The 572,040-nt window shown below is 35.0% G+C and overlaps 1 long non-coding RNA gene across 2 annotated transcripts; it reads left to right on the forward strand.

The window, feature by feature from the left end:
- Positions 1-738: 738 nt before the first annotated feature.
- On the forward strand, positions 739-366,220 carry LOC307195393. 2 transcript variants are annotated; one of them, XR_013830825.1, is made up of 4 exons: positions 739-1,472; positions 163,952-164,099; positions 221,430-221,503; positions 366,023-366,220. It is a non-coding gene; the product is annotated as an uncharacterized lncRNA (long non-coding RNA). The 2 variants fall into 2 exon arrangements; XR_013830826.1 differs by lacking the exon at positions 739-1,472 and having other exon boundaries at positions 163,860-164,099.
- Positions 366,221-572,040: the final 205,820 nt, after the last annotated feature.

Genomic DNA, 572,040 nt, shown 5'->3' on the forward strand with positions numbered 1-572,040 from the left:
AGGCATATACACTTTAAGAATTGTATATCTTCTTGGAGAATTAACTCCTTTATCATTATGTAATGTGCTTCTTTATCTCTGATAACTTTCCTACTTTGAAGTCTGCTCTGTCTGAAATTAATATAGCTAATCTTGCTTTCATTTGATTAGTGTTAGAATGGTACATTTCTCTGTACCTTCAATTTTTATCTGTGTGTTTTTATATTTAAAATGGGTTTCTTGTAGACAGCATACAATATGTTGATGCACTCTACAATCTCCGTTTTAATTGGTGCATTTAGACTGTAGATGTTCAAAATTATTACTGATATAATTGTATTAAAATCTAACATACTCATTAATGTTTGTTGGCCTTGTTCTTTATTTCTATATTTGTCATTCACTAGTTTTCTGCCTCCGGTGATTTTACTTGAGCATTTTATATGATTTCATTTTCTCTTCTTCATTAACGTATCAGTTATACTTTTCTTTTAGTGTTCACCCTAGAGTTTGCAATATACATCTACAGTTAATTCCAGTCCACTTTCCAATAATACCATATTACTTCACAGGTAGTATGAGTACCTTATAATGACAAAATAATGCTAATTTCTTCCTCCTGTGCCTTATAGCATTGCTATCACTCATTTAACTTATATATAACCATGCACAGGTGTGTGTATATATATAATTGAATACATGGTTGCTATTATTGTTTTGAACAAGCTGTTACCTTTTAGATCAATTAAGAATAAGAAATATTCTGGTGAGGTGTGGGGAGAGGGGAAGCGTTCTGCAGTCCTATGATTAAGTCTCTGTTTTTTAGTGAGCCTGTGCTTCTGGACTGTGAACTTTACAAGTATTTCTGTTTTTTTCTCCCCCTTTAAGTAGCACAGGTGGCTAGAGTAGGCTGGATTTGGCTATTTTTCCTTCCCCAGGTCAATTAGGCTCTGCTTAACTAGTTTCTCCTGAGGGCAGACCTTATTAAGAAGAACAGAGTGCTCTGGTTTATTTCAAAATTGTTCCTTTTCCCTTCCCAAGGACAGAAGCCAGAGAGGGTTTTTCTCCAATATTTACTGGGAATATCTGGTGGAGCTTCTGGGGGTAAATCTCACAATATTTTAGGGGGCCTGTATGACTGGATCCCCCAGGATTTTTTTTTTTTTTTTTGCCGTACGCGGGCCTCGCACTGCTGTGGCCTCTCCCATTGCGGAGCACAGGCCCCGGACGCGCAGGCTCCGTGGCCATGACTCACGGGCCCAGCCGCTCCGTGGCGCGCGGGATCCTCCCGGACGCCGGGGCACAAACCTGCATTCCCTGCATGGGCAGGCGGACTCTTAACTACTGCGCCACCAGGGAAGCCCACCCCCCAGGATTTTTTAACTCTCAGAGTTGTCCACGCTGGGTCTTCAGTAATTCTCCAGTTATAGTTCAGTATTTCCTGCCTCGATGCTGGTTCCTGCTGTGGTTTCTGCTAGCAAGTCTCTGCTCAGGTAAGTCATGATTCCCTGTATTTGCCTGACTCTCCAATCTTGGGGGCAGCAATTTGCCCTGTGTCTTCCCTTCTCTTAGGGATCCAAGGAAGGGTTGGTTTTTCAGTTTATTTAACTTTCTACTTCTTGTTAGGACTGAGGGGTGATTTCCAAGCTCCTTACATGCAAAACAGGAAACTGAAAGTTCCTTCTTTAAATTTTTTAATGATTTTGTGGGCTTCAAGAAATCGTTATATCATGTAGTCTTTTTTTTTCCTTCTAAACATTTTACAGCTTTATTTTTCATATTTAGGCCTAAAAATCCTAGAATTGAAATAATTTATAAAATTTAGAATTTATTTTTGTATGTAGCATGAGTTAAAGATCTACTTTTATTTTTATGTGTGTCCAAGTATACTAGAAAAAAATTACTAGATGATCCATTCTTGACCAATTGCTTTACAGTATCATCTCCATAACGTATCAGCATCCCATATAGGGGTTTATTCATGTTCTATTGCTTCGTCTATTGATCAAAAGTCTTTCAACCCCATGCTGAAATTATTACATTTCCATAATCAATATTAACATTTCATACAAAAGCCTCCAAACTTGCATAGTTTCTCAGGATTGCTTGAGTGTATTTTTGGCTCTTTCTCTTCATATTTTCCTATAATCACATGAAAAAATTCATCGAAAAAAATGTTGAATTCTTAGTAAATATTCAGTGAACTTGAATATTAATTTTAGATGAATTGATTCTTTTTTACGTTATCACTCCTTTTTATCTAAGAGCATAATATAAAATCTCCGTTCATTTAAAAATTTTGTGACTTAACTTTTAATACTTTCTAATAGTCCCTGTAATAATCTTCCATATATTGTGTTAGATTTTTTATGATGTAACCTGTATTGTTGCTACTGTTGAAGACATTATCTTTCAATTTTAAACACTTTTTCTGTTTTTGCTTGTATACGGAAGTAGATGTAATTGCTAGTATATTGACCACAGCTACAATTTAATTAATTGTGCACTCATTTTTTTCCCCAGTGATTTGTCTTAGATGTATATTTCAACAGTCTTACCACCTTAAATAATGGTCATTTGTTTCTTCTCAGTCCTTACACACTGCATTATTATCTTTTTCTTTCTTATTTTCTGTAATGTTAACTAGAAACACTGATAGTGGGCATTCTTGTCTTGTTTCTGATTTTCATCAGAATACTTTAAATGGTGCACAATTACAAATGGTACGTGACGTGGATGTTGTAGGTAAGATTCATCATATTGAGAAAGTTCCTTTCTTGCTAAAAGATTAAATCACGCACAGCTCTTGAATATTATAAAATATATTTTCAGTAGCTATTGAAATGATTGTACATATATGCGCATATACATTTATATATGCTTATTATATAATTTGAATTTATATAATTATATTGTCGAGATTTTTGAAGAGTCTCAAATTTTACCCTATTTGCCTATTACTGATTCAGAGATGATGGCAGAATACAGGATACCCTTGAGTCAGAGACAAAGGGCTTTCTCAAGGCAGAGCAGGCAGTATGAGCATCAGCATGTCTGTGCTGTTTCCCCCTTGCTCCCAAGCCCCACTCGGTGATGTGAGGGGCCCACAATCCTAAGAACACAGCGGGTTTGTGTCACAGTTTAGGAATATAGGGCAAGGGCTCAGCAATTTTTGATTAAGGAGCAGACATGGTAGCAAGCCAAAACAAGCCGATCCTTCTACCCCATAGAATGAGCAGTTACAAAGTAGTCAGGCTTCAGTTGCCTTGACCTCCTTATTTGCTTGTGTGACCAGCTACAGAAATTCTTCTTAACATATGTAAATTGAATATAATGATATAATATTGGATGTATTTTGCTAACGTATTGTTGAGGACTTTTGCAAAAATGTTAATCTATAAGATGGGCTTCTAATGTCCCTTATTAATACTCTTCTTGTATGGTGTAGATAATATAAATGAGCTTATTAGCCTCATAAAATGAAATGGGTTGGATTTTTCCTTTTCCTGTTTCCTAGAAGAATTTACAAAAAACTGGAATGTATTCTTTTTCAAAACTTTGATAGGAGTAATTAATTAGTTCTTTGGGAAAGATATATAACTGCTAATTAATCATCTACATGAGTTGTCTTTTTTCAGTAAATTTATTACATTCTAATATAGATCATTATAAATGATGTTTATTCAGAAATTTTCATCCTGTTCTTTGTTTTACAGTGTTATTATGAAGTATAGTATATATGTACAGGCATAGAAAGAGGATGAATTTAGAATGTAAGAAGTATTTTACAAATTTATAATACTTGGTTGGACCAGCCACTCTGACCAAAGTTTACATATTTTATCTGTCTTGTTTAGAGAATTATTAAGAGATTATTTCATGAGAGCTTTCATTCAACTGCTTTAGTAACAAAGCTTTACAGTTGGGCTTTATGAAGTTTGCATTTACTAGAAAATGGAAGAATAACATTCTTTTAATTTTGACATTCTACAAAGACCAGGAATGCTACTTGTGTAATGCTATCTTTGAGGGAATAAGCTATATGCAAAATTGTCCCTGAGTTTTCAGAGCTTCATTGGAGTATGCTCTAGTTTGTAACACATTGATCATATTGTGGGTTTATACACTGGCTTAACTGGGCATAGTCAAAATTTTTTAAATCTGAGGTTCATTTTATTCTTCTGGGGTTTGATAGAATGATTTAAGAACACTCCAGTGGAACACATAATGACCTATTATACTCATGTCCATTTTATGTAGATATTAACAATAGTAACTGCAACAGGACCTTGAAGTTAATTACAGAAATCAGAAAAACAATGAGATTACTAAGATAACTCTAGATAGTTACTGAAGTATTTTCCAAATTATTAAGTCTCTTAGAGTTCTAACCAATATAAGATGTATGGTAAACACTCCTGATGGTGGCCATCATGATGTTTGCTTCATAAGGTAAAAACTTTAGAAAGCTAGGGGTTTTATTTTCATCTGTTTACAGAGACATGAAAAAAAATACTTGGGGAGAGGAGACCATTATGGGAAGCTTGAGGATTACCCCAAGTTTGAGAATTGTCCCAATGATAAATAGATTGACTGAATTACCAACTGTATTGCCTCTTTGTAAGTTAGCTTTTCTTGTGAATGACTTCTAACCTAATTTTGTCTGTGGCCAAGAAGGTGGTTTATAATATATTTCCCTTTAAATTGCTGAGACTTGTTTGATTATCTAATACATGGTCAGGTTTTGAAATGTTCCATGTATACTAGTAGAGAATGTGTATTCTATAATTCTTGGGTATAATGATTATATGTACCCCCCAGAACAAACTATGAACTGTATGGTCCTAATCTACTACATTTTTTCTGATTTTTGTTAGTTTGATCTTGAATTACTGAAGAAATAAATGACAGATAACATGACTTTCTCTTTGAGGATATCTCACATTTTCCTCATATATTTGAAACTATACCTATATGTATTTATAATTTTCTATATCATATACAAGATAAATTGAGGTACATTTCCTCTATTTTCTTTTTTTTGTATATTATGTATAAGACAGGGAATATATTTCTTAAAATGTTGGAGTATAGAGTTTGCTACTTCTGTCTATTTAGTAGTATTTTCATTTGAGCTGTTTTTCTTCTTAGTCCAATTTTTTAAATTTAACTTTCCCCAAATTAATAAACTTCATCTAGATTATTAAATTAATTGGCATATTTTTTTTGCATTTTTTTCATTTTAAAATAATTCTTGTCAGAGATACCTCTTGACAATAATTCATTCATACTATATTTATTGAATCCCTAGCATATGAAAATAGCCTGTTCATGCCTTTATGAAACTTATATTCTATTGGTAATGATGGATGATGATAAAAATAGAGATTTAAACATACAACTTGTAATAATGATAAGTGGTTTTGAAAGCAATGTATGCAGGATAGTGGAAGAAAAGGAAATGCAAGAGAGAAGCATTTAGTGGTTTTGTTATTCAACAGAGGGTATTCGGAAAAGGCTCCTTAATAAGATATACTTGTCAAAAGCCTTCAGGAGGTGATGGAGGGAGCCATCCAATTATCTGGACAAAAACCCTACCTGGCTGGGAAGCACTAAGGGCAAAGGACTGAGGATGGGGAATTTTTGGTGAGTTAGTGGAACAGTAGGAGGGCAGTGCAGCTGAGTAATGAAGTTAATAAAAGGAGAGCAGTTGGAAGATGAGGTCAAAGAGACAGGGGCTTGAGGGCTGCTTAAACTATTGTAAGGCTCTCACTCAAAATAGTTCTGGAATGTATGATACATTTTGTTTTCTCTAGCTGTGCTGGTTTCCCAGCACAAATAATAACAAATTACTGTAATCTGGGTATCTTAAAATAACAAAGTCATTCTTTAATAGTTCAGGAGGCCAGAGTCTGAAATCAACATGTCAGCAGGTTGGTTCCTTCTGGAGGCTCTGAGGAAGAAACCATCCCAAGCTTCTCTTTTAGCTTTTGATGATTTCTGGACATTCTTAGTGTTTGTTCCTTGCCTCTTTCAGGTTCTGGTATCTCTAGGCACTCCTTGCTGTGTGGGAACAGAACTCCAATTTCTGCTTCCATCTTCAGATGAACTTCTTCCCTGTATGAGTCTCTGTGTGTCCTCTCCTCTTCTTACAAGGACACCAGTCACTGGATTCAGGGCCCATCCTAATTCAGTATGATCTCATTGCAAATAATTACCTCAGTAAGGACCCTATTTCCAAATAAGGTCACATTCTACATGAATTTAGAGGAGAGGGGACTATTCAACCCACGACACTAGCCAAAGATGAATCAAGTACAGTTTCCTTCCCAGAGTCCACTCCACTCTGCAGGAAACATCTACCATTGCTTGCTGTCAGCAGTATTTCAACCAGCACCCCCTGTATTGCTCTCTGCCTGGTCTGCCTTCAGGGAACTCCAGCCTTGTTATTCTCTGGAGGAGTTTCTAGCTGAAGGTCAAACACCAATCCAACCCCCACAAACTACAGCAGATACAGGTCTGATTCTTGTCATATTCTGCTCTTTAGTTTAATGGCGTTGGGGCTCAAAGATTCCTGTATCTCAGCCAGTATTCATCCAGGGAGGAGGGGCTGGTCTTCCCTCTTGTAAAGCATCTCAACTGTGTACATGGTAAGAAGCGAGGGGAGGGAATGCACAACATTCAGGCAGCTTTCTGCAAAGTAATTCTCTCTTCTGACTTTCTCTACCAATCGGCCTATCATATGCCTTTAGGTGAGCTGAGGGATGAGGTATAGTTTTCCAGTTCTCTCTTAGTAAATTTTCAGAGGACCTGGCAACTCTTAGAACGTTCTGATCACTTTATACCCTTTGTTTTAAGCTCATGGCCCTCAGCCAAAACTGAGACAACCGAAAAAGTTTTATTTAACATTCTGATACAGAAGAACTAGAAAAAGGAACAAAGATGAGTTCTTGTCCATTGTTGTTGTACATTCACCCAATTCAGGGATCTTCAAGTTTATGAGAGTAATGTATCCCCAATCCTAGTATAAAACAACAGCAACATAAATACAGAGTGGCACATTGGAATTCCAGGATTCATAAACATCAAAACCTTTTATTGTCCTCAGTTTAATTAATGGGGCCTGAAATGAACACAGATCACATTGTAAGCAGTAAGAATGTTATAATATAAATTAGAACAAATTATATTGGTTATGAACACGTAAAGCTGTGAATGTTTTTCCAGCTGTTGGAGAATAGCAGTAAGACCGTTTTAACCCATTTTAAAGATGGTGAATCAAAGAATTGCATACTTCCCCAAAGACCAACCTAAGTAAAAATGGATGATCAACTAATAATTGTAAATAACTTTAAACTTTTGTCCTAATCATAGGATTTATACAAATTAACTATCAAACGTTCTAAAATATATAAAAACACAAAGCAATTCTATCAGATAAGTTTTAACATTTAAGATTTTGTTATATATTGTCCCACATTCATATATATATTTTTATTAAGGAGAATGTTTCATAAGGTTACATTTTACATTGGTTTGTTTATACCATACATGCTGTTTGCAATCTATTTTCTTAACCTATATGCTTAGTCCCAGCATTTTCCTGTGTCATTATATGCTCTTCTGAAGCATTACTTTCTTTTTTTACTTTTTATTGTAGAAAATTCAAAAATACACAAAAATAGAATAATATAAGTAGCAACATCATTTGTACATGCATGTTTCATCTATTGTCTTCCCAGTATTTTTTATTTGTTTGTTCCTGGAGTGTTATAAAGCAAATTTTAAATATAATATCATTTTATCTGTAAACACTTCAGTGTACATTTCTAATAGTAAGAACTTTTTGAAAATATAACTTTGATAATATAATTGCACCTTACAAAGTTAACAGTAATCTCCTAATATTAATTAATACACAGTGTTTGCTATTTCCCCACTTGTCTCAAACATTTATTTTTATGATTGGCTTGTTCAAATAAGGATCTAAACGACTGGCACATTGAATTCGTTGGTATGTTTTATAAGTCAGTATAAACCTTTTGTGACTTTATGTTCCTTTATTTTATTTTATTTTATTTTTTTTGTAAATACAGTTTTATTGGAACACCCCTACCCCATTCATTTTCAAATTTTCTATCTCTACTTTTTTTTTAACATCTTTATTGGGATATAATTGCTTTACAATGGTGTGTTAGTTTCTGCTTTATAACAAAGTGAATCAGTTATACATATACATATGTTCCCATATCTCTTGCCTCTTGCGCCTCCCGCCCTCCCACCCTCCCTATCCCACCCCTCCAGGCGGTTACAAAGCACCGAGCCGATATCCCTGTGCCATGCGGCTACTTCCCACTAGCTATCCACCTTACGTTTGTTAGTGTGTATATGTCCATGACTCTCTCTCGCCCTGTCACAGCTCACCCTTCCCCCTCCCCATATCCTAAAGTCCGTTCTCCAGTAGGTCTGTGTCTTTATTCCTGTCTTACCCCTGGGTTCTTCATGACATTTTTTTTTCTTCTTAAATTCCATATATTTGTGTTAACATACGATATTTGTCTTTTTCTTTCTGACTTACTTCACTCTGTATGACAGACTCTAGGTCTATCCACCTCATTACAAATAGCTCAATTTCGTTTCTTTTTATGGCTGAGTAATATTCCATTGTATATGTGTGCCACATCTATTTATCCATTCATCCGATGATGGGCACTTAGGTTGTTTCCATCTCCGGGCTATTGTAAATAGAGCTGCAATGAACATTTTGGTACATGACTCTTTTTGAATTTTGGTTTTCTCAGGGTATATGCCCAGTAGTGGGATTGCTGGGTCATATGGTAGTTCTATTTGTAGTTTTTTAAGGAACCTCCATACTGTTCTCCATAGTGGCTGAACCAATTCACATTCCCACCAGCAGTGCAAGAATGTTCCCTTTTCTCCACACCCTCTCCAGCATTTATTGTTTCTAGATTTTTTGATGATGGCCATTCTGACTGGTGTGAGATGATATCTCATTGTAGTTTTGATTTGCATTTCTCTAATGATTAATGATGTTGAGCATTCTTTCATGTGTTTGTTGGCAGTCTGTATATCTTCTTTGGAGAAATGTCTATTTAGGTCTTCTGCCCATTTTTGGATTGGGTTGTTTGTTTTTTTGTTATTGAGCTGCATGAGCTGCTTGTAAATTCTGGAGATTAATCCTTTGTCGGTTGCTTCATTTGCAAATATTTTCTCCCATTCTGAGGGTTGTCTTTGGGTCTTGTTTATGGTTTCCTTTGCTGTGCAAAAGCTTTGAAGTTTCATTAGGTCCCATTTGTTTATTTTTGTTTTTATTTCCATTTTTCTAGGAGGTGGGTCAAAAAGGATCTTGCTGTGATTTATGTCATAGAGTGTTCTGCCTATGTTTTCCTCTAAGAGTTTGATAGTTTCTGGCCTTACATTTAGGTCTTTAATCCATTTTGAGCTTATTTTTGTGTATGGTGTTAGGAAGTGATCTAATCTCATACTTTTACATGTATCTGTCCAGCTTTCCCAGCACCACTTATTGAAGAGGCTGTCCTTTCTCCACTGTACATTCCTGCCACCTTTATCAAAGATAAGGTGACCATATGTGTGTGGGTTTATCTCTGGGCTTTCTATCCTGTTCCATTGATCTTTCTGTTTTTGTGCTAGTACCATACTGTCTTGATTACTGTAGCTTTGTAGTATAGTCTGAAGTCAGGGAGCCTGATTCCTCCAGCTCCATTTTTCGTTCTCAAGGTTGCTTTGGCTATTCGGGGTCTTTTGTGTTTCCACACAAATTGTGAAATTTTTTGTTCTAGTTCTGTGAAAAATGCCAGTGGTAGTTTGATAGGTATTGCATTGAATCTATAGATTGCTTGGGTAGTAGAGTCATTTTCACAATGTTGATTCTTCCAATCCAAGAACATGGTATATCTCTCCATCTATTTGTATCATCTTTAATTTCTTTCATCAGTGTCTTATAATTTTCTGCATACAGGTCTTTTGTCTCCTTAGGTAGGTTTAATGTTCCTTTATTTTTTCATCCTGTTTTTTTGTAGAAAAGTAAATAGATCTTTGGAGTGCAGAATTTTCCACATTCTGGATATGACCAATTTCATTCTTATGTTGTCATTTGGCATGCTTCTCTCCCTACTGCATTTCCTGTAAACTACTATTTAGATCTTCAGTTTTGATTAGATACAAGTTCAATTTTTTACTGACAAGAATAATTTTTATGCAGTGCTATGGTCTTCCTATTGTGTCACATGAGATGAAATACAGTGTCTATCTTAACTACAGTTATATCACTTCCAATGACTGCCTAGAATTTAAATAATTGTAATATACTTTCCTTTTTTTAAAAAAAAGAATCCCTTATTCTGGATATTTGGAATCCAAAATGTGCTTCATGGAATTTGATAAAGTTATAGTATAAACAACATCTTCTAACAATGATAATTTTCTTACAAAGACATACATTATAAACAGAAAACTCAACTGAGGAATTTTGTAAGGCTTGTCTTCCTTTAGTAATTTCTCTACTCCTGGTCACATCCAATTTAAAATACAGAAAAATCTAGGATTTGGCTCCAATCCCCTGAATTAATGTCTGCATGGGAGGTGTAATATAACCTGGGAGTAACTCAAATATTGGCATTTATTATTGCTCAATTAAACTTTCAAACAAGTGTGTGGTCATATATACTAAGGAGGAGTTGTGATTTAGAATACAGTTAAATAATCATTAAATACTTAACAAAATCTACAGTTATGAATGCCTGCCTATAAATGATATTGAGGAGTTTCCTAATTATACTAGATTCTTCAGTATTTGCTGTTGAGAACTCTCTTCTGTATATGGTACAGATCCAGGGCAGAGTTGGTTGGTACCTCTATGCTACCTAGCCCTCAGTGGCTAAGAAAGCCTCACAATAACTACTAACATTTCACCTTAAGATTATCTCCTAACCCTGACTTGGAAATAAATGACAGGTCCTTGTTCTGAAAGCATGTTCAGACTGTTGCTTTCCAATTCCATGGGATGTTATTAATTTTTCTAATAAGCAATAAAATAGTTCAACAACAAGTGCCATGTGTGTAAGACCAAAGAGTACAATGTACGTGGGTCAGTGTTTTGGTCATATTCTTTTCTGTGTAAGCTGTGGACCTCCAAATCAAACGGTAGCTGAGCGGCAGATTCCTATGTCCGCAAGACTAACACTCTCTCAGTCTCTCATTCTTTTCTGCTTCTCTTATCTCTCTCGTTCCTTCTTTTCTCTGAAAATCAGCTTCAGTCTTTCAGATTAAGTCAATCTGTAACTATGACCTTTATCAGTTTGCTGATTGCTTTATCATAAGACAGTGATGGACTCTGATTCAAATGTAAAATTTTACCAGGCAAGAAGGAAGGAAGGAAGGAAATCTGGCAAATATGTGTTGGTTTAATTTTTGACAGAGGTGTCAAGGAAATGCAATAGAAAAGAACAATATTTTACAATAAATGGTGCTGAAATAACTAGACACCATATACCAAAAAAAAAAAAAGCAAACCTCAAACTACACACTCAGATAATTATACATAAATTAACTCAAAATGAACCATAGACTTAAAGATAACATGTAAAATTATAAAAATAGTAGAAGAAAGCATGGGAGAAAATCTTTGTAACCCTGGGTTAGATAAAGGCTTATTGGATGCAATACTAAAAGCCCAATATGTAAAGTGATAAATTGGATTTCATTAAAATTAAAAACTTCTGCTGTTTGAAAGATATAAAAATGAAAAGATAAGCTGCAGACTGGGAGAAAATATTTGCAAGTCATATATCTCAGAGAGGACTTGTATGCAGATTATATAGAGAACTCTCAAAACTCAATAATTGTAAAACAACCAATAAAAAAACTGAGCAAAAGATTTGAACAGACATTTCACCAAAAAAGATATATATTGATGGCAAATATGTGGCTGAAAGGAAGCTCAACTTCATTAGTTATTAGAGAAAGGCAAAATACAATGAGATACCACTGTTTACCTATTAAATTGGCTTAAAGCAAACAGACTGACAATTTCCAGCATCGTTAAAGATGTCCAAAGTGAAGTCTCTGATATACTCTTCATTATGTAATCTAAAAGAGTAATCAACTTTTCTCCTTCTTAATTTCCACATCTGTAAAATCTGGCTGTTAATACCTACCTAGTCTATGTATCCTATTGGGCTGCTGTGAGAAACAAATGCAAAACATGTAGGAAACATTTTGTAAAATACTAAGTACTTTACTAATGTAAGAGATATTGCAGTAGTATAACTTCAGTGAGGTTGATAGGAAAGATTCAAAACATAAATGCTGAAAGCATAATGATAATCCATTGGTATATGAGGGATATTTATATCATTTATTATACAGAATTCTTGAAAGATACTAAAGAACCATCATTATCAAGTAAACGTGGCAATGATCTTAATGCTAGCAATTGCTTTTTGATCATAAAATTATTGGCCCAGAATATCAAAAAAATGTTAGTAGCCAATTTAATGGTATGAATATTATATGTGTATAAACCATCTCTATGTGATATTCAAGGCAAATTGAGATATTAATCAATTATTTCAATGCTTGCCTTCAAAATAGCCTCATATTTAATAAAAATATTCATTATACAAATATATTTTCCTCTTCTTTGCTTCTGTATCTGATCAGTTACTATAAAGCAAACTGATAATACATTGAGCTGTACTGTTCTGCAAAGAAAAGATGAAAAGAAATAAAATGACGACTCCCAATCTAAAGAAAAAACTAAAATGTCAACAGTCCCTTGGTGACAGTTTTAAATGAATCTTTAAAAGAAGCTTATTTTGGAAAGCCTTCTGGTCACCTCCAATTACTATGGTTGCCTTAGTTGTGACAGCTGGTGTATAATCTTTGATTACGCTGTCATTAAAATGTCTTTTATACCTTTTTTTAATGCCATCAACACACCATTTGCTTTTCAAATCACACCCTAAAGTGGGTGGATCATGGGCACTGAGGTATCTATGAAGTTTCTAAGCCTCTTTCACACTTTTAGGAGCTGGTAAATTCAGACACAATGTGGGAATCTGATGCTGCTCCAGCTCTGACATACTAAACTTATCCTAGAATTTTTTTTAACATCAACTCACATTTTTAATATTTCTTTTTCTACTCTCTACCTCAACAGGAAAAACAGAAGTATTAATTTTATTAGAGTTCATCAATGTACCTTGTTGAAAATGGTAATAATGAGGTCAGGACAGAGGTGCAGCCACCAAGCACATCCATTACAGCTTCACAGGGAAAAACCACAATAGTTTCATAGCCTTAGACCACATCTTTAACCCAGTGAGCAGGCATGAAAATTTGCATCAGTGAAGCAGAGGAGCATGCAGATTCATCTCTGGTATGTGCAGGAAACTTAATGAGGAATCAGAGTGTCTTTTTTTTTTTTTTTTTTTTTTTTACCCTTTTCCCAATCATATGGTTTAAAAAATGAATTCAGGTATCTTCATTGAGTCCCAGTTTCTTTGAGAGTAAAATGAGGATAATAACTGCTCTTTTTACTTCTCGGAGTTGTTTGGATACACATATTGACACCATATAATAATCTGGAAAGCTCTAACATAATACATCCCTTGTGGTAGTGGTACCTCTACAAGTAAGCTAATCAGAACAGGTGTCCAGTTCCTAGTGGCTCAGCAACCTGGGTGCCACAGAAAGAGGACTGGCCAGGTCAGCTGAGGCAGTTCTGTGTCTGCTCGTGTCTTCAATTGCTCAGCCAGGCAGGAATCCACTTCAAATTTTCATTAGAAAGTAAAAGTTTTTTTAAAAAATCAGTTTTCAAAAACATTTTGAAAAAAGGATATTTACTATGATTCCATTTTTTCATTGGAGAGATTTTTAAATAGTTCGAAAGATAAAATAAAAAATTTAAGCATCTTAGTAAATTGTTTTCAATAAGAGATCTTTAGATACTTAATAGACTGAAATGTTGATAGAAATGGGGTTACAGAAGTTGCTATAAGATTTCAAGAAGCATGAAAGAAATATATTTAAAAGCTATAGTATCTTGCATTTTAATTATTTATGTTTTGCTTTTTGCTGTATAAACAGTGGTTTTCTAGTGCTGATTAAAATATCTGATTGGCAATGTCTTGGAATAATGCAAACCAAATAAACCTAAAAGTAATTGGATATATTAAGTTAGGAGATTAAAAAGTTTTAAATCATGAGTTTCATGTGAGAAATGTAATATGAGTTCTTTAATTGGAAAAAGGCTAGTAATCTCAATTTTAAACCTTAAGACAATTATCCATGAAGTGTGTTACAATTACATTATTTGAAATGAACCATCTATTTACTATATTATTTACTGCGTTTCTTAGTTTAAGCTCAGATTTCACTGAAGATTTCTAGGCTCTTTTTTGAGTATGGGAAACTTTCCAATCATCAAATGCTTATTGCTTTTAAGGTACATCCTTGTCAATATCTCTGCTATTTCACACTATATTTCCTCCACGGCTCATCATAAAGCACTTCTCCAGTTCCAGTGATTTACTCCTGGTGAATTTCTAAAATTGCATCATGAATTCCTTCATAGAGACTTCACTCTCTGTTAAACCCACACTGATTTTCCATGAAAAGTGCATTTGGAATTGGAATTTTCCCATCATTATATATAGTAAAGTCTCACGTAAAATATTGAAGTTCTGAACTAGTTCCCTTCTTACATATTAGATATTTAGAGGGCTTGTGATTATGAATGCAGCCTTTGCTTAAGTATATATTGGTTCTGAAATAGGTTCTCCTTTTTAACCATATTCCAAATAATAAAACCTATGTGAATTATTCATAATAAAGGGAGATGATTTTTTGGTGATATGTTAAAAATCATTCCAGAAAAGAATGAATTCTGAAAATCCTGCCATCTGTTACCAATTAAATTCAAAATTTGTAAATGACTGTTAAGTAGACAATGTAGTAAGTATAAAAAATGAGAATTATGATTGCTTTTAGGGAGTTTATTCTCTCTTTAGTAGAATAATTTAAGTATCTGCATAACTACTAATCAATATCCGATAAATGACTGAATAGAGACATTGGGAGACCCACGATGGATTTGGGATGATAGCACTCCTTGAAACTTTCTTAATTTCCAAAAAGAGTTTCCCTCAATGCTGTGGGATCTAAATGTTAAGAAATAGTGTTATAGAACAGGGACCTAATTTTAGCCACATTTATTGGTGTTTTGAACAGGGCTGTATTGTGTAGGTCTGTATTATTGATTGAGGGCAAGATAATTGTAACTTAAGGAATGGATATAGTATAAGCATTAGAGGGTTTTTCAAAAAGCATAAATCTTAATGTGTAAAATCATAAATAAGTTATTGACTGACCAAAGCAGTGTTTGGAAAACCAGCCAGATCCCAGGGTTGCTGGAAGGACCATTCACCATCCGTTTGAGGATCTGGAGGTCTGAATGTGATGACAAGTATATAGTCATGCAAGCAAAGGAGTAATGGCCCTTTCTCCTTGAGTTTGTGAAGCCTTGACCATTTTATAGTTATAAAGACTTGCAGATTACCTGTTTGGGGGCATGTGATGAGTCAGCACATATTGAGAGGATCATGAAGGAAAATGAGAGAATGGTATAAATAATATAAAAATGTGGAAGGAAGGAAGAATGAGGACAAAAAATCCTGCCTCTTTGTGAAGCTGAATCTTTGAGAATAGCACAATCTCTGTCTCTTGCATGGATTTATCTACTCATGACCACTGTTGATGGATTGTAATACCTGAAGGAGTCTCTAACAGTTGAATGAGTGTGTGCGTTTTCTTTTGGAATCAACAGATGCTCAAAATGGTATTATGAGTCTGCCACTTGTTATATTGTTTCTTTCTGACTATATCAATGTAACTCTTTTAAAACTTTGCTCAGCAATTATCTAATCCAGAAAGATAATGTTATGTTAAGGGCCACTCCTCTTTGCTACTAATGCACATTCAATTACAGCACTTACTAAATTCTGTTGATTAAACCCTGGCTTAAAATTTTGGTGGCGAATGTGCACAAGTACTTTTCTGCTTAGCATAGGCAGACAATCACATATCTTTCTCTCACCCCTGAATTCTCAGTGTCCTTTTCTGTCCACTATCCAGACGTTGATCTGTCTAAAGCCTTCTATTCCCGTTTGACTATTCTTCCATGCTCTCAGTTTCCTGACAATGAGAAAGACCCAATTTAACCTGAGCTTTAATGACCAATAATGAGAGTTAATATATTACTCTCACTCATAGACATGTGCATTTAAACATATGTTTAAATAAGTCCTTCCTTAAGGACATTGTATCTCTAAATTTTAAACTGTACCCCACTCACAGGTTGATTTGAAAAGAGTTTTTGAGTAGAGTATAACTCTTGATTCATCTCAAAACATGTTTATTGTTCATCTATATATAATCTCAGCCCTCAATAAATATGATAGTTTGGTTTTGAAAACACAGTCCTCCCAGAATCAGCTAAGCACTTGTCTTGAACATCAACTACATTCTTACCCATATATCAAGTGGTATGTGACTACTAGCCTTTTTCTTTACAATAACCATGCTATTATTTTGCCCAATATTTCTAATCGTATTACCTAAACCTGCTGGACTGCTTTCCTTATCTAAACTATCTAGGTCATTGATAGGAAACTGAGAATTCAGTTTGAAGATGAAGGAAATATTGAGAGTTAGAATTAAAGATGGGGGAAATATTTTACCGTTTAAGCATATTTCTGTAAAGCCTTGATTGTGAGATAATTCTTAATAAAGCTCCCATATCTCATTGTGGTTTTGATTTTCATTTCCTTGATAATTAGAGACGTTGAGCATCTTTTCATGTACCTGTTGACCATCTGTAGGTCTTCTTTTGAATAATGTCTCTTTGAATAATGACGCTTCAAAAAGCGTCAGGTACCACAATGTTCATTGCAGCTCTATTTACAATAGCCAGGACATGGAAGCATCCAAAGTGTCCATTGTCAGAGGAGTGGATAAAGAAGATGTGGCACATATATACAATGGAATATTACCAGCCATAAGAAGAAATGAAATTGAGTTATTTGTAGAGAGGTGGATGGACCTAGAGTCTCTCATACAGAGTGAAGTAAGTCAGAAAGAGGAAATGAAATACCATATGCTAACACATATATATGGAATCAAAAAAAAAATGGTTCTGAAAAACCTAGGGGCAGGACAGGAATAAAGACGCAGACATAGATAATTGACTTGAGGACACGGGGAGGGGGTAGGGTAAGCTGGGACGAAGTGAGAAAGTGGCACGGACATATATCCACTACCAAACGTAAAATAGATAACTAGTGGGAAGCAGCCACATAGGACAGGGAGATCAGCTCGGTGCTATGTGTCCTTCTAGAGGGGTGGGTTACGAAGGATGGTAGGGAGATGCAAAAGGGAGGCAATATGGGGATATATGTATATGTATAGCTGATTCACTTTGTTATAAAGCAAAAACTAACACACCATTGTAAAGCAATTATACTCCAATAAAGATGTTAAAAAATAAATAAGAATTAAAAAATAAAGTAATTATTGATATAAATGTACTTATTGCAATATTTTTCCATGTTTTCCTGGTATTTTTGTAGTTCTTTGTTCATTTCTTCTTTTTGTTTTTCATTTTGTGGTTTGATGGTTTTGTTTTGTAGCATACTGGAGTTTATTTTTGTGTGTGAATCTGTTGTATGTTTTTGATTTTTGGTTATCATGGGGCTTATGTGATCCACAACTATATGTACTTGCTTTAAACTGATAGTCATTCAAGTCCAATCACACTTTAAAAGACCTATTTGTTTTCTACTCCTCTCCTCAAAGTTTTGTGATTTTGATGCCCTATTTTTCATCATCATACTTCTCCTTTTACTGTTTCTTGTAGTTATACTTGCTTTTACAATTATTTTTTAATCTACATACTGGTTTATTTAAGTGATTGTCAATCCTTACTTTAAATTTACCTTTCCTATTGGGCTTTTCCCTTTTTTGTAGCTTCTTCTTTTTCATTTCAAGAAGACCCTCCAATATTTCTTTTAGGGCAAGCCTAGTATTGCTAATTCATTTAGTTTCTGCTTGTCTGAGAAATTCTTTATCTCTCCTTTTGTAAATGATAATCTTGCTGGGTAGAGTGTCCTAGGTTGCAGGGGTTGAAAGTGTTTCCTCTCAGGGCTTTGAGTATATCCTTCCACTCCCTCCTGGCCTGCAAATTTTTTGTACAGAAGTCAGCTGATAGCCTTAGTGAGCTTTCCTTGTAAATGACTCTTTAGTTTTCTCTTGCTGCTTTTAGAATCCTCTCTTTAGGGCTTCCCTGGTGGCACAGTGGTTGAGAGTCCGCCTGCCGATGCAGGGGACATGGATTCATGCCCCGGTCCGGGAAGATCCCACATGCTGTGGAGTGGCTGGGCCCGTGAGCCATGGCCGCTGAGCCTGCGTGTCCAGAGCCTGTGCTCCGCAGCGGGAGAAGCCACAACAGTGAGAGTCCCACGTACTGCAAAAAAAAAAAAAAAAATTCTCTTTTTAACTTTGCCATTGTAATTATGATATGTCTTGATGTGAGTCTATTTGAGTTTATCTTATTTGAGACTTTCTGTGGTTCCTGTACCTGTATATATTTTCTTCTTTAGGTTTGAGAACTTTCCTGTCATAATTTCTTCAAATACATTTTCGATACCCTTCTCTCTCTCTTCTCCTTCTGGAACTCCTATCGTGTAGGTTTGCATGTTTTATTTTATCTCATAGGTCTTGTATATTGTTTTTATTTTTTTTCTTATTTGTCTCTTTGTCTGCTGTTCTGATTGGGTGATTTCCTTTGTTCTGTCTTCCAGATCCCTCCCAGGGGTGGAAGTCTCAACTTTATGCCTTTTTTCTGTTCAACCCGGTCACATGGAAATCTTTCTTGTGGCTTTGGTTGTATAGGAATTCTTCTGCCAGTTTCTAGTTAGTTTTCCATTTGAATTGTTTCACATGAAGATGTATTTTTGATGTGTCTGTTGGGGGAGGTGAGCTCCATGTCTTCCTACTCCACCATCTTGTTTGGACCTCTGAAAAAAATACGTTTTAAGAGTAAGTTTATTTCAGCATCCCTCAGTATTTTCCTATTTTTTTCTGTGTCTTCTGCCTCTTATGTTGCTTCTTAATGACATAAATTTCATATTAAAGTGCATATGTGTATATATGAATCTCTATGTGTGTGCATGTACATATATGAATATATATGATATCTATCTCTATGATATTTGTAGATATGATATATGATACCTATCTTTATGAAATAGATTAATGATAGATATTCATCCAGATTGCTGAATAGCCTTGAGATTAAGGTTGATGGCACATGGCTAAGAAGAAAGTAATTAAATTCTAATACTCTGTGTTCTAAGAGGGCTCAGATCTTGGTGTAAGATGATGCTCAAGAGAAACCAGATGGTGTTTTCTGTATTTATCTTCAGGAGACTCTAGAGAAAGTGAAAGTTCTGAGAGAAACATTCTAGGTGGCTAAGTTTAGGGTGTATTTTCTCTCAGGAGAGCTTGGTTGGTTCCTTAAGGCAAGGGATTATATTTTAATAGAGGGACTAGTACCTGACCCTGGTCTGGAGGTGTCTAAAGCAATCAGGTATACAGGAATAGCCCACTCTTAAGGATTCAAAGGACCAAATTCTGTGTGCCTAGGAATGAGAAGATAGAGTTTCCCCCTTACCCGTTCAAACTTAGAAGTTGGAAATAGGCCTGGAATGGCCTCTTTCATAGCATGGTTGGTGTCACTATTGAGCTGAGGGAGCATGTCAGCCTCTCAGTCTTACACACAATACCACATGAATTGTCAATAGGACTGAGTGAGACATAGCTTAGCTTGTGGAGGTCCCCCATGAGGAAAGGACTTTGTTGACATGTCTAAGCATGCCTACAAGAAACGTCTGTACTTCCTTCTTGATTCTGCTCTATAACCTCATCAACATCTTCATTCTATGACCTCAGGTTGCTTTAGATAAATTGACTAGTGAATAAATAATTCAGAATAAAATATTCCAACATGATTTCCACCAATAAAAATCCCTGTTATCTGAGGAATATGGGAATTGAAGGCAGTATAGCAGGAGGAAGAGGGAACTAAACTGATTATTTTTACAACATTGATTGTGTGGCAAGCAGTACACTCAGTACCCTACATGTAATACATCACTTAATCTCTACAACAACCCTGTGAAATAATAAAATTCATTAGATGAGAAAAGTGATTTTCAGAGCACAGAACTAATTTTGTCTAAGATCACACAAAGAAGTATTGGCAGAATCAGAAACAACCCTAGGTCTGTCCTCCTCAGGAGTTGAAATGCTTTTTGTTATGACAGCTTCAGTAAGGAGAACTTTTTCATCAGGGGACCTTTTTATACCTTACATTTTAAGTTTTCTTCTCCACTCATTTATAAAATGATCATTGCTTTTAAAACCTATTCTCATGGTATCTATGTATCCCTAAATTAAAAATGCATATATTCAAAAGATTTTAAAATTTTGATCATGTACTACCTTAACAAGTTTAGATGTATACATTCTCAATATATCTGTGTTTATTTATAAAATTTTTAAATAATATTTTTAATATGAGGTAAACATGTCATATAGTATTATGTACAGTTGACCCTTGAACAACATGGGGTGTTAGGAATGCTGACGTCCTGTGCAGTGGAAAATCCATGTATAACTTTACAGTTGGTGCTCTGTATCTGTGGTTTTGCATTCCTGTATTCAACCAACTGTGCATTAGCATAGTACTATATTATGTGTTTATTGAAAAAAATCCAAATACAAGTGGATGAGTACAGTTCAAGTCCATATTGTTCAAGGGTCAGCTGTACTTTATAAGTATTAACTCATTTATCACATCACCCATGAGGGTACTATTTTTATCCTTATTTTAAAGATAAGGCACAGAGAAGTAATTTTGCCAAAGTGCCTTATTTAGTAGATGATGAAGATGGGATTTGGAGCAAAGTTTTCAGCTTCCAGAGGCACACCCTTAATCACTTTGATACATTATTGCTTCTATATGTCCTTCTAAGATAATGGTATGAATTACACAATTGCATTGAGTTGCATGAATATTATACAATGTACACAAAAATAGAAATTAAAAACTGATGAAATACAAACAAATATGAAACTATGTTCTGTTATGTCTTCTAAGCTTGAAAGGATCATCTTTTGCAGCCCAGTTTGGAAAATACTGACTTATTTTCTAGAATTTTTTTTTTTTTTTTTTTTTGCGGTAAGCGGGCCTGTCACTGTTGTGGCGTCTCCGGTTGTGGAGCACAGGCTCCAGACGCGCAGGTTCAGCGGCCATGGCTCACGGGCCCAGCCGCTCCGCGGCATATGGGATCTTCCCGGACCGGGGCACGAACCCGTGTTCCCTGCATCGGCAGGCGAACTCTCAACCACTGCGCCACCAGGGAAGCCCTGTTTTCTAGAAATTTGATCTCATCTTGACTTTAACAATTGCAATGCTGCCTTTAGTTATATTTTGGGAAGAGGGTTTTATTACTTTACAAAACAAGCTAGGGAGAGAGAGGAGTTTTATTCCCTCAAAAGGTTTTGTTGACTAGACCCTGAAGATCATCTTTGGAATAAGAAAGAAAAGAACATATGGAAATTAGTAGCAAACTATCAAAAGAATTGATATTTCAGAAGCAGTAAGCAGAGTTTAAAAACCATCTGTTTATTTATTGAATATGTCTGTATAATAAACATGCTTTGTAGGAGATCAGTTGGGTTAGCAGGAATGGTTTTATCTCCGTTGTCTGACTGATTAGACCAAGAATCCTCTCCTTCTGAAGAAGTGCTTTCCTATCAGACACAGAAACTTAAAAAAGGAAAAGCACTAATTAAATATTTATCTACATTAAATGCATAAGATTTAGCATTATAGAAACAGAAAAGATTGTTTCAATTAGTTTAATGAAATTCATACTCTAATAGGAATTTTTATATAACAAACTACTAGATTTCTGCTATTTGTCCAATTTTCGCTTTTGGCAAAAACATGAGTTTTAGCTTCATTGCACATTTCCCTCCGAGTTTTCCCAGCCATAAGTAGACAGGTAATTCGTATGTCTCAGTGGGGGTGTTTCGGAGCATGTTTCATGCATGATTTGAGAGAGAGAGGCAAATGAGATAACCAGGAGAGATCCCAGGAGCTAACTTTTCCTAGGCAGAAGCTCCATTTAAAAAGCATAACATCGTAATAAAAATTAAAAATTCACAAAGTGCATAGAAGCGATGTTTGTGGTTACAGGAAAAGAGACTGAACTTAATCACTCTTTTCCCTAAGAATTCTGTTATTTATTGCAGATAGGACAGGGACTTATTTTGGTGGTGGAATTTAGCTAGTAGGCAAATGTCAACATGGAATTGCCAATTTCAGCCATCAACCTCAGTCTCAATATCCTTCATCTTTAAAACAGTTTCAATGAAAGTTGCTAATAAACAGAAGGGAGACTATTCAATTCCAAATACTTTAACTTGATATATTAAAAATATTTAAAATTTACTCTTCAAAACTTGAGAACATGTCATACTACTCTATCCTTAGAAAAATCACTTTAATATAGCTTACTTTATAATCATTTCACGTTTTCTAAAAATAAGGGTTATTCCATGGAGAGACCATTCTATATAATTTGTGCATTTTCTAGTATTTATTTTTTTAATGAATTTGGAATTTCAGTCTGCCCAACACATTTTCACATATACTTAAGCCCACAAAGCTTAACATTAGAATATATTTTCTCTGGAAGTTCTCAGATGTTATCTCCTATAAAAGAGAGACATACTAAGAAAAACAGTTTTTTAAAAGATGTTTTAAATTCAATATATATTATGAATAGTAGATCTACTTTCTTAAGAGAGTACAGAATCTACCCTACCCAATTAAATACATCCCCATGCTAACTGTTTGTATGGCCAAACAGAACTAGATATTCATATTCTCTAGATAAATGACATATCTTATCAGCAGCAAAATAATGCTAAAGCCAAGATCCCCAAACTTATTGTTTTTTCCATACTTTGAATTGTGAGTTACAACAATTATACTCAATTCGGAAAGATGAACTCTACAAACTATTCAACAGTACCAAGTGTTTACTTCACCCAGCCATTGATAACATATAAATGAGAAAACATGAATTAGAACTTGATCTGATCCTAGGCCTGGATGACAGACAAGGCAACATTTTATCTAAAAATGTTTTTACTTAGAATTCCCAGGGATGAAGTATTATACTTCCAAAATGTAAAAGCAACTCTAAAATAATGGGTAGATAGATATGGATCTAAAGCAACTCTAAAATATGGATAGATAGATAGAAAAAAATATATATATATAATACATAATCTAAATTCTAAATATTGCTTAGGACCTCTTCTATAGACGATTTTAAGAAGAAAATATTTCAAGGATTGGATCCTCTTTTTCAAATAAGGCACATTCTCTTTGACTCTGTTCCATATGTTATTTTGCAAATGCTATTTGTATATTGAAGTATTCAAAATTGAAAAATCCTAATTGGCTTATTTTAAAGAGTACATTGTCAATTCTTAATACTGTGACATTACACTAGTAGCGCCTTGGGTAGTACAAAAGCCCTCCTTTTTGCATGCCTGGTTGTGTTTCAAAAATGTCTTACATACCTTTGAATTTACTTTATTCTCTTTACAGAAATTTAATGCATTGTTAATATAAAAATTCAACAAATTATATGTTCCATTTAGATAACAAATATTATATATCCAATAAGTGAGATACAGTTTTTAAAATCACTGGAATAATTTAGGAATGCCATGTTGCCTCATCAAATAACTGTACCTTAGTGGAATTACATTTATAGCATGGCACGTTTATAATAGGACCTGCTCCTATTTCACTATTGTTATATCTTTTTTCAGATATTATCACTTTACCCTTTTCTTACTTTACATTTTATCTTTCTTCTGTCAGACTAGAAGAAAAGAGATAAAATAATACTCGTAAACAAAGCTCCTGTCTATATAAACAATTTAAATTACCCAATCGGCATGTCAACATTATTCCTGAGGCCTAATTTTGTGTCGTCCTTGGAAAGAAGTGCTGCATGGGACAATAGTACCTTCTCTAAGCCTTACTGCTAGAACCATCCCAAACACAGGATCTCAGAAGAGCCCCATCTGTGAGTCCAAGGGCTTCTGGGGGCATCTGGATGACTCCACAGAGTGAGTAGGGAGTGGTAGAGACTCACAGGGCACCCTGAAGTGTACCAGTTAGAACACAGTATGTTCTGCTCTTACAGTGTTATCTATCCTGACAGCTCCAGGACGTCCAAAAGAAACAAAGAAAGTTTTGGAGAAAGCACATCTGAGCACCGGAAACCCAGTGAAGCCAGGGGCCTGGAACAGAGGCATGGCTTGCTATGTTAAAAAGCAATATTCCTATGAAAACCCTCCTGTCTTTTTTTATCAGAATATTTTAATAACCTCCTTTATTCATAATATAGTTGAGTGACTAAATCACAAGTACGTAGTTCTCTAACTTTTCTCCTTTTTCATCCTTGTAATTAATACTCAACAGTTTTTACTTTAACTTAAGTTTTAGCTCTGAACTCAGGTCAAAGTGGTTTTTCCCCTAAAGCACTTAAATATAATGTGAACAGATAGAAACTGGGCAATTTTAAACATAGTTAAAAAGACTTTCTTATAACTTTCCTGCTTTAATTAACCTTACGTATTCCTCTCCTTTGAAAAATATTCCATGATTTTCATTGATGATTTAAGAATTCAAGTGTTACAGGAATCATTTTAGCCAAAATTATGAAGTAATAATTATTAAAGTATTGAGTACAATACATGACCAACAAATACACGAGGAGTTTGAATATGAAATGAATTTTATTTTCATTGCATTATGTTCTCTTTTAATAACCCATCACCTTTATCAATTAATTAATTTACTCATTCAGCAAACATTACTGAGTGCTTCTTACGTGCAACACACTAATCTAGATCTGGATAAACATTACATAATATAACAGAAAAAAAGATCCTTCACATTCACTTCCCTTTTTTAAAAAAATTTTTAATATAATTTTATTTTTTTTATACAGCATGTTCTTATTAGTTATCCATTTTATACATATTAGTGTATATATGTCAATCCCAATCTCCCAGGTCATCCCACCACCACCGCCCGCCCCCACCGCTCTCCCACCTTGGTGTCCATACATTTGTTATCTACATCTGTGTCTCAAATTCTGTCCTGCAAACCAGTTCATCTGTACCATTTTTCTAGGTTCCACATGTATGCGTTAATATACGATATTTGTTTTTCTCTTTCTGACTTACTTCACTCTGTATGACAGTCTCTAGATACATCCACGTCTCTACAAATGACTCAATTTCGTTCCTTTTTATGGCTGAGTACTGTTGCATCGTATACATGTATCACAACTTCTTTATACATTCATCTGTCGATGGGCATTTAGGCTGCTTCCATGACCTGGCTATTGTAAATAGTGCTGCAATGAATATTTGGGTGCATGTGTCTTTTTGAATTATGGTTTTCTGAGGGTATATGCCCAGTAGTGGGATTGCTGGGTCATATGGTAATTCTATTTTTAGTTTTTTAAGGAACCTCCATACTGTTCTCCATAGTGGCTTTATCAACTTACATTCCCACCAACAGTGCAAGAGGGTTCCGTTTTCTCCACCCCCTCTCCAGCATTAATTGTTTGTAGATTTTCTGATGATGCCCATTCTAACTGATGTGAGGTGATACCTCATTGTAGTTTTGATTTGAATTTCTCTAATGATTAGTGATGCTGAGCATTCTTTCATGTTTTTGTTGGCAATCTGTATATCTTCTTTGGAGAAATGTCTATTTAGGTCTTCTGCCCATTTTTGGATTGGGTTGTTTGTTTTTTTGATATTGAGCTGCATGAGCTGCTTGTAAATTTTGGAGATTAATCCTTTGTCATTTGCTTCATTTGCAAATATTTTCTCCCATTCTGAGGGTTGTCTTTTTTGTTTTGTTTATGGTTTCCTTTGCTGTGCAAAAGCTTTTAAGTTTTATTAGGTCCCATTTTTTTAATTTTTGTTTTTATTTCCATTACTCTAGGAGGTGGATCCAAAAAGATCCTGCTGTGATTATGTCAAAGAGTGTTCTTCCTATGTTTTCCTCTAAGAGTTTTATACTGTCTGGTCTTACATTTAGGTCTCTAATCCATTTTGATTTTATTTTTGTGTATGGTGTTAGGGAGTGCTGTAATTTCATTCTTTGACATGTAGCTGTCCAGTTTTCCTAGTGCCACTTACTGAAGAGGCCGTCTTTTCTCCATTGTATATTCTTGCCTCCTTTAACAAAGATAAGGTAACCATATGTGCGTGGGTTCATCTCTGGGATTTCTATCCTGTTCCATTGACCTATCTTTCTGTTTTTGTGCCAGTACCACATTGTATTGATTACTGTAACTTTGTAGTATAGTCTGAAGTCAGGGAATCTGATTCCTCCAGCTCCATTCTTTTCCCTCAAGACTGCTTTGGCTATTCGGGGTCTTTTGTGTCTTCATACAAATTTTAAGAATTTTTGTTCTAGTTCTGTAAAAAACGCCATTGGTAATTTGATAGGGATTGCATTGAATCTATAGATTGCTTTGGGTAGTATAGTCATTTTCACAATATTGATTCTTCTAATCCAAGAATATGGTATATCTCTGCATGTTTGGATGAGCTTTAATTTCTTTCATCAGTGTCTTATAGTTTTCTGCATACAGGTCTTTTGTCTCCCTAGGTAGGTTTATTCCTAGGTATTTTATTCTTTTTGTTGCATTGGTAAATGGGAGTGTTTTCTTAATTTCACTTTTAGATTTTTCATCATTAGTGTATAGGCATGAAAGAGATTTCTGTGCATTAATTTTGTATCCTGCAACTTTACCAAATTCATTGATTAGCTCTAGTAGTTTTCTGTTGGCATCTTTGGGATTCTCTATGTATAGTATCATGTCATCTGCAAACAGTGACAGTTTTACTTCTTCTTTTCCAATTTGTATTCTTTTATTTCTTTTTCTTCTCTGATTGCTGTGGCTAGGACTTCCAAAACTATGTTGAATAATAGTGGTGAGAGTGGACCTCCTTCTCTTGTTCCTGATGTTAGAGGAAATGCTTTCAGCTTTTCACCATTGAGAATGATGTTTCCTGTGGGTTTATCATATGTGGCCTTTATTATGTTGAGGTAGGTTCCCTCTGTGCCCACTTTCTGGAGAGTTTTTATCCTGAATGTTGAATTTCGTCAAAAGCTTTTTCTGCATCTATTGAGATGATCATACGGTTTTATTCTTCAGTTTGTTAATATGGTGTATCACATTGACTGATTTGCATATATTGAAGAATCCTTGCATCACTGAGATAAATCCCACTTGATCATGATGTATAATCCTTTTAATGTGTTGTTGGATTCTGTTTGCTAGTATTTTGTTGAGGATTTTTACAACTATATTCATCAGTGATATTGGTCTGTAATTTTCTATTTTTGTAGATCTTTGTCTGGTTTTGGTATCAGGGTGATGGTGCCTCATAGTATGAGTTTGGGATTGTTCCTTCCTCTGCAATTTTTGGAAGAGTTTGAGAAGAATGGGTGTTAGTTCTCTAAATGTTTGATAGAATTCACCTGTGAAGCCATCTGTTTCTGGACTTTTGTTTGTTGGAAGATTTTAAATCATAGTTTCAATTTCATTACTTGTGATTGGTCTGTTCATTTTTTCTATTTATTTCTGGTTCAGTCTTGGATGTTTATACCTTTGTAAGAATTTGTCCATTTCTACCAGGTTGTCCAATTTTTTGGCATAGAGTTGCTTGTAGTAGACTCTTAGGATGTTTTGTATTTCTGCGATGTCTGTTGTAACTTTTCCTTTTTCATTTCATATTTTATTGATACGATTCCTCTCCCTCTTTTTCTTGATGAGTTTGGCTAATGGTTTATCAATTTTGTTTATCTTCTCAAAGTACCAGCTTTCAGTTTTATTGATCTTTGCTATTGTTTTCTTTGTTTCTATTTCATTTATTTCTGTTCTCATCTTTATGATTTCTTTCCTTCTGCTAACTGTGGGTTTTGTTAGTTCTTTCTCTAGTTCCTTTAGGTGTAAGGTTAGGTTGTTTATTTGAGATTTTTTTGTTTCTTGAGGTAGGATTGTATTGCTATGAACTTCCCTCTTAGAACTGGTTTTGCTGCATCTCATACGTTTTGGATCATCTTGTTTTTATTGTCATTTGTCTCTAGGTTTCTTCAGTGATCTCTTGGTTATTTAGTAACATATTGAGTAGCCTCCATGTGTTTGTGTTTTTTACGTTTTTTTCCCTGTAATTGATTTCTAATCTCATAGCATTGTGGTCAGAAAAGATGCTTGATATGATTTCAGTTTTCTTAAATTTACTGCGGCTTGATTTGTGACACAAGATTTGATCTATCCTGGAGAATGTTCTGTGTGCACTTGAGAAGAGAGTGTAATTGCTGATTTTCGATGGAATGTCCTATAAATATCAGTTAAATCTATCTGGTCTATTGTGTCATTTAAAGCTTGTGTTTCCTTATTAATTTTCTGCTTGGATGATCTGTCCATTGGTGTAAGTGAGTTGTTAAATTCCCCCATTATTATTGTGTTACTGTTGACTTCCTCTTTTACAGCTGTTAGCATTTGCCTTATGTATTGAGGTGCTCCTGTTTTGGGTGCATATACATTTATAATTGTATCTTCTTCTTGGATTGATCCCTTGATCATTATTAGTGTCCTTCCTTGTATCTTGTAACATTCTTTATTTTAAAGTCTATTTTATCTGATACGAGTATCGCTACTCCAGCTTTCTTTTGATTTCCATTTGCATGGAATATCTTTCTCCATCCCCTCACTTTCAGTCTGTATGTGTCTCTATGTCTGAAGTGGGTCTCCTGTATACAGCATATATATGTGTCTTGCTTTTGTATGCATTCAGCGAGCCTGTGTCTTTTGGTTGGAGCATTGAATACATTCATGTTTAAGGTAATTATCAATATGTATGTTCCCATTTCCATTTTCTTAATTGTTTTGGGTTTGTCTTTGTAGGTCCTTTTCTTCTCATTTGTTTCCCACTTAGAGAAGTTCCTTTAGTTTGTTGTAGAGCTGGTTTGGTGGCGTTGAATTCTCTTAGCTTTCGCTTGTCTGTAAAGCTTTTGATTTGTCCATCGAATGTGAGTCAGATCCTTGCTGGGTAGAGTAATCTTGGTTGTAGGTTCTTCCCTTTCATCACTTTAAGTATGTCATGCCACTCCCTTCTGACTTGTAGAGTTTCTGCTTAGAAATCAGCCGTTAACCTTATAGGAATTCCCTTGTATTTCATTTGTCGTTTTTCCCTTGCTGCTTTTGATAATTTTTCTTTGTCTTTAATTTTGGCCAATTTGATTGCTATGCGTCTCGGCATGTTTCTCCTTGGGTTTATCCCATATGGGACTCTCTGCGCCTCCTGGACTTGGGTGGCTATTTCCTTTCCCATGTTAGGGAAATTTTCGACTATAATCTCTTCGAATATTTTCTCAGGTCCTTTCTCTCTCTCTTCTCTTTCTGCGACCCATATAATGCAAATGTTTTTGCCTTTAATGTTGTCCCAGAGGTCTCTAAGGTGTATTCATTTCTTTTCATTCTTTTTTCTTTATTCTGTTCCGCAGCAGTGAATTCCACCATTTTGTTTTCCAGTGCACTTATCTGTTCTTCTGCCTCAGTTATTCTGCTATTGATTCCTTCTAGTGTATTTTTCATTTCAGTTACTGTATTGTTCATCTCTGTTTGTTTGTTCTTTTTTTTTTTTTTTTTTTTTGTGGTACGCAGACCTCTCATTGTTGTGGCCTCTCCCGTTGCGGAGCCCAGGCTCCGGACGCACAGGCTCTGCAGCCATGGATCACGGGCGCAGCTGCTCCGCGGCATGTGGGATCTTCCCGGACCGGGGCACGAACCCATGTCCCCTGCATTGGCAGGCGGACTCTCAACCACTGTGCCACCAGGGAAGCCCTGTTTGTTTGTTCTTTACTTCTTCTAGGTCTTTGTTAAACATTTCTTGCATCTTCTTGATCTTTGCCTCCATTCTTTTTCCGAGGTTCTGGATCATCTTCACTATCATTTTTATGAATTCTTTTTCTGGAAGATTGCCTATCTCCACGTCATTTAGCTGTTTTTCTGGGGTTTTATCTTGTTCCTTCATCTCGTACATAGCCCTCTGCCTTTTCATCTTGTTTATCTTTCTGTGAATGTGGATTTTGTTCCACAGGCTGCAGGATTGTAGTTCTTGCTTCTGCTGTCTGCCCTCTGGTGGATGAGGCTATCTTAGAGGCTTGTGCCTGTTCCCTGATGGGAGGGACTGATGGTGGGTAGAGCTAGCTGTTGCTCTGGTAGGCAGAGCTCAGTAAAACTTTAATCCACTTGTCTGCTGATGGGTGGGGCTGGGTCCCTCCCTGTTGGTTGTTTGGCCTGAGGCAACCTAGCATTGGAGCCTACCCAGGCTCTTTGGTGGGGCTAATGGCGGACTCTGGGAGGGCTCACTCCAAGGAGTACTTCCAAGAACTTCTACTTCCAGTACCCTTGTCCTCATGGTGAGAAACAGCCACTCCCTGCCTCTGCAGGAGACCCTCCAACACTAGCAGGCAGGTCTGGTTCAGTCTCCTATGGGGTCACTGCTCCTTCCCCTGGGTCCTGATTCACACACTACTTTGTGTGTGCCCTCCAATAGTGGAGTCTCTGTTTCCCCCAGTCCTGTCGAAGTCCTGCAATCAAATCCGGCTAGACTTCAAAGTCTGATTCTCTAGGAGTTCCTCCTCCCGTTGCCAGACCCCCAGGTTGGGAAGCCTGACGTGGGGCTCAGAACCTTCACTCCAGTGGATGGACTTCTGTGGTATGAGTGTTCTCCAGTTTGTGAGTCACCCACCCAGCAGTTATGGGATTTGATTTTATTGTGATTGAGCCCATCCTACCATCTCATTTTGGCTTCTCCTTTGTCTTTGGATGTGGCGATCTTTTTTGGTGAGTTCCAGTGTCTTCCTGTCGATGATGGTTCAGCAGTTAGTTGTGATTCTGGTGCTCTCACAAGAGGGAGTCCATTCACTTTCATGAAGACTACTTTGGCCTCCCTCACCCACACCCAAAGGCCTCTGAACCACTAACCAAGGGCAAGTTTGCTTCCTACATTGAACTCCATATATGCCTCCTCCCATCTGTATAGGCCTCATTGCTGTCTGCTTTCTTTCCTTGTCTTAAAGCTTACCTATCCTGGAAAACCTCTGGTCTGGTATTGTTTGTTTGTTTGGTTGGTTGGTTTTTTTTGGTCTAGTATGTTAATGACCCACCTTTCTAGCACCATATATTCATTTCAACCTCACTCTACTAGAAATACCTCCACTGCAGTTGTGGCTTAATCTTGAGGAGTGGTGCCTGTCACGCTGTACTGTACAGTTCAATTATGAGAGAGGGCAATGTAACAGAAAACTACTGAGGAGATGGTTCTGTTCTTCAGAGGCCTTATAGTTGCACTCATATATTATCTAACTCTGTCTGAAGGCTAAGGTCTGTCTTTCCTGGGTCACTGATACTTTAGGAAGAAACAGGTCAGTTTTCTACATTTGCATTCTGTTGCCATTTCCCCCCTATATTTCAGATCAATAATTTACATTATAATAAACATTTTAAGTGTTCAGAAAATAAATTTTTATGAAGGTGTATATCCAAGTAGCCATCACCATAATCAAGATCTAAAACAGGTACCTCCCCCCAAAATGTTCTCTTGTGTCATTTACAAGACAATCTTCTTGCAAGATTTTGACCTATGCAACCTCTGATTTTTTTTTTTGGTCATCATTTATCTTTTCTAGAGTTTTATAAAAATAGAATCACCTGATATGTACTCTTGTATGACTGGCTTCTTTCACTAAGCATGTTTTTGAGATTCATTCCTATTATATCTATTAATAGTATGTTCCTTTGTATCACTGAGTAGTATTGCATTTTACAGATATATTTCAATGTATGTATCGTTTCACCTATTGATGAACATTTGGGTTAGTTCCAGTTTGGGGTTATCAAAATAAAGCTGCCGGTGTCATTCCTATTTAAGTTTCTGTTTGGATATATAGTTTAATTTCTCTTGGCAAACATCTAAGAATGGAGCTGCTAGGCAGTATATAATCAGTGTATATCTAAATAATTAAGATATACACTGTTAAATTGCCTTTCAAAGTACTTGTACATTTTGCCTTCCCAAAAGAAGTGTGTAAGAGTTCCACTTTGCTCCATTTTCAGACCATCAATTTATATTGCAAATATTTATTCATTTTAGTCGTTCTAACTTCAATGTAGTATCTCACTATAGTTTTAATTTTTATTTCCTTGATAACTTAAGTTTTTTAAACTCATCTTGTGTTTATTGACCACACAAATCTCTTTTCATGAAGTTTCTGTTCAAATCTTTGGTCCATTTTTTATTGGATTTCTTGATTTCTTACTATTGATGTGTATACTCATTCTAAATATAAGTCCATTGTCAGATATATGCATTATAAATGTATTCCCCCAGTCTGTATCTGTCTTTCCATTTTTAATGGACTAATTTTAAACCAGAAGATAATTTATTTTTTTGAAAAAAATGGTTGTGTGTTTTGTGTACTATGTAACAAATCCTTGCCTGATCAAAGTTTGCAAATACATCCTCCTGTGTTTTTGTAGCAGTTATAACATTTTAGCTTTTAAGTAAAGTCTGGGGTACCTTTCAAATTAATTATTGCTATGAGGTGAGGTAGTAGTAAAGTTCAGTTTTTCCCCCAATTGGATATAATTTAATGTTTTCTGCACCATTTGTTCAAAAGACTATCCTTCCCTACTTAATTTCCTCAGCACCTTGTCAAAAACTGATTGAGTATATATGTGTGGGTATGAGTATGGATTCTTTATTCTGTACCATCGATCTACATGTCTACATGCATGTCTGCATCCTGATCACTGCAGCTCTATAAAAAGTCTTGAAATCAAGAGGTACAGGTCCACCAAACATTTGTATCTTTCTTTGCATTTTCATATAAATTCCAGAGCCAGCTTGTTACTTTTTACCAGGGTGGGAAGGTTTTTAATTAATTTAATATATTGTAGTTGATACAGGGACTTTCCTGGGTTTCTAGGTCAGTTTTTTAAATGTATGTCTTACAAGGAATTTGTCTATTTCACTAACACTTCAAATACATCAGTTCCATTGGCATAAAATTGTCTACACTATTCATTTATGTCTGAGGCTTCTCTGATGATGGTCCCTCTTTCATTCCTGACATTGGGAAATAGTATTTTCTCTTTTTAAATCAATCCATTTATTTTTTATCTTATTTATTTTATATTTAGTTTAAAATTTTTATTTTATTAACCTTTTCTGTCAAGCTGATAGAGATTTACTGAAATTTTCTGGGAAGCTGATTTTGGTCTAATTATTTTTATCCAGTGTTTGCAAGTTTTCTATTTAATTGATTTCTGTTCTTGTAATTGTTATCTGCTTACTTCTTCTTGAGTTTGAATTGCTCTTTTATTTCTACCTTCTAAAGTTGGAAAGTTAGATAATTGATTTGAGATATTTTTTCTTTTCTAATATAAGCTTTTAAATGGACTAATTTTACTCTGCAGACTGCTTTTGTTGCAGCTAAAAATGTTTGATATTTTTCTTTCATTTTTGGTCATTTTGAATATTTTTCAATGTATTTTGTGATTTTATTATTCAAGCTTATGTTGTTTTATTTCCAAACACTTGGAAATTTGGGTGTTTTCCTATTGATTTTTAATTTCATTTCACAGTAGGGATGTTACAGATTTGATATGACACACTTTTACATTTATAAAGACTTGTATTATGAACCAGCAAATGGTCAGTCTTGGTGAATGTGCATGTGAAAAGAATGCATGTTTTGTAGTTATTTGTTGGGTTGCTCTAAATGTTGCCTAGGTCAATTCAGTTGATAACATTATATCTTCTATATCTCTACTAATTTCCTATTTACTAATTTCCTATTAATTAATGATAGTGTAATACTGAAATTTCCAACTGTAATTATAAAGTGGTCTCTTCCTCTTTTCACCTCTGTCAATTTTTTCATGGACTTTGAAACTCTGGTATTGGATGAATACTCATTTTGTATTTGTATATTATTATTATTGCTTAGTTTGTCCCTTTATCATTATGAATTTTCCCTATTTATACCTGATGCTATACGTTGTTCTGAAATCTAATTGCTCTCACTTTAATACAGTCACTAGATTTTTAAATAATTTCTCATTGTATGCTATGTATTTTCCATTATTTTATCTTTTCTATGTATTTATATTTAAATTGAATATATATAATATATATTTCCCCCTTGCTCTTTTTTCCAGTTTTATTATCTCTACCTATTTATTGGAATGTTTATATCATTTATATTTATTGTTGTTACCAGTGAAATGAGCTTTAGATATAATAATTTGCTATATGATTTTTGATTGAATTTTTCATTTGTTCTTCTAGCTTTTTGTCCTCAGTAATTTCTTTTTGATTAATAATATTTAGCATTCAAATTTCTCTTCAGTGTTGGCTTACTAGCTATCTCTCTTTTTTCCTTTTTTTTTTCTTTATGTTAACTCTGGAGTATTGATATGTACTTTTAAGTATCACAATCTACCATAAAATGATATTACATTCTTTCACATTATATGTAAATTTTTATAACAGTATGCTTCCATTTCTTTCCTCCTTTCTTTTGTTTTATTACTATACACAATTTTCTTCTACATGTTATAAAATCTGCAATAGTCAAATGGCCTTTTAAGAAATTAAAAAGTAATACAAATGTTAATATTGCCTACATATTTATTATTTCTTGTGCTTTGTCTTCCTTTGTATTAATGCAATTTTTAAGTTATATCATTTTCTTTTGTCTTAATGATTTCTCTTTATATTTAATTCAATATAAAAATATGAGTGATACGTAAACTTTGCTTTTTCCCTGCAGAAGTCTTCATTTTACTTTAATTTCAAAAGATATTTTCTCTGAATATAGAAATCCAAATTGAGATTTTTTTTTTTTAATTAGTACTGGAAGGACACTATTTCTTTGTTTTCTGGCTAACATAGTATTTGATAAGATGTGTGTGATTTCCTAATGTTTCTGTAAGTAATGTATCTTTTTTCCTGAGATATTTTTATTTTTATCACTGTTTCAATAATTTATGTTGTTTATTAGAATTATTTACTTTATGTTAATACTTATTGGGTTACATTGAGTTTCTTGGATATATGAGTTTAGAGTTTACTTCACATTTTGCAAGTTTTATGTTATTTATTTCTTCACATATTTTTTTCTGACACCTCTTTATTCTAACATCCCAATTCCTTTATGCTAAGTTGTTTAGTGTATTACCATAAACCAGTGAGAATTTATTCTTTTGTTATTTTTTTTCTTAACTATATTTTTGGATAGTATATATTACTGAGATTTTAGGTTCACCAATATCTTATTCTGCAGTGTCTAGTTTAAATGAATCCTAGCTACGAATTTTTCCATATTTATTTTTTCTCTTTTTATACTTTTGTTTTCATATCTTTCATTTCTCACCATTCTAATCTTTTCTAGTAAATCATTGATCATATTAAGCTTATTCACAAGAGCTTCTTAACATAATTTTCCATCTTTGTTATTTCCAAATCTAAACTGAATTTCCTCCTCTTCTGTTTCAATTTTTTTTTCATATTTTGTAATTTTTGTTTGGATACTGAACATAGTAATTTTATAATGTTGAGTGTTGAATTTTTGTATTAGTTTAAAGAACGTTGGGCTTTGATCTGCTCATAGTTAAAAAGTTACTTGCAATTTGTTTTGATATCTTGAAGGTTTTTTTTGTTTGTATTTGTTTTAGTTTTAGTTTACATAAGACTGTGTATAATACTTATACCTTTGTACAAGTTTAGCCCTAATGCTGAGACACAAACCTTCTAAGGTCTCTACTGAAAGCTCCATGTGTTCAAAGATATTTTTCCACCCTGGCAGGTGAAAATTTAAATGATTTCCAGGTCTGTGGGTTCAGATGATTATTATTTCTCCAAAAATTTATCTGTGACCAGTATTGTCAATCTCTACCCTATTTGTGTGCTGATAGTTATTGATTGTTATTATCAAAGATTAATAGTAAATCTCTACAGATTTCTGGGCCCTCTTATTGAATTGGAAGGTCTCTCTTCCTGTGCTGTGATCTGGAAATTTCCCCAGGAGAAAATCTGGAGCAAATGTATGACATACATCATTTGCTTCTCTTCTTTCAAGGATCACAGTTCTGTGATTTCTCTTATTCATGTCTACAAATTTTCATTTCACATGTTTTGGCCTACTTTTCTAAAAGTATGTAGTAGGAGGATAGGTCTTGAAACTTATTCCTTGATGACTAGAAATAGTAGATGATAATCATTCTACTTTATGGCTGTAAGTTTTCCCTTTGTAAGGTGAAAAGATGGAGGTCATATATGTCCTGGATTGAACAAAAATGATAGGTCATAGTAATTAGTTTAAAATAAGATAGGTTATTCCATTGACAGTAGATGAATGATTTGGCTGCACACACACACACACACACACACACACACATTCTATTTTCTACAAAGGTATTCTGCCTACAGTCTCAGTGTTTTCATCAAAAAGGATGACAATGTTTCAAATGTTCCCTTGGCAGTCAGAATGTGGCCATTTGCAAACAATCTGCAGTAACCCATAAGTGATTTGGAACTTATCAGTAATATCACAAATTCATAGCTTTGCTGTGCTGTGTAGAAAAAGCTTTCATCTGTTCACTACTAATTTACTATAATGTGCTTCTCTATCCTGCAAATCACTAGAGGTAATGACCTGAGTTATGGTTCTATAGCACTACATCATAATGAATCAGAAAATGCTCCAGGAGATGTATACGTAGGACACACTTCACCCATTGCTAAAATGATACTTCCTTTGAACTGAGGTATCACAACTATTTCCGGTTGTTATGTGACAGAAGCCTAAAACGCCGTTTTGAAACCAAACATTGCACTGCATCTTGATAAAATTCACCAAATCACAATTCAACTGGAAAAGAAATATTGATGACATCAATATAATAAGCCATATATCCCTGATGTATAAAATATACTCTGCTGTTGGCAGAGGTTTGTGGAGAAGTGATGTTAATCTTTTTTTTTTTTTTTTTTTTCCCCGGTACGCGGGCCTCTCACTGCTGTGGCCTCTCCCATTGCGGAGCACAGGCTCCACATGCACAGGCCCAGCGGCCATGGCTCACGGGCCCAGCCGCTCTGCGGCATGTGGGATCTTCCCGGACCGGGGCACGAACCCGTGTCCCCTGCATCGTTAGGCGGACTCTCAACCACTGCGCCACCAGGGCAGCCCCAGTGGTGTTAATCTTAAAGACTCCAGACAATTTTAGTACCCTGGAACTTTTAAGTTAGATATGCATACAGTGTCCAAAGAGCCTAATATGACCCTTGAATGGGCAATGTTAACTTATCGTTTTCTCCTGAGCATGCTTTGAATTAATAGAACAGAATCTCCATCCACTTCAAGGAAAGATGGAAAAAAAACTTTGGTCCCTAAGTAGCCACAGGGCAACTTGGAATTTCTCAAGTTAAATATGGCCATGTCATTTCTACCATTAATCATTCTCAAACTGTTAATTTAAATAATACTTGACACACCCTATCTTAGAAATCCTATACTGTGTTTAACATTAGCTCACACAATGTTTTTGGTAAAAAAAGCAACTGGCAAATAATATAGAATGACCATGTCTTGTCTGCATTGAAATTGCAGAGGTCTAAAACAAGCAGATTAAATCAGGAGAAAAGACACTGGGAGCCCTGCTAGAATATAGTGTTTCCCTCACTTGCCAAACACCTAACTGCAAAATTCACCATTCATCTTTAAGACTTGCCATTTGATGTGTGCCTAGCGTTTGACATACTATAGATTTTCATCAATTCTAACCATGGGGGAGGGGCTTTAACTTCCACAGGTGAAATGGATAAAGAACAAACTAGGATGAACACAGAAAATATAAGGAAAAGGACCACAACTCAGTTGAAAATGATTTCCACATGAGCTCTATTCAGTTTTTTTTCTTAATTCCTTAAAGAGATTCAGCTTTATTCCCTAGTCAGTCTTCTCCTTTATAATAACAGGTATTCAAATGTTTTATGATTTGACAGCTTGCATATAAAAAAAGAACCAGTGTTGGTTTTCATTTACTTTAACTTTTCGCATTACAAAGGACCGCATTAATGCCGCCTTTGTAAATGAAAGTAGACCCCATTGCTTCCCACAATGGATCTTGCTGAAATACTATTGCATGAGTTATGTAGATCAGCTGATTTCAGCATTATGGAAAAGGCAATTTAGAGTTACATCCTATATAAGTAGAAATATATAGAAACACTAGACAAAAGAGCCAGTTATAGCATGACTATATGCCTTGATAACATTCAGATGTCTGCAGCCATTTGTACTTCTATTGCTGGGACCCCTAACTTGAGTGGTCTGCAACAGTGCAAATTTTAGCTCACCCATAAACACTTACTGCAAAAATATTCTACTGAAGCAAGTGGCCCTCCTATTACAATTCTTTCCATTTCATTGAGATCTTCCAAATAATGGTACAACAAAATTCCTGGAAACAGTGCAATGTTCACAGGAACTGAGTACTCCTATAGAGGAAAGGAATGACAAGGAAATAATTGGAAAGACAAGCCCCCAGTTTTTCCTAGCCCCTCCCACACATTCACTCTCTTATTTTCTTTGCTCCATATGTCCAGAGTATGTTGAATAGTATCTGAAACATGCAATTGAGATTATCATGGAAAAAGACACAAATAAATTAGAGAATAGATTTCTCTGGGACAAATTCATTACTTTCCCTAAGCTCCTATTTTACAAGACTTTTGCTTTGCTTCCCCCCTCTTTTTGGAAAAATTAAAATAAAATCTGAATTTTTTCTTCACCATTTATATACTATTACTTGACATAGTATCTCAACAGGACACTTTGGGAATCAACAGAGGCCACTTGATTGGCTATAGCCAGGGAAAAGTTAAAATGAGAAATAACAGACATTTCTCCCTTCTGTACTTTGGCAAGGTAGAGTCATATTTGAGTGACAGAGCTCACTGACAGTCTAAAAACCATGCAATTTATGACTATTTAGAAAGCCCAAAAACTCTCGAGAACTGAATTCATGTTCTTTCTTAAGTTAGTAACTAAAGATTATATCAACTCTATCAACTGCCTTCTTAAATATCACCTGTTGGGCCAATACATCCTTAAGTCACATATTTTCAATGTCTATATTTTAAAAGAGTGCCATAAAACAGGATTTTATATTTGCATTTGGTTGTGGGAGGTAGGGAGTGAGGGATAGGTGGTAATATCAAATCAGTATATATGTATTTAAGTCTAATTTATTGTCATAGAATTAGAGAAGTTTTGCCACAACTTGTCTTTTCCACTCTTCTTTAGTAAACTTGCTGAAGTAACCCAAAGTAGTTTCAAAGAAATAGGATCCTGGGGAGTGAAATCAGGCATAGGAGAGTCTTGAAGCATGATCCCATATACCCTTCTGTGTTTGGATTTGGAGTGAGATGACAAAGGACCCCCACGAATAGATACACTGGTCTGATTGGCTTCTCCGTATCCATCTTTACTTCGTCTTTCAAAGCAAGTTTATTGAGACCAAGGCGCATTTTTATCTCCCTAATTTCTGTAAATACTACCTGGCACCTAGTAGGCAATCAATATATGTTTTTAATAAATGAATTAACAAAGCAATTACCTGCCCTGCCTTCAAAGGTTTTATGTATATTTTATGCTATCCTGGGATCAGTGAGTTCTGTCATTTATATTTCAGTTATAGGTGTAGGGGAAGAATCTATGTTCTTATTTTACCTCAAGCCAGACCTGCTCTTGCCTGGGAAGATATATAGGGGATCTGGAATTCATATATATATGTCCTTAAAGTGTCCTATTAAGAGCACCTGATTTTCCTGCTACATCTGCTACCTGGTGCTGATGGATGTTAACCACAATTACTGTGGTGATTATTTCACAACATATACAAATATTAAATCATTATGTTGTACACCTGAAACTAATATAATGTTTTATTTCAATTATGCCTCAGCCAAAAAAATTACTTGGAAAAAATCAATTTGATTTGAAGCTAAATTCTAGGTCTTGTATCTGACCCAAGCCATCAAGGTCTTAAGAACATTCCACTGTACCCTATGCTCAGTGTATTCTCTGCAATATATCACCTGATAGTATACAGCTAAGCAGAAAACAAACACCAAAAATGTCTCTGTAGTACTATACTTTGCTAGATGTTAATAAAGATAGATTTCAGAAACGGAGACGCCACATTAAACTATGACTGGAAATTCACTTTTCCTATATTTACTGCTGATGATTAATGAAAATCATAAAAACCAGGAGACCGTGTTTTCTAAATATTAATGATTTCATGTCTAAATATGTTATGGAATGCTATGAAAATATTAGTAGGTGATGAATATAATTTGACCAGGATGAAGCTTACAAATAGAATTATCGTAAACATGGGTACATCCAGGAAAAAAAAAAAAAAGGCAGTGTGACCATCTTGGGCCAATGCACTAGATGAAATGTGTTACTGAATGAAGTTGAGTAGCTGCTTCTTGGGAACTCCAGCACTGAGCAACCTATTTTTCAACCTAGGGTTCCATTCAGTCCCTTATCTGCTCTTTTCATTGGTTATCTTCTCCAAATGTGTGCACAAGGCTATCTCTACCAATAGATTATAAATTTCTAGTGTACAATGACCAAAGTCTTATTTATCTTTGTATCTTCTAATGTACTTGAAGAATATAGATTACATAGTAGTTGCTGTATAAATGTTAGTCATATAATTCTAAAAGATGACACATAATAGATATATATCATATTTAGGTCTTTCCCAGCAGAGGGAGACAGAATATGGATGTCCTGTTAAGCCTTTTATCCCTAAGGAATTAGGGTTTTGTTTATTTTTACTTCTGTGTCTCCTGAGATTATTGCTACTTTCTTGACTAATGACCACATCAAGTCAATACTTCCTGGCCATATTTTTCAGAAGATTGATGAGTCAATCTTGGGCAAGATTGCCAAAGCATCAATTTACCATAAAATTGGCCATTTCCCCAATTTAAACAATGCAGCAGATTAAAGCAGCTTGAGCACAGCAATGAAAATATTAAGCCATTGGAATGCAAATGCAGACACAGCCTGAGGCTGCTTGATTCACAGGAACATAATTACATTTAAGCAATGTAAAGAAATCTTTCCCCTTAAGGGAAGATCTGTTCCTGCCCAGAAATAGTTGTGTCCTCCTGTCTAAAGCATACTAATATGGCATCTCGCTAACAGGCTTTTATTTTACTGCCTCTAGATGGATATATTTGGCTAAAACATACAGGGCTTTGAGTCTGTTTTCTACTTTAAGATTAGGTCACACTAAATATTCTGATGTACTGTTGTTTTAGTTCAACAGTCACCTTCAACCAGATTCGTGTGGAATCTGGTTTCATTCTCAGGTCAAACACCAGCATTATCACACATGCAATCATGAAGATAACAGGCATAAGGAATCACTTCTTTAAGTCACTTAATTGAACTAAATCAACTATCCACTAATAAGTAATCAAACATAAAATTTAGAAAAACAATTCTACAATTTTAATGAGGAAATCTGATCTATTGTATAGACAAGGCCTTTGCATGTTTCAGCTTCATTCCATTACTTTGCTTAGGTCAGAGTAATAAAAGCACAGGTTTGTACAATTACAAATAGAACTGAACCTGTCTAGACAGCTAGCTCAGAATGTTCAGGGAAAAAAATCTTGTTCCACCTTAGAAAAATCCTTTGATGCCTGACTAATACAGACATTTCACATGAAGGAGAAAAAAAAACAACAAAACACAAGTAATTGCTAACATAAATGTGCTGAGACATATAAACATATTTCTGTGTGACTATAAGAATTTTTATTTCCCACGTATTCAAATCTCATCATATTCTATAGACATCCAAGAGGAATAACATTAACTTCTATCTAAGAATAAATCAATAGTTTAATCATTTTGATAATTATGTATACTACTTATGAAACTTATAAAAGGTATTTTAAAATAATACAATAGAAATGGTTGAAAATTAGGATATCCTATAAAGTTGAATTTTTTGGGCAACTGAGAAAAATTACATATTTATAAATATTACACTTTTAAAATTATAGTTATAAATAAATTAAAAAGCATTTATACAAAAGTAATAGAAACTCAGTTAATATTAATCAAGGACTCACTTTATTTCTGGGTCATCATTATGAACAAACATGGCCTTTGTGTATATGCCGATGTGGACCAAGGAAGAAATTAGCATACATCTTGTATTATGACATATTCTATAAATTACATTTAAAATAAATTCACAAGCACAGTTTATTTGCCATTTGTCCTCACTTATTAAACAATGGGCCTTCTAAATCCCTAATCTTTCTAGATGCTAACATGTCAGGTAGTGGATTTGATACTAGGTTTATTACAAATAACATGTGAGAGAAAATTCAATTAAGAAAACAAAAACAGATTTTTCTAAGAACCTACTATGAGGAAAGCAACTTGATAAATTCTGCGTGGTGTTTCAAAGCTGCGGAAGCTGCTTTCACTCCATATCCTGGGCCTGTGCTGTCTGAATAGGGTAGCAAGAAGTATAGGTCACATTTTCCACCCTTTGGAAGCTTACACTCAAGGTAAAACTAATAGGCACTAAATAGTTGAAGAATAATAAAGGAGATTATATATATATATATATATATATATATATATATATGTATGTATATATAAAAGGGAAAGTGTTCTAATTAAGTGGATTTTTCTTATTTCTGTTTCAGTCTGAAACCGTGTCATTGCCAATGTAAAATGGAAAACTGGCAATAACAGCATCCATTTACATGAGAAATTACCCAAATGCCCCCGCACATACTGCCTTCCGTGCACAATACAAAGTGGTTCCATTTTCAGTAGAACATATGCTAAATGTTTCAGCTCAACGATGATTTAGGCAAAACGGAAAAGATTTTTTAAACATTTATTTTACACTTTACAGGATTCATTTAGACTGGCAGATGTTCCAAAACCCAAAGAAAAGTAACTTAACTAGCTAGTGGAAAAGACAAGGTTTGAGGAGAAGGCAAGAGAAAGAAAACAAACAAACCAACCCTCACCTTGTAACATTTAGTATCAGAAAACATATAAATGAGTCAATAAGTAATAAATAAATAAATAAAATTCCAGGAGAAATCTAATAGTTAAAATACTGAAGGGATTCCAAATTCTTTCAGGTACCTGCAGCAAATGATGTATTGATCTTGCTGTTAAATTGCACAGCTGTAACCAACACATTAGACATGGAAGATAAAAGTGATGACTAAAAGTACCTTATTTCATCTGTCACACCTGAGGCACTGCCTTCTTCAGACTTTTAGTGTATTTGCACAGAAAATCAATTAGGTAAAGAGCTAAACAAATGAAGGGAGAATAAAAAAGTCCTCATTCACCAAGTGTCAGGGATGTCAACAAGCCCAGGAGCCTTTAGTAAACTATATGATATCTCCAAATAAACCATGACAGCTTTTTCTGAACTTTTAAAAGTCAGCGGTTATCTATCACGGATTCCTCTAAGCCTATTTTGGAAAGTCCTCAGCCATTAAACAGCACATGATAACTCTAAATTGCTTATGGACAAAAAATGAGTCATCTGGGACATATACAACAGAAGTATTTTGTTTCAGGTTAAATTTTAATACATATACATCTCTTAAACAATAAAATATTCTGTGTCCAAAAAAAGATCCCAGTGTAGTTGCTACCCTAAAAGATTCTTAAAATGATTATATCATGAATCTTCAGATAAAGATCATTGTTACTTAAAATTTGTACGGCCTCTTCTGTGCTCCCGTATCCCAAATCTGCCACCTAGATGACTAATTTCTTAGCCATATAAATAATAAATTTTTATCACAATAGTCAAATGGCTCTTCTTTAAATAGACAAAGCATTGAGCATAGGCTCAACCTCAGGGATTTTAAGTACCATGATATATTAATCTTTCATTAAGGAACTTGATTTTTCCCACAGAGAAAATCAAGCTACCTCTTGAAAGGGATCTCATAAAGCAACAAAGGGAAAGTATGGAAGCCACAGTTGGACACTGAGATTGTTTTATGGTCAATGCTTACCTCTTTTCCTGCAACTTCCCTGAATTATAAAACTATTTTTTTTATATCTCTATTTCTTACACGACTAATACATACCACCTCACCAATATTCAGGTCACTGACTCTTCATCTCATTTAACCACAACTGTTAATCTAGCATCTCTTCTTTTCTTCCATCCCTTATCCATCTTTCCCACAAAACACTTCATAGCTCAGTATACAGACCTCCACGTGCTCCAGCTCTGCCCTGGTCAAATTCTCATAACCTCTTGCACTCACTTGTACCCTCTGCCTTCTCATATTAAGCATTGATGTCCAGATATCAGGACGTTTCCCATGAAGATTCAGTTCTCCCACTTCTCTTCCTACTGGTTAGCTTCTCATTGCCCAGGCCCAATACCAGTCAGTAACTCTATATCCTGCTTCCTCCACTGAGATTCAAATCAACAGATATTCATTGAAGGTGTACTATGTTTCAGGCCCTGTCCTCCCACTTTGTATGTGTAAAAGCATACATAATTTAGTCATTTCAACCTCAAATCAATCTTGTGACCTCTTGGTTCATTATTACAGATGACAAAACAAATTTAGGGAAGATTAGAAACTTGCCAAAGCTAGTAACTCTATCTAGTCATAGCAACACTCACTGAAGACTTGCTCTTTGTTACCTCCTCCTAGGAAAACCTTTAGCTTTCTCTCTTTGTATATAATTGTTTATCAAGAGCAGCCCTTTGCCATCTTGGATTATTATAATGCCCTGAGAAGAAGAAATAGAAGTTCATCTCTAATATTTCCAGTATGCCACCAGGAAGAGCTAATAAGTGGTGGAAATGTGGGAGATGAGGGAGGGTGGTAGCGGACCTTTGGAGATTGAGTGTGTGTGTATATGGATACACACACCTACATACATACACACATGCATATACCTATGTGAGAAAGAGACGTGGAGGAAAACAGAAACATGAGATTAAAGAGGAAAACAACAGGAGAGGCCTCATGTGTGTGGCATATCTTCAAAATTAGCTTTGGTTGGTGTTCCAGAAATAAACACAAAAGAAAGTGGGTATTTATAGGATATAAGGGTCAAAAAGCAAATCTCACTGACTTCACAATTTCTCTGAGATACAATGCTATTTATAATAATATTTTATATATGAAATTGCTACTTTCAATACAGAAAACACAAATTAGAATTCAATCTTTTTATCAATGGATATCATGTGAATTCAGATATACTGTGTAAACCCAAATTTTCCAAGGTCAATATAAATTTTCCCTTGGTATCCACAGGGGTATTGGTTCTAGGATACCTTGCAGATTCCAAAATCCAAGAATGCTCAAGTCCCTTATATAAAATAGCAAAGTACATTTGTTCCTCTGTATCTACAGATGCTGAACCTGCATATATGGAGGGCCAACTGTATTGGGAAATATCTACTTTAAAATATACCGTTGAGGAAACTCTGAGAGTTCCTTTAATAAGAATTGAATCTTTTGAAATGTGACGTGCACATTCTGCTTGGAGGACACCTAATGAATATTCAGTTATATAATAAGGCAGTTAGTGATATTTGCATAACGTATGCAAGATTTTATAGACTCATATTGCAAGCATGAATAACAAGCTTCTATGATTTTGGTACCTATATTTTTTGACTATCAATTGCTTGATTCAAAATTATATCATATACTCAATAACATAGTATATAGTGCATATAGTATATATAGAGAGATTTTCAAAATTCTACAATTGATCATGTCTATTGTAAACCATCGTAATAGAATATGAGAACTTTTGTTGTTGTTGTTAATGGTAGTACATGCATAGCTCTGAACCTGGGCTGCTCAAAAAAGTTCAAAGATTTCTGGACAATTTGTAGCCAACAAAATATCCTATAGTTTTGTATACTATCTCATGGCTATGCCATCTAAGATGGCGCATAGTTGAGTACGTCATAAATGCACGTCTTGGTTTTATCATTTTAGCACTTGCTGTCAGTTTCAGATTTTCCAGTCTCCCAGCTGCTAAATGCAAACAAACATCTTAATCAATCCCCTGAAAGTGAGCAATTATTCTGAAATTGATAATACATGATCGCCATGGATATTTTATAGTTTGACAAGCCAATTTAGAACAGCTCTAGGGGTCCCAGAGGTTTAAAAGTCCAGCTTTCACCAGGATGACTTTCACCAGGATGACCAGGATGGCTTAGTACATTAAGAGTACAGAGTGACTTTCTGAGTGACTTCAGATATTAGGAAAGAGGCCTGAGTGATGACTGAAAGTCTCTTCATCAATATCATTTTTTTCTGTAAGTTAATATCATAAGTTAATGTCTCCAAATGGCTCTTTTGAAATGAAACTCTATTAGCTGAGAAGATAGTACATTGTTCCATTAGCCTGTGAGAAGGAATTACTTAGCAAGATTCTCAGGGAATGAACACTAATAAATAAATTTTGGTAAAATTTATTTGATAAACTGAATGTCAGAAAAAATCTGAGCATGGACCTTTGCCCAGCCAGATAGGCAGAGGTGGGTCACCCACAAAACTAGCAGAAGGGCACATTTGAGGAAGCAGAGATAAAGATAAGGTCATGCCAAAGACAATTTTTCCCCAGAGTTTAATGGGGCTCTATAGGGGGAATTGTAAGAGTATTTTTTATGGTTCCAGAGTGTATGGATTCACTCTCCTCTGCTTCTACCTCCTCTTCTGAGAAATAGAAATAGTAATAGAAACTGAATCATTATAGATAATTCATTGAGAAAACATAACGTAAAGCATTTAGAACTTTACAATATTAACTTTTCTAAAATGTAGAGATGCATTAATATTGCAGCAAAATGTCTCGGCACCTTCTCCATTTTACATTTAAAAAGTACTATTACCTTTATGAATTAATCATATTCCAAAAAGCCAATGCCCTGAAAAAAATTTGTTTTGTACAGTGTTTTATTTTCTGCAGCATGATCAAGGGTGCTTGATTTTTGTTTTTTCTGTAACCTAGTGAAATGTCTGAAGCTTTCCTTTCTAGTGTTAGAGAATGAATTTCAAACCAATTATAAGCAGCTGTCCTCAATTTTCATTCCTAGCAAATGAACATATTTTTAAAGGCTATTACAGGGTATTTTTCACACTTCTCCTAGATGATAAATTCTTCAGGCACTTCTCATTGCCAGGAAAAGGACGCTCTTGTTGCTGTTCCAATAAAGTGAGCATACACAAGAGTCTCTGGGAGACTGATGATCTCACGCACAGTTTCATTTGTCAGCTCCCTGTAGGTCTATGAGCTTGTCTTCAAGGAGACTTCACCTGCGTGAGGATTTCAGGATTAGGTTTTTCTATGTAATTTCCCTCTCTAATAATGGGATTCTGTGGGCACTTTCTCAATTATTTCTACTTCCTAGGGTCAGGCTACAGAGGTAAATGTAGAGATTTGCCCACTTAATTCCCTGTGGATCAAGATGAAAATACCCACTTTCATTCTTACTTTTTATTTATTAAACTTCTGTACAGCTGGTATTTCCTCCAGTTCACAGGCTAATGTGGAGGCTTAACTTTTCTTTCTCTCTTTTCCGTCTCTTAAGTTTCTTCCTTTCTTCCTTCCTTCCCTCCCTCCCTTTCTCTTTCCTTCCTTTCCTGTAGTCAGCAAATAGGGATTAATGTTTCAGTTCCAGCATGTTTTCCCTTCCTTTTGAGAAATAGCTCTGCCTTATTGTGTATTTAAAGACCCAGAGAATCATGCAGAAATAAATCCATGCACAAACGAAGTAAATTCTCAATTAACTACAATAAAATTAGCTGAACATGAAACAACTCCCCCTTTTGCCACCAACCTCAAAAATTTCAATATACATGTTAAAGACCCTCTTAAGAACATAGTGCCACATTTATTTGAACTCCAATATTTTGATTATTGTTGTCCCAATTTAACTTTCACGTTAGTAATCAGCCACTTTGATACTTCCTTCTTTAAATCTAATCTCTAACCAAATATTTTATTGATATGGTGAATTAGATTTTTTCAATTTTCAAAAGTTGGACAACTTGCATTACCAGGACATGACCATGATATATTATTTTTTATGTATATTGATGACTTTCATTTTCTAATATACTTGAGAACTTCGTGTGTACATGATGAATATTGAGCCACCATTTTATTTTATTTCCTTTCTCTCCCTCTCTCATTTTTTCTTTCTGCTTCACTATAACAATGACCTAGTAACATTAGTTGAGAAGTATAGGATCTTCTTGAAAGCATCTGTGCCTAAAGTTTTACTGGAAGGGTTTAACTGTGAATTCAATTTATTCAATGGATAGTGCAATTTAGATTACCAATTTCATGATTAAATTTTGGTAGTTTAGTTTTTCAAGGAATTTCCTAAGTGGTAGAATTTATTATTAAAATGTTCACAGTATTCTTTTAATAAGTTTTTAATATCATCGGGATCTTTAGGGATGTCTTATGGTATTTGTAATTTGGTATTCTCTATTTTTTCATAGTCTGGCCAAATTTTTGTCTTTTTATTTTTATAGTTAGTCAGCTTTCAGTGTTCTTAATACTTCGTTTTATTTTACAGTTTAATTGATTTATTTCTGATTTTATCTGAGTTACATCTTTCTATTTAATTTGAGTTCAATTTCCTCTTCTTTTTGTAGTTTCTTAAAATGAATACTTAGATCATTGATTTGAGACCTTATTTCTTTTTTAATATGAGCAATGAATGCTATACATTTCTCTGTTAACTGCTTTAGCTCTCTCTTTCAAATTTTGATATGTTTTGATTTTCATTCAATTCAAAATATTTCTAATTTACTCTAACCTTTATATTTTATCCATCAGTTATAGAAGTATGTTATGTAGTTTTTAAATATTAGTGCATTTGTGATACATTTTTGTTATTTATCCCTTGTTTACATCGTAATTAAGGAACTTATTTCATATGTTTTTTTCTTTTTCTTTTTTAAAATGTGTTGAGGTTTGCTTTGTGGCCCCAAATATCTTTGTGAATACTTTCTTTGTGAATTCTATCTTTGTGACTATTCCATGTGCCCTTGAAAAAAAATAAGTATTTTATTACTCTAGGGTAATGTACTCTGTAATTGTAAATTAGATCAAGTTGATTGACAGTGTGATTTAGGTCTAATTTTCCTTAAACTTTTCTAATGATTACTAAGAGAGAAATATTTAAGCCTTCAAATATAATTGTAATTTTGTCCATTCCTTTCTTCTATTAGTTTTTGCTAGCACTTCCATTTGATGCTTATGTTCTCGCTTTACTAAAATTCCCATCTGTGCATGCATGTTGTATAATGTTTCCCCTAGATCTTTTTTTTTACATATTTATAGTAGTTATTTTAAATACTCTATCTGAGATTTATAGCATCTGTGTTATCTCTGACTCTAATAATTGTTTTGTCTTTTCTTAATGGGGTGCTTTTCTCTTGATTTTTATGTATTCCATAATTTTTAATTGAATGCCATAAATATTTTATAGAATAGAAATGTCTGAAGAAAGTAGTATTTAAATTTGGTAATGGGCCCCACTCTTTCAAGAAGTTGGTTTGTGTGTGGAGGGTCTAAATTCATCAAGCCAATATTTGACCTGAGTTTGGGTTTTGTCGTTGTATAACTACATGAAGTATACCATAGGCTTCACTGTTTTCTAGTCTGTGTCTAGGTGGGAGCTGGGTTGCCAGAAGGTTTTACTCAGTGTTAGAGTTCCACTTTCAAATTTCTGTCCTACAAATCTGTGTCCCATATGGTGTCCCTCTCCAAACTCTTGCCCTTTCTTCAACGTTAAATTGCTATTGTTTGTTCTCAGTGTTTTTTATCCTCTTGGTGGAGATAGAGGTGTGCCGTGTTTTCTTAGCTAAACCTCAGTCTTAGGATAGCCCTGTGTTCCTGACCCATGAGGCTGTTAACAGAGACAGAAACACACATCAGAACAACAGCCTACCTCAGTTCTTCATTATTTCTCTGAATTCCTGTTCCATTCTATTCTTAACCTTTGTACATACATCTTGCTTTCTTAACTCAAGTTAAATCATGTTATGCCTCTGCTCAAAAGTAGCCAGGGGTTCCCTGTCATGCTCAAAGTAAAACTGAAAGTCTTTAGTAGCCTACAAAGTGCTTCATATTCTGGCATCCCGTTAAGTCTCTGACTGCTTCTTATATTATTTTCTGCCATGCCTCATTGATCACCTTATTGTTCCTGGAACATGTTAGGCACATGCCCACCAGAGATCCTTTTTGCTGGCTGTGTCCTTTGCGTGGAATGATCTTCCTTAAGATATCTTCATGCTTAACTCCTAAGTCCTTTGAATCTGGACTCAAATATCCCCTTTCCAATGAGGTCTATTCTGACTTCAGTTAGCACTGAAATCTCTCTCCTCTCATCTGACCTCACAATTTCCCATTGCCTTACATTACCTTATTTACTTTTCTCTTAGTATTTATTTCTTCTGACACATGGGCAAGAATCCTTTACTAGTTTATTCACTTACATTGCCCAAAGACCTGTAATAGTGCCTGATACAAAGCATGGACTGTCTAAATAGGCACTGAATGAGTGGTTGCATTAATAAATAAAAAGATAAGTGGCAGAAAAACTAAAACAAAACAAACATATTAACAAAACCAAGAAGCAAACCCAGGCTATCAGCAGAGGCATTTAGTAAGCAGAAGGCTAAGAAATTTTGATTAAATTGAGAAAACTAAAACGACTAATTCAGAGAAAGCAGATATAGTGCAAAGAAACAAACACTCTGAATCAGATGATGGACATTTAGATTCAGTTCTGTATTACCTTCTGGTGTGACGTTCAGAATTTCCTATAATTACCCAGTGTCTCACATAATATCGTGTCATGAGATAACCAAGTTCCTTCTGTTTTTAGGGCCACCACATTGCACTATCCTAGGGAATTATATCTTATTGGTAAATAGTTTTTCCTTATATCACATTGGTTCTACCTGAGATTTTTTTCCCAGAAACTTTACCTGAGGAAACACTATTTCAAATAGAGAGACTGCAACTTTCCAGCACAATTCTACTTTATTTCTTCTGCATATCTTTAAAAGATCTTTCCAACTTTACTCTTACAGAAAAAATCAATAGGGGAGAAATAATTTGAATGCTTACTATATAATGAAGAATTAGATCACGTTTAAAATGCTTCAGATACAGGCATTTTCTATTAGACAAATCAATCTCTTTCTTGAGTAAAATCTTACTATCAGTTTTTCTCTTTCAAACATGGCATATTTTGATTCTCAATTTATCAGAAACATCCCAAATGGCTCAACAATTCTCAACTTAAGGATGCAGTTGAGCATTTTATGATTGTCTGCCTGTTGTGAACTCTGAAAAATAAACAAAAGTTTGACAAAATAAAGAGGAGAATCAGAGGTTAAAACAATGTGCTTTGTTCTGTTTTTAAATGTTCTCAGATAAATCATGTATCATTTTGTTTTTATTTCAACAAGTGTCTATATGGCTTACCCTGAGAAATAGTTTGTGCCAGAAGTAGTTTATGTTCAGGAAGCACACAGTATGCTAAAAGATTAAGGATTAATGAAGTCTGGCTGAGCAGGATATCTAATTATGAATTTGATATTTAAAAGCTGTGTTACAATTTACATATCACATAATGTATGTTTGCTCTCTTTCAGGAATAAAATATATCATCCTTTAAACAGACAGTTTTCAGAGATCTTCTTTGTATGTATCCACAAAGACAGGAAAGGAATATGTTTATATAACTAAATGTGTATTAGGAAAAGTCAATGAAATACTAATTCTAATCAATTATCAATTCTAATTTACAACTATCTCTATACTTATAAATAAGAATGACTACTATTGATATATGAAAAATGAAGAAGAAAATAGTAATATTCATTTAGCAAATGATAGTAATGATCAATAATAATATTTATTTCTCCAGACATTATTATTTTGACAAATCCATAGTTGCTACACTGTTCTAATTAAATTAAAAACAAAGAAAATAGCTATTGAACTCCTTAATAGGTATAGAAAGGTTCCACAGAGGAATTTCTTACTATCACAAATATGAGCTTTAACCCTTTCATTTCAAATGTATTCCTTAATATTCAAATCGTATTCTAAACCAAAAGGCTATCTATAAGACGAATCTTGGTTATCAGTAATATTTTAAAATTTTTGGCTAGCAGTAACCATTAAAAGTCCATGAAAACGAAAAATTAACTCCCCAATCATTTCAGGTCAATCATTATTTTACTGTCTTTTTCAAATGTATCTTTTTGCCCACCTTAGCAAGCTCATGAATCTGAAGATAATTGAATCTGTAATAATTCAGGATCTGCAATGCCTCAGGCTCATCATCTTAAGCATCAATTCTCATTGCATAGGGATGGAGATGGAATTATAGAGGGAGTATAGGATATTGGCTTTGGTCCCTACTGACCCAAAGATTGGGCCTAAAAATATATATTTTCAAATAAATCTTTAAGAACCAATTATTAATTTATTATTTACCACATATCCCAAGTGTAAAAAATAAGGGGTAAACAGTTGGGTTATTTGAAGGTCTGATCAATCATGTTTAAATTCCCCTTTACTACATTTTCCTTCTCTTTTGGATGCTTGGCCTTGTATGTATCTAAACAGTATTTCTTTTAAATATTAGGAAATTCAATGTTGTATTTTCAAAGGAACCACCAGTTTTGTCTTTACTGACTGAGAAGTCAAAAGGTTAAGTTGTTATTAGGTATGCCTCAAAGCTAAATTTACCACAATATGTAGATTGGTCACTGATAACACATATTGATTTGTTAATTGTATGGAGTTTTTAGCTGACTGTTTAAAAAATGTATTTTTAGCAATTTCAAGTCCAACATCATTTTCTAAATAAAATCACAAAGAAGGAATCTTTCTTGGTACTAAATAAATATTAATATGGGATTAATATTTCTAATTTCAGGGAAGTTAGTGTAGACAGACTCTCCCCTGTCTCTCCCACTGAATGCAACTATAAATCCTGGGCACAGTGCTTGGAGCAGCTTTCTAAGAACTCTGAATATAAATAGCAGGTGGATTGAAGAAGAGACCAGAATTCAAAGTTCCACCAATCTGGTGCAGGTTTTACCACCTTCCTCCACTACTGCCTGCTTGAACTCAGAGGCAGATTGAAATACATTGTGTATACCAGGTATGGACTGAAAGAGATCTTATAGAAGCCCTCTCCTTCTGTACCAAAGAGGATGAAAGAGAAATGTTATGGGTCAGATAAAGTGGTAGAAATACTGTCATTATTATTGTTTTTTTATTGATTTCCTTTCACTCCCAGACAAGCTACCAGGCAATACCACCACAGTGGTGGCAGCTAGGTGGACATGAGCAGTTGGTGACATCTAAAACTCTATGGATGATAAACATATCTCAATACCTCAGAAATCTGACTAGAAGTCAGGGAAAGAAGGCAAGTAGGAAGAAAGGAAATAAGTAGAGTTCAGAGAGAAGAGTTTCAGTTCATAGAGTTGTATATGAATGCCTAAGCTCACCTCCAAGATACACATCTGGTAATCTGACCCTGAACAGCATACCACAGACTTAGAGAATCTGCTATAGAGTAGGTCCCTGTCCAAGTCCCACATTGGTCACTAAGATGTTATATATATATATATAAGACATATGTGAATAGCACTGCCAAGGCTTTGAGAATTGAACTGACATTGGAGCCACAGTCCAGAAAACATGTATTGAAATTTGTGAAAATAAAACTGAAATCTGTGAAAATAGAAAATATCTATTTCAATGAACCTAACTAGGCGAAATGCCTGTTCACACATCATTCTCCTTAAGATTTAAACAACATTTAATCTCATTATATCAATATATATTTAAAATATCAAAATGTCTAGGATATAATCCAAAATTACTTGGCATAAGAAGAACCTAAAAAATCTGAATTCTCAAAGGAAAATACAAAAATATATACCAACCCTGAAATGATAATAGATGTTGTAATTATCAAGAATTTAAAGCAGATATTATAAACATGCTTCCGTAAGTAAGGGTAACCCCTCTTGAAATAAATTGAAAAATAAAAAACTCAGCAAGTAATAAAAAGATAATAAAAAGAAAAAGCAAATACAAATATTATAACTGAAAAATAAAGTAACAAAAATTTAAATGGGCTCTGTAGCAGAATAGGGATGCCAGAGGGAACTGTCTGTGAATTTGAAAATAGAAGAATATAGTTAGGTAACTCAGTAGAGACACAGAAAGGTGTAATCAGAGGTTTCTCTGACAAGATCTTATTTGAGAAGGGACCTAAAGGAAGTAAGAAAGTAAATGATTGCTTTTTTATAGAGGGAAAGTATTTCAGGATGAGACATGGGCTTCGGGTGTGGACTTGGTCGGCATGCTTAAAGACCTGCAAGGCAGCCATTATGACCAGGGCAGAGTGAACCATGGTGTGTACTTTGTACACAAAGAGAGAGCAGAGGTGGGAGGTAAGCCAGACCTTGAAGAGAATTGTAGGACACAGTAAGTGTTTTAGCTTTTATTATGAGAGTAAAGATATTGAGCCACTCTGACTTTAGGAATAACCTGATTTACATTTGAATGGATAAAACAGTTTGCTGCGGAGTTTAGATTAAGGTGAATTGAGACATGAAGGGAAGCAGGAGACTAGTGAGAAAGCTATTGAAATGGTTCAGGGAAAACATGATGGTACCTGGACTAGAAGTTAGCACTAGAGGTGATGAGATTGAGTCTAGGGATAGGAGGATTTTTTTTTTTTAAGAAGAAAATTGTAAACATTTTTTATGCCCTTGGAAGAGTGAATAAAGTGGAGTAAAGTAAAATAAACATATTATATTGAATATGAAAATTAATTTCCAGAACAGAATTGTGCCTGAAACACAAAATAGGGTTCCCATAGAGGACTGGATAATTACCACACTCAAAGATCATTAAAACATAGCCCTGTCCCTTTTCTCTTTCTCTCTATGGACATTCATACATTCTAAGAGCTTTTGAACAGGTTGAGCTTCCACCTCTAAGTTTCTTTCTCATTGTTTTCACCTGAAAATTAAAAATACAATATAAAATTAAAGAAACTTATTTTATGTAACCCTTAGAGAGGTAGTAAGGAAATAAATTTGACAATTTTTATGAAACATATATATGTGTGTGTATATTACATAGATATTTATACAATATATTCATATATATAATTATATACTGCTAGATGTATAGATAAATATATGAATGCATGTACTATATATATATTACATATTCAATTTTATACACACACACACACACACACACGCACACACAGCATTAAGAGTTGGAAAAAGATATTATTTATTCAATAGTCTCTCTTCTCTTTTCAATCTTCCTACCTTTGCAGTCAGAGGAATCATATCCTCCTTGCTCATTTTCTGTTGGATTGCTTTGTTTTTTTTTAAGATTTCTGTATAGGATCTTTTCCTCTGCCTCTTCTTTTTCCTCCTCCTCCCCCTTCTCCTCCTCCCATCCATTGACCTGATTTTCATCAAATTAATTATTTTTTAAATAAAATTAATGAGAGGACTCATTCTTAAACCTTCAACTTCTACCTCATGCTTCTAAATCTAAATCTCTAGTCTTGATCAGTCACTCTTTTTCCTAACTGGAATTTTCATATAAGTATCAGACAGTCTCCTCAGTGTGTTCCATTGGGCTAGTGGCTCACAATCCATTCCTCAGGCTTTGTACACAAATTATATTTTCCTTGCAGCCCGAATACTAGATAGTTTTGACCATCAAGAGGTTCTAGTAGGAGATTAGAGGATGAGGAAATAGATGCTAGAGTACCTCCCACTTCCTGCTTCAGGGGTATCTGTGGAAGTGGCCCTTTCTCTTCCATAACTGCATCAATCTCCAGGTAGGCCTACCCTTCATGGGTATAGATGCAGTGAATGATGCCTGCTCTTGACTCTGGTAACTCATCTGTTTTCCTTGTACTTCCAGCCACAGGAGTGGTAGAGACTTCTTGTTATTACTAAATTCTGCATTGCCACACTCCCATTTTGACTTTTCAGTTCTTCTAACACCTTAGAAGGTATCTGTATTATCCATGTCACCTACCTTTCCCACTATTATAAATGATATCATGGTTATCATGACCCCAGCTTAAAACACAGAGATCACCATGCATATCGGTTCTAATTCCACTGTGAGAGGATCTGAAGTACAGGTACATATTACACAGTGATGGTTCAGGCAATCAGGAATTTATAATCTAGTTCAATTTACGTAAATTACATTTAATATATCTAAATACCCTGCAATATGACTAGCAAAGTCCCATTTTACTGATGTCTACATCAGCTCTGAGAGGCTAAACAACCATTCTAAGATCAGACAACAAGTAGGTTGAGAAGTTGGTACATAAAATGATGTATTTCTAGCTCATATCATGTTATTTACAACATAGTCAAATGAATGAAACCAATTAATGAATAACATTCACCATAAGCCATATTCTTTTCATAAAGACACTTGATACCCAGATACAGCACTGGCATCTAAAATGACTCATTATCATCTTAGAAATCTTTCAGGCTCTTTAACTTTTTGAACAAATATATATTTGTATTTGACCAAATATAAATGTATATATATGGAGAGAAAGAGAGTAAAAAATATATATATATAGAGAGAGTATAGAGAGATTAAAAACTAGCAATAATCTCTAGCACTTTGATATCTTCTCCCCTCATCCCCTGCCAAAGGAAGCAATACAAGTAATACCAATTCCAAAAGCAGATTTATAAATTCATTATTAGATTTTAAAAAATATATTTTATATATTGTTTCCAAAATATATTCAGGAAATAATTCTTCCATTAAATACCAACAGGCCTTCTTGACAAAAAGGAACTACATTTATATACAATTACATAAATATTGCAAAATTTGGTGCTTGAAATTCAGAATAACTGTTAATATACTAAAAGTTTAAGAATTCATAAAGAACTATGTTTGTTTTTATTAAACCTTGAATTGCAATAATATCTCTGAGAGTTTGATATATAAGCACACACACACATGCAGTCACACATGTTATAAGGTGTATAAAACATTCAACTTAAGCATAGGAAAAGATGTTAGTCTCTCTATACATAATAGAACTGTGTCCTCACATGTAGTATTTTATTAAAATTTCCTCAGTCATGCTCTTAATTTTTGACAGAATCAGAATTGGAACACAAGTCTAAGAATGTTCAGTTCATTGCTGACCAAGTCAGCTATGGTTAGCAGAAAGAGCATAATATTTCAGGTTATACAATTCAAGTTTGTGCTTTGCCTTCACAGCTTACTAAATGAGCCAAAGATTTCTCATCTCTAAGATGAGGTTAATGGTAATAATATATGTCCTAATTACTTCACAATGTTAGTATTGTGAAGATCAAACAAGGAAATGCCTCTAAAAGCATTTTAAAATCAACCTTGTACCATCATTTAATTAGATTGGAAAGACAATATCATAAAAATCAGATCATTTAATGATCAACAGTTCATATTTAATATGATAAATTCAGATTTCCTTTTCAAAATACAATAGAAAGTGCCAAAAATTAACTGAAATTTAGGCAAATTTGTTTTAAATTTAAATGTTTTAAGTGTTTTGTTTGTCTGAGACTCATTTACGCTTGGATTAACTGAATATTTGTACAAGTTCTTTGCAATTCAAAGACGTAAAAACATAAAATATTTGTATTAGATTAAAATGCAAGAATTTAAAAAATACTTTATTACTTTCAAAAATATAAAAATACATAACTTCCAATTATAGCTATTTGACAGTTCTGGTAAACTATTATTTTTTGTTACTTTAATGACCAATTTGAGTTTAATTCCTGATATATCCTATCGATTGTGTCAAACTCAGTCCTCAGAAGATCCAGAAAGGCCATTTTAACTGTAAAGTAGTTGATTCTGGAGTTTCACGTAGATATGGCCTGGGAATATTAAGTTTCTCATCCACTGGAACCATTTTAGATATACCAATAGGACAATGTCATTTCATGATTCATTCAACTCTCAGTTAACCTTGGAAATGGGAAATGGCAGAATCCGGATGAATGAAATTCTCAAATAACCCCTAATCTTACTGCAGTCATTAATGTTCACATCCTTGACTAATTTCTGGCCAAAGGTTCCAGGAAATAAGCAAATGACAGATTTTAAATTCACCCCACACTTGTTTTCTTTCCTACTACCCATGAGATGCAGGTGATAATGAGCAGAGAGAAATGATGAAAATTTAGGAAGCCAAATGGAAGAGAAGACCAAGAAAAATAGTCAACTCAATTGTGTAGAAAGGTGGAATGTTTCATTTTCACATCAATTGTGGACTATTTTACTCAAATATGATTTCAAAAACATTTTTAGTAAACACTGTACATATTCTCATTCTATCAAAGGATAATTTAGGAAATGTTGAAGGCAAAACTATGTGGTGAAAATATTCCTACACATTAGACCAAATCTAAATACATTAGTACACTAAAGAGCATAAGAATAAATTTCCTGATGGGTTGATAAAAGGGATTTTTTTTTAGGTGACCTCTGATTTTGCCCTGACCAAAATTCTATTTTAACCTATGTGCAAAGTACTTTGTTGAACATTCTGGGAAATTTAGGATATTTAAATATGGTTCCTAATCTCAAGAAACTTGAAAAGTAATTGAATTGCCTGTATTCACAAGGAAGATGGTAAAAAATCTTCTCTAAACAAAAACATGAGCAAAGAGAAAATATTATTTATACATATTTACACCTGCGGTGGGAGAACTTGATAGAAGTTCATACTTTATCTGAGTTTAGAAGCATAAATATGATATTTATAGGTGGATATTAAGGTAAAAGGCATTCAAAATAAGAACGAGAAAATCAGGTAGTTATGAGAAGACATGGTTTATACCTAGGTGATAAATAGCAGTCACATGCCACTATTTGATTTTTCATCTTACATGGAGATCAGTAATTTTAAAATATATTTGTATGGTCTATAATGTAGCCTTGTAAGCCTCATAATGATTTAAAATGGGAGTCTCTTTATCACCACATCTACTCAGTTATCAGAATCTGCTGCCTCCCTGCCTTATACTATAGATGAACTATTCTCGTTTTCTCTCTTCCATCGCTGATTTTTCCATTTATCAATAATATTTACTGTCTGTATTTAGCAGTGAAGTATCACAAACTGATTCTCTTAAAACAACAGAAATTTATTCTGTAACAATTCTGGAGGCTAGAAGTCTGACATCAAGGTAGCAGCAGGACCGTGCTCTCTCTGAAGACACTAGGGGAGGAATCATTCCTTCCCTTTTCTAGCTTCTGGTGGTTTCCAGCAATCCTTGGCATTCTTGGCTTGTAGATCTGTCACTTCAATTTTTGTCTCCATCTTCACATGGTCTTCTCCCCCATTTATATCTGTGTAGAAATTTTCTTCTTCTTTTAAGGACAGCAGGTGTTAGATTAGGACTCATTTTATCTTAACTTGATTATATTCGCAAAGACTCTATTTGGCAAATAATGTCACATTCACAGGTTCTGGATGGACATGAATGGGGGATGCTTTTCAACACAGTACACTGTCTCATTACATCATCATGAAAAGATGATGCTGTATCTCTCCTGTTAAAAAGTGTGCTCTAAACCCCATTTCCTCACCAGCCGCTAATTTATCTTGTTTTATTTGCAAAAACCTCTTTAAATACATTGTTTATATTTGCAGTCTCCAATTTGTCTCTCCCTGTTGTCTCTTGTATTTGTCTCTTATATTTACTCCTTTTGTTTAATTGGAGAATAATTTCTTTACAATGTTGTGTTAGTTTCTGCTGTACAAGGAAGCGAATCAGCTCCCTCTTTGACCTCCCTCCCACCCCCACCCCCACCATCCCACCCATCTAGGTCATCACAGAGCACCAAGCTGAGCTCCCCGTTACTCTTAATTATATCCACCTCAATATCTCCTTTTCAGATCATGAATGACTGGCATGTGGCTAGTTTCAATGGTCAATATTCTGTCTTTATTTATTTGACCTGTGATGGCATTTAACCTTGATAAACTTTCTTTACTTGGCTTCCAGGACACTACCACATTTTGATTTTCCTCAAATCACATGGTATGCTTCTTCCCAATTTTCTGTTTGTTTGCCCGATCTCTCAGCCTGTTGGTAGTGAGTCCTGATGCTCAGACTTAGGTCTTCTTCTCTGGTGATTTCTCAGGGCTTTAAATACTATCTATGAGTTAGTGATCCCTACATATTTATTTTCAGTCAATATTTTTTTTATGACCTACAAACTCCTATATCCACTGCCTGCTTCACATCTGTACTTGCAAGTCTATTTCATATCTCAAATCGCCATGACTTAAATAGAATTCTACTGACCCTGTTAAAAACCATCTCCACTGGCAGCCTTCTGCATCTCATTTTAGAGCAAATCCATCCTCCCGGTTGTTCATGTCTAAAAACTTGAAGTTAAGTAAGACCCTTTCTTTCTCTATTTGCCTACATTCATTCCATCAGATAATCAAAATTAATATGGAATCTGGTCACCTTTCACCTCTCGCATGTATCATTGCTTTTGCCTCTTAGCTGGTCTACATGATTCTTCCCTTGTTCACTTGCAATCACTTATCAACACAACTGTGGGACTGATCCACAATCAGCTCATATCATACTGTTCCAAAACTTACCATGACTCCATACCTCACTAAGTAAACACCAAAGTCAGGTAATGACCTCTACGCCTGTGAGATCCTGATTCTCAACGTCTTTCTGACCTCATTTCCTAATTCCTCTTCCTCTCACTCAGTTACAACTATGTTGGATTCCCTGCTGATTCTTGAACATGCCAAGCATGCTCCCATTGTAGAGTCTCTGTGTTCTGTCTAGTCTGCCCTTCCCCAAAATTTCTCAATTGATAACTCTCTCACGTTCTTCAAATATTTGTACAAATGTTACTTTCTCAATGAGTCAGTTCTAGACTAATTTTTCTATTACTTATCCTACCACATATATTGTATCATCTCAATGATCAATTGACTCTTCCATTTTTCTTTACCTTTTCTTATATATGGCACACACATATATACATACACACATATATATATATATACATATTCATATATATTATACTTGTCACCTTTGGAAATACTATACATTTACTTCCTTATGTGTGTCATCTGTGGGCAGAAATTTTGTTTGTATTGTTCATTAATGCATCACAAACACCTAACCAAGGGACTGGCACACATTTACTGTATAAAAAAATAAACTAGTTTTAATGGGGAAATGGAACACAATTCCTCTTCTATCATATGTTACGGGCTCTAGTTTGTCTGTGTTCTTCTTGCAGGATGATTCCCGGAACTCATAACTACGACATTTAATGTTTATTATATGCGTATAGTGTGCCAAGTCCCATGCTAAGCCATTTACTGGCATGATATAATACTATCACACAAAACCTCCTCTTTAGAAACAGCTAGTTGTATTAGTCCTAGCTTGCAGCTGGAGAAAGTAATGAAAAGATAAATATGACACCCAAGGTCACACCCGGCAATGAAAGAGCTGTTAACTATTAAAGAACATTATTCTCCCTCCTAATACACTACTCTGAATGTAGACTTCTATTATGTGTGGCCAAAACGATGAATGCACATGGATGCCAGTTTTTAAAGAAAATATACACATTTTAGATGAATAAATCATGGGAAGTTATTATCATTTATATTTTCTCTATGATATTTTGTACTTATTTTTGTTTGTTTATTAGGAAACATTGTGTAAAAGATGTTGATAAACTAATAATCACAGACTTACCTTGAAATATGACAAGACTTTAAATTTCTAAGGAATCTATTATATGCCTAAATATAGTCAAATATTTTTCATAAGAGACTTAAAAATATCTTCACATAAGATAAAGACAAAATAAATCTTGTACATCATAAAATTAATCTTAAAGTATATTCTAAATAATAGTTGTTTTCAAATCTTTCGTTTAACAGTAGAGTTAATACAACAACTCTGCAGATCTGGTAAAGCCAATCTTTTTGCAGCATGAGGCTACTTAAATCATTACCGAATAATAGTTTTAAAGTGGCACAGACATCTTAATCAGGAGTCTATTTCAATATGAATAGACTATTTTTAAAGTTATTTTCTGTAAATGCAAACAATCTTATTTTTGTGGATTCCACTTATTCAGAAGCTCACTGAAATTGGGTGCCTGTCTCTTTTCCCATTCTACAAGGACATAGAAAGCACACCCTTGTGTTACCTTCTGTTCTGAGCTACTTTTTAACCTTTCAATTTCAAATTGATGTTTTACTCTTAAGTTTGTGACATTAAATAAACCACACAATGCATCAGTTATTTTTCAAATGATTATAGTAAAATGAGTGGAAAATATGAGTGATTAGATAAACTTACTGTATTTCTAATGCAATTGATAAGATAAACAAAAGGCTAAATTGGTATTTCTAGTTCTACACAGTTATAAGGCATTTCCAAAGAAATTTTAAAAACCTCATTATATTAAGTTGAATTTTATATTATTTATATACTGGAATATTATCACACATTTAACCTACTAGCTCCTTTGGCTGTTTGGTTTCTAGAAAGAGAGCTCAACTGTTGCCAAAGATATCCTAATTCTCATTCTGCCGTTTTTGACGGTTTTCTCATTGGGAAAAATATCTTTCTGAATCTGTGTCTCTGTGGATTAAATGAATCTATTAAATTGGGGATTGACAAGCTATGGCTCGTGGCCTATTTTTGTAAATAAAGTTTTATTAGAAACAGCTGAATCCATTTATGTATTGTCTATGGCTGCTTTCATACTTTAATGGCAGACTTAGATAGTTAGGGCAGGACCATCTGGCTTGACAAGCTTAAAATAGTTACCATCTGACCCTTTATAAAAACTGTTTGCAAACCTCTGGTCTAGATGGTATCTATGATTGCTCTAAATTTTAAATCTGTACAATTCTATGGTTCTTTTTGTTTGATCAGTACTGCCAAAAACTAATTACTTGCTATACATTAGACTCATGGGTGATTAGTTGGTATACTGAAAGGTATAATGAACCACTCCTGTCCTCAACAGTATTTTAAATGTCTTACAATCTCACTTGAGGAATACAAGATACATATCAATATGTAACTGGAAATACTAGGTAGCATCTGCTAAGAAAGTGTTGTAAAGGCATGGGTATTAAGAAAATTCAGCATTGAAGTAATCACGGAGAAGGAAGCCTCTCAGGGAAAACTTTTAAGCAAAAGTGGAAACTGAACTGAGTTGAGATGAAAGAAAATGAATATATTGAATATCTACTATATATCACAGTTGTTGAAATAGGCACTTAGGTGTATTATCTTCTTTAATCACCTAATCCTGTGTGGTAGTTATTAATATCCTCATTTTACACACAGTGAACTAGTGTTCACATAGCTACTACGTGATGGAGTTTGGATTTCACTCCAAGTCTACCTGTAACTTTCACATATGCACACACATGCTCACACACACATATGAGACTCTGTACCCAAACACTCCTAAAACTCTCCTTGGTTCCATGATAACATGATAACATGATAACTCAAATTCTTAGAGTTAGCCAAGCTAGAATCTTTTTTTGTTTTTTCCCCCTGCGGTACGCAGGTCTCTCACTGTTGTGGCCTCTCCCGTTGCGGAGCACAGGCTCCGGACGCGCAGGCTCAGCGGCCATGGCTCACGTGCCCAGCCGCTCCGCGGCCTGTGGGATCTTCCCGGACCGGGGCACGAACCCGTGTCCCCTCCATTGGCAGGCGGACTCTCAACCACTGTGCCACCAGGGAAGCCCCAAGCTAGAATCTTGAATAAAGTTTTTATGTCTATTGTAATCATCAAGGCATATGTTAAAAAGGGCCTGAACTAAGAAAAGTATGAGTGTAATGTGTCTCTATATGTGCATGTTTGTATATATGTAAAATTATATATTGTATATATTATATTTATACATATATTCATACATTCACACACTTTGCCCTATTGTTATTATTAAAATGTTTCTAAGTATTATTTAACAAGGCTACAGTTTATGCAGAGAAAGAAATGGAGTCAAAGTAGTCAAAAAATAAAATACCCAAAATGAAATCAAAATAAGAGAGCACCCCAGAAAATTTCTATAGAAGAGATGTAATTTCCTTTCTTTTTTTTAACTTTTTAATTCTAAGACAGGTGTGTAAAAATCAGCATTGCTAATTTCTTGTCACATGATTTGTCTAAAACTGCTCTATATTTTTCTCAAGGAAAATTCAGTAACTGGAACCAGGATGACTATAAAGCTAGTAATTATTTCATATCTAAGCATGCCATCAAATGTAATTTCTAGTGTTGTTATGTGTAGTCATTATTCCCAGTGACAGAATAAAATGCAGAGGAATGGGATGATAATCCCCATTAATACAATGAAGAAACACACAGGTGGAAAGGCTTCTTCACAAAGGCATTATGAGAACTAAATTACATTGTAAATAGAAAATGTTTTGAAAATGTAGCATATAAAACCATCAACATCATCTCTTGAGTGCAGAAAAATAAAAGAATATTGCTTCCTAGAATCTGAAATTGCTCTTAAAGAAAATAAACAGAGAAAGTAACATAGAGACTGGGAAGCTTATAATGTTTATTCAAAATCTCCAACTGGCTAACCTAAATATTTTCTATATGGTTTTGATAAACTTCTGCTTAAAATCTAGGTTTCAATTTTGTTACTATAAAGAAATAAAGATGATAACTGTAACCCAACCACATCCAAAGATTTAGCTTAAAAATCTACTATGATGATTGATGTACATGGAATCTTTGATTAATAAAAATGTTTTTAAGGATGCAGTATAGCACAGTAATTGAAACATATCTAAATGAGGTTCCCGGAAGAAATTATCTATACTAGTATAATTTTCAATGTAATATTTTCTTTATTGTCCAAATAATCATCAAATTAATTAATCCTGAGAATATAATATTTCACTGTTTGAAAGTACTATATATTTCCTCATTTAATCCTGTCATGTAATTATTATAATCATTATTACCATATATTGAACACTCCACATGCCAGCCTTGCTGAATTACTGACAGATATTATCTCAATCAATAATTGCCACAGCCTAATGAAGTGTTATAATTATTATTCAGCTATTTTTTTTAAAACAAATGTGTGAAAATTATTTTCACAGTTTGGGAGGAGGTTTTTACTTATGTCAATGGAGTAAACTTCTGTAAATTATAAATTGTAAAAAATTATAAACTCTAAATAATATAGTAGAAAAATATCTGAAGGCACTAAAGTGTGACCTAAAACCAGCAGACCCTGGGGAAGAATCAACATTAGGAAGAAGGCAATAGCTCTGAGTTTCCCATTTTAATCAGTTTTTGCCTAATGAAAGTCTCCAGCCAGCAGTCGTGACAGGCAGCTACAACTTAGATAGAACTGGTGATCTTAATGGCTTTAGGAATTAGGGAACAGATAGCAGGGATATCACAGCAGCTGGAATGTGAGGAGTGAAACTGTACAAAGGAGAAAGCCATAGAGAGGCGGCCCCAAATTCTGCATGTTTCCTTTTCCCAACTCTCTAGCTGATCTCTGTTCTGTGAATGCATGGGACAGACTCTAAGCAGGCTAACTATAGATACTGAGGTCAGTGGCTGCACCCTACATGTGAGAGTTTGGAGTTTGAGTTCAGCCAAGGTAATGGTCTGCTAAAGCAAACAAGCAAGGAAAATCTTAATACTACTCAGAGAAATATAACAGGACCCAGAATCTACACAATGTATCATTTAGTTTCCAGGATATATGATAAAATCTCTAGAAGACATACATATAAAAAGAGAAAAACAAGACAACATGATCCATACTCATCACAAAAGGAAATTAATGAACAAGTCTAAAATAACCCATATATTGTAATAGACAGATTAAGATCTCTATAAAATATATAATCTATGAAAAAGAGCACCCCAAAGGCACCAGTCAAAATTTTGGAATGGAAAAATACAGTATGTGAAATTAACATTTTACTGGATGTTCTAGGGAATTTTCCAGATTCACGTAATTATGAATTGCCATAGCTAATATACAAACTAAGTTTGATTCCGGAGTCAATGCTCTTAATTACAACTTCATGCTATTTCCCAATAAAGTATATGCTATTATACTCTATAATTCACATGTGGAAACTGAGACTTGATAAATGAAACAATATGCTAGATGATAAAGATAGAGTAATAAACACGATAGAAATGCCCAGTAGAGCCTACAATCCAGTGAGAGAAATAGATGCTGCACAGATGCCATCAAAGATTTTTTCATTACAATTGTGTTAACTGCAATTATAAAATACATCATAGGAAATTAAATTGTAAAACAAGGTGACCTAAATTTGAGAGGATAGAAAAGCTGTATAAATGACACCTGCTGCTTCTCTGTATTTAGTTAAAAACTACTTCTCTAAAATATGATTAATCTTTAAAAACTCAAGTGTAATTTTGTCCTGTCTGATGAATGGATATTTAATTTCTCCGTTCTTGAGGAAAAGATTTATCTTTGTTGCAGTAGTGTGTTCAGTTGTATCCTGCCAGGTTAACAACATGTAAAGCACAATAATCTAAAAGAGGTTATCTGTAGAAAACAGAAAACCATAAAAGAGATTGTAATGACTTTGAAGTGCCATGATTACAAAAGTAATAGTTTGGGTCATAACATTTCTAAGAATAATATCGCTATTAGGTAGAGATACCTACTGTACTGGCCTATCTTCTCTCAGTGTACACTTCACTGTATAAAGCAGACATAGACTAGTGAATTATTCACTAAAAGACAGTAAACATGAATATTATACTGAAGGATTAAATATGCTTTTACACCTCTCTAATCCAACCACACTCTGTAGCATCTAAATTGACTCCAAGATATCGTTTGGTCACTGACAGTAGTCGAATCCATTGATCTGGAACACCTCTATCCATGCAACTTTTTATTAGTCACCCTAATTTATTGTAATTGACATGAAAATAGAGTTGGGTATTTTTTTTTTAACATCTTTATTGGGGTATAATTGCTTTACAATGGTGTGTTAGTTTCTGCTTTATAACAAAGTGAATCAGTCATACATAAACATATGTTCCCATATGTCTTCCCTCTTGCGTCTCCCTCCCTCCCACCCTCTCTATCCCACCCCTCCAGGCTGTCACAAAGCACCGAGCCAATATCCCTGTGCCATGCGGCTGCTTCCCACTAGCTATCTACCTTACTACGTTTGTTAGTGTGTATATGTCCATGACACTCTCTCGCCCTGTCACAGCTCACCCTTCCCCCTCCCCATAACCTCAAGTCCGTTCTCTAGGAGGTCTGCGTCTTTATTCCAGCCTTACCCCTAGGTTCTTCATGACATTTTTTTTCTTAAATTCCATATATATGTGTTAGCATATGGTATTTGTCTTTTTCTTTCTGACTTCACTCTGTATGACAGACTCTAGGTCTATCCACCTCATTACAAATAGCTCAATTTCGTTTCTTTTTATGGCTGAGTAATATTCCATTGTATATATGTGCCACATCTTCTTTATCCATTTATCCGATGATGGGCACTTAGGTTGTTTCCATCTCCGGGCTATTGTAAATAGAGCTGCAATGAACATTTTGGTACATGACTCTTTTTGAATTTTGGTTTTCTCAGGGTATATGCCCAGTAGTGGGATTGCTGGGTCATATGGTAGTTCTATTTGTAGTTTTTTAAGGAACCTCCATACTGTTCTCCATAGTGGCTGAACCAATTCACATTCCCACCAGCAGTGCAAGAATGTTCCCTTTTCTCCACACCCTCTCCAGCATTTATTGTTTCTAGATTTTTTGATGATGGCCATTCTGACTGGTGTGAGATGATATCTCATTGTAGTTTTGATTTGCATTTCTCTAATGATTAATGATGTTGAGCATTCTTTCATGTGTTTGTTGGCAGTCTGTATATCTTCTTTGGAGAAATGTCTATTTAGGTCTTCTGCCCATTTTTGGATTGGGTTGTTTGTTTTTTTGTTATTGAGCTGCATGAGCTGCTTGTAAATTTTGGAGATTAATCCTTTGTCGGTTGCTTCATTTGCAAATATTTTCTCCCATTCTGAGGGTTGTCTTTGGGTCTTGTTTATGGTTTCCTTTGCTGTGCAAAAGCTTTGAAGTTTCATTAGGTCCCATTTGTTTATTTTTGTTTTTATTTCCATTACTCTAGGAGGTGGGTCAGAAAGGATCTTGCTGTGATTTATGTCATAGAGTGTTCTGCCTATGTTTTCCTCTAAGAGTTTGATAGTTTCTGGCCTTACATTTAGGTCTTTAATCCATTTTGAGCTTATTTTTGTATATGGTGTTAGGGAGTGATCTAATCTCATACTTTTACATGTACCTGTCCAGTTTTCCCAGCACCACTTATTGAAGAGGCTGTCCTTTCTCTACTGTACATTCCTGCCACCTTTATCAAAGATAAGGTGCCCATATGTGCATGGGTTTATCTCTGGGCTTTCTATCCTGTTCCATTGATCTATCTTTCTGTTTTTGTGCCAGTACCATACCGTCTTGATAACTGTAGCTTTGTAGTATAGTCTGAAGTCAGGGAGCCTGATTCCTCCAGTTCCTTCTTTCGTTCTCAAGATTGCTTTGGCTATTCGGGGTCTTTTGTGTTTCCATACAAATTGTGAAATTTTTTGTTCTAGTTCTGTGAAAAATGCCAGTGGTAGTTTGATAGGGATTGCATTGAATCTATAGATTGCTTTGGGTAGTAGAGTCATTTTCACAATGTTGATTCTTCCAATCCAAGAACATGGTATATCTCTCCATCTATTTGTATCATCTTTAATTTCTTTCATCAGTGTCTTATAATTTTCTGCATACAGGTCTTTTGTCTCCTTAGGTAGGTTTATTCCTAGATATTTTATTCTTTTTGTTGCAAATGGGAGTGTTTTCTTGATTTCACTTTCAGATTTTTCATCATTAGTATATAGGAATGCCAGAGATTTCTGTGCATTAATTTTGTATCCTGCCACTTTACCAAATTCATTGATTAGCTCTAGTAGTTTTCTGGTAGCATCTTTAGCGTTCTCTATGTATAGGATCATGTCATCTGCAAACAGTGACAGCTTTACTTCTTCTTTTCCGATTTGGATTCCTTTTATTTCCTTTTCTTCTCTGATTGCTGTGGCTAAAACTTCCAAAACTATGTTGAATAAGAGTGGTGAGAGTGGGCAACCTTGTCTTGTTCCTGATCTTAGTGGAAATGCTTTCAGTTTTTCACCATTGAGAATGATGTTTGCTGTGGGCTTGTCATATATGGCCTTTATTATGTTGAGGAAAGTTCCCTCTATGCCTACTTTCTGGAGGGTTTTTATCATAAATGGGTGTTGAATTTTGTCAATAGCTTTCTCTGCATCTATTGAGATGATCATATGGTTTTTCCCCTTCAATTTGTTAATATGGTGTATCACATTGATAGATTTGCGTATATTGAAGAATCCTTGCATTCCTGGAATAAACCCCACTTGATCATGGTGTATGATCCTTTTAATGTGCTGTTGGATTCTGTTTGCTAGTATTTTGTTGAGGATTTTTGCATCTATGTTCATCAGTGATATTGGCCTGTAGTTTTCTTTGTTTGTGACTAGAGTTGGGTATTTATTCTCTTTTTTTTTAATGTCCTAGGGTACAAATACTTTTTCACAAAGTTACAGTGAGACTCTCAAATAAAAATTCTGTTGTCATTTGAAACAGCCCTTATTATAAGAATATAAAGTACCAATGAGAATTTTTAGGGAATCACAATCCACAAAAACAATCAACTCACATACACCTCACTTTGTACATTTTTTCCTATTTTTGTTTGCTAAGCTTTCCACTTTGCCAAGGTTTTTAATGAGTGTGGAAGTAGCTGGGAATTTCTGTCTTCCAGCAAATAAACATCTCTGTTCACTGTCAATAAATATTCTATAGTCAGTGATTTAAGCTGCGTCTCTTCATTTTCTTTCTTGCAGGAAATCAAAAAAAGTCTTCTGCCCAAAATATTCTCTACTAGAGATCCCCACATCACATCAAAAACAAGGCAGAGGAACGGGTGGGTAGTGACAGATAACCGTAAATTTTTGCAGCTATCATGGACATCTAATTCTGCTTATATACCATTACTGCTTTCCTTCTGGAAGGTGCTACTAGCCCTGTTCTACATTGCATATATGGATTTAGACCTTTTTAAACTTATGTACTCTTTTTTTATTTATTGTTTTTTTGCATTTTATTTTATTTTTTATACAGCAGGTTCTTATTAGTTATCCATTTTATACATATTAGTGTATATATGTCAATCCCAATCCCCCAGTTCATCACACCACCCCACCCCCTGCCACTTTCCCCAATTGATGTCCATACATTTGTTCTCTACATCTGTGTCTCAATATCTGTCCTGCAAACCAGTTCATCTGTACCATTTTTCTAGGTTCCACATATATGCATTAATATACGATATTTGTTTTTCTCTTTCTGACTTCACTCTGTACGACAGTCTCTAGATCCACCCATGTCTCTACAATGACTCAATTTCTTTCCTTTTTATGGCTGAGTAATATTCCATCGTATATATGTACCGTATCTTCTTTATCCATTCGTCTATTAATGGGCATTTAGGTTGCTTCCATGTCCAGACTATTGTAAATAGTGCTGCAATGAATATTGGGGTGCATGTGTCTTTTTTTTTTTTTAAGAAGATGTTGGGGGTAGGAGTTTTATTAATTTATTTATTTTTGCTGTGTTGGGTCTTCGTTTCTGTGTGAGGGCTTTCTCTAGTTGTGGCAAGCGGGGGCCACTCTTCATCGCGGTGCGCAGGCCTCTCTTGTTGCAGAGCACAGGCTCCAGACGCACAGGCTCAGTAGTTGTGGCTCATGGGCCTAGTTGCTCCGCAGCATGTGGGATCCTCCCAGACCAAGGCTCGAACCTGTGTCCCCTGCATTAGCAGGCAGATTCTCAACTACTGTGCCACCAGGGAAGCCCGCATGTGTCTTTTTGAATTGTAGTTTCTGAGGGTATATGCCCAGTAGTGGGATTGCTGGTTCATATGGTAATTCTATTTTTAGTTTTTTAAGGAACCTCCATACTGTTCTCCATAGTGGCTGCATCAACTTACATATACACCAACAGTGCGAGAGGGTTCTGTTTTCTCCACACCCTCTCAAGCATTTATTGTTTATAGATTTTCTGATGATGCCCATTCTAACTAGTATGAGGTGATACCTCATTGTAGTTTTGATTTGCATTTCTCTAATAATTAGTGATGTTGAGCAGCTTTTCACGTGCTTCTTGGCCATCTGTATGTCTTCTTTGGAGAAATGTCTGTTTAGGTCTTCTGCCCATTTTTGGATTGGGTTGTTTGTTCTTTTAATATTGAGCTGCATGAGCTATTTATATATTTTGGAGATTAATCCTTTGTCTGTTGATTCGTTAACAGATATTTTCTCCCATTCTGAGGGTTGTCTTTTCATCTTGTTTGTAGTTTCTTTTGCTGTGCAAAAGCTTTTAAGTTTCATTAGGTCCCATTTTAAAATTTTTGTTTTTATTTCCATTACTCTAGGAGGTGGATCCAAAAAGATCTTGCTGTGATTTATGTCAGAGTGTTCTTCCTATGTTTTCCTCTAAGTGTTTTACAGTGTCTGGTATTACATTTAGGTCTCCAGTCCCTTTTGAGTTTATTTTTTATTTATTTATTTTTTTTGCGGTACGCGGGCCTCTTACTGTTGTGGCCTCTCCCGTTGCGGAGCACAGGCTCTGGACACACAGGCTCAGCGGCCATGGCTCACGGGCCCAGCCGCTCCGCGGCATGTGGGATCTTCCAGACCGGGGCACGAACCCATGTCCCCTACATCGGCAGGCAGACTCTCAACCACTGTGCCATCAAGGAAGCCCCCCATTTTGAGTATATTTTTCCATATAGTGTTAGGGAGTGTTTTAATTTCATTCTTTTGCATGTAGCTGTCCAGTTTTCCCAACACCACTTATAAAGAGACTGTCTGTTCTCCACTCCTTGCCTCCTTTGTCATAGATTAGTTGACCATAGGTGCGTGGATTTATCTCTGGGCTTTCTATCATGTTCCATTGATCTATTTCTGTTTTTGTGCCAGTACCATATTGTCTTGATTACTGTAGTTTTGTAGTATAGTCTGAAGTCAGGGAGTCTGATTCCTCCAGCTCCGTTTTTTTCCCTCAAGACTGCTTTGGCTATTCGGGATCTTTTGTGTCTCCATACAAATTTTAAGATTTTTTGTTCTAGTTCTGTAAAAAACACTGTTGGTAATTTGATAGGGATTGTATTGAATCTGTAGATTGCTTTGGGTAGTATAGTCATTTTCATAATATTGATTCTTCCAATCCAAGAACATGGTATATCTCTCCATCTGTTGGTATCATCTTTAATTTCTTTCATCAGTGTCTTATAGTTTTCTGCATAGAGATCTTTTGTCTCCCTAGGTAGGTTTATTCCTAGGTATTTTATTGTTTTTCTTTCAATGGTATATGGGAGTGTTTCCTTAATTTCTCTTTCAGATTTTTCATCATTAGTGTATAGGAATGAAAGAGATTTCTGTGCATTAATTTTGTATCCTGCAACTTAACCAAATTCATTGATTAGCTCTAGTAGTTTTCTGTTGGCATCTTTAAGATTCTCTATGTATAGTATTATGTCATCTGCAAACAGTGACAGTTTTACTTCTTCTTTTCTAATTTGTATTCTTTGTATTTCTTTTTCTTCTCTGATTGCTGTGGTTAGGACTTACAAAACTATGTTGAATAACGGTGGTGAGAGTGGACATCCTTTTCTTGTTCCTGATGTTAGAGGAAATGCTTTCAGGTTTTCACCTTTGAGAATGATGTTTGCTGTGGGTTTGTCATATATGGCCTTTATTATGTTGAGGAAGGTTCTCTCTATGCCCACTTTCTGGAGAGTTTTTATCATAAATCGGTGTTGAATTTTGTCAAAAGCTTTTTCTGCATCTGTTGAGATGATTATATGTTTTTTCTTCCTCAGTTTGTTAATATGGTGTATCACATTGATTGATTTGCATATATTGAAGAATCCTTGCATCCCTGGGGTAAATCCCACTTGATCATGGTATATGATCCTTTTAATGTGTTGTTGGATTCTGTTTGCTAGTAGTTTGTTGAGGATTTCTGCATCTATATTCATCAGTGATATTGGTCTTTAATTTTCTTTTTTTGTAGCATCTTTGTCTGGTTTTGGTATCAGGGTGATGGTACCTCATAGAATGAGTTTGGAAGTGTTCCTTCCTGTGCAGTTTTTTGGAAGAGTTTGAGAAGAATGGGTGTTAGCTCTTCTCTAAATGTTTGATAGAATTCACCTTGAAGCCCTCTGGTCTTGGACTTTTATTTCTTGGAAGATTTTTAATCACAGTTTCAATTTCATTACTTGTGATTGGTCTGTTCATATTTTCTATTTCTTCTTGGTTCAGTCTTGGAAGGTTATACCTTTGTAAGAATTTGTCCATTTCTTCCAGGTTGTCCAATTTATTGGCATAGAGTTGCTTGTTGTAGTCTCTTAGGATGCTTTGTATTTCTGCGGTGTCTGTTGTAACTTCTCCTTTTTCATTTCTAATTTTATTGATTTGAGTCCTCTCCCTCTTTTTCTTGATGAGTCTGGCTAATGGTTTATCAATTTTGTTTATCTTCTCAAAGAACCAGCTTTTATTTTTGTTGATCTTTGCTATTGTTTTCTTTGTTTCTGTTGCATTTATTTCTGCTCTGATCTTTATGATTTCTTTTTTTTTCTACTAACTTTGGGTTTGCTTGTTCTTCTTTCTCTAGTTCCTTTAGGTGTAAGGTTAGATTGTTTATTTGAGATATTTCTTGTTTCTTGAGGTAGGATTGTATTGCTATAAACTTCCCTCTTAGAACTGCTTTTGCTGCATCCCATAGGTTTTGGATTATCGTGTTTTCATTGTCATTTGTCTCTTGCTGTTTCCTGATTTCCTCTTTTCTTTCTTTGTGATCTCTTGGTTATTTAGTAACATATTGTTTAGCCTCCATGTGTTTGTGTTTTTTACTTTTTTTTCCCCTGTAATTGATTTCAAATCTCATAGCATTGTGGTCAGAAAAGATGCTTGATATGATTTCAATTTTCTTAAATTTACTGAGGCTTGATTTGTGACCCCAGATGTGGTCTATCCTGAAGAATGTTCCATGTGCACTTGATGAGAAAGTGTAATCTGCTGTTTTTGGATAGAATGTCCTATAAATATCAATTAAATCTATCTGGTCTATTGTGTCATTTAAAGCTTGTGTTTCCTTATTAATTTTCTGTTTGGATGATCTGTCCATTGGTGTAAGTGAGTTGTTAAATTCCTCCACTATTATTGTGTTACTGTTGACTTCCTCTTCTACAGCTGTTAGCAGTTGCCTTATGTATTGAGGTGCTCCTGTTTTGGGTGCATATACATTTATAATTGTATCTTCTTCTTGGATTGATCCCTTGATCATTACGTAGTGTCCTTTCTTTTCTCTTGTAAGATTCTTTATTTAAAGTCTATTTTATCTGATATGAGTATTGCTACTCTAGCTTTCTTTTGATTTCAATTTGCATGGAATATCTTTTTCCATCCCCTCACTTTCAGTCTGTATATGTCCCTATGTCTGAAGTGGGTCTACTGTATACAGCATATATATATGTCTTGCTTTTGTATGCATTCAGCGAGCCTGTGTCTTTTGGTTGGAGCATTTAATCCATTCACTTTTAAGGTAATTATCAATATGTATGTTCCTATTACCATTTTCTGAATTGTTTTTGTAGGTCCTTTTCTCCTCTTGTGTTTCCCACTTAGAGAAGTTCCTTTAGCATTTGTTATAGAGCTGGTCTGGTGGTGCTGAATTGTCTTAGCTTTTGCTTGTCTGTAAAGCTTTTGATTTCTCCATTGAATCTGAATGAGATCCTTGCTGGGTAGAGTAATTTTGGTTGTAGGTCCTTCCCTTTCATCACTTTAAATATGTCATGCCACTCCCTCCTTGATTGTAGAGTTTCTCCTGAGAAATCAGCTGTTAACCTTATGGGAGTTCCCTTGTATGTTATTTGTCATTTTTCCCTTGCTGCTTTCAATAAATGTCTTTGTCTTTAATTTTTGCCAGTTTGATTACTATGTGTCTCGGCATGTTTCTCCTTAGGTTTATCCTGTATGGGACTCTCTGCGCTTCCTGGACTTGGGTGGCTATTTCCTTTCCCATGTTTGGGAAGTTTTTTACTCTAATCTCTTCAGATATTTTCTCAGGTCCTTTCTCTCTGTCTTCTTGTTCTGGGACCCCTATAATGCGAATACTGTTGCTTTTAATGTTGTCCCAGAGGTGTCTTAGGCTGTCTTCATTTCTTTTCATTCTTTTTTCTTTATTCTGTTCTGCAGCAGTGAATTCCACCATTCTGTCTTCCAGGTCACTTATCCGTTCTTCTACCTCAGTTATTCTGCTATTGATTCCTTCTAGTGTATTTTTCGTTTCAGTTATTGTATTGTTCATTTCTGTTTTCTTTTTCTTTACTTCTTCTAGGTCTTTTTTATACATTTCTTGCATCATCTTGATCTTTGCCTCCATTCTTTTTCCGAGGCCCTGGATCACCTTCACTATCATTATTCTGAATTCTTTTTCTGGAAGATTGCCTATCTCCCCTTCATTTAGTTGTTTTCCTGGGGTTTTATCTTGTTCCTTCATGTGGTACATAGCCCTCTGCCTTTTTATCTTGTCTGTCTTTCTGTGAATGTGGTTTTTGCTCCACAGGCTGCAGGATTGTAGTTCTTGCTTCTTCTCTCTGCCCTCTCATGGTGAGGCTATCTCTAAACTCATGTAATCTTATGTACCCAAGTTGTTTTCCAAACTTTTTAGAACTTCACCATAAACAGTAAATATTTATGAAAAATTCCTTTGAATTTGACCTGCAAGAAACATATAGTTGCTTATCATCTAAGATACAATAGTGCTGATTTGACTAACAATTTTTTTAAGTTGTATATTTAAGAAATAGTTAAGACTACTATGTGCCAGGCACTGTTCTAGTGTGATTTATGAATAGTATATCAATGAGTCATATTGTTTCCATTAAATTATATCAATCCTGAGTCATTGCAAGCTGTCATGGTATCTATAATAATAGATTTAATACAATTGAATGAAACATAAAACTTTTGACATTTGCCTCCTTCCTGTTGACAGTGTGATTTTTCTTTAACAGTTATTTAGTAGGATGAAAGCAAAGGGGACAGGTGCACTTGGTTGTCAGTAGTTCTCTGGTATTGTCAGTTATTTCAAAGGATCCATTCTTGACTTATTATATTGATGACAGTAATGCAAAACCTCTGGCAATGCCAAAAGAGAACAAAAGTGCCAACGCTGTTTTCACATTTTCTAATTCTAAAAGAAATGTGGTGAACGTCTTGGACACCGGAAGAAAAAATCTGTCAACTCCCTCACCAGCAGCTGTCACCTATAGTTAATCTTTTTATTTCTATTTGTGTATTCCCTCTCACACCACCCTATCTCCCACACACTATGTCACCATCTTCCACCACATTTTCTTGCATCCAGTCGACCTCTCTAAACATGGTCCTGCCATCATTTTCAGTAAGTCAGGCACCACTAAGTCAGTGATGGAAATGTTGTTTGAAAATAAAGTTAAATATTTCATAACTGAGGTAACACTATTTGGCCACCTCTTCTATACACCTAATTTTTTTTTTTTTTTGGTGGAGGTACAATAGATATGGGATTCACTGAATTTTCTAGTAACTAGGAAAAATATGTCTAATTTTGAGTGAAGTACACATAGAGAAATAAAGGTAATATGGACTTTTTTGTTGCTTTTGCTTCACAGAACGCATGCCTAATGGGAAACAACAGAGAACTTAAAGAATCAATCAACTTAAAGATTAATAGTCAACAGTGTGGTCAGTGTGGTGAAGTGTGTGAACAGTTCTGTGCATATTTGGGTCACCTCTCCTTCCATAAAAATTACACTTTTGTTCCAACTTGCTGTTAAATAAGGTCATATGACATTATGACCAATTCATTGTAAGGACACAAGCATTAGTCTAGACTGAAGCATTTGTCTTTTTGAGTAGCCAGGGTCTCAGGGTTAATTTAGTTACCGTAACATAACCTAGCCTATTTTGACTAATACTACAGGTCACGAGTAGCTGAAGAGTTCATTTGTCTCCCATCTCTCCCTTATCTGCCTCCCTTAATGAGACTTTTAATGATTAACTGTTGCTTCATAAGTATTCTGGATATCCAGTTGTGTCTGGTTACTAAAAGAGCCCTAAACCTTACTATTATGTACATTACGCAATGGATTTGGCTTCCTTCACAGCTGGGTTAGCAGAAGAGACATATTACAGGGAATTTTATTCAGGTTTGCCCTAGCCCTTTGCCATCAGCCAGAGATCCACAATCATAACTGAAGAAGTTTCTCTGGAGGAAGTGCTAGAGCCTGCTGCCAGGGAACAGCACTGTCTGATGTGACAAAAGAAGCAGAAGAAACAGAGGACCAATGTCAAACCCTCAGGACCCAAACTTCTTCCACATTATGATCAGAGAATAAAATATAACCACAGATTGGAGAGAACACTAGTAGAAACAGAATTGTTTTCTGAAGACAATATTAAATGTTCCTCTTTCCTTAGAAAGGAAGTAAATAAAGTGAATTTGGATGGATTCCCAGATTGCACATCTGCCTGTCTAAATTACACCTGAGAACTAGCAACCAGACAGATGGAAGTGAGGAGGATTAGGGAACAGTCTTCTTTCAATTTTATGTGCCTATAATCACAGTGGCTTACACCCTTCACAACAAAGGGTCTTCAGGGGGCAGACAGTCTTGTAAATACAGACTGTAACACCTGTGTGTCAAACAAGTGGATACAGGCGCAGTAGCTGATTCCCTAGAGAAACAAGAAAAACTTTGCTGAGTTAGGTACATGCATATCATTCTAGCTCTCACTGCCTCCTTCTCTAAATAAGTCATTAACTATAACGTAGAAAAATAATATTGCATAAATTGTTGGTGTTATTGAACTTGATTGCTCTTTGCTACATTGAGGAGGGTAGTCTGTCATATTCCATTCTATGTCTTTTCTTGATCTGTTTCCCCTTTCCTCCTCAACCATCTCAGACTTCTTTCTTCATTATAAGATTTACTGAATGGGATGGAAATATTGTAGGCATGTTTAATGGTCAAAATGTATTTCCTTCCTTTTTAAAAATCTTCAGTAACATTTAATGGATTTGGTGAGTTGAGTAGATAACATTTTTTAATAATATTAATACTGTGGAACCTTTGAAAATGGAACTGAAATAACTAACAAATTTTCTTCCTTCTAAACAGGACAGCTACAATTGTAAAAGGGTTCACATTTAAATGAAAAAGAACATGACTGTACATAATGACAAGTAGTTTTTGTGGGGGTTCTTTTAGAGAATTTCAGTGTAATGCAGTATGCATTAATTAATGATTAAGAAATAGATTTCTACCAAAACAGGGGAGATTAAATATCTAGATGTGTTAGTGGAATTTTAGTAAAGTATGAAATGTCTCATCACTGCAATGGATCAACAGCTTAAAACTGAGCTAGAGCAGGATCAACAGGAGGTAAGACTGACAGTGAATTACCTGACAATGTAAAATGATCTGCCAGCTTTGAGTCTGGTACTGGATAATTGTTCCACTTAATCACATACTGTGGTGTTGGTTAGCACTAATGGACCTTATGCATCCAGTTTATTAGCTGAGATTCTTTTTTCTCCCTCTACAGGGTCAATAGCAATATTTGTAAAATATACTGGAAATGTAAAGTGCAATTGGATCTGACATGAACAAACAAATAGTGTTCTGATTAATTATGACCATGAAATCTACCTTAAAAATAGGGAATGGTGTTTCATGATTTTCTATAAATTATAGAATATTCTGCAGTGATCATTTTAAATTTGATCTAACACATCTCTTAGTCACATAAGATTTACTTGTCTCGAACAAAACTTAAAAAATAAGCAATTTATGTTTTTGCATCATATTATACTTTTTAACACAAAATAAAATTCTCAAGTAAATGATTAAAGTTAGGCTAACGACTTAGGTCTTTTGATCAGTACGGTTACAGATAACTTATTTATCTAAATTTATGACACAGCAAAGCCGTTTCACCATCATTTTGAAAGAGTCTGTATGAATCAGACAGGCCAGGGAAGCTTTTGCAATTTACAACAGCTCATTTAAATGTCAAGACTGTGAGGAGAAGACATGAAAGAACCAATCTCATCATTCTCACTTATTGCATATTTGTTAAATCTGATTGAATTAAACAAAGTAAAAGCACAGCAGATCATATCGACAAGTTTCTTAGAAATTGTAGTACACAAAAGTCATGTTTATATATAACAGTATGTGTGCAATGTTCATCTTAATGGGACTCACTAAAAGTAGCTGAATCATACACACACACACACACTCACACACACACCAACACTCATACACACACACACTGATCTCACTTTGAATATGTAACCACAGGTTTTAAGCGTCCTCTACACTTTTGGCTAAGATAGAAAATCAGAAAAAAAAAATTAAAAATCAACAAAATATATTAAATCACAGTTTCCAAGACATCAAATTTGAGGCAATGAAGGACATTGATCCTCGATCCTTGAAACACAGGAAACAAGTAAGTTGCACCCAATTATCACCTAAGTTTATTGCCTTGAGAGAGTTTCCAGGCTATAAAGAATGGAGGGAAAACATAAGCAGGAAAACATAATTAAAAAAAATTAATTTCCAAGCTTGAGGTTTCTCAGCTGCACAAATACACTACTTCAGTTTGTGTCTACTGTCCTGCTGAGCTCACCTCCGCATTGCACATGTAGGGCTGGGATGGCAAAAGGAACTGAAGCTCTTCCTGCATGCTTCATGAGTAATAACCATTAGTAATAACGTTCTTTATCTCTGACCCGGGGGTATCTTGCCTTCTGTCAACATGTGTAAGATGGTGGCTGACTAACTTGTTAGTTCACAAGTAGGGTAAAATCCTAGGCCCCTCACATTTTTTGACAAAAATACAGACAGAAAATAGAATTTTTAGAAAAAGGACAGAATATCAGATACTTTAGATAAAACTCTAAAAGTACAATTCGTAAAAGAACAAATTGATAATTTGGGATTCATCACAATGAAAACTTTTGCGCTTCATAAAACACTCTTAAGAGAATGCAAAGACAACCTATGTACTGGGAGAAAAATATTTGCAAATTATATATCTGATAAATTACTTGAATCTAGAATATATTCAAAAAATAATAAAATAATCAATCTAGTTCTTTTTAAAAAACAAGCAAATTATTTGAGCAGACATTTTACCCATGGAGACATACAGAGGATAAATATTCACATGAAAAGATGCTAAACATCATTAGCCATTAGGAAAATGCAGATTACATCACAATGAGATATAACTACAGCCTGTTGGAATGATACAATTTAAAAGACTGACTACATAAAGTGTTGGTTAGGATGTAGAGGAAGTGGAAGTCTATATACTGATAGTGAAAAATGTAAAATTATACAACCACTTTGGAAAACATACACCTAACATATGACCCAGCCATTCCACTCCTAGGTATTTACCAAAGAAAAAATATAACATGTGTTCATGCAAAGACTTGTACATGATATTCATAGCAGCTTTATTTGTAATAGCCAGACTGGAAAGAACCCAAATGCCCATCAACAGGTAAAGGGGTAGACAAATTGTGGCCAGCTTGTATAATGGATAAATAAAATAGAATGAACTATTGTTACAGAAATAAAAAGTATTAAATTATTCACATATGCTATAACATGAATGGATCTCAAAATAATTATGATGAAAGACAGCAGATCAAAAAAATGAAAAGCACATACTGTATGATTCTATTAAAAAAAATTCTAGAATTAGTGACAGAAAGATCAATACATGTCTGGGGATATAGTTTAAAAAAAGGTAAAGCCTCACACCTTCAAAACAGGAAAATCCTAGCCAGATAGTTCTCCCTACCAACATCAGATAGATTAAATGACTCCAGAAATACGCCATCACATTTTGGCAATTTAAAGTTTCCAGGATAAGAGTCAATTACATAAGCAATCAACTTAGAGTCTACCGTTAGAGAGAGGAAACTGTGGATTCAGTATTCCCAGTCAGATTTAAAAAAAAAAATTTTATTGAAGTATACTTGATTTACAATGATGTGTTTAATTTCTGCTATACAGCAAAGTGACTCAGTTATACATATACACATACTCTTTTCATATTCTTTTCCATTGTGGTTTATCACAGGATATTGAATATAGTTCCCTGCGCTGTACAGTAGGACCTTGTTGTTTATCCATCCTATATATACTAGTTTGCATCTGCTAACCTCAGGACTGGGAGTTTGGGATTAGCAGATGTAAACCAGTCAGATTTTTGGAGTCTTCCTGTTAAATGTGAATGCAAGGTCATAGTTTATGAGACATTCATGGAAAATATAAAAAAGGAAAATAGAACCCAAAGAGCAAAACAAAAACAAAATGGTCCCAGAGTTATGCAACCATCAACATTGTCTAATATTAAAACATTTCCAGTACCAAAAAATGAACCTACTATCCACTAGAAGTCACTTCTTATCCCTTCCCAATAGCCCTAGGCATACATTGGTCTACTTTCTCTTTCCATGTAGTTGCCTATTCTAGATATTTCATGTAAATGAAATAATATAATATGCCTTCTTTTGTGGCATTATGCTGGCATTTTTCACTTATAAAGTTTTAGAGGTTCATCCATATAGTAATTATCAGTACTTTTTTATTTTTGAATAATATTCTATTTTAATAATACACAGTGTTTTGTTTGTCCATTAATCTTTCAGTAAACATTTGGGTTCTTTCCACTCTTTGGCTCTTACAAGTAATACTACTTTAAATATTTATGTACAGGTTTTATATATACATTTGTTTTAATTTCTTTTGGATAGATATGGAGGGTTGGACCTGCTGGCTCATATGGTAATTCTATTTTTAACATTTGCCAAACTATTTTATAGGGTGACTGTATGATTTTACATTTCCACAAGAGAATAAAGGAGAAGAAATGTTATTATACCATCTTCTATAATTATGCACATAATTACCTCTTCCTGTATTATATTTATGTAGATTAGAATTACTGTTTGGGGTCACTTCCTTTCAGCCAGGAAACTTCCTTTAGTATTTCTTGTAAGACAGGTCTGCTCACAAAAATTCTCAGGTTTCATTCATCTAGAAATGTCCTTATTTACTCCATTTTTGAAGGAGAGTTCTGCTGCAAAGAAGACACTTGTATAATATAATTTTTTTCCTTTGAGAACTTTGAATATGTCATCCACTCCTTACTGGGCTCCATATTTTCTGATGAGAAATTATAAGAAATAACTTCTAATCTTATTGTGGCTCCTTTTTTTGGTTTTTTATTTTTTTCTTGTTTCTTCCAAGGTAGTCGCTTTTTCTTGGCTTTCAACAATTTAATTGTAGTGTGTCTGTATATGGATACTTTTTATCTTGCTTGGTGTTTTTTCACCTTCTTGGATGTACATTACTATTTTGGGGAGAATTTGAGAGGTTTTCAGCCATTATTTCTTTAGTTTTTCTTCCCCATTCTCTCTCTCTTCTCTTTCTGGTATTACCATTAAGAATAATCGATGCATTAGTGGTGTCCCATGTTTCTCTGAGGCTTTGTTCAATTCTCTTTTTTGGATTGTATAAACTTTATTGATTTATCTTCAAGATTATTGAATATTCCCTCTGCCAGCTTACATCTGTTGAGTCGTAGGCTGAAATTTTCATCTCATTTATTGTACTTTTTAAATCCAGATTTTCCATTTGTTTTTCAATTATTTCTACATCTTTATTGATAGTCTCTATTTGATGAGACTTGCTGTTAACTTATTTTATTTATTTTCTATTTTTTGAAAATGGATATTTATTTTTTAATAAATTTATGTATTTTATTTATTTAATTTTGGCTGCATTGGGTCTTCATTGCTGTGCCTGGGCTTTCTCTAGTTGCAGCGAGTGGGAGCTACTCTTCATTGTGGTGCGCCGGCTTCTCATTGTGGTGGCTTCTCTTATTGCGGTGCATGGGCTCTAGGCTCGTGGGCTTCAGTAGCTGTGTCACACAGGCTCAGTGGTTGTGGCTAGTGGGCTCTAGAGCGCAGGCTCAGTAGTTGTGGTGCATGGGGTTTAGTTGTTCTGTGGCTTGTGGGATCTTCCCGGATCAGGTTTTGAACCCGTGTCTGTTGCATCGGCAGGTGGATTCTTAACCACTGCGCCACCAGGGAAGCCCTCTGTTAACTATTTTAAAATAGTTTCTCATGATTCTATGATCACGCATAATAACTGCTTTGAAATCTGTGTCTGCTAAGTTGAACATCTGAACCCCTCAAAGGCATTTTCTATTGCCTGATTTTCCTGGGTATGGGTGACACTTTCCTTCCTTTGCATGTCACATAATATTTTGTTGAAAACTGAATATTTTATATAATATATTGTCACAACTCTGGACTCTTATTTCTTGTTCCTCAGGGCTTATTGTTATTGCTCTTTTTGTTCATTTGTATGTTTGCTCAGTGAATCTGCTGCTCTGATTCTGTGAAATCCATGTCTCCTATGGTGTACAGCTTCTGATGCCCATGCTCAATTTATTTTCCTTTTTTTTTTTTTAAACTTAAAGTCTTAGTATTCACCCCTATGTCAGCATGTATTAATGGTCAACCACTGATCTTTCAGAGGGTGTGCTAGTTCACCCTTTCCCGTTGGATTGGTGTATGACTTGGGAATTGATTTCAAATTTCTTGAAGTTTACAAGTCTGTCTCACATTCACCCAGGGATTTGGATGTACTGTCCTCATGAGCTCCTAAGATAGTACATCAATTTAGGAGACACAATATGCAACTTTAGGAATCTAAATTGATTTCTTTATACCATCCTTGCCTGAACACAGCTTAGAAATATTCTCATATGAGTGAAATATTTTTAACTTAGTTTGTACAGCAATAATATAGAGAATGTAGAATAATTTACTCTCACACAATTTTATAAAGTAAATTTACTATAAAATCGCATTAATTTTCAAATTGACATTCTATGCCAGATAAATCCCTTTCGGGAATTAATCCATAGAAATGCACACATGAAAAAACGATTCCTCATATTATCCTTTTATAACTATACCCACTTTCCTCATACCCCAATCCCATCTAAAATCCTAGAACCACTAATCATTCTTCATTTCTATTATTTTGTCACTTGACAGTTTTATAAATAGACAGTTTTATAAATAGAATGATATAGTACGTAGCCTTTTCTGATTGTCTTGTTTTTATTCAAAAATAATTCTTTGGAGATTCTTCTAGGTTCTTATGTGTATCAATACTTTACTCCTTTTTATTGCTGAGTAGTGTTGCATGGTATGAAAGTACTACCATTAGTTTATTTACCTCATGAAGAACATTTGGGTTGTCTCATGTTTAAGCTGTGTTGAATAAAACTTCTCTAGATATTTATCTACAGGATATTGTATCAACACAACTTTTCATTTTTCTCAGATAAATGCTCAGGAATACAGTTGCTGGATTTCATGGTGATTGAATGTTTAGTTTTCAGTAACTTCCACACTGTTTTCCAAAGTGGCATTACCATTAGCAGCATTTGATTTTGTCACTTTTTTTTTTTTTCTTTTTAGCTATTCAGGTGGGTGTGTGGTGGTATATCAGTGTGGTTTAATTTTGCATTTTTCTAACGATTAAAGATGTTGAACATCTTTTCATGTGCTTATTAGCCTCTATATATCCTCTTCCGTGAAATATTTGTTCATCTCTCTTTTTCTGTTTTCTAATTTGATGGGATTTTTTCTTTGTTTTGTTTTTATGGTTGTGTTTTGAGAGTCCTTTAAATATTCTAGATACAAGTCATTTTTCAGATTGTGGTTTAAAAATATTTTCGCCTAGAATGTAGTTATCTTTTCCTCCCTTTAATAAGATCCTTCACAGAACAAATGTTTTTAATTTTTGTAAAGTCCAGTTTATCATTTTTCATTTTAGAGATTGTGCTTTCTCTGTCAAATCTAAATATGCTTTATCTATTCCTATATCCCCCCAAATTTCTACTATGTCTCTCTCTAAAAATTTTCTAATTTTACATTTTATCTTTATGTTTGTGATTCACTTTGAGTTAATTTTTGTATATTTTATGTAAAAGATTCTATAGAATTGGTGTTAATTCTTAAAGTATGTTAGAATTTGTCAGTGAAATCATCTGGGATTGGCAGTTTTGGGGGGGGAGTTTTAAAATTATGAATTCAATTTCCTTGAGAGTTAAAAGGCTATTAAATTCTCTATTTCCTATCATGCGAATTGTAGTAGTTTATGGTTTTGAGGAATTGGTTCATTTGATCTAAGTTTTCAAATTAAGATTTGTATAGTTATTCATAATATCATCTTGTTATCATTTTAGATCTTTCAGGTCTGTAGAGATATCCCCTACTTAATCTATAATACTGGTAATTTGTATCTTCTCTTTTATTTTTGTTGTCAGTATTGCTAGGGTTTTGCCAGTTTTATTGATCTTTTCAATCTGTGTTCAGAAAAAAAAGCAGTGAAATTTAAAATAAAATAATCTTTATATATGAATATGAATGTAAACATATTTGTATAACCTATATATGTACATACACATACACGTATAATATTTTAGAATGTATTTTCTATAATTGCAGGAGAGGAATAAAAAGTGAATTTGAAGTTCAAATATAGATATGCCTATCTTTTGGCAAGATTTCATTGATTTACAATTTGGATAAATCTGATCTATCTAGACTGCAATTTTATTTTTATGTCATTATAATGAAAGCAGAATGTTCCTATCTCAAAGGTTTTATTCTCAGTGAAGCTATCCCTGATCATTGTATTTAAAATTGCATTTCCATAGTCATATATTCCCCCAGCTCCCTGCTATTTCCATTGCATATAACACAATTAACCTAATATTTTACTTATTTATTTTTGTTATTATCTGTCTCTCCTGACTAGAGGGTAACCTCCATGAAATAGGGTTATGCAAATTCAGTGAATAAATACTTAACAGCAACATTTGACAGCATCATTTGCAAACAGATAGTTTCATGTGACTATTTTCTAGACTGCAAATTACGGTTAAAAACACCTATATTTGGTAATATTATATTAGAATTTATTTTCTCATTTTATTTTATAATACGTATCTTTTTCTATAATTATAATTGAAGGGCCCCTTATTTAGTACACTTAATGTGACTAAGCTCTGATTTAAACAAAAGGTGATATCTAGTACTTTAAAGACATATTTCAGAAGGAGCTAAAATAACTTCTATGCTACCCTTTTACCTTCTTATTTTACTACTTATCTCCTCAGCAGCCTGTTCATTACCATGATGATATGTAAACAGATTTCCAATTTCAAGCTACATTTACCTTAAGAACATTAGAGTCATACTTTCAATGGCCTCATAAATAAAAAGTTCAAATTCATATTTATTTTCTTCAAAACTATGCTCATAATTTTCCCTACCAATTATCCCTTCTATTATACTTCATATTATTGAGATATCATTCAGTTGGCTATTTCATAAATATGGTGGTCATTTTGGATCACTCTATTTTCCTTTTTATCAATGTACACTTGCTACCAAATACATAATGAATTTATTCTCAAATATCTCTTTTCTCCATTTCCATTGCATGAGATTTCTGTTGCTCATTAGGTCAGTTTTGGGTTGCAGTTCAATAGAAGTTTAAATAATAAATATGTACTTGAGATTTTTAGACTATGTTCCCTAAATGTCCTTCTTTCTTATTCTTCCTGATTTCATTAAACAACTACAAGTACGGAGACATGCTCAAAGAAACAAATTTCTTTTTTTTTGGCCCATCACCCTTAACAAACCTTACATGGGTCATCCTAGCTTTAGTTATCTGTGTTAGAGACACCTATATTGTCTGCATTTATCTTTTTGACCTGTATTCAGGAATTTCTTTTTACTATATCTGCAAATCTGTGACTCTAATAGCATTTCAGGCATGACTCTGAAATAGTTTGAGTGAACAAAGGCAATAGAGTAATGCCAGTTTTCTAGGCATGTTGCTTGAGTGCTGTGTATGTGATAATAAGAAATAATGAGTAGTTCAATATACCCTACACTGTTTGATATTTACCTATCTGGTATTTCGATGTGCTTCTGTTTCCCAAAGGACTGTATATAATAATTAGACTTGTGATGAAGCACATATTCCTAAGTGACTATTCTGATTCTTATAAAGGGTAGAGCTAGAAACTGTTCTGATAAAAAAAATATTAAATATGATATTAATGGCCTAAAGTTGTATACTTCCCTTGAGAGTCCTACTTTTAATAACCTCCAGTATCATAGATAAAACTGAGGCAGTAATCATTACTGAAATGGATTTTCTGGCAGAATTAGATATCACCTCCAAGAATCCATAATCATTTGAAGCTAACAGGGTGATTAAATGACCTCCTTTTCATTTTGCCTCATGTTGAGTTGCTTTTTAATCTTGATTTAGAGTCACACTGCTAGAAACAAAGATAAACTGAGGACTTAGAACATTAGGGCAGCAACGTGAGGCCTTTTTTTATAAAGGTTAAAGGCTTATTTCCTTCAATCAAGGCATTTCTAGCCAATCAATTTCCTTTCCTATTTCTAAAGGAAAAACTGAACACTCTAGGTGCAGACTGTATAAATACCACCACCTAAGGCTGCTTCTTCTTTTTAAAGATCTGCACCATTAGCTTTGCTATGGCAGGTGCTGTATGTTTTTTTTTTTAATTTAATAATTTACCATGCCAGTGATTCTGGGAGATATCTTTGTATTGACTGGTAATGTTGTCCTTAATTCTTTTCATCTGTGTAGTTTATCCCTCCCATCTATTTATAGTTCAAAAAAGAACTGCTTCAAGTAGGCAGGAAGATAATTCTGCCAGCCAAATATTTTCTATCACATGTAGGAAATGCTGTCAGTTACCAAGTAGAGTTTGACATTTGCATTGTCAACTACTATATAAACAACTATATTAACCAAAGGGTTATTTAATACATATTCTAATAATATACACATGGAAATGAAAATTGTTAGTGTGTTCACATGTAAGAAATAAGTAAAATTTGAAAAATATAAAATTGTGAAATTCCATAAAATTCAAAGCAAAAATTGTTTGATCTCTTATCCAAAGGAAAGTAGACAGATAGATATAGTGGGCACATATGTGCACATCCCCACATGTATATAAGGGAAAAACAGGAGACAGGGAGAGGGATAAAAATAAAGATAAAATATGTTTATTAGATCTTTAGGCAGGATATAATAATATATTATTATTAACCTGATATCCTTACTTTTCTGATCTGAATATAGTGAGTTTTTATTTACAGCTACTGCTATCTTAAGCTTTGCTTTCTTCATAGATCAAACATGCTTTATTTCTTTAAAATATATATTTCATGTTTGAAATAATAAATATAAATTAATAAGATTATAACATAACAAGTTAGATACTAACAATTATCATTCATTTTCTCTGCAAAAGTTTTCAAATATAAAATCTAATTAATAATGAACTAATAAGCCTCACTTCCAAAGAGTTTTCAAAGAATTATCTGATAACAAGGAGATCATTTCAGATGTTGGACCTGGATACCATGAGCTTTAAAAGGTTTTGCTACTGCCATGATAGCCATTTAGGGAAAAATACTAGTCTCTCTAAAAAAAATAGGTTTTTTCTGAAGGGACAAAATGACAGAGTAGGAAGATCCTGGGCTTGTCTCCTTCCATAGACACACCAAAACTATAACTACATATAGAGCAACTATCTGTGAGGACAACCTGAAGATCAGCAGAAAAGATTTTCCACAACTAAGGATATAAAGAACAAGCCACACTGAGATAGGTAGGAGTTGCAAAGACATGGTCTGGCCAGGCCTCACACCCTGGTGCAGCAACCCAGAGGTGGGAGGGATATCACAGCTGTGGGGTCCTTGCTGAGGATCAAGGGATCCAAACTCCACATTGGACTCCCCAGTCTGGGAGACCTACACCAGAACGATGAGTCACAGTAAAGTCTGGCTTTGAAAATGGGCTGGGCTTATGTGGAGGAGAGCCAGAGGGCTGTAGGAAACTGACACTCTGCTTTTAAAGAGTGTGCACAAAAAATCACTCACTCTGAGTCCCAGCACAGAGTGCTCACAACTACCAAGGACGGGCCTTACACCCAGCCACATATGGGGCAGCCCCACACACTAGTTCACCAGCAGCAGTTGAGGACCAGATGCAAAAGGAGAGCTCATGCAAATCACATGGTACACTCTTGGAGTACCTGACTCTGCTGACCAAAGGTAACCATGATACTGGGTCCCACAGGACCCTTTCTACATAAAGCTACTCCTTCTAGATGAGAAGTAGCTGATCTACCCAATACATAGAAATAGATGCAGAGAGCTAGGCAAAATAAGGAGACAAAGGAATATGTTCCAAATGAAAAAATAAGTCAGGGCTTCCCTGGTGGCGCAGTGGTTGAGAGTCCGCCTGCTGATGCAGGGGACACGGGTTCGTGCCCCGGTCCGGGAAGATCCCACATGCCGTGGAGCAGCTGGGCCTGTGAGCCATGGCCGCTGGGCCTGCGCATCCGGAGCCTGTGCTCCACAAGGGGAGAGGCCACAAGAGTGAGAGGACTGTGTACCGCCAAAAAAAAAAAAAAGTCAGAACATCAGAAAAAGAACTAAACAAAGTGGAGAGAGGCAATCTACCACATAAAGAATTCAGAGTAATGATTATAAAACGACTAACCAAACAAAGGAGAAGAATGGAGAAACACAGTGAGAACTTAAAGAGATGGAAAATATAACAAAGAACCAATCAAATAATATCCAAAATATATAAACAGCTTATATAACTCAACAGCCAAAAAAACAATTAAAAAAATTGGTAGAAGACCTAAACAGACATTTTTCCAAGGAAGATATACATATGGTCAAAAGGAACATGGAAAAATGCTTAACATCACTAATCATCAGAGAAAGGCAAATCAAAACCACAATGAGATGTGACCTCACAGCTGTCAGAATTGTTGTCATCAAAAAGCTTACAAATACCAAATGTTGGCAAGGATGTGGAGAAAAAGGAACCCTAGTACACTGTTGGTGGGAATGTAAATTGGTATAGCCACTATGAAAACAGAATGGAGGTTCCTCAAAGAAACTAAAAAGAGAACTACTATATGATCCAACAGTTCCACCACTGGAGATATATATATATATATAGATAGATAGATAGATATAGATACAGATATAGATATATAGATAGATATATAGATAGATGTACAGTAAGACCCCTATATATGAACAAGTTCCATTCCGAGAGTGCATTTGTAAATCCAGTTTGTCCATAAGTCCAACAAAGTCAGCCTAGGTACCCAACTAACACAATCAGCTACATAGTACTGTACTGTAATAGGTTTATAATACTTTTCACACAAATAATACATAAAGAACAAACACAAAAAATAAAGAAAACATTTTTAATCTTACAGTACAATGCCTTGAAAAGTACAGTAATACAGTACAACAGCTGACATTCAGGGACTGGCATCAAGTGAACAGGTGAGAAGAGTTACTGACAGGAGGAGGGAGAGGAGGTGGGAGATGGTAGAGCTGAAGGATCATCAGCAATAGGAGATGGAGGGCAAGGTGCAATTTCACTCACACCTGACACTGATGGCACAGGTTCTGGTTCCTTGCTGGATTCAGTTCTATCTGCCCTCTTGAAAAAACGATCCAGTGATGTCTGGGTAGTAGCTCTTTTTTTCTCGTCATAGATGACATGGTAGCACTGGATTGTATTCTGAATGGCCACTGCAGCCTCCGTGTACTGTTCTACATTTGGGTCCTGTGTCTCAAATAAAGAAAATCCCTTTGCCATTTCCTGCATTGTGAATCTCTTCGGTTCTTCAGTTACTTCTTCATCCTCTTGTCTCTCTTCATCCCTTCTCTGGGCCTCCAATTCCATCAGGTTTTCATTAGTAAGCACCTAGTGTAGCACAGCAAGGAGTTCAATGAAGTCGTCCTCTTGCAGCTCCAGCTTCTCACTGACAGTCACTAAGTTGTAAAGACCTCTTTGGACTCCTCATCCACCTTCTCAAATCCACGAAAATTGTGAACAAACTGTGGGCAAAAGTTCTTTCAAACCCCATTTATGGCGAATCATTATTGCTTGGAGCTTCTTAGCAGTACCAGCTACATCACTGCTGCTTTTATGCTTGCTTCTTGACATCTTGGGCTTGAAATAAAGATACTGTACTACTGTACTCTATACAGTACTGTACAGTAAAGTACACAAAAGCACAACCACTTGCAGAGGATTCACACACATGACAATGTATGCCAGACGTGAACTAACTTACGTGACTGGACATGCGAATGCGCATTCATATCTTTGAAAATTTGCAACTTGAAGGTTCGTATGTAGGGGATTTACTGTATATGAAGAAAATGAAAATACTAATTCAAAAATCTACATGACTCCAAAGTTCATAGCAGCATTATTTATAATAGCCAAGATGTGGAAGCAACTTTAGTATACATCAACAGATGAATAGACAAAGAACTTGTGGTATGTACATAGTGGAGAATTACTCAGCCATAAAGAAGAATGAAATTCTGCCATTGGCAACAACATTGAAGGACCTAGAGGGTACTATGTTTAGTGAAATAAGTCAGACAGAGAAACACAAATGCTGTGTTATCACTTATGTGTGAATATAAAAAATTTTAAAAATGAATGAATATAACAACACAGAAACAGACTCACAGATGTAGAAAACAAATGAGTGGTTACCAATAGGGAGAGAGAGGACAGGGGGGCAAGATATAGGTAGGGGATTAAGAGGTGCAAACTACTATGTATAAAATAAATATTTTACAAGGATATATTGTATGGCACAGGGAAATATAGCCATTATTTTATAATAACATTAAATGGAGTGTACTCTATATAATTATTGAATCACTGTGTGTACACCTGAAACTAACATAATATTGTAAATCAACTATACTTGAATTTTAAAAAATTCTAGATTAAAAAAGGACCAGAGCTGAAGAATACAATACCTGAAATGAAAGTTACACCAGAGGAAATCAACAGCAGATTAAAGGATGCAGAAGAACAGATAAGTAGTGTGGAAAGCAGTGTGGTAGAAATCATCCAGTTGGAATGACAGAAAGAAAACAGAATTTTAAAAAAATGAGGATAGTTTAAGGGACCGCTTGGAAAACATCAAGCATGCTAACATTTACAGTATAAAGTTCCCAGGAAAGATGGGAGAGAGAAAGAACAGAAAATCTATTTGAAGGAATGATTGCTGAAAATTTTTCTAACAAGGTGAAGGAAATGGAAATCCAAGTTCAGGGAGCACAGAGTCCCAAACAAAATGAACCCAAAGAGATCCACACCAACACAATATAATTAACATGTCAAAATTTAAAGATAAAGAAAGACTATTAAACGCAACAAGAGGAAAACAACTAGTTACATGTAGGGGAGCCTCCATAAGATTACAGGCTGACTTTTCAGCAGAAACTTGAAAGGCATGACATATTTAAAGTACTAAAAGGAAATTACTTACAACCAAGAATACCCTGCCCTACAAGATTATCATTCATAACTGAAAGAGAGGTAAAGAGTTTCTGAGAAAAGCAAAAGCTAAAGGAGTTTATCACAACTCAAGCAACCTTACAAAAAATGTTAAAGGGACTTATTTAAACAGAAAATACCTTAATTAGAAATATATAAATTATGAGAGGAGAAGTCTCATTAGTAGAGGCAAACATACAGTAAAGGTAGTAGATAAACCACTTACATAGCTATCCATAGTATGAAGGTTAAAAGACAAAAGTAGTAAAATCATCTATATCTAAAATAATTAATGGATACACAAAATTTTAAAATGTAAAATATGACATCAAAAAAAATGGGTGGAGGAGAGTAAAAATATAGTGCTTTTAGAATATGCTCAAATACAAGTGATCATAAACTTAAAACAGACTGCTATATACATAGGTTTTTATATAAAAACCTCTTGGTAATCACAAACCAAAAACATAATAGATAAACAAAGAGTAAAGACAGAAGTACATACATAACACTAAAGAAAGACATAAAATTACAAGGGAAGAGAGCAAGAGTAGAAAAAAGGAAGAAAAAGGAACTGTGAAAACAACCAGAATACAATTAACAAAATGACTATAAGGACATACCTATCAATAATTACTTTAAATGTAAATGGGCTAAACACTCCAATCAAAAGACAGTGTGGCTGAATGGATTAAAAAAAAAAAAAAGAACACCAATACATATGCTGTCTACTTGAGACTCACTTCAGACCTAAAGGCACACAGAGATTGAAAGTGAACAGGTGGAAAAAGATATTTCATGCAAATGGACATGGAAAGAAAGTTGGGGTAGCAATAATTATGTCAGATAAAATAGTCTTTAAAACAAAAACTATACCAAGATACAAAGGGCACTGCATAATGAAAAAGGATCAATCCAACAACAAGATATAACACTTGTAAATATATATGTATCCAACATAGGAGCAGCTAAATACATAAAGTAAATGACATAAAGGGAGAAATTGACAGTAATATAATAATAGTAGGGGACTGTAACACCCACTTGCATTAATAAATAGATAATCCAGATGGAAAATTAATAAGGAAAATTTGCCTTAAATGACACATGAGACCAGTTAGACTTAATGGATATACACAGCACTTTCCATCCAAAAACAGCAGAATACACATTCTTTTCAAGTGTATGTGGAATACTCACCAAGATAGAGCATATATTAGGGCACAAAACAAGTCTCAGTAAATTTAAGAAGTTTGAAATCATATCAAACATATTTTTCAACCATAGTGATATGAGACTAGAAATCAACAATAAGAAAAAAACTGAGAAAAACACAAACACATGAAGTCTAAACATCATGCTATTAAACAACCAATGGGTCATTAAAAAACTCAAAGAGGAAATTAAAAAACTAAACCTTGAGGCAAATAAAAAAGGGAAATACAATGATCCAAAATCTGTGTAACACACCAAAAGCAGTTCGAAGAGGGAAGTTTATAGAGAGAGAAGCCTACCTCAGGAAGCAAGAAAAATCTCAAAAAAAAAAAAAAAATTATTCTTACACCTAAAGGGACTAGAGAAAGGGAAGAACAAGGAAAACCCAAAGTTAGTAAAAGGAAAGAAATAATAAAGATAAGAACAGAAATAAATGTAATAGAGACAAAAAATAGAAAAGATCAGTGGAAATAAAAGCTAGTTCATTGAAAAGATAAATAAAATTGATAAACCTTTAGCCAGATTCATCAAGAAAAAATGAGGGCCCAAATAAATAAAATAAGAAATGAAAGAGGAGAAGTTATAATAGACACCACAGAAATATAAAGGATAGGGGCTTCCCTGATGGCGCAGTCGTTGAGAGTCCACCTGCTGATGCAGGGGACACGGGTTTGTGCCCTGGTCTGGGAAGATTCCACATGCCGTGGAGCTGCTAGGCCCGTGAGCCATGGCTGCTGAGCCTGCGCGTCTGGAGCCTGTGCTCCGCAACGGGAGAGGCCACAACAGTGAGAGGCCCGCGTACCGCAAAAAAAAGAAAAAAGGAAAAAAAAGAAATACAAAGAATAATAAGAGACTACTATGAACAATTATATGAAAAAATTGGATAGCCCAGAAAAAATGGATAAATTCCTAGAAACATACAATCTTCCAACACTAAGGAAGAAATAGAAAAGCTGAACAGATCAATTACTAGTATTGAAACTAAATCAATGATAATAATAATAAAACCCCCAACAAAGTCCAGGAACATATGGCTTCACATCTGAATTCTATGAAACATTTAAAGAGAACTTAATACCTTTCCTTTTCAAACTTTTAAAAAATTGAAGAGAAAGGAATACTTCCAAAGTCATTATAGAAGGCCAGCATTATCCTGATACCAAGACCAAAGACACTACAATAAAAGACAATTACAGGGCAACATCTCATATAAACAAAGATGCAAAAATCCTCAATCAAATATTAGCAAATCAAATTCAGCAAGATATTAAAATGATCATACATAATCCTGTGGGATTTATCCCAGGAATGTAGTGATGGTTCAATATTCACAAATTAATCAACATGATACAACACATTAACAAAATGAAGAATAAAAATCATATGATTATCTCAATGGATGCAAGAAAAAGAAAAGCTTTTGACAAAATTCTGCATCTATTTATGATAAAAAGTCTCATTGAAGAGGGTATAGAGGAAACACACCTCAACAGATTAAAGGCTATATATGACAAATTCACTGCTAACATACTTAATGGTGAAAATCTGAAAGTATTTCCTCTAAGATCAGGAACGAGACAAGGATACCTACTCTTGCCACTTTTATTTAACATGATGTGGGAAGTCCTAGCCACAGCAATCAAATGTAAATCACAGCAATCAAATTTAAAACTGTTTGCAGATGGCATGATACTATACATGGAAAATCCTAAAGATGCCATCAAAAAACAAATAGATCTCATTAATGAATTCAGTAAAGTTGCAGGATACAAAATTAACATACAGAAATCTGTTTAGTTTCTATACACTAGAAAGGAACTATCAGAAAGAAAAATTAAGAAAACAAACCCACTTACAATTGCATCAAAATAATAAAATACCTAGGGATAAATCTAACTAAGGAGGTAAAAGACTTGAACTTGGAAAACTATAAGATGTAGATGAAAGAAATTTAAGAAAACACAAACAAGTGTAAAGATATACTATGCTCATGGATTGGACGAATGAATATTGTTAAAATATCCATACTATTCCAATCAATTGGGGCTTCCCTGGTGGCGCAGTGGTTGAGAGTCCGCCTGCTGATGCAGGGGACACAGGTTCGTGCCCTGGTCCGGGAAGATCCCACATGCCGTGGAGCAGCTGGGCCCGTGGGCCATGGCCGCTGGACCTGAGTGTCCAGAGCCTGTGTTCTGTGGTGGGAGAGGCCACAGCAGTGAGAGGCCTGCGTACCTCAAAAAAAAAAAAAAAAGCCATGGCATTTTTCACAGAAATAAAACAAATAATCCTAAAATGTGTATGGAACCACAAAACACCCCAAATAGATAAAGCAATCTTTAGAAAGGAGAACAAATCTGGAGGTATCATGCTTCCTGATTTCAAATAATACCACAAAGCTATAGTAATCAAAGCAGTATGGTACTGGCACAAAAACAGACACATAGAACAATGGAACAGAGTAGAGAGCCTAGAAATAAACCCACACATATATGGTCAACTAATTTATGCCAAAGGAGGCAAGAATATACAATGGGGAAAAGAGAACCTCTTCAATGGATGGTGTTGAAAAAACTGAACAGCTACATGCAAAAGAAGGGAACTAGACTCCAAATGGATTAAAGATTTAAATGGAAGTCCTGAAACCATAAAATTTCTAGAAGAGAACATGCTCTTTGACATTGATGTTAATGATATTTTTCATGGTTTGTCTCCTCAGTTAAGAGCAACAATATCAAAAATAAACAAATAGGACTACCTCAAACTAAAAAACTTTTGGACTTTGAAAAAAGAATCAACAAAATGAAAAGGCATCCTGCTAAATGTGAAAAGATATTTGCAAATGATATATCTCATAAAGGGTTAATATAAAAATATATAAAGAACACTTGCAACTCAATATTTTAAAAATCTGATGAAAGAAAGGGCTAAGGACCTGAACAGATGTTTTTCCAAAGAAGATATACAGATGGCCAACAGGCCCATGAAAAGATGCTCAACATCCCTAATCATGAGGAAAATGCAAATCAAAACCAGAATGAGATATTACCTTGTATCTATAAGAATGACTATCATCAGAAAGACAACAAATGAAAAGTGTTGGCAAGGATGTGGATCAAAGGGAACCCTTGTGCACTGCTGGTGGAAATGTCAGTTGATATAGCCACTATGGAAAACACTATGGAGGGTCCTCAAAAAGTTAACAATAGAACTACCATATAACTCAGCAATTCTGCTTCTGGCTATTTACCTGAAGAAAACAAAAACAGTAATTCAAAAAGATATATGGATACCTATGTTCATTGCAGCATGATTTATAATAGCCAATATCTGGCAGCAATCTAAGTGTCCATCCATGGATGAATGGATAGAGAAGATGCAGTATATATGCAATAAGATATAACTGACCCATAAAAAGAATGAAATCTGTCCATTTGTGAAAACATGGATGCAACTAGAGGCTGTTAGGCTAAGTGAAATATGTCAGAGAATGACAGATACCATATGATTTCGTTTATATGTGGAATCTATAAAACAAAAACATGAACAAACAAAACAAGAGAAACAGCTCAGATTCAGAGAACAAACAGGTAGTTGTCAGAGGTGAAGTTGGTAGTGGATGGCTGGGCAAAACAGATGAAGGAGATTGAGGTACAAACTTCGAGTGATAAATGTTACCAGGATTGTATGTATGCTATAAAGAACATAGTCAATAATTATGTAATAACTTTGCATGGTAATACATTTGCATGGTAACTAGAGTTACCCTGGTGATCATTTTGTAATGTATTTGAACACCAAGTCACTATGTTGTACAAACACCTGAAACTAACATAGTATTGCGTGCCAACCATATTTCAATTTTAAAAAGTAATAATAAGGAAACAGATTTTTAAAAATATTGTTCTATCATTATATATTGTTCTATTGTTCCTCTTCATGTGATTTCATTTAATTTTAGACAATGGACATTTAGAAATAGAAATATTCATCTGATAATTAACAAAATTCCATTTATTTTCACATCCATTCACAAATCATTAATACTGCGCAATTTTGATAATAACAGAGAGGTACTCTATACTTCTTAGAATACCTTATCAAGAGATACATGATGTGATGCCTGATCATATCTGTTTTTGTTAGGTTAATTTTGATCACTGTGTCTAGATGCTCTCAGTTTGATCCATCCGTATAAAACTCATTGTCATTCTTTCACCCAAGTGCTTTAGCTGCCATTGATAATGATTGTCTACTTCCATTGTTTCTTTAGAGGTGGAAAAGTGTAGGTATTTTACTTCTATCACATCTTCCTCATTCATTATCTGGAATTCTTGACACTATTCTAGGTATCATGAAGTGTAATTCACATGGGAAATGCAAAATAAATATTTGAATTGTTCTCATATTTACCAATTATTTAGAATAATAATTACTTCCCAAGCATGTAATAAATGTGACAAACATATATTTTAATATAACTATTAATCCAACAATATTAGCATATTTGTTGTGTTTCAGTCTACTGCAGTTATTGTTTTTGATGCTCATATTGTCCCATCTTTGACTGAAGGTGTCTATTAAAGTTTTGTTTTGTTTATTATAATCCCCTTAGTCTTTATAGCTTCCATGATTTTTATATAATAAGATGTTCCATGCTCCTCCTGTACATATTCTACTCCCAATCTGGAGTTAGCTATTTCTCCAAGGAGCTTTGATTCTTTCTAATGAACTGTTATTAAAGATCACAATCTGGGCACTAGAGTTTGTCATTACTGTTGAGTTGTTCACTGTTTCTAGATTTTTCAGTGGACACAGCTAGGAACAGACATGAATGTGTGTGTATTTTTTCCCACCATGGCTGACTGCAGGCTACTAAAGTGGTGTCACTAAAAGCAGAGTTGAGAAATGATGCATTGTCCCACAATAGTATATAATATTTTCACTGTACAGATACAATATATGTAAATGACCTCAAGATCATAGATGTTAGAAAAATGAAGTAAAATAATTAGGAAGCGAAGAGATGAGTTTTTAGTATTTCTTACCTTCATTTTAAATACATTTAATTGTATGGTTATATAATTTAATTTTTAATGACGGCTGTATTTCACACTGAGCTCACGAAATTATTGAAAATACAACAACAGGCCCCTACAAGGGGTTATGATCTGGCTCAAGCACACCACTGTTTTATGTGTACATTAAAAAATGAGACCATTGAGGACATTTGAGTACTACTTTTGATTTTTTGATATTTGGTAATTATTTTAAACCTTTTATAAGTGTAACAGTGATATTTTAGGTAGTGTTTAAAAAAAGAGGCATTGTCTTTAGAGATACACACTGAAATTTTATATGTTTATAGATATTGGTGATTATGAGTCATGTGTATATGGGGACTCACAATACTATTTGGACTAATTTCATTTACTCAAAAAGTTTTCAATAAAAAGTGAAAAATATATTAATTTTCCAAACTCCAGAGATACAAAAAAAAGTACAAAATGAGGTCACCATCCTCAAGAGTCTTATTATACTGGTATAATTTTTAAGCCTGTAAATATTTGTTATACTTTTGATAAAAAGTTTTAAATGTGCTGTGATTGTAAAGGGTGGTGAATTTGGCGGATGATAAATGGAGATAAGAACATTTCACACAATAATCCTTATATGCAGAAAATGGAGTTTTGAAAATATATGACATATTGGAGAATAGTAAAGGAACAGTTTAACTTATTGTTTCTTGCAGATTATATCTTTTTTGAAAATAAGTTTTCATTACATTATCAGTTAGTATAATTTTTCATTTTATTTAATTGCTATATGTCAAGTTTAAATTTTGGCCTTTATTGTTAAACTTATCAAGTACTTTTATTTGAAACAGATTGTTATCTTAAAAGTGGATGGGATAAATCAGCTGTCATTGTACAAAAAGCTAGCTATTGAAATGGCTTTCTGTGAATTAAATTATTTAAAGCCCCAGTTGAGATGTAAGGTATGTGTTTCAATAATAGAAATGAACTTATAGATCCTATTATTGGGTTACTGACTGAGGAATATTTTAGTCTTGCTGTCCAAAGGATCTTCAATCATGCTGCTAAGAGCATTTCATAATTTGAGCATAAAGTCTAATTTAACAAAAGGATAAGACCTAAAAAAGTCCATAATGAGGTATAGTCTAAAACATTATTAGAACCATCTATAGATACTAATCAAAGTATAGGACTCTAGGGATTCTTGTCCAAATGAGAATATAAGGGTAGGTATAATTTGAAAATGTTCCTCTGGTAATTGTAATAAACTTTCCCCATATTACACTTTGAATTCTTTGAGGACCATAGAACCAATGTAAGTAAAAGAGGCACATCCAAAAGTATTAAAATATTTTGGGGAAGCTACAGGTAATGAAACATGTTCCAACTTTTGATACTTTTTAAATAAAAACTTATGATATTAGGGGAGTAGAAAAAATAAGGCAAGGATAATTAAAGAGACAAAAAAATCAGTATTATGTACTAAATAGGAAAGAAAAATATGGAAGGGAGTCCAGGAAAAGGAAAAAAGAGAAACCAGAAGGAACAACATTAGGACCAGAGGAAGAGTAATAGTCATAGCCATGGAAGTAGTCACCCTCCTTCCACTACTTTTTGTATTTATCTTTATCATTCTTTTGTCATTTGCTCTTAAAAATTAGGTTTATTCTAGATCTTATACCTAATACCTTTTAAAAAACAAATAATTCTATGAGATTTATAATGAAAACCAGTTTTCTTACGTATCACTGTTTCCCCAGCTTTGGTTTCTGATTTACTGAAGCAATGAGTTTATAGTATTTTTCTTAAAAATAAAATGTTTTTCTTCTATTTCTTGATTTTCCACCCTATTCAGGCCAAGCTGAGACATGTAGTGTACTGTGATTATATTTCCTCATTAACGTTTGCTTGCCTAGTTTTCTTCATATGGAACAATAACTTGTCCTCCAACTCATTGGAAGTGTAAATTGACATTCATCTTCCAGCAACCCTCCAACGTTCTGCTCCTGCCAGGGTTTGCTTTTCTCCAGGCTTGGCTGTAATCCTAGAGTCTCCCTTTGTCAGTATCCTGAGGATTCTTTTCATCTTTTCTCTTTGTTGGATAACAGTTTCTTTCCTTTACTTTCTCCTTTTTCTATGACCATGTTATTCTTCATCTTGATGAGAAAGATTCTATATAAGAGAAAGTTTCAGGATGTTGTGTATCTGAAATTGTCTTTAGTCTACTTTCTATCTGAATCTTAATTTACCTGTACATAAAATTTTTAGGTAAAAAAGATTTTTCCTCAGATTTTTCAAGGTATTTCTCAACTGTTCTCTACCTTCTAATCCTGATATTGTTAAAAATCCAATATCATTATAATTCTTGAGTTTTTATACATGGCCTTTTAGTGTTCTTTCAGCATGTTGTTGAGAGTGTTTTTTTTTATCCCTAGAGTTCTAAAATTTCATAATGCTATATCTTCATGGGGGCATTTTAGACTTCCTTTTCCCAGTCAATCAGTAAGCCCTTTCAATCTGGACATTTCAGTCTTCCTATCTTATAAATCTTTACTGACTAATTTCCTTCACAAGGAAAGACATTCTTTATCTTTGCCACCCCTACTACTCTAAAGGATGACAGCTTGACTGCTGGGATTGATCCTCAAATATTCTTGGAAGGCAGCAATGTTCACTGCTGTACCACCAATGCTGCTTATCCTCCAATATTCTTTCTTCTCTTTTCTTGGCTGCTTTTGTGATTTCTTTCTTTCTATGATGTTTTTTAGGTCTTACCTTCAAAATTTTATATTTAATTTTAATGTCTCTCTCTAGATATATAGATGGATAGCTAGCTAGCTAGCTAGATCTCTGTCTATGTCTATCTCCATCTCTATCTATATGGGCTGAGAGAGAGAGGAAAAGAGAGAAGACTAGGCTTCAACATGCAATAGTTTGTGTTTTTGCTTCTCCACCTCTGTTGGTCTTTGAGGACTTAGGCCTAGTGTCAGTATAATGGGATTTCAAGGAAGAGTGAATGCAAAGACACATATTCAACCTATCATTTTTCAACAAAGGTCACTCTCATATTTAGTAATTTCTAATCCATTATCCTTATCCATATTGCTACTCAAGACCACTGTTATACTCTCTCATTCTGCTTTTCTTACTGTGTATCCCTTTCACTTCTCATCTTTCATTTTACTGACTCTTATTTTTACTGTGACATATGTTATACATACAAAATTTTTAAATATGTACAATTTAAATAAAATGGATAAGCACCCTCCACAATAATAAATAGAATGCTTGCAAGTACTGTAAAACCTATTGTGCTGCCTCCCAAAATATCCCATTCTCTCTTCTCCCCAGAAGTTACCACTATTATAATTGTGCGTTTATACTCCTTTGCTAAAAATAAAACATTTAGTTCAATCTGTTTTTTATATGAATGAAATAATAATAGGTGTGTTCTTTTGTGACTCGATCCGCTCACTCACTATAATGTTTTTGAGATCTACTCAAGCTGTTGCATTTAGTTAAATTTTATTCAATATTTGTTGCTGAAAGTATTCTATTTTATGTACACTCCACAATTTAGTAATTCATTACTAGATTATTATTACTAGATTGATGGATACTTGTATTTCCAGATTTTTACTATTATGTAAAATATAACTATAAATATTTCTTTTTGTGTCTCTGGCTGTTATATTCAAGAATTTTGATAGATTATATACAAATAGGTAAATAAGAATATGTGAAGCTTCTTGCATTTAGAGAAATGGCTGATGATAAGATCATGTGAATTTTCAAGTTAATAGGTAATTACAAACTTAACAAGGTAGTTGCAGCAACTTGCACCTTCATCAGCTGTATGACATTACATTGATCAACCTTTTCCAGAAAATTTGATATTAATAGAAGTATACTGATGGCATTGACGCTTGGGGTCTGAGGTTTTTGCAAACTCTGTAAAACTCATTAATGGCGTGGTAGGTTGGGAAGAACAGAGGTCTAGCCTTTATCTCTTATTCCGCATGCCTGATGTTGGGCTCTGCAGAACCTCCCTAGTGAAAGCCAGTTTTGTACATGCTCATTTGCCAGACTTTCTGATTTCACTTCTATTTTCACATGAGCAGAAATTTAAACTATTTTTCTTAGCTATTTATTTAGCGTGTAATTCTTCACTCTAGACGGTCTTTCAGAATATTGTCTGCTATACTGTGAGAAGTAGAAATTCACTGCTTTGTGTTTTAAATAGGATCAGGAAACAAAACAAATGATTCTGGCAAAAGAAGCCATTGGAATTGAAGTTTTCATTTTTTTCCCCGTTCTTTTTTTATTGGTTGTTGTATTATCCAGGCTTACAGTAAAACTAATAAAACAACAATAATAAAAGAGTTTTATCAAATTTTAAATATGCACATCCTTAAGCTTTCTGTGCCTCATTTTCTTTGTCTGTATATGGATGTAGTAATATTATTAACCTTGTAAGATTTTAGAAAAGTGCCTACTACTATTTTTAACTGTTACTGAATCCATCATATGCTAGGATGAAAAGCATAGAAATTGAAATATATGATAACAAATGTCTAAAAGCAGCTATTGAGAAAACTCTCTTGCTCTCTCGACCTCTCCCTCTCACAGTCACTGTTCTTATAAACACACACACAACACACACACACATACACACACACACACACACAACACACACAGTAGAAATGTTTTAGAATTCATGGAAAAGGAAACTGAATTTCATAAATAAATCTTGAAAATGGTATAAAATAACAGCAAAAATATGTGGCAGTGTTGGAATATATTTAAAGAATTAAATTCCTGTATAGCTGATCAACATTTGCAGAGGTTAAAAGGACGCATCCCTCAGAATTAGAAAATAAGAGATTACATTTGGAATACACAAGCTGAGATGTAGCCAAGCACTGGGTTTTAAACAAAACAAAACAAAACCTTAACACCTTTAGAAGATTCTTATAATGGAAGTCTTTATACTAATGCTTATTCTTAATTCTAGCCTTGCTCTTTAAATGTTAACTGGACAATTCATCATTCAAAAGCCTATTGAGTGCCTACTATGTGTCCAGCGTGAGAGCAGCAGAAGCAGGCACCTCTGACATTTTGATTGTTTGATCTGATTTTCTGTCACCTGTCTTTCAGTCTCCCCCAGAGAGAGAAAACCTGGAAGTAGCAGGCTCTATCCCCTCAGGGAAATCTTAATGAGACCTAGCAGTTCAGACTGACAACCTAAAATCAGACCTGATTTTTACTGCATTTCTTTTAGAATGAGCATTGGTCTTTTCTTGCTAAGTCCTTTATCTTTAGTCATTTCATTTTTATATGTTTTTACTTGAAAAAATTAATGAAAACTTTGATTTTCTCAGATGAACTATTGTAGTACATCCTGACCTCAATTAATAATACAAACAAAACTGTTACCTCTCAAACTGAAATCCAAACTTAAAATTTTCTGTCTTCTTCACCATTGAAATACTAATAGGGAAAAATCTAAAATAATTTGCATACTTGTATTTACAAGTATTCTTTCAGTTTTCATTCTTCAATTCCTTCAGACTTAAACTTACAATTTATAAAACTGGTTTTTAATGTACTTTTCCTTTAATTGAATTTTTCCTCAAGTCATCTGATTTTGCTTAATTTATCTGGTCTAATGATAAATTCTTCATTCTTATATATTTGTGCTGCTAGGTTACTTTTCTTTCTTCGATATTATTAATGTTTTTCAATTTATCATTACCTTGCCCATATGGTTTTGAGAATCAAGCTAGAATTCAGATCAGGTATTGCAATTGGAAACCACAAAATAAAAATCTCTTTACTTATAGTTGAGCCCAAAGTAGATATCCAGGTCTAAGTTCTGAGATTTCAAGCTTTGTGTTCAAGGATACAAAGGAAGATTACCAGATTGAATGACTCTAGAAGGTTGGGGTGGGGATCTACATTTTAGAAACAATATGGGTGGCTAATCATCCCCTATACTTTCTTGGCAAGGAAAGATCTAGATTTTGTACTACCTGAAGCCTATAAAATTTGAGGCTCTTTAGAAAAAGAAAAATATATTAGTCATATAAAAATTTGGGGCCCCTTTCAAGGCCTTGGAAGGGCACCACGCTAATTAGAGACCCCAAAGCTTAAGCTTTATTGGATTAGTGACCACCTCTGCTCTCGGATGACATTTCTAATGAGGGTGATTTTAGATAGATTATATTGTGTATGTGTTTAACATTGCCTAATAAAAGCACTTGATAAGAAAGCTATCTCAGTACTAAAACACATCGTGTTCTGAGACTTCTGAGAATTGTTCCAAAACCACAGATTATGGTGAGCACCTGCATTGTATTAAATTTACAGGTGATAAAATTGGAATATTTCGTTGTGTGGGACTAGGGAAAATTTCGTTGTGTGGGACTAGGGAATATTTCGTTGTGTGGGACTAGGGAATATTTCGTTGTGTGGGACTAGGGAAAATTTCGTTGTGTGGGACTAGGGAATATTTCGTTGTGTGGGACTAGGGAAAATTTCGTTGTGTGGGACTAGGGAATATTTCATTGTTTGGGACTAGGGAATATTTCGTTGTGTGGGACTAGGGAATATTTTGTTGTGTGAGCTAGGAGAAATGAGATAAGAAATGGAAAGTAGGATTGTTAATGGTAAGACGAGATAGTGAATGTGATGCTCAGAGAAGAAACACCGTAGAAAAATAATGGTGGTTTCATATAAAATGTGTAAATAAATTCAGAAACTATTTAATACATAAAAATAACATTTGTATAAGGGAGGCAAAAACTTCCAAGTGCAAAAAATAGTAGCAAAAGTACTGTCATTTTCAAACATAATAATAATATGTTAAATGGCTTAGATTTAATGAGAAATTATTCATTTTATTATCAGATGAATGTCTTAAGGGAAAGCTGAAGAATATTTTTCTATAGGTCTCTTCTTTGGCCTATATTTGACCTGCTCCTTTTTTAAAAAATTCAAATGTCACATTTTTTCACCCTTAGAAATGACAGATTCATCTTTTAATGGCTTAATCCGAGGGTTAGTAATTCTACATAGAAGCATAAGTCCATGATGATAGAAAAAAATCAAGAAAAAAGAGATTTGTAAAAAAGAAATAATTGGTATTATAGAAGTTATTCAAAAAAGTGTGTGTATATCTAAGGACCAAATAATTCTGTACCATGTCATGCAGTGAAGTGAAGTAACAGTATTATAAAAATGATTATGCTTCTTGAGATAACATTTACCTGATTGTAAACTGGCTTGAATATTATATTATCATTAGAAAAGCACTTTAAATTAAAATATGTAAGAACTAGTCTTGGGAATAGACTGGTTGGGAATTTTAAAGTGTCAAGTCAAAATAAGAAATTATTATGTATTTATACGAAAGTTTTAAAAAATCATGCCTAAGTCAAATAACAGATGTATCACGACAACAGATGGAAAATTTATTTCACCAATTGAATACCAAGAGGCCACAAGCAACCACTTGGAAAAGCAGGGTACACTGATCTGATTCAACAACTAAATTATTTGTTGTATATAATAGAATGGGGAACATTTCTTTATGGTGGAAATTAAGAAAAAAGAGACAAAAATAAAATATTGTAATGAAATAATTAAAATTGATTCATAAAACCAAATTGTTAAAAAGCTACCAGAAATTTAGCAGTTTCTACCTATTTATTCTATTTACCCATTTTAGATTACTTTGCTAGAAGTAGTGAATGTTTATATGTGCTATTGTTTACTTAGTATAGCTATCATAAATACAAGTATAAAAATATGTAAGTAATAGTTTATAACTAGGCTGATCACTAATGAATACAGTTATATAAATTTAGATGGATGCTGTGGGACTATTTGCCCATGTTTTAGGTCCAAATATCAGTAAATGGAATATTTCTTTTGCTTTTGAACCTCATGTTAAAGCGACAAAAGGAGATATGAGGAAATTGTGAAATATTTTTAATTATTATACTAGTATAAAATACAAATATGTCAAAATTTACCCCAAAGAGATTATTTTAAATGTCTAGTTTGTTGCAGTAGTTATATATTTCTTTAAAGTAGCATCCTATCACCTCTCAAAAAAAAAAAAGGGAAAAAACAGCTTTGAAAAACGTACTATTCTGATTAAAATTTTAATATAGCTATAAAAGTTTAGAGTAATACTTGATTAGCAGCAATCCAGTTTGGGATAGGCAGTACGGATAGGAAGCCTGATGTTGAATTGCACAAACACTCTAGTCCCAATTTTGTTACAAGTGGGCACCCAAGGGAGTTACTGCCCTTGAAAGACTTCTGTTTCTTTTCTGCAACATGTCAATGGCCTGTATGGTCTTATTTGATGTCTATTTTATGATCTGTGTGTCATTTTTATTCCTATAATGTTACAGTTTAGTATAATGGAAATACAACAGTAATGAAAAAGCAATAAAAAGTAGTATCAGGAGTCAAAAGAATACCAAGGATTTAGTAGGATGCTACCGGAACAAAAGCCCTGAAATATCAGAGATAATATTCCTGATACATTGCAGGTGACCTGAGGTACTTTGAACACAGATCTCTTTGAGTAAAGACTCTACAAAGTAATAAACAGGAAGATTTGAGTCCTTTCAAATCCTTCCAGAAACAAGAAATTAAAAAGTACAAATAAAGGAATATAAGTTAGGTAAGGATTTACTTTTTAAATGTCACTTTCCAGAATGTGTTCTGTAAGCTCCTTGTTCAGTCAGGTCCCTTCTCTCTCTCACTACACACACACACACACACACACGCGCGCGCGCACACACACACACACACACACACACACAGCTATTGCCAGAATTGCCTGCTTTCCTAGTGACAGCCTATTCTCTGTGGAATTTGTTTGCATTTTGACGTGTGCCAATCAGCCCTCATTTTCAAAGGAATCAAGTGACAGCTTCTTCCTATAGTGATAATTCAGGTTATAGATATGATTTGATTTTTCAGCTATATAAGCTATGATGATAATATATAATAATTGAAGCCCAATAAATTTCTTAAAGAATAATTGAGCAACAAGATCAAACAACTTATCTACAAAATAATTATGCAGTGTAAACTCAGTGTATGTGTGTGTGTATGTGTGTGTGTATATATATATATATATATACACACACACACATATATATAATATATATACATTCATACACGTAGACACACATTCACATCAACAAAGTAACTATACATTTTAGTATTTACTCTTGCAAAGTTTATTATGAAATCCCGTATTTGATGAATAGAATGGAGGAGGAACCCAAACAGGATTTTTTTAAAGTATATATTTTATGCTAACCTTTGGAAAATAATGACTAAAAATAATAAATTAACAAAAAAAGTTACTGAAAGAGATATCTCTGATAGGGATGTTCATATTCAGTGGATAAGTGGTAAAATTTAAGTTACAGAACTGTAAAGAGAAGATTAATTCAGAAGACAGGAAATAAAGGTGTTCTTGTTTCTTCCCACTTGAGTCATAATTTCTCATTGGGGCCAAATTATCAGGGGGTAATTCTTTGCACTAACTGGGAACAGAATTTGATGATTGTCATTGCGGTGGCGGGGGGACGGGGGGGAGCAGGTAAATAAAGGAAAAAAGCAAGAGGGGGCAATTTTACTTTACCCAAATTATTTAGAACACAATTATAGTAGAGAGAATACACAGGGCTCTACCTAGAAAAAGTGAAAATATTTATACAGGTATTTTTTAAATACCAGAATAGACTGCAAATCTCTGTAGAAAGCCAATGATAGAGACTTCTCATTAACATTGAATTTTGAGCAATTGAAGGAACAGATCTTGAGAAATTCCCACAGATATTAATAATAAAATGAGCCTAGGGTAAGGAACCATCTATGCGTGCATAGGTAGAAAAGAATATCAAAAGGGATTAGCAAAGAAGAAAAGAAAAACAATGAATCTGAGCACAGACCATTACTTTGTCACCTCTTGTTATTGACTTTTGCAGTTCTTTAATGAGTAGGGAATTGGAAATCATTATTGATACACGTATTGCTTATTGGATTAAGTGTATTATTTACTAATAGTTTCAGTAAATTTTACAGTAAAATGTATGGAGTTCTCTTTTAATAGTGAGTGCATCCTTCTTCTTAATTGTTTGTTTTGTCTTGGTCAAGATAAAAGCAGACCTTGACAGCTGGGAGCTATTCTGGAACTATCAGCTCCATGGGCTTAATTTTGCTGACTTAGTCCTGACGCTTATAGCTGATGGACATAAACCATTTCACAGAACACCAGCATCAGATAAGGCCACTCTGTGACTGTGATTGATCAAGATAAAAATAAGACCACTCTGCAATCATGTTTGAGCAAAACAGAAACAAGAACATTGTCTAAACCACAATATACCAAGCATCTCCCTATCCTAGAATCCTATGAATGACTGGTGTATCTGTATACACACTTCTGCTTCTTCTTGACCAGATAGAATCCAAAACAAAGCCTTTTTTCCTTGGCTCCACCCCTAAAAAACCTAACATGAACTTAAATCCTAGAAGTCCTTTCTAACACCCCCATCCCCCTTAGTGTGAGGTCTCCATGTGTGATGCAATAAACCAAATTTGAGTACAGATACATTCCTACTGGTATTTAGCTAGAGGGCATTGACCTACATCGTAAAGGTAAAGTCATTAAAAGTTTTCACTCCTCAACTTGATGTCATAGATAGATGTCTGGATTGGGAATATTTTACCTCTTCATTATAGTCAAGAGTCTGGTCCTAGTGGTTTATCTAGTTGTTCTACACATTATATCTACTAATTCATGGACACACAAGCTGTGGTGATAATATGCAGATATTTGCAACTTGTTCAACACCTACTATCCTTATATATGAATGTATACTCATCCAAGTAAAGCTTTCCTATGTTCTTGGAGAGATCATAATCACTGATTTTTTTGTAAAAAGCTTCCAAAAGAAATTTGAGGCTTTTGAAGAGAAATGAAACAAATATCAATAAGTTCTGATGCAATACATTTTTCTTTTTGCCTCAAAATGGCTCAATAGTAGAACTGATAGAGCCTGTGTATGATTCCTACCCATGTGTTTTAATGACTTATTTATGGTAATTATTTTAAAAGCCCATGCAGAGATTTTGAAACACTGTGACTTGTATTTTTCCACCCACTTATCAGGTTATTTTTTGATTTCATAAATTATTTACAATTTCACTTTTGTAAAGTTCAGAGTAGAAGTGAAGCATAGCAAAAATACAACCTGGCTTCACAGTTAGGGGCATGTAACCTGGATTAAGACTGCCTGGGTTTGAATGACTCATCTACCATGAGCAATAAATGTAACCTCGTCAAAGCTATTTTTCATCTTTGTGCCTTAATTCCTTTTCAATATGAAGATAATTATAGTATCTACCTTTTATGGTTTCTTTGAAAATTAAATGAGTTAATATGTGTAAAGCTATAGAACAGTGCTAGCACACAGCAGGTACTGAATTAATATTGTTAAATATTTATAGAAAGCCGAAAGTTCCCTTTGACCACCAGTGCCAATCACAATATGCTTAGAATTATATATTTATTTAGTATATTTCTGAACTATACCATGTGTTTACACATATTAATGTGTATAGGATATATTACTGTAAAAAACTGAAGGACATCATACTGTTGTTATATACTTTTAGTCAGGTTTATTGAAAGCATAATTTATACACAGTAAATTTAATCTGTATGCAGCGTGAAGTATAGATCAAGGTTCATTTTTGTTTTGCATATGAATATTTAATTGTTTCTATACTTTTTGTTAAAAAAACCAAACAACTATCCTCTTTCCATTGAAATGCTTTGCTCCTTTGTCACAATTGGCCATACTTCTGTAAATCGTTCACTAGACTGTTTATTCTAATCAACAGGTAGATAAATTTTCCTATAACCGTAGTGTCTTAATTGCTATAACTAAATGCTAAGTCTTAAAATCAGGTGGGGTGAACACTGTAATATTGTTCTTTTTCAATTTTTTAAAATTAGGCTAACTCATATAACTTTTAAAATCATCTTGTCAATATCTACAGAAATTCTTCCTGGGAGATGAATGAATGAATGAATTTTAATTAATTTTCTTCTTTTCTAATGTACTTTTTTTAGTGTTTGATTTTTTTATTGAAGTATAGTGATTTACAATGTTGTGTTTATTTCTGCTGTACAGCAAAGTGATTTATATATATACTTTTTTTCATGTATTCTTTTCCATTATGGTTTATCACAGGATACTGAATATAGTTCTCTCTGCTATACAGTAGGATCTTGTTGTTTATCCATTCCATATATAACACCTTATATCTGCTCACCCCAACCTCCCACTCTTACTTCTAATGTAAGTATTGAATGCCACTGCTTTTCTGAACCCACAAGTGAAATTGCATTAAATCTAAAGATTAGTTAGTGGAAAACTGACATCTAAAAATTTTGGGTTTCCAATTCATAAAGACTGTGTCTCCAATTAAAAAAAAAAAATTAAATTTTATTTCCTTAGTAGTTGTAGTTTTCCACGTATATATCCTAGAAATGTTTTGTTAGTATTATGCCTAAATATTTTATTTGTTAAGGTATTATAAATTGTATTATTTAAAAATTTTAGTTTCAAATGTCTATTGGTAATATATAAAGTATAATCGTTACTTATATGGTGACCTTAATCTTTCAACCTTGACAAGTTCACTTTTTAGTTCTAGGATCTGTTTTTTAGAATCCTTGGGATTTTCTATGTAGACAATCATGTCCTCTATGAATAGGGACAGTTATATATTTCTTCCTTTTCAATCTTTACCTTTTTAAAATGATCTTTTAAAAATGTCTTGCTTTAATGCACTGGTTAAGACTCACAGTAAGATATTAAATAGGTATGATGTTGGGAATTCCCTGGCTGTCCAGTGGTTAGGACTCTGCACTTCCATTGCAGGGGGCATGGGTTTGATCCCTGGTCAGGGAACTAAGATCCCACAAGCCATGCAGTGCAGCCAATAAATAAATAAATAAATAGGTACTGTAAGAATTGATATCCTTGCCTTACTCCTAAGCTAAGGTGAGAAGCATTCAATCTTTTACCATTAAGTATGATGTTAGCCTTAGTTTTTTGTTTGTTTTATAAGAATGGATGTATAATTTTGTCAGTCTTTTTTTTGCCTCAATTCCTATAATCACATATTTACCCTTTTTTGTTTTTTTTTTACTAATATGGTGGATTACATTAATTCCTTTTTGAATGTTGAAACAGCCTGGCATTACTCTGATAACCCATATTTTTGGTCATGCATCATTCTTTTTGTATTTTGCTGGATTTAGTTTGCTATCATTTTGTTGAAAATTTTTTATCTGTGTTCATAAAGGATATTACTCTGCAATTTTCTTTAATACTCTGCCTTATCTTTTTCTGGTTTTAGTATTAAGGTAATGCTGGCCTCAAATAATAAGTGAGAAATATTTCCTTCATTTCTATTTTTTGTAAGAGATTATGTAGAATTCATATTACTTCTTTCTTAAACGTTTTATAAAATTCTTGAGAGTAACCATGCAGGCAGACTTTTAGAAGGTGAAATATAAATTCAGTTCCTTTAATAGAAAATAATATTCTGGCTATATATTTCATGTTGATGAACGTTGGTTATTTGTGTTTCATATAAATTTTGAATTGTATCTGTGTTGGTGAACTGACTTGCATAGACTTGTTTACAGTATCCATTTATTATTATTTTCACGGCTCTCATGCCTAAAAGTCAGTAATGACTTATTCCTAATAGTGGTCATTTTGTATTTTCTCTCTTTTTTTTTTTTTTGCGGTACGCGGGCCTCTCACTGTTGTGGCCTCTCCGGTTGTGGAGCACAGGCTCCGGACGCGCAGGCTCAGCGGCCATGGCTCACGGGCCCAGCCGCTCCGCGGCATGTGGGATCTTCCCGGACCGGGACACGAACCCATGTCCCCTGCATCGGCAGGCGGACTCTCAACCACTACGCCACCAGGGAAGCCCGAATTTTCTCTTTTATTCTTGTCAGTTTTACTAGAGTTTTATGGATTTTTTTGATCTTTTCAAAGACATATCTTTTGATATTGTTGATTTTTGCAGGTTTTTTTTCTGTTTCATTTCATTCATTTCTGCTCCTATGTTTCTTATTTTAATAATTCTAATTGATTTTAATTTATTTTGCCCTATTTCTACTGTTTTCTTTAAAAGGGTAATGTAGGTGATTGATTTGAGATTTTGCTTCTTTTCTAATATAAATACTGAATGCAATAAATTTTCCTATTAGCATTGTTGTACCTGATCCCATAATCTTTAACATACTGTATTTGTATTTTTATTTGCATTTACTTCAAATTGTTTTCTCTTTTCCTTGTGACTTCAAATTTGACCCATAAATTTCTTGCTATTTTATCCAATCTAACAATCTCTTCTTATATTTGGGGTGCTTAAACTATTTACATGGTTTAATTTGAATTTCCTCTATTGATAGTTGCTTTGCTTTTAATCCATCTATTCTTTTTTACTTTATTCCTATTTTCCTGCCAATTGTTGAGGATTTTTATTTTCTAAAATAACATAAAATATATGGGCTTGTTTATCTTCACTGTTAGCTTATTAGTTAGAACTCAATTTAGTGTTTACTTAAAAGTTTAATATATTTCTTGAATTTATAAGACTCTGCCTTCATATATTATTATACTACTTCATGTTCAGTGTCAGAAGCTTTCTATTTCTCACCTCCCATACAGTTTTCATACATTATTCTGTATATATTATAATCCCAAAAACACATTGTTGCTATTTTTGTTTTAGGAACTCGGTTATTCTTTAAAGAAATTTTTAAAATGTATTTTACATTTATCCTCATTTTTCACATTTATGTTTCCTTTATTTATTGTACTTATTAGTTGGATGGATCAAAATTCACACTTTATATCATACTCCTTCCTTCAGTATTTCTTATAGGGCAGTTCTGCTGAAGATGCATCCTCTAGCTTTTGTTCACCTGAAATGTTTTTATTTGGCTTCAGTTTTGAAATATATTTTCATTGGATATAAAATTTGGGGTTGTCAGTTATTTTTAAAGAATTTTTAATGTTTCACTCCATTATCCTCTGGTTTTCACTTGCATTTTCTTTTTAACAGAAGACTGTCCTAATTTGTGTACTTTGTATTTTTTTCTCAGATTTCAATATTTTCTCTTTATTGTTGGTGTCAGCAGTTTGACTAAGATTGACTAAGTGTATGTGTATGTTTGTGTGTTTACACCATTATCTCTTTAAATATTTCTTCTGCCCTCTCCCTCACTCCTTTTCTACTGAGACTTCAATTATACATATGTAGGGACACTTAATATTGCCCCATAGCTCTCAGGTGCTGTGTTCTGAATCATTTTAAATCACTTTCTTTTTTTGTATCTCAATTTGGACAATTTCTCTTGATTACAATTCCTTTTTCTGTTGTGTCCAGGCAGTTGAAAATACTATCAAAGGAATATTTGTATTTGAAAGATAAATATATACTATATATAATATACTATATATGTATATAATACCATTTCCATGCGACTCTTTCCTTTTTTCCATTTTTCTAGCAAAATTCTTCTTCTGTATTTTCATGTTGTACTTTTTTGAAGTAGCTCATTTAAAACATTTGTCATAGTCTTTAGAAAGTCCTTGTATGATAGTTCTAACAACTTGGTGATCTCTAGGCCTGGTTCTGTGAACCATGTCTTTTCCTGACAATTTGTTGTTTCTTCTTGATTTGATTTTTTTAGTGAATTATTTTTTTACTGAATAGTGGGCATTTTGTGATATAAAACATTAGAAACTGTGGTAAACAGAGTGATGCCTCTTCCTTTCTCAGGCTTTTGGTATGGAGATTAAATTCAGTCAATGGTTGAGCTGGTTTTGAATATTGTTATTATATAATTACCTCAACATACCACAAACTCAACTTCCTTTAGAGGCAGGATGCTACTAACCCATTCTTAATGTCTCACCCTCTGCTTCTGTAAGGCCTGTAGGCCTGCATCACAGTATTCTTCTTCCACATTCTTGTCCCTCCCCCAGCTGTAGATTGCTGTGAAGTTTCACTAAATAGGTGAATAGTATTGGGGACAGGGTAGTTTTCAATTTTCCTGGCATAGCTGCAGGCCTTGGGCCCCAAGACCAGAGCTTTCTTAGTGTCCCCATTCCTCCTTCTCATGGCAGCCAAGGTCTTCCTTATATCTGTGGAAGATCTTGGGTTGGAATGGAGTTTACATATGCTCTCAGGGTAGTAATCAAACTCTTTTATTAGTATAGCATCTTCAGCCCAAGATGTTCTACCTCTTCCCTAGTACTAAACCACTTGTTTTTTTCCTTCTCCAAGGTAGTACATAATCCTCTAGGCTCTTTTGTGGTACGCGGGCCTCTCACTGTTGTGGCCTCTCCCGTTGCGGAGCACAGGCTCCGGACGCGCAGGCTCAGCGGCCATGGCCCACGGGCCCAGCCACTCCGCGGCATGTGGCATCTTCCTGGACCAGGGCACGAACCCTCATCCCCTGCATCGGCAGGCGGACTCTCAACCACTGCGCCACCAGGGAGGCCCCCTCTAGGCTCTTTAATTGGGAGAGTTTCCTGCTACTTCTTTAGCAGCTGAAGAATGTATTTAATAAGAGAGTAGGGTCTGGAATATTGTGAGATTGTATGTACTGCTGTAGGGGCTTAATCAGTTTTCCTGTTCTGCCTCCAATATTTCTTGAGAACATCTGCTGTTGAGCCATGTTAACAAGCTAGTAAGAGTTGGAAGACAATTCCCTTTGTCTAGGAAACATGTTAGGGAGTCATTAATTATCTTTTGTCTTTCATAACTGCCTGTGAAGGCTTCTTCCAGAAGGAAAATGTCAGGGTGCTGTTCTCCCAAACCAGTGCAACTGTCTTAGACTCCCTGGCTGCTGGACCTTCTATCTTCCACCCTGGTTTGATCTATTAGAGACAGCATCCACTTGGGCCTACTCCACTTCATCCCTGTGGGACTTCAGGGGCAAGGAGAACTAGTGTGAACATGAGGCTTATTCTGCATCTTGAGCCACGAATAATAAAATCTGTCTCTGAACCAGGAGTCTTGTGTCTTCTGCCAGCATCCATGAAGCTATGGCAGGCTAAAAGTTTAGCTTGAAATTAGGGTAAAATCAGACCCTTCATTGTTCTTAACAGCAAAAACTTGTACCACCTTGTGTCTAGTTCTCTCAGGGATTGTGAACTCTCATAGCGGTCATTTAAGAAGTCATTCAAATTTTTAACTCCTTCTTACCCACTGATTTCTTCCCATGATCTGCTCAAAGTGAAGCAGTTTATAATACTGTTTCTCTTTGGAGTTACCTGTCACTCTTTGGAATTCAGTTCACCTGATAAAGTCAAGTAATTTTATGAATTTACAGATACTCTAGTTTTTCTCATTGTTGGATAACACTGCAATTCTCTTTTGGTTTAGTACATTCTAAGCTTGTACTCAAAATTTTGCTGTTTTTGTTGTTCAACAATTTGCCAATATGCCTTAAAATTTTTATTTAACACCAATTTATGTAGATCCACATCAGTCTTTTTAACTGTTTTAGTATGTCAAAGTATGAATCACACAGTATTTTCCCTAATGATGAGCACTTCATCTGTGTCTGATGATTCCTGATTCCAACTGGGTAGCCCTATTAGATCCCTTCTTGTGCATGTGTGCAAGTGTCTTTCTGAGTAGATATCAAGAGAGGGATTTCCATTAATGTGCTGGTACATGTTAAATGTTAATAGATGAAAATGTCCTATCTGGGGATTTATCAATTCCTTTCCATGCAGCAGAACAGAAGAGTATCAATTTTTCTGTACTTTCACTAATATTGATACTTAACACTATTAAACTTCTTAATTTTGGCAATATGATGAATGAAAAAGGTATTTTGTGTCTTTAATATGGGTTTTTCTAATAATAATGACATTGATCAACTTTTTTATATATTTATTTGTCACTTCTATCTCCCATTCTCAATTTCTGCTGTTGATTTGTTAAAATTATTAATTTTAAGTATTAATCCTTTTATGTGTATGCAGCAAATATTTTCTTCCTTTAGTCTACTTATATGTTAACTTTAATAACGATGCTTTGCTTATAGAAAAAGGTTTACTAATATTTTCCTTCATGACTTTTGTCTTGGTTAAATATGGCTTTCTTTCTTGAGGTTTAAAAGATATTCTCCTGTATTCTCTTCTGAAACTAGAGAAGTACACAGATGTGTTTACTAATTTTACAGTCAATATTATTGTCTTTTTTTTTAAGTTTAGATCCTTTTATTATGAGATTCTTTATTGTAGATGGTATTAATTTCTTCCAAATTGGAAGTCATTTTTATACGTAATATTTTTCCCAACACATGAATCCTTTGTAAATGCTGTTCTATTAATCTAATAATTTATTATTGATTACCTTGCTATTTTATTAGTACCTCCTATGTAATTTGATACATTATAGGGTAAGGTCTATTTCTTGTTCTGCTTTTTCAAATTTATCTTCACTCTTCTTTCATGTTAACTTTGCTGGATGAAATTGAAAGCTTGTTTGACAAGTTTTATAATCATTGTATTAGAATTTTAGTGGGATTAGATTATATTTATGAATTAGTTTGGAGTGTCTGGCATTTTTACACTGTTAACTCTCCCTGTCTTTATGTCAGTTTATATCATATATCATTTATTCATGTTTTTATTACATGTTTATGCAAAGTTTCAGTATTTTCTTCTGAAATGTCACAGATTCTTCTGAGATTTATTCCTAAGTACTTTGTAGTTTACAGTTGCAATTGATATTGAACTTCTTATTAATATATTCCTTAATTGGCCATGACTGAACTAGAAGAGGCAGTAAAACTTGGAGGTTCAATCCATGGGCTTCAGAGCCACACTGAAGCCTTGTTTTGTCACTTACTAGCTACATGACAGTGGAGAAACTAATTATAAATTTCCTCCTTTTTAAAGTGGAGATAATGATAGCATTTATTTTGAAAAGTTGTCAGATTTAAAAGTTAAAATAAAATGAGGTAATACATGTAAAGATCCTCTGATACTACTTGACATATTCAATGTAATCAATCAATGTTAGCCGATATTATGAGGACACAATTTTTATGGCTCTCATTTGATTCACCTGGATGTGTTAGGGGTACAACCATATCATCTAGAAATAATGAATTTTATTTCTTCCTTTCAACACTAATTCCATTTATTTATTTATTTACATTGGCTGCAACTTCCTGTACAAAGTTAATATCAGTGTGAGAACCAGAATCTAGTCTTTTTCTTATAAAAGTATTTCTAACATTTAGATATCATATATTATCTTTGCTATTTACTTTGACAGACACTTTCTCTGTGTAAGAAGGTTTGTCCTCTTTTTAGTTTACTATAATATTTAATTTAAATTTATATTTCTTTTTAAAACCTATTGAATTTAATTTATTGAATACATGTTTCGTGGTCTATTGGGATAATTGTGTTATGCCTTTTTCCTTTCCTCTATTTATAGAATAGGTGTCATTACATATAACATGTTTTTAAGTGTTAAACTATACCTGAACTTTTGAATAAACCCAATATGGTCAGGTTTCTACTTTTTAGTTCATATACTTATGATTTTGATATTATCTTTCTCAGTCTCTCTGCTTATGTACAAAATGGATCTAAAGGTCTATTTTCTGGTCTGTTTTCATTATAATGTCTTATTTAAGCTCATAAAGTAAAATGAACAAGTGAGATTATTCAATTTAAATTAGTATTCCTTGGTTTTTCCACTTAATATCATTTTTAAATTAGTCCATATTGATAATTTTAGAACTATATCATTCTTTTTATTGGCTCCCTAGTATTTATTGTGTGAATGTAAGGTTACTCAATCATTTATTCACTGATTTAAGACATGTCTATTGAGTACCTACATTATATTTAATATTCTCAGGGCCCATTCTATAACAGTGAACAAAACAAAATTTCTGATCTAATGGACCTGATACTTTTTGACTGAGACAAATAATAGACTACTTGATGAGTAAGTATGGAATTCCTGGCAGTGATACTTATTTCAGAAATAGTTTTAATAAGCAGAGCAATGGGATATAGGATGACAAAATGTGCTGTCTTAGGACAATCAAGCACAAACATAGCAGAGAGGTAACATTTGAACAGAAAAGTGAGCGAACATTAAAAATGACTAACTGGGCTTCCCTGGTGGCGCAGTGGTTGAGAGTCCGCCGGCCGATGCAGGGGGCACGAGTTCGTGCCCCGATCCGGGAAGATCCCACATGCCGCGGAGCGGCTGGGCCCGTGAGCCATGGCCACTGAGCCTGCGCGTCCGGAGCCTGTGCTCCGCAACAGGAGAGGCCACAACAATGAGAGGTACGTGTACCGCAAAAAAAAAAAAAAAAAAAAAAAAATATATATATATATATATGACTAACTATTCATATTTTCAGTTTTCTCCTGGTATATGTTTTCCCTACCACTTTCTAAGTTGGCATTATTTGGGATTTTATTCTATACCACTATATATTTTCTTTAATAAATATATATCTAATATTTATTTAGACTTAATAAGTGTGCTAACTTCTGCTTTTTCTATACAAACAACTTGCTTAGCTTATCATTTTCTCTTGATTACATGCTCATTTTAGTGGGATAAATTCTCTAATAATTTTTCATAGAAGATCTGAGGAAGTAAATTGTCTAATGCCATTTTTTGTTGTTGTTTAAAAGTATACTTGTATTGCCTTTTATATACTAAGGAAGCACTTGCTATAGAATCCTAGCAGTAATGTTGATTTCCTTAGAGATTTAAAAATATTATTCCATTTTATTGTTATTAACAATAGTAGTTGTAAGAGTTGTACTAGTAGAAGTAGTTTGTTTTGCCAATGGGAAATCTGAGATAAATCTCATTTTTATTGATTAGTAGATAATCTTAAATTTTTTCCCTCTCTGTTAAACCTTAACAATGCTTTTGGATAGTAACAGGTGTTATTTTATTCTTATTAATTTTTCTTACTCAGTGGGTCAGTCCTCACTGGGCACTTTAAATCTGTGTTCTTTTTTTTAACCCCTGTTTTTGGAAACTTTGTATGAATTCTTTGAAGATTACTTTCATCTATTTAGTCATTCATTTTGGAATTTCTTTTAAAAGGTGGAAGAAGCATTAGCTCTATATTCTACTTTAATTAACCTTTATTTCTTGCTCTCCTAATTCTTAGATAATACCTTATATCACAAGTATCCTCTTCAGCCATGTCTATGATTACCTTTTATGTTTTGTATTATTTATTTTAATTTGAGTGATCAAAAATTTAATTTCCATGTTATCTTTTGGAATTATGGTGTAAAACTCAAGTTTGTGTGTCCCATGCACGGTGAAGCTGAACAAACAAAACATTGGAGTTTGGAGCAGAGAAAGGTTTATTGCAAGGCCAAGCAAGGACAGTGGGTGAATTGTGCTCAAAAAGCCCAAACTCCGTGATGGGTTTCAGGGAAGAGTTTTTTAAGACAAATTGAGGGTAAGGGCTGCAGGGTGTGTGCTTCTCTTTTGATTGGTTGATGGTGAGGTAACAGGGTGGTGTTCCAGGAATCTCAGTCACAAGACTTCTGATTCCAACCAGCCTGGGGTTCACGTGCTTGTGCTCAGCTTGTAGTTACCATCAGCCACCTGGGTGGGGGCCTTAGTTCCTGTAGAAGAACTCAGAGATGTGTAGCAGGTTGTTATGTACATCCCTTCAGGAAGAACTAGGGGTCCTGTAACTCTGTTGTTCTAATCACTAACTGTATGAGTCTGCCCTTTGCAATTCAGGGAAGGCCTAGGAGGCTGAAGCCCTTTTCCTACAAAAAAGAAATGAGGGACATGGAAAGGCTTTTGCACCCAGGAGGGCCCTGCAGCGTCCTGCTCAGTTTCATTCCTTGTATGTATTCTGTACCTTAATGCATCTCCCTGAGGGTATTAAATATATTGCCCCTATATTCCTCTTTTTTTTGGTCAGTTATCACTACTACTTTTGTTATAAGTTATTTCTGTTTATTTATTGTCATATCTTTCCTTTGTGTGGTAGGTTCCCCTCAATTATTTATATAAATATATATACTTTTATATTATCTATATACATATATATTCACACATGTATATAGCCACTGTGTGTGTATGAGTGTACAATGTTTGTGCTTGTTTACTTGTTAGACTTTGCGAAGTCCGCTTGCACATTTGAATGTAAATGTTGGATTGGACAGGACTTGCTTCAGAAGTTAGAATGGTTGCTTGCATAAACAGAGACCAACTGAAGGACATCCAGCCTTTTTTTTTTTTTTTTTTTTTGTGGTACGCGGGCCTCTCACTGTTGTGGCCTCTCCCGTTGCGGAGCACAGGCTCCGGACACGCAGGCTCAGCAGCCACGGCTCACGGGCCCAGCTGCTCCACAGCATGTGGGATCCTCCCGGACCGGGGCACGAACCCGTGTCCCCTGCATCTGCAGGCGGACTCTCAACCACTATGCCACCAGGGAAGCTCAGAACATCCAATCTTGCTGGCTGGAATGTTTCCCTAACCAGCATTATGAATGTGAAAGCCACAGTTCCTACTGGTCCACCTGGTACCATCTTGTTACCACTAACAGTGAAGAGAAAAACACCACTGTTGCCACCTGTTCCAAGTGTGTGAAGCACGTTCGTAGATGAAGGCTCTTGCAGAGACCTCCATCCCTAGTGACCTAGATAGTGACCTCTTGGCACACTCCTGCCTTTCAGACCCCCACCTCCATGCATCACACTTCGAGTTACCTCACCCTCTCAAGTCATCTTTTCTGCTTATGGTTTTCTTCATGAATCCCATCCTGTCTGCTTGCCTGCTTTCAAAGGCTCTTCATGGTTTCTGATAGATAATCAGTACTTATTTTTATTTTCAAAATTGTGTTTATATATTTCTTTATTTGGTTTATTGAGTTCAATAATCTCTAAAATATTGCTAGAAAAGGGAAGCTACAACATGGGTGTGATTCTCAATCTTTGCCTGAAATAGCCTGACTTGTAACGTGGTCTTTGTGATACCTCAGGAATTATTGGTTATATATTTTTATAGAGATATTTAAATCTATTAATATTAAATCATAGAATTAGAGACTTTTATGAAGTAGAATGCTAAATGTATATTATTCTCCAAAAATATGGGCCTAATATGAAGGGACTTTATTGGATGAAGGCAGATTTTATAGCTACATTAATTAATTGATTTAATATGTCATTCATACTAAAAATATATTTATAGAGCAGCCCTTCAATGTGTAGTTAATTGCATTCAGTGGAATAAAAATTCATGGAGTGCCTATTTGTGCTGGCCTAATATAGTTTTATAAGAAGGATTTTATTTTCCCAAAAGGTTTTTGTGTAATAAATTCCATCTGTCAGTGGAAGAATTGCAACCAAGTAGCTACTTTAGAATTACATGTCATTATTGCTACATCAGAAGTATGCCAGGCAAAAATATATTGCTTTCTTTCTTTTTTTTTTTATTGGAGTATAGTTGCTTTACAATGTTGTGTTAGTTTCTGCTGTACAATGAGGTGAATCAGCTATATGTATACATATATCTCCTCCCTCCCACCCCTGATCCTGTCCATCTAGGTCATCACAGAGCACCAAGCTGAACTCCCTGTGTTATACAGCAGGTTCCCACTAGCTGTATATTTTACGCATGGCAGTGTATACATGTCAATCTAAATCTCCCAGTTCATCCCACTCCCCTCTTCACCCCCGTGTCCACAGGCCCATTCTCTACATCTGCGTCTCTATTCCTGTCCTGCAAATATGAACATCTGTACCATTTTTCTAGATTCCACATATATGCGTTAATATACAATGTTTGTTCTTCTTTTTCTGACTTACTTCACTCTATATGACAGACTCTAGGTCCATCCACATCTCTACAAATGACCCAATTTTGCTCCTTTTTATGGCTGAGTAATATTCCAGTGTATATATATATACCTCATGTCTTTTATCCATTCATCTGTTGATGGACATTTAGGTTGGTTCCCTGTCCTGGCTATTGTAAATAGTGCTGCAGTGAATATTGGGGTACATGTGTCTTTTCGAATTATGGTTTTCTCAGGGTATATACTCAGTAGTGGGATTGCTGGGTCATATGGTAGTTCTGTTTTTAGTTTTTTAAGGAACCTCCATACTGTTCTCCATAGTGGCTGTATCAATTTACATTCCCACCAGAAGTGCAAGAGGGTTCCCTTTTCTCCACAACCTCTCCAGCATTTATTGTTTGTAGATTTTTTGATGATGGCCATTTTGACCGGTGTGGGGTGATACCTCATTGTACTTTTGATTTGCATTTCTCTAATGATTAGTGATGCTGAGCATCCTTTCATGTGTTCGTTGGCAATCTGTATATCTTCTTTGGAGAAATGTCTATTTCAGTCTTCTGCCCATTTTTGGATTGGGTTGTTTTTTTGATATTGAGCTGCGTGGGCTGTTTGTATATTTTGGAGATGAATCCTTTGTCAGTTGCTTCATTTGCATTGCTTTCTTAATATCAGTGGAGGATATCACTACGTGCTAGGTGTGGACAAAATTTCTTTGTGGGCCATAAGATCTCTGTTGCAACAACTTAATTCTGCTGTTTTTCTCTAAGCCATGTGTATTGTCAGGCCACTCAGGGTGGCTGTTCTCTTGCTCTCCATACAATACTTGCTCAACCAATGCTTGCTTTACCTATACCCTACTCACATGGCTGACCTTCCTATAGCCTTGCCCCAGGCCCCAGCTAGTGATTTTTTGTATCAAAGGGGCTGTGAGGGGCGTGCCCCTCTGCTAGTTTCCCTGGTAACCAATGAGCGACCTGACCTCAATTCCCTGTATAACCACAATCTCCCCTTTCCCCTAGAAGCAAAGACTCCTGCCATCCACTGCACATGGTGCAGCATTGCTCCAGGACCTTGCTTCAGACATGTAAGCTCTCCCTATCCATTAAATATCCATTAAATCATTGATAGCTCTGTTGCTGACTTAGAGCTCTTTTTTCTGTCTTGAAGCTGGGCAAGTACAGGCCTTACAGGTCTTAGGGATGCAGCCCAACACCATGAATAACATATAAATGAGTAAACGTGTTATGTTACAATGAAACTTTAGTTACAAAGACAGACAGTGGGCAAGACTTGGCCTTCAGGACATAGTGTAACAACTCCAATGAGATAATATAAAAGCTTAAGGGATTTCAAGCTACTGTTAAACATAATTTTTGGAAAAAAAAAATTCCACTGCTTCTTCTCAACTCAGAATACTGTTTCAAATTCTTCAAGAGAAAATGATAATTTTTACCTTCATCAATTTAACGAAAAGATCATCACATTTAAAAAGGAATGTGTGTTAATAAATACAACTCCAGGGTAAAGAGTAATTCAGAATATTTTTAAGTTCATATATATTATTTTTCTCTAATGCTGCAAAGTTCCAGAAGATAAAAAAGGAAGCTCCAATCTCAAATTCCTTAACAAGATGAAAAATGACTCAAAACTACACACTTTGCTATAAATATGAAAATAAAATCTGTAGTGTATAAATTGTTATACAAAATTCCATAATATTATATGTTTAAACTAGAGCAAAGAAATGTATATTTGGTATTCATACACAAAATGAATTCTTCATTAAAGCTTTGGAAAATGCTTATGTAAAAACACTTAACCTATAGTGATACAAGACATATTAGATAAGATTAAAAGGCACTAAGGAATTACTTGCTTTTAGAAAAACATTTCGTGAGCCTTTAAAAATATCAATATTGTGGATTATTGCCATATCAGTAAACAAAGAATCTTGCGGCCATCAAGCCATCAGTCACTGCAGCTGCCCCCAACTGTGCACCCTGAGGAGATCAGGATGGAGAAAAGCAGGATAGTGGCCCTAGGGAGTTAAGGTGCATTCCAAAGGAGTGATTTCAATGAGTGCAGACTCTTACGTCTTCCTGTATATGGAAAAGTGAAAAATTCTTTAACTTGAGATGTCTGGTTTTCTTTAATTAACAGTAATCTTTTGATGTTGCAACTACCTGGTTTTTGTTGCAAAAACTCCTATATATCCTGGTTTCTCCTTTACCTTTTTGGAATAGTAGTACCTCAGAACCATCTGAAGGGCTCTCTTCCAAGCGTATGTCTTCAGAAAGTCCTCTGAATAAAACATAATTCTTAACTTTCAGGTTGTGCATTTTTTTTCAGTAGACAGTATATTCAGCTACAGCATCTTTCATTAATTAAGGTAGGTTTAATTTATAGTTTTTAAGATTATTATGTTATTTTCCCCAGGTTTCACCCCCTTGGTGGCAGATTTATTCTTTGTAAATGAGTCCTCTCAGTTGAATTACCACAACTTGCTTTCCTTTCCTCTGATAGTGCCCTAGGATGTCACGTATGTTTTCTTGATAGAGAATCAGTAGTGACACTTTCACTGCTTTACACCTTGCTCTTGCAGGCTGGTCATTGTCAATTCGGTTTGCAGGGCTGTATGCTCTCTGTATTGTCACCACTGACCTTAGCCATTATTATCTCTCTACTCCAGTGATCACTTTTGCACAGGAAGGTATATACTGGATTTTCCCTTCTCCAGATTCATTCCTCATCCTTCTCCGTCCTGATTTGTGCCCTGGGAGTTTGAGCTCTGTCCACTGCAACACCAGGGCTTTCTTGCTAGCTGGCTTTTAGTTAGGTTTAACCAATGGGAAAAACCAGAAGTTTGGAGATTGGGGTATAAGACAGGTCAGAAAGTTTCTTCTCTGCCTTCTATTTCTTTTAGCAGTGTGCTTCTTGCAGGACCACATCTCACCTGGCTGATCACTCCCATAGGCTTCCAGTTCTCACTGAGCACTAGCGGCACTGTTTCTTCCCTTTGTTCCTTCATTCCTAACAGCCAGGAAGGCTTGTTGCTCTAACTGGCTTCTAGTTGCCTCACCTTACATGTTTGCTCCTTTTTTGCTGCCCTTCACACACCTATAAGTCGTCCCTTCCTTACATCAATGAAAAATTAATCAGGCAATCTAAGAAAGAAATGGAAAATTTTATTCAAGTCAAATTTGAAGATTATAACCCAGGAAGAGCATCTCAGAAAGCTCTGAGAACTGTCCTGCCCATTAGAAGTCGAGGCACAGTTACATAAGTTTTTTGAGATGGGGAAGGTTTGGTTGATGCATAATGCAGATACACAATGCACAGTTTAGGGAGAGGAATCCAAAGGGCAGAGAAGAATCTTTTATGTTTAAATTTTTCTTGCCTTGCCATAAAATACGAATTGTATTTCACACTTAAAATCCCTTCATTTTAAATATCTGTAAACTCTCTTTCGTGTTGGACCCTGGTGTAAGGAGTAAGTTAATTTCCAAATTACTTTCTCTATTTGTATTATTTCTGCAGTTTTTTAACCATCCCAGATCTACAACTCATTTCCAGGAAATGAGGATAAAAATTTCTAAGATAAGCATGTATTTTTTAATTCAGTGATAAGGAATTAATGATAAAGTACAAGCATAAATAGATATCAGATGTGTGATGTTGTAATTTATAATGAGAAATACATATTTGGTCTTTATCCCCAGTTTTGGCACAGAGCTTATAATTTCCTAAGTGACAAGAGTAACCAAGGTATTTTTGTTATGTTAATGAGGTGACTTTGGGTCCCACCTAAGGATGGGGGCTGGTTGCCAGGAGAACAAAATCTTGTGATTAGAAGGCTGAAACTTTCAGTCCCACCCCCTGACCTCTGGAGAGGGGAGGGTGGCTGGAGATTGAGCTCAAACACAAACAACCAATGATTTAATCAATCATGCCTATGTAATAAAGCCTCCATAAACCCCCTATAAGACAGAGTTCAGAGAGCTTTCAGGTTGGTAAACACATGGATATTTGGGGAGAATGTGCACCTAGAAAGGACATGGAAGCTCTGCTCCCCTTCCTGTATACCTTGCTATATGCATCTCTTCATCTGGCGGTTCCTGAGTTGTATCCTTTTGTTACCGGAGAATAGATTCTTGCCTGTCACAGAAAGAATTAAGAGAGGAAACATGGAGGTCAGGAAAGCAAGGTGAGGATTTATTAAGTGATAGTACACTCTTAAGGGGAGAGTGGGCAGACTTAAGTGAGTAGCTGCCCTGAGATTCTTTAGTAACCTGGTTATATGGGGTGTAGAAATGAATGGGTGGGATATTCATTGAGAAGGGAGGGGCTTTGGGTGGTATTTCCTGATTTTCATCCCAGCTCCACCTTCCCAAGGGGAAGAGTGATTTTTGTCCTTATTTGGTCTTGATTAGAAATGTCATGGCATTGGTGCATGATGGGTACTTCCTATCTGAAAGCTAATTTAATTGTAATGAGGGCATAATGAGCAAAAGGTTACATTCCAGATATTCCTGCCTTTTCCCACCTTTCTTTGTCTTCCCAAGGACCCCTATTGTTTACAAGACGTATGGTTTCTTGCCACCTGCTCCTTGCCCCCCTTACTCTGCTCATATCTAGCTATCTGCCTGCTCTAATACTTTTACAATAAATTGGTAATCTAGTTTCCTGAGTTCTGTGAACTGCTCTAGCAAATTAATTAAATGCAAGGAGGGGATTGTGGAAACCTCTGATTTAAAGCCAGACTACAGGGCAATCAGGAGTACAGGTAACAACCTGGACTTCCCACTGGTGTGTGAAGGTGGGAGGGAGACAGTCTTCTAAGACTGCACCCATAACCTGTGGAATCTCATGCTATCTCCTTGTAAATGGGTATCAGAATTGAGTTGAATTCTTTGACACCCTACTGACATCTGAGAATTGCTTATTGGTGTGGGGGATCCCAACACCCCAAAAACCACACACACACCAACACTAAAATTGGGTACTAGAAGCCAAAAGATGATGTTTATGGAATGAGAAGTCTAGAGGATTACATGATTTAGATGATAATAATAATAATGATAATAATTATTATTATTTTCATATAGCAACTCCCCAAATATTTTTTTTCCTTTGTCACCATTCATTAACCAGTATTTTTATATTTAATCCTATGCAGTTTGATGCTCTTCTTAGGTTGAATTCCTCGGCCATCTTGCACTCCTCAGATGTTTGGATTTAGCTTTTATTTCTCCACCTTGAATTGTTCTGCCACATATTAAAAAACATATCGGTTGTAATAAATATACTAACAATTTATTATAGAATGATATGTTTGGACGTTTCAGAACAGATTATTGTTGGCACACCTAGAATTCTACAGCTGGTGAGCCACTTTCTTCAAAGTGATGAACAATTATGATATTATCACTAAACAATACCACACTATCCCACAACTCTGCATATATAACATTTTTGTTTTTAGCAAAATATCAAAGAAATTATTGAAACTTTAGGAGTCTTTCTACTTTAGTCTGTAATATTTGTTGAGTGTATTTTTATATAGATAAAAATATATACTACATATTATTGACTGAGAGCTTAAGGAAGTGTTTAGAACTCTTCATGTAAAATTTAGAGTTCTTCATCAAAGTAGAATATTACTTTTATTAAAAGTCACTGTTGTCATACTTGTGTTTCATTAAGTTCCTATCAAATGGAAATGTTTTTACACCAAGAGATTATGTTGTATGTAAAACCTAGAAGAAATCATTTATTTGTTGAATGATTTAGCAGTTTGTCAACATTATAATAGCTGAGTGCAACTTGAAAAACCCTGAAATAGATTGCATTGTTTTCTTTTTCCACAATTCTTTCATCACTCTCCATTTTTGCTATTATACAATATAAGTAAAATATACATTCTTACCCCTATAGAGAGGAAAATATTAGAAGCAGCCTCAGTGTACTTGCATGGTTTTTCTTGTCTACTTGTGTTTCTGCCATTCAGCATGATAAAAGCTTGCCTCCCGTAACTGCTTCTCCCAGAATGAGAAACACATGGCACTGTTCTGAAATAGACCTGCTGCCTTAAACAGAGCTGTCCATGCTAACTCACAGACTTGTGTAAAAGAAAAGTAAGTGCTACTTCTTAAAAGCCATTGGAATTTTGGGCTTGTTTGTTACACAGCAAGAGTCACAGCAATAGATGAATAGTACAAATCCATTAGCAGAGAAATAATCAAGGCAATTCTAAAGGATATAGACTGTTTTCATGATGGGAGGACAGAACCCTACATAGTTTTTCAAAACGCATATATTCATAAATTAGTTTATACCAGAAGCCATTAATTTCTACCATTTTCTCTGACAATAGAAAAGAAAAGAAAGATAAAATTGGGGTTCTTCTGGCCTTGGATAAAATGTGTGTTTGGTGTAATGGGAAAACAAATCTCTGCTGCTTATAATGCAATTTTGAAGGAGTTTCAAACAGTGCTGTTTGTCTCCAGGATTAGTTTAGTCAAATAGTAAAATTAGTTTAATAAAATGTTATCATATTTTGCTTGGTGTTTTTCTGTAAAGCCTTCTGTCTCCCTGTAATGAAGATTTGAGAATGTGCTGGGATTCAAGTGACAGCCACTATGCTACACTCAGATTGTCCTTAAAGTGACTAGAATTCTCTTACTGGGTTATTTCTTTGCTTTGAAATGATTAACAAGGAAAGCTGTTAGGGACATGAGCAAAATATTATATATATATATATATATATAGGAAAAAATATATATGTAACAGGAGGTCGTGGTAGCATCTGTCATGGGGCATTGGAACCAAGTGTGGTGAGAGTATGTGGAGTGGGAAGTGGCAGCAACTTGGTAAGGGTGCTGAAGCCTGAGCAGGTTGAAATTATCTCCAGTGTTTTAAGACATTATTCAGGGTTTTCTCTGCATAACAGCAGACCCTCTTAACACTTTGTAAAGGTTCAGGCAAAATATTATTTTTCTAATGGACTCATGCAGCTTTGTCATAATATTCCTTTTTTGTGTGTCAAACTGCTATTTGTTGTTACTATTGTTTTTTCCTTAGTAAAACCTGCCCAAATTGAAGAGTTTTGGGGGTTGGCACCAGCAACCTTTAAAAACAAACAAAAAAACAAAAAACAAATCAAAGAAAAACTCCACTAAGGTTTGATTTAAAGTTAATTTACAGAATCATTCTATGACTGCTTTTATTAGCAGAAATCGGCATAGAAAAAGACTCCATAATGATAAAACAATTTGTTATATTTCATTATAAATATATAAAAATAGACTTGCAAAGATATTTAAACAATTATACTGAGAAATTTATGTGCAGAACAGATAAATGGAGGCGATTTAAAAGAAAAGTGAAAGAAGGCATTTACTTTACATTCAAATTACTTATGAATGAAAAATCCTTTGCAGAACTTAATTGCAAATCTCAAATACTAAATCCATAATTCCTTGAAGATGACTATAATCTGAGAAAGCCGTTAGCATAACCAATCTAGATATTACTTCATTTTATTTCCACACCAATGGCTGTGGCAACAGTAGCCTCATGTGATGTTTGTGGGAAATGGGTAGCAAGGTCAGGAGCAATGCTTTTATCTCTTCTTCCCCCGGGGTTCCTTTACAGGGAGCTATGTCAATTATGGGGAATTTACTCTCAGGGAATACATTTTTCTTCCATACAAGCCCAGACCATCACCCACACCTACCCTTGTACTCTTGACTGCCTATGCTCTACTTATGCTCTTGGTACGTTCCCAGTGACTGCTGAAAATAATAGCTAACTGTGTCAGAATAGTGAATGAATGCTGTTAAAGAGAAAACCATAGCTTTATGTTATTTTGTTGACAAGTTTGTTATGCGCCTCAAGAAACACATACTTGTAATACAAAATAAGCTGAAAGCAAATGTTCCTCTGATATTTTATTTGACCCTTTGTCTTTTATCATTGCCTTCAGAGTTCTTTATAGTGTACTTCTTAAATTCATTTTTGCTTCTTCAGTTCTATTTTGCACTTGACTTGCCAGACCATTTGGATTTTGAAGTTTTTCTCATTTAGGGAATATTTTTTTTTTATTTCAGAAGAGTTTTTTTCCCTCTCCTATTAATATGTCTTTATCAATTAGAAATAGAAGAGTTTTATGCAAATTTCTGGCATATATTTTCTCCTTAAGGTATCATTAGATATTTTTAACCAGATTTTTATCCTTTTATTTCTCTTTGTGCCTACAGTTGGCGTAATTCCCTATTCTAAAACTGAGAAATAATGATTACCACTAAATTTATCTACAGTGAAGACATTGTGCTAACATTTTCTATCCAGGACCTCATTAAATCTTTGCAACACTCCATGAGGTAGGAATCATTAATAATGTCATTATGCAAATGGGAAACTGGAATTCTGAGAAGTCAGTAGCTTACCCAAGAGCCCCTAAAATGGCAGGACCCGAATTTGGACAGAGACTGTCTGATTCCAGAGCTTAAGCTTGGCACCATCTCACCAAGAATTTGCTAATGATTTTCTTTGACTTTTCACTTTTATCAGAAGTTCAAATTTAACTGTCCTGTGATTACTGTCTCATTGTAGGCTCCTGACAAATATCCCTAACATTTTTTTTCATAATCACCATGGATAAAAAACAATGTTTAAAAAAATATATAGAAACAGAATAGGAGATATGTAGATATAGATAGATATAAATATAGGTAGAACTGTATTGATATATATGATCTATCTGTATAGCTATAGCTATATGTGTATAGATATAGATTTATTTTATTTTAAGGAATTGGCTCACAAGATTATGGGGGCTGGCATGTCCAGAATCTATTGAACAGGATGACAGGCCAAAAACTCAGGTAAGAGTTACTGCTGTGGTCTTGAGGCATAATTTCTTCTTCAGGAAACCTCAGATTTTGCTCTTAGGCCTTCAGCTGACTTGATGAGGCCCACCCACATTATTGAGGGTAGTTCCCCTTACTTAAAGTCAATTTACTGTAGATGTTAATCACATCTATAAAATAGCTTTATTTTTATTTTTATTTTTTTTTTGTGGTACGCCTCTCCCGTTGCGGAGCACAGGCTCTGGACGCGCAGGCTCAGCGGCCATGGCTCACGGGCCCAGCCGCTCTGCGGCATGTGGGATCTTCCCAGACCGGGGCACAAACCCGTGTCCCCTGTATTGGCAGGCGGACTCTCAACCACTGCGCCACCAGGGAAGCCCTATAAAATACCTTTATAGTAATACTAGCTTAATGTCTGATTAGATAACTGGGTGCTACAGCCTAGTCAAGTTGACACCAAAAACTAACCTTCACCCTGCCTATGGTAGGAAGCTAGCATTTTTCATCAAATATTGTAATAACTCAAATGAATTTTGTAATTTACCAATCTACATGTGGAAAAAACAGAACTTACAATATAGTGTTGCTTCAAAGATTTGTAAATTTCCTAATTTCAATTTAAAATGTTGGATTAGTTGCTCAGTCCTGGTCAGAATACCAAACTCTATTTATGAATTTTAATTAGTTAAGTAAGGGATGTTGAATCACAGTGATTCTGAAGAACTTTCATTGTCAAGAAATTTATTTTTATCATTGCTGTTCATTTTAGCCTTGATACACAGCTATGTGTATCCACATCATCTGTCCCCATCATCACATTACCCCATCAGTTAAATTGTCTCCAAAATTTTCTGACAATATATTGCATTAAAGTCCTTGATATTTACTACCAAGGGCTATAATTACATGATCAATTTTTTTCTTTGTAGCATAATTATAGAGTATGTAGGTTGGCTTTCATTTTATGTACTTCCACATCTGTTGGGCACTCTCTTGCACTGTTTCTTGCTTTAAAGGAAACTTGCTGTCATGTTGTGAGCTATTCTGTCAAGAAACCCAAGTCACAAACAACTGAAGGTGACTCTTTATCCTTAATACTTTTCAAAATAAAAATATAGTACAACTAAACATTTATTGAGGGACTTCCTGGTGGTGCAGTGGTTAAGAATCTACCTGCCAATGCAGGGGACACGTGTTCTATCCCTAGTCTTGGCAGATCCCATATTCTGTGGAGCAACTAAGCCCGTGCGCCATACCTACTGAGCCTGCGCTCTAGAGCCTGCAAGCCACAACTACTGAGCCCACGTGCTGCAACTACTGAAGCCTGCACACCTAAGAGCCTGTGATCCACAACAAGAGAAGCCACTGCAATGAGAAGCCCACGTCCTGCAATGAAGGGTAGCCTCCACTCGCTGCAACTAGAGAAAGCCTGCACGCAGCAATGAAGACCCAACACAGCAAAATAAAAAAAAGAAAAAAAATTATTGACACTTTGAAAAAACTTGGACTATCTCTCACAAATATGCAGTACCACACATTTAAGATTAAGCACTGTAGCGGGTTGAATGGCAGTCCCCCCAAAAGTATGTCCATGTCCTGATCCTTGGAACCTGTAAACGTTACCTTATTAAGAAAAAGAATCTTTGCAGATGTAATTAAGTTATGGATCCAAAGATGAGGAGATCATCATGGATTATCCTGGTGTGTCTTAAATCCAATGACTAGTATTGCTATGTAAGTTAGATAGAGGGAGATTACAGGGACAGAAGATGAGGAGGCAACAGGACCATAGATGCAGAAATTGAAGTGATGCATTCATAAGCCCAAGAATGCTGGTGTAGCCACCAGAAGCTAGAAAAGGCAAAGAACTCGTTCTCCCCAAGAGGCCCCAGAGGGAGATACCCCTACTGGACTTTGGACTTCTAGCCTCCAAAACTGAGAGAATAGATTTCTCCCATTTCAGGCAACCCAGTCTGTGACAATTTGTGACAGACAAGAAACTGATACAAACACTGAGCTAAGATTTAGAAAGATTGTGTCTGAAAAAACAAACACAGTTCTTGAGTTTATAGTAACATGGTCTATGGGGAGGAGAAACAATAAACAAATCATTATAGATCATTAAGTACAGAATGACAAGTATGCCAAGTGCTGCCAAAGAGGAGTCATGGAGGTAATGGAAGATAGAATAAGAGGGCCTAATTGATCTGGGGGCCTCGGGAAGATTTACCTAAGAAAGTGATATTTAACCTGGGAAGGATCACTGAGTGTATGTAAATGAAGGGATGATATGTGGATAAAGAGCTCTAAGCAGAGAGAAATGCATATGTGAAAGCTGAAAGAAAATTTTAAAACACTGTTTAAAGAACTGGGAGAAGTTCACCATGGTTGGAGCAGGGAGAAAGTGGTGTAAGGTAAAATTACTAATGCTACATTATTCTTCCAAGACAATCGTGTAAATGCAAGACTCAGAGATATGTATACTGTAAACCCCTTAAAGGCTATGGAATAGTTGATACCTAGTATCTCTGACAATAAGATTTAAGATAAGTCTAAAATAGTACTGAATAAATACGTGTTTAAGAAGCAGAACCTTAGGTCTCCTCTTTCACTCTGAGAAATAGGTGACTGGTCTTCTCTCATCCCAGAAGAAAACTGGAGGAGAAAAATAAATCTCTAACTCTGGGACACTTGACACAGTTGAAGGTAGACTTCAACGAAGTTCTAAAATACGGAATCTGAAACATACAGCATCTTCCCATAGAACCAATATGCTCTAGGTAGGATACTGCAAGGAATTCCCTGCCTAAAATGGTGTTTCACTGAGACCCAGGGTGTGGATGGCTTCTTGGCTTCTTCGTTGGGTCTGTTCCCTGGAACCAGGATTGGAAGAGCGAGGGGGTGAGATATAGAACAATGTGTCTCTGTTTGTTCTCTTGCCTTGCGCCTGTCAAATGTTAATGGTGTGCCGGCTCAGTAAAGTGGTGCAAGGAGATTCCAGGATGACAATTGTTCACCAGATAAAAAGGGTTCAGATTGGAGCAGGTCTAGCAGAGATTTCATCAAGAAAGTAAAATTGGTAGGATACTTGACATTGGGAACATATAGAGGAGAGATTTACAAAGTCAGCTAAGAGTTTGGTGTTGAATTAGTGATAAGTACATAGAAAACTAAGGGAAGAAATTACAAGGCAATTATTTACAGCAAAGCAAACAAAATATTGTGCAAGAAAGCAAAAATAATCACAAACTTTATAGCATTGTTGAAGACTCGTCTTATCTGAGTATCGATTTAATAAAAAAAACTCTAAATAATGGTACCAATGTGTAGGATTTTGTGAATGTAAATACTTTGGGTGGTGGCTGTGAGCTTTCATTGTGTAAGGTGAATAGATGATGCCTCCCACTGAACAATCAACTCATAGAAGCACACACTGTTATTTAGAGAAAAGAAGGAAAATTAAGAAAAATAGCTAAATCAGTTGGAAGTAGTTATTTTTGGAAATCAGCAGTAGGTGAGGGGAGTGCGAAGAACTTACAGAACTCTTTAACTGAATATTTTTAACATTAAGTACATATAAGTTTGCTTATAATGAAAAACGTAATTAAAAGATGTGGGGGAAACGTTTTCATGCATAACTTTCCTAGAATCCATGAATTTGGAAAATTAAATCAATTTCAATCTCAAAGCGATGTAGATATTTTTCTAATATATTGTGCTTTACTGCAAAGATAATGTACTTGAACTACCATTCAGTCTTATACTTTATTAATTTTAAACTAAAAGTTTTGGGAAACTATTGAGTATGTTTACAGGGTACTGTGGACATTATGTGGGCATATTATTAAAACAAATCTTACTGATCTATTTAGTTATGTACGCTATGATTTCTTATTGTAAGCAATCTGAAAAAATTGATAATAATTTATAAAATATTTAGGGATTAACTATAGGCCATTGCCTAATGGAGGGTCAAGGTAGGATTGAGTAGGAATAAAACAAAATTTGATTCTATTACTATACTAGTAAAGTTATTTTTAATACTTGTTATAAGAACACTAAATAAAGTATTGTTTAGATAGAATATTCATAAATTGAGAAAAAGCTGTAAGAAAAAACATATGAACTGTCATAAGCACACTGATCAACTCAGGACAAATCTTTCTCTTTGATAACTAGCATATAGAATTATAAAAGCAATGTAAATGATAGAATGAATATATTCCACCAAAACAAATACAAGTTACAAAGGCAGAATTATATACTTAAAATTTATATTCCATCAATCTAAGATTAAATTTCTTTTACAAGCAAATAACATCACCAAGGGCCTAGTTATCATCTTTAAGTGGAATGGAGTATAAACACTATTTATCCAACTCAAAATAACATTATACAAGAGAACAACCCAAATAGAAAAAATATATAACTACAGACTGATTAAATAATGTTGAGAAAATGCATTTGCATTTTTAAGTGTGCATATCACAATATCTTTTACATATTGAGAGATTGAGAAGATTTTGAGACTATGGTCAGCTATATGTAATATTTATACTTATAATTAAGGAGTATTTATAATTTTATCCATGAAATATAATATGTCAACTATATATAATATGTTAATTAGAGGAAAAGAAACTTTTTTAAAGAACTGAGTTGTATTTTATTTGCTGCCAATGTTTTTGTTAAAATGTCATGATAAATACTAAATTGTTAAATGTATAGAGATAGATATTGTGAATAAGAAGATTTTAAAATATTTTAAATGAATATATTATGAAAAATATAACTTTCCATCAGGGTTAAATTTGTCTATGTTATGTAGATTTTAAACCTACAACATCCCACCTCCATCCTGCCCCACAGCAACAGGATTTTCTAGGTACACATTGAACTAGTTAGGACTAAATTCAATTATGAGCAAAAGAGTTCTCAAAAGTAGCAATGAAAACAAAATAGAAATTCATTTCTTTCTTTTGTATAAGTCAGATATAGAGAGTCTTTGAGTGTCAGCTGTCATGTGGAATCTAGGCTACCTCTGATTTTGTGCTAAATTATTCTTAGGGTATGCCTTCCATCTTTAAGGTTCAAGATGGGGTTTCGGTAACTTCATCCACATTCTAATCAACAGGATAGAGGGCAGGGTAAAAAAAGGGCAAAGAGCTCTCGAGTTCTTTTGTAAAGAAGATTGTCAGAAGTTTCCTTAGTCTTGTGCCACTGCTGCCTGAGAAAAAGGCTGGAGAATGTGGTATTTATTCTGGGACACTATCAACCGGATAAAAATCCTATTGCCATGCAAAGGCTCAAGCAGATATTGAAGGATATAATCTCTTGGATTAACTCTGCTACCTGGGTAATCACGTTTTGAAAAACCTGCAAAACACAATTAAACTTTCCTTGTTAATCCCATGAATTATTTACTTCATCAAACTTTTTGTTTTCAATTTACATGGAAGTTTAAGATTATGATTTATGTAATTTAAATATAAAATACTTTAAAATTTAGCCAAGTTTAGTGCCAAAATATTCATTGTGCAATAAGAATTGATACTTTAAAGGACACTCACAATCAAGAACAGAAGATGCCAAATTGACATTTAGTCATTTATAAAGATTTTTGTGTTGAATTATGATTTGGAATTTTATGTTATTTCTTTTTATTCTTTGTGCTAATGTGATAGGTATATTGGTCCATTTGCTAAGCAATTTTAAGGCATAATTCCTGGACACTTAACAATTGCCAACAATATATCAAGTAAGAACATTTTTCTTACTTCCTTTTTATTGTTTTCCTCTAATTTTTTTTTCCCAGCACAAATATATCAGAATTTGGGTGCTTGGGAATATAATTCCATATATAATCATTCCAAATTTTTGTGCAAATGGCCATGTAGCCATTAAACTATAAAACTTATTTTCTGGCCAGAAATATAAACAAGTAAACATCCTTGATACTTCTAGTGAAGACCTCAGGAGTCCATAGAATTTCACTCTAATCAACCTAAACTTGAGAAATATCTTATCATTTAAGTGAGTTGGTCAACTAAGAAAGTATAGGTCATAACTACCTTAAATGTTTTAATCTATTGAATTAGACTCACTATTATTTGGAAAACCTAGACACCATATGACTTTAACACAGCTGTCACTATGAGTTAGTTTAGAGCATTTATACTATATATTTTCTGAGGCACTTCCACTCAGTTTGCATACCAATCATCTAATTTTTAAATAAAAATGGATTAATACTTTCCTTAGGACATTAATATTTGGTCATGTTTTAAGTTATAAGCCAGATGATATAAAGAAAAACTGCATAACAGAAAAATTTTTATTGAGAGGCTATTGTAAATCAAGGGCTATTACTAAACTACTTATCTTTGTAATATTACCCTCTTTGTAAAAATACTTATGGTCCAGGGTACGACCTCAAAATTATATTCTTTATGTTACTTTAGATTTTTTTTAAAGCAGTCCCCCCACCCCCCAAGCAGGAATTATCCAGAGCTATCTTTCTGTGCTTCATGAATTGATGATAATGTGTTTTTATTTGAATTCCAATAGTGTAAATCTCCTAGAGGACTCAGACATGTGAAGACTATCATGAACTTAATTCTTGAAACCTTTTCCACCTATTTACATGATTCCATTACAACAAAACTCTTTAGGAAGCCCGTGAATGTGATTCAATCTCATCATAGTCATTTGCTCTGCTTACTTTATAACTAGTGCAGGGAGGTGGGGAGAGGCATATAGGGCCACACGGGGCCACCCCAGAGTTGCAGTTTAGAAGGGGTTGTACAGCTAGGGCTGTGGAAGGCAGGCACTGTAGTATCAAGAGGATTAGGTGTCCCCTAGTCCCCATGGGTGGTTGTTTGAATGTTTCTGCAGGCTGGCAAGGAACCAAAACTGGCCTGCACTTGCTTCTCTTCAGTTTGAGAAGTAGGTTGCTTGTTGAGGGGACCTTAAGTTGAGCCACAAGCCACAACTTGTGGCTAGGCCATCTGTGGCTCTCCTGGTTTCCCCTATTTGTCTAGTCAGCACATATATTGGCCCTTAATTTTAGGCCTTGCCTTACAAGAAATCAGTGTTGGCGTGGACTGTTTGAGAGAAAAGAATGCTGGACCATATCGAAGAAAGCCTACGTGTTAGTCCCAATTCTAATATAGATCAGCTGCATGACCTCAGAAAAGTAATCTCACTCTCTGAATTTGATTTTCTCAAGGAAAATAATTATTGACTTATGTCTCTCGTGGGTCCTTTTTCTAAAGGTTTATTTTGAGAGATTTTTTGTAGATCCACATGCACTTGTAAGGAGTAATACAGTGATAGCTCTGGTATACCTTACCCAGTTTCCTCCAGTGGTAATGTCTTGCAATACAATATAAATTTTGTACAACCAGGATATTGACATTTATGCAGTCAAGAATCAGGACATTTGATCATCACAGAGATCCCTTCTGTTGCTGTTTTATAGCCACACTGCTACTCCTCCACATTTCCTGTTCCTGAACCCTGACAACCATTAATCTGTTCTCCATTTCCATAATATTTTTGTAGCAAGAATATTTTATAAAATAAACCATACCGTATGTACACTTCTAGATTAATTTTTTTCACTCAGTGCAATTCCCTGGAGATTTATTCCGTATCAATAGTCCATTCCTTTATACTACAGAGTAGTCTTACAAAATATGTGTTGCCACAGTTTTTTTAACCATTTACACATTTGTTGGACATCTGGGTTAATTTCAGTTTCTGGCTATTTATGAATAAAGCTGCTATGAACATGTATGCGTAGATTTTGTGTGAACATAAAGTTCTTGTTTCTCTGAGATAAAAGCCCAATGATAGTTTATGAGAAACCGCCAGACTGTTTTCTGGAGTGGCTGTGACAGTTTACATGCACACCAGCAATATATGAGTAATCCAGTAACATTACATCATCGCCAGCATTTGATGTTTTCACTATTTTTTATTTTAACCATTCTGATATAGTAATATTGTGGTTTAAATTGGCATTTACCTGATGGTTAATGATGTTGATATTTTATTAATGTTCTTTTTATGTTCTTATTTGCCATCTGTATGACCTCTTCTGTGAAATGTGTGTTTATGTCTTTTGCCCATTTTCAAATTGGATTGATTTTGGGGTTATGGGTTGGCTTTTTGTTTTTTACTGTTGAATTCTGAGAGTTCATTATATATCCTACATATGAGTCCTTTGTCTGATATGCAGTTTCCAAAAATTTTCTCCCAGTCTAACTGGTTGTCTTTTCATCTTCTTAACAGGGTCTTTTGATGAGCAAAAGTTTTAAATTTTAATGAGGTTTGGTTTATCCATTTATTCTTCTAAGTATCATCATTTTGCTATCAGATTTAAGAACTCTTTCTCTAGCCCTAGATTCCAAATATTTTATCCTATGCTTTTTCTAAAAGTTTTACAACTTTTTTATTGAAGTATAGTTGATTTATAATATCGTCTCAGTTTCAGGTGTACAGCACAGTAATTCAGTTATATATATATATATATATATATATATATAGTCTACTTCAGATTCTCTTCCCTTATAGGTTACTACAAAATATTGAGTATAGCGTGATAGAGTAGGTCCCTGTGTGATACAGTAGGTCCTGTCAAGTTATCTATCTTATATATAGCAGTATGTGTCCGTTAATCCCAGCCTCCTAATTTATCCTTCCCCCTACCCCCATTCCCCCTTTGGTAGCCATAAGTTTACTTTCTATGTCTGTGAGTCTATTTCTGTTTTGGAAATAAGTTCATTTGTATCTTTCTTTCTTTTTTTTTTTTTTTTTTTTTTTAGATTCCACATATAAGTGATATCATATAATATTTGTCTTTCTCTGTCTGGCTCACTTCATTTAGTATGATAATCTCTAGGTCCATCCATGCTGCTGTAAATGGCATTAGTGCATTGTTTTCTATGGCTGAGTAATATTCCATTGTGTGTGTGCATGTATATATACCACATCTTCTTTATCCATTCATGTGTCAATGAACATTTAGGTTGCTTCCATGTCTTGGCTATTGTAAATAGTGCTGCACTGGGGTGCATGTGTCTTTTTGAATTATGGTTTTCTCCAGATACATGCCCAGGAGTGGGATTTCACAATCATATGGCAGCTCTATTTTTAGTTTTTTAAGGAACCTCCATACTGTTCTCCATAGTGACTATACCAAATTACATTCCCACCAACAGTGTAGGAGTGTTCAAAAGTTTTATATTATTATGTGTTATATTTAAGTTCATAAACATATTTTTGTATATATAATATGCATTACTTTAAGGCTCATATTTTTGTCCATAGATGCCCAGTTACTCCAGCACTATTTGTTGAAAAGGCTATCTTTCCTCCAATAATTGCTTTTGAACATTTGTCAAAATCAGTTGAATATATTTGTGAGGATCTATTTCTGGGTTCTTTGTTTTGTCCATCTGATCAATGTGTCTATCCCTCTTCTAATTCCATACTCTTGATCAGGGGTACCCAACCCCCAGGAAACTTCATCTGCCACTCCCCATCACTCCCATTACCGCCTGAACCCTCACCCCCAGTCCGTGGAAAAACTGTCTTCCACGAAACTGGTCACTGGTGCCAAAAATGTTGGGGACTACTGCTCTTGATTATCATAGCTGTATAGTAAGCCTTAACCATAGGTAGAGTGATATCCTCCAACTTATTTTTTTGGTGAAGATTTTTTAGCCTTTCTGTGGCTTCTGTGTTTTCTTATAATCTTATCTGTATCTACAAAAAATCATGCAGAAATCTTGATAAGAATTGCATTAACTCTATAGATAAATTTGGGGAAAATTGACACCTTTACTATGTTGAGTCTTTCGTTCCATGAACACAAGTATGTCTCCCCATTTACTTAGGTCTTTAATTTCTTTTATCAGCATATTTTAATTTTCTGGATACACACCCTGTACAAGCTTTCTTTGTTTTATGTACTTTATTTTATTTTGAATAAAAGTGATATTGTACTTAATTTGATTTCTACAGTTCATTTTTAGTATGTAGAAATGAGAATTGTTTTTACATATTGAACTTGTACCCTGAAATCTTGGTAAGCTCAAAGTCTGTTCGAGGAAGTTTTTGTATTTTAATAGATTCCTTGAGATTTTCTATTAATACATAGACAACCATGTCATCTGAAAATAGGGACAGTTTTATTTCTTCATTTCCAAACTGTATCCTTTTTTACCTCTTTTTTTTTTGACTTAATACAGTATCTAGAACTTTCATACTGTTTTGAATCAGTGTGGTGAGAGCTGGAATTCCCTAAGGTGATCCTAGGGAGAAAGTATTATCTTTCATTGTTAAGTATAATGTTAGCTATAGGTGTTTTATGGATGATTTTTATCAAGTTGATAAGGTTTCTTTATATTCCTAATTTGTTGAGAGTTTTTGTCATGATTAAATGTTGAATTTTATCCAGTGCTCTTCTGTATCAGTTAATATAATTATATGCTTTTTCTACTTTGGCCTGTTGATATGATGGATTACATTGATTAATTCTCAAATGGTGAACCTGATTAGCATACATGAAAAAATCCCACTGTAGAATTGTTAGAATTCTTCATGGTGTAGAATTCTTTTTATTCTTTGCTAGACTTGATTTGTTAATATTTTGATAAGAATTTTGGGATCTAAGTTCATGAGAGAATGAGAGATTTTGGTCTGTTCTCTTTCTTTTTTTCTTTTCTTATGTAATGGAAAAGAAAGTGTTCCTTTGTCTTCTATTTTCTGGAGAAGATTGTGTACAGTTGGTGTTAATTCTTCTTTAAATGTGTAGTAAAATTCAACAGTGAAGACTTGTAGGGCTAGAGATTTATTTCTAAATAAACAGAAACTGCTTATTTCTGAACAGTTTAATTAGAAATTCAATTTCTTTAAATGATTATAAGACTGGTATCAATTTTATCTTGGTTCGGTTTTGGTATTTTGCACTTTTTTGAGAAATCAGTTTCTTCCTTTTAAGTTACTGAATTTGTGACTATAAAGTTGTTTATAGGATTCTTTTATTATCCTTTGAGTAACTGAAGAATCTATAAAGACTTCCCCTGTTTCGTTTCTGATATTGGTAATTGTATCTTTTGTCTTTTAAGCTTTATCAATCTTGCTAGGGATTTATCAATTTCATTGATATTTTTGAAAAATAAGCATCTGCTTTATTGATCTTTATTTTTTTCCTATATCGATTTCATTGTTTTATGTTCTTATTTCATCAAGTACTTTTTTTCTTCTGCTTGGTTTAGCTTTATTTTGCTTTTTCTCTAGTTCTTAAAATAGAAACTTAGATTATTGATTTGTCACCTTTCTTCTTTCTGATAGAAGCATTTAATGCTATAAATTTCATTCTCTGCATTGTTTTAGGTGAATCTCATGTTTTGATGCATTGTGTTAATTTCATTTAATTCTATGTATTCTTTGTTTCCTTTGAGACTTCCTCTTTTGTTCATGAATTGTTTAGAAATGTGTTATTTAATTGCCAAATATTTTAAGTTTTCTATTTTTTTTATTAATTTCTAGTTTGATTCCGTTATGGCTGGAGAACATACTCTATATGATTTCAATTTATTTTAATTTTTTGAAAACTGTTTTATGACCCCAGATACAATCTATATTGATGAGTGTTCCATAGGCATTTATGTGCATTCTGCTTTTGTTGAGTGAAGAATTGCATATGTGACAATAGATCCCATTTGTTGACAGTTTTGTTCAGTTCTTCTGTATCTTTGCCAACTTTCTATTAATTCTATCAATTACTGCAAGTAGGGTGTTGAAGTTCTCAGCTATAACTGTAAATATCTCTATTTTATCATGTAACTCTATTCATTTTTATTTCATGTGTTTCAAAGGTCTGCTTTGTGATGTATATATGTTAATGATCACTTCGGAACTGTATTACTTTGCTAGGACTGCCATAATGAAATACCACAGACTGGCTGCTTTTAAACAACAAAAAAAATTTTCTCACTGTTCTGGAGGCTAGGTGTCCAAGATCAAACTGACAGCATTTTTGGTTTCTCCTGCGGCCTCTCTCCTTGGCTTGCAGATAGCTACCTTCTCACTGTGTCTTCACCTGGCTTTTCCTCTGTGCATTTGCATTCATAGTATCTCTTCTTCCTACAGGACACTTGTAATATTGGATTAAGGCCTCAGCCTCATTTAGCCTTAATTACCTCCTTAAAGGCCCCATCTTCCAACAGTCACATTGGGAGAAAAAGCTTCAACATAAGAATTTTGGTGTAGCACAATTCCATAAAACTTAGAGTATTGATCCTTTTATTGTTATGTAATGTCTTTCTTTATCTCTAGTAATTTTCTTTGCTCTGAGGTCTACTTTTTCTGATACTAAAATAGTCACTCTTACTTGTTTTTAAATTGATGTTGACATCATTCCCGGTGAATTTAAGGTTCTTCCTTCATTGCAAAAGACTTTGGAGACGAAGTGATAGGTAAGAATTAGATTTATTTAGAGAGCAGCACACTCCACAGGCAGAGTGTGGGCCATCTCAGAAGATGAGAGAGAGCTTGGGAGAAACACTCAACAGACAGAGTGTGGGCCTTCTCGTAAGGCAAGAGGCCTCAAAACATAGCATGGTTAATTTTTATGGGCTGGGTAATTTCATAGGCTAATGAGTGGGAGGATTATTCCAACTATTTCGAGGAAGGGGTGGGGATTTCCAGGAATTGGGCCACCGCCCACTTTTTGACCTTTTATGGTTGGCCTCAAAACTGTCATGGCACTGGTGGGTGTGTCATTTTGTGTGCTAATATATTACAATGAGCGTATAATGAGGCTCAAGGTCCATTGGAAGTCACATCTTCTTCCATCTTGGACCTAGTTGGTTCTCACTAGTTTTCGTCATGTACTATGGCTATGTCATCCTTTTAAAGGTTGTGCCCTGCCCCCTTCCCTCCTGTTTCAACATGATAGATCTTTTTCCATTCTTTTAGTTTCAGCCTACTTATGACATGTTTGAAGTGAATTTCTTACAGTGTATAGTTGGATCATGATTTTTTTTTAATCCACTCTACCAATCTCTGTCTTTTAATTAGCCTAGTTAGATTATTTATATTTAATGTAGTTTTTGGTATAGTAGTATATAAGTCTGTGGTTTTATTTGTTTACTGTCTATTTCCTCTGTTTCTCATTCCTCATTTTTCCTTTTCTTCCTTTCCTTTGAAGTACATGAACATTTTGTAGAATTCCAAACTTTGTAGTGGTTTTAAAAGTATCACTCTGCATATATTTAGTGGTTACTCTCTATAGTATAATATACATACCTAAATTATCACAATCAACTGTTATTGCCATTTAGCACTTCAAGTGAAATATTGAAACCTTTATTCTCTTTATGTCTGTTTCTCCCCATTTTCGCAATTTGTGTCATAATTATTTCCTCTGCAAACATTAAGCACCAAATAATTTTTGCCTCAACCATCTGATTTAAAAACTATGAGGAGAAAAAAAAGCCTATTATTTTTCCCTATTCTGTTTTGTTTTTTTTTTTACTTTTGAAATTCCAAAACTTCTCTTATCATTTTCTTTCTATTTGAAAAGGCTTCTTTAGTCATTCTTTAAGAATAAGTTGCTAGCAACAAATTATCTTAATGGTCCTTTGTCTGAGAATGGCTTTATTTCCCTTTTATTACTGAAGGATAGCTTTGCCAAATATAGAGCTTGAAGTTGGTAGTTCTTTTCTTTTGGAACTTAAAAAATATTGTGCCTCTTTTTTCTGGCTTTCATGGTTTCAAGTGGGAAATCCACTTTCATTTGAGTTGGTATTCCCCTAGAGGTAATGCATCATTTTTCTCCGACTGCCTTTAAGACATATCTCTTTATCTTTCATTTTCAGAAGTTTAATTATCATGAGTCATAAAGTGGATTTCTTTAGGTTTATCCTATATGGGTTTCACTCAGCTTCATGAATCTTTAAATTTATATTTTTCACCAAATTTAGGAAATTTCAGTGATTATTTGTTTGAATCCTTTTTTCAGGCCTATATTCTTTGTCCCTTGCCTTGGGATTCCAATATTACAAATGTTTAATATTTAGTTTTGTCCCTCACATCCCTGAAACTATGTTCAAGTTTGTTTGTTTGTTTGTTTTATCAGTCTAGATGCTATAGTTCAGATTGAATAAATTCCCCTTGATCTCTTCTCAAATTTACTGATTCTATCTTCTGTCATCTCCTCTTTATTATCAAGCTCATCTAGCAAGTTTTTTCTTCTGATTTTTTGTATTTTTCAGTTCTATAATTTCCTTGTGGTTCTTATTTATAACTTTATAACTTCCATTCCTCTGCTGACATTTTAATTGTTTTTTGTTTAAAGAGAATTTGTAATTCATTGTTGATATTTTAATGATGGCTATTTTGATATCTTTGTCAGATAACTTCAATATCTGCTTAACCTCTGTGTTGGCATCAGTGTGTTGTCATTTTTGGTTCGAGTTGTGATTTTCCTGGTCCTTGATATAATGAGTGATTGTTTTTACTGCCTCCTGGACATTTTAGAACTTATGCTAGGAGACTTGAATCTTTTAAAATCTTCTCTTTTAGCAGGCAGCCACCCTGTTTAGGTTTATCATGTAGGTCCTGGCCTATTTTTGCAGGCTGTAATTTCAATGGCAATTTGTTTTCTGAGCCCTCACAATACTGTTCTGGTCTGTTTTCTTCTTCTCATTCTGTGTGGGCTCTGGCTGATTGCTGGTTCCCTGTTGGTGTTGCTAGCAGAGGTGGAAAGTATCCCCAGGGCCCTTAGATGGGGGACACTGAACCCTTACAATGCAGAGACTCTCACCCAGTGCCATTAGACTTCCCTTTATATCTCTGGAGGTGGCATGGGAGGAGGGAAATACCTACCCAGACTGCCTCCTCCCACTGGATGGAGGGCTAAGAGATTCTTGGCTTAGGTTTCTTTTTGCCACTGGAGTTGAGGGTCAGGAATGTGCCTCTCCATCGCTGGGTAGAAGATGGAGAGACACCAGGCCTGTTGGCACTGCCCGTACAAGTGGAGGAGCCCACCTATTGCCAGTGGATGCAGGACATGAGTTGAGTGGGCCTGCCAGGTATATTACTGAGTGGGGCCCTAAGGCAGGGTGTGGGCTGATGCAGATCCTGCTGCTGCTGCTGCTGCTCCCCTGTCAGGGATGTAGGGTCAGGGAGCATAGGCAGATCTGGTTGCTGTGGCCACTAGATATGGGTCTTCCAGTTAGGTCCCTACTGGACTTCCCCGTTTCTGATTTCTTGGCCAAAAAGACCAGATTTTCATGTGGTTTAATTGTTGGGGTTTTGCGTGTGTTTTGTTTTATTGTATTTTTCTTGTTTGTTTGTTTTGTTTTGTTTCTATGATTGTTAGCAACTGGGGGTGGGAATTTTTTGTAGTACTCATCCAGGATATATAGGATATAACAAAGAAAGGCCAGAAAACTACCTGAGTGTTATATAGATCTTGACATCTCTAGCTACTCTAGCAGCTTCCTTTCACCTTACAGAATTCTTTTATGTTTGTGGAATTATTTCCAGGGTATGCATTCATATTTAGAGGAGATAAACCGAGACAAGTGAACCTAAGCCATTTTGTCCTAGTAACAGAAATCACAGGTTGTTTTCAACATTTAAAAAATACTGTTGCAAGCTCATTCTTTTGGTGATCAATTATGAACAAGACACAGTGTCTACTCTTGTTAGGATCAAACGATATGATAATGTAAAAGCAAATATTAAGGTGAAAAACAATTGAACTTGTATTAATATTGTTAGTATCACCATGGAATTAAACAAACATATTTACATTTTATAAAATAAAACACTAACTTCTAGTATCCATCACCCTTCACTGTAGGTATATTCATTAATATGGGCAGTGTATCATCTAGATTTTGTGATTTTTACATTGATACATAAAATTAATATTATCTCTTTTACATATATCTGTGAAAAAATTAAAATGTATCATAACTATTTTCTGATATAGCCTGTGATAGAGAACTGGTTTCAAATATATGTTCAAGTATTTTTTAAATGTTTTTTTATTTAGCTGTCAGAATATATTGCTTCTTTATAATTAGGTTGACTTGGCTTGCTTGTTTGTTGACATTCCATGTAATTTGTGGTATTTCCTACACAAAAGATTGCATTTTGGGTGCATTTTAATTTTCATTTTATGCTTCTTGCTTGTGGAAGATAATTTATCCTTGAATATATGATCTGCTAAATTCCAGGTTCTGTTTAAGACAAAATTTGATTTCTCTATTGATTTTATTTTAATATGTTTTCTTGATTAAATTTCCTATATAGTATTTTATTTTATTTTAATATTCTGGCCGAAATGGTTCCTATATGATCATCATCTTTGGTAATTTTATTTTCATTTTAGTTAAAATTAAAAACTAAAAAATATACATTCAGTTGGGATCCTGAGTAAAAGTCCATATAGATATATATGTATCCTTGAGGTTTAGTTACCTAAATAGTAGGGACTGACAGAAGCAACATTTTTATGTTTTCAGATACTATTAGTTATATTTAAACTTAACTAATAATCGTTAATAACTATATAAGAGACACTCTCATCATTCTAAAATTACCACCTTGGCAATCTGATTGAATAGATATTCATTACAATAGTTCACATAATTGTTGGACTATTGCAATAAAGAGACCCCAGAATACAATAGCTTTGCTAAGAGAAGTGACTTCTCTCTCATGGAACAGTCTACTCTACTGTGATCCGACCACCTATGGCAGTGTTCTTGGCTTGTGATACTAGATTGCTGTCCCATCCATGTTTCAGCTTGTGGGTAGGGAAAAAGAGAGGCGGGAAGTCCAGGACAAGGAATTTTCTAAGAAGCTGGTCAGATGTAAGTTTTATTTATTCCTTTCATATCATTTTGGTAATCACCTAATTGCATGGCCAGACCTTGCCATAAGGCAGCCTGGAGAATATAGCGACTGACTGGGCATTCATAGGCTAAGGAAAAATTGAGAATAGATATGGGAGACAAACTGCAACTTTCTACAATATCTTAAAATTTTACTCTAGGTTTCTCTTCAATAAACCGAAAACTTGACTATCTTATCTTAATAAACAGTAGGAGAAACACGGAGTATTCTGCTATTAATCTCAACAAATAACTCATTTTGTCATACTTGATTCTTTAAGGTAATCTTCAAAAGAATCTTCAAAAATCTTTAAAATTTTTAGGGTATCTTTAAAAAATACTTCCATGGGTGGTAAATAAATACATAAATAATATAGCATAGTTACTGTCTGCACAATGCCTTCTGTTTCTTTAAAGTTTTATAGTCTGAGGAGAGAATAAGTGTCCTTTGCTAAGACGGTGGAGGCCTGCTTAACTTCTAGTGAGTTTCTGTAAATTTTAATTTTCCTTTAAATGAAAGTTTGGGTGATTATAATTGCACAGCTATGTGATAAATCATTAATCAGACAACCAGTGAAAACGTAATAAGAGGACTTGGACCTCAGGAGTGTCCCCAGGCCTCTATGAACATGTGCAGATTCATTTGGCTATCCTAACTGCCACCAACCAAATGCTTACTTCACTACAATTGGAAACCAATTTGGAAACTTGCATACAAATATGAAAGCCAAATTTTCTTCTGAAAGAAATGTTTTCAACTGAAACAAATGCTTGGGTTGTTCACATGTGCCCAAACCAAATATTTTCTTGTAATAATAAATATGCTTCCAAGCCATCCATACTCTGCATCATTTGTTAACTAAACAGGACTTGATAATCCCATTCTACTTCATTTTGAAAAAATGATGAAATACCTACTGACAATGAAATGGTATACTTTGTTATGGAAACAATATCTGAGGAATAGAGCTTTCACAAACACTGTATCCTCTGCCTGGAATACTTAGCATAACCTCTGCTTAACTCCTATTATTTAATCAGTTTTCATCTCAATTATAACTTCTTCAAGAAAACCTTCCTTGTCTAAGATAAATCCCACAAACATTCTATATTTTTTCTTGTGGTTTTTGTTTAATATGTATATCTTCCACTACACTGTATGTGAAATAAGGGCAGCAACTCTGCGTGACATATAAAAGACAAGCAATTCTTGTTGGCTAAATAAATGGGGATATAATATCAAACTCACAGTTTGGATTTGAGAATTAAATGCATTATTGCATGTAAAATTCCCAGTGTCTAGCACATTAAAAGCAATTAATTTTTCCCTCCAATAAAATGTAAAGTCACAATTTTTCCACACTCATACATTCATGAAACTTAGAACAGTGTCTAAGATATATACATTTTCAGTAAGTAAATAATGAACTACTGAAAAAAAGAATAGCACCCAAAGAATACAAGCATCTTAAATTTATTTGTGGGCTTATGACAATTTGTAAATAAAATTTATATATATATATTTTTAATTAACTATCCTTGATTCATATAATAACTCCAGAGGGAATATGAAAACAAAGATAGGCAGATGAAGCTTGAGGTTGTTTAGGCTAGAAATGTTCAGATTGGAAGTACTATACATACTTCTAAAACTTATAGAGCCATTTGATGAGGGTCAGTCTTGAATCTATCATATTTCTATGTGATTTAATTAAGATTCACTTGCTTTGTGAAATATCTGGGATGAAAATGATGTGACTGGAATCAATTAAGAAAATCTCTAAACCTGAAAAAGATAACTAGAACATACCAATCCTTGATTGACATCACTCATTAGTACAGATAAATATGCTTAAAATAGCTTTTGATTTAGGGTGGAACATAATTATAAACACAATGAATTATAACAGTGTGTGCCACCAATAAAAATGATATTAAGAAAAAGAAAAATAATGAAAAAGAAAGAAGAGAGAGACAGAAAGAAAAAACTATATTACTGAAAATGCTGCAAAAAGTACCAAAAAACCCCCAAAACATTATAAAAATGCACAGGAGACTGTAAACTAAGGTCCATTCCTGGCATTCTGAGCTATGGTGGAGCTTTGCCCTGGCATGGTATTGGTGAAAAGGTGATGGTTTGGTAAGGGAAGCACAGTACTTAACTATATTTAACGTTGGTTGCTCACTTTCTTTACCACAGTAATGGATACTGAAGTCCTTTTTAGATAACTTCTTTCATAATGGAGGCAGGAGGAATGTGTATACTCTCCTGATGACAGTTGAAGAAAGGAAAGGCCCATGCTGAAATTCACCCTCTACCTGATGCCAAACACTACGAAGCTGGCTGTGCTTTGCTGTACAAGCATGTTGATGCATTTGTATGGCTTAAGCCACGGACTCAGTTTCAAAAATGTTTAGCAGAAATTTGCCTAGTTTTCAGAAAGGTGATTTGAGGCGCCAGTCAAAAATTTAAGCCAGTTTGAAAAGACAGCTCTCAAGTCACTTTTTAGATATCAAGGGATATAGGTTTTTCTTTTGTTTTGTTTTTATCTAAACAAATTTTTATTTCTTTTTTCTTATTTTCCATAGTGTACATGCTGCATGTATTATGTTAGTATTCCTTGTATTTCAAATATGGCTTCTTGATACTTGTCTCTTTAAGAAAAGCAAATATGTATCATATGTTTCTATAGAGGGTCTTTTTATCATAAGGTTTTTATAAATGGCTTACAAATTTTGTCCATATCCTGGATTATTCAATATTGAAACTGGTGTGTTTTTGTCAAGATCACTTATGTAGGAGAACATCCTCAAAAATTCAGATACCGATTTTTCAGTGATAAAAGATAGAGTCACAAGATTTAAACACTTAAAAAATTTTAGAGACAATTATATATACTCTGATTCATTCAGATAAGAATGTGCAACAGCTTATACATGCATATATGGAGTATGGAGCAAAGTTAAGATATACCAGTTTCAGGAATTAAAAGGAAAATAAGTGCTGGAAAATAATGTAACATATAGGGTAAATATATAAAGCTCTTACTATAAAATTCTTATTTGGTGACCAAAGTTTGGCCATACCTAAGTTCAGTGAGGCCTTAAAGCCAGAAATAAAGATTCAGAGCTAAGTTAAATATTGTCACAAGAGTTTCCCAGGTCCACACCATTAATTTAGGCATCATTTATTAAGGAAATAAATGTTTTTAAGCTTAGTGCTGAGACAAATTTTTTCATTAATCCTGATGAGAGAATAATGTATGATGTAGTGAATGCTGTATTTAAGAAAGTCTGAACTATTAATACCATGAATATATCATAATAGTTTCCTCTTACCATGTAACAGTAAAGTCCAGTGTCACAGTTTCAGTTCACATGTCAGGAAAAGAAGCCTAGAATGTACTCAAAATGTTGCCCAAATACAGAATGTAGTTAAAATGTTGTGCAATTACAAATGATCTCGTCTGATTAGAGTTATGACAGCCTAGTTAAAATGTCTTTAGTGAAAAATAATTTTATGACTATTTGTTATAGTTTTTCTTTTTATCATGGAGCATGAAAGACAATTGTTAAGTAATGAAAGATGCAAAAGATTATTTACATTCATATATTTATATATATAACATTTAATCATATAGTCTAATACCCATTATTAGCCAAGCTATATAAGAAATAAAATACGTATTTTTATTACTTTGAAATACCTTATGTGACTTTTTCCCATCCCATCTTATTTTCTTTAAGGAGGTAAATTATTTCCTGAATTTCATGTTTATCATTTCCCTGCTTTTATTTATTATTCTACTAAAGTTATTTTTACCCTTAATAAATTACTTTTCAGTTTGTCTTGTTTTCTAAATTTATATAAATTGCAACAAATGTATACATTTCTCTGCAATTTGTTTTTGGTGCCTTATATTTCATTCCTGAGCTTCAACCATGTTATTTATTATAGTTCTCATTTATTCATTTTTACTGATGTATGGACTTCCTTCATGCATCATCATTTATTTATGGATGTTACTGTTGATGGACAATTGTTTCCTATTTTTGGCTAAGACAAATAGCGCTGCCATGGACATTCTGCTACATGTCTCCAGGGACATTCTGCTATATGTCTCTAGGTACACATCTTTCTCTAGGGTGAATACCAAGGAAAGTATTTGCTGCGTCATCGACATCCTCAGCTTTATGAGATCATGACAATATTTTTTTTCTAAAGTGATTTTACTAATTTTAACTCACCAACAGGTTAACAACATTCCAGTTTTTCCATAGCTTTATCTTTACTTCCTATTGTCAAAACTTTAAAAAAATTTTCTTCAAAAGTCCTGAGTGAGAAATTGTATTTCATTGGTATTAAATTGTATTTCCCTGATTTTTAAATAGTTCTAGAATATCTGCATGTCCCTGGGTCACTTTTCATTTGATTATTCAGAACTTTTGACTATCTTTTGAATAGTCATTTTCTTTTATTCATCATAATTTGTGGGGAGAGCTGCTACATGTGTTACAAATATTCTTGCTGCTTCTACCTTGTCATTTTATTTTCTATTTGATATTTTGAACAATAGAAATTTTAAATATTAGTATTGTCAAATTAATCCCTACTTTACTTTTACTATTTGATTTTTAATAAGTTAGTTTCTACTGAGGTCACAATGTCTTCAATTATATTGTCTGCCAAAAGTTTAATTCTTTTTCCTTTTATAGTAAAGTTTTTTTTAATCCACATGGAAATTATTTTTGTGTATAGTATAAGATAAAACTCCAGCTTTACTTATATCCATATAAGTGAACATAACCAATCATACCAGCATCATTTATTTAAAAGTTTATCAGTTTATGAAGAACCAAAGCCAGCTTTGTGATAAATCAAAAATCCATGTATTTGTGGATTGTTTCTGGGTTTTCTAGTCTACTTCTTGATGTTTTCTTAGTTCATAAATCAATATCACTGTCCATTTACTGTAGGTCTATAATAATTTATAATATCTCATGAGGCAATTTCTCTTTCCTTATTCTTCACAGGACATTTTGGCATTTTTTCTCACATATATACTTTAGAGTCATCTGCATAAGATCCACAAAATAAACTGTAGGGATTTTGATGTAAAATGTGTCAAATCTATAAATCATTTCGGGGAGCATTGACATTTACATGTAATAGAATCTTTCCATCTATGAATCTAGTATATGTCTTAATTTATTAGTCTTCTTTAGTATCTTCTGATGAAACATTTTAACTTTTTTCATAAATAGCATGTTAATATTCTTCTAGGCACTTTATTTCTTATGTACCAAAAGTGGCATACTTTTAAAATTACTTTAACGGGTTTTTTGATTGTTGTTGCCAGTGTATAGAAATTCAACTAAGTTTTATATTAAGATTTTAGTACAACAAACTCAGTAGAATCTTTTGTTAGAAATCATGGCTTATTTGTATATTTTTGTTTTTTTCTATGTAGATAATTATGCCATCTGTGAATAATTACACCTCAACCTTTTGCATATAAATGAAAGGGCAAAACAAAAACTGACACCCTGTCTGCCACATTCAGCGCTATTAACCTTGCAACTACAGCAAATTAAAGTTTTTTTCTTAATGATAAAATAAAACACCCTAACTTCTAATATTCTATGCCCAAGAATGGATTTTTAAAAATAAAAAAAAAACTTGAGCATGCTGGTAAACCAATTGCATCACTAATTCTAAGACCTCCAATGCTAAACGTAGTCTAATTGTATTTACCATAATTTGTTTTACAATTTAATGATACATTTAGAATACTTGTACAATAAATATTTTGTGTGTTATGTTTTTCTTTCTTTTAGTCCCTTCAAAAACTGCTAATTTTAACAGAAGTCCTAAGATTAGAAAATAATAATATCATATACTATCTTGGTACTTTACATTTTTCAGAGAACATTTAAATCCATTATGTCAATTGATCACATGGATTCTACAAAATGAAGTATTATTGGATTATTTTACAGGGGAACAATTTAGTGAATTTTATTAAAAATAGAAAAGAAGGTTGTTGGAAGCCTATATCATATTTATTCCAGTATTACACTGTTAAATTATAACAGTGATATTTTTAAAGAATAAAGATGTTTTCCTAATGGAAAGGAACAGCAGCAAAAACATTTTTTTCTTCCTCATGCCCCATCTCACATTCTCTATGACTGAATAATTTCAGAAGTATTAGATGTTCCTTTAAAACAAACTTCTCTCCTAAATAAATATGGACTATATTGACCAATACTAAGTAGGAGGTAAGTTGACAAGAGGTACTTATTGTTGATCTAAATCCTCATAAACATATAACTACAACTATATTGGCCAATGCACAGTAGGAAATAAACTTTAAAAGACATACAGTGTTAATTCATTCATATTTCCTTACCTGCAACAAATAGTGATATTTAGGGACCACAGACCACAGTTAGAAAACGTGCAACTGAATGATTCACAGGGAGTTTGGCCTCATTACCTTAGCTTTTAAAACATATTTGTTTTTATATTGTTACTGAGCTAACTGCTGTGGGTCACTTTTTGTCTTTTACGTGGTTATCCATCCAGTGCCTACAGTATTTCCCTTGTAATAGCATTTTGTGAGTGCTCTTGAAAATCACTAACCTTGAATGCTGTGTGTGGCAAGTCTGCCAACTCCGTCAGACAGGGAGGGAGAGGAGAATTAAGATATTGCATTTTAGGCATGTGTATTAACTCACCATCTAACATGGAAAAAATAATGAGTGTAACCCTCACAATGGTGGAGTATAGGGAGCTTTTAAATAGGGAGTTTAATCTCTTTTAGAGCAAAGCCACACTCTCAGTTACCCTAGGTTTTTGGCAAGATTCCCAGAAGCTGCAGTCATTCATGAGCCACACACTCTGTTCTTAGGAAAACTGCATTGGGATCTTCACACAGTGCAAGCAATGGTCCCGTTTAGGACGTTTCATCTGTAAAAAAAATCCCCTCACACATGTATGTACACGTGCATGTTACTTAACTCAGCCACCACTGAAGAATGGAGCACTACTGAGATTTGAACCTGTAGTCTCAGGAAGTCCAAGGATCTCAAACCTTATGTGTCAACTATAAAACCATTCCCTCTGACTGATTATTCTGGAATTAAAGTGTAGTTTATGTTAAGCAAGCTTGGAAAATTCCCAAATCAAATAAGCTTGTTTAGAGAGGTTTGTTCTACTCTCTTTGCAAATGTTGAAGCCATAGCTTTATTCTCCCTTGGTCCTCTTTGACTTCTGTAATGTTTTCCATGCTCTCATTCACACTCAGCTACGTAATCTGAATACGATTTTTCTGTGAGATATCTTTATTGTGACTATAAAATATAATATACTACATAATATGCATTTATGTATTTAAATCATTGAGCTATGAAAATTACATGTATATTTCATTTTTGAAGCAAGGAACAATCTCTTTTACTACTTATTGTTTGTTTAACAGAATAGGACTTGAGATTATATCTTAACTGGATAAACTGAAATGGCTGGTGAGACCAATATGTATATCTTTTCCTTATGTGATATCCTTTGTGTCTATGTATATTTGATGTTTTACATTAATTGAAGTTGTCAATTTCAATAGTTACAGCTGCACTACGTTTTTGTTCATATACTCCATTTCGAAAAATCTAATTATAAATAAATTTCCTAATTTTTAAAATGCCCAGTAGGCATCCTAGATTCCTACTAGTAGATCAGCTTTTAGCTATATGCAATTTCCTAAATACATATATTGTAACTATCATTAAACACAAATGGCAAAATAGAATATAACATCTGCTACCACCACCACCAACAGCAAAAGACAATGTTTATTCTACCTCTTCATAGCATACAATTTTGCTAATAATTTAAATGAAAATAAACAGATTCATTTTAAGCTTTAGCCAAAAATATTTATAGCAATTAAGCTATTTAGTTATTGATGTTGTATAATCCTCAGACAGCATTAACTGGCAAACCCGAAGCTCTAGGTTTGCATCCAGAAAAGTCAGATACTCTAAAATACTGCTTCCTTTGAACACACACTGGTTGTTCTGTTAACCTCTTGCAAATATTTGTAGTATCTTTGTTAAAAGGCATTTTCTTTGCTATCATCATGTCAGATTTCCTCAGGTCATTACCCTCTCCTTGTCCTCAGGTCTCAATGTGTTTTTGCAAAACTGATTTCATTAATTCTAACATTTCTGTAATTTAAAATAAAAGTGGCATAGAGGGCAGGTGGTGTTCTCTTGTCACTTGATAAATGGAGAAACTGAGGTATTCAGAAGATTAAGGAGATGGCAGATGGTTTCACAGCAGGTAAAGGGTGGAGCGGAATCTCCTGCCTGTGGCGTTAAGTATTTGGTCTGTTCCCAGGCAATAACACATTTTGCTTTATTTTAAGAAAACAAAATGTAAATAAATTATAAGCAAAAATTTAGCAAGCTCTCATACCTGGTTTCTTTTTTCCTTATATTTTGTACATACATGTATTACTTGGCTGCATTTGCAACTCACATACTTAAACTGAAGATGGCTTGCTGTCTCCAGGATTTGTACATTTTTCTAAACATTTTGGACATTTTTGAAAATAACAAAACCTAGAGCCAAATTCTGTGTAGCCTGGTTCAGTTGTCCCCAGCAGGGTCAACTTGGTGTTTTCTGCTGTATTGATGATTGACTACAGGGCTATGAATTAGAACACATGGGTAGAGATAGAGGGTTTCTATTAAGACATCTCAATTTTTATGTAAATGCAGAAAGACTGTATAGAAATTAAAATATATATTCTATAAATATTCACCTATTTTAAAATATATTTATTTGCCTCATTAATATTTGCAACCAAGGAACAATAATAAAAATCAGTTAATTGGAAAATACAGAATGCTGTATATGTGCCAAAAACATGCTTCTATCAACAAATATTTTAATACCATGTAAGATCCTAAACATGATAATAAAAAATAATCTAGAATATAGTTCCTCCTGTCCAATTATACAGACCTTTGACACAATTTCTTTCAACAAAATGGTTAAGGAAATGTAAAAAAATCCAGTTCTTACTAATACTCTAATAATTCATCTATTTAAATTGTTAATTTAAGTGTCAAAATTGGAAATTTACACAAACAGAACTTCACAAGAAAACAGAATTGTCTTAATTTTAGTAAATAAAGACTAAGAAGGAGAAATCATCATTTAAGAGCAATCTTTCACTTTCTGGTTATTCTGTTGAGGTTTATAAATTGTAAGTTAAGACTTTCTCTAGCCACTATGTCGTCAAGATCACTTAAACAAGCAAATTAGATCTGTTTTGGAATTGACAAGTTCTTTTTAGCTTGTCTCATGATGTTATATTTGTTTTTCTGAAATAAATTTATCAGACTTTTAAAGCCATATAAAAATGGACTCATATATTTGATAGTCTAAGCTTATGTATTTTTATATCATGTGTATGACTGAAAACATTTACTTTAAAAATATATTGAGACACATAGTGTTAATTTTACTGTTAAAAAATGTTGCCACATAATTCAACTATCTTAGGTGGAATACTAGAGGCATTGAAATCTGATTAGAACTTTCTTCTAAAATGTCATTTTTTTATCTTATACGGCAAAGACTCCTTTGTCTTGCTCATCCTTTGGCAGACATATTATTATAAGTTAAGGGGATAACAGACATATTTAAGTTACTACAAGTATTATTTGTTTCCACAATTGCCATAAAAGCAGGTTTTTACATATTACCTAAGCACTTTTCTATCGATTAAAACATGTAATATTTAATCTTAGAAAAACATATTAACATTGGAGTAAAACTTAACATTTGTTGCAAATACAGTTATTTTGAAGATTTAGTGTGAATTTATTAAAATTATAACTGTGATGTAAAATTGAAATAGGAAAATTGTGGTTAAAGAATCAAATAGAAGAAACCTAGAGTAAGAGATTAAATTTATGAATAATTTCTTAATCATAGAAGACATTATTAAAACTAAATTTGTGATGAAATCTGTGTGAAAAAATTGGAAATAAAGTAAAATGCATTACATAAAAATAAATGCTGATTCAAAAGTGATTGCTAAAAAGCATATTGGCATTATAGAGAAAATAAACCTGAAAGAACAGCTCCAATTCTCTCATCTGTTCAGACATTTTGCAAAGTTTTGACATTGAAACATTCACATTTAAAAACAGAGGTGAACCTCACTGCATTGAAAAAAGTCATAGAGATTTCAGTTTATTAGACAGTCTGACCATGCATCTGCAAGATTTTTTTATATTTGACATGTGTAAGAGAAGTAGATATCTGAATTTTTTATGTCAGGTTGCATTGCACAAAGAACAATCAGTTTCGTGTTCATCTCACATGTGTGGCAGGCCTCAGTGAAGACAACTGGAGCTAGAATAAGAGATTTCCAGCATTTCTTGAAACAAAGCAAAGTAAGAAAGCTCAAAGCTTATGCAGAAAATGTGACATATGCCTCAAGTTAATGACCTCACTCCCTGTGTAGCTATAAATAATAACAACAATAACAAAAAGAGCATGACTATTACAATGACATCCTTATGTGCTTTTTCTTGGAAAAAATAATTCAATTGAAAGTGAATTTTTTTTTTACAGAAATCACCCAAAAGACATATTAAAAAAAAAAAGAATCAAGAATTTAATCTTTGGAGATGTTTACTCAAGTTTAAAGAGCCATGTATTGGGGGAATCTTTGTTATTTCCTAAGACAGTTTTTACCTTTCTTCCTGTGTGATTTAGATGCAGGTTAAAAAGAAAAAAATCAACAGCTTGAACAGTGCTAATTAGAACCAATTATAATTTCATTGACCTACCACGGCTCACTATGTCCTGGTGAAAAAAAAAGATCATTTTGCTTTATGCTCATGTCTGATTGGGGAAGCTTAATATTCAACACATGTGCAAGAAGTAATCAATTAAACAGCAGTCTAAAGGGGACAATAATCCGTGCAATTCCTTTTTGTTAATTTCTAGTTAATATGATCATTAAAAAATACAATCGTATTTCAAACGGGACCACTTAATTCATCAAGCTAGTAGCTATCTAACTGGTATGTAAAATTGGTCTTCATGTCAATAAAAGGATAGCAAAAAGTTTCTATATTATTTATTCCTCATGAAATCATAAAGATGACTCCGCTAGCAATGAAGAAGAAAGTTCCTTTGAATCAATTCGGTTCTCTAGGAAAGTAATTCAATTTTAATGTAACCTACACTAGTTAACAAAAGGTATTTCATGGGCTTTGGTTAGAAATGCAATACTGTAACCTAGAATTACCTTACATCTAAGTTTAGCAACTGCCATTTTCATACTGTGCTTTATGCAGCTTAAAAAGTTGTCTACTCCCATCTAGTGGTCATATGGTTAAATGTCCTTTCAAAAATTAGCAGCGTGAATGGTCTGTATTAAGGCAAGTGGAACTGCTGTTTTATTGTCAGAATTAAATAATTAATGCAGTTAACAATATCTGCATAGATTAAGTAATTCAGGCTCATGGGCTTTGTTGATAGCAGTAATTTTAAAAGCAGCATAAAATGGTTTTAGTCTGATTTATGGAGCATGGCTCATGCTGCCAGAGCCGCATGGAGCTCATTGACTGAAAAACTCCCAGTATCACTCAAGAGAATTGCCATAGTTCTATAGTCAACAATTTCTTATGAATATTTTATAAAAATATCTATGTATAGAGGAAAGGAAATTCAAGCAATGCAGTCCTCCGTGTACAGCAGAATTCCAGAATATAAAAATAGATGATTCATCTCTTGAAGTCCTTGTAAAAAAAGTTGACTGTCAGATTTCAAAATAAGAAGTACTCTAAAATTTTTATACTGTAATCTTGATTTTCTTGTACCAAAATACAGATTAGAATAGCATTTCTTGTATTGGTGATATCTGCCTTTCCAAAAACCAAAAAGTAAAAGCCAAAAGAGAAAGCAAATTGCCTTTCATTTTTGATGTGTTTAAAAAACAAAATCTTACACTAACCTAGCAGCTTGTGGCTTGGTGCTGATTTAATGATGTATATTCACACATGTTAGGTTAGTTGGGACCAAGTAGAGTTCAGCTACCTGCGATTCTGAAGACACAAAAAGACAATTCAAGTGTCTTCTTTGGCATGGAAGTGGGGCCGGAAAGGATTGACACAGTGGGGAAAGATTGCTCTATTTCAAATGACAAGATCAAATCTTTGTAGTATCTATGCAATTTCTACAGGATAGCCCCTCACTCTGCTTTAGTAAGTATAGAGATGTGACTGATTATGAGCTAATTACCCAGCAGAACTGATCGGCTTATTTTGACTCACTAAAACGTATTGAGCATTTATATACAAATACTGAATTAGTTTTTCTACAAAAATCCACTGTCTGTGTCTCCAGAGAAAGAAGAGAAGCATGTATCACAACTCCAAACAAAGGAATGGTTGAGTCGTAACACAGGGTAGGAATTCAGAGAAAAGTAAGGGACCACAGCGGTCGAGAAAGCTTCCTGGGAGTGGAAGGATTTGATCTGGGGCTTAAGGAATGAGTATGATTTGTGTAAGAAGCCAGAGCATAATGGCTTCAATAGCAACAAAGCTGTAAAGTTTAAAGTGAATTAGATATGTTTGAGGAAGCGCTGGTAGATTATTCTCTTAAGAATGAAGAGAATTCATGCCCCATGCCCAGGAACAGTGGGAGAAAGGGTTAGAAAAGTCATCTGGGACAGACTAGAAAGGGTCCTGAATGCCTTGTGACCCCAGAAAGCTGAATAGGTTGAGACTGGTGTACAACTTAAATAGGAGAAAAAAGCAATACATGAATCCTTGCAAGATGGCATATTAAAGAGAAAATATTAGCAACATGTTTACTCATATTAAAACCGTGAAAGTTGTCCCCGTGGTTAGTTGATCAAGATTAACTGAAAACTTATATTAGGGAATTTACTTATTGATCTATTCATATATGCATCAGATGTTTTTTTTGCACCTACTATGTGTCAGGCACTGATATGAATATTTCTGTAAGGTTTATATTTAAGCGCTATTTATTAAAAAGATTTATGTTAGAAACTGTATATTAACGGCAACATGCAATTTTTTTTCTCATTTCTAGAAGGCAATGTAAATACTTAAATAAGTATTTTAGTAGTTTTAGGACTAAGTACTAAACCTAATGTAGATTTCTTATATCTAATTTATAAAATTCTTTTTTCACACTATTTTCAGTAAGTTGCCTGCTAAATAGAACCACCACCCAAAACAAAGAAACCTAGAACAATTATAAGGACCTGAGATAATAGAAGGAACAATGAGTATAAATCATTTTGAGAGCAACCAAATTGTCTCACAACTTGGATAACTATGTCAACCAGTGACTCCTAACAACACAGCTAAGATGAATAATAAATCAAACTTTAAAAAAAAAAATACAGTACACAAAAAAAATACAGTACAAATGGATCCATTTGTAACTTTTTGCATTTCAGACTGTTCCTCCACTGCCACAGATAAATAAGAAATATAAGAAATATTTTTAAATAGCCCTTACATATAAACTTTGTATAAATGGCCATATATATGTCACATATCACAATGCATAGATAGATGAATAAGAGATAAATATAAAGAGAGATAAAATTGATATATTTATATAGGTATATGAAATCTCACTAAAATATGTATAAATATATAAAATATAATTTTAAACCATATCCTTTGGGAAGAAGAACTGAAGTTTTCAGTTTCCAGTTTGTAAATTATAATAGTATAGAATTTTTGTTGACAAGCATATTTTGTAAAATAAAATATTAGGTAAGTTTCACCAGGATAATAGCTTACATTTTTTGGCTGAATGATCTTACTAAGCTCCTGAAAGGCATAACCGTTTTCTTTTGTTGATCAGTCAAGAGATATAAGATTATTCAAGGACTTTGATGTGCTTTTATCAAGCTACATCAAGCCTAAAATCAACTCCATCAAACAGAAAGATTTTTTAAAATTTTGTTTTCTTAGGATAAAAAGAAAGCATATGACTTTGGATTAAGAAAAATAAAACAAAACCAAAACAGGGAAGTTAGCCTGCAACAGACAGGTGAGTCATAAAAGTGAGGTCCTGCATGGTGAATCATCCAGAGTGGCATTTTATTTAGCTGTTCTATTTCAGCCTTATGTCCCACCCCGCTTTTTTAATATCTTACCAAAGAACAAAGGCGATCAAAAGGAAAAACAATACAGTCATTAAGTGGTAACTGATAGAAGAGGCTTTGGGGTTAAAATTAATAAAACCAGCATGGTGTACATTAAGACTGTATAAATATTTAAGGAACTACAGCCTACTTGGAGATGTAAACCGATTAGCAAAACTACTTAACCTAGAGATGCAAATGTTTCAGGTAGATAAAATAAACACAGACTGCTTGTTGGAAACATGATCAGTTTTCATTCTGGGAGTGCTTTATTTCATTAAAGTTTTAATTGTTAAAATAAAGTTCTTTTGATGTTTTGTGTAAAAGGTTTTATGTTGCAGCTAATGCAATTTAGGAAATAGAATCACAAATAAAATCATTGCACATGTTTTTCTTTTCTTGTCAGGTCCTGTATTACAGTGCAAGTTTGGCTTTTCACATTGAAATTAAAGGAAAACTATGATACAAGGAACAAAAGATTCATCCTTCAGGATTATCTTTGCTAGTGATATTAATACACAAAAACTTGTCTACAGGAAGGCATGTACTTAAAGGTAAAATACTTATTTATTTATAGCATTTCAAATGATATACAAAGTAATTTAAAATAAAAAGTATTTAATGAAAATAGTTCTAAATCACTATTGTTTAATCCATTTTCTCTCTCTCAAAAAACCTAGTACACAATATGTTGAATTAAAGTTTCAGTAATTAATGTTAACTATCTAGATGAAAATTTAAAAACTAGAATTATTGACTGAATGCTTGTAAATATATGCACTCTTAGATTTCTTTAGACAAAACATCTAGTAATTTACTGGTATTTTATAATTTTTATCTGAACCCTATTATATCACACAGCCTTGACAATGTTTAGAATTGATATTATAATATAGATTATATCCAAATGACATCAAAATACCCACCTGAATAAGAACATTTTTCCAATTATTTGGGTAAAACTAAATGTTCAACTGTATTGAAATGCTCTGTTGGATCAGCAATTTCATAATTTCACAGGATTCGTTGGGATCAGGTGTACTATGAACAGAGATGTGTCTTGTATCAGAATTTTTTCACATAGATCTATATTTATGGTATTTTTATGCTGAATTTCTGTGGAAACAGTAATTCTTACCAATAGATTGGATCTATGTAGAATATATACCCATATCCAGACCAGTGCGTTCAAGTCCCTATTTGCAATTTTAAATTTGTATTTGTGGAAATACTGAATACATGATTTGAACAGGGAAAAAAATGATAGAATAGACAATAATTCTGAGTGAATAAGTCAAATCTTTCCTAACCATTGCCAGAGTGCTGGGGAGAAGTATTCATAAATGGGGTTGTATTCAGAAGACTTTCTCTCTGACTGATATTAGGTACTATGTGGGTCAGCAAACAAGCCAAGACAATGGTCCATCAAGAATACCTTGTCCCAAATATGTCAAATATTTAAGTTTTGTTTTTCTTGTTCTTGTTTTCCACATCTTCTCACTGGCCTACTTTTCTTACTTAAGAAAGAAAAAAAAAAAAGCCTATCCTTCTATAGCATTAATTTATAGCTCTTGGCAAAACCCAATATCAGACTATTTTCTTGACATTATCTGTTTTATTTAATACTACCTTCAAAATTCATGTAGCTAATAGAAATAGAGAAGTTTGGAGTTCTATGTTCGATAACTTGTTTTTTCATTTTAAGAAGAAATTTATAGAGAGAATTATTCAAATATTTTAGCTTTTCTAAATTTTAAATTCTGCTTCAAAGTTTCACATTACGTATATCCTGATGAAAAAAAAATATTGATGGAAGAATATATTACTTTTGTCTACATCCAGGCTAAGACATACATCAGTTTAAGACTAATTATTTGCAGTTTGCTTGTACACTTTTGCTTGTAAGTAGAGGCACAGATATTTGCTGACCCATTGCTTTGCCCACCACAGAAAATCACTAAATCATACAACATAAGAGCCTATGTTAAATGTGTAATACATGTTAAAAAGAGAATCCCTGTTACTTCTCCCAGTTTAGGAAGGCAAATCGTATCTATCAGTATCTAGATGAAATGAACTTAATTCTGCATTTTACACAAAAGGCAAATTCAGAAAGTCATTATCATTTCTAGCGTCCTGAGATAAAATGTGTCCCACCAAGTTGCATGAAGTGGACGAAGAGTCTTTCTTTAGTTATAGTAACATGTACTCTTGGTACATGTTACTCTTGGTATAAATCACAGTTCTCTCCCATCTAATCTTCAGTGAAAACACTGACAGTGAAAAGCCCCTACACATATGTTCAAAATATGAAACACCTCTATAACCTTCCCACTGGCACACTTCTTTTCTCTATTGATCTATACCAACTCAACTTCCCGCCAGACACTTTTTCAAAAGTTCTAAAACATATACGTGATAGAGTGATAAGGTTTGGAAACAAGAACTTGATCAGTGTGTCTAATGCAGTACTCAGATCAGCTTCTACCTCTGATGCAAAGAGAGGGAGGTGATTATCTAGATAACCCATTCAACAATTCCATGTGAAGTGCATAATTTTTTCTTTATTCTTTACAGCAAATCACTGCCCTTCTCTTGGTAGAGAAAGATACTAAACTATAATTCAGTTAGTACAGGAAAATGTTTGGAAGATCTGTATGTTGTCTACCACCACAACATTTTGCTTTGAAGCACAATTATTCCTTCTGTCATGATAAAAATTACAGCTGAGATTTTTGAGCATTTACTATGTGACAATCCCTAAAATATGTTCTCGGGTTAGACTGCAAGAACAATAAACTATTTCAAAATCCTGTCATTTTAGTTGCTTTGGTTTAAGTGCCTCAAATTAAGAGACATAAGGAAAAGGCACTGCCATTTTGTAGTTTTCTCATGTTAACATACGGATAATTTAAAGATGTTTTTACCAAAAACATAACACTAATTAATATCTCTCTCGTAAAGGACACACTGCTTTAGTATTCTAGGGTCACAGCAATTTCACTGATAGTTTCAGTAATAAAAAAAATTATAATTGTCAACCACTTAAAGTTTTTATGGAGCTCACATAAGCCCTGGGAAATTCCACGAAGAGTAAACATATGTGTGAAATAGTTTCTGCAGCCATTTCAAGGAGTTTAGAGCAGAACGAGAATTGCTAAAGAAGAGTAAAATTTTTCTAAGTGAAAACTTGACGTGTGGACAACTGGGCCAAGGTGGCAGGAAAAAGCCATATCACATATTCTTTCTTCATATGAAATACACTTAGCCAGGAAAGTGCAATGACCACAATTAGGATAGCTAACCAAAAAAAAAAAAAAAAAAAAAACAGAAAAAAAGGTGGAACTTGAGATAAGAGAGAATATTAATGCGACGAGTTTTTATGAATAGTGTATATCTTTCTTAGTATACAGTTAATAGATTTTATCTAAATTTTATAAATCAATAGAAAGTGGTGGAAGCATATTTGATTGCTAAATACAATTCAACTGTATCTAAAGGATTAAAATATTATAATAAGAAAAAATTAAAGAATATAATGGCAAAAACTTAGGAAGGTGAATCAGGTAAGGAAGTATAAGGAATTAAATTATTTCATTTTTTTCAATATTTCATAACAGAAAGCCTGTTGATATTATGTGAAGTTTATAAACAAGGAATATCTTTTTAAATGTGTAATATAAAGTTATTAAGCTAAGTAGTAAAAAGTCTAAAATGAAACCTAAATTTGACTAAAGCTTCAGACCATAAAATGTGAGCTCTAAGGTCTGGTGTTAAGTAAGAGTGACCTTTGTTTTTCTTGACGAGAACAAAGAAATAAAACACTAGGCACTAGATATTTTTGACACTTTTGAGGGAATTATCTACTTGACAGTATATCAACAGGGATGAGTCAAGTGGTAAAGGATTATAGAATTTAGGTCAAGGTGGAAATGACAGAAAATTCAAGGGAACAGGGAGGCATTTTATCAGACATTCTTTCATTTTATATGATAAAAGTGAAATCTGCAGTCATTTTTAGAAGTAAAGTTTCTTTATGTTATCTTGCCCAGTTGAAAAAAAGAATAGCAAACGTATACATAAGTGTGTGTCTGCATGTGTGTATGTGTGTGTCTGTGGTGGTATGTGAATGTGCAGTAGTTCCCAATCATATGAGGCCTGTGGAGGTAATAAGCAGGTGTCAGGGCTTGTTCCACAGCACCCTTGAGGGCATTGGAGAAAGGAAGATAATAAGTCTCTGAGAGTCTATCTCCCTGTAGCAATATTTGAATCCAATCTAATAGAGAAGGAAGGTAAAGTCAGAGATAGAAACAGGTGACATTGTGCAGAGACATAGAACCAGACACTTAAATCTACTTCTCTAGTGGTGCATTTTGATAGAAAAGTAATTGTTTTGAGGCCTAGAAATTATTGAGCATAAGATTTATAATAATAATTACATAGCTACCAGTTTAACCACCATCTTACAATTTTGTTTCCTGTGAATGAATGAAATTGGCAATATTTTTCCCAGTTGTGTCTCCAATGTCATGTCATGTAAGAACAGTGGTCAGACAGCATTTCAATCACATCCTTTAGTGATACACCAGGTAACATCGGACTGTGCGAGCAGGCTGATGTGGGAATCCTGGTACTGTCTCTTAATAAGCCTGGGCAAGTTTCAGTGTCAGTTTTCTCATCTGCAAATAGAGTAATTCTGACCTCATTTACTCATGCCTATCAAATGAGGTAATATATGGGAGCTCTCTGTTACTGTCCATGGAATATAATAAGCACATCATAAATAATAGAAAAAGAAAAACAGTGGAGGAAGGAAGAAGGTCAGGGTGCTATTTTAATAATAACAAATAATTATGCACACACACACCATAATTTTAACTTTCTATTTCCAGAAGCCATTTCTAAAATCAAAGACTCTTTGAGCCATATTATACTTGTGTAACCTGAACAAACTACCTGTGTAAAACCTTAGTCTCCTCATCTTTGAAAGGGACATAATGATAGTGCTTAGCTTCTTAGAGTTGTGAGGTTTAATTTATTAAGCACACAAAAATTGCTTAAGTAGGGCTGGAGTGAATAAGTGCTCCATAAATGTTACTTATTGGTATTCTTTGTATACATATTTTCTCCCCCCAAACCCACTCATTTTAATGGCATAAATTCCTCACCCCTGTGAGATGAAAAGACGTATACAGGAAGAGACAGAGAAAACAAATGTAATTTGGAAAGTAGTATTCACATATCAAGTTTGCTTTTCTTCCAAATTTTGGGGCTAGAGCTTCTTTCCCTAACGTCATCAAATTATTTAAATAAAAAAATAATACATTCAGAATACTGACTGAGTTCTTACCTGTAGGCATTTTGTTGAGCACTTTACTTGATATATAAGATTTAATCCTCACAACGCTAGAAGGAGGTACAGTAATTCCTCCAATATTGCAGAGAGGAAATTGAAGTTCAGAATTGTTAAGTAACTTGTCCAAGGTCATATATCTAGTGATTTAGCAGAGCTGAAATTCAAAGATAGTTATAATTAAACACACCTCAGTTTAAGTATTTATGCTCCTGTTCAAATATTCCCAAGAGAACTCCAGTTTCCAAATAATGATGAATAAACAAGTAGCCAATGGCCAGGTAGAGGCAATTTAGGATGAGCCTAAGAAAGTGTCTGGCTTGCTTGTTCTTCTACTTGTAAACCAACTGTGTATTGGTTGTTAGCCAGCAAAAGGTCTCAAACTATCTAAAAAATGATGTGAATTCTCACTGAAGGGGGTTATAAATTTTTTGTGTCTATTAAACTGAACCAGTCCCCAAATAAACACACTAATTTTACAGAAAGTTATTCAAAACCCCTAGAATTACAGAAGCATTGAATATATTATATATTCCAGAATACTGCAATTACACACTTCAGTTAAGTTCTGAATAAGTAGCTTAGTATAATATTAGTATCTCATTCCTTTTTCCTTTTATAATCACTTTAAAAGGAAGCCCTGGATTTCTGGCTTTGATCTAGAAGACAGCTTAAATCGGACAATCAAAAGAAACCATTGTATAAAAAAGGTGGCAGAGAGGTCCACTTCCCAGACATCCAGTGATAGAGAAACCACAAATCATTCGTATAGCTAAAGAGAGAAAGCAAGTAATGATCTAATTGTTCTCTGTTTTTCTTGTTTTTTACTTCCACCTTCTTTGCTCCACTCTCAACACCATGTCCTTCTATTCAGTTCTCCATATGCATAGATTTGAGGGACAATGCTATTGCCTCCTGATTTCCTATAGTTATGTACTTGGCGTGTTATAACAAAACTTTAAAAATATCTAAGGTGAATATCATTTCTTATGAGAATCCTAAGTAATAATAGCACAAGCTAATATTCATTAAGTGATCACTTGGAGTCAGATACTTCCCTAAAAATGTGTCATCATCTCATTTCTTTTAAATGAGGTTTATTTTGCTATAATTTGCATATAGTAACATTCACTCATTTCAGGCATCTGGTTTAATTAGTTTTGTCTAATCACCCTAATCAAGTTACAGAATATTTTGACCACCCCCTAAAATTCTCTTGTTCTGCTTCAGGGTCAGTTTCTCCTCCTACCCACAGTCCCCTGCAAGCACTAATCTGCAGTCTATCTTTATCGATTTGCCTTATTCCATTTTAAAAGTAAGGCAACTCAGTTTCCAAAGGTCAGGAGTTAGTAAGTGCCTAGTTAATTGGAACAATCGGCATTCAATTCCACATCTGTCTGACTCTGTGACTCTTACTCCTATCTACTTTATGCTCTTATGTCTCTATAGTGTAATCTTCCCCATTAGTTCATTAATGATCTTAAGATCCTCTTTTACTATGCTTAGTTTATTTTAAAAATTAATATGATTGGATGCAGGAAATTATCTCCTAATAGTATGAGGTAAATTAAAGCATATATTAAAGTGTGGCTGTAACTCAGCTACTGATTGCTAAAATTACACTAAAAAGGAAAAAATATAGAGTGACAATTTCAACATGGCAGAATCATTTTTGAGATATCAATTTGTGTTTTCCTCCTTATTTCCCCTTCATTCCTGTTCAAAGTAGGTGTATTCTAAGCAGGCCCTTTGAAATGTCATGCCTCAGGATGTTTTGTAGGAGGAATTATGGAGAGTGTCAGAAGACTTTAAAAACTTGGGGACTCTGAAGAAGTGATGCCATGTGTCTGGGTAGGAGAAAGAGAAGCGCTTTGGGGAGCAAGGTGAGAGAAAGGAAGACTTTTTCCAAATTGAGGAAGGAGACAGAAGTTGAGGGGTTCAGAATAGTAAGATCTATATACCACTTAGTGGCAGCAGCCCACAGAGCTTGCAAGCAAGCATTGATTATTCATTAAGGAAAACAAAGTATTTAGGCACTGAGGTTTCCAATGGTATCCATGCAACACAATTGGTGCAGTAGTAGCCAATCTACCAGATTATAAATGGCCATACAAGCTGAGAAATTGTTTTCTTGTTGGCAACCTGTGGACTGACAAAAAAGCCTAACACACACTGACATTTACTATGCATTGTACACATAAACATACCTAATTCTCACAACCAAATACTATTAGATTAGCATTAACCCCATTTCACAACCAGAGAAACTAAGACAAAGAAATACTACATTCTTTGCTCAAGATCACACAAGTAACCAAGTGGCAGAGACATGATTTGAACCCAAACAGACAGGTTTCTAGCCTGAAAACTTATGCTGTACTGCCCAAGCCTACTGAAATTTCAGTGACCTTGCTTAATGCTGGGAGAAGAGAACTAATATTGACAAATATTGGACTTTCAGGGAAGGAACTCAGATCTAGGGTCAGATTTTTATTTTAGTTCCTTAAAAGAATAGAATAGTATGACTTTTTTTATCCCACTGAGTGTGTGGACATAAATATATTCTGAATACATTAGCAGTATGAAATTTTAGGGATCAGTTATGCATTATAATGGAAGTTTCTGAAGGTATTAAAAACTAATCACAAGGCATTCTTTGTTCATGGATTTGAAGAATTAATTTTGTTAAAATGTCTAAACTACCTAAAGCAATCTACAGATTCAATGCTCTCCCCATCAAAATCCCAAATAATTGTTTTATGGAAATATTTAAAAAATCCTTAAAGTCATATGGAACCACAAAAGACCCAGAATAGCCAATGTTTTCTTGAGAAGAAAACTGGAAGCATCACATTTCTAATTTCAAAACATATTGCAAAGTTAGAGTATTTAAAATAGTATGGTACTGGCATAAAGACAAACATATATACCAGAATAGATGCCCCAGAATTAAATCCACACATATACAGTGAACTGAAATTTGACAATGGTGACACAATGGGGAAAGGATAGTCTCTTTAACAAATATTGTTGGAACAGCTGGATATCCACGTGCAAAAAATGAAACTGTACCTCATCTCTACCATACACAAAAATTAACTCAAATGGATTAAAGACTTAAACATAAGACCTGAAATTGTAAAATGACTAGAAGAAAACATAAGGTTAAACCTTGACATTGGTTTTGAAAATAATTTCTTGGGTATGACAGCAAAAGCATAGACAAGAAAAATAAAAAGTAGGAATACATTAAATTAAACGCTTTTGCACAGCAAGGAAAACAATCTAAAGAATGAAAAGACAACTTAGTAAATAGAGAAAGTATTTGTAAACTGATAAAATTTGTCAATTTTATCTCAATAAAGAAAAGAAAGGGAAAAATAGTTTAAAGGACATAAAAAATGCTATGTTCATTAACTCATTCAACAAATATTTATTGAACATCTAGGGTCCTGGGGACACAAAAGATAGGAGAGAGAGAGAGAAAAATCTCTGCCCTCTTAGGTCTTTACTTGAGAGAAGACTATCAAGAAACACAAGAAATTTCAGATGATGACAAGTGTCATGGAGAAAAAAATATTTTTAGGGAGTACTACATATATACGAGAAGGCCTTATTGATAATGTTATTGTGAGGAAAGAGTTAATACAGCAAGTCTGATTGGTCAATCTTTGAATGGCTCCAGGGGTATCTGCAAACAGGATTGATTCTTGCTCAACCCCCAGGACTGTGACCCAGAGAATGTTCTCTGTTGTTGATTAATAATGTTGTTGCGGGTATTCAGAGCAATGGGACATGCTTCACCAGCTTGTCAGGACTTATCAGGATTGTTTTGTGTGAACATCGAGATTGGTGATACACCTGGCTTTATTGTTGGAGTCTTGAGTGTCCATTACCATATCATGTGACCAGCTCAACATAATAGCCCTGAACCTGGAGACTGAAGCTGGCTTCCCTCGGCAGGCAGAGACGTTTCACGTGTGGGCCTGGCTATGTTTGGGGGAAAATGATGGTGTTTTGAAAATGCTCCTATAGATTGGGGCTGGGCACTGGAGGAGGGGACTGTGTCCAGGTCACACTACCTTCTGTGTGAACTAATTATTACCTACAGTTCTTTATAGCATTTTGGGTTTACCTCTCATGTTAGTTTGAAGTGACCATGACCTCTCCAACCAGCCTGCCATTGTTGATTAGACAAGGGTGGATATTGGCCCTCAAATGGATCTGATTGAGTCTTTCTCCTAAGAATTAGGATTTAGGACAGCATGAGTCAGAGCACTTAAGATTTGAGAAATAGAGAATGGGGGGAAGCATATATCTATAAATAGAAAGGCTATTTTCTGAAAATAAAAGTAGAAAATCTAGACTGCAGAAAAGAAGGAAAAAGCTACAAAGAGAAGTAAATGGGAAACCAATCAGCCTGAACTTCTGGGGCTCAGAAAAGCAGACAGGTAATTCAAGTCCCTGGTCAGATCCAGCTGTATCTTTGGCTTGGATCTTATGACAATTCTGTATCTTTTCAGTAATTTCCTAGCTAGTTTAAATGAGTTTCTTTTCCTTAAAATGGTCCTTAAGACAGCCCCCTGCCCGCCCCCCACCCGCAGAAGTGGAAAGAACATCCTCCATAACATTTTGAGACTTGTCTATCAGTATTTTTCAACTAAGTCACCTGGGGAGCTGTTAAAGTGCAGGAGGTTTGGAGTGGTGCTGATTTTCTGAATGTTTATCAAGCTCCCGGGGATGCCAGTGATGCTGGTTTATGGACCCCTCTCTAGAGGGATCTAGAATTGAATTTGTAGCACAGTGAGTATAAATGGCTACCAAAGAGTTTTAAACTTAAGTTTGGACCCAATTTCTGAATGATTGCGTATACTATGCCAAAATATTACAGATTCTTCTACAGGAAATGGTATAGTACTAGTGGCTTAAAAAAAAAATCAAAACATAGTTGTAGAAAGATAACACTAACAGCAAAGTGGCAAGTGGAAGGGATGGAGAAGTGACAGAGAAAAATAAATCAAATAGGAAAATATTTTACATGGAATTATTGAGAAATACTTGTTTTTATGCCTCATAAAGAATAAAGCTTGGAAGACTTATTTGAAATTTCAGACTGAACACAAGTTTGATGTTTATTTTCTACACTTGAAAAAAAAAAATCCCTGGCTGTTTTTCTTCAAATGTTTGCAGGTGTGGATAATTAAAATACCATACTTACTTTCATTTGATTGTATGAGCATTCTCATGTCTACAAGTGATTCTAATCAACTTCGCTAAATGTCTGGGGGAACCTCTATAATTAACAAAACTTTATGTACAATCATTAGAGTTTAGAATTATAATTTATGTTACATTTCTAATTAGTATTTTTATCCCCTTGAACTTCTATTTTTCTTGGGGAACCAGAATTTACAAAATGATCAAAATACTTTTCATTATTTTAGATAAAATGATTTAGGAATGAATAGAAAACAATCAAGTATTTCAAATAATAAGCCTATGCCCACATGTAATGATTGATTAGATGAAATGACATTCAAGTTATTTGTTCAATTTCATTGTCTATTAGATTTTCAGTGTTATTTTTATATGAATAAATCTTCCTTCATCTTGTAACTGATACACCTTATCTGAGTGCAGCAAACTTACACTGGGTGGCTCTGCTAATGCTCAAGATGGATTTAGGCAACTTTTCTATCCAGTCAGTACCTGGGAACGTGTATAATGCATAATAACAGCTCAGCAGTGAAGAGAAAAGCTTTGGAGTTATAAAGACCAAGAATCAAACATTTACTTTATTTCCAAGGCTTAGATTCATCAAATATAAATTGAGGTAATAATTTCTTTTTTATAGAATTGTTGAGAATTATATGAGGCAGTATACACACAGATGCATACTATATCCTAAAACACATTGCTATTACTACTTGCTATTACTATGATACTTGTATGAATGGACATTATTCCTTTATACTAAAAGGCACTGTGGTAATATAATTATTACAATCATGTTACTTAAAAATTTTAATTTATTTCAAATTGCTCAATTTGAAAGAAATAAATAGCACAGGTGGGTCAGAAAAATTCAAATATTGAATTTTGGAGGACAGTTTAATAAAAATGAACTAACTAAATCTGAATATTTTGACTCTGAATCCAGTGGAACAATGCATCTCAAACCAGAAATATTCCACAGCGAAACCTCCCCAAATTCTCAGTCATAATTTTGAGCTGATGTGTAGGTACCTGCATTTTATTTTTTATATTTCTTATTGGAGTATAGCTGATTTACACTTTTGTGTCAGTTTCAGGTGTACAGCAAAGTGAATCAGTTATACATATATATATACCACTCTTTTTTAGATTCTTTTCCCATATAGGCCATTACGGAGTATTGAGTAGAGGTCCCTGTGCTACACAGTAGGTTCTTATTAGTAATCTATTTTATATATAGTAGATGTACATGCCAATCCCAATCTCCCAACTTATCCCTTATCCCTTGGTAACCATAAGTTTGTTTTCTACATCTCTGACTCTATTTCTGTTTTGTAAATAAGTTCATTTGTACCCTTTTTTTAGATTCCACATGTAAGTGATATCATATGGTATCTGTCTTTCTGTGTCTGACTTACTCAGTATGACAATCTCTAGGTCCATCCATGTTGCTGTAAATGGCATTATTTTGTTCTTTTTTATGGCAGAGTAATATTCCATTGTATATATTTACCGCATCTTCTTTATCCATTCATCTGTTGATGGATGTTTAAGTTGCTTCCATGTCTTGTCTATTGTAAATAGTGGTGCAGTGAACATTGGGGTGTATGTATCTTTTCGAATTATGGTTTGGAATCTGCATTTTAAATGAATACACCAAGTAGATTCTGAGGCAAGTAATTCTCCAGCCACACCCTGAGACACACTACATGAATCTGAGCAAGGGACAGATGCTAAGCTTTGTTCATCTCTTCACACTCAGTGCCTGACTCTGTGCCTAATATGCACTAAGTGTTGGATAAATAATGATGAAATAATATGATAAATAATTAACATACCAAAACCAAACCGATTGATACTGTTACCATTTTGGTAATTATTGCTATTCAGAGTTGCAAGTAAAAATTTTAATTTTTATTCTGACTTGTGAGAGTGGGTGGTTATATTCCAGTTAATTACTGTGATCTGTAACAAAATGGTGATAAGACTAATTTATTTATTTAAAATACAAGGACTTCCCTGGTGGTCCAGTGGTTAAGACTCCACACTTCCACTGTAGGGGTTGTGGCTTCTATCCCTGGTTGGGGAACTAAGACCCCCCCACCAGGTGTGGCCAAAAAAAAAACCTAACGGCATGGCAAAAAAAAAAAAAAAAAAATGCCGTGACCAAAAAAAAAGAAACCTAATGCAAACTGGCATTCACAAAAAAGGACTTAAAAAAAATAAAATAAAATATGAAAAACTTGAATGTGTTGTTTACTTATATTTATACTTAATCTCAGACCCTTTTCAAACATTTGAAACATCAAGACATGAAATTAGAAACTACCTAGTTTCAATACGTGACTCATATTCACCTTGTCCCTGAGAATCAATTTTGCTTTCCAGCTGGTACAAAACAGAACGCTAGTCTTTTGTTTCCCCTTGTCCAGTGAGCTTTAAGCAGAAAAAGTGTGAACAATTACACCTGAAAGTTGAAAAAGGAAAGGGTGCAAACTAACAGAAGGAACTGCCAGATAAGCAAGCAATTAATCAGGATAACAATAAGAGGCAAGATTATCTGCATTACAATCGACAAATGGAAAATGAGCCTGAGCATAAATTAGGCTTGGCTATGGTATCAAAGTTTGACTTTTAGTGAATAAATGTTCAGTTTGTCTCCTGAGAGTGATCAGTATTATATTTGAAGATAAAATTAAAATTTTGGCTTTCAGTGTTTAAAATCAGATATTTTACTTAAGCAGCATTTAAAAATTTATAAAAACACTAAATTTCAAATCATATGTTGGAAAGGACTCTAATACCAGCCCTGAATCTGATAACATTATGAACTTGGACAGATATTTAAATGCCAAAGCTCTGACTTTATTTTTGCCTGTATATCTCACAATGTTATTTGGATATCAAGTTTTTAAAAGGTATGTCTGTGAATGTGCTTTAAAAATGATAATTGATTAGGGAAACACCAGGTGTCATTTTTAATATTTTCTAATATCATCATAACTATAACAATCCCCAGTACACATTTATTCATGTTATTTTTGAGATTTTCATTGCCCTGTGACTGTATTCTGCTAATTATGTCTATAGAAAATATATAAATTAGATGTTAGAAAGATCAGGACAAGTTTTTGAGGGAGTATTTTGAATTATGTGTAAAACTGGGGTATTAAAAGTAGATGGTTGAGCACACAAAGTTCCAGTAAGGGGTTTTAAGTTTCAGAGAGACTTCTGGTCACTATGGTCCACCAAGCTAATAAAAGTAGTCTCTTGTCGAATGCCAAAATAATTCAAATATACAGTAGAGTTTAAAAAGAGGAAAAGACAATCTCAATGATAAGGAAAGAATTCAAGGCTGGAAATTTCATCAGGTACTAAACAGAATAGATCATATAAGTTACTGGAAACTGTTATCACCTAGACGGTTACATGAATTCTCACAGGTGCCTGGTTGTAAAACCATTTTAAAGATACTTTTCCTACTGTTAATTTTATGGGAAGAAATAAAAGAAGCATCCAGTGAAAGATGAGACTCCAAGCTGTTACCATTAAATATGGAATCTAAAATCATGTTATCTAATTAGACACACAAAAAAGTCAGCCCCAAAATTGACCTAAAAACTGGTACAGGATGGATGGCATTCAAAAACTCATGATGAACATGGAGAAGCCCCACTGGAATACCACTGCAATTTAAAGCAAGAGAAAATCACCAGAGCAAACAAGTGACTTACACTGGGGATGAGATAAGAAGCAAATTGCCCAGAACAGAGAGTAAACAACTATGAGAAAAAGAAAAAGAGCAAAATCAAAGAGAACAAAAGAAAAAACTCATACTTTAAGAATGACAGAGAATAGAACCACCCAGGGGAATTTTAGCACTTTGAAAATGTTCAAAGAAAGGATGAGAAGAACTATAATCCATACAGGAAAAAAATAGTTCATTTTGGGAACTATAGGATGAACAAACAAAATTTATAGGATGAAAATTAAAGGCATTGATTTTTTTTTTAAAAAGTTGTTAATAGTTTCTATGGGTAGACTAGACAAAACTGAAGAAAGAATTATAAAATGGGAAGTTAGATTTAAAGAAATAGAAAAAAATACAACATAAATAAAACCTTGGAAAATATAAAGGAGCTGTTAAGAGACATTAAAGAAAAGTTAAGAAGTTTCAACATATAACTAATAAAGAGTTCCAGAAGTAGAGAATAGAGTTAAAAGGTGAGACGATATTTTCAAAGCCATAATAAATGAAAAATTCCAGAATTTATAAAGAAAAAAAATACATTAGTCCTCAGAATGAAAAGCACACAGAAAACCAATCAGCATGTATAAGTAATAAGCCCATATCTGTTTATATTATAGTGAAAATACAGAGTATAAGATATAAGGAAAAAATCTTGGAGAGGTACCAAAGGAAAAAATAAGAAAGAAAAGATGATTATTTTCAAAGAAATGATAATAAACTTTATTGCAGAGTGCTCAGCAAAACTTTTGAAGTTAATATACAAAGTAATAATATCCTCAAATTATTTAGAGAAAATAGTTGTCAGTCTAGGAATCCATACTAGGTTAGCAATATTAATACTAAATTAGATAAATACTATTCACATGTGAAGGCTGAATGATTATTTTTCAGACATAAAAGCCAAAAGTTTACATTTCACATACTTTCACTGAACAAAGGAACAAAGGAATACTTCAGCAAGGAAAACAAACTAAAGATAAAGAAAGATATAGATGGAATAAACAATGATAAGCAAATAAACAGTTAAAGATTTTGGAAAATCTTATTATTTACTTCCAAAAAGCAATCTACCACTAATTTTAAGGGGTTTTAAACAACAATAATGAAATTGACAGTAATAACTGGAAAAATAAGAAGAGGAAATTAAGAGCAGTCTGTTGTGTTGTGTGCTTATAAAAGACACTTTAGACTATTCAGCAAACTTAAGTGTTTATATTAAAACGTTTAAGTGTAACCATTAAAATAATAGAGTTGGAATGTTTTTCTATTATAAGAAATCAAATAAAAGGGAGACTAAAAAATCTATTCCAGAGGAGGAGAGGATGGGAGGAAATAAAGAAAAACATAATAAAAACTCTAAATAATAATAATAATATATTTGATTTACGTTTATATAAAATGCTAAATCACAAAAACAATTTATTTGGAAAAGCAAGCAAGTAGAAGAATATGTATAGAATTATGTATCTTCTTTTCTTATCTTCATATATCAAAACTTCATATATCAAAAACACCAAGATGAAGAAACAAGCTATTGAATGATAAGCATGTTATGGCATAGTATCATAAAAGACTTCAAAAGACCTTTTTCTATCTAGAGAGTCCTTGCCGTTCAACATATACACACACAACCATCCAATATATTACTTATGAATACAATTAGCACTAGTAAAATTTTGCAACACAGAGGCACATCAATCTCAAGATAATGGTTGCTTTTGTGAAGAAAGGGGAGGAATAAGATTGAGGACAGGTACAAAGGGAACATCATCTCCTCAACTTTATCTGTGGCAACTGTTTACTTATAAATAATTTTGAGGTTATCAAGGTAAGATTTTAATGTTTATTAGATTTTTGGCTGTTGTTACATGGGTGTTTGTAATGTTAAGGTTTGTACTTTTCTTTGTGCTTAGATATATAATAATAACAAATTATAATAAAATTCTGAAATAATAATTTTTTATATATGGAATACAGGAACACTAACATTTCTTCATAAAAGTACTGACGTAATAGAGTAATACATGTCTTCTGAGAAAACCAACACAACTATCGTAATATTTTATTTTCAAATAAATAGTACAATTTCCAACTTTGAAATGACTAGCTCCAAATGAATGTCAGACTACTTACACATGTCTAAAAATCCTAGATTTGGCTTAAATCCACGGGTACCTGCCTATTCAAAAATTGCAGGTATTATTTATGCCATGTACATGAAGCTATTGATATATGTCACAATTACATTTTCCTTCTATTGTCTCAGATCAGTTGGAAGCATCTTCACAATTACAAGGATCTGATTCCCTACCGGCTCTCTTAAATCAGGGGAATGTCAGCAGTAAAAGAAATCGCATGTCTTTTCACAAATGAAAAATTTGACCACGGGCTTTTCACAGAGAAGTACTGTCTTCCGTGATAGATGTAAGGCTTACTAGAATTATGAGTGAGAGTGAGGGATAAAGTTAAGAAACTGTACAATTACAAGCAATAATGGCCCAAATAAAATTGTGTTAATGAGTTTGCCCTTAATTGAGTTTTACTCCCACTGCTAAACTCTTTAATAAAATATATTGGCACATCATTTCTTTTATGATGCATTAAAATCTGTGCTACACTAAAGCGTTATTATGATACTTAGAAAATACGACTTGCTTCATTTCACAGTATTGTTTACTGTCAAAGGCATTATCATAGCATTGCAGTTGTCAGAACTCCTCAACCTGGGAAATAAGAGTTAATTTAGCTATCATATTCACAGAAATTGTCTTTTTTAATGCAAGATTTATTTGATTTTAATTTAAAATCCTTAGTGAATTTCCCAGTAGGCCTGGAATTCCACATTGGAGCACTCCATTTACATGGTGCCAAAGACGTGGATTCAAAGGAGATGCTGTTCTGTCTAGAGAATTCCTGCCTTTCAGTGAATTTTTCAGGTTGATTACTGTATCCCAGTAATCACACTGAAGTTTTGGGAGTAACAATGTGTCATAAAATGGAAGTAATCCTCTACATTTGCCTTTTATTGAAGCGACTCTACCTTGGGCTCAACTCAGTCCCAAAACACCACAATCTCTAACAACAAGATCAAAAAGTCCAAGAGCAGAGAAAGGATTACTGCACTCCGCTGGACAGTACATAACAGCTTCAAGTTAGTTCAGCAAAGTGATGTGCTGGCTACTGAGATTCTTCTTAGGTTTCAAAGACTACTGCAGTTTCAACACATTAATTCTAAAGTGAAACTTCAACTTAGCCTCTTTTTCATAATAAGATGTTTCGAAATCACAAGCTTTAGACAGTAGTTTTCTGTTCACAATCCTGGGACTGCTGTTTTCTAGATTTAGAATTCTGTTAGGATTCTTTAGCACCTGGGACAGTACCCTACACATAGCTGGGTAATCAAAGTATCAAAAAATTCACGACTAGATAATTTATTTATACATGCATGAATAAATGAATGAATGAATATGAATATGAATATACCTAATCTTTCTAAGCTTTACTTTCCTCGATATAAACAGGGGGATAAGATCCCTAACATGAAGTGTCATTATTAGAGAAAGAAAAAAATGTACATAAAGAACCTGGAGCAAAGTAGAAGCAAAAATAATATGAAATAGAACTGGAGTATACTCCTATTACAACCTGGCTAGTTATGCACTGAATCATATTAATTGCTGGCCAAACTATTCTCCAACATGACAATGGTTCAATGTAAAATTATGTTAAATGATACCCACTAAAGCATGTTAGTGCCATTTCCCCATCACTAAACTCTGCATTCAAAATCTTGTTGCTGTCTCAATGGCATAACTTTTATAAAATGGAAAATAGTAGCTAGACACTGAACAATGTATTTGGGAAATCACTGAACATCACACAGCCTCCCTCTTCTACTTGCTTTGACACTGCTAACTGTGATCTTTTCACATTTTAGAGGTATGGTGAAAAGTCAAAAGTTCTGTAATACTGAAACTCACTCCTCAAGAAGAAAATGATTTATTTGGTCAAAAGGATGGAATTGGCTACTTTTACAGAAGTGCTAGCACAAAGGCTGCCAGGGTACAATATCTAATAGCAAAGTAGACATTTTGTTTGTTTGTTTGTTTTGTGAGACATCATGATTTGTACAGTCACTGGGGATTAAATGGCATGCCTTTGAGGGATTATTTTTTCTTTCCTTTGTAATGGAACTAAAGCTTATGTTGGCAAACTTAACGACTGCAGTTTTCAAACTATGATCTAGAGATTAGGATATCTTTTAAAAATTAAAAAAAGGATAATATTATACCCACAAATGACTTTCAATTCATACTACTTTTTAACAGAAATTATATGGCATCTATTGCATTTTTAAATATAATAAAAAAGGATATAATAAAAAAGGAAATGATTATGAGATGCAGCTAATGCTTCAGCCTACTCTTACAATATGGGTGCAATTTTAATTAAAGTATAATGTCTTTAATTCAGTCAATTTTAACTTAGCTCAAAAGCATTGTGAAGACTCTAAATGAGAAACAAACCTTATTTCCAGCTTTTAAAACTTTGAGTAATAGATGAAACAACTTAATCAAATTTAAAATTTTATATTACATTTTAGGATGATTTTTCCATGAAGTTGATATTTTAACAAATTAGAAAGAATCATTGTTCTCCCCTCTTCCTATGGAATGCCACATATTGCACGTTCCCTACAAAAATGCCAACACTATAAATAAGAAAGAGAAACCCTAGATTCAATTTATTTCAAATCACTTCCTCACTTGCAAATTTTAAACTGGTTAAATTTGAGACAATAGGTTTATTTTTCAGGTATTACAAATCAAAAATCAAATTTGGAGTTGATGTTTAAAGATGAAATTCATTTCACAAAACTAAATGCTAAACAATAAAATTAGCAGTTGACCTCTTTTTCCCCCCTCCAAACTTAATTTTCTGTTAGTAAATAGCACAAGATAGGGAGCAATGTCATCATGAGGCCTCTGTTCACAGGACTGATGGAGCATGAGCTGCAAAAGTTAAAGCTTCCCCATGCCAGCCTTATAATGTGGCTCAGGTGTGAATGAGTAGGTTAATCATGTGAAAACATAGTTCAATTGTGAATCAATCTCTGGCTGAGCCTGCTTGACTAGATATCTGCGGTGAAGGCTGTTGACAGCATGCTTTCTTTTGATTGACCGAAGCTGGAAAAGAAAAAGGGGTGGTTAGTTTTTGTCCTTATTCCTGTCACTAACTTCCTTGCAACATTCCTAAAAACTTATGATAAATCCAGAAACAGTTCCAAGGAAATTAAGATTCATACTGTCCTCTGATATTTTTCTGTTCGGATGCTCTTTATCTGCCTTACTCTGAGCCTTACAGTATCAAGAATGAAATTCACTGGGAAATTTCAGACCACATTGCTACCTGTAGACCTAGGCCATCCTAAGTGAGACCTTCTTACATTTAAAATCCTCTGAAGAATGAATAATGACCAAATCCTGCAAAGGGACTTTTAAAAAATTCCTTCAACTAACGTTTGCTGTCCTCAGATAGATCCAGGTAGAATAACATCAAACTCACTGATGGATTGAGATTTAAAGGAGCCCCTCCTCCAAGACCAGTATTCCTCTTGCTGCTTAGATTTTAGCATTTTCCATACTCAGGACAAAGAGAATTTACTTTGCCTTTTAATGGCTCAGTAATATTCCATTGTATATATGTGCCACATATTCTTTATCCATTCCTCCGATGATGGGCACTTAGGTTGTTTCCATCTCCGGGCTATTGTAAATAGAGCTGCAATGAACATTTTGGTACATGACTCTTTTTGAATTGTGGTTTTCTCAGGGTATATGCCCAGTAGTGGGATTGCTGTGTCATATGGTAGTTCCATTTGTAGTTTTTTAAGGAACCTCCATACTGTTCTCCACAGTGGCTGTATCAATTTACATTCCCACCAACAGTGCACGAGGGTTCCCTTTTCTCCACACCCTCTCCAGCATTTATTGTTTGTAGATTTTTTGATGATGGCCATTCTGACTGGTGTGAGATATTACTCAGCCATAAAAAGAAACGAAATTGAGCTATTTGTAATGAGGTGGATAGACCTAGAGTCTGTCATACAGAGTGAAGTAAGTCAGAAAGAGAAAGACAAATACTGTATGCTAACACATATATATGGAATTTAAGAAAAAGAAAATGTCATGAAGAACCTAGGGGTAAGGCAGGAGTAAAGACACAGACCTACTACAGAATGGACTTGAGGATATGGGGAGGGGGAAGGGTAAGCTGTGACAAAGCGAGAGAGAGGAATGGACATATATACACTACCAAACGTAAGGTAGATAGCTAGTGGGAAGCAGCTGCATAGCACAGGGAGATCAGCTTGGTGCTTTGTGACTGCCTGGAGCAGTGGGATAGGGAGGGTGGGAGGGAGGGAGACGCAAGAGGGAAGAGATATGGGAACATATGTATATGTATAACTGATTCACTTGTTATAAAGCAGAAACAAACACACCATTGTAAAGCAATTATACGCCAATAAAGATGTTAAAAAAATACTAAAACTACACTCAAATATATAATCTATTAAATTACAAAAAATATATAAAATAGATGATTCTTAATGAGCATGGAAACGTTTATTTTTTTTTTATTACTGTGTAACAAATTACCACAAATACAAAGGCTTAAGACAGCATGTATTTACTACTCACAGGGTCCGTGGTTCCAGAGTCTGGGCATATCTAGCTGGGTTCTCAGCTCAGTGTCTTCCTAGGCTCCAGTTTAGGCTAGCTGTTAGCTAGAGGCCTCTCTCAGCTCCTTGCCATGTGGCCCTCTCCAAAATCTTCTCTGACCACCTCACAACATGGCAGTCTTACTTCTTCAAAGCTGGAAAGAGTTTCCCTCTTCAGGAAGTGTCCAGTCCTATTTTAAGAGTTATCACTTGGTTAAGACAGGCCTAACATAATATCCCTTTTGGCTGATTCAAAATCAACTTGTTTGGGACTTTAATTACACCTGCAAAATTCTTTCAGCTTTGCCATCTAATTCAGCCTGATCACAAGAGTAATATCATATTTACAGATTCTGCCCAAATTAAAAAATAAAAAAGGCAGATTGTACTGACTGTACTCCAGACAATCTTGAAGTCACCTCAGAATCCTGCCACAAAAATGTGAGACTAGAATTTAAGGTCTGATTACATAGAACATGACCCGCTATCATAAATGTTCTGGTTTTCCCTCCAGGCAAAGAGTAGGTTTCCATTTCCCAGCAGATCCTTCTTTGAAGTTAGAGACAGCTATTGTTTAATCTTGGCAATGAAAGGAGAGTCAAAATGCACGCATCACTTCTACAATATGGCTTTAAAAACCACACAGTTCACCACATTCCTTTCTCCTGCCTCAGTGATTGTGAAAGCTTGTGTTGAGATGAGGCCTCCCAGCCTCACTCTCAGCTTCCCTCACTTAGTCGGTCAGCTTCCCTCATGAGTGATTATGCATGAAGTCTTCCAACTGACATTGGAAATGCAGAGTGGGTGACAAACGTTTGCTGCATTAAATCACTAAAATCCTGAGCATCTTTGTTACTAAATGACAGTTTTGCCAACCCTGAATCATCTGTGTACCACTTAGATTTCATAGTTACTTACAGCCACAAAAAACCAGAATGCTTTCTAGAAGTCTAAGAGGGGACTAGTAATGAGAATATCTCGATAAAGCAAAAAGGACCGATTTTACTAGGGAAAAGAGTAAGGTATTGGAAGAAAACTGTTGAATAAACATCATATTATGAGGGACTTAGAGTAAAATGTAAAAAACAAGTATATAGATGTCATTTGGTATGCTTTAAGATAAGATTATGGAGTATGGGGTCAGTTGGTTATAGTAATACATGGGGCAGTTCAAAGAAAAGAAAAATTAATACCGTTCTTTATCATATGGTAGAATTAATATTGTTCTGTATCATATAATTACATCTTTAAATTATTTTTCCCCAAAACATGATTTATAAAATTTGTTAAACTGTCTTCCTATCCAATCATTTTTGTGTGTAATGTGATTTTGAAACTACATGATGCAGTTGTCCACCATTCTTCCAAAACTCTAAGATGAGAAAGAAGCTATTTTCTAGCTATGGTTATCTAGAAGTTAAACAGTAGAAAAAGAAAACAAGAAAATAAGTGTTCTGGATGTCACTGATTAAGGACTAGTGTATAAGCATTGTTCTCCTTTTCATGGACTACCCTTATAAACAATAGATCTGCTATCCCTCAACCCTGTCACTAAAAGTAATTATAGAAATAAACATTAAATAATATGAAAAATAATAGTAGATAGGGATCCAGAAGAGCTACATTCTAGAATTGTCATTACTAAGAAATATATAATCTTATATAAAATAAATAATTCTCCTGTGCCTTTTCTTTCCCTATACACTGGTACAGATATGATTATTTGATCTGAGATTTCCTTTCACATCTGAAATTCTGAAGTTTCACATAAAAAGGTTTAGGTGAAAAAATAGATGGAATCTGGGCCTCAAAAATTTTTTTTGAAGATTTCAAATTACTTTTAACTTTCTGTACTCTTTGTTTTCATATTTACTCAATATGGTCATACTTAGGCCTCCTAGGATCTTCAGTCTTTTACCCTCCTTTGTGTCTTATGAGTCAAATCCTTTGTGGTTAGAAAATTGAAAAGTCAATAATATTACATATAATAAAAACTTGGCTGACAGCTACATTCAGTTTATTACTCATCTAATCTATTGACAAAGAAAACCAAAAACCTATTCATCAACACCCATAATGAACATATAGAAAGGTATTAGAACTATGTTTATGACACCCATAAAACAAAGTTACTACCCAAGTTCTGTAGTTTGTAAAATTATTTCTCCCCCAAAGTTGACTTATAAAATCTCTCAAACTACTCTGCTCTCCATTCATTTTTGCAAGTCATGTGCTTTAGAAATTATGTGATGCGGTGTGTTCACCATCCTTCCAAAAGTCTAAGATAAGAAGGAAGCTGTTTTCTAGCTATGATTATCTAAGAACTTTTGCCTTTACACCAGGACACTAAAGCCTGGGAAAGAGAGAGGCCCTTTTTTTTTTTTTTTTTTTTTTGGTATATGGTTATGATAACATAAACGTGTGTGACTGTACTTCGGGTTATTGAGTTCAAGTTCCGGAGACCAGAATGGCTCCATCTCTAGGTTCCAGGAATGAACTAAGCTGGCTTTGACTTCCCCAGGACTGGCTCTAAGCTCTCTTTCTGGCTGGGCTTACACAAAACTCAGTTTCTTGCAGTTATGTTCCAAGATATTACACCTATGTCCTGAATGAGAATTTCAAAATTCAGAACTCCAGAAGAGGCCTTATACAGAATTTTCCTTTACCCCTCTTTCTTCCTTCAGCTATCTTGTTATTTTTGGCGATTATTTCTTCATAAGAAAAAATCCTGTTGCAAAATAATTTGCTGTTAAAATAACTTGTCTAACAACTAGAAATCTAAAATTTAACTGGTGAAAGGCAAAGGGACAAAAAAGTGCACGTTGCCAAGTTAAAAGATTTTCTTTTTCTAATTGGCATTAGTTTGATAAGAAATATATAACTTAATAATTACAAATTTTAATTTGTATAATATTAGTTTTCATGCAATTACGAGTTACGTGTGCACCACAACCAAGCGCATTACAACCATGTTCCTTAAATGTTTTTAATTTAGTAAGTACAATGTTTCTCTATGATGCTGTGAGCCACTAAATTTTTAATCCACATTATCACCACAAAAGTCTCCCCATCTTAAAACTTAGGTTCTTTGTGTTTTTGATATTGAATTTCATGAGTTACTCATACAATTTGCAAATCATTCATCATCAAATATATTGTTTCCAAATACCTTCTCCCATTTAGTAGATGGCATTTTTGTTTTGTTGATAGTTTCCTTCACTGTGCAAAAGCTTTTCAGTTTGATATAGTCCTACTTGTTTATTTTTGCTTTTGTTTCCCTTGCCTGAGGAGACATACACAAAAACATATTATTAAGACAGATGTTAAAGACCATGCTGCCTATGTTTTCTAGTAGACATTTTATGGTTTCAGGTCTTACACTTAAGTCTTTAATCCATTTTGAATTTATTTTCATGCATGGTGTGAGAGAGTAGTCCAGTTTGATTCTTTTGCATGTAGCTGTCTAGTTTTCCCAACACCATTTATTAAACAGCCTATCTTTTCCCCACTGTATATTCTTTCCTCCTTTGTCATAGATTAGTTGCCCATATAAATGTAGGTTCATTTCTGGGCTCTCTATTCTGTTTCATTGATTTATGTGTCTTTTGTGTGTGAGTGTGTGTGTGTGTGCGCGTGTGTGTGTGTGTGTGTGTGTGTGTGTGTGCTAGTACTATACTGTTTTGATTACTGTAGCTTTGTAGTATAGTTTAGCATCAAGGAGCATGATATCACAGGCTGTGGTCTTCTTTCCCAAGATTGATCTTTCTAGTTGGGGTCTTTTATGTTTCCATACAAATTTTAGAATTATTTATTCTAGTTTTGTGAACTAAGCCATTGGTATTTTGATAGGGATTGGATTGACTCTGTAGATTGCCTTGGGTAGTATGGTCATTTTAACAATTTTAATTCTTCCAATCCATGAACAGTGTATATCTTCCCATTTCTGTGTGTTGTCTTCATTTTTTTCATCACCGTCTTATAGTTTTCCTAGTCTTTTACCTCCTTAGTTAGTTATTCCTAGGCATTTTATCCTTTTTGATGCAATTGTAAGTGGGATTGTTTTCTTAATTTCTCTTTATGATAATTTTCTTTGTTAGTATATAGAAATGCAACAGATTTCTGTATATTAATTTTGTAACCTGCAACTTTACCAAATTTTTTGGTGAGTTCTAGTAGGTTTATGGTAGTATTTTTAGGATTTTCTATGTATTGTATCATGTCATCAGCAAACAGTGAGACTTTTACTTTTTCCTTTACAATTTGGTTCCTTTTATTTCTATTTCTTATGTGCTTGCTGCAGCTAGGACTACCAATACTTTGTTGAATAAAAGTGGCAACTGGGCATCCTTGTCTTGTCCCTTATCTTAGAGGAAATGCTTTCAGCTTTTCACCATTGAGTATAATGTTAGTTGTGGCCTTATCACATGTGGCCTTAATTATATTGAGGTATGTTCCCTCTATACTTACTTTGTTGAGCATTTTTATCATAAATGGGTACTGGATTATTTCAAAAGCTTTTTCTGCATCTATTGAGATGACCATATAATTTTTTTTTTTTTTTTTTTTTGCGGTACACGGGCCTCTCACCGTTGTGGCTTCTCCCGTTGTGGAGCACAGACTCCGGACGCGCAGGCTCAGTGACCATGGCTCACTGGCCCAGCCACTCCGCGGCATGTGGGAACTTCCCGGACCGGGGCACGAACCTGTGTCCCCTGCATCGGTAGGTGGACTCTCAACCACTGCGCCACCAGGGAAGCCCAGATGACCATATAATTTTTATTCTCAATTTGTTGATGTGGTGTATCATGTTGAGTGATTTGCAGTTATTGTGTCACCTTTGCATCCCTGGGATAAGTCCCACTTGAACATGGTGTATGATGTTAGTAATGTGTTGTTGAATTCTGTTTGCTAATATTTTGCTGAGGGTTTTTCCTTCTATGTTTGTTCATCAGTGATATTTGCCTAAACTTGCTTTTTTTTGTCTAGTGTTGGTTTCAGGGAGATGCTAGCCTCATAGGATAAGTTCAGAAGTATTCCTTCCTCTGCAACGTTTTGGAATAGTTTGAGAAAGATAAGTGTTAACTCTTCTCTAAATGTTTGAGAGAATTCACCTGTGAAACCATCTGATCCTGGACTTTTGTCTGTTGGGAAGTGTTTTTATTGCTTATTCAATTTGATGGCTGGTAAATGGTCTGTTCATATTTTCTGTTTCTTCATGGTTCAGTATTGGGAGATTGTACCTTTCTAGGAATTGGTCCATTTCTTCTAGCTTGTCCATTTTATTGGCATATAATTATTCATAGTAATCTCTTATGGTCCTTTGTATTTCTGTGGTGGCCATTGTAACTTCCACTTTTTCATTTCTGATTTTATGGATTTGGGTCCTCTCTCTTTTTGCCTTGATGAATCTGGCTAAAGGTTTATCAATTTTGTTTATCTTTCTGAAGAACCAGTTCTTAGTTTCATTGATCTTTTCTATTGTTCTTTAGGTTTAATCTGGTTTAAACTTTAGTCCATTTGGATAATTTAAACAATCTTTTGGGATGATTGCTCATCCTGCCTTTTTCTCCTTTGCTCAAAAATAGTTATGGGGATTTGGAGCAGGGAGTCTGAAATGACCTTGAGATGGTAGAGTCCTGGATACATTCTGCCCCTCTGGTATGGAATCCTTTTGGCTCTTTATGATAAATTTGGTGGTAGGTTTAATCCTTGATGTGCTTTTGTTCATTGTGTTCTTATTTGCTTTTTTGTTTGGTTTCACCATGCAAGGAGCCCTTACTGGCTGATCTGACCTCCCCTCAGCTCTTGATGTTGCTATATATCTCTGTACTACCTGTCCCATTTTCTGTCTCTCCATTTCTTCAGGTGATTCTCCTCAGTTTCTGTTAGAGTAGCTTATCTTCTTCAACAATGGATCCCAAGGCTGACCAATCAGCTTAACCTGACACTTAAAGAGGTGAAAAATCAATGTAAAAATAAAATAATATCAGGACAATTAGGAACTTTCTTTGATTTTGTCTTGTTAAAAAGGCCAAGTAACCAACTTTTTCTGTCTTACATATTTCTGGTTTTGGAAGTGGAATTGCAAGGCAACAAAGATGAAAATTAAAATGCACCAGTTTATAGTTGCAAAATGTTTTCCCATTTCAGTCAGTACAAAATAAAGTTTATACCTTGGTATATGTACAGTGTTATAGACAGTGTCTTTATACTTTCAAAGTGATCCTATCCTAACTTCATAGGACAAAACAGAATCTTTTCATCTGCTTGAAGGAAGGTCTACAAACACTTGCTCTCTGTGATTTCCATTTAGATTAATAAATATATAGGAAATAAAATGATAATATAATCTTTGATAATAATTTTAATGCCAAGTTTTAAGAAATAACTGCATCTCAATTCACATAAATCAGCTGAATTAGATTTATTGAAAATCACATATAGCATAAACGAGTTGTCTACATGCCTGGACTCAATTAGTTAGTATAAATTCAATTTTCATTCAAAACAAATTAATTTTCTTTTAACAATGCACTTTTATACAAAATCATTTTATTTAGTTAAAGAGTCTGGTGTTACTATACATGAACCACGCAGTTTTACTATATCATTTAGAGAATTACAGACAATTCTTTCCAACAATGACATTCCTTGTGTGGGTATTTTGTACAACATTTCATATATCAGCTAATAAAACTATCTGAGAAGCCTATGGTACAAGATACACATAAGCAAAAAGATGAAAGGAAAGGTTAACACTTTTCCAGCATCTGTCAACACTGTCTCCTGTTACATTTGATCACCTTTAAAGTAAATGCAAACACATGATATCATTTACAGTAATGAAAGCAAATGCCACACAGCAGCTACTTTGCTTTTATCAGTTCTGCAGATCACTCATCACAGACCATCATGGAGTAAGGGCGACATTGCTTTATGGTGCATCTTTGGCAGGGAATCACACTGCTTCAGCTCTTCAGTGCTGGTCGTTCACCCTATAACTAATGGAAGAATCCACCAGTGGGCATTTCATGTTTAAAACCTCTAGAAGGAAGCAGAGTAGAGAAATAATGCCACTTCTTTTCCCTTAAAAAAGGGTAAAAACAAACAAAAGAGTAGCAAATAAAATGTGAACAATTGAATGTATTGAATGTGCCATTGCTTTCTCAAGGATTTAAATGCATTTTCAAAGTGAATCAAGAATTCCTTTGTCTAAAGCAGTGGTTCCAAGTGTGGTTCCCTGCACTAGCAGAATCAGCATCACCTGAGAAACATAAGTGTTTTAGGAAGAAGGTAAAAACTACCAACAACAACGGTAATGAAGTTTTCAAGTAGATCACTAAAATATTAACTTAAAAATGACTTTCAGGATGCTTTTATCAAAAAATTTAATGAGAAAATGAACACTGTTGAGAACTGAAACAATGGCCTAGAAGATCAAAAATTTATCTCATGACAGTGAGCAAAAATCCAGAGATAAGAGAAAATTGAAAGTATTGGATGATGGATTGAGGAGATCATAAAAATATTTTACAATCTAAAAGAAGATAAAGAAACAAATGGAGACAAGCTTCTAGAGGGGAAATATTTGCTGATCTGATGATAGTTGAAAGTATCCACTCAGGATTAGCAAAAAGATAAAAGCCTCTGGATGTGCCTTTAAAACTTCTGAAAGATAAAGGAAATTTCAAACACTTCCCAACATAAAGACAAGGCAAGGAAAAGAAAAGCAACCTAACGTGGGCCATTAAATCTGCAACACTGAAAACCATAAAGCAGTGCAATTAATGTATGGATTCTTAAGCAAAAAGACTAGGACACAAGAATATTATACTGTTAAGCAAAGGGAAGTTATATGCAAGGAGCATTTCTACGACGTGCCCAGAAAAAAAATGCTCTAATCTCAACATGAGGGAAGAGGAAAAAACTATTATCAGTGGTGGTGCATCTTGTAACATATAGTTAAATATAAATTGATTATAAGTATAATGAACAGCTTGGGAAAAAATGTGTTAAATAAGAGTTTTTGAAACTGAAGTGAAACTTGGGTCCAGTTTGATTGTTTTACAGTGCAAATGACAGAAATTCTAAATAACAGTAGAATAAACATAGAGCATTTATTTTTTACTTTATAGGAACTCCAGAAGTTAAGGTCCCATTGTTCTTTTGCTGTGATTGTTATTACTATTGATGTTGCCATTTTGTCTTTACTGGTTCTTTCTAATCTACCATTTATCATTATTGACATATTATCATCTCATGGTCACAACATGGCTGCTATAAAACCAAGTATCATATTCTCACAAAACAAGGAGGGAGCAGAAAAAGAGTCCAAATGGTCATTTTCCTAATGCATATTTATCTTTTTTTTTTTTTTTTTTTTTTTTGCGGTGCGCGGGCCTTTTACTGTTGTGGCCTCTCCCGTTGCGGAGCACAGGCTCCGGACGCGCAGGCTCAGCGGCCATGGCTCACGGGCCCAGCTGCTCCGCGGCATGTGGGATCTTCCCGGACCAGGGCACGAACCCGTGTCCCCTGCATCGGCAGGCAGACTCTCAACCACTGCGCCACCTGGGAAGCCCCATATTTATCTTTTTTCAGAGAAAAATATCATTCTCATAAGCACAAAAACAGCCTTCCCCTAATTACTCATTGGCCAAAACAGATTGATATGGACATTCATAAGACAATTAATGGCAAAGAGGGATATGATAATGTTTGTCTTAGGCTAACAAGGATTTATCCACTAAAGCGGAATGCTTCACTCCTCAAAAAGATCATAAAATTCTATGAGCAAGGGAGAACTACTAAGTGACTGTTAAGTAAACCATCAGAATTATTTGTCCAATACCACATGATATCACTTATATGTGAAATCTAAAATATGGCACAAATGTATTTACGAAACAGAAACAGACCCACAGACATAGAAAACAAACTTATGGTTATCAAAGGGGAAAGGCAGTAGGGGAGGGATAAAATAGGATTTTGGAATTAGCAGATACAAACTACTTTATATAAAATAGGTAAACAACAAGGTACCACTCTATAACACAGGGAATTATATTCAGTATCATGTAATAAACCATAATGGAAAAGAATATGTATATATATGTATAACAGAATCACTTTGCTATACACCAGAAAATAACACAACATTGTAAATCAACTATACTGCAATTAAAAAAGGAAAAAAAAATTGTCCCATTATACATGGGATATTGTTTGTCCTATTATACATGTACATATGTTTATAATAGTATACACACTACTATACATAATATAGAATTAGCAATTTTAAAAAAGCACCCAAAAAGTAAAGCATTTTAAAGGATGTGAAGAGTAAAAAAGTAACAGCATATAAAAGTCTCAAGTGTGTCTATTTGTGTGGGGGAGAGGAAAATGTGAATTCTAAAGAATTTTATTTGTTAGTGTGAAGGAAAGGTGAAGGCAAATACACAAAGTGCCCTGATGTTGGAAATGATTATTATTTTATTCTGAAGCTATAGTCAATATGACCTGGTACAAACTGGAAGAGCAGTAATGAAATGTGTTTTAAATTTGATCAGTTGGAATCTAATTAATTGTGTTGTACGCTGTTGAGAGAAGCAAATTTAAAGAGAAATGAAGAGGCATCCTCAGTGGTCCTCCTCTCTGACTTCATATTAGAATTTGCTGGGTGGCACTTTAAAATACTGATGCTCTGCCACCACACCAGATCAAATGAATCCAAAACCTAAGGGTCAGGTGTGGGGCATAGGTATGTTTTTAAAGATGCCCCGGTGATCTTCATGAGCAACCAGAATTGATAACTACTCTTTTAGTATACAATCTACTATAAATACATAAATTTTACACATTCTCTCCACAGTCATACTTTGCGGACTTATCATATGCCAGGTACTGTTCCAGGTACTGGCAATATAGCAGCAAAGGAAAGAAAGTGCTTGTTCTCATGACATTTACTTTCCAGTGAGAGAGGCAGGCAATATTCACAATAAATGATAATACAACATGGTCAAGAGAAAGAAGGTGGAGGTGGTAGCCCCAAAGAATTCCTCTCTGAGGAGAGAACTGAGCAAGATGAATAAACTGAGGGGACAAATCAGGAGCACCCATGTGAAAGGAGGAATGGGGGCAGAGAAGAGGAGAAAGCACAATGTCTTGCATCAAGAATACGTCCGAGGGGCTTCCCTGGTGGTGCAGTGGTTGAGAGTCAGCCTGACGATGCAGGGGACGCGGGTTCGTGCCCCGGTCCGGGAAGATCCCACATGCCGCGGAGCGGCTGAGCCCGTGAGCCATGGCCGCTGAACCTGCGCGTCCGGAGCCTGTGCTCCGCAACGGGAGAAGCCACAACAGTGAGAGGACCGCGTACTGCAAAAAAAAAAAAAAAAAAAAAGATTAACTTATGGTACAGAATTAAAAACAAGATGGAATAAAAGTACTATAATAAACGCCCATGAAACATGGAAGAGTGAGATCAGAGTTGAAGACTTCTAATTGACCCTAACTGTTCAGGAGGGGATGGTGATTTTGATGAATTTCAGGTTTCAAGTCAAGTGTATAAATGAAATTGTAAACACCGAATTCTCGTTAAAATAATATAAATGAGTTAATAACTTGCAAATGACTTGAAAAATGCAATAGAGAAAATATGATTAATCAGCTAGTCAGTAGGATGAGAGAAAAATATGCAAAGAACAAGCGTGGAGACTATAAAACAAAGATAGCAAAGCATTCATGGGCTTTGCTTTCCTAGACTCTATTTTTGTGTCTGTTAGAGATATTTCATAGTAAAGAAATGTAAAGAACATAAAGAGATATTAAGAGTTATCCTGGTGTCACCAGTGTTAAATATATTTAAAAATAAATTAAAAAGTCAGACCAGTAAGCAAAACAGAACTGAACGTCCATTAATAAATCTAAATATATAGGAAGATTTAATATACAACAAAGTGATATATTAAAGCAGTGGAAAAAGAATGGCTTACTTAATGATACTGGCATAAGTGGATATCTGTCATGTGGGGTGATAAGCACCTGGGGAAAAACCTGGTAAAATGTAAACCCTATCCATAATATTACTACACTTAATGTGAAAAGATGTGCACACCAGGGTCATCAAGAAATAGAATGTATTATGGAGAATGATGATGGGAATATGGAAAAATTTGCCTCAAATCTCTTTGAATCCCTCTAATTATTTTATTTTTGCAAGAAAATGATATTATGAAGTAAAACCAAAAAAACTTATCCCAATCTCCCAATTTAGGATTGATATATACCCAGTACTGCATGTAAAATAGATGACTAATAAAAACCCACTGTATAGCACAGGGAACTCTATTCAATACTCTGTAATGACCTATATGGGAAAAGAATCTAAAAGAGATTTGATATATGTGTGTGTATAACGGATTCACTTTGCTGTACAGCAGAAACTAACACAACATTGTTAACCAACTCTACTCCAATAAAAATTAATTTAAAAATAGTCAATTAAAAGAAAGAAAGCTTAAATGCAAGTTCTAAAGAAGTAAACATTAAATTAGATGCAAATTAAAGTATGAACAAAACTGGCATCACCTTCACTGTGCAACACCTCCATCTAGGAATACCGGTGCAATATTTTCCATTTATCATGGACCACATATAAATTATAATCCATCTGTTAGATGAGAAAACAAGATTTTTTTTTTGGAGTATACTGTGATTTCTTGCACTTGGAGAACATTTTTCAAAAAAGTTATAAAATGACCTATCATTCTTGCAATTGGCTTCTTGGCCAAATACAGCAGGGTGCTTGTGTTGCCCACTTTGCAGAGACTGGGTACCTAACAATAAAGAACAGGAGGATGAAAAACCTTCCATAAGTATACTTCAAAGCAAGTAAAAGTTATTTTGTGGGCTACACATTAGCAATTGCCTTTCTTTACAACCTCTGGAGAGCTCTTTAGCATCACTTGAATTAGGACTTTGGGCAAAGAGCCTGCTCAAAGTGGAACTGCTATGATAGTTACTCTTGACCACGGTACATTGCTTTTCCGTCCCCAGTGCCAGGCACTCCAGTAGTGTGAGCAGTCAGGGAGCACCACTAAAAATATAGACAGTAAAAACTATGAGAGTTCCCTGGAGCAGATTAAAAAAAAAATCATGTGCATTTTCTCTTTTTTAAAAATACAATGTTAAAAAGGAAGAGAACCTCATTGGAACTCAGGATATCTCTTGCATTTCAGAGATTTATCGGTAAACACCACAGAGTTCTTGAACAAGGTGATTTCCTTACGACTTTGTTGTTACATTTACCATTTATGATAATTTGGGGACACATTTCAGAATGTGACTGTTTATTTCAATCAATTCCATAAGTGCATCTTGATTATAGAGGTGGAGAGCTGTGGAAAATAGCATTAATTTAAGCATGGGCCTGTGAGTTTGTAGTTAGTATAGTTAATATCTAGTTAGTATTATTCCATCATCTCTGTAGTGCTATACCACTAAGGACATATGTTAGGGGATGAGGTTAATAGGAGGGGAAGTTTTTAATTTACATATCAATTTTCACGAGTTTTCTCCCCAAAGTAAGATCTGTTCAGGTTTACGTCACAGTCCTGGACCGTTTCTAAATTAACAGTATTTTTTTAGTTTGTTTGCATATCCTGTCTTTAAATTGAAAGCTACTTCTGATGGCTGCAATTCACTTGCCATAAAACAAGTCTTCCTTAGTCACTTCCAAATTATTAATTCACTTTTGTAGAATATCACCTCTGTTTTGGGCCAAACCCTATGATTAACCCCGTGCTATGCCCCCGTCCCCTCATTTTGGACTACATTCAAATCCAGTATTTCTTTTAGTGTAAATTCAAAATTCACATGAGAGATTCATCAAACAACTTCAGACTTAATTTCCAACACTCTTCTCTACAGGAACCCTGTCCATGGTTTTACCCTTGAAATTGCCAAGACCTGGGGCTTCCCTGGCTTGAAAACTATAAACTCTAGTAGCCATTATTTTGCTATAACTTTCCAAGCTCATTTTTCCTCCCCAACCCCATGATCTTTAACCACGTAAAAACGTTATTTGTCTGTCTATCAGTTTCCTTTTTGCTTCATGTCCCTCCCAGACTTCTCAAGTATTGAACTTGTACAGTGAAGTGGTTAATTGTGTAGATTCTACAGGGAGACAGCCTGGGTTTGAAATCTGACTCCAATATTTATTAGCTGTGTGACCCTGGGAAGACACTTAACTTTTCTGACCCTTATTTTCCTCATCTGTAAAACAGGGATTGTAAGAGCACATATCTTTTCTAAGAAAATAAATGTCTTAGATTTGTTTCGTCTTTTATAAAGGAAAAGGCAGATCATTTATGAGTGTGAAAGTGGAGCAGGGAAATAAATTATTATATTATGAAAGTAGCATTTTTCATAAAGATAAAAATTCATCTTTTTAAATGCAAATTTTATCCTTCTAAATGCTTTCTCCTATATATTAGTGAGACTCCATCCCAAGAGCCTCAACATGATTTTATATGAGTTAGCACAGACTTTATTGATTTTAAAGGAACTACACTAGTCACAACATTCAAAAAAAAAATCTAGGTGTGTGCATTTAAAAGTTAATCCCCACCCTTGCCTCTCACATCGTGTTTAGTTACCCCAACCTACACCAAAGGAAAAGGAAAGCGACCAGACTTAGATCATGACACTGAACACTGCCTTTCTGACAGCAGTGCTGTCATCCCGCTGCCATCTCTCATGCATAGTCATGCAAGCAAACTGGCTCAAGTTCAAGACCTCCCGAGAAGGGGATCGCTCTCTCCAATTTCTCTCACTCCAGTTTAGCCTTTGGCAAAGAAAAGCTCAGGCATTGCTTCAGGAAAGGAGGGAAGGTAGGAGAACAAAGACGATTTGAAAAATATCTGAAAAATGGCAGTTCCTTTGTGTTTATCTGCTTTTCTCTCAAACAGGATATTTTTCATAAGTCCTATCTCTACCTGCAGTATCACATGGCTACATGAAGCATTGTTTTCCCACTCCACCCACTCAGGCTGTCAAAACAGCCTCATTGCAAGGAAGAGTAAGAGTGAGAATTATTGTTTCAAAAACAGCAGTGTCTTGAAGTCTTCCTGGAAGAGAGTTCCTCCATAATTTTTGCACATCAAAGTGATAATGAAGTGAATTCAGATGTCCATTTTTTTATCTAAAAAGTTAAACTCATCTTAAATTCTGAAATTGAACTGCATTAAAGAATTTGAAGATTTAATTATGCTTTACTGTGGGGCATTTTTATACCAAATCACAGTTTTTAAACTGGAAAGTCTGTTGCTCCTCTTTATTCCATGTGGAGTTTGCTTGATGAGAAAGCATGGGTTTATGCTGAAAGAAGCAGATAATCTCACTTCTTGACTCTACCAATGGCTAGCTGTGAGCTATGAATAAATTATATAACCTTTCTATGCCTTGTTCCCTTCCTTTATGAAATAAAGACTTGTTTTATTACCTTTGCATTTCACAAAGGAGTTACATTGTTTCAAACGTTTGCTTACAAAGGACTGTATATTGCTTTGCTGTTCTTGAAAAAAATAACAGCAGTTGAAGGCACAAACTGTTCAGACAAGAGGCTGTATCAATTATTTAAAAATCTTATCAAAAATCACTAACCAGGGCTTCCCTGGTGGCGTAGTGGTTGAGAGTCCGCCTGCCAATGCAGGGGACACGGGGTCGTGCCCCGGTCCGGGAGGATCCCACATGCCGCGGAGCGGCTGGGCCCTTGAGCCGTGGCCACTGAGCCTGCGCGTCTGGAGCCTGTGCTCCGCAACGGGAGAGGCCACGGCAGTGAGAGGCCCGCGTACCGCAAAAAAAAAAAAAAAAAAAAAAAAATCACTAACCATTTGATATAACAAAAACTTGTACATTTATAAAATGGATTTTTTTTTTTGTCCTGCTCAGACAGGTGGAGAAAAATAGTGGTTATATTTTAATACAAGCATATATCAAGAATTAGTATCAAATTTTATATAATGCCATAATGTGAGAAAAAAATCAGTATATTCACAAATTCATATCAAGCATTGATTTCTGTATAAAAAGCAACTAAGCAATGACAACATCTAGGCTAAACGTGTGAGACAAAATTTACAGAAGCCCATATTCAGGAAGTTAAGCATGAGAATTTTTACCAAAATCATTAGCCATGTTCAATAGACTTGTTTATACATGTAACTTTGAAGGAATGAATGTGAAACAAGGAATCCAATAAGTATCTATAAGGAAATGTATTTTAAAATTTTTAAAATCATGCAAGAATTTACTTGACAATATCTGTAGCTTTTCCCCATATCTTTTGCTATGCTAAAGCCTAAATCATATTCTACAGACCATCAAAAAAGGACATTTCAGGATGTTTCACCCAATGTTTATTAGATTCATTTTCAATAAGTTCTTCTTAAACTTTAAAATCAATTTCCTTGTGCTATATTTATTCAGAGTTGGTGGTGAGCTAGTTTCTCACGTGTAACAGTCCCTAACTATTTCATTCTTACACCTGGAGTGTGAAGTGATCTCCTAGACCTGATTTTAAAACTATTCATTAATAAACATATATGTTTCATTTCTGAAATTTCTTATAATTGGCCATACCCCCTTTATTTACAGAGTCTTTAAGAAATTATTTTCTTCAAATATGTAAAATTTCACTAGGGAGGAGAAAAAACATTATATTGATAACTTATTTGATAATGATAATAACAACATATTACTAACCTCAAATTTGCTCTTTTACTTGCTAAGACTCATATTCTGTCACACTTCACCACACTGGTGCCTCTCCATTTTTGCACATGGACTTTTCTTCTTTCTGTTTGTACACTGAAGTTATATCTCAGCTATTAAGTATGCTATTTTGGTATTAAAATTTATTTTAAGAAAGATATCTGGATAATATGACACATAAAGTATATGACTGAACTAATAGATAATTGAACAACTAAAATTACTTTCTTAAAGTTCAAAAAAACTACTCCTAGGGAACACTGGCCAGTTTCTGTCTTGCTGTCTGGGTCCTCCTGAGATCAGCCCTATTGGATCTCAGTATCAATATAATCCTCCCTTTTGTATCAGTTCTTATTGGGATTGTTACTCTGAGGGGCCCCTCGGCAGTCCCCAGGCCACCTTCTCTACCCTCATTAAGTCTGTGAGAACTCTGGGCACCTTATATCACAGGAAGCTGAGGGAAGCACATTCACAGGAGCCTTCAGCTCATCACAAAAATACAGGAATAGCTACAAATGTGTTTTATTGTTAACTTTGAATCCATTTTCATTATTGAATAGGTAGGTCAGAGATGTATAATTGGGTTCAACTCACAGGCAACGCTGATTTGCTAGTAGTTACTTGGAGGAGTTCTGTGTAGAGGAAACTTATAGGTAAAGAGTATCCTTATTCATGTTGCCCCTAGGTCAGAGATGTGTAATTGGGTTCAACTCACAGGCAACGCTGATTTGCTAGTAGTTACTTGGAGGAGTTCTGTGTAGAGGAAACTTATAGGTAAAGAGTATCCTTATTCATGTTGCCCCTGAGTCAAGTGTGGTGTAATTGTTAGATATTATTGTCCTCGGCATAAGAAACCCAGGTGTGACCAGGATACTACTTCGCCTGGGTAGGCAATGTCCTTTCTTCTAATTCTACAAGTCCAGTTCCCATGCTGCACCTAAAATGGCCACATCACACCAAGCATTTTCTTGCCCCAGCCTCATCTGAAAATCACAGTGTCCTTACAATCAGTTTGAACTCATTCAGAATTCAGTCTTTAAATTACAAACATTTGCTGCTTCAAACATACACTATTCCTGACTCTATTACCACTGTTCTCGTTAGTTCTCTACCTCATTGCTATTGTACAAATCTGTGCAAATGCTGGAGAATCAGAATCTTGCTTATTTTTTTAAAATATTTATTTGGTTGCACCGGGCCTTAGTTGTGGCAGCTGGGCTCCTTAGTTGCAGCTCATGGGCTCCTTAGTTGCTGCTCGCCAGCTCCTTAGTTGTGGCATGCGGGCTCCTTAGTTGTGGCATGTGAACTCTTAGTTACGGCATGAATGCAGGATCTAGTTCCCCAACCGGGAATCGAACCCAGGCCCCCCTGCATTGGGAGCACGGATTCTTAACCACTGGACCAACAGGGAAGTCCCTGTTTTTTAATGCAAATAAGTTCTCCTAGGGCCTTCTTCAAAATAGTTTTTACAAAATGCTTTTTGACTATATATGCTTTGTTCTGTATGATAGAAAGTTTTATAACCTTCCCAACTTATTATTATATTGAGTGACTACTGTATGACTTACACCATTTATACTTTAGTCTGAGTGGTGCCTGGCAGTTGTTCCCCAAATTTATGTAGCCACACTTTCCTTTATTATTATTTTTTTTGTTTGTTTCCTCTGATCAAACATTCTCCCTGGACTTGAGGATTTAAAGTGCTTCCCTTGAAAGAAAGTACTGCTCTGGGAGGTTTGTATAGCATTTCCTGCTTAGTATAACAGGAAATATGTTGTATTCCCATTGAATACAGGAATGTACAAACTTGAAAAATGTTTTGTAATCATTTTAATCACCAGCATATTAGAAAAAACGATTTTCCTATCTCCTTTAATATGACAATGACCTTACTTTTAAGAAGTGTGTCACTGAACAAAAACAAGATACTGACACAACAGAATGTGATTAAAGAAGGGAGAAGAGACTCAAACATGGAGTTTCATAGTCCATAAAAGAAGACTCATAACCACCTATTACAGTAAACAAATAAGCAAACAAAAACTTGCAAATCGATTGACATGTTTTTGTTTTTTTAAAAAATATTTCACGCTTAAGCAGAGTCATTCAAGATACATCGGGGGAAGCAACACAGTATACAGTAACATGCCATTTCAATGAAACTTTGTAGAATTAAATTGGAAAAAAATAAAAAGAAAGAAATAGCTATATGTGAAAGAGACAGTTGGAGATTTGAGACAAATGTTTTACTTCCACCCATAAGTAGAGGATAGTAGTGGCTCCATTGTTAAAGTATTTTCCTTTTCATCACCTGCAAAGCCTTGTATCCAAGTGGAACACAAAATAGTGTGTTAGGCATGTCCAGCTTTCACAATCACAGATTATTTAGGGTGGCTGAGAAGATGTGCTACCTGTGATGATGGTTGAACACTGTGCTACAATAACTTCACAGTGTAACTAACTTACATATGTAATAAATTCAATATGTGCAATAAATCCATACTTTTTCCCCAAAGCAATAATCTGCTCCCAAAATTTACTTGACTCAGCAGATATCACTTTGTTCCTGTGATATGAAATGCTAATACACCTATGAAATTACAAGTCTATATTATAAAGAGTTCTGATAACTTTGCTGGGAAAACCAAAATCAGACAGTTGTGTTAAAAATATGAATAGCCTTGGTTGCTCGGACTAACTTAAAGCATTTGTAATACAGCACCTTAAATGGTAAATGAGGTGTACAAAGGATGAGGGTGAGTTACACAAGCATTAAAATGAACATGAAAGTTATGACAAGGCAACCCAGTAGATGACATAAGAAGAGACACTGTCAAAAGATACAGGGGTCCCCTGATTACTCATGGAGAAGAAGGAAATAGTTTTGAAATTCATATAGTTACTAAATATAATTTTCCCATAATTTTTCAGCATTGTTTCTTACAATCTTTTCAAATATCTGAAACATTGTTTCAGGAAAAAAGATGCAATTAAGTACAGATACTTTGATATAAAGGCTGTATTAATATAACACATGAATAAATATTTTAAATTATAACTAAGAAGAAACCAATGCTATAAACTCATACATACTTTTAACAATGTAAATAACGCTCCCTTTTTAATTAATATCTTTAGTAATTTATAGCCTAGAGAGGCTTTTCAAAGTTTCAACAAAAGCTTTAAAAGTGACTGTGCTTATTGCTTTATTTGTCAAAAGATGTTCTCAGTCAAACTACATACACCCTAAATGCCCCCATTCTCTTCAAGGCTTACTTGTGTGTAAACCTTCATTTTCTTCCTGTCAGACTCTGATTGCACACATGTTTTGGTTTGTTGTTAGATTTTGTAAAAAACAATTAGGCATCAGTCACAAGGCTAGTTTTACAAGCCTTTTGTTCCTGCCTGTATTCAAAACTGAAGAAACATATCAGCAAACTTTCCTCATCATTCTATAAGGAACACAAAATTTCGAAGTGTTAGTGACAACATGTTATCTGTTAGTCAAACAATTCCATGATACCAGTAAAGCAGGTATTGATATAAATAATGAAACTGAAGCCCATATCGATTAAATAACATCCCAGGTCTTCAGCCAGCTATTGGTAAAGGCAGGACTGAACACAATATATTGTTTGTTTTGTTTTTCAAGTAAAGTGAAAGTGTATTGTAAATAGGTACAAACCTATGTGAACAGCAGGCAAGTTCACAGACATTCTTGGGTCTGATATAATAGCCTGGGTCACATGAGGACTTTGGAAATTTGGAACACGCAATTACTCTGTGTACATCAGTGATTTCTTTGCACCCCATTTTTCTCTGTCGCTTGGGGGCTATATGGTCCCTCACATCCCTGCTTCTATTTTCCCTCTAGTGAATGTCCCTGGAAAGAATCCAAGATTTGTTTTTGCAAGTTATACAAATTATTATCTTTTAAATTATTACCAGCTGTATCAATATCATATACTATTCAGCAAAATTATTATAATGGTTTATCACAATGCTTCTATTGCATTGGTTTATGGACAGTTTGGGAGTTTGGACATTATGTACGATGTTCTCAGAAAGGACAAGCTTCATCTTATCCTATATGTAAAATTTTGAGTCATGATCTATAGCACATTGATTAGAAACCCAAGCTCTGAAGTCAGTCCTACCATTATTACGAACTTGAATAAGTCACCTGGCCTCTCTGAATTTAGGTTCCACATCCGTGGAAATTCATTAATCAGGAGAGTCATGTCAATTGATGTAAAGAATTTAACACATGTCCCAGACCATAATTATTACCTAATACATATTGATTCTCTTATTACTGGTATTATCTTTCTAACTGAATTTTATCTTTATGCTTCATAAACTCTCCAGTCCTCCGAAATCCCCTCCATTCCCACCATTAGAAATTTCATAGCTCTGGGTAATATACTAGCTCTAAAGAAAATCGAGAGATACTCCCTCTGTCAAGTTTCCAAAACATTAAATTTATTACCAACAAAATATTTTCATTCTGTATAATGGCTTACTGAAATGCATAATACTCTGGCTTATTTTTAGGAGTTCAATTATGTAAGACCTATATGTATTTCTAATATATGTATCAGAAGCACAGATAAAGCAAATTGCTTATATGTTGGGCTATGTTTGGAAGATTTATCAGTTTGAGATTTACGGAGTTTGAGTTTTGTCCAAGTACAATTCACAGAGACCTTCTAGCTTGAGTTTTTCTAAAATGATACCTAAAGTCCTCCTTTGATATTCCCATTCACTTAAATGTATTCCTCCGTGCCAAAGACTACATATGTTCTTGTATGTGTATAAACCAAATAATGTCATATAAAACATAATCTCTTCAAAATTTTCTCCAGACATTTGGCATAGTACTTACAACTAATCATGTAAAGGGTAGGCCTGAAGTAAGTGGTCAGGTGGTCTCACTATTCAGACACTAACTTATATTTTACCTATTTTTGTATAAATCTTCAGTACACAAGGAGGATCTATGTCGTTGGCATACGATGATTCTAAATTTTGGAGGTAGACCTTGCAACCAACTTTTCCTTGGCCTTAGGCAAATTATTTAACATCTCTGAGTTTCTGTTTTCTTATTTATAAAATATATATGGTATGTGTATATACATAGATGTGTGTATGGGATGCATATATACACACATATATTTGACAAATACATACCAAGTTTGATATACATGTATAGACACATATTTTATATATATCAAATGTTTATGCAGTACATATACATGTGTCAAATATATGTATATATGTAAAATGTATATATGTGTATAAATAATTAAATATAGATGCATATAACATTTTATACAAAATATATGCATGTGTGGATATGTATGTGTATATGTGTGTATATATTTATTTATGTGTACATATGTACGTACATATATGTGTGTATACACACACACACAAAGTCTTGTTATAAGTAAAGTGTAAGTATAGAAACTGACAAATATCCTGAAAACTGATATGTGTTATTTGTTTTACCATATTTGTAACATCACATATTCTAAAAGCCTTGGCACTGTGAGGACTTTAGTACCAGCCCTTCCCTTTACCTGGAATACGCTTGCCCCAGATATTGCCTTGCTCTGCCTCTCACAATCAGGTCTCTGAGCTGACGTCACCTCCTCAGAGAGTGCTTGCCTGAGTACACTGTCGAAACTTGCACACCCGTCACTCTATCCCTGTAACATGAGTTTCTTTTTTGCTCAAAATTCATCATTGCCTGACATTATATCATGTCTTTTGTTTATTGTACAGATCACTGGTAAGTGTAGGGAACGGACCTTTTCCTGCTTGACACATTGCCAAGAGTAGAACAGTTGGAAGAGAGCCGAGTGCCTAGCAGGTCCTTAATTTTAAAAAAATGTTAAATGAATGTTGGCTTTCTGGAATGAGGATAAAATTGTAAAATTGAACTACCATTGATGTTAGAAGCAAAATCAAAGTGTGTCTGTGGGGTGGGGGTGTAGGATGTGTGTCGCACAAATGCAAACAAATGTATATTTCTTGATTTACAAACAAGCTTTATTTACATATAAGAAAAGGTACTCATGGTATGTGCAACATTTGATGGGTTTTTGACACATTTTTACAACCGTAAGATCACCACCGCATCTAAGATGCAAGACTTCTCTCAGCCTAAAAAGTTTTGTTATGCGTCATTTGCAATTAACACTCGCCATTCCCTGACCTAGTTAGTTAACACTGATCTGATTATATCAATTTAGATTATTTTGACTCTTCTAAAATTTCATATAAATACAATCATACCATATGTACTGTACTCTCTGAAAGCTGATCTTTTTTACTCATAAAAATGCTTTTTTTTCAGTGTGTGATTAATACTTGGTGATGCCTGTAACAGTAGTTTGTTCCTTTTTATTGATGAGTAGTATTTCATTGTGTGGAGTATACCACAGTATATTGTCATTTCATGATGGACATTTGGATTGTCTTCCCCTTTTGGTTATTATGAATAAAGCTGCTAAGAACATGAGTATCTTTGTAGACATATATTTTTTATTTATGGAATTGCTGAGCGAATGTAGGTGGATGTTAAATTTTATAAGAAACGGCCAAACTGTTTTCCAAAGTGGTCTTAACATTTTTGTACCTCCATGAGCCATATATGAGAATTGCAGTTTCCCTAGATCCTCAGAAACACTTGGTATTGTTAATCTATTTAACTGACCATTCTAATGTGTGTGAAATGCTGTTTTATGTCCTATTGTGGTTTAAGTATGTATATCCGTAATGGCTAATCTTTTCATGTAATTATTTGTCATAATATATCTTCTTTTGGGAAGGTATTATTCATGTATTATATATTTTTTCTTATTTCTGTGGTTTTTCTTTTAATTATGGGACTATAAGATTTCTAAAAATATTTTAAACCCGAAATCTTGTCAGACAAACATATTGGGAATACTTTTTTTCCAAGCCTGTGTTTTACCTTTCAATTTTTAAGAGACTTCTTTCAAAAAACAAAATATTTAAATATTCATGAAATCCAATTTATCAATTTTTCTTTTATAGTCCTTGTGTTTTGATTATTATCTACAAATCTGGGTATACCTTAAGGTTGTAAAATTTTGTATTTTTCTCTATGTTTTAGATTTTACGTTTATTTATTTTTTATTTTGTTTTCTATTGAAGTATAGAAGGAACCTCTCTACTGTTTTTCATAGTGGCTGCACCAGTTCACATTCCCACCAACATTGCACAATCTTCCATCCTCTCCAACGCTTGTTATTTCTTGTCTTTTTGATAATAGAACCATAGACTTTTTTTTTTTTTTTTTTTTTTTTTTTTTTTTTGCGCGTTACGCGGGCCTCTCACTGTCGTGGCCTCTCCCGTTGCGGAGCACAGGCTCTGGACGCGCAGGCTCAGCGGCCATGGCTCACGGGCCCAGCCACTACGCGGCATGTGGGATCTTCCCGGACCGGGGCACGAACCCACGTCCCCTGCATCAGCAGGCGGACTCTCAACCACTGCGCCACCAGGGAAGCCCAGAACCATAGACTTTTATATTTACAAACTTATTTGCCATTTCCAGTCCTATAAATCTGAGTTTCCATTTATTTTTAAATTTTCTTTAATATCACTTTCTTACAAAGAAAATCCTTTGTAATTTGAAATAGGGGAGACCTAATAGTAGTGAAACATTTCCTTATTCATTTGTCTGAAGAAGTTCCTATCTTACCCTTATTTCTACTGAACATACAATTCTGTATTGACAGGGTTTTTTTTTTTTTCAGTACTTTAATGATATCCTTCCATATCCATTTGTCTTCTATTGAATTTGATATATGATGAAGTATTACATTTTTTCTTTTAATGTAATATTTTTCCTTTGTAGCTGTTTTCAGTAATTTCTTCTAACTTCTGATTTTAGCAGTTGATTATGATGGGTCTACATGCAAGCTTCTTTGTATTTATTCTGCTCAACATTTATTGAGCATTTTGAATGTGTAAGTTCATGTTTTTCATCAAATTTGGCCATTATTTCTTCAAATATTTTTCTGCCCCATCTTTATTCTATTTTCCTTCTGAGAAGAGAGTAATTACATATAAGGTCAAATTTTTAATCTTGTTCCACAGGTCCCTCAGACTCCTTAAATTTTTATTTTATTTTTGTTTCTCTGGGTTTTTCAAATTCAGTGGTTTCTATTAGATTATCTTTAAATTTATTGACCTTTCCTTCTTCCATTGTTATGCTATTGTTAAACTCATCCATGAAATTTGCATTTCAGTTATTGTACATTTCACTTCTCAAATTTCCACTTGGCCCTTTTCTACAGATCCTATTTCTTTACTGAATTGCTCTGTTTACTCATTAAGTCCATATTTTCCTTTGAGTTTTCCAACATATTTTCCCCTCAATATATTTTAAAGTTTTGTTTGCTAAATCTGATTTGAGATTGCTTTAAAGTCAATTTCTGCTCTTTGCTTGTTCATGGGTCACACTCACACTTTTTTCTTTCCTTTGTTCTTTTTTTTGACATCTAGTAATTTGTGGGGGGTGCTGTAAACTTGACATTGTCAATAATATGTTATATAGACCATGGTTTGTTATCTTTCTTTAAAGAGTATTGCCTTTTTCCCCCATGTAGGTGTTTCTATTATTGGTTGATCATCTTACACTTGTGTAGGCTTACTTTTAACACATTGTTTGGGTGGATCTGTAGAAAATATAAGGTGTTTATCAAGCTTGTCTAACTTTATAGGACACGTCCTCAAATCCATCTTTCCTACGGATCTTGTTAGGTTAACTTTTAGGTTTTTTTTTTTTTTTAAATGGCAGATCTAGATTAGAACTTACTCTAAGGAGTAGTCTTTAGTCCTAATGATGATCTTTCTATTGCCTTAGCATACTGGGGTATTCATTCTCTCTCCTTCTGGAACAGAACTCCAATATATTTCAGCATGCTGAAATTTTAGTGTCTCTCTTCTCTTCTCATCTCGATAATAGCTGAGTCTCTCTCAGTACATGTGCAGCCTACCTTTCAGTTAAGAACTCAAAGATAAATTCTTCACAGTCTAACCCTCTCAACTCCCTCTGTCTGGTGCCCTGACTTCACATATCTTATATTTCAGTTGCTTCAAATACTACAAGTTTTAGTCTCTGCTTTCTCAGCTCAGAGGGATCATGGTGCTTTTCTTGGGCTCAAGTTCTCTGCAAAAAATTGGAAAATTGTGCTAAGGTACAAAGATGCAAGGATTGTGTGCCTCAGCTTGTGTTTCCCCTTTCTCGGAAATTCCAGTCTCAAGCTGCCTATTGTTCAATGCCTGAAAACAATTGCCTTATTGATTGATTGATAGAATGGCTAATTTCATACCTGTTATCCTACACTGTTTGGTAGATGAAGCTTCCATTAAACATGTTAATTTCTCAAAATTATTAATTTTTTTCATTGTATAGCACTAAAAGACTAATAGACAGTAAACAATCATGTAATACTCAAGTTATATATACATCTATAAAAGAAGCATAACTTTTTAATAGTTCGTTAAATATTCACTTTTAAACATAAAATAATTTATTTCATTTTGACTTGAAATATTCTACTAGAGAATTTACTTATTCCTACCAATTTTATTTATAGAAAATGCTATAGATGTTACCCAGAATTATTTGAAATTGTAAGTGATAACAAAAAAATCATGTAAATACTGACAAAATTAAATAATAAAAATTGTTTCGCTATATATGCCTATAGCAATTCTCCACTATATAGTGTCCAGCATTGTAATCAAAAGGGGAGATTGTAAACAAGTTTGTAGTTTGCTCTTCACCAATTATAAAAGAAGTGTTAATTCTTTGTTATTTTTGTGCAGAGACAAATTTAATTTGAGTACTTCATAAAATAGATATCTATTATAAACAATGCTTTTGCATTATTTTAGTATCGTGTCCTGCTAAGATTTGATATGAAAAATTCTTCAAATGATCACTGAAATATTTTTTAATTATATAAGAAGTTGTACAGTTAGTATTATTCTTATTTCTCAAACTAAAAACTCACTACAGTAATTAGTAGAATAAGACATTTGGAAACCGCAGTCAGATAAATTCTAGACGTGTCCTCAATTTAATATTTATATTTAATCAATAATTAGTAAGCACTAACCTTTGGCACTTGCAACAAAGTAGTCAGCAATAGTGGTACCATCCCCTTCATGGACTTATAGTTTAGCAGGATATTTACTTCTGAGTCTTAATATGGGTCAGGCAGACATTGTTCAAAATTATGTGTGTGTGTATATATATATATATATATATATATATATATATTCTCATCTAATTTTTATGTTAACTCTTTAAAGTCTGTATCATCATTATTTTATAGATGAAGAAATAGAGGTATATTCTACCAGTGTCATACCATAACACTGCTTGTTATTTTTGAAACAAAAGCTTGGCTCTTATAAAACACTGTAGAGCACTTTTTGTATTATAAACTACTAATTCAGAATCATTACTGTGCAGTTCTTTGGCACTGAAGGGCATGCACCTTCAAAATGGCATAAGGGAAACTACAGAGAAAAGGGAAATCACATTGAATTTAATCCACCTGACCCAATAATATTGCCTGTCCTCTTACCATATCTCACCTTTCCAATTTTTAACAGTTACTTCCAATTTTATCTTTTCTCCACATTAAATTTTGAGCTACAGTGAAAAACTTTTGCTAAAAGTGAAGCTGGGGTCATTTTCTCTTTCTCCTCTCCATATCTATGTTAAGCAAAAAAACAAATTCAGACAAAGATAGGTACAGTTACACTCTATCCCCTTTCCCCCCTCTCCTACCCTATTCCCAGCTACATGCACCCTTCTTCCTATAACTCACCTCCATGCTCTGGAAGCCACCTTTCTTCTGATGTGAGCTAGGTTTACATAGATGACTTCATTATAATGCAGTCTAAAGTGCCTCAGACTACCATCCTCAACCAACTCAATCTCTCTATGTCCCAACAGATTAAAGATCATGTCACCTTGAACCTTAATTTTTGTTTGTCTCCACTGAAAAATACTTGTCTGTTGATGAATCATTTTCAAGCACTTTACTTCTATCTGTGGAAAACCTATACTTATTTTGTAACTTAAAGTGTGACAGGAAGGCAAATGGAAATGACCCAATAAGTAGCCTATTTTCCTGCTTTTGGTACATACACACTTTCTCACACACAGACACAAGCCTAGATGCAGGTACATCCACTCCCCAGAGACTTTAGCTGCATCCAGATTTGTAGCTGAAGCCAAGGACTTTGGGAAGAAGCCCCTTTGATTATCCACATGGACCTCCTGCCATGTTCTCCCAGTCACCAGCTGTCTGGCCCTCTGGCAATCCCAGTCTTTTGCTCTTCCCTGGAGCACTTCACATAGCCACTGTGATCCTCTCAGCTGTCTCTGATTTTAATCTCCCCTTGGTTCAGGGTCTTAGAGCTTTTTGCTTCTTCCAGTTATTTCCAGTTTGAAATTTAAATTTACTCCCTTGTTCTTCCAACCAGAAGTGCTGGCTGTGAGGAAAATGATTGAAATGAGATACACATTATTTCATTTATTTTACTAAATATTTTCTTAACAACCTTGTCATATTGACATTGTGCAAACACAGTGACACCTACATGTGTACATCTTTTGAACGCTATGTATCTACTTAGAGCCTATGGACTATCCATGAATGAAATCGACTTGCTCATATTTAAACTCAGGTACAACGAGTTACTTTGAGAGCAAGATTCAGTGTTCAATCTGATTTGGATCAAGAAGTTTCAATTATTTCACTCCCAAGCCAGATCCTTCCCCATCATGTGTCTCTTATCACTAGCTCAGTCATACTGCTCTTGGTAATATACTCCCCTTTCTCATAATTTCAGGGTTTATCTGCCACATATCACAGGAATGGCTTATCATCCGATACAGTCTAATACTTTTAGTGCATTTAATAAACATGATGCCTAATAATAATTAAGGAAAGCCAGCACTTAAACCCGGTTGTATCTGATTTTAAAGGCCAGCCTACATTCTATTTAATGCTGAAAAAAAGGGCATATATACTTAACACCGTAAATTTGCAGTAGTGTTGAACAAACCTCCCATGTTTTGTGAAGAAACCAAACAAAATCCCTGTGTGTCATCCACTGATGGTAATCCTGCTTTCTTCTCAGTGGAATCCTAAATAATGCTTTAAAACAGTTAACTTACAAAGTGGTTGCAATAGATATACGGGGAAGACTACTTCTCTTTGCTCTCTATTGGCCTAATTATTGGTTTCAACAAGTAAAGGATAACTTTCCATTTTAATTCCCTCTAAGTGTATAAATCTCATTAATTCACACTTTTATTTCTCTTTTAACTTTACATATATTTCCTACCAACATCACTCCCAGTGACAATAGCCCAAGCCATCCCTGTCTGCTTACAGTTTCGTGTGGATTAAAAGAGGGTCTGGGTAAGACTATGAATAGTTTCATGAGCTCATTCTCACTCCTAGGAAACTCAAATGTCATGGTTTGCTGAGGGCAGGTCAGTCATATAACTGTGGTATAAAAATGATAGCATATTTTAATGTGTAAATAAAGAATGCCATATAGATTTCTAGATGACTTGATTCATTTGCTTTAATGAAGAGCTAATCTATAAAAATATATATATATTAATATATCTATTTATCTCTCTATTTTTTACAGTATCCTAAACTGTCCTAGATTTTGATTTGAGCAGTTTTTCTATAAATCCATCCCACCACCAACAAAAAGTCTCTCAATGTTCAGTTTCCCTTAGGCTTTGCAACTGGGAACATAATTCTCTTGAAGTATAACCACTGCATCCTATCCTAATGTCAACAGGAAGAAGAGCTTACTCTTAGAGAAATGGTAAATATAGTCCCTTGTTCGTAATACCCACTTCAAAACAGGGACCAGGAGGTCAAAACATTACAGCATGTTTGTTTAAATGTCTTCAGTTCCAATAGCTAAGCCACTTCTCTTCCCAAGAGTTCACAGTCCAAAATTTCAGGGAGCAAGGAAGAAAATGCGCTGAAAAACCCAGTCACCTCTTGCAATGAAAATCTTTCCCTAGTCTAATGAAAAACCTATTTTAGAATGGGAAGTGTGAAAATGAGAATCTGAGAAGAAAACTGAACCAGTTGCTCAAGTCCATCTGGAAGGTAAATTTTATTGGTCATATGTACACAACAAAAGTGAAGACAGGAAGATTCCATGCTGTGTACGAAAGAGGAGACTTTTGTGAGAATTAAAAGTCAATATTCAGGGAGTGACCTATGGTTACAATTTGTAGCCTTCTTTTTACTTCCATTCAATCAGGAGAGAAGTGGCCTACCTACATCTGACAGGTACATTACGTGTAGAAATCTGGGCTTCAAAATAAATGATAAAGAGATAAAATAATTCTACAGAGCATAGCAGATATGGACTAAAAGGGGGTAGATAGAGAAATGTAGGGTTAGAATCAACAGTAACAAAATTATGAGGCAAAAAAAACAATAAGGATGGACTGTGCCTTGGGAACATGATATAAATAATGGGGAGGAACAAAACAGTAGTTGAAAGGTAGACTGGAGGTACATGCTTCACTGGTTCTTTAGGACAGAAAGAAATGCTTCTAAGGCTGCCTGAAGGGGAAAGAAGATGGGAAAATAGAATGACCCCTTGAAACAAAATAAACAAACACTGTAGAATACTAGGATTTAAGATGAGCAACTTTTACCTAGTCCTTGTGACTTGGGTAAGTTTAACACACGTGTGTCTCATTTTCCTCATTTATTAAATAAAGATGATACTAACGACTTTGACTAATCTCAAATGGCTTTTTTAATTGTTAACTGAATTATGTCTTACAATGCATGTTGGAAAAGACTAGCCAGTGTTGACTACTGAAGTCTATCCCTTTACCATGATGTATGTATGCGTGTTGCTAGGTTGTAGGTTATTTAACTTGTACTAGTTTACAACACGTTGATTGGTAAGCTGTGCTATAATAGTATGTTGTTGTTCTTGCATCTTAGAAAGCTTATTAATGTGAAATGCTCAAATGGAAAGGCTGAAACATTGATAAGTAGAGTGCTGGACAGTAATAAACGTATGAACTTCCTGATTTTAGACAACCAGATCAGACCATTTTTTTCAGGAATTTACAATTTGCATTGAGAAAATAACACTGTCCTATGGCATGGAATTCTGGAATGGACCAGTTGAACTGACAGTGCTTTCCTTCTAAGCAGGGGTCCGCAAGCAGCCAAATTTCAAGCCAAAATGTAGTGACCATGGAAGGGTGGGCATTGCCTGATTCCAATGCACGAGGGCTGACCTGGATGGCTGCAACACATCAGCTTGACTGAACTTTTGACAGATTTCTTCCTGGCAATAGGCCCCTGACCTCCCTTTTCTTGGAACACTTATTTTAGAAAACTTGCAATCATAAAATCCTTCTCTGCTCAATTGAGATGTAAATCTTCTGCAACCTAGGAATATCTTTTTCAAGAACCTGGGAGCCACTTCTATGAAATATAATCATCAATAAAGACGGGGCCCCTATCTCTTAGCCACCATGGAAGGGTAGAAGCCTAACAAGTGCCATTTAGCAAACACAGGTGACCTAATCACATGGACCAATCTCCCCACTAATGTCTTTCAGTACTTTTCAACTAGCTCATCCCAGCACTTAAAACCACTCTCACATTTTGTTTCAGCAGAGTTGAATTTAGTCTCTCTTCTGTACTGCAGTTGTTTTGAATAAAGTCTTCCTTGCTTATTTAACTCATCCAAGTGCAATTTTTCTTTTACGGAGCTGAGAGTTTGATTTATGCAACTTCACATGTTGAGGCCCTCCTTCCCTTGGTTAGTATTTTGATTCAATACTGCCAGCCTCTGACTCTTTATTATTTTCACCTCTCATCAGTGCTGCTCAGCCCTGGTTATACATTTGAATCTTCTGAGGAGTATCTAAGCATAATGATGACTGGGCCCAACCAGAGAGTCAAACTCAATTGATCCAAGGTGAGGCTGGGGTATTGTTCTTGTTAAAAATTGCCCCAGATTATAGTAATTGGTAAGACTGAGAAGTCCTTTACCAGGGGGTAAAACTTTTTCCTTTCACACAATGCTTCTCCAAACATGTAAAATAAAATCAATCAGATTCTCATCTACCAAATTAGAATTGCCTGCCATTTCTGCCTCCTGGGCTATTTCTAGGTTATCTTGATTGTAGATTGGGGGTTTTCTAAACTCTTTGATCACATATTTATCGACATCTTATAGATGTTTCTCCTGTGAAGACAGAGGTCATTTCATTATGCCCAGATTTTACTAGTTTATTTATAAAAAAATCTTTAAATTCAGAAATGAGGATGGTGAAAGACTTATTTGAGCCTCCTTTTTTATTTGGCTCATTCTGTTTCTTCAAATCTCATCAGAAGTGTTATATTCTCTAGAACTGCTTACCTTTACCCTAATGCTCCTCATAAATGACAGAATGGTATCACCTGTGAGTTTGATGGAACTGCAGACTCAGAGCACACACCCACGTGTACTGAATCAGGATGATTCAGAGCCGTTAACAAGATACCCAGGTGATTCTGATCCACATTAACAGTTGTGACGTACTACTTAATTCCTAACGTAGCTTTCTGACCACGCCTGTGGGCTTCCAGCACAAACTGGGTTTGCTGCAACCTAGTTCTTATCAGAAGGAAAAGGAACCCTGGCTTACTTGTTTGCCCCTTTCACTGGAAGGTAAGTTATTTGACAGAAGATTTTGCTTGATTTTTGTATTACTAGTATCTAGCACATTCCCTGGTGTTTAGTAGGCATTCAATATATATGTTGAAGAAATGACTTCTTAGTTATTCTTAGTCTTCCTAGTTTTTTTCCTGTTTCCTTTTCTTTTTCAGTCCCATATTTTAGAATCATATACTATATTGTTACAGTATTAGGTGATGTTAGTGACATGGAATATGTATAAAATAGAGAAATGAAAAATAAGATTGTAATATCATCCCAACACAATATTTTTCTCAAAAACCACTCATGTGTTTACTTTATATGTTTGAGTAGTTGCCTTCATGATATAGATAAAATTTTGAATGTTATTTTTTTCATGTAACATTATGCAATAAACATTTCCATGCAGATACTTACTTTTCAAAACCACTACTTTTTTTAAAATTGAAGTATAGTTGATTTACAATATTGTATTTCAGGTACACAGCAAAGTGATTCAGTTATAGTATGTATATATTTTTCCAGATTATTTTCCATTGTAAGTTATTACAGCATATGGAATATTGTTCCCTGTGTTATACAGTAAATCCTTGTTGCTTATCTATTTTATATATAGGGTGTATCTGTTAATCCTAAACTCCTAATTTATCCCCTCCACTCCCTCTCCCCTTTGGTAACCGTGTTTGTTTTCTATGCCTGAGTCTGTTTCTGTTTTGCAAATAGACTCAGCTGTATCATTTTTTTTAGATTTCACATATAAGCAATATCATATGATATTTATCTTTGACTTATTTCACTTAGCATGATATCCTCTGGGTCCATCCATGTTCCTGAAAATGGCAACATTTCATTCATTTTTATGGCAGAGTAATATACTCAAAAGCATTTTTTTTTTTTTTTTTTTTTTTTTTTTTTTTTTTTTTGGTACGCGGGCCTCTCACTGTTGTGGCCTCTCCCGTTGCGGAGCACGGGCTCCGGACGCGCAGGCTCAGCGGCTATGGCTCACGGGCCCAGCCGCTCCGCGGCATGTGGGATCTTCCCGGACCGGGGCACGAACCCATGTCCCCTGCATCGGCAGGTGGACTCTCAACCACTGCGCCACCAGGGAAGCCCCTCAAAAGCATATTTTCAATGTCTACTTAATAATTTCAATGAGCATTGTAGGTTATTTACATTATGACCTCCGTCCATCTCTCTAGAGGTATCAGTCAATACATGCATGCCCTTTGCTCTAAACAGACTGGACTTACTGCTGCCTTTGCTTCTCTTACAGTCCTGATTTTTTTCTGAAACAATTACTTCCTCCTAATGCTTTCTCTAAATAACTCAGCCAATTAAAATCCCATCCCATTGTATATGACTAAATGCAAACTCCTCTATAACACTTGCTCTTGTAAATCTCAAAAGATGTCTCTCCATTCTCAAAATTCCTATCACTCCCTGTTTCTTTTTCCTATTATGGCATTTATCACACCCACCCTGGAATTGTCTTTTAGTTTATCAGTCCACCCACAAGCAAATTTAAGAACCCTGCCCAAGTATTATTGTAATTATATTACAATTATGTTAAAACATTATTGTTTTTATATTTATAATAATTAAAGAGACTTGCTCATAGGAGATACAAATTTTCAGCTTTACTGAAATATGCTTAATATAAAAAATTGCACATATTTAATGTATTTTGATGAGTTTTGACATATGCATATTCCTGTGATGCCATCATCAAAGTAATAAACACATCAATTACCTCCAAAAGGTTTCTTCCCTTGCCCTTTTTTTTTTTTTTTAAGCTTTGGTGGTGACACCAAAGGCACAGGCAACAAAAATAAAAATAGATAAGTGGGACAATGTTAACCTAAAAACCTTATGCATAGCAAAGGTGATAGTCAACAGAGTGAAAAAAGAACCTCTTTGCAAACCAGATATCTGATAAAGGGTTAATTTGAAAAATATATAGGGAACTCCTGCAACTTAATAGCAAAAAACAAACAAACAAAAAAACAGTTACAAAATGGGTAAAGGACTTGAATAGACATTTCTCCAAAGAAGACATTCAAATGGAGAACAGGTGTATTAAAAGTTGTTCAACATCACTAATTAACAGATAAATGCAAATCAAAACTTGAATCACCTGAAACCTGTTAGGATGGCCATTATCTAAAAAAGATAGCAAGTGTTGGTGAGGATATGGAGAAATTGGAACCCTTGTTCACTTTTGGTGGGAATATAAAAAGTGTGCAGCCACTATGGAAAACAATATGGAGGTTCTTACAAAATTAAACATAAAACTGTCATATAATCCAGCAATTGCACTCTCAGGATACTCAGAAGCTTGTTTTTGATTCAGAGTCCTTTAATTTGCTCTTTTGAATGGAATGTTCTTCCTTCAGATACTTACATGGCTTCAGGTCTCCTTCAAATCGTGGCTTTTTAACCTTGCATCCTTTTAGCATCCCCCTTACTCTTTCTCTACTTTCATTATCCTTTTTAAAGCTTTGACAGCACTATTATTTGAAATTTTATGATATGTGTTTGTTTATTGTCTTCTCCACTAGAATGTAATCACTTTGAGGGCAGGAACTGGAAGAGTTTTTGGCACATAGCTTACCAAGAAATATTTGTGGAATGAATGATAGAATGAATTCATATATATATTTTAAACTATGTTAATCTAGCTTTTTCTGACACACAGTACTATAATTTTAAGTTAGAATTTGTGCATGAATCATAATCTTGTTTCCAAGACTGGACATATAAAAAACTTTTAGTAAATTCTTCTTCCTCAATTTAATTTGAATAAGCACAAAGCCACTATGATAATGAGAACCAGAGAGAAATCATGGAGTTAAATTTCCATGAAATATCTAAGGGTCATAAGAACTAAGGAAATAATCTCCTTCTCACTTTCTCCCTCTCTTTCTCACTTTCTCCAATATCTCCTTTGACTGAGAATATGCACCATTTATTAAGGCAAAATATAGGGTAGATGTACCATCAAAGGGATTCATCATAATAAGACCAAGCTTTTGTGTTTTAAAAGATGAGCATCTGGGGCTTCCCTGGTGGTGCAGTGGTTGGGAGTCCGCCTGCCGATTCAGGGGACACGGGTTCGTGCCCCAGTCCGGGAAGATCCCACATGCCGCAGAGCGGCTGGGCCCGTGAGCCATGGCCACTGAGCCTGCACGTCCGGAGCCTGTGCTCCGCAACGGGAGAGGCCACAACAGTGAGAGGCCCGCGTACCGCTAAAAAAAAAAAAAAAAAGAGCATCTGGGAATAGAGCACCTGGAAAAATGTTAGAGATTTTCAGGCTGAGCTGTCTACTCTAAATACATTTCTGTGGTTCATTATTTTCATAACTTGTTTTAGTTTACCATGTCAGAATATAAAACTTCAGTGCCCAAATCTGCAGAAGCTTCTGCTTTATAAAGGAACTACATATCCCCGTCAGAATGCTTTTTGAAGTTTTAAAAAAATAAGGTTAAACTGATTCATGTGAATTATAATAGCATGACAGAGCATCACTTATGTGTCTCTAGCAATATTTCTGTAATGTAACCTGAAAGGACTAAGATGGCTAATATGATTTGTATCAGAGATTTTAAGAAAGAAAAAGAATACACTGTTTGATAGATGTTTAGTGTAGTAAAATACATTCAAGCGAATATGACACACACACACATATGCACATACACAGTAGGAACTTATTACAGTCTAAAGCACATATTTTAGGGTTTCTAAAACATGGGTTTAAAATAAATCATAAATAAATCTGTAGCTAGCTGTAATATGTGCATTATATGTCTAATTCTACTTAGTGTAAAACCACTGGAACATTTTGAAGGTAATTCTCGACTGCATTTCCCAGCAGTTATAATAGATACCATGAAAGCGTAACTTTGTAGGTAACAGGTGAGGTCATCCCTAAGTCTAAATTTTGATGAACTGTGGCTTTTGGACTGAGATATAAAGGCAGTGTCTATGAGCTGAAACTCAAATAATCCGTAGTTTTGTCTCATTTTAGGATCCAATAGTGAAGAAGTAATCAAATGCTAACTTGCGTACTCAATCACCCCAATTGTACCGGTGATTGTAGTCCATTATATGTACATACTGAAGTATAAAGAATAAAGAATTTTCTGTATTGAATTAACAGTTTAAAACTATACTAGGATTAATAGTCTCCTTGTTATGTCAGTATACATGATTGATCTTAATTTCCGGAAATTTAGTTATTGTAACTCTCTCTTCCCACTATGGGATTCTAAGATTTTTAAAAGCAGGTTAAAAAATAAATGAGAGATTTTCTGATCCAGGAAGAGAAAAATGAAGACATAAAACTAAAAAAGACTCGAAAATTTGATATCCTCAGACATTAAAGTATAATAATAAATACTATAGCTTCAAGATATAAATTCACATGACCCCCTGCAGAGGGCTATGAGAAAGAATTCTTTTGGCACTGTCTCTGTCTTTAGAACCTCACACCTCAACACAAACACAGACATGAAATTAAATATGGAAAAGACATAGCAGCTGCAGAATAAAAATGTTAAATAATTACATAAATAAACAGACATCTGATACCTTCGGGTCAGAAGAGAAAAGAAAATTGAGGAAGAGTAGAAAATTAATAAAGTTTCATCATTTTTGACTTTTAAAAATAATTTTTCCACTCGTGATTAGATTTGTTTAGCTGAATAACCCCAAAATAATGAGTGATGAATAAAAAATCATACCCATGAGGAAAAGGAGCATGCTTTATTTGATTTAACAGAATTGTATAAATATGTGTAGATTTTAGACATAATTGACAGGTTAATGCCTTGAGAATCTAATCACTGAATGATAGGAGGAAATATAAAAATGTTTATAAACTGTAACTTTATTTCCAAATGCATTCTCCATTCATTCCAGATACTATAGTACACAGAGTTTACAAAATTTTTATTTAAAATTGTCATGGAAGTTTTTTCCTGGCCTCCTCACTGAGGACTCCAAGAGGCAGACTTGTCATATATTTAAATCTTAACTAATTGGGAGACATAGTTTCTTAAATAAAATTAAAAAAAAATACACATAGCCCTTAAGATCTTGTCATACTTCCGTTAGTTAACCAAATGTTTTCTGTCACCAATAGGCTCAGTGTTCACTGTTTATTAGCAAGCATGAGTTCTGGTGCCTTTTCAGTGGTATAATGGATGGTTGGTGAACACATGAATAAGCAGAGTATCATCAGATATTTCCAGAAGCTTATTACCCTGTGCAGCTGTGACTGACACTCTCTACTTTCTTTTGTCAAGTGGCTACACGGAACCTAGGCTAAAAGATTTCCAGCACTATCAAAAGCATATTACAGTGGCTTCCATCTTAGAAGGTAAGTTCCCAATGAGGGAAGATTAAGTTGTCTATGTGTGTGGTTCTGGGGTTAGGCATCAGGAGACTCAAAGAGAACTCTAGGATTATCTTTTTTATCTTCTTTGTGATTTTCTATATTTTCCTGAATTTCTACATATTTGACTTCACTTAAAATCCAATGATTTTGCTGGTTGTTGAGAGTTACAGAAATTAACTTAAAAATCTGTTTCATATACTGTGTATTTTTCTGGTAGAAACATATTCAAAATATTCAATGACATTTACTAAAAAGGAATATATTTTTGTACATTATTATTTATTGAAGTGTCTTTCATATTTGACTTTCTACATATTTGACTTCACTTAAAATCCAATGAATTTCTACATATTTGACTTCACTTAAAATCCAATGATTTTGCTGGTTGTTGAGAGTTACAGAAATTAACTTAAAAATCTGTTTCATATACTGTGTATTTTTCTGGTAGAAACATATTCAAAATATTCAATGACATTTACTAAAAAGGAATATATTTTTGTACATTATTATTTATTGAAGTGTCTTTCTTAGGTTTTTGACAATGAAAAACTCTGGCCCATTGAATTGTGGATGTCTTTCTCTCTTTCTTTCATTCTTTTCATTATTATTATTATTATTTAACGTATAACACATTGGAAATGTCTGTCACGTCTAGCAGATAACAAAGTCAAAAAAAAAGGAAAGTGTTTCAATCTGCTTCTGGCCTCTACCTGCAATTTCTATTCTGTTTCCATGGAAATGGAAATCAGATAAATAATAAAAAGAAATTCTTTTATTTGTGAATTTTTTAAGCTTGTAATTTTTTTCAATAAAAGTATAGTGATTTTTTCAAGTTAAGAGATCAAATTTTTTTTTACTGTTTTTTTTTTTAATTAATTTATTTATGTTTGGCTGTGTTGGGTCTTTGTTTCTGTGTGAGGGCTTTCTCTAGTTGAGGCAAGCGGGGGCCACTCTTCATCGCGGTGCACGGGCCTCTCACTGTCACAGCCTCTCTTGTTGCGGAGCACAGGCTCCAGACACGCAGGCTCAGTAGTTGTGGCTCACTCACGGACCGAGTTGCTCCGCGGGATGTGGGATCTTCCCAGACCAGAGCTTGAACCCGTGTGCCCTGCATTGGCAGGCAGATTTTCAACCACTGCGCCACCAGGGAAGCCCTTTTTTTTTTTTTTACTGTTGGTCAATATTTTTATTGAAGTATAGTTGACTTACAATGTTGTGTTAATTCCTGCTGTAAAGTGATTCAATTATACATATATACACATTCTTTTCTATATTCTTTTCCATTATTAATTATTATAGGATATTGAATATATTTCTCTTTGATGTACAGTAGGACCTTGTTGTTTATCCATTCTATATATAAAAGCATACATCTTCTAACCCCAACCTCCCACTGCCATCATCCCTCCCCCAACTCCCTCCACCTTGGCAACCACCAGTCTGTCCTCTATGTCCTGATTCTGTTTCTGTTTCTTAGATAGGTTCATTTGTATCATATTTTAGATTCCACATATAAGTGATATCATACGATATTTGTATTTCTCTGTCTGACTTCACTCTGTATGACAATCTCTAGGTCCATACATGCTGCTGCAAATGGCATTATTTCATTCTTCTTTATGACTGAGCAATATTCCATTGTATATATATATACCACATCTTCTTTATCCATTCCTCTGTTGTTTCCATGTCTTGGCTATTGTGAATAGTGCTGCTATAAGGGTGCCTGCATCTTTTTGAATTAGTTTTGTCTGAATATATGCCCAGGAGTGGTATTGCTGGATCATATGGTAATTCTATTTTTAGATTTCTGAGGAACCTCCATACTGTTTTCCGCAGCGGCTGCACCAACTTACATTCCCACCAACAGTGTAGGAGTGTTCCCTTTTCTCCATACCCTCTCCAGCATTTGTTATGTATAGACTTTTTAAAAAATTTTATGATGGCCATTCTGACCAGCGTGGGGTGGTACTTCATTGTAGTTTTGATTTGTATTTCTCTAATAATTAACGACATTGAGCATCTTTTCATGTGGCTATTGGCCATCTGTATTTCTACTTTGGAGAAATGTCTATTTTGATCTTCTGCCCATTTTCAATTGGGTTGTTTGTTTTTTTGTGGTTGAGTTGTATGAGCTGCTTATATATTTTGGAAATTAAGCCCTTGTCAGTCTCATCGTTTGCATATTTTCTCCCATTCTGTAGGTTGTCTTTGTTTTGTTTATGGTTTCCTTTGCTGTGCAAAAGCTTGTAAATTTGGTTAGGTCCCATTTGTTTAGTTTTGTATTTATTTCTATTGCCTTGGAATACTGACCTAAGAAAACATTGGTACAATTTATGTCAGAGAATGTTTTGCCTATGAAGAGAAATCAAATATTTAGTAGTTATTTCTTGAAACTATTTTCATTCCAGAAACCAATTACTTAGGCAGGAATATATAACTTTTGTAAGAAAAAATAATTGCTGGCCTTGATGTGACTCAGTCTTTAATCTGTGTTAGTCTTATGATATCCAGAACAACCTGATAGACCAAACAGTACCCCACTGGGAACCAGTGGGGCCTTGACCCCCGGAAGAAGACATCACCTGCCTTGCTTTGGGTTGGTAGGAGGTGGAGTGATGCTTCTGGAACCAGTGGAGCTGTTGAGGAGGACAAGAGGAAGGACTGATCTCCAGTTCAATATGTGCCTGACGTATAATGTGGCACCTTAAGCATTGTAGTGATAATTTGGAAGCAGCTTGGTCTCTAGAGCTGCTCATGTTATCTCCTCCCATTATTTAGAGTCTGTCTGTCCTGTGCTGCTATGCTTTTATCACATCTAAGCTCCAAAAGAGGGGTACTATATTAAGTTCATGCTCTTTTTTTTTTTAACCATTATTACTGAGAATTAATTACTTCATTTCGTTTTCTTCATGTTATGCTATATCAAACATCTTCTATTCTTCCAAAATCATTTCTTTACTACTTTTGGCAAGGAGACAGAGATGCTTTAAGATCGATTCTGGATTCTTTTGAACAGTACCATTGTCTCACAAAAACCTGTGATGGGAGTCACAGTCTGATATGGGACCATAGCTCTATACATAAGATGATGGCTGTAGTTATCCTTTTGTGTTCTCCCCTGAGGGAAAAACACCCACTCTTTACGTTTTTACAGAACAGAGCTATAGTGTATGTTTCATTACTTACATGGTTTATTTGAAGTATTCTCTAACCAGATATGTTTTATTGATTTTACATTTATTACGGTCTTATATTTATTACACTACACCCACCCCCCACCCCCCCATCCCCACACGTAGACACTGCTCTAAAGCATAAGAGAACCAGGAATACATCATGTAATAGGTATACACTCTGCCCTGGCTCCCATGGTCTGATCAACATTAAAGAAACTTATGTATTTTGCATTGCGAAACTCATGCCTAAGTTCAATTCATGCCTTTTGCAGTATGCTTTTATTTACACATGTTCTGAGATTTCCTGGAGCTTAGAGATCTCATGACTGCACAGAGAAATTCATGCGTGAGAATAGAGTTTATTAGAGCATGAGACATGAACTTCTCAAAGTCAAATTCTAACCCTTTGCTATAAAAAAAAAATGCAGAATTGCTATTAAATCTCTCTAAGCCTCAGTTTGCTAATCTGTTAAACAGGAATAATTACTACTTGATGGGATCAATGTGAAGATTAAATATACCTGGCATATAATTAATGTGAAAACGTTTTATAAGTATATAAATTGGACAGATAATAAAGATGAGAAAGTAAGTGGAGTCACCATTTAAGTATTGTCCAACTGCAGTCACTGTAGAGAGTAAAAAAGGGGTGCTAAGATAATTAAAAATATGTAATTTTTAAAATATTTATATACTGATGGAAAAATGGTTATTTAGGTACACATAAGATACTTCAAAAATTATTTTCAAAATAAATTATTAAAAATAAAAATAATGTATAATCATATACATTAGACTATAAAATTTGTATTGATTTAGCAATAACAAATAGTGATTTTTGGCACATTTTCACATACTTTGATCAGCCTAGTCTTCTTGTTTCTGTCTGTAGCAGGGTCTCTGCAGCCAGTTCACTGCTCCGGCCTGAGCACCACTGGCCAATACAATGAGAACAACCCAAGACCAGAAGGAGTTCACTGTCCCTAGTAACTTGGGTCCTAGTGCACTTTCTTTCAGCACCAAGTACCGTGCATGGCATTCATAAAAGTTACTTGTAAAGGGACAGTAAGTTATACTGTAACTAGAAGGATTTGGGTAAGAGAACCAATTATATTGCTAGTTGTCTTTCAAATTTAACTGCATGTGTCTCATACCTGCTAGCTGAGACCATGTGGAACTTCAAAGCAACTACTCCTTTGCCACTCTTAAGTATGTTACTTTATCAAGAAATGAACAATTTGGGCAAATGCTAAACCAGTCAAGACATTGGGAGAAGAGTTTTAATTTGGTCTGCCCCAAGAGAGTCCTGTGGTCACCTAAAATGTATGCCCCTGAAAATCCGTCAGTAGTTCTGTTTGAAATGTGGGGATTTATTTAGACATAAATTACTGCAGAATTAATAATATGGAAAGTTTTTTAAGTAAACTATTATCAAGTTAAAAATTCTCTGAAAGTCAAATTGAACCTAAATTTCTGGAGTGGGATAATAGGCAATCCATTCTAGTTTTTTTTTCCTTTAATTTATTACTTACAGGATTCCACACACGTTCTATAGGAAAACAATTGTAAAAATAAGTATAGACCGTTGAAATATATAATTTTTTCCAACAGAAAGAACGTTCTGGTATATTGATAATAACCTAAGAAGTGGCGTTGAGATGTTAAGTAGAATAATTAACTGAATCTAGGAAGACCCTAAGGGCATTTGACATGATTTTGCCCTTAAGAGTGCTGCTGTCCACAATCTTGTCCAAGTCTTTAGGACACACCTGCAAGAGCGTCTCTATGTTATATCCTATGTAATGGATTACTAAGTTTAGGATCTGAGCATTTCAACTCTGCTATATAACGCCAAGCCATTTTTTTTTCTTTTCTTTTTCCTTTTTTTTTTTTTTCGGTATGCGGGCCTCTCACTGCTGTGGCCTCTCCCGCTGCGGAGCACAGGCTCCAGACTTGCAGGCTGGCCATGGCTCAGTGGCCCAGCCGCTCCGCGGCATGTGGGATCCTCCCGGACCGGGGCATGAGCCCGTGTCCCCTGCATCGGCAGGCGGACTCCCAACCACTGCGCCACCAGGGAAGCCCCCAAGCCATTTTTAAAGTAATAGATAACCATTCATGAAAGTTTGGTTGCTTCATATCTAATTTATAGGTAATACTATCAGACCCTATTCTGGCAGGGTAAAAATATAAATCATTGAGGTTTTAATTTGTATTTCGTAATTACTAATGAGGCTGAACACATTTTTAACCTTACTGGCCACTCTTATTTCCATTAGATTGCTTGTTTTCTTTGTTTAGCTTTACAGGAATTCTTTATACTTTCTGAATGCCAATCCATTGTCAACAGTGTGGCAGTAACAAATCTCTTTTTCCAATGTATGTTCCAAATATGACTTGTCAAGTTCCAAGTGTGAGTTGTCTTTTCAATCCATTTAGAAAAGAAAGAATTATGAATAGTATTTATATTCTTACGTTCAAGGTAGTAAAGTGTATTATTCTTTTTCTTTTATACTTTCTGCTTTGTATGTTTTGCTTAAATCCTTTCCTCAGCCTACTAACTAATCAAATAATTTTAAAGAACATAAAAGCCTGCTGTGTTCCAATTCCTCCCATTTTCTTTTTACATATTTCATTGATTTGTTTGACCAGCATAAATAATGTCCCATACTGAGAATAGAATGTTCTTTCTACATGCTTATGACATGAATATGTCACAAATTATCAGGGTTCTCAGGGGAAATTAGTGCTACTTGCTAACTATTATCAGAAAAGATTGCTTAAAATCATTTACTTAAAGTTAACCCAAATGTTTTTGTTATCTTTCAAAAAAAAGAAAAAAATAAAAAAATCCTTTCCTACCCTGAGGCCATCAAGGTAATTTTCAATATTTTTCTTCTAACCGTTTGTAAGTTTGGCTTTTACACCAAATCTTTTAAGTTTATGAAATTGATTGTTGTGTATGGTGTTAGGTAGAGATTTATATATATTTCCTCATGGAAAAAATCCACTTCCCTTTTACCTGAAACTATAATTCTGTCATATATCATGCTACCAATGCTTTTACTTAAAAATAATATAATTCTAAATAAAGCACTTAAAGAGTTCATATTCATTTTTGATTGTACCTTTCAAGTCTCTTTCAAATCAATATTACTGGAATATATTTCACATCATACTAAACAAAATCTTTGTCTTTTTCATTTAACATATCTTTTAAACATTTTCCCACATTTCTACCCAATCTTTCTAAACATTACTTTAATGAAGTCATAAGAGTCTTCTGTGGAGTGAATGTTTGTGACCCCTGTCAAATTTATATATTAAAGCCTTAACCTCCATTGTGGCTGTATTTGGAGATGGGGCCTCTAAGGAATTACTTAATGTTAAATGAGGTTATAAGGGATGGCTCTGATCTTGATCAGCCTAGTGTTTTCATGAGAAGTGGCACCAGAGAGGAGCTCGTTCTCTCTCTCTCTCCCCCCGCCCCCCTCTGTCTGCCACGTAAGGACGCAGTGAGAACACAACCAGTCACAAGCACAAAAGACAGTTATCATCAGGAGCCAAATTGGCTGGCACCTTGATCTTGGACTACTCAGCCTCCAGAACTGTGGGAAACTAATTTCTGTTGTTTAAGCCTCACAGTCTGTGACATTTTGTTATGGCAGCCCAAGGAGACTAATCTACAATGTTTTAGGATTCTCTTAAGTGTTATTAAGTCCTTTGATACAATAGATAATGCTACATTGACTGTGCCAGAGTAAGGATACATTAAGATCTTTGAGTTTCTTTATATGATAAATTCCCAGGAATAGATTTAGTAAGTGAAAGGACCTAGCATATTTACAGCTTTTTAAAATATTTTGCCATACTGTTTTCTCAAATGATTATATCATTATAAATATATCAGTAGTATTAGAATATACCAATTGCACTTTAAATCCAGAGGCTTTGTTATAACTGTTTTAATATGATAATGAGATTAGTATGATAGTACTTATTGCTTTGATTTTCAATTTACAACCCGTATTCTTAATGTTCAGTTTCTCCTTTACATAGAGGCTAAGTCTCTGGCTGTTAGCAAAAGATCTCTCCTTCAATTCACAAAGCTAATTCTGTATATATACATTTTGTTCAGTCATAGGACATGTTTACAATTTGCTTACAAACAAATAATATACTCTAACAATAAGAAAATAAATTCAAAGAAAAATTTATCCCAAAACTCAAATGCCATTAACTCAGGGGAAAAAAAACAGGATTTTTCCCTCCCTGCTTTATTTTAACACACACAAACACATGAAAATAAAATACTCATAGATATAATATAAAAATACTTAAAGGCCATATAAATACATATATACATACATATAAATTAACCATTAAACTAAAAATCTATAGAAAGCAATGGTTTCAGTGTGTTATTTTAGAAGACAAACTTGTACTAAACACCTTACATACAACCACACAATAACTGAAACTAAAAGCCCGTTGGTTACTTTAATAGACATTTGGTCTCTTTTCATTATTTAAGAAAAGAGACATTGTGTGAAAAACAGCTTTTAAGCTTTCAATTTGTAGGTTTCAGAAATAGGCCAGCATGAATCGCAAAGAGCCAATTACTACAAAGCAGTGATATTCACATTTCTTTAATATTTCCGCTAACCTTATTTTTCCTGTGAGCAAAATAGCTACCGCTATTTGCTCAGAATTGGCGGCCACGATCCAACTGGCTGTCAAAGAGTCCCTGTGTCTCTCGCTAATTTCAAGCTCTATTGAACAGTGCTGCGGGGCAGGACCAGTGTGCAACATTAGTAGCAGTCCTGGCACTATTGGGGATAATCTTAAAGTAACTTGTGGCTGTTGCTAATTAAGGTTTCTCCTCACCCCTTTTTCCTCTTTTGTTTAGTTTGCCTTTGTTTAATAAACTAGTTATCCATGGTACAATTCATTGCTACAAATACCTGGCCAGCAGGTATTATAAAAATACAAGTGGAGTGCTATTCCATAGCTAGAAAAAATAAACTAACAGAAATCATGCACCACTAAACTTGTCTAAGAGATAACAAATGTACTTTTCCAAGCTATTTTCACAATCTCCCTTAGAGGTCTCTCTTTCATGTACCCTCTCTTCCACTAAAGAAAGGCAATCTAAATGTAACTTTGCACTTCTTCACCTGAAATCCTTTCTAGTTTCCTGTAATTATCTGCTCTATGACCCCTACCTCCGCTGACACAGTATTTATTTTACCAGTGAACACCTAGGGACTCAGTTCAAATGAAAACTTTTCAATCCCTTTTTTCTTCAACTTTTTTCAAGATGTGTATTTTTTAACTCATTTCTGAAATACATGTATACTCAGCCTATTATCAGGTTTTTGATCATTTCCTTTTAACTGTGACTTCCCCTTTTTTAGATTCTGTGAGTTCCTCTTCCCTCACCCTCTTGGTTAATTAAGATTTTCCTAGATTTCTTCCTTGTAGCTTTCTCTACTTGGCCTTCATTTGTTATCCTCCTAGTAATCTCATTCCCTCTTAATGGTTTTAAGTACCACCTGGATGATGATAACTAACACATGTATACCCCTCCTATATTGTTCTCCTAAGAGCCTAAGCTGTATTTTTACTTGCTATTTAACCTCTCACCTAAATACTAACAGGCATCTCAAACTCAATATGTTTTAGAAATCTGTTTGGTAGTGTGTATTAAACCTGAACAAAGGTATGCTCTCTGACCCAGCATTCCACAACCTGGTCTAGACTCCACAGAAATATATGCAAATGGACACTGTAAGATATGTACAGGAATGTTCATAGTATCATTATTTACAATAGCCCTAACTGAAAAACCCAGACAACAGTAGAATAGGTATATTAATTAGAATAAATTATAAAGTGGAATACTGCATAACACTGTGAACAAGTGAAATGTTAGAAGTCTGGGTACTGTTTCTCTCTGAGGAGGAATACAGGTAGCTAGGAGAAGTTACAAGTAGCTTTCTGTGGGACTGACAGTGTTCAATGTTCTCTGTATTCATCTGTATTCTGGTTATATGTATGGCCCCTTGGGGAAAATTGAGCAAGCTGTATAATTATAAATTGTACACTTTTTAAAAGTGAAGTGTAGTTTCAGATGTACAGCAAAGTGATTCAATTATACATATATATATGAAATTCTTTTCAGATTCTTTTCCCTTATAGGTTATTACAAAATATTGACTATAGTTCCCTGTGCTATATATGGTAGGTCCTTGTCGTTTATCTGTTTTATACATAGTAGTGTGTATATGTTAATCCCAAACTCATAGTTTATCCCTCCCTCACCCCCTTTCCCCATTGGTAACCATAAGTTTGTTTTCTATGTCTGTGGGTCTGTTTCTGCTTTGTATATAGGTTCATTTGTGCCATTTTTTTAGATTCCACATATAAGCGATATCATATATTTGTCTTTCTCTGTCTGGCTTACTGCACTTAATATGCAGTAATGATAATAATCTCTAGTTCCATCCATTTTGCTGAAAATGGCATTATTTTGTTCTTTTCTATAGCTGAGTAATATTCCATTGTATATATATACCACATCTGTTTTATCCATTCATCTGTCGATGGACATTTAGGTTGCTTCCATGTCTTTTCTATTGTAGATAGTGCTGCAGTGAACATTGGGGTGCATGTATCTTTTTGAATTATGGTTTTCTCTGGATATAAGCCCAGGAGTGGGATGGCTGTATCGGATGGTAGCTCTATTGTGCACTCATCTATGTATGATTTATATTTCATAAATTATTTATTAACATCACTTTACAAATGATAAAATTCTCCCTCACACTATCACAAGAATAACTTTTAAAATATATCTAATCATGACATGGTCCTGCATAAAATTGTTCAACGTTTTCCTATTGACTTTATTATTTTTTTAATAAATTTATTTATTATTTTCGGCTGTGCTGGGTCTTTGTTGCTGCGCACGCGGTTTCTCTAGTTGCAGAGAGCAGGGACTACTCTTCCATGTGGTGCGTGGGCTTTTCATTGTGGTGGCTTCTTTTGTTGCGGAGCACAGGCTCTAGGCATGTGGGCTTCAGCAGTTGTGGTTCGCGAGCTCTAGAGCACAGGCTCAGTAGTTGTGGCGCATGGGCTTGGTTGCTCCGCGGCATGTGGGATCTTCCCAGATAGGGATCGAACCCGTGTCCCCTGCATTGGCAGGCAGATTCTTAACCACTGTGCCACCAGGGAAGTCCCCTTTCTATTGACTTTAGATTGAAAACCCAAATATCTGAGCATGGAATAAAAAATTGTTTATGATCTAGCTTCTGCCTAGATCTAGCCTTATCTTTAACCATGTTTTGACCATACCAAACCACTTTTCTTATGTCCCTTCATCTTTAAAATTTTTCTTAAATTATTGTCACTGATTCATTTTTAATGTTTTTATTTAAAAGCTCAAATATTACTTGATTCATGCGGCACTAAAACATTTTATCCTTTGCATTGCTATACTATTCTCTGTGTACCTCTTTTGTAGCACCTACTTAATTATTACTCCTTTTATAATAGGAATAATAAAAAATTGCATAGAAGCTGGGCAATGGAGGGGAAAGTCTTCATGTATTAATGATTATACATTAAAAATTAAGAAACATAACATTTTGCAAGATTTTGCAGACTACATTATTTATGACTTATTTTACAATTGAAAAAAAAGGAACAGTAAGCATTCCCAAGAAATTGGTATAGGTATGAATTTAAAGTTTTCTGAAACTGAATTTCCATCTATAAATTAAGGTTTTTATCTACGGCCTGAAGTTTAAGTTGAGTAACACAAAATAGAACAAAAGGTTCTGTAAAATGTACCCAAAAGACTATGAACAAGGGCATGGAACATATTGCTATGCATATATTTTGAAATATAACTGTGTATGTTGTAAAAAATTAATAAACAGAAACCACTTAAATTGAGTTGGGAGACCAGAAAGAGGAGCTCTTATGCCCTCTTTCTGCAAAGTAGCAGAGCCAACAAGAATGAGAAAGACTCTTCTTTCCTGGCAAGGCCTCAGCTAATGAAAAGGTGAGGAATTAAAGAAATATCTGTAGGGCTTCCCTGGTGGCGCAGTGGTTGAGAGTCCGCCTGCTGATGCAAGGGACGCGGGTTCGTGCCGCGGTCGGGAAGATCCCACATGCCGCGGAGCGGCTGGGCCCGTGAGCCATGGCCACTGAGCCTGCGCGTCCGGAGCCTGTGCTCTGCAACGGGAGAGGCCACAGCAGTGAGAGGCCCGCGTACCGCAAAAAAAAAAAAAAAAAAAAAAATCTGTAAATGTTAGCTACTATAATTTTTAGTAATATAAGTGAAGTTATTAGCTTGAGTATAAAATTTAATGAAACTTCTCAATTTACAACTCAACTAAAATGATTATTTAGCTCCTGATAATTGTCAGTATTCATACAGTAGCCTCTAGTCCTCTTGATTGACAGACTAACCTCTGTCTTTTCTCAGTTACTAAATTTTTTGTTTACAGTTTTACACGTTTCCAGAATTTTGCCTCGGAATATGGATGGCAGATGTATAATAAAGAAAGTGGCTGGTCTTTGTCCCTAGTTCCTAGTGGCAACTACTAAACCTTAGAATTTCCTGAGTGTTAGGAGAGTCTTTGTTCATGTGGGACCCTAGGGCCATACCTGAGTTTATGCTAATGAGGTAATTTACAACTGGCTCCTAAATCATCTCTGTTAATGAGATGACTCATGATCGGAACAGACTACCCCGGAAAGACCAATGTGACTAGAGGATTGGGACTTTGAGCCATGTAATATCAGCCTGTCCTATGCGGATGGAGGGTTGCTGGATATTGAATTCAACCACATGGCCAAAATTCAATAAATCATGACTGCATAATAATAATACATAATAAAATCCCAATAAAATCTCTGGTCACCATAGATCAGGTGAGCTTCCTGGTAGGTGATATACATGGATATGAAAGTGACATGTTCTGAGGACATGGAAGCTTTTCACTTGGGACCCTCCCAGAGCTTTCTCTTTGGGTCTCTTCTTCTTTTGAATGGCTGTTATTTGTATTCTTGATAAAAAAGAAACAAAAAAACCCAAAATTGTAGTCATAAGCATAGTACTTTCCTGAGTTCTGTGAGTCATTCTAGCAAATTTTTGAACGTAGGATGTTAGAGGGAAACCCCAAATTTGTAACCTGTTGGTCAGAGCACAGGTGACCTAGGAACCTAGAGCTTGTGGCTGATGTCTGAAGTAATGGCAGTCTTGTTGAAAACTGTTCCATTAACCTGTGAAATGTGACCTAGTTCCAGGTAGTCGGGATCAGAATTGCATTTCACTGGTAAACCACAATGTGTGGCTGGGAGAAGTTTACGTAAATAAAAGATATGTATTTTTTCAGTGTGGAAAATTCAATACCACATACCTTGTCATTTAAAGGAGACATCTGCAACTGAACCCAACATTTTCCGTGAGCGATTATGAACTTTGCACTGCCAGTGCTTTGAATTTTTAAGGAAAGGAGCAAACATTTACTTTTATGTGAAATCTCATGTCTTTTAAAATGTTGTCGTGTAATTAAAAATATATTTTGAGCCAAAGAAATCAAAATTGGCTCGATATAGTGCTTCTACAAATATTGTATATCCTCAGTCCTAAAAACTTTGCAGACTATGAAGTTTAGGGTGGGGAGCGAAGAGTTAGAGGGAAGGAAGCAAGAAATAAAGGAGCAAAGAAAGGGAAGGAAAGTGTGCTCACTTGGAAGGAAAATGTCTGGCCCTTGAAAAGTTGATAAATTAATTTAAAAAAATATATCCTGCAAATTCCAGTTTTAGCTTTGACATATAAAGAACCTGGAAGTTATCATACTTGTTATTGCAGCAAGAAGCTGAACAAACTGAAAATCTACTTCTTCTGGATGTATCTGAGGACTTGGGGGAGAACTGTCACCTGGAAATCTTGAGAGACAGGTGAATACACAGAGTAACAGGCAAGATCTACCTTGCTAGATTGAAATTGCTGGAGCAATAAACTTACAGGAATACTTTAATAATTTTGATGAATTACTGGACACTGAGTGTGGATTAGCATGAGACTAAGACATTCCTGGGGCCACGTTACATAAACGCCCCACACTTGCATGTAACTTACTTCTAGGAAGCTCACTTCTTCTAGAACAAAGAAGTTCTAACCCTGGCAGGTGGAGATGAAAAGTAATCATTGTGAAGTATGCCCAGAACATTCTCCATAAAAGCCTACTCTCCAAGGGCAAAGACTTACCAGAGCTTTATCTCAGCTTAAAGAGGGCCATTTGTCCCACTCCAGCCTCCTCTACCCTTTCTGTCTCACCTAAGGGAATAAAAAGCTATATCACTGGAGCAAAACTTGTGAAGTTCACAGACCTATGGCACAGGACCACTAAAAGACTGAGATTAAATCATAAGATTATAGACAGTTTATCCTTCCCCAGTTCTTACCACCAAAACAACAGGGCTCTAGCGTAATAAAAATCGATACAACAGAAAGAGTGACAAGACTTAGACTCTATTTAAGGAGGAGACAAAACCAAGGTCACTACAGGAATTTGAAGCCTCTGTAACCTACAACTACAGAAAATAGACACAGCCCAATTCCTAACAAGATTAACATAAAACTTACTACCCAATGTGATTTGTCTGTCTTTCAATGAAATTTGCAAAGGATGCCAAAAAGCAAGAGGAAACAGTCTGAAGAGAAAAAGGAAACATCAGAACCAGACTCATATATGATACTTATACGGGAATTAACAGATAGGGAAATTAAAATAACTATGACAAATACGTTAAGGGATCTCATGCAAAAAAGTAGACAACATGCAAGAACAGATGGTTAATGTAAGCAAAGAGCTGTAAGCTCTAAGAAAGAATCAAAAGGAAATGCTAAATCAAAAACACTGTAATGGAAATAAAGAATTCCTTTGATGAACTCATCAGCAAACTGGCTATGCTTGAGAAAAGAATTAGTGAATTTGAAGATATGCCAATAGAAGCTTCCTGAACTGAAATGTAAAGAAAAAAAAATTATGAAGAAAACTGAGAACACCTAAGAACTGTGAGGCAATTTCAAAGGGTACATCTCACACATAATACCAATAAGAGAGGAATAAGTACCAATAAGTACCATAAGTACCAATAAGAGAGGAAAGAATGAAGCAGAAGAAATATTTGAAGTTAAAATGGCTGATAGATTTCCAGATTGATGAGAGACACCAAACCACACATCCAGGGGGCTCAGAGAACACCAAATAGGTTAAATACTTAACAAAGTAAACAAAAGTGACAGGTAGGCATGTCATATTCAAACTGCAGAAAGACAAAGACAAAGAGAATCTTGAAAGAAACCAGAGGGAGAAAAACACCATACCTATAGAGGAACAAAGATGAGAATTAATAGGGTCAGACATCACAATAGAAAAGAGAGTAAAGTGAAATATTTAAAGAAGTAAAAGAAAAAAAAAACAAACACCAACCTGGAATTCTATATTCAGTGAAATCATCCTTAAGAGAGGTAGAAGTAAAGACTTTCTCAGGTAAACAAAATCTGAGGAATTAATTGAGCTGAGAACTGCCTGAAAGAACTGTTAAAATACAGTATTAAGGAGAAAGAAAATGATATAGGTCAGAAACTAGGATTTACATAAAGAACATAGGAAAAGAATAAGTGAAGTAAAATAAAATCTTTTACTTATTCTTTAATCTAAATGTAACTATTTAAGCTAATAATAGTAACAATATACTCATGTATTCAGTAACCGTAATATCTAAGTGAAATAAATAATAGTGATACCTTAAGGGACAAGAAGTAGGAATTGGGGATGCTCTATTATAAATGCAGCCTACATGTAAAATGGTATAGTGTTATTTGAACATTGACTTGGATTAATTAAAAATATATATTAGAAGCTGTAGAGCAACCACTAAAAGTTTTGAAAAGTATAACTGATATGCTAAGAGAGGAGATAACTGGAATATGAAATTCTCAATTAAAACCAGAAGAGACAAAGAGAAGGAAAAATATAAATACGACAGAAAACTGTTACAAACATGATAGATATTAATCCAACTATATAAAGGATCACTTAAAATATGAAAGATCTAAATACACTAATTCAAAGACAGAGATTGTCAGAATGGATAAAAAATAGAGCCAACTCTATGTTGTATACAAGAAAGCCATTTTAAATATAAAGACTCAGATTAAAAGGGGATATAAAAATATATATGATGCGAATACTTACCAGAAAAAGCTGGAGTTAGGTATATTAATTTCAGACAAAGCAGACTTCAGAAGAAAAGCAATTCAAGCATAAAGAAGAACATTATGTAACGAAAAAGAGTCAATTCTCCAAGAAGGTCTAATAATTCAAACATGTATGAATCAAAACAGTGTCAAGATATGTGTGGCAAACACAGATACAACAGCAAAGGGAAATGGGCAACTCCACTATTACAGTTAGACACTTCAACACTACTCTTACAGTAATTGATAGTTTAATGAGGCAGAAAATCATTGAAGATATACTTAACCTGAATAATATATTCTCTGTATTTAATTACTTGTACATGTATTTCCACCATCATTTGTCCTATATCTACGTGAGTATTACATAAAAGTTTAAGTGGAGTGAAAGATATTCTAGCCAGGCAAAAGACCTATTTTATTCTTGCTTTGATTACCAAAACAGTGGTTTGTAAAGGTGATTAGAGTTTGAAGAAGTGGTCATAATGATAATGCTGAAGATTATGTATCAAAAACAAAGCGGAGTACTGTCCAAAAATCTAGAGGTAATCAGTGCTGGATATTCTCAGTGACACTTAGATTTTATAGACGTACACTTAATGCTATTAAAACACCATTATTATTTAAATAAGAAAAATAAATTGTAATTGTTAAAAGCTATAATTTTTAACCCATTATTAACCCAATGAAACACCTGATTTTTAAAGCAATTTCTGGTTTTTGGAGTCTTAGAGAAATTATTAGTGTATTATATTGCACTATATTTTTCAGAGTAAGTAATAGTAGCTGCGATATTTGATGGTTTCAGTGGTTTAACACAATAGAAATTTAATTATCATTTTTACCATATTCTAAGGCAGGTCAGACAACTGTCCTAGGCAGCCCTCCTTTAAATGCTAACCAGGGATCTATTGCTGCTAGATAGATGCATGAATTGGGATAGAGAAGAAATGGAAGATTGTGGGAGATGACAAGCAGTAAGCATCACTTGTGCCCACATTCCTATGATTAAAACTCAAATATGTTGTCTCTCTTAAATGCTCAAGCTTTGTGGACACATAGTGTTATCTCTGCCACATAAATATATCAGAAACTTATTCTAATAAATTGCAGTCTACAAAGGAGAAAGGTAATACAATGGAGAAAAGATAGGCTTCAAAACATGGTGCTGGAATAACTGGGCTTCCACATGCAAAATAATGAATACAGGCATAAACCTTACACCCTTCACAAAAATTAACTCAAGATGAATAAATAAAACACAGAGTACAAAAATTATATAGCTTCCAGAAGATAACATAGGAGATAATCTAGATGACCTTGGATTTGGTGATTACTTTTTAGATGGAATACCAAAGGCACAATCCATGAAAGAAAGAATTAATAAGCAGGACTTCAGTAAAATTAGAAATTTCTGTTCTGCATAAGACAATGTCAAGAGAATGAAAAAGACAAGCCACAGACTTGGAGAAAATACTGCAAAAGTTATCTTTGATAAAGGAGGTATCCAAAATATACAAAGAACTCTGAAAACTCAGCAAGATCACAAAAAACCCATTTAAAAAATGGGCCAAAGACCTTAACAGATTCCTCATCGAAGAAGATATAGATATCCCAAATAAGTATATATAAAAAATGTCGCAAGACGTCTATATTAAGAAAATGCATATTATAATAAAGCAATGAAATACCACTGTATACCTTTAGAATGGCCAAAATCCATAACATTGACAGCACCAAATACTGACAAGGATATGGGGGCAACACGAATTCTCATATATTGCTGGTGGGAATGGAAGTGGTACAGCCGCTTTGAAAGACAGTTTGGTGGTATCCTAAAAAACTAAACATACTCTTACAACACGGTCCAGCAGTTTCACTCCTTGATATTTACTCAGAGGAGGTGAAACAGTATTATCAATACAAAAACCTGTACACAGATATTTGTAGCAGCTTTATTATTTTTTAACAGGTTTAAAAATGTTTATTGTGATAAAATATACATGACATAATATTCACCATGTTAACCATTTTCGTATGTATAGCCACTGACATGAGGACATTCACACCAATGTGATGATCACTACCATCCATCTCCAGAACTTTTTTCTTCTTCCCAAACTGAAAATCTGTACCCACTGAACAAATAGCTCCCCATTCCTCCCCCCTCCCCCCGTCTTATGGAAACCACCATTCCACTTTCTAAGCACGTAAGTCTGTGAGTTTGATTACTCTAGAAACGTCATATAAATGGAATCATACAGTGTATGTCTTTTCTGACTGGTTTATTTTACTTGGCATGATGTCCTCAAAGTTGTGTCAGAATTTCATTCCTTTTTAAGGCTAAATAATATTCCATTGTATGTGTACACCACATTTTGTTGATCCGTTCATCTACTGATGGAAACTTGGGTTGCATCCATATTTGGGCTTTTGTGAATAGCTTGTAGCAGCTTTATTCATGATTGACAAAACTTGGAAGTATCCAAGATGCCATTCAGTAGTAAATGGATAATAAACTGTGCTATATCCAGTCAATAGAACATTATCTGGCACTAAAAAGAAATGAATTATCAACCCATGAAAAGACATGGATGAAACTTACATGCATATAACTAAATGAGAGAAGTCAATCTAAAAAGGCTACATACTGTATGATTCCAACTATATGACATTCTGGAAAAGGCAAAACTGTGGAGATAGTAAAAAAAAAAAAAAAAAAAAAAAAAAAAAAAATCAGTGGTTGCCAGGGATTGGGGGAAGGGATGAATAGGCAGAGCACAGAGGATTTCTAAGCAGTGAAATACTCTGTATGCTTCTATAATGGTGGATACACATCTTTATGCATTTGTCCAAGCCCAAAGAATATATAACACAAAGAGTGAACCGTAATGTAAACTATGGCCTCTGGGTGATAATGATGTGTCAGTGCAGCTTCATCAGTTGTAACAAATGGACCACTCTGGTGGGGGATGTTGATAATGAGGAAGGCTATGCATATGATGGGGCAGGGGCTATACTATATAAGAAATCTCTGTACTTTCTCAATTTTGCTGTGTACTTAAAACTGCTCCAAAAAATAGTCCATTAGAAAAAAAATTTTTCAGTCTTTAAAGTAACGTTGTTTTACTTGTGAATAGAACCAGAATTTGTAATTCATATTAGTTCAAAGCTATCAAAAATTCCAGTCACTTACAAATCACCTAAGATTAGATTAAAAGATAGAAGCCATAATTTGAAGAAATTGTAGTTTAATCTTGTAAAACCACCTTAAAAATAACTGCCAAACTTAAATTTTATTACATAAATTTTGTGATGTGTTGCATGTTTACCAGCTTTCTATACAATGCAGTAGACTAGAATCAAAGATGGTAGTAATTTTTCCAATGTTCCCCCTAAAATTGATGTGTAAACCATAGGAATTGGCCATTTTCAAACTTGTAACAATTTATCAATGTTATTATTTAATTTTTTTTCTGGCAGGATATATTTTTAAATTTTCTTTATTTTCTCTGCAGCACTAGTTTACAAGTATTTTTTTTTTTTTTTTTTTTTTTTTTTTTGTGGTACGCGGGCCTCTCACTGTTGTGGCCTCTCCTGTTGCAGAGCACAGGCTCCAGACGCACAGGCTCAGCGGCCATGGCTCACTGGCCCAGCCTCTCCGCTGGCTCACTGGCCCAGCCTCTCCGCGGCATGTGGGATCTTCCCGGACTGGGGCACGAACCCGTATCCCCTGCATTGGCAGGCAGACTCTCAACCACTGCGCCACCTGGGAAGCCTACAAGTATTTTTTAAAATAATCTTTGACTCCAAAACATTTATAAATTGATATGCACTGAGTTTGCAGTCAGAGATTAGGATGATGCTGTTTTATAAAATTTTAGAAAGTTTTTTATTTCTCTAGCTCATGTAATAGTTTCCTTCTTGAAAACTAAAATCTGTTTTCACAATCTGTTTATTTCCAAATTAAGTACTAGATTTCCTGCAATTTTTTTTCTTTTTCCAAATTATGATAGCCATTGAACAAGAAGACAATGTGCCATCTCACCACTTACTGTATATTCCCAGCATATTTACATATAATTCCCCAAATTATATTTAGGTATTGAAATAACATATTATTGAAGAAAAAAGTGGTGTCTTAATGTAACTGGTTTTAAATTTGTGCAAACTGATAGTTTTTTTGCCCAGCTTAAATGACTGACAAACCTCTTTAAAATGAGCTTTCCATTATAAAAAATGTGATCATTATTTGAGCACTGCAGCAGGGTAATAGATAATAATAAGGGGTCAGAATAAGCTTTCTTCAAAATAATTTGTGTGTCTTAATGAGAATGACTAACTTACTAGCAATGATATTTAATATAATTTGGAGCATATGATCATCACATTTACATTTAATAAATATGTATAGTTTTACTGTTGAGCATACAATTTTTATATAAATATTTTAAAAATTATGTTAATGTCTGTGCTGAAGTCCATATTATAGAACTAATGCAAGAGAAAGGCCAAAAAACAAAGGAAAGAAAAAGAAGTTTTACAGAGATTAGAATTGGCATGCCCTTCAACTGTTGGAGTTTATTTTTCCTTTAGTTAAAAAGAATCATTTGAGTAAAATACATAAATATTAAAAAGGCAATTATGCTTTGTTACCAGGACGACAGAAACGAAACTCATGATAAGATAAAATAATGGAAATAATTTACAGCTCAGTGGGACAACCATAGAGAAAATAATCTAATGGAAAAGACACAGTTATTTAAAAAGAAAATAAGATCTCTTATCTAAGCCTATCTTTGAAAATAAGATCTCTTATCTAAGCCTATCTTTCATTTCAACGTAGTGAACCAGGTGATAGTAAAGAACCCCACATTTCAAATCTTTCAAAGATGTTTTCAGTAATTCATGGGTGATTATGAAGTAACATAACTACTTTAATGCAAAGAGATTCCCCTGAATAGACCAGCAATTCAATTCTACTTAGGAAGAAAATGCTTTTGCTTCCTCAGAAACCCTTTGATGTTCTCTAATAAGTGATGGGTCCATGCAAAATCCCTTAGACTGCAGGTAGGTCTGACCCAACTGTTAAAATTCCACAGCTATAGTTACAAGTGTGTGATATGAACAGCAAAACATAAAACCTCTCCAGCTGAGCCTCAGAAGTTAGAAAATACTTTCAGCCTATGTTAAAAAAAAAAAAAAAGTACATTTAAAATTAGCTTAATCTGCCATCTCTTCTGATGATAGCTGATAAATATTTTGAATAAGAATTTAGTAGTCTGGGAAATGTGATTCATTTGTAATTCAAGACCAGATGAGTAAAACTAAAATCAAGAATAGAATTGCAAAAACAGGACTGGAACTAATAATAGGTCTGCTATAATGGACGCTTATCACTTTAGTCAATAATGCAAATCTACATTGAGCTGCAGTACTTCTGATAAGTTTTGTCCACATTTATATGACAAAGACTGGCATCCTCACATATCTTAAGTAGCCATAATAATGTAAGGCGAACCCATAATTTGCACCTTGGAGAATTTATCCAAATCTGAAAATGTGTTGGGGGAGAAGGACATGGATTGTGAAGGAGACCAGTGAGCATTCTTCTATTTATGAGATCATTGACTGTATTTTGATTGGAGATTACTGCTGCCCAATTTTCAAGACATTATTAACCCATAAAGAAGGAAGTTAGCCAGAGGACAAATAGAGTTGGGCTTCACAAGTATGAACAGTAGATGAGGGCTGGCACAAAGAGGAATGTTTATTTTAGTAATGATGCACATCAGGTTTTTTTTTTTTTTATTTATCTCTGGGGTCCTACAGAGAAAAAGAGCTGTAACAGAAGTAGGTGAAATAAAAGAACTTTGTCACTTTATGTCAGTTTAAGAAAATAAGAAAAAAATTCAGTTCTATTTTGTGGACTAGTAATGGACTACAGCATAATTCTTTGGGGTGGGGTTGGATGTAGGGAGGATATATTCTACTACTTGAGCTCAGTATCTATCTACATAAAATCCCAACATTATTAGAAACAATGGAAGTTCACCTGGATGGCCTGATTGTTTGAGAGTCTGGAGGTCAACCTCAGGAGTGACAGAGGCTATCATGATGGTGATGAAATGTCACCCAGAAGTGGCAGACAAGACATGGCTGTGATAGAAGAAAATGTAAATTGTGACCTTTGCAGAGGCCATGAAATACTCTGCTGCCCTACCTGAACCAGAATGGAAAGATGTAAATGGCTCAGGTTTCAGAGTCTCAGAGAGTGGGGTATTTTGTTATGATGACTTTGCTCTATTGTCAGGCTGGTTTGGCCGGGAGTGAGAATAATGTGAGATAATTTAGACACTTTAAGAGTACTTCCCTTCTTGAATATTCTGGGGCTTTGTAAGTTTTGGATAAGTTAGTTTAAATAGCCACTGACAAGTATAAATGCAAATCTTATCAGGAATAACCACTAATTTCATTGAGGAGCTGCAATGTACATTATCACATTTGATCTTCATGGCAACACTTGTCAGATAGGTATGAATGTCCCAGTCTCTCAGATGAAACTAAGAGAGGTTAGGTAGTTTGTCGAGGTAGGAGTATATCCACTAGACAAATCTATGGCTGATTCTGGTGTCTTTGTTCTGTTACACCATGGACCCACAGAGAAGCCTAGAAAAAAAATTCCATCACTGTTTTCAAAAATCAATATTTCCAATTCCACATGAATACATAGGTGGTACATAAAGAAAAAGACTCTTTCTGCTTAAGAAATAGTTGTATTTCCTTCTTTTTATGTTTTCTCGTCAAAAACTTGAAATGTGAGAAAAGCTAATAAAATCCTCGCTGACCTCAAGATCCTATAGGATTAGTTTGTGATATGACTTTCATGAACAAAGAACCAGTGAAAAAATACAAACAAATCAAGGAATGTGTAATGGTGTTGACAAGCATCGTGCCTGGTTTCCTACCCTTAGGAGACTGTCATCGCACTTCATTGTCAGTTTATGAACATCATTGCTAAGTGGAGAGCAGAGGTAATTCATTCAGTTCACTTAGGAAAACCTTGAACTTCAGGTCATCTAAACTAAATCTGTTTGAACCTCAAAAGTAATGAGAGAGCAAACATAAAATTATAGAAAATACTAATGCTATTTTCATATCAGGGAGTTCAGAATTACATTATGCAGGGAATATGATTAACTTCACTGAATTCCATCCTAAATATCATGTTAGAAGTGTAAGATTCCTCATTAACATAAACGGAACAAGAACACTGAGCTAAAGTATCTGCAACATTGCCGTCAACGGCCAATGGGAAAGAAAGAATCTTGCAAAGGAATGACAGGTGGTTAAAAAGTCAAAGGAAGTGATGAAAGCTATAATTAAAACCATAAACTGTAAGTAAAAGAGCATGTAAACTACAGAGCCATTTAGTCCATGGGTGAAAGAACTCAGAATAATTATATCAAGCTAAATAAAGAGCTCTTGCTTTCTTGCAAGCTCAAGCTAGAACAGATAAGGAAACTTCCAGACAGGAGCCAGGAAACCATTTTCTGTCGAGTCTGGCCTAATCACTGCCTGATTTCTAGTAACTTAAATTTCCTAAATTTCTCTTTCCAACGAGGCAAATCATGTCTCCTTTACAGATATCTGGGAAAAACCAGTGAAATAAAAAAGCTGAAAAAAATATTTCTAAGAAAGACAGTATAATACAACTACATTTCCACTACAGTCACAAGGCATGTTTGAAAACATCCAGAGTCTAAAGTAGAAAAAACTCATATTTGTGTTTTCTTCCTACTCTTGATCAGATGGCTGAATTTAAGGAAATCAGTTAACTTCCTAAGAACCTCAGTTTCCTCATACATAAAGTGCAAGTAAGGATAAGATACGGTTGAGTAGCTCAAATGAGAAAACATATTAAAGTGCAATGTGGAAAATGTAACGATCTGTAGAAATAAGACGGATCATTTTAAAACTCGCTTCCAATGATATACAATAGGAATAGCAATGGTAGGAAGGTGACTATGAAACCTGTACATCCAAATTTGTCAGAAAACCAAGCAATGTTAGCTATGATAAGTGTTTCAGTATCTCACCATCTATTAACATAGGTTTAAACAGTTTTCCCACTTTATTCTAGTCGACCCTCCAGCTTAATATCATCACTAATTTCATAGAGTGAGAATCACATTTTAAAAAATTAATAATTCCTGCTTTATAACAGTCTAGTGCTATTGACTTTTTTGAAAAGATAAATGGAGGACTGTAAGGAAAGTGTTGCAGACTCTCAAAGTGGGGAGGTGGAGCACGAAAGTATTTTTTTTTAATAATAATGAAATTAATAGATTTGGAATTTCCTTCTTAAAATTTCATGTCTAGATATTATAATTTATAAAACACTCCAATTATTTCATAATTCATTTGCAAATTCTTCCAAATCATTTTCAAGATGTATGGTGGCTTTGACAATGACCTGAAAGTCACCAGTGTTACCTGCAGACATGTTTTGTTTGGCATGAATAGTGAATCTTTTCACAGAACAAAAAGTACATTTCCAGTGCCCATGAACTCCTGTGGGATTAAAATTAGGTCCTATTCACATTTAAGTCACTTGTCTGGATCCTGAAGGTATTTGAGTCTGTATCTATGGATGCAACTTGGAACCTAAAAGTGAACAGTCCTAAATCTCTCCTAACTAAAAAGACCCTGAGTTATAAAGCCCATTAAATCCACATAATATATTTTAAACAGATACTTTCCTAATTTTCTTAATCTTGAATGTGTCCCATCTTCTCTTTAATTCTCAGATTTATTTCCAGTCTTTGTAGTAGGCATCAGGATAATCTATTTTCCTTCCTGAATAATCAGAAGTCATTCTATGGAGTATAAGTCTGAGCATGACAAACTGAACCATCCCCACCCCACTCATCCAGAGCAGACTGCCACCACCAACATCTACTAAGTCTTAGGCTAATTTCAAAGTAACTCTATAGTAATGTTTTTAATTTTTTTTACATTTTGGAATAAGAATCATTCAAACCTTTTTTCTATGACCTTGGATTTATAGATTTTTAAGTCCATAGTTGTAGTACTGTTTTACTGCTAAAGCATTCTCTACATAGTTTTTATAGATTACTAAATAATGGGAATGAATTCCTTCTAAAAGTGAAGGTTAGAGCTGTTGAGATATTTTGCTTCTCAGAATAACGCTTCTTTTCTCACTACTGTGCAATCCTCAGACTAACTCAAATATTTAGGCCAGTTGGTAGTTTGTGCTTTTCCTGGCTTGGATTTACAAAAACCTTAGTTTTTAGAGATGCAGAGATCTGCTGGCTTAGACAAAGCATATCATAAAACATCAAAAGAGAGCTAGATTGTGTTTTCCTGACAAAGATCATCACAAAAAGAAAACGTGCGCACAGACGTACACACACACAAACATACACACGCTTTCCTCAATCTAGGCAGAAACAAGAAAAGTAACGGGAAATATTAGCACATAAGTGTTGGCAGGTCCAGTGTCCTGATTCATTGACAGATAACTCAGGATGCAGGGCAGGAATGAAAGATTTCCACGCCCAAAAGTGCCATGGGAGAATCAGGATTTCCGTATCCTTTAGGGTGGTAGACATAACGTAGAACTCCACTAGAACCAAAGGGACATGGAAACAGGAACAAGAAATCTCTCAGCAGCAAACTTTGTGGACAGAAGACCAAGCAGCAGATAGTGGCTCTCTTCCTGGATGCCAGATGCAGAAGGATAAATAGCACCTCCCACGAAACCTTGGCACTAGAAGCTCCCTCACCCCCAAATATTTGACCCAGCCCTGGGAAAATGGGGGTTGCCTTGACTGAGAATGAATTTCCACTGAGTAGTTAATAGGGATTAAAATTTGAAATATATTTGGATATAGAAAATTGTTAAATGCTGTATACAACTGAGTTTTCACAGAGTTTCATATATAGAATATGATTTATAAAAAAACAAAGTAAAAAATATTATTATATGTTGTTAATCATACTCTAGATATTAAATGCTCTGCAAAATGACTCAGGTGTGCACAGTGGGGTTAAATAGTTCCTTGTGCTTTCTAGTTACATCTGTATCACTGACTTCCAATGCACCATAAAAGCAATTTCACATACTAAAATAATCCAGTATTGAGCAAGAATGTAATACCGTTTTCAATATCTTCATATGTGGATGGTAAGTACTTGAGGTTAGTAGTAGGCTATACATATCACTTAGGTTAATGAAGTTAGTATGATCCAAGACATGTAGATATTAAATGTAGAGTATAGTAATATTAGGCTTGAATATTTAACTAAGCACTAAATCTGCCTTAGTGAGTTTCAGTCCAAAACTTCATTCTAACCTCTAGAGAATGCAACTCTCGCTATCATCGTTCGTATAGTTGGAACATTTGGGTCCACTTTTTGCAAATGAGGTGACTTGCTTCTTGACGTCCAAAACCTTTAAGCAATCTATTTCTTATAACATGAATCAAAGGTTTATTGGATATCTTCTGAACCACCTGGGTGAGTTAAGGGTAAAGGAATCTAAAATGTATGTATTCCTTTCATTTAAAATACATATGGGCTTATAAACCAATTGAAAATTACCTGGCATGAGCATAGAGGAACTTGGCAGAAAACATTTCTCTGAACCCAACACTTTGACGAAGTCCAAATGCAATAAAAAAAATTGCCCACATTTTTAGCCATGCTTTGGCAAAATAGTCAAATAATAATTAAAGAAAAGAAAATACACTGAAATTAATCTGAAATAGCAATCTTTATTTTCAAATGAAATGCAGCTTATGAAAGGCTTATGTGTCTTTTCTACAATAATGGATCTTAACCTTTTCAAGCAATAATCTTTTAGCATCTGATTATATCTGGGTCATATTCATGTGCCTCTGTGAATGAGTCCTTGCTTCCTATTGCCATTCTATGTGCTGTACAACCTGAAAGTAGAGCTAGGTGCCCTTCTTCCTCTGCACACAGGCACATGCTCATATGCAGGTGTGTGCACACATACACCCAAGTGCATACACACACACTATAAAAGAAAAACAGTCCCTCCCTCCAAAAAATAAACCCTACACCGTGTATTTGTGCTTTTGAATATTATGACTATATCTATATACTGTGCTTCTAATCTACTGACAGAAGCATCTAACACAAGTGTAAAATTTTCTTCCAGTGAAGTTTGCCAGATAAAATACAGTTTGCACAGCTAAATTTGAATTTAAGATAAACAAATAATTTCTAGTAGTAAAAGTATGCCTTGTGCAATATTTGGGACATGCTTATATGCAAAAAAAATTCATTCTTTATCTGAAATTCAAATTTAACTGAATGTTCTGTTTTTCTTTCTAAATGTGAAAACTCTACTCCCAACACCTCTTTATAAATGTATTTAGAAAAGCAAATACTTCAATGAATAAGTAGTTCTCAAGCTCCTACTATGTATTGCATTCTCTTCAGTACTATAAGAACACAAAATCTTCTCTCCTGGTCATCACATCCAGTCAGGGGACATAAAACTAACATGCGAAGAATGCAATATAGGTTAACTGCTAAATTATGTCAACCATCTATAAATGATCTGTTTATCGATGCAAAATTTAATGTGGCCTCCTGAATTTAAAGACGTTTTCATGATTGAGATGCACGTTGAAGGAAATGAAGGATTCTTCTCTCTGGAAAAGGTATAAAGGTACATTCCAGAGAAGAGCAAGGTTGAAAGCTTAGAGGAGAGAATGAGTACAATATGTTTGAAACACATTGCAGGTGCTCAACATATATATTTCATCTATATATATATCAAAAATTCATTTCAGTCATTTGTAAAATGTGTTCCTTTACCTCAGAAACACAGAATCACAGACCTCCAAGCCTTGTAGTCTTTGACTCTCAGCAATACTTAGCCAGAATTGGATTTGAGATAAGCAAGAGCATGGAGTATGCTGATTCTCTTTTTATTCCCAGCTCTTAGCACAATGTCTGGGCACAGTGTTCAGTAAATGTTTACAAAACAAATTAGAAAAAATGAAGAGAAGGGAGGGTTAGAGGAAGGAAAGAAGGGAGGAAGGAAGGAAAAAGGGAAAGAGCAATTGTTCAAGGCAGGGAGTTTTGGATATTCTAAAATTGAATTGTTATTTTAATTGATATTTTTTTTTCCTCCTCCACCCAGCCCAGCCAGCACACACACTAACTTGTTCCCCTAAATGATAATTTTGTTTCAGGAATGAAAGATGGGAAGAGAATTTCAAAGATGCCAATGACACACAAGCAGGAATTCTGCTACCCTTTTCATTCATTTATTTTGGAGAATGTTACTTTAAATAGAAACAATATTTCAGGCATTTAGAAAATATCCAGTAAGATTCCAGGAAGGCAATTGTCTTAAAATCACTTTTCAGAAATCACTCTTCTACCAAAAACAAAAAGCAAAATTTAAGTAAATATGTTTAGAGAGTAGTTATTATGAAGTTTTTAGAAGTACAACTTCTAGACGTTCTAAAGATAAGGATCGTGGGGTAAATGAGTTCATGCAATATTCACTGAAGATTCTTGAAGGGCAGATGGATGTGTGTTTGCCTTCTAACAGAGAGCTTGTTGTGGTGTATTGATTTCAGCATCAAGTCTAAAGGTTACTGCTGCAGCTGACAAGATACAACAGCTCACTGTCAGGCAGTGGATTTGTCCATTAGGATGAAGGAGATTTGAATATTTGCCCTACTTTTCGGGTTTTCAATCTCAAAATCATTACTTTACCTTACACATATATATTAAAGATGAATATTGCTTTCCTTCTCTGTCCTCTTAATTTCTATCAGGTTATTAGTGGCTCTCTTCGGTACTGGTACTAGTTAGATAAAGCCAAGCAATAAAGCAAGATGACCCTTGCTACTGATCTACCATGTGGATATTTATTACATATAATAAGTAAGATGCAAAGACTCTGGAAATCTTGGCAGAATCAAAATGGTCCTGGTTATGGCATCTAAAGATAGATACTGACTGCTTTTGCTCAACCTTAAAAAATCTGAAAAAACCACTTACCAGACATTTTCACGAGGTGAGACTAAGGTAAAATATAAAATAGCACATGCCATGATATCTGAACCTAAAAATTCTGTGAAAAAAAATATCCTCCATGTTTTATTACCCAGACCAATGTCTACCAGTTTTACCACCTAGAGGCATGTTACACAGACAGAAGTATTATATAGACCTCTTTTCATTTTGGGTGATGATTTTATAGGATTTATATAAAATCACAAGGCTTAATTTTTAGTTAATCAATACAAACTATATAAATATTTTTTTTAAAATCCAATAGTGTCACATCCTCAAGAAAGAAAATGAAACAGAGCATCATTCCAGTTTTTTTCTAAGCATGTGTACTGAAAAATTAAGTAATTTATAGATCAATAAATTTTATTTAAAAATGAGGTCATATCTATGTATTTCATTGAAAGACATTACATTTAATATTTCTTGAATTGTTAGGATAAAAAGGAATTGAAAAGAAACTGAAGTTTCAGATAAATGTTTCCTTGTTTAAAAAACAAAAAAGACTGTAATGCCTAAAATATTCCTTTTAGATTAAGAAGAAGAGATTGTGATAGACAATTTAGAGCTGGAGCTGTTTTTTTCCCTCCAAGTTTAAATTTTATGTTATCAAAATGACTCCCCCCTACAAAAGATGAGAAATCAGCACTTACATGTTTTTTTTCTTTCCTTCCACCACTATCTGCTTTAAGATGGTCTATCTTTATTTTTGATTTATCAAGTTTATAACACTTGCATTCTTTTCTGTAGGAATAAAGCCTTCCGTTGATTAGGCTGAGTAAGGGATTGTTGATTGCTCTCAGTCCATTTTTCCATTACTATACTCTATTCCTGATTTCTAAATTTTGACTCATCATCTGGTTTGCTGAATTGGGACAGCAAGGTGCTTTCCAAGAGGAATATAAGGGATTTCCCTGTGCTCTTTTGTGCCTGATAATAACTGTCTACTGCCTTTATAAATATAAATTACCTTTGAACTTGAATTATAAATTGATTATAGTTTTGGATATTTCTCCTTGGAACTTTGTAGATATTGCTCTCTTTTCTTCTGATACTAAATCTCACTTTGGAAAGTCTGAGGCAAACTTGATTTTTCATCTTTTATTAACTTGTTATCTTGCTGTGTGCATGAAAATTTCTTGTTATTTTTGAAATTCAGTAACTAAACTAGAACATGTCTCAGTGTATACCACTTTGTATCAGTTTTTATAGAGCCTGTATGACTTTTTATAATATCAAAATTAGTTTTTCATTTCATAGAAAGATTTTGACTACTGTCTCTGTGAACATATTTTGACTGTTCTATTTGTTGAACATTCAAGAGCAGCAACAGCACTCGTACTTATGACGCAATGTATTCTTTCTGTCCTTTCTATCTTCCTAATGCTTTACTGTCTTTATCTTTTTTATTTCCCTCTGCATTCAGAATAATCTCATGACTTTCTTCTGTGGCAGTTATTTGAGTTTCATCCTCAACTTTTCTGATCCTGTTTTTTCCAATTCTTTTATTTGTTCAATTAATGGTATTGATTTGTTCCTCAATATGTTTCCATAGCTCAAAAATCTATTCTCTATTTTCTTAATGTGCTTTTGAACCCTTACTCTACTGAACTAGGTCCTTGTGAAATTCTTCTAACGTAGGAGGTACTCTTAGGGAGTTTATAAACAAACATGATTCTTTCTCTTTTGCTGGATTTTCTCCCTCCCTCCCTCCCTCCCTCCCTCCCTCCCTCCCTCCCTCCCTCCTTCCCTCCCTTCCTTCCTCCCTCCCTCCCTCCCTTCCTTCCCTCCTTCCCTCTTTCTTTTCTCTCATAATATGTTTTCATATGGTTATGGATACAACTAGGGCTGGGAACCATTTTTGTTAGAGAACTTGAAATGCTTACTGGTTACTGGGTAGGTAGATTTTTTAAAAAACTATATAAAGATTTCACTTCATTAGTAGGTGACTGTGTCCTATTCCCAAGTGGTAGTGCAACCCTCAAGTTCTACATCACTTCTGATTTTACCACGGATCTATCGAAACCTTGAAGCCATGGTAGTATTTCCCACCCCTACTAGGCTCTTCAGATATTTTTGTATGTTAAAGGACTTCTGTATGTATTCGTATTCTCTCTCTCTCCCTCTCTTCCTCCTTTTCCTTCCCTTCTCTTCCCCCACCTTCCCTCGCCTTCTCTTTCTTTCTCTCCCTCTACCTCCCCACGTCCTCTTTCACACACCCCCTGCAGTCTATCTACATATTCATTCTCCCTAAACCATGGGGTATCATTGATAATTTATGGAATTTTTCTTTTTTTGATTCATCATGTTCCCCTCTATTATTTTGGATTTGGATGGCAGGGTTAGGCACTCCATAATGCCTTCCAGAATGGTATGAGATTTTCTTTGATGTGTGTGTGTGTGTGTGTGTGTGTGTGTGTGTGTGTGTGTGTGTGTGTCAATTTCACTGGATAATAGCTTCAGGACTTTGGTAGTCCAGTTTCACTCTGCCATATTTTATCAAATTATATTTGTTGTGTTTCCTAAATAGTATATAATTATTACATGAATAATTTTTGTCTTCAAAATCTATAAATTAACTTTAAAAAATCTATAAACCCAACAAAATTAAAATAATTTAATGCTTTAGATGATGTTTTATTCTGAAATTACATTGCTGTTCAGAGGTGAATATTATGCTCACTGCTTCATCAGAGGTCGTTTTTGGTGAATTGATACTGTCTAGGTCCAGGAGATGGCTCAATTCCCCCACTCTTTTTTTCTATTTAAACTAGGCCTTTCTTTGATGTGAACATGTGTATTATTTGTTCATTATTTTACAAGTTTGATGTCACAGCAGCTGTGAACACTAAACCCACTTGGCAGTATTTGATGTAATGTGGTCTAAGATATGAGTTAAGGGAATTATTTTAAAATTTCATTGAAATGGAAACACAACATTCCAAAAAGTAACTGAATAGACTTCTCAAGTACTACAGAAAGAATGGGTGCCAGCAATTTAGTGTAAGTCTTTGTATCTAGAGCTATGTAAGTGAAAGTACCAAGGCAGGTTGATCAGGAAACAGTTCATCTGAATTGGGGACACACAACAGTGCTCCGGCAACTTTATAGCTTTCATTTGCAAGTATGTGCTATCCAGGTCAAGTACTGATGGAAAAAAAGAAGAGAAAATTAGCTATAAATTGAAACTCAGCCCCACACAGGAGCTTAAGACTTGCATATCCTGAAACATATTCTAAGGCATTTCAATTTACAACTTGTACACTTCCCTTCTAAAGTCCTGGATCCTTAAAATTTGTTATCTTGGAGTTTTCATTTTCAGATCTGTATAATCAGCAACAACTTTGCTCTGTAAGGGGAAAGTAAAAATCCCATTGCACTAGTGCCATTTTTGGTGTAGTTCTTTAACTAACTAACTAACTAAATAAATAAATAAATAAGAACACACATCAAGGATGAAATTATGCTGTTGTGGAGCCTCTAATTTTTCCATGAATGAATTGTAAAGTAAGCACAGGGTGAGGGGAAAGTGCTATATGCTCTTTTTCCAGAGGAGTGTGTCTTAACAACAAATCAGAAGTCACCTTTAAATGCTGACTACAAAGAAACCTCCAGTTGCTTATTCTGTGGAGGCAATTTTTGCTTTCTTTTTGCTGAGCTGCCAAAAGGAGAGTATCTAAAAATAATTATTTCTGCCAGTTGAGTAATTAATGATGGCCTTACCAAATGACAGTTGTACTGAATGGCATTAGGCAAGATGAATTAGATTTTTATTAAATAGTATTTCAGTGTTTCAAGGACTCCATGAATGCCTCATGAAGAGTGTTCTTGCTAAATTAGGGGGAATTGTATTTTTACTTTTCGTGTCAACAACAAAGGTATGATAAATACAATTATTTTTCTATCAAAACCAACAAGTTAATATATATTACCTTACTTTGCTATTATTTAATTCAGGCCTAAAATTATTACCGAATGCAAATTAATGGTTGTTTATTCTTGCTGATAGACCTAAACCAGTTGTTCTTAAATGTTTTATGTCTTATTCTTCTAGGGATCCCTGTCCTTACCCTTTCCAACCCATTCCTTTGCTTCCATCACACTTGCACTAACACTAAAGAATATGTGTTTTATTTCTCAGTAAAACTGATTGACCTGGCTCCCTGCTTCTACTACTCTTCCTTTTTCACTGCTGAACACACACAAAGAAGAATGAACCCTGGAATCAATGATGTCCTTAAAGGGACCTAAGAGACTGTAGTTAAGTAGATCCATTACATTAGTAAACTGCTGCTATTTTAGCAAACCATGTGCCAAGTTTTAGAAATCAGCATCTGCCGTTTTCTTTCTCTGATGCCATATAGCCTAAATCAAGAAGGGGGTCCCTAACACTCTTAGAATAGTCCTCTCTTAATGCTGGAGTGCTTCAGGGCTCAGTCTTGTTCTCTTAGGGAACTCACTAAGTCCCATGTCTTTAAAATATCATCAGTATGCTGACAGCCTCAAATTGTATATCTACAGCCCAGAGCTCTGTCCAAACTCTGGTCTATTTATACACTCCACAGGCTATTTAACAGCTCTACCTGGATGTCTAATAGACCTTCAAAACCTTAAAATCTCTAAAAAAGGAGTCCTGACTTTCCTTGACAATTCTGTGCCACTTACTGATTTTCAAACCTCAGTTAGTGGCAAATGATAATAATAATGATCTTTTAAAAAATGAACTTCTGGGGCTTCCCTGGTGGCGCAGTGGTTGAGAGTCCACCTGCCGATGTAGGGGACACGGGTTCGTGCCCCGGTCTGGGAAGATCCCACATGCCGCGGAGCAGCTGGGCCCCTGAGCCATGGCCGCTGAGCCTGCGCGTCCGGAGCCTGTGCTCCGCAATGGGAGAGGCCACGGCAGTGAGAGGCCCGCGTACCACAAAAAAAAAAAAAAAAAAAAAAAAAAAAACTTTTTAACGTCTTTTTTCTCTTATACCATACATTTAGTCTGTGAGGAAGGCCTGCCAGCTGTATCTTCCAAATGTATATTCAATCCAATCATTTTTCACCACATCTGTTAATACCACTCTGGTTTCAGCCACCATCGTATTTCATCTGGAATACTGGAATTATTTCATGGTGGATTTTTTTCTCTTTCAGCCTATGCCTTCCTTACCACGATCTATACTCAGTACAGTGGCCAGAATGAGCCACTGGAAATGTAAACCAGATAATGTCAGTCCTCTACTTAACTCTCTGTGATAGCCCAACACTTTACTCAGAATAAGTCATTAAAGTCCAAATTAACTGAGTCTCTTCTGTGACCATGTTTCTTATATCTCAGAATCTGACTCACCCTACATCAGTCACCCAGAATGTATACTTTCTTTTAGAATGAATGTTAGAAGAATGTTCCCATCTTGCTCTGTTTCCTCTATCTGGAACACTCATCTCCCAAATATCCTCTACACTATTCCCTCCCTCATGTCCTTTACACCTTTTGTCGTGTTTTCCATGAAGCCTACCATGACCTCCCAATATAATACTGCATTCTCTTGCCATTTCCGCCCCCCAGCACCCCTCTTCTCTTTCTCTCTGCTTTACTTTTAAAAAATTTTTATCCACCTTCCAGCATACAACACATTTTACTTCTTATTTTTGGTATTTATTTTCTACATATCCTGCTAGAATGTAAGCTCCTTGAAAGCAATGAAATGCATCTGTTTTGGTTACTGAGCAGTGATAGTAGTTTTCAGCTATCAGCATATTCTCTAGATAGGGCATTCTGACCAGTTTGATATTCTTCTTTCACCTGAAAGTAAGTTTGCCTCCAGGTACAGATTCATTTGACCCAATTTATAGAGCTCATTATCACATGGGAGCCCTTACTGGACTGAAATTGTCACAAGCCCCATTACTGCTAAATTTCCATCTGACACAATATGTCTTAGTGTCATAAAAGAGTAGTGAGGAAGTTTGGCTATCTAATATTATTAATTATATCATTACATTTCTTAATGTTGGAACACCCTTTTGGTAATGGTGTAACCTTCTAGTATGCAGTTTTATGTTATATTAATTTCTCATTTAGAATTTTACAGTGATATTCTTGTGCACAACCCATACACAAAAAGGTATGGTTTTATTTTAACTTTAATCACTGTATTTTTACTACCATAAGTGTGTTTCCTTTTTTGACAAATTGTTTTAAAAAATTAATGGTGACCTCAGGCTGCTGATACAAAGAGATAGATCATGAGATAAGTAGCAGCTAAACATCATATCTTATTCAAAACTACACTAATGCACTTAAGAAAAAGGTTTTCTTGAAAACTTCGGATTTCAAAGCACAGTTCACAGTATTGCATAATGCTACTTGGCAGGTTGTGTTTCCACAGAATTGGAAAGTTCAGAAACTCTAAGGATGTAAAGTACTAACTTTGGCTTTTGCGTACTAACATTTATGCTCACTCTTTACTAGGAAATAGCCTTCATCTTTCAGGAAATAGAAGTCTGTAGAATTGTGTCATCATACTGTAGGAACTAAATAAGGAATTGTGTTTGAAATCAATCTGTGGCCCATCTTCACGGGCCCTAAATATATGAAAAATATATGAAAGTTCTAGCTTCTTTCCAGCTTACACAGTCATTGGTTGTCAGTCACAAGCATAACAAATCCCACCAGTAATAGTAGCTGGGTTAGGTTAGGTTAGGAGTAGTTAGGTTTTCTAAGTAACTCCAACCCTCCCAGAACTCTTGTCCTCTGCAACAACATACTGGTTGAGAACTAGTGCTATAGAATTTCGAGGAGAAAAATCATGAAAGTTGGCTGATGAAAGTGATTAGAAAAAATGTTGTCCAGTGAGGTATAAGATAGATATTAATCCTATTCTAGAAGAGGTAATATGTTCAGAAAGAGTGGATGGCGCATTGTTGCCAAGCTGGTAATAAGTGGAGCCATAGAACTAATGTCAGGTTCTTTTGACTTACAGCCTAATACTCTCTCTACTCTGCCATAAAATAAAACGTTGGACTCAATTTCTCAACTCTCCTTGTGCTAAAAAATCATGCTTTTCTTATTCTAGTCATGATAAATGCAGGAGGAAGTGGTTTGAAAGGATAGGTAAATACTGATAGCGGCAAAAACAGGAGGGATTGTCACATGTTCATATGATCCAAATTGGGTCAAAGAGGATTATTTGGAGCTCTGTATCTATCACACATATCATTCAATCATAATTCCTTTGCATCTACTGACAAACAACCAGATATAAATCTTATACTAATTTTGCTTTTTTCCCCCTAGAGATATTAAATCTAAAGGATAGAGACCTTCTAAGGAAGGAGAGTGAAATTACCATTAGCAGTTCCTAAATGAAAACCCAATTGTTTATAGAAAGATTTTCAGTCAAGATTGGGCTACATACCACCCTTTCTATTTCAAGATTTTCATGTTTCACTGATACTTTTTTCTCCAGCTGACTGTCATAAACGTGCATTCCTAACTAATAGGAAGCTAAGCAAACAAACAAAAACATCAAGGTCAGGGTGAATCCATTGCCTCTGCTCCCCCAAAATGCTAATATTTTCCCATTGGTGCATTATAGAAAAAAATACACATCAATCTTTAAAGATCATATTTTACAGATTATATGGTTGAGGTCACCATATTATAGATAAATGAAATGATCAATGAGCTTAAACACCAGTTTTAGCTCTGGAATCCAGGTTTTCTGAATCCCAGGTGAATTGCTTTCTAGATGAAAATTGTGATTGCTTTCCTTAACAAATGAAGAGAAATATTTAATTCACACAATGATTAATTTGCCAAGTAATTACAGTATCCTCATTTATGAGAAAGCTTATTGACATTAGAGATATTATACCTTCTTTGTATTAATTAAGAAATCTACACAACTTAGTCAATTAACTTACAACTGAAGGGATACAAAAAAAGAGGACAACAACAAGGCCCTATTAATTTTTCCTTTTTCTTCTCTGGGAACAGCTCACTTAAGGAAAATATTTAAGTTCAGTTAAAAAGCAAAACAAAATAAAATCTTTCATAGCAGTAAGTTAAATAAGCATGTGCTTTCTTTGAACCCAAGCAGAATGTTTTATTCATTGTATCAGAGCTCTAAGTACATGCCAGTTGTGTTAGGGTAGAACTAGTCTATTTCATGGATATTAGCCAAAATCTGTGAAACTTCATACACACAGAGCTTTCTTTTTATTTCAAAGGTTGAGTTCAAATGAGGTTTTACTTGGATTAGAAATTTTCATATCTTGATTTCTGTCAATATTAAATAGACAATCTTTCTATTCCATATTTTAAATTCTTATGTGCTTTTAGCAACACCCCATGTGAAGAGAAAGTTAACATGTATCGCCACTGTATTTCTTTTTATTTTTGAATTCTATTTATTTTTTTATACAGCAAGTACTTACTAGTTATCTGTTTTATACATATCATTGTATATATGTCAATCCCAATCTCCCAACTCATCCCACCACCACCAGATAGCCCCAGCCCCTGCTTTCCCCCCTTAGTCTCCATACATTTGTTCTCTGCATTAGTTTTTATTTCTGCCTTGCAAACCAGTTCATCTGTACCATTTTTTTAGATTCCACATATATGCATTAATATATGATCTTTGTTTTTCTCTTTCTGACTTACTACACTCTGTATGACAGTCTCTAGGTCCATCCACATCTCTACAAATGACCCAATTTCGTTCCTTTTTATGGCTGAGTAATATTCCATTGTATACATGTACCACATCTTCTTTATACATTCGCCTGTCAATGGGCGGGTAGGTTGCTTCCACGACCTGGCTATTGTAAACAGTGCTGCAATGAATATTGGGGTGCATGTGCCATTTTGAATTATGGTTTTCTCCGGGTATATGCCCAGTAGTGGAATTGCTAGGTTGTATGGTAGTTCTATTTGTAGTTTTTTAAGGAACCTCCATACTGTTCTCCACAGTGGCTGTATCAGTTTACATTCCCACCAACAGTGCAAGAGGGTTCCCTTTTCACCACACCCTCTCCAGCATTTCTTGTTTGTAGATTTTCTGATGATTCCCATTCTGACTGATGTGAGGTGATAGCTCATGGTAGTTTTGGTTTGCATTTCTCTAATGATTAGTGATGTTGAGCATCCTTTCGTGTGTTTGTTGTCAATCTATATATCTTCTTTGAAGAAATGTCTGTTTAGGTCTCCTGCCCATTTTTGGATTGGCTTGTTCGTTATTTTGATATTGAGCTGCATGAGCCTGTGGCGGCAGAGGCGGGCATGATGTTGCAACAGCCTGAGGTGCGCTGTGTGTTCTCACAGTGAAATTGTCCCTGGATCACAGGTTCCTGGCAGTGGCAGGCTGCACATGCTCCCGGGATGGGAGGTGTGGATAGTGACCTGTGCTTGCACACAGGCTTCTTGGCTGCTGTACCAGCAGCCTTAGCTTTTCATACCCATCTCTGTTGTTTGCACTGATAGCCATGACTCGCTCTCGTCTCTGGAGCTTGTTTAGGTGGTACTCTTAATCCCCTCTCCTTGTGCACCCGGAAACAATGGTGTCTTGCCTCTTAAGCAGTTCCAGAGTTTTCCCCAGACACCCTCCCAGCTAGCTTTGGCGCACTGACCCCTTCAGGCTGTGTTCACGCAGCCAACCCCAGTCCTCTCCCTGGGATCTGACCACCAACCCCCAAGCCTCAGGTCCCAGTGCCCACCTGACCTGGCAGGTGAGCAGACAAGCCTCTCAGGCTGGTGAGTGCTGGTTGGCACCAGTCCTCTGAGGGAATCTCTCCACTTTGCCCTCTGCACCCCTGTTGCTGCACTCTCCTCTGCGGCTCTGAAGCTTCCCCCCACCATCCAGACCCCATCTCCACCAGTGAAGGGGCTTCCTAGTGTGTGGAAACTTTTCCTCCTTCACAGCTCCCTCCCAGAGGTACAGGTCCTGTCCCTATTGCTTTGTCTCTCTTTTTCCTTTTTGTTTTTGCCTTACCCAGGTACATTGGGAGTTTCTTGCTTTTGGGGAAGTCTGAGGTCTTCTTCCAGTGTTCAGTAGGTGTTCTGTAGGAATTGTTCCACGTGTAGATTTATTTTTGATGTATTTGTGGGGAAGAAGGTGATCTCCACATCTTACTCCTCTGCCATCTTGAAGGTCCCCCCCATAATGTCTTGAATACTGTAGTTTGTATTATAGTCTGAAGTCAGAGAGTCTGATTTCTCCAGCTCCATTTTTTTCCCTCAAGATTGCTTTGGCTATTCGGGGTCTTTTCTGTCTCCACACAAATTTTAAGATTTTTTGTTCTAGTTCTGTAAAATATGCATTTGGTAATTTGATAGAGATTGCATTGAATCTGTAGATTGGTTTGAGTAATATAGTCATTTTCACAATATTAATTCTTCCAATCCAAGAACATGGTATATCTCTCCATCTGTTTGTATCATCTTTAATTTCTTTCATCAGTGTCTTATAGTCTTCTGAGTACTGGTCTTTGACCTCCTTAGGTAGGTTTATTCCTAGGTATTTTATTCTTTTTGTTGCAATGCTGAATGGGATTGTTTCCATAATTTCTCTTTCTGATCATTCCTTGTTAGTGTATAGGAATGCAAGAGATTTCTGTGCATTAATTTTGTATCCTGCTACTTTGCCAAATTCATTGATTAGCTCTAGTAGTTTCTGGTGACATCTTTAGGAGTCTCTATGTATAGTATCATATCTGCAAACAATGACAGTTTTACTTCTTTTCCAGTTTGTATTCCTTTTATTTCTTTTTCTTCTCTGATTGCCATCGCTAGGACTTCCGAAACTCTGTTGAATTATAGTTGTGAGAGTGGACATCCTTGTCTTCTTCCTGATCTTTGAGGAAATGCTTTCATTTGTTCACCATTGAGAATGATGTTTGTTGTGGGTTTGTTGTATATGGCCTTTATTATGTTGAGGTATGTTCCCTCTATGTCCACTTTCTGGAGAGTTTTTATGATAAATGTGTATTGAATTTTGACAAAAGCTTCTTCTGCATCTATTGAGATTATCATGTGGTTTTTATCCTTCATTTTGTTAATATGGTTTATCACATTGATTGATTTGCATATATTGAAGAATCCTTGCATCTCTAGGATAAATCCCACTTGATCATGGTGTATGATCCCTTTAATGTGTTGTTGGATTCTGTTTCCCAGTATTTTGTTGAGGATTTTTGCATTTATATTCATGAATGATTTTGGTCTGTAATTTTCTTTCTTTTTGTAGTATCTTTGTCTGCTTTGGTATAAGGGTGGCCTCATAGAATGAGTTTGGGATTATTCCTTTGCAATTTTTTGGAAGAGTTTGAGAAGGATGGGTGTTAGCTCTTCTCAAAATGTTTTTAGAATTTACCTGTGAAGTCATCTGGTCCTGGACTTTTGTTTGAGGAAAGATTGTCAGTCACAACTCCAATATCTTTACTTGTGATTGGTCTCTTCATATTTTCTATTTCTTCCTGGTTCAGTCTTGGAAGGTTATACTTTTCTAAGAATTTGTCCATTTCTTCCAGGTTTTCCATTTTACTGACATAGAGTTGCTTGTAGTAGTCTCTTAATGATGCTATGTATTTCTGCAGTGTTCATTGTAACTTCTCCTTTTTCATTTCTAAGTTTATTGATTTGAGTCCTCTCCCTCTTTTCCTTGATGAGTCTGGCTGAAGTTTTATCAGTTTTATTTATCTTCTCAAAGAACCAGCTTTTAGTTTTATTGATCTTTGCCATTGTTTTCTTGATTTCATTTAGTTCTGCTCTGATCTTTATGATTTCTTTCCTTCTACTAGCTTTGGGTTTTCTTTGTTTTTCTTTCTCTAGTTCCTTTAGGTGTAAGGTTAGGTTGTTTAAGATGTTTCTTGTTTCTTGAGATAGGATTGTATTGCTATAAACTTCCCTCTTAGAACTGCTTTTGCTGCATCCCATAGGTTTTGTATCGTCATGTTTTCGTTGTCATTTGTCTCTAGGTATTTTTTGATTTCCTCTTTGATTTCTTCAGTGATCTCTTGGTTACTTAATAACATATTGTTTAGACTCCATGTGTTTGTGTTTTTTACGTTGTTTTCACCGTAATTCATTTCTAATCTCATAGCGTTGTGGTCAGAAAAGATGCTTGATATGATTTCAATTTTCTTAAATTTACTGAGGCTTGATTGTAACCCAAGATGTGATCTATCCTGGAGAATGTTCCATGTGCACTTGAGAAGAAAGTGTAGTTTGCTGTTTTTGGATGGATATAAATATCAATTAAATCTATCTGGTCCGTTGTGTCATTTAAAGCTTGTGTTTCCTTATTAATTTTCTGTCTGGATCATCTGTCCATTGGTGTAAGTGAGGTGTTATAGTTCCCCACTATTATTGTGTTACTGTCGATTTCATCTTTCAGAGCTGTTAGCAGTTGCCTTATGTATTGAGGTGCTCCTATGTTGGGTTCATATATATTTATAATTGTTATATCGTCTTCTTGGATTGATCACTTGATCATTATGTAGTGTCCTTCCTTGTCTCTTATAACATTCTTTATTTTATAGTCTATTTTATCTGATATGTGTGTTGCTACTCCATCTTTCTTTTGATTTCCATTTGCATGGAATATCTTTTTCCAGCCCCTCACTTTCAGTCTGTATGTGTCCCTAGATCTGAAGTGTGTCTCTTGTGGACAGCATATATATGGGTCTTTTTTTTGTATCCATTCAGCAAGCCTGTGTCTTTTTGTTGGAGCATTTATTCCATTCACATTTAAGGTAATTATCAATATGTATGTACCTATTAACATTTTCGAATTGTTTTGGGTTTGTTTTTGTAGGTTCTTTTCTTCTCTTGTGTTTCCCACTTAGAGAAGATCCTTTTGCATTTGTTGTAGAGTTGGTTTGGTGGTGCTGAATTCTGTTTGTTTTGCTTGACTGTAAAGCTTTTGATTTCTCTGGCTAATCTGAATGAGTTCCTTGCTGGTTAGAGTAATCTTGGTTGTAGGTTCTTCCCTTTCATCACTTTAAATATATCTTGCCACTCCCTTCTGGCTTTTAGAGTTCCTGTTGATAAATTAGCTGTTAACCTTATGGGAGTTCCCTTGTATATTATTTGTCATTTTTCCCTTGTTGCTTTTAATAATTTTTCTTTGTCTTTAATTTTTGTCAATTTGATTACTATGTTTCTCCTTGGTTTCATCCTGCCTGGGACTCTCTGTGCTTCCTGGACTTGGGTGGCTATTTCCTTTCCCATGTTAGGGAAGTTTTCGACTATAATCTCTTCAAATATTTTCTCAGGTCCTTTCTCTCTCTCTTCTCCTTCTGGGACCCCTACAATGTGAATGTTGTTGAGTTTAATGTTGTCCCAGAGGTCTCTTAGGCTGTCTTCATTTCTTTTCATTCTTTTTTCTTTACTCTGTTCCACAGCAGTGAATTCCACCATTCTGTCTTCCAGGTCACTTATCCGCTCTTCTGCCTCAGTTATTCTCCTATAGATTCCTTGAAGTATATTTTTCATTTCAGTCACTGTACTGTTCATCTCTGATTGTTTGTTTTTTAATTCTTCTAGGTCCTTGTTAAACATTTCTTGCATCTTCTCAATCTTTGCCTCCTTTCTTTTTCCGATGTCCTGGATCATCTTCACTATCATTATTCTGAATTGTTTTTCTGGAAGGTTGCCTATCTCCACTTCATTTAGTTGTTTTTCTAGGGTTTTATCTTGTTCCTTCATCTGGTACATAGCCCTCTGCCTTTTCATCTTGCTATCTTCCTGTGAATGTGGTTTTTGTTCCACAGGCTGCAGGATTGTAGTTCTTCTTGCTTCTGCTGTCTGCCCTCTGGTGGATGAGGCTATCTAAGAGGCTTGTGCAAGCTTCCTGACGGGAGGGACTGGTGGTGGGTAGAGCTGGGTGTTGCTCTGTTGGGCAGAGTTCAGTCAAACTTTAATCCTCTTTTCTGCTGATGGGTGGCACTGAATTCCCTCCCTATTCATTGTTTGGCCTGAGGTGACCCAGCACTGGAGCCTACAGGTCCTTTGGTGGGGCTAATGGTGGACTCTGGGAGGGCGCTTGCCATAGAGTACTTCCTAGAACTTCTGCTGCCAGTGTCCTTGTCCCTGCAATGAGCCACAGCTCCCCCCCAACTCTGCACGAGACCCTCCAACCCCAGCAGGTAGGTCTGGTTCAGTCTCCTATGGGGTCACTGCTCCTTCCCCCGGGTCCTGATGTGCACACTACTTTGTGTGTGCCCTCCAAGAGTGGAGTTTCTATTTCCCCCAGACCTGTCGAAGTCCTGCAATCTAATGTCCCAGTAGCCTGCAAAGTCTGATTCTCTGGGGATTCCTCCTCTCGTTGCCAGACCCCCAGGTTTGGAAGCCTGATGTGGAGCTCAGAACCTTCGCTCCAGCGGTTGGACTTCTGTGGTATAATTATTCTCCAATTTGTAAATCACCCACCTAGCGGTTATGGGGTTTGATTTTATTGTGATTGCACCCCTCTTCCTGTCTCATTGTGGCTTCTCCTTTGTCCTTGGTTGTGGGGTAGTGTTTTTGGTGAGTTCCAGTGTCTGCCTGTCAGTGATTATTCAGCAGTTAGTTGTGATTCCAGTGCTCGCAAGAGGGCATGAGTGCACATCCTTCTACTCCACCATCTTGAACCAATCTCCTGACACTGTATTTCTAGGGTCCTTTTATCTATTAAAACTCAATGAAAATTTCTTTGGTTAAATAATTGGTAATCATATTTATGAGAAAATAGATGGAAAGATATATCTATATTTATAAATAGAAAAAATAGAGTTGCATGTATTTCATAGCACAGTATAGCAAATAGATAGCTTATTTAAAATGCACTAATTCAAAAATATGATTTTTAGGGAACTACGTCTCATATAGTTAAAGACTCAGCAAAATGTTAACTATTCTGATTATGTGTTTGTATTCCTAACCAGCCAACTTTCCATACCCATTAATATCTAAAGAATTACACTAGACATATTTCACTTTCATTTTCCTCATTTCCTGTGATCACTATAATAGCAAGGGTTAAGGAGATGCAAAAATCATGGGGTCATGAAAAGGCTTAGAAATTTCATTTTTGACCACTGCTCGATCTGATTGATAGTTTCAGATTTGTACTTCAGTTTCTTTCACCTTATAGCTAGTAGTATGGCTGGTGTGCTTGGGTCTGTTTCCTTGATATGATTTAAACTTCAGGAGACCAGTGTGTCTATGTTGTATTTTTGCATACCCCCAATTTCTGGACAACTCCTGATAGATTTTTGGCAAGCAAAATAATGTGTGCATTGAACTAAATGGCTTTTAAATGAATTATAGAACTAATTGTTTTCTAAATAGCAAATTTGTATAGAATAGTTTACTTTAGTTTTGTGTTTCTTTCCTGCAGAGTGGCAAAATACCCAGTAGCCCACACAAACATTAGCAAGCAAAGTGTTGGTTGTTCTGGGCCTTTGGAACAAATAGGCCATTCTTTTATCTTTGAGAGTTTTTATTTCAGTAACACCAACTGCCATTTCATATGTGCCTTCAATGTACAGCATCTTTTTTCATATAGTGGACTAAGCTGGTAAGAATATGCCTCACCATTTCCTACCATTTGTAATACCAAATATAAATCTCAGATAAAATTATAAAAATATAAGCAGTTAACAGAAGTTTAAAAAAACACAAGAAGAAAGTGAAATCTCCAAGTAACAAAACAGAGGAGACATCAAGGTAGAGCAGAGGCCATCAATCAGGAACCGTGAATGAAGGGTGTCAAATGAAAATCTAGTAGTTGGAATGAGGTCTTTAGTGTATGTGGGAACAAAAGGCAGAGCCTTGGACCAAATGAGAGTTAACATACTGTAATTGAGCTTCTGAACAAAATACAGCTACTTGAAAAACTGCCAGTAAATGAAACTATGTTTAGAAAATCTCCATCATTCTGCCTTCAGAAGCCATCAGGTGGGTTGCTGTCTCCTCAGAGCCCATACTTACAGGGGATGGTGAGGGTGAGGATTAGAAATCATACAACTGTATCATGAGCTGAGGTCATTTCCAAATTCATAATCTTCACAAAATGCAGGAACCCAACCAAAAAGATAATATTAAGTTAAAATACTAATTAGTATTAAATAATACTATTAAAAAAGAGATCACTATGGTCCATTGGAAGCAAACAATCCAAGATCAAAGGAATCTCTCTCTTTCCTTCTGATAGACAACACATAAAACCAGCTGTAAAAAGAAAAAAGCCCACAGTGAAAAGTTCTGTGCCACTTGAGGAAGCACAGCTTGATTATTCAATTGTATGTTTCACCTTTTGAAAGTTAACCACTTATTTTGCTTCTCATAATCAGAACACTCCAAAGATTTTCCTAAATGGTAGACAAATTTGAATATCTACTTTGCTGAATGGAGTTAAAAAACAGAATTTATAAAGTATATCTCTGCTAAACCACAACTGCTAAATTTTGCTTTATAGTAACAAAGACATCATTAATTTAATTAATTATGTCTCACCTCAAAGACATGAGGTAACTGTAGTGATCTCTAGAACATTACTTTTACCTTTTATCAGAGACTTTAAACATTTTATAAGGATATTTACAATCAGCACATGACTGTATTTAAAACACTATAGTTTTTTAACCAAATAAAACATACTTTGAAATTGATCTTCTCTATTGAATTGATCACATTAAAAATATGTGTATTTATATTCACATATATTCACATGTAAGTGAATTTCACGTAGCATAGTATCCTCCAGTTTCATGCATGTTGTCTGGAATGACAAGACTTTCTTTTTTTAAAGCTGAATAATATTCCATTGAGTGTGTGTGTGTGTGATATGTGTGTGTGTGTGTGTGTATATATATATATATATATATATATATATATATATGTGTGTGTGTGTTACATTTTCTTTACCGGTTCATCTATCAACAGACACTTAGGTTGTTTCCATACCTTGGTTATTCTGAATAGTGCTGCAATAATCATGGGGGTACAGATATCTCTTCAAGACAGTGGTTTTGTTTCCCTTGGATTTATACCCAGAAGTGGGACTTCTAGATCATATGGAAGTTCTATTTTTAGTTTCTCCAGGAACCTCCATACCATTTTCCATAATGGCTGTACTAGTTTACGTTTCCACCAATAGTGCACAAAGTTTCACTTTTTTCAACATCTTCACCAGCATCTGTGTATCTCTTGTCTTTATGAGAATAGACTTTCTAACAGATATGAATTGATACCTCGCTGTGGTTTTGATTTGCATTTGCCTGATGACTAGAGATGTGGAGCACCTTTTTATGTACCTGTTGGATATTGGTATGTATTTTTTGGGAAAAAAAAAAAAAAGCTGTTTAAGCCCTTTGCTCATTTTTTAATTGGGTTATTTGGCATTTTTGCATTTAGGCTGTATAAGTTCCTGTATCTGTTATTTTTTCTAGCAGTGCTACCATTGTTTCTTGTATTTTTTTGGAGTCACTTTTTACAATTGACTTCAGAAAATGTATCACCTTACTTTAGAAAAATCCGTTATGTAATGATGGGTTAAATGACAAGATTTCCTGTTCAATGCCTTCCCATTTTATTGAGCTTAGGGTTTTTGCTTTTGCTCTTGTTGTTTGTTTGTTCACATCTGTATCTGCTTAGTCATTATTTGTGCCTAATTTAGAGTTGGTTATTTTGAGTAAGGCATGGCTCTGTGTATCACAAAAATAAATTATTTGCTATGATTTACATTAGGAATATACTCCAAATCCATCATAAATCTGCCTCAGTTTCATTTGTATGATTCCAGCCTTGTCAAGGGCAATAGCAAAGCAAGTCAACATCATGCATGTAATTGACTGACTGCTGTTAATTTGAAATATGTGGATTTGAGAACGGCCTTTATATATATATTCATTAAGATGCCATCCTTCACTCGCAATGATCAAGCTCTTGACACATCACTAATAGGATATTTGCTTTGTGTTGTTTTTTAGTGGTCATGATGAATTTGGGCTGATCCATTCCACACACTTCTTTCTATTTTTTCCTGTGGCTAATGGGCCACATCCGGCATGGCAGGCCTACAGATAGTATCCTCCGTCTTAATGGAAGATTTTTAAAAAAGGCAACAAAATGTATAATGTTGGCTTTATTTACTAGAGCCAAAGAAACATGAATTTGTTATGAAACTATTACCTAGTCAAAAAGTTAGGAATGCTCTAGATAACTTGTTAACCAAAACAAAGACTAAATTCACATAAACATTACTGGCATTCTGTGTATACTAACAGTATTACACAAAGTAACATGTAATTAACAATATCAAATTAAAATGCCACTAAAGTAAGGCCTAATGTAGAAAACAGCAGTTTCACAACATGTGATGATATGTGTACTGGTTGTGAAGCTACTGTCTCTCAGCTTTAACACTCTCATCTCTCACTCTGCTACCCTCTTTTTGTAAGCTGGGGCTTCAGTTTTCTTTCATCAAGAGAGACATATGAGGGAGAATGTATAGTAAGGAAACAAGAGACTTTCCCTTGTCCTTTTGCTCGTTGGCCCTCCCAGCACAGTAATGTCCCTTCACCCTTGCTTCATCGGGTGCGCCCAGAACCAGCTTCAGTCAACTCTCACAGCCAGGTAGAACCTGCCTCCAATCTGAGTCTAGAAGGCCACCCTCCTCTAAGATTCTGGATTCTAACCTCCCCTTTGTTTCTCCAACTGAATGGGTAATGTCCCCTTCCTGCAGTTATTACTACTTTGTTATTTCAATAATTCTTTTTTGTTTTTAATCTTCCAAACATATTTGTAACCAATCTTTTATAATAGCAAATTCTGTCTGTTGAAATAGAAATAGTTTCTATTTTTTGATTCTTCTGGTAGACTGTTATAAGAGAAAGATAACTTTCCTGGAGATTAGCTAATTTTAATTGAAAAATGAGTAAAAGTCTTCAATGCATAGTCTACCTTTGAAATATCAATCCAACAATTAACTCTATGGACTATTTATACCAATTGCTTTCTTCTTTTGCTACAGGATTGAAAAAAAAAGACATATACAAAGTGTAAGAGTTTAAATGAATATGGTGGGTATAGTCTGGTTTTGGTTTTGACTCTTTTTTTGTGTTTGGTCTGGTCTGTGAACTTTGGGGAAATTATTCCTTCTCCCCAGCAAACATACACAGCAAGCCACTTGATTTTGGTTTGCCAATCACAAAACCACATTTCTCCTAACTTCAGAGGTAGACTAGTCAGATTTCCTTTCCCAAGAATGTTAATCATGAGTACAGACCCAGAGGTAATTTGGATTGAATCATCCAGTGTCAATGTCTAAGAGAGATGATGCATGTATTTCAGCTTTTATGGTTACTGTCCATAAGCTTGATCCTTTAGTTCTTCCTTCTGTCCTGGTAGCTACAAAGAATTTTTTCTGTTTGTTGAAGTAAATAGTGATTAATTCCTTAATGTATACAACAGTTCTGCTTATATGTTGCTTTTTAGATGTCTGCTTTTCCATGTGTATTTCTCAGCTATATTCTTTGATTAAGTAGACAATGATGTCTTTTTCTCCATTTTAAAATTATGGAATGAGAGAATCAGATCTGCTCTAACATTTTCAGGCATTGACATATTTTTATGAAATATTTTAAATATAAACTTTAGGAATATAATTGTCACTCTATAATTGTTTAAGGATAGTGTTTATTCTACTTAGGAAGTTCAAAATAATATTTTTGAAGCTTATTTAATAACAACAAAATATATGGAACCAAAATTAAAATGATGGCTTTAGTTCTCTTTCTTTATTGATACACAGGGCATTTATTGGTGTCTAACTTTATTTACACAGTCACTCAACAAATATTTACTGAGTTTGTACCATATGCTAGGCCCTGTAGGATGTGTTAGGGATGAAGAGTTTAACAGAATTCTATCATCAAGCAGCTTCCATTTTAGTGGGAAAACCACAGTAGTACTGTGCAGCATGATAAAATCTATTATAATGGAAGGCACTGGATGCTATAGAGATATATATGAATGGCACCTAATCAGCCTAGGAAGGAGGAAAAGTTTATAAGAAGATGCGATAAGAGAGTAAGAAAAAAAAAAAAAAGAAAGGAAAATTAACCCAAAGAAAAAAAGCAATTCTGAAACTTTGCTTTTTTAGAACAAAGAATTTGTGAGGGGCTTCCCTGGTGGCACAGTGGTTGAGAGTCCGCCTGCCGATGCAGGGGACACGGGTTTGTGTCCCGGTCCGGGAAGATCCCACATGCTGCGGAGCGGCTGGGCCCGTGAGCCATGGCTGCTGAGCCTGTGCGTCTGGAGCCTGTGCTCCACAACAGGAGAGGCCACAACAGTGAGAGGCCCGCGTACCGCAAAAAAAAAAAAAAAAAAAAGAATTTGTGAGGGAAATATGTGAGATCAGGCAATAGGCAGGATCCATTGAGCCTTGTATGACAAGCTAAACTTCATTTTTTGCTTGATATTCTGTTGAAGAATGAAACTATGATTAAATTATGACTAAATTGATCAAAGTCCATTTAGATCTATTTTTTGCCCATTGTGGTACCAGGTAAATGACTTATAATACTTCTTCCTTTGATTAAAACGTATTCAACCATTCAATTTAGCAGTAATTTACACATTGTAAATGCAGTACTCAATAACCTTTGCCCTAAAATTTCACTAAGTTTGTGATCCTTTAATATAAATTTGTTCTGCAACCAATAGTAATTTTAGATGTATGGAAATCAACTGATAAATAACTGAGGGTACATATCATTAGAAATATGAATAATGATTTATATTTGAAATTGTTACAAGATGTGGTAAGTAATCACAACTCAGTTATGTATAATATGGGATATTTATTTCATTTTATTTTATTGTAGTAACTGCTACCAATGTTGTTTTATTGAGTCTCAAAAGCATTGAATAGCGAGAGACTTGCCAATAATAATATCCCAGTTTAACCCAATAGTCATTCAAACACTTTTAGTTTAAAATTCAATCTTAATGTCTAAAGTTTGTAATGGGTTTATTCCCATTACAAGGAATTAAATGTTCCTTCCACAGGGACCCATGCCCCTCTCACTAAGCATTCTGTGTCAGGGTAGAGACTATCCCCTAACCCAATGGATCATCCTAATCATCATTTACTATGTTTAGCCTTTATTGAGTGACTTTTAAGTGCCAGTTCTAAGCTAGCTCTCTCTCTGTCTCTCTCATCTCTATCGCTACATCTATATTTGTATTTCAATCTCTTATATATTTCCTTTGCTAGACAAGTGTTGACTTCACCCAGTGTTAGTTTTTAGCAATAAAGAGGGAAGTATCTTTGTTTTAATGGAGTAGGAGTGAGAGCTACTTGTTTATTTTTACCAAAATCCTGGAGAATTTTTTTTTCCTTAGTCTCTTATTGGCCCTAATAGTTTAAATTCTATCAAACTGGAAATCAATCACTGGTAAAGATGATGGATTTAAGCTACCATAACTGATGTAGGCTAATCATCGAAGGGCACATTAAAAGTGGGTATCTATCATAGTATCTACTATAAACAAATAACATTTTATTTAAATGAAGCACAAGTGCTCAGATTTATTTATTTTTATTTATTTTTATTTATTTGTATTTATTTATTTATATTGATTTATTTATATTGATTGATTGCCACGCCACACCGGCTGTGGGAGCTTAGTTCCCTGACCAGGGATTGAACCCAGGCCCACGGCAGTGAAAGCACTGAGTGCAAACCACTAGACTGCCAGGGAATTCCCTCAGGCGCTCAGATTTAGAGTAAGCATAACTTTTGATTGTTTTGCATACATTCTTCATGAGTCCATGAATTACTCACTTAGGATGTATATATGGATGGATGGATGGCTGAATAGTTAGATAAGGATAGAAAAAGAGAGACATAGAGGATGGAAGAGAAGAGAGAAAATATGTTAGTCTAAAAGTAAAAGGAATGGATGTTTCATGAATCTAGAATAACTTAGAACTTAAAAGTTTAGGCTCTAGCTTTGAGTCCTAGGGCAAGGTACTTACATACTAATAATAGAAGCTAATTCAAAGAGTTCTGGTGAGAATTGAATGAGATAATTCATTTAAAACCATAATCCATTATCTCACTACCCCGACTTAATCATGGTGTCTTATTTGTGATCTGCTTTCTCTACTCCCAGACACATATTGTGAAAATGAAGTTCCCTCTTGTTGTGCTAGTTCTCAGAGCACACTGCAGAAAAGGTACAAAATGTCATCAGTGATGTGGGGCAAATGTGATATTCCAATGTCCTTCTCAGTTCTTGGCTAAAATAGCTTCCCCAAATCTAATTTTTATTGTTGTTCACTATTGTCCTCTACCTGTCTCTTCTATGTTCGTCTTTGCTCCCTTCCTGTGTTTCTCTTCTTTCAGACTTCAGCAACTCTTTAGCTACTCAAGACCCCACTCATCCAGAGTACTGTAATGAAATCCAAAGTATGTAATGAAAGTGTCCTAATCTTATTCCATTACTTTATTCCTATTAGCTTTGTGGAGATAGACAGATAGATGGATAGACAGACAGACCGACAAAGAATGTGTATGTGTTTGGGGGCGGAGAGGAACCAAAGAATGTGTATGTGTTTGGGGGCGGAGAGGTACCAAATGTTGGTTAAGGCACAACTGAAAGGGCACCTTCAAACATTGATAGAGTTAACTGAATCAAACTTTCAGATAGCTAGTTGCTCATATGCATAAAAACTTTATTCTTTATTAACTCAATTAACATTTAGAGAACACCAATGATATTCCAGGAAGTGTCCTAACCATGGTGAAACAGGTGGGAACATAAGTGACAAAACCTCTACCCTCAGCAACTGACATTGCATTGAGTGTGGACAAAAATAAACAACTGCAGTAAAAAAAAAAAAAAAAAAAAAAAAAAATCTTGAATAGCCTAGGTGGTAATAAGGGCTATAAGTATACCTCCCTCCATGGATAACTCTAGATATTTTCATGGTATAAACTCTTGAATTTTAAACAGTGGTAAGTTATTCTGAAATTGAGACTAGTTAAGTATTCACATAGGTGGATGATTTTTCAAACACCTCAATCTGTTTTGCCAGATATCATCAGGGAACAGGGGCTCTTATGAGGAAGAGTCTATTAATAATATGTAACCTGAATATAAAGGTGAAGCATATATTTTTCTGGTCTGTTACTTGTGAAAACTTAAATATAAAGTTAGGCATAAAAATCATCATAGAAGGGGTACAGTAAGCTTGGAGAATAGTGTTGGATATTTGGTAACAATGTTACACGTACTAATGAAGATCTGATTTTCTCTATTTCTAGTTGATGGGCCAAATTATGATCTCAAATGTAAGTTAGACATATTTTGTCTACTCAAAACTGAGGGAAATAATGACTGGGGGTGATTCCTACAAAAAAATTATCTAACATGAATGCCATATTAATTCTAAAAGAATTTATAACTTATGTTAGCAAGCATCTTACTTTGATACTACACTTCTCTTTCAGAGCTCAGGGTGTTAAAATATAGCTATGATAGCAATAATAAATGACTCTTGTGAATAAAATGTGAAGCCCACATGGATTAAGTGACTAAAGCTTTGTTATCCAGACCTACACATTTATTTTACCTTTTCCTCCCCTCATTCGGAGGTGGTGATAAATAGATTTTTGTCTTTAACAAAGCCTATGAACAATTCAGAATCTAGAGTATTAGTGCCTTAAGATTAGGAGCCACTTTGGGACTCAAATTCTATATTTTATAGCTTAGGAAAGTGAGACATTTTAAAAGTTTACAGTTTATTTCTTATTACCTTAAAATAAATATATATAATATTTATTTATAATATTTTATTTAAATATTTATTTATAATATTTTATTTAAATAAATATTTTAATATTTATTTATAAAGATATGGAAAAAATTCTCTTTTACCCATGTACAAATGCTTTCTATAATCTGACAGTTTGGAAAACAGCTTTATAAAATGATTTTTTACAATATGCTACTTTCTTTGATAACTTTATGTCATTCTCCAAATGTGTTTAGTCTTGCACTCATATTCTAAAGAAACTGTCACACAATGATATCCCATGTATAAATCTAAATAATGAACAATGATTCATATGAGCAACTTCATAAAACTTTCTTGTTAAAGTTGCAGGATTTCTCTGCATAATCCTCCCAAATCAGTCCAGCAATGTTGTCAGCTAAGTTATTCTGCAATTAAGAAGAAAATATTTTTTAAGTACACTAATGAAATAATTGATAATACATAATAATAAACAGTGGAAATTGATAAGCATGCTCAATCTTCCACTCTTTAGTAAATATTATTTCCTCTGCTAATATTTGATCAGAAAGAGGTAACAAAGTTGATTGATTTAATTTGTAACTACTTATTTATTCTGCAACACTTGAAGTGATAGCATTTATCAACATGCTCACAAAACCAATAAATAAAAGAACTAGTGTAGTAAGACTCTAGAATATATCAACTTCTGTCTTTATATCAATCAGTCAGGATAAAAAAACTGACCAAGTTAAATAAACAGAATAAATTATCTTGATTGTCTCCACCGAGTCAATTGCCTTCACACTCTGATCCACTGAACTTAAAATTAGCAAGTGGAATACTGAAGAAACTCCCCAGGAAAACGTTGGTATAAAAACATCAAATTGTATACTTTAATTAGACTATAATTTTTCTTTGAGGGGGAATACTGTCATCTTTGCCAAAGAAGGAAACATTTTTATGCCAAAGTTAATATAACAATCCTGAAATTTGAACTTATCCATTTAGTGGAAAGCTTGCAGGCAGTGACAGACTCAAACATCTTGCTGCTTAACTTTGATATGTCTGTAATATTGGGGCAAAATTCTTATTATTTCTTTTATGAATTTGAAAAAGCACTTATTTATTTTTTATGTTTTGGAAGCTGAAATGTGTTCTTGAATGTGAGAAATCCCTTTTACTGCACCATATGCCATCTTGTCTTTTTGACACGCTGAGCCTGGAAATATCTCGAATGTGCAGACTTCTGATTTCCAAATTATATACTGCCAAGAAGGGAAGTGGGTATCTGAAACTCAGCCACAGACCTTGGCAAATTTCAAATTCAGAATAAAACTTTCATTTTAAAATTGTGCTCAAAAGTTGAAAGGGATTTTTTTATGTCTAATTTGCGTTCTTTTCCTATTGCAGGATTGAGTGAAAATTATTATAGCCTACTTTAAAAGGCTATTTTTCCTCCTGGGCAGTTTTGATGGATTAAGAAACTGATGAAAGTTTCTATTCTTTTGCTTTTTTTTAAATGCATTTATTTATTTATTTTTGGCAGCATCGGGTCTTTGTTGCTGCATGTGGGCTTTCTCTAGTTGCAGCGAGCGGGGGCTACTCTTCGTTGTGGTGTGCAGGCTTCTCACTGCGGTGGCTTCTCTTGTTGTGGAGCATGGGCTCTAGGCACGTGGGCTTCAGTAGTTGTGGCTCGTGGGCTCCAGAGCGCAGGCTCAGTAGTTGTGGCTCGTGGGCTTAGTTGCTCCGCGACATGTGAGATCTGCCAGGACCAGGGCTCAAACCCATGTCCCCTGCACTGGCAGGCAGATTCTTAACCACTGCACCACCAGGAAAGTCCCAATTCTTTTGCTTTTAAAATTGTTAATGTAAAGAGTGAAAAATTCCTGTTAACTGACTAGAAGTATTGTTGAAGAAAACAAATCTTTGGGGACTTTTAAACAGTGGCTATCACTAGATTCTCAAAAGTATCTGAGCAAATATCTAGTTCATAAAGCATGGCTTGTCCATCAGTAGCATCAAATATCTATGATACAGCATTTTATAGCTCTAAACTCTTTTGTTTTGACTAAAAGAGTGCTCTAATCAAAACTTAAATAAATAAAGTCACATCAAATATTTCTCTACTAGCAAATCTAGTTTTTGATCATCTTATAAATAATATTGTACCACAGAATCAGGGAGTTTATAATTGAATGGAAGCAATGAGATACCTAGATTGCAGATAGAAAAATACAAGTTTAGATAGTTTCATTCATTCAGGAGATAATTTATGTCATGTATTGTATACATTTTGACTTTAAAAAGTATTATAAAGCAAAAGCAAAAGAAGCTTCAGATTCTAGGAATGACAGTTCATGATACTCTAAATCCCTTTTGCTAAAATAACATAAAACGTAGCTGAATTTACAGAAAAGAAAGAGAAATCTTCATGTGTCAAAAGACAATGATAATTCGTAGCTGCTTGGGGTGTGAGAGGGTGCTTGTCTCAGCAATTTGTGGATTGAAAAGATGTAATTCCCACAGGGAGACAAGAGTACAGCCTTTGTATACAGTAACATGGGAGCTGGAATTGAGACCTTTGACATAAAGCTACGCCCTGAAAGGAGTACAATTTCGGTAGAAAGGTAGAAAAGGCAGTGTCTGTCTTTAAGGACCCAAGTATTCATATGTCTCTGGCTAATTACCAGGGGTAATTAGCGTAGGGGTGTAGGGGGAGGTTTCCTTGAGAATTCATTTTATCTCCTAAACATCAGAGTTTAGAATTGATAATACCTAAGCTTAGGGAAATGCTTTAAGAAAAGGTTACCCCTCCTAATATATTTGGACCAGTAATATACCTGGACTTCTTGGCAAAAAACATAAAACCACTTTGGAAGCATATCCATACAAAATATCATGGATGAAATGAAATTAAATGTATCAATAATGAATGTAAATGGAGAATAAACTTGCCAGTTGAAAGGAGACGATTCTGAGATGGATAGCAAAGCAATATCTGCAGATACTCTAAGTCACAAAAAAGGTGTAGGCAGAGTTTTAGGTAATAACAAGATACAGGTATATAGAGAGAAAGAGTTAGTATGCCTATAATAAAATCCTACAAAGTAAACTTTAAGTGAGAATGTAAATATTATTAGGGATAAAAATGGTTTCTCTCTAATAATAAAAAAAATTAACCAGATGATGTAGATATTCAGAATGTGTGTAGGCTGAAGAGCATAAATCTCAGAAATAAATAAATATAATTCAGTCCGAACTAAAAACACTGCCAAGAGTTTTTTAAAGGTGAAATGCTTAATATGGATCAAGAGAATTTTGAAAAAATAAGGAAAAAACAAATTTGTACTACGAGATACCAAGGCACACAACAATTCTATAGTAAGACAGTGAGGTACTGACTTAGGATCAAAAGGGAAAAATAAGATCAAGAAAAAAGTTCCAGTATATACAAGTATTTAATCCACAGTAGCAATGACATTTCAAATCAGTGAGGAAAAGGCATTCCAATTTAAAATTGGCACTGAGATAATTTGGAAGTATATTGTTAAAATTGATCTTTTAATCACACCATTTTATTTAAAATACCACAAATATGGTATATGTGGTATATATATCATATATCTAAATGGGAGATAATCTAGATAACTATTAGAAAAAATAAAAATTCCCTTATTATTATCTTAAAAAGGAAAAGGTCTCCTAAGCATAAAAGCAAAATAGCAAAGCCATAGAAGCTTACATAAAAATTAAAATAGAAAAATTCTTAGTGATGTCATAAATAATATTTAGTTGTAAGAGACTATGAAATAGAAAACTATATAATACAAATGTAATCACTTAAATTTATAGTGTTCCTAAATACCAGCTAAAGAAAAACAATAGATAAAATGACATCTCTTTGTCATTATATTCACTTATAATAAATATATAATTATAATGTAAATAATATATAGTCATATAAATAAGACAAGGAGATAACCATTTTATCCAATGGTATTGGCAAATAATTAAAAATGAACTTTTTTCCTTGTTTGTAGGGTATGAAGATAGGTAATTTCAAATGGTCTTAGTGAAAGTGTATCCAGGAGTCGAATTTTGGGGACAATTTCATAAAAATTAAAATATCCCCATTAATTGACTCACGCATCCACCTAAATGATGACATGGAGGAGCATCATTAGTAAAAATGAAAATGTGAAAGTGACCTAAACATCTATATCAGAACTTGTCAGTGCCCTCCAAATGGCACATATTCAAATTTGTAAATAAGGTACACGTGTCTTATTTAAGAATGCTTATTTACTTTATGGCAGAAATCCTTTTACAGTGTGTACATATATCAAATCATTGTGTTGTATACTTTAAATATCTTCCATTTTATTTGTCAATTATATCTCAACAAAACTGATAAAAATAAATAAATACATGAATCAAATAAAAAATAGAAAGAACTTTTATTTACACATGATAGGAACTAATTTTTAGCCAACTTAGATAAACGAAGGGGAATATTTCAAAGAAAACAAGCCAGGAGTCCATTGACAGAAGTGCAACATAGGCTCATCAAGCATAGGACCAAAAAAATGAAAAGATACTGAAAACAACTTACGTTTTAATTTCTATCTCCCTGCTTTTCTATACATGCTGGATTGCAAATCAGTTTTTTTCTATTCCTTAGTCCATATAAAAGAATATAGTTTCTGGATATACTTGTTATAATTTTAAACACCTACATAGATTGAATTGCTATCCCAATTGCAAATTCCCAGAAGACAGAATTGGGTTGACCCAGTTTAGGCTAGATGTCTACTGCTGGTTCTTATAAAGATTCAGTGCTTTTAGGTTTGACTCCTGGAAACAGAAGGAGACATTCCAAAAAAGGGGGGATCATTATGATTTTTGCCTCAACCTCAAAAAATACTTAAAAGAATGTGTGTGTGAGTACGTGTGTGCGTGTGCGTGTAAAACTGAAAAAGTTTATTCCTGAGCCAGTGCCTATGATAAATCAGGGGGCTTAAGGAGAAAAGTAAAATTTTGGAGTAGCCATTGAAAAATTGGAAAAAGAATCAAATATGTGAAAAGTTAGCTCAGTGACATTTATGGTCCAGTTTGAGAGAGCATTGAGAGAAGAGTTTACATGGCAGAAATGCCATGTTTTACTGTTTTTACCAGCAAACCTGTTGTAGAAGTAAGGAATGCCAGTGAAGATGGTAGGGCTGATGCAAAGTGGAGGTTTGGCTGAATAATTGGCAAAGGCAAGTGAATGTGGAGTAAAAGGAATCTAAGATATAATGTATCAAAGAAACACAGTTCAGTAGGAGAAATAAATACGGCTCAGGTTATGCAACAAGTGAAAAAGGTAGGGTCAAGGGACTGGACATTTTAATGAGGTCAAAGTGCAAGTGTTGAGAGTATAGGGGATTGAAAATTCTGGAAGGACAAGAGGTGATAGTGTGTTGGCCACATAATGTAAGATTTCAAAGTGGAATTTTCCCATTGTTGTCAAGGTTCATAGTAGCCTTGGCAGACGTTACTGAAATGCACTGATTTAAAAATTCATAGGAATCAAGAAAGTCAGTGAAATTTGTTGCCAAGCTTCAGGTTTTTTGTTTTTTTGTTTTTGTCACTTTGGACATTAAGCTTGCTCACAATAGGACTTTGTATGTCTGTATTCTAAATGACTGTAAAGGTAACACTGATAGTAAAAGGTCTGATTCTGGAAACTCATTCTTTAGACTTCAACTCTCTGTAACCTTTCACTTACATCATTTGACCAGACTAATATAATCAAGCTGAACAACTGACAGCTGGACCACTGGATCAATAATTTTTCTAATAATTAAATAGCCTGAAAGTCTGAAACTGATGAAGTTTAGGAAGCCTGGTTGAGAGAGAAGAGATTTAGAATAGCATAAAGCATCCATTATTCAGGAACATCCCTAATAAACTTTATCAACTACTTTAAAATTTCTAAAAAAGACTTAGGCTCCATTTCTACCTATAAAATCTGAAATCTTTAGTACACATACCAATTCATACATATCATTTACTTTCACTGTGGTCAAACCAAGGACATTACTTTTAACTCTCATTTATAATCTTATATTACACAAGTTAAAAATAGCTGTATGTTTAAAAAAATAAAAAATACTTAGTAAAGTCATAAAGTAAGCTCAGCTCTGTGCTTATCCATTAGTGCAAAGGGAACACGCTGAAGCTTTGCTATAAGTGGTCCCCTGGCATCCATTCCAAGTTACTCTGTTGTACAGGAAAAAAGGAATAGTTTTTTCTGTGTTTCTAGTTATAACCCTTCTTAGGCAGCCTCAGAAGATCTACCAGATTCTCAAACAGCCAGTGTTTTAATGATAGCTGGTGTATTGGAATATTCTGGTAAACTTTTCAACCAGCGTTTGGATAACCTTCAAATCCCTGTGAAATAATCTTATGTTCTTTATATATACTGAAAAAAAGTATACTACTAAACTGTAGCTTGTTGTAATGTAATTGCTTATCAACTTCCTTTTTACCCTAAGATAATGAAACCAGTCTGCCTGATTATGCCCTTTCCCCTTTATTTAACATGAGCCATCTTACTGCTGGTCATCTTGACAGAATATTCATTCTGCTTCTTTCTTCTCTCACAAGTGTCCCACTTTGCACCCTAAAATTATATGGGTACCCTAGTTATTCATATATATTTATTCTTACTTTCTTACCCTGTGAGAGACTATCTTCCCTTTATACACGCAATCTCTTCCTACGTACTTTTGCCTATGTTTTGGTTACACCAGCCAGGTATCGAAGCACTCAAAATAGCATCAACAACTGCCTTAAACTGTCAACTGTTTCTTTAAAAAAAAAAAAATTCTGTAGATTGGCCCTCCACGCTTTTGCTTCATGTCACATTGGTTGAGGCATTGGGATAACTGGAAGGTCCAAAATAACTGTATTCACATGGTTGGCATTTGGTGCTGGCTTCTAGGTGGGAGCTCAGCCGGGGCTGCTGTTGGGGCCCTCAGTTCTCATCAGATTCAAAAGCAAGAGGAAAAGACTTTAGTTCTGTGAATGGAAGTCATATTGAGAAAGAGCTCGTGGGATGGGAGGGAGATGGTTGTGTTACTCTTTGGGGATATACTTTACCAAGACCTGCTTCATCAGGGTGGCAGACAGCATTCCAAGATCACCCTACAAATTCTGGCCCCCAGTGTCCATGCCCTTTATAATCTCCTCTCCTTGACTGTGGGTGGGACTTGTGAATAAGACGGCACTGTCACTTCCCTGATCAGGTTGTGTTATAAGGAAAAGCTAATATGATAGTTCCTCCTGTGATTATGTTGTGTTGTATAATCTGCCTGGAGATTCTTCTGCCGACTCGAAGAAGTAAGCTGCTGTGCTGGGAGAAGCCACACAGCTAGCACTTGTGGGCAGCAGCTAGTAGCTGAAAGTGACTCCAAGTTGAGACTCAGTGACAAAATAGGGACCTTAGTCCTACAAGAGAAAGAATTGAGTTCTGCCTACAACCTGGATTACCTTGGAAAAGTAACTGAGCCTCAGATGAGATTGTAACGTTGACCAGCACCTTGACTTCAGCCAGGTAGGACCTCGAGTACAGGACCCATGCCAACCCTTGACCATTGAAACTGTGAGATAGAATATTTGTGTTGTTTTTCTACTGCTAAATTTGTGGTTATTTGTTACACAACCATAGAAAATTTATACAAAAATGTCTTAGTCTGCTTGTGCTTCCATAGCAAAATATCGTAGACTAGGTGGCTTAAACAACAGAAATTTCTTTCTCACAGTTCTGGTGGCTGGAAGTCCAAGTGATTCAATCTGGCAGCACAATCGGTTTCTAGGTCTCTCTTCCTGGCTTGTAGATGACCACCATCTTGCTGTGTCCTGACATGGTGGGGAAAGAAATGTGCTCTCTGGTGTCTCTTCTTATAAGAGCAATATTCCCATCATGAGGCCCCTACCCTCATGACCTCATCTAAACCTAATTGTGTCCCAAAGATCTCATTTCCAAATATCACATTGGGAGTTAGGCCTTCAACATAGGAATTTTGGGGGACACAATTCAATCCACAGCGGTAGGGAAGAATAAATTGTTGATTTTCTTAATCTGCACATTCAGGCGTACATTGTCACATAACAACCTTTAGTCTTTTATAAATGTTCATCCTGAACTTCAGCGTTATCTTTTTCTAAGAGTCGTTACCATTTACTTCTGGCTCACCAGAGCGTATTTCCGTAATTCTAAGCACATTCCACTCCTCACTCATCTTCTTTCTCACTCTCTCATCTTTCACAATTACATTAAATCGTATCTTCAGCAAACTGTCCTGGCTTGATATACTTGCAATTTGACCTCCTTCCTCATCAAGGGGAGGTAGTTATTTTCAACAGCATACATTTAACAATGTTGGGAGATGGAATGACCTTTTTAAGTTCTTCACTGCCACTTTGAAATTGCTGTACAATATAGCCAATCTTTAGTAAAAACGCTTGCTCCTAAGATGATTACATTCTTACCCAAATAATTTTCTGTTCCATCCACATTAATATCTTAAATATGGTTCTCACTTCTTTCTAAATCAATCAATGTCAAGTGTTCTATGTAATGATTGCATCTCTACAACACTTTCAATTAACAGTTTCTCTGTACACTCAACTCTAGATATCTCTATCCTTTTGGAAGTTCACTTTCATGGTCAGCCCCTAGATCTGCACACTTCTGAATTCATTCAGAATTCCCAATATACTTGGCTTTTATTTGATACCCATTCCATTTTCCACACAGCAAGGTACTGATGTTGTAGGAACATTGCTAAAGTATTGTCTAGGTCTATGTAGTCAAAATGGCTCACTCTAATTGCATCCCAGCCGGTGAGAAAGGGAAATTGAACAGGACCAGTCTACTTCTTGAATGAGCACCACATAGAAATTGAACTTATCCTGTTTTACCACATCCCATTGGCTGGACATGGCCTTACCAGATCTAGGGGAGTAAATTGTGTCTGTATATTCATCCAGCAAAAATGTTGGGATACTCATACCAAGGGAGAAAGGATGTTGGGGGACATTTTTCGCCTGACACAGTTGGTAATCAAAGGAGTGTTCTTAGGTCTTCTGGGATCCTGGAACATTATTATCTGTTGAGATGCAATGTAATTCAGCAGGTAGTAAAGAAACTGAATTGGTAGCATTCGATTTACATTATATTATAAACCTAAAATCAAGACTCATGATTTAACAAATATATATGGAACTAATGGAGGAATGTGATAAGTTAATATGGTTTCAGTAATCTCAGGAGGTATAGCCATGATTGTGAGTGGATAGAGACATAAACTGCTGCTCTTTTCAGCCTGGGCAGGTGTCTGTAATTCTCCAGCTTGCTCTCATCAAAGGATAAAATTATTTAGAGTCAGATAGACCTAAATGCTAATAGTCATCACAGCTCTACCACATGGTCAGTTATTTAGCTTCTTTACATTTATGTCCCCCATCTGTAAAATAGAGCTAATTGTCATTTCAAGGTTGTTAAGAAGATTCGAGGCAGCATGAAAAGTGCTGGCACACACAAGACACTCAATAAGTAGTGAATGTTATCATCAGTATTCTATGTGTCACCCTACTCTTTGAGCATAAATTGTTACAGTCTTTTCCACTGCTGTAGATACTTACTCTTTACTAAGACCTCCAAAAGTTCAGACAATCTCATTTTGACTAATACAAAATTATTTATGAAAACACTAGACTTTCTTCCTATATCATGCTCTGGCAAAGAACTGAACTCGCTTAAGTAGTAGAAATTGTGTCAAATTTGTTTTTCTTGATACCCTGATAGCTTTCTTCAGTTCATCTACTACCCAATGTCTCTCTCAAACCAATCCTTTGATTTTACTCCTCTGTCCATTTCGCATCCACAGTCCTGTCCATCGCAGTAGACAACATTACCTCCTCCTTCAGAAAGGGCAATAACCAAGTCAAATATGATTTTCCACATAAATGTACACAATAACAACAAATAATTATATAATAACCTTCTCTCCTTTACAAGAGGAAATAACATAACTCCTCTGAGGAACATGAAGTATTCTGAGGTTTGATCTTATTTAAAGGTATATCCCATTGTGAGAGAAATAAGTAGCAGTACCCAATGCCTAAATAAGTTTTTCCTCTTATTTAATAGAGCTTACCTTTAAGAAAAATCAACCTTTAAATTTTGGTGAAAATGTGTCCTTCTATGAAGAAACCCAGACATACCAAATACATGAAGGTTAGCTTCAATAAGCTTCTTATTCACAATAAGATCTTTTAAAATTAAAAGAAAATAAATAAATGAGTAACCATTATTACATAAAAATACAAGACAACAAGTATGACCCAGATTAAAAATAACCGACAAGTCAGCTTTCCTTTAACAATAAATTTTCTATGATTTAATTGCATAAAGTAACTATACCCAGAAGAAAGAGGCAAATTAATTTTTAAAGGCCATAATATTCTTTTGCAGCTTTATCTCACAGATACTAGAAAGCATATAAGATTGATGATGTCTGCTAAATATTCTATTAATCATAGAGAAATAAAAAATATACATTGTTATTTGTCAAATAACGAGATTAAATCTGAGCAGGTTTATTGGAGCTCTTTTTGAGAGAGAAGTTAAGATCTATGAAATCTGAAACACAACTTTAAAGATCTTTTCTGACTATGAGAAAGACCATGGAAAACTTTGGCTAAACTTCATTAAGGTTTTAAACTGTAAAATACTAGCAAATACAGTAAGTTCAGCAAATTAAAGTCATCTGCATCTGAAGATTTATTTCTCTACCAAGTTTATTAACATGCAGTCCTTTGTGTGTACCGAAAAATAGCTGCATCTGATTTCTCTGGTGTAGAAACTGAATATCCATGAATATTCTCTCACCTGTTTTCAGATTTAAGCACATGTGTTTCAGAGAAGGAGGAGAAAGGAGGGAGAAACTGATCGGTTTCCTATATGAATAACTTCTGCTGAGTTAAATTATTATAAACAAATGATATTATTAACAAGTATTCTCTATCAATTCTACAAAAGTATGAATACACTAATTTACATGGAATGTTTTTACTGTGAATTCGGGTGCCACAATGTGAACAGAATAATTGAAATGATTAATCATTTTAAGAGCATACACATTTTTTTTTTACGGTATATTAATTAGACTTGAGATCAGAGTTTGAGATTTTTGTATCAAATGATGCAATTAGTGAAAGTATTATTTTGGTAAACATTTATATTCTGTATCATCATGAAATCTGTTAAAAGACATACAATCTCTTTATATCAAACCTCAAACCCATTCATACTTCTAGAATTGTGCAATGGACTGGAAGCCTTGTTTTGTCAGAGCCCAGCCACTCATCAGAAAATTGTTCTGGCTTTTCTATAAATATCTTACATTTGAATTTTCTCTTTTTTAAAGGTATCTTATCTATACAGATTAATTAGGGAAATAATATACAGTTGAATTAGAGCAAAATTTTGTCATCTAAAATCTTCAGAAAAAAAAAGAAAGCCTGATATGTTTATCAAATATCCCATTTTCTTCACTCAGAATTTTATTTGTAAAGCATTAAGGAAAGCTCCACAAATGCAGTGATCAATGTTCCATTAGGTGAATGGTGACTAATTTATCTCTGAAAGGAGGGATAGATGAGAGAGAAAGAAAAAATAGATATATAGGTAATTAAACAATCTGTCCAAACTAATTTTTCATACTTATAATCCTAAACTTTCCATTTCCTTCTGTATGTTGGTTAAGAGATAGTGGCAGTTATGAAATAAATTGCACCTAGACATTTTCCAGGCTTATGATTTCATTAAAAATGAATACACACACCCCTTATATGCAATATATGTACATAATAGATATACTATATATATATACACAAATGCATGTATATGCACATATACATATGTATATTTTTATAACCAGAAGTTTGGGTAACTGGGCCAAGTGCTTTCCATCTTACTGGACACATCTTTTATTTCAAATTGGGAAAAGTCTGAGAAGCAATCATACAGAAAATAGAGTTGAAGAAAGTCATGTACTAAAATTACAGTACAGCAGATGTAATGAACAAGAAACAAGCATGAAAACAAACATTGTAATATTGTTCCTGCTAGAAAAGTATCCACAGACTACATCTTAAGGCAGTAGAGAGCATAGGTCTCTTCCGTGCAAAAACTTTTCCACTTGGAAAATTTATTATTCTTGCAATTTTATACCAGATTAAGAGAAATGAGGCAGTCCAACATGGGTTAGTCAGTGCATACATATCATCAAAATCGTAAAAACAACTCAAAGCACAGTTTTTACAGAGTGACTGACATGTGACTCTGAACTGTACAAAATTTGCTTGGATGTATAAACTTGAAATAAGACCCTGTCTGGCATGTATAAGGAAGATGTCAGAATTTACAATAAAAAAACATACCAGAGGATTTTCACTGCAGAATACATGGCCAAATATGTCTCCAGCCTTGTCTTCAGGCCAAAGTTTTGATGCCAGAGAAATTCTGAGATGAAAGGAAAGTTTCGCCACTGTTTGGGTTGAATCTTTTTGGATTAATCTAATATGTGTGAACTAATTGTATTTAGAAATACAGTCATTTCTCTGATCTCACTTTGCAACTGATCTAGAAGATCCTCACTAATAAAAATTATGCTCCACTTATCTATGATCATCTACAAGCAGAGATTTTTAAGCATGACCCTACTATCTTTACAAAACTCTTTACCTTCTCACCATGTCTGATCTCTGGAATACTGCAGTGAGAACCACTCAGAGCAGGGACTGCTGAGGGTAGGCAAGATAGAACTCTCACCAGAGTAATCAGCATGTAACAATTTTTGTATTAGTCAGGATGGTTTAGGTCATGCTGAGGTAATGATTAACTCCAAAAACCAGTATGGCATAAAATAATAAAGGTTTATTTGTCCACATGTCCCTCCTAGCTTGCCTGGTACTCTTCAGGCTGATAACGTATCAGGCATCTAGAGCTTTGTTGGATACTGTGGTAGGGAAATGTATATGGTGAATTGCACACTGACTCTTAAAGACTTCTGTCTAGAAGTGAAATCTATCACTTACATTAACATTTATTGGCCAAAGCCTGTTACATGACCATGCCTATCTTCAAGGGGAAGGAGAAAATGCAATCCTACCAGGTGCTGGAACAAAGAATGGGAATGTCTGTAAACTGTCCTAAAGTTATCACAGTTTAAAATGGAAAGTAACGTCTTTTCTGTTCTCTTTTCTGTTTTAGTGAACTGAAAAGCAACTGAAATGTTACTTAAAAGTTGAGGAACAGTGGTTTTCCATGCTCTACTTTATTGAGCAGAGACCATAAGATCTCACCTAATTGTGAGAACATAAATTATCCTACTATTGATGATACATTTATGAAGCGATGATGCTATTGATTCACTCCTGAAATAAAATTTAAAAATCTCTTAAAGATTGGCTTTTGAAAACTATGATTGTGGATTAAATGATTAACTAAATATTAGAAAACTATTTTTAAAAAATAAATGACTTTTCATCTTGAATATCATTTCATCTTAAGATCCTTTTATTTATATAAAAATTAGTTAAGGGCACAACCAGTGTTAAAATCGTTTTAAAACGGTAGTTTTTCTTCCAGTCAGACTACTGGTGTTCTTCTTGCCAAATCCAGTTGTTTAAGTCTTTATTCCATTGTCTGTAAATGACCCTTCTGACCATTATTTTTTTTTAACTCTTCCTACTTTTAGCTTTCATTACCATGGTTACTTGTGTTTCTTCTTGTGCCTCTGGGTTGCTTCTTCTTAGGCTCCCGCATTAGTGCCTTATTTTTGGCCCTGTTTCTCAACATTGGCATCAACCGTGTACCACCCACTGTCCTCTTCCTTCTCACCTGTCTTACTATTGTTAGGCACCTCCTTGATGCTAATCTCATGGAGTCACCCAACATCTGATGATGGGTCCCAAACCTAGTTCTCTAGTTCTGAGGCATCTCCTAAACTTCAGATTCACATTGCCAATTTTTTTTGCTGGATATCTTTCTATAAACAAAACTCAAGTATTTAACACTAAATGATTCAAAAGTTGGATTCATTTTTGCCTTCTACATTACAGATCTTCTGATTTTTATATACAAAAATATTGACAGCTTTCTGCATCATATATCTAGAAGCTTCCAAGTTATTATTGGCTCCTCTCTATCTCCCTACTCTCAAATATACACACATTTGTGCCCTAGGTTCTCTAAATACTTAAATTTGAAATACTCATTGATCCTCATCAATCCTGTTATCAGTTTTTCCCATTAGTCTCTTGGTTCCTGATCTAGATTAAGCTTTCATCACATCTAGCATCTTGGAAAGATCTCCTTGTCTTTACACACTGTCCCATCTATTACATCTTTCACACTGTGACAATGTTTATTTTCCTAAATATGAATCTGACCATTTCACTACCCTGCAGAACATGTTCAGAGGTTTCCCTTCCCAAATTCCTCAGAATGGCGCATGAGATCCTCCACAGTCAGACCATGTGCATGTTTACCACTGCATCTCTTTCCAACACCGTGAATCCATGACACTGGACAATTCCTTCTACCATGAAGCAGAGGTTTCCAAATCTTTACATGCATAATAATCACCAAGGAAGCTTGATGCAAGTGTAGTTTCTCTGTCACCATCTAGAGGTACTGTTTTAGATGTTTGGGGAGAAATCCAGGAATTAGTAGTTTCCACTGTATAAGTGATATAGTGCAGGTGATCTATGGATAGTAATTTGAAAAAGTTTGCATAACGTATTATGCTGTAACATTTTTGCCCTCGTTGGCTATTTCTGCCTGGCAATTATTTTCTTCCCTTTTGGTCTACGTGAGTTACTTACTCATCCTTCCAGAACCATCCCTGTGAACACTCACTTCTGACTTCAGCTTAATCAGCTGTTCTTTGCTCCTGTACATAGTTTTATTTTTAAATTCAGTACATTTTTAAGTCATTGTTTGTATCTCTGACTAACCAACTCTATTGACAATCCTTGATGGCAGACATCTCCATTTCAGTTCTAGTCTAAAGCATTTAATTGAACACATTCTACTTCTCTGTGGATATCATTTCTAAAGGGGAACATTAGGCACCAGAGAAAACCAATGTCATAAACACCAACAAGATGTTCTTTGTTACATTTAAATAAGTCATTTTATCAGATTGGCAGATGACACAGTTTATTCAACAGATGACAGAAGAGGATTCAAATTTATCTCAGCTGGCTGGAGCCACTGGAATAAAATTTGTATGGATAAATAACAAGGAACATATTTAGGTTAAAAATCAGTTGCTCAAAAACTAGATGTGGGAATTCTATCAAGTTAATAGTTCATGTGAAAAAGAACAAGCTTTTACCTGATGACAAATGCAGTATGACTCAAGAATGTTATTTGACTGGTAATAAAGCTAAAGCCATTTCAGCCTGCATTCATAAAATCTGGTCCCCCTATCACAGGTTAGAATGGTCTCTCTGTAAGCTGCACTAAAGGGTTCAAATATTAAGTGTTACGTTCGTTCCGTGCCACCAGATGGGGTATTAATAAACTAGGACTGGCCTAGAGCATGGGTAAGAGAACATGCAAACGGTCTGGGAATGATCACTTGAAACATTGTTGAAAGGACTGCTTGGAAAGAAGAGAAGAATAAGTGGAGAGTGGCATCTGTCCTCAAATGGGCGAAACAGTGTCATGGAGAAGAGATTCCAGATAACTGGAATCAGACTCATGTTCTGAGGAGGCAAAATTTAGTCCAGAATAAACAGTTTTCAGTTGGATTTGTACATTGGAATAAAGCATACCACGGAGTAACGAATTCCTTATTCCTGAAGATTTTCAGCACGCCTGTCATGGAAGGTTACCTCTCCTTACCTGGGTGAGCATTGCACTAGATGATCTGTAAGTTACCGTTCACCCTAAGTTTCCTGTTTTATGAATGCAAACATGTCTGCTGTCATTTGTTATATATTTTCCTAAAACTTTCAAAGTTCTTTCTCAAATTTAATGAGTATTGATTTCAAATAAAACACCCCATTATAAACTGTCCATGCATATGTAAAAAAGACTGCAGCTCTCAAGCTAAATGAACTCACACGGGCAGAGCTAATCTTATCCCAGCCTAATACAAACTCACAACACACACATTTCACACATTGTTCACATCTAGAAGTACTGCTGCCACTGCCATCTTCAGATGTGGGATTTTCCTCACTGTCTTTTCTCAGGTGTCCTTTTTTGGTTTGATACACAGTGAGATGCAGAGGATGCTGGGTACCAGGGACAGGATGCCTGTCTTTTCCCTCTCCCACTGACCTAGCCATGCTGGTGAATTAGGTCATTTCTCAGAGCAGACCTGTTTTCATTGGAGTCACCATCACTCAGTCATCTTCATTTTTTTTTAACTTTATTTTGCACCCCTGGCTGAATTTTGCCTAATAAAAATACATATTAGGTTAAAAAAATTCCTTGGATGATTAAGTTACAGTCATTATATTAATGGACAGAATTATTATCAGAATGGAAGATATATAATTTTGGAAAATAGGGCATTTTATGGAAGGGCAGGTGTGGGATGCCTGGTAACTTAAAAGAAAAGGAGGGTTCTTGGGATGGCTTGGGGGAACAATATCAATAAACAAGTAACAATCATTGTTAAAGGTCTTTTTGTTTTATGGAATACTTCGCAAATATTATGTTACTGAATCCTTACAGCAACCTATAAAGTGAGCATTAGTAAGCCTTTCTGCAGTTGGAGAAAGAGCACTTAAGTAACTTGCTTGAAATCACATCACTAACCCGTGGCAGAGCTAGACCCGAAATCAGAGTTTTTGATTCTAGATTATTCATTCATTTCATTTATTCAGCAGATATACGGTTATGTAATTTCCACAATAATTTTAGAAGCTTTGTTTGAAGGATAAGGAGACCAAGGCTCTGAGAGGCCAATGAACTTTCCTAGGGGCAAATAATTAAGAAATGTTAGAGGTGGAGTTTTACCCCCTGTATAATGATCTCAGAGTCTGTTCTCCCGTCACGCTTCAGTAGGTAGACAGTGGCACTCTAGATTTTGTCTATTACATTTAATTTACCTTTCTATCACTGTCTGAATTTGAAGATAATCCCTAAAATAAGAGGGTAATCAAGATTCCTGGCACCACTTTGGAAAGTTGGAGTCATCTCCTTGGATTTGTTTCTTCTGCCATTCTTTATTGTTGGCTTAATCGTGTTTTGTCCCTTACTTTCCTAGACTGGAGTGATTTTCTCTTTCTGTTCTAGCAGTTTTTCTGGTTGTGATGTAAAAACTTGGTAAAATATCGACATACATGTAAAGTCAAGACTAATGGGAGAGTGATATATAGAACCTCCTGGCTAAAGGACCTGGTGTCAGCCAATGCTTAGTTTGCTTACTGTTCTGATCGCTCTTAGCCAGCTGGGAAACCCAGAGCAAATTTCTAATTTCCTAACCCGCTGACTCTCATCTGGATACTCAAGATTAATTAAAACTTCCCTGTAGCGGGGAGCGTCGTTTTTAAGGCTACACGAAACAATGCATGTAAAAGTGTTTCCTGTGGTGCCAGACACGTAGTGTGTATGCTCAATAAATGCAACATACAGTAAAAATTTCCTAGGTGATTCCGTTAGACTGTTGTGTTACAGCCAATCATGCCTGAACATATCAAGGAAAAATAAAAAGACATAAGAGAAATATTTTGAAAGTAATTTCTATTTCTTTTAGAAAAGGAAGTGCAAAAATTATGGTGACAAAAATCTCACAATGACATGATGTCAGATCTGGGCATTCAATTCAGAATCCTGAGCCTTTGTTTTGCTTCCAAAATGTAGACATCCAAGAGAAACACAGAAGAGACAGAAATGTAGCCCTGTAACCTAATAATGCACGGCTGAACCCTTCTGGTACTACTAATATAATTTCAGTTTCAGATGGCTTTAAAGCAAATTTCTCAAATGTACTTCAGTCTGGTTAGATACACAGCATGACAATAGCTATGTAGAAAAATCAGAGTTTATGGTTCATCAGAAGCCTGTTTTAGTTATATGCAGAATGTCTGCTGTACTCACTCATGGCTCTGCTTTAAAGACTTGGCTGTTAGACATTTATACATCCATTAATTAGCAGCTAGGCATGATTTAAAGGATAACATTCCTGGCGTTCAGTGTATATGAAGCAGTAAACAGTTTCTGTGGAAGCTTAAATGCTGTAGCAAATCAGAGACATTTGGTGACCCCCCAGCAGCCATTTGTTGCCAGAAAACTGCAATGCTACAATTATTGTGCTAGGGGAAAAAACATATTCAACTGATAGCACAACAAACAGAAGAATGCATTTGAATTTGCCTCTTGCGTGTTTAGAAATATGGCCCCTTTCTTGTTTTTTTTTCTTTAAATTGAATTTCATTTGAAGAAAAGTTCATATGTCATTACATACAATGTATTTAAACATATCATGGATTGAAAGGAGTTAACATTTCTAGAGATCAATGTATATTTATAACTGAGAAGTTAGGATTATGCAACTAACATGAAAAATTATGAAAATTATTTTTATTTGTCTTTTTAAAATTGAATTTAAATCCAAAAGAGGTTTTTCCTATTCCTATTTATAGGCTGTCAGTAAACATATGGATAGTATACTACACATGTACTTCTAAATATAGTATTTTTACAGGACATTATCAAAATATATTTTAGCTTGATATAATAAAAATAAGAGAAATTCTAATTACGCTTTGAAAAAAATCTATTAAAGTTTTATAAATTAGCAAATTGATTTGGACTAATACAGTATATGGATAAAGACCCTGAAAAACAAACTAATCGAAATTAGAGCAATAACATTTTTCGAATGCATTTTATAGACCACTGAATTTCCAAGTTCTTCTCTCATTAATTTTGCAATTTCTTGATCCATCTAAAAATATTCTGAATGACATATAATTGAATGTTTTAAAACAACAAGTAAATAGCAAGAATGAAAAAAATGATAACATGTAGTTGTCAATGCATGGAGAAAAGACTTTTATTACATATACATGTTTATGTCCTAGGCTTACTGGAAAAAAATTACATGGTTTAGTAAGCTGGTTTAGCTCTCAATAAGAAGAGAATTTCCACCCTTCTTTCTCCGTAATTGGATTTGGTATGCATCGTAAAAGAAACAGCGCCTTACACCAACCAAGCGGTGTTAGTAACCCACTTTATGGTAATACAAAAGGCTTCTCACACCACGTGTTGATCACCATAAGTGCTTGTCTAACCCACTTCTCTCTCTTCCTTCCCGAGGCCTTTTTCGCCAGGCCCATATGGTTGCGGATGAGGGTGGTGGCAGTAAAAACCTTTAACAGGAACCTGGGATCCCCATTTTCAGTGTTCCTGTTAGCTTTTTTCTAAAGCGCACCTTTAGAAAGTGTCATCAGAAATTTCCAAGTCTCAAAATTGCTTTATGCTAAAGGTGCATTTTGTTTGGAGAAGGAGGATGCTGCAGTCCGTGAAATCTATATCTTTCTTGAATGGCTGTTAGGGAAGAGACATTCCAATAGTTTGAAGCACTGCTTTAATACTTACAGAAAAGGCTGCGGACGCACGGAGGCATCTGCTGTCACTGTGACTAAAATGTTTACTTTAGCAAACACTGCTCTATTAAATTTCAAAGTGGTCCTCTTTGAATTTTAAATTGTAAAGGAAACCTGGCCTCCATTCTTGAAAGCTTTGGTTTAAACATAAAAAGGAGAAAGTAGCTTTGAAGTTTGAATGAGATGCATGAACTCTCCTTTTTTCAGAGTTTGAAGAACTTATAGGGCGAGCCTGTGTGCTATTTATTATTCTAACTTTATGACTTGAGTGATATTCTTCTTTCTTTCACCCTTGACCATTTCTCCTTTAAAAAAAAAATAGGGCTTGGATATTAATGTGAGACTTCATTTATTACTCTCCGATCAGGGAATGTACCTAACAAGATAATTTAATGCATTTTTCTAAACAAACCTATTTTATTGCTCTTTAATGGGCATCTAATTTTTTCAAATTATATCTAGATTCCAGAGGTTTTATTGGTGCTGTCCATCTTTTCTCTGGAGTTTACTGTGTTCATACATAGTAAAACTACAGAAAATGTGTATTTTTGGCACAGATGCACACCTTAATGAGTATTTATTAGGGCAGATGAGTGCTTGCATAATTGAACAATTCATGGACCAGAGATAATTGAACACTACAATAAGTTATGTCACCTATTTACAAATGGGACCTATTAACTCCCTACTTTGCTTACTGGAATGAACTTTTTAAACCAAATAATTACAAATGTACATTCGTAAAATAAGCCTTTTCAGGGTCAGTACCTTTATGTTTACTTTGATGAATAATAATCTTGCTAGTATTCAGTTTCTATTTTAAAATGAAATAAGCGTTTTATCATAAAATCTGTTAAAGCATTACTCTTAGCAAGTAAATACTTTAAATAAACTAATTGTAAGGATCGTATAATATTGAGTAAAACCTATTTAGCTCACTTCATATTTTCTTGCTAGAAATTCCACATAAAATTTTTAAAAAGTTAAAAAAATGCATGGCATTATCCTCATTATATAGTTTACATTTTTGTCTTAATTCAACAACAGCTCTCACCAGTAAGACCTTTTCAAACGATATATTCTTATCAACACAGAAAAAGAGATGGCTAATTTGTTTCTGAATGTGGCAAGAGAAGAGAGCCATTAGGAGTATGTTTTTTCTTCCTCCAAATATCTCTTTTATACTCCTTCCTTACTTGTCTTGCATATTTGGGTTAAGACACTAAGGATATTCATAAAAAGTATTGAAAATATATAAGAACCAGTAAGGCATCACAGTGCCTTCTTAAAACAGCCAATCAGAATGGGCATCTGGCAACTGGGACGATGCTGGCTGATAGCCTACACAGCCACCCACCCCAGACATACTGGTACTGGCCTAAATGCATCTCCAGTCTTGGGGGAAACAAGTGGACAGGAACAAGGGGCTCCGGGAACTGAGCAACCCTCTTTCCTAGTATTCCCCCAACTGCTATTTTGTGGAAGAAGGTCTACTAACGGTGACTTTGGGTCAGACAAATTCTAATAAATGCCACATTCCATTTTCCACTTTGGGAGATTTTACGTGCACATTAGAACTTTAGGCCGTGCAGTAAAGAAAAATCTCAAGGGCCCGTACCCATCAAAGATCCATGATTATTTGACCTGGTACCTGGCACTTAACTGTAATAATATCAAGAAGAAGTAATGCAACTGTAATTTTTATAGCCACGTCATCTCTGCATGAAAATATCTTTGCAATTTCATTTAACATAAGATTAATTAACATAATATTAACATAAGATTAATATTTCTAATCTTAAAGCTATGCAGTAATGAAGTAGAATATTTTGGCAGGTAGTGAGCTCCCTATCACTTGCTGGTATCCCAGCAACGATTGGTATTTGTCTAGCAGTCTGATGTGTTAAAAAGATCTCTGGATTACTTTGTTTTGTACTAATAACCCCCTAAAGAAAGTTAAAAAATCCATGATTTTTCAATGCCTTGTTTAAAATTTCGTGTTTCATACTCTTTACTTTGAATATTAATAAATTAATTTGTCAGATGAAGGAGCCATATCAAACACTTAAAATCATAATTATATGTAGATACAAATAACTATGTACCATTAATATATATTTAAGTCAATGTAAACTATTTTTGTTCAGTGCTAGTGATTGCAGATTAATTCAAATTATTTAACTTAAATTATGTATAAAATACATAAACTACAGATTACACATCTTTTGAGATAACTGACATGAATGAATACCAAACTGCTAGAAAGACTGTCTTGATTTAATGCCACATAGTTTTAAAATACTAACAGGTTTTTAAACGCTTTTGTTCTACCATGCTTTTTAAATGGCGTGTCAACTATAATGTTTAAAATAGTAAACACTTGTTTCATATAAATGGTAATCTTTATGTCAATTTTTACCAGATATTTAGGAAAGCCTTTAGATGTGAATCACATGTTGGCCTTCTCTGAGGATTCTCGACACGTGAATTAAGTTACCTAAAAGACATCTGCTTATGACCAGATGCCTCTCAATGTTATCAATATTGTTTTTTGGAATATTTAAGAACTATTGTAATAATGTCATGTGAATAATGAAGTGCCTTAAAAACCTCTGAACTTCAGAGAGAGAGAGAGAGAGAGAGAGAGAGACATTTGCAAAAAGGCACCTAAGGGCTTCTAATCTCTCTGATTATAATAAATATATGAACTCTTGAATGTACTGATGTTTGTGACATCAAATGAATAGTAAAGTTTAACATTCCTGAGCTACAATGTATTATAAAGTTTCCATAAAAAGATAGTATGTTTTTTAACTACACTAAGTATTTTTAAATCCCCAGATTTCATTGAAAATTTCCCAAACAAATATACTAACCATTAAGGTTCATTGGAACAAAGGGATCTATTTGAAAGACTAGAAGAAATTTTGAATTAATACTGTGGAATATCTATAGTGCCAAACTTTAAATTATTTTAGACTTTTAGATGTATGTTTGCCTTTGCTTAGGGCATGGATAATTTGTCTGATTTACTTGATTTAAATGAGACTAGATTACTACGTAATGCTGTAACTCAATCATTATGCAGTCATCCAGGGTGAAAGTGAAATATTCGGAAACATTTTCACATATGTAACCTGTATAAACCATAAGGTTATGATTAAGAAATCTTAGGAATATGTATGACTATGGCAGAAGCAGTACGATCAGCCCCTTTATCTTCTTGCTAGAGACAAAAATCCTCAAGGATAGAAGATTGCCTGTTTATTATTTTAAGAGTCAAAAAAGTTAATATTTCTACTTTAAAGGTACTGAATTTTTAAAAAATGACTTACAAGGCATAAGTAAATGTAACGATATGCTACTTCACTCCAAACTCCCATCACCAAAAGTACCTAAATTAGGAGGATTTCACACCGGTTCTAGCGTGTTGTTTTGCCTTAAGAGCTGTCGGTATGTCATGTAGAGTCATTTTTCACTCATTCCATTTTTTTTAATGGAATGAACATATCACAGGAATATTTCTATTCTCTGTAGATTCTGCAGTACAAATGAAGTCACCCAACTTCCACAAAATGTCACACCTCACATCACCCACTGCACAAGTTAAATGTAAATTTTCCATCTGGCCTTTAATAAGGACTTAAATTCAAGTCCTTAAAGACTTTTTCATGGGTTCTTATTGTAACTGTTTAACTTATATTCCCACAAACTTCTTTCAGTTTAGATACTGATCTATTTGCATAGATTGTTAGAGAACTTAGTAAAACATTTCTTACTAGATTTTTGGTAGTTCCTTTATGTTTTGCTATGTTTGTTTCATCCAAAGTCTCACATTAGTTTCCTTTCTTAGAGATGTTCAAAATCATAGTGACCTATTTTATTAAATGAACAAATACATATTAAGCACTACCATATGAAAGTCAGTTTGTTAGCTGTTATGGAAAACAAGAGATAAATCAATCCTGGTCTTGGACTTTACAATCTAGGGGAAGCATGTATATGAATAATTCTTAATTCCTGTAAAAGGAGATAAAAATCTCCATGATGAAAGAATCCAGTGGGAAATGTAGAGATTATTTCCAATAGTAGAATTCTAGAGGAAAGTTAATGTTTCCACAGGTGACAAAAATATTCTATGGAGAGGGAATTCCCATTATTGGCAAGCAGTGTCAGTTTCACTGGGATTTCTGGGAGCTATGGCCTAGTAAAGTATCTGGTGCAGTGTCTTCAATCCAAAATCAAAACAACACATTTCTAAGAGTACTCCATTTATTTTGGAAAAACATTCTTCACTGAGTTTTCAATTTCTTTCTCTGTAAAGTACATCTTTTCTAATCTATATTCATGAGAAGTTCTATAACTCTTAGTAACAAATGGAATAATGTACAAAAAAGCACTTTGAAAATTACTATTCAAAGTAGCAGGCTTTTTTTGTCAAGCTCTTCATGTATATTTAAGATATTGTTATGGATTTTTGAGTGAAAATTCTTGAGAAATATAAAATGTAAATGTATTACTGATGCATCACTACACTTTATAAGAAGAACGCCCCTATTCTAAGGAGATGCTAGAAAATGGACCGACTGTGAAAGTCAGAGAAATGGTTACCCTCAGATTTCAGGCCCTAACTAGTTACAAAGAGGCAAGGGGTGACCTTTAGATTATTCTTTTTTTCTTCAGAAACCATTAAGTACTCCAAAAGAAAAAGTAAAAATAAAGAAAGACTTATAAGTCAAGCGTCATCTATTTCCTCCCCAGCCTATGTATGAGGTAAGGGATGAAGAGAAAAAATTTTGCCATTTGATACTAAAAAAATAGTCAACTTATTTTTAACAGCAAAATATGAAGCATGATTTAAAAGAACCTCAACATAAACAAATCAGAGTCCAAGGAGATTCATGCTTTCTGATGCTCAGATCATTCTTATGAACCATATGACTACACTCTTAGCTATATAAATAGAGTTCTCTCTCCTTGGGCTGCTTAACCGCTCTAAATCACAATGTTCCACCTTTTCAATGGAAAACAATTTAAATTTCTCTTGCATTTTCCTGTTAAAATCATAATTCTTCCTTAAAAATCATGGACTATTCTAATGAGTTACTGATAAATTACCACCTTAATAATTAAATAATTGGAATCCATATAAAGCAAAATATAAAATTATCTTTTATATTTTATTGGTAATCTCAGAAGAAGTAGTTTCCTACTATTAAAAAAATGCAGGCTGACAATAAATTGAAGCCTCTAAAAGATAATCACAATATAATAAAAATCACATTAAAAAGGAAAATGTGAAGACTGTAAACACACTCAGATTCACATCAGTCATGTTTGTGAACTCCTGAAAAATCTAAAGTCCTGAACATAGCAAAGTGCAGCTGGCCAAAGAGAAAATCATTTGAGGTTTTCTCTTTATTCACTCAAAGATGATCACATGATATACTCCCATTTTCCGTAGAAACTACTTCATTAAGCAAACTATTTACATATTAACAAGTTTTCATCAGATATTAACTTTGAACATATTAGAGACCATTTAAATCTAAGGAATACAATAAAACATGAAATAATACAGTTATGGTGACATAATTAGTGACACTTTGTACAAAGCAATTTCACTTCACATTACATATTCCAGAGGAAACAGGTTTAGAAAGGAATTTAAAAGGGACACATTTTACCTGAAAACTATAAACTGATTGACTTTTTAGAAATTTCCTCACACTTCACAGAATGATACATTCTCATTTAGGCAACACTAAATGCACTGAGAAATTCAAATACTATTTTTATAATTTTCAAGAAAGAACAATAAAGGAAAGGTCAGCAATAATAATGCCTTGCAGTTTAGGTTAAAAGAGTTATATACTTGTCAATGTTCTTTCTATGTAATCCTGAAGGAGACAAATGTGGGCATATTCACTGAAAATAAGTGAGCAGTGGTAATTGCTCTTCCACTTTACACTATTGCAAAGTTCATTTGCGAGCTGTTTGACAAAAACATAGGACTTTCAAGTCAACTAGTGTAGGAAGAAATAAAGCCATATTTCTAATCCTTTAGGATACAAACATAGTAGACAGGACCCCTATTGCAATCTCAAAGAAATTTAACTTCATGTTAACAAAATCAAATTTGACCAAATTCATATACTTTGTGTAGCCTTACTTTTAAAAGGCTTTACCTTTAATAATAAAGGACCCCACCTCACTGCTGGAGCTTTGGTTCTGCCTTAAGTTAACACTTATTTCCTTTTTTATTCTTAACTTCATTTCTAACCTAGAGCATTAGCTTCATATTTTTCCTTCTGTGAGCTTTAAACTAATACTGTTAATTATAATAGCTGACTATGTCTATTAAGTTATCCAAACTAATCTAAAACATTTGAGATCCACCTGATCTTGTCTCCATAAAGGCAGAAAATGGGTCAATGCAAAAATTTCTTTGGAGACATACAAGCATTTTGTTCCTAATTTCACTGACACTGAGTTTCTATGCAGTAGGACTTTTCCTTTCCTCATAATTGTCTGGGGAGATGGGTATGACTCTTGTGCTTTATGTTACCACAGTAAAAGGAATTCTGGTTCACTGGTCTTTTTGCTCTGAGGTACCTGCAAAGCCAAGTCATTGTAGTATTACAAGGGTGAGCTTACTTCCAAACTAGACATTGTAAATATTTCAAACACAGTACTTGAATTTTCAGCTTATTTAATGGAAATGCAACATTATCATGATGCAAGGAGATTCATAATTAACAAAAATATAAGATATGTTTTAACATTCCAAGTTCATTTTCATTAGCATATGAAAATATATATTAGTCAACAGAATAGATACCAATTCAAGATCCTGCAGGACTTATTGTCCCCACTGATCGTGAATGAAAGGCATTAGAATGAGTGGCCACCTTGCGTCCACAAGGATGAGCAGCTTTGCTCTTCATTTCTGCATCTAGACTTAGGCTGTTTTATTTATTTTGTCTCCATTTTTATAACTCAGATGTCTCAATGGCTTCTTCACATTTGTAAATCAATAAAGTACCTCAAATAATACTGTACTTTTTTTTTTTAATTTGATTCCTGATACCCTTCGTTGGTTGGCAGTTATATGTACTCTTCTTATTTGAAATGTTTATAATATAGATAAGGTACACAAGTAATAAAAGGCATAGACCCATATCAGTGATCCACTAGAAATATTTACCTTGGCATTTAAGTCAATGTTAATTTTGACATCTATTATCCCCAGCCCATAATAGCAACTTTCTTTTTCTCTGTGCTCCTAGATAGTGTATTTTCTACTCCATGGCCATTTAAAGTCTCTGCATAAGCACTTAAGTATCTTCTAGACTACACAGCTGATTTTAAGACCTTTGGTGACAAATGGTGCCAGTCCTGAGCCCACTTGCCCCCAATCTGTTTTCTCTTCCCCTGCTCCATTCTTCATGGAGCCTCTTCCGGGGCCTCTCCCAGGATCCCTTGTCAGTTGGCTCTGGCTTCGTTGAACAATGAAGACACTGGTGGGATTTGGGAGGGCAGTGGGAAGGGAAAAACAGTTATTCTCACCTTCCTCTGTGCTGGGCAGTGTATTCAACTGTGGCCTCTCTGTGGTTCAATCTTGTTTCTGATCGGTCCGTTGTGGTTCCAGCTTTGAAAGGATGACTTCTGTTCTCTAGCAGTACCATCTTTCATCCCTCCAATCTAAGGGTGCAGTAGCTTCCTGATATTGCTAATCTCTGGGTTATTTCATCCTCCCTTTATGACTTCCCCAAATCCATATCACCCTTGTAACTAATTCCCAGAATTAAGTGCCCTGTTACAAATGTTTTAAGTGTTGTTTCTTTTTTTCCTGGTTAGACTCTGATATACCAAACTTACAAATTATTACAGTCATATAAAATGGTATGGATGGCATTGTTTTGATCACATTTTACATATCAAAATATTAATATTTGGAAATATTAATCAAATTTCTTAAATCATAGTTGATAATAATTGGTAGAAATTGAATATGAATTCAGAAAGGTCAGCTGCCTTAGCCAGTGTTTATAAACACAGAGCCTGGGTTTTGTATGGTAATTTGTATATATATTAGATAAATAGCTAAACTTTTCCTTACTGGAGCAAAGCCTTGAATGATTATAGTATACAGCTAAAAGGACCTAGTATTCCTTTACTTGTGAGAAGGCCTTCTGAGTGACAAAATGTAACATGTTTTTGAACGTGAGAGGGTGCTGTGCTGTGGATAGACTCTGAGGGCAAGGGTGAGAACAGGGAGACCTGCTAGGAAGATATGTAATAACCCAGGCAAAATCTCCTGGTGGCCTGGCTCAGGATAACGGTATTGGGGTGATGATTAAGTATGCAGATTCTGTATGTATTTTGAAAGTAGAGCCAACAGAATTTTTGGATGAATTAAATGTGATATTGGAGAGAAAGAATTATTGCCGTCAGCTGAGATGAAGAAGACTGTGGGAGAAACGTATTTGTAGGGGGGCCATAAGTCGAGTTCTACATATTTTACGTTATATTTTTACCAAGTACATTATGCTATCATGAAAACTAGCTTCCAGGTGATGGAAATGTGGCTATCACGTAAACACTCACATGTATGATTGTAACCTAAGGAATTCAGAGAGAATTTAACCCAATTTAGTGAACCATCAGGAAAAATGATGTTATTTGAAAAAGTCAAATTCAGGAAAGCAGCAAAATGATCAAGGATGCATGGCAAGTCTTGGGTAATGTCACCGTGAAAGTTTTCAAAGGAAAAGGAAGTCCTGGGGTGTAGGGCTTCCCCAGCACTGGACACGCACAGCATCCCTCTTGCTTCACAGACGTGAAAGCTCAACCAAACCTATGGTTCAATGCAAATTAGAGATTTACATAGTTTATAATTAAGCATAACTTATTTTAGATGCTCAGCCTAACTTGTGTGTACATGTCTATTTTCTGCTCATTGGCTGTTAATCTAGAAAGCAGATTTTTGCCGTCTTCCTACCATTTGCCCCATTGTTGTTCTAAGCCAAGTTCTCAAATAGACAGGCAATCCCTTAAATACTGAGGTGAGTTTGCCAAGGGGTTTAGTGTAAAAATGAGTTCATATATAGTATATGACAGTCCATAAAAATGAAACCGGAGCAAAAAGAAAAAAATGGTGTATAAGGAATACATTGCACATGGCAATCATAAATCCAAGTTCAGGGCTTGTATTCCAGACACACAGAATTGCAGTTCTATGTATAATTGAAGCTGAAGTTTCATTATAGGTTCTTTCTCAAAGACTGCACTTTCTAAATTAACTATAGATTTCACGTTTGTTGTCAGTCCAAAGGAAACTCTTTTTACAAGTTGCCTCCTTTTACTTTGATGCTTATGAGTGTTTGTAATAGTAATATTTTAAAATTGGATTAGTATTTTGATATTTAAATGTAAACTCATACTTAGAAACAAATAGTATCAACATTTTAAAGCAAACTAGGTAAGTTTTTTCATTTGATGAATGATTGTATTTGGAATAAGGAACAGTTCATTCACTTGCTAATATAATGAAGGACTTGCTTTGCTTTTACAAGTTTGAGAACACAAAGTTATAAAATAAGCAGAATATATTTCTCTTTAATCATCTTTATCTACATTTCTAGAACAAATAACTGTCACAAAAGCTAGAAATTATTTCCAGCTGTTTTTCCAATGTGGGAAATGGAATTCATGTAGAGGGTGTTAATTTCCACTAGAAGACCAGATGATCGGTGGAAAATTTCCCTACATTGCTGTTTGGAGAAGAGAACCCAGGTGTACTTCATTTTATACATGGGCATTTAATTCCCTAAAGAAAACACCAAATAGGGACTTGTATCTGCAAGTTTATGACCATTCATATATCACTCATTGATTGACATATATAGCAATGATTTGATAGTTTACTATTCAGACACTATTCTGATATTGCTTATACCACAAAGGCAAATAAGTTAACAGTATCAACTCATAGTCTAGAAATAACAGAAAAAAATAATAAAAATAATTTTAAGAACTCAGTAAAAATTAATTACAAAAATAAACAAATGGGACCTAAAGAAACTTCAAAGCTTTTGCACAGCAAAGGAAACCATAAACCAGATGAAAAGACAACCCTCAGAATGGGAGAAAATATTTCCAAATGAAGCAACTGACACAGGATTAATCTCCAAAATTTACAAGCAGCTCATGCAGCTCAATATCTAAAAAACAAACAACCCAATCTAAAAATGGGCAGAAGACCTAAACAGATATTTCTCCAAAGAAGATATACAGACTGTCAACAAACACATGAAAGAATGCTCATCATCATTAATCATTAGAGAAATGCAAATCAAAACTACAATGAGATATCATCTCACACCAGTCAGAATGGCCATCATCAAAAAATCTACAAAGAATAAATGCTGGAGAGGGTGTGGAGAAAAAGGAACCCTCTCGCAGTGTTGGTGGGAATGTAAATTGATACAGCCACTATGGAGAACAGTATGGAGGTTCCTTAAAAAACTACAAATAGAACTACCATACAACCCAGCAATCCCACTACTGGGCATATACCCTGAGAAAATCATACCTCAAAAAGAGCCATGTACCACAATGTTCACTGCAGCTCTATTTACAATAGCCAGGACATGGAAGCAACTGAAGTGTCCATCAACAGATGAATGGATAAAGAAGATGTGGCACATATATACAGTGGAATATTACTCAGCCATAATAGGAGGAAAACTGAGTTATTTGTAGTGAGGTGGATGGACATAGAGACTGTCATACAGAGTGAAGTAAGCCAGAAAGAGAAAAACAAATACCATATGCTAACACATATATATGGAATCTAAAAAAAAAAAAAAAAAAGAATGGTCAGAACAACCTAGGGGGCAAGATGGGAATAAAGATGCAGACCTACTAGAGAATGGACTTGAGGATACAGGGAGGGGGAAGAGTAAGCTGGGACGAAGTGAGAGTGGCATGGACATATATCCACTACCAAATGTAAAATAGATAGCTAGTGGGAAGCAGCCACATAGCACAGGGAGATCAGCTTGGTGCTCTGTGACCACCTAGAGGGGTGGGATAGGGAGGGTGGGAGGGAGATGCAAGAGGGAGGAGATATGGGGATATATGCATAGCTGATTCACTTTGTTATACAGCAGAAACTAACACACCATTGTAAAGCAATTATACTCCAATAAAGATGTTAAAAAAAATTAATTACACTAGTACTTGTAAAGATCATGGCAGTTTATGAAAGCCTAATAAGTATTATTCTTCTTCCATGAAATCAACATATAATAAACAATTAAAAATATATTTGCAGTTATCAAACAACGAAAGGGAACAATCAGATGCCATGAACCTTAAAAGATGGTGAAAAATGGATAAAAAGGGTAAAATTTAGAGATTATGTTATTGCTTCTAACTTACTCTCCATGCTTCCCTGCTTAAAATACGGTGGTTAAGAAATATAGTTAGAATATAATATACGTGGTCCACAAGAGTTAGTTCAGATGAGAAGTCAAACAGTCTTTGAAGAAAGTCAAGCAACAGCTAAACAAAATACATCAGTACAAAGACAAAATCTGGGCAAAATTCTCTATATCATCCAAAGAAAATGAAATGACATAGGTAATATGCAAATGTACTGAAGAATTTTAAAATATATATATATATATATAATAACAATTCAATCTAGAAAAATGTAAGAAGGAATAGAAGTTGTGATTGAAACTCTGTACTACTGTTGGAATGTATTCCTACTCTCGTTCTCAAGGGAAGCTCTCTGGCCCTGTATATTTGAAACAGAAACAGAGGAACAGTAAACCAAGAGGAAATAATGAAATGGAAATTCTGATGCAGACATAAGTCCAGAGATAAACACAGTGAAAGCAGGTAATAGTTGTACAATTCAGATAATCCAACATCCGGATAGTTTATCTCCTTGAAGTAGAGAACTCAACAAATAGAATGAGAAATTATACGAAAAAAATGTCTGAAATGAAGGAAGACAGCATCTGTGGACGGGGTGGTGTGCCGTTTTCCAGGAAAAGCTTGATCTAGTACAGCTAACAATGAGGCATACCCAAATTATATTACTGAAAATCAGGATAAAGAAAGGATTTTAGTCATCCTGGAAGATAAATAAACACACTTACAAGAAGAAAAGAAATAAGGCTTATTTGAGACTTCCCTTCATAGCATTCAATACCAGAAGATAATAAATCCATGTCTACAAAGTTCTGAGAGAAATAAAAAGGGGCCCAAGACTTTCTGGACACTGCCCAGATACTACTCAATTATAAAAGCAAGAGAGAGATTTTATCAAATATGAAATTACTCAGGTAACACAATACCTGTGATTCTCCTGTGAAAAATAAATCCCCAAATGTCAGACCCAGGCAACAAATGAACCAAAATATAAAATCGGGGGCTTCCCTGGTGGCGCAGTGGTTGAGAGTCCGCCTGCCGATGCAGGGGACACGGGTTCATGCCCCGGTCCGGGAAGATCCCACATGCCGCGGAGCGGCTGGGCCCGTGAGCCATGGCCGCTGAGCCTGCGCGTCCGGAGCCTGTGCTCCGCAACGGGAGAGGCCACAACAGTGAGAGGGCCGCGTACAGCAAAAAAAAGAAAAAAAAGAAAAACAGTGAAATCGGCAATGAAGATGCTGACAAGGGGAATCAAAAGTAAGCATTCTTATGCTTACAGAACTGAAATAAATGCCTTAAACCAGAACAATGAAATATAGTAATATGATTTGTACAACTTCACGAGAAAAGGAGAAAGTGTGAAAATTACAATGTATTTCCATTGTATTATCCTGTGTCAAAAGTAGGAACAAAATTATGGAAAGACCAAGCACACGAACCACTAGATCAATCATACAGGGTTTACTCACCTATAGAATACTGAAGAAAGTCAGCAAAATGGGAGTACACAAAGGAGAGATCAACATGTTCTAGAGTCAATGGAAAAACAAAAATCTACACCTCAAAATCTTCACAAGGTTTTGTCAATAGTAATTTCTGGTTAAGTGTGAGGCACTTCAGATGTTTTCCATCCCCCTCTTAGCGCTGCCCATGTACATAGTCTTAAATACCTAAGCCTCAAATAATATTAACTTAAGCTAGTTGATATGCACTAGGGACTATCTCTTTTGGGCCAAGTGTTCCACATCAATCTTAGAACTTACATAATATAAAATACAATAATAAGGTGAGATCCCATGTACACAGTATCAGCCCTGATGTAGGTACATTTCTTAACTCAGGGCTGTGGAGCAAGAATGAGGAGCAGTTACCCAGATGTCTCAGGCAGCAGTGTTTATAGGTCTGTTAATAAGCTCTATCCTGCATCTAATCACCTCATCATTTACAGCCAGAGTAAATCGATGCTGTGAAAAACTGAACCATGTAGAATTTTTTTTAAAGAACGTGACTCAACCTTATAGTGTGTTTCATAAATCCTTAACCTTTGCCTGATCTTTTGCAAATAACATGGTGAAGAAACATCTATCTGAAGAACAACAATCCGTTTGATTGTCCTGTTTCTGTTTCTTTTGTTTAATTCAAATGAAGTTGAATGTTTACTAATAGAGTTTATGTACTATCACCCCATTTTAATAAAACAATCTATGGGTAGACTGTATGTGCAGTTTACCCATATTTAATCCGTATTTCTGCATGAAGTAGAGAGGATGTGGAATGGCATTACCTAATGTTAAGTGACTACTGTTTCTGGGTGTTTTGGTTATGATGGCCAAATGCTACACCGTAAGTTAGAGAGTTTATTAGAGTGTGACTCAGATTCATATACTTTTACGTCTGTGTAATTGGTCATCATGCCTCCTTAAGGCTCTTCTTGGCTGTAACTTTTTCTCAGGCTTTTCTTATTTTTAACCGTATTGAGAGTTTTGGGAAGTACTTATCAGAAGTTTTGTAAACTGTCCCTCAGTTAGTATTTGGCAGACGTTTTATCTTCTGATTAGACTGGAGTTATGTGTTTTGGGAGGAAGACCACAGAAGGGAGGTGCCATTTCATCATATCACATTAAGCATTCTTACTGTCAGAATGACATCACTGTTGCTGTTGACCTTGATCACCTGGATGGGATAGTGTGGGTTAGGTTTCTCCACTGTAAAATGACTCTGTTCCCCTCTCCTCATTTTTCCATACTCTACTCTTTGGAAGCAATGAATTAGTTTTTAAACATTTTGTCCCTTTCATATATATGTGACAGAAAATAATTAGTAAAGTTTAATAATTAAGTATTTTGAAGATATTTGAAGAGATTTTTAAAAAATGATACATTTGCTGGAAAATAAACTATAATAATTAGCTAATTCTTATTGAGCATTTACTATTGGTAAACACTGTAAATGAATTATCTCATATAATCATCCATCTGACTATTAGAGAAGTTTTGTCCCCGTTTTATAGATATATAAGGAACTGACTCCAAAAGAGGCTTTTTGCTCAGGGCCACACAATAGTAAGTGGTATAGCTATTTTGCGAATCCAGGCTCCCATGTGATTCGAAGACATAATTTATATCACTACACAATAATGCCACCTAAGAGTTGATTTTCAAAAGAAAAAATCTCTAATATCCATGCCATAGTGTCTAGACATTAAGCTTTAGGGAAATATCAGAGGTTATGGGACCTCCTTTCAGCATTTTAAACCTAGTTAGTTACTATCTATTAAACATTTTTATTATTAGGATTTTGTTGCTAAATGAACTAACTTGGCTCCTTTGTCCTAACTGACTTTAATTCTGCTGGCATAAACTTCTTTTCAAGGTTATGTTAATGATATTTCTGAACTCCATAGAACAAATAACACCATGTAATATAATATCATCAATAAATGAGTCTACTATTTATTCTATCAGTAAAGCTGAGTATGAAGCATTATTTAGTCTCTTTTATGCCAAAATAAGTGAATAGTGCAGTTCTTTCCTCCCTGTTATTTGAATATACAAGTCAGCTTTTAGTAAAGAAAATGCATAAAAATAAAAAGAAAAGAAATTAACATTAATGCTGACATTTAAATAACTGATATGTCAGGGTAAAAGACTGAGTGAAAAATATCAGTAAAGGATATAATTACATTTCACAAATCCGCAACAGAGGTTTTGAGTTAATTTTTCTTTTTAGTAGCCAAAACCCCTAATAAGGTAAATAGAATGAAATATAAAGAAACACCTGATAAAATTGTTATAGATGTCAATCATTTTTGGAAAAATCTGCCACGGATATCAACATGCATGAAACAACCAAATTTCTCTACAGTACCAATTTTCAGTAAACAAACATGTCTGTGATTTTAAAAAAACCCTCTCAATTTGTTTTACAAACACTACAAATACCCCAAGAACTACTGTGAAAATGTTCCTATTAAGCATCTTTTAAAATGAGATTAAAAATTAGACTTAGGAAGGCTACTTAATTTGACTGATGTCACACAGAAAATCTGACATTGAAATAGGACCCCAAATTCTCATTTATATTCTCCATGCAAGGTAATAATAAGTTCAGAGACAGACTGATATTTTTTTAAAAGCCTCACTTTTTGTAGTACTTAAATTCATATTGTAAGTTGGCAATGGTGGTTAGCATTTGAGTAGATAGAAGGCTTGTAGCCTTAGGTCTTCATTAATGTTATAGGTCAGTAGATTTAAAATTAAAAGTTGAGCTTAGATTTTCATTTATGTAACCAGTAAAAAGTTGTTTGTCAGTATAGAGAGTCAATAAGAACTAGAAATAAACCTTAACTTTCACTCATTTTTCATAAAGAACACATTTTTATTCCCTTAAGTCCAGGGCCTTTGCAGCCACTACAAAGATTACAGGCCACAGAATGCTGTAAATTACTAAAAAATGAACATTTCATCCTTGGTTGAATATTGTTATTGCCTCTGTATTTACATTGTGCAGCGTATGTAGATATAAATTATCTATTTTTCCATTAAACAAAATCATAACTAGCGTGTAGAGGTATGGAATTGGCTTCTTCTCTATTCTTACTCTCTTTATAAGATATGATGTCTTCATTCTAGCTTTGCTAGCTTTGGGTAACAGCAGGTTTTGTTTGTAAAATGAAACAGCACCACCTTGTATCCTGAAGTAAAGCTACAGCTTCTCTAAAATCTCAGAACTTTCAGATCTGTGTTTCAAATATAAGTACTGATGACTATATTATGAAGCAATGAAATTTAATCACAGGCCTGCTCTGTGCTAGGTTCTACTGTATTATTACTAAATCATTAAATTAATGCTACCATATTCACCCTCCCAAAATTACTTTTTCTCTTACTATCAAAATTTACTCTGATATAATCAAATGTAGAAAATGTTATACATTTGTGAGATATATATCAAATGGCAAATAGCCTACGATACCTCACAAAATGATGATTGGACTGAATGTAAGATCCCTTCTAACCTTGTTATTTTATGACTTCATCAGTCTTTATGTACATACAAAATAGGACACGGTTCCTAACCTATCCTGTAATGCTTTAGGTAGCTTTTAGTCTCACAAAAGTACATAGACAAATGCTCTGATGTGATACAAAAATATTGATATAAACTAATTTACCTAATTATAATCACTGGAATTTCCCCAGCACAAATCTATGGCATTTCTTTTTGCTGTTGTTGTTCTTACTGGTTTCTTTTTCAAAGTTTTATTTTTCAAAATATACAGTTTATATGCCCCTTTATTCCACTCTCCAGAAAAGATCTTTGGCATTTCTTTAGCATACTTTTAAATAGATTTGACTGAGCATAAAAATGATTCTAGACAAATATGGGCATGGATGTTGAAAGTCTTCACCAGGATCATAAAATGGTATTTAGTCAGTTCCTTGTACAGGTGGAAAATAAAAGTTCATAATTGTTTGTGACTTAGTAAAATTGTGATGTACATCACAATCCACATTAGTCTTTTAAAATATTCCTTTAAATTTGCATATATATTATGAAACAAATCTTACTTAACAAGATTTTCTGCTGTCTACACCACTGCGTATTTCAAACAAATCTAATTCATAATTCATTGCAAATATGAAGAATATTTAATACATATTTGCACAACCTCTAAACTTTCTGAAAGCTGGTATATGAATTTGTGATTGCCAGAGTAATGTTTGCATTATGATTTCTAGCTCAATAGCTCCATAACCTCTTTAAATTGTTGGCCAGAAATACAGTAATGTTAAAGGTGGAATGAGATATCTTATTTTTCTCCTTGCCAACACAATATTACACTCACAGATGTACAGTTATCAAGGCTGACCTGTATTTGGGGTTTTAAGAGCCAATTCCATGCTGTAAAATCAAATTATATTATAGGAATATAATATATAATATAATATATAATATAATATAGGAATATATATATTATATATAATATAATATATAATAATATAATATAATATAATATATAATATAATGTAGGAATATATTATATTATATTATAGGAATACTTAAGGCCAGCCAGGTGCCTGGAATTTTACTTCCTATCCCTTTGATTGTTTCATAATCAAATCTTCTATAAGAAAGGTTCACTTGTCACATTCCTTTCTGCATTAGAAGGGTCTGTTTGCATTTCTCTTCTACTAGACTATAAACTATCAGAAGGCTTGCATTTTATCTGTCTTATTGTTTTCATACAAGTGCCTATACCAGTCAATCGTACATAAGAGGTGCATGATAAAAATATCTCTATAATTTCTTACATAACTGATAGAATGAAGGGTATATGGTATATAAAAGTTTACAAAGATCAAGTTCCAATGTGCACTCATACTCATGACTAGCAACAGTGATAATATGAAATACTTAATGAAAGGGGCAGGTAAGAATATCTTTCCTTATAGTTCCAAGTAGCCAACAGGTAAACTATTTGCATTTCATGCATTTATTATCTGTTTTATCAATTTTAAGGACGATATGAATGCGACTTAAATTTATCAGAATTTGAAAGAGTGGGGATTAGGTTATGGAAACCCACTTTCTGTAGCATATGGTGTAGTTGTAACCCATTCAGAGGTTACACACATTGTGTTTCAAACTCATGGGTATTTTCAAACTCTGTTGCTCTTGTTTTGATCTTCTGAGTTAGTTTAAGCTATAAGTTAATGCCTACTTTATCAAAAAGGAGTTCAATAACTATTTGTTAAATGAATCTTTTGTATATAAAGTATATAATAAAATAAAATATACATGTATACAGGTATTTAAGCAAATATGGAGTTAAAGGTTATGTAATTACAATACCCTTGATATAAGAAAAATTTTGCAAGTGTTTTCTATTGCTTACATGTATGAAATTATTAGTAATACTGTGCAGATAAGTTATCCAGGATTTCAGCTGGACAGGAGTTTTTAAAATATGTCTGGAAACTGGGAAAACGTTTTAGGAGTAGTAAATGCCTTTTAGAATCCATGCGGCCTTCAAGTTCCCAGCATGTTCATTCTTCCATAATGCTAGACAACTGCTCAGTTCCCATCTGTTGTGAATCTTCTTTTGACCAGGTTTTGAGCTCTATTTCCTTGACATAATTGATAGAAATAATCAACCCCTAGATTATACAACTAATTCCAAATCTTCTGGAAGTTGAAAAATAAGATGGGGATAAAATATTAAATTAACAAATTCATTTAACCATTTCATTTCATTAAATATGAAACTAAAATTAGATAATATATTCAGTAATTATGATTTAAAGTTGAACATATGGTATATTCAGGAAATAATATTTTGAAATATTCCAAACTTATGATTTCTAGGAAATGAAGGAAAGAAAATTGGAGAATATTTAGGGGATGGGGTTGATTCAAAATTGAGGTTAAATCAAATGTGAATAACATTATCAAACTCTAAAGAGAATAGGGGATGGAATATGCTTGCTTTGACCTTTAAGTTATTAACTGTGAATTAAGCTGAATTACTTCAAATCAGGTGTTGGGGAAGAGAGAGAACAGGAGGAAGCAGAATTTAGTGACTAATTTCATCATAATTATTACTTGTAGTAAGGAACCAATAGATTATAACTAAAACAGGAGGATTAGGATGCCATGGAAAGGTAATGAGTATAAAGGCAACCACAAGAACAAAAGCGCCAAAATACTGAAAAAGAGACATCTGCTTATGTTAAAAACAGAAAAATAAATACACAGTGGAAGAATAAGTCAAACATTAAGGGGGGAAAAGTGGTTGCCCCTCAGAGGAGAGAGGAAATAGCACGGAGGGTCAAGCCCAGATCCTAGACTTCTTTAAATATGCCTTGTATGTAGATGTGACTTTGGAAATCTGTAAACATTTTACATTAACCTTTAGAATTACATTTTAAAATAAATTTTTGAAAATAAAAAAACAAATGAACCTAGATGTGTATTCAGTTGGTGATATAAAGAGAGGAAATATTAAGTGACATTAAAGCATAGTAATTTGACTATATATCCCAGAGGAATATATTTTAAGGACAAAAAGAACTGCAGAAGAAAATCTTAAACATTTAAGCAAGGATATTTTTGTTTTAGTGTTCATATTTTATACTGATATATTTGTATGTGCGATGTGGGATAAAGCAAATGAATACTAATTTTTAATTTTAATTCTAACAGTCTAAGAGTTATTGAGAACTGAAATTCTCAGCACAAATATGAGAGAAACATATATACTGTGAAAGAGATTAAGTAAAAACCCTGGAGGCCCTGAATTTGAATGGAATGCATGCATATGAGCTCATGAGAAATTTTAATAAAAATATCTTTAAGAAAATATCTTTGAGAAAAAATAAATATGTTTCCTGTATGTTTCCAAGGAAAGAAAGCTTAGAAACAATAATCATTAGCAATGAATCTAAATTGGCCTTAAATATATGTATATACCTTATAAATATAAATATATATTTCATATGTATACATGTAGATATATACATGCGCATGTATATATTTTTTCTCTCATTGGAAGGAACCAGGGCTTCTTGTAGAAAACACTGGGGCAAGAGACATTCAAGATGAAATGGACTATATTGCCATATCAGAGAGTACAGAATCTTTCCAAGATGTTGAGTGATGTGTCACATGACTCAGGAGGCATCTTAAAAAGGAATCCTCTTGGCCAAAATTTGGAAATGTTGAGTGTGAGTATTAACTGCAATAGACTGAAATATACAAAATGTGTTTAAAGCCATGAGTTCATAATAAGACTAAAAAACAAAACGAGGGCTTCCCTGGTGGCGCAGTGGTTGAGAGTCCTCCTGCCGATGCAGGGGACACAGGTTCGTGCCCCGGTGCTGGAAGATCCCACATGCTGCGGAGCGGCTGGGCCCAGGAGCCATGGCCGCTGAGCCTGCGCGTCCAGAGCCTGTGCTCCGCAACAGGACAAGCCACAACAGTGAGAGGCCTGCGTACCGCAAAAAAAAAAAAAAAAAGAAAAGAAATACCATACACCAGTTGCTTACAGTTAAAGGATGCTTTTCATTATTTTGAAGCTGATAAAAAAGGAAAGAATTAAGCATTTATCCCATCTTTCCCATAGTATCTATTCCCCTGAGTAACCAAATACTAGATGACTAGACAAAGGAATCTTCTATTTAGAGAAATATTCCATCTAGTAGACAAGTTAGTGATGATTTAATTAGAATGGCTTTTTTTTTTTGGTCTGAATTAGTGGATCTATTCAGTTATCATACACAACTGCTATTGCCATAAATACAGACATCCAGATATTAGGTGCATCCTGAGGGAAAAATAGAACACCACATGTATAGTAGCCATGCCAAATAAAACAAAATAAATAACAACAAAAACACACACAAACACACAGATATGGAGCATAAATTTAACCAAACCTCTAAATCCTACTTCCTATTTATAGGAAATACAACGGACAGAAAAACATATTAAACAATGCCATTAAAATGTACTCAACAAAATCCAAAATGTGGAAAACCAGTAGGCAAAGAGCCAGATTGCTTCAATTACCAATTGTAACAAAACAAAATGGTGTAGAGATAGAAAGCGAGAGAACCTGCAGCATAAAAGAGACTTGATTATATCCTATTCAATAAGCAATCTACAAAAAGAAAAAATGTAAATTATATGAGACAAGTGAATATTTGAACACTGACTAGATACTTCACAATATTAAGGAATCATTATTCATGTATTTAGGTGTGTTAATGATTTTGTTTATTTTTGATTTTTATACTAGACTTTATTTTTTTAGAGAACTTTTAGGCTCTGGAAATTGCAGTGTTCCCATATACCCTGTGCTTCTCAGACACAGCCTACCCAACTATCAACATACCTTAACAGTGATACATTTTTTACAGTTGGTGTAAAAACATTGACCCATCATTATTATAAGTCTATAATTTACATTGGGATTCACTCTTGGTATTGTATATTCCATGGGTTTTGGCAAATGTAGAATGACATCTATGCACCATTAGAGTATTGTACAGAGCATGTGTATGGGAGGGGGTCTATTTCTGGGCTGTCTATTCTGTTTCATTGATCTCTTTGTCTGTTGTCTTTGCCAATACCACACTGTCTGTACACTGTCCTAAAAGTCCTCTGTGTTCTGCCTGTTTATCCCGCCACCTCCCAACCCCTGGCAACCACTGATATTCTTACTGTCTCCATAATTTTGCTTTTTCCACAATTTCAAATAGTTGGAATCATACAGTATGCAGCCTTTTCAGGTTGGCTTTTTTCACTTTGTAAAATGCATTTTAACTTTCTCCATGTCTTTTTATGACTTGATAACTCATTTCTTTTTAGTGCTGAATAGTAGTTCATCATCTGAAAGTAACACAGTTTATTTGTCCATTTACTTAGTGAAAGACATCTTGGTTGCTTCCAAGTTTTGGCAGCAATTATGAATAATTGCATCTGTAAATAATTGTGAATAAAGCTGGCAATTATGAATAAAGCTGCTGCAAATAACTGTGTGCAGGTTTTTGCATGGACATAAGTTTTCAACTTATTTGAGTAAATACCAAAACACAGGATTGCTTGATCTTATGGTAAGAGTATGTTTAGTTTTATAAGAAACCGCCAAACTGTCTTCACACATGGCTGTACCATTGTGCATTCTCACCAGCAATGGATGAGAGTTCCTGTTCCTCCAAGTCCTTGCCAACAATTGCTGTTATCAGTGTTTTGGATTTTTGCCATTCTAATAGGTATATAGTGGAATCTCTGTTTTGTTTTAATTTGCAATTTTCTCATGACGTGATATTGAGAAGCTTTTCATAAGCTTATTTGCTATCTGTTTAGCTTCCTCGGTGAGGTGTCTGTTCGGGTTTTTTGGTTCACTTATTAATCGGATTATTTGTTGTTGTTTAAGTGTTCTTTTTATATTTGGATAGCAGCCCTTTATTATTTGTGTCTTTTGCAAATATTATGTTTCAGCATGTGGCTTATCTTCTCTGTTGACAGTGTCTTTCCTGAGCAGAAGTTTTAAATTTTAATGAAGTCTTGCTTATCAGTTATTTCATAGACCTGAACTTTGGTGTTGTGTCTGTTAAGTCATTGCCATGTCCAAGGTCATCTAGATTTTCTTCTACAAGTTTTATAGTTTTGTGTTTTACATTTAGGTCTAGTGTCCATTTTGAGTTAATTTTTATAAAGGGTGTCAGTTCTTTGTCTAGATTAATTTTTTTTTTGCATGTGCCATGCAGTTGTTTCAGTACCATTTGTTGACAAGACTATCTTTGCTCTATTGTATTGTCTTTGCTCCTTTGTCAAAGATCAGTTGAGCATGTGTATGGGAGGGGGTCTATTTCTGGGCTGTCTATTCTGTTTCATTGATCTCTTTGTCTATTGTCTTTGCCAATACCACACTGTCTTGATTACTGGCGCTTTATAGTATATATTAAAGTCAGATGATGCCAGTCCTCTGACTGTTCTGGTTTTGATTTTTAAAAAGGAGTGCTGATACTATGTATTAGATTCTCTAACTTTGTTCTGGTTTTGTTTTTTTAAAAAAGAGTAATGATCGTAAGTATGGAGAAGGTATGGACAGACAAAAACACATATACATTGCTGGTTAGAATACAAAGTGTTAAAACAGTTTCTAAGAGCAATTTGGTAAACACCTAGTAAAGTTCATATCTTCTAAACCAGATTCCGAAGTGTTTATAGGTACAAAACTTGGCATACATGACATGATGTTTATTGTAACCCTATTACAGCAAAACAGTTGTAAATAAAACCAGTGCCTCTAACAGGGGATAAATAAGGTATGAAAGAGTTATCCATCACAAAAATGAATTTTACCTAAATTTATTAATGTAGATAAATATTAAAAACAAAAGTGTATAAAGAGAAGTTGTGATAGGATTATTACATAATAAACATTAATACAAAATTTAAAGAATCATAAACAATACTACACTAATGAAGATACATAGTTAGTTAGTTTAGTTTTCTACTAAAATGTCTTTTAAAACATTGACAGCATGTCTCCCCTACTGTATCCCATCGTGGTGAGGCTGGGTGTCTATGTGTCTCTGATGAATATTGTTCTCCACATATCCTCCCTCTCTCAACTTCATATTTCTTTTATTCTTCTTCATCTTTGCCTCCTTCTTTAAAATGTACTCTTTTCCTATAACAAATCCTATGCATTTGAAGAAAAAGATCAAATTCAGTCTCCTCCATGAAACCTCTATTCATCTAAACTCATCTCTAATGTAACTGCTAAAATCTTAAAATCCATATTTTAGCACTTAGAATACATCCTATATCACAGTGTTTGTTTCCTGATTGTTTCATGAGATGTTTAAAGAAGAGACTTAGGAATGTTTATACAGTCAGTGAGCATTTTCTCTGAGAATATATAAATATGTAAAGACAACCTACCAGTAGCATCAAATTCACCAAGTGGTGACTACTGCTACTCAATCTGGGGTTTCTAGTGAGTGTGAAGTTCTAAGAACTAAACACTTTATGTCTCCAGTAAAATGTTGTTCTCTTCCTCTGTTTGAATTTTGTGTTATATGCCAAAGGAAAGATGACACGAAAAGTCAACCTTTGACTCACACGAGTGTTCAGATTTTTGGAATCTGAAAAAGGAATTTTAGGTAGAAGTTATATCTAAAAAGAAGTAGTTAAGGGCAAGAGGGATACCACATAAGAGGAGGTTAGATACTATTCTAATTTTCACAGAAGTTAAAAATGCATTTCAAAAACAATAAAATGGTAAACTTTGTGTATTAGGGCTAACTGTGTAAATTAAGAATAGAAATTAGTCAATGCTACCAGAGGGAATAAGAACACAAAGAAAATATTCTCCCAAGATATTTAATTTATTTGTTGATAGGAAATACTTCCGTTATGAAGTTTTATTTGATGAATCCCCAGAGTGCAAAAATATTGCCTATGTCTAAACTTTATTTTCACTTACAGTATTTATTAAAAATGGCACCTGAAATAACTATCTATTGTTTACATTTATCTCCTTTAATAGAATGAAAACTTTTATCTTAGTATCTTGTAAAATGTTTAAACATCTTGCACAAAATAGGTGTACAAATAAGAAGTATTGAATAAGTAAAGAAATCAAAATGAAAGAATGAATGAATAAAATACTTAGTAGCCTATTATGTTGAGAAAATCACATAGACACAGGGACTGTAAATTTAGTAAACAACTTGACTATATTTTTCAAAATATTCTCTTAAAAAGATAGACTTTAGGGTTTCCCTGGTGGCGCAGTGGTTGAGAGTCCGCCTGCCAATGCAGGGGACACGGGTTCGTGCCCCGGTCCGGGAAGATCCCACATGCCGCCGAGCGGCTGGGCCCGTGAGCCATGGCCCTTGAGCCTGCGCGTCCGGAGCCTGTGCTCCGCAACGGGAGAGGCCACAACAGTGAGAGGCCCGCGTACTGACAAAAAAAAAAAAAAAAAGAAAAAGATAGACTTTACTTTAAAAAAAATAGACTCAACATTTACTTTTATCTAGGAATCTTTTTAAAATGCAAATGTTAATTCAGGAAGTTTGAGTGGGGCCTGAGATTCTACTTTCTAATAAGTAACCCATTTCATCTTACAGCAAGATTTAAGAAACATATTTTCATGTTGGTTGTCTCTGCTATCATCATCCTCCCAACCCCTTTTATGATTCTGACCACTTGGAACTTAGTAGATCAAGCAATTCAGTGATTAAAACTCACACTTAAATGTCAGGCAGACTTAGGTTGGTGTCTCAGCTCTAAATATGGTGGAAAAGTTACTTCTTTAAGTTACTATATCTGAAATATACATACAATGAAAATGCCCACCTTTATAATATGTGTGAGGAATAAATAAGAAAAAAACCTGTATGGAAAATATTTAGACTCATGACTTGCTTATAATGATTAAAATAACATTAAAATTATAGTTATTAACTTAATAGTAGTAGGAATCATACTGATGGTAGAGATGGGAGCAGTGGTAGTGGTATTCATCAGTATAATGTAGGAAATACAAAATAAGCATATTTTGCCAAATCTGGGACACTTTATTGACCTCAGGATGCCTGCAAGTATCTTTTAACTTTCTATCCAGTGTCTCAGTCCAGCTCAGATAAAGTGTTTTATAACATTTTATATAAGGTTGGCAGCTCTCCCATACTCACAAATACATTTCAAAATTCAACCTTGATTTTCTCTCCCGCCATCACCAAAACACTTATGACTAGTTAATAAAAAGCTAATGGAGGCATTTGCACTTTTATAGCACTTTCCCTTAAGAAAAGCTTCCAGAAACCAACTCTGGAGATTTGTAAAATTTAAAAATATGTTGGAAGTTGTTTCCTTCAGAATTCTTTAGTTAGCTTTGAAACAAAAAAGAGAAAAATGACAACTTTAAAGTTTCTCAACTCCTCAAGCTGGCTCCTAATCACTCACCCTCCAACCCTCCTTCAAGTCGTTATAAATGGAAGAAATTCATGGCAGATAAAATATATCATTTCCTACTGCCAAATATCAAGTTTATAGAGATATTTGCGTTGGGCATATGCATATGTGACTCAAAGATCAATCTGTGATAACCAAAACAAACATTTAGATTCCAAAAGAAAAATATAAGTGTTTTTAAAACAACCCAAATATATGGGCACTGTGTGCTTGTTTCACCAACTCTATCAATAGGCTGACTATTACAGTGGGAGGAAAAATGCCTCATTATTAATGGCCAGGGCATTTGGTTGGGGATGAACCTTAAAACACCACTGGAAGTCTCTTAGTAGGCCAAGTAACATTTCTAATACCTGTTAAATAATTGACATCATTTTGCCAAACCATAACCAAATCTGTGACGATGGAGGAAATATTTTTTCTCGGCTGAACATTAAAATCCATAAAAATAGAGTGAAATTAGAAGGAGACATATCATGAAGATCTTCAACCACTCCTGTAATTGATGGACATAGCTCTTTAGTTGGTAACATTTTCTCTCTTGGTCCCTTTTTTGCTTGTTAGAGAATAAACTGCAGAAACCCAATAAGGAAAGAGTAGGAAACATGAAAGGTAATATACTTCTAAATTACACAGGATGTACTCTATATTCTTCTGAGATATGAAGACAAATGTCATTAACAGGCTCTTACAGATTCTTAACCTTTAACTTGGCTTTCTAATGTCACACCTTCCAGATAGCTAGCGTTCCAAATTTCTGAACTTTATGTTTAGCAGAGGACTTGTTTAGTACCAGAGAGCTAACAGAAAATCTCAGAAAAGCTCCTTGCCACCAGGCTTCTTGTTATCTACAGAAAACTGTAAACAAACAAACAAAAAACAAAGTAAAGCCTCACAAGTACTTGCTTGGCCTTTTTTGACAGAGAAAACTAAGATTGATGTTGTAAGCTTGATAACATATGAAGGGTAAAGTATAAAGTCCAGAAAATTCCTCAGGATGTTTAACTGGAGTTCAGGATTTAAGTAGATGGCTTTAGCAGTCCTTATAAAAAATAAGGCAGAATGGTTTAGCGGACCAAAGTATGTGAATTGGAATCAGATGCCCGTGAAAGCCAACCTTGAACCTGCCACCTTGAAAAATCCTTTTAATCATCTTGTCCTTAGAGAATTGTCTCTTACCAGGTAGGGTGCACCACCTTACACAGATGCCAGGATGAAAGTTTATAAGTTATATTAAGCAGAAGTCACGATGTCATTAAATAGATCCTGACTCTATTACACCATATCCTGGGCTGAGATGGAAAAATGAGAGCAATTAGACTCAACATATTTTTTTAGTATCTAATACACTCACTCCAACACATAAGTAGAATCAACCATCTACACCTTCGTACACAAAGCAAAAGCACATATTGCCATTTAGTCATCTTGCTAAAAATTGAAAATAAATGCCTTTGCAAATGTCAGTGTTCTCATTCAAAATGTTCTTTACTAAAATTGGAATCATTTTTCAGTGCTTTTGTTTTTCACATTTGTAGCATTATTTTGTAAATGGATAGCTCCAAGCAATTTATAAAGAGGTTACATTAATTTGCTCCAACAAATTTAAATGTTGTATATTATTTGGCTTTATATCATGCAACACATGTCATAGATGCATCATCATATGACATTTTTGAGATGTTGAAAGAAGGAAGTAAAGTTTATCTTAGTTGCTTATTCATTTAATCTGTTTATCCAACAAATAGTAATTATTTAAAACCTTTTTTTTCCAGGATCTATGACAAATGCTAGGTATACAAGTTAAAAAAAAAATACACAGAGGCTATATTCTTAAGAAACTTAGACTTTAGTGGGAAAGAAAAAATATATATAAATAAATAATAGATTGACTTAATTGTATATGACATATGTATTCATTAAATTATAAATAAATACATATATAAAAAAACGATAAAAGCACAAAAGTAACTTGAAAAACCACCTATTTTAAATAAGTATGGTTTTGTAAATTTAAATAAGAGAATTGAGGTGTGAGTCCAAGGAAGTGGAATTTAAGCTGCAATCTGCACTTGGGTGAAAAATTAGGCAGGTCAAGGACATTCCAGAGAATTCATGGCATGTGTGAATGGCTGGAGTAGGAAGTCATTTGGTAAATTCAAGGAACTGGAAGAAGGACAACGTTATTGGCACAGTAAGTCAGGGAGAGAATGTCTGGAGATGAAGTTGGGAAATTATTCAAGCCTAGTTCCTACAGTCATAGTTAGTTCCTTGAAAGAAGTCAGTTGATTGATATTAAATTTTGTTTGATTACATGATTAAATGTCCAGCTCTAAAATATCATTTTAAAATTTATGAATAATGACATATTTGAGGCAAGAATAAATCAGGGAGGGCTTTCCTGGTGGCACAGTGGTTGAGAGTCCGCCTGCCGATGCAGGGGACACGGGTTCGTGCCACGGTCTGGGAGGATCCCACATGCCGCGGAGCGGCTGGGCCCGTGAACCATGGCCGCTGAGCCTGCGCGTCCGGAGCCTGTGCTCCACAACGGGAGAGGCCACAACAGTGAGAGGCCTGCGTACAGAAAAAAAAAAAAAGAAGAATAAATCAGGGAGACCAAATGGGAGTCTCTTACAGTAGTCCAGACAAAAATGACAGTGACTTGAGTTAGAGTGATACCAACAAAAATGAAAACAACTATACCAAGTCAAGAAATCCTGGGGCCATAAAATTGTCACAGGTATGTCATGGATTAGATGTAGAGAATGTGAAAGGAATGAGAGAGAATAGACTATGAAAGAAGTGACAAGAATGATTCAAAAATATCTCTTTTGAGTATCTGCATGATAGAGGTGCCATTTATTTAGATACGAAAAAGCAAAGCAGAAAAAAAATGAGAAGGTAAATCTGATAGAAAAGAGGAAAAGTTTGGTAACTTTTTGAACATAATTTTTTTATCATTGAGAAGCATTCTAGTGAAATATCAAATGGGTAGGCAGGCACATAAATTTGCATGTCATTAGCAGGTTTACGGCTGGAGATGAAAACGCGGGGTTATTTAAATCCATCAGTCATTAAGGACTGATGAGGAAGCAGTTTTCTTGCAGCAATTTGAGTAGAAACCAGATTACAGTCCATTTTACAGTGAAAGGAAAATAAATAAGTGAAAGTCATTCTAAACTGCTTTTTTAAGAAACTTACATGAGGAAAGAAAAAAGGGTTTATATGTTAGGAGATGTCAGCTTTGTCAAAGGGGAATTTTTGCTGGTTTTTGCCTTTATTTTTTTTTGTAATAACGGAGAATACCAGGGTATATTTGAATGCTGGAATGGTTCAATTGGAAAGGAAAATTGAAATCACAGGAGAAAAGTAAATATTGAAAGAAATATGTTTAAAAAGAGGGATCAAGATCTTGAGCAATTGTGGAAGGACTCATCTGTTGTGCAGGCAGGTAGGGGGCACATTGTATACAGGAGGGAAGGAATGGTGACCTTCCCGATTTCAGAGTATAGGTATGACAAATCTTCTGTTGCAGTTTTACACCAATTTGTTGATACCATGTCCTTTAAATTTTGAGACTAGGAGTCAGTATTGAGCCTGTGTTTAAGTAGGTATTTGCACACATACAAACAAGGCACAAAGTATGAAGTGGCCACTGAAGCCACATAATCTGAAGCATTCTACTTCCTCCCTTAAGAATCTGTATAATAACAAATCTGCACAAAACCTGCTATAGATAATAGGGGAAAATGAAAATGTGTAGCAAGAAAGGAAAGGAACATACACTTTAGTGTGCATAGTCTCTGTGCCCTCTCTTTGGAAGACTATGCTTCAAGAAAAACAATCTCAATTCTTTCACTGCTTTCTCCTAGGCTTTATGCTTCTCATTTCTTATTTTTGAAAAATAGATTGGTCTAGACAGAACTTAGTACAAATGAATGATCAAGGTAAAGGATATGGGCATTTGGAGTTAAAATCATGTCCAGTTCATCTCGTTCTTAGTATGATTTTTGACAAAATAAGTGTACATGGAGGTTGCAAATGAGCCAGTTTCAACAAGGGACACTAGAATAATGAGGATGCATAATTTCACTAGTGTGTGCTATAGAGTCTACAAAGTAGAATACATTTTGTATAAAGTCTAGAGCAAGAATATTTTGGGGAGTAGGTCTCAAAATTTAGGACAGATAAGAATCATATGAAGAACTTTCAAAAACATAGATCTGGGGCCATCCCCAGAGATTTGGAATCAATAAGTGTGAGGTTGGGTCCAGGGAATCTTCATTTAAGCAAGTTTTCCAAGCAATTGGCTTGCAAAGTGACCATACTATCGCAATTTTAAAAACAGTGTCTTAAAGAGTATGGTCAGAACTGCTCTTTTACACAAAATCCAACATCTAGCAGTTAAACTAAGTGGAAAATACAGGATGGAGAAATGATCATACTTGGATGAATTTATAAATTATTTTGGCCTAAGATAAGTGATAACTCTTTAGGGTAGAGAAGGTGGGGAAAAATAGTTTTTAGAATCTTGTAGATCTAGAATTTCATTCATTAGGGTAGACATTTGCAAATGTCACCCAGACAATAATTTATAAAACCAAACTTGAATGTTCATGTAATAAAATTTTTCACATTTTTCATTACAACCTCAAATTAATATGGCCAATAAATTTCAAATTTCATCTTTAAATTTTAAAAGTATATTCTATAATTTTTTACAATTAAAATTGCATCAGTGGTGAAAAACAAAGTTAGCAATAATTACAGTCAGGTAGCAAAGTACTGTCATATCGAAATAATCACTTGAATATTTAACATACTGAAAAAAAAAAGGAAGACTACCAAATAATATAATTGGTCCTAACAGCTAAACATTTTCATACGCACAATACTACCTGACCAAGCTGATTGCAAATGCCTAAACAAAGCTGTTCAAAGAAACAAGACATCCTCACCTTGGTTGCAGAAAGAAAAATAAATCAGGAAAAAAATCTATATATCCCTCCAAAAATACCAATGTCTAAATTAAGCTTACTACATAGCAAATACTAAAATTGGGTAGAGAGGTTCCTCCCACTTTATTCTTTTTCAAATTGTTTTAGTTTCCTTTTTTCCACACCCCTGGATATATATATCAGAAAAAGCTTATCTGTGTCTACTAAAATCCATAATCCAATCTTGACAGAAATTGCAGTAAATCAATATCAGTTTGGGGAGAACTGAAGTCTTTACCTTGTTGAGTCTTTCAATCCATGAACTTGGTACATCTCTCAGAGTTTTCAGGTATCAGGACTTATTGTACTCACAGCAAAGCACAGTACATTATCAACTGGGTAAAACTGAACATGGTGTATTTCATCAAATTGAAATCATTGTAACATTAGATAGAATTGTATTTTGTTCATTCTTTACAAAATGATTATTTTATCTTCTCAAAACCAGATGGAATAGTAGACAAATGAGTTGACCTATACTATGTTCATGTGTGAAATATTTTAAATATTATAGAATTTATCCTGAGAAAGATAACAGTTTCTGTTTATTGTCATCTCTGGATTAGGACAAACTAAAGAAATTGGCTTGTCTTTTGAGGGGCCCAGAGAGGCAGTGGGTGAAGGAAAGTGGGGTAGCACACAGTCAGCTCAAGAGTTGGACCATTTTATTCATGAAACTGCAGAGCTTCTTATTTGCCTTCAGCATTATTTGCTCCCTTTTCTCCCCAGCTACAAAGTATGTGTCTTGAGGGTGTGGACAGGGCAAAGTGAGAAACAGTGACCCAGAGTGATTCAAACCAGCCTGCAAACCTCTGCTCATTAGTTTTCCAGAATGGGCCAGGGTTCTGAAAGTTAATTTTCACACCCTGTTCCTCATTTTACCTTCAGACTGGATAGAGAAACTTCTCAATTTCGCTATGCATTAGATTCATCGGTGATACAATTTACAAACAGATTTGCCCACATCCATCCCCCACTTCCCTAGAACAACAGAATGAAAAGCTCTTGACCACATGTACACTTTCTAAAACTCCGCGGGTGATTCTGAGGCAAAGCCTAGGTGAAGAACACTGATGTGGAGACCTAGGTAGGAATGCCAGATATTAAAACCAACACATGCAGAGGGCTTAAGGAAAAGCCATTGTTACTTCCTACTGATCTCTGCCTTTTCTATTAGCTTAAGTTAGACTTTCATGGGAATTCATGTTTGTTACTGAAGGTTGAATTTATCTGGCCATGGGTAGAAACCAGTGGTCCCATGGCCTTGTGATTTAGAAAGCGGCAGGAGAGGTAAACATCGCTAAGAAGGGATAAAGGGGAATTTTGTTTTGGCAGGAAACTGTAAACCTTTCTGTGAGGTTAAGCTGTACACCACATATAGCCAATTAGTGAGAACAACATCGATAGGGCGGCCTTGCAAAGATGGTCATGAGCCTCCCACACTAAACAAAACAACAAAATTCTGAAAATTTATAGGCAAATTATGTAGAGTTACAGTGCAGTCAAATGCAGTCAATTAATGCTATCGTAAATCAAGATTACAACCTGCCATGTAAATAACAGTTGATAATAAACATAAATAACAGCACAAGTGATTCAATTTAGCAAATCACATAGGCTGCAGTGCATGGTCAGTCTACTGAACTGTTGAAGAGAAAATGAGCCAATTTAGTACCGGCGAAAGATTGCTGGAATGCTAATTCAGTATTAAACAGACATCAAAAGAGCTGATGGAACTGAAGGCAAAGAGATTAAAGACAGGTAGCAGACAAACACAATAGATTTGACAAAAGAGTTTGAAATTAATAGCCAAGGGAACTTCGCTGACCACTAAAATTGTAGCTCCTCAGATAGTGTTTCTGAGACAGAATGAGGAGAGATAGCGGGTTATGCAAGCAGTGATGGGTCAGACTGCCTAGTTTCAAAGGCTGCCATCAAAACTGATGAGGCAAGTCACTTAACCACTCATATGTAAACATGGAAGGACATAAATTGTATCTAACTCACACAGTTGTAACAGCAATACAGGTTAGTGAAAGTAGCATGATATGCAGCACATAGTAAAAACTCAATAGACATCAACTATTTTAAAAAAAGTTAAACTCTCATGTCTTAGCTGCTATAGTTAAAACTGATAATTCATCATGTTATTCAAGATGTGCTTTTTTGTCCACAATTTTGCTTAAGGGAAGAAATCTATTTGCAGTTGTTTAAAAAAAAAAAAAAGGCACTCTGAAAGTAGTGGAGCAGTGACGTTTACCTTCTGTATTACTAAGAGTCCAGGAATTTACCGTCTCCACTGGAACTAAAACACAGAGCACATAGACCAGAATGTGGAGTAGTTTTAGTTCCCTAGGACTGTTGTAGCCAAGTGCCACAAACTAGGTGGCTGAACAAAACAGAAATGTATTGTCTCATAGTTCATGAGGATAAAAGTCTGAAATCAAGGTGCTGACAGGGCCATGCTCCCTCTGAAATTCTGGGTAGAACCCTTCCTTGCTTCCTCCCCCTTACCCTGCAGCTCTGGCCACATCACACTGGCCTCCTTGGTGCTCCACAAACAAGCTGAGCTGATCCTCCTCCAGGGACATGAGCACTCTGCTCTCTTTGCCAGAAGCGTTCCTCCCTTATATTGCTTGCTGTTTACTCTGCATTTCTGTCAGATCTCTCCACAAATATCACTTTCTGGGAGACAGCTTCTCTTGAGCAGCCTGTATGAAAGAGATTCCAATAAACCTTCCATCTGGCCTGCTTTGTTGTTCTACGTATCATTAATACATTAAAAGTTCAACTATCTATTAATGTTCTGTTTAGTCCAGTAGAAAAGAAATATCGCTGTAGGTTGTGTTTTTGTCACAGCTTTCTGTACATAGCACCAAGAACAGAATTTGCACAAATTAGGCACTCAAATCTCTGTCGAATGAATAAAAAAATTAAATATGATAATCCTTGCAACATACTTGGAAAGGTATCTCACATATTGTCAGTACTCAATATATGTAAATTATTATTTTACTATTATTATTGGTAGATACTGCTCCTTGAGAAAATTGATAATAATCATTATCATTATTGACTTATTGAGGATTTACTGTGTTTCAGAAAAGGTACTGTGTACTTTCTGTATGTTAGCTCACTGAATCAACACTTCTATGAGGCAGGTATTGTTATTAGTAATATAACCATTTTACAAATGGGAAAAGAGAGGTATTCAGAAGTAAAATAACTTGTTCAAGCCCAATTATTTTATAGAGTCTGAATTCTAAACCAAGACATCTGATTTCAGATCCCATCTTCTTCAACAACTATACTATATGATAGTCTTGGTATGTCTACTTTTTAAATTTTTACTGGAGTATAGTTGATTTAAAATGTTGTGTTAGTTTCAGGTGTACAGCAAAGTGAATCAGCTATACATAAACATATATCCACTCTTTTTTAGATTCTTTTCCCATATAGGCCATTACAGAATATTGAGTAGAGTTCCCTGTGCTATACAGTAGGTCCTTGTTAGTTATCTATTTTATATATAGTAGTGTGTGTATGTCAATCCCAATCTCCCAATTTATCCATCCTCTCCCTTACTCCTGGTAACCATAAGTTTGCTTTCTACATCTGTAACTCTATTTCTGTTTTGTAGATAAGTTCATTTGTACCCTTTTTTTAGATTCCACATATAAGCGATGTCATATGATATTCGTCTTTCTCTATCTGACTTATTTCACTCAGTATGGCAATCTCTAGGTCCATCCATGTTGCTGCAAATGGCATTATTTCGTTCTTCATTATGGTTGAGTAATATTCCATTGTATATATATATATATATATACCACATCTTCTTTATCCATTCTTTTGTTGATGGACATTGTCTTGGTACTTCTTACCTTGGCAGATTACAGTAAGAATTTTGGAAAATAGTTGAAGGAAAACCAAGGGTAATTAATAAAACCTCAATATAAAATAATATGTATTAGTGTATAGGTTAAACTGCTGTAACTAAGAATGCCCGTAACTCAATGATGCCATAAGATAGGACTTTCTCCTGTGGCACTTTGGCCAGGTGAGTTTCAGGGGGCAGATCTGTTCTCCGTGCCCATTCAGAACACAGGCTTGGTCCACCTAAATGCTCTACCCTTTCCTAGGATGTTATCTTTATCTGCATCTTTACGTCCAAAGTGGGTCACAGCCACACCTCAGTTATAGCCCATAGGAGGGGACACATCCAGATCACTCACCATCTACGAGCCCATGTGCAACATTCTCACGATGGAAAAAGGAGAGAAAGAGTTTTCAGGAACAACAAATCTAATGCCAAAAGGATCAAAAAATGCTAATGGAAATAGAGTTCAACTAATTATTATGCAGGACATATGCTTTGAGAAAACTTTTAAAATAAGTGTAGAGTTCAGGTCAATTAAGGAGTCCTTTAGCAGTGTGGAAAACCTTTCGCAACACCATGTTAAAAACTGGAAGGAAAGATGTATTCAAATTACTATTACTAGTGCAGAGATCTTCAGTCCAAGATTGTTGATCAAGGAGTGCTCCGGGTTCTTACAGGTACAGGAAGAAAATCAGCAGTTTACTAGGTATTAGGCAGTGGTACATTTCAAGTTGGAGAGAATAAGAAATTTGCACTTAGAAGTCTGGAGTAGTTCTTTTCAGTTTGATCTGTGCTCAGACATGATAGTAAATGGTCTTGTTTTTGCTTCACTATATGGTGGTCAACCTTATCTAATTATTCATGTTCTATAGAAGAATACCATAGCATAGGTGATTAGGAAGGCCAGTGCCCTAAATGTTGTCAGAAGCTGTTTTTGTTTTTCTTTTCTTTAGTCCCTAACCGCTTATGGTTGCCAAATAAAACAGAAGGGTCCCAGTTAACTTTGAATTTCAGAAATATGTTGGATAATTTTTTTAGTATACGTATGTCCCAAATTTTTCATGGGTCAAATTTATACTAAAAAAATCACTTATTTCTTAATTGAAATTCAAAGTTAATTGGATGTCCTCTACTTATTTCCTAAATCTAATAACTCTTCCTCCCAACCCCCTTGTCAGTTTCACTTTAGGATTAAGGGACTGAGTTTAAGGCCCCTTCTACTCCCCAATCCCCTCCTGTGAAATTGGAATTTACACCAGGTTTGGGACTCACTTGTTAACCCATTCATTTAGCCCAGTTCTTCCCAGATCCTTTATCACTAGCTGGATGGTGTTTCCAATAGAGATACTTTGCTTTTTGGACATGAATAATTTTCATATATTTAGAAATGACTTCACTTTAGACCTAGCTCTGGGGACCACTTAATATCATCCCCACACCCCCAGCCCCACATAACCACGTACAACTGGAAAACCAGGGTGAGAAGACTGAGGTATGGTGGCATGGAGATCGAGCGATCTATCTATCTATCTATCTATCTATCTATAGTGTATATATACACACAAAACTATCATATATATATTATATATATATTATATATTATATATATATATATACACAAAATAGGTTACATTTCATTTTAGGCAATAGAGTACATTCATAGGAAGTTGGGGTAGATCTTTTAAAAATTTAATAAAATTTTAAATGCACAACGGTTTTGATTTCATTTGCAAATAGAACTGTTTTTAAAAGTAAAGAATATTACTATTTTTGGTAATAAATATCAGTCAAACCATTTGATTTTTTTATAATGGGTTTGATGAAAATAAATTTCATTTAAAGATAAAATAAAATCTAAAAACTGAAGTCTTTTATAATATTTTATGCTTTTCAAAGGCATAGTGGTTCTAAGTGTTTCAACTCAGGCTCTCAAGCTAGGGTCCATATGCCCCTAATATGGAAAGAGCAGCATTCTGACACATACTTTGTATTTTCCACCAATCATTAAGGACAGTCGAAAGATTTAACGGGCTTAATGATTAATACTGTCACTAATCTGTACATAGCCATCCAATGGTTGTACTCTGAAAGGTGCTCTGGTTTCTGCGGTACCTTCTGTAGCTGGGAGAGAGCTGTGTCACTCAAGAGGAGTCTATTTCCTTGTGTGAGAGCAAATGGTCCTTAACTAGTGTTAGAAGACTCTGAATTCTGAAATTCCTCTATTCCCAAAGAAGCTCATTTGTTAAGGACATTCTGAAGGATTCATCATCCATGAAAGTTAGAAGGAAAGCACCCTATCCACTTAGTGTTCTTTGAATTGGGAACAAGTCATCCTCATCTACAACAGAGAATCCCCGCCAAATGTCACAGGACGCTTTGTGAGTGACAGAGGTCAGACAAGTTCTAATCCATGTCCCATGAGTAAGGTCAAAATAAAAACTTCGCAGAAACATTTGAAATTATGGAAAATCTTTCCTTCCTAAATAGCATTTCCCTTAAAACTTCTCAGGAGTGAGGTCCCCAACTGTGGAATATCTGTACAAACCACGTATGGGTTAGACACTCTGTATATGTAAAGCCAAAATCGTTATTCCCCTTTTACAGACCTTCTGAAATTTAACTGAAGGAATTGATTTTTAAATTTTTATTAGAGCAGCTGATTTCACATCTACAGCTACTATTTAAAAGTTATAGGGCTTCCCTGGTGGCGCAGTGGTTGAGAGTCCGCCTGCCGATGCAGGGGACACGGGTTCGTGCCCCGGTCCGGGAGGATCCCACATGTGGCAGAGCGGCTGGGCCCGTGAGCCATGGCCGCTGAGCCTGCGCGTCCGGAGCCTGTGCTCCGCAACGGGAGAGGCCACAACAGTGAGAGGCCCGCGTACTGCAAAAAAAAAAAAAAAAAAGTTATATAAATTTTAAAAAGTCTGAAAATGAACAACAGCAATACTAATATATACAGTATTTATAAGTATATATATGAAACAACAGTATAATATGTAGCATTAATATAATACATAGCTTAATGTATACCAGGTCCTGTTCTAAGTTATTTAGATGTTATAAGTAAACAGTGAACTGCTTTGGGATTTTGATGCAATTATTATTAGTTTTATAATTAGAATAAGTACTTTTCAGAATGTTTAAAAGTACACTTAAACAACAGTATACGTTATTAAATCATCCCACTCAGAGATGTATGTATTTTGTACAATCATATTAAAATTGTGTGGTTGTGAAGTTAATTTTGCCATATTACTATCATTAATATACATCTAATATGTCCAGTTGTAACTAAATAGTAAATATTCTCATTATTTAGTACTTCTTAGATCTCTCTCTCACCATTCTTTTACCAGATATTCTGGTCTTTACCAGCTCACAGATGAACAACACAGATAAATTCTTTACTTTTTTGCTCCTTAAACTAGCCTCTATATATTCCCCATAATCTCATTTTCAATAAATTCTACAAAATAAAATCATCCTTCTACTCAGTATTATGACTATGTTAATAGTTTTCAGTATGATCAGTTTTGAACATTTTTATTGCAAATGTAGTCTATTTTCCACATTGCCAAGTATGACGTTATATGATTAAATTATTACTTGTTAACGCTTTTAAAATTATTTCTACATGTGCAGTATTTTATATGAATCATTTATCTATGAATTTAAAATAAAACAATTTCACTATTTCATTTGGCCAGGGGCATACCCTTTCTTTCCCCTTCATTAATCTTGTATTTAAATACTAACTCACTGTATTCTGTTTTCAGTTCGTATGTTCTAGATTGAGTTTCAGTCTGATATCTGTTAAAAGAATGTTTATGAAAAGTAAGATCCCTAAAGAGAATAACTTTAGAGAACTTGTCTACTGTTCTGGTAGATTCTGCATACTTTAAATACAATATTACTTTAAAAGCTGCAAAATAACATATGAGAATCCAATGACCATTTGAAAGAAAGGAAGCCACTTCTAGAAATTAATCTAAGGAAAAATTAACATAATATTACCCTTAGACTAAAGCAGGTTCATAATCAAAAATATAGAAAATAAGATTTCAATCTGCAATAGTAAAACATTAAAGAATATGTCTATTGATTATGGAAAAATGGATTTCAGTGACCTAAAAGGCAAACAGAATATATCAAGTTTAACAACATTTTAATTTTCTTTGGAAATAAGTTAAAATACCTGATATGTTAGTAAAATAAAAATTCATGTCACAATTTGCATTTTGAGAATCATGGACAAAACAGTTTTTCAATTCATTCTAGTAGCTTCTCCTAGAGCTATAATTATAGATTTGTTATCAGTCTACTCTCTATTGGAATGCTGAGATTTTAATCCTGATTGGTATTGTAGGTACAGTTTCTGGATGCTAAAAGACAAAAATAGATAATATTATTTAAACTTCTATTCAGATTCATGAAATCCCAGAATAGCTTCTCAATTAGCTTTATAAAAGAATCAAGATCTTTAGGAAAATAGCTTTTGTAGAAAATCGTTACTGAATACACCACCAGCTGTAATAGCCAGAACATGGTAATATAAGTCAATGAGACAATAAACAAAACAAATTTTCATCAAAGGCAGGAAAATTGATAACCTTAGTAGCATTTGGATCCCCAACACTGATCATTTTCTACCAGACATGAAATTTGCCCCAGAAATGTCATGGCTAATTCTCTCAATTTATCATCATAAACAGTAATTCCTGAGTGGAATTAACAGTGCTGAATTATAGATTGACAATAGATTTAATAAAAGTGTTTAATTTTACCACAAATCAAGAAACATCATTCATGCACACATGGAATGGAATTTACAATATAAAAAAGTCATCATAATGAATAACTGAAATGGAATTTACCATGTGACTCATTGATCCTGAGAATAAAACCTTTCAAATCTGGTAATGTTAAAAATGCTAATATTACATTTCAGTTCTACAGACATTCTCTAATAACGTCCTTAAGCATCATGTCAATAAAAAGATAATTTTAGAAGTGGAAAAATTGAAACAAAGATATTAGACCATCATGTTAAACTCAAGCTACTTAAAAACTCAAAAAACATTCATATTTCTATATTTTCAACACAACAGCTAACATAATTTTCTTCCAATAGTTTATATTTTTCCTTAAAATGTAAATGCTTAGGATATGTAAGGGAAGAAAATATGAAATTTATCAATGGAAAATATAGCTTATTTCTTCTTGTCGAATGATAACTCAATTTTCTGGAAATTTAGTTGGCCATGATCCAAAAAAACCGATTTCGCTGCTAAGATATTAGTTTCCAGCATTATCAAGCATATGTCCAAATTTGTGTCTACAATCAGTGAGGTGTCCTGCCATGTACTGCTGATCAGAAAACTTAAAATTATATTGATCTCTTCTCAAATAGGGGGTTAAAACATCTTTTTAATAAAAAAGCAAATGGGTGCATTGAGGTCATAAAATTCTGTGCAAACAATAATCTAAATCCTATTAACTTCCATGCTATCATGGTTAAGAACCGTTTTCAAACATCACATAATAAAATGATTACACTAAGGCAAATTTCTAAGTGGAAGAAGAGATGCTTTAAACACTGAGAGTTTACCAGAGCTGTAAGAAGGGAAGTGTTGAGTGGGTCAGTAGACATATTTACTGTTATAAAAATCTACATAAATGAGCCTAGACAGAGAAGGCATCTGTGAATTTGTTAAATTTGAAAACTCTGAGGAGAATAATAAATAGAGAGCAGGCAGCATGAAAAAAAAAAAAAAAAGTCAGTGAAGTTTGGCAGTCTACTGTGCTAAAAGTAGTTGTATGTACAAAAATGGAACCGTATACAGCTGGCTTAAGTATAAAGAACCAAAACGTAGAGCCAAAAACTCTAGTGCATTAAGAGCCCTTATAGAATATTCAATAAAAATGTGTTTCTATTAATATTAAGGAATGTATTTTGGGCATATAGTTAAGAAAAAGAAAATAAAGGGTTTCAGAAAAATATGTTAGAATAGACAAAATGATTGATGTGAAACTTATATCAGTTTAATTTTAACCATACACTGGACCATATCTATTTGATCACTCTCCAATACCTACTTATCTAGTTATCTTTTAGAAGGTGTATTAGCGTTAGTTTAAAAGCAGATGCCACAGATAACAGAAATAACTATTTTCCTGTTCACCATAGAAGACATATCTCAGGACCATTATAGAGGCAGTTATGTTTCTAATATTTGTTTTAAACCTACACATTTATTAACATGTTTATTATTTTTAAATCATTTATTGTTTAATGTATATTGAAAGAAGGTTACAAACAGCATTGCAATGAGTTACAGTGTTTTACATCCCATCAGGTAGACAAGTCAATGTTGAATTATAAACATTTCAAAAGAGAACTATACTCCTTGCATCTGTAACTGTCAGAGACTCACTTTCTACCACATTGGTAGAAGTTGACTTAATCAGGGGTGGTTTATTTCCTACTTTGACACTATTATGAAGACAAGATGTTCATTAGGATCCACTTGGAGTAAGAAATTCTCTTACCTGATTTCTGTTCCACAGTGAATTTGAAACTAAATTCAGTCATGCACTCACCCACTCACTCACTAATTGAAAAATATTTATTGTCTACTGTAGTCCAAGCTTTTGCCAGGTGCCGGGGTACAGTGGTTACTAGACAATATAGGGCCCTGTAATCATCCGAGAATAACTAAAAATGAAATTATTTTTTATTATTTAAAATGACCAAATTTCATAAATCACTAAATTACAGACACACAATGAATCACAGATGTCTTCAAGAAAGGAATAAATTATTTATTGGAGTTTTAGAATTATTCCTCCTCTCTTGAAGGTTCATAATAATTTACAAGCCTAGAAGGTTACAACCCTGTTTGTTCCATTTATTACCTGTTCTCTTGCTCTTGGTCTTCCATCTTCTGACGTTGGTTAGCCCTTTGCTGATACCATGACCTGCGTTGATCATTGTCTCTGAGGGCCTCCATCCTCATTTCAAGAGGGACTGCCAACTCCCTCAATAACTGTCCCAGCACTACGTTGTCATTTCTAGAGTTTGCAACCCTTGTCTCATAGAGCCTATAATTTCTGTGTTTCCTCTTATTCTCTCCCACACTCTCTGTATACCTCCTGCACTATGAGGGATGCACAGGGATGCTTCCATTGCTGCCTTTCTCCCATCCCAAGGTGCTCCCTTCCCTGTATCCCTTCATTACCCTTACCCCATATAGTCTATCTGTTGTTATCTGTTCAGACTCATTCTTTCTCTATTTGTCAATTTTGTCTTTCTGACTTCTACCATGGAAAGAGAGGTTATTTAACCATCTCAGTACATTCCATTATTTCAAGGGAAAATATCACCATCCATGCCCTGCTGAAAGAAAAAAAAAGTGCTCTAGGAAACTGTTAAACATTTTTTGAAAGTACTCTTCTTTTACTTTTAAAAAGATCCTTTAGCTGGACAACTGTACTGTGAATCTTATCACAAGCTGTAAATATATTAACCCACTTAGCACAATGACATTTTGACCCTTGCATAATAGCTCACTTTTTTGTATGTGGCCCAAATATTATGTTAGTGCTCATACTAAGCTCTCTCATAAGACATAGTTGGAAACTTTGGCATCATTTCTTTAGAATTAACATTTCCAAAACCAAAGTTAACTGTAGAATTTCCAAAACACTCAAGGCTTCCTCTACCTCCTGACCTTTCTGTTTCTAGCGTCATCAACTCCAATAGGCTAAAAACTTTGAGACCCGTCCCTTCAGCAATGCTCATCTGCCCCCAACTCTTAAAATCTTTGGGGTTTTTGGTTCTACCTACCCAACCATTCCTTCTTATTTATTATAAATGCAGCTTCTCTAGTAGATTTGTTCATTAACTTTGAGATTATTTTGCTCTGGCAGCATGCTTTCCCATCTCCATCAATTTAATCTTTGCAGTCAAATTATGAGACATTTTGCTTTGATAGGTCATTCTGATTCCAAAAAGCCTGGAATATCTCCGTAATGCCTAGAGAATAAAGCCCGTATTCCATTCTTACTCTTTTTTTCTTCTTGCTCATGTACCCTAATCCTCAGAGTATATCCTTTTCCCTGAATATACTTTTCTTATCTGTGCCTTCTAATAAAGTATAACTCTGCCCATAGAATGTTTTCCCAGTCTCCTCCATTGCCATGCCTCCCCTCTAATCTTTATGTCTAAATATTGCCCATTGTTCAATTTACAATGAGAAAAGCACTCTGTTTATGGTCCTGTAAGCAAGATCCAAAGTTTTCCTCTATGTACATTATCAGCAACTCTCCATGACTGTCTTTCTCAGTTTCGTTTGTTTTGTTTTGTTTTGCCTTGCTTTGCTTTGCTTTGCTTTGCTTTGCTTTGCTTTGCTTTTTCCTCATGGCTTGAATCATGTGTATTGTAGAAAATATCTTTTTCTCCTGTAATTCACTTGAACCTTGAGAGCAATGCCTATGTTACCTATTTAATAGAAAATAAGTTTTGGAGTCAGAAAGCCCTAGCCTGTCCGCGGTCAAGGAACTCTGACCGATTTGGGGGAAGGTATAGCCTAGAGCCCTATAAGTCTAAGCCCTCCCAACCTCAAGATGAGGATGTTGATTTAATTATCAGTAACAAAAAAATCAAACACAGTCAGTTGAGATGAGAATTGTACAATGTCTATCTGTCTTCCACGAGCACAAGCCGAGAAACTGAAGAGGTAGGATATTCTCATCCTGGGAGCCCTGAGGTCTCTGCATTGTTCTTGCTTTGTGCCTCATCCTGCCCTATCTCTGTGAGTAGATCACCCACATCTTGCTAATAGTAGGGTTGCTTTGAAGTTTTTTCCAGGTCATAGACTTTCACCAGCCATTTTTACCTGGAGCTGTTCATGAGCCCTCTCTGATTTGGTTCAGGAAAGACCATGTATCCAACTATCTGACTGTAGCATTTCTCACTTGGTCATTTCAATAAAGCTGCCCAAAATTGGAGCAAAAATAATCTGACACCATCCTTTATTGTTTAAAATATTGACAGTGACACCTAAGTGCTACACAAAATACTGTTTTCAGCAGTAGGCTCGAAGGACACACAAGGAGAAGACGCTGAGTGATGGGTCCTTGTTCATGGCCTTTCTCCTCTGGCAGTTGCCACATGGTGGATATACTCAGCCTGTGGAAACAGCTACTAGCCTATCTACAGTGAGGTTCTGCCTTGTAGTAGAGAGCCAAGAGAGAGGTTTTCCAAACCCTTCAAACCCTCTGCTGCACCACCCAGAAACACCAGCATAAATAATTTGTGTAGTGAGAAACAAAATTCATGAGCTTTTGGGAAATTATGACACCTAGAATGAATATCCTAGAGATAGTTCCTAGAATTGTTCATTAATATAACATTATGCATAGTTTTCATTGTCATGACTATGCATTGCAAGATCACACCCACACAAAGGTGTGAACACCAGGAGGCAGGGATCATCAGGGCCACCTTAGTGACTGTCCACCACAATGTTTGACTTAAAAGATGTAATTGGTTAGAGGTGGAGTTAAGCACAGAGCAACAGCGTAACTTGTGGGAGTTCGCTCCACAAGTGATTATCAAAGTAATGCCAGTAGTTCAACTCTATAAGGAGCACAGAAAAAGAATAAGAAATTTCAAGAGTTACCTATAAATGAGGAGGAAAAAAATGGAACCAGTGAAAAATGCTGGGGGAAGAATGTCCAGAGGGTATAGAAAGAAACCTGGCAGAGACAAAAATGGCTTTGGAAGCAGACAGGTGTGATTCCAGTCAGAGCCCCTCTCTTTTCCCCTAGCTGCAGTGTCATTTTTGAGCAAGTTATTTATCAGTTCTAAGATATTAGTCTTTTATAAGAAAATGGTAACTAAATTTGCTTGGAATTAATGTGGGGAAGATTAAATGATTAGATAGATAGACAGTCAGAGCTTGGCATAGTGAATATGCAAAAAATGATAGCTGTTAGAAACTGAAACCAGATACAGTATCATGAAGGCTATAATCGTTAAATATAAAGTAAGGTTAAAATGTAATAGTAGATCAATGGGGCTTATTTATAAAATCTCTATTTCTAGCATCTCATCTAATCTGGGATGGAAAGGCATAGAACAGAATCAGGTAACTTTAGTCTTTCTAACCTCCTAGGCCCACAAACTGCTTTTACTAAAGAAACAACAACAACAACAAAAAGCAGACCATAAACAGTTACTATATTTAAGCTAACATTATTGCTGAATTAAGTAGGTAGCAGAAGCTTAGAATATTCTTGCTTTACTACCACAAATGGCTAGAAAAGCTCCTGCCTGGGTAAATTCAAGTGCAGGAGTCCAGGGGTGGATACTTCAAGACAAGGTTAACTTGCTGCAGCATGCTCATATCTGTCTTCATGACTCACCCCAGAAGCTCAAGGTAGACAGAGAAGTGGTACCACAGTTAACATTTACCAGGCCATGGGTGTGTGAGCTCCTATGTGAGGCTTCAACTACATTAAATGATCCAGGCTTCCGCAATATTTGTAAGCAAATTTTTAAACTGAAGTACAGAGGGACTTTTGATACATTATACAGTGTATTTTTTAAACACATTTTATTTTAGTGATTTCTTATGGCACAAAATTTAGAAAAAAAAATTTTAAAAGAAACGAAAACTAAAAACTTGCTCATAACCCAGAAATAATCCATTTAAATAATTTGGTTTATAGACAGCCTTCAAATCTTATTGATGTATACATACTTCCGTGTGTATGTACTCATGTATCAATACATATGCATGCTTAAAATATAAGTTTTAAACATGAATCATACTTTATATAATGCTTAAAACACTCTTTTATCCATTGCATAATATCTCATAGACATGAGATGTGCCAGTAATATTCTTGAAAACATGATTTTAATTATTACATAATTTTTATAAATCTACCAATTTTCTATTATTGGTAATTTAGACCCCAATTTATATCTTTTTTAACATCTTTATTGGAGTATAATTGCTTTACAATGGTGTGTTAGTTTCTGCTGTATAACAAAGTGAATCACTTATACGTATACATATGTCCCCATATCTCTCCCCTCTGCGTCTCCCTCCCTCCCACCCTCCTTATGCCACCCCTCTAGGTGGTCACAAAGCACCGAGATGATCTCCCTGTGCTATGTGGCTGCTTCCCACTAGCTATCTATTTTATATTTGGTAGTGTATATATGTCCATGCCACTCTCTCACTTTGTCCCAGCTTACCCTTCCCACTCCCCGTATCCTCAAGTCCATTCTCTAGTAGGTCTGTGTCTTTATTCCTGTCTTGCCCCTCGATTCTTCATGACCATTTTGGGGTTTTTTTTAGATTCCATATATATGTATTAGCATACGGTATTTGTTTTTCTCTTTCTGACTTACTTCACTCTGTATGACAGACTCTAGGTCCATCCACGTCACGACAAATACCTCAATTTTGTTTCTTTTTATGGCTGAGCAATATTTCATTGTATATATGTGCCCCATCTTCTTTATCCATTCATCCGATGATGGACACTTAGGTTGCTTCCATGTCCTGGCTATTGTAAATAGAGCTTCAATGAACATTGTGGTACATGACTCTTTTTGAGGTATGATTTTCTCAGGGTATATGCCCAGTAGTGGGATTGCTGGGTCATATGGTAGTTCTATTTGTAGTTTTTTAAGGAACCTCCATACTGTCCTCCATAGTAGCTGTATCAATTTACATTCCCACCAACAGTGTGAGAGGGTTCCCTTTTCTCCACACCCTCTCCAGCATTTACTGTTTGTAGATTTTTTGATGATGGCCATTCTGACTGGTGCGAGATGATACCTCATTGTAGTTTTGATTTGCAGTTCTCTAATGATTAATGATGTTGAGCATTCTTTCATGTGTTTGTTGGCAATCTGTATGTCTTCTTTGGAGAAATGTCTATTTAGGTCTTCTGCACATTTTTAGATTGGGTAGTTTGTTTTTTCGATGTTGAACTGCATGAGCTGCTTGTAAATTTTGGAGATTAATCCTTTGTCAGTTGCTTCATTTGCAAATATATTCTCCCATTCTGAGGGTTGTCTTTTCTTCTTGTTTAGGGTTTCCTTTGCTGTGCAAAAGCTTTTAAGTTTCATTAGGTCCCATTTGTTTATTTTGGGGTTTTTTTCCATTTCTCTAGGAGGTGGGTCAAAAAGGATCTTGCTGTGATTTATGTCATAGAGTGTTCCACCTATGTTTTCCTCTAAGAGTTTCATAGTGTCTGGCCTTACATTTAGTTCTTTAATCCATTTTGAGTTTATTTTTGTGTATGGTGTTAGGGAGTGTTCTAATTTCATTCTTTTACATGTAGCTGTCCAGTTTTCCCAGCACCACTTATTGAAGAGGCTGTCTTTTCTCCACTGTACATTCTTGTCTCCCTTATCAAAGATAAAGTGACCATATGTGCGTGGGTTTATCTCTGGGCTTTCTATCCTGTTCCATTGATCTATCTTTCTGTTTTTGTGCCAGTACCATACTGTCTTGATTACTGTAGCTTTGTAGTATAGTCTGAGGTCAGGGAGCCTGATTCCTCCAGCTCCGTTTTTCTTTCTCAAGATTGCTTTGGCTATTCGGGGTCTTTTGTGTTTCCATATAAATTGTGAAATATTTTGTTCTAGTTCTGTGACAATTGCAGTCGTAGTTTGATAAGGATTGCATTGAATCTGTAGATTGCTTTGGGTAGTATAGTCATTTTCACAGTGTGGATTCTTCCAATCCAAGAACATGGTATATCTCTCTACCTGTTTCATCTTTTATTTCTTTCTTCAGTGTCTTATAATTTTGTGCACACAGGTCTTTTGTCTCCTTAGGTAGGTTTATTCCTAGATATTTCAGTCTTTTTGTTGCAATGGTAAATGGGAGTGTTTTCTTGATTTCACTTTCAGATTTTTCATCATTGGTGTATAGGAATGCCAGAGATTTCTGTGCATTAATTTTGTATCCTGCTACTTTACCAAATTCATTGATTAGCTCTAGTAGTTTTCTGGTAGCATCTTTAGGATTCTCTATGTATAGTATCATGTCATCTGCAAACAGTGACAGTTTTACTTCTTCTTTTCTGATTTGGATTCCTTTTATTTCCTTTTCTTCTCTGATTGCTGTGCCTAAAACTTCCAAAACTATGTTGAATAATAGTGGTGAGAGTGGGCAACCTTGTCTTGTTACTGATCTTAGTGGAAACAGTTTCAGTTTTTCACCATTGAGGACGATGTTGGCTGTGGGTTTGTCATATATGGCCTTTATGATGTTGAGGTAAGTTCCCTCTATGCGTACTTTCTGGAGGGTTTTTTATCATAAATGGGTGTTGAATTTTCCCAAATTACATCTTGTTTTTAGACTAAAGTAGTATTGAGGACAGGTATCAAATACATGTTGCATACACACATACACACACGGAGTTGTGGTTATTACTGATATTTATGATAAATTCCTAAGAAAAATTGCCAGATCAAAGAACATTAATTTATTCATCTATCTATTATATCTATCTGTGTGTGTTTGATGACCAACACAAGATCCAAGTACAGATATATTTCTACTCAGATGCTAGTTATTTGTTTGTTTCAGGAAATGTGCTTTGGGGGTAGAAATTTGTATTTGTTTAAAATTTTATTTTTATTATTTCTTACTTATTGCTGTTAAAGGGCTTTATTTTCGTAGCCCTCTGGAATTCTGTCTGGCGTTTAGTCTGTAATCCCTCTTACTAAAAGACCCAGGCTGCGTTCCCATGCTAGTTAATGGCGAGCTCCATCCTGTGGCCACTCCTTAAGCAATTCAGTCCTCCACAGCCAGACCCAGCACAGCTCTAACATCTAATTAGTTTTGAAAGCCTATTGATTATTCCTTGCAAAACTCCCTCACATGTGCTGCCTCATTTCCAGAGCCAGTAGCTCCATACTAATTCTGTCCTTTTCAGCCCACCTCTAAACCACCATAATAATTTCCTAACTCTTTAACTCTCCAACACAGCCCCATAAAATAAATTGCAAAGATGAACACTGAATATCTCTCAACGTACTGCCCTCCAAATTCAGGTACACTCAGTAACCCTGAAATCACCTTGAGCTTTGTGATTTCTACAACTTCCTGAGATACTTCTTCAGGCTAGAATGCACTCCTCCTCACCTCTCTCCTTTCCCTCCCCCACCCCTTTCAGAAACCTACCTGCACTTTGAGCCCCAGATCAAACTTTCTTCCACCTCTCCCCAAACTGAAAGGGTTCTCTCCACTGCGAATTCCTTAATTCCTTAATAGTTACACTTATTATTGTTGGTTCTGCAATTTCCTTGGTCTTTCTATTTCCCTATTTCCTTTCTTGTAAAATGGATATAATGACAGCAGTGAACCTCTTGGAATTCAAGAGATGACAGGGCCTGTGCTTAGAAATACTTAGAAGCATATCTGAACATTGTAAGTGCTCAATAAACTTCTTTGTTATTCTTATAAAGTAGATGATAATTATAATGATGTTGGCTCATGTTGTTAATTATATTTTCTGTTGGCCTGTATCACTTCTCCCCAAGTAGAAGATAATTTCCTGCATAATAGGGACTGTGTCATTCTGTTTCACTTCTAATAGAATGTCTTGCATAGAGTAGATGCCTAATTACTGCTTATTGATAGGTATATTACTTTAAGTACAAGTGGGCTGAGTAGTGGTGCGGTGTCACAATTCCCTTTATAGGACCTGCAACCCTTCAGGAATATTGAGCAACTTAGGAAAAAAAATACCATTCTGTCTGAATGATTCTGAATAGATTTTTATTGCAAGAACACTTGTCAGCCTCACTATAAAATAATTTTGATTAACACATGTAAAATAGAAAAAAACCTTGTCTTAGTTCAGCCTGCTATAACAAATTACCATAGGCGGGGTGGCTTAATCAACAAATATCTGTTTCTCACAGCTCTGTAAATGAAGTCTGAGATCATGGTGTCAGAGTAGTCAGGTTCTGGTGAGAGCCCTCTTCCCCGTTGCAGAGGGCTGGTTTCTTGTATTTTCAAGTGGCAGAAAGAGAGCTAGCTAGCTCTCTGACCTCTTTTAATAAAAGCGCTACTCCCACTTATGAGGACTCCACCCTCATGACCTAATCACTTCTGAAAGGCCTCATCTCAAAATACCATCACAACAGGATTAGGGTTTAAACATAGGAATTTTGAGAGGAGACAAACATTCAATCCATTGCAAGGTTTTTTTTTTCTCCACAGTAACTCTTCACAATTTGCCTCAGGTTCAAGCTCTCCTAACACTGCAACAGGAAGTGGGGAGAAGATGATCAAAGGAGGCATGGGGAGTATGTGTAGCATTGGGTTACCCTTCTCTCTCATATATTCACCCTACAAAGTACACTTATCTTTGTGAGGGCTGGTAACAACTCCTAACTCTCTGCCTTTAAGGCTGAAATAACCTTGTTTACTAGATCCTATAGCCCCAAAGGCATCCCTAGGACTCTCCCCAAAACCCTAGTTGTTGTGACCTTGTTAAATTAACATTTGTTTAGTAGACCTCCAGGGTGTGAATGGTGAGCCGTATAGTATAGTTCAACGAAAGATCAGATTGCAAGGGAAGGTAAAATAGAGAAGTTTATTACTTGCAGGTCCTGAAGGAGGTACTTAGCACCTCCAGGGGCCATAAGGGGAGGACAAGGTAGGGTACAGGTAGAACAGGGAAGGACCTGTGGCACACGCCTTTATTAGGGTCCAACGGGGTGAAGTCCTCTGTAAACTTCAAGCAGGGAGGGTCTTTTCTAAGGTTTGCACTGGGGAAGGCTCTGGGCAGCTGAGGAGAGTGCTTTTCACAGGGTTGTGGGGGAAGTCACATCAGGAATTTACCTTACTTGTGACTCTGCAGACTGTGAACTAAGGCATGAGTTCCAAGCAGGAGGCTAGTGACAGTTCAAGGCCTCTGCAGCCTGTCTGGCCACACAGAATGGATGTCAAGGCAGCAATGTTATAGAGTCCCTTAGCTAAGCTCTCAGCATCGCAGTAAACAGCCATAATAAACCAACCACTTTGAACGTATCTTCTAATATTCCTGGTCTCAGTTACCTGACCAGCCTCTACTCTGTTTCTTAAACATTCAAGTCTTTTTTTCCAGGGTCCATTTGCCTTAGTTCATCTGCGTGGAGCACACATCTCACACACCTTCCCTTGGTTATTTATCACCATACAGTTCTTAGCTTAACTGGTATGTCCTTAGTGGGACCTTTCCAGACACCACTCTAAAATAGCTTCCACCATTCTTCTACTGCATATTTTATTTTGTACGTATCCTCTGCCTTAACTTTTTTTTTTTGTCTCAAAGGAGCAGGGACTTTGCTTCCCTTATGTATTAATACCTAGAAAAATACTTGACATACAGAAGGCACTCAAAATATTTTGAAAGACATACATAATTGAAAATAAATTATAGTTATATATTATTATTTAATGATGAAAAATGAGGATATTAAAATGTCAAAAATATTTTCTGATTTTAAATAATTAAAATGTTGACCAATGTAAATTCTTTTTATGAAGGCAGTACACATTCTTAAAAAGTGTCTCCTAAATTTTTACTGATATTCTTTCCAATGGAAAAGTGGTTCTACTGAAATAATGTTAAAATAGTATCCATTTTTAAATAACTGAAAATTGACTGTGGTAAATTCTTATAAAAGAGATACTATACAAAACTCAAAAAATGTCTCTTGAATTTTTACTGACATTCTTTCCAAGTGTTACATAGAAATTCATGCCAAAATTTGTAAAGTGTTTAACATTTCCAATGGATTTTTTCCTTTGTTTTATATATGCACCTGTTTTCAGCTCCTACATATGTAATCCCCCCTCCCAAAAAGCTCTGTGAAGAACTGGCATCTGCAAAAGTCTGGTGTTTTCAGAATTACATTTTTTCAAATGCAATGGGTCTAATATGTTCTAAAGAACAGATATAAAAAGATAAGAAAAAAAGAATAGCTTATAAAAATGTTTAATATCAGATCATATTCTCTTTTTTCCTAATATAAAAGAAAGACAGGATTTTTATTTTGCTACTTGTCTCTGTAAATACCACCATTTTATTAATATTTTATCAGATGTCCTAATCATATTAACTAACCTTCCACTAATGTCCTCCGGGACCCTTCCATCAACTTGCCCCAGCATTTCAAAATCATTCTGCCTCTGTTTTAAGCAGAGTTGAGTTCATTCTCTCTACCGTATTTCAATCATTGGTCCTCAATCTGCACTAGCTATAACCAAGATACCCAATATCAGGATCTTCTTGGTCCCTTTGATCTAGGGATCTGTTGCAATTGTCTTATCTTTAGCATATAAAAATGTCTGTAGTAGCTAGAACACTCAGTACCCAACACTTAGCATGCATCTTTATAAAGCCATTTCCCTTGCGCTTGGCTATACCCCTTGAGGCACTGCCAGGGAGCAGGGCATATGTGCCTGTCTCTTTGTGGCCCATAAGCTTTTGTCCCCTTCCCAGGCTCTAGGAATGGGTCTCTGTCTCCTTTTCTTCAAAAACCTTCATCCACTCTCCTTTCACTCTGTGACACCAAAATTCTCTGTTTTTAGAGCAAGAGCTGATACAAATAGGATTACACCTCTTAAGAGTTAAAAAAATTATTCATTATAAATTATTTGATGTGACTGGATACTAAAGTTGCAATACAGATTATTCTTATGAATTATATTTTTATTATATTTTATATTTATATATTTATATTTATATAAATATATTTATATATTATATTTTAGACTGCCCAAAATAAAAATTAATATTTGGTTAACCTCATTGTCCTGTCACAAATGTTTACACAAAAGCCTATTTCATAGCATTTATGGATGTTATTTATATTTTCATATGTATATATATGTAAAAATGCACACATTCACACATACCGATATGAATATATATACACACATATATATCTTAAATCAATATATATTAAATTATATACATATTTATATTTCTCATGTAAGAGTATAGTTACAGTTATCTTTCACAGATTATTTAGACATTTGCTTCAAGTCCCTAGGTAATGAATTCTTCCAGGTGTTGCTATATTAAGAAAACTGCAGTATCTGTATATTTCTAGTGCCAAGTGTGGGAGAAAAGTTATACAGGTCTTACCTCTCCCTGAATACTGGCTCAATAAGGTTTGCTTCTCTCTGTTTTTATTGTTCACTCTGCTTTCATGACACATGGTGGGATGACTCAGAAAAATATTCTGATTACGGTGCACAGCAGTCTATCAATTTTAAATTGTGTTCCACGAATGTACATTGTAGAGGATCCCCTCTTAAAACTGAACCAAGTTAAACAGACAATTAAATAATTAATGTATGTGACAGTGCCTAGGTTAGAACCTCTTTTACATAGAGACTTTCAGTCCATCTTTACTTAATTTAGGAAATGTAAGGAGGGGAGATTATAGCAAGGATGGTTCTAGATCTTAAGCATTTTTCTACTCTAAGATGAGTTTTGTAACTAAGATTGAAATTCAGAGGGCTTGATGACTGTTCAAGTTCATACACTTGGGGTGAGAATCAGAGGCTGGGATACATCATGTCCAGCGTGGCAGGCGTTCCACATGCCACACTACTTCCCTAGACACTGGTGTTGTAACAGGATCATACCACAGGAATTTGTAGATCCTGATTTGCCATGAAATAGATCCAGAAAACGTTTTGGCCCTAAAATATAACAGAAAGATTGAATAAGCAATCCAAAACATTTCGCAAGTTAAAATCCTATAGAGGCAAATGTATGTTCTCTCACTTTCTCCCAGTGAAAACAGACAGGTGGTATCAGTAGACTAGAGAGCCGAGAACTTGGCTTATTTCTGATTTGTGAGCTCTCATTGCCAATCCCAATTCTGACAGTAGCTCATTAAAGATATTGGGCAAGCTATTGTTCTCTGTATGAGAACGTTCTCATTATACAAAGAGAATCCTGAACGCAAACCTGGCGAAGAGCAGCAGGGCAGCTGCAACTATTGGTGCTGATGACGTCTTCCTTCAGGAAACAGTCTCCTCAGACACAACAGTCTCCTTCTGTGTTTCTGTGGCTCTGTACCATTCTCATTTGGATTATCCTCATCTTACCCTCACCTCTGCACTCCCGAAAAAATCTGGTCACTTCTCTGAATGCCTGCTCACCCTTCCACTCTAAGCACTTCCAAAAGCTCTACACACAGCATTCTTCTCTTTTCTCTCTACCCTGAAGGCTTCTTTGGTGAAATCAATCCATCATATCCATTCAGGTCATTCCAAGTCTGTGTGTTTAGTACTTCAGGTATCTCTTTGTATGTGTTATGGGTTGAATTATGTCTCTCTCCAAATTTGTAGGTTGAAGTCCTAGCCTCTAGTGACTCAGGATGTGAATTTGGGAATAAGAGCGTTACAGACATAATTAGTTAAAATGGGGTCACACTGAAGTAAGTAGGATGGGCTACTAATTCAGTATGACTGTTGTCCCTATAAAAAGAAATTTGGGCACAGACAAGGGAGAATGCCATGTGAGGGTGAAGACAGAGATTAGGGTGATGATCCTGCAAGTCGAGAAATGCCATAGAGTGCCAGGACACCACTGGGAGTTAAGCAAGAGGCATGGGACAGATTCTCCCTCACAGCCCTCGGATGGAACCCACCCTACCGAGACATTGGTCTTGAAATTCCAGCTTCCAGAACTATGAGACAATTCATTTCTGTTGTTTAAGTCACTCAGTTTTCAGTACATCGTTATAGCAGCCTTAGGAAACTAATACGATATCTCAAACAGTAGTATGTGGTCAGCAAATGTGGTTTCCTTTTCTTCTTGGGTACATATCTAGATGAGGTTTCCAGCCACTCTCATAATTAAGTAACTGTTTTGGTCACTTAATTTCAGGCGTGGTCCATAAAAGTGTCCACATGTGATCTGCCTTGTTCTTTTTCCTTTCTTACTGGTTGGAATGGAGAACACCTCCAGGACAACAAAACCATATGTTGAAGATGCAGGAGCCACAAGATGAAAGAAGACTTAGTACTTAGATTGCTGTTCTCTGAAGAAGGGCAGCCTGATCAGAATGCCACTGTAGACTGTGACATAAGTAAGAAATAAGCTTTAATGTATTAAGTCACGGAAATTGAAGAGTTTCATTTAGGTTAGAATCTAGCATTTTTCCTTTTTTTCTAACACATTTTCCCTTGCATTTCTGCTTTTTTAAAAAATTTAATCTAAGTGACCAGAAAATATTTTAGATCAAGTATCCAACGGAAAATTCAATGTCTAAGCACTTACATGGTCATGTATTTCCCATATTTATTATCTCATTCAATTGGCTATTCTCCCTGAACTTGCTAACCACCCATCTTTGAAATTTTGGGATTATTTCCTCTATCTTCATTTTCCTTATCTTCACAAATCTCGTTCACATGCAAGACTCATGGATACTCCATCCCAAATATCTCTGGGTATTTGTATGCATTCTTTGATTTTACCACTAATGCTTAGATCAGTTCATTGTTTGGAAGTAATGCAGTTATGTCCTATATAGGCGTCCTATCTAAAAACTTACCCATTCTAATATTTATATGCCTCCAAGCCAGTAGCTTTCAAACTACTAGTTATCACCTAATTCTAGACCTTACAGTGAAATGAGTGGATCACAAACATCATTTAAAAATGAGATTAAATAGAGCAGAAGAAAATATACAAAGAATAAAATATCTTAGCACAAGTAAACACACATCTTTTATAAGTATGTATATATAATTCTATGAAATGGTTTTATGAGGTGAGTGTATATATATGTGTGTGTGTGTATATATATATATATATATATATATATATGGCACGTGGTGGGGTAAATATATTTCTTGCTGTGATTTTCAGTCAAATAAAAGTAAGTGTGGCCTTATATGCTATTGGCATACTAACATCTAAAAGGTACAGATATATTGTGTCAATTCTAGGCTAAAAAGAAATATAAGTGACTTCCTAGAGCACTTGCACTTAGAAGATGAACTCTGATATTTTCTACCATACACAGATTCTGTCCTTCAGTATAGCTGGATTGTTTGCTGTTTCCTTTATAAATCTTCATGTTTTCACTTCCAAACATTTACTAGACTCTTCTTTGGGATGAAATTCATCTGTATAACTGCATTTCTATAGCACCATCCAGCAAAGCTTATTTATTTCTATGGCATCATCCAGCAAAGCTTATTCAAAAGCCTGCACGTGACACTACCTTCATATAGTTTTCCCTGATATACTGAAACAAATGATGTTCCTTGTGTCTCTTAACATCATGAGAACATTTCAGATCCCTAGCCCAGCATTTCTCACGTTCTCTCTAGTATTCTGCCTTCTGTGTACTTGCACTGTCATGAATACTTTAATACAGGAGAAAGATCTTAGCCCAACATTAAAAAATGTCACTGAAGTGATTTCTCAGTTACAGTCTTATGCATGAATATCAACAAATAATATAGTTTGCTAAATATTTGTGTGTGGGTGGGTGAATATCTCTCAGGTTTATTAAATGTACACAATTACTGTGAAGTTGCCCTGATTCTGGATTCATTGAGAAATACAGATAATAAATATATTTATATAATAAAAAGGCAGAAAATAAAAAGCAATATTTCAATAGATATTATTTCACAAATTACAAAAAATTCTGCTAATACACAGATCTGACCTAAAGAATATAGGCAAATGGTGGACCAACTCAGGTTCTGAGTGGCTGCTGCTTGAGAACCCCGGATACCCTAAGTGATGACAGAACCATCTTGAATGTCCTAGAAGACACCCAATAATGAACTCACTCCCTCGATGCTCCTACCTCTCCATAGGAGAGCATATGGCATATCTTTGAAATATTTCTTCCCCCGGTTTAGTGCCCTGGTAAATGCCTACCATATTACAAGAGATTCTATGAGTTTTTTGGGGCAATTGCACATATGAATAAGATTAGTGTCCTCAGAGAAAATTTGTGGAAAACAAATATAAACACACATAAAATAATGGAGTAAATAAATTTCAGGGACAGGTAATGAATGTAAACGTGAGTAATATGTGCTAATGGATAGCCCCAGGTTTAAAAATTGGATAAGGACCTTATTTAAAATTAGACAAGTATGACCATCAGTGAAGAGTAAAATAGAGACGGTGAAGAGTAGACATGGACAGAGATCAAGTGCCTCAAAACAAGAAAACTGTTTTTACACCTCATTCAAACTTTGATGTACAGAGTTGCTCCCACATCTGAAAGGTGATGGCATTTCTGGTTGACTTTTCTGTTTGACTTCCATACTATGGAATGTCTAAGACCATATTAAATCTCCAGTGGTAAAATCAAAATTAAAGCATCTCCTGACTTCATTTTTGAGAGCTGAATCAAAACTTTATGTCCTTGAAACATTAGAATTACTTTTGCTTTGGCAATACTTTTCTATGTTGTAGTCATGGCTGACAAGAAATTCAGAGTCATTCTCTGTTACAGAAGCTAATTATTTTTGGCATACATTCTAAAATCAAGTGCAAATGGTGTTCCTCATTTCCAATTCGGGAAGTTAAGAGTCTTTGTGCTAATTGGATAGGTGAGTACTTAAACTAATAAAGGTAATGAAGTTTAAGATATTCACCTCAGAATCCAAAGAAAAATTATATTATTCGTGTCTCTTCAGTATTCAAGGGTCTGATGATATTAAGTCTCAACAGCATAAAGAGTGTGCTATAATGGCAGAAATTAGAATAGTTTAAAATTTATCACTGTGAGTCAACCAAGAAAAATAAAGTTTTAGGCAAATCTAACGCAAATATATATTTTATATCCAGTGACCTGCATCTAATAGCTTAAAGAATAACAAAACATACTAAACCAATTTTTATAGAACATTAAAAAAATTAGATAAGGGAAAACAAAGATGTGAACTATAGTAATATTCAAAGTTAAAGGAATGACTAGTCTATATTATGATCAAGCAGAAAACATAGAACTATATATTAAATAACAGAGATAAAACCACCCACAATATTGTAATTTAAATGAAAATTAAGGTTTTCTGGGATTGATATCTGAGGTTTGGTCATTGAGGCAATAATTGACTGTTTCTAAGGCGCCACCTATTTTTTAAGATGTATATTAAGATGTATATTAAATACTCTGAATGTTTTCACATTTCACTGAATATTATACAAGCAGCTACTATTTATAAACATTTACAGATAAGCCAATTGTTGCATATGAAAATTACTATTATCATTTTTATCAGAAGAAAGATTTGTTCTATATGAAATTAACTCAGCAGTTTATTGCATTATAAAAACAACTAATATTTTTGAGGTTGTACCGTGTGCCAAGCTCCTTACAAGTATTCATATACTTAATTTTTATGACAATCTTATGAAATAGATAACATGCTCTTATAAGATGCAGGCTGCAGGCTCTGATTTGGGGGATGATTCTATTATCATCAATCCCAAACACCCAAGGCTTTTCTGCCCACTCTTAGTTAATACATCATGCTTCTATCCCTTTAGCTGACAAGCACAAACTTGACTAAGACATTTGGATGTCTGGTACAAAATATGCTCAATGCAAATTTGGTTTAAACATTTTTATTTCTTTTGCCTTATTTTGAGCCTACTTTCACCTGAATGCTTACCAAAAAAGGGGCAAGTCTGACTTCTCTAATTGTGTGTTTGTTTGTTTAACCAATTTCTGCTTGAGACCAAGGGTAGACGTGAGAGCATGGTGAGAAGTGTAAGAAGCAAGATGAGTAGAGGTTAAGGTAGGGAAGATCTTACTTGAACTTGTTGCATTATAAGCTGACTTTACACTCTTGTGTGTGCCTGATGACTCTTGTGTGTTCTTTAGAGAATCATTTGCTGGAAACTTCATCCTACAGATCCTTTGACCTGGGAGTATGAATCCCTTGCCGTTGTAGCTCTTCCACTCTTCTAGGTGATGTTATTAAGTAGGACTTAATAGGAATCATGCTTGTCCTCTCCCACACACACCCCATACCTGCTACACAGAAAAGATTTTACACACCCTCTGCCTTGAAAAAGGCTGAGTCTAGGATTACAAACCCCAGTCACTAAAACAGCCATCTCACTTGATCCCCAAAAGGCTGTTCTCTCCACTTTCAGAGCAGTAAGTTAGTCCATCGTTTATTCTCCAGATCTCTGTGGAAGTCAAGTGTTTGGCTTCTGTGTTTCACAACTTCAGGAAGCATGTTTCAGAAATCTGAGTGGTCCCTTTGCCCTGCTAACCTGAGCAAAAGAGGATGGAGCCCCTTCTTCTCCTTAGGAATTCATATCCCGAGACAGCTGTCTCCAAAAGTCCTTCCCAGATTTTCTCTACTCATCACTCATATCTATTTTTGTAACTTAGATCTTGTATAAATGGCCTACAAATAATGAAACCCATTTTTGTCATTTCCTTTGTACATTCTATATGTAAAGACTTTCCCATACACACTTTGCTGTCAGATATCTATTATATTTGTATTTTAGCCAGCATTGAAGTAGGAAGGTCCTGTCTAGCTTCCTGTTAACACTTATATATCAATATATGTTATCAAATTATAATTTATTACATGTTACACATATACAGATGATTGTATATATATATTATACATACTTTTTCAGAGTAATGTTTTCTTACTAATGATGGCATTAGTAATAAGTTAGGGTAAGAATCATTCTTAAAAGAGTGCAGTGTAGATTGTCTGGTTTCTAGCTTGCCTCTGTTGCTTTCTTAGTAAACCAGTGCAGCATAACAACTTAGGTGAGGATCTTATTTGTTATATGGATGTTCCTGCTGGAGAACATATCTTAGTTTTTTGTTGAAGGTACATTTTTGCATATGTTTCAGTATTTGCTTTTGTGTGATTTTGAGAGCTTTGTTCCAGTGAGTTCATATCATCATTACCACATAAAAAGAATAATATGTGGTTCTATTTTTCTCAGTTAATAGATAGTAATTAATTATTTAATAATAATTTTTTTCTTTAAAATGTAATATTTCAAGAATTCATGGGCTTATATTGAGTGATAACGCTAGGTTTGTGAAGATCAGATGGGCAATTCCTGGCACAATCAATTAGTTAGGTTATCAACTCAGTTTAGTTTCACTAATCAATGTCATAGTCATAATCAGTAAATAGTTTTAAAGGTTTTTTTTTTTTCATTCTTACACTTTAGTTACTTTATGCCCATATTGGACTACTAGTAAAAGCAGGAGGCCTAAAACACCCTGATGTAGAAATGTGACAAGATAATGAAGAACATTGAAACTGATAATTATGGAAAACCACTTAGATTTTGATCAGATGTGTAAATTATATTCTTCTGATAAAATTTTTTGACACTACATTAAAACGTCCCTAATAAATGAAAACTAAAGAAAAGTGATAAAATGTTTTATAATATTTATTTCCAGTTTAGATTTTTATTAGTAGGAATCTAAATTCTCCTTTCACCAAAGTTGTATTTAGGCAAATACTTATAAACAGCAACAAGGAATCTTCTCGCCTAGGTCATTATTTAGAGTAGAAACATCTTAAGCTAAAACACAAGTTTTAGCTTAAGTATTTTCAAAGTTAAGTATTTTCAAAGTATGGTACATAAGAATTCTAAAATCTAATGTCTAACTCTATCACTTATGGTTTATTTAGATGAAAAAGAAACTTCTCATTTTAAGATTCAGATTGAGGTTTGTTTTTCTGCTTCAATCTCTGTGACAAGCCAAACTCCCATCTAATCCTGTTGACTTCAGTATTGGTTTCTGAACAGAAGTCAGGCAGAGCTAATGAGAAGAGTTTATCATTTTCATTTGTGATTATTACCTACTTAGTAGGAGGAATGGGTTGACCAGATATACTTTATTTCTTAGCCTAATACAATCGAATATTATCCCAAATCCAATACCTATTACTTTTGATAATTGATGTACACATCATGCCCTCAAGATTCTAAGATATAAATATAAAATTAGAGAAAAATGTAGATTTATAATATTAAATATTCCAAAGTTAGATTTTAAGTAATAAAAATGTAAATGCATTAGTGATTAAAAACATAGTACCAAAATCAGTAAACAGATTTTTATAGAAATGGGCAGATATAATTTACGAGTAGAAAGTTGCCTCCGCTTTGTATTTCAAGAACATAGTACATATAAAGAAAGAATTAAGTCATATAATTTTATCTCATCTTTCAAAGTAAAATTCTGTGATTAAATTCAGCTCCCAAAACAAATTGTGCTTTGCACCCCTGAGTTAAGAAAACTTTTCCATTAACTTCAGGTATATTGCAACAGAAGACTAAGGCATAAACATTATAACTACAAATGTAAAGTTTCACCTTATTTTCTTTTATGTTATAACTTAATAAAGAAGAGCAATGTATTTCAAAAGTGTTTCATTGTTTTGGAAATATTTACATTTGTTTTAGCTAATGTATATTAACTTAATGGACCTTTCATTTTGTTTCCATTTGTGTATAAAACAATAGAAGAAAATGTTTTTTTAGAATATACTTTAGACGTAGATTGGAATAGTTTATATGTAATGTCTCATTTAAATAACATAATTTCACATTTTGATCTATTTCTCTAGCCTTTTTGTGACAGAAGCCACCTGGGTAGTTCAAAATATTAATAGAAGGTATCTCTATGTAATAAGTCTAATATCTGAAGAAACATTAAAGTCAAATCCCATGTGGGACAGAGAGAATAGTTTGTAATATACAAATCGTAATTCCATCTTTAAATGATAATATGGATTTTTAAAAAAATCATTTAGTTATTCAGTGAAGAGTAAATACTAGTTTCTTGTTATGGAATAGAAACTTCCATCTATGAATTATTTAGAATAAACTTTAAAATTTTTCAGATTTTGTGCTTTTATTTTCCTGCCTTAAAGAATTAATCAAAATTTTCTGAATAAAGATATTTCATTAATTGTTTTTGTTTTTCGCTTCCTTATTAATCCTCTCCCTATGCCAGGCATTGTAGAGGCTTAGTATTTTCATTCAAGTGGCTTATAATGCAGTGAAGAAATAGACGTGTGAAACAACGACGTATTATCAGTCTCTAATAAAATGCAAAGCATATTTGAAGAACAGAATAAATATTATGAGAGTTTACCATAGTAGATTAAGATATGGGATGGAAGAAAATTTGGAAAGGAGAATTTGAATGGTGACTTCAAAGATTAGCAAGAATTTTCTCTGTTATCAAGAGATTGTAAGGAGGAGAAGGAAAAGAAGAGGGAGATGGACAGAAACGATGGGCAAAAGGCTAACTGTAGGGGGAAATGTGTATGGGTTGGAGGAGAGGTTAACTCATGCTATGCTAAGGAATTCAGATTTTGGTAAAGTAGTAATAGAGACCCATCAACGCATTTTGGCTGAGAATAGTTACATAATTCAAATGGGATTGTATTTGACATGTGTGAAATCTGAACTGAAAAGCCAACAAAAGGGCAACTCTAGTAGTCCATAGAAGAATTTATGAATATCTGAACTAGGACTATGGTGGGGAGGCTAAAGTGGAGAGAAAGGTGAGAAGTTGTTTTGGGCAAGAGAAAGCTCATAGATAAGAAACATAACTGGTTTTGAATAACCAGCTATGAGCCATGTCTTTTAGCCTAGACAAATTATTAATTCAGTCTCTCTCTCTCTCTCTCTCTCTCTCTCTCTCTCTCTCTCTCTCTCTCTCTCTCTCATCTCTCTCATCTCTCTCATCTCTTAATGTACCATTAGGTTGTTATAAGAATTAGTATCTTATCAACGTTTTGTAGGTTTTAGTGTTGAATTCTTACACATCTTTCATCAGATTTATACCTAGCTTCCATTATACAACAAAGTGAATTAGCTTTATGCTTGCATACATCCCCACATCCCCTCCCTCCTACGTTCCCCTCCCACCCTTCCAGGTGGTCACAAAGCACCAAGCTGATCTCCCTCTGCAACACGGTTGCTTCCCACTAGCTATCTGTTTTACATTTGGTAGTGTGTATATGTCCATGCCACTCTCTCACTTCATCCCATTTTACCCTTCCCCCTCCCCGTGTCCTCAAGTCCATTCTCTACTTCTGCGTCTTTATTCCTGTCCTGCCCCTAGGTTCTTCATAACCATTTTTTTGTTGTTTAAATTCCATATATATGTGTTAGCATATGGTATTTATTTTTCTCTTTCTGACTTACTTCACTCTGTATGACAGACTCTAGGTCTATCCACTTCATTAAAAATAGCTCAATTGTGTTTCTTTTTATGGTGGAGTAATATTCCATTGTATATATGTGCCACATCTTCTTTATCCATTCATCTGTCGATGGACACTTAGGTTGTTTCCATGTCCTGGCTATGGTAAATAAAGATGCAATGGACATTGTGGTACATGACTCTTTTTGAATTATGGTTTTCTCAGGGTATATGCCCAGTAGTGGGATTGCTGGGTTGTATGGTAGTTCTATTTTTAGCTTTTTAAGGGACCTTCATACTGTTCTCCATAGTGGCTGTATCAGTTTACATTCCCACCAACAGTGCGAGAGGGTTCCCTTTTCTCCACACCCTCTCCAGCATTTATTGTTTGTAGATTTTTTGATGATGGCCATTCTGACTGGTGTGAGGTGATACCTCATTGTAGTTTTGATTTACATTTCTCTAATGATTAATGATGTTGAGCATCCTTTCATGTGTTTGATGGCAATCTGTATATCTTCTTTGGAGAAATGTCTGTTAAGGTCTTCCACCCATGTTTGGATTGGGTTGTTTGTTTTATTGATATTGAGCTTCATGAGCTGCTTGTATATTTTGGAGATTAATCCTTTGTCAGTTGCTTCATTTGCAAATATTTTCTCCCATTCTGAGGGTTTTCTTTTCGTCTTGTTTATGGTTTCCTTTGCTGTGCAAAAGCTTTTAAGTTTCATTAGGTGTTCATATCCCCCTTGCTTTGTATTTTACAGCTTCTCTCAGCAAGACATGGAGTCTGTTTCTCAATGCCTTCCATCTGGATTTGGCCCAGTGACCTGCTTTTCCTAATGCAACGTTAGTGAATAGAACTTAAGCAGAAGCTTGATAAATGCTTACACAGCAGGGCTTTCTCTTTTACCACCACTGATCAAGGTCCACATTATGGTCAGTTTTTGTGAGATAGTAAACTTAAATGCTTGTATAAACAGAAGGGTCCCTGAAGTAATTTTTACCTAATTCTTCCTCTTTGCAATTGGGTAATGCCAAAGGTCAGGCACAGACCTAAGTTTAACAAATAATCTTTCTCTAAGAATTATGCATTTGAACCAGGTGACTCAAGGGATAAAGAAATGGATATAATCCATTTTTTTTAAATGTTGCAGCCTAGGTGTCATACTTGAGCTCTCCTCTTAAGAGCTTCCTATGCTACCTGATCCCCGAGGTTGGTTCTTTAGTTCCTTGATAGTACAGTTAACAATTTTGTATCATTTTCCTGATTTGGGATTGCCATGCACTCCTGATCTCCTGTGAACATAAGGTATGTGCCTGAAAGACAGAGCCTGCTTCAGGACTTTTTAGGTCCTGTTCAGTACCTCCTTGGAAGTGAGAAGCCCCCAGCATAAACAGGCTGAAGTCACCTTTGTGAGCCCCAAAGTTGAGGAAGGAGTCACAGGGTGCTTGGGAGTAGCAAAGTACTTGCCCAGGTCAGGGCTAATGGAGGAGATACGGATTTATAAGGGAAACTGAATAGTTGACAAAAGAGAAGAAACAGATTTCAGGATCTGTAGAACTTAGAGACATGAAACGACCCAGCTAAATCAAAACTGACCAGGTTCATTCTCTGTCTTCTTCCGACTACCTTCCCTCTATATTTTGAAGGAGTGAAAAATCGCTAGCTGGTGGGAGTGGAAATGAACCAGGGGAAGGTAATGAGCAGAAGAGCGAAGCCCCAGGGAACTTCCCAGCCTGAAGCCGGTCTCAGCTGGTAGAGGATAGAAGAATTCATTCTAGGCCATTGAAGTTTTGATTACTTCATAGGATTGGGTATTTAAATGCCTGAATTGAGGCATGAGGATGTTTATTTAAAGTAAGTGTAGAACCTTCAGTTAACCACTGAGAAGCAAAGCATGAAATCTATCTTAGGTCTTATATGGGTATAAGTTGAATAATGTCTAAAAGAAGGACAGGGGATAAATGTGTTAAGATTATGCTACAAATCTTGCTTGTTCAGCACAACACACCATTCTGATTTCTTACATATAATGTTTTCCTCCAAAATGGAATAATTTTGTTTTTTTCCCATAAGAATGCTTAGCGATGTTATGTTTTCAATCATTTTGTTTAATAATAAAAACATTTGCGTTAGCCATTTATCTCTGAGTACAATAGAGAGAAAATGAAAGTAAGCCTATAAGCATCTCCAATAAATGGTAACATTATATGTGTATCACTTGCCTGTTTACAAGATCCATTCCCTGCACCCCCTTACCCTGCTCCATATCACAGGGGACTAACCCAGAAAACTAGGTGTCCCAGGTTCATTCACTGGTTAGATGCTGGCTAGAGCCAATGAGATGCTGCTGGAAGACTAAAGAGTGAGAAGGAGAGAGTAACCAGGTTTTTTCTCCCCCTCTTTACCTGACTGGTGCGGCAGTGTAAGGAGCAGTGGCCACATCTCCTCCTTGGCTCCAGCTTCTACTGGGCAGACTCCTCTCTGTGGTCCCAGTACCTCCTGTCCCAGCCCCTTCCATGGTGCCAAACCCTGATAACATCAAATCTTCCATTTGAATTGCCTCACCATATTCTATTTGACTTTTTAAAGTTTCAATTTGTAAGTAGCTCCCCATACAAATACCTCTTCACCAAGCTACTTAGTGTGAATTTTGTTTCACTGACTGGAGTCAGACTCCTAACACCATTGTCAATATTCTGGGAACTTAATTTAGGAAATCTGTATCTGTTTTGTTTTAGTAATATATACAGTCGAAATAGTAGCTCATTCCCTGCTTTTTGCAGGTTTGGATAAAGGTGGCCCTGAACTCTAAAGCCAGATCTTCCCCCATAAATTCTGCAGATTCTGAAAGCCTACTTCTCTATTGGTTCTCACTATTATAAATTTCTAAATTATCTAATTCTTTTAAATCTAATCTTTGAGGAAAATTGAAGATATCTCTGATTCAGAACCTTCAGTGTGTGCTCCCTCTCTCTCCATATAGTTTTATATATACACATTTTATATATATATACATATGTATATATATATATTTCTGTCTCTCCATCTCTCTCTCTTTCTCTCTGTCTCATTAACTATGTACATAAAATAAATCTTACTACTTATCATTTATATATTTTCTCTATGTCCTAATTTATAGCATTGCCAGTATAGTTGTCAAATTCTAAAGAAAGTGTGATTGACCTCCATCTCAATGTGGTTTTGTCTAGTTGATATATTTGTAATGATTCTTGCTGTATATAATTCAATGTTATGGTGCTTGATGAGTGAAAAATCAGAACTGTTATATATTTTGATGAATTGTAGCTTCTGTCATTGCAAAAATGTCTCTTTGTTGCATTCAAGAACTTATCTTGAAAGTTAGAAATTTATTTTGGCTCAAGTATTGGCAAACTGGACTTATTTTATGTGCACTTGCATGATATACTTTTACTCAAACATTTATTTTAAATAATTTTGGGTCTGTCTTTAACTTCTTTATGTATAGCATTCAGATTAAGCTGCGTTTTCACTCTATCTTAGAATTTTTTCTCTTAGTAGGGAAATTAACATATTTACATTTATTATGACTACCAGTAATATTGTGTATTGTTTCTACTATCAGATCTAATTATTTTTATCTTTTCAATGCTTTTGACTTGACTGATTTTTGCTAGATTAAATGTTTCTTTTTTTTTTTTTGAGAGAACATATTCTATTCTCAGGAGATTTAAACATATCATAAAAGTTTAATATATACACATCAAGATAAGAATAATTACTTAATTACATCTAGTATGGATGACACAGGGAAGAATATATTTTGAGAGACCAACTGTGAAAGGAAAATGTTATATAAATTTTCCACAAAGGTTTGTAAATAGTTTAGCAGTCTATTCTGTGAAGTTCTTGAAAAATTCTTAACTAGGTAAAGATATGAAGTAATTCTTTAGCAAATGAGTGGCATTCTGGGAAAGTATTTGAGTTATGCTGTGGATAAAAGTGAACCAGTCTTCATTTTTTTTTTTTAACATCTTTATCAGAGTACAGTTGCTCCACAATGCTGTTAGCTTCTGTTGTACAACAAAGTGAATCAGCTATATGCATGCATACATCCCTACATCCCCTCCCTTCTGCATTCCCCTCCCACCCCTCCAGGTGGTCACAAAGCACCAAGGTGATCTCCCTGTGTGATGCAGCTGCCTCCCACTAGCTATCTATTTTACATTTGGTAGTGTATATGTGTCCATGCCACTCTCTCACTTCATCCCAGCTTACCCTTCCCCCTCCTTGTGTCCTCAAGTCCATTCTCTACATCTGCGTCTTTATTCCTGTCCTGCCCCTAGATTCATTAGAACCTTTTTTTTTTTTTTTAGATTCCATATATATGTGTTAGCATACAGTATTTGTTTTTCTCTTTCTGACTTACTACACTCTGTATGACAGACTCTAGGTCCACCCACCTCACTACAAATTTTCTTTCTTTTTTTGTAAATTCTTATGGTTTAGAAATCTTATATACTCATACATCATTTAATCTTCTATAATTAAGCAAATTAAAAGTGTACCTTTAGATCTAATTTCATAAACTCTTCCCTCCTCTACTACTCAACATTTTCACATACATTCAAGAGAGCAGAATGTAGTCACCTTAAATATTACTTTGTTTATGCTTAATAGCTTCACTTCATTTGAACAGGTGGCACAATCTAGAACTATAAGGAGGACAGAAAATTATTCTCTAGAGAAGATTCATTAACACAAAAGTTAAAAAATAACCTATGCACACAAAAGAAGCATCACCATTTTAACATTAGAAATACAAGAAACAACTAGACACACTTTGAAAGACATACAGATATTCAGTATAGTCATAAACATTGCTTTTGAAAGGAAGGAAACTATTCTAACAAATGACTTTTTAATCCAATAGAAGCTTAGTATAACAGATATATTGATCGGAAACTCAAAAGAAGTATTACATCCTGATAAATCTCCATATAGAGACTTTATTTTAAAAATATTTTTATTAAAAAAAAAACACAAGGGAGACAATATTATTTTCTGAAGGTGATGTGAAAGTGCCTTGTTTCCAGTAAGATCATAGGTAATTTCAAGGGAGGCAGACGTGATACCACCATAACCAGCAAATTAAAAAATCTGGTTATATTCCCAGATGTCTATAATAGGTCATTAAATACACAGATACGCAAAATCCAAATACCCCAAAACAAATAACTTTGTTTTCTAAATTCCACAAGCTGCTATGCTTCCACATTCATTTAATTTCCTATGATGAGTGAATTTAGTAAATTACATTGAAATTTAGGTTAATTGAGCTCTTTTAGGCCAGGGGTACTCTGTCCTAAAACTTTTAAAACTCAGTACTTGGCACAATGTTTGCAGAGAAGTGTCAGTTTATTAACTGATAATTAAACCCTAATTTTTGAATATCAAATTTATAGATTTTATAATAGACATTTTAGTATAGCCTTTTATATTTGAACTAAGTAAAAAAATACAACTGAAGATAAAAGAATTGGATCTACTTAGAAGCAGAAAACTGAAGCTAAGTTTAAATACTAAGAAAGAGAAACTTGAGTCACTTTGATCTTCCTTTTAAAAAAAATTTTATTGAAGTATAGTTGATATACAGTATTATATGTTACAGGTATACAATATAGTGATTCACAATTTTAAATGTTATATTCCATTTATAGTTGTTATAAAATATTGACTATATTCCCCATGTTGCACAATATGTCCTTGTATCTTATTTTATACATAATAGTTTGTACCTCTTAATCCCCTACCCCTATGTTGCCCCTTCCCTCTTCTCTCTTCCCACTGGTAGCCATGCCTTTGTTCTGTATATCTGTGAGTCTGCTGCTTTTTTTTTTGTATTCTCTAGTTTGTTGTATTTTTTAGATTCCACATATAAGTGATATCATATGGTATTTGTCTTTTCTCTGTCTTATTCCACTTAGCACAACACACCCCAAGTCTATCCATATTGCTGCAAATGGCAGAATTTCATTCTTTTTTATGGCTGAGTAGTGTTCCTTGTGTGTGTGTGTATCTCACATCTTCTTTATCCATTCATCTGTTGATGGCCACTTAGGTTGCTTCCATATCTTGGCCATTGTAAATAATCCTGCTATGAATATTGGGGTGCATGTATCTTTTCCAATTAGTGTTTTTGTGTATTTTGGATATATACCCAGGAGTGGAATTGCTGGATCACATGGTAGAACATTCTTTTTCTAACACCATATACAAAAATAAACTCAAAATGGATTAAAGACCTAAATGTAAGACTGGGAACCATAACACTCCTGGAGGAAAACATAAGCAGAACACTCTTTGACAGAAATCATAGTGATATTTTTTGGAATCTGTCTCCTAAAGCAAAGGAAATAAAAGCAAAAATAAACAAATGGGACCTAGTTAAACTTAACAACTTTTGCACAGCAAAGGAAACCATCAACAAAATGAAAAGACAACCTACTGAATGGGAGAAAATATTTGCAAATGATATGACCCATAAGGGGTTAATATCCAATATATATAAATAGCTCATACAATTCAACATCAAAAAAGCAAACAGGGCTTCCCTGGTGGCGCAGTGGTTGAAAGTCCACCTGCCGATGCAGGGGACACGTGTTCGTGCCCCGGTCCGGGAAGATCCCACATGCCGCGGAGTGGCTGGGCCCGTGAGCCATGGCCGCTGAGCCTGCATGTCCGGAACCGGTGCTCCGCAACGGGAGAGGCCACAACAGTGAGAGGCCCGTGTACCGCAAAAAAAAAAAAAAAAAAAAAAAAAAAAAGCAAACAACCTGATTTAAAAATGGGCAGAAGAACTGAATAGACATTTTTCCAAGATGAAATGTAGATGGCCAACAGGCACATGAAAAGATGTTCGACATCACTAATCATCAGGGAAATGCAAATCAAAACCACAATGAGATATCACTTCACACCTGTCAGAATGGCTATCGTCAAAAAGAACACATTGGCTAGGATGTGGAGAAAAGGGAATCCTCGTACACTGTTGGTGGGAATGTAAATTGGTGCAGTCACTGTGGAAAACAGAATAGAGGTTTCTCAAAAAACTAAAAATAGAATTACCATATGACCCAGCAATTTCACTTTGATATTCTGTGTAACTATTACTACATAAATTTATCCATTACAGTTGCACATTTACAAATTACAATGCTTTATGCTAGGCTGAGTTTCCTTTAATTTTAAGAATTATGGTGCCCCAACATACTAGACTCTGACTTCTCTTGTACTGTTTAAACCAGTTGAATTGTAATAATGCGTTTACACATCTGTCTTCCCCACTAGAACATAAGAGCAGGGACACATGTTCATGTTTGTATACATAATGCCTGTGATGGATTAAACACTAATGTATGTTGGCTAAATGAGGCATCCTCATTTCCAGTAAGGGAGAAACATTTCATTATAGAATAACTTAGTTGTAGAAGCAAATAAAAAGCAGGAACATAAGATCAGCACCCCCTTGCTTTTTCTTTTCACATTTTCCATTTTCCTCTTAATGTGATATTAGAATTCATATCTCATGGCCCTTAGCACAAGCCGGTGAGGAGGTGCTATGATTCTGCAAATTCTTACTTTAAAATTAGTATTAAAATAGATATTGATGAATATTATTAGGTTACTACTTTTACTTTATTTCTAATGAATAAATAAATATTTATATCTTGGCTATTTACTTGGGTATAAGAAAACAATATTTATGGGAGCTTTTAGTTAAAAAGGCTTTGCACCAAATTTAAACTTAAACATTTACCATCGAGTTTCTCCATCGCTCTTGAAAGCTCCAGTCTCTATTTAATTTAGATGTTACTCTTGTGACCTAATAAGGGTAAGGGGAAAAAAGACATTTAATGCAAGCTTCTCTATTTTTTCACCAGTGTGGTGTGTAGGGCCACTTTAAAACAACTCCCTAAAGTGCTTTAGCATCTTATGATCCTTACACAGTAATGAAGTTCAGTTGTGGTAATTGAACCTTCCCTAAAGTAAAACCAAAATCCTTGAGAAACAATATATTTAGATGCCGTGCAACCATAAGTGTGGCCGTTATTTAGGCTACATAGACATAGAAAGCAAATTCCAGACATTCCATAAGCTTCTGATTATACTGCTTAGCAAAACCAATGACAGGGACTATCTAGCACAGGTACACCTTAGAATGAGTGCCTAAAGATTTGTTTTCAATCAGGTTCTTTACTAAGTAAACTGGAGCAAGGTTTTCATGTAAGTTTTACTCAAAGCTTTTCAGCCACTGTCACTACATTTCTGTGACTTGCATATGAGTCCTAGGAACAGAAGTCATGGATAAATCAATCTGAAATCTATCAATTTAAAAATCAAATAGCCCCAGATGGAAAATCAACTTTAGTTTTTTAAATGGACAGTATTTTCACTCTAATTAGGATGACTGAAATGGGTTGCTCTTTACAGGACATTAATGCTATTTCAAGAAATTACTTATAGCTCAAGAGAGCAGTTGCTGCATTATACTTGATAATCCTAGGCTAATTGTGCACATAATTATTTATTTTGTAGAAAAATAAGGGAAGAATAGAGGTAGAAAAGAATAAATGAAAAGACCCAGTTCTAGATAATCTTATATATATTTTGCAAACATTATGTTACACAACTTTCAACAACCTTGCAAGATAGGTATTATAATTCACAATTTTAAGAGAAAATAAATTTTAGTCAAAGTGTTAATACTTACTTAATGTCATGCAAGTAATAAGTGACAAAACCTGGATTTGAACTTGAAGCTGTATGCTTCTAAAAGGCTTTTTCCATAAATATTCCATTTACTATATACTGTGGAGCATAATTTAAAAATGCAAAAATAACACCTTCAAGATTTAGTTTTTAACAAAAAATTGGGATGTAGTAATTGTGCCCTAAGTATCCACCAAGCTGTGATTGTTCAGGGCAGAGTATTAACCTCTTGTAAAGGAAAATAGGGTTTCTCCAGATGTGGATTTTAACTGTGAGGACAAGAGGGCTGGGAAATGGAATTCTAGCCAGAGAGAAGACATGTAAGCAAGGACAATAAGCTGGAAAAAGCAGAGTGCTAATGTGATGAAAATAGCCAATAATGACCATGCAAAAGATAATGCTGAAAAGCATGTTGGAGTCAAAGGACAGAGAATAAGCTTGGACATCACTTTCAGTGGACCCCAACCTGGTCAGTTTTGAGCTATGAGAGGTCTAATTTAGCACATAGATCCCAGAGCAGCCCCTTCTGAATGCTTGCATTGCTTCCTTGCTCTGGGTGTAGGAATCAAGCTTTTGGACTCAAGCTTGATTCCTACTTTGCTTTCAGACCCCACCTCTGTTTTCTGATGTCCTGAAGTACCTGCATCTTTTCTTTGAAGGAAGAGCTGCGGCCTAGCATTATCGTGTATCTGTTGGCCTGAGCAAGACCATCCCTGAACAGGACAGCTAGCTGCCCACCAGCCTGCGGTGACATCATCCTGCCAGCCTGGAAGACCTAGCCCATGTCTCCTACACACCAGGTATGTCACAGCTAGTTCTTAGTCTTCCTACCTTTGAAGAATTAGGAAGATGTGTATGGAAGCAATTTGAAACTGTGAAGCACTATACAAAGGAATAGAGCTGTAATCTTCCCCTGGACATAAATGAGAGGTAAGTGAGGCATCTTTGAGAATTTTCTCTTTAGACCCTTGAACTACATTTCGATGAAGGGGTTAGACTGAAACTTTTGAACTGTATTTTGAGCACCACATTCTTTAATCACTGATTTAATTATGTGTTGATTATTCTTATTCAAACCTTTAAATAACAAAAGCTCAGTGATCTGAAGGACCTGTAGAAGAGAAGAGGTGTAGTATTGAACAAAACTTAATAATGTGTAAATAACTAGGAACTTCTAGGAAAAATACAATTATTTGGTTGTAAGGTATAAAAATAATCTGACTTTATCCCAAGACAGTAAGGGAAAATTTTTGATTATTACAAGTCAGATATGCTCATTTTAATAAAGAAATTTGAATATGGGACATGTACTTTATCCATTAATTGTACCTTGTGATGAAGTTAAAGACTCCGTTCTTTACTCCTGATTCTTTTAGAAGTTTTGTGAATTATCAAGAGGAAAATAGGTTCATCATCAGTGGAGTCTAGGGATTTAGATCTAATCCAAGAGTGATTTGATGCTCCGTATCAGGAAGAAAATAGTCCTAGATTATTTCCACCAAGAACTGCTTTCTACTACGTAAAACTTTACTCTGGTTTGCTCTAAATAGAAAGCATCCTGAGCACAATTTTATAAATGTGCAATGATCCTTTATAAAGAGGAAGTAAGCATGAATAGTTGTGAATGATCATATTCTGGGGAGAAGCTATCCTGCAAATAATCATTTTTACTTTGTTATTGTGCACCTCATGCCCCTTAATTTGGTAGATTATAGACAGAGGTCATACAGGCAATGCATATCTGTTCACAAACTCCATTTAAAATTAAAAAGTTTATAACAATACAGATAGCAACGTATTCAGATTATTATACAACAGCTGTGAACAATTGACTTTTCATCCCAAACTATGTTAAATATTAGTGTATATTTCTTTAAAAGTTTATTTGTACATTTCTAAATATTACATTAAATTTTGCCATTCTATTTGTCATTTCACTGCATGTCCCTTCCATTTGAATAATTACTGATTCTAGAAAGTTGGAGTACTAGGCTTAAATTCATGCGATTCTACCCTTAAACGTCTTACTTTGAACCCTCTTAGGAAAATATTGCATGTCTACTCTGTGTAATCTGTGACTACATACTTTTCTTTTTTATAATCACACTCTTTCGAAATTTCTACTTCTGTGTACAAAGTTATATAAATCTGTTAAATCTACAGCAGCTAGGACCCTTTAACAATGTATTCCAACCATTTTGTATCAATACCAGTTTAATGTTACAAATACAACTTGTGATAATAATTATATCCTAGGTGACGAACTTACCCTGTGCTAAGCACTAAGTACTTTATGTGAACTATTCATTTAATCTTTAAAACAACCTGTGAGGTAGGTACCATTTAATCACCATTTTTAGATGAGGAAACTGAGGCACAGAGTGGTTAAACAGTACAATTAATAAGGTAACTTGTTGAGCCAGGATTGGAATCCAGGTAGTTTAGCACTAGTTTGAACTCTCAACCACCACATAATGCTGTTCATGATTATATTTGTATGAAAATCAAGAAACTCTTTTAAAAATTTATTGTTGAAAATAAAGTGTAAATTGTTAAAATGCCCCCTTCCCATTTTTTTTCCATCCCCTGCCGATGCTAAGCTCTCATAATAATGGGCATACATGTTGCCTGCCCAGAACTCTGGAGGCTAAATTCAGCCAAGCTTTCAAGCCTGGTTCCCCCACCTTTTGGCTGTGTGAATTAGGTAGATTATTTATACATCTCTAAGCCTCAATTTCCACATCTGTAAAGTGGGAATGCCAATCACTGAACATACTTCTCAGGGTGGCTGTGAGGAGTTCCTGAGATAAACTATTTGTCAGTGTGCCTGGCATGTTATTATCCATTATCGTAGGTTGAAAATTGTAGCCAGACTTTAGAAAACAGCGGGTGAATGTTAGATTTATGTGGCTGTGTTTAGTGATTTACCTAATAATGTTAGTTTACCCTAATTACCATAATGAAATAAATAATCGAGGACATTGTTAAGTTGAGAAAATGGAATACTCACCAATTTCTGTTAAAAATCAGTTTAAATCCCAGTATTTACCGTATGGATGCCTCCAACTTAACTCTAGTAAATATACTAGTCACTGTAGTTAGGAGCCGTCTGTAAACAGTGGCAAGGTCATCAAAACATGGACATGGTGGTGGTGGTGATTGCAGTGGTGACCAGAGCAGGACAACACTGTTTGATTAGTTCATCTCCTACATATTGCATAAGGACATTATAAAAGCAAATGCAATTATTATAAATGCATTTATAAATCTGAAGTGTTTAGTGAATAATGAATATAAACTTTATGCATAAATGTATCTTACACATAAAAATCGTATCTATAAAGGGAATGCTTAAGCTTGCAAGTATTAAATGAAAGATAAAATTCTTACATAAATAATTCCTCTAACGAAACGCGGGTCTTTAAATATGATTTGGTTAGTTCTAATAGAGATTTTCCTCATTTTCAAAGTAAACCCGAGGGAAAAAAATCATCCTGCAATCTTGAATCTTCTTTTTCTTTTTCTTTTTGCTAATCATCTTGTGCTTTAATCATCAGAGATAGCCTCTGGAATCTGATAAAGTAGCCATTCATTCTTTTTCCCCAAGCTACCCAATTGTGATGATATCCTGGATTTTCTTCTATCAATTATATATTTTTGTTATCTATTCATAATACAACTTTCTTTTATACTTCCAATCCCTTTGGTAAATAGTAATTCCAGCCCTTTTCTGGACTTGCCTATAGGCTTCATTTTTTATTATTTTCCTTTTTAGTATCATACTCAACTTTGGCTCTATAGGAAAGTGGATTATCTTCAGAAAAAAATTCTATAGAAAGTTACTACATGACTAAATTAAGTTTAGTTAATCTAATTTAGGTTAAAAATATAGTGCTTATTCAGGTAACATTTGGTTAGAATCACGTATTTCCAAGTCTGCTTATCCTAGAATCAGAATCTTGACTTTTATATTGAGTAGACCCAAGCAAGATATTCCATCCATAGCAATACCTAGAAGGGTGTTCTAATTTGAGACTTTATGAAGACAATGAAAACATTCATTGAAAATGATTGAACTCACAATATACAAGAATTATTTATACTTTATAATTCGGTTAACTTGGGCATATTTATATTCAACAAAATATATATAGTCCATTAATGCTTCTTCACTAAGGGTGGAAACCCTAATCTGAGAAGGCTGTGTAACATAGCTGAAGTTCTTTATTACATAGATAAAGAACAGAAGCTTGGAAATAAAAAGGAATAGAGATTTGTCCTGTCTCTGTTAAGAATTATCATTGAGTTCCTTAGGTGTGTTATTTACCATCTCAAACTCTCAGTTTCCTAATTTATACGATGTGGATAAAAACAACCTGTTCATAGAAAGGCAGTGAGGAATTGATCAGATAATAAAAAAGATAGATAGATATTAGTAGAGGGTCTGGATTAATCAGCATTCAAGACATTCCAAATGCTGTTACTTGGAATTTTGACTATGCAGGTACAAATTGCATTTGTCTATTTCCGGGTTTTTGTTGATCTTCTTCTGACTCCTAGTGATCTATGAATTGTATGCACGTAATCCTTTCCTCCTCCCTTTTTAATTTCTCTGGATTCCCAGTCTCTGTCTGAAACTGTTGAAAGTCTAAGAGCTTTTCTTCTTTCTAAAATGCCCTGGTAAAAATGTCTCCCTCAGTTTTACTTATATATTCACTTTGGAGTCTCCAGTGTGAGGTCCCTGAGGTCCTGCCAACCCCCAGTCAGTCTCCATCAGAAACCCTGGGTCTGGGACTTGCCCTCGGCAGTTTCTCCTGGGTGGTGGTGATAGGAATGATCAGTGTTGCTTTCTATTGCTTGATTTTTGTTGTTTGTATTTTATTCCACATGAATATGAATTTTTAACAAAAATTCTGGCAGTAATCAACAATATGTCTTTACCATTTTGCAAAACAAAAGCGTCTTTAACAAGGCCAATAATAAAACTGCATTTTTATACTTATCAGTACCAAGTTTTCCCAATAGAGTGACCACTAAAATGTACTCATTTTGTTCTGCATTCTTTTCCCCAAAACTGTTTAATGGACTCTATTTAAACACAAACTGTTTTCTTTCTTTTTAAGTGTTAACTGTGACAAAAAACCTCATTCTGTGTTTTTAATGACATTTTAGCTACCATTCTAAAGTCAGGTTGAAAATGACCTCCATTAAATACTAAAGCAAAAAATGTATTGTCAAAAAACCATGTCCCATCAAGTAAGAAAAGAGAAATGTAGACTTTATTGGTCATAGTATTAAGTTAAAATTCTGACTGAAACGTTTGAGGACCGAGAGAATACTTAAATCATTTAACTAAAAAACTGAAAGTATAATAACTTTGTAACGTATGTGATAAACCTACTGTTTAAAATAAAATATAAAAAGAGAGGAAGTTTTAGACAATATTCAATAATTAAATTTTAGAATTTATGAATGAAAATTTTATTCTACAAGTCAGTAAAAATGTATATATCATATATTTCTAATAACCATGGTAATAACTGACATAAAATTTAAGCAAATAATTATTCATTCTATGGGATTTTTTGGAAAGTATATATTAAAATGTCTTTTACTTAAACATTGGTAAATATTTCTTACCAACCTTGGGCGTTCAAAGTGGAGAATAAGAAAAAACTGAAGGGATTGAATCTTTATGCAGTTAGTGTAAAAACATTTTCTTGAGAGAAAATGTAATTCAAAAATATTATATCAGCTTGTCTACCTTAGTAAACACAACACACTTTGGCCAAGGGGCATAATAATAATTATCAATTTTTGTTCTATGGCACTGGTTATTGTTATATTGAACTTACCGCTCACTAAATACTAGCTCCAGGAAATAGGCAGAGCTTACTTTACTGAAAAAGTCTCTAATATCAAGTTTTTGTTTCCATTTACCTCTTTCTTATTGAACTAAAATGAAGAATGTTCAGCTCTATGACCTCCCGGGCTCTGTGACACTTCTGTCTTTTGCAAAAATTAATTAGTGAATCAAAGGCTGAATCAGCCTTCTTCCAAGTAATTTTCTCGCTCTTCAGAAAGTTAACTTCTCTGCTCTCATTATCAATGTCCTTTGCCTTGTCAGCAGCATTTAAAACATTATCCATTATTTCTGCATCACTAGCACAATGTTAGTGGGAGGGGGTGAGACCCTTTCTATGGAGCGGATCCCAATGGCAGGGTTAATCAGAGTGGCAGGATCAGGTGTGTCAAACAACTCACCAGGGAGATAATCAGGTATCTGGGTTGAGTTATCAGGTGCTGATGGTAACAAGGAGATGGAGAACTGTCAGTAGAGCTATTAGGATACAGGATACCAGAACCAGGCTACAGAAATTGTCTCCATGATAAAATGAGTATCCAATAAAACTGTAAAGTTTAGGAAAAACAGAAGCTTGTTTAAAGATCAAGGTTACCATCAGAACCTGAGTTCAGGTTCACAGAATAGAACAAGGTAGGTAGAAGCTACTGGGAAAAGGTGTCTAACGTTCTTTTATTAAGTTTATCTGTGCTGAGTTCCCCTGACAGAATCTCCTACATCTGAGTTCCCCTGACAGAATCATCTGCCTTACCCAGTCTCCTTGCCCTTCTAAGTGATACGCACCTGTTTTGTGCCACATCACACTGTCTTGACTTCCAGTACAATATCTGTGACTAAATATACACTCTTCCTCTACAGTTCTCATTTTAAACTATTTTCGTTTATTGTAAGATGTTTCAAAAGATCAAAATTGATCTTTGGTGTCATTATTCCCAGAAAATTCTAGAAACTTAGTAGCAAGTGACAATTCTTAACTTTTAACTTTTGATAGAATTAACACAAAAAGATTAAAAGGTATAAAATATACAAAGTAATTTATTTATATTATATTTATATTATATTTAATGAATACATAAAAGTATAAATTTCCCTGAATATATAACAATAACAAAATCTGGACTGTGATTGCTTTAGCTAAACAGTGGTCTTTAACTCTACAATATTTTTAAGAAGAAAAAATATCCAAATATGAAAAAACATTGCTGTTTTAATTTGTGTTAGCATATACATGCTTTTTTATTTTGTCTTTCTTCCTGAACTTTAAATTAAAGTGTGTGTGAAAAAGAGTGATAGAGAGAAAAACAGAGATAATGAGAGAGAACTAATAAACCCTCGATTCCCTGATATAGCTGTTTTTCTTAAATTAATCAAATGCTATGTTCTGTCTTCAATAATTTGGTTTCAGTTTTCCATCTGTCCTGACTCTTGCCATCTGCCCACTATTGATTTTCCCTTCATTCTGCTATACACTTTGAAGCTCATGGCAACCTAGTTCTGTGAATTATAGATAGGAAGTGATGGAGAACCAGAAGACACACAGAACCTTGTACCCAAGTATTGGAACCCTCAGAGAAGAGGGGCCAATGCAGCATTAAGCCATAGGACAGTGACCTTGGTCTTCCAGACTAGACTATCTGAGAGATGGAGGGTAAGGCTATGATAAGAAGCCCATTGATTGCCTGGTATAGTGATATTCTCCTTGAGTAAGAGTGGGGTTGGATAAGAGGTTTATTTGGGGTAAATACAGGAGATTAGAGGAGAAATTAGAAGCAGATATTTCAAGTGATAACTGGTTTGGGCCAGAAGGATAGAGATATGAATGCAGATGACAGGAAGATGATAGATACATAGATAGGTAGAGAGAGAGAGAGAGAGAGAGAGAGAGAGATAGGGATATGATAATCATGTGAATATTGAGAGGAGTAAGGCAAATCATATTTTTAAGTGGTTGAGTGTTATTAAATAAGGAAAATTTGAATCACTCTCTGCACTACCCTCCTCCAAACACACACACACACACACACACACACACACACAAACACACACAACTTGGTGGGAGGTATATCAGAATCTGATCTGGGCAGGGAGAGAAAATATGAAATCTAAATACCCTCTTGAGGTGGTTCAAGAGGAGGTGTGCCCTTTTGTCTTCACCATTGAGAATGACTACTCTTAAGATTATTTGTATTTGCAAAACTCAGGATCTTGTCTGATGGAATACTGCATGTAAGAATAGTCAAACTGAACTTTTCCCTTAAAAATTAGGAAGACACACATCCGTTCTCTACAGCTGTGTCTCTATTCCTGCCTGCAAATAGCTTCATCTGTACCATTTTTCTAGATCCCACATATATGCGTTAATACACAATATTTGTTTTTCTCTTTCTGACTTACTTCACTTTGTATGACAGACTCTAGGTCCATCCACGTCTCTACAAATGACTCATTTTCATTCCTTTTTATGGCTGAGTAATATTCCATTGTATATACATACCACATCTTCTTTATCCATTCATCTGTCAGTGGACATTTAGGTGGCTTCCGTATCCTGGCTACTGTAAATAGTGCTGCAATGAACATTGGGGAAGGGGGGGTGGGATGAATTGGGAGATTGGGATTAACATATATACACTACCATGTGTAAAACAGATAGCTAGTGGGAACCTGATGTATAGCACTGGGAGCTCAGCTCAGTGCTCGGTGGAGACCTAGGTGGGTGAGGAGGGAGGTCCAAATGGGAGGGGATACATGTATACATATAGCTGATTCACTTCATTGTACAGCAGAAACTAACACAACATTGTAAAGCAGCTATACCCCAATTTAAAAAAATTAGGAAGACAATTCATGAAGAAATACTAAGTGAGAATATGGTAGGTATCATAAATAGACCAATCTCACCAGCGTTGTAAAACTATTCAGGATCTAGATTGCATTCAGAAATGAGGTTTCTGAAAAGGGCACAAAATTATATTTCAGCTTCATGGTTAATTCATTCTTTTTGTTAGACTATAGTTGCTTTCTAATGTTATGTCTATATTTAAAGTGACAAAATTGCACTTGGGAAAAATCATGGCTTATGCAATCTAAAAAAAATATTTGAAAACTTGCTCATAAAAATATTTGAAAATTCCAATTAAGATTGGGACAGAGATGTTCTGATTTCTAAGCTCCTTCCTAAAACCAGTTTTATAAAAGTGCTCCAAATGAGTCATACACAGAGTATAACTTTCATTGGCAATTGGCAATTTTCAGTGCTTCAAAATTTTCAAAAAGATGCCGTTTTTATATTCTAAATTTTGCACTTATGGAAAAATTAATATGATAATCCTTAATAATCTTATATTCACAAATTTCAATCCATGTGTGATTATCTCCAGTTGCACTCTAAAGCTGATACTTCTTCTGTTTTTTCCTAATGTCTTTTTACTCATTATTGGCAGATATTTGTGGAATGCATGTGTAGTAGATGTTGCTATTTGTCTTCCAAGTGCTAGTCTCTTTTTCTTTGGTAATACCTCCTGGCTGTGAGGTAGGATTATGACCACCTTGAGAAAAATGCAATGATGTCCAATCCTCATTGAAGCTATGGGACGTGTAAGAAACCAAGCTTCTGCCAATGGGTTGTGAAAACAAATGTTATATGCAACTTCTAGGAGCCATCTCGAAAAGGAGTGAGTGTATCTGATTCCTTTCACTCTTCTTCCTGTTAGTTGCAGTTACAGACATGTTGACTGGAACTGAAAAGCCACTTAAAATCCAAGTTTTGAGTACGATAAAGGAAAAGGTGGATAAAAATATCCACCTGATAATAGTGCAGATCATACCAGTGTTGGAATGCCAACGTGGGCCCCTATGTGAGAGGGAAATAAATTTTAATCTTGATTAAACCAGAGTTTCTTTCACCAGCAGTTACACCTAATCCTAAGTATGTGTTTTAGAATGTGTCCTATGATACAGATAGCTCTTTCTACTACTTCTGATTAAGAGGTAGAACATAAAATAAAGACAGTAGATAAACACTTAATGTTTGGTCACTGACTATATTATAGGAAAACCTGAACTTGTAAATGCTCTGCAGACTGCTGGGATATTGTATTTGATGACATTAGATACCTTTAAATCTTTTTTTACTCCCTTCCCCACCGAAAACTTTTCACTCGACTCTCACTGCCACTCTTTCCTATAGATGCTTCTCTACATTCTGCTTCCACTATTTCTAATTAAGTTATTTAATTCACATCGCATGTCAGTGATTTTCTTCCTTGTCTTTTTACTTTTATTCTATTTATTTCTAGTTTCCTTGAGCTACCTTTGTATTTCTTTGATTTTGTAGACATTGTTCCATTACAGTTAGAGGGAGTTGTTGTCTTTTTCATTTAACAAAAACACCAATCACATCTCAACACCTTCAGTCAGTTTTGTTGACTTGATTCCCAGGTCTTGACTGTGACACTCTGATTCTCTGTATCTCTGTACCTTTCTCTCTTAATTTATTTTGCTCCAAAATTGAACATGCTGAACATCTTAAAGAAAAATAATTTATATGTCTAAAATATTTTAAGAGGCTATCGAAGGCATTAGCGATATTTTTTTAAAAAAATCCCTATTCTGCTTTTTCAAATCCTGTTGATGCTACTTCTCAATTTCAAAGTAGAAAATCAAATGATGATTTTTAATCATTACCTAATATTGGCTGATATGTTCCATAAAACAATGTACTAATTCTGTACAACTGAATCACAGGCCAATGGGATGAAATGGTATAAGTAGAAGCACGCTGTTGCAGCAGAGTCTTGAAAATTTTTAAGTATTTGAGGTTGGTTTAGAAAAAAAAAGCAGAATTATAAAATACACAGTTCTATGGATATGTAACTAAGTGACATTTTAAAAAGAAAAATTAAAGCAATTTTTATTGTACTCTAAAGAAGAATGAGGATCTAGGAGAGAGAAGGACATCAGTAAAAAGAACAATTCTTTGAAATTCAACTTGTTCCATAGCCTATATGTGGGACAGGTCTGAAATAAAATGTGGCATTCTGGTAATGCCAGTGATAAACCCAAAATCAAAATAGGGGGAATACTGCTGCCAACCATGGTCTTAACACATGATGCTGTTTTCTTATTTCATGTATTTTTCCTGACAGTTCTTCTAAGTTATTTCTCATGAGAAAAATTGAGTTAAGTCATCCCTAGAAAAGTGAGTCATAGTATCTAAACACACAGGAGTATCATTCCATGGATGAATAAATGAGAGCAGTTCTATTTCAAACATGCCAGATGCGATACATTTTCTGGAAAGGATCAGGATTTCAAGTCCTTAGTGAGACTTCCCGCTAAGCTGAACATCTGTTCCTAATATATTGTGCACTTGCTAGTAAGCTTAAGAATGCTAAGGTGATTAGAACATCTTGATTGTGTTTTCCAATAGTACACAGACAAAAGAAGATGTCGAACTGGAGCACTGAGCAGGCAAGGAATCAACACTCAGCCACCATCCAAATATCGACCAACTTGTTCCCCCTCTCCTCTCATTTATCAGGTGTTAGAAATTTTCACAAAAATATAATTCACCTATTACTTCATGAAAAGCATGTGACATCATCCCTGAAATGAATGAACAACTAATGATGAGGATATACAGAAGAATAACTTCCACATAGCAAAAAACATTTCTGCCCTTTTAAGTGTTTTAATTTTCTTGGCCATTTTGTCTGAATTGCTTCTTTATACCATTGAAATTATGAAGTAATGAAAATAATTAGTGTAACCTTATAGGGCATATGAAATTGATTGCTTTGTGAAATTGTTCTTCCATTTAAATATTCCTCTTCATCCATTAGTTTATATCTGGTCATTTACCAAATTCTTTCTGACTTTTTCCTTACCAATGACCTTGTATCTATAAATACTGCATTAAAAATTCATATATTCTATTGAGAAATCTCCAAAGAAATACTATAACAAACATGAAAAGCAATCAAGTCAATGTACATTATTTGCAAATCAAAAAAAGTAAGTTTTTAACCACTGAAACATAGCCCCCTTATTAAACTCTCTAAATTACCAGTAATACAGATTCAGAATAATAAGAATGCAATTCTTCCCTTAGGCCATACCTGATTAAGCAAATTTGATTCAATTAATTGAACCTGTAAATCTGTAAAAACCTGAATATCCTGAAAAATTTATAACATGGTTTCATTCTGTAAGGAAAAGATGGTTAAAATTATAGGTACAAAAGAGATAACAAGATCATTTTTTCCAAATACCATAATCATGCTTAGGTCATTATTGTTTGATTTTCCATACTATCTTTGAAAATGTGTTTCATATATTCATTTTGAGTTTAATTCAGACAAAGAGCATGTTATTTCACTAAAACAAAGGGCTGGAAATGAGTTTTCAAGATTTTTAAAAAAATGATGATCACATACTTAGGGGCCAAAATCAGTACAGTGCACCACTGGGAAATACGTTTGCCAAAAATATGCTGTACTTTAGCTTCTCAGACTCAGAAAACAGAGAGGTCTTTGAATAGTTCTGACCATCTTAGATGTGTGAAACATTCCTCTAGCTTTTATATAATTGTAATATCCGATTGCTCAAGGGAAGAATTGATATGGTTGGCAAAATCCAGTCTTACATCTCAACATTCAGCATAGCTTAGTAGATTATTACAGCACGTAAATGATATGAAAACAAAAAGATATAGTAAGAAAACACTATGTTATGGGACATCTTATTTAAACTGATGATTCTCGTGAAGTAAGTTTATGAAAACAAAGCAGCTGCACCGAGTCATGTGAGTTGGTAAAATGTGTGTGTTTTGTATATGTTTCCCCAAATGGTCTAATTCAGAGAATGATATTTCAGTAATTAGCAGCAACCAAGAGGGGAAAACCAAAATGGATTACCATGTCTAGTGTAATATCTTAACGAGCGCATTTTGTAACAGGATTGGTATGTTCTATAACACAGAGTACAGTTGACAAGATACCTAATATATAATCCAGTCTATTTACTGTGTCTAGGATAAATAATATAATTTTGTTATTTTTCAAAGCTGACCTGGTCTTTTCCTATCATTCTTGTTACAATAATAATAATAATTATTATTATTATTATTATTTTTTTTTTTTGCGGTACGCGGGCCTTTCACTGTTGTGGCCTCTCCGGTTGCGGAGCACAGGCTCCGGACGCGCAGGCTCAGTGGCCATGGCTCACGGGCCCAGCCGCTCCGCGGCATGTGGGATCTTCCCAGACCAGGGCACGAACCCGTGTCCCCTGCATCGGCAGGCGGACTCTCAACCACTGCGCCACCAGGGAATCCCAATTATTCTTAATATAGTCTTAGTATATCAATTATTAATAGTTTTACTTGAAATATAATAACTCCAAAACCTGAAAATTTTAAATAGCAATAAGTGGAATTCTGCATATTTTTAGTTTAGTTTTACTTTTTATGAGGGGGGTTCTTTATTATACTATCTTCAAAGAATATTTATTTTTATATTGTATAAAAAAGGAAAGCTTGATTCACTTATTTTCTGGGCATTTTTTTTTAGAATATAGATTTAACTTCAAAAAGAAGTAACATTCAGGCAATTGCTAGTACGGAGGTAATTGCAAGAGAATTTAGCTCCTATGAATGAATTCATGTTCCTTTTCCTGAATGATTCATACAAGAGAGTACAGAGAAAATTACAGATAATTTTGCTGACCTATGCCTATGTTGAGTATACATGAAGAATGGGAAAGGAGCCAGAATGTTGGAAACAAAGAAATGTCCCAATTTAAAAAAGTGTTTCACAAGAAATCACTGGGGTCAGATCTTATTTGTCTTTTAATGGGGTTATTAGATTATGAGAGGCCATTCACAGGTGTTTCTAGATGTTTTGGCATAACATTTTTCAAAGCCTTTCATAATAAATGTGAAAAAAATGGAGTATGGGAGTTAAAAGGAAATACTCTTAAGTAGCTTAATAATCGATTGAAAATTCTGGCCTATGAATGTGTAAAGGTCATTTTGGAGAGAAATCTTATCACTATCCTCTTCGAAATGTTTATCCAGGACTTGACTGAGACACCATTGGCGTCCTTATATACGTTCAGCTTGGCACAAAGCTGGAGAGCATAGCTGATACTCAGATAGCATAATTGTATGCAAAAAAATTATTTTTACAAGTTCAGTTGACGGTTCATATCTAATAAAAAGAACTTTAGTAAAGATAAAAATCAATTCCTATTTCGTTTCAAAATCCATTACAAAGCTAAAGGCAAGTGGAAGTATTGTTCTAACTTAGTGAGACAGTCACAGGGGAGATACAGAGCTTTGGATGAGAGAATTGTCTTTCATGTCATGAGAGAATGACTTCTCAGTCATTTTCTTAATTCTCTGAATTAAGAAGTTAAATAATCATACCTCTACCTCTGAAGTTAAATAATCATATGTTTATTATACCATATAAATTTGGGAATTGTTTGGAAAGCATTTATGAATAAAACTTTTTCTCTCTCTCTGAGCATCTGGGTGAATACAAGTTCCTTGTCCATGAAGAGATTACTCTTTGGTCTCTGACTCTCTCCAGAATGATCATGGTATAACTCAACTGAGGAAAAAAAAAAAAAAAAAAGTTCTTCAAATTCTCCTGAAACTAGAAAACTTCCTCTATTGCGAGTAGTCAATTCATTTTAATGTTGGAAAAAGAATGTGTCTGCTTTTATAGGAACTGGTTCTATGTCAGCTATTACTATAGGAAATGTATTGTGCTCCTTTTACTCAAATAGAATAATCGCAACAATCGTTTTAATGCATATCAAATATAAAGGTATAATCATAATTTTGGTACTAGAAACCATTTTCAGGCATTTTAAAGTCTAATCTTTAATAAAACAAGTTTTTGTGTTGGCAGTAAGGTCAGTTGGGAATGGATTTATCACAAATGATATTTTTCAAATAAAATTGGTGTTTACCTTTGATGTAAAAAAATCAAAAGAATTATAACATGGCAAGCATATTGATCTTATTAGAACATTCCTCCCACTGAGGAACTAAGTTTAAAGTTCTTAAATAACCCAGTTAGGGACTTTTAAGAGAGAAGGAGAAAAGAAAAATAAAACCTGGCCAAATGATGACTAATTAGAATGACAGGCATTCTTCTAACTCATGGGGCAGTCACAGTACCTAAGCAGTAAAAATAGTGTCTCATTAGTCCTTTAAACATTATTCCCAGGTTTCTGTGAAATTGATATTTAATCACTTTCCCAATGTATAGCAGGCCCTTATTACACTGGGAAGACATGGGGAGTGAAAAGTTTATAAAATTTCTGTCAATCTCTTTTCAATTTGAAGAATGATTCATTATAATGGGCCACCAGTGGCAGAGGGACGCTGAATGGGAGCCTGTAATTAACTTCACCTCCTGCTTTATTGATGGCATTTGCTAGGTACTGAGATTAGATGATGTATCTGGGGAGCTGTACCCTGTGGATCATGCTGTACAATACTCTAAACTACATCTAAATCATATCTACAGATGTGTTCCTCACAATTCTAGATACTGGCTTTATGAAACTTAGGGCTCTTTTAAAGTACTTGGAGACTAAGTTTGTTACTCAGAATAGCGCATATAGATAAAATTAGTGTCTAAATGAAGAAAACGTGTGTCTAACTTAGGGGGCAACTCTGTAAAGAACAAAAATTGACCTAAAGAGGACACAGCACAACAATTGCCTTTTTAAAACTGTCATTGCATTTGATTACTTTTCTTTTAGAAGTGTTCAATACTATTTTATTAGATGCTTAAAATAAAATTATGGTTATGAGAGCTATTTCATTTTGTCATTAAAATTTAGTTTCATGTGCATATGTAAGAAAAGTTAATACAGCAACCTCCCCTTCCCCCTCCAAAAAAACAAAACAAAACAAAAACAAAGAATATTTTTCCACACTTAACCAAAGAAAATAGTAAAGGGTGAAAACCCTAAGCTCTTTCATTCCATGACAAGGCTTGTGATAGGTCTTTCCATAAGATGGTAGGATGGTCGTTTTTATTTTCTGTCCTAATAAGTTCTCTATATTTTATACTTTTGAAAGAGAAACATAATCTTGGCATATTTGCCATACCTCATATCGTTGAGTTTATCCATTTTTGGTTTCCTGTTCTCAAAGCCCCTCGGCATTTCCTGCGAAACTAGTACAGGGATTTGTCCTTCTCGAGCTCATGTTCTAACGTGGGTAAGGACGTGAAAACCTCTGTACTGATAAAACAATGCAGTGAGTACTCTTCTAGCAGGTATTACAACTTCTTTAGTAAGTGTTAGAGCATTCAGAGCAACTCTTCATCTGAGGCTCAGAAAGGAGTAGTATCAACAAATATTTTAAAGTAACTCAAGAATCTTCAATTTGTTCTTTTACTATGGCCTGGCAGAATGTATTATTCTGGAAATCAGGAAACAGGTTCTGCTATACTTACACTAAGTGAAATTGGGTAAATAATGACACTAAAATTTAATTAAATGAAACATAGAAATAGATTTTTGCCTTGACTGAAAAATAGGAATTTATAAAAAGTCTTCCTGAATATTGCATTATTACTTAAAATCCCCTCCAAATACTTTTGAATTAGTGTTTTTATACAGTTCAAATTTTTAAATAAAATATATAATATTCATTATAACCATTCAACTTCCGTGACAGTATTATAGCATTATCAAAACCTTCTCTAATACTGTGCTATAGCTTTTACAAATCATGTGCTGAAAGCAAGACCTAAATTTCACAATGTGCATTCCACTTTTCTATTAAGTGAGAACCCTCTAAAGACCACAAAGGGGCCAAATTATCTAAAATATTAAAGGCTTATTATATTTCTACTAAATTATCAATTTTGTAAAACAATTAAACAGGGAAAGCCAATTAGCGTAAAAGTAGTCTTTAGAGTATAATCATTAGTTAGAAGCTCGTTTGATAAGGTTAGGTCCAAATCTAATAAGTTAAACCCCCAGCAGAACCATAAAGAGCCTTAGTGGCAGTTTTTAAGAGTCTCATTCTCTAAATAGAAACCACAAAAAATTTAAAAAAATGTTATTTTTGCCATAATCAACAAAATCTCTATAGAGCTATGTCAAGTAAGAATCAGGGTAGTTTCTTAATTACAATGACTAGAAATTTGTTTGTACTATGAATCAAAATTATTATTCTAGTTTCTTCCAATGGAGTACTAAGGACTACAGGTTAAAGAAATATAGGAAGAGGAGACAAACTATATAATAAAGCAAATGCTTCGTAACTTTGGGGAAAACAAAAGAACATTAGCAGAGTGAGAACGCACAAATCTGATTTACATGATTATCACTGTACTGTAACATTTTCAGCCTCTGTTAGCTCTGCCTTATTTATGTTAGGAAAATATTCTTTAAGTAAAAATGAAATAAATTAAAGTAGAAGTTAGGTGGTTTATATGAATATATTTGTTTACATAATTGTGAACTCATCTAAATATGGAAACAAAATTTCTCGATTACTAAACCTATTATTTTGCACAAAGAATTGGACCATTTTCAAGAAAAGAAGACGCAGCCTACTAAATGCTAACCTATTGACCCATTTGAATAAACAAAAGTCACCCACTCTAGAATACAGGGGTTTTAAAAAAAAAATATATATATATACATATATATATATAGCTTAAAATAACATCACCTTGTTTTAATTTTTGCCCCAGCTACATACGTTTTACTTAACTATTACATGAATAGACATGAATGAAAAATGATCTATTACAGATCAGAAAAATAATGTTCTTGGTTCAACATTTCCTTCCACCCTTACAACTTCTGTCTTTTGAATTTTAAAGGAAATAGAGCATTGACATAATCTGATCATCTACCCATCACTACAACCACATTCAAAAAAGAACAGGTTGGTCCTTGGGGAACATTGGTTGATGACATCTCCTGCACAACCCTACATAAAAATGATCATCTTCAAGCAATTATATAAGCCTTATAAACAGTTATCTGCCTCTTCCTATTCCTTTTATTTCTATATTTCATGTGCACATATTTTATGATTCAATTTTAATTACTGCTATAATTTAGTCATATATTTTGACATCTTCATTTTTAAGTATCAATCTTTGTTATATTAAAGCATTTTGAGTGGCTGTTTTGTTCTTTCCTGGTAATAGTGTTCTGAAGCTACATCTTATTAATACAGTTGCATAAATAATCATGCAAGATCCCTCAGGTAATTAAAAAATAAAATAAAATGAGCATCTGTTTGTACAAATTCATAATGTGAGTGATAATATGCAGGTTAAAGGTTAACACAGAAAAAATGGACATGGTGCATGAACACAAAATAAATTATTACATCGCTATGTAATTTTATTTATTCCATTTAGCTAATTATGCTGTATATCAAACTAATAGTTAAATAGGCAAGCTGTACTTCAGTGTCCTATTCATACAACTATAAATTACTCTGTACATCTAGAATTGTGATTAGCCATAAATCTCTCAGCAAGGTATAATAACAAAATATAATTTGCCTCACTACTTGAAAACTTCACAAATGTACTTTTAAAGTATATTTCAAAAGAAATGACATTAACTCTAGCAGTCATAGCTTAATAAATTTAAATACCTCAATATGTAGGAAAAATATTTCTGTTACCTATGGCTGCATAATAGATTTCCTCAAAACTTAGTGACTAAAACAACCCTTATTTGCTCGCAATTCTGCAATTTGGGCAGCAGCAGCTCATCTGTGTTCCATATGGCATCAGCAGGGTGGCTTTCCTGGAGCTGAATAATCCACTTCTTAGATGGCCTCTCTCACATTTCTGGAAAGTTAGCACAGGCTGCCAACTGGGAACTCATCTGAGGCTGCTGTCCAGGGTCTTTGGTTATTCTTTATGTGGTTTCTCCAGTTGAGTAGGTTGACTTCCTCCCAGTATGGTAGAGGGGGCCTCAGGGTGGCCAGACTTCTTATTCAATACATGTCAGCAGGTATACCTCAGAGCACACAAGCATAACATGCTAGGCCTTCTTAAGGCTTTGATCTTCGACAGGCACACCTTCAATTCTTCTGCTTTCTCTTAGTTAAAGCAGGTCAGGAGCCAAATGAGATTCAGTGGGAGGGGACTGCACAGGTGTATGAGGCCCTAAAATGTATATTCAACCTCCACAAATAATCCCCTATACAATTTCCAGAAGTGCAAACCAATATGTTTCTAGTTGGTATCAATTTCATTTCAACTTAATGTAAATACATATATATGACCAGATTTTCCAAGAGTTTAATAACAAGGTAGCTAACCTTAAATATCTTTTATTAAAAATCAATGAAAAGTCCTAGGACAGAATTCTATATATTCCACCCATATTCCCCATCTAATTAATTTTTCAGCCCTACCTATCATGGTGTAGAATTAGCCCAGTTGGCAATAGAAGAAAGCTGATGTAGCCACTGAGGTCCCGTTACTTGAGGAGATGTAAGAATACCTATGTCCTCTTTATCAGATTACACAGCAATTCCATTTTTTTCACACTCTTTTCCTTCAGTATACAGTACTGTTGATGTTCATCAAAAGCAGTAATAATGTTGAGATAAGTTCTATTTTTAAAAGGTAATTCCTTAGAATTTTATGCAGTCAAAGATGATAAACTTAAGTATAAATACTTATTTAATGGTAAATTACTGGATGAGGTTAAAATGTTCCACCAGTTTTCAAGATTTTGAAACTTGGACAATCAACGTATCTGTCCGTTGCTAGTCCAAACAACGCAGGTTGTACTGAGGCAAAGTTGGTGGCATAACTGAACACTGCCTTGAGTGGAAGGTGTTGTAAAACGTAGGGAACATGTAAAATATGTGAATGCAGAAGAAGTTGGGAGAGGTGAGTGAGAGGAGAAGTGAGAATTAGTACACAAGAGAAGAGCTGCAAAGAAATTCATAACATCTAACATTTATTGTGCATATATTATATATCAAGCACGTCATTTATATCATTTACCAAATTAGAGTAAGCCTGCAACCCACCACCAATTATAATACTTACAGAACGAAAAAAAGAGAAAGAGATGAGAGGAGGCAATAACTGGCCAAGTGGAAGAGAAGGAGCGAAGTCTGAGCAAATACCTGTAAGAGGGGTCATTATTCACAGCTTAAGCCTCAGTGTTCCCTGGGTAGTTACTAGTGCACAGGCTAGAATGGATTAGAAAGAATCATTGGCAAAATTAGAGAAACTCATGGAAGATGGGAACGAATTTGTGGGAGTGGGTGAAGAACTTGGATTCAGACACAGTGAGTTTGGGTTAACATGGTAGTTAGTGCAAATATATGGTAAAGAAAGTGGTATAGAAATTAAGAACCAAAATTAGACAAGAGTTAATAATTAGAGAGACATAAGCATAACATCTCAAAGACAAAATCACCTCACAAAGGAAGAAAGTAGAAGTAAAAGATCAAAGTTACAAGGGGTCAGGATTGAGGAGAACATAATTTGCAAGGGGAGGAGAAGGAAAAGGAATGAGTGGAAAAGAGAGATTGTAAAAATAAGAAAAGAACAAACGTATAGAGTCATAGACAAAAAAAAATACAGAAATGTGGCCAGCACTATGAAGCACAATTAGGACTGAGGAAGGATGGCATTGCCTGTTTAATTTTTATTCTGGAATAATAGCTTCCTTGTGATTCATTTGGATGTGTTTTTCTAATACATCTTTATGGCAACAGCTCAGTTTCATAATATATTAATCTACTGTATTTCTCAGGGAGTATTTCTCTAATGTATTTCTCTAATGGCAGTACTGTCCAATATACTGTAGATATTTTAGCAAATTTAGTTTTAGTTTAATTATAGAATTAAAACACTTCCTGACAGTAATATACTGACTTCACATAAAATAATCTATATTTTCTTACACAGTATAAATAATAACCTGAATAATAGCATTATACACTTAACAAAAATAAACAATTAAGAATGTTCTATCATTTTCCCTTAAAAATCACATCTTCATTATCTTGATCCTTGATATTTATGAGGACAAATTACCCCATAGTGTAGCCAGAATAAGAGAACTTTCATTGAGAGACTATTTGCATTTAAGAACACAATTATTGTTTTGGTATTGCCCTATACTATTTAAAAATACATGAAAATATAGTTTAAATAAATACTTTGATTTTTGTAGCCTTTTAGAGAATCTAGGACAGTGACCACCTTATTGAGCATATACTGTATACCAGTCACGGTTCTAAATTCTCTACATATATTACCTTACTTTAATCCCCACAAAATTCTATTGAGGCAGATACTATTGTTATCTGCATTTTATAGAGAAGGAACATAAGGCTCAGAAAAGTGATGATTTGCTCAAGGTTTCAGTACAAGAAAGTGGTAGAATCATGTTCAAATTCAGACTGCCTGTTGAGTTGTATTCTTTACCATCCCAGATGATAAAATATCAGATGACAAGGTGAGCTGGCCTTTTAATTGTCCTGCCAGAAATCTTTAGGGGAAAGGATAGCCCTGAGTTGTCATGTGGTGTGTAGTTATAAAAATACCTTGTTAGAGCCACTAGGGAATTGACTTGATATACATCAGACAGGGCTCTTTGGTACTCACAGAACCATTAAGGAATTCATCCTAAAGATCTAGAAACCAAAGAATTCTTCAGAGCAGCTGCCCTCCAGGGAAACTAATGAGAAAATGAACTTTCTCTGCCCTTCCGCAATCCCTCACTTGGTAGTTCAGAACCCGGCAACCCTGTGAATGACCTAAGCCTTCATTCTATTTCAACATTGAATTTAAGTACTTCTGATAAAGCTAAAGAATTCACAAAGGACCACAGAATAAATCAATAAAATAACTTCTTAAAAACATTTATGGAAAACAGTGAGTTCCATCTTTGCCCTTTATGACCACAACTAATCTCTACAAATCTCCCGTGTACAATGACTTCACCTAACCCCTAGTCCTCGAATTCATCCTTATCACTGTCTTACTTCTTGATCCTGTGACTTTCTGTGGTATGGCCTCAAACAGGCAAGAGAGAGATGTAATAAATATGAATAAATTAAATGAATAAATGCATAATATCTAACAACACTAAATGATTTATGTATCTGTATTTTCAAATGGAAACTCATTTCTTTTAGCTTTTAATCAAATTAGTGTGTTTATTTATTGGAAATATATTTAGAAAGTTTAAAACCTTATAAACCTACTCTATAATTTGACTCTCCAATTGCTAAAACAAATTAATTTTGACACATATTTTTGAACTTAGAAACACACACATACACACTCAACACACACATTCAAGTGCTTATTTAACCGAATGCATAGACTTAAAGTATTTAAATGGCTGGACAGTTTACTATCATCTTCATTTGCTGTACTTTTCAAGCAAATTAAAGTACATTTAAGATACAGATTATTTGATCAACTTGATGAACATTTTTGTCTGCCTATAATTTAATTATTGTAAGTAATTATGTATGAACATCTTTGGACATACATATTTGCACATTTCTCTTATCCTTTGATTTTTTACACACATTATTAAATTGTTCTTTTAAATGGACATAGTTTACATTTCCACTAACATTGTTTTCAAGGAAGCAGAGACTCACACCTTAACAAGGAATGGACGTTAATAATCTTTTTAAATGTTTTAATAGTTCCTTGTTCATTTCAGTGAGATTTTAAAAGTCATGGGAAGTAAAGAAATGAAACAATTGGCATCTCAAAACTAGAAGTCAGAAGAATTCGTTACACTAATTTGAAGTGCTTTTATAATCCTTATTCATTTTTATTAAAAAATGTCAAATTAAGAAATGCTGTTATTCGATAGAAAATGTATTTTCTATCAGAGTTTTGTTAAAGGACATAAGCCTAGTAGTTTTGCAATTTAAAAGAACACAGAATTTTCCTGTATTTGTATTTTTTAAAAAAAGTTCATCGGGCTTTTATAAATATTTTTAATGTACGTAAAATCAAAGCATCAAATCCTTGACAATAAAAGGGAAAATTGCATTCTAAATGTACATCTTTACTCATAAGCAAGTGCTGTAGCCCAAGTCTGTAAAAGTGAAATCAAGACGATGAAGTTATCCCGCCGCTTTGGTGCTGGTACAGCAGTGCCTAGGGTAGGATCCTGTTAACTGAAGGCAAACACAAACATGCTCCAACTTCAGCAAAGGACATAACGGCAACTTCTCCCCTGAGTGTAGCTATTATTGTTCTAAAGCAAACACTAATGGAAAGCTCCAAGGAAAGAACTGCCAAGCTGAAAAAAGAAAAGAGGCAAAAACAAAATAAGAGACAGGGCATTTCTTTATGATGCCTCAGACAGACTTCAATCATTCCTTCCTTCTGACTACCCTTAGGAAGGAGCCCAAAACAGCTGCTACCTCGAACAAATCTGAAAAACCTTCATGGCAGAAACCAGTGCTTCCCTAGTGCCTATCCATTTTCTCGTAAAAAGCTCGCTCCTATTTCTGAAGAATATATTATTATATTATGTGTGCTTATGTATATTTTCGTATGTATGGTATAAATATACATATGCACAAGTAACATATATATATAAGCACATAAAATATATATAGTAAAGTGCATATATATGTATACAAAATATATGAGTACATATCTAAATATAAAATGCTTATATGTGTATACATAGTATTATATATGTATTTATATGTACGTATTTTTCCAACTTTATTGAGGAATAACAAATATAATTGACAAATATAATTGTATATATTAAAGTCTACAATATGATGATTTGATATACATACATTGTGGAATGATTACCAAGATCAAGATAACTAATACATCCATCACCTCACATAGTTAATTCTTTTTCTTTTCTTTTTTGTTTTTTGTAGTGAGAATGCTTAAGATATGCCCTAAGTATATTTCAAGTATATAATACCATATTATTAACTGTAGTCATGATAGTGGACATTAGATGCTCAGAAATTATTCATTTTATAACCAAAAGTGTGTACTATTTGGACCCTCCCCCCAGGCCCTGGCAGCCACCATTCTATTATCTGTTTCTATGAAATCATTTGTTTTACTTACATTCTACATATAAGTGATACCATATAGTATTTGTCTTTCTCTGTCTGGCTTATTTCACTTAGTATAATGCCTTTCAGGTTTATGCATGTTGTTGCAAATAACAGGATTCCCTTCTTTTTTATGACTAATATTCCTGTGTATGTGTGTGTATACATGTGTGTATCAGTTTCTTTATCCATCCATCTATCAAAGGACATTTAAGTCATTTCCCTATCTTGGCAATTGTGAATAATACTGCAGTGAGCATGGAGATGCAGATATCTCCTCAAGATACTGATTTCATTTCCCTTAGATATATACCCAGGAATTGGATTGCTAGATTATATGGTAGTTCAATTTTTAATTTTTTTGAGGGACCAGCATACTGTTTTATATACTGGCTACATCAATTTATATTCCCATCAATTGTGTATAAGTTTTCCCTTTATTTTACATCCTCACCAGCATGTGTTAACTATTGTCTTTTTGAAAATAGCCATCATAACAGATGTAAGGTTATATATATATCTTATTGCAGTTTCGATTTGTGTTTCTCTAATGATTAGTGATGTTGAACACCCTTCTAGGTACCTATTGGCCATTTGTTAGGCTTTCTTTGGAAAAATGTCTGTTCAGTTCCTTTGCTTATTTTTAAATTGGATTTATTTGCTTTTCTACTCTTGGGTTGCCGATGGCATGATTTTATATATAGAAAACTCTGTAAATTCCACCCAAAAAAATTGTTAGAACTAATAAATGAATTCATTAAAGTTGCAGGATGCAAAATTAACACATAAAAATTAGTTTCATTTCTAGGCACTGTCAACAAACTATTTGAAGGGGAGAGTAAGAGAACAGTTCCATTTATAATAGCATCAGAAACAATAAAATACTTAATAATAATACTAATACTTAATAAAATACTTAAGAATAAATTTAACCAAAGAGATGAAAGACTGAAACTATAAGACATTGATAGAAGACAGTAAAAACACAAATCACTGGAAAGATATCTCATGCTCATGGATCAGAAAAATTAATATTGTTAAATGTGAGCTCTACCGAAAGCAATGTACAGACTCAGTGTAATTCTTATGAAAATTTAATGGCATTTTTACAGAAATAGAAAATAAATCCTAAAATTTGTATATAACAATAAAAGACCCCAAATAGACAAAGCAATCTTAAGAAAAAAGAGCAAAGCTGGAGGCATCACACTCAGTGATTTTGAACTATTATAAAGTAATAGTAATCAAAACAGAATGGCAGTGGCATCAGAACAGGCACATTGACCAGTGGAACAAAATAGAAACCCCAAGATAAACCCACACACATACTGTCAACTAATGTTTGACTAGGATGCCAAAAATATACAATAGGGAAAGAATAGTCTCTCCAATAAATGATGTTGGGAAAACTTTATATTGACATGCAAACAAATAAAATTGTACCCCTATCTTACACCACTCACAAAAAAATAACTCAAAATGGATTAAAGTCTTAAATGTAAGACCTGAAAAACCTAGAAGAAAACATAGGGAAAACCTCCTTGACATTGGTCTTGGCAATGATTTTTTCAATAAGACAACTAAAGCACAGGCAATAATAGCTAAAATAAAGTCATGGGACTATATCAAATTTTAAAACTTTTGCACAGCAAAAGAATCAATAAATTGAAAATGCTAACTATGGACAGGGAGAAAATATTTGCAACAATCTATCTGGTAAAGAATATCCAAACTGTATTATTTTTTCAATATATTAACATATATATACATCTGCATTTATGTATGTTTGTAGTTATATAGGTATATGTATGGTCTATATAATTATCTGCATGTATAAACATGTTTCAAGTACAATTTACTTCAAAATAAGAATAAGTCCACAATATTATCTAAAATGTAATGATCATGATAGGCATACCTCAGAGATATTGCAGGTACAACTCTCAACCACTACAGTAAAGCAAATATAGCAATAAAGTGAGTCACAATTTTTTTAAGTTTCCCAATGCATATAAAAGTTTTGTTTACACTAGCCTGTAGTCCTCCAAGTGTTTAATAGCATTGTGACTAAAACATACTTAATTTAAAAATACTTTATTGCTAAAAAATGCTATCACAGGAACTTTCAGTGAGTTGTAGTATTTTTGCTGGTGGAGGGTCTTGCCTCAGTGTTGATGGCTGCTGAAGGCTGAGGTGGCCGTGGCCATTTCTTAGAATAAGATGACAATGCAGTTTGCCACAGTGAATGCCTCTTCCTTTCAGGAACAATTTCTCTGTAGCTTGCCATGCTGTTTGATAGAATTTTACCCACATTAGAACTTCTTTCAAAATTGGAGGCAGTCCTCTCAGACCCTGCTGCTGCCTTATCAACTAAGTTTATGTAATATTCTAAATCATTTGTTGTCATTTCAAGAATCATCACAGTATCTTCATCAGGAGCAATTTCATCTCAAGAAATCACTTTTTTTGCTCATCCATAAGAAGCAAATCCCCATCCATTCAAGTTTTATCTGAGATTGCAGCAATTCAGACAAATCTTCAGGCTCCACTTCTAAGTCTAGTTCTCTTGCTATTCCTACCACATTTTCAGTTACTTCCTCCACTGAAGTCTTGAACCCCTCAAAGTCATCCATGAGAGTTGGAATCAACTTCTTCTGAATTCCTGTTAATATTCATATTTTGACCTGTTCCCACGAATCAGGAACGTTCTTACTGGCATCTAGAATGGTGAATCCTTCCCAGCAAGTTTGCCATTGACGTTGCCTGGATCTATCAGAGGAATTACTATCTATGGCAGCTATAGCCTTACAAAATGTATTTCTTAAATAATAAGACTTGAAAGTTGAAATTCCTTGATCCATCTGTTGAAGTATGAATGTTGTGTTAGCAGGCAGGAAAACAAAGATTAATCTCATTGTACACTTTTATCAGAGTTCTTGGGTGACCAAGTGCATTGTCAATAAGCAGTGTTATTTTAAAAGAAATCTTTTTTTTTTCTGAGCAGTAGGTCTCAACGATGGGATTAAAATATTCAGTAAACCAGGTTATATACAGATATACTGTCAGCCAGGCTTTCTTGTTCCATTATAGAGCACAGGCAGAGTAGATTTAGCATAATTCTTATGGGCCCTAGGATTTTCACAATGGCAAATGATCATGGGCTTCAATTTAAAATTACTTAAAGTAGCTGCAATAGTGCCTGAAAAGAGAGTCAGACTGTTTTTTGAAGCTTTGAAGCCATTCATTGATTTCTTCTCTCTAGCTATAAAAGTCCTAGATGGCATCTTCCCATACAAGGCTGTTTTGTCTACTTTAAAAATCTGTTGTTTAGTGTAGACACCTTCATGAGTTATCTTAGCTAGACACTCTGGATAACTTGCTGCAGGCTCTACAACAGCACTTGCTTCTTCACCTTGCGCTTTTATGTTATGGAGACAGCTTCTTTCCTTAAACTTCATGAATGAGTCTCTGCGAGCTTCAAACTTTTCTTCTGCAGCTTTTTCACCTCCCTCAGCCTTCATAGAATTGAAGAGAGTTAGGACCTGGCTCTGGATTGGACTTTGGTTTAAGAGAATGTTGTGGCTGATTTGATCTTCTACCCAAACTAAAACTCTCCGTAACAGCAATAAGGCCATTTTGCTTTCTTATCATACGTGTGTTCCCAGAAGTAGCACTTTTAATTTCCTTCAAGAACCTTTCTTTTGTATTCACAACTTGACTGTTTGGTGCAAGAGGCCTAGCTTTCAGCCTGTCTTGGCTTTTGACATGCCTTCATCACTAAGCTTAATCATGTCTAGCTTCTGATTTAAAGTGAAAGATATATGACTCCTACTTTCACTTGAATACTTAAATGCCGTTATAGGGTTATTGGTGGGCCTAATTTCAATATTGTTGTGTCTCAGAAAATATGGAGGCCCTGAGGAGAGGGAGAGAGTTGGGGGAGTGGCCAGTGAGTGGAGCAGTCAGAACACACACAAAATTTATCGATTAAGTTTGTAGTCTTATATGGGCATGGTTCATGGTGCCCCAAAACAAAGACAACAGTAACATCAAAGATCGCTGATCACAGATCACCATAACAAATACAATAATAATGAGAAAGTTTTAAATATTGCAGGCATTACTAAAATGTGATACAGAGACAGGAAGTGAGCAAATGCTTTTGGAAAAATGGCACCAATCAACACACGGTTGCTACAAAACTTCAACTTGTAAAATATGCAATATCTGTGAAGCACCATAAAGCAAGATATGGCTATATATTTTTATTTAAAAACTGACACTTTAAATTCTGGAGGGAGAGAAGAGGAAATGAATGTTGCTTTTGTCTCATAGTATTCAGAGAGTCACCATCTGATATAGCTCACAGACACTTGGCCCATCTCTCAAAGAGTTGCAAATTGCTTCTGTGAGATTAAAAACAAAACCAAACAAAAAAAATGTGAAATTGCACATCTCATAAATTTTATTTTTGACTATATTACATAAATATACACTAAATACAATTACATTATAATTGCATATATAAAGATATTAAACTTCAGTATTTGAAAGAAGTACTACATCTTACCACAGATTCATTTATCTAGTAACCTTACACTCTTTCAAACCATTCTTGAATTTAACTATGTATTTTTACTGGCATGCAAACATCTTTCACAAATAAAAAAGCAAGTCTTCAACTTGGCCATCCAGACTCTTCTGGTTCTGCTCTGAAAAAGCAAGAAGTTAAGGCATATTTCTGCCTATTTATTGCTAGACAGAGTATTAGGTGTCTAGCTAGCCTTATTTCTATTAGAATTGGTGTTCATTTTAGGAAGCTGAAAAACAGAATAATACACAACCTGAATTAATGAAAAACACTAGTGGACGAAGAGGAGAGCTTTTCTATGTGGTCCGGTGTTGCTCTTTACATATTAGCATCTTTAGCAATTTCTTACCTAGATAACTAAAGAAATATATAATTTTTTATTAAAATTTTAATACATCTTAAGATAGCTTCAGTACAGTTATTACTGATAACAAATATTTAACCAGGGTTCCGAAAATTGGAAGCGCATAAACTAGTAAATTTCATTTCCTGCCATTCTTGTCAACCTAATCACATTATTGCTACCCAGTATCCTTGATCTAGGTCAATCAGTATATTACCAAGGGATATCAGAGCTGCAGTGGTCAGTAAGTGGACAGCAAACAGGAAGTAAGCAGAATGTCTGTAATGTAGACCTATATATACCATAGGTATACATTGTCTATTAAATAAGAGGAATTCTGATAATAACACAAATTTGATCAAAATTTTACCTCTTACATGTAACGTTTATTCTAAAATGACTGGGCAGATTAGAGTTGGAACTTACCAACGAATGCATTCATTCTAAATTAGTGACCTGGGGGATTGGGCATGAATGCTGAACACAGTATGAGCAATTATTACTCTGTAGTAATTGTTTCCATAATACATTATACTCATTTCACCACTCAAAACACCAAAGGAAACCTGTATACATAAATAATAACAAAACACAAGCATGGTTAATACTGTTTCCCTATTAACTTTATGTTGCATAATACTTATATAATGCTGTGAAAATTCTCACTTACAATGAAAGGTAATGGTTACAGTAATACTTTATTCGATGCTTTAATTTGTCCCATGAATCATCCAGGCCAATGTAATTGCATTGTTAATATGACACCTGTTGAATAAACAGGTCATACACAAATGGAATGGGTCCTTCTTAACTGGGCCATGTTAAGCATGTCTATGGAAGGATCTTCCAGATAGTTTTACCTGGATGTATCTTTTTTTTCCAAAATAGTTTTTTTTTAAACATCTTTATTGGAGTAGAATTGCTTTACAATGGTGTGTTAGTTTCTGCTGTATAACAAAGTGAATCAGTTATACATATGTTCCCATATGTCTTCCCTCTTGCGTCTCCCTCCCTCCCACCCTCCCTATCCCACCCCTCTAGGTGGTCACAAAGCACCTAGCTGATCTCCCTGTGCTATGCGTCTGCTTCCCACTAGCTATCTATGTATCTTATTACCAGCTCTCTGAGAGAAAATACAATGAGTTTTGTAAATTTATACATTACACTAAAAATGTAGGGCTGATTATCCTACAAAACTAAAAGGGGATTGAGGAAGGTTCGCTGGCTTTAAACAGGCTATCTTGAGTCCTATAAAATATTTATTCCTGTCACATTTATAGTTTTATAGTAAAATATGAGATATAATACCTAAATAATAAGATGTGGGTTATATTTAGTTATATAACAAGTTAATGAAAGATTTCATGTAAATCAGTGGCTATATAGAAAGGTTTTTGAAAGATCACTGGTGATTGTAATAATTATGGGATATATTTCAACAAGCATGGAGTGAGACAATGTTGATTTGCACTATAGAGAAAGAGAAAGCAATTATGAATAATAATATAAAAGTCTTTTTTTAGAATATCTAAAAGGGATTTATTATCTTTAAAATGCAATGAGAAGACAGAGTGGAATATGCCTTATCTGAATTCCTGTCAAAAATTTTGAAAATTTTCAAAAACAAATCTACAGCAAGGGGATAAGATAAATGACACGTCTATAGACTCTGGGAAGAAATCAAAGCATAGATTTCTCCAAAAGGCAGGGAATAAGCATAAACACCTTATTTCTCCCTTGGCTTTAAATGCCTGATCCTTGCAAGTTACAAAAATTCTCAGAAGTACGATGATAATCCTCGGAATAGAACTAAAGGCGACTGCAGACTTAGAAGCACTCCAGGCAAACTACAAACAAAAATAAGGAAATGTGGGAGAAAAGTAGAGCACTTACATTTTATACAATAATATGCAGCCATTAAAAATGAAGGTGTTGAAGACCTCATGACAATTTAGGAAGTATTTCTGCTATACTGTTTTGTTAAAAATATCACAATATAAAATCAGCTATCAGAGGATAACTGGAACCGAAGAAGTAGTGGAAGGGGATACAGAAATGTGTTTACAATGAATGACTTTGGGTATGGGAGAACAGGGGAAATTTTTTTCTCTACTAGTAAGCTTTTTCTATATTTAGAAATTTCTTTAATAAGTATATATTTTATAACTAATATTTCTCAATGTGGCTTCTAAAAATGTAAGTGTCTTCTTGGATATATTACAATCATGGAAAGAGAAAGAAAATCAGTAATGATGTCAGAAGAACATGTTAGAATTTGAATAGAGTGAAGATTGAATGAGGTGAAGAACTTGTTAGAGATATTTTGATCCCAACCTGGAAAATAATCATCTCATTAATATGTTCTAGTACTAACTATAGTTATTATGCTGAAAGATTCAACATTTAATACAAGTCATACTTTTCTGGAAATCCTAGTCTTACAGTGGAACTGGGGGGAAAAGGAAAAGAAATAGTAGAGCAGGAAGATGGGAATCAGAATTTAAGGGGTTATGGGACTGGAGGGGTAGGGAGCATAGTAGTAAATAAATTTGTCACATAGGCCTCAATGAGAGGGTGAGATTTGAGCAAAGCTCTGAGAAAGGTGAATGGGTCAGTCAAGTGGAATTATGGCCGAATCTATTTTAAATAAATTGGCATTTGTGTTCCTTTGAAGGCTCCCGGAATTCTAGTAACACTAATGCAAACAACCGCTTGATTCTTTGCGACGTTTACACAAATGATCCCATGGCACACATAATAAAATTTTCCATTCTGGGTTGCTGGCAGAAATTATTATTCTATTAGGATTTCATTCTATATTATTATGTTATTAGCACTTTGGGAGTTAGCAAGAGAAACTACTCAATGATAACAGCCTCATTAATGCCTCTAGTGAAACATTTAAAAAGTTCTTTATTGATCTTGGTTCCAAATACATCAAAATGCTGTATTACAGTTTTGTTGAACTATTCAACGTACTGGCATTTTCAGGTGAATAAGCTCATTCCCAGTTCAAATGTCCTTGTTCTTGAGCTCCAGGTAGAATGAAGAAATAGCAAAACTGGCCTACCTCTTGAAGATATAAGATCTTTTATTCAAGCTTCTTACTCATTTTTTTTATGTATTTCTATTTTCTATATTATGAATCTGCTACTGTTCATCTTTTGTCTTTAAAACGTTTAAAATATATACACAGACATACAAAGTGAGGAAACCTCAAGAATAAAAACTTCAATGAATATAAAGTTTATTGTATAAAAGCCCTAGATCCTAATTCACTACCATATGACTAGTTCAAACAAGTAAATAAATGACTTTTTGAATTGGCTCTCAGGTTTTGATCTAGAGATCTTGAATGAGTTTTATGCTAGTGCCAGTGAAGCCCTATTTAACTCACAGTTTCTGTCATGAAATATGTATATATTTTCTCCATGTGATTGAAATGACATCATGCTAATTTGTCAACAATGACTTCATGTTAATTATTGGGCCATATGATATTCAAGTTCACCTGGTTCTCATTCAAATACATCTTAACTGCAGTAAATGCCAATTTACTGAGGCTTGCACTTGATGTGTCACTATCGAGGGCCATAAGAAGCATATAATATTCTAGCTATTTCTCAGAAAATGCCTGAAATCACTAACATAAAGTCAGTAGAATGGATGATTATTTAAATGCCTTATTTCTAGTTATATAATTTTCTGACTTCATGAAAAGTAAGACAATAAAGAGCAAGTGGACTGAAAGTAGACATGAAATGATTTACAATGATGTGCACAAAGGAAGAATATACATTATGTAAGTAGGGCAGTCACAGGGCCCACTGTCTTACTATACTGAGGCAAACTGATATTTAATAAAATATTTTGAATCATTTATTATTCAGCCAACTGGTTAAAAATTCATTCATACTGAAATCATCTGAATTGTGCTTTATTTTTATTCTAACATAAATGTAAACTCATACTTCTATATAGTCTCTTCTGTCACTATGATTTAAGAGCAAAGAGTTTGAATGGGATAAAGTCTTAATGTTTCATATATATAAACAAAAACGTGTTATAGAAACATCACGACTAGGGCTTCCCTGGTTGCGCAGTGGTTGAGAGGCCGCCTGCTGATGCAGGGGACACGGGTTCGTGCCCCGGTCCGGGAAGATCCCACGTGCCGTGGAGCGGCTGGGCCCGTGAGCCATGGCCGCTGAGCCTGCACGTCCGGACCCTGGGCTCCGCAACGGGAGAGGCCACAACAGTGAGAGGCCCGCGTACCACAAAAAAACCCCAAAAACAAACCAAAAAAACCCATCACAACTAGTTATTTCAAAAACCGAAAAGTATCATACGGTTTACTATGAACCTGTGAGTGAGGTCATTCCTTAATTCCTACTCCAATATGAAATAACCTATCTGAGTAAAGTTAAAGTAACTTATATTAGATTTGGCAGAAAGGTAGAGAACTTAAATCTCTAGCATTTGTGATTCCGAACTGTATTACTATTGAAATTAGGAAGGCATATAAAAACCCCAAATTAAAAACAAAAAACAAAAAACAAAACTGTCTTCTCATTACCCATGCAGTTAGCTCTGCCATGTGTTGAACAGATTTTTATGCTTTTTACCTAAAAATCTTTTTGTCAGCTGTTATAATTTGAAGGTTGTTTCATTGACCTGTCTAAAACTTTTTTTTTTTTTTTTTTTTTTGCCGTACGTGGGACTCTCACTGTTGTGGGCTCTCCCGTTGCGGAGCACAGGCTCCGGACGCGCAGGCTCAGCGGCCATGGCTCACGGGCCAAGCAGCTCCACGGCATGTGGGATCTTCCCGGACCGGGGCACGAACCTGTGTCCCCTGCATCAGTAGGCGTACTCTAAACCACTGCGCCACCAGGGAAGCCCTGTCTAAAACTTTTGAGATGAAAATAGACTCATATTTTTTTAAAGCTAATCTACTTAGCCAGGATTCAATATTTTTTTATGCCAACATTTACCTTGACAAAAGTAAATAAGCCTATATATTACTATTATGAATTATATTGAAAAAGTCTATAACAAGCTAATCGTTTTTCTTTTTTTTACATCTGCTCTTTATGCTTCTAAAACATGAAAGAAATTCAATTAAAATTTTACTTTGAGAGGCACATCTGTGAACTAGAAAAAAGAGTGTTTGTGAACTCAGAATACGCTCCCTTTAATTGATTACACTCAGGCTCATAAAATACATACAGCAGATGAACTGTGCATATTTCATTGTATTGCTAAAAAAGGGATTCATGGGAGGTACTAGATTATTATTAGTGTCCAAATAATGTCGTAGCAAAAAAAAAAATTGGAGATAGATTTAAAAGTACATATATCCCCAAAGTCTATTATAAAACAGTAAAAACTTTCACTAACAACAGAAAATTTAAATTTTAACCACATGCTCAAAGCTCACATGTGATCTTCAGTTTTTGTGCCAACTCTTCCATTTCTAAAAAAGCTCTTTAATTTTCTCTTCTATATGAAAATAAAGTGTTCTGATATATAACTAGAGTGGAATAAAGTATACACGTTTGCAATGCTGGGTTTTTTCTTCCCACTATCGAGATGATTTTTTCTCGTGAAATTACAAAGCCTAGTGCTTTACTGTCCTCTATTGTCATGATCTCAGTATAACAGTTCTGTGCATGATAGAGTCTAACATCATTTGAGATTTTTCAATGAGGAAATAATATATAGTCTAAAGTTTTAAAGATGCCACAGAAGAGGAATCTGATGTCTCTCACATTATACAAAGAAAACTAAGCAATTCATTTGAAATAATATGACATAGATGATTACCAGACAACAGACATATATTTATGTCAGAAAAAAAAAATCTCACCTTCTAAAAATTTCCTTAGTTTTCATGAATCAATTAGATATTGCCTCTTGTCCCAGATCATATGTTTCTAGAAAACAAACTAAACATGGCCTGGCAGAAATTCTCAATCTGTTGTAGTTTGCCAAATGTGATGTTAATAGTCTGTGATGGTGAAGAGAGATTATGTGAAGTAATCACTATATACCTCACTGAAAATACATACAGGCCAGAGTTAATTTATTTACAGTCCAGAGATCAAGTTCCTCTCTCCTCTCTGTAGAGACATTAACAATTTAAATATCAACTTTACTAAAATTTATTCAGATAACACAATTCAGTTTTATGCTTGATGAAATACCAAAGTGTACTATATTACTAGCAATCTGTTTCAATGATATATTAACAGTTTCCTTAAACTTCATTTGCATAGATAGCGACAATATAAATAGCAAAGAGATGCTTTCTAGGGCATCCAAGTGAAGGATGGAAGCGAAAGGGAGGAATTGTTGTCTTAAAAATGTCATTAAGGATGAGCTAATCATCTTGGTCTTGCTGTAAAAGCTCAGTCGTCGTCTTTGCTGACAAACTAAGCCTTGACAGATCACACCATGGACTTTACAGGGAGCCTTTGCCTCCCAGCTATTGTCTACATTGGCGCTGTTCAAGCGAAATATAATGTGAGCAACGTAAATCATTTTTTAAGCAAAAACAAAATAAGTAAACAATTTTAATCATATATATTTATTTGACCCAGTGAACCCCAAATATTATCATTTGAACACATAATCAATATGAAAAGCATTAAGGAGGTAATTTACATTTTTAAAACTCTGTTTCGAAACCCAGCGTGTAGTTTACATTTATCCACGTCTCAAGTCAAATCAGCCACATTTCAAGTTCTCAGTAGCCACATGGTGTCAGTAGCTTCTGTATTGACATATGGATCTAGAACTTCTGAATTCAGTGAAAGATTTCTGAAATGCCTACAGTGCAGTGGTTTTCTCCTTCCAATGACCCTTACCTTGTAGAGTCTAAGTGGGGAATCACACCTTGTACATAGAGGAAGACAACATAAGAACAGCTTATGCCCGCAGACAGTGCAGGACCTGCCATCCAGATGATGCAGGATAATCTACTCAACAAATATTTGAACACCTGTCATGTCATTCTGCATCAGTTAACAAAATTAAGTAGAAATTATAAGCATGGACTGTGGTTGCAGTCTGCCTAGACTTGAATCTCAGCTCCACACCTTATAAGCTCTAGGGTCTGGAGTAATGGAGTTAACCTCACTGTGTTTCAGTTTCTTTTCTAGAAAATGGATAGGATAAGTATACCAGAAGGCAGATTAAGAGTGAACTTGAAGAAGAAAAAGAAAGGAAGGAAGGAAGGAAAAGAGGGAGAGAGGCGGAGAGAGAAGGGGAAAGAAAACCTCTCATCCTGGATCTCAAATTCCTAAGTTTGGTGAAGATGATAAAATAAATAAGCAAAATACTCTAGGGATAAATTCTAGGGATAAAAATTTTAAAAGGAAAAGGGATAGATAGTTTTAGAGGGCTAGGGCATGTTTTCAAATTTTAAAAGATTGGCCAGAGAGTCTTAGAGAGATGGTGACACTTGAAAGTGAGCCATATGTTTAAATACGGGGTAAGAGGTTTCCACATGAAGGGAATAGCAAATAAGCAATTCCAAAGTCAGGTTCCTGCCCAGCGTTATCAAGAAACAGTCAAGAGACCTATGAGGGCTTCCCTGGTGGTGCAGTGGTTGAGAATCCGCCTGCCGATGCAGGGGACATGGGTTCATGCCCTGGTCTGGGAAGATCCCACATGCCATGGAGCAGCTGGGCCTGTGAGCCAAGGCCGCTGAGCCTGTGCGTCTGGAGCCTGTGCTCTGCAACGGGAGAGGCCACAACAGTGAGAGGCCCGCATACCACAAAAAAAAAAAAAAAAAAAGAGAGACCTATGAGACACAGACAGAATGAGTGTCTGTGTCTCTAGAAGTGTCTCTAGAAGAGCAATAGAAGATGTGGGCAGACAGGAATTGGGTGACCAGAACATGGAGGGTCATGTATACAACTAGTAAGCCTTTAGCTGTTAAGACACAAAGTAGAAAGTCAATGCAATACAATCCTTACAATCCTATGGTGCATTGTAGCTGACTGGTATGCTCAGAATAGTCTATACAAAACACATGAAGAAGTGTGAAAATTAGAAATGTGTTCAGTAACTAGGTAAGACATCATGATGTCTTTTTCCGGGGAGGTGGTATTGATAGTCGCATTCTAGGTGTAGTTTGAAAGTGGAGCCAGCAGAACTTGTTGAGAGATGAAATATAGGGTTTGAGAGAAAGAGAAGGATCAAGGATAACATTAAGATTTGCTTAGGTAATTGGAAAAATGAAGTTGCCACAGTTTAGGTGGGAAAGATGGAGGGAAGAGCAGGTTTAGAAGTGAAAAGAAGGAGTTCTGTTTTGGACTTGTTAATTTGAAGATATCTTTTTAAATGTATTGAGAACTAGAGGCCTGTAAGGTAAGGAAAAAGGGGGAAAAAGCATTTGGCCTCCTACAAGCCAAAATCCTAGGCCATAATCCTAGAAAGAGATGTGTCAAAGGATGCACTGATTCCAGTCTCTTCTTCTATTCCTCATCTCAAATAGGTCCTCTGTGCAAGCCAGCAGGCCAGAGTGAAACTTCCTATCAAGGTGCTCCCTAAAATGTGTCAGGTCAGGGCAGAGTGAGATCTTCAGTAAGCCTACAGGAACAGATTGCTAGGCTGTTTCGTGTTGGCATTCTAGTCAATGTTTGTATCTTTACCAGAATTTGGAATAAGACTTGCAGTTATTGTAACATACCAGCTGGTATTGAGATCGTGAAAGAGAAGATGCATAGCTCCTACCTACCTCTAACTGCCAGAGGCTACCAATATTTACCCAAAGTACCCAACAGTTGCTCAACAGCCAAATTGGCTTGGGTCCATTCAACACAATCAGATGAGAAGGAAATCTTGAAGGTGCTAGGCAAATCACTAACATTTTAGAAGCACAGACAACATTTCAAGAAAATCTTTTGTAACAACTTCCTTTGGCGATAATCTCATGAGCATGAAGCCTAATTGTGCTTAGATGAGAGAAAAGATCAACTGATAACTAGAATGGAATATATTTAAAAATCACTGAATAATTTCCAATCACATGTTTTCTCTGGGCTAGAACTCAACTGAGGTTAGATAGAGCCAGAAATTTTACCACAGTCTCATAAGATGTTCCACCTAGAGAGACAGAGTGTTTGATGTAAACTCTTTAAGAACACACATGTGGAAAGGCCATGATCCTAGAAAGAGATGTGTCAGGGGACGCACTGATTCCAGTCTGTTCTTCTATTCCTCATCTCAAATAGGTCCTCTGTGCAAGCCAGCAACCATGTTTCAGTTCACAATCCACTCTTGCATGTGACCAGTTCCTGCTATCTTCTCTCTTCAACCATCAACACTTGCTCCTACCCTACTCACTGACAAAATGGATGCAATTGGAAGAGAACTTCCACATGACCCACATCACACATAAAATCTTCCTGCCTCTGTGAAAATATTCCCTGTCTTTCTTCCTGTTCCTCTGGTTGAAGTCTCAGTGATCCTAGCCAAAGTTATGTCCCCTACTTGTGCACAAGAATTCATCCCATTTTACAACTTAATTCTGTCATTCTAGCAATTTACTCCTCTTTGTTCAAAATCATATTTTTTTTCATCCTATTGGATTCTTCACATCCACTCTTATCTCTCTAATTCTAAAAGCGAGCTTCTCTTGATTCTGGTATTTAACTCAACAGTCAAACCCCAGTCTTCATTTATTTGACCCTTTAGCTACGTTAAATACAATTGTTTACTTTCTCTTTCTTGGCTTGTAGGAAGCCAAATTCTGGCTTGTAGGAAGCCAAATTCTGATGGCAGGGTCAGCCAAAATCCTCTAATCAGATTGGCCAGAAAAAGTCTCCATTTAGTGGGGGTTCCTTACTGTGAGAATGTTAAACTTGCTAGTGGGGAACTGGTAAAATCTTTCTAGCCATACTGTGTCTTTTCACACCACTTATCTCATCAATGAAAAAAAGATTTTAAAATCACTAATGACAATTAATAACACCTGCACATATACATTTCAAGAATGATATTGAAGTACTTAAGCACCCCGAAGTATAGATTCCTGATTCAGATAGTGCAAACGCTAACCAAGCACCCCTTGGTTATAGTTAAGGTTAACTAAGATACAGAAACTCACACTGATATAACATTCAGTTTATGTGGAGCAAATGCTCCTCACTTTTCTAAATCAGGGCCAGATAACATTGCATCACACTTGAACCAGTACCCTTAATCCATGCCATTTGCATATATGTAAATAATCTGTCAGTTTTTTCCTGGTCAATATGTATGTGAAATCATAAATTTGAGGACTAGTTACATTTGATTCTAATAATGCACTTTTAATAAATTCATGGCTCTTTGGTTCTGTAGACAATCTAAATGTACTTTGAAAATTGAATACCTTTTTATTTAGTATTCACCAAGGTGAACACAGTCTTCAGTATGAAAATTATTATGTTTTTTAGAATAGCATAAATGTGAGATCTATAAGCTCTGTAGTATTAGTGTTAATATAGATTAAAACAGCACTAGATGAGCCAAAGAAAATTTATCTCTTTGGTATCTTAGTGGGGCACAGTTTACACCAAATACATAATTAAAAAGAAATTATAATTACATTATTTTCTTTTCTTATAATTCCATTATGCAAAATCTGTCTTAGTATTCCTTTGACAAAAATCTCTGAAAATAGAATCAGGAGAATCTCATCTCTCTGGCTTGAGTTATTTTTAATTAATGCATATTACATTTCTCCTCTAATAATTAGTGATAAAACAAATTTCATTTAAATGCACTTTAGACAGCAGTGGAAAATTCTCAACACAAAGGTTGCCTGCATTCCTTAGCTCAGGACCACATGTTTGTATTACTCCAACATTTTGTTTCCATCATCACATCTCCTACTACTGATTCCAATCTCCTGTTTCCCTCCTATAAGAACCCTTGTGCTTATACTGGGCTCACATGGATAATCCAGCATAATCCCTCCATTTTAAGATTCTTAATCATATCTGTGAAGTCCTTCTTTTTCTGCATAAGGTAACATTCACAGTTTCTAAGGATTGGGACATGAACATCATTGGAGAGCTATTATTCAGCCTCCATAATATCTAGCTGCTTAGTAAAGCCTCTGTTGGAATGTCATGTCAAATATAAAATGGCCATAACTGAGCATCTGAGATTCTCCCACAAACCAGCCCCTCTGTTAATGGCAACTCCATTCTTAAAATTGCTTTAGTCAAAATGTTTGGTATCATTTTTGATTCATCTGTTTCTCTAAAGATCCCAAATCCAATCATTCAATAACCAAATCCTGCTGATTCTGTGTTCAGAATTATGTCCCTTTTCACCACCTCCAATGTTACTAACCGCGACTGCTCCACCCTTCTCTCCTATCTATATCATAGCAGCAGTTACACTTCTGGTACCTTGAAACCTATTCTCAGCACAATAGGCAGAATGAACATATTAAAACTGTTCATGCAAATCATGTTGCTTTTCTACTCAAAACTCCGGAATGTGTTCCCACCTCATTTTTAATAAAAGGCAAAGTTCTTTCTATCCATATGCCCTGGTCCCCCACCTACACCCCTGGTCCCTCTCTAACCGCATGTCCAGCTTCTTTCCACCTGGCTCACTCTGATCTAATCACACTGCTTTTACACTTCTTGAACTTGCCAAGCATGATTCTTCCTTGCATCTCTGCACTAGGTCTTCTCCCTGTGGGAATGCTCTCCTTGCTAATATCTTCATGACCTTCTCCCTTACTTCCTTCAGGGTTTGGCACAAATGTCATTTCTCAGTAAGACCTTCCCCGGCCTTCTTATTTGAAATGTGAACCTGTCTCACATCTAACACTCTCACTTTACTTTTTCTCTGTTATTACCATCCATTTACTAGATATTTCACTTATGTTATTTATGCCCTGCTTCTCCACAGGAATATAAGATCCATGAGAGCAGAAAGTTTTGCATATATGGCCCAATACTCTATGCTCACTGCTGACACATGCTTGAATCATAAGTGCTGTGTCAACATTTTTGAATTAACAAAAAGTGTAGAGTTGTTATTCAAAACTTTTTTCTATGTGTCATCTTTAGTCACTGGGTTTAGATACCTATTCATTGTAATCTGTTGAATCTTTTAGAAAGACTACATATAGAGGAGTGACACAATATTCCTTGTTTGGGCCAGCAGCACCTGGTAATCCCTTTCATGCTTGTGTTTCTAAAAGTCTTGAAGAATTTCTATCCTATACCAAGTGCCATTGGATGCCATATATGGATATTTCTCCAACAGTGAAATTATAGCCTGTGAAAATACTATATATAAGATTGTTTTTTGATATAAAGGTCTACTTTTTTCGTGATACTAAATTTATTCTAATTCAAAAATAAAACCAAATAACATAAAATAAAACACTAGAATTACTGGTATAACTATTATTTCAGGGGTTGTACTAGGATGAAGTGATTAGAACAGTTATTGGTTTTCCCTTTCACCTAAGGCTCTAACATGGCTTGGTGCTAATTCTGTCTTTATTTAAAATTTAGATAATTTTTATCATGCAATTTTGCATTATGTTTTATTTATTAAATATTTTATTAAATATTATTTATCTTGGTTGCTGAGCTTTTTTGATAATCCCTTAAATTGTGTTCCTGAGACAGGTACCTCATTTCCCTCACTGTCAACCCAGCCCTGTATCATACAAGTTCTACTGCAAGAGAATAGATAAATATTAAAAAATAATTCCCACATGCCCTTGCTTACTTGGCATATTCCACCCAGCAAAACTAGAACTATCTGTCTTACTGACCAAGATGTTTTTTGCCTTCACCACAAAATTTGGACTCATACTTAACACAGACATTGGAGGGTAGACCCTTGAGATCATTGGCTAGTGTTTCAGAATTAAAAATCATAATAATCCTTAAAGAAATCTATTTCAAGCCTGGCTTTAATTAATGAAAAAATATGTATACAGAACAACCCTTAAGATCGCATATGGAAATTAAGAATCCCACTAGACACCCAAGAGAGTAAACTGAAAGCTATTAGAATTACTAAGAGAGTTCGGTATAGTGGCCATGTGAAAAAATACAGAAAGCTTTTCTTCAGACTAGTACAAAGCAATTGGGTAATATAACAGGAAACTTGAATACAACAAAACTGAGCTATTTAATATATGAATTGAAAAAAATGAAGCATAATTACATACTTGAACTGGAAAAGAGAATTTTACAAATGTAAATTCTTACATTAATTCACAGTTTTAGGCTAATGACAAATAAGGACCAATGGTGCTTTTAAAACTTGAAGGAATTTGACTTCCATAGCATTGATATAAAGCCACAACACAAATGCAGAGATACACACAGCTCCTCAGCAAAGAATGTGGGAATTATTTGATCTAGGCATTTAAAGAAATTTCTGTCCAATCTTTAGCTGACCACTAAACAATTCAATCATAAATTTCAGTGGTCACATATGACAAAGAATACAGACTGTATATAATTAATCCAGGAAAATCAGTAAACTAACAGCAACAACAAAGGCAACAACAGAAAACGCGGGGGAGGAGGGGATCTGATTTCTAGAATTGCCTTTCTTTCTTTCTTTCCTTCTTTCCTTCATCCTTTCTTTCTTTCTTTCTCTCTTTCTCTCTTTCACTTTTTTCCTTCTTTCCTTCATTCTTTCTTTCTTATAGCCTTATTGAGGTATAATTGATATACAAGACACTGAACATATTTATTGTATATGATTTTATGAGTTTGGGTATGGGCATGCCCCCATGAAACCATTACCAAAATCAAGATAATACATATATCCATCAACTCCAAAAATTTCCTTCAAAAATCTCCTCATAAACCTTTGTTTTTGTTTCATTTTGTGGTAAGAACACTTAAGAGACTGACTCTCTTAACAAAAATTTTAAGTGAACAGTACAGTATTGTTAATTATAAGCACAGTATTGTACAGCGGATCTTTAAAAATTATTCGTCCTGCCTAAATGAAACTTTATACTCATTGAACAACTCCCAATTTCTCCCTCCCTCCAACCCCTGGAAACCACCATTCTACTCTCTGCTTCTCTGAATTTGACGATTTTAGATTCCTCATGTAAGTGGAATCATGCAGCATTTGTCCTTCTGTGACTGGCTTATTTCACTCAGCATAATGTCCTCTAGTTTCAGTTGTCACACAGGGCAGGATTTCCTTCTTTTTTAATAAGATTTTATTGTGTGTATATACTACATTTTCTTTATCCATTCATCCATAGATGAACATTTAGAGTTTTTTCCATAGCTTGGCTACTGTGAATAATACTATATTATTTAAAGTATCTAGTTTACAAAAAATTTATGAGATATTCAAATAAATAGGAAAGTATGAAGCCTAGACAGAAAAAGAAGTCAACAAAAAAAGTCCCTGAGGCAGCCCACATGTTGAAATCGCTAGACAGAGACTTTAATCAACTATTACAAATACATTCAAAGAGTTAAAGAAACTCGTATATGCAGAAGGGAAAGAAATGTATAATGATGTCAGTCATTGAATTTAGGGCCAACCCTAACTTATTGTAACCTCATCTTAACTAATTACATATACAAAAACTCTTTTTCCAAATCAGCTCACATTCTGATGTTCTAGATGGACACAAATTTTGGAGGGACCATACTCAAACTAGGACATAGGTCAAATAAGTTTTCCCAGTCTTAGTAACATAAAGAAAACATAATAAAGGAAAGTTATCAGAGCCTTAAAGACTTGTGGGACACTATCAAATGTACAAGATCTAGTGGGAGTCTGTTAGGGAAAAGAGAGAGAGAAAGGGACAGAAAGACTTTCTGAAGAAATAATGTTCAATAACTTTCCAAATTTAATGGAAAACATTTTCATATCCAAGAAGCTCAATGACTTCCAACTAGTATAAACTTAGCACAAATATCTAGACACATCACAGGACAACTGTTGAAAGCCAAACTAAAAAGAGAATCTCAGAAGCAGCAAGAAGAAAGTTACTGATCAAGTACAAGGGATCCTCAAAGAGGTTAAAAGCTTACTTCCCATTAGAAACCATGGAGTCCAGCAGGCAATGGGACAACATATTCAAAGTGCTAAAAGAAAATGATTGTCAACCAAGAAATCTATATCCAGCAAAACTACCCTTCAAAAATGAAGGAGAAATTAAGATTATACCAAGATAAACAAAAACAGAAAATTCATTGTTAGCAGGCCTGCCTTATAAGAAATACTTCAGGGAATCCTTCTGGCTGAAATAAAAGGACACTAGACAATATCATTTGTGAAGAAATAAAGAGCACCAGTCTACATAGGTAAATATAGAAGGTATATATGTATATTTTTGTTGGTAATTCTTTTTTTCCTACATGATTTAAGATAACTGCATATAACAATAATTATAAAACTATGTTGATGGGATTATAGTATAAAAGAATATAGTTTTTGTGATAATGTTAGTACAAAGAAGGGAGAACAGCAGGGATATATTGGAGAAAGTTTTTGAATACTATTGAAATTTAGCTGATATTAGTCTGAAATATATTATTATAAGTAAAGATGTTGATTTTAATCTGCAGGAAAACCACTAAGAAAATAACTCACAAAATATAGTAACAGAAACACCAAGGGAATAAAAATGACATACTACAAAATATCTATTTAATACACAATAAGTAAAGGAGGGATAGAAGAACAGAAGAGACAAGATTTACAGAAAACAGGAGAAAAAAAATCACAGACATCAACCTACCTTATCAGTAATTGCATTAAATAAAAATGAACTGAACACTTCAATAGTAACAATGGATCAAATGGATAAAAGATCATGATCCAACTATATGCTGTCTACAAGAGACACATCCTAGATACAAAGACACAAATAAGTTAAAAGTAAAAAGACGAAAAAAGATATTGTGCTAAGAATAAGGAAAAGAGAGCCAGAATAGTTATACTAATATAGATGTTAAGGTAAAAATTGTTAGTAGGGACAAAGTACATTTAAAAATGATAAACAGACCAATCAGTCAGGGTGACATAACACATAAACATGTGTACACCTAAAAAAGCCCAAAAATGCACAAAGAAAAAATGGCAGAATCTAATAGACAAGTAGACAATTTTACAGTAAGAGTTAGAGAACTCAGTGTACCACTTTCAATAATGGATAGAACAATTGGGGAGAAGATCAGCAAGGAAGTAGAAGACTTGAACAAACCTACAAACTGATTGGCTCTAATATACATCTATAGAAGACTCCATCCCACCACAGCATAATACACATTCTTCTCAAGTGCACATGAAACATTCTGTAGGATAGACTATATCTTAGTCTTTAAAGGCAAGCTTCAATTAATTTAAAGATTGAAATCATACAAGATATATTTTGCAACCACAATGGAATTAAATTAAAAATCACTAACAGAAGTAAATTTGGGAAATATACAAATATGTGGAGATTAAACAACACACTCCTAAATAACAATTCTGTTCAAAAAAATACAATGAAAAATAGAAAGTACTTTGCAATGAATGAAAATGAAACTACAGCATACCAAAGTTATGGGATGCAGCAAACTCAGTGCTTAGAGGGAAACTTATAGCTATAAAAGTCTATAATCAAAAAGAAGGAAAATAAAAAAAATCAATAAATACCTTAAGAACCTTAAGAAACAAGAAAAAGAAGAGCAAAGAAATCTTAAAGAAAGCAGAAGAAAAAAATAATAAAAACCAGAGTTTCTGAAATCAAGACTAGAAAAACAATAGGAAAATCAATGAAACTGAGAGTTGCTTCTTTTTTCTTCTAATAAAAGAGTTTCAAGATACAGAAGCAAAAATTTACAAATAGAACTACAAGGAGAAAGTCATGAATCCACAAATCCAGTCAAAGTAAGTGAAAGAAAGAGGATAATAAGCACAAGAGAAGACACCAAAGAAACTGAAAACTAACAAACTGTTAAATTCAACAAAGCCAAAAGTTCATTCTCTGAGATGATCAACAAAATGGATAAACACGGAGCTAGACTGATGAAGAAAAAAAGAGAGAGAACACAATTTGTCAAGAAAGACTAACTACAAATTCTACAAACTTTAAAAGAATAAAAAATAAGTTATGAACAATTGTAGGCCAAATTATTCAACACTTTAGCTGAAATAGAAAAATCCCTTGAAAGACAATAAACACATGGCAAATAAGCACATGTAAATGATCTCCACCCCATTAGTCATCAGGAAATGCAAATGAAAAAACAAAATACTACTACGCACATATTAGCATGTCTAAAATTAAAGACTGATAATACAGTGGGTTGGCAAAAATGTGAAACCATTGAAAATCTCTGCTGATGGGGTGTTTGGAGGTTTCCTAAACATTGTACAAACACTTAACATATTACTTACTCATTTCACTCCTAGATCTTTAATCAAGGGAAATGAAATCACACAATTACTGAAAATGGAAACTAACCTATGATGATAAATAGCACATCAGCAGTTGCCTGGCAGGGGCAGAGGGAAGGATAGAGTGCAAAGCAGCACAATGAAGTTTGGGGGAAGTGATGGAAATATCCTGTACATCAATCATGGTGGTGGTTTCACGGTATATGCATCCATAAAAATTGTATCTAATTTTTCTCTTTAAATGGATGCAGTATTTGTCTCTAAATTTGATAAGAAGAAAACATAAAAGAAACAGACAAAAATTACATATAGTATTTCTTGAACACTAAACACAGTTAAAATATTTAGCCTTCATTCTAAGAATCTTTTAGAAACCCCTTTATGGGCCAAGGCTTTATTTATTTTTTGTTAGGTTGGTCATGTGACTCTGCAGAGACTAGAGGTATATTAACAGATCATTTTTCTAAGCACAGGGTCAGAAAAATGATTGCTCCTTTCTAAAAACTCATTTTGTATACATATAAATATTTCAACAAGGGAAAGGTACATAAAACTTTTGCAAAATGCCTAGAAAAGCAATCTTTCAAATAAGCTAAGCCCATAAAGTAAAACAGAAACAAATTTGGGTAATAGATCAATAAGTTTAATGTATCTTGGAGCCTCAAACTACCACTTTATTTTTAAAATCTCCGCAGTGGAATTAACAAGGAAATGGAACCTCTTTTCCCCATGCGCCCTCTGAAATTGTTCAAGAATTATCCAGTTTAATTAGACTCTCCTCTATAGTTAACAAGGTGTTAAGGGCCTAGTATGTTAAAGTAAGCATTTTCCTGTGTTCTTTTATTTTTATAAACAAATATCTTTCAGCCAGATTTTTCTCTATCCATTAGATTTCTAATTACTATTATAAAGGCAGTTTAGAAAAATAATCTGGTGACTTAGGCCACAGTCACCAGATAAGTCAGTGGAATAGACTCAAGCTTATTAATACAGGTTTCTTATCCACACGACCCAACTACAGGTCACATGTGCCACTAAGAATGACTTCCTATTCGATGTCAATCATCACAATAACAAGTAAACTGGGACAAGTAATATGGGGAATGTTACAAGGAAAACCAGAAGTGAAACCCAAAGTTGTGTTTTAATTTAACTTTTAATAAATACTCCATGTCATTTAATATACATTTGTTTTTAAAAATTTGTTAAGTGGCATCTGCAGTAGAGATACTTTGCTATTATAAACATTTCAGTGGAGCTGATGCATTTGCTTATAGTATTTATATTTTTAGCATGCTACTTCTGAAAGAAAATAAATGATAAACCACTGTTGAGTATTATAATCTTCCATTAAACTGTTTTCCCTGAATTTATAACCAGCCTGGTACCACTAGAGGGCAGGCTTTACATTGTAATGAAACATTCATTTTCTCATCCGTTATATTCGTACACATCTAAAATGTTTTAAAATTACTGTTTTAAGAGTAGAAATCTGCCACAGTGTAACTAACTTATTTTTCTCTGAGAGGTAAATTAAACTAAAATCATGTTTTACAAATAGTCCTTAATTTAGCTACTCAAGTGCAGTCATGTTAAAAATTTTTGACAGGACAGTTTTTTTAGAATCAGTGTTAGATGAATCATATGAGATACTACATCTTCATAAAAGTATGTTCAATACCAAATAAATACTGTTTTTTAATGGTTAGTTCACAAATAAGTTAGTGATTGAATTAATATTTGTGCTCCCTTGGTCCTATCACCTGGATAGGGCAAAAGGAATTCAGCATGAAATTTTAGCAGCTGGCTGTAAGTCAAAATCTCTGTACATGGTACAGAGTTCCTCGGTCAACAGAAACCTTTGAAAATGATCATTCATTCACAGGTCACATCATAAAATGTGTGTGTTATGTATGGCATGACATTCCTATTTCACTGTGAAAATCTTATAGTGAGAATTGACAGTCAAAATAATCTTTGCACAAGTATGTGTATATGCCAACCTATATTAACATATATCCTCCAGTTCCTTCTCAGTTTATTTGGTGTGCTCTGCCACTCAGGAGAAACGGATCCCTAGACGATCACATTGGATATAATATACTTGATAATTGGGAACAGTTATTGAGCACTTAACATTTTAAAATACATAACGTGCTCAAAGGCACACAGTTTGTGACTGGTTGGATACCTGCAGCTGATACCTGCCACCTTTCAAAAAAGACTTATTTTTTCATATAAACATCCAAGGTCCAAGTAACTACTAACAAAGAAACGCAAGGTATTTGAATCACTAGAGTGTAGTCTGAAGAGGGATGACCTCAGACTAAGGAGTGGCCCAGCTATAATCAAGGTACAATTTGAATTTATAATCCCCTTGGTAATTTGAGAGACGTAGATATGGCTACCTAAAGCTAAGCACCTTTTAATTTTTAAATGGAATTTTGCTACATGAGCTAGATAAATTAAGTAGATACCAATTCAAGATTGTCACTTTATTTTGTGTAAATAATTATATTTTCCTTTAACTAAGCTTTAGTGTGTGGTAGACTAATTGCATTGATGGTCCCAGTTCATGGCTTCCCTGAATCCATGTCTGTGGCAATTTGACTGTGCTCGTGCTGTGTGAACATGACAAGGCTGGCCTTTGTGAATGCAGGTTTGTGGTAGACTCATAGGATGAGACACTTGGAAGAAAGCCAGCAACAAGCCCCCAAAGCAGAGCTGGCTGACCCTCAATCCAGTGTGGAACCCTAAGGGGGATTAACTGTGCCCAGCGGGTGGGCAGAATAATGATCCCCAAGGATATCCGTGTTGTAATTCCTAGCACCTGCAAATATATAAGTGATACCTAAATGACCCAAAAGATGTCTCAGCTGTGATTAGGTTAAGAATCTTAACATGAGGAGATTATCATGGATTATCTGGGTAGGTCTAATGGAATCTCAAGGGTTCTTAGAGGAGATAGGCAGGAAGGCCAGCGAAGGAGATCAGAGAGAAGGAGAGATGGATGATACTACACTGCTGCTCTGAAGGTATAAGAAGAGACCATAGACCCAAGAATGCAGAGGGCATCTAGAAACTGGAGAAGGAAGGAAACAGATGCTCCCCACAGAGCTTCCAGGAGGAAGACAGCTCGGCGGACACCTTCATCTTAGTCCTGTTAGACCCATTTCAGACTTCTGACCACCAAAACTGTAAAATAACAAATATGTGTTGTTTCAAGCCACTAAATTTGTGGTAATGTGTTACAGCAGCAGTAAGGAACTAGTATACCAGCCTTAAGCATAGCCTATAGATTCATGAGTTAATTTGATTTGAATTCTAAGTTCGGGGGGGTTTATTACCTCATTGATAACAGATATGCTCTTTGAAGTAGAGATTTTGTTTTCTACGTATAAAAATATCGCAACTGGGCTTCCCTGGTGGCGCAGTGGTTGAGAGTCCGCCTGCCGATGCAGGGGGCACGGGTTCGTGCCCCAGTCTGGGAGGATCCCTATGCCGCGGAGCGGCTGGGCCCGTGAGCCATGGCCGCTGAGCCTGAGCGTCCGGAGCCTGTGCTCCGCAACGGGAGAGGCCGCAACCGTGAGAGGCCCGCGTACCGTAAAAAAAAAAAAAAAAAATATATATATATATATATATATATATATATATATATATCTCACAACTATTTTAAAAGGTGAGGTATAAGTCTGGAACCAAATATAAAATGTTTGCAGAACAGGCAAATGAGGGAGAAAAGGAGAAAGAGGAGGAGCAAGAGAGTAAGCTGTATTACCAGCATTTTTCTCTGTCAAATACCTTTGAAAATGGATGTAGTACCTCGATTACTTCATTTAAAAAACATACAGAGTAAATAATCTTAATGTTTCATTACAAAAGAGAAGCCTAAAATGCAGATAGTATGTAAGTTCTCCAGCTAAAAATGAGAGATCTTAGAACTGGGTATGAGTCCTATTAATAATGAAGTTTATTACTCTCGAAATCATAGTTCTAAGAAAAATTTAATAATATGACTTTAATATCATAAAACTAAGACTTTTTACAGTCAATGTACAGTGTTACAGTAAATCTGTGACCTAAGACATTTATATGAAATTCTGTGCTTCAGCAGAATGTGTTTTCAGATGAATGCTTACCTCTATCAGAAATAATGTAATTATCATGCAACAGCAGAAACAGAAAAATGTTGTATCCACTATGCTTTGAATGCCTATGTAAATAGTACTGAGTATTAGAAAAAATGTAATGTTATAACAAAAAATTCTGATTTTAATAACTTCTCTAAGGACTTTAGGGCTAATGGTTTCTTTCAAGTCTTTCCTAAAGCCCTTTTCATCAGGAAACACTAATTCCAAGTATGAAAAGAGAAATACTAAAGTATATAGTAGAGCACCACTAGAGAAAATTTTACCTAGTTTTTACTGTTGAGTATATATGGCCTACCAATTAGAATGATTACATTTCATAAATGGGCATTGCAAAACCAACTAATTGCATTTCCTTTACCTTTTCACAAAGCACTTCCCTCTTTTAGAAATGTCTCTTCTAAAGAAGCAGTTAGCTCTAAATTGGTATTTAATCATAAAGCAGTGTTACTAAGAGGAAAAAATTAAAATAAACAGATGAAATTAATTTCCATAGAATATTTTATTTAACACAGTACATATAAAAATTAGTTCAAAAAGTAACCAACAAAAATGTATTAGTTATTTTCATTATTTTTATACTAAGTCTTTACAATCTAATGTGTATTTTACATTTATTTTGTATCTCAATTCAGACAAGCCACATTTAATTGCTCAGTAACCAGATGTTGCCAGTAGCTACCATACTGGACATCCCAGCTCTAAAGAGAAGTAGTGAAAAGGAAAAGAAATTTTGACATTACTTTGTAAATAAGGGAATTGAAAAAGAATTGGGGAATATCCTAATTGCTTTTAGGGATGTATCCCAGTTCCACTGAATTAAAAATCTGCATTTGTCAGACCTGAAAATGGTCATTTTAAAATGGTCTCTAGATGTTCCTGTTCTTCAATACACTTGGGTTTGGGAACTACTGACATTGAGTTAAAGTGACTGTAGATTGTGACTCGTTAACAGAGTAGCAAAGAATCTAGAGTCATAGAGGATTTGGGTCATGGAGACCTTGATTTAAAATCAGATTCGTTGAATTATTGCCAGTGAAACATGACCAAGTTACTTTACCTTTCTTTCCAAGGCTTGTTCTTGAAGAGGCTAAGAATCTGTACCTCATCTAATTATTAATGGGATTAAATAAAACAATGTGTATAAAGAGACTTGCAAAGTACCAAATAATTATGGGTTTTACTAATTATAATATGGTGCCAATAAGTCCAAATTGCAGAGTTTCATCCTTAAATGGGCCATTGTTCTATAACCCTTCCATGACCCCAAATGTTATTTCTGACTCTAGTTATGTCTCCTGAAATACTGTGCCTGTATTAGTCTACTTGGGTTACCATAAAAAAAATACCACAGACTTGGCGGCTTCAAAAACATAAATTATTTTTTCCACAGTTCTGGGGGCTACTAGTCCAAGATCAAGGTTCCATCAGGGTTGGTTTCTGGTGAGACATTTCCTGGCTTGTAGAGAGCTCCCTTCTCACTGTGCCTTTATAAGGCCCCCCTTTTCTGTGCAAGGGCAGAGACAGCGTTCTCTGGTGTCTCATGCTCTTTGTAAGAACACCAGTCATAATGGATTAGAGCTCCACCCTTATGATATCATTTTACCTTAATTACCCTTTTAAGGCCCCATCTCCAAATATAGTCATATAGGGGTTAGGGCTTCAACATATGAATTAGAGGGAATACAGTTTACTCCATAACAGTGCCACTGATTAGTATCACTATGTACTTATTGCCGAAACACACATCTGCAAGTTTCTGGCCCTGAAAAGTTGTCTGCTTGAACATTGCAACTTCCTCCCTGCACCATCTCTAAGCAAATCAAGAACAGAATCTAAATGCTATACCCCTGGTCTACATCCATGTGCCTTGGAGATCACTTTAGCCTCCAGACTTCACGAAAATATTGGCCATAAGCTTCCACAGTTGCTCAGCAAAGCATGCCAACTCACAAATAAATGAAATTTCGGGTCAAACTCTTTCTATCCATGAGATTAGATTGAAAACAAATACATAAAACTGATTCACCAGGAGGATAGCTTTTCATTGATAACAGCTATATTTTACTGTGAAGTTAGTTATTTGGGTTTTCTAATCTTTTGAAAGAACTGAGTGCCTCATTAAATCTAGACTGAGTATTGTACGATCATCACAGAGAAATGTGTTTTAGCCAATTGTTTACATAATATAGGATTGCTAACTTGATGAAATGGTCAAATTATAGCCCAATGAGAAAAGCATTTTGAACTTGTCTCTAATCTCCTATTCCAACCTTCCATTCCACATATAGAACTTATAATTTTTTTGCCCTTCTTTTTTTCTCATCAACTTTTTGTGTACCTAGGCTTATCCTTCTTGCTCTCTTTCCCTACTATAACTTATATTCTCCATCATGTTATAATGTTTCCTCTTAACCCGACAGCAGGCACCCTCAACCTCTTGTATTTATTACTTGCCAAATGTCAGTGATGGCTTCCTTCTCTAGCCCAAGCATAAGAATCCATTGTTTTCAAATAAGCAATGACGCAAATATACCAGGTCAAAATGTGATCTAGAAACTAACCAAAATGGTATTCTTCTTACCTATGTTCTATACTAAAGACAAGATTACAATACTTTAGATACTACCACACTAGTTTTAAATCTTTTATAAAATTTAGTCTCTTCTTCATAGGCTAAAAGCCTAACTAAAATCCACTTATATTTTTAAAGCAAATGCCAGCTGTTTTGTCTTTAATTAGATGTCATTTCAAGGGAAGGAGTTGTTCTTGCCCCTTTTATAATCCTTGGCAGAGATGTGATTGACAGTAATGGTATATAGTCATGATTGTTTTAATGTAGTTTGGCCAGGTTTAATGCACAGCTCTCTCTAAACAAGAGAGAACTTATAACATTAAATTTCAAAGATCGATTTTAAAGAGATTTTTCTCAGACTGGTAAACATTACAAATGCCTCTTATCCTGTGATGTGAAATGTATCGGTTTGAGGGGGATATAAAACTTGGTTGAGCTTCTTTTAAAAATTATATTTAATACAATAAAATATTCTATTGTCATAATTATCCCAAAACAGTAGAAGAAACATTTAAATGTTATCTTATATTTTAAGGATGTTTGTGACATTTAATGGTTTCCTAGAAAATCCTGTCTTTTTTGTCTGACCCGAGGATTCTCAAATATAGGTACCAGTGGACAGCTGTGCTTGGGTTCATCCTCAGCCTGCCCTAAACCAGGCTTGCCCCCAGGGCTAAACTAAACAAGAATAACTTGGACTTTCAACTTTTAGTGGTAGTTGTTTATTTTCCCCAAAGTTAACACTGCCTATGACCACTTCTGCCTATTCATTGATAAAATATCTGATATAGTTTTTTAAAAAGGATAAAAAGCAGTTAAGTTTTTAGTTTCATGGTACTCAATGATACAATTAGCATAATGCTATATCAGCTATGTTACTATGTTATTTTTAGATTTTCTTTTCCTTTTTTGTAAGTGAAATTAGCCATTTTGGATACACATGAATAAATTCACTTATTATGCCAGTTTGATCATATATCTTTTATAATTGTTTACTAATCACTCACTGAAAACATGAATATTGTAAATAAATGAGATCTCTCTCTCCCATAAGCTACATGGATAGGCAAGTCATTCTTTAAAGATAATGCATGAACTTTTACTTGAAGAAGTTTTCAAGATGTAAAAAAGTTAAATTTTGTTATTCGTGGTAATATTCTGAAATATATCAGAAATTTAACAGAAATTCACCAGAAGAACTACATCAGAAGTGTAACAGGAAAACAATCTGGCACACCAAAATATTTTTATTCACAACATAAATTTGTTCATAGCATTACATATATTCAGGTGCCTGATATTTTGGAAGAGATGGAGTGCTCTAGTTTTCACCAAGTACAGAGAATTCTTATTGCTGTTGCTGTTGTTTTTGCCCTTTTTAATCTTGAGATAAGACTAGTAACTTGAGAAAGTGGTCAAGCTATAGGTCAATGAAAAAGGCACGGGAGAGAGAACACAGAAAAAAAAAAGTCTATGATTAAGCTGTACTAGTTTAAAAATAATTGAATTTGCTTGACTATAATCATTATTTTTCATTAATTGAAGCAACATGAATGCAATGAATGAATGCAATGAATTATTTCAAATAATACCCTAAGGGGCTTGGAACAGTACACAGACAAGCCTATCTGTCTTTAATGAAACTCTGAGTTAAAGATGTCTGTACCCACAAATCATAAATGATAGATGTTTCAGGATAAATTAGAAAAGATCATTGGTTATAACTGTCAAGTCTTCTTTTAAAAATCAACTATTGTTAGTTTCTATTACTAAGGGCAAACTAGACAAACTGATACCTGATTACATTGATTAACTATAATTGCTCAGAGTATTATTCTGTATAAATTTCATGATTATTTCATCAATACAAAATACATTTTTCTTTTTTTATTAGCAATTTTTATGGTGATGATTAGAGGTCTCTTTCTCAAAAGGGATCTTGATAAAAATAAATGAAATTGACTCACTTAGAATTGATTCATCTTCCCAGTGCATCAGTACTTTCAAACAAGTGTCTAAAAGACTTAAAGGGATTTTTTTAAAATGAAAAAATTATTTGTATCAAAAAATCAGTGCATATATAAAAGAATATATTCCTTTTAAGGGATATAAAGGGAAACACAGAGCTAGCTATAAAGTCCTATAGTCCTATGATGCATATCAACTGATGTACAGATTGCAAAACTGATATATGTTTCCTTTTAAGGCTCTCTCTCTAGGCTTTTTTGGGAAGATGAAGGGAACACTGGGAAATTTATTATTCCAATGTGGTATTTATACGTCCCTTAAATATCATATGCCTTGTATACATTTAACCAATAAATGTCACTTAATATAAAAATAAGAATATAAATCAGATGAATCCTTTCTCCTTTAACATTTGTTCATCATTCAATAACTATTTATTGACCCTTTACTTTGCGGTAGGCACTGTTCTTGAAAAAAGTCTGTGGAAAGGAGAATAAACATAAAATTGCTTGCATTTTGTTTTATCTTTTCTCCTATATTAACTCAGTCCTTAGGCTGTGGTTCAAAAGAAGTAAAGATCATCCCAACAAAATCAATTTTTTGGCCTCATGCTTCTGATATGATAATGGCAGCCAGCTAAATCTGAATTTAGCTACATATCCTCCAAAAGAATATGTATCACACAAGTAAATACCTTTCCAACCCACCCCTATGGCGGCATTACTAGGTGTCAGAGAATGCTAACAAGTTATATGTGAGGAGGATATCAGCTAAAGCGCAGACAAGACCGTGTGGAAAAGGCAGAGGCCAGAGGTGCCTAATGGTTGATGGAACACAGAGAGAAAAATCAAACAAAAAAATGGGAAGTCTCTGACTCTGAATGGAGAAATACTTGGAAGTCTGAGACCTGGTGTGTCAGTGCACTGGAAATCAAAAAGAAGGCGTGCAGAGTACACAGGATCAGGGAGGCAGTCTTAACCTGAAAAGAAAGATTTTTGTTGTTGTTTTTTTGTTTTGTTTTTAGTTAGCTTTACCAACCAATGCAATACTTTTTTGCTAGCTCCTGTTCCAGGTGTATTGTGAGTTAAACTATTGCTGTAATATTTATAGAGAAGAAAATATTCATTGATGTGCGTTAAGAATTGTGAATCACCACACCCTTTCCAGCATTTATTGTTTCTAGATTTTTTGCTGATGGCCATTCTGACTGGTGTGAGGTGATACCTCATTGTAGTTCTGATTTGCATTTCTCTAATGTTCATTGATGTTGAGCAGCTTTTCACTTGCCTCTTGGCCACCTGTATGTCTTCTTTGGAGAAATGTCTATTTAGGTCTTCCGCCAATTTTTTAATTGGATTGTTTGTTTTTTTGATATTGAGCTCCATGAGCTGTTTGTATATTTTGGAGATTAATCCTTTGTTTGTTGTATCATTTGCAAATATTTTCTCCCATTCTGAGTGTTGTCTTTTTGTCTTGTTTATGGTTTCCTTGGCACTGTTGGTGGGAATGTAAATTGATACAACCACTATGAAAAACAGCATGGAGTTTCCTTAACAAACTAAAAAGAGAACTACCATATGACCCAGCAATCCCACTACTGGGCATATACCCTGAGAAAACCATAATTCAGAAAGAGTCATGTACCACAATGTTCATGGCAGCACTATTTACAATAGCCAGGACATGGAAGCAATCTAAGTGTTCATCGACAGACGAATGGATAAAGAAGATGTGGCACATATATACGATAGAATATTACTCAGCCATAAAAAGAAATGAAATTGAGTTATTTGTAGTGAGGTGGATGGACCTAGAGTCTGTCATACAGAGTGAAGTAAGTCAGAAAGAGAAAAACAAATACCATATGCTAACACATATATATGGAATCAAAAAAAAAAAAATGGTACTGTGAACCTAGTGGCAGGGCAGGATTAAAGACCTAGACGTAGAGAATGGGCTTGAGGACACGGGGTGGGAGGGGGAAGCTGGGGTGAAGTGAGTGAGAGTAGCAGTGAAATATATACACTGCCCAACGTAAAATAGCTAGTGGGAAGCAGCAGTATAGCACAGGGAGATCAGCTCGGTGCTTTGTGATGACCTAGACAGGTAGGGTAGGGAGGGTGGGATCTATTATAAAAAAAAAAAAAGAATTGTGAATTGTTAGCTGAGTTACTTTAAGAGTCACTGCTGGAAGTTTTTAATGATCAAGCAGTTTGTACCATATTAGAAATGACCCTTTGACATTTCTCATCCAAAAAGCCTTATGGCTTTCTCTCTTTGATTAATAACTGTGGAAAAACTGTGTTTGCTAAGACGCAAAGCACTTTAATATACCTGGATTATTTAAATTGCATTCTCTGTGAACATAGGCTAATATACTAATTTTTTCAACTTTGCACGTGGGAATACATGTCATACATACATTAAGAAAACAGTTTCTTTAAAAATTGAATGAATTTCCAATTCTCTACCTGAATTCACCTGCAAATATTTTGCATATTTTAAAGACCTTCTCTTATAGGTTTCCAGCATCCATCTTTGACCGTAGCAAAACTAAATAAAAAATGTCTGTCCTTTCTTCTGTTGAGCATCATGTCGCTCTATTTGAGGCATGACGAGCAACATCACCCACCTTCTTGCTTTCAGTTGGAGGCCTTCCACTCTGTGCTTCTGTAAAATTTATTAGGACTGGTGCAAAGCTGATAGCTGCTGGCAAGACGACTGATGAAAGCATATTTCTTCAGCTTAAAATTTACCTTCAGTGAGAAACCAATATTTATTCTCACCTGTTTATTTTTAAAGATTATCAATGAAAAGAATTGCTATAAATTTACATTCCAGACCAGAGGATCTAAAAATGATAGTAACATCAATGTGAACTTTAGCAAATTCAGTTTTGTTAGGGCAGCAGAGTTCTTTTCTTTAGGTTCCTTTTGGTAGAAATACGAGCTTATCTTTTTGTGTAAATGAGATTCTCTTCAGACCTAAAGATTCAAGTGCGATTTTTTGGATGTAAAAGAAAAATGGTCTGGGTTTCCTTTGCAACTTGAAAATCGCACTTGAAGTTAAATCTAAATAGCAATATGACATTCAGGCAACAGAATAGCAGGTGGCTCCTGACAAGCATAATTTGCTTTTACGGTTCTGTAATTAATACCGGGAACAAGAGGGCAGCAGAGAAAAATGTACCTGTTACAAAAAGCCATTTGTAAAATGTGGGGGTTTTTAAACCCTGATTTCTGATGGAGCAACAAAAAAGAATTACCTATTTCTATAACATTAAGTTTTCTAATTTTGAGAAAATTTTATGGATCATATTATTCACTGCATATAATGTCTTGGTAGGAAAAATATCCCTGAAAAGTAAGCATTAATGATAAATGCAGATATGCTTCTGGGCCAATGTGTACTTTAAAACTAGCACAGTTTACATTTGGACTGCCAATGCCCTGAACAAAAGACCACTAGAAACATACATGTAATTGAACAAATTTGTATTGATTGACTTTTTGCAATGATGGAGAAAGTGCACTGTGGGAACTGTGAGGTGTCTCAGTAAGAGGGTGTTAGGAGGACATGTTATAGGATTGAGGCTTGTGTAAGGTGATTTGGGAGAGGGTTCAAGTAGTAGTGGGGCTTTGCTCTGGAATGAATGCTGTCAGAAAGCAGGGGTGATCATTCTCTTCTGAAGTGGAGAAGAATAGAGAGCGGCTTATACTGTGATTGGTAAAGAGGCAGAAGTGACTCATATTAGCCAGGACGGGGAGATCTTTAGTCCTTTCTATGGCTTGGATGGTGTTTGGGTTTTATTGTGTGTGTTCACGTGCAACTGCACATTGATCATGTGTTTACCTTGATCCATCATGGTAATATGGTGGCCTTCTTTGTGAAATTGTTAATGTTAAATAAGAAAACATCACAGCCCAGCTGTGAGTACCAGGCAGGGTGCCTTCTGGCAAGGTCTGCTTCTTTCTTTCTCAGAAAAAATTGATTCATTGCAAAGACTCTTTAATTCTCCAAGTGATGTGTTTGAGCAATTAAAAATATTGTCACTGTCATCACTTAACAACTTCCAATTATCTGGTATCCTTTTCAGACTCTTTTGAAAGAATTTTCTTTGCATGATTTACAGAGTATAAAGATTTACAAACATTAGTTATTAATTTTACTAATAAAGAAGTATTTACGTGCTATAAAATATTAACAGCTTTATGTGTGATCAACATACAATAGATTGCACATTAAATGTACCATTGTATACATTTTGACATATATATATATATATATATATATACACACACACACACCTGGAAGATAATCTCCACAAATAATATAATATATCCTTCATCTCTATAAGTATAATCACATTTTAAAAATATTTCCTTAAAAGAAGTATCTAGATAATAAATATTACCATATTAATCTTATTTCTTCTATTTCTACGATTTTCCGGGTTTAATTCCTCCCCAGGAAAATAGACTGGAAGGAATAGAGCCCCAAATATGCAATTCACTGGAGAGCAAAGTCAGCTATATGAGCTGATAGTAGAAATTCACCCAGCCAGCCAGAATATGGTGTTCCTCTTACTTAAGAGGAACACCATATTTTTCTTAAGAAAAATTTTAATTTATCGTCTTAGTTGCAAGTGTCAGAAATTGTCTTTGGCTGATTTAAGCAGAATAGGATTTTGGCTAGTTCTCAGAATCACCTGGGATGCTGAAGAACCAGGATTGGAAATTGGTGGGGGCCAGGGAGACTGAACAATGGCCAAATCCACTGAAAAGGACTGTACCAAAGATAGGGCACCTGGCAAGGACATGATGCCACTGCTCCTGAAGACTGGCTGGTGCTGAGCATGTCTGGTCCCCCACTGGCATTGCCTCCAGACACTTCAAACCCCACTGGAAAATCTGAAACTGCTGGACCTGGGGATTCACTGTTGCCATTGACTTAGCCATCACCCACCACCACCTTGCTTCTCTCCATCAAAGTTCAGGGCAGGTGCATCGGAGTAGCCAAGCCTAGGTTGGGTGGTTATGCTCTGGCTTCAAAGGGGCGTTGGGAAAAGTGAGCATTCACCGTTTACAGCCTTGAGTGTGGGTAGCAAGGTCGGCTTTCCACCAAGACATAAAGTGATTTCTCTTACAATAGAAATGGAAAATGGGGAGCAGATCATAGACAGCAGATACTAAATGGCAATTTTCCACTAAAGTTTCAAATGTGGTCATTTACAGATTAATTGAAACAGCTATTTTTCAAAGGGAAAGCCAGCAGCAGTCTGTGATTTCTTGGCAAATCATCACCACTCAGGGATGGTCTAAGGAGAGTAAGCCAGGATTTCAATCTCTGTAAAAGGATGAAGCAAAAACCCAGTAAACGTGCATTTTACAAATCTGGTGGTTACAATCAAAGTAGTTGCTGAATAGAATGTTTGCCTCCCGATATTCAGCAGTCTCCTCAGATAAGTAGAAAAATAGACCACAGTCTATAGGACCTGTGGGTCATCCAGTTCCCTGTGCCCGCTCAATAGAGTCTCAATATCTCTTTGTCTCCCGTCCTTTGGCACAGTGATATGTTCCCTACCCATCCACCCCCCACTCTCAGCTCATGAGGACTTTTGTAGCCCATGTGTCCGAAGGCAATATATGTGCAACATCAGACTTCATTTCTCCACTGCTTCAGAGCCCTATTATCACAAGTGGGAAAAGTCTGCCTCTCAGAAATAATGGCACATGGACCTGTACTAAGGCTTTATATCTGCCTTCAAGATGAGAGAGAGGCTTAGTTATTAAATGTCCCACTCCACTGTGCCCAAATGTACTATTTTGTTTCTCTTTCTGGATTGTCCAGTGAATTTGAGCGAGGCTGAATCTGCAGGTAAGGTAAACAGTGGGTCCAGCCATGAGAACTGGAGAGGACAAGGTAGGTTTAAGAGTACGATGAAAACGGCAAAGCTTGCCGTGTTACAAAGGAGTCACCAGCAACTGAAACCAGCAACCTCCACTGGGTCTATTGAGAGATGCCACAATTGAGGTCCCCCAGATCACCACCCCAACCTTGTGAGTGACTATTTCCTTTTTCTATGAGGAGCAGGAGAAAGAATAGTCCCCTTCTATTCAAAGAGAAGTTGGAATGTGACTTGAAGAAAAGCAATCATAGATACTGGGATTTTCTTCAAGAGGGAAGGACAAGAATTGTATTCCCTATTGGGATGTCCGCTTAGGCAGCACTGTTGCTAAGTTCTCTGTGCCACACGTAGCACAGAAGAAAAGAGAACTGGAATCAGGTGACCTGGTGGGAAACGGCCAGACAGAAAGAGTGTCAGGACCACTCTCTTAAATTCCAGCTCCCAGAGTGTATGGGATGTGGGTCCATCATGTCTATGTGGAGGACAGAAGAAATGAAGTGCCAAGACTACACTGCAGGGCAAACAAGGAGACATATATATCATGGGAGGTGTTGTGATGCCCCTACTTGGAGTTCAGTGGGGAGAGGTAGCCAGGCTCCTCAGGGCTCCTAGGAGATTTGCATGGGAACAAACCCCTCATCAGTGGAGCACATTGGAGCCATCTCCATCTCATGGCCGAACCAAATGAACTACAACAGCAGTTAAAGGCAACTAAGACGAGATGCTTTTAATTTTCTCTATCAACAAAACACCAGAGAAGCTGGTGATATAATATAGAGGTAATATAATCTGAGGTAATATAATCTGAGGATGTGGACAGGGAGCCTGCAGGCAGTTTATAGAAAGCTGTTTTCTAAGAGCAGAATTGAAGCTTTTAAAGGGTATAAAGAAAGAGGTAACATCTAAGGGGCTAGAGTTGAGACCACTTGGGTGGGTCACATCAGTTACTTCCAGGAGGGCCTTTAGAAACAGTGAGTTTCTTTAGAAGCTCTAATCATCCTCTCTTGTTTTCCTCTAGAAGACCTGTCAGTTAGAGATTCTCTACTCTTTTTTGAAATTTTCTTTCAACTTAAACTTTTTTTGTGTGTCATAAACCTCTTTGCAGATATGACACTTGGGTTAAAGTTTTTGTTTAGATAAAGATTCCTTTACCCAAATACATTTTTGGATACATTTGAGGGGTAGTTCACAGGTCCCATAAGGATCATTATAGGATATTTATGAATTCTCAGACCCCTGCTCAAGTCTGTCCCTGGTGGGAAGAAATAGGAAGATGATTGACCTTTTTTTTTCTTCTTTTTTTATATCAGGATCTGCACAAAAGCACTGCCTGTGTCTAGAACACTTTGGCCAACTGTCCATACCTAACTACCTCTTACTAATTTCTTAGGATTTTCCTCAGCGTCCCTTCCATCAAAAGCCTTCCAATATCTCTGCCTCCAGGGTGAATTAGATGCCCTTCTTACGTGCTCCCAGAGCAATCTGGGGAGATGTTTATTAGAGTATTTTAATAGTGTAATTCTAGGTTCCCTAGACTATAAGCATCAGGGGGTCAGGGTCCTGTCTGTTTTATAACTGTAAATTCTGGAGCCAGCATGAGACACAGTAAATAAGTAAACAATACAAACTTGTGGAATGAGTGACTGAAGAGCCAAGTAAAGACATCTGTCATCCAGTATAATTTAACTTGCATTTTTAAGTATGTAACAGTCCTTTCCTCTGTTAGTAAATTACAGTGTTCTATTTATTAGCGAACACTTCTCAGAGTCTCTCCTCTTTTGACACTGATTCCTTCATTCCCTGGTGGTCTGGGGAGCTCAGATCCAGATTTGGGATGCTCACATTCTCCCAGATTTATTGCTGCTGCTGCGTTCTGCTTTAGCAGTTCTATGCCCCTCTTGCCTTGATTCTAGTGGTCTGCACTCTCACTATTATCTGCCTGTGTAAGTACCACCTGTGTTGCCATGGAGCCCCTATCTCCTGCATCTTTCTTCTTCTGTGGCCCATCCATACGTCGTCTTCTCACACAAATGGAGATTTCATACCATCTGATCTACATCCTCTAAACTAACCTCACTTCTGGGAAAGGATGAAGATATATGGTACTGCAGCTGTATTCTCATTGCCTTCCCAACACCCTTTCCCTCTTTATATCACCAGGCATATTATGATTATTCTTTGAGAAGTTATCTCTCTCCTATTATCAGAAGTGTATTTTCCTTTGCACTGAGATTCTCCTTTTTCCTGACTTTAAGAGCAGACCTTTACTGAGTTAAGCCAGTTTTGCTCATCTCATTCCCTTTGGCCCAGATGGTCACCTGACCTAGTCTGGACCGATGCATTAAAAGGAATCCCATGCTTTTTGGGGGAGCTCCTGGAAAAGATTCTCTATTTTCCTTGGGATGTTGTAATGTGTTGTAGAAAGCCTAGAATTGCTGTAGTCATGTTGCAACTTCATTCAAAAAAAACTAGAACTTTGGGGGGCTACCAAAGAGGGGGCCTAAAAAGCTAACTTGGTTTGGTTTCCTTAGAAATAAGACCTATTTTTTCACCCAGGTTTGAAATATATCCCTTATTATTTAATCCTGTTTGAGGTTTTTATTATTTTTGTATTGCTTTTGTCTTTTATCATCAAAAGAAACCAAAATGAAAGACTAGGATCAATCTGCCATCTGGAGCTTTTATATCTCAGGTAAATAATAAGACTTTAGAGTTCAGATTTTAGAGGAAAAGACACCAAGGAGAAAAAATCAAAAAGTAATAGACAATCAGAGGAGGGAAACGAGAAAAGTTGTGGTAAAAATAGGCTTCAGTAAATCTGGACTCTATCTGAATGAAACATTAAGATCAAGAATAGTTCATTAGGGCTTCCCTGGTAGCTCAGTGGTTGAGAATCTGCCTGCCAATGCAGGGGACACGGGTTCGAGCCCTGGTCTGGGAAGATCCCACATGCCGCGGAGCAACTAGGCCCGTGAGCCACAACTACTGAGCCTGCAAGTCTGGAGCCTGTGCTCAGCAACAAGAGAGGCCGCGACAGTGAGAGGCCTGCGCACCACGATGAAGAGTGGCCCCCACTCGCCGCAACTAAAGAAAGCCCTCACACAGAAACGAAGACCGTACACAGCCAAAAATAAATAAATAAATTTATAAAAAAAAGAATAGTTCATTACTTTGATCTACAGTGTAGAAAAGCTTAATATATGAGAAATTGGAGAAATGAATCAAGTCTTATGATTGTATGAAATGGAATAATAACTGCTACCATATTGGTATGGTTTTGTTAACTTGTGCATTCATTAGGATCCTAGTTTAATTTTTCTTTTTTAAACATCTTTATTGGAGTATAATTGCTTCACAATGGGGTGTTGGTTTCTGCTTTATAACAAAGTGAATCAGCTATACATATATCCCCATATCTCCTCCCTCTTGCGTGTCCCTCCCCCCCTCCCTATCCCACCCCTCTAGGTGGTCACAAAGCATGGAGCTGACCTCCCTGTGCTATGCAGCTGCTTCCCACTAGCTATCTATTTTACATCTGGTAGTGTATATATGTCCATGCCACTCTCTCACTTCGCTCCAGCTTACCCTTCCCCCCCACCCCGTGTCCTCAAGTCCATTCTCTACATCTGCATCTTATTCCTGCCCTGCCCCTAGGTTCTTCAGAGCCTTTTTTTTTTTTTTTTAGGTTCCAAATATCTGTGTTAGCATACGGTATTTGTTTTTCTCTTTCTGACTTACTTCACTCTGTATGACAGACTCTAGGTCCATCCACCTCACTACCAATAACTCAATTTCATTTCTTTTTATGGCTGAGTAATATCCCATTGTATATATGTGCCACATCTTCTTTATCCATTCGTCTGTTGCTGAACACTTAGGTTGCTTCCATGTCCTGGCTATTGTAAATAGAGCTGCTATGAACATTGTCGTACATGACTCTTTTTTTTTTTTGCAGTACACGGGCCTCTCACTATTGTGGCCTCTCCCGTTGCGGAGCACAGGCTCCGGCCGCGCAGGCTCAGCGGCCATGGCTCACGGGCCCAGCCCCTTCACGGCATGTGGGATCCTCCCGGACCGGGGCACGAACCTGCGTCCCCTGCATCGGCAGGCAGACTCTCAACCACTGCGCCACCAGGGAAGCCCACATGACTCTTTTTGAATTATGGTTTTCTCAGGGTATATGCCCAGTAGTGAGATTGCTAGTTTAAGTAATAGATGCTAAGAAGTTTAACACAAGAAGAGGATTAATTTAATGGTTACTGGAGTATCAAGAAAATTCTAAAACAGATATGCAGCTGGGCCTCAGGAACAAACGAGAATCAGGAATCTACCAGGATTATGCTCTATTATCTTTACATCTCTCTGTATGTCTGCTCCCTTCCTCTCTTTGTGTCTGCAGAATAGTATCCTTTGCCACTTTCTCCTTTTTTCGTAATTCTGTGCCCTTGGGAAGGTGATTCTAGTTGACTCAGCTCAGTCCTGAGGCTCAATCTGAACAATTTACTGATGACATGGAGTGGATCTGTTTCCAAACCAAACCTGGGTCTTCTTGCCCTTGCTCAGTTAATTCAATCTACTGACATCAGGTATTGGTGAAGGAAAGTGTAGCATTTATTGCAGGGTGCCAAGCAAGGAGTCCAGGTAGCTAGAGTTCAAAAGGCTTGAGCTCCCTGAAGGCTTTCAGGGAAAGGTTTTTAAAGGTACAGTGAGGGAGGGAGATTGTGGAGTGTGTGAGCAGGCCATGGACATTCTTCTGATTGGTTGGTGGTAAGGTAATCGGAGTCACCATCATCAACCTTCTGGTTTTAATTGGTCTGAGGTCTACATGCTTGTGGGCAGCATACAGTTAACTTTTTCCACCCAGTGGGGATTTTAGTATCTTCAAAATAGCTCAAAGGATACAGCTAAGAATATTAACTGTAGTCCTCGAGGAAGAACTGAATTTCCTTGACTTAATTTAATGGCTTGAGTATTATTATTTTGTTTTGTTTGACTGCTTTCCTTTCTCATTTCTATGATTACATTTATTCTTTGGAACTTGGGGAACGCCTAGGAAGCTAAAGTTTTTCTACAGACAAGAGGCAGGTGAAGGATATGGCAGAAGTGCAGGTGGGGGATTGGTATCTGTTCCAGGAAGGCTCCATAGGGTCCTGCTTGGTTATAGAATCGTGGTCTATGAATATACACTAGATATTTAAGGAGTTGGTGTCATGGCACTTTCCTGAAAAGGGGGGAAGTGAATCGAACCCACTACAATTGGGTAAGAACAGTCTTTGATGGGAACCATGGACTGTAGTACTATATACATTGTTAGGGGATTGTTTTTCTGTCTCTTTCTATACTGTGATATCTAATTGTTGGATCTCATTTCTGCTCCCAAAACGCAACTTTCCCCTCTTGTTGCTCTTGACATAGAAGTAAAGACACACAAAGATTTTTATTTTGTCTGTGTTTTTCTCTGGTTTAATGCTAGAATGTAAGCTCAGAGTCAGCACTCTGAGATGGCATGTAAACCTCTATGGTAGCTTACAGACGACCACCACAGAGGACACAAACTCCTTATTCCTAGATACGCCAGATATTAATATATCTCATTTTTATATAACCCATTTCCCAAAAGCTTAACACTGTGTTTCACACGATAGCATTCTCTTGTTAAATAAGTGATATCTTGTTAAGTGTGTATCACGTATGACAACAAGGCTATAAAAAAGATGATTTTCTTCATTTTCAATTGGCTTTTCCTCTTAATCCCAAACTCAATTTCTTGTTAAATTCTCCCACTTCTGACTACGTGTTTGAAACATCTAGTGAACAGTCCACATAAGAGCCTAAGCTGGAGATTTCTCCCTCCCCTCCTTTTACAAGGTGAAGTCCTAAATTAGTTGAGCTGATTTGACTCTTTTATACCACTTTGCCGTTCATTCTACTGCTCAAAAATGAAACAATTTTCTGCCCACCTCAATCTTCACAAACTGTTATTTTCAAGCCTCAGCAATTCATACTGGCCAAATCATAAACACCAGAAAAGAGGAGTTTAAAATAGAAGTGCTGACAAGCCCTTAGCTACAGTACATTGAATGATGCTGCCATAATGCACTATATTAGGTGTCCTCCTTAGAGCTTACTGCCAGTGGTGAGTCTATAAATTCCTGAATTAAACCTCAGCTGCTCACAGCATATACTTTAAAATTTTTCACTTCATTCTCTCCTTAGAGACATCTAAGCTGCAGCAGCTGATATACATAGGCAAATAAAAGTAGGATAAATTAACTACTTATATCAGGTCTGAAATATATTTCTGTCACGTTGCTACTATATAAAATAGTGTGTCCACACCATAAAATGGTGTGTCCAATGGTGTGTCCACTACATAAAATGGTGCTACTACATGAAATGGTGTGTCCAACTTAACAACTATGTCTTTGGGCACTTCATATTCAAGAGTTGTGCCATTTTTAATAAATAAAGGAAGAACAGTGAGAGGACTGCTGAGCAATGTCCTGTGAAACTAGATGCTTTATAAATTTTTAATAGTATCTGTTTTTTAAAAAATATTTTTAATATATTCTGATTTTCCCCACTGTTTAAGAAGTGAAATAATGAGGCCAGTGTTTCCACTTTGTATTCAAATTGGTAGCAATTTTCTCCTATAAATGTAACAGAATCAATTTCGTTTAGAATCCATACAAGTCATTACTAGGACAGTTATTTTGGAGAATGTGACTTTCATTTAGTTGGTCTTGACATGTTAATAGGTAATCTTTGTTTAATCAAATGAAGACAGTTCACATTATTGCTTAAGGATTCTGAATGTGATGATTGGAGAATGTAAGCAGCATGATGAATGTTCTTCCTGGACTACTTAAGCAAGATTTATTGAGTTTTCAATTTTCATATGTTTTATAACTTCAACTAGAATTTCATCTGGAAACTCATCTACTGTGGACTTCAGAAAAATCAAGAATGAACTGCATGGAAAATCTTCATTAACATATTCCTATAAATTTCTCAGAGACACATAATTTTTTTCACCTTCATTTGTGGTCTTAAGCAAGTAGTCAAAAACCAAAACGAACGTTCATGCTGAACACATCAAGATGCATAGATAAAAGCATAATGCTTGAATATTTAGGAAAAATGATTTAATGATTTTATGATCAAAAGGTTTTAGGAAAATAAAAACAAAAATCCCTTGCTCAAGTCATGCCAGCTTTTTCCACATCAGTAAAATGGATTATTTTACTTGTTTACTTTCAAGTATAATAGGCTTTCAAATAAAAGTCTTTCAAATGAAAACACACAAATAAAAACTAAATATGAAATTGGAATGGAACTAATTGAGTAAAAATTCACCAAACAGATAATAATTTTGTTTCTTTAAATTGACTTTGTCATGTGGCACTTAGATTGTAAAATAATAGTTATTAAGTATGCTCTGGTAATTTTTTTTAAAATGACGGTAATATTTGTGTAGGAGCAGATGTCCAAATGAGTAAGCATTATTCAGGGGCTACATTCTCAGTCAGGATATGTCAATGAGATCTAAAGTTAGTTCACAAACATTAAATCTGCAGGACCTTGAAGCCAAAATACCAACATCAAGGGTGTCTTCGGGAGAATAAACACATTTGATTTAATGGGAAAGTTATAAGACAGTATTAGATGTAGAGTAATTGAGGGACCATCCATGTGTAGGAGAGTTAGTTCAGTTGCTTGAAATTTTGCAAATTTCATTTTGCAATTTAAGTTTCTGTCTTCCAGGTTGGAGTAAATATGATTAAGCTAGATCCCAAATAGAGAGGTAAGATTGAAAACATTATCACCCAAACCAATATTTGTCATTTCACTTTGTCAATGAAGCTTAAGATATATAGCACAGTGTTAATCTATGTATCACCTATTTATCTTTTTATATATTTTTCATTAGGACAGTGGATGTACTGTGAGTTTTGCCACCAAGGTTTTTGACTAATAAACCTTTACTGATTTAGCTATAGCCTCAGTTACAGGAAATCTCTGGAATTTTACCTTTGTGAATTTCCTCCTGTAGCTAGGGAATACTCAGCCTCCTTAGAAAGGCTGAATTCTGCAGACATCCTGCCCCTGCTTGGATTTCCTTGATGCAAAAGGAGCAGGGCTTGGTAAAAGGATACACTTTCATCTATCTCTACTATCCTTTTAATAGACTGTTTTGAGGATCCTATTATCTTCTCTCTATAAATGTGGAAGTACTAGTGATAGCTCCAAAATGAAAGCAAAATATCCTGTACCGGGCTTCCCTGGTGGCGCAGTGGTTGAGAGTCCGCCTGCCGATGCAGGGGACACGGGTTCGTGCCCCGGTCCGGGAAGATCCCACATGCCGCGGAGCGGCTGGGTCTGTGAGTCATGGCCGCTGAGCCTGCGCGGCCGGAGCCTGTGCTCCGCAACGGGAGGGGCCACAACAGTGAGAGGCCTGCGTACCGCGAAAAACAAAAACAAACAGACAAACAAAAATATATCCTGTACCTAGACATTCCTTATACACAGGCTCAGGACTCTTCAGTTTTCTTTTCATATTTTCTTATCCAACCATCTATTTCTCTAGTTCAGAGGTCAAAAAACTTTTTCTGTAAAGGGTCAAACAGCAAATATTAAAGATTTCCTGAGCCACATGGCCTCTGTCACAACTACTCAACTCTGCCATTGCAGCATGACAAGAGCCATTAACAATACTTAAAGGAATGGGGGTAGCTGTGTTCCAATAAAATTATATTTACAAAAACAGGAGACAGACTGTTGCCATTGACTGATCCCTGTTCTAGTGCATAGCTTTCACCATCATTTCTTCAAATATTTATCTGTATTCTTCTTCCTCACCTCCGGGCCCACACTTCAATCCCCATAAACATTACACCTGGGTGCTAGATATTACAGTGTACTCCATATATGTTATCCCACTTGATTCTAATCCTGATCTTGAGTTAGTGTTTATTTTGTGGAGACCCTAAGCAGCTTGAACAACCCTGTAGCTAGAAATTTATTTGAACACAGGTATATGTAACCCCAAATCTCATGCTTTTGTCGCCTCACTAAGTGGCCTCTTGTGTACAGAATGAAGTTCACATTCCTTCACCTGGCCCTCTCTTCATTTCACGACTTTGTTCAGGACTCGAGCCCTTAGGTTTAATCTGCAGTGACATCTTGGTTGGTCTACAGAAATAATGCATTCAACCAAAAGTAGTTTCAAAATAATTAATTCAAATGTAGCAGTACAAAAACACAACTCCGAAACTCTTCACAGAATATGGTCTGTTGGACAGAAAAAGAGAATGGTGGTTAAAGAAGAAAACCAGGGTCAAGGTATGTCCAGGTTTTCCCATGAGACCTGCTTCTCTCAACTCCTCCCCGACACCCACCCCCCTCAGTAAAGCTTCCCAGAGCAAGTCAAGCAGCAGAAAGCATCACCAGGGGAACATCCTCCAACACTTCTTTCTGAGTTTTACCAACTAAAAGCACATCAGTGCAAAGGCGTCATGTGCTGGGATGACGTGTATACTGATTCAGCTCTGCACAGCTACTACAGGCCTTTGTTGTATAACGTTCTCACTGCTGTGTGACCACACACCGACGCCATACATTCCACTGCTTCCTGCCCACTCCTGCTCCTCTTGAGTCCGTGAGAACTCAGGCTCCAACCTTGATGCTTTTAATCCCTCTTCACGCTACTCTTTCTACTTTTTATTACAAAATCACCTTACCTTTTACCAGTCTGAGGAGGACTCACTTTAGAATTTCTGAAGGAGGGCAAAAAATTGTGTCCGAGGCCTCTCAGTGGACAGTGGGAAAGTTTGCACACTTTCGTGCATCAGTGATATCCAGCTGGTTTCCTTTGCCCCAGCATATTTTACTGTGTCTCCCACATAGCTGGATGAGGGAGAAGCCACACATGACCCTTGCCATTCCCCAAGTGTGAGCTGCCTTGCAGGCTTCTATGCTTCTTTGCTCATCCTGGATGCCTTCCAGCATCTGCCCCACTCACCATCTCTAAGTATGGAAATCCTCTACTCTTATTAGAATGTAGTTCCATGAGGGTCTGTAACTCTCATGTTCACTCCTCTATCCGCAGTGCCAAAACCAGTGCCTGGCGTATATCTTGTGTGTGATTATAATTCAATAAAAATGTATGAAAAGGATTGCAAATAAATAAGGACAATAATTATAAATATTAAGTAGTAACTATGTTCCAGGCCTCTTTCTAAGCATCTTACATATGTCATTTAACCCTCTTAATGATTATACAAGGTAGGTATTATCATCTTATATTATAAAGAAAGAAATCTAAAGACGTTAACTTGCAAATAGCAGCTATAAGGTAGCGACAGGATTTGAAGGCCTACAGTTCACACCAGGCCAATATCTGCATTAAGATATTTCTGATTCCTTATACATAACTCATCACTTCTACGGCTTTCTTTTCAAGGTGGGTCTTCCCTCAACAAACAATCTCTTCTTTAGTAAAATGTTTTTTCGGGATTCCTGGTTTCAAATACAAGAAGCGCTACCCTGGTTAATATTAGGTGAAAAGAAGTTATTAGCAAGATGGCATTATTTCACAGAATCAACACAAAGGCTAAAAATAAAGACTTGGAAAACTGGAAAGAACTTAAGTTGTCTAGGGAGCAGGAACTGCAGCTAAAATTTATCCAAAAGGAGTAGCGCATGGGCCGCCATGCTGCCCCTGCTGACGTTTGCACCATGGCTGGTACCGGACATGAATACACCACTTCCCAGCTGCCGCAGCACCAGATGCCACTCCTGCTGTTCTCACTAGAGTTAATTCTAAGCTCTTCTTTGCATCACTTGTCCCACATTTAGAACTCTAGAGGGGAGTATCAAGCATTTTAGCTTATGCCCATGCCTTGGCTCCCAGAAGCTGGGGAAGTTGGTCAGGGGCCTACTTGCCAGCTGTCCTGGAAGTTCCCTCTAATAGGCAGGGTGTCTAGAAGCACAGTAGTAAACCTAACAAATGACCACAGTAGGGGCATGTCCTCCACTAATGTCAGTCTCCCTGAGATGAAGTACCAGAGATTTCCAAGCCTATATCCTATGAAGCCCTCTTTTTCATCATACTGACTCTGAAGCATTCAGCCTACTTCTTTTTCCATTTTACAGTTATTAGCTTTCTTTGCCATTTTGGGATATACCTCTCCTCCACAGATTGACTTTGGAGAAGAGCCTAAACATTCCCAGCTACCAAATCATCCCCATCTTTTTGGCTTTAGTATTTTGAAGATCCTCAATCTGAAGAAATGAAGAATCACAAAAATAAGGAAGTAGGGAATTTACAGTGGATCAGAAAGTCTTATAAAATTCTTGTTGATCTAATTTCCAGTCTAGAGTACCTGATTTCCTCACCAGGCCACATCCAGAAGCCTCATTACAGGATGCAGGAAGACAATCAGCTGCCTTGTACTTTAACTGAGAAAATATTCCCATTTTTAAATGTGAACTGAGCATCAGCCCTTGCCAGTAGCAATTTCTCAGTCTTTTCTTAGGTCTTGACTCCTTTCCTGTTACCTTACCTTCTTAAATAGAGAATATTCTGTCCACTGAATTTATTCCTACACCGCAGGATACTTTGCACTGAATATTAAGATACCGCACTCATGTCCCTTTGCAGCCTCTCTGTTAGCCCCCGGAGTCCATGACCCACTCCCTCTGCCCACCCCCCATTGAAAAGAAAGTCCTGTGATCTGGGTCCCCTCTGCTTCAGTCCTTCTTCCATTGGTCTACTACAGTCTCCATCACACTGTTGGGAAGATGGTTGGCTTTAAACTCTACAAGTCATACTTTTCTCCTGTTCATATTTTTTGTCTTTTTAGGTCCTTTACGTTTTAGTTGTCACACACTGTTAGCCTTCAGTGGATATTGGCATTTTTATATCTAGGATTTCCAATCTTCCTGTATTAATGGCTGTGTAAGCCAATCAGAAGACTAGCTGCTCTGTTTCCCCCTTAGAAGAGTTTCTAGACAGTGTCTTCTTGTTTCAGAGATCCTCATTTCCTATACCCCTATCATCCAGTTTCCATTTCCTGTTAAAATTATTTTAGTTCACAGTCAATTTGCAAGGCTGAAATAATTAGCACACCTTGAGGGAAATAGCCATCCTTAGTTCAGCCACTAGCTCAAACACCCAGGGTTCTCTGAAACGGCTCTCATTTAGATGTTTCATTTACCTACAATGACCCATGCTTCAATTCTGTTAAGTTTTTTGGTTGTTATTTCATATAGCCAAAATAAAATGGCATAAATATCCATATACATAATTTTCACCAATGGGAAAAAGGGTCAGTTTAAGAAAACCTTCTCTATCACCTACAATTTACTGTTCCCCATTCTATGCACTCAGTAAATATTTAATTTGAATTGAAGCAGCATGACACTTCCAGTTTATTCCAGTTTATTTACAAGTCAGACTTAGAAAATGGTTCTTGCCAATCTTAGGCACTGCTGGTCTAAAAATATTCAGAGAATAATAATTGGCTCTGGTGATTGAGAAAGACTTTTCTACTTCCTAGATATGTAGTTTCACTGTACATTTTATTTAGAGGAATGGATACATACAAGTCACCTTTCTTTTAACCTACAATTTAATTATGTTAACTTTACTCTCTTTAATTAGAAATTGTATTCTGTTTGTACAACTGAATGAATGCTTTAAGAAAGTTATCCTCAGCAGTCTAGCTTACCACGGCATGACAGATATGACCATCCACATCTCACCCACAAACTTAAATCATCCTCTAGGATAAAATATATTTAGACGTGCTTTTCTGTTATTATTTTCATCCTGGTAATTCTTTATTATGCTCTGAGTGTAAGCAGATACAGAGCCACCTTGAAGCTTAACCAACAAAACAACGATACCTTTAACTGGAATCAATAGAGAAAAATAGGTCGCCCATGTTGTTTTATAATTACACTATGGATTTTCTTTCCAATAAATTACCAACATATCTAGCATAAATGTAAATTCTCCAGGGAGGACTTTACTTATGATCAGTGATGACATTAACATATAGCTCAGCTGAGATATATTATGTTAAAACAGGAACCCAGTTCCAAAAATGTTACAAATCTAATCAATAACTTGCTGAAAGAAAATTTATTAGAGAGGATCTATAGTAATTCATACAGAAATAAAGGAAGCAAATATTAAACAAGGCAGCTAAAATTAATGTTTGATTTCTTCTCTGTGAAAGCATTAAACTCTATACCATTGTCTAAATACTTTTGTTTTTCAAATTAAGTCAACTCAACAATACTGAGATTAAGCACTTATCTGGTGTGCATAAATTGCATGTACAAGAATCAGAAGAATTCAGTCCACAAAGTTAGAATTAGGCAGACTTCCTGTTGTCCCTACTCAGAGCACTCCATGATCACTCCCGCAAGGAGGAAAACAACATGAATAATTATGACACTTTCTAGGCTCAATACTCTTTTCTCTCTGAATACTCAGTACACAGTTCTCAGTAAGTTTCACATATCTATACTTTTAGAAACTCAACCTTTGGGAGAACATAAGGCATAAACCTATATACAGAAATCTAAGAAAATGCAATCATTATTTATCGCTCCCCTATCAGCCAATTAAAGGAAGAGTATAGAAATTGAGAACATTCATGCATATTTTTCCCAGCCAAATTCATACATTCTGAAAGACTTTAATGCCATTTGTATGGAATATGAATCCAAAGTGAGTAAACTGTTTTGCAGAGTGTATTTTATTGACGTGTAAATAAAATATATCAAACCTTTATTTTTCTAGCAGTATATTAATTACAAGATTTCAAATGTCTATTTAACACTCTGTATTTATTCTTTTCATGATTGCAGCTATTAATAATGACTCCAAGACCCAGAGAATTCCATTTATGAATCAAAGAAAAGTCAAGCTATTGTTATACATTTAGAGTTATGGTTTTCATCACATTCTAATTCTTTGGAAATGTATAATTTTATACAGCTGTGATACAGAGACTCTCTCTTGACCAGAATATTGGATTTTTATAAACTCCACTCCCTTAACTTTGCAGACAGCAGTGCATTTGCTTTTATGACATTCTGCTTAATTTAGCCATAGAAAGTGTTGAATCTCTGGTCTCAGTTTTGTGTCTCACAGATTTATGCTACACTTGCCTCATTGATGAGAAAAATGAAACAAATGAAATGCAGGCCCCATAGCAGCAGGAGCTTGGGGTACTCATTTTCAGTTGAGAGCTGGTAATTAGGCTATATCCGTCCAAGGACATAGCTAAAGGTAAGATGATTTCACCACAGACAAAACTATTCTGGAGCAATTTCATTTATAATTATGAGTCCTGATAGAATATGCTTGTACCTAATCTATAGTGGAATGTAATCTGGGAAATAAGGGAACCAAGATATTAAAATCACATTTTTAAGTTAGACGTTAGAAATAATTCCTGTCTGAAAATGTGTTTTATAAATATGAATGAGTTATTTGCAAAAAGACAAAAATCTGTAAGAGGAAAAGCTATATTTCCTAAGATCTTGGCTGGGAGAGAGGGACGCTATATGCTGGTACACATGTAGCTGTAGATATGGATACAGAAGTAGATGTGGCAGAGATAGAGATGGGGACAGAGGCGGAAATAGAGACCAAGATGGAGGAAGAGCAACCTTTTTTTTTTTTTTTTTTTTTTTACTGAAGTCTAGTTGATTTACAATGTTGTGTTCATTTCTGCTGTGCAGCCAAGTGATTCAGTTACATTCAGACACATACATGTACATTCTTTTTCATATTCTTTTCCATTATGGTCTATCATAGGATATTGAATATAGTTCCCTGTGCTATACAGTAGGAACTTGTTTAACCATTCTGTATATAACAGTTTATATCTGCTAATCTCAAACTCCCAGTCTATCTCTCCCCTACCCTCCCACCCCCTTGGCAACCACAAGTCTGTTCTCTGTCTATGAGTCTGTTTTTGTTTCATAGATAAGTTCATTTGTGTTATATTTTAGATTCCACATATAAGTGGTATCATATGGTATTTGTCTTTTTCTTAGAGTAAGTTTTATTCAAAGATTTCTGAATACTTACACATACTCTGGCCTAAATTCTCCTGGTTAGCTGTGAAATGAAGATATCTTAAGTACTTTGGAAGTGTCATTAAATTCATCAAGTCACCGAAGTGGTAAATTTAAATGTCATAACTTAATTGATTGTTTCAAAAACAATCAACTTAGTCCATGTAAGAAGCTTATATACTTAAGCAAAATTGGCTCAGTCCATTTACCACTGGATCAGCTTATACTGTAACACACTGATCTTGATCTAAATTATATATATATTTACTGTTTTAGATGCTGAATAGGACTAATAGCCTAGCATCTTTAGATGTTGTCCTAGATTAATGACTCTTTCGTCTTTCCATGTTCATATAACTCCAATAAAACCAAATAAGTAGAAATGACTCTCATCTGACACACAGAAGAGCTTTTAATTAAGTTCAGAATCAGAGTATGATTGGAATTTGGTTCTGAATCCTCTAAGGGACTTTCCACTCAAGACACTAAACATATATTGGATCTGTTTCTTAAGAAATCAATTTGCAGTTTCACTTATTAAATGGGCTTATTCAATGAATGCAATCAAAAGTGCCTCACATTCACTTATTTTAGATTCTTGTGTTTTTTAAATACAATGTGATCATATTTATAAGAGGAATACCCTATTGATCGGTTTGCATGTCAGTGCCAGTTAAAATTTGAAATATCAATGAAACTCATTTGTGAGAGCTTCAAGATGTATCAGTATGCTTGAATCAATGTGATTCAGCTGTGTTCAAACAACTTAAAAGAGCTGTCCAAAGGAGTTACATTTCTAAAAGAAATATTTGTGGCATGATTTGGAAAAGGTTATTGCAACATTTCCCAAATTCTTGAGATTCAGAGAAATACCATTCCTCTGAGATGCTCAATGAAAGAAAAAGGTTCAATGTGCAAACATATTCTGCAAACTCTCTGAGCTTATTTCCCTTCTTGAAGAATCAAAACATAGATTAGAATATTAAAAGCTGTGAGAAATCCCTGTTCAAGAGAAAGCTGTTTATAATTGTTAACTTTTGTTTAACTCAGCATTTCTTAAATGCTTATTTGACAATGAAACCAAGGAAATACTTTCAATGTAAAATATCTTAACATTCAACAAAACTATTTATCTGCAGAGCACACTTTGAAAATGCTGACTTATTGAAATGTTTTGTTTTTACTACACACAAGATTAGAGTTACTTAATCTTAACTCTTTAATGCTTAAATCAAAGATCAAAGTTCACATTTTGTAATCTCAGATACCAGTCTGTAACCTGGGATCCGTGGGCTGTATGGATTCAGTAAACTCTTGAAAATTTATATGTAAAAATGTGGATATATATACAATATGTGGATATACATGTGAATATATAAAAATGTGGATATATATACAATATATCCACATTTTTCTAGAGAGACAGAAAATAACCTTCATCAGATTATTGAGTCCATGATCTAAACGTTAAGTAACTTTAATCTAGTAATGCTAAAAATCTCTTTCAAAAGTGAGAATTTTTAAAATGCACTATTTTAAATGCTTATGAGAGGGAACAGTGGTGTACATAGTTAAGTCTGTTCCTTGAGTAGGTGATATTATGAACAGAGAGTAAATTTTCCATCAGTCTCATTCATGTATTGTAGAAAATAGCAGGAACTGCACCTTCTTGCCAGTTTATGGTATCACCTCAGCTTATGCTTCAAAAGAACCATGGCATCTACCCTGAATCACTCTTGTTTTCCTGCTGTGACTAACTCTCTTACACCCCGTTACACAAGGAAATGTGCTTTCTATGTCTCTTGCTGCAATGTTCAAGGAAGAGCCTCCTTCCAGAATTGAGCTGAGGAGGACTACTCCTGCCACTTTATAAAATGGATGAGGCTTGTCCAGGAAGAGGTCAATGAGAAAAGGTAGTTTTTTATTGTCGGAAGAAATACAAACATTGCCAATGTTGTACCTGTTCTCATGGAAGTTAATGAAAATATTAAATGTGTGAAGAAAATAATTATCTAAAATTGAAAACTAGGATCTCTATAGGGTTCCCCATCCCACATTCTGGTTTAAAGAAATCCTATTCAAAGGACAGAGATAAACATCCATGGCATTTCTTGTTTTCTTCTTTTACAACTTGATAGCAAAAGCTAGGGATTGTTGTCACGGCTTAGTTTTCCTTGGTTAGATTGTGAAAGGAGAAGACATCGCCTTTGACTTTATAGTTTTGGCATGAAGCTCTCATTCTTCTATAGAAAGACATCAAGGGCAAGCTGCTTGTCAAAAGCAAAATGATGTTTAAGAGATGTATTTAATTATTTGATACTTATTTTTCAATTTTAAATGTTCTTTTCTCTTGGCCAAAAAGCAGCCAAGTGCCTTTTGGGGTATAAGGGTTAGGTGGTCCTGGTTGAATTGGAATAAACTACCTCTCTTCTGAAAACAAGAGGACATACTTTTGAAATTTGACAAACATACCAATAGGGAAGGTGATTAACTTGTTAACGTGACTACTAAGCAAATTTTAGGTGCTTGCCTAAAATAGGAAAATACAAATAGGAAAAAAATCCGTCTTATCTAGGCCCCCCAAAAGTAGTGAGCCTAGTATAATAATAAATAATAAATATATACATAGTGAAATAATGTGTTTTCTTAAATAACATGATTTAAGTTTCCCAAGGAATTAAGATCATATCACAACACGACTTACAAATACACACAAACATACATATACACACAAACAACAGTTACAGTTTTTAGTTTGTCCAATTACAGTATTTTAACCACAGCAATCCAAATACAGTGACTTTCCAAAATGTTCAGTAACTACTCATTCATGGCCTAATGCCAAATTGCAGTCAGCACTTAAAGATTTGTGCTGAGAATGTAGTGTGCAGTAAATGAAACTCTAATTCTTATGTATTTTGGCAATTCCCTCTTAGAGTTACTCAGACATCTTAGACATTCGAAGTATGTCAAAGAAGACACAGCCCTACTATTTGCCATGCAATATCAGTAGAATAGAGTCTGGGACTGATGAGCTTAATGATAATCTAGATCTATCAGGCTTTAGGAGTTAAGTGTATACAGTCTACATTATCAAAGAACTCCAGTGAATCTAGAAATTCTGAGTCTGCATTTTAAGGTATGGTAGGTAAGCCTAGCAAAGTTTATGTAGGCTAATAATACTCTCCATACCACAAGCCTTGTCTGTCCCCACTCAGATTTCAAATGTTAAAGGGACTGGGGACCTGCCAGATAGTGAGAGGAAATATGGATAGTTTTATTAGTAGCTGCTAATGTAATTTTACCAAATTCACATGTATTTTTTCTTTCTCAACATATAAGATACCTTCTACATCAAATATTTAAAACCTATGGAGTGTGGCTATTTTTAAACATGAAGTGACTTAAAATTTTAATACTTCAGTTCTCCTTTGGGTAAGACTCATAAGTAGATGGAGATATTAGGCACGTATAGGAGCTGTAGGTTTTGAAGAGGTTGGTGAATTCACTCTTTACTCTCTTCCTAATGTTTGAAATCCAATCATTAGAAACTTAGTCTTTGTGTTTTGATTTAATACGCTTATTAGTCTCTCTCTCTGACTCATTGTAAACAAGTTTAATAATCTATTTTCTCCTGTGGTAGTATTTGAAAATGACTGTCCCAGGTGTTTGAAAAGGAAATACCAAAAAGAAAACAAAATATAACAGACCAGGAAAGGAGGATCAAACTGGATACAAATTTTGCCCAATTCAGAGCTATGTCTAAGCCTAAAAGAAATGCTGCCATCAGCAGCTTGCTGTCTCTAGCCTACAACAAGCTACAAGCAGAACAAAGCTAACAGTGATACAACTACATAGAAAATAGGAAATGTATACATATATACATGTGTACAAATACCTACATACACATACGTTTATACCTATGTACACATAGATTATTAGGGCAATATGAGAATGGGTGTTTATACACACACGTAACATCTAAATAAAGGGAAGTGTTTCCTCTCAAAATACAATTACCTCCACATTTATATTATGCTAGTCCCTAGGTCTATAAAATCATGTCATATTTTCAACTCTTATTCTAATAAATAAAGTAAAATTCCTGTTTATTTTTGCTTTGTATTCATAAAAAATAGGATCACTAATTCTGAGATTCCATCGAATAACATTATTCCAATCTATATCAAAGTAAGATGATATATTTTATGCAGGGGTACCACGTCAGAATCATAAAATGTTTAGGGTAGGAGAGACCATAATGATTCCTCCTTCATAGATGAGCAAAGATCTAGAGACATGAGTAGCTTGTCTAAATCATGCAGCCAGGGTAAACTAGGGAGTATTTCCAGCCTTCCCAGGATATTCCAGTGGCAGAATTTCAGTGAGTACAGAAAACTAGTATGAAAAAGATTCCTGGGCAAAGTATGGGATCCTCCCAGTGTACTAGGGTTAAACCAGGCTTGCTCTTAATACTTGAACCTGCTGGAAAGTGAATCAAACTTATCAAACCTTTCTCTCTCCATGCCCAGAAAGACAATCAACGCTATCCCCTTTTTGCAACTTTCTCTCCACTGTTAGGATGCTCAGAGCCACTTGAGACCCTGTTGCAACCAACCCTGTCTCGCCAGGTCCTTAGGAAGAGAGAGAACATAATAACTATTTTAAATAATTAAATATCTGTTAGGTGCAAACTGAATCAGATCCAACTCAGTATCAATTTAAAGGCGTGAACTAGGACCACAGATAGAATTTCAGGCAGTTGAATTTTAGATCAGCATCAAGAACTAAGGGGAGTAGAGGATAATGATTTACACATATTACCTCCTGTTCTGCATACAACCACAGGACACACATATCGTATTTCCAATTCATTTCTGTGTAAACTTTCTATTAAGTGACTGAGATAAGCTTTCAAGCTACCTCCGAAGCACTTAAATCTCAGTAGTGTTCACTCTATCAATGATGCTCATGAGTTTTATTAATATTTCAAGAGATGAATATGACCAAATATATGAATTTTATAATAAAATAATGTGCTATGACATAAAATAATCTAGTAAATTTACTACATTTATTTAATCATATATTGCAAGTTATTTAAATAGCATAAATGCATAGGTAGAAGATAACCAGTGAAGCTGTCAATATGTTGGGAATACGTGTTTTTCTGCTTTAGTAATACGAGTATGAATAATTCATCTTTGAACTTCAATATTTACATCTTAAAGTCTATTAATTGGAAAATTTTAAATCAAAATTCATATATTCACTACAAATTGGAAAGTGCACTAAGTAATCCAAAACTAAGTTGATAAAGACAAAGTGAAAATTACAGCATCCCATAATTTAAAAGCAGGAAGAACAGCAGCTGTAGTTCACCCTGCTTGAGACACACAATTAATGCAACAATGGCAAGGCACACTTTCCCCTCAGATTCTGGGAGTTCTGAATCTTTTCTGTGTACATAAAGCAATGGAAGTTTTACAGTGTTGACTTACAGTCAGACTGCATGATAAAGATTTATAGTTTTCAAGAGATGCAAGCACTAAAGAGAATAAATGTGTATAAAATTTAGTAAGCCTTAGTATCTTGCCTTTACATCACTAGCATGTTGCTTTTAGACACAAGGAAGTAGATGTTCAACCTAATTTCTAAGGAGTTAATAATTAGAAGGAGAATTCAGAGGGGAATTGAGGAATCTATCACACAGGAGGAAGGAAGAGCATCAGTGTCAGTTGATGAGAAACAAATGAATATGAGTGAGAAAAATCATGGAGAAAAAGAAGTCAGAGAATTGTTAATTTCCAGGAAAGACAAATTGTTCACATGCCTACTCCCAGCTACTTAACAGAAATCATTCTCTTCGTTATGCTAACTACACTATTATAATAATACTTTAACAAAAACAAACATGGAAATGAAGTAAACATTAGTTGGAAGCTGAGCCTTCCTGCATACAGCTAGCTTCACCTTGGGGTAATCTGGGGAGAAGTTTGGAAGGAAGTTGTGGAATTCTAAAAAACCAAGGGCAGAAGGTAAGACATTTTAATGGAGGTTGAAAGAATTGACTCAGACCTTCAAATTCAAAAGAACCTTTGGGTACCATAGACATGCCATTTCTCCTGCTAAATGGTCACATCAAGGTAGGTGTTAAAACATAGATCTGCATAGCTAGGTTGCCTTGCTCATTCTATCCACCAGCTGTAAAAAAAAAATTCCAAGACCGAGAATGATTGAGGCTCATTCTCCTGATTCTTATATAAACTGGGTTAAGACTAAAGGAATTGTGATAGCTTCCTGTTAAATTGTCTTCCTCCTAACCAATAGAGTTGGGTTCATCCAAAGTGAGGAATGTCAGGACAACAGGGAATCTACAAAGAAAGTGCAGATTTCTCTAAGAAAAAGTGTTTAAATTGTTACTGAAAGTCAATGCTGCTCCATCACAGCATAGATTGAATAGTATAGTGCCATAACTAAATAAGAGACATAGTGAAAAAATTAAGTAGCTCTCTGCATTTCTCTAAAATAACTGTTCCACATGTGGTTTAATTATTTTATTCAAGGTTTGACAAGTTCCAAGAATATCAGACACAACCACTAAAAAGTTCCTATACAGACATGTTTTAGAGAAAACACACACACACACACACACACACACACACACACACACACATCATTTGTGTGTACAAATGATTTTTGGTAACTCATATCACTGTGCCACTATTTCTTTTTATTAATATGTATAATTAGAATTCAGTACAAACGATGGATATAATCGGTCTTAAATCATATTGAGTCTAAATTGCTCTATTTAGACCCGAAACCCCTATGACCTAGAGATTTAGAATAATGGAGTAAAATAAATTGGAGAGTAATACAGGGCATGTGCAATGTTTGATCTGCTATCTCATATCCATGTCAAATTAGGTAAACTCTTTAAAATCTCCAATCAGCTAAAAAAATGGGACTGGTAGTATCTCTTACAGAGATGTGAATATTCAACTGCATTAAACTAACAAAAGCATTTTATATAGAATTAATGACAGCATAGATTGAGTTAAGCATTTGTTGGTATTATGGGCTATTGATTAATAATAGCAGAGAACATACTTCTTTTTTTTCCTGTTGTAACATTTTGCAATGAACACCAGGTCTCCATGATTTGAAGTACATCAGACAACTGACAACAGTCAAGAGATTTACGTGCTGAAATACTCTCAAAAATAGGTGGCTATTTTTTTTTCAGTTATCTGGATTATATAAGAAAAAATGGGAATCCTGTTTGTTTTGTTCTCCCTTGAATATTTGGATAACTATGATCATATATACTTGTCTTTAAGGCCTATTTAATTACATACATTTAATTATTCTGTGAGATACAAGAACTTATCCTTTGCCTTTCACCTAAGAAAGAGGGTTGGAACGAGCAGTCATGCTGGGTATGTTTAGGAGTCAAAATTTGTAGCCTTTTAAAATAGTCAGTAATGTTCAGAAATAATTGTTTCGTCTTTCACATCTTCCCTGAAGGTCATCAGACTATTTCAGCAAGATGGTAGGTTTCACTCTCAATACTACCAATCATGGCAATATTTGCCTACCTAAGTATTGTTTGGTATAACTTAAATACGGTCCAAGACATTGTATGACACTGGAATTTCAAAATGAAAGTTTCCACTGAGTACTTACATAGAAATGTTCACTAAATATCTATGATTTCTTACCAAGGGGTACTGAATTTATAGAAAGATGGAAGTGTAATTCCAGGCCAAGGACAAACCTAAACACTGTCTATTCTGGATATCTCATTTATGTCACTTTTAAACAGTTCCTTGATCATCACAGTTAAAATATATAAATTCCTGACATTTTCGAGGCACTATTAATTGGATTTTCTATCTTACCCAACCCAAATCCTTTTTAACTGATAAAACTTCTTAGAAATGCAAGTCTTCCTGCAACTTAATACCTACTACACCCAATATTACTTTAAATGATAATTGTTGAAATTATCAATGTTATCAAAAATAAAACAAAACTTGATTCAGCATATTAACCTCTAGCAAAGACATATAAACCATATAATTGTTTCTAAAGAAAAATTAGATTTCTGCTATCATGATACTATTAAATATGCTCAGCAGCCCAATGAATGTTAAGAGACTCAAGGAATAGGTGGTGGTGGGTTGGTGTGAAAGTAGAAAATAGCTCCACCACATAGTAAAACTATGTTTTTAAGGTATCAAAAATCGTTCCTTGACCTTCAACAGAAAACACAAAAAGATACAGGTATTAATGGAAAAAAACTACTAAATAAAAAGTGAGGGTAAATGCCTCCATAGACAATAAATACATATACATAAGAGGATATAGCAATCAGGGATGGTGTGGTAGCTAGACTAAATATTCATAAAGGTCAAAACCCAAAATTTATCCAAGTAACTTTTTAAGAAACTTGAGGTAAAAGAGAATTTTGATGAAATATCTAGGAGTATGGAAGCAATTACTTTGTTTCTGTTTAAGGGGCACTTTAAGAAAAGCCTATTTATAAGCCTGGTATCATTTGTATTTGGTATAATTTGTTTTAAAGTAGAAACAGCAGTTTCTAAGATGTCAAAGAGCATTTTCTCCATACTTTAAGAAATGCATTTCTTAAATGCATTTAACAAATTGAACTTTTTTTGTTCAAGTAGTATTTTGCCACAAAGGTAATACAATGGAAAATAAATGTCATGCTCTATTCAAAGGTTCTTCTACTTCTGATTGAGAAGAACTAATTAAATGAGATTTCCTTCTATATGCACAATAATCTTGGTGTTTTTAACTTAACCAGATGTAGGGTTATTCCTCATTTGCCTCTTCTGCCAGGTCAAACATCTTTTTTTTTATAAGTTTACTCGAATAAGCCATATTCATAGAAAAGAATTCAGTTAAAACAACAAAAAAAATACTTTCCATAGTAAGTTTTAGTATTCTGAGATTTATTAGTATATTCTGAAGTTAGGTTGGGGGAGAGGGGAATCGTAGGGATATTAGCATAATGGCTAGGGAACAAATAGCAAATTCCCGACTGAGCATTCTCATGAATTCATTTACAAGAAAGTTATGAGTTTCTGTTAGCAAATACAGTGAGCAGTTTTCCATCTAGAAGACACTTTGGAAGTGACCTAGTTTAACCCATTATTTTCCATATGAGGAAACTGAGGCTTGAAGAAGCAATGTGATTTGCCCAAACTTGCTGACCTGCAGAACAGGAACTTGAACTTGAGCTTGATTCTCAGACTGGTGCTTCTGGAATGACACAGTTGACATGGCTTTGCGGAAGCCCGGACACAAATTGTTCTCTCATCCTTGTAACTTTGGAGTTAGCCATAGTTAGAATACTTTCTTCTTTTCCTTCATCTTCATTTCCCTTTGTATCTCCATTTAGTTAAATTTGTTAGAAAGGTCTTTTTAAAAAGAAAGTTTCTTCAGATCTTTATAAAAAGGGGCATGATATACACACAGATAAAACAATAAAATGCTTATAAAATCCTACTATGTGTTTACAATTTAAGAAGATGTTATAGCAAGGATACAATGTCTTTCAAACATTTTATATAAGGTCATGTAAGATTAATTTAGTGTAGCAAAGCCTAGATTGTTTTTCTTAATCAATAAGTGGTCATTATTTACAAGATACCTATAAACAGTCACACATTTTTTTAACCTTCTCTTCACACTTATGCACTAGATTGGAATGTATTGAATGTTTACTACCTAATGAAAACATAAATTTAGTCTTAATCACATCTATTACATTTCCACATTGAAGGAAATATTGCAGATTTTAAATTTACAAGTCTACATCTAATATGCCAGATTAGGCTAAAAATACTCATGCTTTTTCAGATACTATAAAGTTGTACCTATCACTAGTTAGGTGGCAAAAAGAGAAAGGGAACGAATAAGATAAAACAGAGCCCTACATTTTAAAATCAGGTCTATTTGCTAGTAATATAAATAATGGGTTTAGGACATAAGGACACTATAACAGAGGATAAACTTCCTGAAATGATGAGCTCAGGGGATGATATACCACCAGCTAACAACAAAACAAAGTAATCTTTGAATCTGAGTGTTGATACAGCATTGGGAAAAGCCTTAACACTGAGGGCTCGGGGTGTCATAGGGAAACAGAGCAATCACAGCTGGAGGCAATTCTCTTGCCATCCATTCCACCTATATATTCTAGCTATATATATTCTAGGCTATAGGCAAAGGACAACTTGACAAATTTAGAAAGAAGCAATAAAATCTACTGAAGCAGCTAAATTGTTGGCTAAAAGACACTGGACACTGCCTAAAATGACGCTATAAAAAGGAAATGCTTCCTAAATCACCTTGCAGTAGACTTTGAAATAAACATATTTTACAGAGTTCCCCTGCATTGTCTACCTGTACAGTTTTCAGCACACCATCCTTTAGATCCCCACGCTAGTATTCGGTCTTCCTAGCTACATGGTTTGTTGTTGTTGTTTTGTTTTGTTTGTGGGGGGTTTTGCCTCCATACATAAATTTATTTCTAAAAAGTTATTTCTATTGTTTTAGAACATTGACTTTCAGAGAATGGACTATTAAAAGGAATTCTGTGTATTGAGTCACATTAAGTCAAATTTTGGTTGCTCTCTTTCTAAAGAAGAATAAAAATACAGTGCTCTGATAACATTATTATTAAAATTTAATTGTCTGATTAGTTGAGACAAATATACTGCTGTATTAGCTAGGTGCTGCAAAGACAAACTCCAAAATCTCAGTGGCTTAACCCAATAGTATTTATTTCTTCCTGACCTGATCATTCCATATGATCCTTCAGGGACCCAGGTTTCCATCTTGTGTCTCTGCCTTTTTCTAAGGCCTTGAAATCCTCTGTTCAGCTAATAGATGAGGAAAGAGACCATGAGAAATGCATTCACACATTTCTATGAGGAATGTATACAAACATACTCATTTCTTAACCATTTCTAGACAGTCTGAAAATAACACACACCAGTACCCCTCACCTTCCATTGGCTGGAACTAATTACAAGTCCCCACTTAGAGGTAAGGGTGTGGTAGTAGGTGCTGGGAAATAGCAGACCACTTCCTAGAGCAAAATTATTTAATGGAAGGGGAGCACAAATAGTAGATAGCTAATAATTACTGTCATACCTGACAGTCAATTTTATAAGGAAAAGTTATTTAATGTTTATTAAATATACGTTCCACAGTCTTCTCTAAATTCATATCTGGATCAACTATGAGGTTTCACCACTGACCCAAGGATGCAAAAGCTAGGCCACCGTTAAAGCAGCAGCTTTCCTAGAGCCAATCTATTCTCTTCACAGATCACAATACTTTTCATTTTACGTGTCCTCTGAATGCTTTACAAATTCCACCTTTCTGTCCTTTATAAATTTCATTTTTCTTTAAATTTGGGCTTCTCTTTGTAGCATTCTCTAACCTATCTAGTTCACATTTACTCATCCTTCCTCTCTTTAATGTTATCTTACCCTTAACCCTTTTACTTGCAACACCATGTATTGGTCTCCACAATTATATTGCTAATAACTGGTCAGTACGAATTATTTCTTATATCTCCGTAATATCCATTCAAATTTCTGGTGACGTGGATGGTACCCAGAAATGGTAAAAAAATGATACATCAGTATGCTTCACCAATGCCTGAATGAATGAATTGCATAAATGAATATGAAGAAAGGGTAATAGTGTAAAAGTTAAGAAACAATCTACAGAATAGTTTCTAAGAAGTGTATTAATTTTAATAAAGAGAAAAAAACACAGAGGCACATAGAGTGAACTTAGAAAACATAGATCTGATTTAAAATTTTTTTTTTCATCTTGAGGGCTGTCTGGTTTTATTAATATTACATGTGTATATGAATGTGCATTTAAACCAAAGAATACATACAAGCTGGCAATATGTGTTGTTGTTTAAGAGAAGGTCTTGAGATCTGGGACTTCATAGAAAGACACCTTCACATTCAGCAGTTAGTCACAAGTGAATGACACAGTAAATTCACATTGCTAAGAATAATGTGATTAGCTTCTTTAATAGAAAGTTCGAATTCTAACTGAAAGTTATAGTATTTAACATTTAATCCATATATCTATCTTACTATTGTATGTATCCACACAACTTTTTCTGCACAATTTTTCTCAACTTACCGAAAACCTATTTAACAGGCATTTAATAAATATCTCAAAATTTTATAATATCTCCATATTCTGTACAAAGAAGTTGAGAGCCAGAAGTGTGTGGAGGCTTTTTTAAATTTTACAGCTGTTAGGTGTAGGAAGACAATTCTTCATGGATCTCTTAGGTTTCTGCAGTCAGCGAAAAACTGCTGTCTGTTCAGTCCCCGACCAAGAAAAAACAAGCTGAGCCCCTGATTGCACTCTAGTTGCAGGAGAAAGGGTGCACCTCACTTAGGAATTCTACTTGGGCCTTTATATCAGCCAGCTGGAAAACCAGCATCTTTGAGTTGGTCTGAGTGGAAAGCTGTTCAGCAAACTGTGGTATTCGTTCTACCACGGAGGCCTCCCAACGCTAATGCTCCCTTTGAGTTACAAGTCTCTGTGATTGATGACTGTGCTGTTTGGTGTCTCTGGCAAAGAGAGGAAATCTCCATCCAGAAGTGCCCCTCTGGGTACTGGCCTTGTCACTACCCACACACAGTGACCAGCACGGCGCTCCAGAAAAACAGCCCTTAGCTTGCTACTGGGTTCTGATCAAAACTGAGTGTCTAACCCCTGTAACCTTTGTGACTCTCCTGCTTCATGTCCGCATTTTTGGGGTGACTCAACTCAGACTCAGTTATTAGCAATATGGGAAAGACCCAACCAGATCTATTTGTTAAATTGAATAATGTATTCAAGAATGCGGCTGTCCTGGCCCCACTGGCCCTCAGCTGCATATGAAAAGTGTCAACTTCATAGCTATATTTTTTTGGAGGGGGGCAGACTTTATTCCCTACTCCACCCTCTGAAGGACAGCCACTGCCTTAGCAGTGGCTTCAATTCAGAGAGGTTCCCCTAAATGCCTGGGCCTGATTTACTGATGATTATCTGTGCTGAAATCTGAAGGTGGGCTGCCTGGGCTGCCTGGGCTGGGCCCACCCCATGAAAAAGGACACGGTCACTCTGCTCAATGAACAAAACCCAATGCTGTTCTCAAAGCTCTGGCCAATACTACCAAAGACAAACTTTGTTATATATTTTTTTCTGGCTCTTGGGCTATTGCCAATGGCCAAGTTATCTTTTTCTCCCACTTGAAAACTACTGAAAGACTGAAGACAACCTCTAATGAGCTGGAAAATATAGAAACAAATTGCTGTTTCTGATTGAACCATCTAGACCATTCATGTTAGATGCCCACAACAAGGACCCATTTTCTGATGGGACTAATTAGAATCAAGCTCCTGAAAAGTCGACACCACCCAGATTTCCACCATTACTGCCTGTATCCATCAGTGCACTAGAAATGGCAACACATCCACCATCATAGCCTGCACACAAGGTAAAGGACTCCATGTTTCTAAGCAGAGTCTATTATTGTATGTCAGACGTACGACTCCGGCCAAAAGTTTATCCATTTGTCTGATGATGAGAGAGGCTGCCTATGTATGGAGCATCGCTCCTACCCACTGCAGGAAGATTTCCGACATTGGACCTTTGACCACCCCACCCCAAACCCAGGGAGATCAAGTGGTACCCCAGCCACTGTTGACATTTTTTTCAAGTTACAGAGCTCCTACTCCAATGGGAACAATTGACTCTGGCCGTACCATCATGGTCTTTAAAGCTATCTGTGTCATGCTTTCAGCTTTTACAACCTTTTGCAGACTCACAAACATGTCCTTTTATTGTAAACTTCACTCAACAGTGGGATGATAATCAAGGAATTCAATGGACCTTCCATGCTGCCTAACGTCACAGGGATCTGATATTATTGAGCGTGTTCCTCAAAGTAGACACAGTATAGTTCTGACTCTGCCTTCCTTATCACTTCTTGGTCCACAGTCCTTAGTAAGGTAGTTGATCGTTAAATGTGATTATTCACAGAAAGAGATTATCTTGTCTTGAATGCCAGCTGACTAGTTATCAAGACAAAAGGGATGGGGAGTTATACAGATCTATTTTGAAAATCTGGGATTCTCCCTTGACTATTTCTGAGTATAATGCCTATTTCTTTCTCCTAAGAGCAACTCTAAGAAAGCCTAGTTTGGACCTAGTTGGGTCTAGGATCCTGGGGGCAAAGTTATGGTAATTCCTATAAGTTGACCTCATTCTGATGCTTGATGTCCTATTGAGTGTAGCCTTAAGTAAATGCTATAGAAGATAAATTTAGCGGACATTGTCACAACTCCTGCCAGAAAGATGAGTCAGAGTAGCCAACAGAGTAGTATATGTGTGGGAAAACTTGCCAAAAGCCAGGATAGTGTAAAAATAGAGTCATTATTACTGGGAGATAATTCTCTTGCATTTTTGCCTATCTTGTAAGCAAAGCACTGAATAATCTTTTTTCCAAATTACCTTTTCTAGGACATTTGTGTAGCTAAGTCTTTGAAGATACAGTGTCTCCCTCTAAAGCAAAATGCAGGTTGTCTCACAGCCATGGAAGATAAGATAGTGTCCACCTGGAGCAGAGAGCAGACATGTTTATTGCCCTTTATGAAAGATGGGTTCCTTAAACTCAGAGAAATGCAACCAACTGTGTGTGTAGGTGTCATCTTGCCCTCGTCATGTCACTTTCTGGGAATCAAGCCTTGGGGAACTAGTCCAAATATGTTTACACAGTCAGCCCTTCATATCCATGGGTTCCACAGCTGAGGATTCAACCAACCATGAATCAAAAATATTTGGAAAAAAAAAATTCCAGAAAGTTCAAAAAAGCAAAACTTGAATTTGCCACTCACCAGCAACTATTTACATAACATTTATGTTATATTAAGTTATATAATTAATCTAGAGATTATTTGAAGTATATAGGAGAATGTTCATAGGTTATATGTAAATATGCTATCTTATATAAGTGACTTGAGCATTCACAGATTTTGGTATCTGCAGGGGTCCTGGGACCAATTCCCCAAGGATACGTAGGTATGACTATACTCTGGCTAATGCTATTACTGTAAGTAATAAACTGTCCTTTGTCTTTGACTTCTACCAGTATCCATGAAGCTTGGACAGGCAAAATTGTTAGCATGCAAGTAAGGTAAAATCTCAGACTCCTCAGAGTTCTTGACACTAACTGGCAAACACAGGAATCCAGCTAGTTCCTCTGACTCCTAAGCCATGCTCATTCCACCAGAACATTTTGCCTTTTGATCAATTTTTAAGTGGAATTTTATGATGACTTGAGGGTTTGCATATTCTGAGTTAATTTCCAAATCTCTTACTTTTTATATGGCGTTAATCAAATTGTTATACTTTGCTGGCTTTACTTCTGTATTTACATATGAAATTTCCGTAGTGTCCTAAAAATAAGTACTAAATACAACAGTACCAGTGATGTTGCCAGAGCAACCACAAAAGAGCCATTTTTTGTTCTACCAGAATGATGACAAATGCATCCTCCAATGACCCCTGCACAGGGTAAATATAAAGATTCAAGTTAAACTAAGGCTGAATATATGCATACCCTATATTCCAATAATTCCATCCCCCGATATACTAAACACAAATGAGTAATGAGTACAATTGACACATGAGGTGACACAAACAAGACTGTTCTTAGCAGCTTTATGCATAATAATAAAAATCTGGCAACTTTACTAACGACAGAAGTATCATAATTAAGTAGACGTTAGTATATTCATACAGTGTCATAACATACAGAATAAAGGAGAACAAAAAGGAACAAAATGAACTATTGCTACATGAAACAAATTGGGTGAAACTGAACACAGTTATGTTAAATGAAAGATATCAAACAGAAAATAAATACTATGTGATTCCATGTATATATGCAGCTCAAATACAGAAAAGAAAACAAACAATCCATGTCATAAATTAAGAATAATGGTTATACTTGTGGGACAAGGTTAATGGCTAAGAAAAAGAACAAGGAGGAATCTGGGGTTTCAGTGATTTCTACCTCTTGATCTGCATGGTGGTTACACAGCTGTATTCTCTTTGCAAAAAATTCATTGTGCTGTATACTTCATGTATGTTCAAGTATAGGTACTCAGATAATCTATGCTATAATAAACTAGGTATCTTACTGTATAGGTATCTTATGCTATATGTATCTTATGAGATAATAAAAATTATACCAAAATTAAAAGTAAAATTTTATAAGCAAATTATACCAAAATTAAAAGTAAAATTTTATAAGCAGGCTGATACATTTGTACTATTATATAAGTGTACATATGTAACAAAGTTCCTTTGTTCTTCTAAGAGAAATTGTAGGATTGCTGGCAATTTGAATTGTAAAGTATAAACTCCTGAGGAAAACATATATAATTTTCAAAACAGAGACTTAATGATCCCAATGTATAATATTTGATAATTAAGCAAGTGAAAATGTTAATTAAAAGAGGATAAATGTGATTATTATAAAATATTGTTATATATAGGTTATATATATTATCTCTGTGGCCTTTTTGATGCCACATAATGTTCTCTTCTAAAAGAATAAATCTATCTTTTATTCAACCAAATAAGAAGATTTAAAAATCTACTTACTCAGCTGATTCTTAAGCCATGCTGTGAGTTCTTAAAATATTTTATAACTATTATTTCTGTCACTTAATGAACCATTTTAGGATAAAGCTGAATTTGAAATAGTGTATTTCCATCAGTAATACCATTACTGGTTCAAAATGTTTAGTTACTACTTCATACATAATTGATAAGATACCAATGTTATTTAATATCCTGATATTTAAATTCTCTTTAATGTCACCTGGACATATCTTTTCCTCTGGATTACTCACCACATCCTTCCTAACTTGTAGCTCACATTTTAGCTAAATTCAACACTTCGCTGTTCCCCACACCAACCCGATTTTCCTTTCATTCATTTTTTTAAATTGGAGCATAGTTGATTTACAGTGTTGTATTAGTTTCAGGTGTACAGCAAAGTAGCAAAGTAAATCAGTTATACATATAAATATATCCATTCTTTTTAGTTTCTTTTCCCATATAGGTTATTACAGAATATTGAGTAGATTTCCCGGTGCTATACAGTAAGTCCTTATAAGTTATCTATTTTATATATAGTAGTGTGTATATATTAATCCCAGTCTTGTAATTTATCCGTCCCCCCTTTCCTCTTTGATAACCATAAGTTTGTTTTCTATATCTGTACCTGTATTTCTGTTTTGTAAATAAGTTCATTTGTACCATTTTTTTTTACATTCCACATGTAAGTGATATGATATTTGTCTTGCTCTGTCTCACTTAGTATGGTAATCTCTAGGGTCATCCATGTTGCTGCAAATGGCATTATTTCACTCTTTTTCATGGCTGAGTAATATTCCATTGTGCATATGTACCACATCTTCTTTATCCATTCCTCTGTTGATGGACTTTTAGGTTGCTTCCATGTCCTGGCTATTGTAAATAGTGCTGCAGTGAGCATTGGGGTGCATGTGTCTTTTCAAATTACATTTTTCTCCAGATATATGCCAGGAATAGGATTGCTGGATCATATGGTAGCTCTATTTTTAGTTTTTTCAGGAACCTCCATACTGTTCTCCATAGTGGCTGTACCAATTTCCACTCCCACCAACAGTGTAGGAGGGTTCCCTTTTCTCCACACCCTCTCCAGCATTTATTGTTTATAGATTTTTTGATGATGGCCATTCTGACCAGTGTGAGGTGCTACCTCATTGTAATTTTGGTTTGCATTTATCTAATAATTAGTGAAGCTGAGCATCTTTTTATCTGCTTTTTGGCCACCTGTATGTCTTCTTTGGAGAAATGTCTACTTAGATCTTCCACCCATTTTTTTATTGGGTTTTTTTTTTTTTTTTTGGATATTGAGCTGCATGAGCTCTTTGTATATTTTGGAGATTAATCCCTTGTCACTTGCTTCATTTGCAAATATTTTCTCCCATTCTGAGTGTTGTCCTTTTGTTTTTTATGGTTTTCTTTGCTTAAAAAGCAAGAACTTTCAAGTTTAATTAGGTTCCATTTGTTTATTTTTGTTTTTACTTGCATTACTCTAGGAGATGAATCAAAGAAGATCTTGCTGTGATTTATGTCAAAGAGTGTTCTGCCTGTGTTTTCCTCTAAGAGTTTTATAGTATCCAGCCTTACATTTAGATCTTTAACCCATTTTGAGTTTACTTTTGTGTATGGTGTTAGGGAGTGCTCTAATTTCATCCTTGACAAGTAGCTGTCCAGTTTTCCCAGCACCACTTATTGAAGAGACTGTCTTTTCTCCATTGTATATTCTTGCCTCCTTTGTCATAGATTTAGGTGACCATAGGTGCATGGGTTATCTCTGGACTTTCTATCCTGTTCCATTGATCTATATTTCTGTTTTTTGTGCTGGTACCATACTCTTTTGATGACTGTAGCTTTGTAGTATAGTCTGAAGTCAGGGAGCCTGATTCCTCCAGCTTTGTTTTTCTTTCTCAAGATTGCTTTGGTTTTTCGGGATCTTTTGTGTTTCCATACAAACTGTAAATTTTTTTGTTCTAATTCAGTGAAAAATGCCATTGGTAATCTGATAAGGATTGCATTGAATCTGTAGATTGCTTTGGGTAGTATACTCATTTTGACAATATTGATTCTTCCAACCAAGAATGTGGTATATCTCTCCATCTGTTTGTGTCATCTTTGATTTCTTTCATCAGCATCCTATAGTTTTCTGACTACAGGCTTTTGCCTCCTTAGGCTTATTCCCAGGTATTTTATTCTTTTTGATGTGATGGAAAATGGGATTGTTGTTCTTATTTTATTTCTGCTTGTTCCCTTGAATGGAAAAACTCTTGCATCCCTGTCTGTTGAAATCATACCCATTTTTTAAAACTCAAGTGAAACACCCTTTCTTCTATGAAGTCTTCTTTGACTTTTGGGCAATACCTTTTCTTCCTATGATACTTCATAATACTTCATAAATACTCCATAAATCGTGCCACAGCTGTGTAACGAGCTATTACTGGGATCTTCCAGGTCATCCCACATGTCAAGTCTCACCAAGCAGAGGAAAATCAGGATGTCTCTTCAGAGCCATGGTTTATTTTAGGGAAACCTCTGACCAAAAAGGAATGATCTGCTTATTGCCACATTTAGGATCCTTACTCACCAAGATTTCACTTCTGAATGCTGAGTAGTACCCATGGCAAATCCAGCCTTTCAAATGAAAACAGATTCCTCCTATGTTGTCTATTTTCTCCCCTCATTTCCAATTGGTTACACTAGCAGCATGAATTCAAGGGGTCCTCTGGTTCTTCATGAAGTCTAAAGGCTTTCTAGTAAGGCTCCTCAATAATTCAGTTGTGTATTTACTTGCCCCTTCTCGACTTGGTGTACAAACTGCTTCATAAGTTTTCCTAGCATGGCTTCTTGAACAAAATTGTCAACTTTTAATACATACATTGAAATACATTTCCCTTTACTGATATATATTCCAAATTATGCTTTACATATATGCAAATACCTAAAATTTCTGTGAGTTCCTAAATTTATTTCACCATGGTTTCCTCTGTGCCCACACCTAATTCAAGTGAGTTCTATCTTTTGGTCCCATGCTGACCATTATGTTAACCATGACCATATTGCTATCTTCCACAAATTACTAATTACTCTTTTAGAGATGTGTCTTCCATATTTCTGGTGACGCACTGAAGATTGTGGAGGAAACACAGCTTACACTACTCAGGATCCTTCATCATTTTCATCTACCCACCATGCCTCTTCCCCCAAACCCCAGTCCTGCCATGCAACCGTCTCTACCAAGGTCATCACCCTAAGAAATGCAGCCCAATCTCTTAGGATGGCATCTTCACTTTCAGTGAGCATCCCTTCCAGGTCACCTGTGCTTAGCATCTCTCTAAGGACTTCAGTGACTAGCACTGTTCTGCATCTTCTTATATTGATGCTACTGTTCTGTTAAAAGCAGAGACACAGGGTCAGATTGCCTGGGTTTAAATCCCAATTTTGAGCTGTGTGACCAGAACAAATTAATTAATTTCTCTGTTTTTCAGTCCCCCATCTGTGAAAGAGAAATAATAAAAATAGGTATTTAAATGGAGGTTGTAAGAATTAGGATAATTATTGTATATGAAGCAATTAGAACAGTGCCTAGCTAATAGCAAGGGCTAGGTAAGTGCCAGCTATTATTGCTATTAGTAACATTCTTGTATCATTCCTTGATAGCTAACACTGTGATCTGCTAAAGGTCCATTACACTCACCTTCACTACCTTTATAAAAGTTCTCAGAGCCCTGTTCACAGTAGACCACAGTAGAGGTTATATGTATGTATATATACATACACACATATATATTTATTTATACACATGTATAACATATATATTAAAAACATGCAATATATGTTATTATATGTGTATATGTATTTACATTTGAAACAAATAATATGTGTTATATATATGTGTGTGTATATATATATATACAGTTTTTTTGTTGTTGTTGTTCAAATGTATCAGAAACTTCAGCTTGGAACCCAGATTACTAACACAGCACATCAGAAACTGTCAAAATTGATGGCTATAGTGAAATAAGATGGTGAGAACATTTTGGCAATCAGAATCCCTTTTTGGAAAAAGAAATGAGCTTTGAGAAAATAAATATTTGAGTACCTAGAAAATGAGATCCTAATGCTGTTTACAGGGAGGTTTCTTAAACATAGAGGAATGTTCCATGTATGAACAGAAGAGGGTTTCCTCAGAACTAATTGAGGCATGAGAGAGGAGATAGTTAGGGGGTGTTGACATAGGGGCAGTATGCTTGCATTCAGAAGTTTGAGTCTTTCCTTCTACCTGCACTTTCAATGTTTATAAAACTCACTCCCTAACTAGCTAGCTCTGCTCACACACAGAGCTTTGTGCAAACTGATTCCATCCTCCCCACCAAAACTGAAGAGTCTGGGCTTCCTGTGCAGACTGACAAAAGTGGATGAACAAGAGAGCCCTAGAAGAGGAGTGCATAAGCTGCCAGGAACTCAGGGAAATTATGGAGAGGCTCTGGATTTTGAACAATCAAAAACAGTTAGCACATTCATATAAACAGATCTGAATTTCCAAGAAGAGGATACCTAGCTGATATTGGCCTGTAAGAAAGTTAATGAAAAGAGTTAATGTCCCTTTTCTCCATGAATAGTGATATCTAATCCTGGAACGGTGAATATCTATGAAATTTCTCCCCATCAACCCTTTTCTTAGCACTGTTCATGGTGGGCTTAGTGGGCATAACCACATTAGCACAGGGTCACCTGTTCTCTGAGTTCTGGCCTAGTGTTGGACACCAACTGAACCTTACCCTTGAGAGTCTTTCCCCAAGGTTTTTAGAACTGAATTTGTGAGAGTTTCTATTCTTGGCTAAAATTGTAAACTACTGAACTCAAGAAATCTCAGTGAGGTATTAATATATTCTGGCAACAGAGCAAGATGCTCCACACTGAAATAGAATGAAATCAGTGTATTGAAAGAAGCAGGGAAAAGGAACAGGAAAGTTATCTGGGCATGAAGGCCCCTAACGCCAGTCATGCCTGGTTGAGCATTCTCCATGCTTTTCTTAAATGCTGATGCTCAATACTTCCTTGATCCCTAAGTTACACAGGTGTTCCAGAAGAGGGTCAAAACTAGATCAAGTTGAATTTCTATTTCTTGCTTACAAAATATCACAAACTCAAGAAGTCTCTACTAAGTAATATTTTTACTATATTGTATATAGACATATTTAAAATACTTAAAGAAAGCTGGAGTAGCAATTCTCATATCACACAAAATAGAATTTAAAATAAAGACTATTACAAGAGACAAAGGACACTACATAATGATCAAGGGATCAAACCAAGAAGAAAATATACAATTGTAAATATTTATACACCCAACATACAAGCACCTCAATACATAAGGCAAATGCTAACAGCCATAAAAGGGGAAATTGACAGTAACACAATCATAGTAGGGGACTTTAACACCCCACTTTCACCAATGGACAGATCAAAATGAAAATAAACACAAGCTTTAAATGATACATTAAACAAGATGGACTTAATTGACATTTATAGGACATTCCATCCAAAAACAACAGAATACACGTTCCTCTCAAGTGCTCATGGAACATTCTCCAGGATAGATGATACCTTGTGTAACAAATCAAGCCTTCATAAATTTAAGAAAATTGAAATCGTATCAAGTATCTTTTCTGACCACAATGCTATGAAACTAGATATCAATTACAGGAAAAAAAATCTGTAAAAAATACAAACACATAGTGGCTAAACAATACACTACTTAATAACCAAGAGATCACTAAAGAAATCAAAGAGAAATCAAAAAATACCTAGAAACAAATGACAATAAAAACACGATGACCCAAAACCTATGGGATGCAGCAAAAGCAGTTCGAAGAGGGAAGTTTATAGCAATACAATGCTATCTCAAGAAACAAGAAACATCTCAAACAACCTAACCTTACACCTAAAGCAATTAGAGAAAGAAGAACAAAAAAGCAATTTTAATTTTTTAATTTTAATTTTTTATCTATTTATTTATTTTTATTTTTGGCTGCATTGGGTTGTTGTTCCTGTGCACGGGCTTTCTCTAGTTGCAGTGAGAGGGGACTCCTCTTCATTGTGGTTCTTGGGCTTCTCATTGCAGTGGCTTCTCTTGCTGTGGAACACAGGCTCTAGGCTCGTGGGCTCAGTAGTTGTGGTGCATGGACTTATGATTTCTTTCCTTCTGCTAAAAACAAAAAGTGTTAGGAAAGAAATCATAAAGATCAGATCAGAAAAAAATGAAAAAGAAATGAAGGAAACAATAGCAAAGATCAATAAAACTATAAGCTGGTTCTTTGAGAAGGTAAACAAAATTGATAAACCATTAGCCAGACTCATCAAGGAAAAAAAAAGGGAGAAGACTCAAATCAACAGAATTAGATATGAAAAAGAATAACAACTGACACTGCAGAAATACAAAGAATCATGAGGGATTACTACAAGCAACTATATGCCAATAAAAGGGACAACCTAGAAGAAATGTACACATTCTTAGAAAAGCACAACCTTCAGAGACTGAACCAGAAAGAAATAGAAAATATAAACAGACCAATCACAAGCACTGATATTGAAACTGTGATTAAAAATCTTTCCACAAACAAAAGCCCAGGACCAGAAGGCTTCACAGGCGAATTCTATCAAACATTTAGAGACGAGCTAACACCTATCCTTCTCAAACTCTTCCAAGATATAGCAGAGGGAGGAACACTCCCAAACTCATTCTACGAGGCCACCATCACCATGATACCAAAACCAGACAAAGATGTCACAAAGAAAGAAAACTACAGGCCAATATCACTGATGAACATAGATGCAAAAATCCTCAACAAAATACTAGCATACAGAATCCAACAGCACATAAAAAGGATCATACACCATGATCAAGTGGGGTTTATTCCAGGAATGCAAGGATTCTTCGATATATGCAAATCAATCAATGTGATAAACCATATTACAAATTGAAGGATAAAAACTATATGATCATCTCAATAGATGCCGAAAAAACTTTTGACAAAACTCAACACCCATTTATGATAAAAACCCTGCAGAAAGTAGGCATAGAGGGAACTTACCTCAACATAATAAAGGTGGTATATGACAAACCCACAGTCAACATCGTTCTCAATGGTGAAAAAATGAAACCATTTCCTCGAAGATCAGGAACAGGACAAGGTTGTCCTCTCTCACCACTATTATTCAACATAGTTTTGCAAGTTTTAGTCACAGCAATCAGAGAAGAAAATGAAATAAAAGGAATATAAATTGGAAAGGAAGTAAAACTGTCACCGTTTGCAGATGGCATACTATACATAGAGAATCCTAAAGATGCCACCAGAAAACTACTAGAACTAATCAATGAATTTGGTAAAGTAGCAGGATACAAAATTAATGCACAGAAATCTCTTGTGTTCCTATACACTAATGATGAAAAATCTGAAAGAGAAATTAAGGAAACACTCCCATTTACCATTGCAACAGAAAGAATAAAATACCTAGGAATAAACTTACCTAGGGAGACAAAAGACCTGTATGCAGAAAACTATAAGACACTGATGCAAGAAATTAAAGGTTATACAAATAGATAGAGAGATATACCCTGTTCCTGGACTGGAAGAATCAACATTGTGAAAATGGCATTACTACCCAAAGCAATCTACAGATTCAGTGCAATCCCTATCAAATTACCAATGGCATTTTTCAGAGAACTAGAACAAAAATTTCACAATCTATATGGAAACACAAAAAACCCCGAAGAACCAAAGCAATCTTGAGAAAGAAAAATGGAGCTGGAAGACTCAGACTCCCACACTTCAGATTCTACTACAAAGATACAGTAATCAAGACAGTATGGTACTGGCACAAAAACAGAAATATAGATCAATGGAACAGGATAGAAAGCCCAGATATAAACCCACGCACATATGGTCACCTTATTTTTGATAAAGGAGGCAAGAATATATACAATGGAGAAAAGATAGCCTCTTCAATAAGTGGTGCTGGGAAAACTGGACAGCTATATGTAAAAGAATGAAATTAGAACACTCCCTAACACCACACACAAAAATAAACTCAAAATGGATTAAAGACCTAAATGTAAGGCCAGACACTATCAAACTCTTAGAGGAAAACATAGGTAAAACACTCCATGACATAAATCACAGCAAGATCCTTTCTGACCCACCTCCTAGAGTAATGGAATTAAAAACAAAAATAAAGAAATAGGACGTAATGAAACTTAAAAGCTTTTGCGCATCAAAGAAAACCATAAACAAGATGAAAAGACAACCCCCAAAATGGGAGAAAATATTTGCAAATGAAGCAACTGACAAAGGATTTATCTCCAAAATTGCAAATAGCTCATGCAGTTCAATATCAAAAAAAAACCCAATCCAAAAATGGGCATAAGACCTAAATAGACGTTTCTCCAAAGAAGATATACAGATTGCCAACAAACACATGAAAGTTTGCTCAACATCACTAATCATTAGAGAAATGCAAATCAAAACTGCAATGAGATATCACCCCACACCAGTCAGAATGGCCATCATCAAAAAATCTAGAAACAATAAATGATGGAGAGGGTGTGGAGAAAAGGGAACCCTCTTGCACTGTTGGTGGGAATGTAAATTGATACAGCCACTATGGAGAACAGTATGGAGGTTCATTAATAAACTAAGAATAGAACTACCATACAACCCAGCAATCCCACTACTGGGCATATACCCTGAGAAAACCATAATTCAAAGTCATGTACCACAATGTTCATTGAAGCTCTATTTACAAAAGTCAGGATATGGAAGCAACCTAAGTGTCCATCGACAGATGAATGGATAAAGAAGATGTGGCACATATATACAATGGAATATTACTCAGCCATAAAAAGAAATGAAATTGAGTTATTTGTAGTGAGGTGGATGGACCTAGAGACTGTCATACAGAAAGAAGTAAGTCAAAAAGAGAAAAATAAATAACATATGCTAACACATATATATGGAATCTAAAAAAACAAGTTTATGAAGAACCTAGGGACAGGACAGGAATAAAGACACATTCGTAGAGAATGGACTTGAGGACACAGGGAGGGGGAAGGGTAAGCTGGGACGAAGTGAAAGAGTGGCATGGGCATATATACACTGCCAAATGTAAAATAGATAGCTAGTGGGAAACAGCCACATCGCACAGGGAGATCAGCTCCATGCTTTTTGACTGCATAGAGGGGTGAGATAGGGCGGGTGGGAAAGAGACGCAAGAGGGAAGAGATATGGGGATATATGTATATGTATAGCTGATTCACTTTGTTATAAAGCAGAAACTAACACACGATTGTAAAGCAGTTATACTCCAATAAAGATGTTAAAAAAATAAATCACAGGAGCTACTTAATTATTTCCAAAATCACTGTCATTCCAAACAATGTGTCTCTGGATAATAAGTGAATATTTTAGAATAAGAACTGTGACCTGTAAATCTATAGAATAGTAAGAAGAGCAAAGAATTAAGAGAAATTTTATATCTACAATCAGTGTTGTTGAAGAATGGATTGTTAAGAATATTATTTAAGCCCATGATTCTGTAACATAGTTCTAATGTTCAAAAGAAAGTGATTTAGTCTTTTATAACCTGAAGAGAATTATTTCAGTGTTATGAAGATACAGATGTACTAAAATAAAATGGGAAATAGATAATGGCCTCATTGTCATTGATTGAATTATTAACTCCATTTTTATTACTAGTGTCAACTTTTTGTGGAATCACTCTGATGAAATCAGCCATGATAATGTAATTTAATTCATCATCTTATTTAGGTTCAATCACGGCAGCCTTAGAATCCATCAAAATAATGTAAAAAACAAAATTAAATGTGAAAATGAGTTCATTACAAGAGTAGACAGCATCCTGAATTTGCAGTAGTTGAGATTAAATGTACTAACTTATCTGAGAAGGGATTATGATTATGTATATTACATCTTTCCACTATTCTATCTTGATGCCTTAGAAACATCTTGTGAAGCAAAATCCGTAAGATATTGTAAATCAGAATAAGGCCTGTTTACTAGTTATAATTAAGTAGCTCTCCCTGGAGAAGATACCATCTTTTACATTTCTTGTAAAATGGGAGGATATTTCTTCATATTACATGTGAGAAAAATTTGTATACAAAGCTCGATGAAGCATATTTGCCAAAGCTAATCCCTTGTCAAACTTCCGTGATTCCTAATCTGTCCACAGTGAGGCAGCACTCTCCAGGAAAATGAAAATCTCACATTACTGCAGGCAGTACAAGTGACAACAGGTTGCTCTATAAGATGTTCATCTTGGTTTGCCAGGTGTAACAAACAGCTAGGTATAACTAACTTATGTTTAAATGGCCAAAGCGACATCTTGTCCTCATAATTGGCCTTTCAAATTTATAGCAGGACCCAAGATACATTTCTAATTGTAAATGTGTTTTGTCTTTCTCCCCAACTGAAGAATTTTTTAAAATATAAAGCTTTAACCATTTTGCACCTGACTTAAAGAATGCTTGTCACTTTTGATGAATAAATAAATTTGGACAGTAATTTTCAAAAATTGTAGAAAATCCTAAATCAGTATTATTACCAAAAATTGGGAGAAAAAAAATGCTTTGAAATTCTTGGTGTTTAAAACCTTTTTAAACTATATGTAGTTTTTCTACAGTGTGTATTTGTGTAACGAGTTCTTTTTTGGATGAAAAAGATTTATAAAAATATCACCCATTATAAAGGAATTAGCTAAACTTTAGCATGTCATTGAACCTACTGTTTTCAAAAGCTCATTGCTGTGTCCTTAAGATATAAGTCACAAAACCAAAGTTCAGGAAGGAATTTTTAGAGAAAAGTTTATTCCATATAATAATAAATATTTAATAATAATAAAATATATAGTGAGATTTTGAATGTAATTAACCATAATTATATAAGTATAATTATCTCTATTAGAGGAAGAGAACAAAAGAGGGAGAGAGAGGGCACTTACTGTGTCAAGCACTATTCTCCACAGTGGCTGCACCAATTTACATCTTCAGCAACAGTGTATGGGAGTTCCCTTTTCTCCACATTCTCACCAACACTGTTATCTTAGGTTCCTCAAAAAATTAAAAATAGAACTATCAGATGGTCCAGCAATCCCACGTCTGAGTATATATGCAAAGGAATTGAAATCAGGATCTTGAAGAGATTTATCTGCACCCCCATGTTTATTGCAGCATTTTCACAATAGCCAAGACATGGTAGCAACCTAAATGTCCATAAAAGGATGACGGATAAAGAAAATGTGGTATAGACACACAAAGGAATATTATTCAACCTTAAAAAACAAGAAAATCCTGCTGTTTGCAACAACATGGGTGAACCTGGAAGACGTTATGCAAAGTGAAATAAGCCAGACACAGAAGGACAAACACTATATGCTACCACTTATAGGAGAAATCTAAAATAGATGTCAAACTCATGGAAGCAGAGTGCAATGCTGGTTCTTAAGGGCTGAGGGGATGGAGAAATGGAATGTATTAGTCAGAGTTCCAGTTACACAAGATCAATAGATGAAGAAATACAGCATAGTGCCTATAGTAAACAATACTGTATTATATACTTGAAAATTTGCTGAGGGAATCTTATGTTGTGTTCTTATCACAAAAAAGAATAATATATAAATATGTATACAATATAATAAAGGAAGGAAGGAAGAGAAAGAAAGAAAGAAAGAGGGTGGGTGGAAACTTTTGGAGATAATGGATTAGTTTATGGCATAGATTTGGTGATGGTTTCACATGTGTATACTTACCCCCAAACTCAATAAGTTGTATCCATTAAATATGTTACAGTTTATGTCAATTATACCTCAGTAAAGTATTTTTTTAAAGGTCAAGTGTTCAAAACTCCTTATATGTTACTCATTTTGAGAATTTTCTGAGTAACTGGTACTCTTCAATCCACTTCCGAGGTTACATATTTTAATAGTAGCTCTCCACTCTTTTCTGACCTTTTATTGTTGTCTTCTATTTCATCTAACTATACCTAAAGCCTCTGTGTGTGATACTCATGTAAACTGCCATTTCTGGTCCATCTCAATCCCAGAACTCAACCTGAATGAGTTCCTATTCTCCTACCACCTATTTCTTCTTCCACAGCTGACCTGCCCCAGTTCCTATACATCTGCCTTTCTGGCCAGTCCCAGCAAAACACAAGCTCCATTATATTTCCCATGCATTTTAATGTGTATAACATTTCTTAATAAGTAATCCCCAAGTCCATGTTGAAAGTTTTTTCTGAAGCCAAATCACCCCTGATACCAAAGACAAGATAGTATGAATAAAAAATGTACTGACAGATCTCAGTCACAAGGATAAAAAGTAATTCAGCGTTCAAAATCCCTGAACCAAAGGACTTGACTCTTTTTCATAAACAAGAATTAAAACTAAATAGTGTGAATTCCCTCCATACCTAAGGCAAAAGTAACCGAGTTACCTGTGACTGTACTCACCTGCCCCTGCTTACCTCTCGTCTTGGAAATAGAGATGACTCTTCTGAGAAAATACATGTTTCTCCCTGCACTAAGGTTTCTTCCGCTTCATTTCTTTAGAAGCCCTTCTTCATCCATTATTTCATTTTGCATCTATATTTTCAATCTTATCCTCACTTCTGCACTTGCCTTTCAGTCTGTAAACAAACTCAATTATCTCACTCCCATAAAAACTACTCACAGCACCGCACTGTAGCTCTCTCTCCCTAAACATGCAAAACAATAGTTCATAATTTATTTCTCATACTTTTTTCTCTTAATTTTTAATTGAGAAAAATTATTCACATAAGATTACATATTTAATTGTATAAGATTACACATATAAAAATTTTAATTGTATATGTATGCATATATATACATATAATAGGTTTGTATAATAATAAATAGGAAGAATGCCTATATACATAGTGTATAAGAAATATAACAATATCACTCACTTTTAAGTCCCCCTATGTTGCTTCCCTACCTAATTTTATAGGAAGCCACTTTCTTGAATTTCAGGATAATCATCTCCTTTATATAGCTTTACCAAAAATGTACATTTTCCCTAAAAGCATTTATTTTTATGCTAGACCTATTTATAAACAGAGTCATATGTGTTTATTTCTGTATTACTTGCATGTTCTCTCAGTATAAAATTTTAAAACTGAGCCATGTGGATAGATTTTTTGTAATTCATTCCATTTCACTCCTCTATAGTATTCCATTGTTTGGTGTCTTAAAATCTTGCTTTTGTTCACACTACTACTGGTAAAGTTTTAAGTTGTTTCTGGTTTTCTGCTACTACAACTAATATCATGATGGATATCCTTGTATATGTCTTAGATGCTCTATTCTCCAGAATTTGCACATAAAAAGTGAAATTTCAAGGTCATCAGATACATACATTAAATTTTACTAGGTAATGTGAGGACGTTTTTCACAGTGGCTAGATCAATTTACACTCCCGATAGCAGGATAATATAATTCCTGTTGTTTCACGTCATTGCTAACATTTAGTATTGTCAGGCTTTTTTACATTTTTGCAGCTCTTTTAGGTGTGAAGTATTTCAATGTCGTTTTAACTTGCGTTTCTCTAAGTGTAAACATGGTTGAATATCTTTTCATATTTTATTGGCCATTCATGTTTCCTTTCTTTTTAAATATCTGCTCATGACTTTTGCTCATTATTCTATTAAATTATTAGTTTTAAAAATTAGGAGTTTTCTATAAGACATTTCATTTAGTTATTTGCATTACAAATGCCAGTTCCCAGATTGTCTTATCTTATTACATTTTTATAATGTATTTTAATCAAAAGAAGGTTTAGCTCTTAATATTATCAAATGTTTCAATATTTTTCTTTGTTTTCACTCTTTGAATACTAAGAGATACATTTTATTTTTTCTGCAAAGATAACCAAATGTTCTAGTACAATTATGCAACGGTGAATTTCCCCCACAGATCAGCAAAGTTGATTTGTGTCATATCGTATGCTTCTGGCTCTCTATTCTGTTCTATTCTGTTTTATTAAAACCTAATTCCATACCCCTGTGCCAATAACTTTGCCAAATTTTGTTAATTATTATTAATTTATAAATCTTAATAAGTGGTTGAGCATAACTCCCTCCCTCTCCTAAGTAAGTGATTTTTTTCAGGAGTATTGACAATTTGGGGCTTTTGATCTTCGTCATAAATTTGAGAACAGCTTGACAAGATCCCCTAAAACCATATTGATATTTTATTGAAAATGCAGTGAATCTAAAGATCAATTTGGTATCAAATGGCATTTTTATGATACTGAACCACTTTATCCACGAGCATTGCATATCTCTCCATTTATTTAGGTATTTTAAAATTCTTTCACTGTCTTTTTTCAACATAAAAGTTCCTACACACCTTTGTTAAATTTATTCCTTCTGTTATTCTTCGTTAGATTTAAACCTATATGTCACTGTTTTTGGTAAAGTAACAAACATTCTGTTTGTTGCTCTAATATAGAAATGCAACTGATAATTACAATCTTATATTAAGTAATTCTAAATCTTTATATTAATTCTATTAATTTCTCATTTCTTATCACTAATGACAATTTTGACTTTACCCATTCTTTCCCTTTTATCAATTATTATTTTCTTGCATTGTTGAGGACTAATCATTCAATTTTTAATAAACTTTTAATAAGCATCCTTTTAGTATTCCATGATTGCTAAAAGTATTATTATTTTGTAGACTGCTTCTATCAAGATAAGAGTTACCCTAACTTTCTATATGAATCAGGGAAGTCTAAGTATAATACAACAAACACCACAAACACCAGTATCTTAACTTAAAAGCTGTGCTCAGGGGCTTCCCTGGTGGCGCAGTGGTTGGGAGTCCGCCTGCCGATGCAGGGGACGTGGGTTCGTGCCCCGGTCCGGGAGGATCCCACGTGCCGCGGAGCGGCTGGGCCCGTGAGCCATGGCCGCTGAGCCTGCGCGTCCGGAGCCTGTGCTCCGCGGCGGGAGAGGCCACAGCAGTGAGAGGCCCGTGTACCGCAAAAAAAAAAAAAAAAAAAAACGTTGTACATGGGAGGCTCTGGAGGGCCAGGCCTGGAAGTGGCATTCCTGGCTTCCATTTTTCAGGGTGCCACACAGTTATGTGGACCCTTTTAAAAGTAAGGGGCTTTCTCTTTAAGGAACCATCTCTCAATGTTGCTTAACAGCTGCCTACAATGTAAATGTACAAAACTTTTAAACTTAACCATTTGTAACAACTGTAGAGAAGTATACATTCTCACTGGCATCCTGTCCATAGAGGGGTGGGATATACTGGAAAGAATAATAATTTAAGAGTCCAGAAAACGGTGTACTTACTCTATTTCTCAGGGCCTCAAGGAATAATAATTTGGGATTAAATAATCTCTAAGTAAATATATCTATTTCTTCCAGTCCCTTCTTAGATGAGCATTTATTTTTTCCACAATGAGGAGTTCTCCATCATGGATTTATATTAGGGTCTTCCAGAATCGGAGGTAAAGATAAGCTATTGCTCAAAGCAATCACTCAAAATACAGGTGACCCTTGAACAACACAGGTTTGAACTGCAGAGGTCCACTTATACACAGATTTTCTTCACTAAGTATGTGCTACAGAACTTTACGATCTGTGATTGGCTGGCTCCACAGAGGCAGGAACCGCTGATATGGTGGGCCAACTGTAAAGTTATACTGGGATTTTTTTACCGTGTGGAGGGTTGGCATCTCTAATCCCCACAGTGTTCAAGGGTCTTACAGTTCAAGACAACTGTAGTGTCTTTCAGTATTATTGGGCAAGAATGAACACCTCTTTCTTATAGTCTATTTTGACTTTAGACCCTTATGGAAATCATACTTTATGAAATGATGTCACAATGATTAACTATGCTAATTTTGAAGACTGGGTTTTCCAACATGCCTTTTGAAAGAGTAATCATTTTTCTCCTAGCACCATAGAAATAATGATAAACTCTAAATATAATCACATATTATTTTAACATCTTAATTAAATTAAAAGCCTCCACGTCCACAGACAGTCAATAAGTACTTAACTAATTAAGCACTTCACTGTGTGCTAAGCATTAAAGTGCTTGCTATGTATTTGACAAAATAAAGCATCACCATCTGACATGATGGCATAACCTTTCCTAAAACATAATTGAATGTTTTATTAGAGGATTTTTCAGACATGATTCTGGTAAGAAAGAGATAGAACAATCGAACTGGATAATTTGATAAGAGTTGAATAAAAGGACTATTTACAAGGTATGTAAGGATTCAGGTAAACCAAAAAGAGATAGTGCAGAACCCCTGAGGCTAGTAACATTGATGATCTCACCAACCCTAAACCTGAAGGGACAAGTTATGGTGATTGAAACATGGACCAGATGACAGAATGAAGAGGTCACCTAAAGGAACTCTGGTCTTTGTAGAAAGACATAGCCATTTCACAATAATGTGGCAAGGTGGGTGCCAAGGTAATCAGTTCTGTAATTGATTTTTTGGAAAAATACACCTTCTCAAATTCAAATCTCTGCAGTTAAACTTTAAACATATCGAAAATTGACAAGTTTGGGAAGTCATTGTAGGTTTCAGTGTTATTTTTTGAAAAGCTAATTTCACATTCAAAATAAAATTTCATGGCTTCGTTTAAGCCCTGACCGCACTCCCTTCTCACTTTCTCATCTCTTGATGGTGTCCCTCATTGGCCAAGCCCTAGAGGGGGCTAGAAGGCAAGTGAGCCAGTTGATAACTGTCTATTTAGTCAAAATGAAGAATGGTAAAAAGTGGATCTAGAAGGCAAACAGGATATATCTAGCCTAGAAGAGCAGCTCTCATAATGGTATATCAAGCAGCTCTGGAGTAGATACCTAGGTTTGAACCTGAGCTCTTCTAGTCACTGGTTCCATGACCTTGGAGAAATGTCTTGACCTCCCTGTGTCTTAGTTACCCTATTCATAAGAGCAAGTTAATGGCATGAATTATCTTATGAGGCCATATAAGGAACAAATGAAGGAACACATATAAACCACTTAGGACACACCTATCACATAGGAGCCATTTAAGAAGGGTTGGCTATTTTTATTGCTGTTTGACATCACTACTACAGCTCTCTGGTTTGCTTATCTGAGGTATTTAATTGAGTACATTTCCTTATACAGTGGATTTTGTTTTTTTAAGGAGCACTCATAGATTCCATATTCCTTAACCACTTGGTGTTTGAAAATACCTGCTTTGTCTTTATCCTTGAATTACTTTGAGGTTGGGTTAATATTCCTTGCTAATATCTCCTATGGTTTGGAACTATGCGTGTATTACTACTTTGTCTTCTAGCATTGAATGTTGCTGTGTGAAAGTCTAAAGCGAAGTTGGTTGTCCCCAATCTAAGTAGAGGGGAACTCTTTTACTACCTAAAAGTTTTCAGGTTTTTTTCCTATCTTGATATTCATTAATTTAGCCAGAATATTAATTAAAGCTGAGCATTTTGAATATTTTCCTGAAACACCATGGCTATTTTTTCTTATGTGGATTGAGGTCTGTCTTCATACTAGGAAGGTTTTTGGCTAAGAAAGTTAAGTACCTCTAAAAAATGTCCTAAAATATCCTGCATGATCTGATCACTGCTTATCTTTTCAAAATCGTTTTATGTCACTCTATTCCCTCTGTTACTAGTTCAGCCAAAATGATCTCTTCCTTCTGCAAATAATCAGGGTCTTTGTATGGAAGCTCACTTTCCATGTCCTATTTCCTGGTTACCTCCTTCTTTTCTTTCTGGTTAAGTGACATTGCTCAAAGAGCTATTCATTGATCTCACAAACTTCAGGTTATTTCACTGCTAATTCTTTCTCACAGCATCCTGTCCTTGGCATTTACAGCATATATTTCAGTTATAACTATTTAGTTGCATGAGATTATTTGTTTAATTTATATCTCTGAAGAATGTAAAATTAGTGATGACAGGGACCATATCTGTTATATTCATGCAGAATCCCCAGCATCCTACTATCTCACAAAGAATTTTTGTTAAATGGATGGTTAGATATATACATGGATGGACGAATCCAAGAATTTGGTGAATACATTTTAAAAAATCTGTCTAATTTTAACATCTGGAATCTCAATTTTAACACTCTTATTGCCCTTTTACACTTATTTTTACTTGCTTACTTAGAAATGATTAATTTCTTCACACTTCACTTATCATACCTTCTTGTGTACTGTCATTTTTTTTAAGTCAGAGCATCCCACCCCCTGTACTATAGACAAAATGCGCTATTGAGCTGAGCCCTCTTCTGTTCACTTCTGCCCAGCTTTTCACCCCATGCCTGTTTCCAGCTCATGCACATTCTTTTGGGCTCATTCCACTCCTGAATACCTCAGGATGTGAACTGACACCAGCCTGCTTGGTCAGCTCTCTAACTAAGACTAAGCTTCTCAACTTCCTCACCTTAAACATTAATTTAGAAACTTGCAGGTAAAAAATTGTTATCTTCCTGTTCCAGTCTTTTCTTTCATTTGCATAGGTCTATGACCTCTATTTTCCTTCAGTTTGGACCGTAAATTACTGTCCCTTTCATAGTTTCTGACTTAATGAAAAAAGAAGGGCTATCTGTATAATAAGACAGCCTAACCATTTAAATGCTTGGGTGATTATATCTACACTTTGGACTCCTATCTACCATATTTCTGGGTCTGAGATGAAGGTAAACCCACAGCTGTCAGGTGCAGAGAAATCATGCCAGATCACTTATATCTTTCTTGCGTATTAAAAAGTTGATTTTTGAAAACTAGGACAATTTTCATGAAAATGTCAGTTTTTGGATAATGTTTTAATAACACTAATAAAATAAGACATTATGTAAAATTAAACGAAAAAATATGCTTCTTAGAAGAATGCAAATGACAATATAGTTTTCTCTACTAGTTCTGTCTATAAACCACATGCATGCTGATTTAATAATAATTTCATTTGTGCTCTTAGATGTTACTCAAATCACAGCATTTCATTACTTTTCGTTTAAATTAAAATGGCAAATGATCATGCATCTCCCTAATTACCTTCTAACTTAGTTATCATGCAGATATCATGACTCTGTGGCTTCTCTCTGATTGTCTCACATGTCTTACAAACTGAAAAACAGGACTCGTGATATGTATGAAATGATAATCCAAGTTAGCAAATGGCTTTCTGAAACTCACTGTGGCATTATAGAGTAATAGCAAGTATGGGTACTATAGTCCAAAATAGCTGGGTCTATATCTTGACTGCACGTTTACTAGCTACCTGACCTTGGGCAAGCAACAGCTTGTATTGTTTCCTGGAATATAGCAATGACAATAATACTGAAGTGTGAAGAGTGAGTTTGCTGTGAAGATTACTTGAGATTAAATGAAAGTGTTATTCATGTAGGAAGTTCACAATAAGGGATTCCCATTACTTCCATTGAATATGATTTCTTCCATTGAATATGAATATTATCCCAGTCTACCATATGAAAAATTAAAGTATATACATTTTATTAATTCAATTTCATTTTACTCTTTTTTAGGAAAATAGTGATTCTGCTTTTTTAAAAATAAGAAAAAAATAACTCACCTGAGCTTATTTTTAATATTATTCTTTCTTCTATAAAAAAAAATAAAGTGTAATAAGAGGGATTGGTAAAAAAGGGGAAGGACATGGAGATATCATAGTTTCCCTAAGTACTGGACCCATGACATCCTCAAAGTATATTTCATCAACATGACTGACAATTTTTTAGAATTATAGAGAAGACAGCAGAACTTAAAATGGTTTATTCTTGGTCTTGATCATTTTCATTTGCTTTGAGAACCTCTTAATATTTAGTGTCTAATATATAAAATGTGGAGAAAAATGTTATATATAAGATTTCATTAATACATAAAGTCTTATGAAAATAAGACCTTAATTTTGATAATTCCAAGTCCATAATCTTATATCATCAAACCTATGATGATTCTGAAGCTACAAATCAAACTAACAGTAGAAATCAAACTAAGCCATAATTTTTTTTAATGTGAACATTAACCTTTTAAAAATAATATTGAAACCTACAGTGACCTCCTAATCGACAATTTTGAGATGTTTAAAGTATCACAGCAGGTAGTTGAATTTTAGAAGGCATATTTTTCTGAAAATTCAATTACAAAAATGTGTATTCCATCAAAATCCATCATCAGGGAGAACCTATGTCATAGAACATGTATGAGAAAGAAAGGAAAAGTGAAAGCTAGAGCTAGAGATACCAAGAAAGCAAGCAAATCTGGGACTGCATTCATGTCAGGGAGAGGGAGCATTGCAATACCTACAGCTGCCAGTATGCAGCAGTACTTCCAACCTTTATGGATCGGAGCGTATCAGCCCAGGCAGTCCATCACAGGTTTTATTGCTGAGTCATCTTTCCTCCGGAATGTGATGGATCAAAGACACTGAGCAGGAGTAAAGAAAAAACAAAACTATGGCAACTTCCCAGCATAAGTAGCAATATACTTTGTCCTTGATAATGACCCTCCAAAGTAGGTCAACATCCAGCCTAAGAAACCATAATCAAACATTGGTGTGTTTTCATATTTAGTAATATATAGTGGAACCAGCCCAGAATTTAGAGTCAGATAATGTGGGTTTAACTTCCTGCTACAATTTATGAGCCCTTTTAAAAAATCTGCCCATACATACTCGAGAAAGTTACTTAACCTTTATTAAACTAATTGTTCCTTAATTGTAAAATGAAAAGAATCTTCATGCAGTTCATGTGGAATCTAACTGAGATCACGCCCCACAGGAAATGTACACTTCTTCTTTAATGAAGCACATTTAGGCAGCACAAACTGAGGTATCCATAAATGGTTATTCACCATTAACAAATGGCTAACTTGGGGTTATTACTTTGGGCCTTATATTATTTGTAAAATATTTAAAATATACTTCATGGGGCCTAGGTTATAGGAGAAAGAACTATTTCAAAATCAAAGTTTGCTGTCACTATTGATTCAAATGTTATCCCAGGGACACCAAGATCAATGAAGTGACCCCAAATTAAACGTTAGCTAATTTATTGTTTTACAATTACAAATCTGACCTTGACCAATTGTGGCTAAAAAGAAGATTTAAAGAGATTGTAGAGTTTTATCACTTAAATTTCTGGGGAAAAAAATTAGTCCACAGTTGTGCCTTACCAGTGATCAAGAAAAACACTATATGCTACTCTTCTTGTGATGAAGTGATGCTTTACAGAAGATATTGGAAACAAATTTAAAAGTTAGATACAATTGTTCCTGGTGCCATAAGGAAATACAGATCTCTTCAAAATCTCTCTTTAAAAAGCCCTGTTAAAAATAAATCAGATCTGTTTAAAAAGTTCTTTAAAATTTACATTGTCACCTGTATGCTCCTTCTCTAGAAATAACCACTGTTCTGCACTTGATATATACCATTTCAGAATGAGTTTTTACATTTTGATTGCATATATAAGTATATATGAGCAATATCATTTTTTTTTTTTTTTTTTTTTTTTTTTTTTTGCGGTACGTGAGCCTGTCACTGTTGTGGCCTCTCCCGTTGCGGAGCACAGGCTTCGGATGCGCAGGCTCAGCGGCCATGGCTGACGGGCCCAGCCGCTCCGCGGCATGTGGGATCTTCCCCGACCGGGGCACGAAGCCGTGTCCCCTGCATCGGCAGGCGGACCCTCAACCACTGTGCCACCACGGAAGCCCTATGAACAATATCATTTATTGCTGAATAAAAGGTACAAAAATTGGTGAATTATATTGTTTATATAAACAAACAAAAATTAGATTTTTGCCACCCAAGGTTTTACAGTTTTATATAAATCATTTCTAGATAATAAATTTTTTGCTATTATGAATTTTGCCTTTTAAAAAACTTCATATTCTAACAACTTATTACCAATTTAAGAAATAGAATTGATTTTTAAGTATGGATCTTTCCTCCATCAAACTTTTTGAGTTTTTTATTAGGTAGTAAAGTGTGACAGTGTATCCTCCTCAATTATTTATCTAAGGTTTGGGTTTTATTCAGTCATATATTTTATTTCTCTTGATTTATTTCACTCACTACCTCTAGTACATTGCTGAAAAATGTGTTATTAACAGGAATTCCTGCCATATTACAAAATTAAATCAATTGTTTCCAATATCAATTGCTTCCATTCAGTTGAAAGAGCTATAGAAATAGAAATAGAGAATGCGGGTGGGGGGGTGGGGTGGCTGATTTACTTTGACCAGGATCTTAAGCCTCACATCCTAGTTAACAAAAAGTTTTGCTTTTTATTTCATCAATCACAAGTGAGCTTTGAATAGTTCAACTGCTTTTGGCAACTATCAAATCATTGCAGTCAAATTGATATGATTTTTTCCCTGTAGTGTTGAGATTTATATTAATGGATTTTCTATGGCTTGCAAGTAAATCTAGTCATGTATCTTTTTCTTTTTTTGAGCTACTTCTGAATTCCTTTTGTCAATGTGCTTACAGGATTTTATATTTATATCAGAGTGATGTTTGTATAATTTTCCTTTCACAGTTTGATCTCTTTCTTTTTGTTTCAAAATTGTATTACATCCAGTAAATGAGTTTGTGAATCTTCTACTTTATTGCCTAGAGAGCTTATAAAAGTTAGGACTCATATCTCTCTTGATATCAGCTTGCCTATAAAAACTGTGTTTGAAATTTGGGGTAGGAAAAATTTTAACTTGGGAATGCCTTTGCCATTTTTAGATTTCTTTTTAAAACAGGTTTTTTAAATTATATTTTCAAGGAAATTAATCTTCTAATCTTTCAAGCTTAATGATGCAAAGCTGTTTTTGTAGTCACTTGTAATTTTTAGTTTTATTTCTCATATAGTTTTGTGTTTTTAAATTCTCTTTATTACTTCTTTGTGATTTCTTTTTTCTCTTAATTAATATTGAATTTAATTTGTTTATTTTATTAGTCTTTTAAGGAATCAGATATTGGATATGATAATCTTGTCTATTTGATGCTCTTGTCTTTTTGATATTTTTTTTTCTGTTATATTAATTTCTACTGTTATCTTATTTTATTTATGCCTTCTTCTTTAAGTTCATCCAAGATTTGTTTTTCTAACTTCTTGAGTTGATGCTTTTTTAAGAAATCCAAACACAAAGGAGAAAATGTGACATCAACTACCTTCATTATGAAACCAAAAGAAACCTCCCACGGTTAGCAAATGCACAACAAAGCAGTTTTTCCTCGTGTCATTGCCAATGCACAGAAACTCATTTGGAGTTTTTTAGCTCATGAGGTTAAATGTAGTGTGCATTTTCTCACTTGGAGTTTTGTGACCTGTGATATTAAATGTACTGGGTAGTTCGTTAAGCAAGTTTTCATCATAGTTTACAAACTTAATAAACAGTTCTTAAACCATTTTTTATTTTCATTAATGCAGAAAATATAGCTCTGTATTTTTTCAAAATGGCAGGCTTCATTAGTTATTTTAGTTATTGTGTATACCTATACATGTTAAAAATTCTTCGGGGTATGATTTTTCCAAGGTAATTGAAGAAGTTTCATTTGAATAAAAAGTCAAGTATATTTGGAAAGCATTATTTAACCCAATAGTCAAGTTTCCAAATATTGTATATAAGTTTTTAAACCCCAAGGGAGCAAAAACAATCTATGGAAAAACAAACAATGTTCTATGGAAAAACAAATAAATTTCAAAAACTCCATATGCTTCAGAGAATCACAATACCTAATAGCATATCAAAGACTTTGAGAATTCCTAATGTAGATTAAATGAAATTGTAAAATAAAACTCTTGTTCAACTTTGTTTAACCCAATGTTTTCCAAAAATATTTGAATATAAAACAACTTTCCTGAGAAAACATCTCAGAAAACAGTTTGCTGAAACACAGATGCTGCATGGAAATCCTGAGCTAAATCTCTGTTTTGTTCTCACTGTTTTCTGTGATCTTTAAGGTGACCAAATAAATAACATCCTCCATTCCCATTGGATGTTTTATAAATTGAGAAATAGGACGAATGGGTATGCTAACTGAACCCTGGAATTAATAAGGCATATCGACCAAATTACAGTAGTGCTGGAATAAGGCAGGCCTCTCTCCATATCAAGAGAACTGGCCCTAGGACAAAATAAAGGCCACAGCTCTCTGTGAGCAGGTGGACTTCAAAGAATTTAGAAGACTGAAGTTGAACCAAACCCTCCCAGTTATTCTTTTAAAATATACCATCCAGATAAATCACCCCAACTTTCCAGAGGAGGAGGATTGAGTAAATGGGAGGAGAAAGACCATGTGTTATACAAACTGGGCTATCTCAAACAAGGAAGGAAATATCAGAACTGGAGGAGAAAGCCTTCTTAATATTCCCCAGCTTCTAGTTGTCTTCACCTATGGGCTAATCCTTACTCTTAAATCATTCTTTGTGTACTCAGGCCCCTTAGGAGAGGGAACCCATGTTACATCATCCATGGGGTCACTGCTTCCTTGAGGACCTTCCTGTCTCCACATTTGCCTTTTTATCTATTGACCTCCAAACTTCAGAAATGACTAAGGATAGCACATTAAATCCAAGGCCATGATTTAGTCAGAAATGAAAAATATTTTCTTATTGTACTTTCTATCCCAAGTAATGTCCGACTATATTCACTAATATCTCAGAGCCCCTTCCATTAGATTAAATGACAATTAATACTCCAATAACAAAATGCATAAAGATATTCATCTCCTCTCAAACAGCATTGTGAGCATGGCACACTAGTCACAAGATTTTATTTGAGACACTTTTTGTTGTGGTGTTAGGCTAAATAATGACCCCAAAGATAACCACATCCTAATTTCTGGACCTATAAACCTGTTAGTTACATGGCAAAGGGACTTTGTAGCTCTTATTAAATTAAGAGTCTTGAGATGGGGAGATAATCCTGGATTATGCAGGTGGACCCGATGTAATCACAAGAGTCCTTATGAGAGGGAATCAGGAGGTTCCAAGTAGAAAGCAGATGTGATGATGGAAGCAGAGACTGGACTGATGCAGAGTCTGAAGATGAAGAAAGGGTCCATGAGCCAAAACATGCAGGATACTAATATACATTCAATCCAGTGTATTCACACCACCTCCTGTGAACTATTGGTTCATGATTGTCACTCTGCATTGCAGGTTGCTCTAGTTATAGAATCCCTAAAATGCCTTATGAATAAAAGCATTTTTAGTGTGTACACCACAAAAATGTCTGTGATTGTCTGTTAGGGAATTGTTTAAGCCTGAGATGTATGCCTCCTAGGTCTAGCTTTCTCCTTACCTTACTGCTTCAGCAGCAAAGTCACCCTGAGCAGATTTCTGGATGGAAGCTACTACTGCTGATTCTGAAATCTGTGTCTTTATGGACCATGAGAGCCAAAGAGCCTTCTGTGTGCTCTGTAGGTCATGGTATTTAATTCTATGTTGAATTTTTTAAATTTCTCAGTCGTGTTCCCTCAGGAAGCAGACAATACCTGCACCACCACACTATTCCCTTGACTTCAAAATTGGTCTCTCCAAAGTTTGTCTCTCCAAAGTTTTCTTCCTGGACTTGAATGCAGGACAAAATTGAGACACCTAATGTTAAAAAGTCAGGGTAAGCTTAGCACTATGCCAACAAAATGGACAACCTGGAAGAAATGGACAAATTCTTAGAAAGGTATAGCCTTCCAAGACTGAACCAGGAAGAAAGAGAAAATATGAACAGACCAAGCACAAGTAATGAAATTCAAACTGTGATTAAAAATCTTCCAGCAAACAAAAGTCCAGGAACAAATGGCTTCACAGGTGAATTCTATCAAACATTTAGAGAAGAGCTCACACCCATCCTTCTAAACTCTTCAAAAAATCGGCAGAGGACGGAACACTCCTAAACTCATTCTATGACGCCACCATCACCCTTATACCAAAACCAGACAAAGATGTCACAAAGAAAGAATACTACAGGCCAATATAACTGATGAACATAGATGCAAAAATCCTCAACAAAATACAAAAAAACAGAATCCAAAAGCATACTAAAAGGATCATACACCATGATCAAGTGGGATTTATCCCAGGGATGTGAGGATCCTTCAATATATGCAAATCAATCGATGTGATACACCATATTAACAAATTGAAGAATAAAAACTCTATGATCATCTCAATAGATGCAGAAAAAGCTTTTGACAAAATTCAACACCTATTTATGATAAAAACTCTACAGAAAGTGGGCACAGAGGGAACCTACCTCAACATAATAAAGGCCATATACGACAAACCCACAGCCAACATTATTCTCAATGGTGAAAAACTGAAAGCATTTCCTCTAAGATAAGGAAGAAGACAAGGATGTCCACTCTCACCACTATTATTCAACATAGTTTTGGAAGTCCTACCCATGTCCATCAGAGAAGAAAAAGAAATAAAAGGAATACAAGTTGGAATAGAAGAAGTAAAACTGTCACTGTTTGCAGATGACATGATACTGTATATAGAGAATCCTAAAGATGCCACCAGAAAATTACTAGAGCTAATCAGTGAATTCGGTAAAGTTGCAGGATCCAAAATTAATGCACAGAATCTCTTGCATTCCTATACATTAATGATGAAAATTCTGAAAGAGAAATTAAGGAAGCACTCCCATTTACCATTGCAACAAAAAGAATAAAATACCTAGGAATAAACCTACCTAGGGAGACAAAAGACCTGTATGCAGAAAACTATAAGACACTGATGAAAGAAATTAAAGATGATACAAACAGATGGAGAGATATACCATGCTCTTGGATTGGAAGATTCAATATTGTGAAAATGACTATACTACCCAAAGCAATCTACAGATTCAGTGCAATCCCTATCAAATTACCAATGGCATTTTTTTTTACAGAACTAGAACAAAAAATCTTAAAATTTGAATGGAGACACAAAAGACCCCGAATACCCAAAACAATCTTGAGGGAAAAAAATGGAGCTGGAGGAATCAGAATCCCTGACTTCAGTCTATACTACAAAGCTACAGTAATCATGACAATATGGTACTGGCACAAAAACAGAAAGATAGATCAATGGAACAGTATAAAAAGCCGAGAGATAAACTCATGTACCTATGGTCAATTAAAATATGATAAAGGAGGCAAGGATATACAATGGAAAAAAGACAGTCTCTTCAATAAGTGGTGCTGGGAAAACTGGGCAGCTACATGTAGGAGAATGAAAGTAGAACACTCCCTCACACCATAAAAAAAAAATAAACTCAAAATGGATTAGAGACCTAAATGTAAGTCCAGACACTATAAAACTCTTAGAGGAAAACATAGGAAAAGCACTCTTTGACATAAATCACAGCAAGATCTCTTTTGATCCACCTCCTAGAGTAATGGAAATAAAAACAAAAATTAAAAATGGGACCTAATGAAACTTAAAAGCTTTTGCAAAGCAAACAAGATGAAAATACAACCCTCAGAATGGGAGAAAATATTTGCAAACAAATCAACAGACAAAGGATTAATCTCCAAAATATATAAACAGCTCATGCTGCTCAATATTAAAAAAAAAAAAAAAGAATCCAAAAATGGGCAGAAGACCTAAAAAGACATTTCTCCAAAGAAGACATACAGATGGTCAAGAAGCACATAAAAAGTTGCTCAACATCACTAATTATTAGAGAAATGCAAATCAAAACTACAATGAGGTATCAACTCACACCAGTTAGAATGGGCATCATCAGAAGATCTACAAACAACAAATGCTGGAGAGGATGTGGAGAAAAAGGAACCCACTTGCACTGTTGGTGGGAATGTAAATTGATACTGCCACTATGGAGAACAGTATGGAGGTTCCTTAAAAAACTAAAAATAGAACTACCATATGACCCAGCAATACTACTGGGCATATACCTAGAGAAAACCATAATTGAAAAAGACACATGCACCCCAATGTTCATTGCAGCACTCTTTACAATAGCCAGGTCATGGAAGCAACCTAAATGCCCATCAACAGATGAATGGATAAAGAAGATGTGGTACATATATACAATGGAATACTACTCAGCCATAGAAAGGAACGAAATTAGGTCATTTGTAGAGATGTGGATGAATCAGGAGACTGTCATACAGAGTGAAGTAAGTCAGAAAGAGAAAAACAAATATTGTATATTAACTCATATATGTGGAACCTAGAAAAATGGTACAGATGAACCGTTTTGCAGGGCAGAAATTGAGACACAGATGTAGAGAGCAAATGTAAGAACCTGCTGTATAAAAAAATAATAAAATTCAAAAAGAAAATGTAGTACAAAACACTCAGTTGTGTGGCCTATGTCTGCCACTATGCTATTCATCTTTGAGGTATCTGATAATTTTTTTGATTAGTCATTCTGAGACAAAGTCCAAATAAATTCCTTTTTGCTTATGATAGTGGTGTTTCCAAAATGAAGCCCCAAACCAGTAGCTTTCAGTCCACTATGTGTCAAGTGTGGAGCTGGCTGTAAATTTGAAACCATAAGTGTTTTCTAAAAGACTAAATAATACATGGGTGAGAATTTGTAAGTCTTCAACTAAGTTGTATTCCCCTGAGGAACTGCTTATTTGCAGCAACTGAGTTTTAAAATAAAAATGACTGGAGTTTGAGGCCCAATCCCATCAGTTATTTGCTGTGTGTTATTTGACAAGTTATCTAACCTCCCTGTCCCTTAGTTTCCCAAATGCAAAAAGGTAATAATACCTGTTTTAGAGAGTTGTTGTGAGGACACCATGTTATAATGCAGAGTCTAAACCCAACAAGGTCCTCATAAATAACATTTGTTTCCTTTCTCTGACATTATTAACCTTCGAGTACATTTAAACACATAGCTGCACACGCCTACTGCCCACTGCTCATAATCTGAGTTCACGCTCTATGCTACAAAGAGCAGTTAGTTCATTTACAGTGTCCTAAAGACCACAGGCAAAAAGGGTGAAGCGAAGAGATCTGATCTTGTGGTTTTATAACCTCTTATATTGTGCAAGCCATAAATATCTTTACTACCTGCTCTACTAACCACCAAAGTCCCTATCTCACTAATTACCAAATGGATTGAATCTTTTTCTAGAATAGGGATGTTACAGAGAGTTTGGCTCAATCAACCTTTAAGTGAAACCCACAGGAAAAGAGCAAATAGTACCAAGAGCATGATAATTCCTCTTTGTTCAGAAAACCTCCTTCAGGGCCTCAGAGCACATATTTCAAAGAATCAAAAGCAGTTTGTATTCAAGAACGCACTGAAGGTGACCTAGTTAAAACAAAGTTGAGCATCTCAAACTAGTATAAAGATCATAAAGATAATCATTATAAAGATACTATATAATGAGTAACTTCAAAGGAATATATACTATAATATATAAGAATTTTACCTATATTCCTATATCTTTACCATCTGATTTTCTCTTGGAACTCATTTTTTTCCCACTTATGTGGTTAAATGAAAGAACCAATTATTTTTTAAAGTTAGCTTCTATTTGTGCATTTTCACTTATTTTTTCTCATTCTCTGTTCTTATGCCCAGTAGTTTGTCCTTTCTTTACTTCATATTAAATTTTGCCACAAGTCCTATATTTAAAATTCACATCACCACTCTATATTTGGTGGTCTCCAAACATCCAAGATTTTATCTCTTGCAATTTGTCTCTAGTTCTATGCAGTAAAGAGCAGGATTTTGGCCTCAGGCACAATCAGGGCTTGTGCTCTCAACCTATGGAGTTGTCAACTTCCTCATCCTTAAATTGGGGGTCCCAGTTGTGAGATTTAACAAGATAATCCATGCAAAGTTCTTATCACTGTCTCTGGCACATGGTCAGTGTTCAATATGTTAGTCTGTTTTATTTTGTTAAAAAGTATAATTATAAAGTGTAAATGTAATTATAATGAGCTATATTTTATGATTATCAAAATAGTTTAGATATGAATATGATCAAAATATTATCAAAATATCATTGCTAGGAGAGAGTATATAACGATGATTAGGTAGAGACTTTGGTACCAAACTTCCAGGGCTGAATCCCCAATCTACTCTTTGACTAGCTGGGAGACCTTGTATAAGTTAGTCAACCTCTCTGTATATCTGTTGCCTGGTTTGTAAAAAAAGAGTATTTATAGTAAACAATTATAGTTTTATTGTGAGAATTCAACTTAGGAAAGTATTTGGCACATAATCATTTCAAATGATTCCTTTCTATTTTTAATTAATTTTTTTTTTTTTTTACAGTTGGTCCCTGTTGGTTATCTATTTTAAATACAGCAGTGTGTACATGTCAATGCAGTTCCAATATCCTACATTTGTGCTCTCCTCTTCTCACAATTGCTGGTTTTGATATCATATTTGTGTGTGGATGATTTCCTACCTTTACTGTATATTTGCCTTTACCAATGAGCTTTTCCATTCTTAATTTTCCTGTTTCTAGTTGTTGCTTTTTCTCTTAGAGAAGCTCCTTAAGCATTTGTTGCAAAGCTGGTTTGGTGGTGCTGAATTCTCTTAGTTTTTGCTTGTCTGTAAAGCTTTTGATTTTTCTATCAAATCTGAATGAGGGCCTTGCTGGATAGAGTATTCTTGGTTGCAGGTTCTTCCCTTTCATGATTCCTTTCATGGAAAGAATGATGTAAATATTTATTATTATAAAGTTGAAGACAATCTTTATTTATATTTTCTAATTTAGAATTATGTACAGAATTCAGCAAGTACCACATTACTAAACATGAACACTGTAATAATATATTTTATGGAATTTCAACATGATCTCAGAGTTCAGAAGATTTTACATTATAAATGGTATCAATATTTGAAAGCTCTCATTAAAATAATACTTGTAACATCTGCGACGTATGCTTTAAATTGCTCTCTCTTCTTAAGAGAGTGCTGTATAAAAGTGAGGGGAAAATGTTCCAAGATTTACTCTATACTTCTACAAAACATTTTCTCTATTTAGAAATAAAATGGCAATTCCACTCCATAATGTACTCTATTTAATATTCATTTTATGTGTATAACGAAGCTAAAAGTACTTTCATGATATGTCACTGGTATTTAGTATTTTAAATTTAGGATCAGACGAAAGCTCTAGATGGATGAGGGGAAACAATATGATTACTAACTTGTTAATAATTCCAACCATGCCAACACACACACACACACACACACATATAATGTATTCTCTTTTTGTATTTGTAGTTGAATTGAGAGAGATTAAGAAGTATAGAATAATATTGTCCAATAGAAATTATATGTGAGCCACAATTGCAAATCATATCTTTTAAAATTTTTCTAGTAAACACATTAAATAGGCAAGAAGAAACTTGTGAAATCATTTTAATCTTCTGTTGTAAACACAATCAATGCAAAATAGTATTTCAACATTTAATCAAATTAATCAAAACACTAAGGCTTTCCAACAGAGTCCCAGGCAGTGTTTTATAATTGAGATCCATATATCCATTTGCCTTTCAGTGTCACTGCTGGTATTTCATAAGTCCCAATATCTCAAACTCTAGTATTAAGTGCTTTCATTATTTGCAAATCTGTAATGTAACTTGCAGACCAGGGGATCAACTACAACTAGTTCTGCTGCCAAAAGTGTAGAGAAAACAAGACTTTTCATGTAGTTCATTGTGACTTTTGAAATAGGGCAACTTAGGGTTTCTTTATCTTGAAAAGTTTGCTAACCTCTCCAGAAAATCAAAATTTGCTTGATAACTGCTTCTCTTGTGCCCTAAGATACTCCTTCCATGATATTTTATTTCCTTTTATACTGATGCTTCTGACTGGAATCTTTCTTAGTTAGCTGATCTTGAGAGGGTAGAAACTTCAAACACTGCATTTAACTCATACTCTTAAAGCAAGGACAGAGCCAGACCTATGGAATTTTCAGACCATTCTTCTAGCACTCACAATTCACCTACAAAGCAAAATGCATAACAAGCCTTTAAGCCTACACTCTGGACATTAGACAGGAAGATAACTGTCTCTTCCACATCGACATAATCTTGGGAAAACTCATTACCCTATTAAAATCACACTTAAATGTTTATAACTCAACAAATATTCATTCTCTGGACATATTTCTCCCAGGCACCTTGATACTAGGGTGGCCAATCATTTCAGTTTCCTAGGGACAGGTGGTAACTCTTGACATGTACATCCTTGATGGTATCATCTCTAACCCAATTCCTAAGTCTTTAGAGGTTACTAAATCCATGTAATCACACGTTGTGGAAGCAACCCTAGATTTTTCTGTTCTACTTGTATTTATTCTTTCATTTAGTCAAGTCATATTTATTGACTATCAACTAGCGATTTATCCATTATAAAAACTGATAAAAATCTCTGTTTTATGGATTTCATATTTAATTGTGAAAAGACAGAAAATGAATAGAAAAATTAAATAACATATAAGGCCTCATAAATAGTGATATAAGAACAAAACAAAGCACAGAAGAGGGGGATGGTGTTGGGGAGAGCAATATGTAGGTATAGAAACTTCCTATAGTGCCTGCAGTATCAAGGTATCCACTCTTTTCCATTAAATTTGTCTGATTAATGGGAAGCTAACCCTCTTGCTAGATTCAAGAGGACGCTTATTTGTTTTAGTCATCGTAATCCAAAACTTCTTGCCAATGCCAATGGATCCAAAGCTAAATGCAATTAACTCATAAAATTCCCCTGGCAACTATGATGCATCCAGCTTTGGGCACGGTGCCCAATCAGTCTGAAGGATTTGCATTCCAATATTCTGTGAGTATTCTTCCATTGTTACTAGACTGCAGTATAAAAACATATTTTCCAGCTGCTACGAGCAACCATCTGGTCAATCAAAGAAATAAAACACTCACAAAAAACTAAGAAAACACAACACACTACAAAAATAGGTAAGGAATTCAGCCAGAGAGTAATTCATATCACAAATGGATGCCACTACATTTTTTAACATTCTGTTAAGTGACATAAATTATAGCTTTATTGTCAAAGCCAGTTGTCTTTTGGATTTCTGTTACAAGTTACATAAGTGGTACAGACTCTACCCCATAAATAACTATTCATGTACATTTTCTTCTACTTGGAATGTATTTCCTTCATTCTTTACTTGGGTGGCTACCAGAGCCAGCACATTGGACATTTTTTTCCTCAAACCATGTCAGCTTATGTTAGCTGCTTCTCTCTTCTGTTCCTACAGTACCACAATACAGAACTAATCACATTGAAACTGTGTTTATGTCAATTTTATTACAACTAAATTGGAGGAAAGTGATTAAATTGTGATTAAGAAGCCTCCTATCTTTAATATTCTTTTTTTTTTTTTGGCGGTACGCGGGCCTCTCACTGTTGTGGCCTCTCCCATTGCGGAGCACAGGCTCCGGACGCGCAGGCTCAGCGGCCATGGCTCACGGGCCCAGCCACTCCGCGGCATGTGGGATCTTCCTGGACTGGGGCACGAACCCGCGTCCCCTGCATCGGCAGGCGGACTCTCAACCACTGCGCCACCAGGGGAGCCCCTATCTTTAATATTCTGATTCAGTATAAGTCATATTTTAAACTCTAAAAATTGATAGGTTATACTTCCACCATAGTCCCAGCCTATAAATTTTAACTATGTTATTGTGCACCAAGGAAAGATAAAATTTAATCTTGCGTCACAGTTGCCACTTGTCTATTTTGACAACCAAATATAAAACCTGATTTTTCTACTGAATGTGACAGTTTTCTGTTTACTGTGAACACAGATTTGAAAATATTTTCTTGTGACAGATTTGAAAAGTAAGTTAAGACATTTTTATTTCTTTTGGGAAATAAGTAGGTAATTTTCAAGTTTTTAATAATGTGTATTTAAATATAGAGGTTTTTCTTCCCCAAAAAGGTAAAGTTTTAAGTCCACTTAAAAATATTCCCCACAGGGTTTCCCTGGTGGCGCAATGGTTGAGAGTCCGCCTGCCGTTGCAGGGAACACGAGTTCGTGCCCCGGTCCGGGAGGATCCCGCATGCCGCGGAGCGGCTGGGCCCGTGAGCCATGGCTGCTGAGCCTGAGCGTCCGGAGCCGGTGCTCCGCAGCGGGAGAGGCCCGCGTACCGCAAAAAAAAAAAAAAAAATTCCCTACAGAGATCAGCTCGGTGCTTTGTGACTACCTAGAGGGGTGAGATAGAGAGGGTGGGAGGGAGATGCAAGAGGGAGGAGATATGGGGATATATGTACATGTATAGCTGATTCACTTTGTTATAAAGCAGAAACTAACACACCATTGTAAAGCAATTATACTCCAATAATGATGTTTAAAAAAATGATTTCTTTTAAGTCACATACATTCATAAACATAATTGATTGCACATTACAATTTTTATAACTGTGAGGGATACCCAAAAATATGTTTTCCCCTTTTTATATGATTTTGACACACCGTGACTCATATCTGAAACAAATTTTTTTCTTTTCCCATCAAGAGTTCATCTCTGAAATTCAGCTGGGTTCTCAAGTTCACATTGAAACTAGCATAAAAGTCAATCTGAAAATAAGAAACACATGCAAATGAATTTCTTCCTGGAACATAGCCTATAAAAAAATAGATTCTACAGTCTCATAGCAATAAAAATTAAAATGAGGAAAAAGGCCAGGTAATTTGTGAAGGAAGCAATAAAATAATAATTCAGAGTGGAGAGAAGGAAAATACAATTCAGTTCTCATACCATTCTAGAATAATTTCAGCTGGAACTTCAAGATCTGCTTCTCCCCTTACAGGAACATAGCTGCAGAAAGGTTGTGATTCCTTTGCTGTATGTATTTTGCTCTGCTTACCTCAAGGCAGCTGCACTTCAACCACAGCCCACCTTCTGCATTTAGAAAGACAAATGAGACTTCCACAGGGAGGAAAGGAGATTAGAATCCCCCAAAGAATGTCAGGAACGTCATTCTTATGCCTGAGAAGTGAATTGAAAGCACTTAACCCATTGAAATGATTTAGGTAACTATGAGGGTAGACACTATTTATAATTATATTTCATATTTATGTGCATTTCTCAATTTTTATGTCTAAATGATGACTGGCAGTAATAATGGGAAAATAAAATCGGAGGCATGGAATGATTCATTTCTCTAGGAAAGCAGCTTTAAATTTAATTCATGAATCTATATATTTCATTACATAATTAATATATTTAGACTTATTAAAAGTAATTGCAGGGCTTCCCTGGTGGCACAGTGGTTGAGAGTCCGCCTGCCGATGCAGGGGACACGGGTTCGTGCCCCGGTCCGGGAAGATCCCACATGCCGCGGAGTGGCTGGGCCCGTGAGCCATGGCCGCTGAGCCTGCGCGTACGGAGCCTGTGCTCCGCAACGGGAGAGGCCACAGCAGTGAGAGGCCTGCGTACCGCACAAAAAAAAAAGAAAAAGAAATTCCAGTGTGACGTGGTTAGTGAGCATATAGAACAGAAAATGTCTTAACAAAAAATTAATCTGTCACCCCAATCTTCCTAATCCCAATTACAATCTGCTGAATCAATTTCTTTTAAACATCTCTTTTTCTGTTTTCTAGTAGCTCAAGGCTGTATTTCCTGATTTATGCATTTCAGTAATATCTAATTACTCCCTCACAAGAGTTGACAGTGAGAGATTTGTCTTACTTAAAAAATCTAGGTAATTATCTCTACCTTTACAGTTGTTCCATGGTTATAGCCAGGGATGTGCTGGTAAAATTTTAACAGTGCGTTCACTGAGGAGAAAAAAAAAAAGGCCCGATTTGTAGCCTTTGCTGACTTCTATGGTGGGAATATTTCGTGAATATTCCCCCCATGGCTAATTTCAAGTTACCAGAGAACTGACTTGAAAAAGTCCTGAAAATTTAGCCATTAGCTCTAGCAATCCAATGCAGGCCAGCTCTAGCACATCACTAAGACAATATCTATTTACACTGTAGGTTACCATTTTAACATTCAATAACACCTTTCTATTTACTGATGAAAGCTCTTGACTCAGCCCTTTCATCCTCCCTTTCACCTTGAACCTTATCCAATGATCAATTTCTTTAAAGATAATATGTATATATAAATAGGAAATCACAATGAAGTCTTGTTTCATCTTGATTCTTAACGTTGAAAACCCATGAACATCAGTATATAAGGAAAACCATGTGGCTATTGATTATTATAAAACCAGATGGTGCGCTAGTACCCCAGTATCATAACACTGAGATACTCTAAGGAGCATATTCTTAGCATCAAGATCACTGCAACTCCCATTTGTAACATTCCACCAATTGCTTAAAATGATGAAACACCTTACATTGCTCCATATGTAGAACTTTGTTTTCTTTAATTAGATCTTTTACTTTTGGTTTTGTGTTGGATTTTATTTTTCTCAGAGTTTTAATTATTTTATTTATATGCCATGTGTCTATGGGTAAAAGTTTAGCATGTGTTTATCATATTTTCATATTTATCTACCTTTATAATCAGACTGTTTTGTAACTTCTCTTTTTATTCCAAAAGTCTCCCTCTCAGGACACTCTTTCCTCCTGTTCTCATCCCATGACTTTCTCTCTTTTGTATCACATCTGTTACCACCACATCCAACTCTCCATCTACATTATACTGCAACTGAGCATCTGGCAGTGGATGAAGACTTACAAGTATGCTAACTGTTCACCCTCCAGAGTCATGACCACAAATTTTAAATGAACCTCAGAGATCAGAAGGCCTACCACATTGTCCTAAACCCACCCACCCCCTCTATCCACACCACTGTTTCTTCTTATGTCTTCTCAAATGTTGATACCTCTTCTATGGGAGCAACAGGATATAAATCAAAAATCAAAGCCCAAACATTACAAAATATAAAATCTTAATAAGAAATGAGATTAAATGAAAATAACATACTCCTCCCCTGGATATAGTATAAAAATCCTAAAAAAAAAAAAAATTAGTAAACTAAGTCACCAGTAAATACAAAAAATAATATATCATAAATAAATAGGATTTAGTTTAGAGAGTCAAGGGCATTTAATATTTAAAAATCAATGCAACTCAACATAGAGAAAGAACAGAGAGAATACTGGGAAAATATCTCAGTGAATGCAAAGAAGCCATTTGATAATAAACTATGAAATAAAAAACTCTTAATCAGATAAAAAGTGTCTAGAAACAAAATGTTAAAAAGCAGAAGTCAGCTAACATCTTGATAGGTGATGAAACGGTGAAATACTGAACAATTTCCCCTGAAATGAAGAATGAGATAAAGATGATCTGTATCACCCCTTCTGTTCAATATTCTTCTAAGGATCACTTTGAGCATAATAAGACAAGGGATGGAAAGGTATAAGGATTGTAAAGAAAGAAAAAAAACACTAAAATTAGTTATAAAAGTCATAATTTTGTACAGAGAAATACAAAAAAATGTACAGAAGAATATAATTGTAGATTTAGCAAGGTCACTCTGTATATGTTTAATATAAAAATTAAAATATAGCTCAATAGAAATTAGAAAATAAAAATTTAAAATGTATCCTTTTCATTAGTATCAAGTAATATCAAATACCCTATAGAAAAAAAATAAATGCAAAATATTAGAGAAATTAAATAAATGGAGGGATGTACCATAGTTATAAATCAAAGTCTCAGAATTGTAAATATGATAATTCTTTCCAAAGTGGCCTATAGATTAAAGAAATATCAGTAAAAATTCCTGTAGTTTTGTGTGTATGTGTGTGTGGATGTCTGCAAATTTAAAGGCTTATTCAAAAGGTTAAGAATAACCAAGGCAGGGGGCTTCCCTGCTGGCGCAGTGGTTGAGAGTCTGCCTGCCGATGCAGGGGACACGGGTTCGTGCCCCGGTCTGGGAAGATCCCACATGCCACGGAGCGGCTGGGCCCGTGAGCCATGGCTGCTGAGCCTGCGCATCTGGAGCCTGTGCTCCACAACGGGAGAGGCCACAACAGTGAGAAAAAGAATAACCAAGGCAATTTTGAAAAAAAAAAAAAGTTTAAAGGACATAAACAGTATAGAATAGGCTCAATAGGTAAATACTCTAATTGCACATGATAGAGTCTAGAAAGACACTAACGTGTTTGAACACTTGATTTATGATGAAAGTGGCACTAGACAACAATAGGAGAATAAACAGACTTATAAATAAATAAATAGCTTTGGGTCATTTACATACCCATATAATCTCTCAAACCATACAGAAAATCAATTCTATATGAGAATATAAAGAGTAAAACAATAAAGCTTCTAAAAGAAAACATAATATTTTCAAGACTTGGGGTAGGCAAAATTTCTTAAGTATTATACACAAAAAAGCACTAACCATAAAGACAAAGATTGATAAATTGGGTTATTCATCAAAATAAACTACTAAAGAATGAACAGGTAACTCAGAATGATACAAGCCGTTTGCAATACACATAACCTACAAAGAAGTTATATATGAGTTATATAAGTAACACATAAATCAATAAAGAGAAGACAGGTAACACACTAAAAAATGGGCATCAGACTTGAACTGACAATTTACAGTAGACAGTTTCTAAATGGCCAGTAACCGTATGACAAGGGGCCCAATCTTATCAGTAATTAGGAAATGCTAATTAAAACTGCAAGAATTCTCCATTTCATACCCCATTAAGTTTTTCCACAAAATGAAGCTTAAAAGGAAAGTTAGGTTGTTACTGAAAATTAAATATCTTCCACAATTTAGTTTGGGGATTCATTTTAGGTACATGATAATATTTCTTTAATATGTTAGTGTCCTCCATTTTCTCTTTTCTTTTTTTAAAACTCCCATTGGAAAAAGTATTCTCGTTTAGATAGGTCCTCTCTGACTTTCCCTATATCCCCAGATGTTTTATGTTCAACTCTTATGTTCTTTATTCTATGAATTTTATTCAGTTTATTTTTGGATCTCATAATTTTATGGCTGAAGTATCTTCTTAATTCTTTGTGCATTGCTTTTTATTTATTTAATTTCTTTTACTTTCCCCTCTATTATCTCAATTCTCTCTTTTTCTTGCAAGGTCAGATTGTCTGTGGGTTTATCTTGGTCTTTCTTTCAGAATCCCTGTTTTCCTCAAATCATAGGCTCCCGGGAAAGTAGACCATGAAACAGAATTTAGCGGGCAAAATATGTATTAAGGGGTGCCTTTGGGATCAACACCAGCAGAAGAGAGGGGAAGAAAGCAGGATTGAGCAGAGGAAGAAGTTTGCAGCCTTAAAAGACTGCAGTGCAGCCTTAAAAGACTGCCTCAAGAACAGCTCTGGAATTGAATGAGCATTTAGAATATCCCCAGATGGGTGGAGATGGTCAGACATACATATACTATCACATCTGGCAGTTACAGAATGTGGAATACTCCAGGAAAGGATGTGACCTTGGGTGAGACACTCTGCAGCTGGGACAATCACTGAAGAGGCTGGCAGCTAAATTCCATGTGTCCACAACCGTCGAGGCCCAGGTCCTTCCTTGAAGGAGGAGTATCTGGGAAGTTCTTCAGTGTCCTCCACATCTCCTGTGTCTAGTGATCCTTTTTTTTTACTCTTATATTTAAAAACCAGGTCATTTATTCTACAACAAGGGTCATCAAACTACAACCCAAAGCCAAATCTGGCCTGGCACATTGTCTTTTTTTTTTTTTTTTGAGGTACATGGGCCTCTCACTGTTGTGGCCTCTCCCGTTGCGGAGCACAGGCTCCGGATGCGCAGGCTCAAAGGCCATGGCTCACGGGCCCAGCTGCTCCGCAGCAAGTGGGATCCTCCCGGACCAGGGCACGAACCCGTGTCCCCTGCATCGGCAGGCGGACTCTCAACCACTGCACCACCAGGGAAGCCCGCATTGTCTTTTTTTTTTAATAAAGATATATTCAAACAAAACCACACCCATTTATTTTTGCATTGCCTATGGCTTCTTTTTTGCCATAAACAGAGTTGAATAATTGCAATAAAGACCTCATGGCCTACAAAGGCAAAAATATTTACTATCTGACTCTTTATAGACAAAGTTTGCTGAACCCTGATCTAAAAATCTACTACTCTTCTTCTGTGGTTATACAAATAGGGCTAATGTCCTTTAGACATCTTCCCTAAATTTATAATAATATCAGCAACTAATTTAATTGAGCACGTATTGAGAACTTTGTAGAACTTCAAATGTATTATTACTCTTATAAGCCCCACTGAACTTCAGGCATTCTGGCCTCAGAATCTAGGCCCTTAGCTACTAGAAGGTCTGTCTATATCAGCAGAATTAATTAAAGTGTAACTTCATATTGCTGAGCAGAAGTGTCCAAGAGGCTTTGAGTTCTCACATACCAAAATTTAGAAGCAAAATCATGTTTTCTAGAATTACTTTTTGTGGAGATATGCCCTGGGTTTTTAGGTCTTAGAATAAATGCCTGGCCACCTTTAGGTCTTGGAATAAATACCTGTGTATGGAAATGATGAGCATTGTTGGGTTGGAAAGCAGCCAAATTTGTCCTGTACCCCTCTGCTTTTGGCTCCTCTTTTTATCCCAGGTTACTCTGAATCCAGTTTCTAGCTTCTGGGATCCAATAGAGCATCCTCATACTTTCTTCCTCCACACCATTTCAGTACTTGTCACACATTTCCATCAGCCTTCTCCTTCCAGAAAAGCACTCTCCTGTGATAAACTTCCTACACTGTACTGTTCTATCTTTTGGCTCCTTTTCAATGTGGTACAATAGGCCTAGGAAGTAAATGCTTGTGCTTAATCGGACATTTTTATTTGAAAGACAATACAATGTTTTCATTTTTTAATAAAGCATAGTTGATTTACAACATTATATTAGTTTCACGTATTCAACATAGTGATTAAATATCTTTATACATTATACTCAATTTAAAGTTATTAAGAAATATTGGCTATATTCCCTGTACTTATTTTATATACAGTAGTTTGTACCTCTTAATCCCCTCTCTTACCATATCCTTCCCCCCATACCTCTTCCCACTGGTAACTACTAGTTTGTTCTCTATATCTGTGAGTCTGTTTCAGTTTGTTATATTTATTCATTTCTTTTATTTTTTAGACTCCACATATAAGTGATGACATACAGTATTTGTCTTTCTCTGTCTGACTTATTTCACTAAGCATAATACCCTCCAGGTTGATCCATGTTGTCACAAATGACAAAATGTCATTCTTTATTAAAAAATTTTATTTACTTATTTATTTTTAACATCTTTGAGTATAATTGCTTTACCATTGTGTTAGTTTCTGCTTTATAACAAAGTGAATCAGACATACATATACATATATCCCCATATCTCTTCCCTCTTGTGTCTCCCTCCCTCCCAACCTCCCTATCACACCCCTCTAGATGGTCACAAAGCACCAAGCAGATCTCCCTGTGCTATGCGGCTGCTTCCCACTAGCTATCTATTTTACATTTGATAGTGTATATATGTCCGTGCCACTCTCTCACTTTGTCTCAGCTTACCGTTGCCCCTCCCCGTGTCCTCAAGTCCATTCTCTAGTAGGTCTGCATCTTTATTCCCATCCAGCCCCGAGGTTCTTCATGACCATTCTTTTTTTTTTTTATTTTAGATTCCATATATACGTGTTAGCATACGGCATTTGTTTTTCTCTTTCTGACTTACTTCACTCTGTATGACAGACTCTAGGTCCATCCACCTCACTACAAATAACTCAATTTCACTTCTTTTTATGGCTGAGTAATATTCCATTGTACATATGTGCCACATCTTCTTTATCCACTCGTCTGTCGATGGACATTTAGGTTGCTTCCATGTCCTGGCTATTGTAAATAGAGCTGCAATGAACATTTTGGTATATGACTATTTTTGAATTATGGTTTTCCCAGGGTATATGCCCAGTAGTGGGATTGGGGGGTCGTGTGCTAATTCTATTTTTAGTTTTTTAAGGAACCTCCATACTGTTCTCCATAGTGGCTGTATCAATTTACATTCCCACCAACGGTGCAGGAGGGTTCCCTTTTCTCCACACACTCTCTGGCATTTATTGTTTCTAGGTTTTTTGATGATGGCCTTTCTGACCAGTGTGAGATGATATCTCATTTTAGTTTTGATTTGCATTTTTCTAATGATTAATGATGTTGAGCATTCTTTCACATGTTTGTTGGCAATCTGTATATCTTCTTTGGAGAAATGTCTATTTAGGTCTTCTGCCCATTTTTGGATTGGGTTGTATGTTTTTCTGCTGTTGAGCTGCATGAGCAGCTTGTAAATTTTGGAGATTAATCCTTTGTCAGTTGCTTCATTTGCAAATATTTTCTCCCATTCTGAGGGTTGTCTTTTGGTCTTGTTTATGGTTGCCTTTGCTGTGCAAAAGCATTGACGTTTCATTAGGTCCCATTTGTTTATTTTTGTTTTTATTTCCATTACTCTAGGAGGTAGGTCAAAAAGGATCTTGCTGTGATTTATGTCATAGAGTGTTCTGCCTATGTTTTCCTCTAAGAGTTTGATAGTTTCTGGCCTTACATTTAGGTCTTTAATCCATTTTGAGCTTATTTTTGTGTATGGTGTTAGGGAGTGTTCTAATTTCATACTTTTACATGTAGCTGTCCAGTTTTCCAAGCACCACTGATTGAAGAGGCTGTCTTTTCTCCAATGTATATTCTTGCCTCCTTTATCAAAGATAAGGTTACCATATGTGTGTGGGTTTCTCACTGGGCTTTCTATCGTGTTCCATTGATCTATCTGTCTACGTGCCAGTACCATACCGTCTTGATTACTGTAACTTTGTAGTATAGTCTGAAGTCAGGGAGCATGATTCCTCCAGCTCCATTTTTCATTCTCAAGATTGCTTTGGCTATTTGGAGTCTTTTGTGTTTCCACACAAATTGTGAAATTTTTTCTTCCAGTTCTGTGAAAAAATGCCAGTGGTAGTTTGATAGGGATTGCATTGAATCTATAGATTGCTTTGGGTAGTAGAGTCATTTTCACAATGTTGATTCTTCCAATCCAAGAACATGGTATATCTCTCCATCTATTTGTATCATCTTTCATTTCTTTCATCAGTGTCTTATAATTTTCTGCATACAGGTCTTTTGTCTCCTTAGGTAGGTTTATTCCTAGGTATTTTAATGTTTTTGTTGCAATGGTAAATGGGAGTGTTTTCTTAATTTCACTTTCGGATTTTTCATCATTAGTGTATAGGAATGCAAGAGATTTCTGTGCATTAATTTTGTATCCTGCTACTTTACCAAATTCATTGATTAGCTCTAATAGTTTTCTGGTAGCATCTTTAGGATTCTCTATGTATAGTATCATGTCATTTGCAAACAGTGACAGCTTTACTTCTTCTTTTCCGATTTGGATTCCTTTTATTTCCTTTTCTTCTCTGATTGCTGTGGCTAAAACTTCCAAAACTATGTTGAATAAGAGTGGTGAGAGTGGGCAACCTTGTCTTGTTCCTGATCTTAGTGGAAATGCTTTCAGTTTTTCACCATTGAGTATGATGTTGCCTGTGGGTTTGTCATATATGGCCTTTATTCTCTTGAGGAAAGTTCCCTCTATGCCTATTTTCTGCAGGGTTTTAATCCTAAATAGGTGTTGAATTTTATCGAAAGTTTTCTCTGCATCTATTGAGATGATCTTATGGTTTTTCTCCTTCAATTTGTTAATATGGTGTATCACCTTGATTGATTTGTGTATATTGAAGAATCCTTGCATTCCTGGAATAAACCCCACTTGATCATGGTGTATGATCCTTTTAATGTGCTGTTGGATTCTGTTTGCTAGTATTTTGTTGAGGATTTTTGCATCTATGTTCATCGGTGATATTGGCCTGTAGTTTTCTTTCATTGTGACATCTTTGTCTGGTTTTGGTATCAGGGTAATGGTGGCCTCGTAGAATGAGTTTGGGAGTGTTCCTCTCTCTGCTATATTTTGGAAGAGTTTGAGAAGGATAGGTGTTAACTCTTTTCTAAATGTTTGATAGAATTCTCCTGTGAAGCCATCTGGTTCTGGGGCTTTTGTTTGTTGGAAGATTTTAATCACAGTTTCAATTTCAGTGGTTGTGATTGGTGTGTTCATATTTTCTGTTTCTTCCTGGTTCAGTCTCAGCACGTTGTGCCTTTCTAAGAATTTGTCTATTTCTTCCAGGTTGTCTATTTTATTGGCATAGAGTTGCTTGTAGTAATCTCTTATGATCCTTTGTGTTTCTGCAGTGTCAGTTGTTACTTCTCCTTTTTCATTTCTAATTCTTGGTTTGAGTCTTCTCCCTTTTTTTGTTGATGAGTCTGGCTAATGGTTTATCTATTTTGTTTATCTTCTCAAAGAACCAGCTTTTGGTTTTATTGATCTTTGCTATCGTTTCCTTCATTTCTTTTTCATGTATTTCTGATATGATCTTTATGATTTATTTCCTTCTGCTAATTTTGGGGTTTTTTTTGTTCTACTTTCTCTAATTGCTTTAGGTGCAAGGTTATGTTTTTCATTTGAGATGTTTCCTGTTTCTTAAGGTAGGATTGTATTGCTATAAACTTCCCTCCTAGAACTGCTTTTGCTGCATCCCATAGGTTTTGGGTCATCCTGTTTTCATTGTCATTTGTTTCTAGGTGTTTTTTGATTTCCTCTTTGATTTCTTCAGTGATCTCTTGGTTACTAAGTAGTGTATTGTTTAGCCTCCATGTGTTTATATTTTTTACAGGTATTTTCCTGTAATTGATACCTAGTCTCATAGCACTGTTGTTGAAAAAGATACCTGTTATGATTTCAATTTTCTTAAATTTACCAAGGCTTGATTTTGACCCAACATATGATCTATACTGGAGAGTGTTCTATGAGCACTTGAGAAAAATGTGTATTCTGTTGTTTTTGGATGGGATGTCCTAAAAATATCAGTTAAGTCCATCTTGTTTAATGTATCATTTAGATCTTGTGTTTCCTCATTTATTTTCATTTTGGATGATCAGTCCATTGGTGAAAGTGGGGTGTTAAAGTCCCCTACTATGATTGTGTTACTGTCAATTTCCCCTTTTATGGGTGTTAGTATTTGCCTTATGTATTGAGGTGCTCCTATGTGGGGTGTGTAATATTTATAATTGTTATATCTTCTTCTTGGATCAATCCCTTGATCATATGTAGTGTCCTTCTTTGTCTCTTGTAATAGTCTTTATTTTAAAGTCTATTTTGTCTGATATGAGAATTGCTACTCCAGCTTTCTTTTGATTTCCATTTGCATGGAATATCTTTTTCCATCCCCTCACTTTCAGTCTGTATGTGTCCCTAGGTCTGGAGTGGGTCTCTTGTAGACAGTATATATATGGGTCTTATGTTTGTATCCCTTCAGCCAGTGTGTCTTTTGGTGGGAGCATTTAGTCCGTTTACATTTAAGGTAATTATCGATATGTATGTTCCTATTACCATTTTCTTAATTGTTTTGGGTTTGTTATTGTAGGTCTTTTCTTTCTCTTGTGTTTCCTGCCTAGAGAAGTTCCTTTAGCATTTGTTCTAAAGCTGGTTTGGTGGTGCTGAACTCTCTCAGCTTTTGCTTGTCTGTAAAGGTTTTAATTTCTCCATCAAATTTGAATGAGATCCTTGCTGGGTAGAGTAATCTTGGTTGTAAGTTTTTCTCCTTCATCACTTTCAGTATGTCCTGCCACTCCCTTCTGGCTTGCAGAGTTTCTGCTGAAAGATCAGCTGTTAACCTTGTGGGGATTCCCTTGTGTGTTATTTGTTGTTTTTCCTAGGCTGCTTTTAATATGTTTTCTTTGTATTTAATTTTTGATAGTTTGATTAATATGTGTCTTGGTGTGTTTCTCCTTGGATTTATCCTGTATGGGACTCTCTGTGATTCCTGGACTTGATTAACTCTTTGATATTTTTTCTTATACATTAAAATATTTCTCTTTCTAAGAGCCCTATGTTCAAGTGCAGAGCTACCACATGAGGTGTAGTGGCACATAACTCATTAAATCATTAGTAATTTATATATCTGAAATTTTCTGATATGGAAACTAATTGGTGGGGAAATAAGAGAGAAGAGCTAATATAATATGAATCAGAAGAGAGGAATTCTCTTAAGCAGAAGATGAGAGTCAACCTTATAGATGTAGTGCTGGATGCCAAAAATCAACATGAGCTCAATGACTGGCTTTAGACAGGACAATATGGAAGCCTTGAAAATGAAATTTGAGAATAATTAAGTCAAGCTTCTATTTATGCCTGCACTAATTTTTCTTGCTCTAATTACCTCCAAAGCATCAAATGTATTAGCCACAAAAAAAAAGGTCTCAGTGAATGTATATTGCTCTAGCAAATGAAACACTTAAAAGGATTTGTGCACTTTATTTATATTTTAGACAACTTTTCTGAATATGTTTCAAAAGTTATATGAAAAGAGAATGCTATTTCATTTGAAATCAATAGCAATAATCATAATAAATATTGAGTAATAAGAAATGCCAAAATGATAGTCATCTTTATTCGTGATAAATGTTGGCATGATAGAAGCAGTACATTTAATAATGGAACTATCCAATCATAAAATAATTCATGCATAAATATCCAAAATAAAATTATCATTTTCCAAGAATGAAACCACTTCAAAATGAGTATGCATAGCTCTAAGCTGATTCTATAAATGGATTCCAGAAAATCATTTATCAGATGATTATATTTATGATGTTACTCAAGCTTCCTGAGTATTTTAAAGGTTGGAGTCACCTGTGCCCAAAATTCAGTTGATAATAATAAAAACAAAAGACCTGCATTTCCAAAGAGGACTAAATGCTTGGTGTAACAAAAGATACAATTAAAAAATACAATAAAAAAATACAGTTGTTTCCAATTAAATGATACTGACACACAGAAGGTAAATTAGTGTTTTATTATTCATCAGGCTTAATTTCATAAAAGCAACTCTCAGTTATCATAATCTAAAACTTCTTCATCTATATCATGATTGAAATTTTGGTTGTCATCAGAATCACTCACTTCTGTTTCTCCTCTGAGACGCAATATAGCACATGGTTGGGAGTACAGATCCTGGTGTCAGGCTGCCTGCAGTTACAGCCTAGATTTGTAACTTTAAGCAATGTATTTAACCTCTTGAATCTCAGTTTCCCTATCTATAAAATACATAGAAAATAAAAATTTTATTATAATTTTAGTGTGCTTTATTAATTTTATTTAGAAAATACTTGAAGAAAAAGATCATTCATATCTTGTTTATAATCATATCACCAGAGCCATCCTTGGGTAAGTGCTCAGTAAATATTTGTTAAAGAAAAGTAGAAAGGGAAGGAAGGAATGGAGAATAGGAGTGAGGCAGGAAGATGAACAAGTAGTGTCTCCTTTAATTCAACAATGGAAAAGCTGCCAGAACTCTCAAAAACAAGGGGCCATGAGATCCCAGACTCAACTGTGGCAGAAAGCTAGGGAACCTCTTTATGTTAGTCCATAAAGTCAGTTCAAGAATCTTTCCTTACATCAACCTGAACTTAGCTTTTACATTTTTTTCATGGCAAAGCTAAATAAATTTTAGCTTTGAGAGTATGAGAAAAATAAATTTCTCATACTGGCTTACTTTGTTTGCTAGAGTTCTTTCAAGCCTGAAGATGAAAATTTCCTTAATACAATTTACTCCCTCTGAAATAATGTGGAGGAACAAAACTATATGCAGAAGCAATACAGTGATAATTAATAAACACAATGGCAATATTATCTTTGTTTCTTTTGAGAAAGCTTTTTTCCAATGAATAGTAATAAAGAAATACAGAAAGTGGTCCATCATAATCTCTAAGATGTATAACTATGTTATATATAATCTGTGTTATATATTTTATGTATGTTATATATTATATATATGAAAACTGAGGTCTTAAACTGAATCTCATTTATCATATAATCTACCACCCCTTAATAGCTGGATAAAATGAATTGAAGTTCAGTGGAGATTTGTCTTATTGCGGGGAATATGAAATTTCACCTTGGGATCCATATTGAGCTTATCATTTTGAGAAGATCAAATAAACAGATGAAAGTTTCCCCAGAAATATTTTATATTTTGTAACACCAGTGAATGGAATAATTTTACTGTAAATTCTTTATAAGTTTATATATTCAAATTTTAGTATACCTTTTCATGATCTCTCCTAAAAGCTGAGCAGAGAAATGCTATAAGAAATAACAGAACTACCTTTTACTCTTCAAAAATAATTTTCTTCTATTTACTATTTTGTTATGAATACAACTGTAAAATGAATCATGTAGACTCTTCAAATATAATTATTCATGAGATTGGAAGTGTCAATGGAAAAAACCATTCTGTCACAAATTTTCAATAGGAATATCTCCACTGTCCATGTCAGTAAATAACCAGTCAATTCAAGGACAAACAAATGTTTTTTTCTTATATTTTATGTTTTAAATTTTATTTTATTGACATATAGTTGATTTACAATACTTTGTTAATTTCTGCTGTACAGTAAAGTGTTTCAGTTATACATTCTTTTTCATATTCTTTTCCATTATGGTTTATCACAGGATATTGAATATAGGTTCCTGTGCTTTACCGTAGGACCTTGTTGTTTATCCATTCTATATATAATAGTTTGCATCTGCAAATCCCAAACTCCCAATATGTCTCTCCCTTATCTCCCTCCCCCTTGGCATCCACAAGTTTGTTCTCTATGTCTATGAGTCTGTTTTGTACATAAGTTCATTTGTGTCATATTTTAGAATCCACATATAAGTGATATTGTATGGTATTTGTCTTTCTTTTGTGACTTACTTCACTTACTATGATAATCTCTAGGTCCCTCCATGCTGCTGCAAATGGTATTATTTCACCCTTTTTATGGCTGAATAATATTCCATTGTACATATGTACCACATCTTCTTTATTCATTCCTCTGTCAATGGAAATTTAGGTTGTTTCCATGTCTTGGCTATTGTGAATAATGCTGCTATGAACATAGGGGTGCATGTATCTTTTTTGAATTATAGTTTTGTAGAACACACAAATTTCAGTTAAATTGACATTGTTCTGATCATTTATCATCATCATTTATTCACCAGTATCTAGTGCCTTTTGCTCCTCCATATCTATTCTCTATCCTGCTTTCTAACCCAGGAGGTTGACCTGTATGAATCATATCCATGGTTTCTCATTCCTCTGACTTCCAGTTGAGTTCAGCCAGTAGAGAAATCTAGCAATAGTTCAAAGGAAGAGAAAAGAGTAAGGTAAGGGTATTTATTTTTCCCTTTCTAAGTGAGCTCAAACTGGCTAATCCCTGAACCAAAAGTCACTCTAGGTAGCAGATGACACCCTACTCTCTCTCTGGGTTCCAGTTATATCTCCTGGTCCCCCTAGGCCTAGGGGTGGTACAGCTCATCTGCTGCCTAGGCAACTTTATTGCAGTAGTCTTTGTGATCTACCTACACCCACTCTTTTATCTATGTCAATAAACACATCAAAATTATCCTGTTTTCAGTGGGCCATGTATTTTCTGTTGAGATAAGATTGATACAGAAAAGGTATCTCTATCAACTGTCTTCATATACATTCTTTCTAAAGCAAAATATTTAGATGACTAATAATGCTTCTCTTTATTTATAAATTCATACTTTAGTGTATTTATCTGGAGGAAAAGAGAATCATGTTGCATATACACAGATGATTCTTCTCTTCTTAATACTTACCAATATTGTCTTAAACTACAAATTAACTTTTATACTAATCTACTTTACATCATTTATCCTGACTTGGGACATCTTAGTGGCCTACCCAAACTGTATCTTCACTGTCCTGGAAGAACTCAAATCATACCCAGTAATCAACTCTATTTTTTACTCCAAAGTGGAATCCTGATTGGTCTCTATAGCATTCCTTTGGTCAAGAGGATCAAGATTTTTGGGGTTCTGAAAACTATAAAATTTGGGGGCTGTGTGTAAGAAAAATAATGCAAATTATAAATGTAAACATATGAATGATTAAATATTAAAAACAAGAAAATTAATAACAAATTTTTAAAAATTTAAAGCTGACTAAAATTAAAGCAGAAAAATACAATTTTAATGAACTGCTTGACTCATCTCTACACTTTCCTTCCTTTTCAAAATCTATAGCCCTTCATCACCATTTCCTTTGAAATAATTTTGTAGTATTATTTTCTATAGAGAGAATAAAAATATGCTTCAATCTTTCATTCAGAAAAGTTAAAATCAAACAACTTTGATTTTACCGTTGATAATCACTTTCTCTTTTTAGTTTTGCTACTGGCATGTGTCTAAGAAATTCTGATAAATTCTGTTTCATGCAATTTCCATCAAAAAGGAAAAAATATAGTTTACTTATACTTGTTTATTCTACAATATGAAATGTATTCCAGACATGAATAATCTTCCACTTTAATAAGTTAAAGATGAGTGTTGAATCCTCAGCTAACAATTTTACTGTTGTTGTGTTGAAAGAATATTTCACAGACTATTTCTTATTTTCTACATTTAATTTTTTTTCCCATCATTATCCACACCCTTCCCACGCCAGCTATCTTAAGATATATGCATATTACAATTCAACCTACGTACAATGAGCAGTAAATTGGAAGGCTAGCAAAATGTTAACTATACCAACTAAAGGTAAAGGTGACTATAAACCACATGAATATATACCATTAACCCTAAACTATGGGAACTTCCAATCAAATTCTCCTTAGCAGGATCCTCCCAAATATTCAAAACTTGAACAACACCTGAAATGAAGGGTAGTTGTGACAGAGAAAGTCAAAGTTCAGACACAGCAGTCTTAACTAATTTGGATTAAAATATTTTATTTTGCAAAGTTTTCAAGAAAGAAAATATGAACATATGATCACATTGCTAGGGCCTCTGTCTGTGCCTTAGGAAAAGGTTATACAATTGATGGCCTAATGCTTCATTATCTTGATATTCAATCCACTTCTGTCTCTGGTGATTGTATCTGGCACAGGTTTGAGCAGACACACTACTCTCTGAACTGACCAATCAGAGTAAAGAGAAGTATTATTTTACATGCTTTGGAAAAGGTCTCTCTACCTTTTTTGTGGAGATGTGAGCAAAATTTGCAGCCATGGGGAAACTGGCCAGAGTAAAGTTCATGCTAGCCAAGTAGGTTCAGAAGGGACCTCAGCTCTTGAGTGAATGTTCAAAATATGTTCATACCATCCCTGGAGTTAACTCTACCTTTGGACTTTTACTTTATCAGGAAAATACCTTTTAAGCTAGTTTGCATTAGCATTTTCAGTTGATTAGCACAGAAATCATCCTAATACAGTTAATTTGCATTATATCAGGCTTATTGTTTGAATAAGACTAATTTACATTTACAATCAGATATAATTCTTAAATACGGAATTTTTTTTTTTTTTTTTTAATGGTACGTGGGCCTCTCACTGTTGTGGACTCTCCCGTGTGGAGCACACGCTCCGGACACGCAGGCTCAGCGGCCATGGCTCACGGGCCTAGCCGCTCCGCGGCATGTGGGATCTTACCAGACCGGGGCACGAACCCGTGTCCCCTGCATCGGCAGGCAGACTCTCAACCACTGTGCCACCAGGGAAGCCCTATGGAATTATTTTAAAATAATTATAAGCTGTGTTGAATTACCCATCTGTCACAGATGGCATAAATTTTTTTCTTAAATGATAGGAAAATTTTTAAGACCTGCTATTTCTCAAGTATAATAATAATACTTAGTTTTAAGGATATTCAGGTATATGAAATAGGGTTAATATATTAGAATTTACATTGATATCCTATTCAGCACTCCCCTAAGATAAACATTTTAATTTGTTGAGAGTAAAACATAGTTTTCAGAGTATTTTGTATTAATTTTCAAAGTTCAAGAATAAAGCATAAGCCTCCCAAAAGCATTGATATAAAAATACATATCAAAGCATTTTCCTATTGATGACATATGTTTTAAAAGTCTGCATATCTCAGTTAGATGTATTTCAAGGCATAAAATTGAAAAAGAAATTCCTTTTATTGTTAGTAAAACAAAACAAAACAAAACATAATCCCCTTAAGACTCAAAGCTCATTTAAAGTTGCATTCCTGAACAGCTACTATCTTTTTTTTTCTAACTTTTTGAATTTTATTTATTTTTTTATACAGCAGGTTCTTATTAGTTAACCATTTTATACATATTAGTGATTGGAAGATTGAGATTAGCTACTATCTTTTGATTTACAATCATTAACACTCTGGGAAGTCCCAGGCAGGAGACAATCAAGCACATAACTCAGAGTGAAAGATAAAAGTGACTAAAGAGAAAGAAGGGGAAAAAAGAGTTTTGTGTAATAATTCCAAAGGAATGTAACAAAACATCTTGTCAGAAAATATTAAAATTCTTTGAGAGGCAAACAAAATATCCATAAGCAGAGAAGTAAAAAAAGAAATACCCAGAGGTACTGACTAGTTTGAATCAGTAGACTAGACTATTTCTCTTTTATTATATGAAACAGTTTACACCTTGAAGTTCCCTGGCTGAGCAAGGTAGCACTATTAGCAAATGGAGACAAAGAAGGAGAAACTGGTTCATAACCTTTGATACTACATTTCTATTCCATATGCTTCTGACAACTAAAGAATGACACTTGCCATCTGGCTCCACAAGGATTAATCATTTGCCACAGTACTTTCTGATCCTGAGAGGAGTTCAGAGTGGTGATCAGAAATGAGGCACTCTGTGCTCTGAGAAAAACTGGCAGAACAGGCCTTCAGATAGATATTTTCAGGAGAAAATTTTATGAACCCAATTTCTTGCATCTTCTCATACCTAGAAAAGCAGTAAGATCATTAATGGATACATCTGCTCCTTGTGACTAGCAGCAACCTTCTACCAAGATGTGTGCTTGATCGCACATACCCCCTTTGCCAAATCATATATATACTGACCTTCCCTGCCACCTCTTCAGAGTAGTTCCTCAGAGCTTTCTGAGAGGCTGCCTCCCATGCTATAGTCCTCAGGAAGTCCCCAAATAAAACTGAACCCACAGATCTCACATTGTGTGTTTTCTTCAGTCGACTCTTCACATTTCCCAAAACATTTCCTATAGTTAGGAAATTGTTACGGCAGTTCTCATAATGGCTTCAGCCTTCATTTTTTTCCTTATTCTCACTTTGAGATCCACTTACAGAGGTCTCCCAAGTCCCAGAAAGAACAATCTAGCTTTTTGTTTCTAAAAGGATGTCATATTTATAAATGTGTTTATGTCTACTCCTTGTTGAATATACAGAAATGTCTGCAAGGGACTGAATTTTACACATTTTATACAGGTGGTTGGCACCTATTCTACAAATCCATAAGGGAGGATTGTGTTTAAAATTATTCTGGTTCTTCTAAAAATGCTGTGGTAAATGTATACAAAATGTGTTTGTCTCAATAACAAATATCTTCATGTGTTTCAGTCCTTTTATGATTATCATGTCTTTTTCTGTTAGTTATTTTTGCTTGTTGTCCAAGGACCTACAATTCAATAGTTAGAAAACACAAATTATTACTGCTAAGAAAGCAGTATTTTTAGCTTACATTTCTCCAAAAATTTGTATTACCTCATTTAGGATACAAAACTTCTTTGACATTGTGCCTGAACTAGAGGGTTTTCAGTTTAGTTTGGAAGGCAATACACACTAATGTTAAGCCATAAAGGTGATAACAAGAGTACACGAGCAGGTTGTTAGGGCACAAGGAAAATACAAATGGATAAGGGGGTGTCCAGTGATCCCTTGTTTATTTTTTTAATTATTAAATATTTCAGAGATAATGATATAACAAAAACCTATGTTTCTTCCCTTAAATTTTGTTAATTTGTAACATTTTTGTATCTTAAATTTAGATTACTCAAAATAATAAGAATACAATATTACAGATACATATTAAATCTGTTCTGTTAGTGTTTGCAATCTCTTTTCCTTACTTAGAAGTGACAACTATCCTAAATGTTTTGTGTATCATCCGAAAGCATGTTTTTATAGTTTTACTATACAGGTATGTAGACACACACACACGCACATACACAATGCATTACACACACAAAAACACATATATAGTACATATACATTTATATGAATATTGTACATACAATTGTGTGTACATACATATTTATAAACTGCATAACATGCTACCATACTGTACATCTTTCTACAACTCACTTTTTTTCACTTAACATTTGTTTAATCCCTATCCATATGTTTAAATTATCCGTGAAGATCTAGCTCAATAATTTTGTCTGCTATGTGGTATTCTAATAGATGATTAATATACAGTCTATCTATTTAATGTATATTTGAGCTTTTCTCATTTTTTCCTATTACAAACAAAATTACAATAAATATGTTTGTACATAATGTCCTTGTGCACATATGTGAGTTTCTCTAGGGTATATTCCCAGGATTAAGCAGAAGTATAGAGTGCTACCACATGTGCAGCTTAACTGTTATTCAATATTGCAAATTATTTTCTAAAGTTCTGTCAGTTTATAATTCTACTATTAGTATGTAAGTTATATTTTTTAACAAAAAATATAATTGAAATTAATTAAGGAAATATCCAATTCAAGAATTTAGAGAATATACATCATCATAAACTCAAGGAAGTAGCAAGGAGAAATAATAAAGAAAAGAGCAGAAATTAATAAATTAATAAAATAGAAAGCATGAAAATAATGTGCATTGCCTAATCTTTTGGTGTCAGGTTTCGTATGTCTGTTAGGTAAATGTTAATAAGCATTATTCAGTGTTAATCAGCATTATTAGTTAATGGCATCATTTAAGTATTTTATAGCTTTTTTCTTTTTGTCTGCTTTGTCTATTAAATATTGAAAGAGGTATTGAAAATATTTTATTGTGATTATGGGTCATCCAATTTGTCTTTGTAATTTCATTCATTTTTACATTCCTCTATTTACCTTTAACCAAGGTAACATAAGAAAAACTTTGGCTAAGACAACAGTAGATCCTGTAATTATGGAAATCAAAACTAGATATACTGTTATGGAAATCAAAACCACGTATACTATTAACTTTACGAGATTCTTTGAAACACTTGGGTTACGTAAACAAAATTGAATTTGATTCTATGTGTGAAAATCTAAAAGGGCTCTTGTGTGTGGGTGCGTGTAATCAAGTAATTGTTTACACCAACATCATTCATTGCATAGTTCTCCTTCACACTGATGTATCATAATTTATTTTGTATTTATAAATTATTCTTGATACTTCACAAATATATCTAATGCCAAAATAAACAGTCTTTATGGCCAAATATTTATATAAGGATTGTTTATTTAAATTCTTAAAAATTGTAGTACATAATCATGAAAAATTGTACAATGCTTGATACACATTGCGAAGTTGCCCCTACGAAATGTTGCTTCATTTTATATTTCCACCTCCAAATTTTGAAAGTATATAATTTTCCTATATACCCTCAGCAGTACTAAGAATGGTAATTTTTAACTTTTGACTACGTAAGAAGTAAAAATTTATTTCTCATGGTTGTACCATTAAATATCAGTGGTATGTAAGTACTTCTTTTTAATTGTTTATCGATCATAAACTGTTTTCTTTACTGAAATTTTTGTTCATAGCCTGTCCTCTCTTTTTCTAATATGATGGCAATTATTTCTCAGTGATTTAATGTGTTTTCATCTATGATATTAACTCATGTAAAATTGTTTCCTTATTTTCTCACTTGCCTTTTAATTTTTCTATTATATAACTTGATACATGGAGGTCCCATACATACGAATGAGTTCCATTCTGAGAGTGCATTCATAAGTCAAGTTTGTTCGTAAGTCCAACAAAGTTAGCCTAGGTACCCAACTAACACAATCATCTATATAGTACTGTACTGTAATAGGTTTATAATACTTTTCACACAAATAATACATAAAAAATAAACAAAAAATAAACATCTTTAATCTTACAGTACAATACCTTGAAAAGTATAGTAGTACAGTACAACAGCTGACATACAGGGGCTGGTAGCAGTACCAGCTACATCACTGCTGCTTTTACGCTTGCTTCGGACCTCCTGGGCTTGAAATAAAGATACTGTACTACTGTACTCTATACAGTACTGTACAGTAAAGTACAGAAAAGCCCAATCATTTGTAGAAGGACACACGCACATGACAATGTATGCCAGACACATGAACTAACTTATGTGATTGGACACACAAACGTTCACATCTTTGAAAGTTCTAACTTGAAGGTTTGTATGCAGGGGACTTACTGTATTTTAGCCTTTGATTGTGATGTTAAAACTCTCAAATCTTTTAAAAATTTCTTCAGTATTCCCCAACATTTAAAAAATATACATTACGGTTTTTTTTAACTTTTATTGAAGTATAGTTGATTTAAAATGTTGTGTTAGTTTCAGGTGTACAGCAAAGTGAATCAGTTATACATATATCCACCTTTTTAGATTCTTTTCCTATATAAGCCATTGCAGAGTATTGAGTAGAGTTCCCTGTGCTATACAGTAGGTCCTCATTAGTTATCTTTTCTATATATAGTAGTGTTTATATGTCAATCCCAATCTCCCAATTTATCCCTTCCGCCTTACCCACCTGGTAACCATAAGTTTGTTTTCTACATCTGTAACTCTACTTCTGTTTTGTAGATAAGTTCATTTGTACCCTTTTTTGTAGATTACACATATAAGTGACATCATGTGATATTTATTTTTCTCTGTCTGACTTACTCCACTCTGTATGACAGTCTCTAGGTCCATCCATGTTGCTGCAAATGGCATTATTTCATTCTTCTTTATGGTTGAGTAATATTCCATTGTATATATGTACCACATCTTCTTTATCCATTCCTCTGTTGCTGGACATTTAGGTTGCTTCCATATCCTGATATTGTAAATAGTGCTGCAGTGAACATTGGTGTGCATGTGGTTTTTTGAATTATGATTTTCTCTGGATATATGCCCAGGAATGGGATTGCTGGATCACATGGTAGCTCTATTTTTAGTTTTTTTAAGGAACCTCTGTACTGTTCTCCATAGTGGCTATACCAATTTACATTCCCACCAAGACTGTAGGAGGATTCCCTTTTCTCCACACCCTCTCCAGCATTTCTTGTTTGTAGATTTTTTAATGATGGCCATTCTGACAAGTATAAGGTATACTTCGTTGTAGTTTTGATTTGCATTTCTCTAATTAGTGATGTTGGGCATCTTTTCATGTGCTTTCTGGCCATCTGTATGTCTTCTTTGGAGAACTGTCTATTTAAATCTTCCACAAATTTTTCTGATTGGGTTTTTTTGTTTGTTTGTTTTTGCTATTGACCTGCATGAGCTGTTTGTATATTTTGGAGATTAATCCCTTGTCAGTTGCTTCATTTGAAAATATTTTTTCCCATTCTGTGGGTTGTCTTTTAGTTTTGTTTATAGATTCCTTTGCTGTGCAAAAGATTTTAAGTTTTATTAGGTCCAATTTGTTTTTTTATTTTGTTTTGTTTTTATTTTCATTATTCTAGGAGGTGGATCAAAGAACATCTTGCTGCAATTTATGTCTGAGAGTGTTCTGCCTATGTTTTCCTCTAAGAATTTTATAGTATCCAGTCTTACACTTAGGTCTTTAATCCATTTTGAGTTTATTTTTGTGTATGGTGTTAGGGAATGTTCTAATTTCATTCTTTTACACATAGCTGTACAGGTTTCTCAGCACCACTTATTGAAGAGACTATCTTTTCTCCATTGTGTATTCTTTCATCCTTTGTCATAGATTAGTTGACCATAGGTGCATGGGTTCATCTCTTGACTTTGTGTCCTGTTCCATTGATCTAGATTTCTGTTTTGTGCCAGTATCACACTGCTTTGATGTCTGTAATTTTGTAGCATAGTCTGATGTCAGGGAGCCTGATTCCTCCAGCTCCATTTTCCTTTCTCAAAATTGCTTTGGCTATTCAGGGGTCTTTTGTGTTTTCATACAAATTGTAAAATTTTTTGCTACCACATGCTGGGAACTCTTCTAGGTACAAAAGACAAATAAAATAAGTACAAGTCCTGCATTATTTGAGCTAACCTTCTATTCAATTATATTTCACTTATAATCACTACATCATGTCACATGACAATAAAAAATAGAAATAATTCACTATTTTTCTCGCTATTTTCTACTTTTAATTTTACTTTTAATTAATTGGGAATTTATGTTCTTATATATTGTGAAGATATTGCTTATTTTTATATAAATATCTAAACAGTTATTCCCAAAACTCTTCATTTCCACATGGTTGAAAATGCTATATTTATCATACACAAAATGTTAGTTTTCCTAAAATCTAGGACAGTTAGGTCTTATTGATCACTCTTTAGCTATTTCTTATTTGTTTAGATTCATCTTTTTAGAAGATTTATATTGTTTTAGTACATTGCAGTGTTCATTTAATTTTATAATAATTTTCTGTTTACTATAATGCAGGTCATTTATTAAATAATCAGAATAAAATAGTCATTAAACATTTTAAAATGTGCAAATAGTTTGATTATGAATATCATTGTGGGTTTTTATATGTCCCCAAAAAGGTGAGAGATGAAAAGTTTAGCTGTTTCTTGGTAACCTAGTTTGAATACTTTTGCATTCTGCCTAACACCTTACTTTGCAATGTGCTTCAGATAAAAATTTATTTAATGTTATATTACACTTGTTAACATGTTTGTATCTTAATTTTCTCATGCAAAATGCTCAAGTGTACATTAGATATTTCCATGTCTTATGGTTTCAATTTTTCAAAACTTTCACTTTAAAAATACAATTAATCTCAACTAAAATACTTCTGGAATCATTATTACAGCAGCAATAGTCATGCCAAGATGATTTATACTTTCCTTTTAGCTGACCCTTCCACATCATGTATCATACTCCTATGGTCTTCATATACATTAGACATTAATCACAAGTCATAAATGACTTCATGTTATCTACACAAGAAAATTTAACATGCTTTTCAGAACTTTTGATGTACTCCACAGTTTTTTTCCCATTTTATTTCCCCAGCCTCACCCATTACTGTTGTCTAAAATAAGTCATCTACTCTAGCCAGTGTGACACATATTGACTTATTCCAAGCTACCTAAATGTACCATGCCTATACCTGCCTTCTTTGAAGTTGTCTGCCTTCCTCAAATCCATTGTTGTTTGTGAAGGAATATTTTCTTCTACAAACCATCTAAATGTACACCTATTTTGAGACAGCCCAAACATCACCACTAAAATGACACCTGCTCTGTAATTTCTAGTATAAACTAGATTCTTTCTCTTCTAGAATATCACCATCCATCCACCCCACTTATTTAATGCCTAGCCACATGCTGCCTAATGATATACATATTTGTGAAATAAATTAATGATTGAATCATGACATATACTGTCATCTTGTATTGCTATTTCCAAAGTATTTTGGAAATAAACTTTAATTTCTTACATTCATAAATATTTTTCAAGCTATACTATGAGAGAAGAGTTCGAATATTGATGTAATTAGTCTCTGATAGTATCAATCAACTTTGTTAGATAATTGAATGAATCAGTGAATCAGTGACACTGATAGGCTGGATCTATGCTTTCTTCTCATCACTAAGTATATTTATTTTTCTTTGCCTGAAAGCCATGCTGTTTGTATTCTGCCTAATATTTACTTTTATTTTTGAGGGTTAAAATGAAATTTTAAGTTCAATAAAAACCTCTCTTGTAAGTCCCATTTCGCTTGTCAAATTGGATGAAAATTGTCTGCTTCTATCTAAATTACCTGAGAAATCTAAACTCAGTTGACATGACCACATGATGGGTTTTCCCCTTGTAATTTTTAGTTTTTCTTCTGGTCAAGAATGTTTATGGCAGCATTTTTATATATTCAGTAGTTATACAGCTGAGTTTAAGTTCAGATTCTTGTCCAAGTTCATTTTAAATTTATTCTCCATTTTGTTTTCTTTCAGAAGAATCAACAATCTTTTTCAATTCAGTGACTCCAATTAGGAAGTTTCATGTTTGCTTAAAAGTGCATAGTGATATTTAGAACAGCAATCATAAAGTGGCTATTTATACTTTGTAAAAATATCACAATGTGTTGAAAATGCATAGAGAGTAAATATTATATAATTTCTATACCAATGAGGTGATAACATATGAGAAGAAATTTCCACTTGTGATTTATTTTGAATTTTTAAATTATATTTTATCAATTCTTTATAAATGAGAAATAACTGCAGGTCATTCTTCCTCCCAATAATATTGTAAAAGTATTTTAAACCACTGAAATTTTATTTTCTCTTCATTGTTACTGATAATGCATGTGACAAACTGAGATTAAAGCTATGGACTAGAAACATGGATTTAAGAAAAGTAAATCTTCTTTGCTTTTAGCCAAGGGATGGAAAAAAAACCCCTCAAACTGTTCTATAGTACAGTCATATAAACAGATTGTTCAAAAACATGTTTGAAGATTTTGCTTCCTCTTCCCACATCCTTGTTTTAATTCTGTCAGTTAAGAGGACTCAAATACCTTTGCTGACCAGTATTTGCTGATTAAATACAATTCCCCCTATTTTTAACTTCTAGTTAATATACCTTAATTGTGTTCCTCAGGCATTTAGAAAGTAATTTACCTAGTGTTGTACCCTGAATGATCATGGATTCAGTAAGGGAAAGAGAGTTGAATATAGGAAGTTTCATTTCATTTAGCAAGTGTGTTAATATGAGTAGTAGTCTAGACTTGGTGATTAGGAAATTAAGTACTATGCAAGGAATGTACTGGTTGGCCGAAGGACAAATTCAGGTTAAATCTGGGATAACTAGAGAAAGGAGATCAATGAAATTCATCTTTTGACCATGTTGTTTACTTCTTGAGCTGTAACATTTTCCATCATGTTTCATTCTCCTTTTAATTATATTCTGATATTGAATTATATCTTTAGTTATTTCCTATTCGCTTTCTTTCTACTGAAATGCTTATACAAGGAAATCGTCTATCAACCACATTCTCTTTCAATGCAATCTATTTATGTAAAATTACTTTTAATTATTACAAAGTAATAATTTCATCATGGAATGTCTGGAAACAGCATAACAATAGCAAGAGGAAAACAAATCACTCATACATAATCTCTGTTAACATTTTGTCATATTTTCTTTGTGTAATTTTTATGGAATTATGATCCTATATACATTTTTTGTCTTGCCTCTCATTTAAAAAACATTAGCTATTTCTCTATTTTACAAACTTTTTCTAAATACATTTCAATAATGGGATGATATACATTTGTAGATGTCTCATTAGGTAATCCAATTTGGTATTCTATTTTTCATCCATCCTCATAATTATCTATACTTTAAATTTCTTATCTTCCCTCTCACATAATCTTCTCAATTCTTTCTCTGTACTAAAAGGTCAAATAATATTTAATCTTACAATGAACTAGTTAACATCAATGAGAAGATATTTATACATTCTTAACTCCTCTGTTTCTCCCAAATTTCATCCAATCTACCAACAAATTCTTTTGTCTTGATCTTTAAAATATATCCAGAGTCAGACTTCTAGTGTCTGATTAGGATGTAGAAAGTTGGAAAGAGTATTACTCTCACCATAAAATAAGGAAAAAGGGTAATCAAAAAGACTATAACTTTTGCTAAATCTTTCAGATAGCTGAGGTCACAGAGTAATCAACTAGTCTGAAATCTAAATAAAGTCAACTATCTCCATGGAGTGACAGGACACTGGCTTAGCTGGGCCAGAGAACAGGAGACAGGAAACCCTGCCACGCTAAACTATTCAGCCTAGTGTGTGCTAACGTAAGAGTACAAAACCCCTGGGAGACTCAGACATAAGGGAAATAGTACCTCCTTGCATGTTCTACTTGCTGTATCTCACAGTGTGCATCCAGAAAGGTGTTATTTTTTTGGAGGGAAAAGGGTAGAAAACTACAGAAAGCCTCCTTTTCTGATGCAGGTAAGATAGGAAGTCTATACAGTATCTTTCTCCTATATGGAGCAAAGGAATTACCCCTCTGAAGGAAAGGTAGGAAACCCTAAAAGCACAGGTAAAGAGCCATTGTGGTTAGAGTTAGGGGACAGAAAACACAATTAAGCTCTAGGGAAAAGAGGAAAAGGGCTTGGCTGCATCAACTAACTCCTACCAGTGGGCAGGAAAAAGAAAGTAGAGAAAGCCAACATCAAGGTAGAGGAACACACAACCTGTCTAAGACTGTGAATGGATGAGGACAAAGAGAATGTCCCACATTCCTCACCATAAAGCCAGCAAGAAGAGAGCCACAAGTCCTAGCCATTTACCTCCAGGGGAGGGGCAAATGCAAGGATATGCAGGATCAATAGGGAAAGATGAACACTAAGAATGGAATATAAACCGTGTGAAAGATCCTCCAGGCATCCAGACTACACCTTAAGCACAAGGTGAAATCAGAATAATCTGAGGATATGGTACAACAAAAACCAAACTAAAATTAATTTCTAATTAGGTTAACTAAATTCCCAGAATAAAGGTTTAGCAGAAGAGGCATGCTTATTCCCAAGCATAAATATAACTTCATCCTATGCACAGTGACAAACTTCCAATCACAAACTACAAGACATATCAAAGAGGAAAGGGATGGGGGCAGGGGTCAACTATCAAGAGAGAAAAGATCAACAGAACAAAACTCAGATATGATAGTCTTTTGAAAACATTCGACAGGAAAATTAAAATAGCTATTCTTAACATGTTAGAAGCTCTAATGGAAAAGGTGAGCAACATGCCTGAACATATTGGGAATTTTAGCAGTGAGACGGATATTATACAAAGGAATCAAATGGAAATGATAGAAATATTAATTGTAGAAACACTGACATAAATGAATAATGACTTTGGTAGGCTTAGTAGTCTCAGCATTGACTACAGAGGAACAAAAGAAAATTTTGAGGCGGGGGTAGTGATGGAATTGTTCATTGTGCAGTTACTTGTATGCATTGGTCAAAACTCTTAGAAATTTATACTAAAAAGGGCAAATTTTACTGAATTTAAAGTGTGTATGTGTGTCTGTATATATCTTCAAATTCTGACTATTTCTTATCAGCTCTGCAGCTACCATCCTTGTCCAAACCACATCACTTCTTTCTGTAATATATAGATAACTGGACATTAATGTTACTGCTGACAAAAATAAAAATTCCAGTTCTAAACTGGGAGCTAATTTAGGTGGAATGGTTCTGAGTTTGTTTTAGGCATCTTAAATTTGAAACATTGTCAGGCACTTATAACAAGACATCTGGCCTTTCATCATCAAGTTCATGAAGAACTAGATCTTCTCACTTAAGTGCCTCTCAGCAGGAAAAATTTTCCTCCTATTGAATTAATAATAAATGAATTTTAAATACGTAAAATTGGTTAGGGGTAAAAAATTAGCAGTTTTCTATTCTTTTCTATGCCTCTAAATCTGAGAAACAACTTTACTGTAAACTGCTAAGACATACATTTGAATTGAGCAGTTGGGGACCTAGATATGGTGATGTTTTAATTAGATGAACAAGGGAGCCTTATGCACATTCAATGTGTTACCAGTGTTAAAGGCAGAGAACCACAAATTGGATAAATTTGTTACAGTGTGCTTTCCATTTTTATAGCAATACCCACATTAGCGTGGAAGACGTGAAGGCATTTATAGGCCACTTGCAACTATGTAAAACTTCTCATAATGCTCATATATTTCTGGCTAAGCACATTTTAAACTTAAAAAAGTTTTACATGAGATGCAAGTTGTGCAAATATTTCTAATGGGAGTTTTGTCACTTGGAATTCAAATTCAACTATTGCAAATTTAGTGGCTCATTATATATAGAAAGAATTGTAGGTGTGTATTTACCACCTTGACATAATAAGTATGTATAATGAGGAAAAAAAATGCACAAATTAATGACCATTTTAAATCTTTTTGAGGAGAATGTAATTAATTCATTTTCAGGTAACTTTTAAAATATCATTGTCAGATAAAATTGCAGCTTGTCAGTCGTAATGAAGATTTAGTTGAATGTATCTTCAGGATTTTAAATGAGTTTATCATGTTATCAAGAAAGTATATGGGTCTATAAGCTAATGAGAAATATGGTTAATATAAAAATAAAGTTATAAAAACATGTGCCACTGATTTAAAGAAGCTTAGAAATCAGTAAAGCCTAGTAAATTGAAATTTCTAAACTATATAATTTGAATAATTTGCAGAAAACTTTTTTTTCAAGTACTCCAAGAGTGCTGTCAAGCCTCCTCAGAATTAAGGCATCATCCACAATATCTTGAGTTAGCTGTAAAGTTCATAAGTCTGTGCTCTTTTCCAAACACTATCAGTTAACACTGATGCTCATTACTTTCTGCAGATTTTCTATAACAGATTAGAGTTCATTAAAAATCATTTTGTACATTTCCCCCAAACAACTGTTATTGCCAAGCAAATGAGGTAAATGGCCACATTTGCCCCTAGGATCCTGAGTCATTCAATACGATGTTTCTTTGAAGTGTCCTTTCTTATCATCTCAAGAACCACAATTTCTATAATGCACCAAACAAATTCTCTTGCATTCCTTCTGACAGTAAACATCACTTGTCTTTGCCCTCGCATAATTGCAGGCCAGTTTTCTACCTTTGGAGAACTTCTTTTCACACCTCTTTTAACCTAAGTCCTGGCCTGACACGTTCTTTCAATACTGGTCTCAAGATCTATTTCCTCTAGAAGCATTTGCTATTTAAACTGTATTACTTTGTGGACATTCCAAATATTGTTTGAAACAACTTGTGGTAGAAAGTTTTAAAATATCACCTGATATATGTATGTTCTCAATTCTGTTTGCATATGTAATCCAATTATTTCAGATTAGAGTGCAGACGTATCTTACTATTCTTTTGTTACCTTCTTAACAAATATAGACTTACTCTCTAAATAATTGAACACATAAAAATTAGCATAAGTATATAATGCATGTACATAAATGTTTTAGGTAAATTTCAGAAAACTGATGTTTCCTCTAAATGACATTGAAAATCATTAAATATGAATTTATATTGAATTTGACCTGTTGGAAGTCATACAGAGGAAAGCTAGGTGATATATAATATGTTTTTAATAGATTACTTTTGCTATATATATGAATACATTGAGTTGAAAAAATAAGGGATTAAAGTAATGACAGTTATTTGATATCTCCACTCCAATATTTAGAGTAGTATTCCATGGCATGATTGTATAAATTATTAAACTATTCCAGCAAGGTCATATAATTCTTTTCCACCCTCCCAAACTCTCCTCCCACTCATACTTTTTCCCTTTTATGTACTTTAGCATATATATCGTCAGCATATTTTTTAATAGTGGTAAATAGAGCTTAGAAAAACTATTATACCCCCCAAAAATGATAACATATAGAAGGAATGGGAGAGATGGAGTGGGAAAGATGTGAGAAAAAAACATAATATTGAAAGATTTAAAAAAATTTTTTTAATTAATCTTCCGCCGTAATGAGTCTCCTTTGAGCTTGCAAAACCTTTGTTTTCTTCTTTTGTTCTTGCTAGTGTTTCTCCTATTGCTCCTCCCTAGTCTGGAGATGAGTATGTTTGTGTTAAGTTTTCTTGTGGAAGCTAACTCTGTTTACATGTTCATTCAGGGAATTTTCTTTAGATGGTCCCCATGGTTTCATCTTTCCTTTGTGCATGGCTCATAGTTCAGGAAACTAGACAAACTTGCTTTGAGATCAAACACAGGTTTCCTGTGGGAGACCAGAGTGTGCACTGCCTTGAATGTTTCAAAGATAGACTCAAAGATAGATGCTCTTGATTGTCTACATGGTATCTATTTCATCCTTCCTCTGCCACATTCGAATTCCTTTTTCTGTTTAAGTTCAATCTCTACCCCATGTGACTAATGGGAGAGTGATCTCCATTCCTAACCTCAGGGAGATTTTCTCATAAATCAAAGCTAATCCGAGGGCTTCCCTGGTGGCGCAGTGGCTGGGAGTCCACCTGCCGATGCAGGGGACATGGGTTCGTGCCCCATGCCGCGGAGCGGCTGGGCCCGTGAGCCATGGCCGCTGAGCCTGCATGTCCGGAGCCTGTGCTCCGCAACGGGAGGGGCCACAACAGTGAGAGGCCCGCGTACCACAAAAAACAAAACAAAACAAAACAAAAAACAAACTAATCCTAGAAATAGTAAATTTTCAGTTTTTATTCTTATCCAAATCATAATGGCAAGAATTCCCAGGAATCTAATTTCTGAAAATTAGAACCTCTCAAAGTGTCCTTATTTTTTCTGGTTGTTCCTGAATAGCTTTCTCACATGATGGATTAACATGTCAGTCTTTCAACTACAGTCATGACACAGCCTTTGCTCAGGACTTATTCTTCTGCTCCTCTTCCTGCTAAGTTGCACAGAGAAGCATCCACATTGATGATGCCCATCTGGAAATCAACAATATTCATGCAAAGCTTACCATCATTGAATGTTGACAAAGTTTTCAATTCTCCAGCTGCATGCTGTGTTTCATACAGAGAGGCAAAACATCCTTCTCCTCCTCAATTCTGTAACATACTTGGTTTCCTTGTTCCCATGCAGTTCTGATTTTGCCCAAAATTATTCTACATGTTTCTGCCTTTAACTTCTCCCTCAATCAGGGCTCAAAAGCTGGCCACGTAGGGAAACAGAATGCATCACATCGCTGCTGCCATGATCTCACTTCTCTCCTTTCCTTATTCAAAAGGAAAAGTTGCAATGGATTCAAGCAGATACCATGAGGAGGGAAAGGGTGCTGATGCTGGCTGTTGGTTGTAGTAACTGTGAATAGATCCCATCCAAACATGCCCTGTTACAATCAAAAATTAGAAAAATAGTCTTCATGGCTGAGTGTTTTTCCCATTAAAATAGCTATTTGCTTTTTCTTGTTTTTACAAATACTGCTTGCATAAGTACTTAAGGCAATTTCCAAATCTGTCTTGAATTTAATTACATTTTAAAAACACTCAAAATAGCAATACTTATGGAGATAATTTCAGTTTAGGACACATTCTAAATTAAAAGCTAACCAAAAACTTCATGTTTATAGATCTAAAATGGTCATAACAACTGAAATATAGTCATTTCACTCATCCTACTCAATTTCTCTTTATGCCCTAAGTCAATTATTATCATCTCAACACCATGGCAGTTGAACATCAGAATATTTATGGACTAAATCCAGATGAAAGTGTATATTGTCTAGGATGCTTGATGACAGGGAAGGTGAATTTACTATTTAGAAGAGCTACGAAAATATGAGTGCACCATGTAGGGTCACCTGGGAAAAAGTGATCTACTTGGTATAGGAAACTATATGTCCTATCTAAAGGTGGCTACAATGTCTCAGCTCCAGCTCATAGCAGCTAGGTAGAACTGTTTATTATCACACCTTCTAGTTTTTCCAAAGAAGCTACAATCCTAGGTTTCCATGTAAAGACCTTTAGATTTTTCAATATTGGCTACTTTTTTAAATGTTTCAAAACATTGTGTGGGAATGCAAATCAAAACCACAATTAGATAAAACTTCAAATTCATTCGGATGGCTCTTATAAAAAAATACAGAAAATAACAAGTGGTATATACATACAATGGCATATTACTCAGTCTTAAAAAAAGAATGAAATTCTGATACATGCTACAATATGGATGAACCTTGAAAACGTTATGCTAATTGACATAACCCAAACACAAAAGGACAAATATTATATGATTTCACTTACATGAGGTATCTAGAGTAGTCAAATTCCTAGAGACAGAAAAGTAAATGGTGGTCTTCAGGGGCTGTGATGGGGATAATGGGGAATTATTGTTTAATGGTAGACTTCCCGTATGGGATAATGAAAAAGTTTTGGAGATGGATAGTGGTGATGGTTGCACAACAATGTGAATATACCTAATACCAGTGACTAGTACATTTTAAAATGATCTAAATGGTAAACTGTATTTGCTATGTGTATTTTACCACACAGAAAAAGTTATGTGTACCTAACAAAACACATCTGCAAGTTGGATTTGGTCTAGGGTCTCTTCTTTTCAGAAACAGAATTGTAGTAAAAGATGTAACATACAACTATTTGCTTGTGGAAGATTAAACAGTGAAAGAATAATGAGGACATAAAGAACCAAATTGTCATATACCAAATATATGGAATATTTTCTCTATAGCAAATTTGCTGTTTTTTAAGGTATTCAATACACATTTGCAGAAATTGACTCTCTAATATTATCGGATCTTGGACAAAACTAAACTAGTTCAAAATCAGCTCCTAACTCTGATATAACATTCTTGAGGAGATATATATATATATATCCTCTCTTGAGGGAAACGGAGATCTGATATATGGAGCCGGCTCCAACTTCTGATGGTAGGCTCAGAATGTGCAGCGATGGGAAATGAAACAGTAAGAGGATGGGACTCTAACTTCAAGGTAGTGCCGCTGTAGTTGGCACATCACTTCTTTCAACCTTTTCTGATGACATGGGACCTGATCCTTTGACTTTCCTAGGGCAGGAGTCTTCATGGGGAACCCAAGAAGTTATGGTCTAAAAGGTGTCACTAATATTACATCTACAATATTAGTATCAGCTACGTTGTTCCAGAGCTGGCATAATCAGAGTATCTCTTCTGGGAGTCGGAAATTTGGAATCAGTTACAAGCCACAGAGTGGTTGAGTCAAAATCTAATTAAAGCTTTGACTTACTTTCAGAATGGCAAGTCTGAATATCTTGAGGTTGGCTTATCAACAGCTTTCCTGTGTCTTGATTGTCCAAAACTCTGAATTCTGAGAGAGACTCTACTCAACCATTAAATTATGCATATCTTTTTCTTTCTATGAAACTCCTGTTTTTTTCTTAAAATAGCTCAGTTCTGTTTTTGCTCCTTGGAACTAAAGAAAGACTGCTAACATCAAGTTAAAATAGAATTCTTAGCTGAATTGTTTTTCACCTTGACAATGTCTTCAAAATTTATTAGGATTCAAAAAAGAGGAGTAGCATAATTTAGTGTCTTTAATGTTACACAACTAAATACAATTGGGCCTCCACATCCATGGGTTCTGCATCCTTGAATTCAACCAACCACAGATCAAAAATAATTGGGAAAAAAATTCCGGAAAGTTTCAAAAGGCAGAAGTTGAATTTGCCATGTGCCAGCAACTATTTAATAGCATTTACAATAGCATTGTATTAGGTATTGTAAGTAATCTAGAGATAATTTAAAGTATAAGAGGGGATATGTGTAGGTTATATGGAAATAATATGCCATTTTATATAAGGGACTTAAGCATCCTCAGATTTTGGTATCCTCAGGAGTCCTGGAATCTATCCCCCACAGACTCCAAGGGATGACTGTATTAACATTTGTTGGGTCACAGTAACTAAAACTTAAACAGATATTACAATTATTTTCAAATTGAATAAAAATATATGAAAATATAAATTTTATGATTAATAGAAGATATGAATATATGGTTTTTTCGAACATCTCAGACAGATGTCTAAACTTAGATATTTCATAGAATAAATTAAAATCAAGTAAAATGCCCTTTTTTTCCTATTACATTAACAAAGATTTAAAATATGGTAATACAAATCCACACAAATGTTCAAGGAAAGAAACATACTCAAATATGTTGTAACCAGCAGAACCCTTTTGGAAGCAATTGAACAACTCCTACACAGATTCTTTTAAAATGTCTGTAATTTCTACCCATCATTTCAATTTTAAGAACTCTATCTTAAGGATATGATATAAAGTATGAAAAAAGCTGCATTCCCAAGTGTATTCATTCCCCAAACAATATAAAAATCATCAATAAGAAAGCAGTCTAACTAATCTCTTCCCAAAATGTGTTCCATAGTATGTTAATTAATGTTATTTGAACAAAGGGTTCTATGACCAAGAATATTTAACAGATGCTCTTAAACAGGCAACTTCACTCTAAGCCTTCTAAAACATTAAATGCTAATATGCACTATAAGTCCCCAAGAGAGACATGTCTTCAAAAATCTTATCCTTAGGGCATTAAAAGATGATGTATATGAAGAGTAACTAATTCTGTGGAAATTGCTTATAATTAATTTTCTATTGGAAAAAGGGATGATAGAGTTGGAAAGAGAAAATGTTAAAGGTAGGACAGGAATTTTGTTTCAATAAGATAATGTTTTTCTGTTTTTCGGACTTTCTGTGTTTACAAAACTATCTGAAAAAAGCAATAAATAAAAAATTTAAATGAACCTTTATTACTAATTTTAATACAAAAATGGTAGTTACTTAAAATGATCCTTCAATATAATCTTAATTCTGGAAACGGCTGAAAAAACATTCCAAATGAAACAATGTTAACTAGCACTATTTTCTTTATATACTGTGTGTGTGTATTTTGTGTATATGTATTGTGTGTGTGTGTGTTCATGTAAGTGTGAAAGAGAGAGAAGGTAAAATATATTCATATGCATGTATCAACTAAGTAAAGGAAGACATGTGTTTTCCTGATCCTGATATATCCACCGTTTTGATTCCTTCATGAGGCAGAAAATATTTGAATTTCATTAAGAATGGCAATGTACTGTAATGAAAATAACGATCTTTTTTTGCATCAAGATGTATGAAATTTACCACAATTTAGTCCCCTCCAGGAGAAAAGATGTAAGACATTTCATATTTAAATAGATGCAAAGAAACGTGTTCTGGAGTGCATGTGAATAGACTGATTCTCAAACTGCCCATGAATCTAGACTCATTAATTGGCAGTCACACTTTCATGTTGTACTGATGACCCAGAGTTAGTTTTATCTTTTTTGTTTTTGTCTCAGTTATACACCCACTTTGTCTCAGACTGAGAAGGAGGTAAGTCACTGGAATAGAGGATGTTTCGAACCACAAAGATTCCTCCTTCATCCATCTTTTAGGACAGTTGCAGGAGAAAGGCTGAGGTATCATTTGAACACATTAAAATTATTAAATTAATCGCTACATTAGTGAATCATTCATTGTTATTAATTATTTAATTAATCATTAAATTAACCATTAAAACACATTAAAACACATCAGGTTTCTTTTTAAGGTGATGAAACTGTTCTAAAATTGACTGTGGTGACAGTTACAAATATCTGTGAATATACTAAAATCCATTGAGTTGTACACTGTAAATGGGTGGATTTTATCTGAAAAAAAGCTGTTTGGAAAAAACAACATGATTAAAGCACTGAATCTTGAGAGTCATTCCTGAAGTTTTGTAAACAGAAAAATTTCAACCTTGGAAACAAAGGCACAACAGCATTAAAACTACTTATTTTACTCACTGGCTTGTTTACTGAGAAGCTAACTCTAAAATCACCCACCAGTGAGACATCTGCTCGGAGTGGTCCTAAACAGTTTTGTCCAAGTTTGTTGGTCTTTTATTTGAAACCAAAGAACAATTTTATGGGTACATGTAGGCAGTCTTTAAATAAAACTTTGTCTTCTGCTCATACTAAAGTAACTTTATTATATTAAGGCATGAGATACTTTAAAAATCACTTTTAATGGAGATTGTTTAAATTTTATAATTGGCCTGTAGCATCATACTTCTCAGTTACTTTTCTCTTATGTCATATACCTAAAGTGCTTCAAAAAATCTCATATTCTTAGTTATCTCATTTCATGTACAACCTGCCCATCCAATCCTCAGCATACTTGGAAACGGCTACTCTGACAAATAAGTTATTATGTTGTTATCCTTCTTTTGTTATATTAAATATATCCTGTATTTTTAACCCGTGTATTGATAATCTTATCAAGTAGCAATTATGTGCTTCTGTTAGGAGAAAACAACTTCTTATTTGTAGGAAAACCACATTCTAAAATAAAGAAAATATATTCAATGATTTAAAAATACGAATCATAGTCTATAGTTTTTGAGACTCTATGAGTGTTCAAATCTACTTAATAGAGACCGTAGGCAGAAAATATGCTGAACTAAGATAAGTATTTTGGTTAAGAGACAGTTTGACCTCTCTAAGTCTGTCACTCCATATCCTAAATTTTATGAAATTACTACATAAAATCCTGGATTTCATAGTAATTAAATCAATTAATATTAACTTTTTGTCAAAAGTAAATGTCTTTATTAATAACTTGGTTCCCAAATTTAGCTGCATTTTACAACTTTTAGAAATCAAATCATTCATAGGGCAAAACCAATATGTGAATGTATATTTTCAAAAGATTGTATGATTTAACACTTTTTTCTTAAAGAGATATATTCTGAATCTTTGCTAAAATAAAAAAAAATATATATAATTATTTATAATCTAACCTAGAGTTTTAAAATTACAGAAATGTGTGCTTTGCTGGTAGTAAAATGATTTTACAGTCAGAAGAATGTATAGCTGTCTTGATAATGGCAGTTCTCACTGAAGAAAACTTTGGGCCTCATAAATCCTAAGGAGTCATGATAGGTCTATTTCATGGATCTTCAAATGATGACAAATTCAGCTTGTTAATAACTAGACTTAACTTGAGTGTTCTAGATCCAGTCTATCCAGGGCTCACCCATTCTTTCTGTGTCTACATTCTTAGGTGGTCTTCAGCCCTACTCAGAATTTCATGCACACTTAGAAAAAATCCATTCTATCAGCAAAATATGTGACCACCTGTGATGGTTAATTTTTACGTGTCAACTTGACTGGGCTAAGTGATGCCCAGATAGCTGGTAAACCATAATTTCTGGGTATTTCTGTGAGGGTGTTTCTGGAAGAGATTAGCATTTGAATAGGTAGACTAAGAAATAAAGGTCAACTTCACCAATGAGATTTGCCATCACCCAATCTGTTGAAGGCCCGAATAGAACAAAAAGAGAAGGATGGGTGAATTTGTTCTCTTTTCTTGAGTTGGGACATCCATCTTCTCTTGTCCTCAGACATCAACACTCATGGTTCCTGGGCTTTCAGACTCAGACTGAGACTTACATCATTGGCTTCCCTGGTTCTTAGGCCTTCAGGCTTGTACTGGAACTACACCACCAATTTTCCTGGGCCTCCAGTTTGCAGATGGTAGATTACATAATCTCAGCCTTCCATAACTGTGTGAGCCAATCCCTCATAATAAATCTCTATCTATCTCTATCGCTTTCTCTATCTCTTGATACCTTTGCTTCTGTTTCTCTGGAGAACCCTGATTAATACAGCACCTAACAGATACAAGGCATGCTAGCAGTAAACATGACCAATAGGGCATAATGAATCTTACATTCTAAGGTGGTGAAGCAAGGTGGACAAACAAGTAAACTAACACATGTACAACAGTGTGTCAGAAAAGTTGAGGAAGTTATGTGTAATGAAAGAGGTGTGTTTAGATAAGGAAGGTTGCTTCAGCTAGGATGTCAGGGAAGACATTTCTGAATGAAGTAAAAGTGTTATGTTAGGCAAGTCTGGGAGAATAGCTTTCCAAGGAAGAGGACAAACAGCCAAAGCTTTGAAGTAGCATTTTTTAAGAAAAAGAACTGCAATCCAGGCAGAGAATAGTGAGCTAAAAAGAGAGAGTTTAGGGAATGAGGGGTATTATGGGCTGCATGTATCTTCCAAAATCCATATGTTGAAGTCCTAAACACTAGTACCACAAAATGTAATTGTTGGCAGTAGGGTCTTGAAAAAGTAAGTAGTTAAAAGGAAGGAAGGAAGGGAGAAAGGAAAGAAGAAAGGCAGGAAGGAAGAGAGAGAGAGAGGAAGGGAGGGAGAGAGGAAGGAAAGAAGGAAGGGAAAGAAAGAAAAAAGAAAAGAAAAAAAGAGGCAAAGCCATTAAAAGCATGACGTTCATATATATTTTAATGTATATTTTTAAGACATTTCAGTTTATTTTAAGTGATCCTAAATTGGGAAATCATCTTCTACTCAGTGTTTGAAATTACTGCTAGAGAAATATGAACAATCTTTCTTAAGTAGTATTTTATTTAAACCTTTTGAATGTCCTTTTCATGGAAATAGATAGAGATTGTTTACAAACATTTACTAGGCATAAAAAAGCAAAATATGATTTTATGTTATTTAATATGAGCTTTCATTAATAGGCAAAGTTCTCAAAAAATACATAGAATAGGAAGTATTCTATTAAAGAAAATAAAATGACACTGAAAAAAACATGCAAACAGAAGCTGATTTTATTTTGATACATTGACAGCAATAGGAGAGAAAGCACAGATCAGTTGGATAGCCTGCTTTGTCTTGAGACAAAGAGCTTGGAGAGTTTTTGAGCTCTGGGGTGGGCTAATAAGAAGGTACTAGAGAACAGAGGTTGTTAGATGGGAGGATAATCAATAGGATATATTGAGTACATTGAGTTATTCTTGAGTTTGCAAATTGGAGTGGGGGGGTGATCAGGCTATTTGTGTTTGCTAATTGGTGTTCATGGAAGTTAGGCTCCTCCCCTCTCAAAGACACCAGGAGATAGGGGCTCTCTCTTCCTTCATGATTACATTTCAAAGGAATGACTCCTAGGTCCTTGAGGAAGAGGTTTCTGGGTTATAAAACTGGCAAGAGTCTGGGAGAAGATTTACATACATTTCAGAAAGGGTGGAGAAAGAGTTTACAATCACAAGTTTTCTAAAGTCAATATTCTAAGGAGAAGGAGGTCAGGGACATATAGTCAGTTAGAAACCTGTCTAAACTTAAGTCAAACTGATGGGAACGTTAAGGCTGTCTTGGTCAATTGTAAATTGAGTCAGATTAAGTGTTTCAACTGAGCTTATTATTTAAAATAATTCTATATTTAATATTCTATAACTGTATAATTTTAGGTTATGGTATGTAATTTTCCTAAAATTAGATATATCTGATAATTCTATATGCTTCTCAATTCTTATATAGAACTATTCGGAAGGGAGTATCTTCAGATAAGAGTCTTCAGGTAAGGCATTCATGGACTTTGAAGCTCAGGCTGCTTGTGACCCAAATCTGACATTTAATAGCTATGTGACCTTAAGTGAATGACTTAGTTCTTTCTTGTAAAATGCAGATAAGAATAGCCACCTTCTACAGTCTTTAGATAGATCTGACAAGGTACTGCTGTAAAACGCCTAACACAGTGACTAGCACACAGAAGACTGCCACCAAATACCAGTCCCCTCCTCTTAGTATCCATGAAACTATTGTAAATAAAGATTAGAATAGAAAATATAACAATTTTCTGACAAGGAAAAAACAGCTGTATTCTCCCCTCTTTTTCCCCTCAAACCCCTATAATTATATCCTGTACAACTGAATGTTTCGAGCAAGGGCCTTGGGGTCGTCAGTTTGGGAATTCCATGTCTTAGCACACTTCTGTGGCTGTGACTTCTTGTGACATATGATTCCTCCATTTGTCAATTAGATATAATATTGGAAAACATCTCTCCTTCACAAGGGTGCTTTTAGCATTACTGAAAAAAAGAATCTTTTTAAAGCACACGGAATGAAATTACCATTGTTATTAAATATGTGATGAATTGTTGATAATTCATAGTCTGTGATGCTGTAAGAGTCCGTAGCTTTAGGAAGCCGACTCTCTTGAGAATCTTAGCCAGAAGAAACTGTTTAATGGCAATTGAATCACCTGTAAAATTGAAAAAAAATCATTGAGAAAACTCAGTATCACTATGGAGAGAGAAGAAGCTATTATATTACACCTTAGTAGAATACATATAATACTGGAAGGGAATTTAGATACAGTCTCATTTCTTGGCCATGTCTATAAGAGGTAAGCACTACACTGGGACATAGCCAAGACATTGCCTTGTCTGAGCAATACACTGTCAAAGAATATATTTTAAAAAGCATTTAATTTAGTGTTTGTAAAGTCAGGACCTTTACCCACATTAAGAAGTTAACACTTGGGCTTCCCTGGTGGCGCAGTGGTTGAGAGTCCACCTGCCAATGCAGGGGACACGGGTTCATGCCCCGGTCTGGGAAGATCCCACATGCTGCGGAGCGGCTGGGCCTGTGAGCCGTGGCCGCTGAGCCTGCGCGTCCGGAGCCTGTGCCTCCGCAACGGGAGAGGCCACAACAGTGAGAGGCCCGCGTACCGCAAAAAAGTTAACACTCACTAATTAATTGGTGGCATTCATATTTTATACATTGATAACTTATGCAATCTATAAATGTTTTAAAATATACAAGTGGTCAACTGAATATTGAATAAAAGCTTTCCAACATTTACATGGTTCCCTTTGTAAGCTATAAAATTTCAACTTGAGAAGATATAAACTTTTTGTCTAGGATGCAACAGGTTTTGAGTGAAAATTCATGTTTTAAATAAGATCAATACTTACTGAAAAGAGAATGAAGTTTAAAATCTTTGTAGCAGGTTATAGTTGAAATACTGAATGCATTCTTCAGTATGACACCAAAATTCTTCATGGTGTCATAAATTTTAAAAAGCTGAATACTTTCACTTAAAAGTGATAAGGACAGATTTTAATCTCACTTAAAAGTGATAAGGACAGATTTTAATCAGTAATAACTACTTCGATAGAGAAAAGAGTACAACAGGAACTGAACTCAACTTCTATTTGTACAGAGTTGACTGGGTGTTCTACAGGGAGAATGTTCCTACAGGAAAGAGGTTGAACAGAAACTTAGTAGAGTTAGGCCGATTCCCCCCTCATTTTTCACTTACCTATGTGAAACACATCTGGGTTTGCTAAGTGACATTTATTGAAGTTAGGCTCCTAATATCCCACAGAAATTGGGAGATAGGGGCCCTATCTTCAGATGGTGGCTGAAACAAACAGTTAAATTATGCTGGCAGCCTTGACTTTTCTCAGGCAAGCACCTTAAGGAGGATTAGGGGCATCCTATAGATTCAGCCTTGAGATTTTAGATGTGGTTTTGCCTCTTGATCAAGGAGTCTACAATCTAGATGAAAGTAAAAGCCATAAAGAAAGAGTTAAACTAATGTAGCTGCTATGATAGAAGTCTGTACAAGGTAAACTGCAAGCATAAATAGAAGTCAACTCTACCTGGGCAGTGAATATTAATAAAAGAGGTAATATTAGAGGTGAACTTTGATGATGAGGCAGATGTTCTTCAGGTAGACAGGAACAGGAAAAGTAGTGCTTGTAAAGGAATCAGAATGAGAAAAACTACAGACGTATAAAATCTTCCAGCATATCTGAGAAATGAAAGTGGAAAAAAATAGAGTCCATGAGTGGAATGGAGGCTCACAGGGAGGGGAGACAGTTTTTAAGTTAAGCAAATAGAAGTAGATGATGAAGAAAAAAAATATGCCACTGTGTTACAGTACCCAAACTGTGCACCAAGTCACCCCAGGGTGCCACAGAAAACTCACAGGAGTGCCATGGGACACTTTAAATTTCAGGAGGAAACACTACAATATCTGTATCATACCACACAGATTACCATTATTAAGTTGTCAGAATTAACTACTTAATAAAACATACTGTTGTATATTTATTTTACCTGAAGAGTGCTTTGAAGAAAATAACTGTGATATGAGGGGTTCCAAGAGTCAAGAAAGTTTAAGCAGTAGCCATAATGAATTTTAATTTTATTTTATAAGAAACAGAAAACTAGAAGAATTTTAAGGGGAACCAAATGGATAAACTTGTATCTTGGGAAGATTGTTCTAATAGCAGTGGGAAGCGTACGTTAGAGGGTTGCCATTTTGGAGGCATGGAGACAATTTTGATATTATTGTAATTAGACAAGAAAGAGACTATGAGATGTCTAGTGAATGGGGGATCCATAACTAAAGGAATAACTACTATTACTTAGGCAATTGGCTCTTTGCTTCCTTGTTGTTCCTTTAAAATGCTAGAAGTCTTTGGCAACATTCTTGTAATCATTAAATTATATTAACTATTGCTTAGCTGTTCTTTTAGTCACATTTCTTTTTTATGTTTTTTTTAATTTCTATTTCATTCTCTGATAGATATTTGAACAAAATCATTTACAATCTTACACAAAGCAGTGGTATGACACAGAGTGACATTCTTACTTGCATGTCCTAGTAAATACGGTATATTTAAGATGCTTGGTTGACATCATACTACACCTTTAACTTACTTTACAAAGAAAGCTAACATTCTACTAATTAAGAACCACTGACCTTGGCTGATCAGCCAAATGGAAGCCAGTACCAGAAGTATTTCCTTGGTACACATGACTCATAAAATGTTTTCATTTCTGAGCACAATTCCTGGTTGCCTACACACTGAATCTTCCCTTCACTCTGAGGACAATTTTGCAAGATCATTTTATGCCCTTAGTAACTTGAGTCCTATTTTAAAAGAGAGAGTTCAAAATATGTTATGGCCAGTATTTATTGAGTGCTTTGCATGATCCAGGCACACTTTTCCACACCTAACATGCATTGTTTTACTTAATTCCTACACCGACCCTACGATGAAGGTGTCGTCATTATTATCCCCAATTTACACATGAGGAAACTGAAACATAGATTCAAGTGCACCAGGTCACATGGGTATTATGGTGGATCTAAGATGCAAACTTAGATTTTATGACTCCACAGTCTATAGTCTTAACAACTACACTATAACTCTTCCATGTGGGAGCAATAATTACTGTTTGTGTTTCTTTGTATTGATTTTTAAAGAATGTTTAGTTTTAGGTTCACAAGGTAATTGAGAGGAAGTTAGAGTTTTACCACATACCCCTGCCCTTTCCTATGCATAGATTCCTTCATTATAACATCCCCCACAAAAGTGGTACATTTGTTATAACTGATGACCCCACATTGACCCATCCTAACTACCCAAAGTTCATAGTTTACCTTAGAGTTCACTCCTGGTGTTGAACATTCTATAAGTTTGGACAAATGTAGTGATGTGTATTCACCACTAGTATCATACATAGTTTCACAACCCTAAAAATCCTCTGTGGTCCTCTTCTTCATCCTTCCCTCCCCCTAAGCCCTGGCAAACAGTAATCTTTTTATTGTCTCCATGGTTTTGCCTTTTCCAGAATGTCATATAGTTGGAATCATACAGTATGTAGCTTTTTCAAACGGGCTTTTTTTCACTTAATAATATACATTTAAGGTTCCTCCATGTCTTTTCTTGGCTCGATAACTCATTTTGTTTTAGTTCTGAAGGACACTCTATTGTCTGGGTATACCAAGGTTTATTTATTCATTCACCTATTGAAGGACATCTTGATTGCTTCCAAGTTTTGGCACTTACTAATAAAGTGGCTATAAACATTCTTGTTCATGTTTTTTGTGGACATAAGTTTTCACCCACTTTGGGTAAATACCAAGGAGCAGGATTGCTGGGTTGTATGGTTAGCGTATGCTCAGTTTTACACACACACACACACACACACACACACACACACACACACAAAAGAGCCAAATTCTCTTTCAATGATTGACATTAATAAAGTCATGAAACACTGATGTTAACTTGGAATGTTACTGCATAGACACTGATATACTAGCCTAGTCACCAGAACTCTAGTACCCACCATCTGGGTTCTTCTTTATTACATCAAGGTGCTCAGGACAAAGATTTGAAAAAATAAATAAAAAATAACTAGAAGATTACATGATGACCATATAATTAGATCAAAGAGAAACAGAGGGTCTTGGGATATAATTCATTCATGCCATGATAAGGCCTGAATAATTGTCACTGTCTTATAACAAAGTACATCCTTTAAGACTGAGGTGAACGGGGGTGGGGTGAGGTTCACGGGTGATTGTAAACAAAGGAGAAAATGTGGCAAATATTCAGGGATAAGAGAAAATTACTTCTTGGAAGTACAAGTATTTTAAAATATCTATCTATCTATGGTTAGTAGGTATACAAAGATTAGGAATGAGAAGTATAAGAAAGGATGAAGCAGGGTCATATAATGAATGGACGTCTCACTAAAGAGTCTGGACGTTTTCCTGAAAACATCAATACGTTTCATGTTTATTTAGCTTTATGACAGGATACAGGCCAGGAAATACAGAGCTATAGCATCTTCAACTCATCTTTTCTTTCAGCAACTCCATGTACATCGGTTCTTTAGTCTATCTCACCACAAGGATGTTTGGGTTCCACTAATGAGAGCCAAGGTGTATGTGGGTCTCCTTGTCACATAGAAGCTACAAGCTGTATTTTCTGCCAATTCTTTATACTGTTTCATCCCTGTTCTCCCACCCCAGGGCTGACTTCACACAACAAACAGAAGTACCATTTCTCATTTTTTTCAGCTCCACTCCTTCCAAGGAAAGAGTGCTGTGGGCAGCTGAGATCGTTCTCTGAGAGGCTGCATCAGATCAGGCTGATGTTAAATTCTTTCTTGAAGTGTCACCCCCATGACCTCAAGTCCATATTTTCACAAAACGTATTCCTTAAATATTCTGTGATATTTTTTCTGACAGACACATCTAATGTTTTTTATGCAGGAAAAAGCAAGCTAGCACATCTGCAACCACCAAGATTTGTGCTATCCAATGAAGTGTAGGTATCATTTTCCTAAACATGTTAGTCTTGAGCAATGTGCTTCATAAATCTTTAGATACTTTATCAGTTGCATGTTGCCCTCACATTCACTAGCACTTGTATCTTTCAAAAATTGTTAGAGACATTTATACGTGTGTTTAGTTTCTCTAAGGCCTAATTTACTATTTTGTCTGGACAGTCAGTTCCCAAGGGGGTAATGTCAATTGAGGGTTTTAAACCAGTTTCCCAAAATATCTTTTCACCCTGGGGGTATCATCAGTATCCACTGGATTTTCTTTGATTTCCATATGTGAACCCATAAAATACTTCATTATGCCAAATAGCAGTAGATGACGCATTAAAGTAATGTTTAGCATGCAAACCACTTGTTAATATTACACCAAATAGCAGTCGATAAGATATAACAGTAATACTTAGCACACCAAACATTTGTTTTTAATGCAGTGTAATTTCCCCAGGCTTTCCAGCAGAATCATCTCTTACCCATAGACTATATATTTTCAGTGACAGGGATGGTCACTAGAGTGTTCAATTAATTCAGGATTCCTTCTGGCCTGGAGACCTAATCATACTCAGCTGTGAAGGAATAGGTTTTTAGTGACACTGATTCCCACATATTAATGTGGAGCACAACTCATTTACCCTATAGAGAGAATACAGTGTTGGTCTTTTATCTACTCGATACCCACTAACTGTATAGCAAGAAATGACACCTCTTTTTAAATTCGTGGCACACAGGCAATAAGGGAATGATAAAGAACACGTGTTCCAGTGACATCCTACTATAATTTAGATGGCCTTTAGCGTTTCAATAGGTGCAGCTCTCTGGCTTGGACTTTAAAACACCCTGGCATTGCCCTTTAAACACAATAGCCATCCATCACAGTAGAGAGCCCTTCCTGGGTGAAGATACAACCTCTTCCCAGAGTTGTTGCTAGGCCTAACATCCCAAGTGGCTTTTTCTTCCCTTCAGGTAACAGTAGAACCTCACCAGGTCCTTCTTTCCCCATTCCTGGAAGCAGATGGTGGGTTTGCAGAGATAAAAGATAACAGGTCAGTCTCTACCACTGGGCAATAAGGCTTTATTTAGGGTGAGTCTTAGCTTGGTCACATTAGGCAAATTGACCATCTAATCTAGGATTACCTTAGGAATAAATATAATTAAATTCAAAGGAATACAGTAAGGAGTAATGCTCCATTCTTATAGCTGGAAGGATAAATGCAATCCTAATCTAAACCGGTAGATCAGATAAACCAAAAGAAAGGAAAGCCTTATGAGGTGTGAAAGACAGAGATTAGTGCCACAGCTTCATTTCCCACCACCTTATTCCCAGTACATAGTAACCTCCCCTAAAGCTGTTCTTCCCTCAATCCTCATATTCCGATGAAGCGCACACCCACTGAACTGCTAGCCATGCTTTCTCATCCTTCTTATCCTTTGCACCCTCTGTCATTCAAACCTAAATGTTTTAATTGCCTATTCTAATTTTCAATTAAGTCACTCCTGTGTAACTGATAGGAATACATGTCCATTGTATATTGTACTTTTTGGTCCCATTTTGTTAAACTGGCTACGGTGAAGTGCATTCCCTGTGAGACATATCAAGGGTACCCCAAACACTTATCTACTCCTGAAAGACTCATTGGAATATTCCAGGAGCCCTGAGCAGCGTTCTATGTAATCCATTTGTCACTGATGCCCTTGATCCCATGGAATTCTCCCAGTGCCATTTTGGACATTGCTTTTTCTCTTGATATCATTTAGGACAGTCTGTCGCCATACTAGTGACTTTTCTGGGTGACACTGGTATATGCCACTGTTTCATCCACCATGGCATTGTGTTCATGTGCCAGCTCAGCTCATGTACCCAACTGTTTCTCCCCAGGGACAGACCAGGTCATCTGCCTTGGCTTTCCAGTACCATAAATGGGTTCCCTTGGTGAGCATCTCAAATGCATTTCTTCCTAGGAGTTTCTGTAGAGTCATCCACAAATTCACCCTTTCACACCAGGCTTCTCTAATGTATGTGTTCATCAAGGAACCATTTGCCTGCCTGATTACAGTACAGCCCTGGGCTGTATATGCATCTGTATAGTCAAACATGTCTCTGAGGCCAAGAACCCAGTTTTTCCTGCACTGTCACATATACAACTCTCAATTCAGCCCACTGGATATACTTATTCTGCAACTAGGGCTTCTATAGACCACTCTCAGATAGCATCAGCCTTCCATACAAAGTTCCACCATTCACTAGGAGAACTCCCATCATTGAATCTGACAGATGATTTGCCTCAGCAGATTTCAGACCCTATGGCAATGAGTGGGTAGAGCTTCAGGAGGTCCACTGTAGAGGCAGAAATACTACCTGCTTGTGAATGTAACATACTCCCTCAGAGCTGATCTCTCTAGCATATCCCAAATATACCATTTATATATTATCAGGAAGCTTGTACAGCTCCTTCTTACTGGAATCTCTTTCTGGTATCACCCATGGCATCATAGGTAACTCAAGCCTCAGTATATATAATCTGACGCTCTTCAGGTGTGAGGGCTGTTTCTGCTGGAGCCAAATAGTGTGCATTAGCTCATGTCTCTCACATGAGCTGGTTTTAGACATAGTATCAGGGAGTATGTTGGTCTGGAAGTCTAGCAATCACCTTTAAGCAGCGTTCTAAGGCTTTTGTCAGGAACTCGAGTCTGTGTGTGTTTTAGTAGTGGCCTTCTCTAAAAATCCTGGCACTTGTTATGACAGGATTATAAATGCCAGAGGGGCAACTTGGGCTACCCTCTGCTCTGGACCGCATTCAAACCCATTTCTTTCACTAGTCTGTATATCAAGGCCAACAGGATTCCCAAATATGGTATATGTGTCCTCCAGAATTCAAACAACACTTTGAGGCTCTGCACCTCTCTTTTACTAGTAAAGACCAGAAGGGATAGCAGTTTGCTCTTTACTGTTTGTGAAATGCCGCTGGTAGTCCTAGCCCAGATCATGCCTAGAAAAAGGACTGACTGGGCTGGGCCCTGAATCTTACCCAGATTATTCAGGCACTCCTGGCCAGTCTCATCACAACTACAGCTTTTAAATTGCCCTCTCTCCAGTCACAGCTTCCTTTCTGAGAAGGAAAGTATACTATATTATCAACTTCATGAATCAACAGATAGGGTAGTAACTGAATCCTGCAGAACGTGAGTAACCTTAAAGGAAGATAGTAAAAGTATATCTAATGGAATCTCTCTGGTGGAGATACACATAGTGCTTGACAATTTTTTTGGAGATTCTGAGTCTATGACCACATGCCATCACCATTGGCCTGCTTAACTTCCTGATAGTTTTTACCATGTCTGGCACAGTAGAAGCTTTGGGAAGAATTGTTTTCTTTATTTCTGGATTTTCTCACAGGCCAGACAGGACTAAGTTGGCAAGAACTGGTGTTCAGTAAGGACACTTGATTTTAAGACTTCTTTAATCAGGACAGAGACTTCCTCTTAACCTCCTGGAAGATGGTACAGTTTAGCCTTTACTACAAAAGAAGGTTAGGGGCGTTGTAAGGGCTCCCAATTAGCTGACCCAAATAAAACCTGGCAAAGGGCAGATGTCCCCAACATGCAGCTATAGACCAGTAAGGGCAAGACCTCTGTTCATGTATCACATCCTTTCTACTTATAGATTCAAGCAAAGGGGATGGCACTACTGGATATCTCTTCCTTTATCATGTTCCTTTGTGGAGTTTACTAGGACCATGGTACCTCCTATCACAGCATCTTCATCTCCCTTTGGCTTATTTTTTGGCCTCTTAATATTGTCCTCTTGCTCCCTGGAGATTGATAGTACATTATGTAGCAATGCCCACTTATCTCAGAAAGTTTTACCAACCCTAGGATATTCTCCTTTAACCAAAGCACATGGCCTTGGAAATTCCACTGGGAGTAGGGCAAAATGTCCTAGGCTTCAAGTCAATCCTCTTCGGTTTCTACCGCTTCAACCTTCAGAGTACATTTAGCAGCATGAGTCAACACACTTTGTTATTGTTCCCTAGCAGCATCATTGGATTTAAATTCATCCAGGCTGGGTTAAAGAGAGCATATCTCATGGGATTTATTAAGGAAGGCAGCTGCCAGATATGGCGCAGATTTTCCTCTTTCCAAATACTGTTAATGAGCTAGTAAATCCTTTGAAAGAAAACCTTAAATTTCTTCACGTTTTATCCCTTATCCTAACTGCCACCTAATAATAGGTCTATCCAGTTTACCCTTTCCTTAATTCTTTAGCTGCTACTCTCTCAACCTGTCCCATTTTGCCTTTCTTGACTATTTTACCAGTAATCCAGGAGATAAATCTATATAATTCAGCCACCCAGGCACCAAATTCTCAACAGAATCTCTTCCCCACTTGTACTCAGTTCTCTTTCCTGCATCACAGTGTTTTGACTCAAGGGCCTGAAAGCCAAACCTACTTCCAACACCATTTTCTAGCACCACAGTTGTGGCTGTGGGTATGAGTTGGCAACCAGACAGGATTTAGCATAGTACCATGCTCGCTTGGTATTATACAAGGAAGTAAAGGAGCACATGCAGTAAGTTCAACATCTTTATCTCATGCTCATCTCATCTCAGCAGCTACTCAAGTACACAGAAGAAAGGGTTTCATCTGCAGCCTCATGGACCTGTACAGGCCACAGATGTGAGCCAAGGTCCTCGTGGGTCACCTTGACACAAGGAAACCTCAGCCTCTATTCCCACCAAACTTTAGATCATAATTATCACATAGCCCTATACTAACTCACAGCCCCCCTAACCCCAGGCAGATGTGTGTTCCACACAACAAATGAGGCAGACAAAATATTCCTCATTTATCTTAACTCTACTGTTTCCAAGGAAACAGTGTTATGAGAATTAGAGATCTTTCTGAAACAGGCCTGATATTCAGGCCTGTTAGTAACCTTTATTCATAAAAATTACAAATATATATATGTGTATATATATATAATATATAGACAATGTGTTATTCATATTTTCCTATTTCTGTGCCTACATTTAGTTTTCATTTATTACATTCATTTTATTTAAACTTTTCTAATTTGTAAAATGTAATTATCATATAAAAATACATAAAATAATAATCCACACTATAATAGATAGTAGTTATATGTAAATACTCAGGCAACCACCTCCCAGATTGAGAAAACAAACACTTTCAGCACCTCAAAAGCCTCCAGATCATCACTTCCCAAACCAACCTTCCTCAGTATTTATTTCCTGGCCCCACTGACTTCTATGGTAGTTACAACCGTGTGTTTCCCTATGGTTTTATCACTATGTATACATCACTAAACAGCACAGTTAAGATTTCCCTGTTTTAACTTTTATATAAATATATAAATGCTGTATGTATTGTGTCTTACCTTTTTGTGTGTGAAGGGGCTCAATATTACCGTTCTAAGATTCAATCATGTTGAAGTGTGCAATTGTAGTTTCCTTATTTTCATTGTTATGTAGTCTATTACATGAAAATATCAATATTGCAATTTACCTAATTCAGTCTGTTATTAATGGTTGTTTGTGTTATTTTAAGTTGAGGACAATACAAAAAATGCTTCTCTTGTAATATTCTTTGTAATCCTCTAAGGTAAGCATGATCATTTTTGTTTTTCAGACCGAAAAAGTGATGGATAGAGAGAGGAAATGTAATTTAGCTAATATCATTCACCAGGAAGAATTGAGGTTCGACCCAGCTCTCTGTGACCCCCTAGTTCATGTTATTCGTTTCTTAACTAGACTCTTGTAATAAGAGATACGGGATTAAACTAAGAGTGGCAACTGAGATGAAATTGAACACATTCAACCAATTCTAAGAACACAGATTCGCTATGATTGGGTGATTAATTTGAAGTGGTCACTGTAGGAGATGGAAAAATCAATGATAACATCAATTAGTCTGGACTTGAACCTACTGCCTTTGTTAACTGGCAAGATAGCCTAGTGATTAATAGTAATAGCTAACATTTATTGAGAACTTACAATATGCTAGGAACTGTTGTAAATTCTTTACATGCATTAACTCCTTTAATTCCCACACAAATCTATGAGGTAGACACTATCCTTGTATCCATTTTATAGATGAGGAAACTTAAAGAGAGAGATTCAGGGTGGTATTGTTGCAGGAAGGGGGCCCAAGAGTGGGCTCTTATCTAACACTCAAAAATGAATTATCTGAGGAGACACACGTGCTGACATAGCAAGAGACTTTATTGGGAAGGGGCACCTGGGCAGAGAGCAGTAGGGTAGGGGACCCAGGAGAACTGCTCTGCCACGTGGCTTGCAGTCTCAAGTTTTATGGTAATGATGTTGGTTTCCGGGTTGTCTCTGGCCAATCACTCTGACTCAGGGTCCTTCCTGGTGGCCCACGCATTTCTTAGCCAAGATGGATTCCAGCGAGTAGGATTCTGGGAGGTTGGTAGGACATATGGACTGGCGTCTCCTCTCTCCTTTTGACCTTTCCCGAATTCTTTCAGCTGGTGGTAGCTTGTTAGTTCCATTTTCCTTACCAGGACCTCATGTTTTAAGACAACTCATGCAGGTGGTTATTATCATGCCTGTCCAGGGTTGGCAGTTTTGGTCAGTGGTTCCCTAACAGTATCCCAACATTACAAAGTGGCCAGGTGAGTCAAAGTACTTACATAAGCTGCTGCTTCCAGAGCTCATGTTCTTACACACAAAAATAAAATGTCTCCCAATAAAAGGATCCAGCCAATAGGCAGCTAATTATAGAGATTGGATGCTTAGGCCAGAGATCTGGGCTGGAAATAGGAATCTGAATGCTGTCAGTATATGCATGCCCATGAATGCTCGGTAATGAATGAGTTAACCCTGGAGGAGTGGGTAGCGTGACCAGAGTTATGGGCACCATATGGAACTCAGTGGGATATGAGGAAGAAAGAATGACACGTTAGAGCTGTCCAGACAGAATTAGGATGAGTGGGTGAGGCTTTACACTCTTAGGTCAGTATTTTTTAGCCAGAGGTAATTTTGCCCCCTCCTGGCCCCCCACCCGAGGACATTTGGCAGTCTGGAGACATTTCTGATGACCATGACTGAGGATACTACTGGTCACTAGTGGGTAGAAACCAGGGATGCTGTTCAACGTCCTATAAAGCACAGAACAGACCTCCATGATAAAGAATTATCCTGTCCAAAAGGTCAGTAATACATACCAAGGTTAAAAAACCCTGTGCTGGATCACAGGTCAGTGATTGGATGTCAGCCGGCCTAGAAAGGGAGGGCCATGCAGGTGAGGAAACTCTTCAGCTAAGAGGTGCCTGCTGACAGCACTTCCAGTAGCTGGGATAAGTCATTTATTTCTAACTAGGAATGCAGCAGTGCATCACAGCATCTGCGATGGCTGTGGAAGGGAGATAAGGATAAGCCTGTTTTTGACCACCTGCTGGGATCAGCAATGTATTAATCATGCCTTTTTATTTTCTGTAGTTCCAATGCTTTGACATCTTAGAGTCTTGCTGACCCTGAAGAGATTGCCCTTTGTAGGTACTAGCCAATTCTTAGAGACGGTAAATGATTAGCCCAGGAGCATACCTTTCATGAGCAAACCAACCAATCCAAAGCTCTCACGCCTCACCACACCTCTCTCACTCTCAGGGACTATCCCCCAGCCCTAATCACCCCAGAGTTAAGTACTAGACAGTTTAGGACAGCCCCTATACCAAAGACCCTGCTGAAATTATTCAAACTAGCCAATCCTAAGCCTGCTTACCCTGCCATGCCCATTTCTTCCCACAGACACCACAGTAAAGGCTCTTGCCCAGGTTTTCCCCTTGTAACCTCTGCGTCCAGACAAACCCTGGTGCTTCCCCATGTGGCCCTGTATGTCATGGCATGTGCCCTCTTCTTAGGAACGGAGAGTAATAAACCATCTTTTCCATGGTAATCATCTCCTTTTCTGTTGGCCTCAGCATAACTAAATAATAAAACCTACATTTTAAAACAAGCAGGTGATGAGAATGATTAATGTATTTTAATTCATTTTTTTGGCTTATTTTCTTTCTTTTCCTGTTTTATTTATTTTTTTGTAGTGAAAGCATTTAAAAAACAACTTGGCTTTGGCTGCAAACAGAGTATTACAGTTTTTATTATACCCATGCATATTTTTCTCTTTTAAAATCCGCTCATTTGCCATGATAAAAGTATACTCACACCTGGTATGTGGCCATAAATATTATAGGTGAATTGCCCTAGTGTTACTGACTGCCTGTGTAGTTGCTAATACATCCCATCTTCTGATTTTAAGCCAAAGAGTTTATGGACATAGAGCTTCTATCAAATATTTAATAACATATTCTCATTAGTATTGCCTTGTAAACAATCAGTAATCCCCCTTGATCCATGTTAATGAGCCATGCATTGTTTTTTTCCAAATAATTACTTTTCAACATTTGTTATTAATGGCCATTTTTGTATTGTGATCTAATATCACAATATGAACAATTTCAGCTTTTCTGTAATTTAACTTTTTTGTGGCCTATTATAAGGCCAGTTTTTTGTAAATGCTACATTAGCTTTTAGAAGAAAGTGTATATGCTGCTTATATGGAACATACTTGGTTTTTTATTTAAATAAATTATAAATTAAAGTATTATGTAGCCTTTATATTTTAACCTTTTTTTTCTACATGGTTCTTTAAAACCTGGAAGCTGTTTCTCCAAAGCTGCATTATTTTTTTCTTTTCCAATTTTTCCTTATAAAGTTTTATTGCATAGTTTTTACTTTAAATATTTTGTAGCTATGTATTTTTCATATAAAGGTTTATGCCTCTAATACCTTCATGGTGAATGTATCATTTTCCAATATAAAATGACAGTCAATTTTTTCTGATCCTGTGATAATTTATTTGCCTCAAAATCTAATATAGCTGATTTTAATATTATATTCTTTCTTTTGTTTGCCTTTACACAATATATCTAATATATCTTTGGCAGTGTTTTTTTTTTCTTTTGTTCTTGTCTTTTTATTATTATTATTTTTACTTTCTGAAGTCATATTCCCTTTTGGAAATAACATGTAATCGGACTTTGGACTTTAATAGGAGAGTTTAACCCATCCAACTTCAAAACTTTCAAGCCTGTTTTACCTGAAAAGTTTGTCCACTTGCTCTTTCAGTTTCAATTAGTTTTTTTCTTTTTTTAATTTATCTTTCTCTCTCTTCCTTTTCTGATTCTTCATGGACTCTAATTTTATTACCCTTTTTGCTAGTTTTTTGTAAAACATCTTAGTTTCAAATCTAACATACATTTGAAATTAAATTACATACAAATTAAAAAATAAATTCCAATAATCAATTTAATAAAAAAATAGTGTTTTGATACTAACCAATGTAATTCTGAATATTAGTATTATTTTACTTTGCTTCCTTCACCCCTCGTTCACTTCTCAGCTGGATAATAGGGGATTGTTATAATCTGGAATTTGAGGCCTAGATTATTATTATTTTTACATGTTATATATTTTATTGCAATAATTACTTTTGTATGTTGTCTCAACATATTTATAACATTTTATTCAACTTCTTTTGTACCGATGTTTTTTTTGTTTTTTTTTTTTTAACATCTTTATTGGAGTATAATTGCTTTACATTGTTGTGTTAGTTGCTGCTGTATAACAAAGTGAATCAGCTTTAGTCTTTTATTTGAATTCATCTCTTAGCTGGATTTATGCATATCTTTGAGTAATTTTTTTTCATGGAGACTCTTTGTTATTGCATTTTTATTTTAAATTCTACCTTCCTACTTTCCTCTAAATTAGTGTCCCTCCCTTGTCAATCTGTTAAATTTTCACCTCATATATATATTTTTTTGCACCAGAGCCAACATTTTCTTAAGTTATATTAAGCACACAAAACAAATGCTTTAAAAAAAAGTGCTTTAAATTTCTGACAATAAACTTTTCCAAAAATACATCCTTGCAGCTTAAATACTGTTATTTTTCTCTTATGTAGCATTTGTTACAATACCCACATATTTTTATATCTGCTTATCCTTGTAAGGAAAATGTATCCAAACATGGTATTTGTCCATAAACATTGTGAACCATCTGACTCTATTACAGTCTCTCCTCAGATGGATTTTGAGCCAGAGGAATTATGTATGTGCAGAGCCAAGCCTCTTATCAAAATTTCTTACGTCCAAAAGACATTTATCTTTTGTGGCTATCTTTTCTTTTGAAAAGGATCATTGAAAATATTCAATCTTCCCTTGCTAGACACAGCGCAAACAACCGCAACAGCATGCAGCATACAGTGCTCCATGGCTTCTGATCACAATCCCTCCCCACTGGTACTTCATATCCCTGAAGGGCAGCAGCACCTTCCATGTCTGCCACTGGCTGGCATGGAATAATAATAATGTTATTTCTAGAATGAACAGAGAAAAAGAAAAATGCGAGAAATTGGAGGATTGAGTGATCTTGTATGTTCTAGAAAGCAGCTCTTTCCTTCACATTACGGGAAAAGAAGTTTAGTGTTGTAGTTGGTACAGACATTGGGCACTGAGGCCTAGAGGCTCTCTCTGGCAGAACAGCGAAGGCTAGTGACCTTTAGGTTTACACGTTAGTTATCCCTTGTGATAGTTAATTATATGTGTCAACCTGCCCGGATCAGGGGATGCCCATTTATTTCTGGGTGTGTTTGTGAGGTTGTTTCCAGATATGATTAGCATTTGAATGTGTGCACTCAGTAGAGTAGGTGGACTTCCCCACAGTGGGCATCATTCAATCCATAGAAGGCCTGAATAGAACATAAAATAGGAAAGAGAAATTTGCCCCTTGAGCTGGGACATCTCATCTCATCTTTTCCTACTCTTGGACTGGGATTTACATCACCAGCTTCCCTTGAGTCTTAGGTCTTCAGACTTAGACCAAATTACACCACTTACTTTGCTGGGTCTCCACCTTGTAAGATGACTGATTGTGAGTGTTCTCTGCCTTTGCAATCTTCTGAGTTTCCTACAATCGATCTACGTATCTACATCTATCTAACCTACTGGTTCTATTTCTCTGGATAATACTTCCCTCAAAAGGCAAAATATCACTCATTGATTATATTTCCTATTTCAGTTTGAAGAAACCTGTAATTTGTGTAGATAATACTGGTTGTCTTGATTTGGGGGGTTATGAATGCCCATATTTTAATATTTTTTTGGGTATCATACTTGGAAGTTGGGAAGATTGATCAAGCACTGCTAACAGAGGAGATTCTTACGCTTGTGCTCATCACTTTTACGTGCAGCACAAATCCTAGGCATGTTTTAGGTTTCTATAGTAACACTCCATAGTTCACATTGCACTATCATCATCCAGTGATTTAAAATGGGATGTGTTTTTTACCTGTTGATACCTACCAGCTTCTGGTCCCAGTTTTCCCACAGCTGCTGTTCCTTAACCCCCACCCACAGCACAGCAGATTCTAGGACAAGCCGGATCTAATGAATTCTAGCCTAACCTTCTGACAGTAAGCTTTGTCACCTGTGCCACTGGTCTTGCTATAGTTTTGAAACATTTGCCTTTGTTTCATTCTCACATGTGAGTTATGGCAACTGGGCCTCTGCCTTTTCCTCTGTGGCTTCAAATCCCTCTCTTGGTTACCTACCCAGTACTTTAAATCCTCTGGGTTTACTTATCTCCTAAAACAAGGAAGGGATTGTAATTCTGCTCTGTTCAAAGCCTGCTCCTTGGTCTAAGGAGGACATTCAGCTGCTGCCTGGATGCCCCTCTTCCTCTGCCTCCCTGCTGGAACTTCTAAACCTGGCCCTCTCAGCAAGCTTCCTCTGACACCGCAGCATCTAAAACTACCATCTATTATGATTTCTTTTCAACATTGTACTCTACTCCCAAAGTGTACTTTTTCTAATTCCTGGCAGCAAGCTCTGTTTCAGGATTATGGTTAGGCATGGGTCAAGGTCAAGATTTTTCCAGGATTATCCAAACCCTATTTCCTGGGCCATACCTGGTCATATTAAAAAATGAGAACGTGTCACATAAACAAGACATTCTTATCTCTGGGTTACGCTTGATGTTTCCCTCCGTCTCATTCCAACCAAATCCACAGCTAATCCATCCCTAACGTGGTGGTTGCACATCTAAAATATATTTCTAATTTCACTAGAAGACCCTAGATGAAGTCACCATTACCTTTTACCTAGAATAAAATAGCCTCTAATGTACTCCCCAAGTCTACTATTGTCTGTGCCCCCATATCTTCTCCATGGAGCAGACAAGAGGATCCAGTCACTCCCCTGCTTCAAACCCATCAGGCCTCCCCCAGCCCATTGTTTTAGCATATGCTTCTAAGCCTTTGTTTTGATTCATGTCTTCAGCTTCAACTTCTTTGCCAGTTTCTCTCCCTCTCTCATTCATTACATTCCAGCTATACTGGACTGCTTTCTAGATTTTGAAGATATGATTTATATCTCTGTCTGGAACCCTTTCACCTTCACTCCTGTGGACAAATGGCAGCAAATTTATCATTTAGGCAACAGTACCTCCTCAAATAGGATGCCCTCAGAGACATCCCTACTGACCTCCCTGTTAGATTACTGTTATATTCTCGGAGAGCATCCTGTGCTTTTTGTTGGTAGTATTTCTAACTTTAAACAAATGTATTAGTTTAAATACTTGTCTGATATTTGGTTCCTCCATTATCCTGTAAACTTCACCATGGTGTCTATTTGGTTCATCACTCCCTGACTAAGGCCTAGCAGTATCTTGTAGGAGACTCAAACATATTTGGTCAATGAATGAAGAAAAATAGGTGAACATGAAATGTAAATGAAATATTAGCAATTTACCAATAATATTAACTATTTCTTATTAAAAATTATATGATTAGTGACAATGCTAGGTTAAAATGTTAGTCCACAAGGAAGTCTAACAATATTTTCTTCATATACAGAAAAAAAGGGGGAGAGTGTTGGGGGTGCGATGTAGTTTAGAAACAATGATTTTTTTTTTGAATATTTTTTTTAACATCTCTACTGGAGTATAATTGTTTACAATGGTGTGTTAGTTTCTGTTTTATAACAAAGTGACTCAACTATACATATACATGTATCCCCAAATCTCCTCCTTCTTGTGTCTCCCTCCCACCCTCCCTATCCCACCCCTCTAGGTGGTCACAAAGCACTGAGCTGATCTCCCTGTGCTATGAAGCTCTTCCCACTAGCTATCTATTTTACATTTGGTAGTATATATAAATCCATGCTACTCTCTCACTTCGTCCCAGCTTCCCCTTCCCCCTCCCCATGTCTTCACGTCCATTCTCTACATTTGTGTCTTTGTTCCTGTCCTTCCGTCTTCATAACCTTTTTTTTTTTTAGATTTCATATATATGTGTTAGCATAAGGTATTTGTTTTTCTTTTTCTGACTTACTTCACTCTGTATGACAGACTCTAGGTCCATCCACCTCACTACAGATAACTCAGTTTTGCTTCTTTTTTTTTTTGTGGTAAGCGGGCCTCTCACTGTTGTGGCCTCTCCCGTTGCGGAGCACAGGCTTCAGACGCGCAGGCTCAGCAGCCATGGCTCACGGGCCCAGCCGCTCCACGGCATGTGGGATCTTCCCGGACCGGGGCACGAACCCATGTCCCCTGCATCGGCAGGCGGACTCTCAACCACTGTGCCACCAGGGAAGCCCAGTTTCATTTCTTTTTATGGCTGAGTAATATTCCATTGTATATATGTGCCACATCTTCTTTATCCATTCATCTGTCAATGGACACTTAGGGTGCTTCCATTCCTGGCTATTGTAAATAGAGATTCAATGAACATTGTGATACATGACTCTTTGAATTATGGTTTTCTCAGGATATATGCCCAGTAGTGGGATTGCTGGGTCGTATGGTAGTTCAATTTTTAGTTTTTTAAGGAACCTCCATACTGTTCTCCATAGTGGCTATATCAATTTACATTCCCACCAACAGTGCAAGAGGGTTCCCTTTTCTCCACACCCTCTCCAGAATTTTTTGTTTGTAGATTTTTTGATGATGGCCATTCTGACTGGTGTGAGGTGATACCTCATTGCAGTTTTGATTTGCATTTCTCTAATGATTAGTCATGTTGAGCATTCTTTCATGTGTTTTTTGGCAACATGTATATCTTCTTTAGAGAAATGTCTATTTAGGTCTTCTGCCTAATTTTGGATTGGGTTGTTTGTTTTTCTGCTGTTGAGCTGCATGAGCTGCTTATAAATTTTGGAGATTAATCCTTTGTCAGTTGCTTCATTTGCAAATATTTTCTCCCATTCTGAGGGTTGTCTTTTCATCTTGTTTGTAGTTTCCTTTGCTGTGCAAAAGCTTTTAAGTTTCATTAGGTCCCATTTGTTTATTTTTGGTTTTGTTTCCATTTCTCTAGGAGGTAGGTCAAAAAGGATCTTGCTGTGATTTTTGACATATGGTTCTGCCTATGTTTTCCTCAAAGAGTTTTATAGTGTTCGGCCTTACATTTAGGTCTTGAATCCATTTTGAGTTTATTTTTTTGTATGGTGTTAGGGAGTGTTCTAATTTCATTCTTTTACATGTAGCTGTCCAGTTTTCCCAGCACCACTTATTGAAGAGGCTGTCTTTTCTCCATTGTATATTGCTTCCTTTATCAATAATAAGGTGACCGTGTGCGTGGGTTTATCTCTGAGCTTTCTATCCTGTTCCATTGGTCTATATTTCTGTTTTTGTGCCAGGACCATACTGTCTTGATTACTGTAACTTTGTCATATAGTCTGAAGTCAGGGAGCCTGATTCCTCCAGCTCCATTTTTCTTTCTCAAGATTGCTTTGGCTATTTGGGGTCCTTTGTGTTTCCATGCAATTGAATGATAAGTAATGGACCTAGTTAAGAGAGTATCAGCCCTGTAGACATACCAAAGCTTCTTGAAACATTTAATTGTTCATATAAATATTTTTCTGTTTTTGGAAGGGTGCAAACATCATTTTTATTCCTTTATACATGATGGTGAAATAGATGTAAAACCTTATTTTACCAAAATTCATATAGCAGGTAGGGAGATGCAGTTTCCAAAGAACCTATGGAGCTCTGCATCATGGCTCATGAGACCTGTAAAGTCAGCTGCTCTCAGAGAACCAACTAGTGATCCCTGTTTGGCTCCCTGTGCTTTTCCTTTTCCCCTACCATAGATTCTTGCTTCTCATCCTATAAACACTGGTTGAGACTTCTTGAAGGTATTTGTCAAAATGCAAATTCCTGGGTTTTACTTCAGAAATTTGGATTTGGTCATTCTGAACCGGGGCCTCAATATCTGAATTCTTACAAAAATCACAGCAGGTCCTCCTTATGCTGATGGCCTACAGAAAACACATTGAAGACTCATCAGCTACTTTTGTTGTTTTTCATCTGGCCACCTATTATCTGAAGTTAGCACAAGCATTCCTTTGCCTAAGGTCACCAGATTTTGTCACTGAAGCAGTTGCCTCTGTATAGTGTCAGCCTTATTTAAAAGAAGCAATGTTTTCCACAAATTAGCATTCATTAATTTAGTATTACTTTTGAGAACTCATATTCATTTTTATTTAATTTTTAAAAAGCCTTAAATTCTTCTTTTATTTATTTAGCTGTTAATTTAATGAATATAGACAATATGGATTCAATTTTTGGATTTTTATATAAATTTTTTATTCTACCACTTTGATAGTACAGGTTAAAATGCTTCCAAAGAATGAAAAGAAAACATGACTTAATAAACTTTAAATGAATTTGGCAAGAAAAGTAAATGTCCATTAATTTGTTCTTTAAAATTGTTTTAATAGTTCAAATATACAGATAAAATTGGCATTATGTTAGAGTTTCATGGCCATATTGTGCTGGATTACCTCCAAGAATCCCCTTTCCAATCAAAAAACAATGATAGAAATGTGGTTTTACATCAGCCACTTGACTAAAATATCTTTACTCATCAGTCTTCTGAGAGCCAAACTGCAGGTGGTCCTGAATTTACTTTAGATGTCTGCTACTATTCTCCATTTGAAATCTCTTTCAAGCAAAACAACTTAAAGGAATATCAGGAAGCAATTTGTTGGAGATTATGTCTTTATTTTAATCAACATAGAGAATTAACTCAATGACTGTAATACATCATCTGGATTCAGCTACATTCTGTGTGTTTTCTTTGTAGATGAAAGACTGAAATTTTTGGCAATTCATTATGTGGTATGTTTTATTCTGTTTTTAATTAAATTGAATCTAAATCAATTATTATTTTTCACATTAAGTACTATTCTTTACTCCAATTCAAGACATATAACCTTATGTTCTATCTCATAATCATGTACTGTCTGGTACAATTTTTCATACTTCTAAAAATCCTTATAAATTATTCTACATTTATGCTTTGCAAAAACAAAATTCAACCTATATTTATTTAATTTAATTATCTATGTCAAAACTAAAGCAGTGTATATTTATTTACTTCCTTTCAAGATGAGGAAATAAATATAGTTTTGGCTCTACCTTCCAATTTTTAATTGTATAATCTGCATGTTTGGAACAATTTATAACTTTTAAACATTGTCTATCTTTTCTTTCAAAATGTTTTATGTCATTTTCCTTGTTTTACACCAAATTAGAATTATTTTTGCAGTTATATATTTAAATGCTTAATGATCCCAGACACAATTAAATGACCTAATTCTTATTCATTTAAAATAAAATGTTTTTTTCTTGACTTTAATAGAACTAAAAGCTCATTGTTAAGAAAAAAATCAAAAGATGTAATAAAAAAATGAAAATTTTCTGTAATCCAGAGAAAAATATTTGTCTTTTCAGACTTTTTTTTTTTTTTTACTATATATGTAAAAAGCTTTCTAGAGTTAACTGCAGCATTTCACTCCCTTTGTAGTTACATAGCCTGCTTTTCACTTAGCAATGAATCAAGGCTATCTTTCCAGATCATTATATATCCTTACATAGCATACGAGTGTCTTTATATGTACATACAATATATCTAACATTCAATTAAAGCATAATACACAATTATATAAATATATCTTTCTGTTTATAATCAATAATTTTATGCACATTTAGATTTGCTGATGGTTTTTGCTATTATAACCAATACTGTGATAAACATCCTTAGTTTTACATATTGGTTCAATTAATTCCTTAACCTTTAATTCTGGAGGAAAAATTGGACCAAAGTTATTCATTTTAAATTGTGGTATATGGCTCTAGAATGTTTGCAAATGGTTGAAAAAAAATGTAGGAGAGTGCTGCTTTCTCTACACTATGGATGTTGTATGATATAAAGTTTTTTATCTTTTAAAATCTGAAAACAATTTTTTAATTTGGAGTTTGATTTGTATTTTGTTGATTATATGTGAAGATTAATTGGGATAGACTACATAATATGCAGGACTTGGTGCAGAATGAAAGTCCAGGGACTTTGTTGAAAAAAATATTAAGAATTTCAAGATTTTGACAGCAGAATATTATACCAAGCATGGTGCCTTTATAAGCTTGGGGGTCTGTGTGATTCAGACTTATGAATCTGGTCCCAGCCTTAGCTTTTTAAATGCATGTTAGCCCTTTTAATTTGATTTTTGACTACTATTTATGAGTGGTTTTCACCTAGTTTTTAAAATTCTAGAATATCTTTTTAGTGATTTATAAGAATTTTTATATAGCCCCATGCCCAAATTATTGAAGCATTATCTAATTTTTCTTATGTGTTTATGACTTTTTGTTAACATTTAAATTACATTTAAATATTTAATCTTCTTATAATATGTCCTACTTCGGGTTAGATTTTAACTATTTTCTTTTCACCAAACTGGTTATTTAATTGAGTTGATATCATTTATCTTTTAATCAATTTTTTACCCAGTGATTAGACATGCCACATTTTTCATGTGCCAATAGGAACATAAGAACAAATTTCTAGATTTTCTATTCAGTTTCATTGATCTAACATACTGTACTTTCCTCCAAACCACACCATTTTAATTACTGTGGCTCTATGATTCTTTTCATTTGTCTTCCTTCAAAAATTTTCTCTTATTTTCTTACTGGTTAATTTTCTAACCTGTATTTTTTAATTGTTTCATCAAGTTGGTAAATGGAACCCTTGGGATTCTGATTGTAAAAACAATGAATATGTTGATCCAACTGAATAAATCAATGTTTTTGAACGTTAACTTTTCACACATGAAACAAGGTATAAACCTCCATTTATTTAAGTCTTTATTCATGTACTTCAGTAAAATGTATCTTTTTTCTTATGGGCCTGGCACACTCTTAAGTTTATTATGCTTTTAGATTTGATCTTTTCAAAGGGGGGAAAAAAACCCAGGTTGTTTTGCCTTTTAATTTTGTCAGTGGTCACCATGCTGTTTGCTTCTGGAGGTCTGTTTTTCACCTTTACCCACACTATGCCAAACAGGAAAGTCCACTGTGGACCAAATCACGTTCCCTTGTATTTCGGCTGCCAATTGAGTTCATAAGGAAAGGATAGCTTCCAGTACTTTGACAGCCCAGAGAGAATGTCATTTACAATTTGCAGATGAGTGACTTATCTGCTACAAGAATTTGGTTGAATTCTCCTTAAATCTTCTTCTATTTAGTGGGCTGCATTTGATCATTCACTCAGAACCTAAATTTAAGGGATTGGCAGTGTGTAAGGTTTTATTACCTCTTCAGTTGTTTAACTGCCTGAAGAGAGAGGAGGAGAGCTACACTCGAAGACCACCAGAGCCTAGGGAATTTTATTTTTAATATTACTTCATCTGGTACTGTATCCACTACCTACAGCAGAAATGTTTAATATAGGTTACTCTTTCATTTTGTTGTGAACTTGCCATATTGGTAAGAATTTTGAAAAGATTAAAACAAAAAACAAAAGCCTCTCTGCTGGCTCTCTCTTTGTTGCATGGATGCATATTTTCTCTGCACTTGTACCTTTTTATCCGTAGGCCTTCATTTATGGACTCTGGTCTAAGCAATTTGGCTGTACTCTTGCACTGAGGCTTTATATCCCTCTTCTAATGAAACTCCTTGCTGTTAGCCAACTGCCAGATCAGAGAAGCATGACAAAGAGTGTCCCTTTGGGTACTTTCCTGTCTAGCTACTCTTAACTGTCTTAGGTCAGTAGTCTCTTGTTATTGACCTGTGGCAGGGAGTGATGCCTCAATTATGACACACATCTTCAGCCCTAAATCCTTGAAACAAAGGGATAGTAAAGAGAGTATTATAGGATTTGAAATTAGTATTTTGATTATCATTTTGTCTTATAGTTTTTTACTTCAAGAGTCCATCTGAATTTTTTGATAGCATAAGACAGACGCTTTTATTTTTAAACCTCATTTGACCAACAAATAGGGCATACTATTTTAATTAATTCCCTAATGTCAAACTATTATTCCACTGTGAAGATGAATCTAAATGTGTTGTAGTGTATTTTTTTAGTGTACTAACGGGTTCTATTTGTGAATGTATTTATATTTATTTATCTATTTATTTACTTTACTGAGGTATAATTGACATATCATATTATATCAGTTTCAGGTGTATAACATAATGATTTGATATTTGTATATATTACAAAGTTATCACCACAAGTCCAGTTAACATCTGTCACACACAAAAAAATTAGAATTTCTTTTTCTTGTGGTGAGAACTTTCGTGAATAGCTTCTCATTGACAAACATAACCCTCATCAATTTTTATTTGTCTGGAGTCCTTAATGGGCTTTTTACTCACCTTATTTCAGGAGCACTGTGCTTTCGCCTAAAAATAGATACAGGCATTCCCTAATGTTTTATTTTTAGTTCTCGTCTCTTTCTCTGTATTTCCTATATACAATTTCATCTAGTTTTGTGGCTTCAATCATCTCTGCTTTGTGCATAACTCCCAGATCTTACTATCTACTTTTGCATTTGCTATAGGCTCTGGTTCATGATGATGCTTTTAAGTCAAAGCAACATGTCCCAAACTGAGCTCATTATTTTTTACCTTCCCAAATCTACTCCTCTATTTGTTCATTCATCTGTTCATTTATACATTCATTCATTGTTGTATTTATTGAATACTTTCTTTGTATCAGGTCCTGTTGCTGGATGTACGTTAGTGAAAATGGCAGACAAGCTCACTCCTCTAAGGACGTTTTCACAGAATCAAGAGATATGCACACAGCAGCACACAAGTTAGCAGGTAAGTGTGGGATGGCATGATAAGTACCAAGTCATAATGAGTTTGGAATAGGATGAAAGAACAAGGGAGCACCTAATCTTGACTTGGGTGTCAGGCAAAGCTTCTTAAAGAAGTTAACATCTAAGTTAAGTGCTAGAGCTTGAATAGTACTTTAGCCATGTAAAAGAGAGAAGAAGAGAGTGTTCCGGGTAAAGAGGACAGTAAGTATAAAAGTAAGAAAGGTAGTGGCACACGAGCAAGCCTAGAAATAGAAAATAGTTTGTTATAGCTGGACTGCACGGGGTATGAAGTAATGAGTTTTCACACTGGAAAGGTAATCAGGAGCCAAATCCTTAAGGGCTCTTTAAGTTGTGTTAAACAATTTATACTTTATCCTGAAGGACAGAGAAAATATTGGAGGATTAAAAAGAAGAGAGTTATATGATCAAATTTGAACTTAGAAATATCATTTTGACTGCAGTGTGAAGGTTACATTGAAAGGCCAAAGGCAGAGGAAAGAACAGTTAGAATCAAATGAGAGGAGATTAAATCTTTGATTGAAGTAGCGACAATAGAGATGGAGAAAAGTTAAGGATCTTAAAATATATTTTGAAGGACATGGTGATTTCATTAATTGGGGCTTTAGGGGAAGAAAACAAAGATTTCTGGCTTGAGTAATGGGATGTATAAGGATATCTTTGTGTGTGTGTGTCTTCTTCTGACACTTCTTCTGACCAGCTGGGTGTCCTACAATTCAGTTAAATTCTTAATACTAACTACCCTGGAGGTAGAATCAGACTCCACAGGTTTAAGGGCTCGGTCCACAAATCTGCCCTCACTTCAGATTCCAGTTGCAAGTACTGAGTCACCAGATTATCCACACTTCTTTCCCATTAAGCAGAAAGTCAGGGGTTTCCACAATATGCCCCCTTCCATTTTCCAGGCTCAATAATTTCCTAGAATAACTCACGAAGATCAGGTAAACACTTTACTCACTATTACTGCTTTATTATAAAGGATGAGACTCAGGAATAGCCAATGGAAGAAAGGCATAAGGCATAAGGCAAGCTTTAGGGTAAGGGACACATGACCTCTCCAGGTGTACCACCCTCCTAGCCCCTTGACATGTTCACCAGCCCAGTAGCTCTCCAAACCCTTTGATGAGGGGGTTTTCTGAGGTTTCATCAGTCACCTCATTAGAACAAAAGATGCTCCTATAACCCTTATCACTCAGGAAATTTCAACGATTTAAGGACCTGTGTGTCAGGAATGGGGAACAAAGACCAAATATTTACTTTTTGTTATACTACAACCTTCTCCTGAGAAATGGAACAGAAGAAGAGGAGCAGGTTAGGGAGGAAATTTTGAGCTCAATCTTAGACATATTACATTTGAGTTTCCTAATGCATTTGTAAGCATAAACAATCAGTAGAAAGTTAATGGGTCTAGTGTTTAAGAGAAAAATCTGAACTGGAAACTTTGCCTTAGTGATCCTTAGCACAGTAATGGTTATTGAAGCCATGAAACTGAATGGAGAATGCCAACAGTGAGTACACTTCATGAGAAGAGAGAGGATCCAGATGTGTATTTAAGGGCTCAACCAAGAAAGGGAAACCTACAAAGAAGATGGTGGGGTTATCAGAAGAGTAACAGGAAGAATCACAGGACTAAGCTAACATATTTTGAGCATGTGTGTTCACTGAGCATTGAGTGCAGTTAGCACTTTGTATGGGTTGGTTTTATATAAAACCAGAGAGTGTGGAGTCAAGAAAGTCACAAGAAGAAAGTGTTCAACACAGATGAAACAAACTATAGAGCTGAATGCAACCAAGACATTAACTATGGTAGAGACTGAAGTGTGTTTATTGTATTTAGTGCAAGGAAGTCATGGAAAACTTGAGAGAAGCAATTTCTGAGGAGTATTGGGAGCAATAACCATATTACAGTAGGTCTAGGAAGTAATAATGGAAGGCAAGGAAATGTTTCTCATGACTATTGCTAGGAACCCCATTATTCCAAGCATCCAGAATTGAAAACTTGACTTCATCTTGGATCTGTTTCTTTCGTCTTCTGATGTGAATTCTAATTGCACAAGGACTTTTGCTTCTCTCTTGCTTCTCTTTGTCATTGCCTCTAAGAGAGACACTCTTGTTCAATCCTGGGCTCATACTCCTGCACCTCAAATCCAGTTCCTATTTAGGGAAAATCATACTATACCTATTATTTAAGGCCCAGTTCAATTGCTGCTTATTTGATTAAATCTCCCAATAATTTCATACTCAAGCAATCTACTTTTCTCTAAACTCTTATAACACTTCATAGGTACCCTTTTATAATATTTATAACTTTCTGCCTTGAGTGTGACCACCCACATAATTGTCTTATCTTCCTTCCTACATGTTAACTTCATTAGAGCAGAAGTCATATTTATTTTTACTTCATACATAGTTCTTAAAACAACATCTAAGTACTTATTTTGTTTCTGCATGATTTTGAGCTTTTGGACCTTGGGCAACTCCCATCTAGGTCTTCTGAATATTATTCCTTCCAAAAAATGATGATAATATTATCTGTTCTGCCTATTTAATATTGTAGAATGATTTTCAGAATTTAAAAAAATTAATGTTTTTGAAAATGCTTTGAAAATGGTAGCATATATACCATTAAGATATAAATAATTTATTAGTTACACTGTTATTACCAATGCAGTGTAATAGTGTTTTTATTATAGTAGTGATACTAATATGATTGTTCTATGCTAAAAATTGCTAGTCTATTTAGTTATGCAGCAATTCAGCCAATTAGTAGTTTAAAGTTTAATTTCTGCAATTCATGGCATATAACACCTGGGGTGAAGTGTCTGCCAACTTACTTTGATGAATAATTCAAGAAACAAATATTTTACTCAGAGACCATTTTTTCCCCTAGGTGTTTATATTAGGAGATAACGCTGGTGATTTTAATCGTGTCTTAAGCCCCATTCATCAATTTATTGCTCTTTTACTTTTTTAAGTGCAAAATTAATGTGTGCTTATTATTCAAATGCAAACCATTCTTAAGAGTATACATAAAAACTAAAACTCCAATTCCCGGAAATAACCACTGTTAAAAATATTTGGTATGTTTATTTCTAGAAATTTGTTCTACATGCACACATATTTTTATTATTGTCAATGTTATTCTCTCTATATCTCTCTCTTTCCTCACCCCTGTGCTTGTATATATGTATGTATGTGCATATGTATGTATATACACCCAAAGGTATATATATATGTGTTTGTGTGTGTGTGTATATATATATATATATATATATATATATATATATATATATATATATATATATAAAGTGTACATATAGATTTTGTGGTAGGCATAATAAAGAGCCCCCAATGATGTCCACACCCTATTCCTCAGAACATGTGATTATGTTACCTTACATGACAAAAGGGATTTTGCACATGCAATTAAGGTTAAGGATCTTGAGATGGGAAGATTATCCTGAATTATTTATTTGGGCCCAATACAATCTCATGAGTCTTTAAAAGTAGAAGACGAAAGCTGAAAAGTGGGTCTGTGGAATCTAAAAAATAATATGAATGAATTTATTACAAAACAGAAACAGACTCACAAATATAGAAAATAAACTTATGGTTATCAAAGGGGAAAGGAAGGAGGGTAAATTAGAAGTGTGAGATTAACAGATACACACCACTATATAAAATAGATAAACAATAAGTGTTTACTGTATAGCACAGGGAACTATATTCAATATATTTTAATAACCTATAATGGAAAAGAATCTGAAAAAATATATATGTATATAACTGAATCACTTTGCTGCACACCTGAAACTAACACAATCTTATAAATCAACTATACTTCAATAGAAAAAGAAAAGTGAGTCAGGTGAATGCGACATGAGAAGGACTTGACCTGCCATTGCTGGCTTCAACGATGGAGGAAGGGGGCCATGAGCCTAATAATGCCATGGCCTCTAGAAACTGGAGCCTGCCCTCAGTTTATAGCAGGAAAATGCAGATCTCAGTCATGCAAATATGAGGCACTGAATTCTGCCAACAAACTGAATAAGCAGGGAAAGGGAGTCTCCCCTAGAGCCCCCAGTAAGAAAGGCAGCCCTGCTGATACGTTGACCCTAGCCTAAAGAGACTTAGGTATGACTTCTACAGAACTGTCAGATAATAGATTTGTGTTGTTCAAGACACTAAATTTGTGATAATTTGATATGATAGTGATGGATGACACACAGATATAAATGTATTTCTGTAGCTATTTACATAGTTTTGCAACTTGATTTTTCTTAAAAAATATACATGGACACCTTTTCATGTCATTTACAAAAAGGGCTCACTTATATGCACAGCTTTGCTCATTATGGGTGTAATTTTGTAGAAGAAATTGCTAAACATAGAATAGCTCACACAAAGAGTGGATATACCACTTTATCAGATGCAGCCAATTTGCCCTTCAAAAAGGTTCTTTCAACTAACATTTCCACCAATAATATATGAGAGTGTCCATATTTCCACATCTTAGCCCAGACTGGATATTATCAGTTATTTTAATGCCATGGCCTTTACCTTTTCCAGGAATCAAAACTGCTTTTATGACTACTGAGTGTCATTATTCATTCTTTGAATCTCACATGTATTCTAATGTGACACATTAGAGCAGTGGTCCCCAACCTTTTTGGCACCAGGGACCAGTTTCATGGAAGACAATTTTTCCACTGACCGGAGTGGGGGGATGGTTTGGGGATGATTCAAGCACATTATATTTATTGTGCACTTTATTTTTATTATTATTACATTGTAATATATAATGAAATAATTATAAAACTCACCATAATGTTGACAGGGGCGGAGCTCAGGTGGTAATGCGAGCGATGGGGAGCAGCCATAAATACAGATGAAGCTTCGCTCACTCGCCTGCTGCTTACTTCCTGCTGTGCGGCCCAGCTCCTAACAGGCTGTGGACTGGTACTGGTCTGTGGCCTGGGGGTTGGGGACCCCTGTGTTAGAGGGCCACACATGATTTTATGAGAATATCCTCTTGACCTAGTAGATTTTCTTGGTGTCTATGATGAATTAGCAGTAGAATATTAATTATTCACTCAGAAAACATTTAAATACAATTTTGAATAAAAGGTCCATATTTCTGAATCCCAAAGCTTTCTGTAGGAGTCAATTGATGGGACAGCTAACTGTCCACATTCAATTGGATACTTCATGTACCACAGTTGATGATGTTACCTACACTTGCCCTGATTCCCATTCCACTCTCCAGCCTCTTCCTACCACCACTACCCTTCCCACCCCAAGTTCTGATAGTATTAGTTCATAAGTAACTTAAATAAAAACATAAAAGGGGCCTTGGTATATTTTATGAACACATAACAGCTAATATGCAGTGAGTTAAGTCCACAGTCAATAGAGGACTCACAAAATAGAATAGCTTTCACAAAGAGTAGGTAAACTTTATGAGAGAAGCCTTTCATGGGGGATTTATTTAAAATTACATTTGCTTACCAGGTATCCCCAAATCTCTCCTAGATTCTTCTTAGATTTTTAAAATCATGAAATATTTTGAAATCTACATTAAAATTTACTTTTGAAATATACTTTAAAATATGAAATACAGGTACTTACAATCCACTTAAAATTTAGTCATATTTGCCTGAGACTTTTTTTCTTGTTTATGTGAATATTTTTTGGTACCTCTTCTAAAACGGTCTGTACTTAATGAGTTGTTGCTATTATTTATATTGTTGCCTTTGTTATTTGGCTTTAAATTCTCTCTTTGCTTTTTTGACACTTAAAGTTCTCTCTTTCAGCTGTGTTGCATATTAAAACCAAACAGTTTGCAATTACATTTTACTCAGCATCTCTGTGTGGGGCAAGGGGGGCTATCCACATTGATTAGTGCACCCAGTGTTACATTCACCAGAAGTTTTCTCTTGAAATTTAAAGTAAGGTTCATGTGAAGAATTGGTGCTTTTCCTTTCCTCCTGATAATGGCATCTCAGGCTACACTGACAGAACACTTTCAAAAATAGAATGTATTCTGCACTGGCAACTCAGTCGTGTATTTTGGATGCTAAGTCAGAGAGAGAATTTTTAAAGAGGTCAAAATACTCCTTTCTAAAAACTTGGAATGAAAATTAGAAACATATTTCTTTTTAGGGCTTTCTTGTAGAAGTGGGGTTATAGTGTTTTCTGGAGCTCCACCAAGAGTTAGGACCAGTGTACAGAAGGAATAGGGAAACTCATTTGGGTACAGTTTGGGAAAGCTTTGCATCAATTTGTCCTGACTTTATGAGAATCATTTGCCTATTCTTGGCTGTTTCAGAGCAAAGTCTAGCAACCACATGTCTGGAGTGGAAGAAGAGATTGTTCTACTAAGAGAAATCTTGTCCAGCCACATGCTAAAATCCTGAGTGGCCATAACCCCAACAAAGCCCCAGTAGATGCAAACCTGATATAATCAAAGGGAGAGTTAATGAGCCTAAGCCAGGTACCTCCAGTCAGTTAGCATATTCAGACCTGCAGATGAGTATAAGTAGGGGTTATCGCTGAGCTGTTTACAGTAGAAGCTGGAGGGAAAAGAAATCTCAGGTCAGGAGGCAGAGATAGAAGTAGGAAGAGGAATTGTGTGGGGACTTTGAATATATGTAGGAAGAAATCAAAATCAAAAGAAATTTTGGAGAAAAGTTTGAGAGAAGCCAAAATCTTCTATTCCTTGGTAAACCCAATCTAAAATTTCCTCATTTTCCTTTTTTAATGCAATAAGTATCACTGATACCCATCTGAAAAATACTTTTGAAGTCAATACTTTCTCATTCTTTTGATACCCCTTTCTGTACTTTTCATGAGCAAATTGCAGGGAATATAAAAGTTAATGTTGCAGAATGAAAATACTTCATATCTTGCAACACATTCTAAATCTATAAAAGCACTTAAAATGTATGTATAAAGCTATGTTTTTAATACATCTTTTTGGAAGCACATTATATTTTTCTAATGAATCAAAATATCATCGAGAGATAGTACTTTACAGCATATATATGTATTTTCTCCTCTGTGAAATCATAAATGGCAATTTGATAAGTTCTGCTTTTATTGCACTTTTCTCATTTCAAAAGATGATTAAACGTACTCAGAGAGTTTATTCTGAAAGAAGCAGGAGTAAAAAAATATTACCACCAAGTTACCACACACATGAATAAACACACACACACAGTGCTTTGTTTCTTATTCAGTCAAAAAAGGATGAATTTTTGGCCACTAGATAATTCAATTAAATATATTTGAAGACTTACTACATGAAATGCATTGAACTAGGTGCTATAAAAATACACAAGTGAGTGAAAAAAAAGCCTCCCTTATAGGAGCACAAACTCTTTTGAACATATGGACCATAAAATATTATTGAAGTAACCCAAGCAGTGTTAGGTAGGTAATTAATATAATTACTGACAGCGTGTAGCTCTATATCTCTTGGTAGATGGCAAGCTCCTAGAAGACAGACATTTCTTATGAATTGAAGTAGTCGATAGAAGTCACCCCCACCCCAAATTTTGAATAAATGCATAATCAAATAAAGCCAATCATCATAAAACTAACATATGGAGCAATCTCAACAAACCAAAACCAACCAAAACAACCAGAATGAGATTTGGTAAATAAAAACACCTGGTTAAGTCAATGTAATTAGTTTTAACTCTGTGGATATATTTGAAGAACGTTGTTTCATATCCCAAGAACCTTTTCAGGTCTATATTAAAAAAGAATATACAATATATCTACTGTCTTTCTCTTCACACACTATTTTTAGACCAACCTGGGCATCTTATAATTAATGTAATGTTTACTGAATCCCTCCTGTTCATTGCTTCAGTTATCCAACACATTCATTGAACACTCTATTAGTTTCCTATGACTGCTGGAACAAATTACTACCAACTTGGTAGCTTAAAAAACATACCTTTATTTTTTTGCCATTCTGGAAGTCAGAAGTCTGAAGTCAATTTCACTGGGCTGAAATCAGGGTGTTAGCATGGTCACTCTCCCTTCGGAGACTTAGGGGAGAATCTGTTTTCTAGCCTTTTCCAGTGTCCAGAGCTGCATTCCTTGCATCTCTTTACTTGTGGCCCCTTCCTCAGTCTTCAAAGTCAGCAGCATAGCATTTTGTTTCAATGAACACACTGCCTTTTTCTCTGTCAAATCTCCTTCTGTCTGCCACCTATAAGGAGAGTTGTGATGACAGGACCCACCCAGGTAATCCTTAGCTCCAGATCCTTAATCACATCTGCAAAGTCCCCTTTGCCATATGAAGTAACATTCATAGGTTCAGGGGAGATTAGGACCTAAATATCTTTGGGGGCCATTATTCATCCTACTACAAGCACCTACTATGTGTTGCATGTAGGAGACACAGCTGTGAGTCAGACATCTCTGTACCTCCACTCATGGAGCTTGATATGATGGAAGGAAGAAAAGAGGTACAAGGCACAGACCTGCTTTTTAATTGGGTTCTCTAACAGAAAAATTTTTTATCAGAGAATAAATGCATGTCTTTTCTTCTTTTCTTTTAAGAGAAATTGCCAGCTACTTCTTATAATAAGCAGGCACAGAAAATCCCCAGCTACTTAGAATAAGCAGGCACAGAAGGATCACCTTATGGCAGATACTGTTGAGAAGAATTACTTGTGGACTCTCATATGTAAACAGAGGATGAGTGGGCTCATCTGTCTTAGGAAATAGCAACATTTTTTTTTTTTTTTCCAGTGACTTTGCAAACTGTTCCTTTTTTATGCCAGGAGAGGGTGGTGTTATGGCAGAAGAAAGGTTGGGTCAATTTGGTTAAGGAACCTAAAGCATCCTGGAAAGGAAGAAACTCAAACACTAATGCCTTAGGAAATGAATCTGTAAAGCTTGGGTTGAAGTGGTGTAAAATTTTCAGTTTGGCTGATTAGGGTATGAAACTAACACACTATCACAATACATGACACTTCCTTCCCTCAAAACACCAAGAGGCTCTCGATCGACCTGTGAAGTAGTTTCCCCACTCAGGAAGTGTCGCATATCCCTGCTGGCCCAGCTTTCAACTAAAGGCATGCATCTGTCTCAACTGCCACCATGCCTGTGAAAGGAAAAGGGTGTCCCTCATGAGAGATGGCCCATACCCAGTCACTGGTGCATTTACATCTAGCAGCACCAGTCAACCAGAGGTGAACATCCTGCCACTTCTGTATGGGAAGGTATGACACTGGAGCTCTCTCCCGTCTCCATCACGCAGGAGTGCCGTGATCCGGGCAAGTGCTTGAATCAGAGAATGAAAAGAGCCTTTGTCAAGACATTTGGCCAGTCTAGTTGCTGTCTTAGTTTGTCCAGGGATGCTATAACCAAATACCATAGATCAGACGGCTTATAAACATCATTTATTTTTCACAGTTCTGGAGGCTGGAAGTCCAAGATTAAGGTGCCAGTATGGAGAGGTGAGGATCCTCTTCTGGGTCGTAGACTTCTAGTTTTATCCTCATATGGCAGAAATGGGCAAGTGATCTCTCTGAAGCCTCTTTTATGAAGGCACTAATCCCATTCATGAGACCTCTGCTCTCATGGCCCCACCTTCTAATAGCATCACCTGGGGAAGCTAAGGAGCTACAGACATATAAACTGGGCGTAGCTAAGCAGATTATTCCAGCCCAAAACTTGAATCTTGAAGAAATGAGACAAATAATGCAGGCAGAATTGAGAAATTATTCATGGTGATATCAACAACTTTGAGGGTTCAGTACATCCCTGAAAGTATCAGTGTCCTAATCTGTGCTGTTGTATGAAGCTGTGCTCCCAGCTCCCAGCCCTTCTGGGTTCCTATCCATTGCCATTGCCTAAAGGACTAGCCTTCACCTTCATGCTGTACTCTGTAGCTTTTCACATAAAGCCTGTCTGTGTTTTAGCTGCCAGATTCAGTTTCTATTCCCTGCAAAAAAGAACTCTGACTGATGGGAGTGGAGAGGATGTGGACAGGAACTGAGAAGACATCTCAGGTGAGTGGAGAGAGAATGGCATGATTGCCTCGGAGACTCTAATAAAACCTCCAAGACTGGAGGGGAAAAAAAGACTTGAAATACAGCTGGCCCTCTGTATCTGCAGGTTCCACATCTGCAGATTCAAACTCAGGTTGAAAATTATTTTAAAATAATTAAAATTCCAGGAAGTTCCAAAAAGCAAAACTTGAATTTGCTGCACTCCAACAACTATTTAGATAGCACTTACATTGTATTTACAACTATTTATATAGTGTTTACATTGAATTAGGTATTATAAATAATCTAGACATTATTTAAAGTATAAGGGAGGATGTTCCTGGGTTATATGCAAATAGTATGCCATTTTATATAAGGTTCTTGAGCCTCCACAGATCTTAGTGTGGGATGTTGGTTCTGGAACCAATGAATCCCCTGCAGATACTGAGGGGCAACTGTATTAAGGAGACAGACAGTAGGACAGTTTGGGGACTAGAACAAACATATTGGGAAGTAGGGTTAAATAGTAACGACTAAGTAACCTAATTTTTCACTCTATTATCACCCCCAAAAATTGTTTGTTGAATTCTGGTTACATGACAACAATTTTTGTTGGCTCCGGACACATAAAGATAAAAATGGCAAAATCTATGTTGTCAAGGAGACACTAGTCTTTTCCAGTGCAGTAGGGAACTTCAGGACATAAACTCCTTTCAGCTTTTAATTTGACCATTTAGATAACTCTCTCTCTCTAGGGAAAATTATTGTCACCCATTTATCAGTTTTAAAAATTGATAGAAATAGAAATTGAGTAATGTTTCCAATATCATAGAATCCTAGAAGAATGAAAGTAAGGGAGTGTGGGTCCTGAGGGTTGTATTGTCTATTTTAAGAACACATACCTATTTGCTAGTTATGGTTATTATAAATTTATAAGTTTACCGTGAAAAAATATAATACAGAAAAGAGGGGGTTGAAAATCCATATATGATAACAGAAAGGCTGGTGCTACCAAAATCTGCCTTGCTAGTTACCACTTGACTCAGCTGTCCCTAGGCGTATTATCAACTTGGACTCTCGGAAAACCCTTCTTCCTGGAATACACAGGCCTGCATTAAAATTCTACTGCTACGATTCTAATATTCCTCTTGAAACTGTAATCAAATAGAATAGGGAGCTTAAAGCCTGAAGTGGTATAAACTCACTAGCCAATCAGAAAAGGAACATGACAAAATGTATCTCTCATGACCAAAAGGACACTGATAGCTCACCTTTTTCCAAATCCCCTATTACTGCAAGAGAAGAAAAGAACTACAAAGACATGCACTAAGTTATGAAACAAAACTGCATGTTGCAGAGCTGGGAAATAACACTAGTGCATGGAAGACAAACAGGGGCTTGCTTATATAGAGCACTGATGAGATTGTCCAAACCTAGTCCTCATTCATAGATGGATGCCACAAATGGGTGGTTTCCCAATCTGTCCACAAGCCACAGTGGCATACGCTGTGGTTTTCAGTCATCTCCCAGCATAACTGCAGGAGCCCCAGTTTCCTGAAGACTCTATATAGTGGTGTGTTGTGGTGAATTGAAATTAATTAGCTAGGGAAGAGCTTCTCATCTAGGGTGCCATTAATGTGTTACAGGTATGCCAATATATCACTCTTTCGAACCCTAGGATTTACCACATAGGGTCTGGGATAGTCAGAGTCGCAGATCCACCATATTCACTGCGAGTAGGCTGTTTGCCTCAATGTTTCATGAAAATATGATTTTCTCTGTTTGACAAAATGTGAACAAGGATGGAAAGCACTAGGCAGAACCACCACTCACTAGCCTGTCTAAACCAATAAGTCTGGGAAAGTCTGGGGACACAATTCAGTCAGTATATACATTGAACCTCAGTAGACCTCTGCCAATTCCATTCCAATTAAATCCAAGTAGGGATTTTTATGGATCTTGGCTGACTCATCTTAAAGTTTATATGAAAAAGTAAAGAGACAAGAATAGCTTAGGAAATTTTAGAGAAGAAACGTAAGGAAGAGGGGCTCGCAAAATGTTTGGATACATAGAGTTGAGTGCATGGTCGTTCATTAAGTTATCTGTACTTTTCTGTGTTTAAAATATTTTGTAATTAAGCGTTAAAACTTTTAGAAGAAAATAAAAGAGAAGAGCTTATGGCCTCTGGTTGGGAAGACCCTTGTAAACAAGAAAGCAAAAAGCACAAAATTATAATCTAAAAAACTGTTAAATTCAACTAGCAGTACCTTAAAATATACAGCTTTTGGTCAACAAAAGATACCGTAAAAAGTTGAAAGACAATCCACAAGCTAAGAGAAGCTATTCGTAACACGTATAACTGACAAGAGGGAAGTACTTAAGCTTTACAAATATATAAAGATTATCAACAAGTTAATTTTCAAAAACAATCAAGCCAACAAAATGAGCCAAAATTGAGAACAGGCATTTCACAGAAACCCAAATAGCCACTAAGCATATAAAGATACACAATCCTATTAGCAAGGGGGAAAATGCAAATTAAAAGATCAATCAGATGCTACCACCAGGCAAAAGTTTTAAAATCTAACAATAGCGTGGGTGTTATGGATAGTGATGTGCCAGCCTAGTCCATGTGAAATGGATTTGTGTGTGGCTGAATCTCAAAACCTGAATGTGCAGTGAAAAAAGAAGTTAGAGGAAAAGATGTAGTATAACTTACATAAAAATACACCACCAGGATAGCTATATTTTTAGGGACTTATACATATATAACTTTTCAAAAAAGCAAGTAAAGGAGTAATATAAAACTTAAAATAATAATTATGTCTGGCTGGGAGGGAAAGAGATACTTTTAAAGAGGCCTCTTAAAAGGCTTCAAAAATGCTGGTACTTTTCTGAATCTTCAGGTATGTAGTGGGTACCTGGGTATTCCTTTTATTATTCTTTAAAATGTGCACATATGGGATACATTCACATATGTATATTTCACAATTAAAATTTGTTTAAAAGATCCAGTGAGATTTTAAGGAGAGCCCTTACAAAATCGTTCGCATTAGCAACTTCTAGGCTGTGGGAATTTCCTTGTTACTATGTAACCAAACAAAATAGAGAATTCTCTTGGCTTCTGAGGCTGATGTAAGGTGAAAAACCTTCAGCTGTAACCC

Source organism: Stenella coeruleoalba (assembly GCF_951394435.1).
Source record: "Stenella coeruleoalba genome assembly, chromosome: 12".
Lineage (NCBI taxonomy): Eukaryota > Metazoa > Chordata > Mammalia > Artiodactyla > Delphinidae > Stenella > Stenella coeruleoalba.